Genomic DNA, 576,716 nt, shown 5'->3' with positions numbered 1-576,716 from the left:
GTAAGGACAAAGACAGAGATCTGATGAGAAATGATGATGTGAAGGCGGTGAGATGTGGTTAGTTTTAAAACATATTTTAGGAATATCATACTCTGTGTAAATGTTGGAGATACGGCTACAAATAAATCGGATACAGCCTTTGCCCTTATAGCATTTTTAGGTATATGGATAAGAAAGAAACTGAACATTGCACCATGACTATAAGGAGACTCTTCATGAGAGACGTTCAGGAGCATCTGGGGTGGATGTTGGGGTTATAGTGATGGGTGGAGTAGGGTACGTGAAACTGCTTTATTCATGTATTTCTAACTATGGATTCACAATAAAAGCCTGCCTATTCCTCACCCCTCTCCAATGGACTGTGTCAACCCTCTCGTGGTCCCAATTCAAAGCTAGAGGAATCATACTACATATGTCAATAGTTTGCAAATTTTCCTTTCATGGAATGCTTTATTGGAAAATAAAAGTCAGAACAAAATGTACTTTTCATTAAAAAATAGCATGATTAATTGACTATATATAGGATAAAATACTGCCAAGTTGTATTACAATTTCTATAATCATGTTGGCTCAAATTTGAAATATTCAACAAACATACAATTAGTATGTGGGAAGAAGGCAGAGATTATGAGGGAAGAATAGCTTATGTGCCATGCCAGTGGCAAAATATAAGTTGATGATTAAAATCATAATTAACTGGTTGGGTACAGGGGGGCTCACACCTGTAATTCCAGCATTTTGGGAGGTGGAAGCAGGCAGATCACTTGAGCTCAGGAATTTCAAGACTTAAGCAACACGACAAGATGCTGTCTCTCCAAAAAAGAAAGAAAGAAAGAAAGAAAAAAATCCTAGCTGGGCGTGGTGACACGTGCCTGTAATCCCAGCTACTTGAGGGCCTGAGGTGGGATGATCTCTTGAGTCCAGGAGGTTGAGGCTGCAATGAGCTGTAACAGATTGTGCCACTGTGTCAGCCTGGGTGACAAAATGAGACCCTGTTTCAAAAAGAAACAAACAAACAAACCTCATAATTCCAAAAGTTATTCAGAATTTTTCTGAGAACCTAGATTTGTGACTTCCAGCTTCATGACCCTTGGGCAAGTTATTTAATCTTTCTCAATTTGTTTTCTCTTTTGTAAAATTAAAAATGGTGCCTACATCATAAATGGTATAAGGACTAAATCTGATAATTCAGAGTGAGTGTACATGTTGGTTTTCAATACTTTTTAGCTATTGTTAATATCATCATTCTCTAACTGACAGACACTGATGGAGATAAAGAAGTCCAGCAGAATGGCTGAGAACACAAATCCTGGAACAAATGGCCTGGGTTGACTATTGGTTCCTCCACTTCTATATCATATATCACAGATTTTTTCTCTCTTTTAAAACTGCATAACAACTTTTGGGCAAAAGCTTTTATTCACCTCAACACCCCTTTATTTTCCAAATTCTAAATTCTTTATTACTCTTGCTTTTCATAACATATCAGTGTATTAATACTTGCTGGCTTTTTTTGCTTCTTTTACCGATTTTCAAGGTATTTCCTGGTATGTGTATCTTTAACGCTTAGCACAATGTCTTTAACATGCTCAGTAAATGTTTGTCAAATGAATAGAATAACAAATAAATAAAAGTATTATGTATAGAACAGCAAGAAACCTCTGATGTGATGTGCTATCGGCATTACTCCAATAACTTGGGTCTTCAATCTTCTTATTCTTTGTCTTCTTCTCCATCCCCATTTTCTGCCTCTGTTATGCTTTGGCTTGAAGAAATGAAAGGCTGACCTTGCATGACATTGTGAAAATAACTTAAGTCCAAAATTTCAATAAATCCTTCCCACATCAACATCTTCCACCTTGGCCAAGTCAGCTTTATTTCTCTGTACATGTAGACCCTCTGCACCTCTGCCCCTCAGCGGCAATCCCATTTCCTTGGGGCTTAACACGGTTTTAGAATGTTCAAGTAGAATAGGAAGAATCTCTATGAACTAGGGATTTGAAGTTGATGTTTCAGCGAAGTGCAGAAGTTCAAATCCTGCCTCCATAAATGCAGTTCTGTTGTCCAGAGCATAACAATGTCTATTAGCATTGCAGTCTGTCTTTGATGATTTATCGGACCTTTTTTATTTTCTTTGCTTCCATTCCTCCCCAGAGTCACTTCCCTGTTCCTCTCTTGGATGGCATAAATGAGAAAATTTGAAATGTGTTGCTACACAAAAATATAAAAACAAAACAATATGGCATAGCTGAGTCTGTGAAACCCATTTAATCTAATCCTTACATGTTTGTAGGACAGGAAATTGAGATTCCAAAGGGAAATTGATTTGGGCATGGCCAAATGGGAAGCAGGAGCAGCAGTCATTGAAATCCGAGGGCTGATCAAGCAAATTAGATCCCTTTGGGCCGTATGAACAGATAACCATCAAAAATCACACCATCTTTTTGCTTGACTTTGCCTAAAGCTGAATAAATAGATAAATTCTCAATTAAAATAAATATGTAAATATTAATTGAACTCACACTAAGAATTTATGAACTACCTTCAAAAGAAAATACCTCTGAATCACACAAGCTTCGTCACAGCGTCCTCCTATCTGCTATCGTTTAGAGCGTTCAATTGTTTAAAAAATACTGTTTCTTCAAAAGAACTGTTCATTTGCTTCTACTACTCTCGCTCTTTCTCAAAGGGAAATAAAATGCATAGTCCATCCATAAAAATTTATAACATTTTTACAGTCTTTAAAATTTTTATATGCACATGTATACACACATTTACACATATATCTTTACATCAAATTTTAAGCAAAACTTTGTGATCTATTTTAACACAACAAGAAGAACCACTGTTCAATATTCTTGAGCACTACCAAAGGCCAGGCATTTAGCTAAATATTTTATAATCATTTTGATAAATCCTCAGAGAAGCCATTTCACGTATTATCATTATGTATAATTTCAAATTTGAATATATACAAAAATAAAAACACGGAAACTCAAATGATTCAAGAAATACGCACAATATCACAGACTTACTGAGTGGCCTAACAGGAACTTGAACCTATTTCTGTTTGTTATTTTTGTGCTTTTAACCATCATGCAATATTTTTTTTTCCTTCTAAACTTTCATTTCTCTCTCTCTTTTCCACAATGTATCATTCCTCAGTCATGTTCATAGCCTCTCCCAGGATGGGCAGGTATCCTTGGTATTAGAGAGTCTTTATTCTCCTATAAATTTTAGGCTTGGACAGTAAGAGTAATTGGGCTTGTGGTGTTACTGATTAAAACCTCTCACTTGTTCCCTGTCCTTATCATCAGGGAATGAAACCTTAAACTTCAAGATGCCCAGAATGTTCCATTTAAGTTCCCGACCTAAAATGCCAGTTTGTTTGTTTGTGCATGTGTTTGTTTCTTTTTTCCTCACAAAAGAGACCACACAGTTGACTTGGTCTCCCTTGTACTTCCATATATCTTGTCAAAGAAGACAGATATATTTTTTTCCGTGGGGTCCAAGGTTCTTAAGTTTAAGATCAGGATCTCCTTATAGACTACGGCACCTGGGCCATAAGCATATACATTCTCTCATTCATAAAACTGAGATGATAACCTGTGGACACTGTATTATTATAAGAGTTGCAAAGCATGTTCATATAAGCTGTTTATTAAAGATATAAATTTGAGTACATATAAGGGAATCTTTTGATTTTCACATCATTTTACAATTCTACATGATGCTTTACTTTGTATCTGGTGTGGAGATAATATAGCCAACTGTCTTGATTTGCCCAGAACTGAGAGTAATTTTAGGACATGGAACATCCAGTGCTAAACTAGAAAAGGCCCAAGAAAGTGGGGGCAAGATGACCACTCTATCTGGACCTTAATGACATGACAGTTGTAGAGCTACTCCAGTTCCTACAGTGTTAAACATTTAATCTTAGTATACCCAGCTCATATGTGGCACCTGAGGACCCTGTGCTTATCTTATCAGAGTGTGTCCAGAAGTATCAATCACTTCCCTATCACAGTGTGACATGAAACCATCTTGCTTGGTCTTTGCTTTGGGGGAATCTAAGTACAATTCACTTACTCATCTATCACCAGCATCCTTAAAAGTGGCAAAAAGATTATGGCTTTTCTACCAACATTTTCAAATGAATTCTTATAGGCTTTTTGAACAATGTGTATTTTAAAGGATTTAGAGTAGCTGTTTTCTCCCTTGATAAAATTTTAAAAAGAAATGAGAGGGAAGCAGAGCTGAAATCATAAACTAAATACCAAAGAAGCTTTTACGTCCTATTCCAGATACTGACAGATATCAGTGTAAAAGCTAAAATTCTTTGAAGATCAACAAAACGTATACTTTTGGAAATCCCAGGCTGATAAAGACCTTGTAAATTCATTGTAGAGTTGAATAATAATCAGGATCATACAATATTTTTTATAAAACACTAATTTTCTGTTTTCAGATGATAATTCCCCAAACTCACTCTACTCTGCGTCATTACATTGTCAAGAGACAACTTCTCTTCATTATATTTGAAACCCTTAGAATTAGTAATTGTGCATGCATTACACTCTTTGGTAACATATTAGCTCTCTTTTCTCTTTTACCATATTCAGTTATTTGGTTTTAAAAAAATAATACCTAGAATATATTCCACATCTAAACTAAAAAAAAGATGTCAGTTTCAGGGAATCTTATAAATGAAGAAGAAGTGTATGTTCTGGGATGGATATTATACAATAGGAAATCTTTCTTAAGGTCATTAATAAATTGTCACATAGCATGATGGTTGGAAAGAGAAGAAAAATAAAGGTCAAATGCAATTTAAGAAAACAGATGTATATATACAGGCTAGTACCATACTGTTTTAATTACTATAGGTTTTTTATCCCTACATGCTCATCGATGGAGGAGTGGATAAAGAAAATGTGAAATATATATACAATGGAATATTTTTTCAACCTTTAAAAAGAAGGAAATTCTGATTTATGTGACAATGTAGATGGATCTTGTGGATATTATGCTAAGTGAAATAAGTCAGTTACAGAAGGAAAATACCACATGATTTCACTTATCCAACATATCTAAAAGAGTAAAACCCTTAGTCTTAGAGAATGGAATAGTGATTGTCAGGGATTGTCGGGGAGGAGCAAACGTGGAATCAATAAGCAATAAGTATAAAGTTTCAGCTAAGTATGATGAATAAGTTCTAGAGATCTACTGAACAATATTTTGCCTATAGTTCAGAATACTGTATTGGTACACTTAAAAAATCCCAGAGATCGCAAAAGCTGCCTATAACAGCAATTAAGAACAAACTTTAAAAGCCGAACTGCATTGAATCAAGAAGAAAGAAAGAAGGATGAGCCAAAGAAAGAAAAACAAGAAAAGAAAGAAAGAAAAAGAAAGAAAGAAAGAAAGAAAGAAAGAAAGAAAGAAAGAAAAGAAAGAGAAAGAGAAAGAGGAAAGAGAAAGAAAGACAGAAAGAGAGAGAGAAAAGAAAGAAAGAAAGAAAGAAAGAAAGAAAGAAAGAAAGAAAGAAAGAAAGAAAGAAAGAAAGAAAGAAAGAAAGAAAGAAAGAAAAGGAAGGAAGAAAGAAAGAAAAGGAAGGAAGGAAATGAGAAAGGGGGAGGGGAAGAGAGGGAGAAAAGAAAGAGAAGAAAACAGAGAAGTGGCAGACAACAGAAGAATAGGAAAAGAGGCAAGGAAAAGGGATTGAAGATGGAAGACATGGCAGATGAGATTTATATTTTCTTTTTTCCATCTTTTATTTTACATTCAGTGGGTACATGTCCAGATTTATTACTTGGGTATATTGCGTGATGCTGAGGTTTGGGGTACAAATGATCCCATCACCCAGGAAGTGAGCATAGAATCCAGTAGTTTTTAATCCTTGTCTCCCTCTCTCCCTTCTACCTTCAGTAGTCCCCAGTTTCTATCATTCCCATCTTTATGTCCATGAGTACCGAATGTTTAGCTCACACGTGTAAGTGAGACTATGCAGTATCTTCTGGCATTAATTAACTTAGGAAAATGGTCTTCACCTCCATCCTTTCAGGGCAGAGAATCTGATATTTTCGTTTTTATGACTGCATAGTATTCCATGATATATATGTACCACGTTGTCTATCCAATCCACCATTGGTGGGCAACTAGATTCATTCAATGTCTTTGTTATTGTGAATAGCACTACAAAGAACATTCAAGTGCATGTGCCTTATTGATAGAAAAATGTGTTTTCATTTGGACATATACCCAATAATGGGATTACTGAGATGGACGGTAGTTCTGTTTTAAGTTCTTTGAGAAATCTCCACACTGCTTGGCTGAACTAATTTACATTCCTACCAACAGTGTATAGGTATTCTCTTTTCTCTGCAGCCTTGCCAGCAACTGTTGTTTTTTGACTTTTGAATAATAGTCATTCTGACTGTTGCGATATGGTATCTCATGGTGGTTTTCATTTGCATTTATCTGATTATTGGCATGGAACATTTTTTCATGTTTATTGGAACTTGTATGTCTTATTTAGAGAAGTGTCTGTTCATGTCTTTTGGCCATTTTTTTTAATGGGTTGTTTGCATTTGCTTGTTCAATTGTTTAAGTTCCTTATAGATTCTGGAAATTAGATCTTTGTCAGATGCATAGTTTATGAATATTTTCTCCCATTCTGTAGGTTGTCTGTTTACTCTGCTGATAGTTTCTCTTCTTTTTTGTTTTGTTTTGTTTTCGTTTTTTGAGACCTGGTTTTACTCTATTGCCCAGGCTGGAGTGCAGTAGTGCAATCTAGGTTACTGTAACCTCCACCTGCCGGGTTCAAGCGATTCTCACGCCTCAGCCTCTCGAGTAGCTGGGATTACAGGTGTGCACCACTATGCCTCGCTAATGTTTGTATTTTTTGTAGACAAGGGGTTTCACCACTTTGGCCAGGCTGATTACCAACTCCTGGCATCAAGTGATCCAACTGCCTCAGCCTCCCAAAGTGTTACAGGCATGAGCCACTGTGCCCAATCTGATAGTTTATTTTGCTGTGAAGAAGCTCTTTAGTATAATTAGGTCCCACTTTTCAATTTTTGTTTTTGTTGCAATTGCTTTTGAGGACTTAGTCATAAATTCTTTCCAAAGGCCAATGTCCAGAATAGTGTTTCCTGGGTTTTTGTCCAAGATTCTTATATCTCGATGTCTTACGTTTAAATATTTAACACATCTTCAGTTAATTTTTATATATGGGAAAAAGTAGGGGTCCAGTTTTATTCTTCTGCATATGGCTAGCCAGCTATCTCAGCAGCTTTTATTAAATAGAGAGTCTTTTCTCCTTTGCTTAGTTGTGTTGACTTTGTTGAAAATCAGATCGCTATAGAAGTATGCCTTTATTTCTGGGTTTTCTATTCTGTTTCATTGGTCTGTATGTCTGTTTTTGTGCCAGTACCATGCAGTTCTAGTTACTGAAGCCTTACAGTTTGAAGGTCAGTATAATTTGAAGTAAGGTAATGTGATGCTACCAGCTTTGTTCTTTTTGCTTAGGATAGTTCTGGTTATTTGGGCTCTTTTTTGATTCTATATGAGCTTTAGAATAGTTTTTTTCTAGTTCAGTGAAAAATGACATCAGTAACTTTAAAGAAATACATTAAATATGTAGATTGCAGTATAACCATTTTAATGATATTGATTCTTACAATCCATTAACATAGAATGTTTTTCTATTTGTTTGTGTCATCTATGATATCTTTCAGTAGTTTGTAGTTCTCTTTGTAGATATTATTTCACCTTGATGGTTTGATGTATTTCTAGTTATTTTATTTCTTGTGGTTATTGTAAATGATATTGTGTTCTTGATTTGGCTCTCTGTTCGGACATTTTTTTATGTATAGAAAAGGTATTGTATCCTGAAATTTTGTAGATGTTGTTCATCAGATCTAGTAGCTTTTGGGGAGAGACTAAGGGGTTTTCCAGATATCAAATCATATCATCTTCAAAGATAAATAGTTTGATTTCCTTTCTTCAAATTTGGATGCCTTTAACTTTTTTTATCTTGTTTACTTGCTCTGGCTAAGATTTCCAGTGCTACACTGAATAGGAGTGGTGAGAGTGAACATCCTTGTCTTGTTACAGTTATCAAGAGGAATGCTTCCAGTTTTTGCTCATTCAATGTGACATTGGCTATGACCTTGTCATAGATGGTTCTTATTATTTTGAGTTATATTCCTTTGATGCCTAATTCCTTGATGGTTTTATCATGAAAGGATGTTGGATTTTATTGAAAGTTTTTTCTGTATCTAGGAGTATACATTCTGATTATGTGGTAAATCACATTTATTGATTTACATATATTGAATCAACTTTGCATTCCAGAATGAGACCTACTTGATCATGGTGAGCTAACTTTTGATACGGCATTAGATTTGGTTTGCTAGTATTATGTTAAAGATTTGTGTGTCTCTATTCATCAGAAATTTTGGCCTGTAGTTTGTTTTCTTCATTGTGTTTTTCCCAGGTTTTAGTAGTAGAGTGATGCTGGTTTTGCAGGATTATTTAGGAGGGAGTCTCTACTCCTCAACTCTTTGGAAGAGTTTCAGTACAATTGGTACCAGCTCTTCTTTGTACAACTGGTAGAATTTTACTGTGAGTCCATCTGTTCTGGGACTTGTTTTTCGGTTGGTAAGTTTTTGATTACTGATTTAATTTCAAAATGTAATATTGATATGTTCAGTGTTTCAATTTCTTGCTGACTCAAACTTAGGAGATTGTGTTACCAGGAATTTATTCATTTCCTCTATATTTTCTAGTATGTGTGCATAAAGATCTTCGTAATAGTCTCTGAAAGTATTTTATATTTCTGTGGGAGTGGTTGTAATGTCACCATTGTTGTTTCTGATGGTGCTAATTTGAAACTTCTCTCTCTCTCTCTTTTTTTTTTTTTTTTTTGGTTAATCTAGGTGGCAGTCTAGTGATGTTTATACTTTCAAGGAACCAACTTTTATTTTCATTAATACTTTGTATGAAGGTTTTGGTCTCAATTTCATTCGGTTTCACTCTGATTTTAGTTTTTTTTCTTCTTCTGCTAACTTGGGGGTTAGTTTGTTCTTGTTTTCCTAATCCCTTTAGATGTAATGTTAGATTGCTAATTGGAGATCTTCCTAGCTTTTTGAGTTAGGTATTCAGCACTATAAACTTTCTTAACACTGCTTTAGCTGTATCTCAGAGACCTTAGTATGCTGTGTCTCTAATTTCATTTGTTTCAACAAATTTTAAAATTTTTTGCCTTAATTTCATTCTTTATGCAGTAGTCATTCAGGGGCATGTAGTTTAACTTCCTTGTAATTGTTTGGCTTTGAGAGATCTTCTTGGTATTGATTTCTACTTTCATTTCACTGTGATGTGACAGTATGATTGGTATGATTTCGTGTTTCTTTTGGATTTATTAAGACTTGCTTTACGGTCATGCACACGGTTGGTCTAGGTGTATGCTCTGTGCAGATGAGAAGACTGGATATTCTGTGAGTATTGTGTAGATGTCTGTTAGGTCAAATTGTTTAAGTATCAAGTTTAAGCCCAGAATTTCTTTGTTAGTTTGCTGCCTCGATAAATTGTCTACTGCTGTCAGTGGGGTATTGAAGTCCCTCATTCTTATTACGTGGTTGTCTAAATCTTTTGGTACGTCTAGAAGTATTTGTTTTATAAATCTGGGTGCTCCAATGTTGGATGTGTATACATTTAAGATAGTTAAGTATTCTTGTAGAATTGAACCCTTTCTCATGGTATAACGCCCTTCTTTGTCCTTTTGTACTGTTATTGATTTAAAGTCTGTTTGGCTTGATATGAAAATAGTGGACCTGTGTCCTTTTTTTTAAATTTTCTGTTTGCATGGTAGATCCTTCTCCAGCCCTTTACTTGGAGCCTATGTGTGTTATGTGTTTTCTTACATGTGAGACAGATCTCTCAGAAACAGCAGACTGATGGATCTGTTTTTGAATCCAACTCACCACTCTCTGCCTTTTAAGTAGTGCTTTTAAATAATGTGTATTCAAGGTTAGTATTGACATGTGAGATTTTGATCCAATTGTGGAGTTGTTAGCTGGTTGCTTTGTATTTTCTATTGTGTGGCTGCATTATAGGATCTGTGGGCTACATGTGTTTTTATAGTGGCGTATATTGTTCTTTTGTTTCCATGTTTAGAAATCCCTTAAGTATCTCTTGTAAGGCTCATCAGGTGGTAACAAATTCCATTAGCACTTGTTTGCCTTGAAAAGCATTTATTTCTCCTTTGCTTCTGAAGCTTAGTTTGGTGGGGTTTGAAATTCTTGGTTAAGATATTTTTTCTTTAAGATTGCTGAAAATAGGCCCCCAATCTCTCTTGGCTTATAAGATTTCTTTGAGAAGTCCATTGTTAGCCTAATGGGGTTCCCTTTGTACCTCGTCTGGCCTTTTTTTTCAGAATTGACCTTGGACATTCTGGTGACTATATGCCTTGGTGATATTCATTTTGTATAGTATCTTGCAGATATTTTCTTGATATCCTGTATGTGGATGTCTATATCTCTAACAATATTAGAAATGTTTTCTTAAATTATTACCTTAAACATGTTTCCAGGTTATTTACTTTTTCCCTTCTCTCTCAGGAATGCTAATTATTTATAGGTTTTATCACTTTATGTAATCCCATATTTTTTGAAGACTTTGTTCTTTTTTTTTCTTTATTTTTGTCTAACTGGTTTAGTTAGAAAAACCAGTCTTCAATACCTGAAATTCTTTATTCTGCCTGGTTCAATCTATTGATACAGCTTTCAATTGTGTTCTGACATTTTTAAGTGAGTTTTTCAACTCTAGAAGCTCTGATTTAATTTTAAGATGCTTATCTCTTCCTTCATGTTCTGGATTGCTTTAGAAGTTTTTTTAATGTTGATATTCAACCTCGTCTTGGATCTCATCAAGCTTTATTGCAGTCCATGTTTTGAATGCTTTATCTGTCATTTTTGAGTTTCCATTTTACTTAGGCACCATTGCTGGAGAGCTAGGGCAATACATTGGGGGTGTCACTACATTCAGATTTTTCATGTGCCAGAATTCTTGCACTAATTTCTTCTCATGTGAAGATGCTGACACTTCTATTTTTTTCTAATTATTTTCATGTGGGTAGGATATTTTTCTTCCTCTTTCTTTTTCTATAATATTATTATTTTTTTCCTTTCCCTTTTCCTTATCTCCTCTCCCTAGGTGGTATGAGTATTCAGAATGCTGAGTGGCATCATTTGGCTTTTCTTCTGTAGCCCTACGCACTTCTTTTGGCAGGTTTTATATTGGGTTCTACAGCTGAACCTACAACCAGCAGACGGCACTTATAGGTGAGAGCCACCTGTTGTCAGCGTGGCTTGGTATATACTTGATCCTTGTTTACTGGAAGAAGCTCTCTGTTGCCCCAGACAATGGGCTGATACATGGAATACACTGTGGTCCGAGCTTCCTCCTCAGCCCCATAGGGGACAGAGACTAGAAAGGGCAGGGCCAAGCCAGGCAGATTTACCTACAGATCCTTGACGGCTGGAGAAACACCAGAACTGAGGGAGAATCCAGTGAGTGGCCACAGTGCACTCAGTGGTGTGCCTAGTTGTGGAGCTGAGAAATCTCCTTGTCCCCGAGCTCTCTGCAAGTAGTTGGAGGCAGCCTACATTCTTAATCAAGGGAAGTGGGTCCTCCAGATACCTGGAGATGTGCCTAAATGTGGAGTGGAGAGGGTTTCCGCTGCAACAAGATCTGTGCACAGGAGGGGTGGGGCAGCTCAGGCTGCTGGTTCCGGTCAGTGGATGCTCCAACTGCCTGGATTTCTGCCTAGGCATGAAGTGGACCAGGCCCTGATGCCCCACAATCTCAACAGAGCAGAATGGGGCAACCCAGCAATGGCACATGCAGATTAATTCCAGGTTGCCGAGCTGGTGGTGGTTGCGAGTCTTGCTGCTGAGGAAAAACTACAGCTGTAGCAGTTATCCTCCTGACCCAGGCTTGCAAGAGGGGAGAGTACAATTCCAGGACCAACTGCTGAGGTGCTTTCCACAGTTCTGACAGTAGAGGCCTCCCCTTCACTCCAGAGCAGGCACTCCAATTTCTGGCCTGAGACTAACATGCCTGTCCAGGCATTCTGCTGCGTAGCCTAAGAATGATTGTCTTCGCATGCACCTGGATTGAAAATGGTATCCTGCTCTCAGTCCTGGGCCTGGAAGAGACACAGCTGTTTCCTGTGTCTTTCTTTCCATGCATCTCCAAGACTCTCCTCAATTAGCTCCAGGGATTGGGAGAAACCAGGCGTTCTTCCTCAGCCTGAATTGCTCTGATCCCCAGTGGAAAGGTGGGTCACAGAGGGAGGCGCTGTGCTTTTAAGCACTGGAGCTTCACTCACTTTTATCAGATGGATGCCATCACAGTGGCTGTTTGCCAGCATTCTGCTTCCTGGGATCTGGGATGTCCTTCAGGATTATAGTGGATTCCCATTTTCCTTCTTGAATTAAGACTCAGAGAGTTGATTTTTAAGCACTACCTTGCTATTTCCACGTGGCTGAGCCATGCTGAAAGCCTCCAAGATGCCATCTTGGGAAATATATGTGCTCTATATGTTAAAATAGCTTAAAAAGAAGATTTCAACTGTTCTCACCACAAACAAATGAGAACTATTTAGGGTGATGGATACACGATGTAGCCTGAGTTGATCATTTCACAATGTATATGTGTACTGAAATATCACATTATATCCCATCAGTATACATAATTATTATTTGTCAATTAAAAATAAAACTTAAAAAAATCTGAGAAAAGGGGAAGTTGAGGAAGTGGCATAAAAGTGAGCTTTAAATGCACTAATCCCCCACATTCTCAACCTCTAAACTACAAGTAATTTTACCCTTTGTTAAAAGAAAAAAATGGAACGAAGAGGCAAATTTCCAGGGATGTTTCAGCTCTGCAACTAAATAGTTATAAAATCTTTAAAAAGTTATTTAATTATTTGAGTTTAGTTTTTAATTTTCTCTTCATATATTTGCTTCTCAGGACATGGGTTCCCGTTCTATCTCCAAAGATCTACATTGGGAAAAAAAAAAGTAAAATACTCCTAAATAAAAAAATATAATAATCATGCATCATAAACCCATTATTTCTCTCAATACAAGAGTTTCAACCTATCCCTTCAAAAATTTATATTACAGTAAATGAAGATTATAATTCAAAATGCTGGGTATGTTAGAGAATCCTATTCCTGCTAATTTGTAAATGTATACTTATCTTTGTAAATTCCCAGTTTTCCTAAGGTAAAGCAGAACCACACACTCCTAATTTCACCTTCTTGTACTCAGCATTCCAAACCTACATTATTTTTTTAAAACCGGGTGGTGTTGTTGGTGATGAGTGTGAAAATCTCCTGAAAGTTTTTGAACCACTCAAAAATAAATACATACATAAACTAAATTTCTGAGGATACCCACAGCTTCTTCGACCATTAGAAGTCACTTTTCTGTGTTTTCTATCTTTGTAGATTTGTTTCCATTCTCTGCTTGCCTGTCCTCCCTTCTTATCCCATATTATTCAAAGTCCAGCTGAAATGCCATACTTCCTGGAGTCTTCCCTGTTTTACCCTATTTTTGTCATTTATCATGTTTCACATTCATCATAGTGAGGTGAACACAAAACTTGCTTTCCTTAACAGTTACAATCAGGTGAAAGACAGAGGCCACATTTTTCCCCTCTATTTGTGTTCAGCACTGAGTCTTGAATAAAACTGATCCTCAGCTGTGCATTGATGAATAATCAGGCACAATAACACTGTGCAAAGTACACGCTGAAATACTCAAAGATGTGCCTTTCTGAGATAAATTTAAGGATCAGTTTCACTATGCAAAACTCCAATGTAATAATCCAGGCACAGAAAAACAAAATCACATGTTTTCACTTAGTTGTAGGATCTAAAAATCAAAACAATTTAACTCATAGGGATAGAGAGTAGAAGGATGTCTACCTGAGGCTGGAAAAGGTAATGGCCGGGGTTAGGGAGGTGGAGGTGGGAAAGGTCAATGGGTACAAAAAAGCAAAAAGAATGAATAAGATCTAGTATTTGATAGAGCAACAGGGTGACTATAGTCAATACTAATTTAATTGGACATTTAAAAATAACTAAGAGTATAATTGGATTGTTTGTAACACAAAGGATAAATGCTAAGGGATGGGTACCCATTTTCCATGCTGTGATTATTATGCATCACATCCCTGTATCCAAACATTCCATGCACCTCACAAACATATATACCTACTATACCTATTATGTACCCACAAATATTAAAACTAAAACAGGTTAAAAGAACAAATTACCTAGGAATACAGCTAACTAAGGAGGTGAATGACCTCTACAATGAGAACTACAAAACACTGCTCAAAGAAATCAGAGACAACATGAACAAATGGAAAAACATTACATGCTCATGGATGTGAAGAATCAGTATTGTTAAAATGCCCATACTGCACAATGCAATTTACAGATTCCATGCTATTCTATCAAACTACCAATAATATTCATTACAGAATTAGCAAAAAAACTTTAAAAAATTCATACGGAACCAAAAAGAGCCCAGATAGCCAAGCCATTTCTAAGCAAAAATGACAAAGCCAGGGGATATACAACACCTGAACTCAAACTATACTACAAGTCTGCAATAACTAAAACAGCATGGAACTGGTACAGAAACAGATGCATAGACCAATGAAAAAAGAATAGAGAGTCTAGAAATAAAGCTGCATACCCACACCCATCTGATATTTGACAAAGCCAATGAATACAAGCTAAGAGAAAAGGACTCATTAGTCAGTAAATAGTGCTAGGATAACTGGCTAGCCATATGCTGAAGACTGAAACTGGACCCGTTCCTTACTTCCTTACACCATATACAAATATCAACTCAAGATAAATTAAAGATGTAAATGTAAAACCTAAAACTATAAAAACTCAGGAATATAACCTAGGTAATACAATTCTGGAAATAGGACCTGGCAAAGATTTCATGATTAAGATGCAAACATCAAGTGCAACAAAAATAAAAATTGACAAATGGGACTTAAACTAAAGAGCTTCTGCAAAACAAAGAAACTATCAACAGAGTAGACAGACAACCTACAAAATGGGAGAATATATTTGCAAACTATGTATATGACAAAGGCCTAAGATCCACAAAGTTCCAATCTATAAGGAACTTAAACAAATTTGTGAGAAATAAACAACCCCATTAAAAAGAAAGAAAAGGACAAGAGCAGACACTTTTCAAAAGAAGAGATATACATAGCCAACAAGCATATGAGAAAATGCTCAACATTACTAATAATTAGATAAACGCAAATCAAAACCACAATGAGATACCATCTCACACCAGTCAGAACGGCTACTATTAAGTAGTCAGAAAATAACAGACCCTGGTGTGGTTGCAGAGAGAAGGGAACATTTATATGCTACTGGTGGGAATGTAAAGTAGTTTTGCCATTGTGGAAATCAGTCTGGCAATTTCTCAAAGAACTGAAAGCAGAATTACCACTCAACTCAACAATTTCATGATTGGATATATAACCAAAGGAATATAAATTATTCTACCATAATAATGCAAGCACTCACATGTTAATTGCAGCACTATTCACAATAGCAAAGACATGGAATTAACCTAGATGTCCATCAATGGTAGACTGGATAAAGAGAATGTGGTACATACACACCATGGAATACTGTGCAGTCACAACAAAAGAACAAGATCATGTCATTTGCAGCAACATGGATGGAGCTAGAGGTCATTATCCTAAGCAAAGTAATGCAGAAACAGAAAACCAAATACAACATGTCCTCATTTATAAGTGGGAACTAATGGACACAAAGAAGAAAACAACAGATACCATGTCCTACATGAGGGTAAAAGGTGAGAAGAGGGAGAGGATAAAAAAACCACCTGTTGGGTACTATGCTTATTACCTGGGTGAACAAAATAATCTGTACATCAAACCATTGTTAAAACAGAGTTTGTGTATATAACAAAACTGACATGTACCTTGAACTTAGTTAAAAGTTAAAAAAAAGAACAACAACAACAACAAACTCCAGTTTCACAAGGTGAAAATGCATCATTTTTATTAATGAAATTAGCAATCAAGGAAACACTAAGGACAAATGAAGATATTCTAAAACATATCATCATATATCACCAGTATACTGTCTTAACCACCACAGCATCTTCTTGAGAGCAATTTGGTTATGTTTATGAAGCTAAGAAAATAATAAGTTGCGTATGTTGACTAGCAATCTATTGGAGAACTTTTAGAAACATCCGAATGGTCTAGAATAAGTAACACTGTAATGAACATCTTCATGTAAGAAAATGAAGGGAAAATGCAATTAGCAAGATTTCCTTGGAACATTCTTTAGAGCAGTAAATTTGTGATAAATTTAACTGTATTGAAAATTATATAGCCATGAAAACTATAATAATGGAGATCATAAAGCCAATAGAAATATTATTATATAATAAGAGAATACAATACTAATAAAACAAGAATTAAATAAATTAGAAATAAAAATTATATCCATATTGTTAAATAGGTACTTTGAAAGGAATTTGAAGAACAGAAACATGCATACTTTATTAGGATGGTGAATTTATAGGAACTATTATTAATTTTTGGTTCTTTTTGCCATCTTTCCATAATTGCATCCAATGTAAAATTTTGAGTGTGTGTATGTGTGTGTGCGTGTGTGTGTCTATGTGTGTTTGAGAGAGAGAGAGTAAAAGAGAGAGAGGTGGAGGGGAGGAAGTAATCCTGAAAACTGATAGACAATTTAGGGGCATATTCATGCATTTTGGTAAGAGATGACAAAAATTTGAATCAGAACAATGCTCATGGGAATAAGGAGAATAACTGTGTCTCTTATTGGCCCATTCATCATTTTTAAAAGACTTGCTTATACTTTTTCCCTCTGTATTCTACGGTATTCTTTTCTTACATTTTCTGAGCTTTAGCAGAGGCTGAAGATTATTTCCAAGTGGTGTACTTAACAAGGAAGTGACCAATATCAGCATAAAGTTTCCTTTAAATATAGTCATTACCTATTGATTACCATGGTAACTTTGCTTCCTTCTCGTATTCTTTGTCAAATGCTAGTTTCTCATTTTACTTAAAAAGCCAGGAAGAGCCTCACTGTGCTGCAGCTATGTTGTGTTCTGAAATATTTGTCTCCCCATGTCACCTTTCCCATCGCAATCAGCATTTTCTGCCACATTGTCTCCTGGGAAGCTTTATAGTTTCACCCTTTAATGGGCAGAGTCAGTTTTTGCTCAAGGACTGAAATGAAAATTGGGCTTCCTTGCATGGGGCCATGACACTTCGAGTGTTACACAATTAAATTACTCCATTTGCAGAAGTAGTTCAGTGTCCTGGCTATTTACTCACACGAGACACCTAATTTCCATATGCGAAATTGGAGTACAACTACCTATTTTTCTTACATCTAAGAGATCTCATAATATCTAATTAACAAGAGTCTGTTAAGTACCTTGAGACAGATCTATGACATTCTATTAAAAACATTACATGATTTATAGATTGATGCTAACTGTTCTCACTTTATTTCAATAGTTATCATTAAATTTTAAGAAAAAAAAAAAAACTTGCTGTTTTTCATTCTGGGATGTATTACAAAGGCCTGACCATGAGAGAAGCAACTCAGTCAAAAAATAATATATTTAATTTGGAATGGCCTTGTGTCTCCAAGTTGCTGATATTTAAAACCGTTATGCAGTTTCCTATTCGTGTTTTTCAGTAAGCTGTTGCAAGATAAGGACCATGCATCTTAGTCATCAGACAAAACAACAGAAACTACCTATTTAGGGTATATAAAGTGTCCCTATAGCGGAATTTCTGCAACTTCAGAATTGTTGAAGTTTTAAGGCAGAAGAGGTCCTTGTTGTTTGGGACTATCCTGTGTAATGCATCACACTCAGCAGCATCCCTATATGCCAGTTGCATTCCTCCACCCTGGTTACAAGAACAAAAAATGTCTTGAAAAAACTTCTGAATCTTCCCTTGGGGACAAAATTGACTCTCTAGTGGATTGAGAACCCTGCCCTAAGGTGAATTCCAGTATGTGTCTGATAACCTTCATAATTTTCAACCCATCTCAAAGATACCATCAAAATCAGCTGAAATAAATATGCTGTAGAGATATAGCTACGGATATTATCTGTGATTTTGACATAATGGATAAATAAATAGAGATTTGTTTAATTTTTACTGTTTTAGTTTTAATTATTTAGATACATTTATTGGTCATATCTCCATCAATAGTGAGACGATGGTTTCAACAAAAAGCATGGTTGATCAGAATCAAAGTCTCACATGGTGGCATAATCAAGACTGGTAATACTACTGGATTTAAGTCAATATCAAATACCACTTGCTCTCACTCATATTTGGGAGCTAAAATAAGTGATCTCATGGACTTAGAGAATAGAACAATAGATACCAGAGACTGGTGAGAGTGGGTGGTTGTGAGGGGTGTGATAAGGAGAAGCTGGTGAATGGGTACAAGCATACAGTTAGATAGAAGAAATAACTTCTAATGTTTGATAGAAGAATAGGACACTAAGACTTAGCAACAGTATTTTGTATATATCAAAATAACTAGAAGACAGGACTTGAAATGATACCAACATATAGAAATGATAAGTACTCAAAGTGATGGATACTCCAAATCCCTGACTTGATCATTACACATTCTATGCCTGTAACACTCATATGTACCCCATAAATATGTAAAATATTATGTATCAATGAAAAGCACTGACAGCATAGATGACATTATTCTCAAATAGCAGATGACTGTTTTCAGGACTCTACTGCATTACAGAGTGACTATAACCAGGCAGAGTCTGTATTGGACACTCATCCTCCAATCTCTATGTATTATACAAAGAAAGTCAATCGTGTGTGTGTGCGCGCATGTGTGTGTGTGTGTGTGTGTTTTGTTTTTTTCTTTTTCTTTTTTTAAAACAGCTAACACAAGTTTATAAGTATGAGGTTTATCAATTAGCAATGGTACCAATGGGGAATTTCACAGATCTGTAACTAATTATGAAACATAAAAAGTTATGTTGCTAGCCTGTTAAAAATTATGCACAGTTTTTAGAGTCTATTTCCTAATTAGTGTAATTAAAACCAAATTTTATACTTGGGTAAGGTGATAGATTGTGTCAACTGCTCTTTCTTCTTCTTAGTTGAATTTTAAAATTGCACATTCTTAATGTATTCTTATTCAGTAAAGTAAGAAGATGTAAGACATTTAATAATATGAAATACAGCACGTTCTATATTTTTGTAAAGTAGTACATTGAAAGGAATAAAACTAATCTGATGAAGCTCTGGAATATAATCTTTCATAGTTATTTAAAATTTACCTAGTCCAGATGTCTGCCTATTATAAGACTTGGCAGGGTTCCCTACCTTATACTCTTATGAAGAATGAGAAAGTATTTTTGGAAAGCCTTAGCTTATTCCTCAAAGTGATAATAATAACAAATTTAAAGATGCCTTGTGGTTTAATCAATTGTGTTAAATCGAGTTTTTATTTTCAAGTTACAGAAACTAAAATTGGCTATTTTTTTAAAATGCATATATTATTATTAAAGTATAAAATTTACAGTCAGGAATGTAGACAAGATAGAAAGTAGAAACTAGAAATCATATGGAATTTTCTCCAACTCTTACTATGCTTCTCTTCATGAAAGAACCCATTTGCTTCTCAGTCTTTGGCCTGACTCTCTGCTATTCAGTCCACAAGAAATAGAATCCCAAATAGACCATCTGACCATCTGAGTTTTTGCTGTCTGCAAGTAACCAAACTGTGATAAATATCTTATAGCCCCAACTCCAAATTTCTAGTTAGAGATTTAATTTTCGTCTGGGGTGAACCCATGAATTGTGTCTGGAGCTTGGGTGTGGAGATTTAATACACAATATGGCAAAAGGGACTCACCCAATAGGATGAAGGAAGTTGCTAAGAAACAATGGTGAATCGCTATAATCTGGGAAGATTCCTACAAATATCTATTAAATAATTTGTTACTAAGAGAATAATCTCTGTTTTGGACCAATCAGTACTCTCATTTCATTGTGCAAGTACTAAACCTTGTCTTTCTCCCATACATTGGTATTTTTTCTGTACAAGTGACTGCTAGGGTGCTTAGCTTTTAATCTGCTTTATATTGACTCTTTCTAGCTGTCTCCAGCCTGTCCACACCATGAACAGTGCATACCTAAACTTAGGTGAGGGAAAGCCACCCAATTCATTTTTATTCTCCCAGAATTGACTCAAGCAGTATTTTTTTAGTGCCGGTTGACCTTGGTGAATTGGTTACACTTTTTGCCTCACTCTTCCTGATCCACTGTCCGTCCCCCTTTGCAATGAGAAAATCTTCTCTACTCCATTTGAAAGTTTACATATTGGTTGCATGTCTTACTAGCTGTACGATCTTGGAAAAGTTTGTAACACCTTTAAGATTCATCTGCCATATCTGTTAAATGGGCATGGTGGTATCTATGTAATAGAGAAAGTATAAAAAAGAAATGAAATTATTCACGTAAAATACTCAATTTAGTGCCTGGTACAACTTAAGTATCTGCTCCCCCATGGATGTTAGCTGTTGCTACTACTACTACTAGTTACTAATACCAATTTTACGGCTACCATTATCACCACTACCTCTAATACTTCTATCCCTATTGATCTTATTGACCTGGTAATCATTTAGGATATCTCTGATAACTGAAAATCAATTATCAGAGTTTTAATGGGCATGGTATACTTTAGGTTCCTAGAATATCACTGGTCAAATCCATAGATTTCCCCAGTTTGTATCGTAATCACTGAGGTATCATGGGAGATTAGTTTGAATAAATATAAGCAAAGGCTAAAATAAATGTCTACATATAAGTTGCCTTCAAGCAGAATGTATTTTTGATCAAAATTCTATGAAACTATTTCCCCTTCGCTGTGCAGCAGGTAGAGCACAATCATTATTTGCTGCTTCTTCTGAGCGCTCAGGTTTCCCTCTGTGGAAGCTGTTCCTTTTTGGCTCTATGTAACAATGACAGGAGGAAAAGCTACTTCATTCTACTCCCTTCTTCAGGAGGAAAATGGGTGCCTTCTTTAATGTGAGTGGTCAGAAGCCCTAGTACTTCCTTTTGTGACACTGTTTAAAGTCAGACTCTCTGGAGCAACCTAGGAGGAAATCTTTTGTATATCCATGCTTTATGAGAAGATGGTGACAATGACATGTTAATAATTACTAAATTTTCATATAAAGGAGGTATTTCGAACACAGAATCCTACCCAATTTTGTTTCAGTAGGTTTCACTGATTTGCCTGAACTCACAAAATAGGTGAAAGTACCATGGCCAGCATCTTTGTCCTCCCAAGCTGGGGCTGTTTCTGTTATAACATGCTAAGAAAGGTAAGGCTTCATTGTAAGCATAAAGTAGGAAGACATTTAGGTTTATCATTTAACATGTTAGTGAATATCTAAATTACTGTGATGTACAAATATCTATAAGGTGTTAGATTAAACTTGACAATATTTTCAGGTTTTGTTTGTTTGCTTACTTATTTGTTTGTTTCAACTGCCTATCTTTTTATTGTTTGGGAAAAGTGACAACCACCAACTTCTTGCAGTCATCTAATTAAATACCTAAAACTGAATAGTTGGCCATTTGCATGTCTTCATCAGAAAAATATCTATTCAGGTCTTTCGCCCATTTTTTAATCAGTTTACAAATATTCCTCCAACACACAATGTGGAAAGGACAGTCTCTTCAATAAATGGTGTTGGAAAAACTGGACGCCCACAAGCAAGAGCATGAAATTTGACCTTTATCTTATACCATATGCAAAAATCAACTCAAAATATATGAAGAACTTAAACATAAACCTGAAACTCTAAAACTACTAGAAGAAAACAGAAGGAATGTGCCATGATATAGGTCTGGACAATGATTCTTTTTTTTCCTTTTTTGCATATGACTCCAAATTTCAGGCCACAAAAGTAAAAGTAGATGATGTGATTACATCAAACTAAAAAGCTTCTATACAGCAAAGGAAACAATCAACAGAACCAAGACATAATCTATGAAATGGGAGAAGATATTTGCAAAATGTATATCTAATAAGGAGTTAATATCCAAAATATGTAAGGAACTCAAACAACACAATAGCAAGAAAATAAACCTTACCATTAGCATTCAATTAACGTCACGTTCAAATATTTCTCTTTTAAAATGTTACATATAAAGACGGAAGAAAAATACGTAGCCCTCTGTGCAAACAAAAGGCAGTTTGGTATTTTGTTTTGATGAAAACCAAGGGCAGTACAGGTAGTTCACCATAAATAACCTGAATTGGTTGTCTCTTTCAGTCTTTGTTTTAATTAGCATTACAAAAGAGAAACATTGCATATATTAGACATAATTTCTAACCTCAGAAATAAAATGTTACCTTAAGTTCCACAGTGAGCACAGACTGAATGACTGTTTTAGCTCAGGGGAGCATATATTTAGGCTTGTTTGTAAAGCGTACATTAGAGTAAGTGTTACGGTGTCATAAGTTAGCTGGATTACCTGGAGCAGCTCCTCTCCTTCTGAATAATTAAGATATCTGATTGAAACATACGTGTAGGTTATTAAATGCAAATGTACAAATGTGAGGGTATTTGTATAGATACACATGTTTAATAAATTCATGGTTCAACTTCTAGACACAAAGACCTCTAGAGTAAATTTGACCTCTCTCTCCATTCTGGTTGTGATTTAAAAATTAATAATAATAATAATAATAATAATCTGTAAGATTGTGAGCCTAAGGGGAAGGTAATTAGCACTAATTGCATTTATTTTTAAACAGATCTATTCCTACTAATCAGCGTTGTTTCCACAGGTGCTTATTTTCATGTGAAGAGGAAGGGATTTATGATGCTTTGATAAGACAAGAGAAGGAAGGGCATGGTTTGGTTCTCATTGTAACATCTGAAGAGCATGGTTTGGTGCTGAGGGAGGGAGCTACTATTGCTGCATGTTAGGATAGCTATCCTGTAGCAAATGTCATTCTTTGATCAACTTCTCTATGTGGCTTACTGTCTTGCTTTCTTTCTTTTTTTTTTTCTTTCCTTGTTTTTTAATTTTTTTATTTTTTTGAGACAGAGTTTTGCTCTTGTCGCTCAGGCTGGAGTGCAATGGCATGATCTCAGCTCACTGCAACCTCCACCTCCTGTGTTCAAGCGATTCTCCTGCCTCAGGCTCCCGAGTAGGTGGGATTACAGGCATGCACCACCACACCGAGCTAATTTTTTTATTTTTAGTGGAGACGTGGTTCCACCATGTTGGTCAGGCTGGTCGCGAACTCCCAACCTCAGTTGATCCACCCACCTCGGCCTCCCAAAGTGCTGGGATTACAAGTGTGAGACTCCGCACTTGACCTACTGTCTTGCTTTCAATGTATGTTTTTCTGGTGTCTTTTTATTTTTTAATCACAGATTTAAAAGCATCTGGCTAAAACAGTGTCTCAACAATTGTTGAAAAGGGACCATTTTGGAGAATAAGATCAAAGATATCAGGTCCTCTGCTGGTTACATTATGACTGTTGCAAGATGGAAGCAGATACACCTAGAATCAATCAAATGTTTGCATCTGCTCAGCCTTACCTCTCTTTCTAAGAATAGAATCCTGATTTTGCTCAGGGAACAACTACTTCTCTATCTTTAATCCATGTGGTTTGTGTGAAACTGTGCTTCATGTCTGACTAATCAGATCCTTCCATCCTCCTGGCCACATTGAATTAGTTGAGAGGTGGGCATGTGAAACTAGTGAGACCAAAGGAACACAATTTTGGATGATTGTTAGAAATGCTGGGCAGATTAAGTTCTCTTTTGCTGAGATTATGAAACTATGAGAATACAGATGATCTCTGTTCAACTGGGGGCCTTGTAACTGCAGTATTGAGAGTATAAGAATAGCTGAAAGATGTAGAGGTATTAATTCCTGTGACATAGGTGGAATTTCTGGATTCAGCAAAAGAAAGGTCATTCTTTTCTCGTGTTTTTATTACAGATACAATTCTCTCTCTTTCTCCTCTCTCTCTGTCTCTCTTTCATCTTTCTCTTTTTCCCCCAATACCTGTAGTCCATAATCAGTACCTCGCCCTCTTGCAAATGCAGAGAATTCAACTCAAAAGTCCTAGTTGACAGATCTTCTATGACTACTCCATTGCATATTTTAGAACTCTTTTTTGCAGACAGAACAATCTAGCATGCAAATGGGGAAACACTTAATATAACTGTTGAGTATCACACAGACTATTTGGGAAGGCTGTTTAAGCATTTGCTATAAGCCAAGGTAACAAGAACAACTTTAGATTTAAACTTTCATGGAGATGCTGTCATCTCTAATAACCATGAGTCTCTATAGCAGTCTGGAAGCTTCCACCAATACCACTGATAAAATCAAGCTGCCTCTGCCACCACCCTTATTATGTCTGCTTACTGACTGCAAATTAATGGCTAATGCCAGCATGACTGGTCTGTAGAGTCTGAATGATATATTGCCAGTTTAGCTGCAAGAGAATCTGGGAATGTTAAAATATGTGTTTTTTCCTCACTGAAAGACACACGTAGGACTTGAAAGCATGTGAAATATGTTCCAAAAGATCTGCGTGAGCATGAATAATCAGTGCTGACTCTGGCTATATAGCCCCTAATATAGATAATTTAGATTTAGCTGAGAAGTACTTGGTATTTATCCCAGTTTCCTTGTGAGAATTGGTACCATCCAGTTGATTAAATTTACGAGAGTCCCAAGCTGACCCATTGCCCATCACAGGTTGGATATACAAACAAAAAGGTTCTAGAGAGAGAGAAAAGGGTCAGCTTTGCCTTCGAGAGGCATATATTCAGTACTCTCATTTCTGACACTCTGGCATGCAGATGAGCTTTTTCCTTTAGCAAAATTAAATGCAGAGTAGCAGATGTTGGTATTCATCAGATATGACAGCTGAATATAATCAGTTCTGATAATCATAAGAATAAACAACAAATATAAAGCACAACTGATTGTATTCAGGAGGTGTGTCTTATTTTTCAATGTGGGAGGATACACAAATGTTAGGCTAGACTTTGTAGCTTCTCAAGCAATCAACCACAGCACAACTAAGCCTAGGTATCCTGATACATCAGTATAGGGCTTTTTATTCTCACCACTTAGCACTTTATTAAATGCATTCTGACATGCTGTGTGCTATTGGAAAGGTATTTTCCTCCTTTGAAAGCCTCAGTGTTATTATCTGTGATGCTGAGGATGATGATGATGGAGATGACGATAGTGATGGTAATAAGCAATAGGGTGATAATGTATTAAATAAAGGAAATGGCATGCATTAAACAGATACTCTGTGTCAGGCACTTATCCAGCCATGACTTCTAAATGTTGGCTCATCTCTATAGGTATTTTTTCTATCTCTCAATATAATTTAATCCTAATAGTAATTTTAATTAAGCTGATATTCCTATTCTCATGTGCATATTGAGACTGCTGGTCACAAAGAAGTGATATTCAACCACTGCACCAACTCAGTGTGGCTCTTAAACTGGACTGAAGCGACGCTACTCCTATAGCACTAACTCACTCACAGATGAAGATTTTTCTTCCTCCTCCCCCTGTGACCAACAGCCAAAGACATATTTGGGATGTATTAGTGCACTGGGACCTTAGTCAGTCTATGGACGACCAAGTTCACATAGGCAAACCTCTCTTCCAAAATCCCAAGGTAGAACTGTTCTTGCTGTATTGGAGATGATGGAAGAGATGCTGGTTCCTGAGGTCAAACGTCACCATTCTAAAGAACAGTTTGCTATGATTGTTTGGGAATAGCTGAACCATCCGTGGAATTAGATTTAGTTCCAATTCCTGATAAAACACTGCTGAGATTTTCCTAGTTGTCCCTACACACATGGTAAATTCATACCCATTAATCTCTCTGGAGACTTTAATTTTTTTTCCTCTATGATCTTTTCATCTCTAGCTACCCATTCACATCCTTATCCCTCACCCTGGGGTAGGAGGGTAGGAGTTAGGTTGTTAGTCTAAAAATTTGGTAAATTCTTCAAATTCTTATTAAACTCCTTATTAAATTCATTTTTTTCTACTGAAAATAACTATCTTCTTTTTTAGTCTCAGAGCCAAAAGCATAATCTCCCCGATAGGCTAAGCTTTGGAAAACCAAAGACAGCTGACTTGAAGAGCTTCCTGCTTTCCTTCTTGTCCCATTCCTCCCACAAGCCATAAATAGAGAACTATTCTTGTACCTAGATCGTGGAAAAAGAAAGGAGGAAATGACGAATATTTTCTTTCTTTTTCTATATATAATATCTAAAAACTATTTTCTTGACATACACAGATGAAGACTCTAAGGCTTAAAGGAGGTTAATTAATCTGTTCAAGGTCACAAAATCTGTTAGAAGTAGAACTTGAATTATAACGCAATTGTGATTCCAAAATCTATATATTTAATTCATGTGATTATTCATTTATTGAGTGGGATAAATATTTACTTTATTTCAGTGGGATAAATATTTACTTTATTTATTTATTGGGAAACTAGGACCCACGGAATGTACTGGATGCAATGTTCTAGATATCAAAATCTAAGGTTTCACTTGAACTAAAGAGCTTATGGTATATGGCTTAAGAACTCACTGATTAAACTATGAATAGGTTACGTAGTTCTATTGCTTCCAGTAAATACATTATGCAATCTCCTTATAATGTTTTAGAATCTTTCTAAATGTTTTACACAACGAGAGGTGATAAGATATTTTATTAGGAATATAGTGTTTGGTAAATTAATATGGACTATTATTCTCTACTACACAAAGAAGTTGTCTTCTTAAGAGCCTTCCTGAGATTGGCTTCATCCATGCATCCCATATATATCTTTAAAAAAATTTTAAAAAGTAGGGAGATGGAAAGGAAAGCGAGAAGTAACATTTTGTGTATATCTTTTATGATAATATGTCTGTGATAAAATAATATTCTATAGAAAAGGATGTACTACAAATCTGACTGGAAATGGTCTCTCAAATAGAAAAAAAACAACTATATGACTTACAAAGAATGATTCAGGGCAATTAAAAGGGGGGAAAAGATAGCAGCAGATAGAGAACCCCCAAATGCTGTATTTGGAAATTTGCCAATGATTTCTTTCCTCTTTCTTTTCTACTCGGCTCTGAAGAATGCATAGAGGCTGCTACATAGGTAATGTATTTACCAGTAGATTCTAGAAATTCTGGAGAATGTGCTTCAGCTGAGACTGTCAGCCATAGAATATGCCTGAGCCTTTGAACTATGGGTGTTTGGGAAATTATGGCTTCCATATGTGGCATTTGACTGCCACAGAGAGTTATGATTTTCAGACTAGTTACTATATAACTTTATTTAACTATTCACTACTTTCTTTAATTATATTTCTTTTCAGTAAATATATTTCTTTTCAGTAAATATTTTCATCTCTAGCATTTTCAACACAGTCAATTCATTTGTATCATAGAAGTCATGATGGGATTACTTGTATCTTAAAAGTCTGCTTTTAACAAAGGCCTTTGTCCACAGTTTCCCACTCTCATTTATTTATCCTCCCATCTTTGGATTTATCCAAAGGCTTTTATGCCTGCTTCTTAACTGTGCTCCCTTCTATAACTCACTCATTTTCCATCTGACTCAATTCCTCACATTCCCAAGAGTTTATCATCACCTATAGCTGTGGGAAGCAGGCTTTACTTTTGGCAGAGTCCTTGCCAACCTGGTCAGCCCACTTCTCAAGGAGACAGTAATTCAAATATCTGAGAATAAGATGGGACTATCTATCTTTCACGTTTGATCTCCACAGGAACACTGTAAAAAAAAAAAAAAAAGACTGTTCTAGTCCTTTCAAAATTACAGAAAATGGAATGCTCATGTATGATGTATATATACAGGAGACACGAGACCATGGAACTTAGGTGTATTGTCTCATTTTGTGTTCAAATGAACCTATGAGATAGAGGTACTGTATCAGTTTTTCAGTTGAGCAACCTGTTCATGATGAAATCTGCAAAATGTGACCAAATTCTGATTCAACTTTAAGTTTCTCTGGTGTTAAGACTCTTTAGCTGAAGACCTGCTAGTCTTTCATATTTAAGGATCATGGTTTTTTTTTTTTTTAAGGCACAGAATATGCACATTTGGGGGTGAAAAGAAAAAAATAGTACTTTGGGTTTTGTTAAAAGCAAACAGAAGGTTAGAAACAAACTAATCATGCCATTTTTTATAAATGTAATATACCTTAAATATTGTTTTCATTACATTCTTTCTTCATTATTTTCTTTAAGACCTGAGCGAAGCACCACCTGCCTCAATACAATTTTTTCCCTGATGTTCTGCCTTCTGACATTAACCCTATGTTACTTAGTGAACACTTAACATATGCAACTCTAAAGTATTGTTTCTCCTCTTACGAGTCCATTGTTTACAATTAAGCTATAATAAATAGGAGGGCTGGAACCAGACATTATTTATTACTGAACTCTAATACACTCACAATGGCAACTCAAAACAAATGTTGTTAATCTGTTAACTCAATTTAATTGATACTGTCAGTGAATGAATTTCGACCATTTTATTACATAATTACATTTTATTTTCACCGTCAACATTTAAAAACAGAAAGATTTTAATCTCATTTAGCTATTTGGATTAATATTCATAGCATTAATTATACAGATGTATGTCAACTTAAAAGGAAACTAGAATAACAACAACAAAAACACAACATTTATTGGGCACTGACTACATGCTCAGCACTCTCGTAGAACAAATTACCTTAGTTAAATCTCACAGCTACCCTATGAGTTAGCTATTTTAATTATCCACATTTTAAGGATAAGGAAACTAAAGTAATTAAGTGGTAGAAGAAGGATTCAGCCCATTCAAGGTGAGTACTAAAGGCAGGATGATTACTGAGCCTGTTTTCTTAACCTCTACCATATTGTTTCCATTCATAGCCTGGATTTGAACCAGTTCGTTACATTTAAAATCAAGTATACTTTTCTTTATGTGAAAAAAAAAAATCTTCCTAATAACAATTCCATAAATGGTGAGTTCAGTCAACCATTTATCTAATACATTTTAGGCAGTGTTTGAGATGCTAGTTACATACCAATGAATAAAAATATGAAAAAGGCCAGGCACGGTGGCTCAAGACTGTAATCCCAGCACCTGAGATCCGGCCACTGCACTCCTGCCTGGGCGACAGAGCAAGACTCCGTCTCCAGAAAAAAAAAAAAAAAAAGAAAAAGAAAAAGACTCTCATATCACAGAGTTAACATTACAGTGTTTTAGGCAGAAAATACACAAGATACACTAAAATATACTAAACTCAACCACAAAGAGGGCTTTGCTATTACATACAAAGAGTGATGGTTTTACTTGTACCACATCTTCAAAAAAGTTCAGAACAAAATCTTGAAAAGGAAAGGTAAAAATTATAAAAACTGATGATGACTTGGTCTAACCTATGATTCCTGTTTTTGAGTAGAGCCCATTTCCTAGGGATTTCAGAAGCTTAGCTCAGGTTTGCAGTCCTGAATGTGACAAAAAGCTGCAGAAGAACAGTTCTCTCGTTCCAAGTCACATTAACCCCATAGGCTTTGAGAAGTTCACTTTTTGCTTCAGAAAAATTATCCTCACCTCTGTGCTATAGAATGATTTTTTCAAATAGGTTTTTACAGAAATTCCAAAGCCTCAGCACTATGACTTCTGATGTATGTTGCACGGACAACCGTGTTTCTTTTTGACTGTACTCTCTCTTAAATAAAATTGTGTATTAGTGAGTTAGTACACACACACACACAAAATCCTCATTTTTAACACAGTCTATAATGCCTCGTACCTTTTATATTAATGCTTCATCATTTTCTTTTTTCTACAAACATAAGCAATTTCAGAGTTATAATCATCAGTGGCTAAGACTGTTCCACTGAATTTGAACTCAAGCGTTCAACTTTCGGTGTGGTAACAAGCCATATAGTGTGAGAAAAACACAGATTGCCACCTCTTGCTTTTTTAAATAGATTTCCAATCACCAATCAAGGAACAATTTGATATATTTAATATTTATAGGCCATCTTTCAAAATGGTGTTTAACATGGATGAGCATCATTTGCAAATGAAATAAAAATCTAACGTATGTTCCAATCTTTTTGACAGGGAGCATGTTGCTAAGATCTCTGCTTCCTTTTTCTGTTGTGCCTGCTTTCTAATGCACACACCACTGGTTTACCCTCCAGCTCACCCATCACATTCCTATTCAGAAGGTGAACTGCACCAGTGACTTCACTTGGAAGTAAGACCAGATGTTCCAGTTGCTCCTGGGCAAGAATGAATTAACATTTTAAGTACTAGGTAGTGGAAATGTTCAAATATCATCTGTAGTCTCTGATTTGTAGCAAGACTACTTAATGGATGTCATAAACTTATGATGAACAGGAAAACTATAAAACGTATGAAGGAAACAGACTGACAAAAGTTGGCAAGCTAAGAGGAATTTTTGTCAGCCTGAGGACACCACTGAAATGAACAGTTTGATGTTGCTGTTTTTTCACTTCTTGCATATTGTATTGGTCATAACTCCTAGAGAGAAGCATTTGTTATTGCCTCTCTGTGTTCACTAGAATGTGACAATACCCACCAGAGTGGTGAATCCCTTGTCTAGCCAAGAAACTGTCTTGATTTTGGGTAAGTTAAGTGGCCAACTCTGTTTGCTGACATATTGAGTTCACTTAACAATTGATATATTGTTGCATGAACTACCTGTTAAGCACAATAGCTGAAAATTCAAAAACAATTGCAATGTTCTCCTAAAGAAAATATACAGAAATTTACAGCAAGTTCAATTCATTATTATTATGTTGCCTATACATATTCTCTGGACATTTCAAATTGTGGGTTACAAACCAGAATTTTTTTTTCTTCTAGACATTTTGGTACCATATGTATATTTGGGTACTATGTCCATTTTTTTAAAAAAATTATAATTCATTATATGTTTTCAGATCTATCCATTGAACTAAGGATTTGAAACTAATCTCTTCCATTCTCATATGTTCCTTCTTGAAAGTAAAAAGAACCCAGGAGGACAGAGGCAAAGGGAATATGGGAAAATGCTGTGATGGCTATTGTTTCATAGTCAAATTGTTAGAGCAATGAATTTGACTTCATGAAATGTAATATGTTAAATGCATCATGGAAATCAATCTAAGTGTGGATGTGTATGTGTATTTATCAAGTGTATAGGATGTGACATTTGAGACTCTCTGATCTATCTCCTTTCTGTCTTCACAGCTAAACAAGCCACCTATTAATTTGTAGTTCAGATTGGGCACATGGATTCCTCCATTTATTGGGCTATAGTGGTTCCAGTAACTAGGTTTGGCTTTTAGAACCTATCTGAATTCCAATCCTTCACCAGTCCACATCTAGTAAGTACTTGAACTAGAACATAGTCTTCTAACACACATTCCAGCCAACTTCATATTTTATCATACCATTTTTAGATTTAGTGAAGTATAATTTTATTACCTGGTTACAATTACTAAGACATGACCTTAAGGACTATCCATGCCAAAATTGTTTGGGAAGAAATGTAAAATATGGAAAAAACAGAATCTCTGAATTGCTAGGTGAAAAAAAGTCACTCATTTGCACAATTTGTTATCATGTTCACAGTAAACAAAGAAAGGTGTCATTGAAAGACAGTATCAGAATTTGCAAGCTAATGATTTATGCTTCTCTTTCTTTCATGTCCCTTTGATCTTTGATTTTATCAGCTGCCCTACTTTAAATTAAACTGGAGTAACAGCAAGCAAAATAAGTGACTGAAAATGATAAGCACTTGTCCTCATACTTCTGAAGTAAGACTAGAGGTCACTTGCTACCCTGAGCCAATCATAGAAATGTTCATTCCAGTAATGCTTTCAAATTGGCGCTTATTATTGGCATCATCTTGAGGTAAACATTTACTTTAAAAAAAGTTTTAAAAATGTAGTAAAGTAGTAAAGAAAAACATATGTAGTTAGGCTAAAATTAATGTATTATTTATTAGATTAAATTTAATTCTGTATTTGTTCTGAGTAGTGTCAGAACCCGAATGATTAAAAATTACTGACAAATGGGGCCAAGATAACTGATGAGAAGCCACTAGCGCGCTCTGCTCTGAGAGAGAAGAAAGAATGGCTGGAACAAACACTAGATCTTCAACTGCAACATCCAGGTGGACACATTGGAATTCATCAAGGAAACAGCATGACGGAGAACTGAGAAGAGCAAAACAGGACAACTGCCCACACAGGAGTGGCACAGAGCAAGGGGAGGTCCCTCCGCACGGGGTTTCCCTTAGATCCACACTTCTGCCACAGCCCTTTGAATCCCTGGGCTCAGAAGATCCTATGTGAACCTCCCAACTCAGGCCTGCAGACCAGCATAGAGAGTTATGTGGAGTCTAGGCAGAGCTGCCACTCAGGCACACATGGAATCCCGGGAACCTCTGATCCACGTGGCACCGCAGCCTCAGCAGCTGCAGCTCAAGCAACAGCGGAGGCCAGACTCCCTTGCACTCCCCCAGGAAAGAGGTCAAATCCATGTGGCTGAGCTGTGAGGGAATGCAGGTCTCACCTCCACTGCACCTCGCAGGATAAGGCCCACTGGCCTGGGATGCTAGGAAGACCACTCCAGCCCCGCCTGAGTTCTAGGACTAACAGCATCTCTGCACTTCCCTGGAATGGAGCTCCCAGAGTGAGAGGCGGGCTGCCCTCTTTGCTGGTCCGTGACCCTCTCTCTTGCTGCCTTCAGGCTTGGGAGAGTGTGCAGTGATTAGGGACTAACGCAGACCCACGGCACAGCACAACTACCTTAGGGAAAAATGGTCAGACTGTTTCGGTGCGGCTTCCTGTCATGCTACTACTCTCTGGGCAGGGCCTCCCTACCTGGGACTCCAGCGACCCACCCCGGTGGCTCTTGAACCAGTAGAATCTCTCCACTTCCCTGGACGGAGCTCCAAAAGGGAGCAGCCAGGCTGCTCTGCAATTTGCCGCAAGGCAGCACTTGCTTCTGTTGCCCTCAGGCTCAGCAGGGAGCGCCTTGGCTGAGGACTGACCTGGAGCCCCAGTCCAGCGCAGCAGCGTTACGGAAAAATGGCCAGTCTGTTTTCCATGTGGGTCCTCACCTCCACTGCTCTAAACGGGGCAGTGCCTCTCGACCCGGGCCTCCAGGACAATCACCCTGCGCCTGCCTGAACACTTCAGTCAGTAGCAGCTGTGCATTTCTGTGAAGAGGAAATCCCAGAGACAACTCACAGCTCCTCTGACATTGCAGCTGCACTTGTACTGCACTTACTGCCCTTGCACATTTGATGATGAAAAAGTGCATACTGTTTGGGTAAGCAAGGTCTGCCTTCTACAAACGTGACTCCATAATTTCCCATATGGAGTTTAGTTCATGAATTACATTTGCATTTTATGAAATAATAGTTATATCTCAACAGATAACGTCATAATAGCCAAAATATATACATATAAAGACACGTAGAACATTTTCTGGCAAATGTATTCTGTTTTTACTGAATGAATGCTCACAATAACCCAAGTAGCTTGTTACTAATTGTTAAATAATATGCCCAAATTCACACAGCTGGAAAGTGGTAAAGTTGGAATCTGAATCAAAGTCCTATAACTTTAAAGTCCACATTTTTAGCCACTACAGTATAATAAGATATGCTAGTATATATGAAAGTGTTCCATATGGAAAGACAATAAGAATGCTTCCAAAGAAACACCAATATGATATGAAGTTGTTCCTATGAAACCTAAGAGAATATCAAATGCTAGGGCCAGATAAGTAACAGAAATGAATGGATCAGAGTGGGGACAGAGGAGGATGAGATCACATACATCCTGTCTAAAGAGAGTAGATGCACTTCAAAGCCAGCAATACTGGCCACTGTTGACAGTGTTGGTTTATGTTTGTGAGATGCCAAAAATCCAAAATTGTATGAGATTTCTGCTTTTTAATATTGGGTACTGATATGGTGTGGATCTGTGTCCCCACTCAAATCTCATGTTGAAACGTAATCCCTGGTGTTGGAGATAGGGCCTGGTGGGAGGAGATTGGATCATGGGGGCAGATTTTTCTGGTGAATGGTTTAGCACCATCCCCTTGGTGCTAAACTCATCATGATGAGTTCTTGTGCGATCTGGTTGTTTAAAAATGTGTGGCAGTTCTCCCCTCATTCTCTTGGTTCCTGCTCTGGCCATGTGACAGATTATAAGTTTCCTAAGGGCTGCCCAAAAGCTGAGCGGATGCCACCATGCTTCCTGCACTGCCTGCGGAAACATGAACCAATTAAACCTCTCTTCTTTATAAAGTACCCAGTTTCAGGTATTTCCTTATAGCAATGAGAGAACTGACTAATACAGGTACCAGGTAAAAATAGTTTAAAGACTGTGTGAGCCAAACCAAACAAAAAACAACAATCCATAGGAAGATAAGTTTTAGCCACAGGCTTCTAATTGACCAGCCTTGCCTCTAGGCAAGGAGTTGCTGACTGATTGATCTATACACTTGATTCAAATGGCACCTGTACCAGACATCCAGGCATAATTAGACATCCAGTCATAATTTAGACTTGAGCGTGTTTCTTTATTAACAATACCATAAAGCAAGATACTAGGGAGTTCAAATCTGTAGAGTCATTGGGATTAGTTGTGTAACCCAGGAGAATACTCCTTTTATTTTCTCAAACTTTGATCATTATAGAAATGTTTAGGGGAAGAGGAAAATGCTTAAAAGTAGCTTGAGAGTCCTTAGGGACCAAGTCTAACACTTTTTTCTTTTTCTCTTTTCTTTTGTTTGTTTTAATTTCTCCATTTTCCTATTATTTTAAATTAAAATGTGATTGTAGGAGTGCTCAGATTTCTTCAAACTCCTATATTATTTGTTAGTATATACCCAGAAGAAGAATGAAAGAACCTAGAATTTTTAGCCTTTACTTTCCAGTTGAAAGATGGTCAAGATTTTCCAAAACTGTACTATTTCTTAGATCATAGCTACCTGAAAGTGTGGCTGAATTCACAAAACGTTGTGCTTAAATGATTTTAGAGCTTCTGAAAGCTTGCTTCTCTATTCTTGCTTTTGAGAATTCATCAAAGTTTTTGAACATGTACAATGGCCATATAACTTTAGAAGACATTAATGCCCTTGAATTCTATAATTTCACTCTCACAAAGAATTTGTCTCTAGGTAGAAAATGTCTTTAGGGTTTGATAATGTGACAGTGAGTACAATAATCAAACAATAAAATAGATAAGTAAACAGAAGTTCTTTGAGTTTTAGAAAACACTTCCATTGGATGTACCTAAAATCATAGAAGAAAATCGCTAAATCCAATATTCCGTTAATGAAATAGCGTTACTTCCGCTTTATATGAAAGTGTCTATGACATAAATTTTTCTGAGGTTTCTATGAACATGCTGTCGAGCTTTCTGAAACCCAGCCGTCTTTATAGGTGGTGTTAAATTTAGTGTTACCAACATTTGAGATACAAGAAAAAATATTGGTTGGGGATATAGAGAACTTCTAAATCAGTCCAATCTATTTTAACATCAAAACTAGAAACCTACTGAAGCTTGCTCAATTATATATTTGAGAATATAGTTTCAATCATGTCTTATAGCTTTACAAACAGAAATACAACCAGGCTTTATGGGAGCCAGAACCAGAAAGCTGGTGAGTACACTGTCTCACTGTCTGCATGTCCTTGTACCTCAGGCATAGTCTAGCATCATCTTTCTCATTTGTGACTCTCTGCTCTTACATGGCATACGTCTTTCATTGCTGAGCTAGTTCCTCTGTGTTCACATTCTCCATCACATAGTCCAATGCAAAATACATTCTTTGTTCTATTTCAACACATTTTTTTTTTTTTTTTTTTTTGTCTCTAGGTTCAGATCCTGGGAAAATGTTTGTAAAGCTCAATTTTAATTCTCAAATCAGAGAATCAGAATTACTTAACCCGACCTCCTGAATTTTTTCATATGTCAAATGGCCGGGGAAGGGGTAATTTGAAAGTGATCTTCTGGCTCTAAGAACTTTTTCGTTTGTTTTTAATATCCACCTGACAACACTGTTGCAATGAAGTAAGTCCAGTCCATGTCAAATTCCATTGGCATGTTCCCATTTTTAAAGAGGGTTTATATATGTTGATTCTGCTTTGTGATGTGATTTGTTTATTATTGTTATTTAATATAGTGAAGCATACACACACAAACATATATATAAATAGTGTGTGTACATACACACAAACACATACACACCGACATACATGTATACCCATCTGTCATTTTTATTTTTATTTAGTTAAAACATCTTCATTAAAGTTTTTGTTGGAAACCCAGTATTCTGTGCAGGAAATGTAATTTTGGAAGTTGTCTAAGACAGTAGTCTAAAATAATTCCAGCTATTCATTTATAAATCACCAGTGTTTTTATTCAAAATAGACATAGACTACCCTGAAAAGAGATGTTCTGAAAGATGAACCACAAAATGAATGTTTCTCAATAAAAGTATAAATTCCTCAGTCAGCCTTCATGAATAGGTGAAGAGAAAGCTCAGAGGCCTGAGGGAGATCAACGCCCTGTGCATAGGTTCAAGCACTCTCCCTTGATAGATCTACATTTTTACAAGTTACTTCTCTAGGCACACGTTTCCCCTTTTAAAAAGGAAGTGGTTAAAAAATGTATCTCATAGGGAATTTCAAGTTCAAACTAGTCTATGCTCCTGTGTTCGACAATCTTGCCTTCCACCATATTCCAGCATAAAAATTTTATCCATTTGAGTCTATAGACTTTTCTAAGTCATTAACATTCCTGGTGGAATAGAAATGAGAATTTGAACAATCAAATTTGTGAATATGTAATATGCTGCATTTAAAAAATTTATTCCACCAAATCTACTTTCTACCTTTTACTAACCCCACTTCATGCCTCAGCATCTCTATGGACTGTGTCAAAACTGGGCTCCCTCACTCTCTAATTTCAGTTGGGTTTGGCCCATGGTAGGCACCAGCAGGAGACTGGATAGTGGGAAAAGAGGGAATGTACTCTCCTTTTCTGCTGAGCTGCACTTTGTTAATGTTCTCTTCTACCTAAAGACACAGGTCCTGCCAAGCAGCACTCTTGCCAAGGTTTAAATGTAGAATGTGTGGATAAACCCAATAAATAATCTTATTCAAAAGTGTTGATGCATATGTAAATTCAACAGGGCCCCAGTAAAAAAGTGATGCTTTCCAAAAAGATGATTGAAGGGAGTTTAATAAACCTTCTGCTTCTTCTAGGACTAATACACCCATGTACCATGTAATGTCAAATAAGTATTACTTGTTTCTTGTGTATATCTCCACATCCTCCATTTAAACCTTGGTCAGAGTTGACTGGACAGACTGACTTCGTAAGGATGTAAGATAATAGAAACTATTTGTGGAAAAATAAATTTTTACAACCACTTTTGTGGTCAATTTGGCAGTACATATTCAAAATTTAAAAATTCAAATAACTTTTGTTATCAAACACATTTTTAGGAGTATACTATGGAGGTATACAAATGTATTTATAAGATTTTTTACATATTTGTAAGTAAAATTTTCACTAATTTGTTAATAAGAGCAAAAGACCAAAGAAAAGCTACATATCCATTGCTAGGACAATGATTAAATAAATTACAAAATGTTAATTCTATAGAATCCATTTTATTTGTGAAAAAATAAAGTGTATACAATATGTTTAAAGTGGAAAAATTAAGCTTTCTATGCATGGAATGTGATTTTAAAAAATAGTTAGACCTAGTAAGAAATAGGTGGGTTCTATTTTGGGAAACAATCTTAGTTTTCATAGAATACGCTTTTGCTCTCTTTTCAAAAGCATTGGCAAATTATAATTGTATACATTTATTGGGTATAGTATGAAGTTTTGACATATGTATACAATGTGTTATGATTAAATCAAGATAATTAACATTTCCATCATCTCCCTTGCCTATCATTTTTTTAAACAGTGAGACATTTGAATTTGAATTTGCTCTCACTTATTTTGAAATATATAGTACATTATTATTTACTGTAATCAACTGGTGTTATCTTTTAAGTGTTCATTTTGTGCAAATTTTACTCTTGCTATTTCTTCATAAATTCGGAAGAAGCAAACTAGAAAACAATTCATAAGTAGATTTTATAGTGTGCAATGGGACTCTTAAACACTAGCAAAGCTAGTTTGACATTGGAGATATTGGGTGTTTAGCTATGCCCCATGATTAGCAAAGTGAATTCTGTTCACCAACCACATAGCAACTTGTAAATGTACAGAGGGACCAATTTGAATAAAGTTAACTTGATACCATATTTATTTCTAGTCACTTCCAAAAGTAGGTATGGTGATTGTTAAATGTATGAATGTTAATGCTGTAATTTGAACAAGCATTTATTAAAACACTCCGGGCACACACAGTACATACTTATTTCTAATATCAAGAATTTGGCAAGCGCCAGGTTGTTCTTGAGAACCTATTCAAATACTACTCATACTACGACTCGGACTTCAATTACCCATTGAAATTTCATCTTTACTGAAATTTTGTCTTTACCCTTTAGTCTGCAAAAACAGTAACTACACTTACTGACCACTAAGTCCATGTTGTGCGTTCAACAATTGCTTCTAGGATGCAATGCATCTGAAATTTTGCAGTAGTTTTAAAGGCTCACATTCATTTTATTCCCAATTCATTCATTACCTAAGGCTATGACTTAATCTTTCTCTTAATGTGCATTACTACAGTTTTAACAAAAACCTGTGAGCTCCTATACTTACAAACTAATAATGCTGGATACTCTGAGAATGTAAAGAAATATAAGATACGTTTCACAGTATAGCATTAATGTCCTGCATGAAAGGGTATAAGAAAAATAAAATCAAATTGTGAAGTGCTATCAAGAGAGTTTATGGGTTACTTATTGCTTTTACTCTTTTAGTGCCTGGCATCAGATTACTCTTATGAAATAAAAATAAATATTAATTAGCTAAAATCCTCTACAGTTTCTTAGTGAACTTTTAATTTTATAGTAGTTTCAGATTTACATAAAAACTGTGATGATGGGGAAAAAAATTGCTTATACCTCATATCCAGTTCCTTTTACTGCTACTCTCCTTTATCACTGGTAAATTTGTCACTATTAATTGACCCATATTGATATATTATTATCAATTAAAGTCCATAATTTATTCATATGTCAATAGGTTTTTGCTTATTTTTTTTTTCTTTTCCAGGATCCCTTCAAAATATTACATTGGATTTAGATGTCAGGTCTTCTTAGGCTTCCCTTAGCTGTGATGGCTTTTCAGACTTAGTCTTGTTTTTGATAACCTTGATAGTTTTGACAACTGGTGAGATATTTTGTACAGCATCCTTCAATTGAGACTTCTGTTATTTCTTATTATTTGACTGGAGTTTAGGTTTGGGGAAGAAGACCACAGTGGTAAAGTATCATTCTGATTATGTCACACAAAGTGCCCATACTAACAACAGTACTTATCACTGTCGATGTTAGCATTAATCCACCTGTTTGATGTAGTATTTAGCAAATTTCTTCAATGTGAAGTTACCATTGCCCCTCACATTACCATGATATACTTTTGGAAGAAAGAAATTATGCAGAGTCAACACTGAGATAGTGAGAATTATGCTCCACTTCCTTGAGGGTAAAGTACCAGCATACATTATTTTGAATACTTCTGCATGGAAGGCTTCTCTCCAATATTTATTTTTTATTCTTTTTTTAATAACAATATAGATTCGTGAATATGTATGCTACAGTTTGAGTTAAAATATAATACTTTGTTTATCTTGTTCAGATTATTCTAGCATTGGGCATTGGCAATTCTATTAGTTGGTTTTTATGCCCCTTTGACATGCTTCCATCATTCTGTGTGCTTGCGTGTGTGTGCATGCATGTATGTGTATGTTTTGTACACTTTCTTTACTGGGGGACACTACAAAATGCTCCAGGCTTATTTTCTATATTTTCTGTATCAATTCTAGAATCAGCCAATTTTTCAAAAAGTGCTGGGTCCTGGTCTTGGAAAATGGTATTACACACCAATATCTACGTGTTGTGTGTGCTCAATGCTACTGAGATGTTGTTGCTTCTGAAACCTTTCAGCTGACAGAGCAAGGGGAGATGTGTGTGTACTAACCCATACACACATACATACTAATGAATATTTTCCTTTCTATCAGAAGCTAAACATAAGTTCATAATGTCGTTTCCAACTCTAACTCATTCCTACATGGATCATTCTAGCTTGCTTCCCTTGTTTATGTATAATCTCCCATTCCAACATTTGCAAACCTGGTTCCTGTCATCCACCGTTCATTTACTTAATTGTTAAATTCCAGTATACTTGCATAGTAGTTTCAGAAGCATGAACCCATACTACCATAAGTAGATAGCAAAATAACTCTTTATCCATTAAAGTGCTTACGTACAGATCTGTTTTGCCATTAATCCTACAGACTCCATTTACCTCCAAAGTCATTTTGGTCTGTGTCCTTTCTCCCACCCTTTCAACATGGCTGTTCCCTACACTTCTATTACAGTTTAACTCCTTTGTCATATTCAACATTTTATCCTGAGATCCCCCACCCTCCTAAAAAAATGTCCATCTTAATTTGCAAGTATTGGGACTTACTCTTTTATCATACATTTCTATGAATTTTTACAAATACAGTGTTCTGTATCTCTATTACAGCATCATACCAAATAGTTTCACCATTCTAAAAAAGTCCTCTATGCTTGTACTCTATAACCCTTCCTCCTTCTTAATCTCCTGGCAACCACTGATCAGTTTGCCTTCTTCATGGTTTTGCATCTCTCAGAATACCATATGAATGCTACCATACAGTGTGTACTTTTCAGACTTGCTTTTTGCACTTATTATTGTGCATTAAATAGTCAATCCATGTCTCTGCATGGAATCATAGTTCATTCCTTGTTATCACTGAATAAATTTTTGCACGTTTTTGTGTAGTCATTGTTTTTTCTTCTTTTTATACTTAAGATAAACCTTGAACTTGAATAAATCTTGGTATTTTATTGTATTTCACTTCCTAATACAAGCGAAGGACATAAAAAGTGCTGTACTATAAAATTGTCATCTTAAATAGTTACTTATTTGGCTACAAGTGCACTTTAAATTCCAAATTCTGCCTTCACAGGTGGCTGTTCTAATCTAATCCTTTCATCTTATCCCCCATTTGATGTTGTACTGATGGTAATTACCTTTTTTATTGTCTGTCAGTCACTTTTATGTAGACGGACGATAGTAGTTTCAATCAGACAGAATGCTTCTAATTTCTCTGTTAAATTTCCTTACAGAACTTTTCTGAATGGTTTACTAAACCCTAAATAAATTATGCCTTCTGAATTGTTTTCCAGCTATAACAAGAGTGGAGGAAGGCTATCAGCTGTGTCTGACATGTTCACGTTTTATTATGAAGGACTATATGTCAGCCAGCAGACACTATGTCTCCGAAAGAGGCCTTGGGTACCTTCACTAATTTGACTATGTACGTCGATGGATTCTTAGTCAGAGGATTTTTTTTTTTGAAGTGTGTCTGAACAAATATTATTCAGATATAAGTGATTCTGTTCTTTCTCTTCTCTTTACCATGAAAAAGGTTTTGGCCTTACCTATCTACACTGCTTATCTTCAACCCCACTCTCTATATTTTGCTAGCTGTGCCATATTGATATTCTTGATATAAAAACTGGAGAAGATGGAGGAAGGGAAGGAGTATAAAGGCTGGATAAGGTGTATAGAAACATGTGCTGCCATGGTGAGGGAGGAAAGTGATTCAGAGAAAATTGTGATTTTTCAAAGAAGATGAGTACAAAGTGCTCAATACATAGAAGTAAAACACTCGTGCTAATCCGAAATTATTTTTGGCTTCTTGACTGGATTTTCTGGAATGCGACACTGCCCTAAGATTGGATCAAGTGGTTAACAGCTTCAAGGAGATTATGTGTCTCTATGGCTCATTTAATGAGCACACTCACAAACATAACAGTAGTAACAGCAACTCCAGCTACAGCCGAGATAACATAAGTTAGTGTCAAATGCAGGTATAAAATGAAATAGAAATCTGAGCTAAGTTGTAATCCCAGCACTTTGAGAGGCCAAGGTGGGTGGATCACAAGGTCAAGAGATCGAGATCATCCTTGCCAACATGGTGAAACCCTGTCTCTACTAAAAATACAATAATTAGCTGGATGTGTTGGTGCACACCTGTAATCCCAGCTGCTCAGAAGGCTGAGGGCAGGAGAATTGGTTGAACCCAGGAGGCGGAGGTTGCAGTGAGGTGAGATCATGCCACTGCACTCCAGCCTGGTGAGAAAGCAAGGCTTTGTTTCAGGAAAAAAAAAAAAAATCCAAAACTAGAATGTTTCAGTTTGGAAACCTGAAGTCTCCCAGAAAAGACCTTCTGCACTTTGCCCACTCTCTTGCTATTTCGCTATAATTTTCTTTTGGTTCAGGCTTACCCTTCTCTAAGGAAACAGCATAGAAAGAGAATACAACAGGAAGTCTAGACTTGGCCCAGTTCAGTTTGTGGAGGTGATTGACTTTGGCAGAGGTGAGCAGTTAAGGGAACAAGACAGTTAAGAGGGCAAGACTAAAATTTGAAATTCCAGTCACAGTTCTGGCTCTAAAGGGTCCTGCAGTCTTGGACTTTTCACCTAACCTTGATCCTCAGTTTTCTCATCTATAGAATGAGTTCAGACAAGGTGATCTCTGTGTTTCTTGAAAACTAGCATTCTGTGGCCATCCTTTAAGCATTTTGAAGTGGCCAGTACAGAATCAGAAACAAAAGGATTCAACTTCCAGGACCACTTACGCTGTTTACTTGCAGTCAGCTAATAACAGCTTCCATCAGGAATCGGCAAACTCCTACCCATGAACCAAAGCTGTCTGCCTACCTCTTTTTATAAATAAAGCTTTGTTGCAACACAGCCACACTCATTCTTTTACATATTGTCTGTGGCTGCTTTTGAGCTACAATGCCAGCAAGGAGTAGCTATAATAGCAGAGATGATAGAATATAGCCTACAAAGCCAAAAATATTAGTCAGAGTTCTCTAGGGGGACAGAACTGATAGGATATATGTATACATGAAAGGGAGTTTATTAAGGAGAATGGACTCACACAGTCACAAGGTGAAGTCCCATGATAGGCTCTCTGCAAGTTGAGAAGCAAGGAAGCCCGTAGTGGCTTCATCTGAGTCCCAAAGCCTCAAAATTAGGGAAGCCGACAACATAGACTTCATTCTGTGGCCAAAGGCCCAAGAGCCCCTGGTAAACTACTGGTGTTAAGTTCCAAAAGCTAAAGAACTTGGATTCTGATGTTCAAGGGCAGGAAGCATCCAGCACAGGAGAAAGATGAAGGCCAGAAAATTTAACAAGTCAACTTCTTCCACCTTCTTCCCCCTGCTTTTTCTAGCCACGCTGGCAGTCAATTGGATGGTGCCCTCCCACATTGTGGGTGGGTCTTTTTGAGGATAGGTCTTCCTTTCCCAGTCCACTGACTCAAATGTTAATCTCTTCTTGGCAACACTCAGAATCACCCACATATACCCAGGAACAATACTTTGCATCCTTCAATCCAATCAAGTTGACACTTAATATTAACCATCACACATGCCCTTTACAGAAAAAACCTTGCCAACCTCCCCCTATATAAATATCAATTTCTATGTTTGCAAATGGGAGAAATTATACCTGTTTTGACCACCTTAATGAATTCTTATGACAATAATTGGAAGATAAATAAGAAATTACTTTGGAATATTACATATATTGAACTTTTTCTTTAAAAATATGATTATTTCAGACGAATCTGACAGTATATTATTGCCTTTTCCACCTATTCGTTTCAAGAGGATGCCTGCACTTGTCTCTTATTTTTTTCTCTTCTTTACGGCTAGACCTACCCTTAATATATGCAAAGGCCTCTAACAAAATTGCACATTGAACATATACTGGTCACAAGTCTGAATCTGACTCCTAACCTAACCTGCTTCTCTTGCCATAAACCTAAAATCTAACCAGCACTGCGGCCTTAGCTAAAATATCTGAGTCTCATGTGTATATATGTGAACATCCCACCTTACAATGCGTTATCTACCCCTCTACCCCTAAACTGGCCCCATAGTAAGCCTTTGGACTGAAGGTTCAGGCCTCCCTTGGAAGGTCATCTGGGGAAAGAGGTCTGCACAGGTCCCTGAAGAAGGCTCGAACCTCTGTAGGAAAGAACAAAGTTGCAAAGGGCCTGAGTGCAACCCTCTTAATCCTGGAACTCAGAACACCTGTTGCCTGGGTCTCAGAACAGACAGTACTGCCCACTATTTTCTGCCTAATCTAGACTACTATTATCTCTTGTGAAGTAGATTGCAATGGTCTCCTAACTGTCCTCTCCATAAATTTTGTCTCCCTCATTTTTTAAAAACCTTCTATGAAAGTGATGATTCTAAAGACAAAATCACTCCCATCAACTTTCTAACCATTATTATCCTAGGAACACTAAGCAGCCATTAAAGGTTTTAAAGACCAAGATTTAAAGGTACATGTGTTCTGGCCTTCCCTACCTCATCAGCTTCATCCCCTGCTGCTTTTCTCGGTGCACTAGCCACGCTGCCCTGTCAGTGTGTGACTAGTGACATGTTTCTTCTAGCCACAGGGCTGTTGAACATGCTTCTCCCGGACCTGGGATGCTACACCCATATTTACAATTGTCTTGGTTAACCTCTCCTCTTCCTTCAGATCTTCTACTCCAAGTTAACTCTTTCTTTGTTTAGTATTGTTTTTCAACCCTAGCTAAACATTAAAATTCTCAAATACCAATGCCCATGTCGCAGCCTAGACAATTTAAATCAGGCACATAGGGTAGAGAGGCAGGTCTGAGCATTATTACAAAGCTTTTCAGGTGATACTGATATGAGGACAAATGTGAGGATAACTGTGCTTTATATCATCTTATAACCAAGCACATGCACCTCCCATTTATAATTACACAAATCACAAAAAAGTTCAGAAAAGTGGCAAATATCTGTCTTACTCCCTTGTAAGCGCCATGAGGTAAGTGCCACTCATTCATTCATTGAGTATTTATTTTTAAAGCATTTTCTGTGTAATAGACTGTGTTCTAGCTGATGGGGATGGAGCCATGAACAGTATCTTCATATTTCTTCTTGTACAGAATATATATCTGGGGGCATTGTAGAGTTTTGATATATTTGACTGAATAAATATTCTTATGTTTTCATGTTTACTTTTCAATACGTTTACTATTTTCCCCCTCCTGAGATAACTCCTCGTTTCCCCCCAAAATAACTAAAACAATGAAGTTTTGAGCTGAGCCTTTTGAGTATTTTAAATAATTGCTCAACTTCCAGCTTCAGATTGTCTTTCATGACAGTCTTTGGGTTTCTTAATTATTGCATTTTGTCTTTCCCTGTCACTCAGATAATAAAACTGTAGTCTGGATTACCATTCTTCAGAAAGAAGGAAAAAGGAAAAGTTTTGTGCATTACTTTGTGACATTGCTACGTCACCATCTCTCTCTGTCTTTGGAAATAAATTGTTGGCAGATCCGCAATTTCTTCTGTCTGCTTGTTGGAACCCTTGGCAACATGTCACCTGTTCCAGCAGATTTTTATATTCAGAGCACAATTCAGAGCTCAGGAAGAATTCTTTACTGATTTCTTCCAGTAATTAATCATTGCCTACTGCCTCACTATTAGGGAGCCAGCTCAGTCTACACATGTGCATTCAATTAAGGCTTGATTGTTTCAGTTTATGGATTAACTGGCTACTGTGTTTTGTTTTCGCTGTTTTCTTACTGCAGTCCTCTCCAATTCTTATTTTCTAACTCAATTCTTCATGTGTTTTTTTTTTACTAACAGAAGCATAGGGAGTGGAAAAAACGAAAATAAAGTTAATCTTTAAATCTTTGGTAATAAATCTCCTGAAAAATGGCAGATATTCAAGCATTTATGGAATAAATAGACTGTATGATCATTGCATTTTCTTCTGTTTCCTTAGTCTTCATTTCTGGAAAAAAAAAAAAAAAAGCAGCATCATAATGGAATAAGAAATTGGAATAACCTGTGGTCAGAATAATTGGCTTTTGTTTTGTTTTGTTTTTGAGATAGAGTCTCTCGCTAGGTCGCCCAGGCTGGAGTGCAGTGGCGGCATCTCGGCTCACTGCAAGCTCCGCCTCCCGGGTTCACGCCATTCTCCTGCCTCAGCCTCCCGAGTAGCTGGGATTACAGGCGCCCGCCACCACGCCCGGCTAATTTTTTTGTATTTTTTGTAGAGACGGAGTTTCACCCTGTTAGCCAGGATGGTCTCGATCTCCTGACCTCGTGATCCGCCCGCCTCTGCCTCCCAAAGTGCTGGGATTACAGGCGTGAGCCACCGTGCCCGGCCCTAATAGGCTTTTAATCTGGCCACTGTCCCATCATAATTGTGGTCTTAGCTAAAATATCTGAGACTTCGTTTTGTTTTTCAATCCGTAAATCAATTAATGCCATAGCCATTTGCCTATGGCAAGGAAAAATCGTGGATTATAGATTATTGACCTAATGCTTTATGGTAAACATGTAAGCACTTATTCTTCTCCAAACTCAAAAAAGTTGTACGAAATCAATTCTTGTGTCTGTAAGCTAATGCCACACTATTGCTGCCAAAATCAACAACAACAACAACAAAACACATCCTCTCCTGGTGTGGTGGCTCACACCTGTAATCCGAGCACTTTGAGAGGCCGAGGCTGGTCTTGAGGTCAGCAGTTCAAGACCAGCCTGGCCAATACGGTGAAACCTCGTCTCTACTAAAAATACAAAAATTAGCCAGGTGGGGTGGCACGTGCCTGTAAACCCAGATACTTGGGAGGCTGAGGCAGGAGAATCACTTGAACCTGGGAGGCAGAGGTTGCAGTGAGCTGAAATTGTGCCACCACACTCCAGCCTGGACAACAAGAGCGAAACTCTGTTTCAAACAACAACAACAACAAAAACAGATCTCACAGCTCAGTCGCTTAAAATGATCCCACGCTATAAAGAACCTCTGATTGTGGCAGGGACCCTTTATGTAGTCTGAGCTGAGCCATGGGTTCTAGGTCTTTGTGTGGCTCTTTCTCTGCCCCAGACTGAAGGGACAGAAACTGACCTAGGAAAACCCCCAGACTGAAGGGACAGAAACTGACCTAGGAAAACTCTTCTCATGGAATTGCAGAAGCCAAGAGGCCAAAGTCCCATGGTGCACAAGCACTCTCCAAGCCCCTCTTGTGTTATGTCTGCTAAAAGTTCACTAGCAAAAACAAGTCACACAGCCAAGTGCAAAGTCGACAGGAAATTACATTTCTGTGTCAGAGAGAGAGAGAAAATATTACATAGCAAAGAACATGGGTGCAGGGACGGATGAAGAATTGTGGACAAAAATCCCATCTATCCCACTTGTAATGACTGGTCTCAGATTTTGCCCAACTTCTCCCGCTTTCTGTCATTTCCCTAACCATCTACTGTACCACTCACTCTTTAATAGTTCTCACCTAAGGGGACACTTATAATGTCTTTTCAGAATCTTTAGTGTATATTTTGAGGGTGAGACTTGTAAGTTACTTATTATACTCCCAAAGACACATTTCTAGGAAAAAAATCTTACAAAGTGCATTATATACATTTTACTTATTAAATTTACATAAAATATGCAAGATAATGTCATACTATGTAAGAGAACATAATTTCCTATATTCGCTTAATAAATACATTTTATTGGTGTATTTAAGATATATAACATCTTGTTACAGGATACACATATAGTGAAGCAAATTAATGTACCCACCATCTCACATAGTTCCTTATTTTTTTGTTTTGTTTTGTTTTTGTTGTAAGAGCAGTTAAAATCTACTCATTTAGCAAGAATCCCAAAATAGTAGAATTTTATTAACTATCATCCTCATGATGTACATCTCTACAATGTTCATCCTCTGCATATGCTACTTTGTAAACTCTAACCTGTATCTTCCCATTTCCTCCCTCTCCTCACTGCTAATAACCATGGTTTTCTTCTCTATAACTATATATTTGAATTTTCTTTCTTTTTTATTTTAAATATATGTGAGGCCATGCACTATTTTTCTTTCTGTGTCTGGTTTATTTCACTTAGCATAATGTCCTTCAGTTTCACTCATGTTGTGACAAGTAGCAAGATCTTCTTTTGATGACTGAATAATATTCTATTGTGTATATATAACCACAGTCTTTAATCCATTTATCTAGGGATAGATACTTAGGCTTTCTCCATATCTCAGCTATTATAAATAGTGCTTCAGTGAATATGGAAGTGCTTATGATAGTGGAACATGGAAGTGCAGATTTCTTTATGAGGTGATGATGTTTTTTCCTTTGGGTATATACCCAGGAGATGGACTGCTACATCATACAGTAGCCCTATGCTTTAATTTTTAGAGGAACATCTACATTGTTTTTCATAATGGCTACACCATTCTACATTTCCACCAACAGTGTGCAAGAGTCCCCTTTTCTGTGTGCTCTTGCCAACATTTGTTATCTCTTGTCTTTTTGATAACAACCATCCTAGCTGATGCAAGGAGTTTTTTCATAGTGGTTTTGATTTTCATTTCCCTGACGATTTATGATGTTGAGCACCTTTTCATACATCACCTCTCATGTGACCCCACCTCCAACACTGCAGATTACAATTCAACATAAGACTTGGATAAGGACAATTAGGCAACCTACATTAGTTGCACTTGTTAATTTTTGTTTTTCTTGCAATCACTTTTGGAGTCTTCATCATTAAATCTTTGCAAGGGTCGATGTCCAGAATGATATTTCCTAGGTTTTTATCTAGGGTTTGAATAGACTTAGCTATTATATTTAAATCTTTGATGCATCATGAGTTGATTTGTGTGTATGGTGAAAGGAAATGGTCCAGTTTCAATCTTCAGCACATGGCTAGCCAGTTATCCCAGCACCATTTGTTGAAAAGGAAGTCCTTTTCCCATTGCTTGTTTTATCGATGTTCTCAAAGATCAGATGGCTATATGACCATTTTAACAATATTCATTCTTCTATCTGTGAGAATGGAGTATTTTTCCGTTTGTTTGTGACATTTACAATTTTGTTCTGCAGGGGTTTTGTGTGTGTGTGTGTGATTCTTGTTGTAGAAGTCTTTCACCTCCCTTGTTAGCTGTATTCCTAGGTATTTTATTCTTTTCGTGACTACTGTGAATGGGTTTGCATCCATGATTTGTCTCTCTGCTTCAACATTATTGGTGTATAGAAATGCAACTGATTTTTGAACACTGATTTTGAATCCTGAAACTTTACTGAAGTTGTTCTTCTTATCTAAGAGCCTTCGGGCAGAGTGTATGGGGTTTTCCAAGTATAGAATCACATCATCTACGAGGAGACATATTTTGACTTTTTTCTTGTTTGGATGCTTTTTATTTACTCCTCTTGCCTGATTCCTCTGGCTATCACTTTTAGTACTACATTAAATAGGAGTGGTGAGAGTGGACATCCTTGCCTTGTTCAATTTTCAAGGAAAATGCTTCCAGCTCTTGCCTTTTCTATATGACATGATTGTGGGTTTGTCAGAGATGGCTCTTGTTATTTTGCAGAATGTTCCTTCAATGTGTAACTTGTTGAGGGTTTTCATGTAAAGAGATGTTGAATTCTATAGAAAGCCTTTTCTGCATCTATTGAGATGATCATCTGGTTTTTGCTTTTAGTTCTGTTTATGTGATGAATCACAATGATGGATTTGCATATGTTGAAACAAACTTGCATCTTAAGAATGAAGCCTACTTAATCATGGTGGATTATCTTTTCAGTGCACTGCTGGATTTAGTATGGTAGTATTTTGTCGAAGATTTTTGTATGTGTGTTCATCAGGGATGTTGGCCCGAAGTTCTCTTTTTCCATTTGATCTCTGCCCTATTTTAAAATCAAAATGGTGCAGGCCTTATAGAATGAATAAGAATGAATAGGCAGGAGTTCCTCCGGAATTTCTTTGGAATCATTTCAGTTGTATTGGTTCCGGCTCTATTTTACATATCTGGTAAGAATTTGAGTGTGAATACATCTGACCCAGGGCCTTTGCAGGTTGGTAGGCTTTTTATCATTGATTCAATTTGTAACTCGTTATTAGTCTGTTCAGGGTTTCAACTTCTTCCTAGTTCAATCTTGGCAAGTTTCTGTTTCCAGGAATTTATCCATTTCTCCTAGATTTTCTAATTTCTTTGTGTAAGGGTGTACATAATAGCTTCTGAGGACTTATTCATAGATGTATATTTTTTTCTATTTATATTTCTGTGGAGTCAGTGATAATGTCCCTTTTGTCATTTCTTATTCTTTTTATTATAATCTTCTCTCTTCTTTAATTAGTCTACCTAGTGGTCTATCGATCTTGTTTATTCCTTCAAAAAAACTAACTTTTCATTTTGTTGATCTTTTGTATGGTTTTTCATGTCTCAATTTCATTCCATTCAGCTCTGTTTGGGGTTATTTATTTTCTTCTGCTAGTTTTGGGGTTGGTTTGCTCTTCTTTTTCTAGTTCTTCTAGGTAACAGGTTGTTAATTGGAGATATTTCTGACTTTTTGATGAGGGCATTTAGCTCTATAAACTTCCCTCTTAACAAACCTTTAGCCATATCCCAGAGATTCTGGAATCTGTATCTTCATTTTCATTTGTTTCAAAGAATTTCTTGATTTCTTCTTTAACTTCATTGTTTACCCAAAAGTCTTTCAAGAACGGAGAGTTTAATTTCCACATAATTATATGCTTTTGAGAGTATTTTTGGTGTTGATTTCTATTTTAATTACACTCTATGGTCTGAGAGTGTGGTTGGTATGATTTGTTGCTGTTGTTGAGAATTGCTTTATGGCAGAGCATGTGTTCTATTTCAAGTTATATGCTGTGTGTAGATGAAGATAATGTATATTCTGTTGGTGGTGGTGAAAGTGCCCTGTAGAAGTCTGTTAGGTACATTTGGTTCAGTACAGAGTTTAAGTGCCAAATATCTTTGTTAGTTTTCTGCCTCAGTGATCTATCTAGTACTGCCAGAGGGATGTTGATGTCTCTCACTATTTTGTGGTTATCTATGTCGGTTCATAATTCTCTAAGAACTTGTTTTATGAATCTGGGTGTTTCAGTGTTGGGTACATATATATTTCTGATAGTTAAGTCTTGTTGAATTGAGCCCTTTATTATTATGTAATGCCCTTTTCTGTCATTTATAATTCTTACTGCTTTAAAGTCTGTTTTGTCTGAAATAGGAAGAGCAACCTCTGCTCTTTTTTGTTTCTTGTTTGCTTGGTAGATTTTTTCTCCCTCTCTTTTCTTTAAATCTATGGGTGTCATTGCATTGAGATGAGTCTCTTGAAGATAGCACACAGTTGGATCTTGCTTCTTTATCCAACTTGCCACTCTGTGCTATTTAAGTGGGGCATTTAGCCTGTTTATATTAAAAGTTAATATTGATATGTGTGTATTTGATATTGTCATTGTGTTGTTAGCTGGTTGTGATACAGATTTGATTATATACTCACTTTATAGTGTCAATAGTCTATGTACATAAGTGTGCTTTTGTGGTGGCCAGTAACTGCCTGTTGTTTCCATGTTTAGCACTCCCTTAAGGGCCTCTTGTAAGGCAGGTCTGGTGGTAACAAATTCCCTTAGCATTTGCATGTCTGAAAAGCATTTTATCTCCTTGCTTAAGAAGCTTGGTTTGCCTGAATGTGAAATTATCCCTTGGAATTTATTCTCTTTAGGGATGCTGAATGTATGCCATCAATCTCTCCTGGCTACAGGGTTTCTGCTGAAAGGTTTGCTGTTGGCCTGATAGGATTCCCTTTGTAGGTGACCTGCACCTTCTCTCTAGCTGACTTTAATAATTTTTTTTCTTTCTCATTGTCTTTGGAGAATCTGATGACTATATGTTTTGAGGATGGTCATATTGTATACTATCTTTCAGGGCTTCTCTGAATTCCCTGAATTTGAATGCCAGCCTCTCTAGTAAGGTTGGGAAATTTTTCATTGACAATATCCTCAAATATGTTTTTCAAGTTGCTTGCTCTCTTCTCTTCACTTTCAGAGATGCCAAGGAGTCATAGGTTTGACCTCTTTACATTATGCCATGTTTCTTTTTTTTTTCCTCTCATTTTTATCCTTTTTTCTTTCTTTTTGTCTGACTCAGTTAATTTGAAGAACTTGTCTTTAAGCTCTGAGGTTCTGTCATCAGCTTTGTCTATTCTGCTGTTAATACTTCTGAAAGTATTATTAAATTCTTAGAGGGAGCTGTTCAGCTCTATTGTATCAGTCTGGTTCTTTCTTAAAAAGGCTATTTCATCTTTCAGCTCTTGAATAGTTTCACTGGATTCCTCAGTTTCTTCTATTGTGTTTTAACTTTCTCCTCAATCTTGATGATGCTCATTGATATCCAGATTCTGAATTCTGTGTCTGTCATTCCAGCCATTCCAGTCTGATTAAGAACCGTTGCTGTGGAGCTAATGAAGTTATTTGGAAGTAAGAAGGCTCTCCGGCTTTTTGAGTTACCAGAGATCTTGTGTTTGTTCTTTTTTCTCTGTGTGGGCTGACATCACTGTAATATTTGAAGTTGCTCTCCTTTGGATGGGGCTCTTTGCTTTTACATTCTTTGATGCTCTTGAGGGTGTAATTGTGTTATGAGTTGGGTTCAGTCAACTGCCTTCATTTCTGCATGATTTCAGGGAGCCAAGGCTCAGCCCACCATTCTTGGGTTGCTTGCTCTAGCCCTGGGTTACTGGGACTAGGCTCACACCTTTGTTCTCTGGTCCCAGTAGTTTAAACACCTCCTCTTCTAGAGAAGCTGAGGTGGGCCTGGACTGCTGTGGAACAGCACTCCAGTGTGGAGTTGGGACAGTGGCAGTAAAATATGGTTTTTGTGTATAGGTGCACTGGTGGTGGCAGGGTGGCCCTATGATGCTGTCCAACACATGTGTTCCAGTAGTAGTGTGGCAGTGGGGTTTGTGCATGTGTGTGCACCATTGTCAGTTGTGCAGTGGAGTCCACATGCACAAGTATGCTATAAAAATATTGTGGGGAGGCAGTGGGCAGGTGCACACCAGCAAAGCACTGGGGAATCGCTGCAGGCAGGTGTGTGCCAGAGGGGACCCATCTGCAGAAGTTCTCTGAAGGTTAGGCAGGGTACGCTAGTGAAGAAGCTATGGCAGGGACAGCAGGAAAGTGCCCCACTGGGCATCTGAGGCTGTTCTGAAAGCAAGTGTGACTAGAAAGGAACCCTGGGAGCAACCAGCAGACAGTGGGGAACTCAGATCAGACTGGCCCCATCCCACAGACACGATAGCCCTATTCTTCCCAGGTCTGTCAGTCAACAAAGGCCAAAACCAGGTAGAGGAGCATGGCAATCCATGAGGGATGGGTGTCCCTGGCCGTGTTCCACTGCAGCTGTTTCCATGCCATGACTTCTGAACTCTGCATGGGCTGGAGTCCTGTCCCTGCCAACTCTCCAAGCAGCTCGCTCTGCCAGCTCAAAGGGCCGTGGGAGTTGTGAGGCCTCCTGCAGCTAGCATTCTGAAGATCCTTGGCAAGAGTGAGCCATTGCATGCCTGTTTAACTCAGGCCTTGCCTAAGAGCTTCCTGGTGTTCAGCAACTCCATGCTGCATTCCTGGATTCCTCTTCCTTCAGCCCAGGGTCTGTGGCCTCCCTTCATCGACACTCAATGCCTTCCTTCTAAAGATCTGTGTGGAACGTGCTGGTCTTCTTTGTGGTCTGGTCTCTGGATAAAAGAATCTCTCTTCCTGGCAGCATCTCAGCTACTGATTTTTGTATGTTGACTTTGTATTCTGCAACTTACTGAATTTATTAGTTCTGACACGGATTTTTTGTGAAATGTTTGAGGTTTTCTAAATATTAAGTCATATCATCTACAAATATAGATAATTTTACTAATTTTATTCAGACTTGGAAGCCTTGTTTGGTCTGACTGTTCTTGCTAATACTTTCAGTTCTATGGTGACTAGAAGTGAGAGTGGGCATCCTTGTCTCATACTGTATTATATTAGAAAAGTTTTCAGTTTTTCCTCATTGATTATAACATTAGGTGTGAGTTTTCCTTAATTGCCTTTATGATGTTGAAGAACTTCCCTTCTCTATGTAAATGGTTCAGACTTTTAATCAGGATATAATGTCAAACTTTGTCAAATCTTTTCATGTGTCAATTGAAATAATCACATGATTTTTATCTTTCATTATGTTAATGTGATATATCAAATTAATTGATTTGCATATGTTAAGCTAGGTTTATATGCCAAGGATAAATCCTGCATGGTCATGATGTATAATCTTTTTGAGGTGCTGTTGAATTCTGTTTCCTCATATTCTATTGAGGATATTTGCATCAATGTGGATCAGATAAATTGTCCTATAGTTTTCTGTTCTTGTGATGTCTTTATCTGGTTTAGGTATCAAGGTGATGCTGACCTTATAAAATGTGTTTAGAAATAGTCTCTCTAGCTCTATTTCTTAGATGAGTTTAAGGAGTATTGGTATTAATTCTTCTTTGCAGAGTTCAGCCATGAAGACATCTGATTCGTGGCTTTTCTTTTTTAGAAGATGTTTTATTACTTCTTTAATCCCTATTTCTTACTGATCTATTCAAGCTTTCTATTTATTCCTGATTCAGTCATGGTAGGTTATATTTTATTCTGAATGTACCTGTTTCCTGTAGGTTACTTAGTTTGGGGCATATATAGTAATTTTTCATAAGTCTCTTAAAATCATTTTTATTTCTAATTCATCTGTTGTAATATCTTCACTTTAATTTTTGATTTTATTTGTTCAAGTCACTCATTTTTTTCTTAGTCTAGCTAGGAGTTTGTAAATTTTAAGTATTTTTTTAAAAATCAACTTCATTTTATTAATTTTTGTGTTTTTTCTATTTTCTATTTCTGTTCTCATTTGTACTTTTTTCTTTATTCTGCTAACTTTGGATTTAGTTTGTTTCTCTTTTTCTAGTTCCTTAATGCATCATGTTAGGCTACTTACGTGAAATCTTTTTTAAAAAATTATTTTTAAGTAGGTATTTCTTACTATAAACTTTCCTTTTAGAACTGCTGTTGCTGTATCCCATAGGTTTTGATATATTGTGTTTCTTTGTAATTTGTCTCAAGACGTTTTAAATTTTACCTATGATTTCTTCTTTGATTCATTTGTTGTTCAGAAGCATGTAGTTTAATTTTTACGTCTTTGTGAATTTTTCAATATTCCATTTGTTACTGATTTCTAGTTTCATACCATTGTGATGAGGAATAATTCTAGATATGATGTCCATCTTCTTAAATTTTTAAAGACTCATTTTGGGTCCTAACATTTGGTCTCTGCTGGAGAATGTTTCATGTTCGCTAAAGATGAATGTGTATTCTGCTGCTGTTAGATGGGAAGTTTTGTATTTTCCCTCTAATTGAGTTATGTAAATAACAGGGCTGAAACCATGCAGAAATTTAGGGGGATACAGGTAATTTGGTATGCAAATATTTCTAGAGTCATTGCAATTGTATCTACATTCTCATATGAAGGACAACACATAAACACATATCTGGAATTTTCTGACTTAAATTCTTAATAAGAACATTGTCCTGGTAACAATGGAAGGAAACCTGGAGATTAACTTGTCAAATCCTTCTCCTGTAGTTGTTACCACCCTTAATAATCATATCCCCATGAGCTACTGACATATATATAAAGATACATATGTTCAAAGGAGTAATCTTTGCGACTCTTTTTCCTCAGGTCTTGGGTAAAAAACAGAACAATATGACTGACTCTAGACAACACCCTACAGCCTAATAATTTGCCACTTCACATCTGCTGCAGCATGGGTAGTGAGCTGACAGCAGCCAATGAAGTTTGGGCCCATATGGTTCACCTGGGGTGCATGATGAGACTAATTCCACTTCCTGTGAGGCAGACATTGGGATCTCTCCTTTAAGGGGAAATCATTTAAAGTTCTATCCATCAGAGAAATGGTGTGTTTAAACAAAAGAAAAATGACATCTACTAAAGTGGTAGATCTTAGACTCAAATTTCATGTTAGTTTCCCTGCACCTATGCCTTGCAGAGAGTGCGTGACCAGGGTGCTAAGGTACAGTTCACATTATGCAGAAGCAATTGGCAAGAAAAGCGTACTCACACAAAATTATTTCCTGGATAATATGGAACAGTGACTGTGTGTCTTAGGGAGACAGCCACTTAAAAACTGGGTTATTGAGATTCCTGAAAGTCACTATCTTTATTTCCTTATCCTTTAACTACATTTTTTTAATATAAATTCAAAAAAATGTTTATATAGTGCTATATTAGTCAGGATTTTACAGAAAAAGATTGAATTGGGAATGTATCTGTTGTGATGTGATGCCTGTGTGTGTATGAGTAGTGATACATATACATATATATATATATACACACACACACACACACACACACATATATGAAAGAGAGAGAAACAGAGAGAAATTTATTATAGGAATTGACTCACATGATTATGGAAGTCTAGAAATCCCAAGATCTGCCATCTGTAAACTGGAGAACCAGGAAAGCTGGTGGTGTAATTCAGTCAGAGACCGAAAGCCTGAGAAGCAGGTGCACTGATGTCTGAACACAGGAGGAGAGGGATGATATAGCTCAAACAGGGAGCAAACACATCCTTCCTTTACCGTTTTTTATTCCCGAGTGGATAAAATGATGCCCATCCACATCCGTGAGGACAGTCTTCTTTACTCAGCCTACTGATCAAAATGCTAATCTCATCCAGAAACATTCCCAGAGACACACCCAGCAATGACGTTTCATAGCTGAGCGTCCCTTAGCCTTGTCAAATTGAAACATAAAATTAATCATCACAAGTACCTACTGCAGGCCTCTAATGAAGAGATGTTCAAATCTCTAGTCCATTGTTGAAAATAGATTGTCTGTCTTTATTAATTTGTAGAAGCTGTTTATATATTCTGAAATGGAGCCCTTTTCTTAGTTATATTTATTACAAACCTTTTTTTTTCACTCTGTGATTTGTATTTTCACTCCCTTAATAGACTCTTTGAATGAATAGACATTGTGAAATGTAATGTATTCCAATTTAGAGATTTTTTTCTTATAGTTGATACTTTCTGGGTCCTGTTGGAAAGAAAGCTTTACTTACCTCAAGGTCATAGACAATGTTTAGCCCCATTGTTGAATGTAAACTTTATTATTTCAGATGTAAAATCCACCTAATTGATTGGGGAAATGGGTATGTGTATGGCACTGTCATAGGCTCCTCGGGGTGTCACATCTCCAGCCGGAAACCTCTGTGGCCAGTGGCACCTTCTGCCTGAGTATTGCTTGTGCCCACTGGGCTGATTCTGCCCACTCGCCTGGCAGGCTGTGCTCACCTCACGCTACTGGCCCAGATCCCACACTTGCCAAGGGTGAGCCAGGCGCAGAGAGGTGAGAGGTGTATGGGCGAGTGAGCACAGGGTCTGGCCACTGCACATAGCCAGGCACACAGGGAGGGCAGCTCCAGGCGCCAGCACAGCTGTGGATTCTGTGTGAGGGTGCGGCTGAACCAGATGTACTGCACGTGGCTTCTGCTGCTGGCACCTGCATCTGGATGAGGGGAACGCAGTGGTACCCAGAAGCTTGGAGACTCCAGGAACCACAGAGCCCCAAAGAGGGGCCTGTTTCAGCCCTGTTTGTGTTACTGCTCTTTCAGTACCACCATTCGGCAGGTCTGGAGTTCTTATTCCAAGTCCAGGAAGAATAAGGTATGCACACAACTGGAGGGTGAACAAGGAGGACAGTAGCTTTATTGAGTGACAGAACAGCTCTCAGGAGACCTGAAGTGAGTAGCTCCTTTCCGCATCCAGGTGACAGTGAGGAGTGTCCAGCTCTCAGCAGAGAGGAGACTGCGCAGCGTAGAACTCCTTTCTGCAGGCGGGTCATCCCAGCATCTGTTCGAATCTGGCAGAGCCCAGGGTTTTTATGGACTCATGAAGGAAGAAGTTCATGCTGATTGGTCTATGGGCAGTCATCGGTGAGCCAGGAAAAAGCACCATCAGTTCTCACTCCGGACTGTGGACTCCACAAGGAACGGGCAGCCTGGCCCCCAGGCTTCAGGCCGTCCCTGGCTTGAAAGTGGGATTTGAATGGGAACCCAAGTCTTTCAGCCCAGGAACCTGTCTTCCTCCTGCCATCAACATACCATCAACGGTGCCCCGGTTTTTCATGCTAAGAGGAGCCTGCAGGGCCACCGGGAGCCACTCTAGCCCCACCTCAACCTCCCTCCCATGCTCGTTGGCACCTAAAGTCCAGAGGTGGCTGAGGTTGCAGGGGGCCAACGTGTCAGCACTGCCCTAAGTGCATGCACATCCAGCCGTGTTGCGAAAGTGCCTGGGCTGTCACAACCTTGCTCTGTCCCCGCGCGGGCACTGGGAGTGACCGCAGACACTTTCAAGCCTGCAGGGACAGGGGGTTTCCTGGGCCTCAGAGAGTACAGAGATGCTCGGATCCAGAACGGTGGCTAGGCGGCTGCAACTGCATCCGGAAGTGCGGGCCTCCTGCCCCTCCAACTTGGCGGAGGGCAGCGGTCCCACCTGTTCCCGGTCCCCGCTTGCTCTGTGGAGCACGCACCCCATGCCTCCTCGCTGCAGATGGTGTCCCCACAACAGCTGCTCCAGACAGGCTGCCACCACCATCAGCACAAAGTGGAAAGCAATCAAGTTTCTTCATTTTTCCACTTTGAATAACTAATTAACACAACAACCGTTATAAAAATATTATTTTCTCATAATTTTGCAATTACATTTTTGTCATGAAAATGTTTCCAGGGACTGGGCATGGTGGTTCAAGTCCGTAATCTCAGCACTTTGTATGGCTGAGATGAGAGGATTGCTTAAGACTAGGAGTTCAAGATCAACCTGTGCAACAGAGAGAGACTATGTTCTACAATTTTTTATTTTTGTTTCTAATTAGCCGGACTAATTAATCCTAGCTTCTCAGGAGGCTGAGATGGAAGGATCACTTGAACCCAGGAGGTGGAAGTTCCAGTGAGCTATGGTCATGCCACTGCACTCTGGCCTGGGAGACAGAGCGAGACTGTCTCAAGAAAAAAGTGCCCAGTTATGCTGGCTTATTTATTTATCTTTTTCTATTCCACCAGTCTTTCTTTCCTTATCCTTGGGCCAACAAAACCAAGGATGTCATAATGCTGTTGACTTTTAGCAGCTTTGATATTCAATAGTCTAAGTCTTTAACTTTATTCTTTTTCAAAATTGTGTTTTCTGTCTGTAAGGCTTTGCATTTATGTTTTTGAAAATATTTTATCTATTCAGAATATATATGTAGCATAGTGCATAAATCATGAGTGTAAGTTCAATGCCTTTTCACAAATTTATTATACCCCCATATCTAGCAGTCAAGAATTCACTTTGAGCCTTTCTAAACTCACTCCTATCACCAATCCCAAAAGTAATCACTATCCTATTATTAGATTAACTTTTCCTGCTTTTGAATTTATATAAGTAGAATCACACAGCAGGCTATCTTTTATCTCTGGCTAAATTGTTCACAAATATGTTTGTAATATTTGTCCAAGGTCTTGTGCTTATCAGTTGTTCATTATTAATTACTATTTCCATTGTGTGAATATGTCACAAATTATTTAACCAGACTACTCTTTCTGCCCACTTGTGTCCACAATTTTGGCTTTTATCAATAATGCTAATATAATTATTCTTGTGTGTGATCTTATATATACATATATACATACATTTCTGTACATATACATTTTAAGATATATAATTAAAAGTGGAATTTCTAGTTTGTAGGGTGTGCATATGTTCAACTTTAGTAGTTAACAGAAAACAATATATTTTAAATGTTCTATTTCTTTTATCAGCAACTTTTTACAACCGTTTCCTTTAATTTACTAACTCTCTCTTTAGCTCTGTCTTATCTGTTATATCTCTTTTTATCTCGATTGTTTTTACCTTTTAGGTTTTTTCTGTTTGTGGTTTTGGTGATTATTGTTATTATTTCATGTTGCCTGGTTTTCTCATATGCATGACCATTTTCAATTAAATGCTGAATCTTGTATATGAAAATTTGTAGAAATAGTTTGACAGTTGGAAGTGATAACATGTTTTTCTAGAGGGACAATCCCAGGACATTTTGTTAAGGGGATATTTGTTTCTGGTTGGCAACTGGGCCTTGAGCTTCATTCAGTAAGTCCATATTATTTTAATCTAGTTAAAATTTTAAGTGATTTTAAACTAGATGGCACACATTTTTAAGGTTGGTTTATACCCTCTTGTCTTTTACTGATAGGGTTTTCTTTGGGCCATTAATTCAAATTATGATGGTGTTAGCAAGCCCCTTGTACTTCAGAGGACCCTAACTACATTTTCTCTCTGACACACAGGCTGTTAAAATCGGTGCTCAGCTCCCCCATTCAGCTGGCATTTGGAAATCAAGTATCTCAATGAAAATGCAGTATAAAATGCCAGTCTCAACAGCCAAGGCTTCAGGTCCCACTTGAAATTTGATCCTTTCATTCCTCGCTTTCCTGACTTGGTATTTCTCCAATAACTTCAAACGTTAAAAAAAAGATTCTGGTTTTCTGAGTGAAATAATTAAGTGTCACACAGCTGTACATGGCCTTAAACACTACCTTAATGGGCAGAATGTTAAGAGAAAAAAAGTTCAAAATAATACTTTCTAGTTCCCCTCACACCGCCACCCCTTTTTCCCCAAGGCTGTTAAGTAATAGAGTCAGTTAGACTTAATAGGGAACAAATTAGGTGAATTATTTGTGGCTAGCTCAGGAGATAATGCTCTATATTTTTCAATGCTTGTTATCCTGTTTAATGCTGTAAGGTTTTAATTATTACTTCAGTTGGATCTTACAATACAAACTAGAGACTTAATCACATTATTTTTTGCCTTTAGACCTAGATGGAATTTACTGATCTAAAGATGGTGACTGGGATATATCATTTCTTCAACAAAAAAGTGAGAAGTATATGTCACCACTCTGAAAAATTTGAGCAGACAAATAATATAGATTTTATTATTTGTAGAGCAAACACAAGTGGTAAAATTATATCTCGGATATTACATTTCCTTTGGGATAATCTATTGAATATAACCCTATCATTTTGGTCAGAATGATTTTAACTGTGGGGTTTTTGGAAAGGTAAGTGTTGTCTTTCTACTTCCCCAGCAGAAAACTAGATCATGTCTCATTCAGAACTTTTGGGGTACTGCACTTTTTATCTTCATCATAAAAGAATATGAAACAGCAAACACATCATGCTCCTTGCATGTAGAAATCGCTTCATTTCTTTTCATTTGTCATATTCTGTTATATTCTCTCTCTCTCTCTCTCTTTATGACTCTCTCTATATTTCTCTTTCGTTCTGTCTTTTTTCCTTCCTCCTAAACCAGTATGTGTTACATAGGAAATAAATTTTAGATAACTGAACATAGAGATGAGTCATTTCTCAAGGTAAGCTCTCACTCTAATAAGGACGCATGTACCGGAATTTTAGTCCATTGATTTATGGTGAGAACTCTTACTATCCTATTCACCAGAATACTCACAACTTGCATATGAATTTTCTATTCCCTTCTTTATTAACAAGCTAAGATGTTATATAGAGTTTCTGTCCTCAGGGAGCCTACTTTCCAGTGGGTCTCACTGCTTCCTCATTCATGTGCTAGGCACCGTGATTGGCATTTGGAAGTAATTGAATAAATATTTACTTACTTGAGCGACTGGATGAAAGGAAGAAAATGAACTGATGATTGCTGGGTGACCATGGAATTAGAACAAATGGAATTGAGTGTTTCAAATACTTCTTATCTTAAAGTTATACTAAATTGAAATGTCTACATCCCAAGTAAGAGTGCCTTTCGCAGAAGCAAAAAGTCTGGGTTCCTATTTTAACTTTATGACCTTGGGTGAGGTATGGTGAGACCAGACATAGATCATGTGAGAGAAACTGGGAAGAGTTTTACAGTTTGGTTTTTCTCACAGTTCCCTGAAGAGAACACAGCATGCAATACTGTCACTCAAGACAATAAGTAGGTTGTCATTTGGCAAGAGAAGGGAGGAGGGTTATGGACAAACATCTTCATTGTGGTTTCTTTGGGAAGAAAAGAGTGAGTCAAGAAAAGCAGAGGGGTTGGTTAACTTCATACTTTCTGGAGAATAGGACTTGTCCTTGGTTGGCTTGTCCTAGCCCTGGGATGATTAAGAGAGGTGTAGAGCAGCCCAGAGTCTCAGGAAGGGGATCTGACCAGCTGGTCTCGAGCCAGCACATGATTTAGTCGTCTACTGGGTCAAGACAGCACGCGCACACACATACACACATACCCCTAAATTATAGTTTCTGCATTTCCTCTTTCACCTCCAAGAACAGCTGTCATTGGCCTTAGCAACATATGCTTCATAGATAGAAAAATAATAATAATAGCAAAAAGTAATAAAAAATAAAAAGAGAGAGAAAAGAAAAAAAGAAAGAAAGAAAAGAAAAGAAAGAGAGAGAAAGGGAGAACGCTAATGACCTCATCTCCCCAATAAGTGTCCTTTTCTTGCCAGATCAATGTCTTTACCTAAAAGACAAATTCTTCTTTTAGATACAATTCCAATATTTATAAGTCTATCGCCAATTTATTCCTTGGTGCCTGTGCACAGAACCATTTTTTAAGGTACCCTTCACTGTAAAAGCAATAGAAAGGATAAGATAAGATAAGGAAAACCTAAGACAGGAACACCAGATTGCTATTACTCTGTTCAACAATTTCCTTTCCTCTTCTGACATAAAATGGGTGTGGAAGAGCAGTAAATATCTCTTTTTAAATAACTTAGGTAAAGAGAGCACAATTTTATTTAATGGACATAATACATACTGGTTTTCTATTTCCATTTGTAGTGACGGAAAACCAAGTAGAAACAATTAGCAAACTGTGTGTAACCTATTTAAACATTCACTAAAATGTGGCTTCTAAATTTTAATAGTAAAGTTTTCAAAGTCTATCTTGGATTATCTATTCTTACAGAGAAATATCCTACCAATATTACCATATTGTTTTCTCCTATAAAGCTTAGCTTGGCAAAAGCAGAAAGGAGAAACACACCACACACACACACACACACACACACACAAAATCAACTTTGATACTTGCCAGTGAAATATCTTGACTTGTCAACAGAGAGGTAGTTTTACCTGATGGCAAAGACTCCACAATAAAGTTTGATGTTTAATTTAATATCTTTTAAGTATTTTTCTTATAAATATGCTATTATAAAAACTGGTTTTTGATGAGATAATTGACTTGTGTCACCTCAGTTGCTTCCTAATGTTTGTTTACATATATGATGTTTTAGAGATTTTTGACCACATTGGAATTTTACCTGCTATTTTGATATAGATTTCAGGTAAAGACTTAACATGAATAAATGCAATCAAATATTTTCATGTGGTATTGAATCTCATAAGAGTACAATGGAAGGAGGACTGCCATGATGGGCACTCATGCTGAACTGCTAGCAGAAAACCTAGAGTAGCCAAAAAGCCAACAGTTATCAGGTGGATATATCTCAATTTAGCACGCTTTAAAGGGAACTTTCAATATCATATTGGAATCGTGAAAATGCCCTTGCACATTTTTTCCTTCCAAAGTATCAATCATCAAGCATTCACATATGGTATTATAATTAGAACACAGTGTGGATTTGGAGAAAAAGAAGAAAATGCATGATATTTGAAGAGAATATTGTAAAGACTTTCAAAATTATTTAGTAAGACTTTATTCTTCAGTCATCCTTTCCACCTAAACTGACTTGAGTTCCCACCACATGTCAGATACACTATTAATGTGTTAGTTACAGGAGATAGAGAGATATAAAAGGTACAGTTACTTCCCCAATCAGGGCAGTCATTGTAGGACAAGTTGGTCATACAATATGACAACTGACAAGATGGAATTTGTTTTGGATTTGTTTTAGTTGTTTGTTTTTTCACAAGCGTCACTGTGTTGACTTATGGACTAAATATAGGTGATAAGTTATTTAATAATTTAATACGAGACTCCAATTTAGGGTTGTCGTTTGTCTTGAGAGTCTTGTTTACTTGAGGATGTAAGTAGCTTATATTAAGGTTGCACAATATTAAAAACATATGATCTGGGCATATAGGTTGCAAATTTGAGATGAGTAGAATATAAGGCAATGCAAAACATTTAACAATTTTGAAAACGGAGAAGCATTGCAAGTTTGGCAGGATAATGTCAATATGGAATTAAATGATCTTAATAATGACTACGCCATCTTTCCATGGAGTGGATGGGAGACTATGCCAGTTAACTCTTTTCTCTCCAATCTATTACCTCTTCTCTTGCTCTATTCTCTTATTCAGGGTGACTATATTTTCCAGATTCCCCTTTTCTCTGACTTTGACTTCTCTTCACTCCATAAGACACCTTCATATCACAAATATTATCTGAATCACATCTAGGTGATTCAGGTGAGACGGAAGTACAAGTCTGCTCCACTTCTCCAGCCATGCAACGTGAAGGAGGCTTCCTCTAGCTTTCTGCTTTGCAGTCTTTTTCAATGGTATCTGGTGAGGTTCATGGAAGAATATGAGAGTGAATGTCAACTCCCCCATATCTGTGACTCCCAAGGCTTTTTTACTCAGAGGTTATAACCTACTCAGCATTGAAGAGTATATTAAATATTTTAACCGAATTGTCCCCCCACAATTTTCCCCAAGTAATGCAATATTCATGTCTTTTCTCTCTTTTGAGGCAGTTTTCTTACCTTAAACTCCAGGCTAGTTGCTTTCACTGTGATTTTGGCTCTTTAAGTAGTTCAATAAAAGTGATGATTTTGTATATTATCAAATTTTTCTTTGTTAGAATAGAAAAAAATTCTGTGTCCACTTTCTACTTCCTAAGAAAAAGACACAAGTCCTCAGAATACTTTGTATATGTAAGTTTACTCTGCCCTTAATTCTTCATACTGTTCTAGGAGTCTTAGTTTGTAACAAAAGCAAAATTTCATTTTTATGCATGATCATATTATTGCCTCTGTCATCTTTCCCTTTACATTACTGAAAAATAAATACTTAGGAAACAATAATGACCGTAACTATTCTTCCCCAAAATAAAGGAGAGCTATCACAAAGGTGTGGTTCTCAACTTTAGGCATCCCTAGCCTCATTCTCTTCTTCCATAATTTGAAGACCAGTAGGTACTACTGCTATAAAGCATCTTCAAATGTAGGAGCAGTGTATCCAAAACATCTAAAATTTCCTCAAATGTTCAGGTCTTGATATTGATCTGGACATTTAGAAAATTATAGACTTTGGGAAGAATGGTGAGACCTTACCAATAGTTCTGCTTATCTTTATTATTTTTAATCAGTGATATAGGTTAACACAGATATTTCATGGATTTTTTTACTACTACCATGATTCTGATTCTTGTCGATGATAAAAGGAACATTTACTTATGTTTCTTCTCATTGCGTTACTCTTATCTTTCTCAGTGAGCAACAATGTCTTAAAGTGATTCCTTTAAAAATTTTAACTCTAGTTTTTTTTTCTAAAAGCTTACAGTTTCACTAGAAATATTATTCACCAACCCTACCATCATCCCATTATATAAAAATATACACCTGCTAAATGATAGGGTTAAGACCTTTCTTAATACATCTGTGTCAGGGTGATTGGAGCTATGGTCTTTTGCTAATATTTAGAGGGGATTAATCATAATAATTATAGAGTACAAAGTGAATAGTCTTTTTATCTGATTTAATAATGGCAAAGTGAAAAGCTTTTCTGTCATTCTAAGTATTGTTTATTTTACATTAGGCTAAAAATAACAACAAAAAAGAGAAACAGCATTTATTAAGCATATCCAGCATATCAGATGCTGTGAGATATGTTAAATATAGTGTTTCTAATTTGCACTGTTGAATCAAAGGAGTTGATACTCAAAAAACTAAATCAATATCTTGAAATCAAAGCAAAATTTTAATTCAAATCTCTTGAATTACAAGTCATGTACCTTCTCTTGAACTCTTATAATTTCCATATTGAAAATCATTTAAAGGGAAGCATCACACACCGGGTCCTATTGTGGGGAGGGGGTATGGGGGAGGGTTAGCATTAGGAGATATACCTAATGTAAATGACGAGTTAATGGGTGCAGCACACCAACATGGCACATGTATACATATGTAACAAACCTGCACATTGTGCACATGTACCCTAGAACTTAAAGTATTAAAAAAAAATTGTTAAAGGTATAAATGAATAAATAAATTGTGATATAGAATGGAGGCGGGTCCCTGAAATTCTATATAACTTCTTTTTTTTTTTTTTTTTTTGAGACGGAGTCTTGCTCTGTCGCCCAGGCTGGAGTGGCCGGATCTCAGCTCACTGCAAGCTCCGCCTCCCGGGTTCCCGCCATTCTCCTGCCTCAGCCTCCCGAGTAGCTGGGACTACAGGCACCCGCCACCTCGCCCGGCTAGTTTTTTGTATTTTTTAGTAGAGACGGGGTTTCACCGTGTTAGCCAGGATGGTCTCGATCTCCTGACCTCGTGATCCGCCCGTCTCGGCCTCCCAAAGTGCTGGGATTACAGGCTTGAGCCACCGCGCCCGGCCTATATAACTTCTAAGTTATAAGTTTCATCAGACCAGTTATTTGATGTAAACTTCCTTTATAACAGAAACTATAAATGATCTATGTTGGAGAAAATAGAACATGTAACTTAAGTGGCAGTATGAAAAAGCAGAGAGAAAGATAATCCCTGAAAGAAGTGTAATGGTAATATGGAGAACCAGGTTGCACTCATAAGCTCATTTCTGCCTGTAGGAATGGAAGAATACGTTATTAAACCAAGTTAAAGTTGTCTAGATTGGCTCCCAGTAAATGGTTTATACTACAGTTGCATGATAGCAATTTTAAGAAATTCTTGACATTAAATTCAGAGGAGGTGGCTAAACTTAGAAAAAATGAGTGGGAACGAGTTAGGAAAGTAGGGTCACAATGTAGAAAAGTAAATAATTAACAAAGGGATAGTAGATTCAGTTCTTATCTGGACGTAAAATTATGAACTGATGGTCTGCTGACCCAGAGAAGTGCTATGAGTGGCTAAGAAGTAATGGCATGGTGGGAAGACATTCCAGTTGTAGGAGGAAGAGAAACTAGCCCATGATTTCAGTGTAGGAGAATAGTATCAGATGTAGGACCAGATAGAACTAGGATTCCTCTCACTGTTTACTCACATAAATTCAAGGCTCCCCAAAATAAACAACCAAAATTGTTTCAGCAATAACAAATATAAATGCCATCAAATGAGTCTACTATTGCCAAATTTGGCTGTATTTTGCTAAGTCTGGGATTGCATTCAGTCCTTCTCATGTTTCCTTTATGCTCATAAATACCCTCTGAAGTATAAATTATTACTCTCATCTTATAAATGAACACAATTTCCCCGAGCTATTCAGACAATAATTGTCAGAAGCAAGATTCAAACCCACATCTTTGTGACTTTGCATCTCTTCCCTTGACTATTGATGCCTACTCCCTTTCTTACCAAATCTCTAATAAAGACAACAGAACACTCGGTAGATATAAATTGAATTCAATTTCCAATATCTGCACAGGAATCAAGATCCTTAAAGCATAGAAGACATGGGTACAAGCTGCCAAAATGAAAAATGTGGGAATGTTTAGGAAAATCAGTGATAATACTGTTTGAGGATATTTTTGTTATTATTATTACTAATATGTATCTTCTATCTACACATTGGGCCCAGGAAAAAAGAGATGGGGAAGATATGGGATTATTTTATATATGGATTGCAGGAAATCAGTAAATCCTGAATACTTATGATAGTTCAAGTGCTGCAGTGTTTGCTTTGTAATTACATGTATTTGATCCACTGAGAATTATGAACTCTTATCCCATTTCATAGATGAGGAAACTAGGAGTCAAAGACACTTTGTTCAAGGTGCCACTTCTTCTCCAAGGAAAACTAGGACATTCTGTTTTCTAAGCCTAAGCTCTTTCTACAACTGGGGCTCATTAGCTAGGATAAGGACAAGGACAGCAGGGAGTTGTGCCGATGGCTAAATCATTGTACTGCCCCCCTGTTGCTAGTGTGACAGTCACTGGAAATTGTTTGTAGGCTTTGGAGGAGAGGGAAAAGGCCATGACAAGGTAATTAGAACCTGTCTGATAAATGTTGATCCCAGAACTCTAAGAACCTAGCAATTTCAACCATCCACCTTGGCTCTTTGAATATATTTATGGCGTTTTTGTTTTGAGAAGCACAGTATAAACAGGTGATGGCAACAATAATAGAATTAAAACATAAAATGTCATTAAATCATCATCAAATGGGTCAGATACCCAATGAGAAGTTGGAAATAGATTGAGCTATACATAATTATCACCACAAATACATACAGAGACAGAATGCAAAATTTGAGTGTAAAAGGAGTGGATGAATTTTAAAATATTTCAATAATGGAAAAGTTGGCCTGACTCTAAGATTTATAAAAATGTGAAGGAGGGTGATATCAGAGGTGTCTGAACCAGAGCAACTCCATCTTGAATAGGGGCTGGGTAAAATAAGGCTAAGACCAACCGGACTGTACTCCCAGACAGGCATGCTAAGTCACATGATGAAATGGGAGGTCAGCACAAAATACCGGTCATAAAGATCTTGCTGGTAAAACAGGTTTCAGTAAAGAAGCCAGTCAAAACCCAGCAAAACCAAGATGGTGACAAGAGTGACCTCTTGCCATCCTCAATGCTACACTCCCACCAGCACCATGACAGTTTACAAATGTCATGGCAACGTCAAGAAGTTACCCTATATGGTCTGAAAACAGGAGGCATAAATAATCCACCTCTTGTTTAGCATATAATCAAGAAAGAACCATAAAAACGGGCAACCAGCAACCCTCAGGGCTGCTCTGCCTGTGGAGTAGCCATTCTTTACTCCTTTACTTTCTTAATAAACTTGCTTTCACTTTATGGACTCGCCTCAAATTCTTTCCTGTGTGAGATCCAAGAACCCTCTCTTGGGGTCTGGACCTGGACCCCTTTCCAGTAACAGTTATAGTCGCATTTGAGGAAGCAGGCACCACCTCTTTTGGTCTTTCTGCTCTTTCTACATGGGAATATTGTAAATATCTTGTTTTCATGTCAAGTACACTACAAATGTAGAAGAAATTATAAACTTATTTTTTCTGATATCTCTGAATAATAAAATTCTGTAATTAACTCCTCTAAGTTTTAGTCCATGCCTACAATGAAAGATTTTATTATGTTTTGGCCTACATATTAGTAAACTAACAGTAAAAGATAAAGGAAGTACAGGTTGTTTTACGTGAACTTTTCAGAAAGCCAAAGTCGCTATTTGGTATTTCATATATAATAATCTCCAAGCTTTATAGTTACCATGAATCATGCAGTCACTGAGACTGCATTTCTGAAGTTCATCACCATGATGATGGCAAATTGTAAATACATGCTATCCAGAGGAAACGACCTTTGCAAAGCTGTAACAGTGAGAGAAAGCTAATATAGTTAAGCACATCTTGTTTCTAACCTCATAAGCTTACTGTCTGTGTTCATACCTGCATGTAGGTCAAGCTAACTATGGGAAGAATTTACAGCTAAAACAAGGATGATCATCTTCCTGAAACTAACTCCCTCCTTGTTTTGGTAGGGACCAAAACTACTTTTTGTAAGGCTAATAAAAGGCCACAGGGTTAGAATTACGACAGGGGCCTGAACTTTGCTAAATAGGCACAGTTGAACAAGAACCTGCCATTGCTTGTTTAGCTTGCTTTCTACAGTCCTTACCATCCTGCAGTCACGTAACCAGATGTCCAAAGATTTGTAACTATCCCAACTGCTCCTATAGATAATATCACTGTTGCGAAACCTGAAGAACAGGTATTTGAGATATTTTTTCAGATTTAGAATTATGGCAGACTAAGGGATGCCACCTGGATCTGTGACCTGTACTAGGCTACTGACTCAACTGATCCTATGATCCCACTCCCAGGAACTGATCTAGCTGCAGGAGGACCATTTCAAGAACTCTGTGATTTCATCCCCAGCCAATTAATTGTCTCAGCACCCCCAGGCTCCTATTAAAGCACCCTTAAAAACTCTGGCCTCTGAATTCTCAGGGAGGTAGGTTTGAGAAATACCTCCCATCTCTTCACATGTCTGACCCTATGAGTATTAAGCTCTTTCTCTCTTGAAACTCCTGTTGTTCTTGGTGTATTGGCTTTTCCAGGGAGTGGGAAAAAAGAATCTTTTAGAAAATTACACAGACAACTCTTGCCTGGAAGCTATTAGAAGACTCCTGAGTGGGGCCTGATCCACCATGTTGCTGCATTTTTTTTTAATTCTCACAGAAACAAATAATACTGATAAATGTGCCTAATGTTCTTAACCCCAAGTTTTTGATATGCTTCATGTAACCTAGCCTTCACCTCTGCAATGAGGAAGAATAGTGTTTAGCATCAATAACAATATATTTAAAGTCTCTTTTAGAAACCCAGGATATAAATGTTTCTAAATAAACTAGTGACAAACTTTTTTTTTCTATTCTTTCATTTGGTTTCCATTTCTGGAGCAATTGAGCATTTTTTTTTCCCACAGGGACACGCACTACTAGTAGGCAGAATTGACTGACAACCTAATGCTAAAGAACCAGCCACACAAGTTCTAAAGATTCAAACTGTTGGCTGGGCACAGTGGCTCATGCCTGTAATCACAGCACTATGGGAGGCTGAGCAGGCCAATTACTTGAGGTCAGGAGTTTGAGACCAGCCTGGCCAACATGGTGAAACCCTGCCTCTACTAAAAATACAAAAATTAGCCTGGCATGGTGGCATGTACCTTTAATCCCAGCTACTCATGAGGCTGAGGGATGAGAATTGCTTGAACCTTGGAGGTGGCGATTGCAGTGAACTGAGATAGTGCCACTGCATTCCAGCCTGGGAAACAGAGCGAGACAGTAAACAAACAAACAAACAAATTCAAACTGTTGATAACACTGAAGAATTTCACATTTCCACATTTAGCAGAGAAAGCTTAGGATCCATGCTAGTATCTGGGTAGTATTTAGAATTATCTTGGATAGAGAGCAAAGAGAAAAGTAAATTATTAAACTTATCTCATTAATTAGTGTCTCATAACCTGTGTCTTATTTGATCAAGATTATCAAATCCCAAAAAGGACTTTGCAAGTAGAAAGGAGGTAACCTCAATTATGCAAGCTTTCCCTAGGTGTAACAGCCAATGTCCAATCAAGAAAAAAGGAGGAAAATATTTACTCAGTCGAAAGTGCCTTTGCAAAAATTATGACACTGTAAACAATTTGATATAGGAAAATTATGAACATGACAGAAATCTGACCTGATGGATTCTATCTTGCTTCTAAACTCCAAGCTGTCCTTATTGATTCCTGAGCATAAGTCAAACTAACTTTGGGAGGAATTTAGTTTACAAATTAACTTTAAAACAAAAATGATAACAGCCTTTTCCTGAAACAAACCTCCTCCTTCTTTGAGGACCAACTGAAACTGTCTTTGGAAAACAGGTAAGCCACTATATTAGAAACTATGGCACAGGAGTCATGTAGCCAGAGACCACAATATTCCTAACCTTCCCAATTGCTCTTATAGATAACATCAATATTGTCAAAGCTAAGTTTTATGTTTGAGATATTTTTCAGACTCTGTAATCTGATGGACCAGCTGACACCATCCAGACCAATAAACTGGCTCAATTAGTTTTGTGATCCCACCCAGAAACTGAAAATACCAAGAAGACAGCTTCAGCTCCCTTCAACTAATCCCCAGCCCAATCAATTAGTATTCCCCATTCCCTAGCCACTCACTCACTAAATTACCCTTAAAAATCTCTAGTCTCTAAATTTTAGGAAGGCTAATTTGAGTAATAAATTCCAGTACTCTGCTTAACTGATTCTGTGCTTATTAAGCTCTTTCTCTAATGCAATACTGCTTTCTCAGTAAATTGGCTGTATCTGGGTAGTGGGCAGGAAGAACTCATCGGGCAATGATACAGTTGATGAAACTTACAAATCCAAATTGGAGATGATCAGTGTGTCAGATGCTACCAACAGAAGGCAGCTTCCATTATTCCAAGATTAAAATAAAATAAAAAGAAGTGTATTATCACACCAGTGGAAATGACCAGGTGGGTCATTCAGTGGGAATGAGAGCCATGGAGGAAATGTGCTACTGCTAGAGAAGCTTGTTGATGAAGACAAGAGAGATAAGGACCCTGGCTTTTTATTTTCTGAATTTTTAAATTTTAAATAAATATTTTATTTATGAATAATTTTGTATTTACAGAAATCTTTAAAGATAGTATGAATGGATCCCACCTAATCTTCACCCAGTTTCTCCCCTGATGCTAACAAATATGGTACATTAGTATTAACTCATCTTCAGACTTTATTTTGGTTTCACCAGTTTCCCACTAATGTTCTCTTACTGTTTCAGGATCCAGAGGAGGCTATCATAGTGCATATAGTTTTTATTTACTTTTGTTTTCACTTCTCCTGATTGAGATTTCTAGTGATTGAAACTAGGCAGAGTCCAACTGATGGAAGAGTTTGGAAATTGGAAAATGAAGCCTGTAGGGATAAATTCACGTATAATGAAGAGTGGGAGAGGACGGAACATAACTCTAAGGATAAACAGGTGTAAGATTACTACACCAAGTTATACTCTTTCATTTTCTGAAGTTTTAGATAGACCGTACTCATATCACTAAAGCCACATCTGCATTATTAATCATCAGTACAACAGCCTTGAAAGTTAGGTATCACTGTACCCGGGTCACAGAACCACTAATAAATAAAAAATAAAAGTCAGTATTTAACCACAAGTTTATTTGGCACTTCCCAGTTGTTATGTTGAAGTTCTGAAATTAGTATAATTGTTCCTTCACACTATAACCAGACATCAAAGTTCATAGGCTGTACTAAATATATCACTGTTCTATCACTATAATTAAATTTAGATAAATCCCTGCAATTCTCAGATACCTAGTTCATTCACCTACAAAATGAGAGGAACTTCCTGTGATCTTAAAGTTCATACTTCAAACAGATATAAAGCCTGTCCAAATTATGTTTATCTTTCAACAGTGTCCAAAGTTCACTAGAAGTTGATGTTTTCACCTTCTATCCTGCTGAGTGAAGTGATAATATATACCATGTTCAGACAGATAGTCTTGAATGACTCACCTTGGTTATTCAAGATGTTTATATCAAAAGTGAATTTGCCCCCTTTGCAAAAGAAGAAGCAAAAATGTAAACATGTTATGGGATCATGAAGCTTAATCTATTTTTAACTTACCCAAAATGTGCTAGCATCACATTGATTCTCTGCATTCAAATAATCATCTACTGGATCAAAGCCATCAGGATAGCAGTAATGGAAAAAGGCAGAGATAAGTAGAAGGGACTGCTTTGTCTGTGGTTAACCACATATTGTATTTTTGCTGTTCTGTATCCATTTTTGTTGAATCCAATAAAGTTTTCATTTTTAGTGTCCAGGCCTTGAAATTGTTATGTTTGTTCCAAGCAAACCACAAAGCACTGAAATCAATTCCCATAGCTTGAGAGACATGACATTTTTATATATAGACTTTTCGAATGTTTAATGGGCCAAGGTGGTGACTTAAAATCTCATCTTCATTACATCTCCCCCAACACTTGCTTGTAAAATAGACAAAAACCAATGAGGAAATTATAGTAATGAATAACAACACTACATCGAATGGGTTCCAGCTCAACTTCCAGGACTGCTGGTTAAGTTTCCAAATCCCATACAAGTCATTAGAGGTGTCATTGAGTGTCAAGGGTCACAGGTCCTAGAACACATTAGTTGCCTACTTCCTTCCCCTTTCTCGTAACATTCCAATTTAGTCTAGATATTTTTCTCACCCAAGCAATTCAGCCTTTCTTTAAAGAGGTTCAACCTTATTAGTTGAAGTCAATCAGTGACTGGTTTAGTAACATACATGGACACAATTCTCCCCAATGAGAAAACACGACAGAGACTCTGGAAAAGGGATTTTACTCAGTACAAGGCTGCTTTTCTTCCACTTGGATTTGTCAGATCTGGATATGACAACTATGACTGCTGCATCCCTCTTGAAATCATAAAGGCAGCCAGCCAAAGATCAGCACAGAACAGCAGATGAGAAAAATATGAAGACTGTATCTGCAATGATGCTTTCAGTATCTTAATTCACAAGATGTAAGAGAGCCCCAGAGTTGAATGAATGAGAACATAAATATTTTTGATCTTTATGTTTCATAGATTTTGAATTTCTGGTTGGTTGTTGTTGGTACTTTATTGCATAATGCAAAGAAAGGCATCTAATACGGTGTCTGACACATAGTAAGCTTTTAATAAGTCTTGGTTCTCTTCCCTGTTTTCCTCACTGAACACCAGGTTACTCCAGGCCAGGTCATATCATTACTGGACCTTACAAGAGTAATCAGGAATCAAAATTGTGTGTTTGAATAAATGACCTGGGAATTTGGATTGCAGAGATATAAGAAACGAAATCTATATTCTAAGGGAGCTTTCCTTCTTTCTGCCAGGGAAAGAGGGACTCATTTCTAGGAGTTTCTCTTCATTAACTATGAGACTTCAACATCAATATAGAGTGTAAGAAAAAGAGAGGAAACAAAGCAAGTCACACAAAACTTCCAAAGAAGGCAATGAAAAAGAGAAAAGACACACTGCCTCAAGAAGAATGACAATTACAGGAAATTTATTATGTGCAATTACCTGTTCCCTGCTTACAGACACTAGTCTGAGAGCATCTCCATTTATTCCCACTTACTAATGTCAGAACTGTAATTTTTACTTGTCCTCTTCCCTTCCTTCATGAATGACCCCTTTTGCCTGACTGTTGACTTCCCTCTCCCTGTTGTTCCACTAATGGCATTCTATAGAATATCTTGACAGAGATATTTGGCATGACTGGAAGGCTAGTAGACTCACTGTGATTTCCAATCTCTCTTAGCAATTTGCTCCTCAACCTTCCAGTGACATGACCAGCCCAGGTCAGTACTTATTGCCTTGCTCTAAGTGGAGGCACAGTTCTGTTTTTTGGCCTAGTGTCATTATTGGAATTGGATGTCTAATCCAGATGATGGACCACTGTTATTTGTCATAAACAAAGACCCTCTTGTTTGAGAGACTCAATTTTGTTGATGATTTACTGCACTGACTTTGAATACCAAATTTCTAGCTGCGTTCCAAAGTATCAGTATAGTCTGTGAAAAGACATGTCACAATGGTGCCCAAACACAAAGCTACAGTGAACAGAATGTGCCTGTTTCCAAAGCAACAAGGAGTGTTGTTACTTCTTTTAGCCCTTTGTGTATAATTACATGCACAAATAGTTTAACTGCCCCATTCTCCCTTTTGGGAGGTTGATGAATTTAACTGATTAGATTTTAGAATAGTAAAAATGGCTTTGGAAGAAATGTTAAGTAATGACATGGGACTGGCAAAACATTTTGTTAGGCCACTTTTCCTAATATTTTCTGTTGGAGGTGTTTGGTGAATTTAAAATAAGGTCTCAGAAGAAATATCTTGCTGTGCATGGCCTCCCTCCTGTGTTTGACTATCTCTGTCTTCATTTTAAAATTGGATGCAATGTTTATGTCTTACCTGGAGAAAATTTTCTGGGAGATGGTTTCAACCTCTGCACACAACTGAGGAATTTAGAAATATAGGTATCTGTGGCTCTAGCTCAGAACGTTTTCTGAGGAAACCTGAAAGTAATAAGAGATTTTAATATCTGTAGTCAGGCAAACTTAGGTAAAAAATCTGGATCTGATTTTTTAATAATCTACAAAATTCAGATTATTCACTGAATAAACTTGAGCAAGGGTCACAATTTCAAACACCGCTGTCCCTGTTTTCTAGATTACAAATCTAACCAATCTAAAGTTTGCTATTAGAAGTAAATTACTTAATCAGACTCTGGCACTCATGATAACAGACATTCAAAATATGTTACATATAAAAGAACTTTTTTGTCAAAAAAGTTCTGGGAAAGCTTTCCAAGTAATTTATATTTTTCTTGGAAGGAATCAGTGGGGAAAAGGTATATACAGAGGATACCTTTCTAAACTATAAGCTATAAGAAAAAGAATTCTTAAAAAATTGTAAAAGAACACTTATAATTCTCTCCTAATCTATTGAGTACTCATGTATGGAAGAGCCACCTCTCTGGTTAAAATGAATTTGAAAGCAGGAGGACTGAGGTCCTGGGTATCATCTAAGTGTATTGCATGCACAATTGTGTGAGCCTTTTTAGATAATATAGCATGTACATGTTGTTAAATGTTACATGTACAATGAGTACTATTTTTGCATAATTACCTTGGGAACTTTTAATTAAATATATATACATATATTTTGAGATAGAGTCTCGCTCTGTTGCCCAGGCTGGAGTGCAGTGCCACTATCCAGGCTCACTGCAACCTCTGCCTCCCAGGTTCAAGCAATTCTCCTGCCTCAGCCTCCAAATTAGCTGGGATTACAGGCACGTACCATCACGCCTGGCTAATTTTTGTATTTTTAGTAGAGAGGGAGTTTCACCATTTTGGACAGGCTGGTCTTGAACTCCTGACCTCAGGTTATCCACCTGCCTCAGCCTCCCAAAGTGCTGGAATTACAGGTGTGAGCCACCGCACTTGCCACCTTTTATTTAAGTATAATTTTAATACAGTAAAATTTATTATTTTAAGTTTTAACAAAATGCATGCAAGTGTGAAACATCACAACATAAAACAGTTTCAGTAGCCCCCCAATTTCCTTTGAGGTCAACAGTCTCCTTCCTCCACTATTAATCACTATTTTCTGTCTTTATCTTTTGCTTCTTCGCAGAATTTCATTAAAATGGAGTTTACACTATGTAGCCTTTGTATCTGGCTTTTTTCTTGTAGGACAATGAACATGAGATTCATCCATGCTATTTCCTATGACTGGTGTTTTTTTATTTTTATTTCATTTTAATAGTAGAGTAGCATTCCATTGTATGGATATTCTGTCTGTTGAAGGATATTAGGGTTGTTTTCAATTTTGGACAATTGTGAATAAAACCATTATAAATAATTGAATAGAGATTTCTGTGTAAACATTTGCTTTTATTTTACTTTGGTAAGTGCTGAAGAGTGGGAATGCCAGGTTATTCGTAATTGTATGAAAGAGACTGTCATCATTAATTTTATATCAACTTGGCTGGGTCATGGTGCCCAGATACATGGTCAAAACTTGTCCTGAATGTTTCTGTGAGCATGAAGTTAACATTTAAATTAGTGGACTTTAAGTGGATTGTCTTCTACAATGGAATGTGTCTTCTTCCATCCAGTTGAAGGTCTGAGTAAAACAAAAGACTACTCTCCCCAGAGCAAAGGAGAATTCAGCAGATGACCTTCAGACTCGAACTTTAATATTGGCTCTTTCCTGAGATTTTCGCCTGATGGCCTTTGGACTTGAACTACAGCACATTCTCTTTTCTGGTTCTGCAGCCTACCAGCCCACTCTGCAGATTTTGGACTTGCCAGCCTCCATAATTGTGTGAGCCAATGCTTTAAATAATTTTCTCTACACATACACATTCTTTTGGTTATATTTCTCCGAAGAACTCTGACTAATACAGTTGCTGTACCACTGTGTATTACTACACACCTGAAGTGTAGAGAATTCCAGTTGTACCATATCCTTGTCAGCACTTGGTATTATCAATATGTTTTGTTTCTAAAGCAAACTATTACAAAATATGTTTAATGGTATCTCATTGTGGTTATGGCTAGTCTACAATCCTGCATATTGTAGAATTATAATTCATTATAAAGGAATAATATTGAATATAAAGACTTTAAATTTTTATAGCATTGAGTAGTTTACCAAGTATGTTCACTGTATTATAGTATTCATTCTTACAGGTCAATGGCACTAGGTAATTGATTTTTATTTTATTTTATTTTTATTTTATTATTTAGCATTAGGATCTTGCTGTGTCCCCCAGGTTAGAGTACAGCGGCATGATCATGGTTCACTGCAACCTCAAACTACTTGGGCTCAAGCATTCTCCCACGTCAGTCTCCTAAGTAGCTTAGATTACAGTCAGACACCACCACACCCAGATAGATTTATTTTTTATTTTTTTAGATATGAGGTCTTGCTATGTTTCTCAGGCTGGTGAGAATTCATCTTTTTATCCCTAAAACAAAAGAGTGCTTTGTTGTTAGAAGTTGCTCAAGACTTTTTTTGTGGAGTGACCAACACTGTTAGTAAGTACAATTATTAGTCCTATTCTATAGATGACTACACATGAGTTTACAAATTTCATGTCCCTTACCAAAGTTGAGATAACAAGTTATAGAACTAGGAATCAAACTTTATTTTCTTCTCTCCAAAGACTACAGCTTTCACTCTTGGTGCTAAACCACACTCTGTGCTGTAATATTTGTAGAGAAACTCACATCAGCTCCCATGTATTATCTGTCAGATCATTAAAGTCTAGAATGTCTTGCTTTTTCTTTTTAAAATAAATAGTATATAACAAGTTTCTCTCTTTAACATTTAAGACAGATGCAGAATGTAAGAATGATTTCCAGGAGAGTAACCATGATAGCTACATCACCAGATGAAATAAATTTTCAGCTCCATTATAATCTTATGAGGCCACCATCCTATACGTGGCCTATCATTGACCACAACATTGTTATATGGTGCATGACTATATGTATAAAGTTTCATTGTGATATCCTATCTCTATATAAATGTCATTGTAATACTCCAAAAATTGAATGGTGCTAATTTTCCAGTAGCCCCATTCCTATAAACAGTGAGTGACCGTAATGAACTGAATAAGCTCCTCCACATACTACTTAGAAGGAATAACGTGTCAAGTTGTCTCTCCTGCCATGCAAGAGCTGCATATGACTGACTGCCACCTGAACCATGTTGTTATGAGCATTTTGTAAAGGTCTGAAGGTCTGAGCAATGTTTTGTGTTCTCTGAGGGATGTATCAAAACTGAAGCAGACGTGTTCCCCATGGGGTGCTTATCTAAGGAGGCTTTGGACAAAATTGAGGCTATGCAGGTGTGTTTGTGTGTGTGTGGTGTGTGTGTGTGAACTGGGTGGTTGGGGAGACATGGGACAATCTGTGTGTATTTGTACGACTGTGTCAAAGTTGTTCTGATAAAGTACATATACGAGAATTATTTGAGCCTAGAAGGCTGAGGTATCAAGAGCAAAATAGATGTTGTAGAAATACATATTTGAAAAAATACATGAACTTGATAAATCAGTACCAAAGGCAGTTCGACTGGGATCTAATTATTCACCAAGGCAATTTCCAGAGCAGATAGGATTATTCCAAGCATGCTTCCCATAGAAATTTCAACTAAAGAGCTTAGAACGGATACAGAAGTAGACTAGATTCAGTATGAAACATGATGAAGGTTAATAAAACCACTTTCAGAGCAATATGGAGTTATTATGTATCAAGGATTCTAAAAATGTCATAGTCTTAACCTAGTAAATTCTTTTTAAGACATCTACATAAATAAATCACCATTTACAGTGTGAAAACATATATATACACACAGAACCAGAAAGGATTAATTTATGCTAATATACTCATAACACAGACTATGGAGCAAGCATCTATTATTGGATGTTTTAGTTAAATAAATTTTCGTAAATTTAGTGTATAAAATATTATAGTAGCATATATATTTTGTTTATGTTAAAATGTCATAAAGCCATTCCAAATATAATTTATTTATTAGATTTAAAGTTTAGAATAAAACACTATATAATGCATGTATTAATAATCAGCTGTGTTAGAATTATGCATAATATTATATGTATTAAAAGAAAACACTGATCTCAACTTTGGTTTGCTAAGAGTGATTTATCTTTTTTTATCTTTTTTGACTTTTAAATAGTAATATGGAATTTACATCTATGTTTGTTATAGTGAAGAAAACTTAAAGTGCAATCTATAAAACAAAAATAAAAGAATAGTGACTCTGGTGAAAAAATGTAAAAATGTTTATTAAATTCTGTTGAATCGCATGTAAACAAATCTAATTATTAACTGCCAAGAAAGAATCAGAACAGCTTTAGGTGATTGATAGCCCTTACTGTCTTCTAGAATGAAGAGAGAGGGAAGATGAAGCATTTAAACAGTATGGTGATTCCTCAAGGATCTAGAACCAGAAGTACCATATGACCCAGCCATCCCATTACTGGGTATATACCCAAAGGATTATAAATCATGCTGCTATAAAGACACATGCACACATATGTTCATTGCAGCACTATTCACAATAGCAAAGACTTGGAATCAACCCAAAAGTCCATCAGTGACAGACTGGATTAAGAAAATGTGGCACATATACACCATGGAATACTATGCAGCCATAAAAAAGGATGAGTTTGTGTCCTTTGTAGGGACATAGGTGCAGCTGGAAACCATCATTCTCAGCAAACTACCGCAAGAACAGAAAACCAAACACCACATGTTCTCACTCACAGGTGGGAACTGAACAATGAGATCACTTGGACTTGGGAAGGGGAACATCACACACCCGGGCCTATGATGGGGAGCGCGGAGGGGGAGGGATTGCATTGAGAGTTTTACCTGATGTAAATGACGAGTTGATGGGTGCTGACGAGCTGATGGGTGCAGCACACCAACACGGCACAAGTATACATGTGTAAAAAACCTGCACGTTGTGCACATGTACCCTAGAACTTAAAGTATAATAATAATTAAAAAAAAGAAAATGCACAAGAAAGAAATGTGAGGAGAGGAGAAAGGCTTGAACATTGTTAAAAAATCCTACCAGAGAGAATTTAATGACCTAATAGCAGCATTCCTTCCACCGTCTATGATCAAGAAATGAGGGATTATAAGAAAAAGTAATCCTCCTAATTTACCTTTGACAAATTTCATGCTTAAGTGAGATTTGGGTTATCATTATTTTGATTTTGTTTGGGGAGGGAGGGGATTCCACAGGAAGCAAGGGTAGGATTGAGGTTCAAACTCTGGGCTAAAAAAGACTTCCTGAGTTCTAGCCTATTCCTCATCTTTTACTCATGCTAAAAATCACAAGGATTAGTCTACTACTGATGGGCATTTTGGTTGGTTTCAAGTCTTTGCTATTGTGAACAGTGCCACAATAAACCTACCTGTGCACGTGTCTTTATAGTAGAATGATTTATAGTCCTTTGGGTATATACTCAATAATGGGATTGCTGGGTCAAAGGGTATTTCCAGTTCTAGATCTTGAGGAATCGCCACACTCTCTTCCACAAAGGTTCAACTGATTTACATTCCCACTAATAGCGTAAAACTTTTCCTATTTCTCCACAGCCTCACTAGCATGTGTTGTTTCCTGATTTTTTAATAATTGCCGTTCTAACTGGCATGAGATGGTATCTCATTGTGGTTTTGATTTGCATTTCTCCAATGACTAGTGATGATGAACTTTTTTTCATATGTTTCTTGACCACATAAATGTCTTCTTTTGACATGTGTCTGTTCATATCCATTGCCCACTTTTTGATGTTTTTTTGTTGTTGTTGTTTGGTTTTCTTTTTCTTGTAAATTTGTTTAAGTTCCTTGTAGATTCCGGATATTAGCCCTTTATCAGACACTCAGATTGCAAAAATGTCCTCCCATTCTGTAGGTTGCCTTTTCACTCTGATGATAGTTTCTTTTGCTGTGCAGAAGCTCTTTGCTTTAATTAGATTCCATTTGTCAATTTTGGCTTTTGTTGCAACTGCTTTTGGTGTTTTAGTAATGAAGTCTTTGCCCATGCCAATGTCCTGAATGGTGCTGCCTAGGTTTTCTTCTAGGGTTTTTATGGTTTTAGGTTTTACATTTAAGTCTTTAATCCATCTTGAGTTAAATTTTGTATAAAGCATAAGGAAGGGGTCAAGTTTCTGTTTTGTGCATATGGCTAGCCAGTTTTCCCAGCACCATTTAATAAATAAAGAATCCTTCCCCTATTGCTTGTTTTTGTCAGGTTTGATGAAGTTCAGATGGTGGTAGATGTGTGGTGTTATTTCTGAGGTCTCTGTTCTGTTCCATTGGTTTATGTATTTGTTTTGGTACTAATGCCATGCTGTTTCGGTTACTGTTGCCTTGTAGTATAGCTTGAAGTCAGGTAGCATGTGGCACATATATACCATGGAATACTATGCAGCCACAAAAAAGATTGAGTTCATGTCCTTTGCAGGGGTATGGATGAAGCTGGACGCCATCATTCTCAGCAAACTAACAGAATAACAGAAAACCAAACACTGCATGTTCTCACTTATAAGTGGGAATTGAAAAATGGGAACACGTGGACATGGGGAGGGGAACATCAGACACAAGAGCCTGTTGTGGGGTTGGAGGCAAAGGGAGGGAGAGCATTAGGACAAATATCTAATGTATGTGGGGCTTACAACCTAGATGACGGGTTGATAGGTGCGGCAAACCACCATGGCACATGTATACCTATATAACAAACTTGCACGTTCTGCACATATATTCCAGAAATTAAAGTAAAATTTAAAAAAAATTGAAAAATTAAAAAAAAGAAAGAAGTAAATCTGAAAATTCTACATACTATACAATTGCAATTACATGACATTCTGGAAAAGGCAAAATTATGGAAACGTGAGAAAGACCAGTGTCATGAAGGATCTGCTGCAGAGAGAAAGGGATAGATGAACAGGCGATTTTTGGGGCAGTGAAACTATTTTATAATGGTGGATACATGTCATTACACATTTGTCAAAAGCTCTAGTATATACAACACAAAGAGTGACCTTACGATAAAGGACAGATTTTAGTTAATAATAATGTATCAACATTGGCTCATCAATTGCAACAAACATGGCACACTAAGCGAGGATGCCAACAGGAAAAACTGTAGGTGAGGCAGAGGGGAGTGAGGGATATACGGAACCGTACTTCTGTAAATCCAAAACTGCTTTAAAAAATAAAGTCTTATAGTTAAAAAAGAACGCACTAATAAAGAACAGTGTGAATGAAAAAAAAAAAAATGACAGGGATCAGAGAAATGTCTGCTCTGACTCATTCTTAGTGTTATTTTGCAAAATAAATTATGAAAGTGAGTTTCAGAAATGTAGTGGGTTCCTACTGCAGGGTTTTTCCAGACATCCAAATGTATACAGCCCATCACTGGGTTGTGATGACTGGACTTACTCTTAGGAAAGAGTTAAAAGAAACCTTTGTCCGGAAGTGGGCCTTCAAGTACCACAGAAAGATTTTAAATGGGGTTTGAAGTTGCCCAATTACGGCCTTTCAAATGAATCAAAGACAAAGTCTCGTAATCTTCTTAGGACATGGTCTGAGTCTCTTTGGTGGGAAGGAGATGAGAACAAAGAACAACCGCTTCTCTATATGGATTATTAAATAAGAAATAGCATTGGACATCACAGACATTGGAGTAAACAAGCTCTGTTCATCCCTTGTCTTGATTTCCTTTTTGGTTTTGTTTTTGTTTTTTTTTTTCAAATGAATCCAGAAAATGCACAAAAGGCTTTTACTTCAAGGGAGTTGAAAGAATGCCCTTTGCCTTTTTGTTGCATTTGGCCTTTGTTCAGTGGACAATCAAAGAAGCAGAGATTTTTTTTTTCTTCCTGAGCATTAAATTTCATTTCTCTGAAATAACTACTAAAAATTTAAATCTCTGAAAAATAGGTCTAAATAAACTTAAGTTTTGTTTTTGTGAATGTAATTATAAACCCTAAGTATCTGCATAGATTCCAAGTATAATGGCTTAAAAACACGAACAAACTCTCCCCCACCAGAAAGGGCAGTTTGTTTTGCGTATTTTCTGGGTGAAAACTGCTTTATATTACAAGAAGTTGACAACTACCATACGGAGAGGGAGTTTCTATCTATTCTTTAAGCCATATCTTACATAAAACTTGCTCTTTTAAAAGGAGTAACAATTTCAGCAGGAGTGACCTTTCCCTGTCCCAAACCTCCCTATGGCTTTGTTTGCCTCCTAAGACATTTTATTTGACCCTATGATTTAATACCCATTTCTGAGGAAAAGGAACTAAATAATCAGCATTACATCACCATATATATTATCAAGTATTGTCCTACAAATATACATATTCTGACTCTCTCGCTGTCTTTTTTTTTTTTTTTTTTTTTTTTTTGGAGTTGGCGGGGAGGTCAAGCTACTATTTTAACTCAGACAGTCTAACTCTGCAACTTGCTTTGTTTTGTTTTGTTGTAGTTCGAAGTTTTAGCTTTTCCCCCAAATTTTTACTGTGGCCAAATACACATAACATGAAATTTACAATCACAGCCATGTTTAAGCGTCCCATTCACGGTATTAAATACATTCATGATGCCGTGCGGCCATCACCACCATCCATCTCCGGAACTCTTTTCATCTTGTAAAAGTGAAACTCTGTACCTATCAAACAAAAGGCCCCCATTCACTTTTTCTTTAGTCCCTGGCAACCACCATTCTGCTTTCTAGCTCTATGATTTTGACTGCTCTAAGTAACTCAGACAAGTGGAATTACGTAGTTTCTGTCTTTTTGTGACTGGCTTATTTCACGTGGCATAATGTCCTCAAGATTCATCCATGTTGTAGCATGTGGCAGATTTTCTTTCCTTTTTAAGACTGTAAAATGTTATAGCTGCTATAAAAAAGTATGTCTGTTCTTTAAAAAAGTAAAAATAAAACTACCATATGATCCAGCAATTCCACTCTGAGTGTATACCCAAAATAATTGAAAGCAGGGTCTTAAATAGATATTTGTATACCCATGCCTATTATTCATAATACCTAAAAAATGGAAGCAACTCAAGTGTCTATGGACAGATGAATGGATAAGTAAAATGTGGTATTTATATACAATGAAACATACGTTGTCTCACAATTTTGATAACAACTCTTGGGAAGTCTTAGCATCCCCATTTTACCAATAATGAAATCTCAGGGTTACAAAGTTTAACTCTTATAAAATCACGTAACTAGTAGGTGTCCGAGTTGGGACTTGGACTAGTTGTATCTTTATCTGTAACAATAACCATCATTTTGCTCTTTTAATCTAAGGGTGGCAACTATGTCTTCTATTCACAGATCCTATCATCTATATGTCAGTTCTGCCAGGATCTTTGCTATGGAAATACAAGCAGTGCAAAAAGATGAGATTTCCATACACTAAGTGCCACTAAATACTAACAGAACATGAGAAGGCTTATACATATCTGTGTTTAAGTAAAGAACATGTAAATGTTGGAAAGCTGAACCACCCAATTTAATTGAGCTAAAAATATAAATATTTTCTTACCCAAGAGCTTATTAAATCACTTGGAAAAAAGGCTGTTGTCATTTGCTTGTTTGTTTTTGAGTAATTCTTGTCTTGTGCTCTACTTAAAAAAAAAAAAAAAAAAACATGGCATATCACAATGAGCGTGGGATTTGGACAATATTTGATTTAGGCTGAAATAAATTAGTCACTTACCCTATGTGTATTTTTGTATAAGTTATTGTTTTGCTTTAATAATATTCACCTTACCTTCACATGAGAATGACAATAATTGCTTTACAGGGTTGTAATGAGTATTAAAGGAGATAATGAATAAAAAGCAATCGATGCTGAGTACATGAAAGTTTCACAGTTTATACATTATAGGAAGCCTTTGTACTAATTTTTAAGTACAATATAAAATTCCAGTTTTATGCTATTTTCAAGTAATATGTCTCCTCTTGTATTTTGAATAATCATGTTTTATGTGTTCCTGATGCCTGCTACAGTAAATATCACATGGGGTTATTAAATTACTACTAAATAAATTTAATATCACTAGACTTCAATATTGTCTTGAAAGGGGAAACTTTTGAGATAATGCCTCTATTGCCGCCAAAATAACTATCTCCGTCCTAGTTATGTTTCCCCCATTGACTTTGACAAATCCATGCTGGGGTCATTAACTAACTGCTTAGAGTATATGTATCTTACTTTCTCAAATTTACGTTGGATCAGATTCTCCAGAAGCAGACCCTGAGATGAGAGTCATTTACTAAGACAGTGCTCCAAAAAGAAATAGATAAAATAGCAGGGAAGTCAGGAGAGATAAAAAGAAGTCAAGTAAGGATGCAATTTTAGGCACAGGCTCAGCCTCAGCCTAATACCTCAGTTAGCTCTGAAGTATAGATTACACATTAAAATTCGCCTAAACTCTCTGAGAGAAAGCTGGGCTTTTATAGTCTTGAACCAACCTCCTACTGGATTTTAACTGTTTCTGATTCGAGGAAGGCGGATTATAAACAGTGAGACAATTCTAATTTCTGTGCATGCATTCAGAAACAGCTTCAGTAGCCAATGACAGTCAGATAAGAAATTTGTAGGCACAAAATAGAAGATAGACAGATTGCCAACAGGCACACAGATCAGGTAAGAAGGAACAGAGGAAGCATGAACAGAGCACTGATAATGTTCACTACTGACTTCAAAACAGACCTCAGTTTGTTCCAGTGTCTGTTTCATGACTACCTATGGAAATTTCATGATGAGAGTCTTTGACAAAGTTTAACACTAACGTGTTTTCCTTTTTTCCCCCTGTTAAAACTCATCTTCTCAGGGAACAGAAGATTAAACCCTAAGAAGAGGGAAAAACTTTGGTGTGGAAATACATGGAGCTTTTGAAAATTTGCAGAACCATTCATCTGTCTAGACATACAGGTTTATACTAAGACCAAACCTGCTCAGTTCCAGACTTCCTGGGCTGGTTCACATGGCAATGATACTCATAACAAAATTCACATGGGTTTTCACGGTTCTCAAAGTCTTTTTCCCTTTATTATCCTAATTGAGCCTATCATAGTCTTGAGAGTCTGCCAGGTCAGGTATTAGTGGTTACATCTGGCAGCCAGGGAAACCCAAGTTCAGAGAGGTGATGTGATTTATTCAAGGTTGCAAAATAGTGAAGTGGAAGAACTAAGTGGCATATTTATCATATTGTCTTCAAATCTAGTTTTCTTTCCTTTTATATGTTAGCAAGCACGAATGTCAGCTCAAAACATGATGTGTCCACAAACACAACTTCATAGTTTCTATAGCATTTTCAGTTTTAGCTCTGATGCCAGTCCCCATAGACCAGTGAAATGGATCTAATAAGACATAACCGACTCCAGTTTCTGTACAGTCTGCCATGTCCCCATCATTTCCTCTCTCAAAATATTTAGCAGAGTTTGGTGCACTGATGCGTAATTATTTCTATTCTTGTTGGTCAGTAAGCTCTGTGATGGCCAAATCTTGATTGGATGTGTTTTGTTGACTTTTGAAACCCTACTTCCTATCTCCATGCCAGGCACAAGACAGATGCTCACTAGGAAATTGCTGTTGAATGAAGCAGTAGATCAAGGCCATAGCAGAAGATCAATAAACATTAGCTCTCCTTCATCCCCTTATTTCCAAGCCCCAAGTCTGTTCCAGTTTCTGTCTCATTTTTATCTACGGATATTTTACCACCTCAGGTAATGAATCCTCCGCCTAAATGTTCCTTCCTGAAGTCATTTACCACTGTTTCATGAGGGACTAATATTCCTTGTCCTGCCCACTCTCTTCATGACTCAATCTGAGGGCATGTTTTTCTTTTTCAATTTCAACATTTATATTAGATACAGGGAGTACATGAATTCATTACATGGAAATAGTGTGATGCTAATGATTGGATTATGGGTCCCATCACCCTGGTAGTACCTGATAGGTTGTTTTCTTAACCCACCACTCTCCCAAGCAGTTTTCTTAAAAAAGCTCTCTTTCATTCATTTGTCATCCCATTAACAGACGGTAGGGTCAGGGGTTAGAAAGTAAAACAGCAACCAATGATGGGGTTATATATATACTTAGGAATGTCTAACTATCAGTGACACACAGAATAGGATTTTTCTTATATCCATTTCATGTATGATAATAATTTACCTATTATACAGCAGAGAGAATGGCACCATACTGACCTAAACATAAGCTCTCTCCTTGAGGAAAATATATTCTAGAAAAAAATAAACAAAAATAATTTTAAGAAAATCTGTCAAGTGATATTATATGATATGTCCTGTGACTATGAACACTAATAGGATGGGCAAGTAGTTTACTGTGACTATAGCCAAAGATGATTTCATTTCCCCTTCTAATCTAAGCCCCAGCTCCAAAATTTAGTAACTACTAAGCAGTAAGTAAGGTATGGATGATATCTCTGTAAGAGGAAACTGCATGAACAAGGATACTGGGGAGCCTTTAAAAACTGGTGATGAGGAAGTTGAGTTTAAAAAGATGAGTGGGCCGGGCACGGTGGCTCACACCTATAATCCCAGCACTTATGGGGGTGCTGAGGCGGGTGGATCACCTGAGGTCAGGAGTTCGAGACCAGACTGGCCAATATGATGAGACCCATCTCTACGAAAAATCCAAAAATTAGTCAGTTGTGGTGGCATGCTCCTGTAGTCTCAGCTACTTGGGAGGCTGAGACAGGAGAATTGCTTGAACCCAGGAGGCAGATGTTGCGGTAAGCCGAGATTGCACCACGGCACTCCAGCCTGGGTGACAGAGTGAAGCTAGACTCTGTCTCAAAGGAAAAAAAAAAAATGAGGGGACATTAGCCAGCTAGGTAAATGAAGAAAGGGCCAAGGAAAGGGGAAGCATAGGATGTAAGGGTGTGAATGGGAACCACGTGGAGTTCATTATTACTGAAATTTAAATTAGAAGGACAAGCTGTGACGGAGTTAAGGCTAGAGGGGAACTTAGGTGCTGGGCCTGACAGAGTTTGCATTCCACACTAAAGAGATGGAAGAACTTTATCTTGGGTGACAGGGAGTGGAGTTGTTATTCATAGCCTGATGTTTCCAAAATCTTGGTGAAAAATCCATGGAGTCATTTTGGCCATGAAAAGACTAATGTTCCAAACCTCTCTCTCTCTCTTTCTCTCTCTGTCACACACACACACACACACACACACACACACACATACACAAATACATAATCTCTTCCAAGTACATAAAGGATTTTCTAGTCTTATTGAAGTTCAAACAATTTCAACAGACACCTAGTTCTTAAGAGAAAATAAGAAAGAGTAGGTATGCACAAAAGACTTGAGATGATGCAAAATCAAAAGTGTAAATATAATTGTTGTGGGTATTCACAGTAATATGAAGAAGGAAAGGGAGTGTGTAAGTGGAGAGGTATGCTAGGAAGGTATGGTTGAGGTTCAGGTAAAGTTGGTCTGTGGCTGGAGCACAGGTAAACTGGCCCAGTAGGTGGGACCATGTTTACTGTCACAAGTAATTTTGTAATTTTCTTGAAGAAGTAGGAGAGGAGAGGTATTCGGAAGTTTAAATAGAAGAATGATAAAAGCACAAGTTTGCATTATAGAACGACTACTTATTTCAAGCAATATGGAGAATGGGTGCCCTGTTAATTGACTGGAGGCAGAGTCCACTAAGTGTGCCCTCAAAACAGTCCACACTAGAGATAATTAGTTTTGAATTAAAATAAGCATGAGGGGGGACAGCATTTCTCACATACATGGAAGAAAAATTAGGCCGAGCATGGTGGCTCACCCCTGTAATCCCAGTGCTTTGGGAGGTTGAGGCGAAAAAATCTCTTGAGTTCAGCAGTTTGAGAAGAGCCTGGGAAACACAGCAAAACTCCATCTCTACTAAAAATAAAAATTTTAAAAAATTAGTCCCAGCTACTCTGGAAGCTGAAGCGAGAGGATCACTTGAGCCAAGGGGTTCAAGGCTGCAGTGAGCTATGATCACAACACTGTAGTCAGGCTGGGCAACAGAGAGACCCTGTGGCTCAGGGAGAAAAGAAAAAAAAAGGGAAGGGAAAGGAAGAGAAGGGGATGGGAGGGGAAGGGAGGGGAGGAAAAAAGGGAAGGGAGGGAAGGGAAAAGAAAAGAAAAAAATTAGTGAAATTCAGAAATTAATTGACTGTGAGGCTATTTAAAGAATATCACAATAAGGTTCAATTTGGTAGCTGGAATGCCTGTGTGGGACTCCTTATCAAAATAAATAGCACATGGCAGACCCCTTTAAGTTACGTTTTTAGGATATTTTAGGGTATATAGTATAGCTTAGTGCTATTACGTTTCTGTCAGACTAAGGGCCCAGTGGATACAATCTGCCTTAATCCAGTCACCCTTTCCCTCTCTTGATATCTCTCCCATGGAGAGATATCATGAAGACATGCTCAGTGGGAAACCCTGTGTCACTTTCTTCTTATTAAATGAGAAAATACTGATTGCAGAACTCTGGAAAGTGAGTAAGGGGGATGTGCTTTGTACTTGAGGTAGAAGGTGAATTACCATTGCCTTAGTTTGGGTGACTATAACAGAATACTATAGACTGACTGGCTTAAACAACAAACATTTATTTCTCACAGTCTGGAGGCTGGAAGTCTGAGATCAGGATGCCAACATGGTCAGGTTCTTGAAGAGGGTCTTCCTCCTAGTTAATAGCTAGCTGTCTTTTCACTGTATTCACACATCACAGAGAGAGAGAGAGAGAAAGAGAGAGAAAGTAGGCTTTCTCATGTCTTCTTTTATAAGGCCACTAATCTCATTATCAGGGTTTTACCTCATGTCCCAATTGTCTCTGAAAGGACCCTTCTCCAAATACCATCACATCGGGGATTAGAATTTCAATGTGTAAGTTTGTGGGGAGCACAGACATTCAGTCCATAGCAACCATTTCCCCAAATTTAAAGTTAAACCTAATCATGTCTCTAGAACTTGAGACCACTGCATAGCCAGTGTACAGGCTAGAGGAAGAGAAAAGGGAGTTATAGGTTAAAGTTAAGACATAAGAAAGTAAGAAATGATAAGAAATAAGTTAAATATTTGATGGCTGTGCCTAATCTGAGAGACAGTCCATGGTAAGAGATAGCACTAGGCAAAGCCAGACTGGATGAACTTCAAACGAAACAAACAAGCAAAAAATTAATTAAGTAATTAATTAATTAATTAAAACAAAAGCAACAAAAATATTATGACAAATAGTGAACTTACAAAAAGCAGAAAGAATATGATAGTGAATCTTGGGGTACTTATGACCCAGTTTTAATAATTACCCAAATAAGGCCACTAGTATTTCAATGTGCCAAGTCCTACACAATTATGTTGTTGAATATCCACGACAGCAAATCAGTGTACCTATAAGCGCTCCAGTATGCATATCTAACAAATACCTCTCACCCACAGTGACATTTCAGTCTCTTGGAATTCTGATCCAAAAAGATAAGCTAGATCCTTCTCTCTGGACAAGGGTGGGATGTGGCCATAACCTTTTCCTTCTTTCCTCTACATCCATACAGAACATCCAATAGCACATCACACCTAGAACTTGTGACTTCAGCTTCACCTCAAATCATCTGAAATCAGCATCCAAGTCTCAGAATCACATTGTAATGTTGCAAAGAAAAGGAACACAGGGATTTATATGACCATTTTTTTTTTCAGAATACTTTATAGGCGTTTGCAAAACAATGTTTTTCAGAAGTGAAGGATTAACCACAGTATGTTATCTTAAAATTCAAAACAAAACAAAATGCATTTTCAGTTCTCAAGTCTGTTAGATTTTCCTCTGCCTGATGTCACAAGTAGGGTCTTGCCTTTCTCACACCTAGAGAATTAAAGTGGAGGAGGAGGAGAAGCTAGTGAGTAAACCGGCAGTGAAGAAATGAAATCCAGAGTGGTTGAATATCAGGTTTTTAGCTCCTGTTTCAATGATGCTGCAGCAGATTTGGGTGGAGGCCACCCCCAAGTCATCCTGGACAATGTAATTCTTCTGTAAACCTATGACAGATCAATCTATGAACAACTGAAGCAGTTCTGAGAAGTAATAGGCATGATATTGGCAATTATTATAATCATTATCATAAGAATAATCTTAAAATTCTCCACAGATTTGTAGTACATTATGGTGTTTTTTTCACATTTTAAATAAATCATTCATGATGAATTTAATAATGACAAAGTGAATAGCTGCTCCCTTGTCACAAAGTGGGAATTTTCAACATTTTAAATTGGGGCTGTTTGTACTCTAGTGACATATACGGTGTATCTTTTCAGGACTTTTATAACAATGTGAGACAAACCCATTCTCGTTGATATTAGCAGGAGTAGATTAATCTCCCTGAGAAGAACCACCACTACTGAGAACTTCTTACATGAGCCATTTCATTCAACCCTCACTCATCCCCATGAGAAGGATATTAATATCTAATTTTACAGGCAAAACCTTGGCCAGGTTAGACAATATCACCTAGAGATCCCGGCTTCACATCTGAATTGAAGTTACTCTCTTGCTTCACATTTGAAGTTCTCTTTGAATATCAATGTCTTCTGCATAGTATTCTTTCTGGGGGAATAATCTTCTTCCTTCTTCTCCTAGCTAAATCCTAATCATACTTCAGTTATTGACTTCTATACTACTTTGGGGAATACTTTCTAACGTCCCCTCTCTGAAGCTTTTAGATGCACACTTTTAATGCTTTCATATCTTTATTAATTTTGTTTTCATATTAAAAATAAAACTCCAATAATCCTCTTCTACTGAACCGAAATATTAGTTTAATCAACAATGTACATTTTCTGTGGAAAAAGGCATAGATGAACAGACAATAGACTATGACATCTTGACATTTTCCTGCTGCTACTTATAGTGCTTTTTTATTCAAATAAGTTGCATTTGTTCCAAAATTTATTATTACATTTGTACTTTTATTGCAAATATTTATTGTATTTTATTGTTTCTGCAATATTTGATCAGAGAACAGAGAGAGTTTATGCATTTTTGAAAACAAAATGGAATATTTTATAAAGAAGCAATGAAGAATATTGCAAAAAACTGTTCCTACTTTGGGTGAGCATGAAGCAATATAAAAGAGTGGAGATAAATTCCAGATGGATGATGTACTTATTTTACAAGTGTAAGTTTTCATCCTGCTTTGATGAAGCTGAAATCAAAAATTGAATTATGTGTGATGCATTATGTGTGAGAATCATGTAATAAAGGCAAGTTTGAATTTTAATCAATAGGCACATATTCCAAGAAAATGTATTTTCCTTATATCAAAAGACTGATGAGTGGATATTTGTATATTAAAATTAAAATCGTTCTTTAATTTTTGAATACTCATTTTGATCCCCAGCCTACCATGTTTTTAGTTTTGCTAATCATATCAGTCAGGGTTCCTGCAGGAAATGAATAGAACACAAGGACGATGTGTAATTAATGAGAATTTAATGAAAGGCTATTTGCAAAGGTATGAGCCAATTTAAGGAAACCAACAATGGATACATACAACTTGTGGCAGCAGCGGGATGCTTTCGTCATCCTTAGACCTAAAGGGAAAAGGAAATAAAGTTGCTAGAGCTAGACAAGATCTGGAACCTTGTAAAGAGAAGCTGCTTAAAATAGGAACTGTAGCACCAGGTAAAGGAATGCAATACTTGCCAGAAACGGAGCCATGCAGCGAGAGAGATGAGAAAGAAATACCCTGATTTCTCTTTCCTCTGGCTCTCCAGGCTCTGACTGGTGGCTCCCATTGATCCAAACTCAACTGGTGTCCAAAGGAGTCTGGATAATGCAACCCACAGATACCAGCCTTCCGGGGTCCTCAGTAAGGCAGAAAGGATGAAAATGGATATGGGTGATGGAATAACTAACCCGCTGAACAAGTACCAGTTTCTATAGTGACAGGCAAGTCGTTTTCCACTCAGTTCATTTATTATGTACCTCCCTTTTTAGATTGTAAAATGAGCTCTGGAAAATGAATATCTCCAGTTTCTTATGAGCTAGAGTCAACAATAACTACATACTTCCCATAGTGTGGACATTACTCAAAGTTTGTTGCTTTACGAATGATTTGGAAGGAATGAAAGCTCAAGTTTAAGGTTGAATTGACTTTTTCTTTATGTTTATTTTTGTGCAAGATCAGCATATAAATTGGTGACAAGCAGTGGTTTAAGAGATTGAATTTTGTCCATCTACTTAGTTTCTGCAAACCCTGAAAGAGCGATTTGCTAGAACTGATTTTGATTATCATCAGCATGTGTTGTATTAGAACTGTTACCCTGATGGGAGAAGCATTATGGTGAAGGCCCTCAGCTGTATGGTCCCTTCAGTAGAAAAGTTAACTTAATTAGTTCTCAAGACAACACTACATCTTCTGTTGTTCATCTTTTTTTCCCTTTCATCTTCTACAACCCTATGCTAATTTATTTCACCATGCTCGCAAAATAGCTCCAAAAAGTCAATTATATACTCTCACCATGCGGTTGATTTATAGTGTTTTCCTAGAAGAAAACAACTCATGTAAAACTCTGAGAATTAGCCATCCCGATGTTATTTTTCTCAATATATTTTATCTTCTCTCCTTTGTAATAGCACTGTGTCCATTCACTTATATATGTCTCTAAGCATTAAGGCCTCAAAAAGTATTTTTATGCCTTAGATTAGGTAGAAAGTTAACACATTTGGAAAATTTGTTGAAAAAAAATTGAATGGGTTGGGAGACAGATTTTAGTAGACAGAAACTGTTAGATCTAAAAGATATCTTACATATATTTTGTCCAAATCCACTATTTTTAAGTCAAGTGTCTGAGCCTCTGAAAGGGGAATTACACTGCCTATAATATTACAGAACCCCATATGGAAAATTCACTTCCTCTGACAAGTTGCACTGGCAGGATTTCAAAGTTGTCCCTTTCTAGCTGGGTTCTTTCATTTTCAAATCCAACTCTCCGAACAGCAACCAAGGTACAAGCATGGGCTTCCTTTGACAACATGCTATTTTACTGCAATGTGGAAATTTGAAGCGAGTTTCTCCCAGTCTCAGGTTACTGTAAGCATCTCTATAACATCTTTTTCTTAGTGATCTAAGAGACCAAAATAGATTCCCTTTTACCAATTAAGAGCGACCCTAAGGTTAAGGAAATAAAAGCTACCTACAGGTTGAGGATTCAGGAACTGACTGGCATGACAAATTTTTAAATTCCTGCCACTGTAAGAAAAACCACACCCTTGCTAAACTCCCTAACAATAGGAGTTAGCAGGCTGATTTACAACCCAGTCCACTACAACTCTGATTGGACAGGGGCCCAGCCCTTACAAACTTCTCCTCTCCTCTCCCCTCCCTTTTCCTCATCTCCCCTTTCTTCCTCTCCTCTGCTCTTCCTTTTCTGGGCCAGAGACTCACTTTATTGCTCCGGCTGCAGTGCAGTGTGGCATGATCATAACTTACTACAGCCTTGTCCTCCTGAGCTCAAGTCATCTTTCTTCTGTGAACCACCCCACCTGTCCCCCTTATAAACAATCTTTTCTGATAAGCTATTACAGACTAGATTTTAAGCCAATTGCAGTCAGCAGCTGCACTGAAAATGTCTTCATGTCCTATATTTCATTATTGACTTAATGAGCCAAATGCCACCTCATTTTAATGCTAAATCCCCATCACAAAGTGAATATGGGATATATGATACATACGTTTACCCAATGACCATGCACTTGGCTCCCCTCATAAATATGCATAGCTTTCTCTGCAAACCTGCTGAATATGAATAACACCAGCCAGCCCCTTGAGGCATAAAACCCAACTTGTCTCTTCCCCTCTTAGAAGAGAGAGAATCTTCAGTCCACACTGGAGACTTTCTCTTCGTGGCTTCCAAATTGGTATTTCCCATAATGCTCCCCTCCCTACTATTTAACCACCAAGATTGTCTTTTTGATGACACTTCTTTATCTCCGTGTTTTTATACATTTTAAAAAATCTCCTCAACAGTCAGCAAAGTAGTAATACAAGGGGCCAAACGTACAGCATTCTGTGTAAAAAAAAAAAAAGATAAAAATAAAACATATATTCCATGTCATATATCTGTGCCTAAGACTTCTTTCACTATACTTCTTTGCTGTTTTTGTTTTGTTCTGCTTTGTTTTGTTCTGTTTTTTAGCATCTTCCTATGAGTCAAATGAAGTTTCATGTTATATGTTTAAGGAAAATATTGAAAACAAATGTAAAATAATTTTATTTCTATCACTTACTTTGTGCATTATTAAATGAGGAAATTGCTAAAAGAATTAATACAGGAAAACCCAAACCTCAGTCATGTGGAACACAAATGCCTTTTCCGCAAAATTAAATGCATCAAAATAGTCATGACTTCTTTACAATTCTAAGGATTAGATCAGGGACTTCTGACTCTCCTTTGTTCTTCCACATTGTGTTGATAACTATAGAAACACGTGTTTACAAATTGTTCTTTTGTATTTTCTACGTATCTAAACCCCCCAGTTGGGAGTTTGAACAACAGAATTACAGGAAACCAACTCTGGCAGCTAAGCATGCAAACATAATGTCTACAATATGGGGAATGACAGTAGGGGCGGAAAGTCAAAAACTCTGGAACTGGGTGCAAAGAGGCAGTGCTTGCAACGGGTGTGGTGGGGAGGCGAGGGAGGCCTGGAGAGGAGAGGTGGGGGGTTCAGAAAGTGGTTAGAGACTAAACTGCCCTCTCTGAAGCTTTAAAAGTATTAAGACTCTTCCCACCTATGGCCTTAGTTTCTGGGTCATGTTTTCTCTGAAATGTCCATGATTTTCTTAATTTGCAACTATTTAAGAAATCAAATAAACCATCTTTAAAATTAGTATCAAAACAACACACACACACACACATGCACACACATGTGAACAGGTAGCTCTTCAGAGGAGTAACGGCAAAGACGTTTCAACTCAGGTGGTGATGCAGAATCATCGTTAAGTGGTAGTGGGCACAGCTATTTTGAGAAAGACTCTAAAATTACTCACAGAAATTATGGGCATGACACACACACACACACATATACTCGCATACAGGCATTCTACAACAGTGTTAGTGTTAGCTATCTAACACTTGCCTGGCATGGACTATGTTATGCTACATATGTTGTCTTATATGCATGTATGTTTAAGTATTTTCCTTTATGATGTATGTCTGGCATGATCTGAAACACTTTACAAATATAAATCTGTTTAATTCTCCAAACAACTTGTAAGGTAGGTATTATTTCAATTTTAGAGGTAAAGAGACTGAGACATCCATCCAAGGCTACATATTTAGGAAGTAGCAGAACAAGGTTTTGAATCTGGAGACTATGACTCCAGACCTTACGGTGCTGATCACTCCATGAGACTGCCTCTCACAAACCAGGATTTCAAGAAATATTTATTGAGTACATGCCTTGAGTCACGCTCTACTTTTGGCACCAGAAGAACAATGATGAATCAATCACAGATCCAGTTCTCCTGATACTTAATTCTAGCTGCAAAGACAGGGATAGATAAATGAACCGATACATGACAGGATTTCAGATAAAATATCAGACAGATCAAAAGAAGAAATACAACAGAATAATGACAAAGAGACCTTTGAGGAGGTGGTGTATGAACTGAAATGTGAATGGAGATAAGGAGCCGTCCTTGTGAGGTAGAGCGCTCCAGAAAGAGGACGCAGTCAGTTCAAAGCTTTGAGGCATCAATAAGCTTGCCTATTCCAGGAACAAAGAGAAGGACTGTGTGGCTGGAGAGCCTCAGTGAAGAGGAGCAGGAGTAAGAGTGAAAAAACTGCTCTGAGAATAATTTCTGCACAATCTAGTGGGTCACGTTAAGGAGTTGAATAATGTTTTCCATGAACAGAGCAAGGGAGACCCCATATGAAATCTGATTTATTATCCTCATCTTTTGTCTGAATGTACACTCTTGGTTTCAGTAGGTTCTTTCCAGCAATTGAGCTTCTCTTTAAGACTTTTGGAGTACTTATTAACATAGTTATTTATTTTCGTGTGGCTTAATCTGTTGTCTGAATTAAGATTCTGATGTCTTACGTGGGAAAACACTCTTCCCCTCTAAACAGTAATGCTCAGATCAACTTCCAGATCCAACACAAGACTCTGAAGTCCCTGTTCCTACCTCCAGGTGATTAATTAAAATGAGGGCAACATCAATAATGGAAGAATTACCTATTTAGAAAGTACATAATGGAGTGTCCCACTCTTGCAGCTTTATTACGTGGTCTTATTCTTCAAGAAAGAAAGAAAGAAGGAAAGGAAAAGAATGGAAAGGAAAGGAAAGGAAAGGAAAGGAAAGGAAAGGAAAGGAAAGGAAAGGAAAGGAAAGGAAAGGAAAAAAAAGAAAAGAAAAAAGAAAAGAAATATCTGCCTGTACAGTTTGTAGATACTTCCAATTTATTTAGATTGGATCAAATTGTTCAGAACAAATTATGGAGTTCATAATATTAAAAATAACTTATAGTTGAATAAATTCACAATTTTAAGTTTCAGTTATATGATTATTCAAAATCTAAGAAGCTCATTTTAAACTACCTGCGTTCTATGGTTTGGCTAATTGTTGTCAGAATGTAAAGAATTTCCTGTAGTCATTCTTTATCTCTTAAAATTATATTCCAGGTCTTCAGAGAAATAAATATGGTGTATGTTTAATAAAAGTGAAGATTGAAATATTTTTATAAAACAGGGAGGAAAAGACTCCAATATGAAACATCATTTACACATAAGGATGATCAATTCTTAATAACAAAACTCTCAAGAGTCAGTAACTTAGTTTGTAAAAAGCAATGGTCTTGACGTCAAGAAGTTGAGTTCTAGACTCTGGTTCATAAATCATACATCCTATAATCATTTCATAATCAGAAAAATTAAAAATTTGAACAAAAGTGTGTTTACTTACAGTTTAATGACATTGATGTAACACACTTCAAAAAATATCCCAATAAATGATGTTTCATTTTTTCAAACCTAATTGTTTTCCATTATATTGTAAATAGCAGAGATCATGTCTGTCAAAATTAAGCCCTCTGGGTCAACATATCATAGCTATTCAATAAAGGTGCTGGTGAATTTTTGTTAAATTAATGAAGGAGTAAGTAAATGCGGGATATAGAAATGAAGAAAGCGAGAAGGAATAAGATTTAGTGTTCTGTTGCACAATTTGGCAACTATAGTTAATAATAATTTATTGTTTATTTCAAAATAACTAGAAGAGTGGAATTGGAAATCCTAATCAAAAATGTAAATGCTTGAGATGATTCATATCCTAATTACCCTGATTTGATCATTTCACATTGTATGCTTATATAAAAATACCACACATAGCCCATAAATAGATACAGCTATAATGGACACATAATAATTTTAAATGAAAAATGTTAAAAACAAATAAATAAATGAAGAAAGGAAGAAATAAAAATACAAACTTAATTTTATATTTGGGAGACATTTAATTGGTCAGTAACTTCATGGGATTGGGATTTGTTTTACAAAACATGAACTATTGGTTTATGTATCTTCTACAGAATTTCTAAATGCTACATTTAAGATACCTTATCTAAAGTTTAATGAGCTAATGAAGTATTTCAGGTGAAAACATTGTGTAAGTTAAGAAATATATATAAATGAGTAGCCAGTAGCAAATGACCACTGCGTCAACCAGCTTTGCCTTTTCCCTCCAGATATGCCTCCTACCCTTCTTATTATTTTCTTAATTCCAGAAGTAGCACCTGTGAGTATACCAATGGCTTTCTCTATCCTTGTGCTTCTGAGTGTGGTAGGACATGGGACCCCCATTTGGAGAGCGGAATAGGGAGTTGATTAAGGTCAGAATGCATATTTCTTATTTTTACACAGTCCATTAAAAATAAACTTTTTCGAAACTACTATATTTTGAGATTTTCTTTTCCTTTGGACCTTGACTTATAAAATGCCTATACCCTCAAAACCTCTAGCCCCACTTCCTGCTCCAAAAATAGACGCTCCAGAAAATTACTATAAAAGAAGCCTAGCAAACTAAAAATACTATATGAAGATTGGTATATTTCAGTGTTTAGGATTCAAGTTCTGAAGTTCAAAAACCTTGTCTGAATTTTTTCCTCGTGAATTGTCAGGAGAAAACTGAGGCTTAGACAAGCTAAAATCCATTATCTAACTTGTGTTGACATGAACTGGATGTGATCTAGATGCAAAAGATTTGGTTAAGGACTTCTGCTTCTTGATGATGTTGTTGGGCATGCATATGATAAAATGTGTGTTTAATTTTTAAATTTAATTCTTAAAAAAGCCACTATAAGGGTAAAGTAATAATAATACTAATAAGCACTTTTTTCTATGAAGCCTTGTTTTCATTAGTTTCCTTGTCATCAAGGAAATGTTAGTACATTCCAAAGCGGTGTTCAAAGAAACTTTAATGAAAAGTCAATTTATAAGATGTGATAGTAAAGCATCTTGGGATGCAACCACCAGCAAAAATGTAGACAAGAAACAAGGGAGACAGAAGGCAAGGAAACCCAGTGTGTGTAGTCTGCAGACATCATCCTCCCAGGGCACAGGGCAGGAAGTAGAATAATGACAGTAGATTTAGAGACTCTACGGAGAATTCGTAAAGTAGAATATGTCTGTGATTTTGGACTCAAAAATTACAAAATAGTGATTGTTTGGAAACTGTGTTGTAGATACAGACTCCTAAGAGATTTCCTAGAAGCTTGTTAATTTCTAATTCTACTACTAAGGACTTAAGATAGCTGACAAACAACTCTTAGTGATGTGTTCTCTAGTTTAGGCCCAATGGACCATCACCACCTGAAGTCTGCTGATGAACAAATTGGTCTTTGAATTCATTTTTGGCAAAACAGTTGGAGTGAAGTAGAAGGTCATTTACCACCACCATACCCCAACTTGTCCCCATAATTCGAGGAAGTTTTTATAGAAATGTCCCAACTGATGAGTAGTATCTTAGCCTCAACTTGTATAGAGGCAATGAGGTTTTCTATCATACTATCATAGTGCTCTAATTTGGCTTCAGTTGGATTCAATGAGAGTCTTTAAAAAATTCCAATATCCTGCTTGCATATTAGATAAATTAAATCAAAACCTCTTCAGAAAATGTGTCAGTGTTTATTAACTTCTCTAGGTGATTCTCATGTACATTAGAAGTCGGGAGCCATTGATGTAATGCAGGATATCTCAACCTCAGCATTATTGATATTTGTGCCATATAATTCTTTGCTGTGGGGGGCTGTCCTGTGCCTTGGATGATGTTTAGCAGCATTCCTAGCCTTACCTACTAAATGACAATAGTACTCTCTACCCCATAATATCAACCAAAAATGTCTTCAGACATTGTCAAATGTCCCCTGTGGCAAAGTTATTAATTCCCAGTTGAGAACCAATGGTGTAATGAACATAAGTAAAGAAACTCAGCTGTGTCTGAATCCAATTCCTTCCACCGTGGGATAAAGCCTTCTCCCACTGATTAATTATCTGAACAATCTGAGGTCTTAGTTTGTTCATCTGTATTTTGAGAATATGGTTTATAAAGTATGCAAAGCACCTGCTATGCCACAGTTAGTGTAAGATATCAGTTGTTATACTGCTTAACATTTTCAATGATTAACGAAAAACTCAGTGGATATTTTGAGTACTGGATGATATTTTGAAATGTACACATTTTTAACCTTGGCAAAAAAAGAAACAAAACACTGTTCTGAAAATAGGCTGGAATTTTAAGATACAGAGAATCTGAAGTCACAGTCAGAGTGAATCCAGGGTAAACTGCAAGCCTACGCAGCTTAAGACATCACTGCTATTACTGGAGAGTGATTCCCAGGCTAGCTTTATCTATCAATTATCAGGAATATTGTGAGAGCAAAGCATGCCTTTGCCAGCCAGTGATTTTACACTTGTTGGTCAAATGATATATAAACCATAATAGTACAAAATATACTTGCCACTCTTCCAGAGTAAAACCTTTTTTTTTTTGAGACGGAGTCTCGCTCTGTCACCCAGGCTGGAGTGCAGTGGCCGGATCTCAGCTCACTGCAAGCTCCGCCTCCCGGGTTTACGCCATTCTCCTGCCTCAGCCTCCCGAGTAGCTGGGACTACAGGCGCCCGCCACCTCGCCCGGCTAAGTTTTTTTGTATTTTTAGTAGAGACGGGGTTTCACCGTGTTAGCCAGGATGGTCTCGATCTCCTGACCTCGTGATCCGCCCGTCTCGGCCTCCCAAAGTGCTGGGATTACAGGCTTGAGCCACCGCGCCGGGCCCAGAGTAAAACCTTTTACAGGGCAAACTAGAAGCACTAATTTTCCCAAGGTCCTTTGATAAATGGCTTGTGAGTGATTGTAACTTTGACCTGATTTTTGTCACCTGCATAACTGCAGTGGTTATCTTATTAAGTAAAATGGAATAAGCAAAAACAGAGGACCGATTTGTTTAGAAAAGAAATCTATTTTAGCATTTTGTTCTTATTTCAATCATGCATACTATGATGTGGCTCATGACTGTTAATTAAGGGAATTCTTTTCATTTCAGATCAGGAAATGAGAATGAATTTAATAAAAATAAATTATTAAACAGCTATTTTTTCCCCCTGAAGTTGGCCAAGGACATTCCGGTCTTATGAGGATATGATTGGTCTAGCATGGAATTGTGTTGCCATATACAAATTTCATTCCACACTTTAAAAGAACTACTCTTTTAACATTTCTTCAATGCCTACCGAGTGATAGGAATCGCTTCAGATACAGTGGATTCAATAATGATGTTGTGGGATGAAGGGTGAAAAACAAATGTTTCTGTCCTTGTGAGACTCAATATTTCGAAGAAGGCATAAATTAATTAACCACACAAATAAATGTAGAATTCAAGCTGCATTATTTTTTAAATAACATTTTTATTGAAATATGTTTCACCTACTATAGAATTATAGTGTAAATTATATACCTTTAAAGTATGTAATTGAATGGCTTTTACTGAACTCAAAGAGTTGTATATAACTACTGTCTAATTTTATAACATTTTCATGACTCCATTAAAAAAAAAAACATACACCTTAGCTGTCATTGTTCATCATCCTTCCCTTTCCCGCTACAGCCTCTGGCAAAAATTAATATTCTTTCCATGTCTTACAGATTTTCTTTTTCTGGGCATTTCAGTTAAATGAATTCAGACAATATGTAGTCTTTTTGTCTTTCTTCTTCCACTTAATAGGATATTTTCAAAGTGCATCCATGTTGTACCAAGTATCAATAATTCATTCCATTTCTTGACTGGAAAATATTCTGTTGTATGAATATGCTATACTGTATTGATTCATTCATCTGTTTATAGATATTTGGGTTGTTTCCACTTTTTGGCTACAATGAACAGTGCTGCTATTAACATTGATGTAGACGTATGTTTTAAATTATTTTGAGTGTATTCCTATGAGTTCAATTGCTTAGTCATAAGAAACTCATGTTTCTCATTTTTAGTTTTCCGAAATGAATGTGTCATTGCTAAGTCCCACCAGCAGCGTACAAAGACTCCACTTCTCCACATCCCCACCAACCTTTGTCATCTCAGTGTGTGTCTTGGGGTTTTGAGTTGTTTTCTCTAAAGAATAACAATGTTGAGCATTGTTATGTGCTTATTGGATATTTAAATCTTTTGGGGGGAAATATCTATTGAAATTATTTGCCCATTTTAATTGGATTATTTATCATTTTGTCATTGAGTTGAAGAAGTTTTGTTAAATATTTTTGATACAAGTCCTTTGTCAGATATATGACTTGCAAAGTGTTTTTTTTGTTTTTGTTTTTTTTTTTTTCTTATTTGTTTGGTTGTCTTTTCTTTTTCTTGAGGGTATCCTTTGGGGCATAATATTTTTAATATAGATGGAATCCAATATATCTATGTTTTTTTTTTTGTTGCTTGTGTTTTAGTGTCATATATAAGAAAACATCGTCTAATCCAAATTTAAAATTAGGGGTATTGTTTTTCTTCTAAATGCTGCCTTAGCTGTATTTCATAAATTTGTGTAGATAGTGTTCTGTGTTCATTTATCTCAAAATGTTTTCTAATTTATCTTATTTCTCCTTTATTCATTGATTACTTAGGAGGGCATTGTTTAATTTCTATGTATTTGTGAATTTCCCCAATTTTTTTCTCATATTGCAGTTTCATTTGTCCTAGTAAAAGAAAATTTTTGTATTAATTCAACCGTTTTTAATTTATTTATTTTGTATCTTATAGTGTATCTTAGATAATATTCTTTCTTTACTTGAGAAGAATGCATATTCCGCTGTTGAGTGTGGTGTTGTGTGAGTTATCTGTTAAGACTAAATGTTTTATAGTGTTGTTTAAGTCTTTTATATCTTTGTTAACTTCTTACTATTTGTGGTATATGTTATTGAAAGTAGAGTAGGCTGGGCGCGGTGGCTCACGCCTGTAATCCCAGCACTTTGGGAGGCCGAGGTGGGCGGAACCCAAGGTCAGGAGATCGAGACCATCCTGGCTAACACGGTGAAACCTAAAAATGCAAAACATCAGCCGGGCGTGGTGGTGGGCACCTGTAGTCCCAGCTACTCGGAGGCTGAGGCAGGAGAATGGCATGAACCTGGGAGGTGGAGCTTGCAGTGAGCTGAGATCGCGCCACTGCACTACAGCCTGGGCGACTGAGCGAGACTCCGTCTCAAAAAAAAAAAAAAAAAAAAAAGAGTCTTGGTATCTTTGTGTGAATGTCTTTGAGTTATCTCACTTGAGGTCTGTGGAGCTCTTGGATATGTACATTAATGTTTTTCATTAAATGCATCAAGTTTTCAGAAATTATTTCTTTAAATATATTTTCTGTTGCTTTCTCCTTTTCCTCACTTTTTAGGATTTCCACTATTTATATATTGTTGTCCTTGAGGCTATTCTAATGGTTTGATGCTCTGCTCATTTGTTTTTCTTTTTTTTTTTTCTGTTCTTTGTATTACATAATATCTACCAACCTATCTCCAAGTTCATAATCCTTTTCTCTGCTAGTTCATAACTACTATTGAGCCACTGTAGTGAATTTTTCATTTCAGTCATTGTACTTTATGAAACTAGAATTTCCGTTTTTTTCTTTTTGGTTTGTAATTTATCTCTCTTTATTCATGTTATCTATTTGGCGAGACAGTGTTCTTAAGCTTTAATTCTTAGACATAGTTGTCTTTAGTTATTTTAAAAACATATTTATAATAACTTATTAAAGTCTGTCTAGTAAGTACAACGTGGGCTTCCTCAGGAACAGTGTATATTGGCTGACTTTGTGTTGGGGAGGCACACTATACTATTTTATTTCGTGTTTTATGTCTTTTGTTAAATATTGGACATTGTCATTAACATGATGCAGTAAATCTAAGAATTAGTTTCCCCTCCCCAGTCTCCAGGGTTTATTATTGTTACTGTCAATGCAATTTTCATCTGAGGTATGATTGGAGAAACAGGGCAGCACTCCAAAACACGGGGCCAAAATTCACTGTATGTGAACCATTTGTGTAGTTCTCTGCTATGCCTTGGGAACATACATAGGACTAATTTATCTAAGAATATAATGATCTAGTGAGTGGATGGGTTTAAGAATGACTGTTATTCCATCTGTTGTGGTATGTGTCACCTTGAGAGACAATGTGCCACCATGGCATTTCAGATGCAGCCATCTCTATTTCTGTCTGTAGAAGTGTAGGTCCTGAGAGTTAAGAAAGCCTCTACAATGGCATTGTTCCCTAAGGAAAAACTGGATTTTCTGCTTGCACAAGAAACAAGGTATAATTATGATATTCAAGATAGAAGAAAACCATATATGTGGAGCCATAGAGGTAGAAGTGGCCAAGGGGTTACATGGAAAGAACTGAGTTTAGAAAAGGTAGAAATGGCAATTTGGGTTATTGCCTTGATATACTTTATGTAAAACTAAAATTCAGTGGAATCCTTGTTTTTATCAATGGTGAAATTGGAGTAGCAAATGACCAGTGTGTGTCTATACCTTGTGTAAAACAGATACTTTTTGAAAATTAACTGTATTAAAGAAACTTTACATCGCCAATACAAAATTGCCACATAAATTGGAAAAGATGGCAACTAACTCGACCTGCAGATTTTCATTTTTCTTTTTCATTGTTTTCTGATGATATAAAAAGAAAGGGCAGAGTGGCATAGCAATTGAGAATGTAACTGGCAAGTATAAGCAAGACAGAAAAGAGACAGGAGAAATAGGAAGCTTTCAGTCTCAGGATATAACAATGTAAATGAAATGATATTACGGAGATACCGAGATATTTTTAGAAAACTGAGTGGGGGTTTCTGGCCTCTAATTTGCAGGTTAAAGCTGTATACATATGTTTAGTAAATATCTAGGGGACAGAAACAACCAAAAACTGAAAAATTATTAAAAGTTGTTGTATTACATATGAAAATTATTGTATTTATAATTGGCTTATTTTGTGCTGACAAGATTATTTATTATAAGATAGGTTTTCAGTAAAGAAAGTTCAATGGGCTCAGTAAGAAAGTTAAACATAAGAAAAGCAATTATTTTTTCTTTGCATTAATTGTCTATACTTCCCAGCTGTGCATGGAGTTGGGGAAGAAGCAGTCCCACAGAAACACTGTTTTAGGTCTGAAGAATGTGTGTGCGTGTGTGTGTGACCTCAGGAAATAGTTGCCTTTCTTACAGATGTTGTTTCCCATAATCCCCTTCTCTTAAGTACTGGAATCTGTTATCTCAGACAAGTATATACACCAGAGCAAAAGACTCTAAGTTCTCTGCAGACTTAGACTGGACAGCAAGTCACTCTGACAACACAGGAAGAGAGAGCTGTACAGAAATCCTGAAAATAAGGTGAGAAGGAAGAATTGCCATTTTATAAAAAATAAATAAGATGGAGAAAGGACAATGATAGATGAACTTTCACACCATGTTCAATCTGTACGATCAATGGAATTACAGTTGTTACTGCAAGGTAGAAAATGTGTTTTTGTTAATGTTAAAATCAGTATAGGTTAGAGTCCAGTTGTTCAAGAATCTTAAGTCCAATAATTCTAGGTAAGAACTTGATTCTGGAAGTAAATGGAGTCCCTGATAATTTTTTTAAGAGGAAGGATAATAACAGGAAAAAAAGCAAAAAAACATGGCCAGGCACAGTAGTTCGTTCCTGTAATCCGAGCAGTTTGGGTGACTGAAGTGGGAGGATTGCTTGAGCCCAGGAGTTTGAGACCAGCCTGAGCAACACAGTGAGTCCCCATCTCTATAAATGAATGAATGAATGAATAAATAAATGAATAAATAAATAAGCTGCCTGTGGTGGTGTGCACCTGTGGTCCAGCTACTCGAGAGGCTAAGGTGAGAAGATTGCTTGAGCCCAGAGGTTGCAGTTAGCTGTCATTGCACCACAGCACTCCAGCCTGGGTGACAGAATAAGATGCTGTCTCAAAAACAAAACAAAATGAAACAAACAAACAAAAAGCAACCTGTTCAACTTCTTTTCCTATAAAAGAAAAGTAGCTGAAGGGTCAAGAAAACAAAAATAAACAATCAACAGAAACAAAAATCTGTATCTAATATTTTAAACTAAGCATTCTCAGTGATCTTAAAGCTTCCTTTTGTTTATATTTTATTAGTTAAAAAGTGGGAGAAAAAATGAAAGAAAGGAAGGGAAAGGGGAGAAAGACAAGGAGGAAGGGAGGAAGGAAGGAAAGAAAAGGAAAGGAAAGGAGAAGTCATTGAATTCTATCAGAATACAGAGAATTCACAAAAGAAAAAAATAAGTTATTAGGAAAAAAGCAATTTCATTTTTATCCATTTATGTCAGCAGCATTGTTTCTTAGAGGTGTTGCAGGATAACAGTAATAGGATGACTTCAGAGTCAGAAATACCTGTTGGAATTTTATTCCTAAGTTTTCTTATTTATATATTATAAATTAGTTAAAATCTGAATTTAGGAAAATTGCTGTGCTTTCATTATCCACCCCACCACCCATACACACATACACATCACACACCAATTTGACTTTTAAAAGCCTTATGTAGTGATTTAGTGAATAAATAGATTCAGAGAGATTTTTAAAAAACTAGCATAGTGTCAAAATAAGATTAACATTCAGTGGATACAACAGAGTATTGTTGTTTATTGTCTATCTCTCTCACAATACTGTAAGTCCATAGATGGCAGACAATATGGCACTTTTGTTTAGGGATCTTATGCAAGTGTCTAGAACAATGCGTACCATAGAGTAAGATGGCAATAAATATTTGTTAAACTAGTGAATGAATGGATATGTCAAGAGAATATATATATTTACATCTCATATCTTTTTGCTCTGTTACTCTCTTTAAAAATCAATGTTAACAATTTTACAAGGTTAAAATATGTAATATTTTGATTCAATGTTTCGAAAGTCTGTATTTTATGCTTTACTACAAGAAGAGAAGGAAGCATGGTTAAGGAAAATGCTCTCCAACTACACCTTAAGGCTATTTGATTTAAAGTCTATTTGAGTCTTGATTTTCAATTGCTCTCTGACCTTTTAATTGGCCTCTCTTTTATTAAAGACCTAGATAGTCATGTGTTCTTGTTATTGCGGTAAGCTTGTTGCTTTTCTGCAGCTGGGGAGGAGATTCAGCAAAACAGTGGATTTTCTAATAAATTCAAAATCATTTTTTTTCTGGAATGAGCCAATATTTTTTTATTGGGTCATGTATCTAACAGACATGGTAGCATATGATACCCAAACGAAATCTTCTCACAAATCACCACTTACTGATTCATGCAGGGATAGCCGATTAGGATAACCTAAGTGAAAGATTGAAGGTGGAGGGAGAGGTCGAGGGCCTGTCTATGTTGCAGCACATTTTCAAGAGCCCACCTGGAAGGGAGATTAAATTAGGCTCCCTTTGGAGGAAATTAGGATTCTTTAAGACTCTAAACGTAGCTGGATATTAGAGTGGAGGTCTAATCTTAAACCCAATTTAGAGAACATTAGCCTGCCTCTCTCGAGCCCACGTCTCCAAACGTGAAGCAAGGAATTTTCTGCGAATGAAGGCAAAGACTTCAAGCAGAGGTCACTTCAAATCTGCAGGCAGAGGACAGAGATTTTCTGTCTTTTTCTGTCTCCATCAGGCAACTTTTGCTGGTGATATTGTTCCCAGGCTTGCTTGACAGCCATCTGCATGGGACACTCCCCTGCCTAGGAAGTACAAGAGGGAATGGAAATCTCATTACTGAATGATCCTGTGCTTTCTCAAGATTTGGAAACCATCAAGGTATTTTCCTTTCTTTATAATGCTGATGTGCTCTTAATTTGAGGCAGTGGATAAGAGAAAGAGAAATTCATGTAGAGAATTGTTCCTGACCACACTGATTGCTCAGATATTTTGCCTTCTATTTTCTTTGTGATTAACTGGATGAGGGAAGGATCACGTAGCTTAATAGCATCCAAGGCAAATATTTGCCAGACACAAAAATGGGAATGATAATCCCTGCCCTGATGACGACAATGGTTGTCACAGGATTTGATAATTTAATAAGAGAAGTTCAGATAATTAGGATGTAAAGTGCAAACATCAAAAGGGACAAAACATTCCCATCTATTTGCATCATGAATCACAGCATCCTGAAAGCCTTTGGAGCAAAAGCCTTCACTTTCAGGAACCAGAGGGGTTTGTAGGAGAGAGAGAGAGAGAGAGAAGGGATGGAGGGAGGGAGAGAGAAAGGGAGGGATGAAAAGACAGGAAGTATTTAGGGAGCAAGGCTGCATGTAAACCCATGAAAGCATTTTGCAAGTCCTAAATTAGTAATAATTTCTATAACACATTAATTTTTCTTTAACCGGCCTTGGGCACCTAGAATAATTTTAGTATCTTACTCCCCTGCATGTCAGTGAGATGCTTGTAAATTCATTTTGCCTTATTATGGATAATATGCATGCCAGGAGGGAATTTACTTTTTAACTGCGGTTGGTCTTCCATTCAAACTTGTAATGCCGCTCTGATTTTATGGGCCATGAAATACAGTTTCCACAGCCACCTCCTGCCTCTCTCAGCCTCACTTACACTACTGGTCCATTTTTGTCCTGTTGGACATCAAAGAATACAGTTTTAAACCAAGATTTTGCCTTCTCTTGCATGTTTAAGGAAAAATAATATTTCTTAAGCCTTTATTCATTGACATTGCTTCCATATTCTCCATATACACAACTACCATTTGTAGAGTATTTGCAATGTGCCAGGCAGCCCACTGAAAATTTCCAAAATTATTTCTTTAAATTGGTGCAGTTTGGGGCAGTAGTCATCATAAGCCTTAACTTACAAAGGAGGAAGAAACAAAGGGTGAAAGGGTTTAAACAAGAGTTTGAAAGTGGCAGATAATGGCTTCTAATAATGGTCTAGCTACTTCTTCTTAACACCTTTCCATGCTGTCTCCTCTTACAATAAGCCTCTTTCATGTACAGTTACAGGCTCTAATTTCTCATTTTATATATTTTTTAAATTTCATAATTCATGGTTACTGGAACTTGAAATCTCATATTTTCGTAAAAGAATTACTGAGGTAAATTTGTCCATAAATTCGTCTTTAGCTATATAAGAATAATCGATACCAAAATTTTTCCCTGTAGCTGAAAATCCACATAACTATTCATTAATTCTCATTATAATTAATGTAAAAATGCAGTGTTACTATTAATGGATGTAATTACATACTGTAGATAACTGTAAACTCTATCATTATACTAATGAGATGGAAAACAGTCTCAAAGCAACTAGGAACTTGATAGCAGCTGAAACATCAGGTAACAGCATTTCAGCAGTTATTGGGGACTGGCATAATGCTTGTAATATATTTGAGAACCAGTTCTGTGCCAAATAAAGGTGATATTTTTAAAAGATTAAATACAGTATTGAAACAGAGACGTAAGGGAGTACACCATGCAGAGTTTTACCTCAAAATACTCAGGGGGAAAAAAAAAAAAAAGAATCATTATGGGGCAAGATAAGGTTAAGTGCTCCAGGGTAGGTTGCCAATAGATCCTTCCTTAAATAAGCTAACATCAGAGTTTTTCTTTTAAATGATTTCAAACCCTAAGTAACTACAACAGTGTCTGCCTCCTGCTGTGGTATATAAACGCTTTTGTTTAGGGACAGCTCTGGTGGCCATACCTCTCCAAACTCCTCTCCTCTTTGATTCTTTGCCTTTTTGGCACGATCCTCCTTCAGATCTGGAACAGCTCACACATTCACTGGGGTCTCTGCACAAACACCCCGTCTTCCAAGAGGATACTGGTCTCCCTTGACTACTCTATCTAAACTTCCCTCCCTCCCCTCATCACTCTCATTACATTCAACCTCACTTTTTGTTTTCTTTGTTGTTGTTGTTGTTTTTAGAGAGAGGGTCTTGCTCTTTCTGTCACCCAGGTTGGAGGGAAGTGGCACAGTCATAGCTCACGGTGGCCTTGACCTCCTGGGCTCAAGTGATCCTCCTCTCCCAGGAGATTATAGGTGCCTGCCACCAAGCTCGGCCCTTTTTGTTTTCTTGAAGTCATTTCATTTTACTTTGTTTTTCATTTGTTTGTTCATTCATTTATTTTCTGTAACCTGTGCTTGACTAAAAGCCCCATGATAACAGAGACCATGTTGGTCTTCTCACCTAAACATGCCCAGCCTTTGGCACAGTGGCTGGATCATAACAAAATTAACAAATACTTTCATTTTTTTTTTCTTTTTGAATGAATGGATGAATTAATGATCCATTAGTTATTCCCTCTTATTGAGAAAATGATGCCAAGTCAAAGGCCAATTCCTCTCCATCTTCTCTGGACTACAGCCTCTCTCCACCTCTTCTATGTTGCTCCGGGATTTTGATCCTACAGTTTGGCCATCCCTCTCAATTCCCAGTCATCAAACTCTCTTTATTTACTGGTCTATCCTAAATAACATAGGGCATGATCCCATTTCTCTAATATTTATATATACAAATATAAACATTAAAAATATTATCTTATAGTCCCATATATTTTTATAAACTGTTATCTGAAGAAATTTGCTTCTGAAGGTAAGCTAAAATATGTGTATAACTACTGTCTCTATTTCCTAAGATCCCATTTTATTCTTTCATCCACTTATTTGGTTTAATCTACTTGATTCAATCCAGTCTACTGCTCTGACTATGGATTGCAAGGGTCACTGGAGGCAAATTCAATAGATACTTTGCATCTGCACCTCTCTAGATTACTCAGGTTTTTTTGGCAAGTAGACCATTTTTTTTTTTTTTTTTTTTTTTTTTTTTTTTTTTTTTTTTTTTTTTTGCACTGAGTCTTGCTCTACCACCCAGGTGGGAGTGCAGTGGCGCGGTTGCTTCACTGCAACCTCCTCCTCCTGGGTTCACGCCATTCTCCTGCCTCAGCCTCCTGAGTAGCTGGGACTGCAGGCACCCGCCGCCACTCCCGTCTAATTTTTTTTTGTATTTTTAGTAGAGAGGAGTTTCACCGTGTTAGCCAGGATGGTCTGGATCTCCCGACCATCAGCCCGCCTCAGCCTCCCAAAGTGCTAGGATTACAGGCGTGAGCCACTGCGCCTGACCGAGTAGACCACTCTTCAAATATTTCCTCTCCTGGCCTCCAGATCAGGCCCTTCCCTGGGGCTTCCTTCCACATCTCTGAACTCTTTCCTAGTTTTTTTGCAATCGTCTCTTCTACTATAATTCTTTCTCAGTACAGTACCTGGACTGTACTGGACCTTCTTTCCTTCTCTCTCTCTCTCTCTCTTTCACAGTAACCAATTTAGTTTTATTAAAGGTCTTCACATAATATACTAAACGTTTTTCAACTGTTATTATAATGACCACTTTTAATGGCTATATGTAAGATAATTGTTTGGGTGAGCTAAGCTAAAGCAAGTTTGAGAGATGGCACGTATTCTTGCTTTCATTTGTGATTACTTTATTCTAAGGACAAATTTTTAAGAGGTAATAGTACTTAAAGCTATTACTGAATTCCTTCTGTGTTGTAGACTCTATACTAAATGCATTACAGAGACTTAAAACAGTTAGAATCAAAGTGTGTATAATTATCCTGTATTTTGCTCAGTTAAATAAGTAGCATCTGGAGTTTGAACTCAAGACTGCCTGATTCCAAAGGATGATTTTTATACTATGCCCCATTGCTAACATTTTGAATGGCAGCAATAAGGAAATTTGAGGAACAATATGGGACATGCATTCCAGATGACATACAATCAGACAGATTCTAGAAAATTATCTTACAAATAATTGTTTCCTGATTTAGGCACAAAAAATATTTTTTGAAAATAATGATTTTCAAGTAGTAAAATAAATTAAGAGAAGACGAAAGTAAAAGAAATAAAAATGAACTTTTGTATAATTGTCATTTTCAGATTAAAAATGGTTCTCATGACTTTTATATGACTCTAAAAGTAATAAATGCATCATCTATGTGAATGAAAATCCAATAGGGCACAGAGAAGTTAATATTGTTTATAATAATGGTAGGCTTAATCTACATATGATATTTTATAATATGCTTTTTAAAATTAATGCATGATATAAAGCTTTTCATATCAATAACTATATGACCACATAATCTTCTCATTATACAAACATACTGTCTCTTTTGCTATTTGCACCATTTTTTTCTTTTTGCTATTGTAAACAATGCTGTGATTAGCATCCTTTAAACATGTCCTTGTGAGCCTATCCATTAATTTACTTAGGATAAATTTTTAGCAGTAAAATTACAAGTTCAAACAATATGTTCTTAATTAAAACGGTACATTTCTTACTTAAAGTGAAGAATAAAACACCTAAAGCAATGGCAACAAAAGCCAACATTGACAAATGGGATCTAATTAAACTAAAGAGCTTCTGCACAGCAAAATAGACTATCATCAGAGTGAACAGGCAACCTACAGAATGGGAGAAAATTTTTGCAAACTATCTATCTGACAAGGGGCTAGTATCTAGAATCTACAAGAACTTAACCAAATTTTCAATAAAAAAAGAACAATCCCATCAAAAAGTGGGCAAAGGATATGAACAGACACGTCTTAAAAGAAGACATTTATGTGGTCAACAAACATAAGTAAAAAGCTCATCATCAATGGTCATCAGAGAAATGCAAATCAAAACTACAATGAGATATCATCTCACGCCAGTTAGAATAATGACCATTAAAAAGTCAGGAAACAACAGATGCTGGATAGGATATGGAGAAAAAGGAAGGCTTTTACACTGTTGGTAGGTGTGTAAATTAGTTCAGCCATTGTGGAAGACAGTGTGGCGATTCCTTAAGGATCTAGAACAACCAGAAATACCATTTAACCCAACAATCTCATTACTGGATATATACCCCAAGGATTATAACTCCTTCTACTACAAAGACACATGCACACGTATGTTTATTGCAGCACTGTTCACAATAGCAAAGACTTGGAACCAACCCAAATGCCCATCGGTGATAGACTGGATAAAGAAAATGTGGCACATAGATACTGTAGAATACTATGAAGCCATAAAAAAGGATGAGTTCATGTCCTCTGCAGGGACATGGATGAAGTTGGAAACCATCATTCTCAGCAAACTATCACAAGAACAGAAAACCAAACACCAGATGTTCTCACTCATAAGTGGGAGTTGAATAATGAGAACACATGGACGCAGGGAGGGGAACATCACACACCAGGCTTGTTGCGGGGTGGAGTGCTAGGGGAGGGATAGCATTAGGAGAAATACCTAATGTAGATGACGGGTTGATGGGTGCAACAAACCACCATGGCACGTGTATACCTGTGTAACAATCCTGCACATTCTGCACATATATCCCAGAACTTTAAGTCGTTTAAAAAAAAAAAAAAAAAGAAATACAAATGTCCAGGAAATATGAAAATATATTGGACTTCTCTGTCTTCTTTTTATCTTTTATTTTAAGTTCAGTGGTACATGTGTGGGTTTGCTACATAAGTAAACATGTGTCTTGGGGGTTTGCTGTACAGGTTATTTCATCATCCAGGTATGAAGCTTAGTACCCAATAGTTACCTTAATTTCTATGTGAATTCACTCATTAAAAAATAACAGCTAGAATTCTATTTCCAGGAGAAAATGTTTTTGTTTCTGGACTTGTCTCTTCATTCGCTTTTTCCATATCAGCACTTACAGTCATCTTGCCATGAAGATATGACCACCCAAGTGAATAACAATGAAAATTGATATTTGCCACAATGTTCTACAAGATCCCATATGATTTTTCCACTATCTCTTTCTCCAACTCTATCTCATGTTAAATTTCCTTTCTCCCACTGCAACCTGACAACAATTTAATTTTTTCCAAATTAGTCAAGCTCTTTTCCAGCATGAGGATCATCTGCCCTGTGATCCGATGTTAACTCTCTTTATTTCTCTCCTGACCTGCCTAATTTTTCTTTTGTCCTTTAAATGTTAGCTTAAATTCCTTTTCTTTTTAATTTGAGGACCTCCTGCCTAACTCAATGAAATTAGGCTCCTTTAATATTTCCTTTCATAGAACATCAAAATGTTTCCTCACAGTAGTTCAGATATCTTTATTTCTTATAGTGTCTCTGTATGATTTAGAAAAATATTTCTCCCCCAAAAGATGCATTGAAAAATGTCAAGGGCATCCAATAAGCTTTTGCTGAATAAGCAACTCTGTGACCCAAGTTTGTGAAAATATTGAGATTATTTATTTTTTTCTTCCTTTTTTCACAGTAGACAGGTATACAGTCTTCCAGCACCAAGTGTGTAAGGAGAGGATGATTTCACACATTTGCTAAATCCCCTTCTATGAATGATAATTTAATAGTCTATTATCTCCTGGTATCATTGCCTGAAAAACATGTTTTCTTTTCTTTCCAGGTGTATTCAGGAAACATAATTTTGCCCCTATAGTTGAGGACAAGCATATATTCAAAATCTCTGGAAAACGTGAGGTTGCATTTGGTTATTATCTATGTCATAAGTGTAAGAGGTATTGAGATATTCCAGAATTATATATTGAATTTCATTCGAATGGTTACAAAAAGAATTTGTTTCCAAATGTATGTTTAGGAGAAAGGGCAATGGGGAACATATTGGGAATCTTATTTCTAAACATATCTGTCTTGTGAGTATAATAGAGTCTCAGCCTACAGTGATACTTCCCAAATTGTTCACAGGGAATGGGAAAAAGCTGGACATGAGCAAAAATAGCAGACTAAGGATTCCATGAAAATTAAGAGATGATTTGATTCTCTTTGAAAGTAGAACTTTATAAGACTTACCACCACAAGGGATATGATTTGACAATCTTGCAGAAACACTGTTGGTGCAAATAAATGGGATCATGTTTTTGTTCCTGCCCAGAAATGTCATTAGCTAGCAATTAACCACTCAAAGGCTATAAATATCAGCCTTTATAATCAGGAGAAGATATGTGATTTTGATCTAGTTGCTTCAGATTTCAGATTCTCGGTTTCTTAATATGTAGAATGATGATAAAAATAACATTTATTTGATTGGCATTGCATAGAAATTTATGAAAATAATATCCCATAATATCTAATCAATTAACAAAATTCAACAGTATTTTACTTCCTTTATTCCTGCCTAATTCTTTCTATGTCCTTATTCTGGCCCCTCATAAGCAGTGGACAAAATGAAAGGGCACAATCACCCTTCTTTGCCATAGGTCCTGTCTCCTATTCCACAGATAAAAACTTTAGCTTCCTTTTCAAATTCCAGCAACCACTTATTCTTGTTTTCCAGTCAGGACTAATAATATTAGCTGGTTCCTTTCTGTTGTTAGCTGTGACATTCTGCATACCCTTCTTGGTTTTCCTCAACTATGCCCATACATATGAAATTATATACTCATTAAATCATCCTTAATTTCTTAATTTGAGGGTGCCATATCTTCCTGTCAGGACATTACCCACATCCCCTTTTCCTGCCTTTCAGATCCAATAAGAATAAACTGAACTTTCCTTACCCAATAGTGCAATACAGAGGAGCTATTCTGCAGAAACTGATAAACGAATATTTCAATTCCTCAGATACAAACCTTTTAAAACCCAAAGACCATATTTCTACATCCAAGGGGTCACCCAAGAAGAACCCAGTAATTTTTTTTAAAGAACTGCACCATCCAATCTTAAAGTGGGAAGCAAAATAGAATGCGTGAGTCACAGCATGGCATCAGAGAAGGTCAGCCCATGAAGCAGTAGCCAACAGACTAGGCCATAAAGTAAATACTCAGAAACAGTGAACATGGAACAATTTCAGAGTGGGATCCCGGAAAGTTATTACTTACTCTTATTAGGTTCTTTCATGGGGACCAGGAGAAGACCCTTCATCTTTCAATATGGCCATGTCATGAACATTTGTGTTATACGTGAGCTCAGTAATTAGAAGACACCTTCCCAAATCACTGAACTTTGTATTGGTTACCACATTCTCTCCTAATTGATCAGAGGGATTTTAGCAGGCTTGATGTTAGTGATGAGTTGGTGGGGCATAGTGTGGGAAATTGATTTAATGATCTTATGTATATGTCTCTGTCTAAATAGGGAGTACGAATCTTAGAAAACAATCTTAAGGACCTCTTCATCATTATCCCACAAGCATATTTGTGAGAGTGTTTATAATGCCTTATTAAGGAATTTGGTGCAGAGTGTGTGCCATCCTTTGACATCAGCCACATTGGATAAAAGAGAAGAGAGTGATCATTTTGCAGTATGACTACAAAAGCATCACTGGTTGCAATCATCATAGTGATTATAAAACCACCCTATTGCTAGAAAAATTGGTTTCTACATTCTTCAATGTAGAATATGCCTGAATATTATCATGTACAAATTTACAAATAATATGAGCCTAACTTACATGTTTGATAGACTATAATAGTCTAGTACTTCATCAATTCAACACGGGACTTTCAGGACCATCCCAAGTTGTAAGAAACGTGAAGACATGAAAATGCCTTTTCCCACGGCAAACATTGACAAGATTGTTAAATATTTCTTGCAGGTTTACAGGTCAGTCATACAGTGGCTGTGACAACTGAATACAAAACACCTGCATGCCTGTAAATGTTCTCCCTGATAAGATAGACAAAATGTTATAGAACAAAAACTCTATGTTATTTTGATTGAGAAAAACATTCCAGTATTGTCTTTACTCCATTTAACAAACTTCAAAATCATTTTCCAATTTTCTTTTTCTTTTGTCACAGAAAATGTGATCATATTAAAATGTGCACCTTTTTGAGTGAATAGAAGCTATTCGTATATACAAGCTACAAGGGATTTCTGAAAAAATGTCAAGCTAATTGTTGTTAAGCCAAACAAAAACATTTCCTTCCACTGTGGTTTACCTGATACATCAAGCAAAAATATTGGGAAGTAAGACAAAGTGATGTCAGTGAGAGTGATAATGGAAGATCTGTGACACTGTGTGCTGATTTTTCTCTTCATTCATGATCATTAGCCACACCAACTGTTAATGTCTGTGGAGCCCAGTTTAAGAGCAAGTTTATTTTACAGAGGATAACACTAAACAAGTCACTGTAAGTTAAAGGATTACAATCTAAGGACTGTGTCACATAAATCTTTGTTTTCCTGAAAGTACTTAATCATTTCCATGTTCAATAAACATGACAAATAAATGCTTACTTGGAATTGAGTTTCTATTTTATTCTTTCCCCCCCACCCCCAATAGCCATTGTTACCTAAAGACAATATAGATGTTCAACTGGTTTGATTCTTTTTCATCTCCAACATATTAACCTTTTAGGACTGTTTTCTTTATTTGTAAAATAACTCACTCAATACACTTTGCCACTTTTACGAGAAGGCTGCTTAACTCCTGGGGGTTTAGCATCTGATCTCTGTGCCCAATACTGTGAAGAGAACCTAAGTATAAATATAGTGTCTGTAGTTAGGTACTAATAGGAAGAAGGACATTTCTGAGTGTCTTCAGCAAAGGCTATTGAGGGGGAGAATCTTATTTTGACAAAAGGGAAGGGAAAGGATTTGGATGAGTAAGCTAGGGTGAATTACGTTGGCATGGAGGTCATTGATTAATATAGCAAGGCCATTCTTCTCCATCTTGAACCTTAAAACCAGCCTAGAAGTTTCTTTTGAGTAGGATATACGCTCCAGGAAAACCTGAAACACCCACAAACTCTACAAGTATATACTGAACCAAATTAAAAACGACTGCAAAGAGCAAAATTCAAATAAGGAAAAGTAAATATTCTTGGATATGTATCCTTGACTAGAAGGCCATTTTAAGATCTTGGCCATTTTAAGATGTGATATTTTACGATGTTTACTTGATAATAGAGATTTTCAAAAATTGACGGAGAAGATTGGAGACAGTGTAGACATAGACTACTGCGATAACCTATGTGAACAATCATTGTCTCACAAATGCCCTCTTCTCAATAGGGAACTAAGCCTGAAAAAACAAGCTCAACTTCTTGCACATTGATTTCTCCAGCCATCTGAACTTTCTTGACCTTTTCTTTTTTCTGAATGTCAATTGACAGCTTCCCCACACTTTGCCTCTTCCTTTACATACTGTCATATGTGGTAGGTCACATCATCTAATTATCTCAGTGTGTTAAATTTATCTCTCCAATTAGCTCTGTGTGAACAAGGTCTGTGACTTATCCTACTGCTTTATTCCCAATGACACTCATCACAGAGCTATGTGCAGTGTAGATGCTCAATAAATAGATGGTGATATCCTGAATATAACCCTATTACAAGGAAGAAAATTATATTAGATTTGATCATATCCCTTCACATCTTAAAAATCCTCAGTTTCTCTATTGATTCTAATAGTAATGTCTATCGATTCCAATAGTGATGCTTAAATTTTATTTACAAAATACATCTATTTACAAAGATAACATTGGTTATGCAGTGAACAAAATCGTAATTAACTAACTATATTTAAGAAATCCAGGAATAAACAGTTTTATTGCAATAAGATTTCTAAGAACGTTTAGTCTGGGTATTTCAACAAATGTGAAATATAACAGAAATCTAAACTTGTACTGAAAATACGTATCTAAATTGTATGGGTTCCTGTTCTACACAGCGCAATTTCATAGGCTGGAGTTCCTATTTTAGTCTAGCTTCTTCAGTACATACAAACTTTCACAGTCCGAATACCACCCATCCTCACTGTAGTACTTGCTTTCCTATACCAAATACCAAGTCCAAGGAATGTATTATTTATTGATTTTTCTAAGCATACCTAACATTATCTTATTTTTATTTACGTATCAATTTGTTTATTAGAGCTCTAGTGCAAGTAGATCAGCCACTTTTTCTAAGGTGAGCAAAAACAAATATTATTGGATACGTATCTTTGTAAAATGTATATTTCTGTGAATTTGTTTTAAATGACTATAGATGCGTTATTTCATCGCAATTTACATTTTTAATTTGACATTTTTTTTCAGAATGAATACATGCTGCCTTGTGTGCATTTATTTTATTACTTCTAAATGCCCCATAGTAAATCTTAGTATTTATTAAGAGGACATAATATCCATCCTCCTAGTGCAGATGCGTTCAGTGCCTCTAGCACCTCACTTAAAAAAAAAAAAGACATGATAAATAACACTGAACATGTTCGCTTAGGAATCAGTGTAAGAGTTTCTCTTGAATTTACCCCACAATGTGGCATTGTCGGATTACAGAAGACATACGATGTATGAATCTTCTCAGTCTTAATGTTTTCACTAACACTTGATAGTATCTACCTTTTTATACCTGTCCCATAAATTTAGAGTGATAGCTTACTGTTTTACATTTGCATTTTTAAACGTAAACTAGTTTGAGTTTTGGTTCATTTACTTGGGCTTGCCTTTGTACCTGCAGCAGGATTTCCATATCTGTTTTTATTGCTCGTTTTTTTTGTGCATTGTCATTTGCTTGTTTTATTTTTTACACCTTGGTGATAAGTTTGTTTTACCTGGTAGTGTAATACTATTCCTTCCTTATCTCTTCACTAGTCTTACTTAAATTTTATGTAAATTATAGAGCTCAATAAATACTAAAATCAAATTTAAAAACAAAATATTGAATTGGTTACAAATTTCTGTTATTATTTAGATTATAATAGAATAAAAATAATAATTGCTAATATAATTGACATCATTGGCATTTTCCTTTCATCAGAGAAATCATTCAGATTTAGCAGCATTGCTGAAATACTTGCTTAGTAGTCATAGTTTGTCTATTTCCTCTGTTAACTTTCTATGTTTATGACAATATTATCTGTAAATAGTGGCACAGTTCCCCTCTTTTCTATAAAGCTTTAAAACTTTGTTTCTGCTTTAGCATTTCTTTGGATATTGGTGGTAGTCAGGACTTTGAATATTATATTGAATCAAAGCAATGTGGACAGCCTTCCTTTTCTTATTTTCATCTTAAATAAATTTCCCTTACAATTCTCTATTAACTGTTTTATTTACTATAAAATTTGGGTTGATTACCCTTTATCAGTTTAAGGACATTCTCATTTATGCATATTGCTTAATCTTCTGAGGGTTTTTATCTTAAGTAGGTCATGAACTCTATCACACTTTTTAAAAATGCACCTATAGAAATGTTCATATGTATGTATTTTTGTGTTTGATAGTCAACTAACTATCTTTCTATTCCTAGGACAAACAATATTAAAACAAGAGGTATTACTTATTAATACACTATTAGTTTCTATTGATGTTCTCATAGCAAAAATTGGTGTATCTGTAATTTTCTGTTTTTACTTTATTCCCACCAGGTTTTAAGACACACACAATGTATTTTCTAGACTGTGCGTCTTCAGGTCTTCCTGCCTTGCACTTGTGATATCACCTTTGTATGTTCCATCTCTCACCATAATGACCGATTGAATTCTTCATTTTTTTTATGGTGTAGCTCAATAAATATGTTTCTATCTGTAAACTCATTAAGCATTCATTATTTTGAAACAGTATTTTTATGGCAATTTGAAAGTACTAAAACATACACACACACACACACACACAATGCTATTATTTTAAAAACAAAAGCTGTGTCAAACTACTGCAGAAAACAGTAATCTCTGAAAAAGAAGTATGTCTTTCTATCTTTGTCCAAGCCCCACACATGTAGCACAGGGCTTATAGCATGATAAGTGCATGACAGATTAGATGCAGTCTCATCAATAACCTTTTAATATAAGAATTTCTTATACTTACTCTGCATAAGACTTTTCTCTCCCGATGAATATTGCTTCAATTCTACGCACCCAACGTTAATTAAGTGCCAAAACCCTAAACTTCCAAACAACCAGATAACTATCAGTAAGTAGCAATAAACCAACAAAAATGATTTGTTTGAGTGTGTTTCTTCTGTAATTTTTATCATACCTAAACCACAAAGACCAAATGTTCCTTCTCTTGAGATTTAGTATTCAATCCAAAGAGAAAGGGTATATCTCAGGAATGCTTTCTGGACAAAGTACTATGTTTATAGAGAAAGCCATATGTGCCTTTTTTTTTCCTACTTTTACGTAAGCATACATAAAGGTTTCGGGATATTATCTCATCATTTCCACTAACTATTATTTCCAGTAAGTGAATCCATCATACTTCAGCCAAGAATGAACTAACTGAAGTGGAGCCTTTACATTTTTTCTAATTTCTAGAAAGCTAAAATATATAAAATGATCAGTCTGACCGAACTTTTCTTTCCGAAATGTATCATGTCTCTTGTGACCTTCATTGACTCAGGTATTGATATATAGAAAAAATCAAAATGTAGCTATGTTTCCCAAATGATCCCTGTGATGGTAAATTTTATATGGCAACTTGACTAGGCCACAGGATGCACAGATGAGACATGATTCCTGGGTGTGTCCGTGATGGTGCTTCCAGATAAGGTTAGCATTTGAATCAATGGACTCAGTAAAGTAGATTGCCTTCCCCAGCATACTTGGACCTCATCTAATACACTGAAGGCATAAAGAACAGGAAGGGGAAATTTGTTCCCTTTTATTCTGCCTGACTGTTTCAGCTGGAATATCTTATTTCATCTTCTCCTGACTCCAGACTGGCATTTACATCTTATCTCCCCTGGTTCTCGGGCCTTAGGACTCAGACAGAACTGCAATACTGGTTTTCCTCCAGTTTGCAGACAACAGATCGTAGGAGTTCTCAGCCACCATAGTCTCATGAGCCAATTCCTGCTAAAAGCTCCTCTCTCTCACCAAATGGCTCTGTGTCTCTGAAGAACCCTAAGACAGTCCCTAACACACCCCATGTAAGAATTTCTATAAGACTCTGATTTCTGTTATCCTTTTCTGTTGTCCATTACTAGAGAAGTTAGGATGTCAGCCTTTGATAAACAAATTCACTTCTTGTCTTCCTAAATTTTGTCATTGGCCCCACGAATTACATAGTCATTCAAGCCAAAAATTCTGGGAGTTATTTTTAGATTCCATCTTTATTTTGAGCATGTAATTGAACTACCATTACTACCAATTTTATATCCAAAATATATGTGAATTCTGGGTATTCCTTCTATCTGTATTACCACTCCATAAAGTCAAGATAATATGTTCCTTGGCTTATGATAAAAACCTTCTATCTGGGTTTCCTACTTTCATTCATGTCTACTACAATCTGATTTTCATGTAAGAGTCAGAGTGATTATTTTTAAAATATAAATCAGATCATATCATCCCCCTGCTTTTAGATCCCTTCAATTGCCTTCTCTTTTACATGAAGTAAACATGAGCTCCTTATCTTGGTTGACAAAAGCCTGGATAATATGGTCTCTGCCCAGGTTTCCACATCTGTTCATCTCTTTCACCTTTATCCACTATAATCTGGACTTCATATTCTTTCTTGTATATGCCACTGATTCAGTCTAGGAGAACCACTAACGTAAGCATTCCCAAACTCTTTACTATGGTTTTCCTTGATTAAAAAATCTTCACATGGCAACTCAAATATCATTCTGTCCACTGTAAGTAACACATTTCATTTCTCATCCATCTCTTTTGTTCTATCATATCAAATTTTTTTTGTATTTCTATTTATTTACATTTCTTCCATATTACCAGTTCTTTGAAAAAAAAAAATCTCTTTTGTCCTATTCAATGCTGTATTCCCAGCACCCAAATGAATGGGAACTCTTTGGTACATATTTCTTAAATAAATAAGGATACTGATTGTTTCTGTAACTTGGAGAATTTCATACATTGAGAAACACAATAATGAAGCCCATTGAGAGATCCCTTCACATCACCATTTATTTTCAGGTGTCAGGACCTCAAGCTCGCCTTACTTTTTGATACTCCCTGTCTAAGATTTGCTTCCCTCCAAGACTCATTCTAACACAGCCTCAAGAAAGATATCTTGCCTTTGCAGACTTAGGTAAATATTCTTTCTCTGTGCTTTAAAAACACCGTCCGCTTAGTTCTTCCACGGGATAGCCAAATCAAATGTTTTATCATTTATTTGCTTTTATAATTTATCCAGTTTAACTCCATGTCTTGAAAGGCAAGAGAATTGTGTTGGGTTTATCCTTTTTCTGTTACTAGCCTAGTACCTAGTATGTATTTTATAGAAAAGAATTTTTATGTTTAAAGGTCTTTTTTAAAGTTTATTTGCAATATCATTATTTATAAATAATTATTATTTATAAATTTTGGCTCTAACATTGAACCAAAAACATCCATTCACATACTCAACAATCAGACTTGACAAAGATGACATAGCTCTCAAATTTTAGAGGTTAATTTAGAAAACCATTAGACATATTTGTAGTCAAAGCAGAACAGTATTGGAAAGGGGGAGGGTGATCCCAATGACTCCTAAATTGTCATGTTCCATCTTAGAGCATAATTGTTAAAATCTTCCTCTTATTTATGAGGAATCATAGGATGGCCTGGAGTTCTTTGCATGTACAGAAGAAATCCCAAGAAATTAACATTTGGCTTTGGTGACCTCTCATTTCCTTTTCTGGTCCTGACCTCTGAGTTCATTGAAGCCATGGTTTTCCACAGTCTTTCTCTTCAGACAGCATCTTGTGACATTCCTCCTAGCAACCCTCTTCTGTAATCTGTGGATAATAATAGAAATATCTATTATCTATTAGTAGGGGTACTTGCAAGAAATAATACTTGCATTCAAGACGTGAATTAGATGGTGGCAGGTAACTCAAATTGGGGAAATACTACAGAAAGGCACCATTTTCTCCAGCAAATGCCTACTAACCTTGAGACCTAGATGCAACTTCCACACATAAAGGAAGGAGGAGAATACATACAAAATCTCTTACAACATTACAACTCAGGAGATGACCCTAAATACCAGGATGCAATTTCTGTTTCTCTCATATATTTGATGTGTAATTTAACCCTGAAAATTCCTTATAATGTTTCTGAACCTCATTTTTCCTATCCATAAAACACGACAATTTGGCAAACCTAGAAGTCCTATGAGCACCTAATTTCTGGATCTTTCTGAATGTCCAAAAATGTGCCATTGGTGCTTTTTATAATTTTCCCTTTTAGTATTTGGAAAAGCTGTGATTTCTGTTGCACCCATTCTTGAGTTCCCATCTTTTTGGAAAATTTCACCATGACGCCTTCTTGAGTCTTCCCATATGGGGTCCCTTACTTCCTCCTCAGTACTTCCATACCACTATATATAACTTAGTTTCTATTTCTTATCATCAAAAGTCTCATATTATAATTACAGAGAGAACTGTTTAGTTGAAAGTTAAGGGGTGTTAGTGTCAGACCAACCAAACTTAAACCCAGACTCAAATAGTATTTATCCATGGGAAAAAAAAAAATTCAACAATTAGTTCTTATGAGATTGATTAGGTACATTTTATAAATAAAGAAAAAAACTTCGAGAATGCTGCTGTATTTAATATTTCTGTATCAACCATGTAGCTTAATTTCTGTACTGATAGATACTCAATAAATGTGGCAGACAAAATTCTTGTTCCTCAGATAGCCCATCAAGTCAAGAAATTTTTAAATTTTATGTCCTCCATAACACTAGGTCTGTGCTCAAAATACTAGGACTAGAATATCTTCAATATCAACAGTATACCATGTAATCCATAAATTTGTGTTGACTAAAAATACAATGATAATAAATGTATTTTTGAACGATAGATCATAAAGACATGCTCTTCTACAATTATCATAAGAAGCAATAATTACAAGGACAAAAAATACATTCAACACTGTTTGGCCAACTGAGTAACTGCAAAGACACTTTTTATAGCAAATAAAACAGTATTGAAATTGAAAAAAGTATAGAAAAGTATTTCCTGCAAAATATATTCTACACTTATTTTCCCCACAAAAAAATACAATGACATTTAAAAGTCTAAGTACAGCCTCACAATGTGACATATTTAATTCTAAGCCCAGGTATTATGAGCCGTTATTCTGTTCGCAAATAAAAACCTGCTTTTAAAACCCTTTACCCTCAATTCAATTTCTTTCAAATTCAAGGTTAGATTCATGAAAAAAGAGAGCCACAATTTCAATTTTTTAGCAATGCATGAGATTATGAGATGAAAAATTAAAACTATAAATTATACCCAGTAACTTAATTGTGTATATGTGTGCATATTTAAATACATGAATATATTTATAAATATATGTATAAGGATATATATATATTCTTTTTAATGTTGATACTCATGTTTAAGTTGTGCATTTATAGAGCTTTTATAGTGATGCCTGCTGTTACCTTATCTTTTTGACTGACAATGATAGGATTTCAGTCATGCTCAGCCTTTCCGACAGTGCCAGTGATGGGATTTTTTGAAATCTTATTACTGGTTACACTGCCCTGATCTCAGATGGAACTTTCAATCAAAAAGGCAATCAGAAGGTTATACATTCGTGAGATTCCCTGCAAAGCCAGTGATCGCATAATACAACTTGTTGGAAGGGCCTACTTGCCTTCAGTCCTTATGTGGCTATAAAGAGTAATTGGCTACTTAGCTCTCAGCACCCGCTTTTCCTTTTCCAAAATACAGCATAGCCCAGAACTCTGTTGAGTCTCAGTGTGGAATCCGGCTGCTCCTAGGAGATTTCTAAGTCTCATGCAGAGACTTGTCTTCCTTTAAGCATCTGATTAAGCAAACTCTCCCAAAGACACATTTGTATCTTTCTAAGCGTTCTTGCCTCACTGGTGATACCAGTAAATCTAAGTTTCCTTTTCTTCTATATATACACATACACTTAACTGCAGATTTTTTTCAAAACAGTTTCACTTTAAAGTTTACACCCTAGAAGTCATAATTCTGTGTGGCAAGGTTAACACATGAATTTAAAAATAGCATATTTTAATCATCGTATTATAAACTTATTGTATTTAGAAACTTATAACTATACTCATAAAAATATTGTAAGAAATGCCCCCCTTAATACTCTTTAATATTCATATATGGATGTTTAAGAGACATTTTGCTAATATGATTTCATCAAATCATAGACAGAGTGGAGGCTGAATTGATCCCGTGTTGTGTCCAGTCACCCAGGGATGCATCAGTTCCCTAGGTGGGAACCTTGAATTGTGAGGCAGGCGGAGGGAGATAACTTTGTCTCACTTGGCTCCAACTTAACCATTCTTCTCCATTTAGCAGAGAGTACTCTTGTCTCTGCTATGCCAATGTTGATGAAACAGACAACAATGCACAGAGCTTTAAAAAAATAGTCATTTCAGTAAAGTTTTTAAAATGTGTTATTTAACAAGTTGAGCATGGGAAACTTAAATCTTAGAAAATGTTAGGAACCTTACTGATCTCTTTTGGTTGAGAAAGTCCTGGCAAGTCTATTGCTAAAGTAAAACCTCAAGTAAAATGTGTTTTTTATTTGTTTGTTGTGTGTGTGTGTGTGTGTGTGTGTGTGAAAGAGAGAGAGAGAGAGAAAGAGAGAGAGAGAGTTCTTGAGATTTTTAATTTAATTCACGACACTCTAAAAGTATAGGCCAATCTTATTAGGATCAAGGTATTAGTCACTTTATTCTATGTTACAAGACCTGAAATAGGCTTTTAAATGCAAAATGCTGACACTGTGGTGGCAAAGAAAGTCAGCAAGAGATTCATGCTTTCATTCTGTCTTCCTAGGCAAAGAGAATATTGAGGCGATGTCTGGTCAACTGGTACACCAGACATTATCTCCCGCTCACAGAAACCACTGTATGAAGATTATCCTGTTGATTATCAATATCTGAGGATATAGATTTTATACTCCTTAAAAAATACTGTAATTTTTCTGTTAGACATATTTATGTGTCTATAATCTTTGGGCACTTCCAACGTATGCTAGAAATGAGTCTGACGTTCAAGAGATACATAAAACATGATAATCATGTCTCCTCGGTTTGGAAGGTGTAAGATAGTTACAATATTACTATTGATTATTACTGAAACTACTACTAATAATTTACATTCACCAAGCACTTCTTTTAACACTGTGCCAAATCCTAGTATATTTTAAAGTCATGCTGGACCAACCTTTTGACCTCAAGAAAAAGTATTCACTAGTCATAATACTACATAGAAAAGATGACTTATTCTCAGCAGAAACTCAATAAAAGCTTGATTAAGCCACTGGATAGTTATAAATTGTTAGTATAGTATTTAAACATGTTGTTTCTGTCACAGTGGAGGTAGCCTCTAGAAGTTGGTGCCTTCAGTTTTTGAGTCAAAAACCGTTCTCTTCTTAGCAGACCCACACCAGTGACTGAGATGACGGAGGACCACAGCCTGACTGCTTTAATGGATATGTTTTCACTCTAGAACCCCCTGTCAGGCTGGCAGAGATTTTGCCAGGTCTGCACTGCAGTCTAAGACTCTCTTGCCAAATCTTTGTTACAAGTTTTAGGTCTGCAAACTTGTCTGCAGGTTTTCCCTGCTCAATGTGTCTGCTTCCAGAAGGACCCAAGTGACACAGGTGGACTAGCCTTTAGGCGTTCCATGTTCCTTTTATGTCCCTGCTGGCATCTTGGTGTATGATCACTGGCAAGCCATTTCTCTTCTCTGTTTCTTAATGATAAAGACTCTTACAAACAAAAGTGACCCTTGGGATGGTTTGGTTGAGTATTCTAGAATTTTAGTTAGAGTTGATGATTCTGTTAATAGATCTTCCACTGATTGAAAAAAAATTAATGACAACAAAGGTATTTATAAAAATATATTTCACAAAGTAGGAAACAATACAGGAGTTTCTCTGAATACAATACATGGAGTAAATAAACAATATTGCATTAAAGCAAAGTAGAAAATTAAAATGATCTGCATGTAATACTTGAGTTTTATCATACATTTTCTACTCCTAAATGGCAGGTTTGCATTACAAATTAAATATGCTCACATCTTCTAGTGCTGTTCCTTTTTGGAGTCTAAGACATTCTGTGCATCACCATGAAGATCAGGGATAGGAGTGCTAAAAACGTAAGCAGTGAAATTATGTACAAATCAGTTCCTGCTCTAAAACTGTGGGGGTAACTTGAAGCATGTTTCTTGGGCAGGGCATTATGTAGGTATCTAAAAGTCTAGAGTTTAAATATTCACAGGAATCAATATACTTTAGGATGTTTGTGCTTGTAGTAAAAACACCAAATACTAGGATTATGAACAAAATAGAAAACAGTCCAAAAGTTTCTCTGGGAAAATGCTGTTCCTGCCATCACCAGTTACAATAACACTTTCTACTCTAAAGAGACTATTAGCTCTCCTTTCGATAATATTGCCTGCCATACTCATCTCATCAAAATGTACATGTATTAAACATTCATTGTATATATATTTATATAAAACAATCTAAAGGATTATTAATGGATATAATTTAGTTTTTTTCCCCATATATCCCCTTAATCTATAGATTACCAACCTTAATAAATAAAAGCATTAATGGACATCAATAAAATATTTATTTCAAGGATTAAACAAATAAATTCACGCGCTAGCAATAAAACCATCTGTCTCTTATGTAGTCCACTGTGTAATACAGTTTATCTTTGTGTCCTTGTGGAAGAAGATGAAGCGGAGGGAATGAGGAATCCTGCTTCTAGAAAACAAGCATGTTTGAATGGGATTTCTCTCCTCCCACCACTGAATTGGCAAGCCCCACCCTGGAATGGATTACGAACATGTGAATATTTTAAGGCTCGACACAATATTTAAAGATGCTATTCAGTCTCTGGTGAGTGGGGCCAACAATTATGTACAATGTGTGGTCACCGTACTGTATAATCTAGGAGGCCTCTCAAAACTCCAAAAAGTTATAATGTACAGCAGACCAAGTATTGCTTTATCATTTGTGGTGGGATCCTTATTGGTGAAGGGGAAAAAAATCATTTGCATTCATAAAAATCCTTGCAGAAGACACATATCAGCAGCAGATTCCTTGCAGGTCCGTATTTTTTTTTTTCTAAGAAAGCACCTTTTAATTTTGATTTTTTTCCTCTATTTAAACCGTTTCTCTAAGGATTAGCCAGGATCCCAATCTTTGTCTGTGGTGGTCAGGTAAATATCAAATATCCAAGGACTTCTAGACACTCCACATACTTAATTCACACTCCACAAGATTTATAACCTCCTAACATATACTTTTTTATTTTATTATCTTTTTTGGTTCAACATTAAAATGTGGTTGAGTTTATAGATGACTGGTGCTAAACTTGCCTCTAAAACAAATAGCCACATTGGTTGTATCTAAGGGGAGTGACCCTAGAATATTACAGAATGCTCAGTTCCAGTGATTTATTATAATCCACTGTCAAGTTTCTTTGTCACTTTCACCAACAGAGTAGAGTTCGCCCAGTCTCTTAAAGCGGGGACCCCAGTCACTGAGGTAGTCAAAATTCTGGTCTGAGTCTGATGTGGTGGACTCCAAGGAGCTGAGGGAGCCAGCCACTGACCCTCGGCCTTCATAGCCATATATCTGAATGGAGTCATATGGCGGGGCAGTGGGATCATTATCTGCCTCATGCAGCCTTACATTTATAAATTCATCGACATCAACACCATTTGGAACTGGAGCAAGCCCTTGCCTTGGCATAAACTGCAAATCTGGTTTAATATCCTTACGGGGTAAAAATCCATTAATTCCATCTGGATTTTGTAAAGTTGCAATGTCAAAAGCCTCTGTGTCCTCCTCCCCTCCTCCTTCATCATCGTAGCGAATGATGTTTTCTCGAACGTCTTCGTCATCTTTGATAATTAATGGCTCGTTTTTATGCCGCCGTAGAGTTACAAACAGCACCACGATGACTAGAGGAAAAATATTAAATAACAGTCAGCCAAACAGGCATATAATTTCACAAGCAACACACTATATATGTTAGGAGAGAGGGGTATTTTTACAAAATCATGTGAGCATACACCTTTAATAATATTTACTGGAGAATTAAGCTAAACATCTTTCTGAATGATGAACATTAAATTTTGAGTAAATACTGTTCCAGATTATTGGTTTATTATACGCTGATAGAGCTGGGTTAAAAGAATTGGCATGCATGCATTCATGGTGAAAGTTACATTTTATACTGTTTTGATCATTAGAGTGAGTGGCACAAAATAAAAAATAGCACTGAAAGTATGACTAGCTTGATGTATGTCTCAAGCAAGTCCTTTAACATCCTTTGGTTCCAAAGCTCCCTTCTATTAAAAAAAAGGAGCAAAGTAGGTTCTTGGGCTTTCACAGTTTTTCAAGGCACTCTCCAGTTAAATTACGTTCTTTTATTAAAAAAGTGAATGTCAAATTTGCACGGGCAACTTGTCTTGTGGGAGGGCTGGAATGCCTCCAGCTGGGAAGAGAAACCTGAATGTGAAGAAAGGGCAAGGAAAACATACCCAACTAGCCAGATCAGCCAAATCAAATGTGGGTTAATGGAGCAAAATATGTCAGCAAAGTGATGCTTGAATCCAAGGCACTGGGTGAGCAAGACAGATGGAACAAGAAAGACAGTAACTGACACCGTCTTTTAAGTGTTTTGTTCCTTGAGGGTAGGATAAGATACGACTCTCTTGTTTTTCTATTTTCCTATTGTGTAATCTCATTTTATAATTGGATTTTTTTATTAAAAGGTTATAGAATCTTAACTTGCAATCATTTTAAATTGATGTTTATATCAAGGAAAATGTCAGAGAAAAGCAATGGTAATTTGAAGAAAACTTATTTTTAGTTTGCTTATTTGCTTTCTTTTCATGTCACCAAATTTGGGATCCAATGGACTCGGCAACCCAATCTATAATGAGACACTATTGTGGGCATAGTAGAGCCTGCTGTTGCAGTGAACTGGTGTGCCTCACACCCAGAGTTCTTCTTATGTAATAGATGGTGTTGTAACGACACAAAAGCACTTCCCCACTGCCACCACCATTATGCCTTATTCATCGATTTACTGGTGATGGAACTGAAAAAGGCACTGAAAGTCCTCTTCAATTGGACATTTACTATCTCAACCCTTTGTCTCTTCACTTCTTCTTAGAGATCTCAAAACGTGGAGAAGGAAAGGAAGTTCCTCTTCCCCAAGGGAATGCTGTTGCCTGTATAGATGAGAGTTTTCTGTCCTTATTTACAGTCATTTATGAACCAGAAAAAGGGTGAAGGCTATGAAGGAAATACGTACCTAACAGCAAAATGATGCATGCTAATATGGCAATTAAGGCGCCCATACTGAGTCCAATTGGAAGGACATAAGCTTCAACATTACAAGACTGGACGACACCGTCATTGCTGCAGCCACAGACCCGGATGGTCAGGGTGCTGGTGCTGCTCAGTGGAGGGTTTCCACTGTCACTGATTATGATTGGTAAAAGATAGACTTCTTGCTTCTGGCGGTTGAATCCATTATGCTTTGCCAAAATACTGAGGGAATTATCTGGAAAAAGTAAAAATTACAATAAGTTGCATCATTTCAAAATGACCGCCCAAATAACACTTTTTTTTTCTAGTTCATGAACCCTTTGCAAACCTCAAGACAATCCCAACTTCAGTGGACTGCTCAGGCTTTCTCCCCGACTCGTCTCTGCTCATTTTTTAATTTAATTTAATTTAATTTAATTTTATTTTATTTTATTTTATTTGAGACGGAGGCACGATCGCAGCTCACTGCAAGCTCCGCCTCCCGGGTTCACACCATTCTCCTGCCTCAGTCTCCCGAGCAGCTGGCACTACAGGCGCCCGCCACCACGCCCGGCTAATTTTTTGTATTTTTAGGAGTGATAGGGTTTCACTGTGTTAGCCAGGATGTTCTAGATCTCCTGACCTCGTGATCCGCCCGCCTCGGCCTCCCAAAGTGTTGGTATTATAGGCATGAGCCACCGAGCCCAACCTGCACTTTTTCAATCAGCATGGACCAGGACAACCGTAACAGGTTGAATGAATGGGACCCCGGATGGACCAAGGGAGTTTTACCATCATCACCTTAAAAATGCAAAACATTTCTTCTACAAAAATAATCTGTAAGTGTCCCTTCCGAAGACATATATTATCTCGTCTCCGTATACCATACATAAGTTTGATTTTCTTTATTTAGCCTGATAATAAAATAAATTATTTATTTAGAATGATAATAGGTTAAGCAAATTTGATTGGATAAAATGTCATCATATTTGAAACACAAGTTTGAGAAGCTCTGTATTAAAAGTTGGACTGTATAACAATACGGTTGCAAAACAATGCACTTTGCTGATTCCCCACAGGTACCTAAAAAGAGAGTCACTCATGGCCTAGAGCATTCACATTAAGATACAGCAAAAGCCCTATTTACTACCCGGAGGAGCTATGCGACATACATTAAAATTCTGTAGAGAAGACCTATAGTGGTTACATAATAAGAACAAAATGAGAAGTCATAAAAGCTTGTGCTCCATTTTGCAGGTGTCAGTTAATTATATGGAGATATACACTGGTTGTCTGGAGCAACAGTTAAGCAATACTTAAGAATATACTTCAGTTCAAAGTAAAACTGGTCAGTGAGAAGTGGCTGCTCCCAAGTTAGACACACAGTTCTCAAACTTTCACCCCCAAGTTGAAATATTTGGTTGTCATTCATCCTCATCTCATAAATTGCAGTCACATCATATATAATAATTTGTTAATCTGCTTTCTCATGTTGATTACTGAAAGATATACGTTTACTCAAAATGCAAATGTTGATTAACTCTCAGTGATATTACAGCCAAAAGCAAACAAACACAAGTTTGGTTACTGTGCATAGTGTTATTTGGGCAAAATAATTATTTGGGTTGTGTGGTTTTTTTTTTTTGTTTTTTTCAAATATTGGCAAATTAGAGACCCCAGAACACTGGGCTACTTAATCATTGCATATAATAGTAATGATTCCAAACCATTGCCATCCAATTTCTGAGCATCAGTATCCTATTGGTTTCCAAAATACTCAACTAAGTGAGATATTCCATTCAGATGACTTCAAATAAGTTTTATAAAACTACTCTACCATACAGCACTATACTAGGATTTCCAAAAACTGATAGCCATTCCCCAAAATAGATGTATAGTTATATTTAATTTTGCTTTGTTTAAGGTATAAACAGGCCTATAATGCTTTTCGAATAAGCAGTCAAATAGAAAAAGCACTCTGATTTAACAATTATTTTTTGAATTTCTTTTGGTTGCACATCATCATATAGTTATTTGAATATACTTAGAAAAAGAGATTTCTAATGTAGTTAAGCAGTTATATACCAAATGATACAGGAATCTTTATTGTCATGACCTAGACAGAAATACCGGTAAGCTAAAAGCAAGGAACATTATCTCAAAACAGATATAGAATATATAGTTGTGTTATATTTTCAGAAAGTATATGACAAGTATGAGTACAACTAATTAGTACAAAGAATATTTCTGGATGATTTTATACACGATAGTTCAAAACAAAAGATAGAATTTGTTCTTCAAGAGACAGTTAATAAAACTGAAGTGAGGCTATTGTCTTTTTGTGGTTGATACTATTTCTATGAGAAACAATCTTTCCATATTCTCCTTTTATAACAGACTATTATAATAATTTAGAAACTGTAGCAGGAATTTGCTTACTGCAGAACAAAGCTATCTCCTTTACTACTGAGAAAAGCATTAGTGGGTCTAACACTAAATTCATACTTACATATATATTTTTTTACTAATCCGGGAATTTGCCTACCTTGCTCTCCTTTCCACAGAAAATTGTTGACTGAGTAAAGAAAGTCTATGAGTTATTCTTGCTAAATTTTACCTGCCAGTTCCAGGCAACATCAATTCCTTTTTTACCTACTCATCTTTTTTTTTCCCTATTTTTGCATTGGTATTTGTATTTGTTTTCAATTTACTTGAGTTCTTTCATTAGGCTGAATGAAATCGCCATTATTTTACACATAAAAAACCATAGAATATTAGCAGTTTCACAAAGCTCAAATTAATGATTTTGGAATAATTTTTAAAATCCTAAATGTAGTAAATATCTTCTACAAAGTTGTGTTTTCTTCTTTAACACTCTCTAACTTCTTTAACACATGCCTTTTCATTTCATTAAAATTTTTGATTTTAATATAGTTTATTTTATTAATCTTTTATAATTAGTGTTTTCAAGCCTTATTTGAAAAATTTTTATTTAAAATTTCTTAATTATATACAATTAGTTTTAGGTTGTTGTATTAATTTGATTGTTTTCTATACTAAAATTGAGTTTCTCAATGTTAATTATGGAGTAACTTGTCACTTACCTACTGATCGTCAAAGCTCATTTTCTCACAAATGAAATTTTTATGCGTCCTCATTCTTTTTTTTTTTTTTTTTTTTTTGAGACGGAGTCTCGCTCTGTCACCCAGACTGGAGTGCAGTGGCCGGATCTCAGCTCACTGCAAGCTCCGCCTCCCGGGTTCACGCCATTCTCCTGCCTCAGCCTCCCGAGTAGCTGGGACTACAGGCGCCCGCCGCCACGCCCGGCTAAGTTTTTGTATTTTTAGTAGAGACGGGGTTTCACCGTGTTAGCCAGGATGGTCTCGATCTCCTGACCTCGTGATCCACCCGTCTCGGCCTCCCAAAGTGCTGGGATTACAGGCTTGAGCCACCGCGCCCGGCCGCGTCCTCATTCTTTTAAGAGATCTCTCTTCTGTTTCAATAATCTGGTTCTCTAACCCTGAATGAATACCCTGTTTCTTATGAATGAAAACTTTATCATAAATCTTGATATTGGTTACAGCATTTTCTCATACCGTGTTCTTTAAGGATATTTTGGCTATTATTGTTCATTTGCTCTTCTCTGAAAAATATAGAATCAGATTATAAGTTTTATAAAAATTCCTATAAGAAATTTGGTAGAAGTTATATTTAAATATTAACCAATTTTGAAATAATTACATCTTTATCATCAGTTTTTTACATTAAGAGTGATTTATGTATGTTCTTTAATACATGTCAATAAAATGTTTTTAGCCTACAAAAATGTCCACATCTTTTTGTTAGATTTATTTTTGCTGCCGTATATAGTTTCTTGTGATAGTAAACCTGTTTACAATTTAGTTACCTTTTTAAAAATATATTTTCAACTCACTGCTGCTGATAATTTAACTGCCTTATACATTGATTTTAGCTTCAGCAATCTTCTAAGACTTTCTTTTTATTTATGAAAGCGTATCTTATCAGAGAATTCCATTTCAGCATGATAGCAAAAGGAGCTCCACAGATGTGCTTTCCAGTGAAACTGGTGAAAATTATAAATGGAAAAACGTTTAAAGATTCTGGAAATGGATCTGGAGGCAAGCAGCAAATAAAGAAACACTTATTTAAGAAAATCGACTAGAGCTTGGTAAGAATGGTAAGACTCTGAGAGTGCATGAACAAGAACCCACTCCCATCCTTCCTTGTCTCAGCTCAGTGAGGTAGAAACTTTACTCCAAACTAGTTTAGTCAAGAATACAGGGGTCCTTCTCCCTGCAGCGAGCAGTTGGAGGACTGTTTTCTGGGGGAAAGGTGTGATGTCAGACATTCTCATTCTGTTCCTAGTTACTTACTGTTCAAGCTAAGTTCTAAGTCAGTGTGGTTAAGAGGCAGGGACTCTTTTCTTCCTCCTGGTCCCCACTCATGGGAGAGAGGCTCTGGCTGGGCACTGTGCCACTGAGAATATGGAGCCTCAATAGTCCTTTCCCTAGCCCACTGTTCACTGGGCGAGGCAAGCCAAAAAATCTTGAGGCTATTTTTCCCTCGGCATCATATGCTCTGTCCTAAGGTATAGCTGTTCCTCAGAGAAACATGCCATAATCTTCACACCAGCTCCAGAGCCAATAGCTCAGGATTTTGCCCAGGGGAGTGAAAAGCAGGGAATCTTGGAAAGAGGTAGCCTCGGGAGCCTGGGTCAGAACGAATCTGAAAGTCTGACCTAGGAAACTACTCTTTCAAAGGAGATCAAATTTGAATGGATTGGTCCTTAGAGCAATTTAGGTTCCAAGGCAGCCTTACAAACAATACAGAAATCCTGTTGGTAATTAGTGGAGTTCAACAGCTAGACGTGGTCAGGGGAAAAGGCAATCAAGGAGAGCCCTGCCCAAACAATTGTAATTCTAAGGTGACTGTGGACACACCCATGGTTGAGATTCCCTGAGGTGAAACATCAGAGATTTAATACTACAGGGGGGAAATAGACTTCACTAAAACTATCCAGCCAGTCATTAAACAAACAAGAGAATAAAATAAGCCTTCAGAAGACAGTACCCAGTTTTGCTATATTATCTAAAATGCCTAATTTCCAACAGAAGATTATGAAACATACAAAGAATGAAGAAAATACGACCCATGGGGGAAAACAGCTGGCAAAAAGAAAAAGCCCATGAGAGGAACAATAAAGCATTAACTAGAGTGACTAAAACAGTAGACTTGAATTGGCAAAAGAAATGATAAGTGAACTCAAAGATAGAACAATAAAGAATACACAAACTAAAGAAGAGAAAGAAAAAAAGAATAAAGAGAAATAAGCAGAGTCTCAAAAAATGTATAACACCATTAAGTGCACCAACAAATATGTAATGAGTGTACTAAGGGAGGAGAAGGAGAAAGAAACAGAAAAGAATATCATTGAAAACCTGAATTAAAAAAAAAAAAGTCTATACATCCAGAAAGCTCAAGGAACTCCAAGAACATAAACACAAAGATATTCATAAATAGACATATCATAGTGAAAACACGGAAAGCCAAAACCAAGTAGAACATGTTAAAAACAAGAGAAAATTGACTCATCACTTAACAGCTAAAATTTCATAGAAACAATGAAGGCCAGACGGACGTGGGATAACATATTCAAAATGCTCAAGGAAAAAAATTGTCAACCAGCAATCATATTCAGCAGAGCTATCTTTCAAAATAAATATGTATATGAAATAAAGATATTCTCAGATGTACAAAAAAAAATGAGAGAATTTGTCACCAGCAGGCATGCTTACTAAGAAATACTAAAGGAAGTTTTCTTCAAACTGAAAGCAAATGACCCCAGATGGTGACTCAAATCCACATTAAAAATAAACAGAGTATCAGTGACAATAATTATCTACTTATAAAAGACAGTATAAATGCATAGTTTTTCTTCTTTTTTGTCTTAACTGTTCTACAAAGCAATTGTATAAAACAATTATGTTTTTCAGCATAAAATATCTATTTTTTGAGCATAAAATACCTAGAAATTAAAAAGTAGTAGTGGCATACTTTAATACTTCACTTTCAATAATTAATAAAACATTGAGGCAGAAATCAAGGTAGAAGGTAGAAGACTTGAAAAACAATATAAACTATACCTAACACTGTGGAACACTCAACAACTGTATAATAAATATTCTTCTCAAGTGAACTTGGAACATTCTGCACTGTGAACGATATGCCAGGTCATAAAACAAACCTCAATACATGATAGAATGATAGAACCAATCCAAAGTAGGTTGTCTGACCACAATGCAATGAAGTTACAAACCAATAATAGGAAGAAATTTGGGAAACTCATAGATACGTAGAAATTAAATAATGCACTCTGAAATAGCCAATAGATCAAAGAAGAAAGCAAAATGGAAATTTTAAAAAATTTATGAAACAAATGTAAATAAAGATACTATGAAATCAAAATGTGTGGGTTGCAACTAAGGGAGTCCTTAGAGGGAAATTCGTAGCTTTAAATGTCTGTATTAAAAGAGCAGAAAGCTCTCAAATCAATAGCCTAATTTTTTACTATCGGCCATATAAAAGGAAGAGCAAAATAAGCCTAAAGCAATCAGAAGAAAAGAAATGGTAAAAATTTAAAAAGCAAATTAGTAAAATAGGGAATAGAAAAATATATCTGATAATATTGGGGGTATTTCTATATAGTCACACATTCTCTGCAAATAAAGGATTTTATTCATTCCTTTTCAAGTATTACTGTTTTCATTTTTTTAAAATCTTAGTACACTAATGAGAACTTCTAGTACAATTTTGAGTAGAAGAAGTTACAGTGGGCACCTTTGTGATTTTTTTAAAAAAGAAAAATACCACACATCTACAGCCATCTGATCTTTGACAACCCTGAGAGAAACAAGAAATGGGGAAAGGATTCCCTATTTAATAAATGGTGCTGGGAAAATTGGCTAGCCATAAGTAGAAAGCTGAAACTGGATCCTTTCCTTACTCCTTATACGAAAATTAATTCAAGATGGATTAGAGACTTAAATGTTAGACCTAATACCATAAAAATCCTAGAGGAAAACCTAGGTAGTACCATTCAGGACATAGGCATGGGCAAAGACTTCATGTCTAAAACACCAAAAGCAATGGCAACAAAAGCCAAAATTGACAAATGGGATCTAATTAAACTAAAGAACTTCTGCACAGCAAAAGAAACTACCATCAGAGTGAACAGGCAACCTACAGAATGGGAGAAAATTTTTGCAATCTACTCATCTGACAAAGGGCTAATATCCAGAACCTACAAAGAACTCAAACAAATTTACAAGAAAAAAACAAACAACCCCATCAAAAAGTGGGCAAAGGATATGAACAGACATTTCTCAAAAGAAGACATTCATACAGCCAACAGACATATGAAAAAATGCTCATCATCACTGGCCATCAGAGAAATGCAAATCAAAACCACAATGAGATACCATCTCACACCAGTTAGAATGGCGATCATTAAAAAGTCAGGAAACAACAGGTGCTGGAGAGGATGTGGAGAAATAGGAACACTTTTACACTGTTGGTGGGATTGTAAACTAGTTCAACCATTATGGAAAACAGTATGGCGATTCCTCAAGGATCTAGAACTAGATGTACCATATGACCCAGCCATCCCATTACTGGGTATATACCCAAAGGATTATAAATTATGCTGCTATAAAGACACATGCACACGTATGTTTATTGCAGCACTATTCACAATAGCAAAGACTTGGAAAAAAAAAAAAAAAAAAAAAAAAAAAACTTGGATTAAGAAAATGTGGCACATATACACCATGGAATACTATGCAGCCATAAAAAAGGATGAGTTTGTGTCCTTTGTAGGGACATGGATGCAGCTGGAAACCATCATTCTTAGCAAACTATCACAAGAACAGAAAACCAAACACCGCATGTTCTCACTCATAGGTGGGAACTGAACAATGAGATCACTTGGACTCAGGAAGGGGAACATCACACACCGGGGCCTATCACGGGGAGGGGGGAGTGGGGAGGGGGGAGGGATTGCATTGGGAGTTATACCTGATGTAAATGACGAGTTGATGGGTGCAGCACACCAACATGGCACAAGTATACATATGTAACAAACCTGCACGTTATGCACATGCACCCTACAAGTTAAAGTATAATAATAATAAATTAATTAAAAAAAAAAAAAAAAAAGAAAAAGGCTTTTGACTTTCAACAATTGGTAAGATAATCAATGGTGTTTATTGGAAGATTTTTTAATTGTTTATCTGTTTACATGCACTCTTTTTTTTGTTTTTTACTTTAGTTTTACTTTAGTTTTGTTTGTTTGTTTGTTTGTTTTATTTGCTGTCCATTAGTGTAAAAGGAAAGAAGAGTCATATAAGTGATAGTATCTTGGCTGTTCACAACCTCTAAACTTGGCTTCAGTTTTACTCCTACATTATTCAACAACCTTCTTCTCAGTCTTTCATGTTTCCATTGTGTATCATCTTCTTGTCTCTAAATCTTAGCCTGCTCTCTCCCCTTATAGCTTCTGCTCCTGCTTATTGCTTCTATTGCATTTATTTTATCTTTTTGAGCACAGTAAACAGAAGAGTATGTCCTAATAATGAGATGTTAGATAAAAGGGAGAAATTTTTCTAGAAGTAAAAAAATATATGAAAAAAGAGAGGAAATGATCACTGAATCCATAGTTACATACTACATTATTAAAAAAAAAAAACACTTGAAGTTGAGGGTAAAACAACAGTTTCCAAAAGATAGAAGGATATGCTGACAAGATCAATTTTAAAAATGGGCAGATTAGTATCAATTGCAATTCTCTAGGATGAACTAATATCCAACCAGATAGGTTGATGTCCCGTCTACTACAGTTGTCTTACACTGAGATAGAAACATACCATCACATTATCACCTGGCTCTCTGACATTCTCAATAGGTGTATTCAAATACAGTCAGCTTTCTGTATCCATGGTTTCCACATCTGTGGATTCAACCAACAGCAGATAGAAAATACTTAAAAATATAAACAATAACAATATAGTAATTAAAATAATACAAATTAAAAACACAATAAAATATATCTATATATAGTATCTACATTGCATTAGGTATTATAAGTAATCTAGAGATGATGATAAGTATATGGGAGGATGTACATAGAGTATGTGTAAATACTATGCCATTTTATATCAGAGACTTTGTGCACCCGTGGATTTTGATATCCACAGGAACCAATCCCCACTGTATACCAATAAGCAAATGTACTCATAGTCCCCATTATTTCTCCCAGTTAGAGATTTTCCTGTTTCCTCATTCTTTTGGAATGCTTTACAGATGAATATTATACCAAGAAAAAAGAAAAACTCCATTTCCAGGAGTTTCCCTATTCTCCATACCCAGTTGTTTATGACTGACTGTTGTACAAAAGATCTTCACGGGGACTTAAAGTGAGCTAAGAGCACCAGGCATGCCTCCAATGGCAATATTCCTAAAGTGGTAGTAGAATTGAGTTTCCTTCTCCTTGGCTGAGAAATACAAGGTATGTGCCAAGTAAATAGTAAAGAAGAGACCAAATGAACAAGAACTCTTTTCAAGGACACAGGTTTGCTTAGTTTCAGGTGGCAGAGTACAGTTACATAAATATATATGAACTTTTATTCAGATTCTGACAACAGATTGATTATGATAAAAAATATTTAGTTTTATTCTTAGTTTTATGTAATTTTGTTTTTCAAGTAATTTGTTAGGTTTTTACTGAATGTTATGAGACCATGCTAAAGGCAGTCATCTTACAATTAATCCCTTACAATGTTGATGCATTACTCTTGTGAAATTTTAGGAAAAAACAGATACTGTTAAATAAAATGTATATGTTTTATTTCATTAAAATATAAGCCCCTTGAGGCAGACTTGCCTTAGTCACAGTTCCACTCCCAGTCTGTAGCACAGGACTTGACATAGAGCAGGAATTCTCATAACATTGGTACCATCGTTTTACCCACTTCTATTTGGAATGGTTTTAGTTTTAAGGAACTGAACAGCTAACGGATTCATAAGCACTGAGAAATATTTTTAAAAGTTAGAAAATGAGACAGCAATGAATATCTATCTATCTGTCTGTCTATATACCTAACTACCTACCTATCCATCTATCTAATCTTGTAAGAATGTCTGTTACCAAACAAAAACAAAATTGAGTAAGTACATTATTCTGGAAAAACATATCAAATAGAAATGGAATGCAATATAGACTCTCAATAATAAACATGTATAACGATCTATCTATATATGTGTGTGTGTGTGTGTGTGTGTGAGTGTGTGTGTGTTGGCAGGGGGGAAACGAGAAAGAGAGAGAGTACATTTAGAATTTCTGCACTTGATTACACATTAGAGATTTTAGTTTCTTTCCCCAAGGTCTGCATGGTTTAGCCCGTCTAATTCTCCAGCTTCATGTGCTCTCACTCTCCTTTCTCTATATGTTCCAGACATCCTAGCCTTTTCTAAGTCAAACATCTTCCCTCTTCAGGGCTTTCATATTTGCTCTTCATTCTGCTTGATAATCTCTCTACCTCTCCTTAGCCATAATTTGAATTGTGAAGATGTATGTGTTCTTTATATCGATGCTCAAATATCACTTCTTTCTGTATAATTTCCTTCACAAATTGTCCCCAATATCTCCAGATAAATGAGTTACATGATCTTACAAAACTCTTTATATTTTTATCAAAACACTATTACAAAGAAATGATAGAGTAATGGCGATAAGATAGATATTAGAGGTACAGAAATAGACTCAGAAGCTTCCAAGTAACAAATAACCTATTGCAGATGCATAATGGGTTTTCAGCAAATACTTGCTGATTAAATAAATGAGTAAGTAATCATAAGCTATATTTTGTGGGCTTAAATTTATTTCCCTTCATGTTATTTGTTGTAAAGGCTTATATGTGGTTTAAAATAAATCAGAGAAAGGGAGAGTTCAATTTCAGGCTATTGGAAAGCATATATATCCTGGGGTTGCATATGAAAATTTAAGAGAAATATTGATGATTTCCGAGCCTTTCTCTGGGCATGACTCATATCATGAAACATGAGCAATAAACTGAGGATGCTTAGGTTCAGCTAAAAAGAGGCCTTAGAGAGGGAAAAAAATCAAACTTTTATTAAAATATTGAAAACACCATCATGTTAAAGAAGTGCATACCAGAATTCTATTTTACTGAACTGAAATTGGATATGTTAGTTGTATATTCAGAGAGGGGCACACGGATTGAACAATTATCTCCTATAGTTAGTTGAGGAGAAATTTCTTCTTTGATTATTGATATTTTGTCCTTGAAGCATTTGGAGATGGAAATCAAGGGATATTCTTTCATACAACGTGAATATCCTTATAACATATCATTTTTCCTGTAGCAAACAAGGAAGTGTTTGTTACGGACTGAATACGTAAATAATTCTTCTGTTGAAGCTATGACCCTCAGTGTGCCTGCATTTGGAGATGGGGCCTCTACAGAAGTAATTAAGGTTAAATAATGTCATAATGGTAAAGGCTCTAATCCAAGAAGAATAATGTCCTTATAAGAAGAGACACTAAAGACCTTGTGCTAGATGTTTCTCTCTGTGGGCACACAAAGAAGAGCTCATGTGGGCTCAGCCACCTAAAAGCAAAGAGAAGAGCCCTCAGAATGAAAACTACCTTGCATACCCCACATGTATAGTCCATGAAAAATTAAAAAGTCTATTTAAAGAAAATGTGGCACATATACTCCATGGAATACTATGCAGCCATAAAAAAGAATGAGTTCATAAAAAAGAATGAGTTTCTGAGCAAACTAACACAGGAACAGAAAACCAAACACCACATGTTCTCACTTATAAGGGGGATTTGAACAATGAGAACACATGGACACAGGCAGGGGAACATCACACACCAGGGCCTGTCAGGGGGTGGGCGGCAAGAGGAGGGAGAGCATTAGGACGAATACCTAATACATACAGGGCTTAAAACCTAGAAGATGGGTTGATGGGTGCAGCGAACTACCATGGCACACGTATACCTATGCAACAAACCTGAACGTTCTGCACATGTACCCCAGAACTTAAAGACAAAAAAAAAAAAAAAAAAAAAAAGATAGACTGTGCCTATCTGGATAACTCCTCAATTTTATCTGTGTAATTTATCCCACAGTCTGAATTTCTTTCCTTCCTTCCTTCCTTCCTTCCTTCCTGCCTTCCTGCCTTCCTTCCTTGCCTCTTTCCTTTCTTTTATTTCTTTCAATTACAGTAGTCCTTCCTTATCACAGTTTCGTTTTCCATTGTTTCAGTTACTCAAGGTCAGCCACAGTCTGAAACTATGAAAGGGAAAATGCCATAAATAAACAATTCATAAATTTTAAATTGTGCACCATTCTCAGTAGCATGATGAAATCTTTCTCTGTCCCTCTCAGTCCCACTTGGGATTTAAATTATCCTTTTTTTCCGGCACATCCATGCTGTATATACTCCCTGCCCTTTAGTCACTAGGCAATCATTTTCATTCAGGTTGAAAAAACATAGAACATACTGTATGTGTGTGTGTGTGTGTGTGTGTGTGTGTGTGTGTGTGTATATATATGGTTTGATATTATCTGTGGTTTCAAGTGTCCAATCTGGATTTGGAACATATCCCCTGCAGATAAAAGAGGGAAATACTCTATTTTCTTTGTATTTTTAATAAAACAGGATTGGCCATTATTATTACTGTTAGTATTTAAATATCTCAAGTTCTTTCCACATTGTTTATTGTTTAGATAAAATAAAACAGGCAAATCCAAATTCTCTTTTTCTTTTAGCGTACTTCATCTGTTGCCCTGATATGGAAATGTTACGTTGGTCTAGATCCTATGTATTTAAAATTACTGAGCTATGACTTATGGTTGTCCTTTTAGATGCAAACAAAAAGAAAAAGGAGGCAGAGTTAATGAAGGCACTTGTCAGGCAAATATTTATGGCAAAATAAACAGATGAAGAGAAGATCAGTAGATATTGTGCCTTGTTGAGAAATGTCGCCTGATATTTGACTTGCAAATTTATTTCAAATTTTCTTGTTAAGTCAAATGAAATAAAAACGGTAAGAAGGTCAAAACAAAGAAAAAAATGTCACTGTGTTTAGTAGGTATGGACAAGAGATTTAATTAAGTTCTTATCACTGTGTTGTATCTGCTGTTTATTTATAAAAACCCAGCAAAACAATAAAAATACCAAATCCAGAAATTTTCAGCATATTAGAGTAATATATACACAGTAGTATCCAATATTTAGGAATATGAACAAATATTATAATATCCACACTTCATTTATGTCTTTCTATTCTAAATACTGAGTCTTGTTGGAAATAGTCACAGTGTAATGAATTAATAAAAGCTAAGTTTTTGTGAAGCCAGTCTCCTTCAGTACCATTACAACTTCCTATATAATTAATTGAAAGTGTACCAACATACTAAATCTGCCACAAGCAACTGGATATCTGAGCCACCTAATTAGATCGTTGGCTTATTTGTGACTGCTTTCCATTTTCTCATTAGATTTTCTGTCATGCCACCTGATGTCAATAATATCAATTTTTTTGAATGTTGACTCATTACCAAATATTCTAATAATTAATAATATGGTCTATCTAGCCATAAAATATTGGAGCAAAGTCCACTTTGACTTTGGGGAAAAAATCAACATCATGGTGGATTCTCATGGAAGTTCCTAGACTAACACCAAACTGAATGTTTAGTCAACAATTTACAATTATACACAAAATGAATTAGAACATTTTAACACAGAAAATCACTTTGCAGGCTCTTTCTGCACTGTAACCATCTAGCAGTAAAGTTCTGTAAATATCTGCATCGTTGTCATTTTGGAATGAAAATGGACAGAGAGTAGGCTGTGCTATTCACTTTACAAAACCCAGCAGTCATCAAGTAATCTATGAAACTTAAGCAGCTTGTAAAGTTTTTTAAGAAGCTAAATGTACTCCTTTAAAATTTAAAGTGTTTCTATAAAAGATTATTTTAGATCACATGAAGATAGTGTGTAGTGGAATTATGTTCGTGAAAGATAATGCTTACTATCTCCATCCTTTTGCTTTTTGATGCTGTTTCTGTGTATATTATGGTAGGTGGTAGAACATTAGTGTAGTGGTTTGAATAACACATCTAAATTCTAATCCTTGGATTCTGTGAATGTCACCTTACTTGGAAAAGGGTCCTTGCATGGAAGTAAGTTAAAAATTTTAAGGTGAGCAGTTCATCTGGAATTACCCAGTGCATCCTAAATCCAACAACATTTGCCCTCCTAAGAGTGAGGCAGAGGGTAATTTGATGCAGTGATGAGGAAGAGGCAATGTGTCAACTGAGGCAGAGACTGGCATGGTGTGGCCACAGCCAAGGAATGACTATAGCCAACAGAAGCTGGGAGAGACAAAGAACGGATTCTCCTCTAGAGTTTTTGAGGAGAACATGACCCTGCCCACACCTTGATTTCAGATTTCCAGCCTCCAGAAACTCTGAGAGAATAAGCATCTGTTGTTTTACACTTTCCAGTGTGGGATTATTTCTTATGGCATCCCTAGAAAATAAATGCAATAAGAAAATCTGATTACACATATTTATGATTTACTGAGTCAGAGCAAGGCATTCTTATTCCCATTTTACTTATGAGGAACAGAGTTTTTGAAAGATAAAATGAGTTGCTCAAGATTTCTCAGCTGAAGGCTAAAAATTACAACATAGTTCAGCGTGTTTTCTACATTCTGCCTTTGTCACCTTAACTAAAATTACCTCAAAAAACAAGGGAACATAGACTTTAAGATGTTTTTATTAAAGCTCAAGGATAAGAGAAAAAAGCACATAGAGGAAAGTTTTTCCATGTTATGACACCTTTATCAGAGACAACAAAAAGCGAAGTGGACAAGGTCACTGGTGGACGAGAGCATAGTATTTGATTAAAAAGCTATCCAATACTATACTCTATAGATCTGAATTCCATACTTTGAGCCTCAAGGTAACAGAGCAAAGCATACCATAACACAGCAGAGCAGAGCATAACCATGAATTAATTATGAAAAAGTTATCATTTTTGGTATGAGAGGAATGCAAGTATCACAGAATCCAAGTTCCATGCTAGATTCAATCACAGTGCCCAAGGTCTGGTGTGTTTGATGATTTTTCCTCTGCTCTTAATTAGCATGCTTGCTCTTACTCAAAAAGCCCATGCACCTTTTGCAGATCCCTTAATGCTCAGAGGAAAGGCAAGTTTATTCCACTCCAGGCACTGGGGAATGAGGGATGAAGACTAGTATTACTTTCATTTTATCTGAGGAATATTGCATTAACTAACCCACTAGAGAGAAAACTATTCCAATAAACAATTTCTCTTGTGTTTGAATGAAAAGTTTAAAGCTTTTATAAATATCAATAGATCTGGAAAGAATATTTTATCTATTTGGATTTATGAAGAGGGTAAAAGATGCATTTTGTCAGCACATAAACCACTTAGGAAAACAAACAAACAAACAAACACACACCAAGGCCTTTCGTGAAATTTCTTGTGACACTTTCAGAAAACAATCTAATAGCAGGTAAATATCCAGACATTAGAAAGCTTGGATGATCAGAAGAGCAAATTCCCTACCATATCTCTATGAATTGAATACATGCCTCTAACTATTTGAGAAACTGGAAAAAAACAGAGATTAATTCATTTTGTACTTGAGCTTATAAATGTGTGCTCATTAACACATTTGATATAAAGAGTAGTTGGGCCAAAGAGTAAAATTGTTTTAAAGCACTAGTTTAAGTGAAGCACACAGTGTTTTCAAGATATTGAAATCTTTAATGTTGTGAATAGAGAGCTGAAGATATGAAAGAAACTTAGTACCAAAGGTAGTGTGTTTTCTAAATAACTTGTTTTGATTTGTAGGTCAAATATCCCTGAACATAATCACTTTGTTGAATCTCATGATCTCCCTGAAGATTTTGCATTCACACATACAAAAATAAGACATAACGTGCTTCATCAGGCAAGCCACCAAACATAGTACAAATCCAATTTTCCTTGCCATCGACTATACCTCCATCTTAAATTATTTCAAGTCTACTTTGACACATTTAATTAATTCCACCTTCAGTTATTCAGCGTCCGCTATCTATAAGACGTCACTGGCAGAGGAAAGTCTTCCTCAACACACCTCCCAACCAGTATGCTGCAATACAGTGGGGTGTGTTGCTTTTCTGTTTCACCAACTGTAAGATCTTTGGATGCAGAAAGTTTGCCTTTTTAGTACGTGCATACTAGAATCTGTTCTATGTGTCACTATAAAGAAATCTCAATGGTAAGATTTCAATTCATCCTTGATGAAGGAACAGATAGATAGCTAGGCAAGTGAGGAAAATGATTACACATTTCAAGAAACTTAGAGAAAACAGACTCGAACTAGTCAAAATATCAGTCAGTTGATGGTTTATCCTCTTGTGGTGATTCTTGCCTTTCTAGTCTCTGCTCCCATACACTGTGGTCCACTATGCCATTTGTAACTCGATTTAAATTTCTACCATCAGATACAAATGAGAGAATGCCTTAAGAAAGGAGTGGCTCAGTCAAGAAGAAAAAGCTTGTTTGTTACCGGGACAAAACAGAGAACAGCAGTCTGTCATCTCTTTGCACCTCCCATCTTTCTGTTCTATAACATTTTCTCCTTAGTGTTTTTCTCTAACCTCTTTACAAACTGTGTGAACCTGATTTGCTCTCTGATTTCAAGTACCAAGCTATATTTCTTTTTAAAACTTCAGCCTTATGCCTCCTCCACTTACCTATTAAGCAAGTGTGCCTGGATGTTCAATACCTCAGATTCAATCATTCAATAATGGAACTAGTGATATTGATTGCCTATTTTTTCCCATCTCCGACAATCTCTTTCTTGGTTATATTTCTTGCACTATCTTTGTTTTTATATGATTTCGTACATATCTCCCCTTCCATCCAATAAACTCACTTCTTCCTCACAAATGTAGAAAAATCCTATCATTCTTCAATGGTTAGCTGAAAATTTACTGCTTCCTTTTGGAGAGAAGCAGCAGGAACAAAGAACCTGAGGATTTTGTAATATCAAATTCAGAGATGTAATGGATATAAAGTTTATGTAGTAAACTTTAGGATTATAAAGTAAATGTAAAGTAGATATAATAGTGCTGATTGGTTTGTTGAATAAATACATAATAGGCATAAATGAATATGAGAGGGTGAATGTGTAACAAGAGATTCAAAATAACAAACAGTACCTTGAGAAGTCCTGAGCGTGTCTAACCCTACACAAATAGAATGCAATGAGAGAAACATACATCACTGATCTTGAACTTATTATTACATTAATTTAAAAAAATTAAGTCCCTACACATATATACACAGTTCAAAACATCACATTATACCCCATAAATACATAGAATTATTATTTGTTGATTAAAATGTTAAAAATAAATACCTATATATACTAAGCTCTGATATACAGTAGTCTTCTCTAATCTTTGGGATATCCATCCCAAGACCCCAGGGGATACCTGAAACCATGGATAGTATTGAACCTGATATTTACGGTTTTTTTTTTTCTTTTATCTGATTACCCACATAGGTACTAGGTGACTAAAGGTGTGGACCAGCTGCACATCCTCCCCAGCAAGATGGAGCAAGGCTGCATGAGATTTTCTCACTGTTCTCAGAACAGTGCACAATTTATAACTTACGAATTGTTTATTTCTGATATTTTCCACTTACTATTTTCAGACCAAGGTTGAAAGCAGGCAACTGAAACCTCAGAAAGCAAAACTATGGATAAGGGGGAACTATTGCATCTGAGCCACCTTGACATTCCAAATTTCAACCCCATTACCACTTGCGTCTGAGCATATATTCACATAAACTGATGCCAAGTGAAAAAAAAATCCTGCAGTAATTCAGTTAAAAATATCTCAGCATATTAATAATGCATATTCTTGGATTTTACTCCAAATCAACTAAATAAGAATTTCTGGGGATGGGCCCTGGGCATCTGCATTTCAAACAAATTTTGTTGGCGTAAAGATCTTCTGGGAGGCTTGATAGCCCTTTCACCATATTCCATTTCTTCTCTTAGGTGTTAGCAGTGGTTAATGACTTGGATCCAGCCATCAGAGGCTCCACTGGGGAAGCTATTATGCTCTGGATTGTGTGGTCCAGAAGGGTACCAGCTGATAGCAATTTTCCTGCATAATTCCTACTTTCCTGGTTTAGTGGTAAAATAGCTGCTAAAAAAACAAAAAGGAAATGATGCAAGGAAATGTGGTATCCTACAGTGAGCTAAAGTCCAGTGTTCGTCCTTGAATCATTTTAAAGTTTAATATGTTATATTAAAACAGCCTGTCTAAACATGTATCTTTGGGCAGAAGTCTGAATACACAGTGAAGGCAAGAGAATGGAAGGCAGTTATGTAGATAAAATTATCATTCAACCAGTGGCCACATTATCATTCCTCCCAGGTTGCTGAGAATGGCATGTGCTTTTGAATCTTAAAATCCACATTCTTCCTAGTATTGGAAATAGTACGGTTTGATCACACAAGAAGGACTTCACATTAAAGGCCAAACTGATTTGCTTTTCCTCAAATTCACCCACATATGAACAGGTTAAAATACAAATGGAGAGAGCAGAAACAAATGATTGAAAAAAAAGATACCTGTGGAAGTCACCCTTATGATTGAAATAGAAATCACATCAAACTCATTCAAACTCTTTTCATTGAAAGTGTAATCTGATAAAATTCCCTATTGTTGTACACTATAGATAAATTTAAATACATTTTGAAGTCATGCATGATTTCATTTTAATACTTTCTTTTAAAATAAAAGGGATTTTTTTGAATCAGTCTTTTAAAATAGTCTCAAGATGATATTTGATTTTCTAAGCTTGACATCCCTAGTTGACAGTGGATGTGTGGATTTCCTGGTACTGGGTAGTGATATAAAGATGTCTACCATCAAATGCTTCACACTTTAGAATCATAACAGTATGCTTGACAAATCTAGAGAATTTTAGGGAATTTGTCAGTTTTCAAAATTCTGATTATTGAATGGCTTATATTAGGTGCAATTTCTTTATGATGCATATTTCAGAATCTTTTTGAATATTGTAATAGATAGTGCCCAGGCTCTGGAATCATTTTTATTTGCATGCCAATCTTATTACCTATTTGGTTGCATTTAAAAATAATTTTTCCAAGGTAATACCAGATATTCTGACTGTGTTCTAATTAGGGAACCAAAGATGAAAAAATCTTTGAGGAATACATTTGTTATTCCACGTAAAGGGTTCTTTCAGAGTTTTTCATGTGTAAAACATTCAATAAAACTTAAACTAATAGTAGTCATTATTACTATATGCAAGATTATCAGTTATCTTAGCTTTGAAATAAAGCAGAAGGCTACAATCTTTTAAGAATGTTTGGATTCCACACTTTCATACTTTACAATAAATTTTTATTTGGAAGCCTCATAGTTGGTATATAAAGTAAATTGTAAAATAACTAAAAATATATATGCTAAGAAAAAAGTAAGGTTCTTCAAGATTCATATTGAGGAAGAGTTCTCAGAATGAAATATGAGGTTATTATAGTATTCAGATGCAATATAAAGTGGTTTTCAAGCAAATGTTGTATCTAACACAGTGTAAATCCATCAGTCAATGCTTTAGGTAATACAGACGTTGATTTAAAACTATCTTAATAATAGACAAGCTCACATGAACTTACATCTTTCTACATCACCTGAGGAAATGCCAAAAGCGACTAGGAAAATGCTACAGTTATAAACCAAGTTCTGAAACTCTCCAGAGATAATGATTCCTAGAAGAAAAGACTGGCGGTTGGATGTTTACATCTTCCTATCTCAGGCATTCAGCATTAGACTGTGTATACAGTAGGTGCTGTTAAATAGCACAGAATTACCTCTCTTATCTTAATGTGTAGCTCTTTTAGCCCAAGGTCATTGATATCATTTGATAAATTTCTATCTTTTTATTTTTGTCTTGAGGCCTCTCCTTTTCTTCCTCACAGAATTTTTACATGCATTTGTCTCTACTGACTGGAATATTTCAACTAGTAAGATAAATATTTAGTGTCCTCTAGGAAATTTTATCCGTGTCACTTCAGAATACATTTCATTCATCATTAAAGAGCTTTCTTCTTTCTTTAAAACAATCTGATATAAGTCAACTCTTCTTTGCTTAATTGTGAATTCAGATTTTTCTAACATGAAAATACAGCATTTCCCCTTCCGAATTCCATGATATTCCATGATGCATGGTTCTAGACTTGCATTATTCTTGTTTAGTTATTGTACTTAATGTTTTATCCAACATATATAATAAGTATAACTCATGCATAAAGCATGCAGTTCTTACCAAGAAAGAAATCACATACTGGATTTGTTCTTTCTTGTCCATGGAAGAAATTTGAGGCACATTCTCACGTTTTCAGTGAGATTTAGTGACAAGAGACATTTCAATATTTAAAAAGTGTAATTCAATGTATTTTTAAAACTCCCAAATCAAGTAGAGCCCAAACAGAGGATGACAGCCTCGCTGAGCTGAAGATACAGAGACGGGGGTTGATAATGGTGAAATTGCTGGAATTTGCAAAAGTGAGTACCGGAGTGGAGGAAACTCTGCAGAAAACAGATCTTGAGAAATATGATAAGGTTCATGAATGTTTGGTTGACTACCAAGCTACACACATATAGAATGAGAACCCAAGAGACCTGGCCAGAACAACTACTGGGATAAAATATCAACTATGGAAATACATACTGAATGACTACTATGACTATCATAGGGTTGGAAACACTTGAGGTTTAACTATGTAAAGCAGAAAGTCCTCATCTAATACATAAGTCATTCAGTAGAGAAACAAGAAAGATACGCCATAAAAGTAGGGATAAACTAATTCTAGGGAATAACTACTCTAGATCTGCCCTAACCCTGTTGCTCAAAATAAGCCTCTTTGGGAGGCCAAGGTGGGCGAATCATGAGTTCAGGAGTTCGAGACCAGCCTGACCAACATGATGAAACTCCGTCTCTACTAAAAATACAAAAATTAGCTGAGTGTGGTGGCAGGCACCTGTAATCCCAGCTACTAGGGAGGCTGAGGCAGGAGAATAGCTTGAACCCAGGAGGCAGAGGTTACAGTGAGCCGAGATCATGCCACTGCACTCCAGCCCAGGTGACAGTGCAAGACTCCATCTCAAAAAAAAAAAAAAAAAAAAAGCCTCACACAGATTAGAGCTGATGTAAAATTCGATTCATTTCTACCAAACTCAATGCGCAATAAGAACTATAATGAAATCCAGGTATCTTACCGTTAACAGCTGTGGTGTCTAAAACTCAGACAAAATTACAAGACATGTGAAGAAACAAAAATAAGTTATCTAAAATCAAGAGAAAAGTCAGTCAATAGAAACCAACATAGAAATGACAGTGATGATAAGATACTCCAAAGCTTTAAAGGAACTGTTGTATGTACATTCAAGTATTTAAAGAAAAGGAAAACAATAAGAGAAATGGAAGATTATATACTTTTAAAACACATGGATGTTATGTAAATAATAAAACAATATCTGAAATGAAATTTTAGTTGGTTGCTTTATCAACAAATAAACAACTTTAGAAGAAAAGATCTGTGAATCTGAAGACATTGCAATAGCAACTATCTGAACATAAACACAGAGATGAACAGAAAGCAAAAAACAAAAAACAAACAAAAAACTGTGAAACAATACCAAGTGGTCTGATATACATGTAATCAGAGTCCCAGAAAGAGGAGGCAGAAAATAAATAAAGAATAAATAAAATGAAAAGTTTTGTCACCAAGAGGTTTGCACTGAATGATAGGTTAAAGGAAGTATTAAACTTGAAGGCAAATTATTTTAGCTAGAAACATGAATTTAGACAACAAAACCAAAAGTGCCAGAATTGGTAAATATGTGGTTAACTAAAAATAGTGTTATCATTTATGAAATTTAACAAATAAATATTGACTGATTAAATTAAAATAACTGAATTATGACTTTATAATGTATAGAAATAAAATGTGAGATGAGAGCATAAAGATGTCTATGAAGAAAAAGTATTACATTGTAAGAAATGCATTTTTACATTGTGTGTGAAGTAGTATAATATTACTTGAAGTTAAAGTTTGATAAGCTAAAGACAAATATTATAAACTTTAGACTAACGACAATATTAATAATAATAAAAGAGCTATCGCTAATAAGTTTACAGAAGACATAAAATTGAGCACAAAAATAGCCATTTAATACTGAAGAAAACAGTTCAAGATTAAAAAAACAGAGTGAACCAGCAAACATGAATTGTAGACTTAAAGTTAACAGTGTCAAATATTACATAAAAATAAATAGAATAAGTCCTCAAATAAAAAGGCAGTCATTGCATGACTAGATTTAAAAACTCAGTAAGATACAAACTACACACCACACACACACACACACACACACTCAAGAAAAACCACAATGTTTTACTTGGAAAGTTATAAAGACAAAGAAAGTTTAACAAGTAAAATTGCAAAAAAGAAAAAATATATAAATATGCATCTAGAAAATTCTAGTAATAAAAATGCTAGGGTGTTATATTAATATCATAAGGAAGCTCAAGTGGCTATATTAATATCAAATGAAATAAATCTTAGAATGATGAATATTAGTGATACAGAGGGCCATCTCATAATAATGAAAAGGTCAATTAAATAATAAGACACACTAAAAATGATAGTAACACTACCTAGTGGTGCTTCTGACAGGAACAGAAGTTTGTTTTTTCTTCAAATTCTGAAAATTAATCAATAGATTAACAGAATAAAGGAGAAAAATACATGATAATTTCAAGAGATGAATTTGATAAAATTCAAGACTCATTCATGATGAAATTTTTCAGCAAACTATGAATAGAAGGGGATTTCCTCAACCAATTGAGGGTCAACCACAAAAATTTCAGTTAATATTACATTTAATGTTAAAAGACTGAATATTTTTCCAAAACATCAGCAACAAGTAAGGTTGTACTCTCAACCTTCATTTAACATACAGCTTAGAAAGAAACACATAAATTGCCCGTATTCATTGACAACATCATCCTAAAAATAAAAAACACTCATCAAGATGTAGAACATTTCCATCATCCCCAAAATTCCCTCACTGCTTGCTACCATATGTGCGCAAAGGATTGACTGCAAAGAGAGATAAGAGAACTTTGTAGTGTGATAAAAATATTCTACATCTTGATTATTGTTAATAGTGACATAAGTGTACACATTTGTCAAACTTTTGGAACTGTGCACTTGAAAAGAGGATTTATTGTAAGTCAACTATACCACAAAAAAGATGGCTTTTTATAAACCTTCCAATGTGTTAAATTTAAAACATCTGCCTTCCACAAGCTTGGTTTTCCTTCAGGTCTGGAAGATAGCCTGGAAAAGTGGGGTATGTTTTTGTCTTCTCTCTCCATTCCTCAATTTTCTCTTTCATTCCAGTATCTATTGTATCTGATTCTGATCTCTTCATCGTCTTTCCCAGGAAACACAGGGATCAAGGTAAAGAGCACAATCTTGTATGGCTGATATAGCTGTAACCTGTCACTGAAGGCCTATGTCAGGGAGATAAAATACTGCTGGTACTTTTCCTTTCATGTTACTCAAAGACTCTTTCATTGGCAACCTCCAACTTTAATTCATTTGATATAAATGGGCTCCATTTACTTCACACCATGCTTTTCCTAAAAAGTCCCCAGCTCAGACGTCTGCCATTCTAGGTCCTCTGGCCCTACTAGGACTGGGGTTTTCTTTAAGATGATCCTATGTTTTGCTACTACTTTATATAATCAGAAAATTATGTAGAAAGCATAAATCACAACAACCCCCAATCTTGGAAAATAAAAAATGTGATTTGCTTTGGAAATGTAGTTGGGCTAGAATTTTAGCCTCTATGTAAGTACATCCATCTATTTTCCTTCTAATACCAGCCAGTCCCAGCTGCAGTCTACATTTGCATATAATAATAACATATAAAATGTTCTGCTACTGTAAACAAAAAATAAAATTACAAACCCCCTAACCACCTGAATAGACCCCTCCTCTTAGCCAGGGCACTCCAAAATTAACCTGAACAACTGGTTCAGGCCATTATGGGAAGGAAGGGTCAGACATGCATCGTCATACCCTCCTCCCTTTTGGAATTAAGAAAAAGTCAACCAGCATTTAACATCCACACAGACCTTAAGTCTGATAAGAAACCTTTACAATCTATTCTCTCTGAAGCCTGCTACCTTGGGACTTCATCTGCATGGTAAACTTTGGTCTCCACAACCTCTTACGGTAATCCTGACATTCCTTTCTATTGTTAATAACCTTATCAATCAATTGCTAATTAGAAAAATTTAAAATCTACCTATAACCTGGAATCTCCCACCTGCCCCTTGATCCCCACCTAACCCCCTTCAAGTTGTCCCATCTTTCTGGCCTGAAACAATGTATATCTTACATGTGTTCGATTGAAGTCTCATGTCTGTCTAAAATGTATAAAACTGGGCTGTGTCCTGATCACCTTGAGCACATGTTCTCAGAATTTCCTGAGGGCTGTGTCACGGGTCATTGATCACTCATGTTTGGCTCAGAATAAATCTCTTCAAATATCTTACAGTTTGACTCTTCATCAACACTACTGATGAAACTGCAACTTCTTCTCAACACTATTAACTCTTTTCTCTACCACACAATAGAGACCAGGTTAACCACTTGCTTTTAGTTTTTCTTTTGTGTCAGATATCAATTCCTTTGTCCCTGAAGCCCCAAGGCACATGTTAATACCGTCTGTCTTTTTTAATACTTTAAGTTCTAGGGTATACATGTGCAGAACGTGCAGGTTTATTACATAGGTATACACGTGCCATGGCAGTTTGTTGCACCCATCAACCAAAAGAACAAAGCTGGAGGTATCATGCTACCTGGCTTCAAACTATACTACAAAGTTACAGTAACAAAAACAGCATGATACTGGTACATGTTAATGCCTTCTAATGACCCTTTTTGAGTTCTCTTACTCATAAAATAATTGTAGAAAGCCATATTCTCATACCCTCCCATGCTAATCTTAAACACCTTTAAAGCAGTCCTTATTACTGGCTTCTTTATCTTCAACCATTTTTCATAAGGAGCTGTGACTTACAAACTGCTGTTCATTGACTTGGTTTTGAATTTCTGAAATACTTACATAGACAATGTCATGACTTGGAAGTTGGAGTTTGATGGTCATCAACAGTGCTGTTCATCAAGTGTATCTGACTCACCTTCTATGGAAACAGTTGGATTGCACCCTTAGGCCCTTCTAAGTTAGAATTGTGTGGTTATCTGATTTGCTTTGGCCAATGAAATGTGAACAGAAGTGATGTGTGTCATTTCCAGGCTAAAGATTTAACAAAAGCCATTTCTTAGGTTGCATTTTTCTTGCTAGGGTTATCCTAAGTCCCCATAAATCAGTCTATGATGAATTCTCTTAAAAATGGAACAATGAGCAAGGATCAAAATCTGTTTTGTTGAGATATGTTGGATTTGCTATATTTATATAACCTAAACTAGTTCAGAGCCAAAATCAGCTTTTGTACCCACTGTCAAATCTCTGAGATGGGACATTATCAGGAAAATCTGCATTTAAAATTCTATAATTATAATTAATTATAATTACCATATGTTATTAAGTTGTTATCATTATATCAATGGAACAATTTTTTTTGAAAGCATTTCTGGGCAGACCACGCAATTAGCATCTGTCAGGCATGTACCAGTTACTGTGCTCTGCAAAAGGCAATCTTTTCATGCCCATAATAATGAACTGAAAATCAAGACTTAGGCAAAGGCTGTGTTATTTGCCCAAAGTCACAAAATGACTAAGAGAGAGGACAGATTTTATCTCAAATAATCAGTGTTTATTTAAAAAATAAGATGTAATTCAACAGTTTATCTTCAAATCATATGTTTGTCATTGGCATCCAAATTCCTTTGAAACTATACCAATGCAGGGATTAAAATATTAAATCATCACAAATCATTGGGCATCTGAAGGAACGTTTGGTTAGATGGTGGCTCTAGTCGTTCCATTTCTGAAGTACTCTAATTCTACCTAAATGACTCTTCAGTGCTTTCTTGAATATGTCTCAGGATAAAAGGATCACTACTTCATTGTAGTCTATGCCATGGTTAAACAACCAAAAAGAATTAGAAAGTTCCTCATTGTATTGTATTGATATCCTTCTCCAAATATCATTCATTCAATTTTCAAATTTCGTGTTCTATGAATATAAGTCTTCAGATAAGGTAAAGGTTGCCAAATGAATGAAAACAATTATGGTGATCTTTTCACAACTTTTTAAACTTAAGTATGTGAGGTTTCTAATGATAGTCTGTTAACTATATCCCTGCTTCTTTCTTGCCAGCCCAAATCTATTCTCCTCACTACATTCTGAGATCTGTTTTAAACCTGGGCAAACATGCATCTTCAAAACACTTCAGTGATTGTCCATTACTCTAATAAACAAAATTCTTACCATATTTGGCAGGTGCCATTTCCTCTCTGGCTTCATGCAAACCATATCAATCTAGTCCATTAAATAAAGCCACAATTGAAGATGATTACACATATTTGTGATTGATGGTAGTAGTTGGTAACTTACGAAAATCACCTATGATAACATGGAATATCCTATCAATGCTGATTCTAACACATGCCATTCTCTTTCCCTCTCAATTTCCTTTGAAAATACAACAATTTCTGTGTAATACAGTTTTCTCTCCTTACCTTCTCTAGGTAAATTCCTCCTCATACTTTACATCTTAGCTCAATCATTATTTACTTAGAGGGACTTGAACTTGTGGATGAGAACAAGGATTTTTTTAATACTTAAAAATCTGCATAACATCACGGGCCCCACCCCTGTTTCATTTTACACACACATACGTACACACACACAATTGGCACCTATCACATATATAATTTTAAAACATTAACTTTAGTACTTGTTTCGTCTGTTTTCTCCCACTATAGATCCCATGGTTATAACCTGTATGGTTTTAATTTTCATGGATTTAATACCATTTGCTTATTATCCTTTGTAGATCCTGCACCTAATATAGCACAAAGACAGAGCTGTATATTAATAAACATTTGAGGCTGAATGAACAAATAAATGTGCCAAGCTGGGCATAATACTTAGTACAGGGCAAAGGGTATTAGAAATTCATTACACCAATGCAAATTTGAAACTGCAAGATACCCCTTTACACCTACTGGAATGACTATAATTGTTTTACATATATATTAAAAAAAAAAAGGATCATGAAAGTTGTTTGTGGAGACAGGGAGAAATTGGATCACTCTTACATTGTTTTTAAGGATGTACAATGGTGCAGTCACTTTGGAAAACACTTTGGTAGTTTCTTAAAATGTTAAACGTATCTTTACTATGTGACCCAGCCATTTCACTCTTCGCTATCTATGCAAGATAAATGAAAACATGTCCACATAAACACCTGCCCACAAATGTTTATAGAAGCATTATTCACAGTCACCAAAAAGTAAGAACAATCCAAATGTCCATCAGCTGCTGCATGAATAAACAAAACACAGCCTATCCACACAATGCAATGTTATTTGGCAATAATAAGAAACAAGGTCCTGATACAAACCACAACTTGAATGAGCCTCAAACTCACTCGTCTACATGAAATCAGACAAATACAAAATCATATACTGTATAATTTCGTTTATTTAAAATGCCCAGAAAAAGCAAATTTATAGAGACAGAAAGTAGATTTATGGTTGTCTGCAGCTTGTGGTGTAAACAGAAAGTGACTGAAAATGAGCAAGAAGATTTTTTTTTTTGAGGTGATAGAAATGTTCTAAGATTACATGGTGCTGATGATTGCACAGCTTTCTAAATTTGTGAAATATTATTAAATTGTACCACAAAATGGGCAAATTTTATGAACGTAAATGATTTCTCAAAAATCTTACTTGAAATTTGGAAAGTAAAGAGGATATTGTCACAGTTGAATTAGCATTCACATAGGAAAGGGGCATATTCTAACCCTTTGAAGATTGGAAGAGTAGTTGCAAAGCTAAAATCGTGATCCTAAAGCTTATCCACAGAACGTTCCTTTGAGCCATCCTGTGCACGAGTTGAGTGCTGACAATAGCTGGCATCTGAGGAGAGCCTTGTATGGTAATCTGGATGATGCTCACGGTATTCATAATGCTTTGCAAAGGCTCTAAAAACCTTCACTGAATCTCTGGAAAAATAATCTCTCCAAGTACAGAAGGATAAGCCCCTGAGATATTTCACATTTTAAGAAATAGATATTCCCACAACTCAATAAGTAGATCCTGCTGTTCAGCTTACTCTTCTGTAACAAAAAAAGATAATATTCAATCTCTTTTTCTCTCCTTGTACAAAGTGAAATCTAAGCCAATGTTTCAAATAGAGTTATAGCATTTTCCCTTTATAATAAGTCATTGAAGATTGAAAACAATTTATGTGAGCATTTAATAGCTCATTAATTTCTAATAATCAGATGCAACGGGAGCTTATGTATTAGGAAAAGATAGTAATTTTATTTTATTTTAGAATTTGAAATGAAAACTACAGAAATCTAAGAAGATGTGAAACTGGTTTCAGAAGAATCCCAAAAGATGTCACATGTGGATTTTCTGCTGATTACTCTGCATTCTTACTTTTAAACACCCATTTGCCAAAACCTCAATACCCACAGCAGTCTAGGGTATGGGAATGATGCCTAAATACTTGTGCGTTGCTTTTGTTACCATGTTCTTACAGTTGAATATCATTCAGGATTTTAAAATTACTAGTATTTCTTCTTACAGTATCTCCAATTAAATTCTCCTGTTCACTACAGCCATGGTATTCTTCCTTGATTATTCCTCTTGTCCTTCATCAGTCCTCATTTTAAAGATAAAGAAGTTGAAGGAAAAAAAATGTGTTTTGGCTTACATGTGTTTTGTTGGAAATGCTTCTTCTGTCCAAGAAGCCATGGAGCACTTAGAATTATCTTGCTTGACTTACAGAACAGCAATTGCCCATCCGTGTGCAGGCTGGAATCAGTGGTTTGCCAGTGACATTTTAAAGTGAATGTTTAAGTGATTAGTTTTAACATTCCCAACCAATAACTAGTTCTACACAAAACTATTCCATCTATAAGGACAAAAAGGAGCTACAGCAACAGAGAGCCTAAGTGTACTAAAATATTTATGGATAAGTGGTATGATAACTGGGACTTGCTTCAAAGAAATACAAGTGGAAGAAATCAGTGAGAAAATAAATGAAACAAGCTTGGACATGAGTTTAGAATTTTTAATATTTGAAATATGGGCATGTGAAGTTCAATAAGGCACTTTTTCTACTTTTATATATTCAATATTTTTCACAGTAAAAAGTTAAAAGAAAACCTAGATAGATAACCTCCAATAACATATTTGTTTTTTACTGCTCTGTAGAGTTGGGCAAGACTTTCAACCTCCTTGAATATTACCTTCACTGAAAAATAAAATAATAGGATACCCCCCATAGGACTATTAGAAATATTAGAAATAGTTCTGCATATATAAACAATAAGCAATATAACATGGTAGGAAACTTAAAGTCAGTAAATGTTACCCATGATTTAATTAACAGACCTTTGGAAGGAGGCACTTATACTTTTAAATAAGAATAAGATGACATAATGTATGTAGATTCCCTAATACAGTGTCATGCTTGTAGAAGTCATTGAAGCATACATTTTAATTTCTGTATCTTTGGCGTGCTCTAACCAGTCACAATTAAGGATTGTCTGACAAGCCTGTTGAAAGAGATAAGTCCTTTACAACAAATACTATTCGAGTTCTTTAAAAGTATTAAAGGACATTTGGGTATCATTAAGTATTTTTCTAGAGGGGCTGATCCTAGATGCTATTTACTTCATCATGCATTGTATTCACTAATATCTTTGGATGGTTCATGGTCACACATTTCTCACTGCCCTCCCTTTAAGAGTCTTATAGATGGAAAAATTCTGAAATCCATTTGAACTTGTGGTTGCTCAGTGGCAATTTCTCTATGAAAGGCATTATTTCAATCACCTTCATCTCCCTAGGAGGAAGGGCAGGGCCCATGTTTGGTATTTCTAGAAAGACCAGTTGAAGACAGAACAAAGATTCTATGAAAGGCATTATTTCAGTCACCTTCATCACCCTAGAAGGAAGAGTAGGGCCCATGTTTGGTAATTCTAGAAAAGCCAGTTGAAGACAGAGCAAAGATATTTTGGAGGATACCTTCCCTCCAACATTTGCTCACCATTGCACCTTTCGTGTTCCTCAGAGATTGGTTCTGTCATTGTGGTGTTGTGTCTTGATTAATTGTCTTTTCCCCTTACTCTCTTACAAATACGTGGGATTTTGTAGCTGTCATATGTATGATGGTTCTGTGAGACTAGCAATAATACCTTCTTCGAAACTTTGTGATTAATTTTATGTTCTTGTCTTTCTGAGGATGGAAGACTAGGTTAAGAAATAGAGCCAAAACCTCTAGAAAAATAAGTGTTGTAATAGGATGTTAAAGTGAGTGTAAATTGCTATGCTGCTAAATCCTGTGTTATTCACTCTCATTCACTCATTCACCAAGTATTACTTGAGAAGAAGAACGCTTAGAGTTTTTTTTTTTAATTGGCTAGGCAATAAAAAAGGTTAGCTATAAAAAATCCAGATAGAGCTTAATATCTGATGGGAGACACAGTTGAACAACAACATTATAACATGCGTTAATCGAACACATATTTCATTAATCATAATTGTTGCATATGCTATGGAAATATTTCAGGTTACATTTTGGGTCTATATCAAAGGGCCCTAACACCAACTAGAAGCATAAAACATTACCAGGACTGTGCCCATTCTTGACTGCTTGCATTCAGAATCATTTTTTGACTGTCCAGTGCTCCGCTCTGTACTGCAGGAAGTGCTGACCTGAGAGTTCCTTTGTAGTCCAGAGCTTGGCTGGTTAAGCTAATGGGACGCAGTGGAACTCTTAGAGGGCAAGACTCCAAGTTATTCATCTCCCTTATTTTCCACTTTGTGTGGCATTTCTGGCAGCAGCTGAACCTCATTAATGGATTCAACTCCCTTTCCTTTAATTTGGCCTCTTTTGATTTTAACTTTTCTGGTTAACTCCAGACTCTTGGCTCCAGTAATTCTACTCCTTCTCTCTCTCTGCATAGGAGTGGAGTAACTTCCTATTATTGACAATATTTAGGTTACTCCCCTATTTCCTGTTTGGTTTTTAGCGTCTTCCATCATCTTTGTCACCATTGTTTTGTATTAAATTTGAACATTCAACATGGTTTCTGTTTTCTTGGTACATCTTTGGTCAACACAGTTAGAATTGAGAATAGAGAGAAGGTGGGAACAAAGGCATTGTTTTCTCTAAAGGGTCTTATCTGAAAAAAAAAAAAAACTACAGATTTCATCTTTCTTGGCTTGGATAACAAAATGACAAGGTGTAAGAGATTGTCCAGTGAGATATCATTAAAGGTAAAAATGGCAAATTAAAGCAAGTTTGGGGATTAAGGGGAAGGGTAGAGAAACACAAGCTCATTGAAGACCTGATTTTAAAGGACACATTTGAGCAGATTTGAGGTATATGAATGAATCAACCATTCAGGTATCTGGAAGAGGGAAGGGAAAAAGAGAGTGCTGAGAGAGGAAACAGCACTTTCGATGGCACTGAGACGGTGATGAGTATGATTAGTTCAACATGGAGAAGACATAAAAAAGGAGCTTTTTGTTAAATTTTGTATAGTTTCTATAAGAACTTTCAGAACACTGAAAGTTCAGTTGCCCTGTATATAAAATGGAGATAATAATCAGTTATTTTACAGAAGAGTTAGGATGACAAGACATAGGGTATGCAAAGTGCTTAACATAGACCAGGCACAGCATCACGAGGTCAATGTATTATTATTATCATTATCTTTCTTACTGTTGCCTTTTTTGTGTTTTCCATCAGTACTACCCTTCCTGCAGAGACAATGAGCTTGCCTTGCTTTACTCATACTTTTCTTAGAAGATGATTGTCAGCTTTTAGGACAGAATCAGTGGCTCTAAATCAAAGCACAACTTGCTCTCCCACTTGAAAATGAATCTAAACTAATTGCTACTGTGTTCATTGGAATTGGACGATAAACTTATTTATGGGCGGAAGTCTTTGTCTTAAATTACTTAATAAGAATCTAACACTGAGGCTGTATTCAGGCTTTGATGTTTACAGAATGAAAGATGAATATTCTAGTCCACATTGGTTATCTAATTTGAGAAATTTAGATGAATGTGGAGTTGTCAGTTTTCACTTATACATAACTGAAGCAAAAAGTCTTATTCATGTCGAGATATTTCTATGTCAGTGAATCTGATTTCTCAAAACCAAAATAAAGCCACACAAACATAATCTGAATGTTTAGAAAATTATTCAAATAATGATCAATATTCATCGAGGAATACTTCCATTCTTCTTACTCTATTTTCATAGCAGCACGATTTTTTTTTGCCTGAATTATTCATTTTTCAAATTTCTTAGTCACCTACGCTATACAGGGCACTATTCCCAGAATTGATTGCCTCAACTATCCATTTAGTTTTGCCTGTGAAAACAAAACCAAAGAAAAACTGAAAATCCACTTTCTCATTCCAAAGTTCTTATTTTAAAAATCAGCAGTTGGTTTGTGTTCAAGTGGTACTTTTCAAGTGCCCCTCATCTGGTTCTTTTAATTCCTGTGCACTCTCTTTAGTATGTTCAGATCACTAGATATTCCTGCTGTGTAACCTTCCACCTACCTACCCCGGGTCTGCCGCTGTCTTCTACAGGCTTTCAAGTTCTCTGCAGAAAGATCAAATCATTAATGGTATTAAAGATGTTGCAGTGAAATTGTTATCTATGCTGGAAATGCTACTTGGGTAAAGAAAAAGAGAGATTTTTAATTGGAAGTCTTGCAGCTGGAAACCTTGACAGAGCTGGGTTTTGTGTTTCTTTATATTTATTTGAGCGAATGCATTTTAGGTTAGCAGTATGTGTTTAGAAATTAGAAGGACATTTCTGCATCTTGTATGTATCCTTTTGAGGTTTGAAAGCAGAAGCTGTACTTAAAAAAATAGCTTTTGAAACAACAGAAAAGTAAATAGTTCACTACAGTAACAAGACATTTTTTAAGAAAGCAGCAACCATAGGGTTTAAAAAGAGTTCTACAGACCAATTCTCCAACTTCTTAATCATACAACTGTATGCAAATTATATAATATCCTTTACGGTACTCTAAACTCTAAAATTATGTTGATTCTTTCCTTAAAGGTTGTGATGGATTAAATGAACCATTGAACAATATGCCTGGATTATAATACACTAATTATAGTCTCATTTGTCTTCCTTTTTTTCCTGTAATACCACAATAAAAAGGAATGAAACACAACTATAAAAGAAAGTTGCAATGTTCAGTCCTGATCCCACTCCTAAGCCAAAAAAAATCAGTCACAAAGTTCATAAAGTACATAAGAGTCAATTCTTTACTTAATATGTACTGCACATATACAGATTTTACCCAGTAATCTTAACTATAGATGAGGACATAATAATCATATACTCATTTTATAGACCAGGACCGTGAGGCTCAGATAGTCTAACTACTTTTCTAAAAGCCATTCTCTTCTTTAGCAGCATTCTGGGCACCTGGGCTTCCTGATGTCACAGCCTAGTGTCTTCAGTTTAATGGCTATTATAAAGGTCTTGATGCCCGTCATGAAGAGGATGCTATCAATTTAAATATACTACAAGATGATACTAACAACACCTTCAGTACTCACGCAAACCTTCCTGCCAGAAGTAGTTATCCTAATCTTCTGCTATAAGAAACACCTATTAGCACAATAGTTTCAATTGTGCTTTCTGAAGTCAGACTTTTTGGGTTTAAATCTGGCTTTCTGTCTATCCACTAAGTGCCCTGGGCAAGTTGCTTAATCCTTATGTGCTTCAGTTTTATCTTGAGAATGAAGAAAATAACAGATTTAACCTAAGTAATTTCTAGCAATTTTGACTGCATAGAATCTATAAGCTAAGAATTGTAGTGAGTCTTTTCTAAGGTTCATCTCATTTACATATTATTGCATTCATTTTTATCATCACGATTTCAATCAGTTCCCACCTCTTAAAGGTGAGGAAAGTCATCAGCCTCCGTTGGCAAATCAGAATACTAAAAGTGAAAGCAGTGAAATAACTCATGTCGTAACCTGACCTAAAAGGACTCTTATTTATGTCTCTCTGCATGCAGAATTTGTGTTCTAAACAACTTTGAAGTCTCTCTTCCCAGTAATAACTTTTCCAATGTGCTGGACCTGTAGAGGGAGAAGGAAGGGGAAACCCACACATTCGTGTTCTCTCATTGCTTTCTTTGTGTCGCCTGCATGTGTTAGCTCTACCCATCCATATCCAGCTCCCTGCCTGAGCAGCTAATTTACATTCTGTTATTTCAACTCTGACACAAACCAACTATGTAACCATATGGGCACACAGCCCTTGGAAACTTTCATGAAGGACTCCAGCTTTCTTTACCTATAGATACAAGGACTTAAGATATGTACGGTGGCAATTGTTTCCATATGCTAACCTCCTGCAGGGCCCAAACTTGCCTGCAAAGCAATTTGTTTTCAATTAAGTTAAAGGAGGAGTTTTGTTCTTTTTATGAGTGCTTCCTATGGGGTGTTGAGTATTTGGAAGAAATGAAATGTACTTTCTGTCTAGAATAACCCCAAATGCAGCAATCTGAGCTCTGAACGTAAGTATTAATATCCTCACGTGGTTTGAGTTTCTGCAGAATTACCCCACTGAGATGGCAGTGGGGATATGAAGATTAAAAGACCTTAAATTCCCTGCCATTCTGTCCTCAGGTAGGGGATTCTGTCTATTGAGAGACCTCAGGTTGATGCACAAGGGAAATGCACCCCTTTTATAAAGTGATTTCCCTCTTTCTGCCTTTAGTATATAGGTCAACTTCAACATCAGTTCTAGTGGTCTTTATCATCTCCAACGTGATGTTTTCAATGGAATAAGAAATCTCAAAGCCGTTGTATGTCTTAACATTTTTCAACCAAAGCCCTGTGAGAAAGTTTGGGAGGTTTATTCGGTGAAAGGATTACCTTTCCAGAGCTTATGTTTATTTTTAATTCCAGGCATTAACCACCTATTTCACTACCACGCAACACATTTCAGGTATCTGCAATCCTTAAGAGCCTGAAGTATAGAATCCAAAAGATTAGAAACATAAGGAAGAACAGGAAATGAGAACTTCATTAAAACATAGATTTCCAGCTTGTTCCACAATGCACAAGTATGGTTCTCTATTTCACTTGACAACTTAAGAAACCGGTCTTCTCTCTGTTACACAAAACAAGATTTCACAACGCACTTTAGAATCAAAATGATTCCAGTTTGAATTTAGCTCTTCTGTCGTCTTGGAAAAGGCCCTCACAATCACTCAGGTATTTACATATGTAAAATGGAACAATAATTCCTCTTTTGTAGGGTTGTCATAGGCTAAAATGAGATAAGATGCTTAAGTACCTGGACCGTAAGAGGCACTCAATTAGTGTCAGCCAAACTCTATCCCAAACCCAACTTTCTCTTGTAAGTTGCCCCAGCCACACCCAAGCACATACAGACTGTGAATACTACTTCTGCCACTTAATTACCCCTCATTAGCTTTGTGACTTTAGGACAATAATTTAGCCTCAACCTTACCGTGTCTTAAATTCTACAGCTTTAAAATGAGATAACAATAATATGAGCTCAAAGATATTTGTCGGGAAACAAAAGCGTCAGGAAAAGTGAAACCATCGTTGTGTAAGCCAAGATGCAACACTTACTATACATTCATTATGACTGCAGAATCTTTCGTTTTTCTTCAGTGATGATAAGAATAGTCAGATATTTGGTACAAGAAAACATTTATTCAATCTTTCTGAATATTTAAACATAAATCACAATAATACTATGAGGATGGTTTTACTAGTACTTTTTTATTTTCAGATAAAGACTGAGTTTTAGAGAGTTTAACTAATTTGCTCAAGGCCACATCACTGATATATGTTACGTGTAGGATACAACAGTCTGACCATGTTCTAAAAGCCACTGATTTAGACTGTCTTTCCTGTTCCAATTTCATGTCAGTTAACCAGTTACACTGTGATTGTCTATGTCTACATTCATACCACGACTCCATAAAAGTTGACATACTTCAAAATGTATAGGAGCAAGGAAGTGTGTTGAACAGACGTTGAATAGTGAGTCCTAGGGGATTTATACTGGTATTTTGGCAATGCAATATTTATGTTTTAAAAATGATGAAGCTGCCTGGGTCAAGCGCATCTCTGAAGTAGCCTTCTAACTCTTGAGGGCATTGTTGAGAAGGAGGTATAAAGGTAGATTCTAAAGGTTAATTAATCCTCTCTCTCGGCTTGAATAGATTCATTATTGATCCTTGCAATTCTGTCACTACTGGCTTTCTGAAACCCTAGAATAACTGGGCACAGTGGTGGCAAGTTATAAACCCTCTTGCTAAATGTGTTTTCTCACACAAACATGATTCCATAATGGTCTTTTCCATCTATATAAGCTCTCCTATTTCACATGAGAAAAAATGAGGTTTTAAGGAATATCATTTATATCAATATGCATGATAAGATCTTCAGGGTTTGGACAGAATTTGCAGAAGTGAGAGTTGTGAAATATTTGTGCACCTTTGATAAGCACACATACCTTTATATTACAGTAGCTATTGATTAAACTTTTGAAATAAATCTCTCAGCTTTCTGGTCTTTCTTGTTGTTGTTGTTGTTTATTTTCTTTTTCCTGTGCCAGGTAACATGCTTATTAGCAGAACCATATGTTGACTCCAAGATCATTATCCAATGTAAGAAAATGCAGGGATAGGATGAATATATTTATATAACTCATAATTAAAATCTTTGAAACATTTTTCATAACAAGTATAGTTAATTATACATGGGTGACTCCTCCCTCAAGGCTGATTGTAGTCTACAAAATCATTTTAAGAATTACCTCCTTGTTGTTTTACTCATTTTTCAACCTCAGCTCTGCAATTACTCAAAATCTCCCTGAGTTTCTCTCCAGCCTCACTTTTAGGTATTGATGCCAGGCTGCTTCTCACTTTACAGTCTAGTAGTACCAACCAACTCTCCTTATATATCTGGCTGTCTAGCCAAGCTGCTCCCATTATCGTCAAAAAGGCCCATTTTCCCTTACCTGGGTAAATCATGCACCTTTGTTTGCCACACACACTTTGAGAAGTCAGTCCAGGTTAACCTCCTTCAGAGCTGATTATCAGAGTTCCTTCTCCATGTTCTATTTACACCCTATTATTGTCCCACTCATTGTCTTGATTATTGCTTTTCTATTCTCAAGGCTTCTACTAAAGTAGAGGATCGTATTCATTTTGGGTATGCCTGGGCCACTGCTGCACTAATTTTACCTATTTGCATTATCAAGCTCTGTGGTTTGCATACACATGCATTATCTTTTTACTTTCTCAGTTTATTTTCTTGCATTAGAGTGCCACTAAATTTTTATTGCCTCCATCTCATTATTGCTATAACACTCAGCTGAGAGGTCTCAATCTCCTAAAATTCTTCATTGTCCCTCTGTCGCCCAGTCTTCTTGAGATCCATTTGTCTGGGAACTTACTGTGCCCTTTGAGAACCTCAGACTTTAGACAAGCAAATCAATGATTTTAGGGTAGAGTATGATCTTTAATAGCATTGTTGATAAGGATGTGGATCATAACATTAATCTGCATCCTCCCTATTTGTCACAGTACCTCTTTCTGATAAGCCACGGGAGCACAGTTAACTCTTGTTAAATGTACATGAACAGATGAATAAAAGGTAAAAAAAAATGTATAAAAGGTAGCTTTTGTAGTACTTGACTCAAACACTGAAAATACACTGAACAGCAGTAATAATAATGCACAACTCATATGTATTTAACCATTCCATCAACATTTCCTGGTCACTGTGATCAACTTATTAGACATTGACAGCTGCTGAATTTTTTGCTATTTAGACATTAATAATGTGATATGCAGGGGAAGTACATCATTATCCACTTGAAAATTATTAATATGTGAGAAAGTCAGTGATTTTCTATCTTAAGGAAGCAGATGTAGCCTAAGGGTTGGGTAAGCATATAATTTATCATCCAAATACTTTGGGAATAAAAAGGGCCATTATTACCAACCATAATGCTAGAACAACTGGCATAAACTGGGACACAACCAGGGAATTTGTGATGAAAGGTTAGCTATCTAGAGAAAAAATACAATGTTTTTATGACAGTCACTCTGCTGACATGAATTTCAATGCCCTAATGCAAATGTGATGACCAATTTTATGAAGATTCTCCCATCAGAGATTCTTACCTCTGTCTGTGGCTGCCTGTGAACCTGACCATTGGATATTTCTCTTAGTCACTCTTGCTACGGATCATTATTGCAGTTTGATGGATTTCTTCCTGCAGATATAGCTGTATAAAAATGTCTATTATATTGCTATTTATTTTTGAATTTCCCACTTCAGGCAGTATGAAAAGAGTATGCACATACTTTGCTGAGACTGCTGGAGCTTTTCCACACACACACACACACCAAAAGCATGTATTTATCTGTGTGTATGTGTGTATGTATGTGTTGAGATTTGTCCTGATGTCACCAGCTAAAAAGAGAGTTGTGGGTTTTTTGTTTGTTGGTGGTGGGTTTTTATTGAAGGAGAATAGGTCTCATTTTGCTTGAGATTTCCACTATCATAACAGGTTAAATAATACTAATGAAAGTCTGCAGAAGTCCCTCTCCCAAAACAAGAACAATAAATTTCTATTACTTTGTAGAATGCTTTCATCTGTTTTTCTCTGGAGAAAACTAATCCTGGGTGATTAGATTGGTTAAAGTCTACAATATGTGAGATTGACTTTGAGAGGTCAGGAAGCTTTGAGCAAATGCAGGAAAAGCAGCGGGAAAACTATTAGCTTCTTAATTAGTATAACGTGGTATAATGGTGACAAAATTGCCATAGTAAACTGGCAAAGTGGTCAACTGAGTCATAGAGTAGCAAAACAATTGGTAAACTGCCTATGATAACATGAAAAATTAATTCAGAAAAACACATAATAAATTTGTGGATATTGGCAGGATATTTTCCAGACAAGATGTTGAAAGTGTTAACTGACTTATTTTAATAACTCATAATAAAGTACAGAGAAAGAGAGCTAAAACAAAACAAAGGCAACAAAAATTACTAATTTTATCAGCATAATTTAATGGAATTTAAAAAAACAGGGCTCACGGGTTAAAAAATAAAACTATTTCCTTCAGTTCTTGTCTTTCAATATAAGAGATTCTTATAGTATAAACCAGTTTGGGGAGAAGAGCAAACTATGACCCATGGAGGAAATTTAGTCTGCCTCTTGTTTTTGTACAGAGAAGGTTTTGTTAAAGCAGAACTATGCCCACTGTTTTACATATTGTTTATTGGATGCTTCCTCCCTAGAAAGACAAATTTGAGTAGACGTGACAGAGAAGATATAGGCCCCCAAAGCCTTTCCTGACTCTAAGAAAAGTTTGTGCACTGGTAGCATAGGAAAAGATAAAATCAAAGATGTAGGTGCCCTTTGTTAAGGGTAAACAATTTAAGATGGTACTCTAAATAATTTAAGATGGCACCTCATAGAGATATTGCATAGTGTACTCCCATAAACGGATAGCAGACAGTAAAATCTTGTTGTTGTTGCTGTTGTTATTACTATATGAGTTACGCATAAAATAACCTTTATTTCATGCCAATGTGGGGCCCTGAGGTCCCAGAGACAGACATAAAGAAGAGAAAGAGGTAAATGAGGTATGATGCGAGAAAGTAAAATTAAACCACCTTCATTTTATACAAGTTTCTAGGAATTTTTCTGCTTGGGAATTCTGTTCTAGCTACATAATAACAGTAGCTAGTATATACGGACCGACTTGTGCATGTCAGGCGCTTTGCAGGCATTATCTCTAATTCTTCCAGTTGCAATACTAAGAGGTCAATAAATGAAACCTATTATCATGCATCAGGCTCTGTGGTAAATGCTTTTCCTCATTATAGCGTATAATCCTTAAAATCATTTTTATGATAGGCATTATTAACCCAACCTCGCAAATGAAGCAAAAGAAGCACTATGACTTTAAATCATGGGCACATACACACAGAGTTAGAAAGTGGCAGAGTGAGGAATCCTATTTGGATTGATCATAATCTGAAATTGACTTTTGTTTGTTTGTTTTACTGGTGCCACACTGCATCTTGGCAAAGGGAAATCCTAGATATTGAGAGTTCTTTGGCAGATATTTATAAACACTAACAATGGATTTGTTTGCCTTGTCCTCAGGAGTGCTTTTCTAGAAGGAAAGTGGAAAGTTGGGAAAGATGTCATACTCCATAGTGAGTTCTATTATCAGCAATGTTAACCCTCCAGTATCTTTCCCTAGCATGATTTATAATTTTAAATGAATTTATACTTGGAGCCATTATCAGGTTTCAAACCGTGTCTTGGAGAGTCATAATGGGGATGATGGAGTTTAGTCATATTGGGGGTGATGGGGTTTGGTCATATTGGGAATGATGAGGTTTGGTCATATGGGGTGATGAGGTTTGGTCATATGGGGGTAAGATAGGATGATGGGATATAGACAGAGCCTCTGGTCCTGCCTCTGGTTCTGTTTCAATCACAGAAGCTTTGTGTCTCTGTGTTGTATAATAATTAGGAAATATTTAAAAGTGTAGCTTATTAAACAAACATCTCTATTTTCTTTGTTGTTGGTGGTGGTGGTGGTAGTGGTGGTGATGGTTTTGAGACAGAGTCTTGCTCTGTCACCCAGGTTGGAGTACACAGGTGTGATCTCAGCTCACCGTAACCTCTACCTCCCAGGTTCAAGTGATTCTCCTGCCTCAGCCTCCCAAGTAGCTGGGATTACAGGCATGTGCCACCATGCCTGGATAATTTTTGTATTTTTAGTAGAAACAGGGTTTTACCATATTGTCCAGGCTGCTCTCAAACTCCTGACCTCGTGATCCACCCACCTCAGCTTCTGAAAGTGCTGAGATTACAGGCATGAGACACTGTGCCAGCCTTCTGCTTCTATTTTTCTTTTTTTCTCTTAGTAGAATACTTCTGCTGTACACAAATTCCCATAATGTGGATGGAACCACTGGAGTCTGACAGGGGAAACCATTTCCCAAAGACTGACTTTGACTGAGATAGAATTAGACACTAGTTTCTCCAACTTTCTTCTCCTTATAGGCTCTGCTGTAAGGCTGTCAGTAGGTAAAGTTCCAGTCAATTTTAGTGTGCAAAAAGATTCGGTTAACTGTCCCATAAGCCCCCAAAATTTAGCTGAATATTTACATAATACATTGCCATGGCCTGTCTTGAAGATTGGGTAATGGAAGAGAACCAATTCAAGATTTATCTGTTTTACCTGGGCCACCTTTCAACTAATTCATGACCTTATTTGGGTCAATTCATTTAAGTAATAACCTCTGGGTCTGAGGCCTTGTGAATACACTGAGCAGAATGACCCTGCAGATGCTGTCCTGAGCACCATAGAATGTTTACCTGGTTTCTAATCCCTTGATGCCAGTAACTGCCCACCCCTTTCCTAGATGTGACAATTCCAGACACTGTCAAATATCTCCTGAACTGCAAAATCACTCCCAGTTGAGAACCCACTGATGTGATTTAGGCACTGAAATAATTTATTTGATCCTCAGTTCTTAGCGATATCTAGAAGAAAACTAAACTCACCGTCTAAAACAATATTGCTCTTGTGTTAGAATGCAAAACCAGAATTTGAGTAAAGATGGATTCAGCTTTTAGAGTTTTTTCTTTTAACTGATTTATGATAACCGAGTTGTGCAGCCATTGAAGTGTTTGTGGATGTTTCAAATGACCTGCTTTTCATGAACATCAAATTTTTGATCTATCTGTAGGAAAAAATGGATTGATAGCTGCTATCAAATTTGATAGCAGATCTTGGATATATAAAAAAGTTTTCCTGCTGTAAAATTTTAGCTGTCTGTCACTTACGTTATATTATGTCGCATCTCACAATGACATATTACAATGTAATGCAATGTAAGTCACATAATAGACAACCGCAATTCATAACTTTCTGAACAGGAGAGCCATTCTCTACTGAGAAGCTTCCCAAGGGAAGTGAAGGAATCCCTCTGCTGAGGTCATTCACAGCCATAATGCTACTGGTCTGTCTGTGACTTACTCTTTATTTTCACAGCCTAACTTGCTTTAAAACGGACCTTCCTCCATTTCTTCTGATTGCAATGGGGCTATCAGTCAAGTGGCTCCGGTGGAAAGTGGGGAATTAAACTGACCCATCAGAAGTCTCAAAGGTGCTGTTACCCTAAAGAAACAGTTGGTGTGAATTAAATCATTAGATAAATGCAAATCAAAACCACAATGAGGTACCGTCTCATAGCAGTCAGAATGGCTATTATTAAAAAGCCAAAAAACAGATGCTGGCGAGGATGCAGAGAAAAGGAACACTTATACTCTGTTTGTGGGAATGTAACTTAATTCAAGCACTGTGTAGATAAGTCTGGAGATTTCTCAAATAATTTAAAACAGAACTACCATTTGACCCAGAATTTCCATTACTGGGTATATACTCAAAGGAATAGAAGTCATTCTAGCATAAGGACACATGCATGCACTAATCGCAGTAGCAAATACGTGGAATCAACTTAGATGGCCAGCAATGATCGACTAGGTAGGGGAAATATGGTAATATACACCAAGAAACACTACACATCCATTAAAAAGAATGAAATCACGTCCTTTGCAGGAATATGGATGCAGCTGGAGGCCATTATCCTAAATGAATCAACACAGGGGAAGGAAACCAAATACTGCATATTCTCACTTATGAGCAGTAGTTAAAGACTGAAGTATACATGGACATAAAGAAGGAAACAATAGACACTGGGGACTATTAGGGGAGCAAGAGGAGGCGGTAAGGGTTGAAAAATTAACTCTCAGGTACTATGCTCACTACCTGGGTAATAATATAATTATTCATATATAAAAGCTCAGCAATACGCAATTTACCAGTGTAAAAAACCTGCCCATGAATCTCCTGAACCTAAATTAAAAGTTGTAGAAAAATAAAATAAAAGATTGATTTACCTCTGGGAAGCTACAGCCTCATACGCTTAGGGGCTTGTCATTGAGATAATGCTTTTCTGAAAATAAGACAAGGGAGTCCTCACTGGGATTATTATCGTGTCAATGGACACTTTGGTTGGTTTTCAGGGTTCACTCTTTCCAGAGCCAGCATCTTGTACAGGAAACACTCACACAACAGTACACAGCAGCTTTGAGAACACGTCGCCCTTATGCAGACAGGGAATGGCTCAGTTGGGTCACATGTCCACCACCTAGGCCAAACATGGACCCTTACCCAGGAATTGATTTGGAACCTGGGATAGAGAACATCTCTTATCCACAAACACCAAGCTATGAGATGCAGTCAGAACTACACTTTTGGAGAGTGTTTTTTGTTTGCTTTTTGTTTTTGTTTTTTGTTTTTTTTTTGAGACAGAGTCTTGCCCTATCGCACAGACTAGAGTACAGTGGTGCCATCTCAGCTCACTGCAAGCTCCGCCTCCCCAGCTCAAGCAGTTCTCATGTCTCAAGTCTCAACCTCCCAAGTAGCTGGGATTACAGGCCTGCGCCACCATATCTGGCTAATTTTTGTATCTTTAGTAGAGCCGGGTTGGGCCAGGCAGGTCTTGAACTCCTGGCCTCAAGTGACCTGCCCGCCTTGGCTTCTCAAAGTGCTGAGATAACAGGCGTGAGCCATCATGGCCAGCCACTTTTGGAGTTTTTTTTGTTTGTTTGTTTCCACTCTGTAGAGAGAATGTGCAGGGCAGATAAGTCAGCATAGAGAAATAGGAAAAACGAAAAACAACCAAACAAAAAACAGGCTCATGCAACATGCTTGAGGCACCCAGATCTGGTTATTAGACAAGCCATTTAAACACTAGACTTTTTTATTATTTGGATCAATTTCCCTTTACAGTGCAGATAGCTTATCTGCACTCAGTGGGGTTTTCTGACACTTGTAGCATATAAGTTTTATAAATGCATTTACTCTCTCCATTTAGTTATCTCCATCTAAGAAAAAAGCTCTTTTGTGTGCAGCTACATGAAATGCATTCACTCATTTAACAGTCTCTCACATTCTTTAATCACAGATGCCATTTATTGATCTTCCCTTTGAGCCCATGTATAATTATTTGTGTTTTTTTACCTCATAATGCTGTAAATTATCTCTGGATGATCCATTTTAAAAGAGAAAGGTTGAGTGTAGCAATAGCTTATAAAAGATTAGCTAGCAAGTGATGGAGCACACAGACAGAACCCAATCTGTGGAAAATGGTTTCCTAGTCTTGTATGCTTGTCTCTGTCCCTACTCACTTTCATCATGTTGCCTTCCAGAGTCTTTTATGTATTAGAAGCATAATAAAGACAAGAATTGTGTGGGATCACAGATAATAGAATCATAGCTATGACAGCCCATGCCTTCTCCAGTTCCTCCAATTTTTCTCTGTATCCTCCTTTTTCCCCCTCAGGCCGCTAAGAAAACAAACAAATGTATTCTATAGATCAAGAGGCTCAGACCCATTGCAGTATGAGTGTCCTTGCTTCTGTAAGTCTAACATCTTATGGAGCTAATACTGGAGCTGGCAGGGACCCAGGATCTAACCAGTAAACTCTATCCACTTAATCTCCCGGTTAGGTTTGGCCTTGGTTTCTTGAGTTACACTGAATCGCCTCCAAGGACTTGTGACTTCTCTGATATCTTTCTTTGGTTCTTTCACCTTTGCTCTTCTAAGGAGCCATACATCGCCCATATAACAAAAGCACCTTAGCTGGATGATGCTCTTAAGAAGGAGAGTTGAAGTGGGAATATTTATGTCCCAAAGGGTAAAAAGTTTTCCTGCTGTTTGGAAATTCCTGCTGCCATGTAATCCTCATTTATTTGAACCCTTTTATACCTCTCAAGGTCTCCATTTAGGGTATACTTCAGGTTGGTTTTATATAGCTAGTTTAATCCCTTAAACTCTATTCCCATTTGGTGCCAACTTCATTTCATGAAGCCCCACCAACTTTGCTATTCAGTTCACCTGAATTATGGTACTAAAATTTTCTGCTACCTTCCTCTTGTTCTCTACCATTTGCTCATTCTCATCACCCTTCTGAGAAAGAAGGGCCCTGGTAAGAGAAGTTCTTTGATGCAAAACTCCATGTTTTAATCTCAGAAACAGGATCTAGAACATAACCTGATAAGGCATTTCCAGGAGAATCTTTCTCAGCCAAGAGTTGGATTTTAAATTCTTACTTTGCAATTTCAACATCTGAAATTGTGCATTTAAGAAGAGAGATGAACAAGCAATTCCTTGTTAATGGTACTTCACTTACTTTTGAAGACACTGCATTAAGAAATTAAGCAAGTGAGTAATATAATCCAAATGATAGCTGCCTTTGGAAATGTGCTTACTAGTTTTCACAGTTTGTCTACACTTTAACTTCAGTGGAGTGTTGATCTCCATAACATAATCTTTTCATTCAGCATGACTTTTTTTATTTTATTTTATTTTAGTTTATTTTGAGACAGAGTCTTGCCCTGTCGCTCAGGCTGGAGTACAGTGGCATGATCTTAGCTCACTACAACCACTGCCTCCTGGGTTCAAGTGATTCTTGTGCCTCGGCCTCCCAAGTAGTTGGGATTACAGGCACCCACCACCATGCCCGATTAATTTTTATATATTTAGTAGAGATGGGTTTCACCATGTTGGCCAGGTTGGCCTTGAACTCCTGACCATAGGTGATCTGCCTGCCTCAGCCTCCCAAAATGTTGGGATTACAGGCATGAGCCACCACGCCCTGTCCACTCAGCATTATTCTTGTACCGAAGTTCTTGTTCTTGTTCTCCTTTTCTTTTCATAAGCCAATGTGCTTTATTAATTGAAATATTATGTTTCTTTGACTCTAAGAAATATATTTTTTTGTTGTAATGTTCTCAAAATCAGAGTTTCTTAAAGTTTTATTGTATTTAATTCAGTTTTTCTTTATTAGTTGGACATAAATTGATGTCTCATTAACAGTATCTTATATTTGATGGCATTAAAATATTAAAATGTGAGATTAATTCTATATTTTTGCTATTGTGAACAGGCTGCAATACACATGAGAGTGCAGATGTTTCTTTGATATACAGATTACCTTTCCTTTGGATATATATCCAGTAGCAGGATGACTGGATCATATATTAGATCTATTTTTAGCTCATTGTTGTTGTTTTGTTTTGTTTTTGAGATGGTGTCTCACTCTGTCACCAGGCCGGAGTGCAGTGGCATGCTCTCAGCTCACTGCAACCTCTGCCTCCTGGGTTCAAGCGATTCTCCTGCCTCAACCTCCCGAGTAACTGGGATTACAGGCGTGTGCCACCACACTCAGGTAATTTTTGTATTTTTAGTAGAGACAGGTTTTCACCATGTTGGCCAGGATGGTCTCGATCTCTTGACCTTGTGATCCCCCCACCTTGACCTCCCAAAGTGCTGGGATTACAGTCATGAGTCACCGCACCCGGCCTATTTTTAGTTTTTTAAGGAACCTCAATACTGTCTACCCTAGGGGCTGTATTAATTTCCATTCCCAATAACAATGTATAAGATTTCTCACTTATATGTGGAAGCTAAAAATGTTGATCTCATGGAAGTAGAACCAGAACAGAAGTTACTGGCAGGTGGGATAGAAGGTGGCGTGGGTAGGCAAAGGCTCTTTAATTGATACAAAAGTACAGCTAGATAGCAGAAATAAGTTGTAGAGTTCTATTGCAGTATACGGTGGCCATAATAAACAACAATTTGTTGTGTATTTTCAAATAGCTAGAAGAGCAGTTTTTGAATGTCCTCATCATAAATAAATAATAAACCTTTGGAGCGATGAATGTGCTAATTACCCTGATTTGATCATTACATGGTGTATACACATATCAAAAATATTAGATTGTATCCTATAAATATGTACAGTTCATATGACACTTTAAAATAATAAAACAATAAATAAAATAAGAAAGAATGAGATTAGAGTTTGGGCTTTGGGTCAGAAAAGGCAAAGACAATGTGTTGACCTGTTGTGGTTTCAGGCCACTGGGAGTGAACTATTCCAGTCACAAATGGGTTACTAGACTACCTTGATGTATGATTTTACTGTCCCAATTGAAGTCCCTACTTTGTTCTCTATGAACATAAAATCCCCAGGGATAATTCAGGGAAAGATACACTGGTATAGGTGAGGGCTCTTGTATTTCTGTGTACCTAACTTTAAATCATTTAAATTTCATATTGTACTATTAAAAACTATATAAACATTGCTTATGTGGAATCACAGTGCTACAAAATTCTCATTTCCAGAAAACGGTAAATATTTCTAAATGTTTTCTTTCCTTTTCATTTAATGCATTTGAGATACTTTTTATTTTAAAAGTTTAATAATGAATCATCTGTGTTCTTTTTGTCTTAATACTTTGTGTACATTTGAGTGATTATACATGATCATTAAAATAAGATAATGTAGAATAAATAAAATGTGAATAATGAGGATTAAGTGTTAGTTTTGCAAATTTCCAGTATTATTCTCTAGATACCTTTGTCTGATTTATTTCAATGAGTTTTAATCATTGGGAAGATATGGAAAGAGCAAAAGGACATCCGTATAGAATTAGTTACTTAACTTTGATGGTTGATGTGCAATTTTTTTCACCAAAGGGCCACTCCAGGCCTTCTGACTAACTTTCCAGCAGGCAGATTTCCTCCATGTCTGCAGAAGGTTGCTTTCAGTGCACTATTGTTGTTGTAATTGCTAGTATTTTTTATTCTAGATATTTCAATGTTTTAACTAATTGACAGTCCTTCAAGACTTTGGCAATATGTTGACTGTCAGTCTTGATTTTTATGCTTTTCATTTTTTATGTTTTCTGTAACATTTTCTACGTTTTTCTATACCTTCATTAAATTTAGAACAGAAAGTTGTGTGAGGTTGAGCCAGGACTCTTAGCCCAATACAAGAGACACTGTTGTCTTCCTAAGCATGAAAAATAAGTCATACTTTATTTCTTAATGACTCAGTATCATTGTAATGACTCGCAAAGACTGTTGTGTAGGTCAGATACATAAAGTCAAAAATAATGATTGATATATAGTTGTTGCTCACAAAGTAGTCAGTACAATTATCATTTTGTGATCTAGACCTGTAATACCTGAAACAGACCATTTTGATTGTTTCTTTCTGTTGTAACGTGTCTCAGTTTTACACCCACTAATACTATGAGAATCTTCTCTAATGCTTAGCTGATGGTTTCTGACCTTCTATAGTTTGCAGAAAGGAAGCAGAGCTTGTGAAAATTATAAAATAAAATATGAACAGTCTTACTGAGCAAATGTTCTAGGAATAAACTGCGAGGATTTAAGAGACTGTGTGTGCTGCTGTGGGAAATGCAGCTTTAGCAGCTTGGTAACCGTGTTCTTTGCCTGGCAAGTCACTTACTCTATCTGAACTTCAATTTTCTCATCTGGAAAATGGCAATAATAATAGTCACCCTGAATATTTATATAGAGAGATAAATGGAGAGAAAGAAGTAATATAAGTTTTCTGAAATAAATAGGTGCCTAATAAATTTTGGACATTGATTTTTCTTGCAATTTGATATATAATCAATACTGAGTAATAGAGAATAAATGTCTTAAAATAATTATAAAACTCCCAAATAAAATCATAGATATGTAAACCTGCTTCCTAATTTATAACATAATTCATAATTCTCAAAAACCTTATTTTACAAGAAATTATATATCTATGGAATGTAATGTTAGCTAGATTATACTGTGGAGAAATTATAGAATACATTATAGAGTACATACTTATTTTAGGAAGACAGAAAAGTTGTAATAGTGTTAATATAGGGAGACAGTTTTTTTCTTCTCCTTTCTTCCCTACCTACTCAAAATGTGAACTTCTTATCATTACCTGAACATATTTCCATTTTCTTTCTTTGAGAAAAAAGATAGGGAATTTTAGATAATTGTCTCTTACCCATTCTAAAACTTTCTTTGTAGAACTTTAGCTTACCAACATTTAAAACAAAGGCAAGTTTCACATTGGCTCACAATGTATGTTTTGAAACATGGCCAAAGTTATTTTTTATTTCTTAATATTTTAAACTATGCACTGATAAAATGTTTTCATGCAGGTCGGACGTGGTGGCTCATGCCTATAATCCCAGCACTTTGGGAGGCCGAGGTGGGCGGGTAACGAGGTCAGGAGATAGAGACCATCCTGGCTAACATGGTGAAACCTCGTCAATACTAAAAACACAAAAAATTAGCCAGGCGTGGTGGTGGGTGCCTGTAGTCCCAGCTTCTCGGGAGGCTGAGGCAGGAGAATGGCGTGAACCCAGGAGGTGGAGCTTGCGGTGAGCCTAGATCAGGCCACTGCACTCCAGCCTGGGAGACAGACTCTGTCTCAAAAAAAAAAAAAAAAAAAAAAAAATCATGCATGCATATTACTGATCTATATTATGTGCATTGATATCAATATACTTTCTAGTCCCATCATTAGTGTTTCTGTGTGTGTGTAAAAGCCTCAAATAAACACCAAGAAAGGATGTAAGCACATCAAAATACCAAAAACCATCTCATTAATTTCCTTTTGGATAATCAAACAAGGTCTTATCATCATAGGGCCTATGTATTTGTAGAAAATATTCCATGAAACTTGTCTTTAAAAAACTTTTTTGGCCAATCCCTATTTCTCCTTTAAGTAAACTACATTCTAGTATATCTCTTAACTTTGACACACATATAACGATGTTTCATGTCTGCAAAAGTTTACTAAAGCTTTCTCATTTTGAAAGATCTGATAAATCAAAGTGGTATCAAATAAATAGCTTTACAAAATGCTTATATTTCCTTGTCTCCAGCCTTAAATGAAATATATTCCCAAATTATGAACTATTGGGACTATTTGTCATATGTTTATTGAGTTATTTTATTTTATGAGAATGGTTTATTTAATTTGTCAAGAATTCTGCCCAAAGATACTGAGAAAGAAAAGCTACAATGTTTTAGAAGCCTATCTTTTAATAATACTATCCAATATTTTAATATGGAAGATATTTTATACAGTAATTTCTATGGTAAAGATCACATCCATGATTTTTAAAAGTTAAAAAAATGAGAAAGTGCATAAAGTACCACAGAAATTACAGTAACTTCCCTTGGCATTTATCCTACATTCTTTCATCTATTTGACACGGTGCTTTTGTTTCAACATTTTCAAACACTTAGAGTCTGTTACAGAAAGTGAAAAGCCTTGTCCAAAGTCACTTCTCCATTAATTGGTGGACCTGGGAGTTGTCTGATTTTAACATTTGTGATGTTTCTTCTAACACCACATGTTTGAACACTCCATACGTTGGGATAGATGAGCCTTTAGCTCCCTAGCATGAACCCATTCATTTTGTAAGAGAAGAAACCGAATTTCAGGGAGAAGTAAATCACAGTGTGACCTTGATGGAATTAGCAATGACTGTCTGGTCAAGCAAAAGAATGAAATTCAGAGAAGGATGATTGTGCTCGGCAAACCAGTACAGTATCACCTTGTTTTCAGACCACCCTGAGATAAACAGCCTCAAAAGGCTGAGGATAATATCCTTGAGCAATAGAGGAAGGAAATTCTAGTAGGCAATCTACTAGAATGAAAGCAAACGCAATGAGTACCCAAAAAAGGTCCAAGCACAGCAATTACTATCTTCCTCAACAAAGTGCATCAGCACATTGATTTTGGTGTTACATTAGTGAACAGACAGAATAGGCAACAGATGGAATATGAACCCAGTGTCATGGCCAGAAATCAGAACAATAGTGTTCTCCAGTTTCCAGGAGGCCTCAGTAAACCCTGTACACTGAAAGTGAGCTAAAACCTCCATTAACTGACATGTATCTGAAACAACCATGCATAGGAGCTGGTAAAAGCATGAACCTCACATAATGCAACTTGTATGAAAAGTATAATGGTTTCTAATAAGCCTGCAAAATGGAATCATCAGCCCCAGTTCACTGGCAGTACTTTATCACAAATTACAGTGATGTCTATAGATCACTGTGCATTTGGAAAGGGCTCACTGACATTCTTTGACCCTGCTAGTATAAACACATTGAATAGTATGGTTTGACATACCTCATCTGAGCTCAGGCATAATAAGGACACCAATATGAAACTCAGAGGGAGAATCAGCTGCCCGTGATTAAAGATGTACATCACCATTCTGACCAGCCAAATGCTTCCTCAAGGTGGAATGGGAATGATGGAATCCACAAAGATCTTACACTTCTTTATGTAGGGCCAAGCTCAAAAAATTGGGTTAAGGAGGAAACTTTGTTTATGAAAGTATAGAATTTAGAGTATGTGATAATTCCTACAAAATCATAATATTGTTCAGACTTGCTTGTAAATTTCCCCACTCTATCACAACATTTCATTGTAAATTATAGTTTCCTCTCTAAGATTTCAAATTGTTATAAGACTGAGTCCTGAGGAAAACAAAAATATACTGTATAGAAGGACAAAACCTGTGTCTATTTAATTCACTGCTTTATTTCCAATTCCAATTCTTAAGGGTGTGCCTGGCACATGATAGACACCAAATAAATATGTATCAAATGAATGAATAAGGGAAAAAAAGATACTATCCATTATTAATAACCTCAGAAGACAGCGGGGAAAACATTCCTTGATTCATGTGTTTGCCTTAGCAGTTACCACACTGTCCTACAGAGAAAAGCAAAGAGGAAAAACTTTATAGCAACTGTTAACCACCCGCTTGCTCTGCCCATGGTTAAGAGAAACCATTGCCTGAATTATTGTGAATGATTTAAAATGAGCTAAATAGAAAAGGGAGAAAGCAGAGGATGGGAATTTCAGGCAAGGGGGAGGGAGAAGGGATTTAAAAAGCATAACTGGCTTGTCATGTTCAAACCAAAGCATGTATAAGGGGCATAGAAGACGGAAGAGAATAATGGAAAATAAAGTTAGGAAAACAGACATTCAATCTCATTGCCCTGGTATTTTTTTTAAGCACATATGAAGTTCTATATTTAGCATATAAGACTTTCATAAGCTATGTATTTACTAAGATACTCCTGGCTTAAAAATTCAGTCATTCTGTCACTGTTAAATATTCCGTTTGCCACTATGTAAAGAACTCTATGATCTTGCCAGCCAAATGAAAAAGAACAATTTTTAGGTACTCTCCATTTTTATTCTTTGATTATGTTACTGTAATGATGAATATGTTCAAAGAACTACTTAAGTTACCCAAATACTTCTCTTTCGCATTCCTCCTTTCCCTGTGCTTTACCCATGAACAATGTTTGCAGACATATTCAATCATTGGCCCATCGAGTAAGGGAAAATGCAAGAGCATATCATTCATCATCTCCCAAATACCTTACTTAGGTTCCTGATGAATATTTTTATTTGTTGCATTGGGTGAACGAATGAGATTCAAGAGGTTCATAAAATTATAATAGAAAGAGAGGAAGAGAAGAAGTAAACTAGTATTTATCATCACCAACTTGTCAGTCAATGAATTTTGTACAATACCATTTAAATTTTTTACTTAAATTAATATTTTATTATTTAAAACAACATTGGATAAATGTTATTATATAGACAAATGTTCAAGATTATTCAGTTACCTTGCAGGTTCCCGTAGATCATAATCAGAAGAGCTAAACCTAAATATTCCTAACTATAAAGCCTGTGCTGTTATATATTTCATAGTGTCTCTCCTTTATGTTTCATTCTAATTCATCCCAAGATAACCTTTTTTTCATGTTTATCTATGCTGAGTGCCTGCTTTATTGTTGCCAAATTACTCTCCTGCCTTCTCTATCTACTTCTTTAATAAACTGAGGGATCTGAAGCACTTGGTAGGTGGTACTCAGGTCACATCAGCAGATGGAATGTCACGTATGCCCAATGTTGTATCTATAAAGTGCTGAAATGAATGCAAAATGCAAACTTCTGTGCTGCAATGAGTTGAAATAATTGTCAACTACATTTAATATTTTTTTCAAAAAAAAACAAGAATTTGCATAGACTGACAGATCGTTTTGTTTCCACATTCAATTTTAATATTTGGTTGTGCTTTCCAAAGGACAGTTATGTTTGTTTAATATCCAGAAAATCCCAAGACTGATTTTTATGCTTGTAAGTAAAAGATAAATCAGTCAATAGCATTATTATTTAATGAAACAAACAGCAAAGTGGTATGGACGAGACTGTCTAAATGAAAAACATTTTTTCTAAGTAATTCTTTATATTCTTCCTTTATTATTTTATATAAGAATTTGGGGCAAAAGTCTCAGAAAGCAAAGTGCTCAAAGGAAAGATTCTATGCACAAAGGCATCTTTAAGATCACTAAGATAACTAAGCAGGTATCAGTTTATTTTCTTCAGAATTAGAAAGCTCTCTAAAGACTGGAAATGTTTGCTAGCAGATTGGCAGAAAAGGTCTGATGCAATTCAAAACTTCGAATAGCATTTTGACAAGCACAACTATAAATCTATAAAATCTGTGCTATGTAGCCGAATTATATCCTAGTGGTCAGTAATCTCAGAACTAAATTGTCTCCCATAACATACACTGAAAAATAGATACCAACATCAGTGCTAGGTCTGACCAGAGTAATCATTTTAGGATTTTCAACATGTATAAAGAAAATTGTTCACTTCTGCAGATACTCTTAAATTACAATTTTAAAAAGAAAATGAAAATCTGAAAACTACAAAATAACAAGAGTTTCACAAAAACTACTCAAGCAAAGAAAATCTCCTTGTCTTGTGACACTAACTGTACAGTCATACGCAACTTAGAAACTGGAAGTACAAATCTGTTATCTATTTTTTCTTAGCTTGCACATCGCCCTTAATTACCGTTTAGGCGACAAAATGAAACATAAATGTCTTTCTATCAACAGCACATTGCTGGAAGCATAAACAATAAATTATAAATTACTGAATCAGAAGCCTTTTTGGATCATATATGCATAGTGCTGTTCTCCGTATCTACGATCTGTCACACCTCCTGTTTCATGCAAATTGAGCACTACCTTTTATGATTCAACACTGAAGAAATGTCCCATGCTTCATATAGGTAATAGTAGACAACTTAAATGGAAAACACTTCCAGTCAATGTTTGGTGCTGTGTATTGTGCTGTGGAAAAGTCCACTATGTGAGCAGAACAGACAATACAATCATATCGGAAACATATTAAGATATTCACTATCATACTCATGCAAGTACACAGTTTTTGCTTGTTGCTTGGGGATGCTTGCCTGGGAAACCCAATCACAATGGTTCTGCTGTAGCTAAGAATATGTATATTTTTATAAAGGCGACTTGAGGAAAGAGAGGTTTCTTTTAGGAAAGCCTTCTATTGGCTCCAAAGCAGCCTATTGTAAAAGCAGAACTTAAGGAAGACTCAGGTGGCCAGAAAGAGGGCAATTGGCTTAGCAAGTTGGCATTCCTTGCTATATAGATCAGCAGGTAGGTCCTTCAAGTACAATCCATCCTGGCTAGGTATACCTGGCTTAAGGCAGAGGACAGAATGACTCTGTCTGCCTTGAAACCTATATCCTGAATACAGAAAAAGTATTCCTGAAGATTCAGCTGGAGAAAAGAGGGAGGACACAGCATCAGCTCTGGCTGGCATGAGAATCAGGAAAATCCACTTCCACTTTCAGGCAGCAAATTTGGGTTTTGCAATAAGGGAAGTTGGAGACAGACTGACGGTAGTCAAAAATGCAAAGGAAGGCTGTCTGTAATTTTCCAGCTATGTAAATGGTTCCCACAGAGTATGTGTGTTTGCAGGGAGGAATGGAAGTTTGGTGGCAATTTAGAACAATTTTGTATGCTAGAATTGAAAGTGATCCCAACAACTGGAAGCTACCATAGTGTGGAGGAACCTGAGTTTTGTTCTGGCAATGGAGCTATAGAAAGGTTTAAAAAAAAAAAAAAGCCGTCATATTCAAAACCCTATCCAGGAACCTGCAGCTATTTCTGTGGCGATAAAACTTTCAGAGTTGGTCCTCATCCTCTTCCTCCTTCTTTTTACTTTGTCTTTCTATTTTAATACCCTTTAGAATGCAACACATCGCAGTTGCAGCATAAGCAGATGTTTTTGCAATGCGTTCTAGTGAGGATCAGTGTTTTCCCAACTACTGATGAAGCCACGTTCAAAATTACTGCACAAGATTTATAATTCTGAAGAGTTAAAGCTTCAAAGAGACCTGGCTGAGAATGATAAGCCAGAGGAGATATAATATCGTATGAGAAGGAATTAATGAATTCATATAAAGTGACCTCATCCCTCTTACTGTTGTGTGTTTTTCCATGTGCCAGGCATTGTGCCAATGGCTGTCTAAGTGCTAGTTCACACATATCCATCGCGGCACAACTATGAGGCAGGTATTTTATCCCGGTGTTACAGATGGGAAAACTGAGGCTTAAAATGATTTGCTTAAAGTAAGAGTATTCGATACTTCCAGAAAATAAAAAATAAATAAACTTACACCATTTGAAGTAGGCCACTCAGTTGAGACAGAAATCCATCAGACAATGCATAAATTGTAATTTATACAGGTAATTATGTTACAGACAATGAGCTAACAGGAGTCATGTTTATTCCAAAGTAATGGTTAGTATCTACATTATTCAAATTATTTATCAAAAGTATGCATTGAAAGTAAGCTTCTTATCAATAATATTTCAGTCAATGTGGAGGCACTAAGAAGGAAACACGAACTGGTATCATCAGGTACTACGGTTCTCCTGCTGGGTTAAACATAACCAAGCTATAACTAAATCCAGGTCCACTGTCTATTTCTCTTCTTGCCATTGACTCTCCGTAGAGAGCAGAGATTTATATTTTCTCTCATTTCTCTACACACATGGTTGAAAAATTTCAGTATCAACCATGAGGGGTACTCTGGCAATTTGAATCACATTTTTTACCTACAGTGTTCAGGCTGAGGATGAGTAGTTTTCTACAGACCTCAAATTTCCTGCAAACAAGATATTTTAGAATCTCTAAAAGGTCCTTTTTTTCTTCCCTGTCTTGCTATATTTAATTGTTAGCTATTTTCCATTTCCATGATTAAAATTGAGGCGAGTACTGAAATGTGGTCAACAAAATTCTCTGCTTACAAATTCAGCCAACTGGAAGAAATCAGTATCTTGACCATATTCAAGGTGCTTTGATTTTTTTGGTGTGAACGTGTGGTATAAATGGTTCACTGTATTTTTGACCTTTACTTCTACCTTTATTTATACTGAAGGTTGCTTTCCTATTCTGGCAGAAATATAATTCTTATATATTTAGTAGAATTACTTGTGAAATAATTCATCTGTGTAGGAGACAAGAGACAGCTCATTTCTATCTCATTTTGTCTTTTATTGTGAATTAATTGATATAAATTGCATTGGGACCAATCCATATAAGAGAAAAGAAAAATTACAATAATTTTGAACTGAAATACATGGTGGCAAGTTCCTTAGAAAATGCCAAATACTGAAATCATCTCCCTTAAAGATCAAATTAAATAGGAGACAAACTTATTTATCAACTATAGATTTGATTATATTAGCTCTCTCAACATTTTAACATTTTTCTGGTAGGCTGGAACTTGTAACTCATACTGCTGTCAGTGGAGAAGCATCAGATACTGACCATTTAAAAATTTATCTTAAGAAGGAAAAAACCCTATAAACATGGCTATACCATCTGATTCTATCTCTCCATGTTTCCAACATAGAATATGCCATCATTTTAAAGTAAATCATATTTAGTATTTTGATTTTTTTGGTACTTTTTTGTGTTCTCTCATCATTAACAATTAATTTGCAGTAAGCATGCAAGATATCTATCTATCTGTCTATCTATCTATCTATGATGAATCTATTGATCTATCTATGTGTCTATCTATCTATCTCCAATGTCTTTTACAGCTTCTTTTCATTACTTTGTTTCTACATATTAAGACAAGACCATTTTTTTCTGTTTTTACAGTACCTATTCAAGTGCCAAATAAGTAGTGGTCTATGAAGCAAAACTCATGAATTTCTGAGCTAGGAAGAGGAACACAGAGTATAAACTTTATATATCTATTTCAAACCTGTGGTTTCATGATTTATTTTGTGAAGGATATGTTCAATATTTGGATCCTAAATCCAAAATCACAGTGAGCAGAGGTCCTACTTTCCATAAGGCAGTCCTGGTTTATGGTGTTTTTCAGACATAAATATAAGCAGCGACCCCTCTCACTTTAAAATGTGTCCCAGTAGAAACACTAAATTATGTGGTCGCTCTTTGTAAAACAAATAAACACAGTCTAAAATAAACAATCATGATGTATGGAGTACTCTTTCTGTTTCAAGTCATTTTTCAATAATAACTGACATCTTTAAAAAAATTTACAAAACAAAATAATATGAAAAACCTATAAGATAGATCATAATTTTAACTTCTATTTTCCAGTATCAAAATAAAACAGATAATGACATGATATTAAATATCCTATTACAGGGTTTATTATAATGTGTGATGAAGCAGAATGAGGTATTCTAAGTATTTAAACTTTTACTTTCTACTAATTTCCAAAATTTAAGAAAACACATACAATTCATTCATTGTAGAATTAAATCTCTTCTTTAAAAATATTAGGGCATAATAAATATGTGTCAAAATTAGACTTTCCCTGGTACCCAATAATATCTTCCCATTCACCCAATACCTTACGTGATGCCTTCTAGGACCACACTTACAACAAGCGTGTCTTGAAGTTACAAAATTTACAGGAAACACTAAGGATCTCAGAATATTTGGAATGGGAAGTAACTTCTTCATGGAGAACTTTAAATGCTGTGCATTTTATATGCAAAAATAATGCCCGATACTTACTAGTTCATAATCAGAATAAACATGGACCACACTTACGCACAGACTTCCAGTTCAGTTTGGGGTGTCTAAGGAGGCTTTGTGTTAGAAATATTCATATGATTTCCATTAAAAAATATTGGTGATGCTAATAAAGAAACAAAGACAATGGACTTGGATTACAGTTTCTAATCAAGGGTAGCTAACACATGAATACTCCATTATAGAGGAGACAGAAAGAGTTCTGTCTCCTTAGTTTTTATAATGGTGGAAGTCCGTTAAATTAGTAATATCCATATAACAACTGTCATTTCCTTTTTGTGATTCATCCACATTTATCAAAGCATCCCCAAAGAACGATGTAGCATTTTGTTAAAAGGCAAGGCCATACTATATTTAGCCATACAATGTTATTTTATTTCATAAAGGAAATTTTATCAAGATTCACTATCTCTTTAAATAGAATATTGCAAACAATACAAACAGATATCTTGAATCAAATTTTACTCTTCTGAGTATAGCTTGTATACAGACCACTGAGAGAGCTAAACAGATCCCTGTAGTAAAGCCAGAAAGAAGCCTGAGACATTGCTTATATTTTGCTAATCATTCTAAAACCGCTACAACTAAGACTTAAATACATTTGAACAAAAATCAAGTTTTATAATTTTTTTAAATAGATCGCAGCTTAGGAAACAAAACTTTCCAAATGAGATAGACTTTAAACAATAATATATGACTTTCATATATAATAAATAACATAGTTAAAGAAAACAGTAACCCAAGGTTGGTCCTCAGAAAATCTAATGAAATGGATTAAATGTGCTCAGTGAGTGAAAGACTTAACAATAAATCAGTTCCTATTAGCTCCAAAATAATACTGATAAGAAATGTCCTTCAAAAAGGATTTTCTGAACTAATTGTTATTGTTAAAGTTGGTACAGGCTTAAAACAAATACCTTTAATGTGTCCCCACAAACCAGGCAAAATTAGAATAGTTTTCCCTAAAGACGTGGTAAACAGTCAATTAAAACTTAACAATTGCAAAGTGTAAGCCAATTCCCCCTCTTAGGGATATCTCAGAATCTCAAAATACCTGGCAGCTTTAACAGGGGTTAAATTTTACTCTTCATTTTTTAAAGTAAGGTGATTGAGGTATTTCCTGGGAAAAAAATTAACTTTTTACATTAACACATTTCTTATCTCTTGTTTAAGTATTGAAAATTAGAAACTAAGGTAATTACCATGCCATTACGCTGATAAGCTGAATTTCAAGTGCTCACGGGTGAACAAAAATTATTTTAATGATATTTTCAGTGATGTTATGAAATCGCATCCTATTTTCCAATTTATATTGTACTCTGTGTAGAAAGCTAATATATTTACCTTCATTTTTCTTGATGGTGAAATTCGGATTGTTGACCATTTCTGGAAGGAGACTGTATAAGAAATAATGTCCGTTTTTGGGATCATCTTTGTCCATGGCGCTAACTGTTTGAATGACCTGAAACATAAAACTTGACGTCAGCATTTCTGATGATTCCAGAGGCTCCTACCATCGGTAAAAGCTTAGTGACATTCTTTTTGTGGCCTGATACTTTGACTCAAAGTCTCTTTTTCAGCTTTCTGAATTGTCATGGATGGTTTGTGCCAAGAATAAGGAGAAAAATCCATTACTGTAAAACCTCAGCTTTGATAAGTTGATGAAAATTAAGAGCATTACCTTTGTGTCCATTTGGTGTCTGTGGCTTGAAATAGCAAAGTTAAGTGTATTTGAAATATCCACTGGGCAATTACAGGTTTCTTTCCAATTTGAGTATTTACGGGCATCTAGAATGAGATTTGGAATTGTTACAGTGATTGTAGTGTGGTTCTTGGGAGGATCTTTGAGGTAAATGGCTTAAATCTTGAATCCTCACAACTCTTTTACTCATCAGGTTATAAGTGTTTGCCAAATAGTGTTCCTCAGCACAAACATCACTGCAACAAACCTCTCTGATGAGTTGCTTCTGTTCCCTCGCAATAATGAATAATGTTTTTTAAAGCTAGTGGATAACACGTGCAAACAATGCTTTGGAGTGTACCCTGAGATGAATAAATTATAGGGATTAGAATTACCACGGTGCAGAGAAATTTTTGGATAGATAGAGGTATTTGGAATTGGTGCCTATTGAATATGCTTGTTTCATTTGCAAAGCTACATTAACTTAATGCTAAAGTTGTTTCTTGGGATGTCAGATAATTATTTTAATAACTTGTATTTATGATGCTGTGATATTGCTAGTTCAATGTGACAAACTGGACAAGAGCTAATGTAGGAAAAATTTGAATGTATACTCCTACTGTGATATTAGATTTACCATAAAAAGTAGTTGACAGTGAAATGTTCTCAGGTTTATGATATTTCGAGGATATAATAATGATGCCAATGCTATTGTGTCTGTGGGAACAATTATGTCCCACTGAACTTCGAAACTTTGTTAAAGAGAAAAGAAATCAATTACTTCATTTTGAGAAGGGGTCATCTTTGCTTTCTAACTTACCACTCAAGTGTAAGAACCACAATTTCAGAACTTTTAGCAGCTATGGGTCTTTGCATTGTATCAAGCACATGTTATATGATAGGCAATTCATTCAATTTACTTGAGGCAAAAATAAAATACTTTTTCAATTTGTAGGTCTCCATTTTTAAAATGGAACATAATCTTACTTTGTAAGTGATTTTTGTTAAGGACTTTGTTGTCTAGTGATAATGTCTTATAAATAATTATGATTATATTTAGCTTGAGTGACAAAATAACATAAAATAATTTAAAATATAACTCATGGTTCAGACTGAGATAGTCATCAAGAGAAAGGACTCTGGAGTTAAGCTTCCCAGGTAAGATAAAAGTCACAGCTCTATTTGTGGCTCACTGTGTGACATTGAAGGAGTTACTGAAGTCTCTGAAACTTTATTTTCTTGTATGCCAGAAATACAAATGCAAAGACCATCTTTTCTCAGAGATTTGTTTTGATTATGAATTTAAAGTCATATAAATCTTTTGACAGTGTCTGGTTTCTAGTAAATGTTCAGTAAAATATTAGTCATCATCATCATTATTATTATTGTATTAACTAGGGCCATTGCTATGTATTGACGACCTGGCACTTTGATAAATCTTTATAAATGTAATGACTCTGTTACTCAATGATCCAGTATGATCAGATTAAAGAAGAATACAATTATATTTACTGTACCTAAACACATAGCATATTTGCCTTGACATTTAAGTGTAAAGAGAAGCTCTAGGGTACTTCTTTCATAAAAAATCAACATGAATTAAAGTACAAGGGGACTAGATTTGAAACATGGATAACTCCTTCGGACAGCCTGCAAGTAAAAATATTTAACAGAAAAGTATGAGTTTGACCACTTCACCTCAGAACAGCTGTGCTGGATTTTCATGTTAAAAAGTCAAGGGAATGACTATCTTTGACAAGAGCCTTCTTTCAGGCAATTATAAGGGAGAGGGAAAAACATTGCTTGTCAGCAAATGTAGCAGCTCCTTCTCCATTTACCCAGACTTCTCTCTATAGGACTTCTAGCCCCAGGTGCAACCACTGAAGATGTAACTCCTGAAGTGTGAGAGTGCATATGAGGAAGAAGGGCAAATGAAGAGAAGATGTCTTGGTTTTCTCAAGTGGAGATCAGTCATAATTAAATGCTTTCCTACAGTATACTTAGTGGATAAAGTTCCCATAATTAATACCATTCATACTATTTTCAAGTAACCTACGTGAAAATGGCTCATACCTGCTGTTGCATCTACAGGAGAGTCATTTGATTAGCTAAGCCACCATGACCAAAACAAAAGATGCAGTAATATAGCTTACCTGTAGCAAAGAAGCATAACTACCTACCACACTACATCTCAGAAGCTTGGTCTAAACATCACACCAGAATTTAATATATTTTTCCACCACTTATTTTAGCCAGGAACTCCTTAGATAAGCAATTTATTGAGCCACTAGAACTACTGATCAAAAAAGTCTCAGATTATAACTTAGCAATCGGTATTTCAAACAGCCTTCTGGGTAATTCTGGTGTACACACAAGTATGAGAACCACTGTTTTCAGCCAATGGAAAAGATCCATGTTCACAGTTCTCTCCTCATAATTCATTAAGAGGCTTTATATTGTCAAGCTCATGTCAAGTTCAGTGCATTATATGTTGGGGAGAAGGTGGCTGAAATGAATTATTACATTTTCTTCCAAATATCCCATAAATTGGTTATGATTAAGATTTTTGGTTAAACCACATTTGACACTTCAATACAGATAGCCCCTGCTTTGGCATTTTATCTAAAAGTAGATGCCAAGTAGGTCACTTGAAGGACTTTACACTATTAAAATGCATTAAGATATCCGTACTAATGAGGCTAAAGTTTTCATTGATGAAATAACTTCTGAATGTACTTAGCTTTAAACAGTAAAAGAAAAAGAATAGATTTGTTCAAAGAAGTGTACCTCCGCAGAGGCAGGTTGGAGACCACGTAGGGTCCACTGTGAGCTACCATGACCTCAGCTGATTTTTCAAGTAATTTCATTTCATGGGAATAATATAAAAATTTCTGGAGCAGTCATAAATACTTAGAAATATGCATCTAACGTTAAGCTTAAATATTTTCCCTTCTACCAGTGAAGTTAGTATGCAACTGAAAAATCTAATGTTTCATAATTTATTGTTGAAATATTTTCAATGTTAAGGAAAGCCGAAAGCAAAATATATGACTTTATTAGAGAAAACAAAGTGTACCTGGGATGTGAGAATAAGGAAATGAATTCGAGAACCATGCTTGGATTTTGATAGGAGCAGACTCTGTTCTATTTCTTGAGACTACAAAGTTGAAATTAAATAAACATTCTAAGACATGAAACTAGAAAACCATTGTGTTTTATAGTTTAATTCTGATCCTTAAAAATCTTCCATTGTTTATCAAAAATTCTAAATCTAAATTAGATTGTTTTTAACAGAGTATATTAAACTTTATTTTGGACTATTTTACATTAACTCAAAAACGTTTTATAGTTGCAGAATATCACTGCCATTTTGATCTTTTGAAAGGTCAGTCAGAAAGAAATACATATTTCATGATCTGATCTGTTAACAAGCATAACTGTATCATAGGATCTATTAGAACCTCTTCCGTGAGTTCCTGTAGATACTATCTATCAATATGATCTTATGTGTGAGGAGTAGTCATATATAAGATTTGACCCCTCACTGCTATTAGAATAACAGGTGGCACATGGCAACTATTTAATAACTATTGGCTAAATGAAGTAATTGATGAATAATAAATAAGCGATGGCAGGTACATTTTTGCGGCATCATTTATCCTCACAATACCTTGAGAAGGAAGGACTAAGAAACGTATCAGCACTGCGATACATCCAATATATTATATATATTCAAATTATATAGAGTATATATTACATATGTATATATACACACATACGTGTGTATGTACATGTGTGTGTATCTGTGTGAGTGTGTATAAAATGTCTGATCCCAGATAAGCCTAGTTACAAATTCTCTGCATCCATTGTCCCCAGTATATCAGGCTGCTTCAAAACTTATAGATATTTATAATTTCTATATATGTATTTCTATTAAATTGGGGCTTAGACCTTCAATACTTTGGAGTATGTGTAAGCGTGTCCCATCCATCCTTGCTGGCTTTGCTTTAGCAGCCTGAAGGTTCTTGATTGATTCTGACCAGTCAAATGCACACCCAAGTGGACATTTAGAAGAAATAGTTCTTTCTATGTATGGACAAGGTGAGAAAAACCTATTCTGTTGTAACTTTTGGAATGTTTTACAAGGTTTCTCAAATATACGTCTATCTCTAGAAAGACCCAGCAATAATAAACAGCGTGGCATCTTCAGTTGAAGCACACTGTCACTTTCTCAGGTAAAACTTAGTTTCCCTTTTCTCGAAATCCCTCTATAATGATGTGAATTGTAAGGTGATAGGGGGTGAAGGAAAGGAAGGGAAGTTACGGTCAAGGAAGAAGGAACAGCATAATGTTTGGCTTTCTATTAATGCTAGTATTATTGCCACTTTATTTCTAGTGATCATATTAACTTTCCTGAAATATTAACATCTATCTCTTAGAGTAGTTTTCACCATGGGAAAGAAAGAAAGAAGTAGTTTTCAACCATGAAAGAGCTTTATATGGCTGTCATTCCTCAACTTGAAATAGTATGAAATTATTTACGCATGCACATTTAGGAGGGGAGAGGTTATAGCCTTTATCAAATTATCAATGATGTCCGTAACTGAATAAAGCAAAACAAAATACATTAAGAGCCTTAAAGAATGGTGCTTAAAAATAGAAATTAGGCATGCAAGACAAATCAAGTTATAACAATGATGATTAATTGAAAGGGGGGAATATAGGTAATTAAGAAATTTTATCAACATCGACACAATAACCTAATTATTTCAAAACTGTATAATGTAGTACAGATATATTCACAGTTCATATCTAATCAAAATGTATTGTCTGGATTTTTTGATAAATTGCATGGCATTCCAGTCACTACCAGGATTTTTATTCCCTACCCATTCAACATGTTTTCCGAGCTCACCATTTTTGTTTGTTTGTGTTTTTGGCCTGAAACATCTTTGCCTTAAAATTTATTAGGTGGCCATTTACAGCATGTAGCTTGCAGGTCTGACCTACAGGAAATATGGCAGAAGGAAGTAGATGAGGTTCTAATCTTATTGACACACTAAATGAAGTCCTCAGTCCTCTGGGCAGAATTTGGGACTCTGCCTTCATAAATGCATTGTAGAACTTCCAACATTTTTTTCAGTGTTGGATTTTTCATTCACTTTACCTTTATTGAAACTAAATTGAAGCCAAGCAATACAACGTTAGGATTCCAGAAGAATATATCTATACAAAGTTTGGATTTTCCAGTTTTTTTCTGCCTCTTGCATTCTTTTGGTGGACTCTGTATATCTGATGTGTATTTTGTATGCTAATGAAATTATCAATATTAAATACAAACCACTCCATCTCTTACCCTGATTTAAAAATCTATAGTTCATTTTCATTAGTAGGATAAAATTCACAGTTTACCACATAGCTTAGAAGAATCAACTCCCTTTTCAATCTTATCTCTTCTTCACCCTTACTCTATTACTTTGTGGTAATATCTCCTGATACCTCCTTAAGATTATAAATAGTAATTCCTATATTGAAAATATGTTCCATTGTTTATCTTCCCAGAGCAAGATTTTTCCAACTGGGTCCCATCTTCCACAAATTTTATAATTTTCTCTGAAGGAAATTTGAAAGATTTTATAGTCAACTATCCTTGGCAAACTCGAAATACCATATAATTTTCTTGGGGATTCATATATATTTCTAAATGCAAGAGAAACTTGTAGTAAAACAAAACAAACAGAAGATCATGTTTAATTTTGTCTAATTTAATGTCTCCCAATTTTATTAGGTAATACACACACACACACACACACACACACACACACACGCAAACATACACACACACACACACAAATCAAACCACATCATATATTGGCATGCTACAGCACAAGTTTCTATGAAAAACTCACTTTGAATAATGCTATCCTCTAAAACTCCATTTGAGTCTTTAAAAGATTGGAAGACTTTCTCAAAAGCCTCTGTGTGAAGGTGTGTGTCTACCTAGCTTAATAGTTACAGCACTGTTAGCATTAGCTTCTCTGTCTTCCCAATATTATCTCAGATCCTCTGGTACCAGATTGTATGCAATTTATAAATCGTCACAAACACAAAGCCTAGGCTTAAAATCTCTTACCACCTAGAGTCAATTTGACTTTCTTTAAAAAACCTGCTCATCATCATGGCTTTTATGTGCAAATGGAAACAAGTGTATCCAGGTTTCTTACCTGGCTCCCATCCTAATTCTTATCCAATATTCTGTAGTTTGAAAATATGATGAAAATATATCAGTCGGTAATAGCCCAAGACTTTAAACAATCTTTTATACCATTTTCTCTGTAGATAATCAATCTCAATTAAATTAGGGGCCAGAATAAAACGTGAAATTTGTAACCATGCAAGAGACCCAGTCAATATCTACAGAACTGCAAGTGAGTCTTTGAAAGACTGAGATAGAATGTGTTTCTATATAATGATTCCAGTGAATTTTTTTAAAATTTAATCCACAGATTCACATGGGGAGGAGTGAAGTATGGGTCCTTCTTTCACCCTTGACAAATAAAGTACTTGTAAATTATCAGAGGAATAGTTTTTCCAATATTAGAGCAATAGATTTGTCTATTATATTGACCAATTTAGGAATCAAGTATAGTGTGTTGCTTTAAGCCATCTCATAAATGTATAACAATAACAATAAAACCCAACAAATATAATAGGAATAAAGTGTTTTTTTTTGCTTTTTAGACCACAAGACTGGTTCAAATAAATACCACTGAAAATTACAAGTATTTATTTAGTATGTATTTACGTATCTATATACCAATATCTATTTCGTTATTCTGAAGATCTTAGGGCTTAAACTAACAGAGATTATGGTTCAGCATCACAAAACTAGTAAATAGGAAAGAGCTGATTCATGTTTAGATTGTTCAAGTCCAGACCCTTCAAATATATATATATATATATATATATATATATATATGTATTCACTTTTGCTTTTCTTTTCTGCCAAACTTGTGCTCCAAAAATCATACTTTTGTTAATGACTCTCTCGAAATGTGTTTTGCTACATGTGGTTTCTTCAAATGTTGTTTTATGCATTCCATTAATTTACCATCACCTTACTCCACCCAAAATAAAGTGAAAATGGTATTTTATGCATTTTGTGGAGGCTATCAATTTCATCTGTTTTAAAATCAATCCTGTCTCCCTCTTGTGTATGCAGATAGATTATGAAAGATGCCTGCTGGCAGGAAAGCTAAAATTAAATCTCCTATATTTATTATTTCATGAATGTTATAAAGTACCGTAACTTCATTTTATTGCTTCACATTTATTAGATAAAGACTCACAGAAACCAGACCAAAAAAAGGACCAAACCCATTCATTGCTAGTGTTTATCAAGGGATAATTATCTTTACTTCTCTTATTAAGCTTTATTTCTTTTCATTTAAGGTTTGATGAAATGCTTTTGAGTAAGAACATCATTTGTCACAGGAATGTATTGTTTTCTTTGGAAAAAATGCTCACTCTTGATCAGACTCAAGTTCTCATGATTATTTTATAAGAGGTGTGTCACACAGACATAGAATTTCAAAGTGCTGCTTCCTTGGAGAGCATTGTGACATCCTAGAAATCTCAGGGACTCTGGCACTTTTAAGAGCAGACTTTAAAATTAATTTTTGCCACTTTTCATGGTAAATCTTAAGTAAAACTCATAGTCTTTTTCAGCCTCAGCTTTTATATCTATAAAATGTGGTGCTAACACCAAGTTCCCAGAGAAGGAATGCTGATTATATGTTAGATCTGTGTGTACACTTTTCACTTATGTAAGCAATAAGCTTTCTCAATTACTTGCATCTCCATAGCCACCACCTTAGACCTGGCTACCATTATCTTTTGCAGTAACAGCTTCCTAACTGTGCTTCCTGCTTAATCATGTGTGTGCATGTGTGTATTTTATTCAAGCATAAAACTCTTTATGTTCAATCTCATTTTTGCTTATTACATGCTAGTCACAAGCATCTTCCACTCAATGACCCTTCCACTGAAGGGTCAATGACCCTTCAGGATATTTGCACATGCCTATTCTGTTGGCTAGAAGACTGCCTTCATGCCTAGCTCTTTCTCTTTTTTTCCAATTTCACCATAAACAACACTCATTTCAAAAGTAACTTTATTTGACAATACTACATAAAGTAGATCCCTGAGTTTTCATTGTTCCTCTCTGTCTAGTTGCTTAAATATTTATTTCAAGCCAGTTTTTAAAATTTTAAATTATTTTATTTATTCATTCTATTCTTTTCACAGAATCTCTTCTTCACTAAATTCCTAAGAAAAAATAATTTTTGACCCTTTCACATTGTTTCTTCAGATTGTATTACAACAATGAGCATCTTGTAGATGGGTAATAAATATTGTCCAATAAATAAATGAGGAATTTTTCATCTGAAGAGGTTAGCATGCATACTGTGTGTTTATAAGTGGAACAAGTGTTTCCATGATAATATCTAAGAAATTACTTTTTGAAGTATCTGTCATTGCTGAACGAAATTATTTAGAACCATGATTCTAAGATTTTGTGAATATCTGTTATGTGTTAAGCATTGGCTAGATATATATCATCCAGAAGTATGAGTGACTACCTTTTTATTTGAACTTTGATACCCCCATAATAAACAAACTTTATATTTCTGCAATGTTGGAGAGAATGAAAGATGAGATTAAAGAAGAGAAACCAAAATATTTTTGTTTGTTTCTCTTTTTTAACTCAGATATAATTACTTGACACCAAACAGTAACTTGTATGATAGTGACGAAGCTCAAATTATACTCCACTAGATTTATTTATAGTTACAGAAATTCTTTCCTGAAGAATAACTGAAACTGCCCGTCACCTCTCAAACAATGAATATTTTCTGAGACTGAACAAAACACCTTGCCTCATGCCTCAGAAGAAAATATTCAATTCAGTCCCTGCACTGATAGATCATCCACAGAAAGTCACCCTAATTCTGTATATGGTAACCAAGAGGTTAATATCTGAAATAAAATCCAAGGAAGATCCTAGTAAGGAGGTAAGAGTTAGAACACAGTTATAGAAGGTCCTCTGGCCAACATTGGTCACTGAAGTTCTATATTTTTCCTTCGCGTTTGGTTCTGAGTGTGGGGTTGTCAAGTATATTGAAGGAAGATACTGATTTCTTCACATTTGTTACCTGTTCCTCCACTCGTCCAGCCAGATTACCATTCTCTTCAGAAAGACTCTGGTTTATCCCCAGCTGTCTCCTTTTCAGTACTTGATAGATGTTTTCTGTCTCTGGTGAAACTTGTCCTATATTAAGAGGTCTTTTCATTGAGATAGCTCCATTTCCCCTTCTCCCTTCAGCATCCCACCTGTCCAGAAGATTTGAAACATTTTCTGCAATTCTATCATTTATAATTTTAATTAAATGTTTGCCAGAGAGAAAATTCCATGAAGGTAAAAAAAAAAAAAAAGGCTGATTTTGGGGGTGTGGTATACTGCTATATTTTCAGTACCTAGCCCACTCCTGGAACATAGTTCGTGTTCAGTGAGTATTTACTGACTGACAGAAACCCATCACCCTGTCAGACACACAAACTGTCAGACATATATTTGGCTTTCTGATTTTGGAATCTCAACACACATTCCCATTTTTGCCCTGGACATTAGAGAGAAGTAAGTGGAGAATATCCTATTTAACCTTCCTGTTAAACTGGGAGCCAAGTAATCTGCAAATGACTATATCATGTCACCACTGAATTAGAGTCGAAAGATGTATACCATCTTAAGTCTTTTGACTTAAAACAAATTACCTGAAACTATCCGATTTTTCAAAAAATATAGATAATTAGCAATGATAACATATATTAACATTTAATTATGCAACAGAGGGATTATTTAAAAGGATTCTAATCAAACGTGATTCAGGTGGATTTTGTGTAATGGACTGTGAACCATTACTCCCTATTGAGGTTGTGGTTACACTTTTGAGAGAACAAATTCAAGGGAAGGTCACCTTTAACTTCAGAATCATGAGAAGGTGGAAGGAGCACATATGATTTCCAATTCTACTTTCAAAGTGAATCTAGACCTATTTTAGCTCAGATGTATCATGAACTGGAGATAACTGCCTAGACAGGAGAAAGCGACCTCCCTCTTTTTCTTCTTCTTTTTCATTCTGACTGTATTTAGATGAGTTCAATTCAGTGGAAAAAATATAAAGCACAACAGAATTCTCTATGCTCATGTTGATACTCATTTTCATTTTGTGAGCCCTTTCGAAAACCTGTTTACATAGGCCCTCTCAGTCCAGACAGTTTATACAGCCTGGATTTTTGTTAATGGCTTATCCTTCCTTGATTATTGCTAATAATTTCCAGCTACACCATCTCCCAAGAAGCTGATCCCCCGAGTTTAGTCTTAAATCCACACCTTCCAGCCAAACAAGACATTTGAATGTCACCTGCAGTTTTTCTGAGGCTGTTGTAAAGCAGACATAAATTGTTTAAGAATATTGAGAAAACTATGAATTTAATGGCTCATTCGGTTTTTGACGTTTGTTTTTCATGAGCATGTGATCATCTGCTAAGGAATATTTTAGTTCCATAGTGAGTCAGTCATTTGTGTGGTATTATGAGAGATGATTGAAAGTATATCTTTGTTGAACTTCTATAAGTAAACACTTGTGTGAATAACAAATACAAATTTTGATAAATGTTAAATATAAAAATTAGATCATTGAGCATTAGACGTAACTTAGAAGTGATGTAAGGGATAAAACCTGAATTCTGACTAGCACAAAGGATTCAAAGAGTTCAAGAAAGTTGTTTCGCCGGGCGCGGTGGCTCACGCCTGTAATCCCAGCACTTTGGGAGGCCGAGGCGGGCGGATCACAAGGTCAGGAGATCGAGACCACAGTGAAACCCCGTCTCTACTAAAAATACAAAAAATTAGCCGGGCGCGGTGGTGGGCGCCTGTAGTCCCAGCTACTCAGGAGGCTGAGGCAGGAGAATGGCGGGAACCCGGGAGGCGGAGCTTGCAGTGAGCCGAGATCGCGCCACTGCACTCCAGCCTGGGCCACAGCGCGAGACTCCGTCTCAAAAAAAAAAAAAAAAAAAAAAAAAAAAAAAGAAAGTTGTTTCAACAATGGCATGTACATCAGTCAGCCATATGTCCAAAAATGTTGCTAAGGCATCAAAGATCTGATCCTTTCATTTAACTAATGAACTCTAATAAATATGCCTAAACAGATCATTAGAGGATAAGATGGTGTAGCACACATACACAAAACATAAGTGGTTCTTCAGACAAAGAGTCATTCATTGTGATTTGCAAAAATCATAAAACAAAGAATCAATTTTTTATTTTGGTTTTGCATAGGAAAGATGAGAAAACAATGCATTTTTTTCTGAAGTTAAGAAGAACGACTGAGAAATCATTAAAACTTTGAAAACAGTCAAAATCCACAGGGCAAACCTACAAATTCCCAAAGATCCAAGAAGCATGCTTGTCAATAACACAAGTGAAGCCAATGTTGAGTTTTTGAAATATCAATGTCATTGACTCTTTGAACTTATGTGATAAGGTTTGCACGATCTATGGGGTTTTATTTAAATTCTGAAGTATTTTACAGACTCTATGTGATTGAAAAAGTCTAGCTTATCAGTCTGTGATTTGGCTACATTATCTCAACAATGATCTGGTCCACACAACAAGCATATCCTTGAAACAACCTGACATATTTTGATCAAACTCTCTCTGACAACTCAATCTACCAATTTAGGTAGATGGTATTTATTGATATATGTGTATTAAAAAAACACATACGCACTCCCTTCTCAAAGGATCACAAATGAAGATGCTCAAAACGTGTGATTGACGGGGGTAATTCCACATAATAAAATTAGGAAACATTTAAGCTAATGTTAGAATGTTATAAAAATAAACATGTATGACTACTAAAGCTGAATGCTTTGATGAGATCTTGTCTTGATGTTTAAAAGTTAATCAGTTTTATTATTAGAATTTTAGCTTTAACGTGTGTGTGGTGGGGGGGCGGTGTCTTATTCTGGTAGATGGAAACAATACTAATCCTCCAGATACGTGGGAGCAGTCTAGGGGGAAATGCCCAATGTTTTATAGGAGGGTAACAAATTGATCATTTATAATAAAAGCATATGGCTACAGTGCTAGTCCTTTCTTTAGGGGAAAAAAATCTGACTCTTGTCAGGTAAGCTGCTTAGCAAATAGTTAAGTATAATTCCTAACACCCACATGAGGCACAAGAATAGTTGGATTAACAACTCCAGTGTCATACTGTCAGCTGCTGTTTATTTAAATTAAAATGTCACCATCCAGAAATAAATTAGGAAGTTGAAAAATGATAAATTTCTTAAACATACAGTACTTTGGTACCTTGTTCAAATAAATCTGTTACATTTATGGTTTTGCAGAACTTTACATAGGCTATTTCCATTTTGACATTCAGAGTATAGCAGATATTTGTTTCTGTTCATTTTGTTTAACTGTTTTCCTCGCTTTCTTCCTCCCTCTTTTTCTCTCACCCTCCCTCCCTCCCACTCCCATTCCTGTTCCCTCTCCCTCTCCCTTTCCTTCTCCCTCTCTCTCGCTTTCTTTATGTTTCTTTTTTCAGTTTTCATCTATGCTATATGAGGCACAAAAAAATGTTCTACTAATACACACATCTCAAACGCGTGTTGTTCATCTTATGCTGATCTAAATGTATATACATATTTACAGATTTCAATATTCACTTCCTACAACTTTCTATAAACCACTGGTCTTCTTGGGTTTCACTGTTATTTGTTATTCATATGTTTGCTATGAAACAAATGTCTCCTCTCCATGAGGTTTTACCTTGCTTCTTGTCATTTGAAAGTAAAAATTCAGTCCCCATCACTCTAAGACATCTCCTGCTATCATCTAGATCCCAAGATATTTTAAGACAGTGATTTGGCTCTGGGTTCGTGGCACAGCAGGTTGTTCCACTTTAGGAGCCAATTTGGTCATAAGTAGGAAGAGAAATAACATCTGATGGAGAAAAAAAATTCCCTCTCTGTTCCCATTTGGATGTGTTTCTTGCCTGAGACTTTGCAGATCATAAATGATGCAAATGCACAATATAATGCAGGTTAATCAAATATGAGACAGTTGTATACAAACATATTCAGCATTAACAACATGGAGATATTTACTTGGCCGGGTTTTCCATTTTCACATAAAAATGCCTCATATTCGGATGCGAATTCAGGGGCGTTGTCATTGACATCCAGCACTTTAATAGCAACAGGTACTCGTGATATCTGACTGTGGTTCCCTATGGGAAGGAAAAAATAACATCAGCATTGAGGGTATTTCATTTTAACGTGCAACTCAACTTTCTCTTGAAAGCATGTGGGTCTGTTTCCAACTTCCCTTAATTAGGATGTTTTCAACATGGTGATTATAGAGTCTGACCAAGTAAGAAAAATAGCAAGTGCTTGACTGCTTTAAAAAAAGCATAAATTGTTATTTCAAACACCATTTGCTGGAGTTTAGCTTGATAAAGACCATATCTGAATAAATTAAAAGAGGTTTCTTTGATAAAGCAAGCTTTATTTTACTGATAAAATACATTCTTTAAAAGAAAAGTGTTGTATACAACAAAAATGTATCTCTTTTTTTCTTGAGTAGAACATAACCCATTTTAAGCTATTACTTGCTTGACTGGCTGTATAATAGAGATGAACACTTAAAACCTAGCAAAAGGCCAGAACCAAATCACTTGTTGAGAAGTGGTCCTTAACAATGATAAAAGAGATAAGATTAAAGATGAAGTATCATATATTTTATGAATTGCATTTTTCATTAAAATTGACCCTGGAATATTTTTGGATAAGATGATCCCAAGTCATTTTAATATTGTCATTTTCATGAAGATTTTTGTCAATGTAAATGAACAATAATCTTCTAATCTTTCCAGGTCAATTCCAATAGCAGAGAACTCAATATAAAATCCTTAATCCCCAAATCCTTATTTTTTAAAATTATATATACACACACACACATAGAAGGAGATCTAGTCCATTAATACATTGCTGACTTGGGCCATGTTACGATTTTCACTTGCAATAAATGAAATATAGTTTGACTTTGTACCATGTAATAATCTTTTGATCTGTTATAAATTATACAGAATGCATTGGAGATGGCCAATTATTTACTTGTGTTTCTGTGGCACTGAATATTTATAAGCAAGTTGAGAGGAGAAAAATGTTTGGCTTTGAATATTGACAAACAGACTTGCATTTGATATATCAAACTCCTCTTTTTGACAGTTGATTACATTTGGAGCTCTAAAATACTCGTTTTTTTGCTTAAAGACAAAAGTACTCCTAAAGCATACACCAAATAGCTATAGCTATGCTACAGATTTACAGTTGGTTTGCCCTGCTGGCTCTGCTACAAGATTTGAATGTAGTTGAGTGCCATGACAACTCTCCAATATTCTAATTTGGTTAACTACAAGTGGCTGAATACTATCCCGAGGAATTAAGGGAACTTGACTTCACTTCCCAAAAATCAAGGTGATGGCCTGAAATGTCTCACTGGAGATATCTATATATATTTGTGTGTATATATATAAAATGAACTTGTTTATTCTTCATTCAGGAAGGAAACATGCACTTTCCTAGTTTTGATAGAAGGAAGAATCTAAATAGAAGTTTAACATATGACTCTAAGACAACGAACTCATATTTTATCCTTTATCTATTCAACAAAACTCTACAAAGTTTACAATTTAAGTAAGGTATGGTTATATATTTAAATATTTACTTCCATTTCCCAGTCTGACCATTAGCTAAGTAGCAGTTCTTGGAGAGTAAAAAGGAGCATAGTGTTTTGTGTTAACCATGAGCATTTGGAGCCTCAGCTTTCCCTTCTACTACTTGTGTGACTCTGAGCAAATAATTTAAACTCAATTTGTTTCCTGAAAAAACTGAAACACAGGAACTTTGGTTATAGAATTATTACAAATGTTATGTGAGAAAAAATTAAAAGTGTCTCATACAGTATTGGACACACATTCAAAGGTATTCTAGCCTTTGCCTTTTGCAATTTTCCACATCAACAGCACCATATATATTGAATGTTTACTATTCATGATGCAAAATATTTCGCATAATCATATTTCATTCAATCTGCACAAAAACTCTATGAAGTAGCTAACGGGATCCCCATATGTAAGATGTAAACCTGACACTTAAAATATTATATAATTTTACCAAGATTACTAAGTTAAGCATTGACTTCAAAATGTGATTTTGCTCTTCCAGACATAAGCCACTTTCATAGCATAACACTGATGAAGTCCAAAAAAATACATATACGTGTGTGTTTGTGCCTGTGTGTATGTGTGTGTATGAAGGTTACTAATTATTACTATCTCCTCAAGAATGTTTATAAATTTGGTACAAATACTTACCTGAAGTTTGATCAATATTTGTTGGGCTTTGGCCCAAATATGAAATACCAAATGTCTAAGGGGTTGTACCATCAATAATAGTTTCAGAATTGCACTCATAATCTGCAACCCTCCCTATGAAACTGTGCAATTTAACTTCCAGAATTTTGCTCATGGTCCTATTTCACCCCACTGAAGTCCTGTTAATTGATTAATTTCCTCTTGTAATTCTCTGTTGCAATTCCAAGAATTGCTGGTTATTCCTTTTAACTCTGTAACACTCATTCTTTCCGTTCTACATCCTAGACCAATTTTTGTGCATGTAAATAATTAAAGAAACTTCTACTAGATATTGTTACTTTAATCTCACTAAGTATTCAATTAATAAATAGCGATTAGCACAGGCTTAATAAACTGCATGTACAGATTAGACAGTGAATAATAGGGGCACAGTCTTAGAAAACTGAAAGTATAAGTAAAAGCTACCATATTCCTTAAACATTATTTTGCTCCTTCTGAAGTGAAAAAATTGCTAATCTTATGGATTCAGATACACTGACAATGGTTGATTAGGCCAAGTCAACTATGTATGATATTATTCTTTGCTTTCCTTATCTTTAATGTTACATGCATGCACACACACACACACACACACTCATATCTACACACTACAAGCAAACATGCATATACACATTTTCTTCCCACTCTTTTGGTTAAAAAATTGTCAAAGTCCATTCTTAGTTTTCTCTTTTCTTTTTAATTTGGCCTCATAGTTGCAATAAATTGCAAATATCTCTTAGACCTAGATGACCGACAGGTGGCAAAACTCAGGCATAAAGGATGAACAAACTCCATCAGCTTCTTATTGGAGGCAATTTTCAACATTAAAGTAGCTTTTCTCATATGTCGCATATAGGACAAAGTGGTATTTATCTATTCCTGGGGCCCAGTGCAAAATACCAACTAATATTTTTTTAGGAACAATGTGGGACTAGGGAGCTATTACTTAACACTGTTGGAAAATCATGAATGACATAGAATGTTTTTTCAATTATCTTAATTCATGTGTCCCAGCATCTCTACAAGCAACTAATGTTTTAGTATAATGGTCAAAGAACTCTTTGTAAATAATTAGTATTTTCTTCTTTAGTTTGTGATTCTTTATAGTTCTGTGAGAAACTCGGAACTAAATTTGGAACCCACTTTTTATAGCTGTAAATAATATCATGATGTACAAATTCAACTATTTTTTACATTTATTTAACAATTACGCAAGTGTACTAAATTAATTTGTTCTTATTTAGTTGTGTTGTAGATATTTCTAGATGTTTCCTTTTCATATTGTATCTATTTCTTTAGAAAAATTAAACAAAATAAAACCTAAACTGTTTACTCTGCACTGAAAAGCTATTTCCAGGTGGTTAGAATTTCTCTAGTTATCCCTCAACATTTAGCATAAATCACATCTCTTCCAGAAAGTCTTTTTAACACATGGTTCAATTTTGTTTGTTTATTTTCTTGTTGTTGTTTTTTAAGACTTATTACATGATAGCCTGAGGAACTCTACAAACCCAGTCTCCAGAAAACTGGTGAAAGTTTTTTAAAAATAATTATAGTCTATGGAAAAAGTCCTAAGGGATACAGCAGGTGAGACAAAAAGACTGAGGTCACTGCCTCCTTCTCTCCACAAAGCACTTCACTCCTAAAGAAAAGAGTTTCAAAGCCATGGCTCAAATATTTTGCTTGGGAGTGAAAGAGAAAAGCAGGTCATGAAGCAGAAAGTTCCTTCATATACAAAGGAATGTGAAGTTCAAGCCTAAGGGTAAACTCAAAACACTAAAGGTTGCTATGACAGACAAATGAGAGAGAGAGTGTTGGTAGATCTGGTAGATTCACTGGAGAGATAGGCTAGTTGCGAGAGAGAATGCAGATAGAGTCAGTTGAAATTAGCCTTCTAGGAAAAATAACAAATCTCAAACATTTATCTAGGGAATCATTTCTTCACCAGAGCCCAAATTTGAATGGATCTTACCGTGGAACAAATTATGACCTAGGACACTTTTGAAAACAATTGAACACTTGGCTGGCAATTAAACAACCTTAATAGCTGGATGAGGTCAGAGACAGAGACAATCAAAGAGAGTCCTGCCAAAACCACTGTATTTCCAGGTGTTTATGTAAATATCCAACACTATTCCTCTGGAGAAGAAAGATCACATACTTTACACCACTGGGGGAAAAAGGTTTTACTAAAACAATTCAGCAAGTCACAAACAAGTGAGTAAATAGTAATTGCAAACTCCAGGGGAACATTGGTAACTAGAATTGCTACACTGTATTATTGAAACTATCTAGTTTCCAAAAAAAGTTACAAGACATGAAAATAAACAAACAATAAATTATGACCCATAGGTGAGAGAAAAATCAGGCAAAAGAAATCATATGTGAGAGTGACCATATGCCAGATTTAACGGAGTTCAAAGTAGCCATTAACATATATTAAAAGAAGGCATAATTAAATATGTAAATGAAGATACCATAACAACATAACATCAAGTAGAGGATATCACTAAAAAGGCAGAAATTATTAGAAAGGAAGCAAATGGAAATTCTGCAGTAGGAAATTACCGTAACCAAAATTTTAAAATTCACTAGAGAGACTCAAAAGTAGATTTAAATTGGCAGAACAAAGAATTAGTGAACGTGAAGATCAGCAGAGATTTTGCTAACCAAAGAACAGCATTTAAAAAAAAATAAAAATGAGCAGAGCCTCAGTGAAATATAGGACACCATTAAGTGTCATATATGCATAATAGGAATTGAGAGAAGAAAAGGAGACAGAGAATGGAGAAAAAAAATGAACAAACAATTCCTGTAAACTTCCCAAATTTATTGAGAAACACTAGCCTGTATATCCTAAAACATCCCTAACAAACTCTAAGTAGGATAATCACAAAGAGACTCGCAGACATATCATATTTAAAATGATAAAAGCCAAAAACAGGAACATTTTGAGACCAGCAGGAGGTAAACAAACAAACAAACAAAAACTGATCACCAGGGAACCCCAATAAAAATGGCAGCTAACTTCTCATCTGAAATAAAGGAAGTGAGAAAACAGGAAGATAACATATTCAAAGTGTTCAATGAAACATAACTGTCAGCCAAGAATCCTATATCCATCACAACTATTTTTCATAAATGAAGGTAAAATAGAATCATCACCAGATAAGCAAAATCTTAGAATCTCCACTATGCTTACAAGGGATAAGAAATTCTTCAGTTGAAAACAAAGGATCCTAGACAATAATTCAAATCCAAATGAAAAAAATAGAGAGAAAGGAAAACGGTAAAGATAATTATGCCCTTATAAAAGACTATATAAAACCACATTACTCCTCCTTTCTTATTTTAAATATAATTGCATAAAACTCTGTGTATCTATTTATATTATAGTATATAATAGTATTGCTGAGCTTGTAACATATCAAAATGTAATATATTTGCCAATCATAGCAAAAAGGAGGCAAGTGGGTATGAAAGTGTACTCGGCTAAGAAAATGAATTTAGGTTGTAACTCAAATTGACAGGAACAAATGAAAACATAAATGACGAATAAAAAGATTACTAAAACAAAAGCTATGAATGTATACTTTCAGTCCTCTAAAATTCTTTTTAAAACACAATATTATATAAAGTAATAATTATAGCAATACAATTTTAGGGTTTATACTGTATATGTATAAGATGTACATCAGTGATATCACAAAATAGGAGGGGAAGGCAATAGAATTATATAGGAATAGCATTTTTATATCTCATTTGAATTAAGATGATATACATCTGAAGCATATTCTTCCAAGTAAAATGTATACTGTAAGCCCTGGAAGAGCCACTAAAAAGTTACAAATATTTGTTACAAATATTACATACTTTTGGGTGTATGTTTGTATACAAATATATTTCTCTACGTTCCAACTTTTCTTTAAGGAATTTAACTGATTTTATAATCAGGAAGTAGGAAGTCAACAGTGATTTATTTTTGAAAAAAAAATCTTTATGCTGTAGGATTTGACATCTTACATGTTGAGATTTGACACTAAAATAAAATAATAAGAAATAAAAAATAAATATATTGTGCTTCATCAAAATTAAAAATATTTGTGTTTTAAAGGAAACTATCAAAAAAGTAAAAAGACACCAACAGAATGAGAGAAAACATATCACATTCATCTAAAGTCATATAATCATAAAATTTTTCCTTGATATATTAATTATTACAGCCTATCAGTATGTTCCTTGGTCTTGCTTTTGTCCGTGCCCTTCCCACCCCTCCTGTCACTTTCAGATAAATGTCTCCAGCTGTTAATTTTTTTGTCCAGTATCAAATTTACCATAAAACAGCTTTTGAGTTTGTACTACCATACAATATTCATATCAAAATTATGTGGTTTAAATTGTAACTCGTTGATTCTTGAGCCCTCTATATCTCCCCCATAGTGATCTAGGACCACAGTGATCCGGTGAATGATCAATGAATATCTCAAAACATTCAAACTAATTAATGTAATCTAACCCAAAACCTTAAATAATATATTATTTTTATTAATTCATTCATTTTCTTGATAGCTTTATCTCTGCCCTAATTTTGATTATTTAATATGTATAGTGATGTATAAGTACTCTTCTATGTGCCTTGAATATAAGAAAAAGCAGAGAGATAAGGACTCTGTTCTCTCAGAACTTATAGTACAGTAGCAGAAAATAATCAAAGAGTGTTGAATTACATGCTAGATTGAGAGATATGAAGACAAGCAAAGAGTTTTAGTGCTGCACATCACAGAGAGAGCTTAACTAGGTTGGAGGGTTTAAAGAAGATGGACCTTGAACATTCACAGTTGGAGTTGAGGTAGGTGGACTAGGAAGCATTCCATTTAGAGAACATATTGGGACCTTGTTGGCGTTGACTTATCAATCTTGCTGGGGCGAGGGGGAATGATTTTCTTCAGTATTTGCAAGGATGCTACAATGAGCGTGGGTTTCTAGCTTCAGTGATAGACCTGCTTTTGCCTTTTATGTTCACCTCCTACTCCTTTTCTAGGGCCATTTTCCAGAGTTTGTATTTTCGCAGCACTTCTGTCCATACTGGCCATGCTTGTGCCTAATTTGTGAGAGGCAAGTCCTTCTAGTTTTCTTAGATCATCCTTCTTTCAAGGTCCCTTACAAGCCCCACCTTTTCCAGAAGGCTTTTGTTAGTATCAGCAGCAATTATCATCTGCCTTCCTTCCTTCTCTCTCTCTGTCTCTCATTTTTTTAAAACTTCACAGGAGTCGTTTAGAGTTATTAATCTGTGTAGTAAATATTCTATCTATCCAGTAAATGTGAGATTTTCTTGTCTCTTCAATTAAGTTTAAAACACATTACAAAAAAATTATGACTTTTTCTTTTCTTTTTTGTAAACTTGTTTATATTAGTTTCCTAGGGTTGCCATAACAAATTACCACAAGCTTTATGCCCTAAAGACATAGCAATTTATTCCTTCACACTCTCACACTTGGAGGTCAGAAGTCCAAAATCAAGGTCTCAATGGTGCCACATGCCCTGAGAAGCCTCCAGTGAAGCATCTTTCTTTGCCCATTTCATCTTCTAGTATCTCCAATATTTCTTGCTTTGTGATGGCATAAATCTAGTTTCTGCCTCCATCTTCACATGGCTTTCTCCTCTTCTTCTTGTATCTTCTCTTCTATGTATAATAAGGACACTTGTCAATGGATTTAAGGCCTACCTACGTGATCTAGAATAATCTCATCTCAAGATCCTTAATTACGTCTATGTAGACCCTTTTCCACATGTGATCATGACAGGTTTCTGGGGTTTGGAACTGGACATATCTTTTTTGAGGGTCGCCATTCAATCCATTAAATTGTCTTTTTCCAAAAGCTGGGACATTCATGACTAACTAAAATAATACTATCACAAATACCCTTTTGTCCTCGAGAACAGAGATATGTGACATTAATGTGGTTGTGCATAATTATTTGAATTCATTCTTCAAAATATCATAAATATAAGCTCAAGAAGGTTAAGCACCCCAAAACTCTCTCCTGAGAATTTTGATAAATGCCTTTAGTCATTCATTCATTATCTTATTATTCTTCTATTCAGTTATTTAATACATAGTTATATGTGTATGTCCAGTTAAGACAAATCTCCTATAACCAAGTAATTCATAGTATTTGAGAAATATCACATTATAGTGGTTTATCTATATCGTCATTTATCCTATAAGTTATTCATTTTTACAGTGTTGTGGAAGAATATAGAAAGAAGTAGCACTTTTCTACAGTTACAGAAAGATTTAAAATAGGGAATTATCTTTTGCCTTTTAAAATTAGTAAAAGTAGTTTACTTTAGGTATAGAAAGGTGGAGGCCAGGCACAGTGGCTCACACCTGTAATCCCAGCACTTTGAGAGGCCTAGGTGGGGAGTTCACAGGGTCAAGAGATCGAGACCATCCTGGCCAACATAGTAAAACCCCGTCTCTACTAAAAATACAAAAATTAGCTGGGCATGGTGGCACGCACCTGTAGTCCCAGCTATTCAGGAGGCTGAGGCAGGAGAATTGCTTGAACCCGGGAGGTGGAGGTTGCAGTAAGCCGAGATAGCGCCACTGCACTCCAGCCTGGCAACAGAGCAAGACTCCGTCTCAAAAACAAACCAAAAAACAAAGAAAGGAAGGAAGGAAGGAAGGAAGGAAGAAAGAAGGGTGGACAACTGTTTCAGATAGAGTAAATGGGATGTAAAAAGGCCCAGAGACCATTCCATCACCAAATAATCAGGAGTTCTAATGGTGGGACTATCCCGAGATAAGGCCAATGGTGATATTAGGAGAGAAATTTGGGGCCATGTCAGGACAAGTATTGTTTTATATGGTAATGAGCCAGATATATATTATGTGATCACTGGCAAGCCATTGAACTATTTCTGGATCAGATTTATTTTTAAAAAATTAGCAAAAAGTAGATTGAAAGACAAATTATGTTTCATTTTGTTTAGCCCTAAGTAGATGAATGTTTACCGCAGGTGTATGAATGCCTCAGAAATCTACTGGGTATTTCTTGAAACTGCTAAAACACAGAGAAAAACAATAAAACAAACAAAACCTATTGTTCCATTTCCCCAAACACCACCAAAATATCTTACCTTTATCAATATTATATGAACAGACACGATTGAAATTACAACTTATAATTTTCAACACAAGTGTCATATTTAAATACTGAAGATTCACTTGTTTCTAAATTAATGAAATGATAGCAGTTCAAATTTTAAAGATATTATAGAGCAATAAAATTAATTAGATAAGCTTCTAAGGAAATTATTCATGTCCTTTGTGACTGGCCCCAAAATGTTTGCCTTTCATCTGATACACAAACATTAAATATAAAGATATTATAATTAGAAACTTGGTTAGCATTCATTAAAGATTAATTTTCTAAACATAAGAGATGTGACAAAGTGGTCTGGAAGGAAAAGCCCATTTCAATTGGTCACAAAAGTCAGGCTGTTTTCACATATGATGGAAGAAAAGGCTGAAATAGCATCTGCTATAAACAACTTCTTGACTTCTACCATTTGAGTAGTAGTGACTTCCTATCACCTCTCTGTCACATACCCTCATGAATTGCCCATTAATTTTGCCCTTTTATAATCAAAGGTAATGGAATACTGCCAAGACTAGGTTACTTGGGAATTTGCTTTTAACTGGTTTCCATGAGCTGCTGTTTTTGCAGGCATCGATTGAAGTAAACAGACTTGCCTTTTCAAGCTATAAGAGAGAAAGATGATTTGACAAATTTAGATTTACTGGTGGGGCAGAATAAATAATTCTTGAGCTTTCTGCAAGTAGAAGGGTAGAAGCTATGAGCAGTAAATTACTGTCAATTGGGGAATGCAAAATAAGAGAATTTATAATTGAAAAGATGATAAGAGGAGCAGTGCAATTTTATAAAAACAGGAAGATGTGAATTGAATATATGATGGAAATATAGCAACTTAGTAAGTTTAAAATAAAACTGATGGGAATTTGAAAGAAGATATTGGAAATAATGTCAATAGCGGGTTTCAGCTCTCTAATGACTAAAGATGAAACTTTTTGAGACACATTTTGCCCATAAATAGCATATTAATTTATAAATCATTAGTGATGATTTACCAAATCCATAGATTATTAGATAGCTGAGGAACAAGTTAGTATGCAATGAACCAGTGGACACCAGCAGGGTATCCATGCTTCTGGGGGTAGTTTTGATAGGTTTTTATCTCTACAGTATTGTTTTTATGCGTTCCTCTTTCTCTGTTATGGCAACTATATTCTTGCACTGGTTCAAACGCAGACTTTTGACACCATCAAATACTTATCAAAAACTTTCTGCATTCTGTTGTACAAAGAAGGAGCAGTTGACTACCAGAATTTCAATAATTTTTAAGGATAAGATTGTGAAATTTCCAGCAAGCCAGAGAGTATAAAGAGTAGTCACTTTATTTCACTCCTTGAAATCCCAGTCATATCTACAGAGTAGTTTAGAATTAAATTAGAACTTTAATCAAATTGGGGCTTTAGTGTCTAATGAACAAAGCTTATAAGTTATAGCCTTTCTATTAACCAAGAAGTGGCTCTCTCAAGAAAGGGGAAAAAAGTATTTTCTCTCACTGAGAAAGCTGTGGACTTAGACATTTTTGAAAATGCCTTAAACTCCCTGTAGAAAACGACTTTTAAATAGTGACTTTGGTTCAAGCCCTCACCGACCCCTGTGTGTTTTCCCTGACTGCTAAAAAGCAAGCTAACTTCCTACTCCATTTTCAAATGCTCTCTAAATGGGGAGAAAATGTGCGCATCCCTTATTTATTACACTCCTCTTAAGTGATCCTGGAAATAGTAGAGTTCTGTATAACCACTTGGCAAGTTCTTCACTCCACCTTTTTCTACATATCTACAATGAACCCTCAGAATCCTTTCTCCTCCTCACAAGAATTGAGATCTTGAAAACTAGCGTAGGCACATTTACCATTGTAAAATTTTAATCCGATGGGGAAAAGGTTTAGAGCCATTGGAGAGAGATTGACTTTATCCTTCATTGCCTTTTAATCTTAGATCCTTTCTTTATATTTCATATATGCAAAATTTTACCAATCATACTCCAAATAAAGATAGCATGAATGACGGTTTATAAAAAAACAATAATATGAATGAGCATGGAGCTATTATTTTTTCTATTTTTCTCTTAATTTGTGTTTTATAATGCGATCTACTTTTAATTCTTTAAGTATGCTTACAAATGTGTTGTCCTCTATTGTCTATACTGTGCATACGAACGTCATCTTTTTGTTTTGCTTTTGATGTGTGTGTATGTGTGTGTGCACGTACACGGCTTTTATTTGTTTCTTTTGTTTTAGTTTTGGTCTGTATCTTCATCCTATTATGTATTACTTTGGCTGAATTTGTAACTCAAAAATATTGACTCCTTCCTTTTATACCCTTAAGTACATATTTCTATCGTGTTTACACATCTCTTATCTTTTTCCATGGTGCAACAGGTAAAGAAATAAAATTGGATAGTGAGTTTATTGCTTCTCCTGTCCCTTTTAGCAAACTAAGTCTTCTTTGCAAAAATCTCTAATTCTACTCTGCCATCTGAGTTGCATTATGGGTCAATTACGAAATCCTCAGTGGTATTTCCCCTAATTATTTCAAATAGGATTGACTCGTGATTACTGGATGTGAATTTCTTGAGTTTACTTTGCTAAGTGTTTCTATTTAATCCCTTATATTTTAGAACCTTAGGGATACAGTTTCAGAGGAATTAATGTATTGACATATCTAATGTTCAGATTAAATGCTCATTTAATACTACGTTACAACATAGTGCCCACAGCACCTGCCCATACACACACAAGTAACACACACAATTTATTAGCTAAGAAAGCTATCATTGTAAACTGCCCACCATCTATTGAGTGGCCTGTTATACCTCACTCTCTCTTTGAAGTTTGTTGGATTACAGTGAAGATGTTTTTTCAACTGTGGACATGATTTCAGGGTATATATGGGTTGAAATCAATCTATATATATTATATAACACAGTATTAGGTTGGTGCAAAAGGAACTGCTGCTTTTGCCATTACTTTCAATGGCAAACACCGACTTCTTTTTGCAACAACCTAATACGTTGAAGAAGTATGTATTCTTGAACATCTACGGAGTCCAAACGAGATCATGCCACTGCATGCCAGCCTGGGCGATAGAGCGAGACTCTGCAAAAACAAACAAACAAACAAACTACAGTGGCCTGACTAACAAGTAACAAAACAAACAAAATTAATTACTTCACACAGGTTCTCTTTGTACAACACATATTCCTAAAAAAATATATATATATATATATATATACACATATACATATAAATTTTTTTTTGAGACAGAGTCTTGCTCTGTCACCAGGCTGAAGTGCAGTGGCACAATCTCGGCTCACTGCAACCTCTGCCTCCCGGGTTCAAGTAATTCTCCTGACTCAGCCTCCCGAATAGCTGGGACTACAGGCACGTGCCACCATGCCTGGCTAATTTTTTGAATTTTAGTTCAGATGGGCTTTCACCATGTTGGCCAGGATGATCTTGATCTCCTGACCTCGTGATTTGTCCACCTTGGCCTCCCTAAAGTGCTGGGATTACAGGCGTGAGCCACCGCACCCATCCAATATAATATTTTTAATACCGATCACTGCCCGCCTAATGCACAGACGTAATAAACTGAAAGGTTTGGTGATTCCATTAACATGGAATTTTCTTTCAGTGAATTCAAGTTCAGAAATGTTAATACTCATATATTTTTGAATATATGATGGTGATTTCCTTATATTTTTTATGTGGGGTCAACTTTTGCATTTAAAGTAAGCCATGAGAACCAAAAGCATATAAATGCTAACGATTTATTATAGTGGATTTTCCCAGAATAAACACATCCATGTAACTACCACCTACATCAAGATATCCAAAGTAGCCAATACCCTTTCATTTACCCCCTTCCAAGTCATTATGACCCTCAAGATAACCTCTGCTTGGTTTAACAGTACGTTAGTTTATCTTCTTCAAGACTTCATAAACATGGAATTCATAGAGTGTATACATATTTGCATCTAGATGCCTTAGCTTGATGTAATATTTTTTCATTCATATGGTTGCAGCGATACATCAGGCTTTTCCATTGTTTGGAAAAGAATTCCATTGTATGAATATACCACAATTTATTTACTTATTCTTTTATTGGTGGGCATTTGGGTTCTTTCAGTTTTATGTTATTCTTAATTGCACTATTATAAATGTTTTCTACATATCTTCTGATGCACAAATGCATTAATTTCTGTATATTAATATCCTGTGAAATATTACAGGTCATGCATACATTCAGCTTTAGCATTTTTTTCCAAATATTTTTCTAATGTGGATATACCAGTTTACACTCTGAGCAGCACTGTATTAAAGATCAAGCTGCTGCATATCTGCAACAATACTTGGTAAACTCAGTTATCTATTATTCGGTTTTAATTTTAGACATTGTAGGAGTGTTGAAGTTGTATTTTAGGTATATATAAATGCCCTGAATAGTTGATGCTTAGGGCCTTTTTTTCCGTTTACTTGACACTTGGACATCCTCTTTGTGAAGTACCTGTTCAAATTTTCCTTTATTAATTAAGTTGCCTATATTTTCCTAATTGATACGCCTACACTATATTAAAAATGTGTCTTTTAGTAGATATATGTACCACAATTCCTTCTCCCACCCAATGGCTTGATTTTTCTTTCTCTTAGTAGCATCTTTTGATGAGCATAAATTTGTAATTCAATGAATTGAATTCATCAATATGTACTTTTGTTAATTTTAGTGCTTTTTTTCATATTAGTCATTCATTATTTTCCTATTCCAGAATTTGAAAATTCCATGTTAACTTTTGGAAGGTCTATTGTTTTATTTTTTACCTTTATATCTTTGATCTATGTGAAAATTATTTATATTGATGGTCAGAAGCACAGGTCACAGTTCAGTTTTTTCCACTCGCAGGGATCCAGTTTACAGTCTACATTATTGCTATTTCCCCCTATGGCATCTTTGTTATAATTCAGTTGAGCATTTTCTCTGCAGGCCTATTTCTGAAGCCTTCTATTCCATTGGTCTATTTTTCCATCTCTTTAGTCCTACAATCCTTTTTTAAGAACTCTATCTTGTAATAAACCTTCATATAATGATATCATAAGACAAACAATTTGGGTTCTTGGTAAATATTTTCTTTATTATTTTTGCCCTTTAAATTTCTATGCACATTATAGTATCATTTGTCAAAGTATACACACGTGCACATGCACACGTGCATGAGCGCACACACACACTCACACACACAGAGAAATGTTGGAATGTATTGATACTGCTTAGATTCTACAGATACATTTAGAGAACTGACATTTTATGTTTGAATCTTTCAAATTGCAAACTTTGTACAACCCTTCATTTGTACCTTTAATTTTTCTCAGTAATGTTTTGTAGTTTTCAGTTTAGGGGCCTTGCATCAGACTTTTTTGCTATGTAATTGAAGTCTGCTCAATATTACAGATAGTATTTTATTTAATTTTCTGAGTATTGGTAGAAAACAAAATGCAATAATTTTTGTAACTCTGACAACCATGCAAACTTTACTTATTATTTATAACAGTTTATAGATTATTTTTGTGTTTTTTAATACTCAATCATGTTGATTGTGAATAATGACAATTATATTTCTCTCTTTCTGATATTTATACTTTTATTTCTTCCTTGTACCTTACTGTATTGACTAAAACCTTCAGTATAATTGAATCAAACTAGAAATGGTAGACAACTTCATCTCATTTGCAATCTAAATGAGAAAGGTTACAGTATTGCACCATTAAATCTGATATTTACTATATGTTTCTTCATAGCTACTTTTTATCAAATTAAGTCCCCTTTTATTTCTGGTGTGCAAAGAAATTTTACCATGGACAAGAAATGCATACTTAAATCTTTCTGATCTACACAGATAGATCATGTTTTTCTCTATCTTCTCTCAATATTTTAATTTGAATAAACACATTTTTAAATGTTATAATCTGTCCCTGTATTCCCTGACTGTAATGTTTTTGTATATTAGTGAGTTTGTTTTGCTAATATGTTACTTAAGATTTGTATATCAGAAGCAGGCTGTTAATTCTCCTTTCTTGTAATATTCTTGTCAGGTTTTAGCATCAAGATTACACTGACTTTGGGACATAGAGTGGGAAATGCTCCCTCTTTCACTTTTCTCTGTTGAAATTTATATCGGTGAGTTCATTTGAGCATGAGAACTTAGGTGTTAGAGTTGGTAATTATGGATTCAATTATTCAATAGAGAAGTAATAGACATATTTTTTCTGTTTTTTCTTATTTATGCCATTTGGCAAAGCCTGTGTTTTTAAACTTGCCTCTATCACAATACATTTTTAAAGTTTTTGACATAAATATGTTCATGTTGTGTTTATGCTAAATGTATTCATATTTTTGCCAATAACTTTTAAAGTTGGAATAAATATTTCCATTACCTTTTTTAAAAAAATTTTTCCTTTTTAAAAGCAGACTGCCACATGCCACGCCTCATTTGGATGTGTCTGAGGTCTTGGAAGCTTGACTACCGTACGTTCTCCTACAAATGAAGCTTGAGAGCTTGTTTGAAGATTCTAGAAGGGGAGCACAGCTACTCCTATATTCTTGACCGAAGATCGGTCCTCCTCGGGGATGGTCCTTTTCATCCATGTAGGGTGCAGCTTCAGGAAGGATGCACTTGAAGTGGTAAGGGAGGAAGGGGACACCGGCTTAGCCAGCCAGATCAGCCAAATCAACCCTGGCAATCAATGGGGTGACACACGTCGCAGCCTGATCACCCTCACATCTTTCCATTATCTTTTTGAATCTCTATAGAAGTTGTAGCAATGCTTCCTTCTTCATTTCTGATATTGACGACTTGCCTTCTTATTTTCCCTTGCAAGGTTTTATCAATTTCTTTCATTTTTTGAACAGCTATTAGTTCTGTTGAATTTATTGTACATTTGTTTTCAATTTCATTATTTTCTATCCTTACTTATTTTCACCTTTCTGCTACTTTTTAAATTTTAATTTTCTTGTCATTTTCAGCCCCTTTGAAGTGGATGCTTAGACAATTGATTTTCAACACTTCTTCTTTTCTAATGTAGACACTTAAAGTCAATTTCCTTGTGGGCACTGTGTTAACTCTGTCCCACATGATTTGCCATGTCATTGTTTTGCTATCATTCATTTTTTAAATGTGTCAATGTCTTTTGTGGTTTTATTCTGGTTTTCATGGGTTATTTAGAAGTGTGTGGTTTAATTTTCAATACTTAAGAATAATTTAAGTTTTTGTTGTTGTTATTCATTTTTAAAACTTAATGCCACTGCTAAGAAGGTATATACTGCATGTGATGAGTTGTTTTAGGACGCAGTTTTTGGCCATTTGGGGTCAACATTTCAAGTTTGTTTGACAAGAATGATTTTTTCTGTAACTCTTTAGTGCAGTATTTTATACCTTCCAATTAAATAAATTTATTAATCATGATATTAAATGTTCTCTATCTTCAGTTTTTCAGTCTACTTGTTCTAATTGTTGGTTTATCTGTTGCTCACTTAAATTCTGCCAATATTTTACTTTATATACTCGGCAAATACATTATAAGGTATATAGAAATTCAGGATTTTTACAGCTTGCTGAATTTAGTTATTTATCATTATAACATTTTTCACCGTATTTGGGGAACTATTTCTTTCTTCTTAGTTTACACCTGAACAACTTTCCTTCAGTTTGAATTTGCAGTCAGATCTTGTTTCAATCATCTCAGTGTCTATTACAGCTTTATCTGTGATAAGAGACATGATCTGTGCATTGCTTGCTTTTTATATCTAATCTGACAATGTATATCTAATATTAAAGTACATAACCATATGGGTTTGGATTTCTTTTTCTAATTTTTTAATGTTTTTTAAAAACAGTTTTCCCCTTTTCCATGGTTTTTAATTAATTAGTTTTAATTATTCCATTTCTCCATTATTATATTACTTACATAGTCTTTAATTAATATTATTTTAGTGACAACACTAAATGTATAATTCATATATGTACCCTTGATTTACTAAAGTATATCTTAAAGTAATGTATCAAATATTATATGTATAATGAAAGAATATTTGCAATGCATTGTTATAATTTATATTACACCCTTCCCGCTTCCATCATTTTTGTTATGTATTTTAATTCTACCATAACTTTATACGTGTAACACATTCTAATTCTGTTAAGTAGTATTTATTATTTTGTATTTTCCCACATATTAATATTTTTGCTTATCTTCTTTCTTTTCTATATTATCATATTGCCATTTAGGCTGGTTTTTATTTTTTTTTTTTAGAAAAATACATTTCTAAAAATGTTTTCAGTGAAAAACTGCTGGTAATGCGTTTTATTGAGTTTTTCTTTTTTCTGAAAGAACACAGCTGAATTTGAAGGCTCTTTTCTCTTGACTTGGCAATGATTTTCCTTCTGTCCTTTAAAATGACATTCTTTGACTCTGCCTTTCATAATTTATATTATCAAATAAACTGTCAGCTTGAGATATTAATTTTTAAGACATTAATGTTTTGGGTTAATTTTAAATTCTCATTGTCTTTATTTTTAGCAGTGTTACTGTGATGCGTCCTGATATGCTTTTCTTTGTATTTCCCCTGTTTAAGAGTTCACTGAGCCACTTGAATCTCCATCTTGATGATTTCTATCAGATTTGAAACTTTGTGGCCACCATTTCTTCAACGACTGCATCTTCTCTCCTCTTCCTCCTCTCTGGAGTGTCAGTTTCAAATATCACATGCCTTTGCTTTACATATAGTCTATGTCATATGCTCCAATTTGTATTTTTACTATTGTTTTCTTTCTGTGATTCTTCCTGTTTCTTTTTTCTCTTTTTTCTTTCTTTTTTTTCTATTCTAAATCTGGTTTGCAAATCTACTGCTTCAATTGATTATATTACCACTTTAACACACTGGATTTTTCAGCTTTAGGCTTTTTCTTTGATGATCTGCATAGGCTCCATGTCTTTGGGCAAACTATCCATCTCATTTGTTATCTATTCTCTTGGACGTGTTAACTATATTTATTCTTAGTTGGAACATTTGATTATCTGTATCATTTAGATATTTTTCGATTGTCTTTTTTCTGACTGTTGCAGGTCTACTCCTCCTTGGGAGCATTTCAAAATTTTTTCATTGGATTTTGAAAATTTCGTATAAAAGGTGTTATCTCCCTTTAGACAAATTTGGTTTCTTCTTCCAGGAAGCTACGTTTAGATATATCAGTTTGATACCACTAAGACCGGATTTCAGAATTATGGGGATTAATTTAATTTCTGAGTTTCTGTTACTTCTAGGGTCCCTGATTTCTGTTACACTGCTAAAATATTTGTTTAGCTTTTTAGCTTCTTAGCACTAGCTCTTTGATAGGTTTAAATCCTCTTACTCTTGCACATGTTAAGATGTGGCAAATTCATCAAGGGTGAAAAAACTCCCATTCTTCTCTAATGATCTTTGCTCTGTGACCCCGGTCTCTCAATTTCTAGATACCTCGGTAATCCTGAAATCTAACTTTTGTCTCCAGAGTCCCATAAATCCATCAAAAACTCCAGGTCACTGATTTCCATTTGGTTTCTATGCCCTATGAGTTGAATCAGTTAAACTCTGAAAGGAATAAGCAGTGCTAACTTGAGGAGTCACCTCAATTTGTTTTCTTTCTCTCTGGTATCTGAGTTCCTTAGGTGCTGGCCGCCTTCAAATCGTGTTGTTCTGCCTAACTTTGTGGTTGTTCTCCATGGGAGAGTGTCTGATGGAAGTTACCGTCATAGACGTAAGGAAAACACTTGATATCCCCCCAACACACACACACACACACAGACACACACACACAATGATGTAATGTGTTCATTATTTCCCCCAAGAAAAATAAACTGTAAATCACCCTGCACTTGTTTAGCAACAGACAAAATTTACTCTAGAAGGACTCTAATCCTCTGTGAGTTTAAGGGACGTTGTGGGCAGTGCCTGACAGAATTCGTGGATTAAGATTGTGCTATCTTTAGGTGATGCTCTGGCTACAAAACCAGACCAATTTCTTGAGACTGCTTTTCTTCAGTCTATGCTTTTGCCAAAGTAAATTCTGCGTTTATGGTGACAGTGGACCAAAATGCATGCACTACATTGAGTTAAGTAAACAAATGCATAATTCAAGATGAAAGATTAGCAGAATTAAAGATGAATGATGAACAGAACTGGCTGGAATGATTATAGTACAACCCACTATCACAGTGTCAAGTACATAAAAATAAAATAGACGTTGTTGATTTACTCCCAGATGTTAACATTAAATGCCTTGGATATATGCGAATATAAACGTAGATACACAGTCACATTTATACATTACTGCTTCCTCTAACTCCATTAGTATCCACAAAATCATCTGTCCATCTACGCATGTTAGAAAGGTAACTAGAGATAGACTATTATGTATTCTTGTAATAAGATTGTAAAAGATATATTGAGTAAAATATGCAAATCTGCAAGAAACAGGAAACATTCTTTCTGGGTTTTGGTTTTTGATGTATTTGCAGAGGTAATGCAGAGGGCTTGTGTTTAATGACATTATCCTGCTCAAGATGCTTGTAAGTCTTTTTAAAAAGCATAGCGAAAATGATGTGCTAGCTTCACAAAAATTCACTTTTGAAATACCATGTTAATGGAAAGTTAATAAACTAATCTTGGACCCAGTGAATCTATCATGCAAATTTTCAATATAGAGCAATAGGGATGCTGACAGGGACAAAGCATCAAGCTTATTCCAAAACATTATGAGAAAGTGAGAAAATATAGACCAATATTGGAGTCTTCAATGTTATTAACAAAATAATTCCAAATCATGTCAAAAAAGAAAACCTGCTAGAGGTTTATTTTTACCCTGAATTAATGTAGGATGGGAAAATCTTTGTTTGTTACCAGAAATATTTTAATTTCTAAAATTAAAAAAAATGGTAAAATTAAAAAAAATTGTTGGCATACTAAAATAAAAAAAAAAAGATGCAGGAAAAAAATCCACTGTAACTAAAAATGCTAAGTTCAATTGTTGACATCTGCATTTCTGCTGTTGCAAAGAATCCAGTTGTTGGTGGTGGTCTCCTTGACATGGCCTGGCATCATTGGTGCAGGGCTTTGAACACAGTTATTTGGGTAAAAAATCAGTTATTTCCATATATTGGCACATGCCTCTTAGAACATCAAACGGTTTGATGTAGATTTTTTCCATCAAGGCACTGGAACCAGTCAGTGGAGAATAAACCACTTTGGTTGACTTCTTCCTCAGCACTGTTCTAGGTGTTACAGAGATTAATATGCTTGGTGTCCAAGCTCTATGTATTCCTTATATGAGTCTCAGTCAGTACAACCAAACTAACATTGAAATCCTACTCGCAAACCAATACCCTACTCCATTAATAATCTATGTCTGCCATTTGAGAATGTCATCATCATCATCATCTTTTTAAGATTACGTGCTGTTTATTGAACACTTACTTACCATGTTTTAATTTTCCTAACATCCTATAGAGAAAGTGGCATGATTATTTTCTCCAGAGTGACATGATTATTCTCTCATAAACATTTAACGTATGATAATTGTATTTTCCAAAGTAACTTTCCAACATCCATTCATTAAAAAAATACTGAGTTTACACCTACTGAGTGCCAGATACTCTTATAGGCACTACAGATACCAAACAGAAAAACAAATAAACAGAGAAAACTCATATTCACTTATATTCATAGATACTTAGAAATAACGGGGATGACTGAGATATTATTGAAACTTATGAATAAAAAATAAAACTAGGTAAAGAAAAAAAGGAGAAATGTTGGAATGGGTTAGTCCTTCTAAACGTCGTTTCTCCACCTAAATTCCTGTCTCTCATGCTTACAAACGATACATACAGAAATTCAATACCAAGTTGTAAGAATGTAAACTTCCTTTCTCTATTTTCTTCTTCCAATGACCAATCCTGTCCTATCTCTACTTGGTTCTGACAATTTGACCCTGAGCATTCATCCTCAATATGAAAACAAAACAAGACCTATTCCTCTTTCTTAGTGCTTGCAGGGAAACTTTATCTACTCTCAGCAGCAGGCCTGTTGGCAAACAACAATGATCACAGAGTAACGGCTTCCAAAGGTCAACTATGCCCTAAAATATTTTGCCAACTGTTGTTTGAGGAGGGTATATGTTGTTTGGAAGGAAAACCATTATTGTCTTTCTAATTCTATGAAGGAAACAAATGAGCTTATGGAATACTGGCTCTTCAAAACCAGGCTTGCAATACTGAGGTAAGGCAGAGTAGCAAATTCATTTCATTTGGAATATCTACAATAAAACGTGTACAGTTTTTGTTTGTTTTGTATTTTTGTTTTTGTTTTTTCTTGTAGAGTTCTTGTGGGTACCAGAACATTTGACATCATTTGATTCAATGGTTCTAGTTTGGAACCCAGGAACTTTTATTAGAGGAAAAAAAAAAAAAAAAGCCACCAGAGCTTTCAGCAAGACCAATATGAATGATAAGAACTATAGTGGTAAAACTCCATATTTAAGAATCTTCCTCTGTCTATACCATGAATCTTGTAAGGGTTTGAAAGACAGCCTTAATGCTTCCTATATTTATGTGCAGCCTTGAGAAACTTTGATTCTAGAAAGAAAGGATCTGTCCCAGGATTTTCTCTAGCAGTAGAAAATGGACTTTTATCTGACTGGTAAGCAAATGTTACAGTTTAGAAAACCCCAGTTAACATTCATAGAAGGTAAATTCCATCTGGAGAAAAATTTTGAGTCTTTCTTGTTCAAGGTTGTATTCCACATATTGTTCACTGATGTATTCAGAACAGCACCTGTTATCCTAAAGTCAGGATAATACCTATCTCAGGGGTTACTGAAAGGCTTGAATAAAATTATATATAAAAACACCAAGCAAATTTCAGAGTGTTGAAAGAGTTAGCTCTTGTTTTTTTGTCCCTGCTTTATTTTGCTCTGAACTTCCAAGTTACCTCTTTATGGGTTCAACTTCCTCTGAGATCCTGATACATCCATGTCTAATTCCATAAACACATCTTTCTCCTTAGCCATGAGTCCAGAAAACTTAAACAGTGGCGTGTAAACTAGTTTTAAAGGAACTTTGTACTTTACTGGCACATTTAAAAATATATATTTTTTTATTTCAAATTTTATTTTAGATTCAATGGGAACATGTGTAGGCTTGTTACCTGGGTATATTTTGTGATGCTGACGTTTGGAATATAAATGATGCTGTCACCCAGGTAGTGAGCATAGTATTCAATAGCTGGTTTTTTAACCCTTGTCCCCCTCTGTCCCTCCCAGCTCTAGTAGTCATCAGTGTCTACTGCTGCCGTCTTTATACCTATGTGTAATCAATGTTTAGCTGCCAATTATAAGTGAGAAAATGTGGTATTTGGCTTTCTGTTCCTGTGTTAATTTGCTTAGGATAATGGTACTGGTACATTTTGGCTCACTCTAAGGAATTGCATTCTAACATAGCTGTTCAAGAGAAAAACTACTCCATCTCCCAAGGTAGTAAGTTTGTGACCACTGCAAGTATGCAATCACAGGGTAAGACAGTGGCAGAGTGAAGTGGAATATGAAATGGTGTTTGTGGGGTAGGTTTAAATATCTCCTGCAATCATTAAATTGAAAGAAACATTGCATTTCATTCTGACTAATGTTTTAGCTACCAAACTTATATTGGGAAAGTTGAATCTCAGGGTTGCCTCAGTGAAACTAAATTAGGAAGTGTTATAATAATTTTCCATCTCACGTGGTTCCTACATTGAAATTACAGGTCACGCATTCACAACACCACAAATTTCTGTTTTTCCTATAAGCAGGTTGACTCTAGTTTATTATACATTCTTTCAAGTTTTCCTCCAACTAAATTATTAATCTTTGACTGACGGTGATGTCGCCCCCAGAATTCTCTATGAAAAATAAAACCCTCAAATAAAAATGCCACCAATGAGTTCCACCATGTAGTTTCTCATGCTAATATCCATATTTGATTCTAATGAACTGCATGAGAGCTATTCAGAATTTTATAATTTGAAATGTTGCCTATCCAGGTGATTTTTCATAGCTATGTGAGAATAAAAGGATTCCATAGCTTTTAATTTCTTGCACATAAACCCTCATTATAATTTCTTCTTAGGAAATTGTTGGAATTTGCTCAACACTAAAAAGAATTAATTGCCTAATGTATTAAAGCAATTAAACAAATCATTTCATCATATGAATAACAATGAGTATAGTTTCTGGGTAACACAGAAAATAAAAGCAAGGGAAGGAAAGAGAAAAAGGAAGTTAATAATGACAGATGCTCAGTGTCCAACACACATATGGCAAACAAAGATAAACAGAAGCTATCTCCCTTCATTGAAGTCAAACAATTAATAAATACCTACGCAATACAGCACAAAATTCATATGTACCTAACTCTAAAACACATTCAAATCTCTTACAGTTATGCAATATCTACCTTCAATTTGAGCTTTATATAGACATAGACACTGTAAAAGTGGAATCACACATTAGCAGAGAAGATTTTCCTCTACAAGGAAAATTGAGGTAAAATAGTTGGCACAAATGTTCTTCCATATTCTCCATTTAAAAAGAAAAAGCAGGTGAAGGTATTTTTAAAATTTACTTAAACATGAGACTCTTTAAAAAATGGCTTAAAGGAAAGAAGACACATCCAAGCTCAAGGTAAAGTTACATTTTTGATCTGTCTTGATGTGCTTAAAGTCTCAAATGTGCAGAATGCATTAACATGGTGAATTAAAACAGTAAAAAGTTGGTTCATAGAGTCACTGCATAAAAACACAGTAGTGACAACTCTGAATTCAAATGCAAGTTTAGCTTAAAATTAACATGTTTTCCAACTGTTTTTGGTGTAGCAGGAAACATATTTCCTTTCCCTGTCCTTCACTCTCCACTTTTTGAAAACTGAAAGGTAATTATATTATATTGAGTTGTGGTGAACTTTCTAGTTCAAATATTTGAAGATGTCTATGAAAACTAAGCATATTATTATACTACCATTTAATTATCCAATGATATTAGGTATTAGCCAATATTCTTCAAGCCAAATCATATTGTTAATAATTTATTCGTGGATTACCTATTCTCCCTTCTTTCATTTATTCAATCAACAGTTCCCTCATTCAATAAATATTTTATTGAAGGCTTACTACTCCAGACACTTTCCTAGATGTTAAGGAGATATCAGTTTATGGGATAAGACATTCTACTCAGCGGGGAAGAATTCATGAACATTGAACAGGATAACTAAATAGTATGGTATGCTAGAAAGGAGTAAGTGCCAATAAAAACAAATAAATCAGGGCAAGGAGGATCTGGTACTTGTGGGGATCAGAGAAGTCCTATTTCAGCAAAGACTTGAAAATAATGAAGTTAGCCATGACAATAGCAAGGGGATGCATATTCCAGGCAGAGATGTTACGGCAGAGACGCTAAAAGAACGACATGGCTAATGTCTTGAAGTAGTCAATCACAGATTTCTGGATGATTAGCAAAAATTTAATTTCTTATATGTAGTAACAGACTTGCACATTATAGGGACAGATTGCAAAGAGAACTAAACAACCCCCTTTTCTTGATTACTGAATTGAGATAAAATAAGACAAAACTAAGTTTTAACAAAGAATTAGGCTTGGGTTATTAACTTTAAAGGCGACAACCAACTGCTGTATTCTTGTAGGATATCTTATTTTCTTTAGAAACCACTCCCAGGCCGGGCGCGGTGGCTCAAGCCTGTAATCCCAGCACTTTGGGAGGCCGAGACGGGCGGATCACGAGGTCAGGAGATCGAGACCATCCTGGCTAACACGGTGAAACCCTGTCTCTATTAAGAAATACAAAAAACTAGCCGGGCGAGGTGGCGGGCGCCTGTAGTCCCAGCTACTCGGGAGGCTGAGGCCGGAGAATGGCGTGAACCCGGGAGGCGGAGCTTGCAGTGAGCTGAGATCCGGCCACTGCAGTCCAGCCTGGGTGACAGAGCGAGACTCCGTCTCAAAAAAAAAAAAAAAAAAAAAAAAGAAACCACTCCTGATACATCTCCACCTCAGAAACCTCAGAATATCTGCAAGCATTCTGTGTGCCATTTTCCCCATATCTTGACAGTCTGATATATTTTCCTTTCCTGAATAGTATTGTGTATATTATAAGTAAGTGATTAAAAACTGCAATTACATACAAAAGTAGCCACGAAGATTATTTATTCATCCAATGAATATTTGCCAATCATTTATAAAGTGATACAGTACATGCTACAAGTTTACAAGTATTGCAGAAAAGTGTAACGTGTATTATCTGCTCTTGAAGGCATTAGGCTGGAGAGGGAACAAAAGGCACATACATAAAGAACAATAATTATAAATTAGATCAAACTGCCGTCTCTGAAAGTCCACTTATTTACAGCAACATAGATAGCTTTCTAAGGGCGGTAATGATCTGGACCTTGAAAGAAAAGTAGTATGTGGGAGAGCAGAGATACGACAAGATATTTAAGGTAACAATCATGAAAACATATCATGGACAAAATTCCAGAGTAAAGGCACTGCACAAAATGTTTGAGACACATGTGATGAGCAAGAAGATTTTAAATAAACTACTGTGGATACTAGACATCTTATGTAGTTTTGGATGAGAAAAACATTCATAGTATTTGATTCCAAAACATTTTCCTCAAGTTTAAAATGAAAGTCATACATTATTAATGGTGCTTGATATTTCTTTCTTTTTTCTTTTTCTTTCTTCTTTTTTTAAATTGAGATATGCTCTCGTTCTGTCACCGAGGCTGGAGTGCAGTGCAGCAATCTCGGCTCAATGCAACCTCCACCTCATTGGCTCAAGCAATCCTCTCACCTCAGCCTTTGGAGTAGGTGGGACTACAGGCATGCGCCAGCACGCCCATCTAATTTTTGTATTTTTAGTAGAGATGGTTTTTCACCATGTTGCCCAGGCTGGTCTCGGACTCTTGGCCTTAAGTGATTCGCACCCCTCAGCTTCCCAAAATGCTGGGATTATAAGCATGAGCCACTGCACCCAGCTGATACTTGACATTTCTAATCGATGTTAAGTATTCCAAAGAAATAATGATTCCTATTTAAACAATTTTTATTCATAAAGAGGCCCTTAGAGGATATGTTCATATAGGCTATAAAAATGATAACAGAGACACTGCAAGTTTAGATTTCGTAAGATAGTTTGGATTTTTAAATTATATTCAGTAAAAAAGTACTACACTTTATGATCCAAATCCAGTTACTGGGGCCAAAATTGAGCCAAATAATTAATATGTACCATGTCAGAAATAAAAAGTATCTAAGATCTTACTTGAGTGGAGGTAGAAAATGTAATAATAACAAAAAACAAGAAAAAAACAATAATAAAAACAGTAAGAGCTTTCATCTGCCAGGTGTCACATTGGATATTATTATATATTACTTTTGTATTTAGTGAAAATTAAATCAGTACGATGACTCAAAATGAAGAAAAAGATGTTAAGCATTCCAGGGAAATAATGACTCATGTGTTTCATTTATAATGATTATTCAATCACCAGATAAATGAATGAAAATATAATTAATAGCTGGGTTGACTGTTGGATGGATAAATGAGTGATTGCATGGACTGATAAGTCAAAGGAAAAATATTACCGGAAGCCATCTTTTTTTGTTGTTTTTGTTTTGTTTATATTTTTATTATATATAATAGTCGTACATACTTCGGGGGGTACATGTGATATTTTGATACATGTATAGAATGTATGATGATTAGATTATTATAATCAGGATATTCATTATCTTCTAATAATAATTATCTTCATAATTCTTCTAGCTATTTGAAAACATTACAATTCTTCTAGCTATTTTGAAATATACAATAAATCCTTGTTAACTATATTTTCCCTACTTTAACATTGAATACTAAAACCTATTTCTATCTAACTGCATTTTTTTTCTTTTTTTTTTAAATTTCAACTTTTATTTTATTTTATGTTCAGAGGGGACATATGTAGGTTACCTGGGTATATCGCATGATGCCGGGGGTGTGAATGGTCCCATCCACCAGGTAATGAGCATAGTACCCAACAGTTATAGTTTTTCAACCCTTGTCCCCTACTTGCTTCCCTCCTCTAGCAGGCTCCAGTCTACTGTTGCCAGCTTTATGTCCATGTGTACTCAATGTTTAGCTCCCACTTACAAGTCAGAACATGCAGTATTTAGCTTTCCAAGAGCAGTATATTTTGTTTAATGTAAAATAAAATTCAGAACCTCAAGTCAATATAGGAGATATAAAGCAAACAACGACTCTTGTGAAAAGAAAAGTTTCATCATTAGGTCAGTTTGCAAGAGTTAGAATATGGGCCTCAGATAAATTCAGGCCCAGTGAAGAGTGCAAAGTATTGGGTGAATGCCAACTATTTGTCAGTAAGGGAGTATTAATCTTAATAAATTTATAATTATCACAAGGAGTTATAATTAACATACCAAATAATCAGAAAATAAGAATTTAACTGAACTGTGTGACTAAGATTATTAATATTTTTGTGTATATATAGTATACATTTAATGTATCCACATCTTTATATAATTATTAAATATGTATTTATGTATAGCCATGTATGCGTGTATGTTGTGTGTGTATACATGTATTCATATTAGTGACATAATTTGATACTGTTACTTTCAGTTAAATATTTCAAAATAGTAGAAATAATAGGGTGAATTAAAAAATTTAAATTGTGAGTTTCAAGAAAAGTTTACATAAATTTCAAATATATTAAATTTTATACAGTGACTGTGTGCTGGTTGTGAGCCTATGGACAATTTTGTTCTTTAATGATTTTCTCTTTTATTTTATTTATTTTATCTGTATTATCCACGCATCACACATTTAATCAAGATACAATAACTGAATTTTATTTTCTTTTCCTTGGTAGAGTTTCTTCTTCTTCTTCTCCTTCTCCTTCTCCTTCTTCTTTTTTTTGGTGATGGGGACACAGTCTCGCTCTGTCACCCAGGCTGGAGTACAATGGTGCGATCTAAGCTCACTACAACCTCTGCTTCCCTGGTTCAAGTGATTCTTGTGCCTCAGCCTCCAGAATAGCTGGGGTTACAGGCACATGCCACCTTGCCTGGCTGACGTTTGTAGTTTTAATAGAGATGGGGTTTTGCCATGTTGGCCAGGCTGGTCTCGAACTCCTGGCCTCAAGTGATCCACCCACCCCAGCCTCCCAAAGTGCTGAGATTACAGGTGTGAGCCACTGCACCCGATCTTAATAGAGATTTTGTAACCAAGTTGTTACTTCCAGTCTCCAAAAACACTGATATTTTGTACATTTTTGTGTCTTTATAAAATACAAGCAAGATTTTCTTGTACATTTTCTGTCACAGTTTCCTCTTCTCTGTTTTTCCGATAACTGCAATATTTTCTATTACTAAATATTTAAGGTAAATCTGAATTCATGTGTCATTCTCTCCACTTGCAATTTTACTTTATGAAACCATTGAAAACCATTTCAAGAAATTCCCCAGATGAAAATATTACATAGAGGATTACTACTAAAGTAAGAGAAATCATGAAGTATTACTAAGAGATAACCACTTCCTTTTTAGATTTTGGGAGGTAATAGAAATACACACATACACACACACGTGTGTAATTTACAATTATTCTGAATAACTGAAAATTGTAATTACGTACAAGATACCAAGATCAAAAATCTTGTCTGAAGAGAGCAATTATGTGGTACTATTGTATTTAACATAATGTGCTATCCCAGCAAACTAAATAGAGAACATATTTTTTTGCAAATCTCTAGTTACTCTTCATTCTTTTCCCTCCATAAGATTTCTTAAAGTACATTCTAAATCTCAACCATTTTGAAATTATTTGAGATATTTGCAAAAAGCACATGTTATTGACCCTGGCATATGTCCCATTGATAAGAATCTCTAGGATTTGGAAATGGGATTCTCACTGTCCTAGAAATTCGACAAACACACCTGCATCTTCCTGTGTGCACACAGTTACTGTTGAATGAATCCTAATCCAATCATTTCTCCAGTAAGCTGCCCCTTTTAGACCCCTGCAGTTTAGTAACTTAGACTCCACTTGTAGATACCCTGAGTTCCTGATTAAAATGTCTTTGCAATAAAGAAGTGTCGACACTACATTTGTGTCTACATTACCTTTTTAAAATTTCCAATACATTGTCCCTATTTGACCATCACAATTCCCTCCAAGTTAAGTAGGAGAAGTATTATTATTGTTTCTTGGTTTGCAGAGAAAAAGTAAAAAAAAAAAAATTAATGGATTTAAGAAACATTCCTTTCTCACACAGTGGGTTAGACTGCAAAGCCAAACCTTAACCAAGGACTAGTTTTATCCAAAAACAAAGCACAAAGAAAATATTTAAAGGGGTTTATGAAGAAACAGGCAAAATAAACAAATGCTCTTTGCTTTCAGAATGCTCTATGGTTTTAGGACGTACAACGGTTAAGGTATTTAAGAAGTATTTTATAATAGTTAATATCTATTAATACTTAATGATAAAATATTATCATTTGATTTTTAAAGTCTTTGAGAGTTCTAATTATCTTATGTAACTTAATGCTTTCGTGTGATTCACAATCACACACACTTAAAGCATGGCTCCAAATTCTATGAAATGCCTTTCACCGAAAGATAGAGTAGCTGTTCTCTTGAATACAGGCTCTGTGATAGATCAATAGTATATGAACGAAGTGGCACTGTGCTAATTTCTAAGCTCACGTCTTGAGAAGTTAGCAGCTTCTATCTCTCTTGGGGTACTTCCTCTTAGAGTGCAAATACCAGGCCATGGAGAAGCCCAAACTCTCCCTTGGAAAGGCAGTGACGGCCACCACCAATTTCCCAGCCATATGATTGAGCCATCTTGGAACTGGGTAGTCAGGCTCTTCCAAGCTGCTCCAGCTTATATCACATTCGGCAGAGACAAACTCTCCCTGGCAAGCCCTGCCCAAATTTCAAATTTGTGAGGAAAATAAATGGCGGTGTTTTTTTCTGCCGCTACGTTCTGGGGTTTGTTGTAATGCCGCAGTAGATAATCACAACAGATTTGAGTTCCTTGAAGTAAGGTACTGCTTTAATGACAACTTAAAGCATGTGGCACTGGTTCTGGGACCAGGTGGCAGGCAGGAGATAGATTAATTGAGAATATTCTAAGGAAAAACTTAACGGTCCTCAGGGATAATGTTAGTGAAAGAGAAAAGGATTTGCAGAAGCTGTTGGTGAGGTCTCATAGCAAAGTAACTACAACAAGGAAAGTATTACTGGAAATTAGAGGAAAGAAACCTGTGTATATACTGGTGAGAATTATGATCATGAAAACTTTGAGTTATGTAGAAAAAACAGAAAATGCCCCTAGTGAATTTGATGATTTAATTAAAGAGATCCAAAGAAGAGGCAGAATATTAGATTACTACATAGCTTTTTCTCAATACCTAAACAAAATGTGAATGGAGATAAATCAGTTAAAGAAGGAACTTTTTTGGAAACTAGGACTGTTTGAGTTTTTGTTTTGTTTTGTTTTCTTTGAGACAGAGACGGAGTTTTTGTTTTCTTTGAGACAGAGTTGTTGTCCAGACTGGAGTGCAATGGCACGATCTTGGCTCACTGCAACCTCTGCCTCCCGGGTTCAAGGGATCCTCCTACCTCAGCCTCCCAAGTAGCTGGGATTACAGGTGCACGCCACCATGCCTGGCTTGTTTTTGTATCATTGGTAGAGACAGAGTTTCACCATGTTGGCCAAGCTGTTCTCGAACTCCTGACCTCAAGTGATCCGCCTACCTCAGCTTCCCAATGTTTGAGTTTGAAAATATATATTTTTTGATTCTCAGCTTCTCCAGAGAAAAATAATTCTCAAATTAAGAAAGAGTCTCAGTTCATAGATCAAATACATAATGGGGCTATATAATCTTTTGTTGTTAATATTTCAGAAAGAGCTGAGGTTTTTTTTACTAGAACTTTCAAAGAAATAGAAGGTCCTCTGAGGAGCTTAATCCATTTATGCTGGGGGTTGCAATTTCCTGGGTGTGAAAAATCAGACCTTCATAATGACGTTGAGCAGTAGGATATAAAGAATTCCTACATGCTTAGCGTTCCAAAAATGGAACACGAGGCATAAATGGGCTAAGGACATGGCATGTCTCACAGACCCTCCACTAAGAATCGTAACAGCATTGACCACAGAAGATTCACGAGGTGTCCAAAGTCAAGAAGAGCTCACCTTGAAGAGATTTGTGAGTGTGATTGCTGTCTAATGAAATGAATTACAAATTGATTTGTAAGAACCTACTTACAAAATATTTAAAGAAAGCATATTGACTTTTACTAAAAAAGACAGCAAACAATAAAAAAATGCTGCCAGACTCCCAAACATTTACAGGCAGCATGTAGATTGAGAAGACGTCTCAGTTACAAACACAGATAATTTATTTTTAAAAAAGAAGAAAGGAGGAGGAAGAAGGAGGAAGAGGATGAGGAGGAAGAAGAGGAAGAGGAAGAGAAGGAAAAGGAGAAGGAAAGTAATAGTAGTAGTATAGTAGTAGTAGGAGAAGGAGGAGGAGGAGGAGGAGCAGATGGAGAGGGGAGGATGGGGACAGAACCAAGAGCCATGTGTCTCGAGTTAAAAGTCTAGGAGAATCAGTTCTCTGAAATGGTACTGGATACTCATCAAGGAACCAGCAACATGTGCCAAAATGATTCCAAGAATCACTATTTACCAGTAACTGCCATATGACTTCCACTTTCTCTGTTCTTGAGTAATGCTGTCTACAGAAATTATCCTTATTCTATCCCCCCATTGTATACTCGGTCAGCTCGAGGATGATGCTCTAATGATTTAAAATCTCAGAGTGTTTTTAGGAGAAATGCAAAACACAGTGGCCAAAGGTCAACTGTGTTTGTTTTAAATCATGACATTAACTATTTAATGTTAAATAATGTTAAATTCTCATTGAGTTTCTTCCCCTGGATATGGGCTCTCTTACTGAATAAGTAATTGAAGATGACAGATGCAATGAATGTTGTGTCAGTATCAGAGCTGCTTGGACCTTAAGAAAATGGCAGGTTTGACTCTCTATCACTCTTTGGATTGTTACTCTTAGAACACCGATACCATGAAACATGGACACCATGAAACACAGATACCAACACACCCCCAACCCCCATCCAATTAAACCTTTATGGAGGTGAACCAAAACAAACCTCAGTTTCCCATACGTTTGAATGAGCCACATGGGTCTTCCAGCCTGTGTAAAACCACCCCAATTGATACTGTCTAGATTGGAAATGGTCTAACCCTACTTGGCCTTGCCCAAAGTATACATTTTTGAACAAATTAATTGGTTGTTATTATTTTAAACCACTAAGTTTGGGATTGATTTGTTATGAGATAAAATATATTTGGAAGAAAATTGTATTTAGTTATTTATTTATGTATCTATTTATCTATTGAGATGGAGTCTAACTCAGTCGCCCAGGCTGGAGTGTGGTGGCGCAATCTCGGGTCACTGCAACTTCTGTCCCCTAGGTTCAAGTGATTCTCCTGTCTCAGCCTCCCAGTAACTGGGATTACAGGTGCCTGCCACCACGCCCAGCTAATTTTTTTGAATTTTCAGTAGAGACGGGACTTCACCATGTTGGCCAGGCTGGTCTCGAGCCCCTGACCTCAAATGATTCGCCCACCCTGGCCTCTTAAAGTGCTGGGATTACAAGCGTGAGCCACCGCGCCTGGCAAGGAAGAGAATTTTAACAGCCTCTCTTATAAACTTGAAATGTCTAGAAATATTTAAGTAGAATCTCTCTCTAAAATAGAGGCTAAAACTAAAATAGTTTTAGTGGATAACATTGACTATTTGTCATATTAGTTACGTATAGCGTAAACCTAATTACATGAGGCAGTATAAGAAACATCTAGCAAGTCACCTGATACATTAACATTAAACAAATAAAAATAACTCAAAACGTGGGTTAAAATTAATTATAAATATCAAACAAAGACAAGACATAAGTGTATTTGTAAAGTTCGTTTTCAAGAAGATGCAAAAACAGAGGGAAGACACAAACAATGAATTTGAAGTAATTGTGTTTTCCAAGAGTATCAATTTGCAAATCTATAATTTGCTGAAAATTATTTTCCTCAATGTTACATGACACACAAATACATCCATATCATCACATGGCATTGATTGTCTTATAACATTTCACATGATATGTATATAAATATATGTGTGTATAATTTAAAATTAATTATGATACTTTTAAAATTAAGAAGAATACCAATATTTCTGATCTGGCTTAGAAAATATTGGATCAGAGAAACAAGAGCATGAGTGTCCACAGCAGAAATAATTGCCAATTTCAGTGTTTCAAACACAATGTTGCATGGGTATTATGAATAACTTTTCTCCAAGTTATAAATAGAGACCATCCTTACAGTATAAACAGTCTTTCTGTTTGACTTAGGAGTAAATTGAAGCTTTAGATACATATTCAAAACGCATTTCCCAGAAGATTTCTGGTTTTATAGTCTTTGATGATGAGAACTAATTCTGGCACATGTGCATTTTGTGTTTTTGGCTATTGGAAAGGGAAGTTCATCAACATGATCCTCTGAGTTGCAAACAATCCCTAGAGCTAAAGACCTCCCTTAATGGTAGGCAGAGTATAAACCCTGTCTGAATATTAAGATCACCTGGGAAGCTTCAAAAAATACAAACGTATGAGTTCCACATTAAAATAAATAAGAATACCGTGGTGACACCTGGGCACTAGCAAGTTTCAATAGCATCTTCCTGTGGGTTATATACTGTATATTCCATTTGTATAACATTTTTATAATGACAAAATTAGGCCAGGTGCAGTGACTCATTCCTGTAATCCCAGGACTTTGGGAGGCCGAGGTGGGTGGATTACCTAAGTTCAGGAGTTAAAGACCAGCCTGGGCCATATAGTGAGACTCTGTCTCTACAAAAAATAAACAAAACTAGCTGGGTGTGGTGGCACATGCTTGTAGTCACAGCTACTCAGGAGGCTGAGGTGGGAGGATCACTTGAACTAGAGGTGTTGAGGCTGCAGTGAGCTGAGATTGAGCCACTGCACTTCAGCCTGGACAATAGAGTGAGACCTTGTCTCAAAAAATAAGTAAAAAGAAAAGGACAAAATTATAAAAATTGAAAATAGATTAGTGGTTGCCATGAACTAAAGATGGGAGGTGAGGCTCCGGAGGCAGGCAGATGTGGTGGGATTCTGGTGGTGGTGGACTTCCTCTGGGCGATGCCTGTGGTGGTGTATGCATAAACTTACACATGTGGTAAAACTGCATAGAACTAACCACAAACACACATACACACAATGCATTTGTGGCTATCCAAGTAAACTGGGTAGATTGAATCAATGTGAATATTCTGGTTATAGTATTGTACTATAGTTTTGTAAGATGTTACCACTGGAAAAAAAAAAAAAAACTATGTAAAGGTAAACATAGTCTGTCTGTATCATTTCTTAAAACTGCATGAGGCCGGGCACAGTGGCTCATGTCTGTAATCCCAACACTTTGGGAGGCCGAGATGGGCGGATCACGAGGTCAGGAGATTGAGACCATCCTGGCTAACATGGTGAAACCCCGTCTCTACTAAAAAATACAAAAAACTAGCCGGGCGTGGTGGCGGGCACCTGTAGTCTCAGCTACTCAGGAGGCTGAGGCAGGAGAATGGTGTAAACCCAGGAGGCGGCGCTTGCAGTGAGCTGAGATCAAGCTACTGCACTCCAGCCTGGGTGACAGAGCGAGACTCCGTCTCAAAAAAAAAAACAAAAAAAACTGCATGCAAACATTGAAAATAGAAAGTCTAAGATGGCCGAATAGGAAGAGCTCCAGACTCCAGCTTCCAGCACGAGTGACACAGAAGACAGGTGATTTCTGCATTTTCAACTGAGGTACCGGGTTCATCTCATTAGGGAGTGCCGGACAATCAGTGCTGGTCAGCTGCTGCAGCCCGACCAGTGAGAGCTGAAGCAGGGCAAGGCATTGCCTCACCTGGGAAGCTCAAGGGGGAAGGGAATCCATTTTCCTAGCCAGGGGAACTGAGACACACAACACCTGGAAAATCAGGTAACTCCCACCCCAATACTGCACTTTACCAAGGGTCTTAGCAAACGGCACACAAGGAGATTATATCCCACACCTGGCCGGGAGGGTCCCAGGCCCATGGAGCCTCCCTCATTGCTAGCACAGCAGTCTGTGATCTTACTGCAAGGCAGCAGCGAGGCTGGGGGAGGAGCATCTGAAATTGCTGAGGCTTAAGTAGGTAAACAAAGCCACTGGGAAGCTCGAACTGGGTGGAGCCCACAGCAGCTCAAGAGGCCTGCCTGTCTCTGTAGACTCCACATCTGGGGACAGGGCACAGCTAAACAAAAAGCAGCAGAAACCTCTGCAGATGCAAACGACCCTGTCTGACAGCTTTGAAGAGAGCACTGGATCTCCCAACATGGAGGTTGAGATCTGAGAACGGATAGACTGCCTGCTCAAGTGGGTCCCTGACCCCTGAGTAGCCTAACTGGGAGACATCCCCCACTAGGTGCAGACCGACACCCCACACCTCACATGGTGGGGTACACCCCTGAGATGAAGCTTCCAAAGCAAGAATCAGACAGATACACTCGCTGTTCAGCAATATTCTATCTTCTGCAGCCTCTGCTGCTGATACCCAGGCAAACAGGGGTCTGGAGTGGACCTCAAGCAATCTCCAACAGACCTACAGCTGAGGGTCCTGACTGTTAGAAGGAAAACTAACAAACAGAAAGGACATCCACGCCAAAACCCCATCAGTACGTCACTATCATCAAAGACCAGAGGCAGATAAAACCACAAAGATGGGGAAAAAGCAGGGCAAAAAAGCTGGAAATTCAAAAAATAAGAGCGCATCTCCCCCTCCAAAGGAATGCAGCTCATCGCCAGCAATGGATCAAAGCTGGACGGTGAAAGACTTCGACGAGTTGACAGAAGAAGGCTTCAGTCTATCAAACTTCTCAGAGCCAAAGGAGGAATTATGTGCCCAGTACAAAGAAACTAAAAATCTTGAAAAAAGAATGGAAGAATGGATAACTAGAATAATCAATGCAGAGAAGGCCATAAACGAACTGACAGAGATAAAAACCATGACACGAGAAATACGTGACAAATGCACAAGCTTCAGTAACCGACTCAATCAACGGGAAGAAAGAGTATCAGCGATTGAGGATCAAATGAATGAAATGAAGTGAGAAGAGAAGTCTAAAGCAAAAAGAGGAAAAAGAAATGAACAAAGCCTTCAAGAAGTATGGGATTATGTGAAAAGACCAAATCTACATCTGACTGGGGTGCCTGAAAGTGAGGGGGAAAATGGAACCAAGTTGGAAAACACTCTGCAGGATATCATCCAGGAGAATTTCCCCAACCTAGTAAGGCAGGCCAATATTCAAATTCAGGGAATACGGAGAATGCCACAAAGATACTCCTTGAGAAGAGCAACTCCAAGACACATAATTGTCAGATTCACCAAAGTTGAAATGAAGGAAAAACTGTTAAGGGCAGCCAGAAAGAAAGGTCGGGTTACTCACAAAGGGAAGCCCATCAGACTAACAGCAGATCTCTCGGCAGAAATTCTCCAAGCCAGAAGAGAGTTGGGGCCAACAGTCAACATTCTCAAAGAAAAAAATTTTAAACCCAGAATTTCATATCCAGCCAAACTAAGTTTCATAAGTGAAGGAGAAACAAAATCCTTTACAGACAAGCAAATGCTTAGAGATTTTGTCACCACCAGGCCTGCCCTACAAGAGACCTTGAAGGAAGCACTAAAGATGGAAAGGAACAACCGGTACCAGCCATTGCAAAAATTGATAGACTGCTAGCAAGACTCATAAAGAAGAAAAGAGAGAAGAATCAAATAGATACAACAAAAAATTATAAAGGGGATATCACCACCGACCCCACAGAAATACAAACTACCATCAGAGAATACTATAAACACCTCTAAGCAAATAAACTAGAAAATCTAGAAGAAATGGATAATTTCCTGGACACTTACACTCTCCCAAGACTAAAACAGGAAGAAGTTGAATCCCGGAATAGACCAATAGCAAGCTCTGAAATTGAGGCAATAATTAATAGCCTACCAACCAAAAAAAGTCCAGGACCAGATGGATTCACAGCTGAATTCTACCAGAGGGACAAGGAGGAGCTGGTACCATTCCTTCTGAGACTATTCCAATCAATAGAAAAAGAGGGAATCCTCCCTAACTCATTTTATGAGGCCAACATCATCCTGATACCAAAGCCTGGCAGAGACACAACAAAAAAAGAGAATTTTAGACCAATATCCCTGATAAAAATCGATGCAAAAATCCTCAATAAAATACTGGCAAACCAAATCCAGCAGCACATCAAAAAGCTTATCCACCATGATCAAGTGGGCTTCATCCCTGGGATGCAAGGCTGGCTCAACATATGCAAATCAATAAACGTAATCCAGCATATAAACAGAACCAAAGACAAAAACCGCATTACTATCTCAATAGATGCAGAAAAGGCCTTTGACAAAATTCAACAGCCCTTCATGCTAAAAACTCTCAATAAACGAGGTATTGATGGAACGTATCTCAAATCTCAAAATAATAAGAGCTATTTATGACAAACCCACAGCCAATATCATACTGAATGGGCAAAAACTGGAAGCATTCCTTTTGAAAACTGGCACAAGACAGGGATGCCCTTTCTCACCACTCCTATTCAACATAGGATTGGAAGTTCTGGCTAGGGCAATCAGGCAAGAGAAAGAAATAAAGGGTATTCAATTAGGAAAAGAAGAAGTCAAATTGTCCCTGTTTGCAGATGACATGATTGTATATTTAGAAAACCCCATCATCTCAGCCCAAAATCTCCTTAAGCTGATAAGCAACTTCAGCAAAGTCTCAGGATACAAAATCAATGTGCAAAAATCACAAGCATTCTTATACACCAGGAACAGACAAACAGAGAGCCAAATCATAAATGAACTGCCATTCACAATTGCTTCAAAGAGAATAAAATACCTAGGAATCCAACTTACAAGGGATGTAAAGGACCTCTTCAAGGAGAACTACAAACCACTGCTCAGTGAAATAAAAGAGGACACAAACAAATGGAAGAACATACCATGCACACGGATAGGAAGAATCAATATCGTGAAAATGGCCATACTGCCCAAGGTAATTTATAGATTCAATGCCATCCCCATTAAGCTACCAGTGAGTTTCTTCACAGAATTGGAAAAAACTGCTTTAAAGTTCATGTGGAACCAAAAAAGAGCCCGCATTGCCAAGACAATCCTAAGTCAAAAGAACAAAGCTGGAGGCAGCACGCTACCTGACTTCAAACTATACTACAAGGCTACAGTAACCAAAACAGCATGGTACTGGTACCAAAACAGAGATATAGAACAATGGAACAGAACAGAGCCCTCAGAAATAACACTACACATCTATGACCATCTGATCTTTGACAAACCTGAGAAAAACAAGAAAAAGATTCCCTATTTAATAAATGGTACTGGGAAAATTATAAATCATGCTGCTATAAAGACACATGCACACGTTTGTTCACTGCAGCACTATTCACAATAGCAAAGACTTGGAATCAACCCAAATGTCCATCAGTGACAGACTGGATTAAGAAAATGTGGCACATATATACCATGGAATACTATGCAGCCATAAAAAAGGATGAGTTTGTGTCCTTTGTAGGGACATGGATGCAGCTGGAAACCATCATTCTCAGCAAACTATCGCAAGAACGGAAAACCAAACACCGCATGTTCTCACTCATAGGTGGGAACTGAACAATGAGATAACTTGGACTTGGGAAGGGAAACATTACACACCGGGCCTATTATGGGGAGGGAGGAGGGAGGGGGGATTGCACTGGGAATTATACCTGATGTAAATGACGAGTTGATGCGTGCTGACGAGTTGATGGGTGCAGCACACCAACATGGCACAAGTATACATATGTAACAAACCTGCATGCTGTGCACGTGTACCCTAGAACTTAAAGTGTAATAATAAAAATTAAAATTAAAATAAAGAAAATAGAAAGTCTAAGTAAAAAACAAAGCTTTCTGATGACTATTATCTTCCTAAGATTGGAAAACCAAATACCATTTTCAAAACTGTTATCAGAAGTTTCCAGATAGGAAAGGAGCTGGTCCAGGTCAATGGTTTGCAGCTAGTGGACTACACTGCAGTTATGAGCGTTGTTTAGATACTTATTAAAAATTCAAATTCTCAGGCCCCAAAGAAGACCTACTGAATCAGGAACTCTGAAGATGGCACCAAGTAATCTGCAGTAATCCTTCCAGGTGAGTGTGCTACGTGCTAAACTTTCAGAGACACTAGCTTAGGGTTTTGTTTTGTGATAACTATTTCATATGAATAAATAGTATTAAATGCATATTATATGTGAATAGAGGGTTGTTATTTATAGTCCACTGACCAGTGGAGTCAGCATCACCTAGAGGCTTTTTAGAAATGTAGAATCTGCACTCCAAACTTGGGGAATCCAAATCTGTGTTTTAACAAGATCCCCAGGTAATTCATAGGCACATAAAGGTTTGAGAAGCAGCGCCTTAGAGTATTTGCTGAATAACTATTAGATGCAGTCCACCAAAATGCAGCTGTGCTTCTAGTGAAAATAAGAACATTTGGACACCAACTTCCTGCTGGGGCAGGGATGTTAAACAAGTTGCCCTCGATCACACATCTCATAAGGAGGCCACCCAGGATTTGAGCTTGCATAGGACCTAAAAGAACAACAGGAAAGAGTCTTCTGGTCTGGATTCCTCCAGAGCCTATGTTCATCGCACTGTGCAAAACTGCCCAGGCTTTCTTCGTCTATTCGGCCAGCTCCTGTGGGCCACTTCTGGTTTCCAAGCATTTACAGCAGGGAATGTCATGAATTGCATACACACGTGCCAGGGTCAGAATAGATACCATTATTCACTCAGACAGCTCTGTCCATATTACCATCTGAACACTAAGCTCATAACAGAAACTTCAAATCTCCCACCCCAGGATTTTCTGGCTTCAGAATAGCAGAAAGTCTGCATGTTCTCTTCCTCTTTCGCAAAGCATCCCATTGATCCTCTCATGTAAATCACAAGGCACAGACTCCAAGTCTACAGAATGCACATTAGCTGTAAAAGAATAGTGTTGGGAGCTAGAGTTGAATGGGAAATCTCTGATTATCCTGGATAGGATTTTCTTCATGTTTATCTTCCAAACTTCAGTCTTGTAGAAGTGTGCAGGCAGAACCAAGCGTTACCTGGATGCACAATTGACAGCATAAAAAATCATTTACCATTTTTATATATAGGGTTTAACTTCAAGAAAATAGCACAATTCACATTGAGTAGATAGATTTCAAGGGAAGGGGTAGTTTTTAATTCTTTTGTTGAATAAGTAGGGAGGCATGACTGGAAAATGTTTCAAAGCTGTTAGGGGATAGGTGAGGATTCTGTATAATTTCATAGATCCTTAAGTGAAGTGATAAATAAATAAGATTATAGCTGTAAGAGCAAAACAAATGACTAATGGAGCAAGGTACCCCTTCATTAATAATAGTTAACAATCACAACTAATGTTATTGAACATGATGTGCTAGTTTCTCTGATAGCCTTGGATATTCAGAGATAAATAATTTAGGATGAGAAATGCATATGAATCAAATGAATTAATATGTCTGCTAAAATTACTTTCAATTGCAATGGGCCAGGCATAGTGAAATGCAAACTATGGCTTCTCTACTTTAAATCACATGACATTCCTATGATATTGATATCATTCATATTCCACAAAGCAGGAAACTGAAACTTAGAGACAGGAAACGATTCTCCCATAGTCACACAGCAAGTTGGCGGCCCAGTCAAAATTCCAGCAAAGATCTCTTTGGATTCTTCAATGCAAGAAGTGAGAAGGAGAATCGAAAATGAATAGGAGGAGGTCAGAAGGAGTTAGCTGAGAAAGGAGTAGATTTTAGACTCAAATCAAAGAGTTCTTCAATACTTGTCGTCTCTTACACAGATGATTTCTAATGTGCTCAGTTTGCCTTAGGAAAACTAAGACTAATTACTACCATCTATATGAACTGTTAACTATTCATATTCAATTCCTGATGCAACTTGATAACCATTTTACATGTCAGCAAAACTGTCAGATTAATGTTACTGTACATTTTGGTTCATCTCAATGCTGAAGTATACTGGAGACTCTCTGTTATCCTAGTCTCTCATATCATGAGTTACTGAAGGAAAGTGACACGTTTAGTGTTATGTAAAGGGTGGCATGATGCAGACAAAGAAATGAACTCAAAATAGTTCTTAGTTCTCCAATGTTCATTTTAATGTATAGAAATGTTTTACACCCCTTCCCTTCAGGATATAAATATAGATACAGATATGCAAATACCTCATCATGGTAAAAGTTTAAAAAATAATTTCCATGTGATGTTTGAGAATTAATGAGCTAGTATTTGTAAATTGTTCAAAGCAATATTGTAATTGTGAACCTGGAATGGTTTGGTCAAGCTTTCTACTGCTATCTTAGGGAAGTGATTTTCTATCTCATTTTGTCTTATTTTCTAAACTTGAAAAATGGGTCTAATAATCCCTGCCCTTTACATACCTCAGAGAGATGCTACCATAATTAATGAAATATGTGTAAAGAACTGTAAACTAGATAAATTAAGATATCATTGCCATTACTCTATTTTATTTGAATTCTTCAAATAAAATTTTCAGTAGAACTACGACCCTTCTGACCTTTGCCAATAAGGCAGACATGAAAATGTAGTAATAATATAATTTTAAAAGAGGTCTTTGCTGTTTAAATTAAGTATATAAATCATATGTCTAAATCTCAAACATATCTGAGAAACTATGCAATTTTTCTGGAGAAAAACAATGAATGCATGACAGGATCAAGAAATCAACAAAGAGATGATCTTCAAATACTTTAGACTGACATTTCAGTTTGTCCCCTCAACACCAGTTGAGATTATTGTCATTATAGCCATGATTTCAAAGATTTAATAAATAGACAATTATGGTTTGTTTCTCCTGAAATTCATCAAAATTAGTTGAGATACTCATTCAGCTTTTCCCCACATCTGTTGCTTGGCTGTGTCTGGGTAAAATGCCAGTTGATTTAATTTATCATTTTTGTTCCAGATGTTTTGGCATCACATAGTTATAGACAAATAATTGTATTGAAAAATGCTCTCAGATTAATGTAAGAGAGCTCTAGTGTTTTCTTTCCTCTGGGCTTTAGCTGCAGTAAGAAAAGAAATAGCTTCATTGTTTTAAAATATAAAACTAAATGAAAATTTCATCTGCCTCAACACAGTACAGTAATAGACCAGTAGAAATTTTTCAAATTAGTTGCTCTTCTTTCAGAAATCCAAGGCTGATTCCATGGTAGAAGAGAAAGGGTAAGGCAGACAGAAATGATAAACAAAATAACAAACTAAATCTAGATAGCTGCCATGACTCCATGTGATATTGAATTGAAAACAGTCTATTGATATAGAAAGAAAGAACTGTGGACATTTTAATTCCACCACGTGCTAGCTCAGTGACCTTGAGGAAATCATTTCCCCCTGTATATTTCAATTTTATTTATTTATTTTAATTTTTTATTTTAATAGCCTTATGGTTACAGGTGGTGGTTTTGCGTTACACATATGAATTGTGAAGTGGTGAAGTCTAAGATCTTAGTGCAACCATCACCCAAGAAGTGTACATTGTACCCAAAACGTAGTTTTTTGTTCTTCACCTCCCTCCCACCCTACCCCCTTCTGAGTTTCCAATGTCTATTATGCCATTCTGAATATTTTTGCATGTCCATAACTTAGCTGCCACTTACAAGTGAGAACATGTGGTATTTGATTTTCAACTCCTGAGTTACTTCAGTTAGAATAATGGCCCCCTGTTCCATCCAAATTGTTGCAAAAGATATTATTTCTTTTTTATGGCTGAGTAGTATTCCACAGTGTGTATGTGTATATATATATATATATATGTGTGTGTGTGTGTGTGTGTGTGTGTATATATGCTACATTTTCTTTATCCATTCACTGTTCGAGGGACACTTATGTTGATTCTATATCCTAGCAACTGTGAATCGTACTGTGATAAACATACACATGCAGGTTACTTTTTGATACAGTGACTTCTTTTCCCTTGGGTAGATACCCAGCATGGGATTGCTGGATCAAATGGTAGATCTACTGTAATTATTTGAGAAATCTCCATACTGTTTTCCATAGAGGTTATACTAGTTTGCATTCCCACCAGTAGTGTATAAGCATTCCTTTTTCATCACTTCCACACCATCTATTTTTGTTTGTTTGTTTGTTTTTAACTTTTTAATAATGACCATTCTGGCTGAGGGTAAGGTGGTCTCTCATTTGTGGTTTTACTTTGATCTCAATTTTATAAAATGGAGATAACATAACCTACCTACTTCAGTAACTATTCATCACAATATTATGTGTAAGGAAATTATGCTAAAATAGTTAATACTCGTTTGTCCTGTGCAAGTTACTTATGTTGTGAAGAGAAGCTTCAGGCCAAGTTTATCCTGGCATTTTAAAATGCAGACCAACCTTTGAGCTGCAAGCATACTTCACTGTTGGGGTCTACGTACGTGCTTTGGATAAAACAATCTGCAGCAAAAGGAGAGAATGGGCATTTAATGGAGCAAGCCATCAGACATCTCGCCCTCTTGAAGAGTATGGAAATATCCATATTCTAAATTATATTTCTCTGCTATGCTGACACTACCCAAAGTGTCTACCAAAATGATTTCTGCATGACTTGTGGGTGTATGCGACACTTTCATACTATTTCTAGGTAAAATAATCACTCTACAAAACTGATGGTGATTTCTGTGTGAGCAACAGAAGCTATGATTGTTAGCATTGTCACCGTTTGTATCGCTGGAATCAATCTGATGTATATCTGTGCTTGCAGAATGAATATTAGTTAAGCACATTCTAATTATGAATTCATCAAAAGTCTTAGGGTTGAAGAATTACTTGACATCATCTTAGTTGAATGATTTTCAGGAAACAAGTCAGCTGTCTGAATTCTGGCTACATCACCTGAAACACAGGATAATAATACCAGCCATGGCCCATTTTATACTGTTGTTTTGAGGCTTTGCTGTAGTAAAGAATAAAGAATCAATGTACAATGTATAGGATATCATAATGGAAATGTTAAGAATTCCTGTTACTAACATTAAAAAAAGTAGGGACGCCAAAGTTATTCTTCTCTGGCAAGAACCTTCGTTCATGACAAAATTTTTCAAAATGTCAGTAACCTTGCTAGGTTCACTGAGATTTAGGGTTTTGTCCTCAATTTGGTAGGAACAGGAATTTTAGTCTGTCAGCACATTCCTAAAGTGAATGTTGCTTCAGCACAGACACGCATTAGCCAAGTTCTGAGAAGACAGTCATTTAACAATAAAGCTAATTTGTTAAGTTACAATAAAAAATAAAATGTCTGCCAAAAGCTTTGGATTGTGGCATACTGGTAAGGCAGAGGGTCTGCCTCAAAGCCTGGCTCCATCAATTATTTGCTGCAAAGTCTTTAGAACTCAGAGAGATACAATAGCTGCCCAATTTTCTCCTTCCTACAGTGTTGATAATAGAATTCCCCACAACATGGGGCAGTTTTGTAAAGTATATGGGTGATTCTCTTCAGAATGCTTTGTGTCAAGCACTGAGAGAAGAAGGCTCAAGAAATGGTGGAATGGTAGCTGTTATTACTATGGTTGTTATTATTGTTTAAGTAAGTATATATTATTGCAGCTGTTTGTAAAATTGAATAAAATAATCACCAAAAGTGATTTGAAAAGCATGGTGTTAAAGCTATGAGGGTAAGATGTGTAATTTAAATTTTAGTGGCCTTATACACTGATAATCTGCTCCAGTTCCAGAGGGTTGATCCCTAGAAGAGCACTTCAGGCTTTCTCTCTCTCTCTCTCTCTTTCTCTGTCTGTCTATCTCTTTCTGTCTCTCTCTCTCTCTCTCTCTGGCAGTGCCTGGATGAGTTTCCCCAGTTTCTACCCGTGTGACCCTATTAATTGCTCTGAAAGGGTAATACAAAGGAGTTATCAATGGGTGAGTCTTGATCTGGCCTGGGAACAATTTTGTCTCTTGAGAAGGCAACCTTATTTGCTGAGCCCCTAAAAGTGTAAATCATAATGCCAATGTTTTTCCTTTGGGGCTACCTTCATTTTCACTCTGCTCTTAACAATGATCCACATTTATTGAGTGCTTAATAATTACTCCATACCAAGATTCCTAATAAAGACATTATAAGCATTACTGCTTTGAATAGCCAACCAACACTTTACAGGTAACAAACTGTTTCCATCAATGTTATATTCAAGATATATTAATAGTAACAATCCTTATTGTTACTATATCTCAAACTAATTACCTCAAGCTAATTGAGAAAATAAATGCCTTTCTAAGGCATCAGTACTCAAACAATTTGGTCTCAGGGTCGCTTCACACACTTAAAAATTAATGAAGAACCCCAAAACCTTTTATGCATTAAAATTTTGTTATTGGGTTATACCTCTCAATATTTACCACGTTGTAAGTTGAACACACACATACACACACACACACACACAAGAATATGGAAGCACAGATTCCATTAGCCATTGAGCTAATGGCTCAGTATGATATTAACATGTGCTATATAGTCTGTGGAAAAGTATGCTTTCAATTGTGAGACAGACGAAGGCAAACAGTGTTGTCATATTATTATAGAAAAGTATTTCAACCTTGCAGAACCCTTAAAAATGTCTCAAAGACTCTAAAGATCCCTGAACCACACTTTGAATATTATGGTCTTAAAGAATAAAACTGTATTGCCCCATTTCCCCCAATATGTTTCAATTACTCACTTTAAGACTAATTACTATGTTAGATGCATTATACAACAACAACACAGAAAGAGATTATTATCTGCACCTTAATGTGATGAAACTGAGGTTTAAAAGGAATGAGTACTTTGACTAACATTGCATAACTTCCCAATATCATAGTCAGTTTACAATCCCATATCTTTCTGTCTAAATCTGTGCTCTTCACTATCATGTGATATATAGACACTAAAGATTTATCAAATGGAAATGCAAAACAAAAACTTAGTAATTGCCTCATTTCATCCACATACTGAAGAGAATTATGATGTTCAAAGGTACAATTACAAAAATCTCACAGATTGAATCAACATTTCCCAGATGGATTTATTTTACCCACCTCTTTGACTTTTAAAATTAGATGCTTCTATTGCAGGTAAAATAATAGTAACATGTGAACATTAAAAAGAAAGACCAAACTATTCATGTGAAAGTCACAATAAGCCAAACTTCATGACCAGACTACACTGGATAAAATAAACATGCCATATTATATAACTGTTAGCTTTATGATTTTGCAACCAAGTTGGTGTAAGCAATGTGATTCCTGGATTTTTTATTCCTATATGTATATTACCTAATATAGGACCTGGTGACTTACGGTGCACTTGAAACTCTGTATAAAGATGAACCTTGTTTAGAGGATGTTTGTCCATCTATCACACTTAGTAGCATCAAGGAGTAGAGAGAGTTCAGACCTCGACATCAAATCTGGTGGATTCAAACCTCCCTTTATTACATCTATGGGCTTTTTCTTGTGTCCCAGCTTTCCTGTGTCTCGCATGACACATTTCTAAAACAGTGTTGAGGTTACATCCATCTAAACATTGTTATGAGGATTGAATGAAACAAGAAATGTAAGTACACAGAGACCAGCATTCTGCTTAGGATTAAGTAGCATCTTAAATGCTGGTTTATTTTCTGTTCTTTATTGTCACATGCAGATATCATTTAATGTTACAGATCTAGACATCGAACCAATAGAGAGCATGAAAGGGCAAGTGTATGTACCACTTTTTTCTTCCACGCCATTTCCCTAAGTCATGATTCTTATGATGCCCAAGAAACAGCTTCTCCAGCCATTATTCAACCAAAGTTAGGCCTCGGGTATCTATTTATGCTGAGGCTTCCTTGTTAGTCTATTACTCATTCCTAAAGCACAGTCTCCAGATGGACATACAATGAAGTCTATCATAACCATAGCTGAATGAAAGAGACCAAGATCAACATGTTCCTCCTCTGTATCTAAAAATGTCCAAAACTTCCTGGATGGCTTCATGCTGTTCCCTTTGCCACCATTCTTGCTTTCCTTCTTCCCTTGCCACATGGTAGTATCTAGATTGACTGTGAAGGGCACCAGAGAAACCATCATACAGAAATCATTTCTTCCTCTTATTTGTGGTTTGGATGCTTTCTGTCTCTTTCAATTAAACAATTTAACTGTAGTCCAAAAGTTGTCCTCTCTACTACAGAACTTTCACCTCCAGGCCAGGAACTAGGTCTTCAACAATCTACATCAGAAGTGCCTAGGATAGGGGGGGCAAAAAATGTGTTCAACTCACCAATGTTTTTTGTATTCACTTTGCAATTATGTGGTACACTTAGTAACTGGTTTATTAGACCTAACAACTCTTTAAGGTGGACACTACTGAGGACAAAAGCAATCATACAGAAAACAAGGCTCAAATAAAAAGATACCAAATTCAGCACTCACTCTCACAAAGGTCTCCTATTTAAATGCCAGGGGCCATTTGTAGAATATATAATTGCCTTTTAAAATCCATGTCTAACCAATCATTTTTAATAGGTATCCAGATATTCACAGATTTATTTTAGGTATCAGTTACCCTGAGAAGTCACCTGACACATCAATTTCTGTATTATCTTCTTTTTACGTCTTTTCTTAAATAAAAAAACGTTGGTTTCTATGGTATTCTATGGAGTTCAGCCTTTTGTTTCTTTGTAACTGCTACATAATTATATTGGAAATGTGAAAAACAGTTCAGCAGGAAATCAAATGCTGGCTCAGTATGGGTATTTTTATATCCAGAGATACTCAAATATGAACCAGCAAAGAGATTTGGATACTATGCCTCACACACAAATCTAATGACAAGCTGTATTTAAAAGCCAGAAAAAAACCACTTTTTGCTGACCAGTTTTTCTTTACAATGTATTAGGGCTGCTTATTTGTTTTACTAAACAGAAACAAAGCTTGGACAGAGGGGCTCTAAAAATTCAGAGTCCTTTAAACATCAAGCTCAGAGCAATCTAACTGAAAGAACAGGTTGATGAAGATTTGTCATTGCCATTGTTAAAAACAGTGCTTGCTAATTGAAGACATGTTTATGTCTAGTGACATATATATGTACACACACCCACACGCACACATATTCTGTGCATCAACTCAAGTGATTACAGGTTTTTATTCACTACTATAGTTTCTTTTTAACCAATAAGAAATAAATTATATAGGCCGAGAAAAGTTTTTCTTTCCTTCTTTTTTCAATAAATTTATTTTATTCTTTATTATTATTATTATTCTTTAAGTTCTAGGGTACATGTGCACAACATGCAGGTTTGTTACATGTGTATACATGTGCCATGTTGGTGTGCTGCACCCATTAACTCGTCATTTACATTAGGTATATCTCCTAATGCTATCCCTCCTGCCTCTCCCCACCCCATGACAGGCCCCAGTGTGTGATGTTCCCCTTCCTGTCTCCAAGTTTTCTCATTGTTCAATTCCCATCTATGAGAGAGAACATGCAGTGTTTGGTTTTCTGTTCTTGCTGAGAATGATGGTTTCCAGCTGCATCCATGTCCCTACAAAGGACATGAACTCATCCTTTTTCATGGCTGCATAGTATTCCATGGTGTATATGTGCCACATTTTCCTAATCCAGTCTGTCATTGGTGGACATTTGCGTTGGTTCCAAGTCTTTGCTATTGTGAATAGTGCCGCAATAAACATATGTGTGCATGTGTCTTCATAGCAGCATGATTTATAATTCTTTGGGTATATACCCAGTGAAGGGATGGCTGGGTCAAATGGTATTTCTAGTTCTACATCCTTGAGGAATCGCCACACTGTCTTCCATAATGGTTGAACTAGTTTAGAGTACCACCAACCGTGTAAAAGTATTCCTATTTCTCCACATCCTCTCCAGCATCTGTTGTTTCCTGACTGTTTAATCATCACCATTCTAACTGATGTGAGATGGTATCTCATTGTGGTTTTGATTTGCATTTCTCTGATGGCCAGTGATGATGGGCATTTTTTCATGTGTCTGTTGGCAGTATAAATGTCTTCTTTTGAGAAGTGTCTGTTCATATCCTTTGCCCACTTTTTGATGGGGTTGTTTGTTTTTTTCTTGTAAATTTGTTTGAGTTCTTTGTAGGTTCTGGATATTAGCCCTTTGTCAGATGAGTAGATTGCAAAAATTTTCTCCCATTCTGTAGGTTGCCTCTTCACTCTGATGGTAGTTTCTTTTGCTGTGCTGAAGCTCTTTAATTAAATCCCATTTGTCAATTTTGGCTTTTGATGCCATTGCTTTTGGTGTTTTAGACATGAAGTCCTTGCCCATGCCTATGTCCTGAATGGTATTACCTAGGTTTTCTTCTAGGGTTTTTATGGTATTAGGTCTAACATTTAAGTCTCTAATCCATCTTGAATTAATTTTTATATAAGGAGTAAGGAAGGGATCCAGTTTTAGCTTTCTACATATGGCTAGCCAGTTTTCACAGCACCATTTATTAAATAGGGAATCTTTCCCCATTTCTTGTTTTGTCAGGTTTGTCAAAGATCAGATGGTTGTAGATGTGTGGTATTATTTCTGAGGGCTCTGTTCTGTTCCATTGGTCTATATCTCTGTTTTGGTACCAGTACGATGCTGTTTTGGTTACTGTAGCCTTGTAGTATAGTTTGAAGTCAGGTAGAATGATCCTCCAGCTTTGTGCTTTTGGCTTAGGATTGTCTTGGCAATGCGGGCTCTCTTTTGGTTCCATATGAACTTTAAAGTAGTTTTTTTCCAATTCTCTGAAGAAAGTCATTGGTAGCTTGATGAGAATGGCATTGAATCTATAAATTACCTTGGGCAGTATGGCCGTTTTCATGATATTGATTCTTCCTATCTATGAGCATGGAATGTTCTTCCATTTGTCCGTGTCCCCTTTTATTTCATTGAGTAGTGGTTTGTAGTTCTCCTTGAAGAGGTCCTTCACATCCCTTGTAAGTTGGATTCCTAGGTATTTTATTCTATTTGAAGCAAGTGTGAATGGGAGTTCACTCATGATTTGGCTCTCTGTTTGTCTGTTATTGGTGTATAAGAATGCTTGTGATTTTTGCACATTGATTTTGTATCCTGAGACTTTGCTGAAGTTGCTTATCAGCTTAAGGAGATTTTGGGCTGAGATGATGGGGTTTTCTAAATATACAATCATGTCATCTGCAAACAGGGACAATTTGACTTCCTCTCTTCCTAATTGAATACCCTTTATTTCTTTCTCTTGCCTGATTGCCCTGGTCAGAACTTCAACACTATGTTGAATAGAAGTGGTGAGAGAGGGCATGCCTGTCTTGTGCCAGTTTTCAAAAGGAATGCTTCCAGTTTTTGCCCATTCAGTATGATATTGGCTGTGGGTTTGTCATAAATAGCTCTTATTATTTTGAGATGTGTTCCATCAATGCTGAATTTATTGAGAGTTTTTAGCATGAAGAGCTGTTGAATTTTGTCAAAGGCCTTTTCTGCATCTATTGAGATAATCATGTGGTTTTTGTCTTTGGTTCTGTTTATATGCTGGATTACGTTTATTGATTTGCAAATGTTGAACCAGCCTTGCATCCCAGGGATGAAGCCCACTTGATCATGGTGGATAAGCTTTTTGATGTGCTGCTGGATTTGGTTTGCCAGTATTTTATTGAGGATTTTTGCATCGATATTCATCAGGGATATTGGTCTAAAATTCTCTTTTTTTGTTGTATCTCTGTCAGGCTTTGGTATCGGAATGATGTTGGCCTCATAAAATGAGTTAGGGAGGATTCCCTCTTTTTCTATTGATTGGAATAGTTTCAGAAGGAATGGTACCAACTCCTCCTTGTCCCTCTGGTAGAATTCAGCTGTGAATCCATCTGGTCCTGGACTTTTTTTGGTTGGTAGGCTATTAATTATTGCCTCAGTTTCAGAGCCTACTATTGGTCTATTCCAGGATTCAACTTCTTCCTGTTTTAGTCTTGGGAGAGTGTAAGTGTCCAGGAAATTATCCATTTCTTCTAGATTTTCTAGTTTGTCTGCATAGAGGTGTTTATAGTATTCTCTGATGGTAGTTTGTATTTCTGTGGGGTTGGTGGTGATATCCCCTTTATAATTTTTTGTTGTATCTATTTGATTCTTCTCTCTTTTCTTCTTTATGAGTCTTGCTAGTGGTCTATCAATTTTGTTGATCTTTTCAAAAAACCAGCTCCTGGATTCACTGATTTTTTGAAGGGTTTTTTGTGCCTCTATCTCCTTCAGTTCTGTTCTGATCTTAGTTATTTCTTGCCTTCTGCTAGCTTTTGTATGTGTTTGCTCTTGCTTCTTTAGTTCTTTTAATTGTGATGCTAGGGTGTCAATTTCATATCTTTCCAGCTTTCTCTTGTGGGCATTTAGTTCTGTAAATTTCCCTCTACACACTGCTTTAAACATGTCCCACAGATTCTGGTATGTTGTGTCTTTGTTCTCATTGGTTTCAAAGAACATCTTTATTTCTGCCTTCATTTTGTTATGTACCCAGTAGTCATTCAGGAGCAGGTTGTTCAGTTTCCATGTAGTTGAGCGGTTTTGAGTGAGTTTCTTAATCCTGAGTTCTAGTTTGATTGCACTGTGGTCTGAGAGACAGTTTGTTATAATTTCTGTTCTTTTACATTTGCTAAGGAGTGCTTTACTTCCAACTATGTGGTCAATTTTGGAATAAGTGTGATGTAGTACGGAGAAGAATGTATATTCTGCTCACGTGCAGAGACACACAGAGGCTCAAAATAAAGGGATGGAGGAAGAGCTACCAAACAAATGGAAAACAAAAAAAGGCAGGGGTTGCAATCCTACTCTCTGATAAAACAGACTTTAAACCAACAAGGATGAAAAGAGACAAAGAAGACCATTACATAATGGTAAAGGGATCAATTCAACGAAGTTTTTCTTTCAAGCAGGTAATTTTTAAGGAAACCTACACTGAAATTCATATCTATTTGACTGCAATGTACCAGTTTTTTCCCCCACACGTGTCATCCACATCTCCCTTGTCCAGCCTAATGTTATGTATTCATTGTTAAATTTTGGCAACAGGTGTGGAACAGACTTCATCATCATTCTAGGCTTATTTGAGAGGGCAGCAGGAGCACTCAAACTTCAACATCAGCTCCTCATTTAAACTCTATTTTATTTTAACATTTCAGAACCCAGAGGTTTCTAAATATCCAAATTCCTCTGGAACAAGGATCACAGGTGCAAATGTTAAATTCCTAACTCTCATCTGGACCTCCCCCACCTAACCACTCCATGCAGTTACTTCAGTGGGGATGAAAGTCTACCAATAGTATCTCATTGTGTTCAAAACTCTTTTACAAACTGGATGAAGGAAGGCTGTGGAAAAGTTGGGCCATCTTTTCTGTAATCTGATTTGTTAGTATCACTCATGGTATGTCTTAATAGCAATTGGGTTCTCCCTAGGAGAATTGAGATGCAAAATGTTTAGAAATTAGTCTGAAAAGTGAGACAAAGCTAGGATTAAATCCAATGAGGCTGAGCTCTGGTATCTTTATTAGATGAATTAACTGAGGGCATTAATACATACAGCTATTGTGAAAATGAAACATGCCAAAGAGCACAGAAAGGGTCAAAATGCTGCCTAGCACACAGTAAGCTGCAACACTTTTAATTCTAATTATATTTGTCCTTGTTGTCAAGGCTTATGATCTCCAGCAGAATTTGCTTTTCTTGTTTCCTCATTAGTTTTAACCAGATGCCAATTTCTGTTTATTCAAACTCCATCTCTAAAGCAGGTTTAGTTTTAGTATGAATTAAGACTGCAGGGATTATAGCTATGGTTCTTAAGGCATGGTCCCTGGACCAGCAGCATCAGCCTCACACGGAAACTTGTTAGAAATACAAATTCCTGACCAGCAAGCTATGCTTTAACAAGCCCTCCAGGTGATTCTGACGCACCAAAAAATTAAGAAACATCTTTTTTTTCCTATTCTCTATGTCATAGACTCACTACTCCATTCATAACCTATTCTGCTCCTGAATTTGAATGCTAATATCCTGGACCATATATTTTCCTCTTTCAATGCATTTGATGGGCCGTTTTAATGTGGAGAATGAGATTATTTCCTTGATATGGCACGCAAAGGCAACCATAGTATCACCTAACTGAATAGGCTTTACTTGAACTTTCTAGCCATTCCTGATTCCCCTTCATCTTCAGATGAAGATTCTACTTCACATTCCTGATTCCCCTCATCTTCAGAAGATATCCGAAGCTCTTCTCCTCTTGATCAAGCCATTTTCTAATTTTTAAATGCATCTCTTACTGCTACATCCCAATCCTGATGAAAACTCCTACAGAGAATCTTCACAGAGAATCTCTCCCATGTAGTGGAAGAATCTCACCCTATGCCACACTACATACATGATTTTTTTTGTGTGAATGATTTGCTAGAGTTTTAAATGCATGTCTCTAGTTTGTTGTCTCCACTTTGCAAAGCTTAAAGGAGCCATGTCTTGTTTTCTAAGTGCTCACCTCTTAACGCACAGTTGGTGCACATGGAAAACTTACAGAAATAAGCTGAATCCTATCTGTATTGGGTATTTGTGTATTGTTTATAAAATTTTAGAGAAATAATACAGATATGAGAAGATGGGAGTACTATGTTTTTGGCAAGAATTGTCCACAAAGTTTTGGCTTTGTGGACCTGTGGCACTGGTTCCACATCTCAGAGTACAGTTCCTCATCATTCCTCCAAGGAGTTCAGTGCAGCTGAAATAGACAGAGCTTCTCAAGAGATCTACACAGTGCCTGGCCCAAAGATGCTGCTCAAAGGATATCAGTTTCTTTTTTCTTAGCTAATTTGAATTCCAGGGTGGATAGAATTGGCAGCCATAAAAGGAGCGGGCGTAACTATTCTTGTGACACATAGCAAAACCTTTGAACTTGGGTGACATGTGATATGACTCCTTGTCCTATAGAGGCTCTAGGAATCAGAAAATATCAGCACTACAAGTAAGTGAGTAGAGTGACTGACACCCTGACAGCCCAAATTAGATGGAAACCAAGTTATCATTTAAATGTCCACCATCTGGCTAAAGGGCTACCTGACCCGGTACTGAAATGCCAGGTGGGTGAGGGTGGATAAGGATGGAATTGGTGCCTATTTTTAGCCCCAGTCTCTAAGCTTTGGATTAGGAATTCCTGGAATCAGAAAACGTGCTGCATTTTCATTCTTTCGGCTTTGCTGCTTTGTAACCTGCTTGCATTTGTTCAATACAGATCAGACTAACTGATAAACGGGCTTGTTGGGTAATGAAGTATGGGCTGGCATTATTCAGGGCTTGCCTCCAGGCTCTCAGAAGGGAAGAAAAATCAAGGTTCCAAGATCAGAAGCCTGACTCCTTAGGGAGACAGACAGGGGACCCGAGGCTCCTCTCTGCCAGCACCTTTCTCATGGTCTCTAACTCCCAAGATTGGTTAATATTCTGTGGGGATCCTTCCCTGTGAACGCAGTCAGTGCCCCACAATTTTTCTACAAGGAGAGCACAGTTCTTTCTGCCCTTTCTGTCTCAGCTTCAATCACTCAGGAAAAAAAAAAAAAAAAAAAAAAGACTTATAAAGATCCATAAAAGCCATAATGTATGTGTGCCTATCTGCATGGGATTTTTAACAAAGAGCTGTGTGGGGTATATTAAAACAAAGATCCTCCCTGTCAATCAATTAATAGTGTCTGTTTGGAGTTAGAAATCATCAGGGTACTCCCTCATTATACTAATTCATTATATCCTTTCTTCATTCACTCATTCATTTAACCAATATTTACTGGGAGCCCCAAAGCACTATGGTAGGCCCGCAGGATAAAGCAATAATAAAATGCTACATGAGAACAGGGAACTTAACCATTTCTCCCCTTAGAAATTTATTTTCAAAACCTCAACCAAATTCGTAGGTGTTATAAGCCTTGAACAGTCATTTAAAATAAAATAAACACGTAAAACAAAGTGAGAACTTGTAACAAAGGAACCAGATCCAACCAGGTTATCAGGAGATAATAAATAGTAAGTGCTAACACTTACAGTAGCATGTATGCAGCAGAAGTTGTTCTGAGCATTAAAATGCATTAACAGATATAATGAGTTAATACAAATAGCTATTTAAGATGAAATTATAAAGAATCTATAGTTAACCAATTGGTGGCTGTTAGAAAGATTGTGTCCCCACACACGTATAGTGTGGTGGCCCATGCCTGTAACCCCAGCATTTTGGGAGACCAAAGCAGCTGAATTGCTTGAGCCCAGGAGTTTGACACCAGCCTGACCAAAATTGGGAGACCCCATCTCTAATTTTAAAGAAATAAATAAAAAATAAAATAAAAATGAAGACAAAATAATAAAAAGAGAAATATTGTGTTCAATCCTTTTGGCCAAATAAATAAGGGGTTGGAGCAAAGGATTTTGACTATGCATGCATTATCCTGAGAAGAAGATTCTGGAAAGAAGGCAGGAGAGTAATTATGTGGAAACTACAATTCAACATCCCTCAGTCCTACATACTGAGATTCAGCCTCCCAGTCTGAAGTATATTATTAATAAGAAAAAAAAATGGCCATATTATTTCTAACTCCTCTCCTCAAGAGATGACACTTCTCTAGCTCTTGTATCTGCTCTTGATCATGTGGCTTGTTTTGGTCAATGAACTATTATCAAACAGGATGCAAATAAAGGCTTGTAAAGTGCTTACTCAATGGGGCTTCCTGTTGCTTTGCTGCTTCTTGTAACATTGAGAACATAATTAAAAAGCTAAGCTAGCCTGCTAGAGGATGAGAGTCAAGCTGTCTGCTAAGACATCCTGGACTAAACAGCCCACCATATAAACATATGAGGCCAAGATTGACTTCGAGTCCCACATAAGCCATCAGCTGACCAGAAAGAGTACCAAAATCAGTTCAAACCAAAAGAACTGCCCAGCTGCTCCAGAGAACCAGAAGAAAAACATTAGGTTAAGCCACCAAATTGTGTCATGATGTAATACGTAGCAAAAGTGAATTAATACATATTACCATCTCCATATGACTATTTGAGCCCTCTTTCTCTCTAAGCCCAAGTGGTTTGAATAAAGGAAGAAAATGAATGACAAATACAATCTTTTAGACATAGGACTGAGATGATAAGGGATGTAAAAGTTGGCAAGCACCAGGTTTCACCTGAAAGAGGATAGAGAGGAGGATAGAAAAGGGAAGGCAGGCGGATGAAAGAGAAAACACAAAGAATATTATCGAGTCCTTACCATAAGCTAGGCTCTGTTTATGCACTTTGCCTGTGTTATCTCATTTAACTCCATAACAAACTTCAAATATAGCCATTGAGACTTACAGAGATTGGATAAGCTATTTAAGTCACACATTTAACGTATGTTCGACCCAGTGTTTTCGCTGGGGCAATTTGACTTCATAGCTTATGTCCCTGACTAATAACCTCTACTATAACTCAACAGTTTATGTCCTTAACTAATAACTTCTATTGCTATAAAAAAGTTGTTATAGAACAATGCCTATGACCTTGATTTTGGATGAGGAAAGAGTTTTTAAAGTTGCCAACCTGGCCAAGATACTTGGGACTGACAGAGGAAAGAAGATGCTCCTATTGTATATACATAATTGAGGAAAATTATGTCCCTCAAATAATCCCAAAATGATACATTCTTGAACAAACAATTTGAGAGATTTTGGATTAAGTTGGATAGTTTTGCTTGATGACAAACATGGTCACTTTTTGGCAAATTCTTTTTAATTATACAATAATGATAGAATTGAGTTCATATTATGATTAATATGATAAAATTGATATTAGCATTGACATTATTATCAAGTTTGCCTTAAGTTAGGCAAGATTATAGCACTTAAATATATTTGCTCTTCATCACACATTTCTAAAGGTGCACCAACACATTCCCCATTGTACTAGGCTTAATACTACAGTGACGAAATAATCTGTACAACAAACCCCCAGGACAGAAGTTCACTTAAGTTACAAACCTGCACATGCACCCCTGAACTTAAAACAAAAGTTTAAAAAATGCATTACTCATTTTATAGATATCAAAACTAAGCCACCACAGAAGAAGTTGAGTAGCTTAACAACAGAGTGAGCATGGATAAGTGAAAAAGCAATGATTCTCACCTAGTAAACAGATTTACCAGCCTGGATACTTAACTACTATCTTTTTCCCTTCAACTGCTGGACTGATAACTTCATTTTCTCCTCCAAGTCCTAATGACTTCTCCATCCCTAAAGAAAACCAAAGCCTGAGGGTTAAATCAACCCAATATTATCCTATTTTTAAAATCTGTTCAGATATCTAGGGTTTTCCCTACTTCCTTTTATCTGGTACTCCAAACCTGGAGATGATCATTTGCTATGAGTGGCCAGTTAGCAGCAACTTGCACCTGAAAAGCTAGCATTCATGTTTTCTTTTCTGCCTACCTTCTTTCTATATTTTGTCTATAATTGTTGACAGTAAGAGTTACTGTTGTGGCTTTGGAGAGGGTGGTTTATAAAGAGTGATAAGGGCAAGACGTAGGTATAGAAGTCCTCTTATCTACTCTTATTTTTTAGCTTGGGACTGGGAGGCTATTAATCACACTGACATCCTAAAGGAATGCCTGGCTAAAATCTGTTCCTCCATTCTCAATCCACATGTTCTTTCTAAGTAAACTAGAAGGAACAAGGGCAGGAAAGATGAAAGGAAGAGGTGGTAGGAGAAAATTAGTAGAATGGTTGCAGAACAAAGTAAAAATCAGGGAGAAATTCCCAAGTCAAGCCTACTGCTACCTACGTCGCAGGGATAGCCAGAGAGTCACAACGATTAGAATAAAACTGACATGGGCTATGCGCAGAATTATATCCATTTTGTGCCTGCATCACTTATTTCTTTGGATTTGGAAGGATATGGACCCCCATTCTTCCCTGTAGGAAATCATGCTTTGGATTCTGATTCCCTCCCCAGGAACCTGTAGCTTCCCTTTCGCTTTCTCATATTTTAGTTTTCACTTTCCTTCACTGTGTTTCTCTTTGCTAAGAACAATGATCTCCAGCTTAGACTGCCTGCATGCCTATCTAAAGTGAGGGACCTAGATAGGAACTTGTCATATGACTGTATTCCCAGACAGGCTTATCAGTCTTATTGCTGCAACCTGTGTGATATTTAGGAGTCCCTTAACCACCTCTGTACCTAAATTTCACTGCCCACTTTAGGCTCTTATCACCTCTTCTCTTCCATGAGTGTTATCTAACTCAATAATAGCTTCTCTGCAACTATCACCACTTCACCCCGCACAAGAGAATGGCTATTGATCTTTATGGAGCTCTCGCTCTATGTCATAGGCAATAGAGACATTATATATGCTACCACCTTGACATAAAAATCCAAAGTCTTTAGTAAGTGTGCCTCGCCCCATTATGAGGGCCGCTTTCTTTTTTTCACTCATTTATTATTATTATACTGTGTTGTTGTAGGGTACATGTGCATAACGGCAGGTTTATTACATATATACTGTGCCCTTGCCGGTGTTGCACCACCAACTCGCCATTTACATCAGGTATAACTCCCAATGCAATCCCTCTCCCTCCCCCTCCCCAAGGATAGGCCCCGTGTGATGTTCCTTCCTGAGTCCAAGTGATCTCATTGTTCAGTTCCCACCCAAGGAGTGTTCATGCCTGGTTTTCTGTTCTTGTGATAGTTTCACAAGAACATGGATTCCAGCTGCATCCATGTCCCACAAAGGACACACAAACTCATCCTTTTTATAGTATTCCATGGTGTATATGCCACATTTCGAACCAATCTGTCACTGATGCATACTAAATATTCCCAAGTCTCTTTGCTATTAGGAATAGTGCTGCAACAAACACACGTGCATGTGTCTTTATAGCAGCATAATTTATAATCCTTTGGGTATATACCCGTGCAATGGGATGGCTGGGCGACTGGTTCTAGATCTTTGAGGAATCGCCATACTGTTTTCCTACAATGGAACTAGTCACAATCCCAAATTCAACAGGTAAAGTGTTCCTATTTCCCACATCCCCAGCACCTGTTGCTTCCTGACTTTTATCAATGATCGGCCATTCTAACTGGTGTGAGATGGTATCTCATTGTGGTTTTGATTTGTGCATTTCTGATGGCCAGTGATGATGAGCATTTTTCATGTGTTGCTGTTATTGTATGAATGTCTTCTTTGAGAAATGTCTGTTCATATCCCTTTGCCCAATTTTTGATGGGCCAAGGGTTTTTCTGTAAATTGCTCTGAGTTCTTGTGTGTCTGGACACATCTTTGTCAGATGAGTGACGTAAAAAAATTTTCTCCCATTCTGTAGGGTTGCCTGTTCACTCTGATAGTAGTTTCTTTTGCTGTGTAGAAGCTCTTTTTAGTTTAATGATCCCCACTGTCAATTTTTGGGCTTCTGCCGTCGCTGCTTAGTGTTTTAGAGATAAAGCCCTGCCCATGCCTGTGTCCCTAATGGTGGTACTCACCTAGGGTTTTCCAGATTTCATGGTATTAGGGTCTGTCGATGCAAGCCTGAATCCATCTGAACCACTTATGGGCATGGTGCTGATCCCAGTTTCAGCTTACTGATGGCTAGCCACAATTTTCCTAGCACCATTTATTAACAGGGAATCCTTTCCCCATTTCTTGTTTCTCTCTAGGGTTGTCAAAGACTTGCATTGGCTGTAGATGAGGGCCGCCTCTGTTTGGCTTGACTCACCCACCATGCCTGTCCAAGGCAAGAAGGTCAATGAACAAACATATTGGCTATGCAATGCAGAAACATAACTGCACCTAGAAGCAACACACAGGCCATAATTACCAACTATTTTGTTGTGGAAAGGGGAAGGGGAACAGACAAAAAATTAAATAAATAATTTTAAATGAAACCGTGATTCAAAGCCCAGCTTAAGGGCTGTGTTAACCATAAGAACATACACCATGTCTCCATCACTTTCTTAAGATTGTAGGTAAATTATTTGCTAAGAGACATAGTACTAACATTTTTATTTCAATTCTCACTATACCCACAAGTTTAAAGAATAATCATTTCCATTCACAGATGAGGAAACTGAGAGTAAAATAAGAAATAATGTACCCAAGGTTATATGATCAAAATGTGGCAAGGACTCCAACTCCATCCAACTCCAGAACCCAAGATTCCTCTAAACAATGAACTGCCTATAAAGATATATGTTTTTCTAAGTAGCCTGGGTTGGACAAAGCAATTATTCTGGCAACTGGGCCCCATGCCAGGAAAAAACAATCCTTAAGTGCTATAAAACTAGTGTTTTCCCTGGGAGATTTAACCATCATTATCGAAAAGCTTCATTTGCAATAATGTGTGCAGCCCGCTGTAGTGGGCCAGAGCAATGCATGATCACTAACTCAAAGAGATTAATTTAATGGGCAATTATATGCTTCCTGCTTTGAAATACTTTCAGGTAACCAATAGTCATGTACTTTCTGCAAATGCCATGCCAATTGCCTGCTCCCAGGTACAGAGTGTCAGAGAGCTTTGCAACTTTCCATTCCACACCATCACGTTCTCTGTGAAGGACACTTTAAAACGAGCATTCAGTGCATCTACAATGCCCCTGCAGAGAATCTGTTCTAAGCAAATTGATTCCCACATTCTCAGTATTCTTTACTGTCCTATAGTTAGAGTCAGCATGGGAAAATTCTTTTAAAAAAGACCAAACAAACCAATAATGCCTCATCTTTCTTTGCCTCTCTTTGCAGTATTGTCAAATTTTAATGATCGTATATTTGTGTGTGGGGGGGGCGGTGTGGGTGTGTGTGTATGTGTATGTGCATGGTGAGGGAAACAAGGAAGAAGTTGTGAGAAGTAAATTCCTGAAACTCTCCCTTGAGATTCTAATTTAATAGGTTTCAAATGAAGTCTGGACTATTTTTTATTTGTTTGTTTGAGACAATTTTCTAGGCAATTCTAATCAATGGTCTGCTTTGAAAAACAGTCTCCTAAAATGTACTATGCTGTGTTCTCTATTCTATGTTCTTCAGTTTCCTAATCTATAAAATAGGACTTGGATTCTGGTTTTAGAAGTTCCAAAGCTCTGCTGTTTATTAGGCAATATTCTTACTCTCCGTAATAAACTGCGTGCTTGTTCATTCCTTCACCGCACCCTTGTCCTTGCCCTAGCCTTTTGCTTTGCACAGAAAAATGGTTTCATTCACTTGATTCAGGAAATGATGTAGCAGTATCGGAAGCTAAAATTGGGCAAGAAGATAAAGAGGAAAGAAGATAGAAGTGAGGTTTCTGTGGACGGTGTTTAAGAATATATATTCTGCAGTTAAACAAAGGTCTGATCCTGTACCTCCACTCCCATCCTTGCCCACTATGAAATTTTGAAATTTATGAAATTTTGAAACATGTATCTGAGTTTCTTTGCCTGGTAAATGCTTATAATAATAGTAGTCACTTTTCAGCAAACATTATGAGAATTAAATGCATTTAAGGGCTTTTTCAGTTTATTTTCTCATTGTTTTCATTATTCAGCTACATTTACCTTAAAACTTCATTATCATGGTAAACAGCAGCCATGCACTGCAGTTTCAGGGAATGGGCTTGCTACTAGCAGAGACAGTTAGCAGAGATATACTATACAAGCCTAATCTCTTGTTAGCACATGGACATCCACCTGCCAGCTCAAGTGATAAGATGTGCCAGTTGATCATGATGACAAGTTAGATCTACTACCACTGAAATACTTGGGTAATAAACACAGTGAAGCATCTCAGCCTCAGTTAAGTGAATCTGACACAAGAGGATAAAGAATGACATCTCCATTCTCATTAAGAGATAACAGATGGACTTCGCTAAAATCCACTTTTTAGCCTAATTTCATTTGTTTAAATCTTTTGTCTGATGAGATAGCATTCTGAGAGTCATTTTAAATCGTTCTCCCTGGAATGACTATTTCTTTATCATTATTAGAACCTCCCCCTATGGGGTTCTGTTATTCTGAATGGTTTTAAATATTCCTCTCAGATGAATTCTATAAATCTCCCTTTAATATTTTTTTTCCCCCAAGACATGGTGTGTGGCTTTGGAAGATAAACATCATATGATGGGCTAAATAATCAAACCAAGTCAAAACAAGTTTCTAAGCTATGTTCATAGTAATTTCCATTTTTAAAATTTCTCTGTGATCTTATGATTTCTACTTCCCTTTGTGATCAAGAACAAAGGTGGCTTAATTGTACACTTAAAGTTTTCAAATTTATGCCACCCCAGCTAGTAGTTCACAGCTAAAATTTAAAGCTCTCTTTTGTATTCTCACCCTTGTTTGTTCTAAGAAAGAAATCTGCAAAAATTCAGACAGATTTTTAAGCTTAGAGTCTAACATTTCTTAAGATGTTTAACATGAATTAAGCTTGTTTCTTGGCCAAAATGCACCTGTGTGGTTTGTTTAGTTTTCAATCTCTGACAAAAAGAAAAAAGAAAAAGTGAGACAACTCCCAACAACACCGATTTGAACGGAATCAATGTATGTTTGGGCACATATTTTAAATTCTCTGTGGTTCCTGAGCAAGCTGAGGCTCAGCATACGAGCACAGGTACACTGTGTTCGTTCTCCATATGGAGCCAACTGTAAACCTGAATCTGAGACATGATTGAATCACTTCTCTAAAAACATTCAGAAAATTTTATCTCATCTACGTTTTATATTTTCAGTTATTTGGTTATACTGTGTTTATAATAATAATATTAATACCGCTTAAAAATCTTAACTAGTAATTTTACTAATATACAAAAAGTCTTGATTTTTTCATAGGTATTTTGAAGTAATTTTTAATATCATATCCTCATTGAAGGAGGTCAGTAGCTGCATTTATTTTCACAGCATCAATGTGGAATTGCTTGAACTCTCAACATTCATCATCTTCTTTCTTACCTCTGTGCCTTTCTTTATGCATCTATCAGCAGGTTCCAATTTACCCTTTGATATGCAGGTAGTCCCAGGTGCCACCAGAAAGAAAACTCCAAGAGGAGCAGGATTTATGCCTACTTTACTCCCTGCTATATCCTCAGTCACTAGATGAGTGCTTAGCAATAGTAAAGACTTAATAAATAATTATTGAATGAATGAGCAAATGAACATCTTCCCCGACTTAGCTTGGTAGCCTTGTCACCCTGCAGCTAACAGTTCAATGCCCTGGAGCAGCTGTTTTGCTATCTGTCTTTCTTGTCTAGGATTTCTCAAAAATGAGTACTTTGTTTCTGGATTGTCCTGAAATGTTTCTTAAGCAAATGCTCTGTGTATTCATTGCTTTGAGCACATTTTGCTGATAACTGATAAACCTTGATGGATATTTAAGTAAAGGGATCTATCTCATTTTTAAAAGGTGGCATAGGCCTTGTGTGTGGATCATGTTTATAATCCCAGCAGGAGGATCAGTTGAGGTGAGGTGCTCGAGACTAGCCTGGGCAACATACTGAGACCCTGTTTCTCCAAAAAGAAAAAACAATAATTAGCCAGGCATGGTGGCTTGTGCCTGTAGACCTAGACACTGGGGAGTCTAAAGCAGGAGGATCACTTGAGCCCAGGAGATAGAGGGTGGAGTGAGCTATGATGGTGCCTGCGCAACAGAAAGAGAGATCTATCTCAAAGGTAACATCAGGGCGGAGCAAGATGGCCGAATAGGAACAGCTCCAGTCTCCAACTCCCAGCGCGAGCGACACAGAAGACCGGTGATTTCTGTGCCTCTCAACTGAGGTACTGGGTTCATCTCACTGTAATGGACGATCGGTGCTGGTCAGCTGCTGCAGCCCTCACCAGCGAGCTAAAGGTGCTGTACCTCACCGAAGCTAAGGGGGAAGGGAATCTTTCCAGCTAGGGGAACTGGGAGACACACCCTGAAAATCTCAACTCCCACCCCAATATTGCGCTTTAAGCTAACAGGCACACCTCAGGAGATCATATCCCACACCTGCCGGGAGGGTCCTATCGTACCATCGGAGCCTCCCCTACGCTGGGGAAGTACAGCAGTCTGTGATCACCGGCAAGGCAGCAGCTGTGGAAAGCTGGGAGGCCCGCCATTGCTGAGGCTTCTGCGAAACAAGCTCGCTGGGAAGCTCCAACTGGGTGGGAGCCCACAGCCTGCGCCCAAAGGAAAGTCCCGCCTGTCTCTGTGACTCCACCCTGGGGGATGTGCTACTACACAACAACAAACAACAACAACAACAACAACAACAAAAAAAGCAGCAGAGTACCCCCCAGACGCAAACGCACTCTGTCTGGACAGCTTTGAAGAGAGGCAGCAGTGGATCTCCCAAACATCGAGGTTGAGAGCTTGAAGGACAGACTGCCTTGCCTGGGCGGGTCCCTTGACCCCTGAGAGTAGGCCTAACTGGGAGATCCCCCATCTAGGGGCAGCCCCATGTCTCCCTCACACCCCTACAGGGTGCACACCCCAGAGGGGAAGCTTCTCCCAAAGTAAGAGTCAGACAGGTACACTCGCTGTTCAGGGGTAAATATTCTATCTTCTGCAGCCTCTAAGCTGCCGAAGGCCCCAGGCAAACAGGGTCTGGAGTGGACTCAAGCAATCTCCAACAGATTCCATAGGCTGAGGTCCTGACTGTTAGCTGGAAAACTACATCAAACAGGAAGGACACCTTTACACCAAACCCCATCAGTACATCACCACTTCCATCAAAGACCAGAGGCAGAAACCCACATGTGGCAGGGCAGCCGGCAAATTCAAAAATAAGAGCGTATCCCCGGCAAAGGCGTCACCCGCCGCAAACGGATCAAAGGACGGAGAATGACTCTTTGACGAGGATGATATGGTGGCTACAGCTCTAGTCCATCAAATTTCAGATAAAGGGGAGGAATTCTTTACGCACTCCAGCCGCGAAAGAAACAAAAAAAAATCTGAAAAAAAGTGTGGAAAAGAACTGACCGCCAGACGTGTCAATGCAGAAGGTCATAAACTAAAGATGTGAAAACCATGACAATTTAGAAATACGTGGATAAATGTACATACAAGCTTCCAGTAACCGACTTGATCAACTGGAAGAAAGAGTATCAGGCTGCATTGAGGATCAAAATGAATGAAATGAAGTTTAGAAGAGAAACCAAAAGAAAAAGAAGAAAGAAAAGAAAATGAATGCAAAGCCTGCAAGAAGTATGCTGGGGATTATAGTAAAAAGCGTCTCAAATCACGCCTGGGATTGGGGTGCCTGGAAAGCGGGGAAAATGGAACCAAGTTGGAAAACACCTTCAGGATATCATCCAGGAGAATCTCCCCAACCCAGTGGCATGTACAACAATATTCAAATCCAGGAAATACAGAGAACGCCACAAAGATACTCCCAGGAAGAGCAACTCAAGACACATAACTGCTGTGATCTACCAAAGTTGAAATGAAGGAAAATCTTAAGGCAGCCAGGAGAAAGGTCGGTTGTACCCCAAAATGGCAAGCCTCCTATCAGACTCTACAGTGCAGATCTCTCGGCAGAAACTTCTTACAAGCTGTAAGAGTAAATAATATTCAACATTCTTTTAAAGTGTTTAAACTTTAAACCCAGAATTTTGGCAATCCACAAACCAAGCTCTGGCAAGCGCAGCGAGAAATAAAATGCTTTTACAGATAAGCAAGGCAATGCTTAGATTCGTCACCACTCAGGCCTGCCTTACAGGCGAGACCCTGAAGGAAGCGACCCGCAACATGGAAAAGGAAACAAACCTGCACCAGCCATTGCAAAAACATGCCAAAATGTAAAGCACCATCGAGCCGGTGGGAAGAAACTGCATCAACTAATCTGTTAAAGCCAAATCCAGTTAATATCATAATGCGCAATCAAGTTCACACATAACAACTTTAACTCAAATGTAAATGGACTAAATGCTCCAATGAAAAAGTATTACCAGACCTGAAACGGATAAAGAGTCAAGACCCATCAGTCTGCTGTATTCAGGGAGACCCATCTCACACGAGAGACATACATATATATAGGCTCAAAATAAAGGGATGGAGGAAGATTTACCATGTCGGAGAACAAAAAAAGCGGGGTTGCAATACTAGTCTCTGATAAAACAGACTTCTAAACCATCAAAGATCAAAAGAGTATTGTAAAGAAGGCCATTACATAATGGTAAAGGGATCAATTCAACAGGAAGAGCTAACTATCCTAAATATATATGCACCCAATACAGAGCACCCCAGATTCACAAAGCGTCCTTAGGAGGTTCTACAAAAGAGACTCCTCCTTAGGACTCTATACAATAATAATGGGAGGCACTTAACACTCCACTGTCAAACACTGTATATTCAACAAGACAGAAGGTTAAATAAGGATATCCAGGAATTGGAATCATCTTGCAGCAAGCAGACCTCCATAGACATCTATATAGAACTTCTCCACCCCAAATCAGCTGTAGCCATACATTCTTCTCGAAGCACCACATCGTATTCTACTCCAAAATTGAATTCATATAATTGGAAGTAAAGCACCTCAAAGCAAAATGTACAAGAAATGAAACAAGTGGGCCAAACTGGTTCCCTCAGACCACAGTGCAATCAAACTAGAACTCAGGATCAAGAAACTCAATCAAACCAAGCCAACCATGTGTGAAACTGAAACAACCTGCCCCTGAAATACCACGGGCACTATAAACGAACAGAAATAAAAGATGTTCTTTTGAAACCAATGAGAACAAAGATACAACATACTTATAAACTCTAACATTAAGACATTTAAAGCAGAGTGGAAATTTAGAGTAGCACTGTAATGCCTGGCTGAAGTGCAGGAAAGATCAAAAATTGCCCCTAATGTGAACAAGAATTAAAAGAACTAGAGAAGTACAGCCATCCGCTAGTAGGACAAGTAAAAGAAATAACTACAGATCAGAGCAGAAACTGAAGGAGATAGAGACACAAAACCCAAAAAAACTGCAATGAATCCAGGAGCGGTTTTGAAAGATCAACAAAATTGATTGGTGACCACTCAGGCAAGATCTGACAAGAAGAAGAAAAGAGAGAAGAATCAAATCGACGAATTAAAAGTTCAGATAAAGGGACATCACCACCCACCCCACAGAAATACAAACTACCATCAGAGAATAAACACCTCTCACGCGAAATAAACTGGAAACCTAGGGAAGAAATTTTGGATACTTCCATACCGCAACTCCCAAGACTAAACCATGAACTCCTGAATAGACCACCAGTAGGTGCTCTGGAAATTGAGGCAATAAATTAATAGCCTACCAAACTATGTCCAGGACCAGATATCTCACAGCTGAATTCTACCTGTGAGGCATGCAGGAGTTGGTACCATTCCTTCTAAAACTATTCCTTCCAATCAATATTAATAGAAAAAAGAGGGAATCCTCCCTAACTCATTCTCTTGTATATAATGTCATCATCCCATGTCAAAGTCCCTCGGTAGAGACATTGGTCAAAAGAGACTCTAACCATGTCCCCCATGAACATCGATGCAAAAATCCTCACAAAATACTGGCAAACCGGATTCAACAACACACGCCATCCACCATGATTGAAGCGGTCATCCTGTGGGATGCAAGGCTGGTTCAACATTCTGTGAATCACAAACAGCACCCAGCATATGCAAACAGAACCAAAGATAAGAACCACATGATTATCTCTTCTAATAGATGCAGAAAGGCTTTTGACAAAATTCAACAGCCCTTCATGCTAAAACGCTTTCAATAAAATCTGCCACAGGTACTGATGGAACGCATTCTAAAATAATAAGAGCTATTTATGACGTTCCAGCCGCCGTTTCTCATACTGAGTTTCAAAACCGAAGTACCTCGAAAACTGGTACAATATATCTCACCACTTCTATTCAACATAGTGTTGGAAGTTCTGGCTAGGCAATTAGGGCAAGAGAAAGAAATCGTGGTATCCCAGCGGGGAGCAAGAAGAAGTCAAAATTGCTGTCCTCGGTTTGCAGATGCCGATGTTTGTTCTGTGGCCTGAAACCCCAACACCAGCCGCCCAAAATTCCTTAAGCTGATAAACAACTTCAGCAAAGTCTTCAGGATACAAAATTAATGTGCAAAATCATGCTACCTACGTTCCAAATGCACAAACACAGAGCCAACTAAGAATGAACTTCCATTCACACTGCTTCAAAGAGAATCAAATTACCTAGAACTTAAATCCTACAAGGGATGTAAAGGACCTCCAAGGAGAACTTACAAACCACTGCTCAGTGAAACAAAAGAGGACACAAACAAATGGAAGAACATACCATGCCTGCGGATAGGAAGAATCAATATCGTGTTTACGCCACGCCCAAGGTAATTTATAGATTCAATGCCATCCCTACTGCTTACCAATGAGTTCTTCTACAGAATTGGAAAAACTGCTTTAAAGCCCTGAACCAAAGCATCTTCGCGATCTTACACAACTTCTGTAAGTCAAAAGAACAAAGCTGGAGGTATCACGCCACCTGACTTCAACGTCGCGCCATGTAGTAACTTTAAAAACAGCATGGTGGTAATTGGTACCAAACAGAGATATAGACCAATGAACAGAATATCCCCTGTGAAACAAATACCACATCTACAGCCATCTTGATCTTGATAAACCCGGAGAAAACTGAAGAAATGGCAGTGACCCCTGGGCTGGGTCAAAATGAAAATTGGCAGAAAGCCAGAAACCGGGATCCTTTTTCCCTACCTCTATAACAAAACACCAAGATGCATCAGAGACCAAACAATCAATACCATAAAAAATCCTGATTAAAACCGGTAGTACCATCTGTGACATAGGGCATAAGTAAAGACTTATGTCTAAAACACTAAAAAGCAACGGCAGCAAAGCAAAATTGACAAATGGATCCTATTAAACTAAAGAGCTTCGTACAGCAAAGAAACTACCTATCAGAGGAATTGAGGGTGCAATCCCGGCAGAATGGCAATTTTCGGTCACCATCTGGATTAGCGGCGATCCAGGAGAACCAGCAAACCCCAAACGTACCCGTACAAAACAAACAACTCAACGCGGCGCGATGACGAACAGAGATTTCGTAAGAAGATAGATTCAGGCATAGCCAGATATATGAAAAGTCACCGCAAATACCTGCGGAGAAATGCAAACCGGCAGCACCATACCATCTCACCGTCGAAGAAACACTTTACCCGCCGTCGGTTACCGAAAGCCATATGACGTGAGCAGCGCACGTTTGCGAAAACCGCCCAAACCAATATGGAAAACAGCACGGTTCCCTGCTGATCCAGGAACTAGATGTACCGTATCCAACATCCCACGGTTCTATTGTCGTTCCTGGGATTATAAATTATGCTGTTGTTTAAAGATTACTACCACGGCTTTCGCGCACCACCCGCCGCTTTAAAGATTCTGTAAAATCAAACCCCAACCACGCCATATCTGACTGGAAAACGTACCGAAACGCCTGTTTCAAGTCCTCAGCGCATTTTAGCTTGGAAACCATCATTCTTAGCGTTAAAATCCGGAACGTCGTGCCAGCAGGAAACAAACAACTCATGCCCGCAACTCATAGGTGGGAACTGAACGGCATCTACTGGTTCCAGAAGGGGAAACATCACACAATCGGGCTTCCATCGCGAGGAGGGATTAATTGTGGTAGCACCGATGGGAACGATGATGAAGTAGTGAGACCACGAAAATGCATATGAGCAACAACCTGGCACATAAAATCTTACAATCCTTAGTGATAATAATAATAAAACAAATTAAAAATAAATGAAATTAAATAAATGAATAAATAAATAAAAAAGAAAAAAAAAAGGTAACATCAATTAAGTTTAACTCTACTAGATTGTGTTTTCAGTATACGAGAAAATTCTTTAAAAGTAGTTACTGACTATACACATTAAAGAAGACTGTTTTTTTGAGTTTTTTATAAAGCCTTAAATCATATAAATAGATACAGCTTTTCTGAGAAGCTTAAGGTGATAATCAGGCTTCAACATGGTAAATTATTAAAAAATTATGTCTACATCTTTCTAAATGAGGTTGACACTTCTAATAAACCAAAATCACCAGATGGCATGCTTTATTTGCTTCTTCTCTTCATGCTACAAGGGGAAACTACCATCAGGTTAAGACACTAGGGAAGAAAATACTACTCCTAAGGCAGGAAAAACACCAAAGTTTCCAAAGCTCTGTCTCTATCCAGAGCCAGAGTTTGGTAGCGTGGAAACTACATATCAACTTGACTTCGTGTTCTCTGACTGCACTCAAGGCTGCTATAAGAAACAAACATTCTTCGCTCTTGAATTTTCACTGTTTCACACAAGAGTTCTTTTTATAAGGCTTGGTAGAGGACATTTTCCTCACATCACAAAACCAGAAAAAAAAAAAAAAGTTTGTCTCCTGAACACACGGATTACTCTTTTTTTAATACAAATAAATTAATCATTTTTCACAGAAATATTTCCCCTGTTTTCACATTAGCTGCCAGAGAGTAGAGTGGATTTTAGGGCACATTTCCTATAATTATCATCTATATTTCTCTATATGGTATGTGTGCCCATGAATCTTTCTTAACATTGATTTTTATTTTCTTTTTCAAATTCCTTTTACCCCAACTCTCTTGGAATTTATTGTCTCTGAATTTGTGTACAACTTCGAAGGACTCATCCAGTCCTTTATAAAAAGAAGATATTCGGATGATAAGAAACATGTATTTTGCTAGGAAGTAAAATGAACATCACGTCCCTTTTCCATATTTTTGTGTGACGAAAGTTGATAAAGTAGATGTAAGCTCTCAAAGACAGTGTGGCACCAAATTTCACCATATAGCTATTGTTTAGAGACTCCATCATAGTTTTATCAAGTGCAAAGAAGAAAAAAAAATAAAATAAAAAGATTAACATGTTATTTTAACAACCCTAGACTCTCCTCCCCTATAATAAAATAACTCAAATGTTTTCACAAAATTTATGAAAAAGATTACATTGAATTTATATTGGTATAATTTTAAACATTCCATGATTACTGTGTAAAATACATTAGATTGTAAAAAACAAAACAAAATATTATCTATAATCTCTCCTACCCAAAATAATATTGATAAAGCTTCCGTCTATATTTTCCACATGTATGTGTGCATATGTATGATTTAAATATGTAATTGTTTCTATACTGTATGTACTATACTATATGTATATGTGTGTCCATTTATTTAAATTATAATGTACAGTTCTTGACTTTTTTCACATACTTTTTTTTTTTATTTTTCTGAGACAGAGTCTTGCTCTGTCGCCCAGGCTGGAGTGCAGTGGTGCAATCTCGGCTCACTTCAAGCTCCGCTTCCCTGGTTCATGCCATTCTCCTGCCTAAACCTCCCGAGTAGCTGGGACTACAGGCACCCGCCACCACGCTGACTTAATTTTTCTGTATTTTTAGTAGAGAAGGGGTTTCACCGTGTTAGCCAGGAAGGTCTCGAACTCCTGACCTCATGATCCACCTGCCTCGGCCTCCCAAAGTGCTGGGATTACAGGCGTGAGCCACCGTGCCCAGCTATCCACTGTTTTATACTAAATCTTTTCCTTTTACTTTAAAATGCAAAACAGTGTTTTTAATGGCTGAATAACGGATATAAGAATGTTTCCTTCTCACATATCCTGAAACATTTCAGTAATTCACCACGGTGTAAGTTATTTTGTGTTGAGATGATACATTCAAAGGCTCCTTGGGAACAATAAACTAAGTTCCAATGGCAAGGTATCTAACAGAAACAGGGGCTGCTTATCACATTATTAATAGGCATAAATTGAACTCAGTCACACAAGGAAGAAATGAACAAACCCAGGCACTTACTAATCTCAGTAGCAATGATTGTTATGTTGTGCCATACACTTAATTCTCTGTCAAGTGGTGTTGCCAGCGTTATCTTCCCATCGTCTGCGTTAATGTTGAACTGCCTCTCCAGGTCAGTGTGCCGGTCGATGGAAAACCTACAAAACAGACACATCTGTAATCTACTTCAATGTTTATATGATCCATACATTCCACAGCAGACCTTTAGTAATCCTTGGAGAGCCATAGTTGTGAAGTCAAATGAATTGGGAAACTCAGTGGCATCATAATGTATAAAACAAAATGACTGAATGAGGCACAAGAAACTTAATAATTATTGTCCAAGGAGCAATTAGCTACATATGCAACATGTAGGTCATAAACTGCCATCAGTTTCAATAGATAGCATCTTCAAAAATGGATGCTGATGAAGAGTTAATTGGACAATCCATCACATTTATTGGACAGCTTATGATAATTAGCAGTTGCCACGAAATATCATATAAAACAATGAATTCAAGCCCAAAGCAGGATGGCACTAGGCAACATGTTACGTATGTCCATTCAAATAAAATAAGTATTTTGTTAAACTTTCATTTGACTGTACTGAATTTATGGGATTTCATTTTGTTGGTGGCGGTGGTTGTTTGTTTTGTTTTGTTTTGTTTTCATTTTAAGTGTGTATTTAGGTTTTCTATTAATCTCAGTCCATAGAAATTGGATAGTTGTTGATTCCATGGTTGTTTTTAAATAGTTGTTTATTCTATAGTTAATGTTTTTTAAAAGTTAGAATCTATATTTTAACATATTTAAACACTACAGTCTACTAAATTAAGAATTTCAAATGGACATATTAGTAGTTCTTTTATCAAGCAAACTCGTTCAGATAAGAAAATACGTGAGATGTGTGGTGTCTAGAGCAAACTGCTTCTCAGGACCACTAAGTATCAGGGTAGTATCAAGACAAAGAAAAGAAATTATTTTCTCATGACATTTATTAATACCTTTTTTATACACCAAGATTAGTTTCCTGGCTATGGAATGCTGGACCCAATAATCTTTACGTTTTAAAGACTACAAGGCAGACTTAGAAAGATTGGCCCATAAATAAGCAGTGATGCACTAAAACAGGATAGGATGGAGGCCCAAAGAAAGATGTATGCAATTGCATTTCAGGAAGAAAGACTGAAGAAGGCCTTCATGATTAAGTGAATGGCTTAGGAAGTGCACATGAAATCTCTCTATTCATTGATACTCATTAAACTCAAATTTGAAGCATGGTCCATGCCAGTTAACACTGAGCATATTTCTTATACATGTTCTTTATAGATACTTATTATATGACAAAAAATAAGACTATGCCATTATAAGAAAATAAAAAAGTAAATTTTCCATAATCCTCCAACTATAATTTTGCAGTTAACATTTTAGTAGAGTTCATTGAAAACATTTTATATGTATGTATATGAATATGCATCTACCAATTTATATCTATACCTACCTATAAAGATGGCTAGATAAATAACCTATACAGCAAGTTACTAGTTAGATAGTTGGATAGGTATAGATAGATATATGAATGGATTTTTCCTTCTCCTTTTAGCTATTTCTTTTTCACTAGAGAAGGTATGCATATCATTTATACTAGATTCAAAGGCCATTGTAAAAAGACCTTCTTGTTAAATCCTGCCCACCAAAGAAAAGCATAATTAAAAGATATGGAATAATAGTTAAAATGATTTAATTTTATTGACAATTGTGTATTGAGAAATCATTTGAAAAAAATTATTATAAAATGACATAATAACTGCCCATTTAGTAATGACTTAACTACAAATAAAAACTAAGACACTGACTTGTACCTATACACTAGGCATCTACAAATCACTCCCATCCCCAATCCCCAGGATACTGGAGAAATTCAGAGAGAATTTAAGAACTGAGAGACAGGTGAATTAACAGTGCTTTCAACAAAATCCTGAACATGAGGATGTGTTTACTGCAAAGTGTTTAAATGTGTTGTATTATGGAAAGAAGACCAAAAGCCGTTTTCCTGGGGAATAATGATGGTTGATTCAACCAATGATATTCCAAGTTTAACTGTAAAATAACTAAACAGACATGTGTTTTGCTTCAGATATCATGTACACTCTGACTCTTAAAAGAGCTAAAAAATGTCCAGAGGATTAATTATCACTTTCTGCATTATATTCATAAATAAACTTTGCAGGCATTTCTGGTTCTAGTAATTTTATTATCTCACTGCCGATATTTCACACATCCATGCGTCAACCAATTTCCCAGAGGCCACAGTAAACAAGAATCAGTCTAATCACTGATACTCATGAATCCCAAATCAGAAACACATTCCATGGCTATTTGGTTGCTGTCCAGTAATTGCCTAGAATTTCTAGCCCCAAGGAAGCAATGGGAGCAACAACGGGGTATTTGGAAGTTGGCATAAAAAAAAAATGTTGCTGTTTGTTAATCCCTTATTCAGATATGTGTCATGCAGAACTCAGATTTGGAGCAAATTATATCTCTATTACTTATGTATTGCTGTTTCTGGGATAATTAGTAAATTCACTGAGCCTCAATTTATTTGCTGGTGAAATAAGAATTATTTATATCCCAGAAACAGTTGTGAAGACTAAAAACAAAGCTTAAATCAATCTCTGGCACTTAGTATGTACTAAAAACAGGCTCATCATCATCGTCATCATCTTCATCTCTCATGAAATGATGTATTAATAAACTTCCCTATTTAGAAGGTAGCAAAGAATGCCCCTTCCTTAGCAATTTATAAATGGCAGAAAACTTAAAAAAAAAGAAGTGTGTTATTTAACTCCTATAACTCTAACAAAGGCAGAGATATTTTTCTCATTTTTTAAAGTTCCAGCTCATGACAGACTTTATGGGGTGAGTCACAGGAATTTATAAAATAGTCTATAAATACAGCCCTTTAGTGAGATCAGAGGTAGGAATGTCATAATATTACCAGATTACACAATAGAAGGAACTTGATGGGAAATAAATGACTTGGTTTAAAATTCACTTTAAAGTCTACCTCAACTATTTTGGAAAACTCCTACTGCTTCTATAGAAATTTCACACATTTTATTGCCTAGTAGACTTTATGATAACAGCTCCCAAGAATGACTAAACAGCACAAAAATTCTGACTCAACGTTTTGGTCAACAAGCATGCATGAAACACCAAATTTGTACCAAGCACAGTGCTAGATTCCTTTTCCTTCTCCCACCCTTCTTTTCTTGGTTTCTTATATAATGAATAACAGAAAAATAAAACTCTTAAGAGACTAGGACATTTTAGGTAACACAACTGTTAAAACAGCGGAACCAGAATGAATACTCACATCTGAGTCATTGTGAAGTCCATGTATATACCAACCACATAAAGGGCTTATCTTATTCATGCATAAAATGGGGATAGTAATAGTCCCTGGCTAACAAGATTGCTGTGAAGATCACATGAGATGATAGGTGTGGCACACTTCACCAACATGTGTGTGCTGACACTGTGACACAGTGTGAAGGGCTCTCATATCATTTGTATCATGGTGACATCCTTGAATGCCTACACATGTACTCAATTTTCTGAACTCCAAACTGAGACACAACATTCTATTATTTGAATGTTTGTGTGCTTCCCAAAATACGTATGTTGAATCCTAACTCCCAAGGTGATCGCGTTAGAAGGTGGGCCTTTCAGGAGGTGATTAGGATGTGAAGCCCTCACAAATGAAATTAGTTTCCTTATAAAAAAGACCCCAGGGATCTAGCAAGCCCCCTTCCTCCACTGTGAGGACACAGTGAGAAGTTGATTGTCTGCAACCCAGAAGCGGGCCCTTACCAGAATCCGATCACACTGGCATGCTAATCTTGGACTTCCCAACCTTCAGAATTTCGATTAATTCATTTCTTTGTTTTAACTTTATTTTAAGTTCAGAGTTACATGTGCAGGATGTGCAGGTTTGTTACATAGGTAAACGTGTGTCATGGGGGTTTATTGTACAGATTATTTCATCACCCAGGTCTTAAGCCTAGTATCCATTGGTTATTTTTTCTGATCCTCTCCCTCTTCCCTCCCTCTGCCCTCTAGCCAGCCCCAGTGTTCCCCTTTATGTGTCCATATGTCTCATCATTTAGTTCCCTGTTATAAGTGAGAACATGTGGTATTTGGATTTATGTTCCTGAATTAGTTTGCTAAGGATAATGGCCTCCAGCTCCATCCATGTCTCTGCAAAGGACATGATCTCATTCTTTTTTATGGCTGCATAGTATTCCATGGTAGATGTGTGCCACATTTTCCTTATCCAGTCTATTGTTGATGGGCATTTCAGTTGATTCCATCTCTTTGGTATTGTGAATAGTGCTGCAATTAACCTATGCACGCATGTGTCTTTATAACAGAATGATTTATATTCTTTTGGGTATATACCCAGTAATGGAATGGCTGGGTCAAATGCTATTTCTGTCTCTAGGTAACTGAGGAATCACCACACTGCCTTCCACAATGGTTGAACTAATTCATATTCCCACCAACAGAAGAAATTATTTTCTATATGGTTTATAAGCCATCCAGTCTATTTTATATTTTGCATATTGTATAGAAGCCCAAATGGACTATAAAACAGAGTATAACAAGTGATTATTTTTCTTGTTTTGGAATATACTGATTTGAACATATCTTAGACATCTAATATTAAAATACAATGTCCAAGTAAAGATGATTTACTGAATAAGATGATAAGAATTTAGACCTTCCCTGAAAGCCAAAGAATAAAAGCTTCCATCTCCCAAGTTCTTTATAGGCCTATGGATAAACTTTAAATCCACCTTCATTTTCTCACAAACTCTGCTCTGCTGCTTGAAGACATGACCTGGATTTCTGTGTGTTTCTTTAGGCTGCCAGGAGAGTCTTAGTCCATAGGCCATTCACACACTCATAGGCTCCTCACAAAAAAACATGGGTCCTCAGTCTGTTAGCCTGAGTTCTCATCTTAGTCTCATTACTAGCATATACGTGATTTAATCTTGTTATTACTGATCCCTCATCTGTAAAATGGGGATTATAACATGATTTATGAACTTTAAATGAGGTAATGCTTATAAAATACTTATTACAGGTCTGACACTAAAACAAAAGCTCAATAAACATGTATTTTGAAAGCTTTAGTGTTAGCATTATTTATAAGGAAAAGACAGTAAGATTTCTATTGATGATTCCCTGACTTTTTCTAAGGTCCAAGGTAGTTTTTCTTTCACTCTATTTCTCTGTCCTTAAAGAAGTTCATCTGGGTCTTAATGTTAGTGGAAGCAGGAAAATAGAGGAATTTGGGTTAAGTGATGGAAGATGAAGTTGGGAAGGGAGAATAAATAGGAACCAATCTCTGCATTTCTGGTACCAGTATTTTTTTTCCATCAACTTTTCTAACCAAAATCTCTGTCCTGAACTGATCATTGAAGAGTCAAAGGTTTATTAGGTTGATTTTTGTATTCATATTGAGTACTCTATAAGTCTTTAATCTTAGTTATAAGATTAATCACAAAATCAGAAAGGATGCCATTTTTGGAATGCTCTCAGCAAATGCTGTCCCAATCACCCTCCTCCCCACCCCCATGCCACAGCTATGCCAACCCCATCTCTAGCTGCAAAGATTCAGTCTGCTTTTTTCTGGTCCTCACAGCTGCCACCATACACTCCACCATTTTAATTACTCCCCTCTCTTCCTGCTCATTTCACTGTGTGATAAAACTGTAGCATCAATAAAGGACAACACTTCATTATAAAACTCTGATATAGGCCCTTTCCTTAAGCCAAGTCACAGAAAATACTTAAAAAAAAAAGAGTGGGTTAAAAATATCAACTCTAGGGTAATGGCTTAAATTTCAGAATTCAAGGTATCTGTATCATGTAATTTCTCAGGCATCATGATTTGGGGTGGAAACCTCAGAAGCAGACCCTCAAGCCACTTTGTTTTCCTGTGACTCGCAGCATCCTTCTGAGTGGCACCACATAAAATAGAATAAAAACAACCTGAGAAGCCAGAGAGTCTTCAGTGGAATCTAACCTGGGGGAATAACATTGAAACTCTCAGGTTGGTGCAAAGCTAATTGTGGTTTTTGCCATCTCTTAATCTCAGATGTTCATCTATAAATAGGAGAAAATGTCTACTTCACAAGGATTGCTTTGCAGTAAATGAGTTGATAAATGATTCACATTAGATACAAAAATAAATACATATAAATGATGAGCCAATTCTTTAATCTGTAAGAGTTCTCTTAAAGTCCAAATTGACTATGGAGATGAATATCAAAAAATGAAAAGAAATAAATAAGAACTACTAGTCACATGTTTTAGTAGCTTCGGGAAAGACAAGATTCTTTATGTGACACTAAAGAAGTATTTCCAAATTCTTCGTGGTGTTTGTCTATACCAGAGTTTACTATTTTCAAAATATCTGTTACTATAGGTATCTCCATAGAGCATAGACTTAAAGAGATGAGAAGCTATATTGGTTTTCCTTGCTCACATCTTACCTACAGGAGCCTTTTATACCTGGCCCTAGAGTTTGCTGGTTGACCCTTTCTTAAAGATTTTCTCTCCCATGTTTGTATAAACATTTGCCTGACCTTTGCTCTTTAAGCACAAAGAAAGAATGTTTGATTCATATAGCGTCGCATAATTATTGACGTTACTCAAAAAGGCTTGCTAGAAGGACGTATTATTAAGCATGGAATATTATTTTGTGTGAAATATAGTACTAAAAATATGAGGAAAAGGAATAGATGGGAGAGAAAAAGAGAAATAAAAAAAGGAATAGATCAGAGAGAAAAAGAGAAAGAAAAACATTAATTTGGATCCTTTTCATATTGAAAAGCGCAATGAGTTTTACTTTAGGTTTAAAGAAAATCTAGTATTTTTATCTTTAGAATTGAAGTTTCTGTTCTAATTTGTTGAGAATTGTGCATGTATTGGATTTGCTGCTCATTTGCAGAATTATTTGAAATGCTTTCGACAGAAGAGCTAGTTTTGAGAAGAATAGCATGCACATTGGAGAGTCATCTTCCTGCCACAGTAAGAAGAAACTTCTCATTAACACAATGGGAGGTGGCATGTGAGAAAATGGCCTCCTTGGGTCATGTTAATATCAATTCTAAGGAAGGAAGTTTTAGAAATAGACAGTCCCTTTCTACTGCAATAGATACAGTATAGAAACTGCATTGTCCTTGATAACCAATATTCACAAGAGCCTTATTTAAACCTTTTCATTTTTAATCCAACAAGTATCCAGATTGGCTTTTAATATCACCATTCCTCTAATCCACAGTAGTATTTCTTGGAAGTAAATGCTAAGAAATTGATCCCTTTACTTTGTGGAATTGAGGATAAAAATTCAAGAAAATTCCTAATGGCTTAGCACCTGGTTCAAAGACGGTAATTTAATACACAGCACACTAACCACAGACACAAGTTGATGTCACCAGTTCATTCAATTCAGAGTAGCTTGCAGAGATCAACAGTAAATTTAAGAAAATACACCGGTGTAGTGGTTGGCAATAAGTCAAAATGGCCAACTGAATATTATTGCCTTGGGGAAATAACATACTTTTGCATTGCTGCTACTGTTGATATTAAATAGAAACTTTCACCAGAGTAATACATTTCCTCAATTATCACAGCCCAGCTGCATACATTTCATACTGATATTTGGCACAAAAATTCCACCTCTTTGTGTGTGTGTGTGTGTGTGTGTGGACTTACATTAGATTTTTTGTTGTTAACATATATTTATTTAAAGCATCTCCTACCTCCTTTCAGTCAACCCATACCCAATGCTACATATCCACACAAAGCCTCCATCTCCCACTCTATTACTTTTGTTTTTTTGTAATAAAAACATCAATCTGTGACAATATACACGCAGAACACTTCCAACATTTTCAGAACAGAGTTTCGAATGTCGTGGATCTTTCATTTTTACTCCCTGTGACTCCAGTACAACACGAACAAACTGCAATTAAGTCTGGAATGTACACAGCAGTCATACTGATTACCATAACAGATAAATGAATAATAGGTGAAAAAAGTTATTCTGAACTGTATTCTTTCTACTGCAATTTGTGTGAAACATCTGATGACTTTTCCAGGGACTAACTCTTCTGTTCCTAACTTCTGTGCTATGCCAATTTATGTATCTGCACTTCAATTACCTCATCTAAAAAATGAGAACAATAGGATTGCCTTAAAAGGTTAAGGTACGCCCCAAGTGAGAGTACGCATTCAAGATTTCCTTGTACTTTAAAACGTGGCCTCACAGTGAGTGTTTATCATTACTTGTAGATGACACTGCCAAATATCCAGATTTTTTTAAAACAACAAACATATTTGAAAGATTCTGGTGTGTGGGCTCTACATGGAGAGAGTCATGATTTTGTGATATTTCTACTTGCTATTTGCACCAACAGGATGAAGCAAATTCACTCAACATGATCAACGTATCTTGTACATTATTTAGGGTAAATATAGAAGTCTCAGATTCCAAATCTATGTCAATTCATTTCAGGTCTCATTTCTTCAGTGTGTTTGTGTTGTTTTATAGTTTGTTCCACAAACACTTTCAGAAAATAACATAATAAAACTATAATCACATGTATAATTTTATGTAACACTGGAACAAAAAAAAAAAAAAAAGAAAATGCTCCAGAGTAAACCCCACATTCAGTTTGACTCATGATCAGTTCTTCAATATTTACATAATACTTTTGGAGAAATTTGAACTTTTTTTCCCCTGGAGCCAGGAAAATAATAGTGCATTACTGAGAATTCTAAACGTAATGATGTGGTAACAAAAAATGTAAAAACGGAATGCAGTTTTACACACTGTGAAAGGATTACATTGCAAATTTGATTTTTTATTTAATGTCAACAAAGTTTTAGTGACTGCCCCTTAGTGCCAACTATCATAGAACTATCATGTTTGTATGTGTGCATAATATTAAGAGGAGTGATATGATATAAACTCAGAAGTGACATGATCTAAACCACAGTTGAATTGCATAGAACTTTATATGGTAGTAGAAATATGCTCTGTGTTATCCAGTATGGTAACCACTAACTATATGTGGCTATTTCACCCTAGCTATCTAGCTACTGTAACTGAGAAATCAAAATTTTTATTTTATTTAAATTAATTTTCGGTAACTTCAAATTATTTTTCTGAAATTTCAATGAGCTATATTTGGCTAGTGGCCACAATATTGGGCAGCACAGGTTGAAACTGAGGTAGAAATCATCTTGGCAGCTGTGTGGAGATCAAAGGATAAGAGATGAGCAAATGAGGCTGTTATCACTATTCAAGTTAGAGATGATGGTGTTTGAGCTTAGGAAGTAAAATAAACCAGGCATAGTGATTACTTGAACATGGAAAGCAAAGGAAGTGAAGAGGTCTTGAAAAAACACTCCTATAGCATGTTTGTAACATGTTCAATTAATCTATATTGCTTTTCAAGTTAAAAATAGTTCTGTCTTGTTTTCTTTTACCCATTCCTATGTAATTATTCAAGTACAACAAATGGATCAGAAATATTCACATAAATATTAGCAAAAGATGACTAAATATTTCTAGAAATACATGGAATCTGGAAGTTCTGGTGGCTATCTGAGATTTATCTCTTGTGTGTGCTTCTCTATGACGGGAGGTTACAAGTTATGAGGATAAACTCTCTCACACCAAAGCCCTCCTGATGACCTTGATCCTCACGGCTTACCCCCAGGACACAGGAAGCCCAATCAATTTCTATGAATGTCCACAGGTCCACATTGACCCAGCAATGCCAAGGACAATCTAGAAGTGAAGAGAATCTTTCCCCTCTCTGGAATGACATCTTTTTGGAGCTGTTGATCGTGCCTGTCATACTTCTCTCCACAGGAAATAGAGTCAAGGTTGATAAACACTAATAGATAACAGAATAGAGATGATGAAGTATAGAAAAAGCATCTTACAATGTAACAGTCCAGACCATAGGACCAGATCCAGTATTGATATTTAATAATATATTTAATGCACTTATTGAATCTTTCCTAATTCTTGGCCTTTCTGCTAAATCCTGTATATTAATTTTTCATTTAATCCTTCCTATAATCTAGTGGAGTAGCCCATTATAGACTTTCTTGTCTCTCAATGTTTATAGTTGTAAAATGGGGATAACATGCATTTCCCCTGTCATAAAGTTAGTAAGAGAAACATGTATAATATTTCGACCATAGTATCTGTCACATAATAAACTCTTATTAAATGTTGGAAAGTTATGCAGATGGTGATATTTGATTATATAAGTGGTTTCCATTTTGGTAAAAATCATTTACAATATAGAAAAAAAAATGTTTAAGGAAAGCATGCACACCAAAATTAATTTTTAAAGTACTGTATAACTATGTCAAATTAGGTTTTGTAAAATGTCATAAATGTGTATATAATTTGAAATTTTAATTGGATATTAAGGTTCATTTAGCAAATAATAAGGAGTTTGGAAAATACTGGAAATGAACTGTTGAGCATGATATGGTCTATTAGCTCTTTTTTTTTTTTTTTTTTTCCTTTTTCCCCAAAGACAAGGTCTCCCTCTGTCACCTAAGCTGGAGTACAGTGACACGATCCCAGCTCACTGCCATCTTCACCTGCCAGGATCAAGTGATCCTCTTGCCTCAGCCTCCTGGGTAGCTGAGATTACAGGTATGCACCACCATGCCCAGATATTTCTTTGTATGTTTTATAGATAGGGGGTTTCACCATGTTGCCTAGGCTGGTGGTCTCTCAACCTTAAAACTAGAGATGCATTTATATTCAAATGATGTGCTTGCTTATTTACACACGATATACACTATAGTAATAGGATAAACACATCATTCCAGTGTTCTGCCAGATGTAATTCTTTCTGGGGACAAAAATATTTTTTAAAAAAAATACTTATTCCTAAGCGCAATGTCTACCCACGTGGTTTCACCTGGTCTTGTACAATTAAACAAATGCAAAACCCAAGATCATGTATTTGATGTCCAATAGAGGTTAGCCAGAAATATGTCTTCTTTTGCCATTAAACAGACAATTCTCTTCACCATAGTCTATACCCTGTTCCCCTTCCATACTTGTTCTGTCCAATTTCAGACCCTTGGCTTCGAAAGGGGCTTTAGGTATTTTCCTGAGCTTTGTGCCATTAAATGTATTTTCCATGACTTTGACCCTTTTTAAGGACTTTCATAATTTGTATTCTCCTTTACTATGAAGGTGTGAACCTCAATAGATCATCCCAAACTTGATTTGTCCCCTATTGCCTGTTTCAAAGGCACTTTGGCTAGACCCGTCCCATCCCCCAGGAAGCAGACTTCATACTTATGGGGTAAAGCTAATAAGCCTTTGATAAATGAATGAAAATGGAAGTTCTCCATTTCTACTGTGCTGTCTTCTTAAAATATGCATTACTACATTTTCCTCTGCAACATTAAGTCAAATCTGATTGTCCTTTATCAAAAGCAAAGTTGTATAATACATCATGCCAAATGAGAATGTAGAAATATAAGGAAAAATAAAGGTGCAGTTAAAATGACTCCCATAAATATTTGAACATCAGATAAGGATGTCAATCTCCCTTTGTCATGATGCAAAATAGAGGATTTATTTTGCCTTATGAGTGTAATAATATCAGATATCATGACTCAGCCTACACAAGCATCTTTGTTTCTCTCAGAATATAAGCATTATTATTAAGTTTTGTTCCCTACAGAATACAGAGGCTTCACCAATCAGAAAAAAAGCTGATTTTAAACCCTAGATCAGCACTTTCTTTTTTGTTTCTCTCTCAAGATTCTTGTGCAATTTTTACCACCTTAGATTACTAGTTTTAAAATATTTTACTAATACATGTAATTTGATTATTATTTATAACTAATAGCCAGGTCTAGTATATGACATTGATAATATTTCAGACAGCTTAACTCTCCACTATGAGTTTTGCATCTCAAAACGTGTAACAAATATGTATTTATCCAAGGGAAGACATTGTAGGTTGAGAAGTGTGCCCTGTGCTATCCAATATGGTAACCACTGTGGATTTGGGAGGTAGACAGCTGGTGGTGTGAATTCAGTAAAATTACTTCATTACTACAGAGTTTCAGTGTGCATACGCATTATAGGCATGAAGAACTGCTGTGCAGATTGCCCTTCAAGGGAAGGGTGCCAGAGATGTGAAGGGTGTGGTCAAGAGATAGTCTCCCGCTACCCACTACTTAGGGTCCACCTCTGTTTCAGAAAATTCCCTTTCCAGAGGTTATCTGAAGACTAAGCAAACAGAGGTATAAAGGTCCTACCATTTTGGCATGATGTAGGACTCCTCTGACGAGCAACACTAATTCCAAAGGAACCCACCAGTCTGGGCCAAGGTTTGGCTTGGACTGAGCTGCAGTTTCATTTCACTGTCTGTCTATCATGCTCCTGCTCCTTTCCTTTCACAGGTGGTAATCCCTAGCAAACAGCTTTCATTTCAGACTCCATGTACTTTCAAACCTGTAACATATTTGTTTAATGGGAATAAGAATATGTGTAATTCAGGGAGTTAATGCTACAAATTGTAAATGAAATATACGCAAAAAGAACTGCATTAAAATGCTAAATATGCATGAACAAAGATACATAAAATATTTTTTCATATCCTTTGCTGAAAACCTAGTGTCATACAGAAGAATGCATATTTGAGTTTCATGTACACACTACAAATCTATTCAATGTCAGTTTCTTGTTTTTCCCACTTCGTTCATTTAGGCAGAGAAATGCTACTGAAATCAAAGAATACGCGAAGAGATTAAAGTGCAGAGACTAGGGTTTGGCTAAGGCGGTCGACAGCCTCAATTCCAAACCCTGTATTATAGCCATCACTGAGGACAGAAGAAGAAAAGGAACAGGTGGAAAAAAACCCACAGATTTATAATAAAACCATGAAGGAAACAAATTCCTCACTCTTAGCAGCGAAGCATCACAGTATTTATCAGGGTACCCATTGCATCCTGCATCAGGGTTACGAAAATGTCCTCAAAAGCTACGCTGAGGAAGCCAGCTTTTTCTGGCAGATTCAACATGGGTGCATGCTGTCATGGGTCCATGAGTACTAAGATTCCAAGGGCTCTAAGGCAATGATGGGAATGACAATTCTCATCAAAGGCAGCTGGATCCTAATACAAAAAAAGTTATTTGACTGCTAAAATTTTTTCAATTATTTTGAGAAGTTTATTTCAGGGAGCTTTGAGACAGAGTAAAATCCTGGAATGATATGGGAGCTGACTGTTCAAATTACTGATGGAAACCAAACCTCCATCAGTCTTGTGTAGGGGGTGACAAAGTTTTTTGTAAAGAACGTATTTTAGGTTTTGCAGTCCATAGTGTTTCTAGCACAGCAATTCAACTCTGCAGTTGTAGGGCATAAAAGGATGACGGTGACTGTGGTCCAATAAGACTTTACTAGACCGGGCACAGTGGTAGCTCACGCCTATAATCCTTACACTTTGGGAGGCCAAGGTGGGCGGATCACCTGAGGTCGGGAGTTCAAGGTCAGCCTGACCAACATGGAGAAACCCCATCTCTACTAAAAATACAAAATCAGCCAGGCATGGTGGCCCATGTCTGTAATCCCAGGTACTCGGGAAGCTGAGGCAGGAGAATCGCTTGAACCCGGCAGGTGGAGGCTGTGGTGAGCTGAGATCGAGCCATTGCACTCCAGCCTGGGCAACAAGAGCAAAACGCCATCTCAAAAAAAAAAAAAAAAAAAAGACTTTACAAAAAAATAAAAGAAGTAGCAGGCTGTATTTGGCCCACAGGCTGACCCCTGGCCTAGTGTAATGGAGTCAAAGTATTCACTAACATCATGGACTTTTGTCCCTTTAGTAAGCTCTTTAGAAAGAAACACAGGTGAAGTTCCCACATGTTCTCACTCATAAGTGGGAGTTGAACAATGAGAACACATGGACACAGGGAGGACAACATCACACACCTGTGCCCGTCAAAGGGTCGGGGGCAAGGGGAGGGAGAGCACTATATAGCTAATGCATGCGGAGCTTAAAACCTAGATGATGGGTTGATGGGTGCAGCAAACCACCGTGGCACATGTATACCTATGTAACAAACCTACATGTTCTGCACATATATCCCAGAACTTAAAGTAAAATTTTAAAAAGAAAAGAAAAAAGGTGAAAATTATGCAGTCATAGGCAACACAGTCTATTGGCAGAAAGCGTCATTATATTTTCATTGCTCAGTGCATTGGAATTTAGAGGACAGATCAGGACAGGAGCCTGAGTGCCCTCTTTTACATCAGCATGGTTCTCAGCATACTTTAGATGCTGCGCAGAACAAAACACAAAGTTCCAAAATCGAAGATGCTACTTACATTCTCCCCTCAGAGGGTGCAACTCACTGGTGAAGTCCTATAGCAAAGACCCTGGAATTCAAAGTGACCTGGTCTCCCTATCTTTAGTCCCAGTAGTGATTATTAGAGCTCCATTAGGGAGTCCCTGCCCTTGGAGAAAGACTGTGTATCTATTTTTCAAATTTAAATGGCATAAATGCACTTTTATATCATAAAAAAATGTTTTGGTAAACATTGGTTTGCAGCCTCTGTATGGAAAATTTATAGGAAGATACAATTGTGAGCCAACTGCAAGTGAAGATGCTATTTAGAGCCACACATAATGAAATAAACCCCTTAGTTATGAATCAGTTATTATATTTCACTGAACTCCAACTGTTTCTTTCTCACTGCTTAATTTCATTCTAGCTTTTGTTATTATGCCTAAAGAAACCATTTTAACATTTTCTCGCATGCACGTTGAGTATCAAAAATTCCATCTACAAGTTTTCAGCTTTTTGCCTCTAATTGCTCCACTGGTTGCTCTAACTGCTTTAATAAATAATATTATCTGAGTTCTGCTAGTTCCAGAATTCTAAGGTCCCTGCATCACATATTATTTATTATTCCTCTAAGGAAAAGAAGGAGCCTTTTTTTACCCAAATAATTTCTTTATAGTCAGAGAGGAGAGAGAGAGAGAGACAGAAAATGAAGGGAGAATAAAAATGTGAGAAAACAATAAATAAAATCTACCCTTCAAATTACTACAAGGTTCTCTACAGGGTGAGATATTTTCACTTTAACATTATTGGCATCCTTGGATATCTATGAACTTCTATTCAAAATGCATTAGGAAATATTTTCCTCCATGTGACCTTAAAGCTCTACAATTCTATTTTGTTTACCATTTTCAGATAGCATGTATAAAAGACTAGTTAGATAAGACCGGGCACAGTGGTTCACGCCTGTAATTCCAGAACTTTGGGAGGCCAAGGTGGGCGGATCACGAGGTTAGGAGTTTGAGACCAGCCTGGCCAACATGGTGAAACCACGTCTCTACTAAAAATGCAAAAATTTAGCCAGGTATGGTGGTGCATGCCTGCAGTCCCAGCTACTCAGGGGGCTGAGGCAGAAGAATTTCTTGAACCTGGGAGGCGGAGGTTGTAGTGAGCTGAGATTGTGCCACTGTACTTCAGCCTGGGTGACAGAGTGAGACTCTAGCTCAAAAAAAAAAAAAAAAAAGACTAGTTAGATAACTGTGAAGGGCTTTGGTTTTCTGGGGATATTCAGCCAACAAAGACAGATATTATGTCTTTCTAGAAATTTCTTTACAAAATGTAATAATTGGACAAAACGTCAGTTAAAATATAGATAAATGACTAGATGAATTAATGTAAATGAGTGAACGAATGAGTTTCTGAATATGTGACTTAATGAATTAATTATCGTTAGTTGAATTAGCAGGTATAGTGAGTTTTTTGAAACAGTGTGCTGTTTTCAAATTGGGGACAACCAAATTTTTATCTGGCCATGACAGTGCAAGAATTAAATGAAACAAGTTTTAATTATTTAAAAATACTAGATTATTATACGCCATTGATAGGAATGCGAAATGGTGGAGCTGTTATGGAAAACAGTATGGAAGTTCCTCAAAAACTTAAAAACGGAATCACTATATGATTAAGAAATCTCACTTCTGAGTACTTATCCCAAAGAATCGAAATCAAGATATTAAAAAGATATTAGCACTCCTATGTTCACTGCATTTACAATAGCCAAAATGGGAAAACAACCTAAACATTCATTGATGAACGGATAAAGAAAATGTGGTATAGAGAGATATTGAAACACTATTCAGCCTTTAAAAAGAAGGAGATCCTGCAATACACAACAACATGAATGAATGTTAAGGACAGTCTACTAAGAGAAATAAGTCAGTCACGAAAAGACAAATACTACATGATTCCACTTTTATGAGGTATCTAAAATAGTCAAATCCAAAGAATCAGAGAGAAGGATTGTGGTTGCCAGACACTGGAGAAAAAGAAAATGGGGAATTGCTAATCAATAGTCATAAAATTTTAGTTATGCAAAACAAATAAGTTCTAAAGATGTGCTGTACAATGTCGCACCTATTGTTAATAATACTATACTGTGCACTTAAAACTGTTACAAGATAGTGGATCTCTTATTAAGTGCTCTTAACACACACAAACACACACATCACACACACACGCTCTTCACCAAAAATGAGAGTTACTGCAAGATTGAGGAGGGAATCAATCAAAACACCGTCTACTATCTAAATTAATTCCAAGTTTTCTACAGTATGAAATATTTTCACTTTAGCATCCTTAGATGTCATGAATATAAAGAGTGTTTTCAGGAGAATTGATGATGAACAGCCACCCTGGTAACTCAGGTGAATTATAGAAATGCCAGAATACCAGTAGGAAAAAAAAAAAATGCAATGCTCCTGTGTTGAGTGGGTATTTATATTCAAGAGAGGAATTAGGAAAACACAGCACTGTGGCCACAATGATTATATGCTGACCTCCTACTCTGCCTGCTGAATGGCCATCATTTCCACTTTTAACTTAAGCAGCTCATGCAGCCTCATTCAAGGTGAACACTTGGGAAACAACAGAAAGTTATTTCCTTAGAAACAATCACATCTCAAAGCCACGGTACACCCAATACACACTCGAAATAACTTTATGAGATGAGAAAATAAAATGGGCCATAGCAGATTTACATGAAAGAACTGACTTATTTTTAATACCTGTTCTGGGCTAGGAATGCTTACCTTAAATATAAATAATTTGCTGCATATAACAACTTTTCAGAGTGTCTGTCACAAAGTGTGGGCTCAGTAAACACCGACTGTCATCATCGTATTCCACTTTCAAGAATCCATAATCTAGAAGAGCATGCATAGGTATAGCGGCCAATGATAAGCAGAAACTTGTATTTAACCTCTCGTCCTGCTTCTACATGATATATCACCAAGTACAGGAAGCTTATCCTTTTTTAAGTTTCCTTCTTTATAAAACTGAAATCATACTGAGTATTTCTTGGTGTCATTTGTAAGAATTAAGTGAGATAATATATAATAGGAGCTTAGCATGGTGTTGGATTCATCAAATAAAAATAACATTGTTGTCCCCCTTACCTTGCCCATCACAATCTGGTTCACAGCCAAAGGTAATAAACCCATATCAGGTGGCTAGGCAGATGAGCAAAGATCACAGCATTTATACTCTGGTTAATTCCACAGATTTGGTTTATTTTTCTTCTTTCCTGATATTCAGTGAGGTCATTTAGAGAATGAGTAGTCAATTATTTCCATTATAATTGGTCCTACTCAGTCATCCTAAAGCTAAAGCTCATAGGCACAATTGGAGTTACAGAGATCACAAGGAAAAGAAAGGACTGTGGATTGCCAAGGCACCATCATAAGACCCAGGTGCACACCCCAGTTCCACTTCTAACTATTTGTGTGATACTGGGCAAGTTAGTTCTTTAATCCTCAGGTTTCACATCTCTTAAATAGGTGTAACTGAGACAGCCAAATGCCTAAATAGATAAAAGGTACCTGGAGAATCTCCGACCTGCCCCACCAGTGTTTACATCAGATGCTTTTGTGCAGATGAGGAAACTGCCCAGGGCTGTGTCTGAGTATGCCTATATGTGCACTGGGGGAAGAGGGCGGAGCCACGGGCAGGGGGAGAAGCCTGGCCTCTTCACTTCCCGTGTCGTGACCCCGGGGATTCAATCTGTGAGGTGGGGAAACTTTACCTGGGGATTTGAGAAATGGTCCATTGGCCATTCTCGGTTTTAAAGAAATTTTGCAAACTATAGACATACACAATGGCCCACATTTGGCTAAGAAAATTATATTTATTAATGGGCCAATGTTGAATGCAATGGGAGGAATATCCAAAAATATTTACTTTGGCATGAATTTCCTGAAAATATAGTGAAACTATGCAATGGTTTGCTTTGCTTTTTTTTTTCTTCTTCCTCTCTCTGTTTTGCTTTGGTTTTTTTTTTCTTCTTCCTCTCTCTGTTTGCCCAATAAAATCCTCTCCTACTCACCTTTCAACGTGTCCTCGTGCCTAAATTTTCCTGGTTATGTGACAAGAACCCAGCTTTAGCTGAACTGAGGAGCAAACTCCTGCAACATGATGACTAGAGGTGTTAGAGAATGAAATCAGTATATGTAGCACAATTCCTGACATATACTAAGCACTCACTAGTAACAACACCCATAGCAGAAGTGGGAAAAAAATTAGACTAAATGATATTAATTAGACTATTTAGCATATAACTGTCAAATAAAAAAAACAGAATTCTGCACACAGTCAGCCACCTAGGTGAATCTCTACTAAAATAAGTTTTAGGTTTTTAATTTGCTTTTAAGATGTGAAATTTATGGTGGCTTGCCTTTTATTAACTGGTAACACTACTAGCTACCACATATTTTATTTAATATTGTCACTTAATCATCTCATTAACACTGCAAGAAAGTTGATATTATCCCATACGGAGGAGAAAACTGAATTTCAGAGGATTCCAGGGACTAGTTCTCTGACTGGGAAGCAATAGTGATATGATTTCAACCTTAGTCTCCCTAAGTTCAAAATACGTCATCTTTTCAATAATTTACACACCTTTATTTTACATTACTGAAAGACATGGTATTGCAGAAAGTAGCAAGGAACTAATTAATGTTCCTACAAATGAGAGGGTAAGATGATGGATTTTTCTCTATGTCACTGTTCATTTTCCCCTCGAAAGGAATATACAGACATAAACATACAGATAGAGATATAGTATTAGGTATAAGAATTCAAAAATACATGTTATTTCTAGCTTGACAATGTGCTCTAAAAAGAAATTGAACTGCATGAGAAGCTGACCAACCAACAAATAACTGCATTTTTTAGCATGGCAGATGCTGGGATAAATGCCTACTTCTTGCTGGATAGCAAATTAAGCATTATCCTAAAAGATGGATACATTCTTGTCAGTGTATAAAATAGAACAGTCCTAAAGAGAAAATAATGCATAGCTATGTGTTACGCAGTAATTCCCTGAATATCCATGTCCTCTGGTTCTGTCTAAAAAGGTTAAATGGCTCCAAATCTGTCCACTAGACTCATAAGGAGCTACGCATTGCTCTGGCTAGTCAGGAAATTTAATTTTCTTCTGAAATTAACCAATTGTGCATAGAGAGAGGGAAGCTGCTCTCCAGATCCAACTGGGGTGGAGGTGGGGGCAGAGGACTGTAGAAATGCAGAACAGATGTTGAAAAATATGGTTTGTGATTCTTGAGTTCTCATCTCATGGAGCCAAGCCAGGTTTAATCAAAAATGTGTGGGCTCCCCCTTCTGAATGACACATCAAAGGCTGCTGTAAATGCTTTGAAACAGCATTCGTCCCTTCTTTGGGTAGAACCAGAGATGCGGAGGAACTAGCATTTGCCTGACATCTATCAGAAGCACAGATAGGCCTGTGTCATCAAATAGTGCTTTATCTGTCCATCTCTTCCTGGTCAAAACACTCTCAAATCCCCTTTAGCTTGTCTGAAAATGAAATGCTTCTAAGCTGGACAGTTATTTCTAAACAGCCTCAAGCTTCCTCTACACAAACTTTCCTACCAGTAACAGTAATAAAAGTAGCAATAGCAATAATAATAACTAGCAGCTACAATGAGAATCTTCGCTTGATTTCCTGTGAACTGGAATTAGTATCAGTAAATCTCCATTTTTACATCAGGACAATGAATAGATTATAAAATGTGCAGCCATATGTGGACAACTGTGCACCTGGATTTATAGCTAGCTCTGCCAATAAGATGCTACTTTTATTGTGGCATGAAAAGTTCCTCAAGCCTCATCTCTAGATGATTGAGATCATGTCTCTGCACAGCCAGTCCACTCCTACTGGTACCATGTATTCCGTGGTGGGAGCTTATATTATTGTGCTGATATTTGAACCCTTATTTTCCCTAAGGATCCTTGGCTTGGCAGACTCTGGAGCCCTTACATGCTCCTGGCTGACAAGAGTAGAAACCTTGTCAAATCAAGCACTAAAACTGGTTCTCTGATCAGTCTCTCAGTGGAACCGATCTCACTCACTTCCTTCACATTCTGTCTTCTGCTTGGGGATGTAAAGGATGTGGCAACGACTCCTTTTTGAGTTCCTTTCAGAGGTAATTGAGAAACATAAAAACAGGGCAGATTCATCCACTCCACAAATATCGTTTACCCCATTCATGTCAGCATTCCAGCATAAAGCCATTGCATAATTTCACGATATTTTCAGGAAATTCATGCCAAAGTAAATATTTTTGGATATTCCTCCCATTGCATTCAACACTGGCCCATTAATAGATACAATTTTCTTAACCAAATATGGGCCGTTGTGTATGTCTATAGTTTGTGAAATTTCTTTAAAACCGAGAATGGCCAATGGACCATTTCTCAAATCCCCAGGTAAAGTTTCATCTTCTTAGAGGTTAGACTCTTCTGCAGGAAACCTTCTTTGTATCCTTATTGGCTGCAGTCTTATTTGTTGTTCTGAATTTAGAAATGATTTGTACTTAAAAACAAAAAGTGCTGTTCTGGGTCTGTAAATAATTTTTGTACAAACTCAACTTATTTGGGGTGCTGACTGTTCTGCAAGGTTTTAATCTCAGCCTCAGAGTCTCAGCACCCTTGTGAGTAACAGGAATTTAATACTTTTTTTAAAAAATTGAATAAATAAACCTACAGATAACTCACTTTACCAGGGTTTCCCCAAATGAAGTAATTGGAAGCATATCTGCCCTAGTTATCTGTGACTTGTAAATTGAAAGGGTTTGGTATGAGCTGACATCTAACTCAGAAATTAACTGAACAATTCTTTAAAATTGTATTCCTCCATCTACTTCTCACTCTCTGTCTCCTTGATTTTGCAACAAATATTCGTAAGACAATATTTGAAATTCACATTCAAACACATCATTAGCAAACACTTCACCCTTGGAGATCAGCATAGAAGTTATAGATTTTCACTGTGCTTTCAGGAGAAAGCTATTTAGCTGGAGAACCTGTACTGTCATTTGGGTGACTGGAAAAAGAGAAAAAGGTGTGTACGGTACAACAGAAAAAAAAATCAAGCTGAGCTTCATTTCTAAAGCAAAGGCAGAAAAGCTTTAATAAAGAATTATTTCTCATCCTGGGGAAAAATTTTGAGCAGAAAAACTATAAACAAAAGGTATTTTTGAAATGCAGAGAAAGATTTTTATCTAGGAGACAACAAACCAGATATGCTGACCTATCACAAATGTCCAAGAAGTGATAAAAAGATAATTTCAAAGGCAAACACCAAATGCAGAAATAAGATAGGAGCCTCTTAATGCATTGACACAGTGGTCTCACACCTCTAAATTCTAATATATAATTCACCATAACTGTCAAAAGAGACAGAGGATACACTAGCAATGCTTCCCCAAAGCTAAACAAACAAACAAAAAAAACCACTAACAAACAAAAACATAAAAATGACAAGATCCACCCAAATGTATTGCAAACATTTGCAACTCCGCATTTTCATAGAGCTCTCTGAGAGCTGGAATAGCTGAATTCATCTTGATATTCCTGGCTCTGGGCTCTGTGTAGCACTTAGTAGGTACACATGCGCATGTACACACACCATACACACACACACACCATACACACACACACCATACACACACACACACACACACACAGAGTATGGGCTAACCAACATTATTTGGTGATGTGAGCATAGTCCCAAGGGCGGCCACACAGAAAGTACATGCAAAGGCATTTTGCACTGATCTGCTTGTCATTTGCAGTATCCAGTATTCCTTTTAAAAAACAAATACCTTATAGGACTGGAAGTGATATCAGGGTCACGAGCAGTCACTTGCCCAATCACGGAGTTCAGAGCAGCATTTTCATGAACTTCAAGCAGGTAAGTCGGTGAAGAGAAGACCGGAGGCTCATCAGCATCTTCAACGACGATTTTGACTGTTGCCGTGTCTTTAAAGGGTCCCCTGCCACTGAAACGTGGGTCAATATGGACATTGGCTGCCTCTACCTTTAGCGTATAGGATTTTTTGGTCTCAAAGTCCAGAGGCTGTTAAGAAATGACAAAGATAAATGCTTCTCACTAATGACCACAGCAGCAAGAACAAATGAGTATAATGCTGATGGATGAAAGTTATGTGCATTTAAACCCATTTGTGAGCCTTAATGGGATCACTCTCCAGTCCCCCAGATTCAACCTGTAAATTTTACGGGCATTTATTGGTATCTGTTTATTATACAAGCTCAGTGAATCTAATATCCTATTGTTTTGTTTTGTTTTGCTCATTTCACTTGGAATTCACAAAATATTCACAGTCATGAATTGTGCCATCAAAATTTCACTTCAGAGTCATAATAAAATTTTACTAGTGACAGCATGACCTGCATACTAATCAGCCACTTAATCGGGCCTCTGCTGGTGGCAGATAAGGCGACATCGAACACAATCTCTATCTGGGAGGAATATTTTATCATCTCTGCAACAGAGTGTGAAATGTAAAGAACTAGAAATAATCATTGTTTAGTCCAAGGAGACATTATAAAGCATAATTTAGCACTAATCCCCACAAAGAGTATTTTCTGATTTCACTTTAAAGCATTGCTACTCTACTGATCATGTGGTTAAAGTGAGGTTTATTATTTTTTAGGACATTCTTAGAGGCTCTCTATTATGAATTTATGCTATGAGGCAGGTGGGCATGTAAAGAAATATGTGCACCAATACATATGTATGTACTTGTGTTTATATTTAGAAGAAGAAATTATTCGAGCAGTATAAATAGATAACTGAATCTAATTGTGCCCCTACCAACCACTTAAAAGCAATTTGAAATTATCCCATTGCACCATTACTGACAATGTGTCTGACATTAATTCTTCATTTCCTAAAACTCTGAGAGACTTTGGTCGATGACCTAGGTAAGTAAAGCTAGGTAAAAAGAAGCCACCTTCAATAAGCCAGAAGCCCATGTGCATTAGCACCTTTATAGTCCAATTTTTGGTGAATCACAATACTTCAGATTTCAAGAATGCAAGTCTATCGACTTCAAAGTTGTATACTGTATACATTATTCAAAGTTGTATAATGTATACTGTTCAAAGAGACAGTATACATCTGCATTACACATTTCTCAAAAGAAATATAACTTTAAATAGGCAATGAAGATTTTTAAAAATAAGCTAGAAGACAAACTGGCACCAGTGAACTCTTTCAGAATTCCAGTACAAGCTTAATTGTATATTCTTATTTCAAACTATTGTGTTGGTTTTTACATTCGAATTCTGATCTAATGGGACTTGGCTCCTTTTTTCCCCCCATATTTTCTAGTAAACCAGGCAGGCACTCACTTTCCTATCTATTCTAAAATTACTAGGCACATGCATCCATGAATAGATCCTGCAACATCAGCATATTCACAATTTGCCAATCACCTTTACTGTAACAATTTTGCAATTTCAAATTCTTCGCAAACATTGTTAAGTATAACAAATTATGTTCTGCTTAATTCCAGCTCAACATAATGACGATGAACCCAGACACATTCTGGTGTCCCAAGAATTTTATTGGACAAAAAACAGGGCCTATAAATTGTAGGAATACAACTCCTTTGCACTGTTCTCTAGGGTAAAATACATGTTTTACTTGGTGTCAAGGTGTATAGTATATGCTTCGAAGTTTAGGACTAACAGCAAATAAAAATAAAGCAAATGGCTAATTGTTTCAGTTTATAACTGCACTTTATGGCCAAAAAATGGGAATAATAACAATAAAAATGACATTAGGAATCATTAGTCAAGGAAAATGTGACTCTGGGTTATTCAATAATTGACTCAAATATTATGCTATACTTTATTTCAAACATGGCTTTTTCAATGTTTTGTAGTTCTTAATGCTAAACTGAAACCAAGATTTTGGTAGAAAGATCGCGTTGCTCAGCAGAGAGTTAAAATAAATGTAGACATCTTTTTCAAAATTGATTTTTAAAAATATTTTTTATAAAAAAGAATATCCAGAAAACTTTCGGTTTTCATTGTTAAGACCTCTTCAGTGGGGGCGATTTTTAGAACAAGACCATTGGAAATAGGTCTCTGTGTGGCACGATGGGGATTCAGTAGTAACCTTACACTCATATCTACATGATGCTGATGAAGAAAGTGAAAAAAATTATTGACTTCCAATTGTGTGGTCCACCATCTATCTTATTTGAGAACAAGCAAATCCATTTAAAAACTAGTTTGATCTACTTCATGACAAAGGTTTGAAGAACAGTATTGAAGAAAATAATCAGGATGAGGATCAAAGAGTATTTTCCTTGCAAGTGCTTTGTGACTATAAAGTAAGGAACTATGTTCCACACATTTCTTATGAGTGTAGATTTTATGATGAGAAATATAAATGGAAAATGTCGTACAGAATTTTTCTACATCTACCATAAAAGCAAGAGATTGCTAACAAAAGCAGTCTCAAATTTTCCTACATTATTTATGCTTGTTATGGAGATGTTTCTTTCTTCAATGGTAGCTCCCTATCCAGAAGCAAGGGAAAGATGAGCTTCATTTCCCATGATGCTCAAACCTCTGAGCCATAGTTTGGAGTATGCAATGGTAGCAGGTTTGGCCCTGTCTTTCAGGCACTAGAGAAAGCCAGGATAACTGAACCAGGACAACTGAACCTGAATTTTTTTTTTTTTTTTTTTTTTTTTTTTTTTTTTTTTAACTTTCCATGAAAGCATAGCCTTCAATAAGGACTTGGGAAGTTTCAGTGTATTTGGGGAAGATATTTCAGGAAGCAAGAGTTCAAACATGAGGAGAGTTATATACAGAAAGACTAAAAGCCACTGAACTCGTCACCTCTGTGGGCAACTGAGGCCTGTTTTCACTGAGAATCCTTTTACAACCTTAAACAATATGACTCAGAATAGTTTCTTCGAACGATAGTAACTGTCCACCAATTTTTCTCCCCCTTTGGTTGAGGGCTGCCTTCACAGGATATTGACTTCCCCACACAGTTGAAGTGCCCTGTCTAAGGACTCAGTAAATTCCTGTGGTTATGGGTAATAGGTAAGTTGGAGGAGCAGTACTATTATGGTAGCTATTTACCAGACCTTTAGCAGAAATGTGAAGGGGGCCCAAGAGATAAGAGGTGCCAAAAGGACTGTACTAGTTATCTTGTCTTATTGCTCAATGCTAAACATCTACCAGCTCTACAATTCTGTCAGGAAGTCCATACAAGTACCTCAACTTTAAAACTCAAGTTTCAAAGAGGTATTTTGAAGATGAACAAAAGTTTCCTTAGCTTACTTTTCTTAGCCTTATAATGCCATCCTGGGCCTGGGCATCAGAAGTGATTTCAAAAAGTGCTGTTCCATCTCCATCAATGATGTCATATGATGACTGTGCATTTTCACCAATATCCTGATCATTGGCCTTCACCCTGCCTATTGCAGTGCCAAGAACCACATCTTCCGGTACTGAGAAGTGATACAGGCCTTTGAAAAGAGGAGAAAAATGAGCGTCACACAAATTCCAACCATTCATTCATTCATATGACAAATATCTTTTGGGCACCTCCTTTGTTCTGGTCATTCCTTTATTTATGCTACCAATAAAGTGATAGAAGAGACAGAAATATCCACTTCCATTGTGGAATGTTCAGTCTTTTAACTGAATCAGAGACAAACAGTTCCCAGAAGAAGGCATGATCCCTTTTCAAGACTCTTCTGAGATATGAAACTTACTCAACCATATGTTTACCAAGTGTATATTTGGAGCAGCTAAATCAAGGCTATTAGGGAATCTATGTGTGCATTTTTTTTCCTTTTTGCTGTATAATCACATTTACTGCCCATGGGGATATTCTTTGTTGCCAACATAAAATATTAAGCTAATTTCAGCACAGAAAGATGCAATGTGTAACACACTGGAAGTCACTTTTGAATGTACCTTTATATTTACAGACTTTTAGACCATTTTTGATAAAATTCAATTACTGAACTTTTGCTGTGCCCTGCAGCAAGCTGTTCAGACACATGAAACACTCCTCTTGTTGCTGAAGTTCTCATTGCTCTAAAGACAAAAATCCTGCCTTCAACACTTCCTAGGCAAAATACAATCAAGTGTATCTTCACTCTCATATTGGGGCAATAAAGTGTGTCTAATTAGTGGCATTAGTCCATTTTTAACTCAAGTCACTTTAGTTGTTATACTGCTGTCACTCACTTTCATTGGTGTAGAGGAAGCTGTTAGTGTCCCAACCATAACCCCTGGCCATTACTACTGTAGTGTACACCTGTCTTACATCTAACTGCCACTCCTGCATTTCTTTGCCTGAGGGTTATTTCTGGCCTTCAGAACCCATTTTGCCCACTGAATGTCAGGCCAGAAATGCCAGAAAAGTAATGCTTCCTGCAGAAGCAGCCCTCAAAGACTCACAGGAGTTAGTATATAAAATTCTAGGTCTCTCCATTCTGTGGCAGGATAACTTTGAGTTTTTTCTTTTCTTTTCTTTCTTTACAATGGTCCAGAGTTTCTCCAATGGGATACAGTTCCAGTAACCCACAGTAGTAGCTGGCTCAATAATGCACCTTTTTTTGTGTGTGTGGCTATTTCTCTCTCTCTCTCTGTGTGTCCTTTCTTCATTGGTATTTCTTGGTCCTATCTCCAAGTTAAACTCACAATCAAATTCTTGTCTCAGTGTCTGCTTCTGGGGAATCCAAACTCAAAAAGCCAAAAAGTTTTAGGCCCCTGGCAACCACAACGAGGGAAAATTAAACATTCAATGACCTAAAAACCCAAAAGGAAAAATCAAATCTGGAGAACATTACCTAATTCTCGTTTGAGCTCAAATCCACTGAGTCCCTCGGATAAACTAAGGCTCATTATACTCAACATTAACAGTAAGGTTTCTTCTAGCCCTAACACCCCTTTACTTAACAATGGGATAAAAACATCTCTCTTAGAATCATGAAGTTATAGGACTGGGGATTAAAACATTTTCCAAATAGTTTTGCCATAAGGTAGGCACTGAAAATCCTCACTTCAAGCAAAGTCTCCCAGTTTTCTTATAATTGGTGTAATGATTCCATTTTCCACAAACTTTATATTCCAGGTAAGGTTTGAGATGATCTCTTTCGGTATGCTTATTAAATAAATACGACAGCCAGGGGCCATGCCGTGCTGCTAGTCCTACATGGGGAGTCTTGGGAAGCCAAACAAATGGAACATTCCTTTATCCACTCCTATTCTGTGCCTGCTCCTCATCTCTATCAGTGTGATCATACTTAATAGTTATTATCTCTAAGAAAAGGCACATGTTTGAAATTGATCTGCCACTATTGGATTGAATAATCATTTTCTTATAAAGAAATATGGCATCTTGCTGTATTCACTGTAATGCAATTGCAAAGGCAAAAAAAGTGAGGGAAAGATGAGAAGAAATGGTGTTCTCCATTTCAATAATTTTATTTAAAAGAGTTGCATTGTTATCTGATTTATGAATTGCCAGATGTAAAAATTCTAAAATTCTTAATGAAAATGCGTCTCCTCTACTCTTTCTAGCTTGGAATTTCTTCAGATAAATCATCAAAGATACCTCAAATGTGTCATTTTCAAGCTCCACACACATCTCTCTCTCTCACTCTCCCCTCTCTCTCCCCACACCCACCTTCCCTCCTTCATCTCTTTAAAAACCAGATTTCCTATGGTATTTTCTATACCAACAAATAGAACCAGCATGCATCTAATCTCTCATGTTAGAAATATGATCATCCATCTTCCTCAACTGAAAATGTAATCTATCCTTAGACTTTTGTCCTCTCTAACCCAACGGTGCATCACACCCACCCACTTTTCTGTGCATCCAACACAACCACCCTTGCTTGCCAGGGCTACCGTCACCTTTTATGTGAATGATTGCAAATAACTCTTTAACTGGCTGCAAAGCAGAGAAGACAATGAAGGAAGGCCAGATTTAATTTCTTTCCAATTTCCCTGGAACCAGAGTCTATCACTCAAGCTGCAATTTAAAATCTTTAAATAGTCTCCTAATGATCTTAGGATAAAGGTTCTCATACTTAAAATGGCCTTCAAATCCAAGTATGGCTAATTTCTGTCTAATCTAACTCTCCAGACTCTTGCTGCAGCACTTTCCCTGGCACCCTCTGCTCCAGCTGCAGTGAAATTATTTCCATTCCCATACATGGCTATACACCATCCTTCCACAGGGCTTCTTTTGTTTTATTATTGACTATATTTAAGGTGTACACTATGATGTTTTGATAAAAGAAACCACTGCCTTGGAAAGATGTCTGCACTTTCATGTTCATTCCAGGATTCTTCAGAATAGCAAAGAAATGGACATTACCCAAGTATCTACTGACAGATGAATGGCTAAAGAAGTTGTGGCGTGTGTTTATATAATGAAACATCATTCAGCCTTTAAAAAGGAGATCCTGTCATTTGCAACAACGTGGATGAACCTAGAGGTATTATGTTAAGCGAAATAAGTCAGATCAAAGGGAAAAAAAGTCCTGCCTGATCTTACTTATATGTGGAATCTTAAAATAACAATAATAATAATAATAAGTATGTAGACACAGGGCTTTTGAACATCCTTTTTAGCTGCACTATTCATCCTCCCTCCCATGGCTTCACCCTGTTCCAACTCATGGTATTCACTTTTTCATATCTCAATTCAAGAGTCCCCATATCAGAAAGGCCTTACCAAATCATGTCTCTGTCATATTACTTGAATAAATGCTCAGAAGAAAGTGTTCAATGAGAGTACAATAAAGTTGCCAAATAATGATTGTCTCCCTGATTCTTTCATGTTGGCTGTCTAGAATGTATGCTGTTGAAATTTCCAAGGGAGAGCATGGCTTTAGCAGGGAAGAGTGGAGTCTTACTGATGTCCTCCCAGTTGCAGGAAGAAGGAGTGTACGTTTTGCAGCAAGCTTACTGCATATTTGTTTTCCCTACCTTGGGCACTAGATATTTGATTTCCTTCATAAAACAATGGGGCTAAACAGAGCAATATCTGAGCTTCATTTTCATCATCCTCTCAAGCTTTCATAAAGAGAGATAGTGTGCAAAAGAGAAAGGAGTGCACAGCTTGCAGTCAGACATACTGGTTCTAATTCTTACTTACTACATGCTTGATGTTTGGAAATGTTATCAACTGCTTTGTAATCTGTAAAATGGGAATAAGTTTAGTACCAAAATCATGCCATACCTGGCACATAATAAGCCACTCAATAGTTGCTGTCAGGTTTTAAAATACGACTAAAAATTATAATATAAATTCCAATGGAAACATCATACCAAGATTCTCATCCAGTGCAGGAAATTAACTTACTCTGTGCAAATTTTGGAGGATTGTCATTAACATCAGTAAGAGTCACTGTAAGTGTCGTGGTCCCAGACAGGCCACCAGAGTGTCCACCCATATCTTTGGCTTGGATAACAACCAGGTACTCCTCCTTGGCTTCTCTGTCCATGTTGGGAAGGGCAGTTTTTATAATAGCTGAGGGGGAAAATGGAAGAATGGCTTTCAGTCAGAGAGCTAAATAAAAAACGAAAGTATTAATCTCACACACGCACATACAGAAACACACAAGCATACACCAAGTCCCTACTCAGATAATTTTCTGTGTTCTTCTGACATTTGATTTGTGTGTGCCTGTTATATCAATGAGAAAGATTGTGGTCATAGACATTTACAGATAATTTGCAAAAATGTGTTTTATAATGTATAAAAAAGAACTTGCAAAAATATGTATTAGAAAATAAACTGAATGACATCCCTTGTCTACCAAATTATAAAGCACATCAGAACACAGTCTTGTCCACCCCAGAAAACCCTGGAAGTGAAAGAATCCTCCAATTTATCACAGATCCCAATTCCCCTAAAAGAGGAGTAAACACACAAATAGCTTGAAGGCTATGAGGTCAAAGATAAATTATTCTGAAGTTCACAAATACATTAGAGAGATGAAATAAATAAATGCATCATTAGAATCAACTCAGATGAATAAAATAACAATCAGAATTAAAATAGTCAAGTGTCTTAAGTTCTAATCTACTGTTCAACTATATTTATATTTTAATTGTTTAGATACATCTTCTCTTTGTAAAAGTGTAGCAAATAGTTTAGAAAAATAGGAAGATTTAGGAAAAGGTGAATACAATATAAAATTACATAAAATACAATAAAATAATCACTGCTCAAATCTTAATATTTTTTCTTCTGATACATATTCAGGGTTTCATGTGGGCTTGTCTGTTTGTTTCACTGGTAATTTAATACCCTTGTTAAAGATCGAAAATTTGCTTAGATCCTCCTGAAGTTATTTTGAAAATCAAAAATCCTTATTTAGCTCTCTCTCTCTACCTCCACATAGTTTTTTCATAGATAATGCTGACATTTTGAGGTGCAAAATTACAAGGCCATGATATGTACACACACAGAAATGTGTGTATAAACATTTAACCACAGACATGATCTTAATATAGGCAGCATTCTGAGACTTTCTTTTTTCACAGGAGATGTTTTTTAAAAACTTCCTCATCACTGGGTAGAAGTTCACCTCATTACTTCCTACAGTTGCATAATTTTTCATTGTACAATATACTATACGTGGTTAAGGCATTCTCATATTGATAAATGTTGTAGGTATTTCATATTTTCCCATGTCACACAACTGACAGATATATTCGTATGATAATATTGTATTTTTAAATTTCCTGCATGTTTACTTAACTCTATGTCATAAGATGCCCCTTACCCATATTGCTAAATGTCCATAATAAAACTTGTTTTGACTAGTCCAGAATACTTCTATTGAATTGATGTGTGTTACATTTCTGGTCAAGGTAAAAGGAAGACGTCCAGATTAAAGATAATTTAACCCCTTCACTTCTAACCCAGGGGCACCATACATGTTCAATTCAAATTAAAGCTGAGCCATTGCCTTGGCCACTTCCGAAGTTGTAATTCTTTTTCTTTAAATTCATATGGTTTTTAAAAATCATCTGTCTGTAAAAGCATTGCAAGGAGTTCAAGTCCCTGAATCATTTGAGTAGCAAATGAGTCCCAAGAGTGACCACAGAAATACAATGCACCTACACAGGGAGCAGGCTCTGGGGAGAACTGCGAGTTCTTATACACTTTATTAGACTCTGACACAATTTAATAATAGGGCTTCCCATTCAGGGAGCACTGAATTAGATAACCTTGCTTATTTGCAAACATTTGTAATACTATGATGATATTTTTCAATGCAATGCTTTGTTTCAGGATTTGATCACATCATAATGTAACTCATAGATCATACCTATATAATTAAAAATAAAAACAGAAAGAAAAGTAGAAATATGTCAACCATTCAGATTTAGATCACTGTGAGGCATTTTTGAGAAGAAAACAAACAGATAAGCAAAACACAGCAACAAAGATAACAAACCTCATTATATTAGCATGTTGAGATACCAAGATAGCTACTCTGCTATGAATATACATTTTTATAACCTAGAATATTTTCATTAGGGCTCAGATTTTCAGTAAAGAAGATAAGAACATTGTTTTCCTCCCGTGACATTTACATGAATGCTTGTACCACCACATTCTAAGGTCATCACTGATTATGTCACCCATTGGACTTTGGAATTTGACATGGAGCTTCTAACAATCAGAGCAAAATAATGCCATTCTCCAAGGAAGGCAGCAATATTTTTCAAGAAAGTTGATGAGGTGAGGTCTATGCATGAGACTTTTCAGGTTACCTGCGTGAAAGAACTCCTACAACTTCTCCAAGTCAAAAAAAGATTGGTATGTATTATTCTCATCATTTCTTTTATATGTTGTGAAAGTGAAAATGTAAAATAAAACAAAACTGTGATGTCTCTCAGGCATTTGGAATTAAAATAGTTTTTTTACTTACTTGGAAATAACACCTTTGGGTTAGTGTCGACGAGTTAGATCAGAATATGAGTGAAGCATCGCAGTGGAGAATCTTGTTTATCAAATAGGACAAGAAATGCTGCATGGGACTTCAACAATTGCAAAAGTCTTTTTACCCTCCCGCATTGAGGTAAGCAGCTTCATGCTACCTAAGATGCATATACAGTTGACTCTTGAACAACACGGGGGGTTAGGGGCACTGACTCCACATGCAGTTGAAAATCCGTATGTCACTTTTGACTCCCCCAAAACTGAACTGCTAATAAGCTACTATTGACCACAAACCTTTCTGATAACACAGTCAATTAACATATAAATAGAATATTGAAGAGGCTTGTGAACCGGAACAACTCCGTCTTGAATAGGGGCTAGGTAAAATAAAGCTGAGACCTTCTGAGCTGCATTCCCAGACAGTTAAGGCATTCTAATTTACAGGATGAGATAGGAAGCCAGAACAAGATACAGATCATAAAGACCTTGCTGATAAAACAGGTTGGAGTAAAGAAACTGGCCCAAACCCACCAAAACCAAGATAGCGACAAGATGACCTCTGGTCGTCCTTACTGCTACACTCCCACCAGCACCATGACAGTTTACAAATGCCACATCAATTTCAGGAAGTTACTCTATATGGTCTAAAAAAAGGGGAAGCATGAATAATCCGACCATTGCTCAGCATATCATCAAGAAATAAACATAAACATGGGCAACTAACAACCCCAGGACTGCTCTGTCTAAGGAATAGCCATTCTTTTATTCCTTTATTTTCTTAATAAACTTGCTTTCACTATTCTACAGACTTGCCCTTATTTCTTTCTTGCACGACATCCAAGAACCCTCTTTCCGGTAATAATAGTATCTACACACATTTTATGCATTCATGATATTCATTTTTCTTAATGTTTTTAACATTCTAGGCTACCTAGTTCATCTGTCAATTTTTCCAAATTGTTGAAAATCTCAGAAAAATTTACAAAATATTTATTGAAAAAAATGTACATGTAAGTAGAACCTCACAGTTTAAACCTGTGTTGTTCAAGGGTCAACCAAATATTTTCAAGTTTGATTCCTCTTATCAATGTTCCCCTCCTAATTGAAATCAAGCAGGTTTGCATTTTTTATCTTAGTCTTAAGCTTACCAACTTTGTGACCATGAATAAATTATTAAACTCATCAAAACTCCATATCCTCTCAAACAGAGATAATAACCAGCTTCTCATTGTGGATATTCCAAGATGATGTGAGATAATTCAGGCCAAGTTCTTGGTACACAGTAGTTACCCAAACATACTGTTTCCCTTCCCCAGGCAGACTTTTTCATGTTTATGTGGATGATGGTAAGAGTACAGAATATTCTACAATTGCTCCTACAAGTCCACTGCCCAGCCCTATCCACCCAGTGTTGGCATGGAAGGGTAGCCTTAGTAGATTGCCTCAATTAATTTCCTTACTCTCTGGCTTTTTGTTAGACTCCACCAACACACATTAACCTGGGAGGTTGTGCAAATGACTCCCCCAAAGACACCTACAAAGTCTTTATTCCTGTATTTGGCCACTCAGGTTATTATTTAGAGATATCGTTAAAGTAAAATTCTATCTAGTGTCCAATAACTGCCACCTTCCTTTGCTCCTTAAGATCTAGGAGTCTTGATGGTACTTCTATTGCTAGCATCTGGTGCTGCATTCTTCCATGAAGGTCTCTCTTAACCAGGCCATACCTTTGTCAACAGTCCCTTTGTTAAATTCTCCTCAATTGCCTCTTTCCTGACAAGATCCTAAAATATGTGGCTACAAAACTGGGACTCTGTCCAAGTACCAAACATTTTGCCCACATGTTACTCTTACACAGACATCTATAGTTCAAAAGTACTTCAATGTAATAATGTACTAAGGTCCAGATCCGCTCCTTAAGAAGGCAGGGCAGATTGTTTTCTTACCTGTAAAATGAGAGCAATACCTATTCATTCAAGTGAGTTGCTCAAGATGGCCCCACTGGGAGGCTGCACCTCTGAGAGTCTTTGCATCTCCTCTTTTCTTCTACAACATTGGGAGTAGGTTTTCTGATTTCTAAGGCGAGTAGGGAGTCTCTCCAAGGTTTCTTTAGAACATGCAGCACAGTTAATTGGCTTCAGTTCAAACTGAATAATGAACAGCTCTTGCTTTCCTGAGTCCACTGCCTCTAGTCTCAACCCCACGACTAGCAGAAACTCATTAAAAAATCCAAGACAGAATTTTTGGAACCCTTTTTATGCTATTTTGTAGCTGTAAAGGCAGAATAGGGGAAACCACAATTGCCCTGGATCCTCTTATTTTTCTCTTTGTGTTGGGCTTATCTACACATATTACTTAACTTTACTATTCCTATTCACAATGTATTTCACTTCCATAGATAATTCAAGATATTGACAAGCTTCTAAAATAGAAGATGAAAACAGCCTTACTATTCCCTTCTACTTCTTTTCTCCTGCTTTGGCTAACATATCTCCCAAGCACTAGCAGCTTCACGCTGTTTCTTTTAAGGAAAGAAATGTGTTTGACGAGAAACTCTGTGTCCAATAAAACAAATTCGTGAGTAAACAAAATTATGGACAACAGATAACTCCTCTATTTTGAAAATCATTGTTTGGTATGAAACACCACCTAATACAGAGCACAAAATATAGTAATTAGGCAAGACTGTTTTCAAATTTGAGAAGGATTTAAATTCTCAGATTTGAGAAGTTAAAAAATTTGAACTGTGAATGCTAAAAAATGACTTAAATCTTCAATAAAACGGCATTTCTTAACCATTTTCAACTTTTATTCTAAAAAGCCAGAGAGAAGATTCTGACTCACTATTTGCCAAAATAAACTCATTTAAAGCAAATTTTGATGGTGCTACTTTATTAACGTCCCATTGCCCAAGACATAAACTGTGTCTGTCTTTTTTCATAAATGGTCAAGCAGGAGTAGTGTCCATGTCCCTAGCATGCTTATGGTCACACATTGTCAACACTCAGCAACATGTTCAGAAGCTCGCAAAAGTTTAAGCTTCCATTACACCAATGTGGTGACAAGTTAGGGGTTTCAAGTTTGGGAGAAGCCATACAATAAAATGCTTTCTTTTGAAGCAATTAGTAAAATTCTTGATGTGGATATTTGATAAATAACCTCACAATAACTTAGAAAACAACTTAGATCATTTTTTCCAGCATAGAAATTCAAGGATAAGACTGTTGAGTTGATAAAATTATCTGATCACATCTTTTATTTTTGACTTTTATAAATTTCCAACAGTAATGGTTCTAGGATTTAGATTTAGACCCTTTCATAATCAGCTAGCCTTGGACTAACAAGAGAACATCCCTCGGACAAACTTTTTTCCTTGAAAATGGGGGGTTATAACATTTTGTAATTTTGAAAAGGAAAAATCACACTTGGTGTTCAGGGGTACCCAGCCCTCCTGGAGTCTCAGTAGCTTAAGCTGCATAGCATTTCCAGATGAGGGAATGCAAACGATTATACATTAGAAGTTTCCCTGGAATTTCATTTTGAAAATTCAAGCAAATAAGAGAATTCAACTAATGAGAACCCTCCATTCTCCAGGAAGTTAATTCAATGGAAATTTGAACCTGGCACTGGGGAGTAGAAGAAGATTAGGGGGTGAATTCTAGTAGAAGAATTACGAGGAAAAGGAGGATCATCTTGTTTGAAACCAACATTCATTACCTTGCTGTGAACAGACTGATGTGTTTGATTCTCCTGTATTTAAGACATGATTTTATCTTTATGTTATTCAATCAAATAGAGATTTTCCTGGTTCAGGAGTTTAAGAATTTAAATCCTAGACTGGCCTAAGTTCCTCTCAGTGCTCAACAGCTGTTTCTTATGTCTCATCATCCAGGGAGTACTTCTGATTAGAATCCAGCTTCAGTCATCTCAAAAACATTAAACTTGTGTGTGTGTTCTTTTTTCTTCCCATTGTCTTTGGCGTTATCATTTGAGAAGCATTTTGTATCCGTCACGAAGATTTCTTTTTATAATTTCTGTGATATCACCAGATTGAGAGGCTTCACAAGAAAGGCAAGGGGATGCTGATTGACTCTTTTGTCATTTTGAAGGCTGATTACTGTAATTCACTCTTCACGGGTCTCCCAGATTGTGCTGTTCAAAGATTGCAGTTGATATAAAATGCTGTGCTAGACTCCTCTTTTGAATAAGACTTGTTGAACACATTATCCTAGTTATGAAACCACTAGCTTTGTTATCCCCAAAAACCCTTTCCAGTTCAATATGCAATTATCATTTTATTATCTGTGAAAAGGGGTCTTTTACTTATGAGGTTAAGTGATGAAAGGTTGTAAGAGACAATTCTTTTATAAGTGGGGGGGTCATGTACTGCACCCACACTTTCTGCTAGCTATGTGATTTATACTACATGCTACCAGTTATGAAGAATAAAGTATATATAACCAGACATTCTTCCACACACGCCCACCTTACCACTGAATAACAGAATCACAACAATGTCAAACTTGCACAGATATACTGCAAAGGAAAAAATGCAACACTTAGATAAACACATTAGAAAATAATTCGGACTCCATAAGGCTCAAAGAAAACAGCATTTCCCTTTCTTTGCGACTAATAATTTATGATTTAGATAGATAAGGGAGATATTATAGAGGAAGACAGATAGATGGATAGATAGATAGATAGATAGATAGATAGATAGATAGATAGATAGATAGACAGATAAATAGAGAGATAGATAAATAGACATATAGATAGATTGGCCTGAATTTGGAGAAACTGTATCACCTCTTACACATTTCTCGTGCTTTTTAAAAATGTAACAGCCCATTTGGAAATATAACTTATCAAGCGAATCAGCAATCGAAAGCTCGTTTACACATTTTGACCAGTACTTTGTAAACTAAGAACTTATTCTAAGAAAATCATAAATTTTATTTTCTCCTGGTTACTCATATTTTTAGTTTTAGACATTCACTTTTCTGTACAATATTTTTTAAAAGAAAAGCAATTTAAATAATAACAAGAAAAATATTAAGGTAGTGGTTAAGGTTATAGAGATCAAAGGCATACAATATTAAGCAGACATTAAAAACTGTTATAAAGAGCCTATTAAAAATGATTACATTATAATAATTTTTAATATTATTTTAAATTATATATGTCATGATTAGCCTGCATTATACTGTGCATATAAAACCTTGGAAATAAATACACCCAAAGATAGCTTGATATGTTTTAGTGCAGGCACTGAAAGTGTCCCTCCCATATTTCTCAGCTGTTTATAACAAAAAGCACAGATCTGTGCTTAGAGAATGGGCTCTGGAGTTAACTAGAAGAGAAATTATTTTTGTAGAACTATTACCAGCCATGTGATCTTGGGCAGGTCGCTGAAATTCCCAGAGGCTCACTGATCTCATACACAAAATGTTATTAATTGAATTGCAATCAAGAATTTAGACTCAGTATTATTGTTTGGTGTTATTACATGATAAGTAAAAAGGCAAAAGTTTTATTTTCCACATTTTACATATAATATTATATATACACACAGTATATATATTTTATAAACATACACATATACATATGCACACTTATAGCTGTAAATATATACATATAAATGTAGATAAATTTTGTATTTCTTTGTATAAATATATACATTCATATGTGATATATAGATTCATACATATCTAAATACATGCATGTTTTCTACTTAGGTTTTATAAATGTATACAAGCATACATATATACATATGTCAAATGAAATTTAGGTATTAATTCAGTGGTTATGATAATCAGCAAATATTTATGCTATTTTTAAAATTAGAAACAAAGTTTATATTCAGAAAACCTACTACAAGGTGTGAACAGCTCTCACCAGTTTCAAAAAGGTAATGCTTCCACAGTGATTTCCAGGTAACAAAGTGATTTTTCTCTTATTCAAATCTTTACTTGACTTGTCCCCAAACATCTTTTACTGTAGCATTCTACACAGCATATGCCTTTGATTTTCCAAACACTTCCCTTTCTTTGGATTTGCCATATACTTGGTTCCTCCACAATTTTGTGTGGATAATACAGTCTAGAACACCCTTACTCTTTCCTGGACCTCCTAAAATTCCATGCATCCTTTCAGTCCCAGCTCTGATGTTTCAGCTGCCAAGAAGTCTTTCCAAGTAGGACTAATTGCTCTCTTCCTTTTGATTGTATGCACCTTTGCTAGAAACTTCCTCATAGCATTTGTTTTTATGTTTCTTTCCATTTCACCACCTCCTCTATTTCAACCTATCCTGCTAGCAAATTAAGGGGTACGAAAGCCATGTCATAATTATCCTTGTATGCCCAGAACCTAATGTAATCCCTGGCACATAATAGGTTATTCAACAAATGTAAGAGGGATGAAAATACTATAAGAGAAAAAGAGAGGATAGAGGAGAATGAAGGTGGAAGAAGAAAGAGAGAGATTCCAAGTCTTTGCTATTGTGAATAGTGCCGCAATAAACATACGTGTGCATGTGTCTTTATAGCAGCATGATTTATAATCCTTTGGGTATATACCCAGTAATGGGATGGCTGGGTCATATGGTACATCTAGTTCTAGATCCTTGAGGAATCACCATACTGTTTTCCATAATGGTTGAACTAGTTTACAATCCCACCAACAGTGTAAAAGTATTGCGGCACTATTCACAATAGCAAAGACTTGGAATCAACCCAAATGTCCATCAGTGACAGACTGGATTAAGAAAATGTGGCACATATACACCATGGAATACTATGCAGCCATAAAAAAGGATGAGTTTGTGTCCTTTGTAGGGACATGGATGCAGCTGGAAACCATCATTCTTAGCAAACTATCACAAGAACAGAAAACCAAACACCGCATGTTCTCACTCATAGGTGGGAACTGAACAATGAGATCACTTGGACTCGGGAAGGGGAACATCACACACTGGGGCCTATCATGGGGAGCGGGGAGTGGGGAGGGATTGCATTGGGAGTTATACGTGATGTAAATGACAAGTTGATGGGTGCTGACGAGTTGATGGGTGCAGCACAGCAACATGGCACAAGTATACATATGTAACAAACCTGCACGTTATGCACATGTACTCTAGAACTTAAAGTATAATAATAAAAAATAATTTTAAAAAAAAAGAAAGAGAGAGAAAAAAATGGTAATTGAAGTTTGCTAGTTCAGGGCCTCAGCCTTGAAGCATGCAACCACTTGAAAAATATTAGTAATTGCCATGTCTCCAGGGACTGGAGACATCCAGATATTGTCACACAATCACAGAGCCACTAAGTGTGTGTGTCTGGTGGGAGGGTTGGGGGTGTGTGTGGCAGTATTTGACTTCAAGTCTTACTGCTTTAAGGCTCAAGGGCTACTTCATTCCATCACAGCCTGAGTCATATCTTCAGGTTATATTGGTTTGTCAGAAGAAGGACACAGCACCACAATTAATGCTAGTGAGGTGTGTGTGTTTTATAAACTGAAGAACACAGGGTTCTCATTGTTTCTGTAGATATTTTATTCATTCCATAATTGACATTTGAAGTATTAATTAAATGTCTCAATATAAATTCGTAGGGCAGTGTTTTAATATTTCATATACTCTCAGGAACACTCAAAAAAGGGTGGTGCTGATGAGCTATGTATCTTAGAAATATTTCATGAATATAATTACTTGGGAATGAATTCATGAAAAAACAATTTCTTTGATATACATGCTTTATCAATGAATGATGTTCTGGTGTTACTTGCTATTTTTGAAGTTTCATAGTTATTTATTTCTCTTGGCACATATATAGTTATGACATGCAAATTCTCCTATAAGAGTTGATAGGAAAACAATTCATTTTCCACAGGTGAAAATGTATTATCACATGAAGGTTAGGAATTCAGAATATGACCTGGCAATGAGAAAGGTCTTGGACAAGGTCCCACAGCCTGCAGCTGTGGGGTCCAAATCTTGGTCTTTAGAATCTTAATTATAAAATATTTTTTAATTTGCCTAGAAACTTCATGTCTGATAAAAAGAATGTAGAAAATAACATACTGTCCTTTGCCAAAAAATATCTCTGCAGAATGCTTAGTAAGATATTTGTCCAACAATCGCCTTCTATGCTATCCCAGCATCTTAATATGAGTCTGTTTAACAGTCATGGCTCTGTCATATAGGTTTTATATATTAACATCTATATTCCCTGCCCTATTTATGCTTGGAAATTGTTGCTATAGAACAGCAGGCTTGAAAGCTTTAAATCAGACCGCTGAGGATCATTCCACTATCTGAATGTGTAAAAATTACTTCCTTACATGTGAATTTCCTGTTTTATAATGTAGCATATTCTTAGACTAAAAAAACTACAACTTCTTAATTATCCCCCTGTGTAGATCGCAGTCATCTCTATATCCATATCCATATGGAATAACATATGAAATCCCTGCAAGTGAATTAACTATTATATCCCATCTCTATATTTTTACTCCCAACATGCATAGTGACTTCGTATAGACTATTACTTCTGTAGCTCTCGGATTCCCTGTTAAATAATTCTCCGTAGGCCACCATTTCCAGTACCAACATATGGCTAGCCAATGACTGATGCTACCTAAATTGCCAATTTAGAGTTACATTGAAATACTTCCAATTATTCCTATTCAGAATTAAGGTGAAGTTTCTTTTTTCCTAAATGAAAACATTTCCAGAGACTCTTCAATCAAGTGGAATTATTTCTGTGAAGAACATGATGGCACTATTCTTTCCTTAAGCCATAATTCCAATAACTAATTATACATATAATAAGTATGGGTGGTTTAAAAAAGCAAAGTGAAAGTCACTACAAAATTGGATGCTTTCTCCTAGCAATTCAGAACTTAAGCAGAAGAGAAGAGCAGAGTTGTAGAGAGAATGGGGCACTGGTCCTGGAGTTACTACTAAGAAATGGAGCCAGAATTCAGACCTGAATCTAAATACAATTTAGTGACAATTTTCAATTCTTAGAACCTCAGTCTCCTCATCCATAAAACAGATATAGAAATACCCACCTGAGACTTACAAAATAGCACCTGACATCATTTGCAGAGTGTGATAGGTACTCAAAACAAATTTTAATTGAATTAATGTTATCTCCAAATGTTAATGTGGTCCTAATGCCTGTCATGCTTCAAAGGCCTAGATATCAATCAGACATAGTATGTCTGATTGATCATAGTATATATGACTGGTATACTATGTGTATCAGACATAGTATATCTGATTGAGCAATCCGACATGATCAATCATGGCATGCCACACTGATCACGGCCTACCACTACGCACAAGTAATACAAGTAGTGTTTTAGGAGCCCAGGTTTGATATGACACAATGGGTTGGATTTATTGCTTTTTCACTTCCAGTTGCTGTAAACAGCCTGGGAAATTTTCTTAACCTCTCTGAGTCCCTGATTTTTCTTCTGCTATATGAAGACAGTGCTTACTCAAAAATATTTTTAAAAGATAATTATTAAAGATAAACACATTAAAAACTATTTACTCAATAATAATATAAAATAATAATTAGCTGATCAATACTAGGATGACAACAACAATAACTACTACTACTACAACCCCTAAGACTACATTATTGGTGTAATTGCATAACTCTGACTGCACAAAGCTGTACAGACAGGGACAATAATTGCTTCCATTGCTTTAAAACAGGGCAGAAAAGCACAACTATTTCAATGAGAGATCTTTGACCAGGGAGGGAGTGTCTTCATTTAATTACGGCAGCAGTCACAGTGACCATCGAACATAGACTGATGACTTGTCTAAGTTCCCCTCAAAGTAGGACTCAGAAGCTAGACTGAGATATATATATATATATATATACTTTCCAGGGCTTTCTACCACTGTCATGCTTCTCCTGGTTTTTCTTTGTCAGCCAAAGAGGCTTATAAAACACTGAGATACACAAAAGTGAAAGGTGTTCAAGTACTGAGCGGAGTTACATGCTAGAGGCACTTAAAATTCTGACGACTTGATTCTTTCACAGTAATTCAAAGGACACAGATCTCACAACTAACCCCGGATAATCTTCTCACCACTCCTTTTGTTCCTTTCAAGCCAATACCCTCCTTGACCCTTTTGTTGCATTCCACAAGTTCTGTTTTTGAAATCCTCCTACATTCTTCTTTGGGGGTGCAGGCTCTCTTTCTTCACAGTGCAGTGACTTGCCTCTTTCCTCACATTTATCTCTGAAAATAGAATTTCCCTCCTCCTCCTCCTCCCCTTATGTCTCTTCTCAGACAATGCTGCTGCAGGATTCCTGCTTCATCAGATCACTGTCTGTGCAAGACATAGCATCAGCTGTTGGCTCAACATTGCACCTCGTTTTCCCTTTTGCTTATAATCACCGGTTCTCATTTTGCATTTTTTCTCTATGTTTTTATATTTTCCAAAAGAATGTATTTGTACTCATGTAGTCAACACTTTTCAGCTCCCATTCCTACACCTAAAAGGGTGGGTGGCACATAAAATCTTGGGTTCTATTTTATACGGATTAAGGAAAAGAAGCGGGATGGACACACTTAGCCACTGAGAAGGAATGAGTCCATCATTCTGTAAGTGTTTATCAAGCACCTACTGCATATCAAACACTATTTCAGATACTAAGGATACAGTGAAAAAGAGAAGAAAGCTGGCTTCATAATCTCTATATTCTAAGTGTGGAGGCAGGGGACTATATTGCAAGTCGCACAGGTGTATGAAACACAGCAAACGGTCACCACAATGTATTGGCTTTCTGGTTCCAGCCTTTCCCTTTATAAAACAGAGAGAGTGATATGTGCAGACAAAATAAGACAAATATGTGTAATCTGCAGGAGCCATTCATTACTAGTGGTCCTTATGCACATAGACCACATTTTAACTACACTTAGCTCAGGCTGTTTGGGAAACTTGCAATCTAGGTGTGATTATGTCCCAAGATAAAGAGGCAAGCAGAGGGGAATAGATCTCTATGTCCCTCCAGGACAGAGATAATTAGATCTGTATAAACAAGAGGCTGAGTCTGACCTTCCTTGCAGGGAAGCCGGAGGCAAAAAACACTTAGAACAGAAAGTGAGGTTGATGCTCCAGTTAATAGAGAGTTACTAAACAGAGGGTTAGTAAGAGCAGGTTGTTACAGGTCTATTGTACCCTTAGTGACAGTTGTCAAAATACATCACAGCAGTGTTTCTCCAAATACATTAAGTGGCTTGTGCTTTTTATTCTTTATATTAAAATTAACTCTATAACAAATAGATAATCTTATTTATCCTTCTCTAGATTTTTAAAGATTATATGACTCTCCCTTGCCTTACACTTCCTGATTCTTATCAGTCTCTTCTCACTCTCCATTGCCTCCTTGCAGTGTGTGCCCTTTCTTTGAATGTTTTTGTTCCAATGAATCTAAGGGAAAATACACATTACAGGAAAACATATTTGGCATGTGAATGCATGAATAAGTGGATATTGAAGTTCCACCTTTCCTAACTGTCTGCTTCCTTGAATTCAACTCAATAAACACTCACTGATTACCTCCTATTTGTCAAGCTTTAGGCTTGGTGGGTAGAGGGGGGTCTCCGTAAGATTCTCTGCAGCAAAGATACCCACTGTTGATAAAAGACTGGTTCCCTCAAACTCTTCGTTGTTCATGGTAATTACAGAACCTGAGGTTTATCTGTTTATGTTTTCTGGTTTTGTGCTTCTTACAACACAAAGAATGCAAGTCCCTGATTGATTTCTGAGAAACTTGCAGCCATTACTAGCACATGACATTTTATGCTGTGTAATGCTGAACAAAATACCATTTCTAGAAGTTACCTATATACGTGCATATAAGTTTAACAAATAAAAGAAAAAATCACTGTGTGCAGACAAAACAATTGTGGGCTAGAACAAAAGCATAAATGTGTCTTCAAATCTGACATTTATGTTTTGGGTAACTTTGAATAAGTCACTAATCCTTTCTCATCATGAAGTCCCTGACTTGTTAAATGAAAAACACTAATCTTTTGTCACTAAAATGATCAAGGGATTAAATCAGGAAATGCATGTAAGGTTGTCTGAAATATATACTTTTCCTGCTTCTTGAAAGTACAGCATAATAAGTGACTTACTCCAAGTCACAGTGCTAGTAAATGATGTTGGAATCTAGAATATTCTAACTTTAATTAAAATAGCTCTCCCCTTAAGCAATAGTGTAATTATTTGTCCATCCTCACTGAAAAAATACATTTCCTGAGATCCCATAGAACACATCAAAATATATTGTGTCATAGACAGGCAGATTTTACTGATGATTATCAAGATCTTTAGCTTTTTTTTTTTTTTCATTTCTCTTTTGCTGGGAATCGTTGCCATGTGATGGCTCCAAAGGGTTCCAAAGATAAGAGGATGTTGTTGATTCTTCCTGAACCTATCAATCAGCCATTCTTCCTATAGCTGTTTGTCTTATTATTTCATGTTCCCAACATGTGAACGTAGTTTTATTGTATTTGTTTTATATATTTAGAGGAAAATATAAAATAAGCCTGAAGATCTTCATGTATGCAAATGATCTGATATGATGAAGGAATTCTAGGTTTCCATTTTGACTGTGAGTGGACTTAGTATCCAAAGAAATCTTAGGTGAGTAAATCAGACAGATGATAAATGAATTAAACTTTCTTTCATAATGTTTTTTCATACTTGTGCTACCTCTGTTAAATACTCCAAACTTAACTCTGATTTCTTAGCACCCCATGGTAGGGAAAGAGAAGTGAAGTCACGTTGTCACCTTCCACCCTCCTTAATTCCCCAACTTTGCACAAGGCTAGATAATGTGATTCCAATTAATGGCCATGGAGAGAGCACTTTTAATGAGATAGGCACTAAGGGTTGGAGATATAAAGACAGATGAGGTATAGTTCTCTAGATCTGAAATAGCTCACAGTTCAAATGATAAGGCAAGTGTGAGCAACTGCTGCTAAAAGGCAAATTTCTCCCCTCCCAGTTTGGACCTTACTATTGTGTCTTGCTTCACTCTGTTACAACAATCATCACACCAAATTTGTTTTCTAGATGTGCTTTTGTTCTTAATTTTTGCATCTACCTTGCCTGCCCTTCTTTGTCAAAATTTGCCATGGCTTTGAGCATTCTCTTTCCTATAAAGATATTCCTGCTCCGTCTTCCCACACTAAAATATATGACTAATGCCTTGTTTACTCCCCTGAGCACTTTGATAAATACCATAAGACTAGATAAAAGTGATTTTCATCTTTCCGCATTGCAAAAGATCAGTCCTAAACTTAGAATCCCAACAGCCATTATATCCCAGGCACACATCATAGACAGTGTGACTATCAGCAAGTCACTTTGTCTCCCTGATCCTGTCCTCCTTGGTAAAAACAGCATTGTAACACCTCTCCTCAAACATCAAATTATTAATGAGCCAACCCTGACCAACATTTACAAAATAATAACCAATCTCTGTTGGCACTCCTATTCTTCCCGACCCAACCATTGAAGTCTTTGTCCATGTGTATTCTAGTGGGAGTAGACAGACAATAAACTAATTGATTTTTTTGTTGTTGTTTATTGATGCTTACCCAGCCCTTAGAACAATACCTGGCACATAATAGTCTCTTAGTATTTCTAAATATTTTTCAATGGCTCAATGCATGAATACTTTTTTTCCTTTATGAGCTTGTAATAAGTTGCTACGGCTAAAAGGAACAAGATCATGTCCTTGACAGGGACATGGATGGAGCTGGAAGACATCATCCTCAGCAAACTGACTCAGGAATAGAAAACCAAACACTGCATGTTCTCACTGATAAGTAGGAGCTGAACAATGAGAACACATAGACACAGGGAGGGAAACAAAACACATTGGGGTCTGTCAGGGATTGGAGGGAGGGAGAGCATCAGGATAAATAGCTAATGCACATGGAGCTTAATACCTAGGTGATGGGTTGATAGGTGCAGCAAACCACCATGGCACACATTTACCCATGCAACAAACCTGCATGTCTTGCACATGTATCCCAGAACTTAAAATAAAATAACATTTTTTTTAAATAAAGAAAAAATAAAAGAAATAAATTTAAATAAAATAAAATAAAATATGTAGTCCATCAGTTACAGGGGGAAAAAAATTGTTATGGCTGAATAGTACTCCACTATGTATATCTACTACACTTTCTTTGTCCATTCGTCTATTAATGGACACTTGGGTTGTTTCCAAATTTTAGCTATTGTAAACAGTGCTCCAACAAACATAGGAGTGCTAATATTCCTTCGATATACTTATTTCCTTTCTTTTGGGAATATACCCAGCAGTAGGATAGCTGGATCAGATGGTAGCTCAATTTTTAGTTGTTTGAGAAACCTCCAAACTGTTCTCCACAGGGGTTGTACTAATTTACATTTCCACCAGTAGCGTACTATTCAGCCATAAAAAAAGAATGAGATCCTGTCATTGGCAACAACATAGATGTAACTGGAGATCATTATGTTAAGTGAAATAAGCCAGGCACAGAAAGACAAACATCACATGTTCTCACTTATTTGTGGAATCTACAAATCAAAACAATTGAACCCATGAACAGAAATGGTTACCAGAGGCTGGGAAAGGTAGTGAGGGGCTGGGGAGGGAATGGGGATTGTTAATGTCTAAAAAATAAGTTGAAAAAATAAGTAAGACTTACTATTTGATAGTACAATAGAGTGACTATAATCAATAATAATAACTTAATTGTACATTTTAAAATAAAGAGTGTAAGTGGATTGTTTGTAACTCAAAGGATAAATGCTTGAGGGGATGGATACCCCATTCTCCATGATGTGCTTATTTTACTTACATGCCTGTATCAAAACACCTCATATATCCAATAAATATACTCACCTACTATATGCACTCATGAAATTTTAAATAATAAGAAGAAAATAAAAATTTAAAAAGAAGGTGCCCCATCAAAAAATAAATTTTTACTTTATTTTTATTTTTTATTTATTTATTTTATTTATTTATTTATTTATTTATTTATTTATTTATTTATTTTGGAGATGGAGTCTTGCTCTGTCGCCCAGGCTGGAGTGCAGTGGCATGATCTCGGCTCACTGCAAGAGACGCCTCCCAGGTTCACACCATTCTCCTGCCTCAGACTTTTTTTTTTTTTTTTGTATTTTTAGTAGAGACAGGGTTTCACCATGTTAGCCAGGATGGTCTTGATCTCCTGACCTCGTCATCTGCCCGCCTCAGCCTCCCAAAGTGCTGGGATTACAGCCATAAGCCACCACGTCCAGCCAGAAATTTTTTATGGTTTTAATGTTTGCTCCCTCTTCAACTCATGTTGAAATTTAGATGCCATTGTAACGGTATTAAGAATTAGGACATTTAGGAGGTGATTAGACCATGAGGTCTCTGCTCCCAGGAAAGAATAAATGCCATTATCACAGGAATTGGTTGTTTATAAAAAGATGAGTTTGGCCCTGTTTTGTCTCTCCCTCTTGCCCTCCCTTCACCCCTTTGCCAACTGATGTCTTATACAGCAACAAGGCCCTCACCAGATGCTGCCACCTAGATCTTGGACTTCCCAGCCTCTAGAACTGTGAACAAATAAACTTTTGTTTATTACAAATTATCCAGTCTGTGGTATTCTGTTATAGAAGCACACAATAGACGAAGACAGAAGTTCTATATGAAAACAAACATATACAAATAGTGACTCCCTTCAGACCTCTTCTGAAGATGCATAGAGGATTAGAGCTGACTTTTCTTGCCTCTTCACCTCTAAGATAGAAAACTCTGGCTACAGAATACTTAAGAGCCAGAGCAGTACTGCCCTACTTAACAGGGAGCTAGGTGGTGTCATTAATTTATGACTATGAAACATTCTGAATACCTTAGGATCAAATTACTGTTGTGCTTATTCTCGCTCTTACATAAATATTTGCACATGTGAAAATTCAGCACCTTGACATTTACTGAAATGATTGCATGGAAAAATGAGGCAAATTGACTCAGAGACAGGTGTTGGCAGTCAGCACAGTGGAAAACAGCCCTTTGTCAAAGTAACAACCATACGTGGTGTAGCAAATGTTCAGAAACCAGGACCTACTGGAGGTGGATGGGCTAAAGGGTGGCTCTAAAATGACACTTTCTTTCAGCTGCTGTGGGTCTGAACCCACAGCCTGGACCCTCTGGTCCTGTACTTTATACTCTAGGGCTGCTCCACCAAGATAATAAGGCTGGTATTTGTTTTGTGTATTAAATGTAAACAAGACTCAATTTTCCACCCTAAATCGTTTTCAAGTCAATATCTTATGTTACCAACAATTTTCAGTTACAATGTGACTCAGAATTGAGAGATGCGGGATTCAAGACAGTAATATTTGGCTAATGCCCTTCAGTGAAATTTCTCACTTTGGCAGGAAAGGAACTCAAGTAGCTGAGTGGAAATCATCTATGGGGTGCTTTGAATATCTCAACTTGAACCCTATAAGATGCTATGGAAAGGAGCTGTGATCATGCATCCTTAGAGATAAAGAAATGGAATCTCAGGGATATGGAATATCTTGGTCAAGGTCATGCAACTAGGAAATGTTAGGGAGAGAAGCGAAACCTAACTCTAACTCCAAAGTTCACACTCAGAACTTTACATACCAAGTTGTCTCCCCTGAAATTGCAAACCACATTGCTTCAGACTTGAATCCTCTCTCTCTCAGAAACAGTGACGACCACTCAGAGGCTCAGCTTTGTTTATTCTGTTTTGTTTTGTTTTGTTTTTTAAAGTTTATATGTAAAACAGAGTGTTTGTTTGGCTTATTCCCTTCAGCCAATTTTTCAGTTACTTTAGGTGACCGTCCTCAATAACCATTTTCCAGGGCATAGGAGTCACATTACTTTAGAGTTCAAGTAAAATGTAAATAAGGCAATTCCCATTTTGAAATGCACTTTCTCCAAGTCTGTTTTCCAATGTTATAGAAAATGATGTGATCTCAGAATAGATTTCATTATGATGATTCTAATATTTGATTATTGCAATTTAGTATAACTCATGGATAGAAAATGAAACTTGATGGATCAGGGTGGGTTCCTTTCTTCTAACTATTATAAGATAACTAAGGAAAGTTACATATAGTGAGAAAAAGCACACAACCTATAGCACATCAATAATCAGTTTATCGATATCAGATCAATAACAATCTTGTACAGTTATGCCATAAGGGAAAGACTTTAAAAGTATGACTTCGTAAAGCTGGCAAAACCTTGTTGTTAAGAATGCCACTTTGGCTGAGGCAGGAGAATGGCGTAAACCCGGGAGGCAGAGCTTGCAGTGAGCTGAGATCAGGCCACTGCACTCCAGCCTGGGCGACAGAGCGAGACTCCGTCTCAAAAAAAAAAAAAAAAAAAAAAAAAAAAAAAAAAAAAAAAAAAAAAAAAAGAATGCCACTTTGATATCAAGTCAGATTTAAACTCAAATGAATTGACTAAAGTCATACAGAGAGCAACGTTAACTGTATAAGAACTGTATGGGCTCACTTCTTTCCTTGACCCTATTTGGCAAAGGAAAAACTAAGGTCTAGCAAGTTTCATTCCCAGCTACTTCAATTACCAAATGTTTTCACCAGCTCTACTGTCCCCTGACACATAGTAAGTCTTTTCTATTATTACAATTGGTGTCTGGGATTGCTAATTTATACTCTGCTGAGAGTGAAAGCAAGAAAATAAAATCTGCTGTTTGTTTCACTTTGTAAACACATTTATTATTATTTTCATTTACAGCTCATGAATGCATTTGCTCATAAACAGCACAATTAGGCAATCTCAATTTCTGTCTTTAAAGATCCTCAAGTGTCAGAGTGCAAAGGTGGCTTCTAAGATAGATAATACCACAGCAACAATATTAAAGTTAATGGAATGGAAGGAAAGTTCCAATAGTGCTCTGTCACACACAATAAAACTTTACCACACATGAAAACTACCTTTAAAGAAACTCTACAGATACGTTAAAAAAAAAAAAAGAAAAAATCTATCTAATTATAGCTATGCTTGCATTCACCAACCAGTTCAACCCTGTCAACCTTCTGAACACTATAATCTCTAATTTACTAAATTCCAAATTTCTGATCCTCATGGTGATATAAAACAGCCTAGCTCATAATAAAACTATCACACTTAAGATTCTGAATGGCAAATTACACATAATAACAAATTGTAAAATGGTTCTAGGATAGTCGCTAAATCACTTTTCTAGCTTCTCCTTTGTTTTATTTATATAGCCATATGCGCCTTACTTTGCCCATAAGAGCTCAAAAACTGTGTCTTTTTCACTTATTTGAAACATAGTACCAGACCCATAGGAGTTTCAAAAATTGACTTATTCTGCAAATATCTATTTTAAAAGAATGTGTATAAAATCTATTTATTTTCGTATTATAACCAGGCAATTTTCTAATTGTAAGGGGAAAAAAGGTAAGCCTAAAGATCAGTACTTAAATTCAAAATTACTTTTAAATTAGAGTTTTACTCCAAGTGGAAAGTCTCACAGCTTTTTAAGGAACGAAGGACTGATTTCCTTGAGACTGAATATTCTTTGTAAGTGACTCCAATTTGAACTCCTGTACCCAACATTCCTGAATCATCCACATCCAGATGAATTGAAACTAATGATACTGTTAATTCAAGAATGTTCTTTTAATTTTCCACTTTCTTTTCATAAAATCAAAATAAAATCATTGAAATAATAATAAATTAATGATCTCATTGCCTTATATGTTTCCTTTATGGCACTTTGGACAATAAGCAAGAAAATATCCAATTGGTATAATTTTGGCATAACTTTTTATGATGGCATCCCTCCAGTTCTTTAAGCTCCATCAGGTCAAATGTATTTCTACCCCACACATCTTGTCCCTGAGACTGGAGATGATTAATAAGTATCTATTCGCTTAATTGAAAATAATTCACTTAACTGAAAATAAAAAATAATAATCTAAATGAGAGCATCAAGGTGTTTAGAGTACCTGTCTTCTTTTCCTTTGTCTGGATTCCTCTACATTTGCAGATAGGAAGCCTAATTCAGCAGAGGTGGAAATGCGACAGATGTGGTCAGAAAACCCAGCTGTGAAGTTTACTACCTGGGTACTTCTCAGAAATTAATTTGCCCAGAGGTTTTATTTCCCTACATGCAAAGTAAGGACCATAACACCCACTTCACATAGTTACTAAGAAAATTATTGAAATGGCCCAAAATTTGTGATCAATAAATGGTAACTACCTTCCCCTTAATTTTTGGAACAAAATAAAACAGACTGGGATACTCAAGAGTTACATTCCACTGTCATAAATGAGAAGTCATTGCTTCTAGAAGGGAAGAAGAGACACAAAACATCTAAAGAGAACACACTGGTGAAATGTTATGAGCTAGTCCTATGTAGAACTTACAGGTACATCTTTATGTTCCTGGTCTGTTATCAACAATCTCGTAGCTACTTTTTGTTCCCTAATAATCAGATGCTGGGATATATTGAATATTACAAAAGATATATTCTAAGTTTTTAGGAAGCATCCATTTTTGAAATCCAGCATCTCCTGGGATCTGAAATTGAACATATCAAAATCCTCTGAAAAAGCCCATTTTCTAACCATGTTCATTCTGGATTTAACTGTCTAGGTTTGTTTGCTCATTGAGACATATTATTTGAACAACTATCATGAGGTGGGCCTGGTGCTAAGCCCTACAATGCACAGAGAGATAGTTACATTTCACATGAACTATCCAGGATCCATGTCCATATGGCACAAACTCCTTTTAAAAAACACAAAAACAATATTTTGGGCACAAAAAGAGAAATCATGGCCCCATGTTTTAGTCCAGAGAAAATTATTTCATAGGGATGTTTCTGAAATTTGACTTTATGAGGAAACAAATTGAGTATCTGCCTCTTCCTTCTACCTCCGCCCTCTTAGTGGATTCCCACTCATGCATGAGAGACTAACTTTGGCTTAAAGAAAAGTGGTCTCCAAGGTTAATTAACTCCCTTCTCTAACCTTCCAATCTTTATATATATATTTATATATATATATATGTAATTAATATATAAAATTAACTAATTATGGGAGGTGGGTGGAGACGTATGATGTTTAACTCTCTGTTAAACAAGAATATTAGATAATCCTTCTCTTTGGGAGTTACACCTAAAGTTACTTTTGCCATAACATTTAAAGCAATTACTGAGCACTGGAGATTTCTGAAGGAATATATTCAATGTAGTCTTAAGTGCTCAGGATGCAGTTAGGTTATAGGAATGGGAGGGAGGGAACTACAACAATAAACATAAAAGATTACTGCCTATATCTATCATTCAATCAATCAATCTGTCTGTCTGTCTATATCTATCATCTAGACTACACACAAACACACACACACACACACAGTTTTAGCGTATAAGGAGTTATTACAAATTAACGTCTCTTGGATATGGGTTAATCTTTGATGCCCTTAGATAAACATGTTTTCCTATACAATTAATGAAAACAAATCTTTGTTGTTCTTCACCAAATCATTTTGAACTAGTCATATGAAACTTGGAGCTAGATTTCCAAGGTCAAAAATTACATCACTATAGGAATCAAATATACAATTTAATTCTGCAAGGACATGATACATAGCAAGCTGAGAAAAAATCCCGACCCTACCCAGTGTGTTCACACTGGACGAATGCCACTGGGGAATAAATTTTTGCTTTTGCTTCCACCTAAACCCATCCCAACGCATCCCAGGGTGACATCAAGTGTTACATATTGAGGTGGCTGTGTAGTTCATAGTCTTGCTATCCAGCATGCACATATGCGGACCTTGCTTTCTCCCAAGAGACATTTCTTTGACTCTAGCTATGATCAGCATTGGAAAGCTCCTCGTGAACTTCAAACATGGTTTGTCCAAAGGTGCAAGTAACACGACCGTCAAACCACTTCAAGCTTACCCAAGTGCTGTTCTATGTGCTTGGGGGGGATTATTTTAATAATCGTAAAACAATTAGTATAACCTCAGCCCCTAGTTCATATATTATATCTCCCACAGAAGACACCAAATGGGAAAATAAATGATTGTTAAGTCATTGTGTGTGCACAGCTAGCTGTCCTCTTAACTACAAAATAAGACATAAAAACTGGAGAAGGATGACATTTGTTGGGGGTATACATCTGTATATTTTGAGCAGACTCCTATTAGAAACTTAAAATTACATTTTGTCACCATGATTATCATCATTTATTTTGGGCATTTTGAACAAATCAATCAGATGTAAAGTTAGGTATAAGTAAAATTAGTCACTTTAGATTATCATTATTCATTCTTCAATGTATTAATTCACTGATTTGCCCAACAAATATTTATTGTAAACTATATGTACCAAGACTTTGACACCTGTTTGGCATTGGCCATATCATTTAACCTCAAAGATCCTCATAGTCTTCATCTTTAATAAGATATGTTAAAATAGCTACTTTACTTGACATGGGGATGAACTAAGAGTACAAGAAAAGACACTGGAGACACTGGCCACCAGCACAGTTTGTTGCTGGCTACAATTTTTATTGTAATATTGATTCTTCTATCTGAAATGTAAAGAACATAATAAAGGCAAGTGTCTTTCTCCATACTCTCTTTTGTCCTAAAACAATAATAGAATCACAAGATATTATTCTCCTTCTCTTTAGTTGCTCAGAATGTGTGTGTGTGTGTGTGGTGTGTGTTTGAAAGACCTATCTCCCACCTGTCTTCTTACTCCAAAAATATAGAAATCTATGCCCATTACTGTGTTTAAAAAAAAAAAAAAAAAAGGAAATTGGATGAAGAGTACATTAGAAGGAAACCCCACAGGTGACAAAAACCACTCTTTGGCTTCCTCCCAAGTCCTCCTGTCTATTGGCCTTGTGCCTAATATTTACAGGGAGAACTCCTGTGCTATGCCAAGAGGCTTACAAGGGACTCCACATGTAACAGAAGTAGCCACCCTTGTGCCTCTCCACTCCTGGCTTCCCACTTCACGAGAGAGCATAATTTGGAGGGGGTGTGTGATTTTTGTAAAGTGAATCAGCTGTGGGATTGGTAGAGATACCTCATCTTTCAATCAGCACTTGGCATGGAAAGTGGTTCTAGGTCCCCTTTGATGTAAGTCTCGCAGCGATGGTCAAGAAACTTCCCTCCACTGCAGGTCACTCCTGCCTTTCAAACTTTCAACTCCAAATCCAGCAGTTTTAGTGAAAACAGGTGGCTTGTGTGGAACACAGCCGAAGGACTTTTTTACCTATCACCAATGCAAAAGCTTTTGGTTCTTCTAAGTAAAAATGTCCTATCACAAATATCACATTTTGTTTCATTAAACACAAACAAAAATAGCAAAAGTAATGATATTAATGATATCCTTAATTTGTGAAGATCAAAAGCAAAAGATGGGACATACATTTTTTCAATATCATGAATGATTAGAAGACAGTGTTGGTATCAGTGCTTTTAAAAATTGGGTAATGAAGAATTATGCACAGATGGACTTATCTACTGTGTTAGTCTATTTTGTGTTGCTATAAAGGAATACCTGAGACTGAGTAATTTACAAAGAAAAGAGGCTTATTTGACTCATGGTTCTACAAGCTCTACAAGCATGATACAGCATCTGCTCAGCTTCTGGTGAGGAAGCTTTTACCCATGGCAGAAGGTGAAGGAGGAGCAAGGCATGTCACATGGCAAGAGAAGGAGCAAGAAAGAGAGAGGGAGGTACCAGGCTCCTTTAAATAACCAGCTCTTGCATGAACTAATAGAATGAGAATTCACTCATTACTGAGGGGAGGGCACCAAATCATTCATAAGGGATCTGCCCCCAAGACCCAAATACCTCTCAGTAGGCCTCACTTCCAACATTGGAGGTCACATTTCAACATAAGACTAGGAGGGGACAAAAAATAATAATAAAATCAGATAAAAATAAAAATTGGGTACTTAAGTCACAAGAAGTGACAGCACACATCCAAAGTCAGATAGAAATTAGTTAGGTTTGAATTTCTAAATTGCAGATCAAGTTTATTATATATTGAAAAATTATTCAAGTAAAATCTTCTAATACAATTGAGGAAGTGAAAACTATTTAATTTCTCAATATCACCCTGATCACCAATTTATCTTTTCCCCTGAGCACATAGCCCTTTGATTTCCTCATGCCATAAGACCTTATTTAATAGCTCCCCTTACCCCACGTTTTCATTTCGTAAACTACCACTAGTTTTTCAGGACACATTCTCTGTTACCACTACTCTAAAAAATACTCTCTTGGTCTTCATACATGTTTGCTAAGTTGGCATTGTTCTCCATCCCTATGTCATGAACCCTATATTATATGTAGTATTTATCATACACAGTATTTCAATCTTAGTGCCTACAACATGGCAGCACGTAGATATTGACTAAGTATTGAATAATGTGAAATATGAAGACATTCCCACCTATAAATGTATATCCCAGCATTGTTCATCTGCCTGAGTTTATCTCGGTACCTACCCCTTCTCAAATGTCTTCACTAATCAAGTTCTTTAGCCAGTCCTCTTGGCAGTGGAAATTATAATCCATGCAATCCTGATTAAAAGGAGGCCCTGGGTGTAAGCAGTTTATCATTTTGACTCAGAAGGCACAAAAAGGACTCAATTCCATGAAGGCATTCCATGAAGACTCCATGTATTACCTTGATTTTTCTAAGAAAGAACCATTCATTACATGGATTTTTTTTTTCCCAAGGAGTATTTCTCACTTAGCTCATTTTTACAGGTTCCACAGAGACAAATGTTATTCGTATCCAATGAAGAAATATGGTCTGAGTTTCAAAAAAAAAAAGGTCAATGAATTAACTTAGTTTATTTTTAAGCAGGTCATTTTTCATACTGTCTCTTGCCTGGAGCAAAGTTTAGACTGTTCTGAAACTTTACCCTGGTCTCTTTAGATAATTAAGCATTTATTATTCACTTGCCTTGCATTTTATTTAGACTTTCCATCTTCAGTCACCTAGGATGGACTGCAACTGTTTTCTCACTGCTGTCCTCAAATTAGTGCCTTTTAAATAAATGCCACATTTCTCCTTGTCTGTGCCCAAAATATTACAAGCAAACATATGGTATTGGGGGTGGCAGGGAGGGGAAAACAAAAAAAAAAAAACATTTTTAGAATAAAAATAAACTATTTTCAGCCTTTTGAAGAACCATAATAAAAACTATTCACAAGAATGACAATTCATTTTACAATTACTACTGCCTTCCATTTTCTCTGATGCTACGCTGCCTCCTACGCCCATGGATAGAGTAGGTCTGAACCTGCTGCGAAGTTCTTTAGGTCTCTTTTCAAACCAATGTCATTCCCTGGTATGAGCTATACTGCTTGGAAGTTAAGTGGGAGCAAGCGAGAATGTCAAAAATTGAGGTATGGGATCAGACAGATTCACCTTGAACCCTGCTTCAAATACCTTGGGCAAGAAACATAGCAAGTCAAACTCGGTTCTCTCGTCAGTAAAAGTGAGATGACACTGATACCTACCTCAAAATATGGTGTGGAAAAAATTAAATTAAATTCACTAACGTATGCAAACCCATTGTTAGCACAATGGCAAGAACATAGTAAGAGTTCAGTAAATAAGGTTCTCGTTCTGTTGTTTTTATTCTTCCTGTTATGATTTGACAGAGGAATTTATCTAAAGGTGAGAAAGACATTTTACTTCATTCTCTCTCAAACACAGTTCTGTCATTTGCAAAATGGAGACAGAAATTCTTCACTCCACAGTTTGGTTTAGTGTTTTGTCAAACCTAAAAGACTGTATGCACACAATGATTTGGCTTTCTATTGTTGCTATTATTATTAGCAGCAGTAGTAGTACCATCACAGTGACCTCTGGAATAGGAAGATATACTAATAACCATTTCTTTTTTGTTTAGTGGTCCCAGAACCTTTCTATCTCCTTGTGTGATCTAGAAGCAAATCTAAGCAGGAGTTTATTATGGTCTCAAGGCTCATTTTTGCAAGCACTAGAATAGCATTGTGTTGCCTAGACACTTAAAACATAGTATGGGATTTGGAAAAAGCATGAATGCTAGTCCTAAATGAATTTCAAACAAAACAATCATATCTGAGATTAATATGGTGCTCTTTCCATCAGAGAAACAGATAGAAGTATAGACTGGATACCAAGCTCTATTCCCTAGATGTTTTCTCTTACATCTTCTCTACGAATTGTGGCAAGATTTTCTTTCTATTAATTTGCACTTTCTTCCTCCTTCCCTTTATCCTTCCTGTTTCTTTTGCACATCCTTCCCTGCCTTCCCTTCCTCCAGCTCTCCCTGACTCTGACCTTCCTTCCTTCCTTCCTTCCTTCCTCCCTCCCTCCCTCCCTTCCTTCCTTCTTTCCCTCTTTCCATCCTTCACTACTTACTGAAGGACTTCTAGGTGCCAGACACCTACGCATAGGGATGCAGAGATTTGCAAAATCAACAAATCATACAATCCCCATTCTTTCCTGGACCTGGCACTCTAGCATGGTAATTGACTTTAAAAATATAAACAAGTCAATAAACAAGATAACCCTGATTTTGTTAAAGCTCAAAGAAGAAAATAAAGAACAAACAGCCTATCTCTCTGTGCTCTTAAGCTGATAACTGAAACAACAGAAGAAGCTCTCTCTCTGATATGTTATGGCAACAGAAAATAATTCCATGAAGTGAAATGTAACAAGCAAGGGGAGAGGAGAACTTATCTGTTCCAAATTCCAGAGTTCTATTTTTGGCATTCTTGGCATGAATAAAACAAGATACATACAAGATTTATTGTCTCATGTCTTGGTTTATTTTTTGTTGTTGAAAACATGATAACATCAAAGATGAGCTGACAGTGGTCAATGGACAATCTTCTTTATAAAGAGCATGAATATGACTACCTTATGTAACCTGGTGAGGGAGTGTTCACTGCCACAATACTGACCATTTTAGCTACAGATTGACCCTTGATAGTATGCCAGAATCCTGGAGTAAAAAGGAACTGAAGGTTGGTCCCACATAAGTGGTGATGTGTGATAGTATTCAGCCAACATTTTCCAACCCGTCTATGCTGGGTCACTTCCTAAAGTAATGTACAGACCTATCACGTAAAGAACCATCTTCTTAGGCACTCACAGAGGTGTGTGGGTCTTGGGTAATGAGTCTGCTCATCCATGACATTTTCTTTCTTTTTCTAGAATTCGGATTCTTGGGTCAAAATTAGTAGCCATTCTTAATGTTTTTGATCCATAGCATGCATTTTAAAAATCAATGTATATATTACTATTCCCACTATTAGTTTATTCAAGTACTTGCTATTGCTGCATGTTATAGTTTTTAACATCGTATTTGCTAAATTTATAGAATCAAAAGTTGTTTTCTTCATGTACACATGTGTATACATACATAAATATATGTATATATTTATATATACATGTATACCTGTATATACATGTATGTGTGTATATACACACACATATTCATATACATGTGCATATATGTATATACCCATATGTGTGTATATGCGTGTGTATATGTATATACGTATGCGCGCACACACACACATTGTGGAAGGCACAGAAACCCACCATTTGGATTTTCCTGCCAAAGGATTAATTTAAGGATTTGCATGCAGTTATCTGAGACCCTGCGGCTGAAGTACCTTAGGATTGACCTCAGGATCCAAGCCAAGACCCTGCTCTTCCCAGGCACATCCCAACCAATGACCAAGCATGGTGGGTTTATTAAAGTCTGGCCATTTATGTGCAACACGGGACTCCTTTTAAGAGTAATCTTTGCTCCAGGGATCCCATTGGTTTGGCCAAGATGTTGTCAGATGTACATTGCCTTATACTGCCTTTTCTCCTCTTTCATTGCATGGGTAGAAGATCTGCATTTGATAAGAGGAACTTCCATGCCCAAATCGGCTTCATACCTCTTTCATTTTTCACAGTCATAGACCCCTAATAAGCCATTGGCACTCCTATCTCTGTCTCCGCATTCTATTTTCCAAAGGGCCCAACTAATACATATCTTTTGGTCACCACAAAGGGTATTTCCTTTCCACATGCTTACAGAATTTAAACTCCAGTTATTCACAGCCATTGCCTCTTTTTTTCTCATTTTTCTAATAAAACACATTCAGCAATGTCCTTAATCTATATCTGCATAGCTTGTATATCCTCCTTTAAAACACACACACACTTGTATCAGACTCTATTTATTTTTTTTTAAAGAGAAAGGTCCTCAAAGGTAGACTCTAATTTAGATCCTTAGGGACAACTAACACTTTCTGCTTTCATTTGAACACACTCAAGCATAATTTTGCAGACATTTGCCCAAAAATGTTTACATTCTACTCATACATATTTATGCTTCATCTAAAGAACTTAGTCTGACTTTTATTGATTATTGAATTTAACTTCTATTTTTATTTGCATTGTGTCTGCCTTACTTAAAAACCTCAACTTCATCTACTCAACATTTATGAAGAAAGGATTATGTGAATTCTTCAAGTGTCATTTCTCTCCATTACATTATCCACTATAGTGCCAAATAAACTTCCTAAAATATAAATCAGACAATTTTGATATCTGTCAGATTGGAAGTGATAGAACTAAAATGAGTTTGCGTTGATATAGATACACATTACGCTGAATAAAAATGTAAATATTAAATGTTGCTGACAACAGTTAATTAAACAAATAGCAATCTATATCACTGAGACTTAAAATTGCTCAAATCCTCTCACTTAGTAGGGGACTTTTATTATACCTCATACTAATTTATTCCTAAGAAACAAATTATTTAAATGACATTACCGTGCTAACTTTATTTATGGTGGAAAAAAAATCTGTCTTTTGAAATGGATTGTGAGATACCTGTAGATGGAAATTAGCCTTTGTGATTTATTTCTCCCTATATTTAGTCCAGTGCCTGGCACGTGGTGACTGTTCAATAGGTATTTTCTGGATTAGTGTCTATTTTGCACTGGGAATGGTGAACAAAAAGACCCAATTTATAATACCACTGGATATAGAAGAAAATATACAAAAAAGGTATTGCTTTTTAAACAATAATTGTTCTTAATAATAGTTTTTAAATGTGCTACAACAAAACCTCAGAGGATTTACAAGTCAGACAAAATATATTTGATCTCTTAACATACTGTTAAATTTAATAATTAAAAACATATCTTCATTTATAAAAAACTTATTTTTATAAAGCTATTTTTTTAAGCCTGGTTTAAAAAGCTGTTTGTTTGTTTCTTTGATAACTTACTTCATGGCTTATAAGATCTGTGCCACCAGATCACAGGGTATTAGCTGGATTTAATATTGACCATAATAATATCTTCAAACAAGCTCTGATGGATAGATATAAGCATTGTGTTTTACAAGGAGGAATCTGGTAGCAAATGTAATAATATCTAAAGTGCACTGAATGACTATCACATGCCATGCACTGCGTGTTTGGGATTTATTGTTGTATCTGATCTTCATCACAATATTATGTAGTACATTCCATACGCATTTTACAGATGTGCAAATTGCAACTTAGGTACTTTTCAAGTATCACACAGCCAATAAGCAACCGAATTTTTACTTAAATCTACTATTTAAGTTTGTCTGATATATAAGCACATTCTTCCCTTTATTCCAGGATGAAAAATGGTGTCAGACCATGTGTTAAATAGGTGATATCCTACAAATGCTCTGTGATTTGTCGTGATCAGCATCAAAATGATTTAGGGCTCACCATGTACCTCACATTGCATATTCAAATATTATTGAGGCAGGCAGTGGAATACTTAGACATAATATTTCATAATCCAAAAACCAAGAAAAGTGTCTCCCTGAAGCAAAAACATGGGAAATATAATTTGAAATTTAGGCCACAAACCTGTTTCAGGCTCAATGGAAAAATAAGGCTGCCCTTCCAATATACTATAAACCAGCTTTGCACTGTTTCCATAAACCGGGTCATCGGCGTCGGTCGCAGTGACGTTAGTGACAGACGTACCTAATAAAAAAGAGAAACAAAAAAGATAATAATTAACACATTGTCCTTTGCCAAGAGCTACATTTTGTCAAGTATTTTATGCAGAAATCCATGTGTAGGGAATAAAAGGAAAAGAAATTTTTTTAAAAAGATGAAGATGAACTGCTCTGTCATAACTTCAACTATACCTAAGTCTTTTAAAAGAAAGAGTCTTGGAGTACTATATAAAGATACTTTTAGTATCTGTATTATTTAAGATTCCTTTGTAGCTTTCATTTTAAAGATAAGTATTAGAAGCATGTGGGCTTGGGGAATATGCAAAGGAATCCTAACAAAGGAATATGAAATATAAGGTTAATAATATAATATACCATGTCACATTTACGTCTTACAAAAGTACAACTAAACATAACTGGAAAAATTGGCTGCTGAAAAAAAGCTGTACAGAAATATCAAAAGAATATTTTATTCCATCTTATTTAATTATTCAGAATATAAAATTAGCTCTGAACCACCAATTAATCATCTTGCTTACATAATTAGCCATAATGGATAACAGAATCATAACCTTTTTTTCAAAACTATTTTTTATTCATTCATTCAACAACTGAGTATATACAGTTTGCCTGTTATGGAGTATATATATTAAAATATAGGGGAATTTTAACGCCAAGATTGGGAGCATTGACTTTACCCTGTAGGAAAAAGGGAAGAAATTTCAGTTCAAGAGCAAACCTATACATTTTGGATTAAAAGAGCAACCACATCTCTATAGATTATTATGCCATTTTAAAAAAATAACTTCCACCTGCCTCCCCAAGTATATTGTTGGCAGACATGTAAATAAACACACACGTGCACACACACACACACACACAACAAATCTTTACATTCAAGAAGCTCACAGTTTGAGGGGCAATAAGAGTAGGAAGGGACAGACAAATAGAGAAAGAAATTCAGCTGAATGCAGTAGCACCAATTATAGATCTCTCACTTAGTCCAGCACAGACAGGGTGATCAGGAACATCTTTCTAACAGAGGTTGCCTTTGAGTATAATCATTAAAGAAAGGTAGAGTTTAACCAGGAGAAGGAATTCTAAGCAGGAAGATAAACATAAGAAAAGGCCAAGTAGTTTGAGAGACTATAAGAAGTTCTGGAAACGCCTAAAAACAGAAAGAAATGGAAAAAGTCTGGTGTAATAACAAGAATCACATGCTGTGAGATCAAGCCCAATGTCTTCTTCATCCAACAAGTGCTGGAAACATAATGGTTATTGAACATACCTTTACTTATTGAATAAATGGGTGAGTGAATAAATTATCTGATGATTTAATGAGAAACAGCAGGTAAGTGTTAAAGATTAGTTTCCTTGGAAGTAGACTCTGAGATAAAGATTTCTTGCTAAACTTTCATTGGAGAGTGTTTTTAATCAATATCTATGGGGGAGTGAAAAAGACAAAATTGGACAGAAACATCTGGGATGTGATGCAGTTACAACGAAGGCCTCACTGGACTCCATAGGGCTCTAGAGATGGCATGCCCATTGAGGAAATGGGCCAGGCTTTTATATTCCAGCAGGAAACAGTTATAGCATGCAAGATGCCGCCTGAGAATGGAGCCTTAGTCTTGGCCCAAGCAGCTCCCTTCAAGGGACGACAACTACAAAATGGCGCAGGGAGTATGGGTGTTGGGCTGTCAGAAATCAACATGCTCAGCAACTGTGGGGAGAGCAGCATACGTCAGTGTTTACTGGAATAGGGTAGAACTTTAGCAAGACCTTGTCAGTCAGTATCTTTTGGAAGTGTTTTAAACGTGGAAAGGTAATAATAATATTTGTTGAGCTGTTGATAATCCTGTAAAATTGGAATTTCTACTCAGAATGATGACTCAGAGGTTCTACAAAATCTGCAGTTATAAAAAATGCACTCAATGCCTCTTGTGTAACACATTCCACCAGATGCAAGTAACTCATCAACTAGCTAGCAAAAACGAACACATGAGAGTACAATAGTTGTAATTATTTGAATATTACATAAGATGCAGAAGAATTGGGAGTAAAACCTTCTAGGTAAAAAGAAGATGGTGAGATAAAATTGCCAAAAATATTCAGAAAGAGGGATGACATGGCAGAAAAAGTCTGCCATCAAAGCTAAGCCTGGATATTCAAATTAAGAAGAAAATATAGGGGAATTTTCATGCCAAGATGGGGAGCACTGGCTGTACCCTCTAGGAAACAGGGAAGAAATTTCAGTTAAAGAGCACACCCATATTGTGGGCCACTCTCTCTATTAGGGCCTCCAGATTTGATTGGAAGTACAGACACAGATTAGGAGATCAGACTTGTTATGAGGTTACAACAGTAGTTCAATTAAGAGAGGATAAAACATTAACACTGGGTAATGACAATAGAAGTGGATATCAATGTTAATTTCCCTGTTTTGATCTTTGTGGTAAGGTGTTAAACTGAAGGTAAACTGAGTGAGGGGTTGCTATGGTTTGGATGTGTCTCCTCCAAAATTCAGGTGTTGCTAACATAAAATATTAAGAGGTGGGGCCTTTAAGAGGTGATTGGGCCATGAGGGCACCTTCCTCACAAGAGATTAGGCCCTTTTGTTTTTGAGACAGAGCCTTGCTCTGTCTCCAAGACTAGAGTGCAGTAGTGTGACCTTGGCTCACTGCAACTGCCACCTCCAAGGTTCAGGGAATTCTCCTGCCTCAGCCTCCTGAGTAGCTGGGACTAGAGTGTGCACCAACACTCCCAGCTAATTTTTGTATTTTTAGTAGACACGGGTTTTCACCATGTTGGCCAGGGAGGTCTCTATCTCTTGACCTCTCGATCCGCCCGCCTCTGCCTTCCAAAGTGCTGGGATTACAGGCGTGAGCCACCTCACAGGGCCTGATTAGGCACCTTTATAAAAGAGCTTAACAGCGGGAGTTTGTCTCTCTTGCCCTTCCACCTTTCACCATATGAGAACACAGTGTTCCTCCCCTCCAGATGACAGTACGAAGGGCTTCACCACAGGCTGTGCCTTGATTTTGGACTTCCCAACCTCCAGAACTGTGAGAACATAATTATTTTCTTTATTAATTAACCCAATTTAGGTATTTTGTTATCAGCAGCACAAGACAGACTAAGACAGGGGTATGTGGTAACTATTTTTGCAACTTTTCTGTAAGTCTAACATTAGTCCAAAAATTAAAGAAAAATAATGAGTAATAAGAAAAAGACATCAGAGTTACTGGAAGAACTAACAGAGTTCAGAGACCTATGAGAAAGAGGTCCCTTTCATGCAGAAGACCATACAACAACTTTTTTTGCTTTGTTTTGTAGTCTAGTGTATTTACTTTGATTTTTTAAGAAGAAATTATGTTCCCGCATTATGAAGTAACATATTATCAGAAAAAAAAAATAAGTCAAGGTGCAATATTCAGTATGACATTAAGTTAATAAATCTGAGAATTTAGTTCCAGTCACTGCCTAGGTAACTGAAAAAGAAAAGTGAACAAATTGTCAAAACTTCCTGTCATTACCAAAATTTCCTTCTAGTGGGTGACTCTTAAATTAGGAAATTCCTTCACAGAGAAAAAAACATATCCAAATATTTTCTGAAAAACCATATTGTTTTATTTATGCACAGGGTTGGTGCATTTGGTCAGAGTAGTCTGGAGTTAACAGTTTTGAACATAAAATAGTTCTGACATCTTCTGAAACGCTTATCTGTTTCTTTGAGCAAATACTTTAACTTGTCTTAGCCTCAGATTTAAACCTACAAAATATAATAAGGTTATCGTGAGAGTTAAACAAAATAATATATGTAGGTACCTATCACAGAAATAACAACGTGCTAAACCAGTGAGTACTAAGTGTCTGTGTGTGAGATTTTACCCTCTGAAAAACAGATCCCTAATATCCCTTCCAGACCTATGGAATAATAAAATGGAGACACATTTTAAAAAAATCTTTCCAGGCAATTTGATACAAAATAATAGTTAAAAACGCCTGTAGTGTGCACCAAACTTTTTAAAATTTAGCTTCATCCATTCTCCCTAGAGACACTAATTTCTATTATAATTACTTTGAAGAATTACTATTTAGATTTGTTTGTAAAATGAAGTATTCTTTTTTCATACTCCATAGTCATGCAAACTATTTCCTGTTAAATGGAAGATAGGATATTTTCTCTGGAGTTTACAAGACTGATCATGAGCATATCTAATTCAGTTGATCTTATCTTATTATGAGAGGCAGCCTGTCACGTTATTATTACTGGTGCTGGAGTAAGGGGTTGGGTTTCTATCTTCTACATGCTCTGTGATTCCGTTTTTCATATGCAAAGACAAACATTTTTTATTCCACAGGCCTCATAGTTTTGTGTGAGGATCACATGTAATCATATGAAATACAGAAAAGTGGGTGAGAGGATACATTTAGAGTCAAAATGTCTTCAACCCAAACATTTCTTTTATATTTTATCTCCAACTTTTACTAGCTCTGTGTTCTTGGCCAAGTAACAAAAGTTTTCCAAGCTTTGATTCCCTAATCTGTAAAAAGGAAGGTGAGCATAGTCATTACATCATAGGCTTGGTGAGATAATTAAACGGATTAATGTGTTCAAAGAGCACAGAAGAGTTATTGACACTACAAGCTTACTGTCACTATTGTTATATTATGTGTGTATACAGGTAAAACTAACAAACTAATCTTTTACAATTTTAGATGGTAGTGAATGCTTTAATTTATAATTAAGTGTAATTTTGCATAATGGCTTTGACAATAGATTTTATTAAATTTGGGGAAAAACACAAAAAGACAATCTCAAATGTAGCAATATATCCACATGCTTAGAAAGGAAGTGATTTTGTTAGTAAAACTGCTCAAAAGAAAACAGACACACACACGCGCACACACAGTGTCTCATTCTTCCATCCAGTCTACTAATCTATCTCATATCAGTTTTCTCTTTGGTATAAAATTGCTCTGAGAGCAAAAATAAAAAGTATTTTATAAACAAAAGTGTACTATGTAAAAGCTTATACATTAAGCAGGAGGCTAGACACTGGGCACGTCGTCAGTACAAGTTTCTCGATGTTATTTGAATGGATGGCATTTTGAATGAATGCCATATCTCCCAGTCCATGCCAGGATGAACTACTAGGCTGGGGACTGCAACAGAGCGAAGACAAGCTTTTACCCACATACTTATCCAGAATATTTCTGCCTGATGTCTGGCTTCCTGGAAATCTCCATCCTTCAGCTTTAGACTACTTTCCGTCAAGGACGATATTTCTCCTAATAGTGATTCAAGACTGTTGATGCACCTGTACACTGGAATAGATGTGTGTGGAGGTTTTGTGGGTGCATTTGTCAAGTGATTGCCCATAGGGGAGAAAAAATGGATGTTTCGAAGTTAATCTTGTAGCAGAAAAGATTGCTAGTCAAGCAGCAATGTACACTTCTCCATGGAAATGCATGCAGAATGCAGACCACGAAGGCAAATTGAAAAGTGTAAACCTTGCAGGATAATGTTTCTTCAAAGCTGCAAGTGTTGGTGTGTGATAAATAGGACCCTGAGTAATACCCAGGAAATATAACAACCAGGATTCTCTGTTTGTGTTTTCATTTGGAACTGTTTTTGTCCCTTTGTCAAGGATACAAGAGACTCATTTAGCTAGTGACTATAAATTTGACACTGTGCCATTTCTCCAAGAAAGCCCCTATTATAATCCAACTTGATACTGATCCTAATTATAATAATATAGCTGCTGTATTTCCAGCTGTTGTCAACAAAAATGATCCCTGTCACCACAATTCAGCCTGCTAGTATCAAGCCGAGTACGAACATATCAATTCCAAGGTGAATTCTGCATTAAACAAACTTTTTTTTTCTTTTTTGCATTTAGTTTGTTTCACTCGTTTAAGTGAAATTTGCCAATATGCTGCTCGGATTTTAATTAACAAAAGACTTTCAGTGTCATGTGCCTCTTGCCACACCTGACAGTTTCCTCCCATTCCCAGCAGGACCCATTTTTTCCCTCTTCCCACATAATAACAGCAAAAACTACAGGCAAAATTAACCACCAAGGATGCTACACTATCGGGGTAGAAGTTCCAGTTTGCCAGCAAACTAAGATGAAAGGCCTTTGGGAAAATGAGACGTTGGGGTTTGGGTAGTGCAGCTCTGTTAGTGAGGATATGTTTTTTTTTTTTTTATGAGGAAGTCAGCACACCAATTCTGCACATTATTCAGAAAGAAAAATGCTGGTGCTGACACCCTGAGCAGGAAAACAAAGGTTTGGTGCAGTGTAAAAATGTGCGCACTGGAAAAGCCAAAGCTCTTATGATGAGAAGAACACAAATTCCATTTGCAAAGACTCATTTGCAATACAGTTTTAGAGAATCAGCATTCCAATACTAGGTGGGAAAATCAAGAGGCAGAACCTTTGCAATAACTGAAATTCAGAACAATGCACATTCCTGGTCTCCTACTATGCTCTTCAAACTTTGTATTTGACCTGCTAGTTATCCTGTTCCAAGTACGGTATGTACAATCCACAGACAAAGCATTTGGCATTATCATCTGAAAATGTCTTACTTAAACATTCATGCATCCCAAAGATTACTGGCCTAAAAGGTCATAGCAATGATGCAACTGCTTTCATTTATTTTAATAAGACTAAACCCTCAACTCAACTTCTCTCATCCTCCTTATTAACTCCCCTAAGTACTGTGCAATACAAAGAGGTGGTGGGGCACAGGGGTTGCCGTGACAACCTTTTTTGGGTTGTTGATGAATAGCAGAGCAATAATTTCATAAGGCCTGCATTACTTGTTGACATTGAAATTATCCCTTACTAGAAGCAGAAACTTCCGGTCCTGGATGGTTTAAATGTGCCAGACAGAATTCATGATTTATTAGTTGTATGGAAAATGCTTTGAGATACTTCTGTACTTGACTGTCACATAATTCTAGAGGTTTTGTGTGTATTGGCTGGTTGGTTGGTTGGTTGGTTGGTTGAAAGTCTCCACCCCCTCCCCATCACACTTGGTGCACCAAGTTACAACAGAGCACCGACCTGATGTGCTTAAGGCAAAAGCTGAGAAATAAGTGCAGGCAGCCCGTGCATTCATTTTTCTTTGCATCTCTCTGACTGATACCACTGTCTTCAACATTCATTTCTCTTGAAGGCCCTCAAGCAAATTCCCCCAGCAGGAAGCATGCCCTAAATTCTACCAGTGTTTTTCAGTTTTGCTATTTCATTATAGAATACACATGCCCAAATATCCAAACCTCCAAGGGGCTACTTAGGCGTGTCTTTGCAGGGGGAGGAGGATTAAACATGGATCAGCCGAAATTAGGGCTTCTTTTTTAACCCTAGATATGGAGATTTCTTCCCCAGCCAAGCTCTAGGGGAAATAAATACTGAATTATTACCATCTGACCATTCAACAACAAGCAAGAAGACAGGGATTCCAATTCCTGCCAGGAACTCCTCTCCGAATTACAGTTGGTTAACTACAAGAGTAATGTTAAGCTGATAACAGAAGATCAAACCCTTCTCTTTTGTGGGTAATCAGTCTTGCCATTTGCAAAAGCCAAATGAGTAAGAGGCAGAGGCAGTCTGTGCTTGCCATTTTGCTTCAGAAACCTCTCTTTTACGACACATACCACACAATGGAATCCTCAGTGATTAGTTCCCTATCTTTCTTTTTTTGCAAAGGCCTGCCCGTTGCTCACTGGGTGTTCTCCTTATGTGCCAACTCTCAGCCTGTAGTGAAATGTTGCTGCCAAATTCCACATGCTCCAAATTAAATTTATTATGGGAACGGAGACAGATTCTTAACTGCAGTCAGGCGGATGGACAGCCCCAAAATGTATCCTGTCATTTCTCTGGCTCCATGATTTGGGATATAAACCAGGGAAATAAAATTCAGTTTCCATATTTTATTCTGGAGAATTTAGGGAAAAAACAATTTTGTAACTTAATGAAACATCCACGCACACTTAACACAGTGTTTTTAGAATGAGCCTGAAACTTTCTGAAACAATTAAACACTTTAGAAAATGTGTTTAAGCACACAGATGTCTTCTATTCACCCATGCATCATTTCAGCAAACATCTGTAATGTGCACTGGGTGAGAGAAATGGAAAATATCATATGAAAATGTGTAACTGTAGAATCTTAGCCATGTTTACTATGCACAGAGGCGAAGTACCTTCTGTATCCCTCACAAACAATGCTAGCATGGTAGCCTACCCACTGCTTTCGCACACAGATAATGAGGACAATTGGAGGCCTGGTTGTGAAAACTAATAAGCTGCCTGTTTTACAGTTCCATGTGCATAAATACACCTTTTTGGAATTTGGACAGTTTTATTTCTAATACAAGAGGAAAATAAAAGTATTTTCTTTTCATAGGCCGCTTATTCCCAGGAATCAAACCTTTGCTAATTTGTCACCTATGGAATGAAATCCTATAAATGCTTGAGAACTAAATAGCACCATAAATGCTCTAGACTGGCAGCTTTCTATATCCATACTGACTTTGAAAAACTATGCTACTGGTGGCACCACAGATGCCTTCTACAATATGTGACAACTACAGTAGGTAAAAGGTCGTTCATCCTCTAATCCTAGCACTTTGGGAGGGTAAGGCAGGTGGATTATTCAAGACTAGCCTGGGCAACATGGCCAAACCCTGTCTCTACAAAAATACAGAAAATTAGCTGCCCGTGGTGGCGTGCACCTGTAGTCCCAGCTACTTGGGAGGCTGAGGTTGGAGGATCACCTGAGCCTGGGAAGTCTAGACCAGAGTGAGCCATGATCATACTACTGCACTCCAGTCTGGGTGACAGAGTGAGAACCAGTCTCAATTTTAAAAAAAGAAATGTAATTCATTCTATTTCAGTAAATGAACGAATTTATTCAATCACACAATGGCTATTTGCACAGTATATACTGTATGCCAAGCACCAACTTAGATGCAAAGGGTACAAGAACATGCAAGAGAGTTAGAGTTTCTCTCCTAATAGCATCTGAAGTTTACTTTAGCAGTGTTTTCACCTGGTTTCTCTTTATTGTAAGAAACTGCAAATCTTCATTAAATGTATTTTCTAGAAGGTATCACGATGTAGTCAAAAGTATACATATATAGTATATACATATACACACACACTACATATATATAATTGTAGTATTATATATGTATTATATATATAATTGTAATATCAGATGTTTCTGTTGACATTATTTGGTTAGCCTGAGATCATATTCTACATCCATGACTTAACACTCTGATACAGCAAGAGAATGCTTTTACATCAATAAGACTCAGTTGCTTTATCTAAAAAATAGAATATTGCCATCTACTTCCTATTCTTATTCTGAGGCTCCATAAAAATAACATACTATCAGTATCCCCCAAATGAGAGAACTTTGGTTGAGATGCACCCTGTGCTTTCCAGGGCATGCTACTTTATTTTTATTTCATAAAGTATAAATTTAAGGTCAAGTTGCATGAGAACAGAGATATAACCATTATAGTGGCTGTTCATCTTTTTTGTCCCTCTAAAATGAGCTTACGTTTCTAGTTAAAAGTCAGTACTTTAAAAAATAATAATTGTGTAACTGGGGTTACCCTCCCTTTTCCAATGTGAGAGACAAAATCCTATCAAATTTCAAGTGTGACAAAGTGAAAAGTCACTGAGCCATTGAGCTATTGAGGAATGAGAGTCTTAGATGAAAAATGTTTAATTTTGCAATCATTACAAGAACTATGAGTTCAAAGAGATCTTTACTAACTGATGCAAAATATAAAGTCCTATACATGCTGCCATCAATGATGTAGCTAAAATGGAAGTAAATTGGGCTAATCTATTTGAGCCCTTCATTGTTTTAATTATTTTAAATTAAAATTCTGCTGTGTCAAGCTTCAGAAACTTCAGTTAGAAGATTCTTGCTTTCTAAAGGGGTAGACTAGTAGGAGATCCAAAATGGAACAATTAGCTACTAAATGATGTCATCAAATTCCATGGGTGACATGGAAATACTGAAGAACAGTTAAAGCAAAGTTTTTGGTATGAGGGGACATTGACCTTGAAATCAGGCAGGAAAAGATGATCCCAGGTCAATGTTCACAGGTGGGCCTGCAAATCTAGAAGGGTGTACCTATGAATTAGACGAATCAGTCTGGAGTTTCTTTTAGGAGAATGAAAAGTTAGTAAAGGGTTTTAAACAACCTTTTCCACCAATTACCAAGAGTCTGTAATATTCCCAACTACTTTATTTACCCACTACTCACTCCATTTCTGTGATTCCACAACTATCCACATAGCTCAATCTGACCCAGATTCAAGATTTAGTTGATTCCTAAGTTGAATCATTCCCTCTTCTGAACTCTCAAAATACTTTACTTGATTGTCTCTAGGGGCACCTTTTACTTTTATATATAAATTGCAGTGCATACAGATTTTCCCCTTTTAGACTAAAAGCTTCTTAGGAACAATATTCTTTCTTATTCTCTCAACTTTCCCCTCTCATTCTCCCCTCCAGAATTAACCCATTCCTTGATAACAGGGTTCTATCACTTTGTTCAAATTATAAGCATGATCCCACATTGTCCTTGTTATACAAGTGCTGAGAACTATACCTGATGTGAAATATTTATTCATTTAATCTTTGCAACAAGTCTCTGAATCTGCTATGAATATCTGAATTCAAACAGAAGGAATAAAGCCTGAATTTGTAACCACACAAGAATGCTCCCAAATCTGCCCTTTTAACTGCTACACAAACACTACAATGTTTCTGAATTTTACATCTTCAAGTGCAGAGAATATGAACTAGTATTTTTATTTTTCTCCCTAGCACTTCAGAAAATGCCTTGCATAGAAATATTCATTGGGTAAATATACAAATAAGAGAGAATGAATAGCTTATTTTCTTTTGGAAGATATTCAGAAATTAACGTAGCACATTGATCATGTTCTGAATTAGGTGTTATGTCTACTGTTTTGTCTTACTCTCATTTGGAATTTATTAAAGAATAACGGTAAGGGTTTTCTCTACTCTTAAAAAGGTAGTCATGACCTTGCCTTCTTAGAGTTGAACCCACTCCAAACATAAGCCAGAATTAGCTTCAAACGGAGACTAGTATGATATTAAACCCTCACTTAAGCTCCTGAAAACTTCCTGTAGAGGGAATAATGAACTGAGGACATTATCACATTACCACATGAGATCAAGTATGAAACTTGCCACTTTTAGGGTCATGTCAGCACTCAAAAAGTGTCAGATTTTGAAGCATTTCAAATTTTGAATTTTCAGATTCAGGGACTCAATCTGTAGTGAGACCTTGGTACGTGCATGCCTAGAGAGAGTTGTTTAAAAAATATATTGAAAACTCTACGTGACTTAATTAAAATCTTGGCAAACAAAATAATATGTGAAAGGCTAAGCAATGGGTTTACAAAGAATGATTAAGGTTCTGCCAATATATGGAAGCTTTCAAATTGGGAGGACGAAAAGAGGAGGGAGAGAGGGTGAGATAAGAGAAAGAAAAGAACTGATTATGTTCTCAGCCCTGAAGATGTACTGATGAATCTGACACAGACCATATTTTTAAGTAATCAAATGAAATGTTAACAAGAAAATTGAATAGATGTTGTATTTATTCAACATATTCCTTCATTTCTCTTTGTTGGTATCCTTCTTTCTCTTTATTCTCACTTCCTTAGTCCCATTTTCTCATACTATATATGTTTGTCAGTTGCTGAATGCCACCAAACTGTTCCTGGTCTTGGAGTACCAATGATGAATACCGATCCTTCTTGGCCCTTGGGGAGCTAGCTCACAGCCTACCGGGCAGAGGCACAGAAAGAAACATTATTGCCTAGACTGTAACCTAAGCATGTTGCAGGAGTGGTGGGTGTGCAGAGAAGATTGACCCTGAGACCTGCTACAAGGGAAAGGTGGAGGGCAGGTTGGAGGTATGTAAAGGAAATCTTCCTGATAAAGTGACGTGATGAATAGCGCAACTTCAAAGGTAGTCTGTGATTTTACAATATTGACTATTACAGTAAATGAACAATATATGTGTCCATGTGTACACCTATGAGTTTTGTTTTGTCCCCTAATCCTCAAATTTCATTACATTGAAGACTTCTTACAAAATCGGGTTTCATTTGAAATGCAACTCAAAGTGCACAAATCTATGTATACAACGTATTTGGCAATATCAATATTTTTTTAAATTTATTTAGATTTTAATCATTATGCCATACTAGGAAACAGCAACTTCACTAGGTGCTTATGAAAGGTAAAAGCAAAAATTAGCACATTTGAAAGTCACACACGAATAATTTGAGGAAACATCAAACAAAATTCTGACATTATTTTTAAAATAACTCAAGTAATGAAGTCCTGCACTCAATTCAATTATGTTTCCTCTCTTTTCAATTCTTCCTAGTTTCCATATTTAAGACTCTTAGATGGAAAAGGAGAAAAAGACCATATACATTTTCTAACAGCTGTGCCTTTCCAACTATATTTTACAACATCTGTGACATTTTTCTTCTTAACATTTGTGCTACCTGTATGTTTACCCTTTGGGCTAATTTGTAGTTGACCCCAGTAATATAGCCTTTTTAGCCAACATTTAGTGACAGACGATCATTGATTTAGCAGTCTCACAGAGTGCCTTAAAAATCAATGTATCTAGAAGAAAGAACTGGTGGGACTTCATAATATCACATCTTGTTTTTATCACAAATTTCCAATGTACCAAGTTCTTGTCTCATTATTTATACCAGACAGGGCATGCTGATGAGATACACAACCCGTTCTGTCCCTTTTGGCAATCCATTTATAACTGAAGCACAATTAATATCTTTACAGATGTTCTCCAGGCGGAAAGAAAAATGCGGCAGTAAGTATTTTGTACGTGTTTCAGTGTAAATGTGTGAAGTGAGGAGCATAGGGAAATGTCTAAAAACAGTGGAATCTGAGCTTTTCTTGTGTTTAAATTCTCCAGGGAAATGTTTTCAAAACAGGATTTCATATAGGAAGAGAAGCTACCTTGAAGAGCTTTCCAGAACTTCCAAGAAAATAATTAGAAATCAGAATAATCATTAAACAAAGAACCTCACAAATGACTCTCCTTCAGAGGTGTGGATTTCCCCAAAAGTGGTATGTTATTTCAAGTTTTTAATTACTGTAAACCAAAAGTATTTGAAACAGGTCTCAATCACTTTAGAAAGTTCATTTTGCCAAGGTTAAGAGCATACCCGTGACACAGCCTCCAGAGGTCCTGACAACACATGCCCAAGATGGTTGGGGTTTTTTATGCTGAAACCCACTAAATTTCAAGAGTGTGCCACATCATTTGAATCTCCTTTTCTAATCCATTGTCAATTGCCTGTTTTACTGTCAAATATTAGTCTGTAACTAGAATACTAATAATTATCATCAAATATAAAGGAACTTCTATGTTTCTGGTACAAGTACTTATTTACTTGATATAATTATCTTATTTAGACTTCAATGAGACTAAATTATATTCAAATCACTTTTAGATTTCCAAAAATGGATAGGCATAAATAAGTACTCAATAAATGTTTTTAATTCATTCATCTATTCAATTACAGATGTGTTTTTTGTATAGACATTTGTGGCATAGTTATAAGAGCAAACACCCCAATAATTAGTACAGCCAGGAAAACGCACACACACACACACACATACATATACGCGCACACACATATACACACACAATCATACGATGAGTATCTTTTTCCTTTTTTTGAGACAGGACTCACTCTGTTATCCAAGCTGAGTGCAGAGGTACCCTAACAACTCACTGCAGCCTTGACCTCCCAGGCTCAAGCAATCCTCCCACCTCAGCCTCCCAAGTAGCTGGGATTACAGGTGTGTAATCCCACCATGGCAGAAATTTTTTTTTTGAATAGAGACAGGATCTGGTCTTGAACTCTCAGACTGAGGCAATCCTCTCATCTTGGCCTTCCAAAGTGCTGGGATTACAGATGTGAGCCACTGTGCCCAGCCTACCTAAAGATCTTGAAGAGAAAATTCAAAAAATGGGCAAATGTTTTTGTGTTAGAGTCTGATGTAACAAACAAATATTTATTTAAGAAGCATTTAGAACATCATTGATGATCTTTATAATAATAATAATACTGTATTTTTGAAGGTGAACATAAAATAGGATACACAAAATGAAAACAGCCGATGGGAAATGTGAGAAAACATTAATTGTTCAAAACAACAACAACAAAAAGCTAAAATGTTGAGGCCACTGGCCTGGGTCCCAATAATCAACAGATGTGGGGTCTGCAGCCAGAAGCTAGTTCTGACTAACAGTAAATTACATGTACTTAATTGCTATGCTCTATTGTTCTATAAGCCAAAAAAAACAAAAAACAAAACCAGAAATCAGTAGCTACCTGAAAATCAGAATGTGGAGACACTCACTGTACATATTTTGAAACCATCAAACAAAGCACAATATGTCAGAAAACAGAGCAGTATATCCATCCAGTGTGAGAAGAACTCTGCTCTGCATGAATGGTTTCTCCACCAGGACTAGAAAACCCTGAGAAGTTGTGTTTATAATGCAAATCTCTGGGCCTGACTCAATGGAAATCAACTTGGAATCTCAGAGGTTCAGGGCAGGAATCTACTTCACATATTGACCCAAGGAAAAGAGCTCATTGTGATTTAGGACAGAGGGAAAGATCCTTACATCCTTTTAAAAGCATTATGTCATCTCAAGTTTTTAATTACTGTAAACCAAAAGTATCTGAGACAGGTCACGATCAATTTAGAAAGTTTATTTTACCAAGGTTAAGGTCACATCCATGACACAGTCTCAGGAGGTCCTGATAACATGTGCCCAAGGTAGTTGGGATACAGGTTGGTTCTATGCATTTTACGGAGACAGGAGACATCAATCAATACATGTAAAATGTACACTGGTTCAATCCGGTAAGGTGAAACAACTCAAAATGATGGCTTCTAGGTCATAGGTAGATTTAAAATTTTTCTGATTGACAATTGGTTGAAGGAGATATTATCAATACAAAAGAATGCCTGGATTACTTCAAGTGGTTGTAGGGACCAAAGTTTTATCACGCAGATGAAGCTTCCAGGTAGCAGGCTTCAGAGAGAATACATTGCGAATGTTTCTCATAAGACTCAAAGGAGTCTGTTCTAACAGTAATTCCAAAAGGGAGGAGGGCATAAAGAGTCCTGTCCAGCTCCCCATTTCCATCACAGCCCGAACTAGCTTTTTCAGGTTAACTTTGGAATGCCCTTGGCCAAGAGGAGGGCAGGGACTCATGGTTGTGGGGACTTAGAATTTTATTTTTGGTTTACGTTACAAAAGTAGTATGTATTCACTATGGGAAATACACCTCTTTAACCACACAACTCAAAGAGACACTTCAGAAGGCACAGAAGTGAGAAGGCTGGGCGTTTAGGATGATACAAAGAAGTGTTAAGAAGTTAATTAGCACCTGCATTCTAAAGAGCAGTCAGTTACAATTTAGGACAGATGGGGGGGTCAAGCACTGAAACACCCTCAGAACAGCCTGGAAAATTGTGAAAGATAACAGCTTAAAGTTTATTTTTGTGAGTATTTAAACCTATATTTTGTAGTACTTCTATGATTCTTGTCTAATTCCCTCTAGTTAACGTGTGTCTTGTGTGAATGTGTGTCTGTATTCATAGAAACACATGAAAAATATAGTTGTTAATATTATATGAATAATAAAAAGATTAATTATTTTGATAAGCACCTGTGTCCTGTAGACTCTTAATTTACATAAACAAGCCTAAAGTAGGCTGAATTTTTTTCAACCACCTTTATTTGGTGGCATATCCCCCAGCATATCTTTGTCTCTGAAAGGAATAAAAACATCTATAGCGGTGTTTTCTAAATTGTGGACCACACAGGCTACTTATGAAGCAGCACACTGTAAGCTGGTTCAACATAAAGATTCCCAGGCCCCCCACATGAAGAACTGAACACAGAATAATATACATCAACTCGTAATAATTAACATTACTAATTAACTAGTGATTAAATTGTTATGTGGCACAGAGGAAGCTCACAAATACGTTTACTACACAGACAGTCCCTGACTCACAATGGGTCAGCTTAAGAATTTTTGACCTTTATGATGGTGGGAAAGTGATCCGCAGTCAGTAGAAACTATTTCATTTTTGAATTTTGATTTTTTTCCTGAGCTAGTGATATGTGATGTAACACTCTTTTTCAATGCTGGGCTGAGGGAGTGAACAGCAGCTCCCTGCCAGTCATGCCATTGTGAAGCTAAACAACCAGGTGTGGTGGCTTACTCCAGGTGAGGTGGCTCATGCCTGTAATCCCAGCACTTTGGGTGGCTAAAACAAGTGGATCACCTGAGGTCAGGAGTTCAAGACCAGCCTGATCAACATGGTAAAACCCTATCTCTACTAAAAATACAAAAATTAGCTGGGGATGGTGGTGCACACCTGTAATCCCAACTACTCAGGAGACTGAGGCAGGAGAATTGCTTGAACCCGGGAGGTGGAGGTTGTAGTGAGCCAAGATCACGCCATTGCACTCCAGACTGGGGAGACAGAGTGGGACTCCATCTCAAAACAAACAGACAAACAAAACTCTACAATGCCCTGTGGTACCAGATGATTTTGCCCAACTGTAGGCTAATATAAGAGTTCTCATCTCATGTACCCCCCCTCCAAATATATATACCTACTATGTACTCACAAAAAATTTTTAAATAAATAAAATTTCAAACATTTGAAAAAAGTTCTAGGCTGAGCTCTGGTGTTAGGTACAGTAGGTTAGGTATATTAAATGTATTTTCTGCTTATGATATTTTCAACTTACTGTAAGTTTATTGAGGTATAATCCTATCATAAGGCCCAAGCATCTGTATTCAGTAAATATTTTCAAATATTATCTCTAAATGTATCAATACAACAGCCCCAGTTTAGATTTTCTCACTCAATCCAAAAAAGTGGTTCCATTATTGTTGCTTTTTTACCTGTGAGGCAACTATTAGGTTGGTGCAAAAGTAATTGCAGTCATTGCCATTACTTTCAGTGGCAAAAACTGCAATCACTTTTGCACCAACCGAATAGATACGGAGAGGTCAAGCAAAAGGAATCTTTCCTAAGACCACATAGATGGTTGAGGCTCTGTTTTTGCAAGACAGAGTGCTTGAATCTGGGGATTCAAGATTAGGCAAATAGGCATGAAACTTACCATGACAGAGCTTCTAATTTTAAAAATCTTTGGTGGAGACATTTGAAAAGCTCTAGCAAGTTAGGAAGTCCTATTCGATGACACATTTCACAGGGAGAAGCCAATAATTATAAATTTGGAACAACTTTGAGGTCTTGCATTTTTCCCAGAATATACCATGCAGCTTCTGCATTTAATTCCCTAATATATCAACATTACTTTTTTTTTCCCACATAAACTAGCTTCGCAAATGTTCTGGTAACACCTCAGAAGGTTGTATCACGGCTCTTACTGTTTTTAGAATCCTCTGGAATACTACCATGGACTCCATGTAGAGAAACAGAGCATTACAATGACCCACTAAGCAAGTGGTGTTCCAAGTATGGTCTCCAGACCAGGAATGTGAACATCACCTGAATTATAAACTCTGAGAGCGAGACCCAGAAGCTACACTTTAACTGGTCCTCCAGGTAATTCTGACATACACTCAAGTTGAAGAACCAGTGCACTCCATGAGCAGGAGCAGGACTATTATATCGAATCAACAGAGGTATATACGACCTAAAAAGAAGCCATGAATACAATGTGTTATATAATGCTTTCACTTCTTTTTATAACTTTACAACCTTCTGAGTGAGGTAAGATAATTATAAAGTTTCTAATTTTATAGAAAAGTTGACTGAAAAGTTTTCCTAACTTATATATGCTTCAAGGTGCACAGAAAGTACTGTGCAAGGTGTACATCCAGGTATGCATTTTAACCTATTAATATGTGCTACATCGTGAAATTATCAGTAAGCCTGTAACTCATAAATCTCCCTGTTTTCATCCAAGGCTTTCCATCATTATGGTATCTTGCCACCAAATAGTAAGACATTGTGACCAAAATAGTTAGGTTTTCTTTTCTTCTCCCTCTCCACCCGCCAAGACAGAGTCTCACTCTGTAGCCCAGGCTGGAGTGCAGTGGTGCCATCTCGGCTCACTGCAACCTCTGCTTCCCATGTTCAAGCAAGTCTCCTGCCTCAGTCTCCTGAGTAGCAGGGGCTACAGGCACCCACCACCACGCCCAGGTAATTTTTGCATTTTTAGTAGAGACAGGGTTTCACCATTTTGGCCAGGATGGTCTCAATCTCCTGACCTCGTGATCCACCCACCTTGGCCTCCCAAAGTGCTGAGATTACAGGCATGAGCCACAGTGCCCGGCCAGGTTTTCTTTCTTTAGAATGGTAAATTAAGAAACGTAGAATGCAATATAGTTTTCATGCTAATTGTATATATTTTTTATCCAAAATTAATACATCATAAGCATAGTCATTATAAATATGTACTTTGTTAAATTCTGAACAAGAATGAAATATGCGTAAATTTCCAGGCAGGCAATTTCACAAATCCCTTAACAGCTGAGAGTTGCTGTTTCCTAGTCCTCCATATTCGATTAAAAGACTTCTGGTTCTTGAAGTCAACTTCCTCCTTCCCATTCATTATATAAGGCACTCGTAATTCGGAGCTTTGAATGACTAATACTAAGACCCCTGGACATTTGCTTGCATGACAGTTTTCAAATACAGTTGGAAACTAGGTCTAAGCATGCTTTAATCCATTATCAGGAAGAAGGCCTCTGCTTGCATAGGTTTAGCTCATTTCTCTTCCCAGTCTTGTTCAGGAGGCAAAAGAAGAAACAAGCACTGTGAGATACTGACTGTACAAAAGAATCCTCTTATACATGCATTCTTACAGTAATGATGCTCTCCTTATTAAATGAATATTTACTGAACAACCACCGAGAACAAATTAATATCAACTTTCCATTTGTGTCTGTCCTTTCTCCTTATTTCAAATGTAAGCATTATCCTAGATTTAATGGAAAGCACATTTGGTATAGGAATCAGCATATGTGGTTCTCATAGTCAATAAGAGGTAGAAATTACAGCCTTAAAGCAAGTCACTAAATCTCTGAGTCTAATTTACTTACTTGCTTTACCCACTTCACTGTACCATCATGGAGAACCAATTGGGAACAAAGATATACAATACTATCATATAACATATGAAAATCTCATGCAAACTTTAAGAAATCCTGAAAGATAATTGTGAAATAACTGTACCAACACATTAGGTGTCATTTCCTTTAACCTCAATCTTGTTACCAGTATGATTTTTTATTCTTTTTACAGAGACCACTACATTCATAAGACCCATTGAAATCAAGCACAATTACTTTAAACATCACCATAAAGACACTGTTTCATCATCTTAGAACAAGACTATTAAATGCTGTATATTATACTTGGAACTGACAAATTCATAAGAAAATAAATTGGGTAATATGGAATTCTTAAAAAAAAAAAAAAAAAGAAGAAGCTTCCTAGGCATTTGCTGGAACTCAATCCTTTGGAACTTGAATTACCTTGAATCAGAGCTCACAACATAAATAATTTCTCATCTCCATTTTTGCCAAGGTAATACAAGATTAATGATCTCTCAGGTTCCTATGAAGACTTTAGAATTTCCACATATTTCATTATGCGTGTATATATGGAGAGAAGCCTACTTGAGACAGAAAAGAGAATTCCCTTCAGGATAAAATTTATATTTCAGAGTAGAGACATTGTGAGTCAAGGCAGCTATTTTTGTGGTACTTCCAGACTCTACACATTTTTCTCTTTGATTTGGAAAGAAAGCAACATTTTCTTTCCAACTTAGACAGTATATGTCACACAAATTCACACACAAACATTCATATATTGCAACATATAGAAATAAGAGAGAATGAAGAGAGAGAATATGTGTGTGTCTGTATGTGAGAGAAAGAAAAAGAAAATGAATGCAAGAGGGAAAAAAAGTTAGAGAATTTTGTTTCCTTCAAGGATTAAGAGAAATATTTTTAGAACCTTCGATAGCCCACATTCATAAACAGTAAGTTAAAAACTAAAAAGAAAGGGAACTTGAATGAAGCTCTCAAAAGTTTAACTTTGTCATAGTTGAAAAATTGCACACAAGGAAAAATATGTATTAGTGGTTGCTGTGTGCAAGTCACTCCTGCAAACACCATACCAAAGATATATGAGTAATGGTCCTGTGTTCACAGAACTGACCATCTAGACAAATATTAGAAGAGTTTGAACATCTCTTTGAATACTTATTTTGTGTTTAGCTGTTAAGTGTTAGAGAAGGATAGAAAACTGAGTAATAAATTCCACTTTCCATCCCTGCTAAAGGCATCCTTAATAAGATGGCCAAGAAGTACCTTATATAAGTTATGACCAAATAGAAGGAGTACTTCGGATTTCTTTGCCTGGCTTAAGGTATTTTAACATAGCTTCACAGGCTTCAGTCTGATGTGAGTGAATGAGAAATGAATGAAGTCATCCCTAACTTAAAGTGGTTGTTATCTTGAAAAAATAATTCATGTACTTAGTATGCAATGGTGTGCTCCACCTGGAGGTATAGCATCATGATTTTGTTCTATGGAAAGGCTTATGGTAAGAATGGATAGAGTCAAAGCTCAGCCTGGCTGCATATTTGCTGTGAGACTCTCAAGACAGTTACTTAACTGTATTTTCTTAGTAAAAGCAAAACAAAACAAAAAAACTTCCTGATAGGCTTTTCATAGAAATCAAATCAGATGAAACTGCCCAGTGTAGTGTTGGTCCACAGTAGGAATAATGATGATGATGATGATGTTGATAATAATAATATAGATTTACCGAGTACCTATTTCATGCAAGACACTAGCCTGGGTATTTTATATATGATATTATTATTTACGGACTAACACTTATTAAATATCCACTAGGTGTCATTTGCTGCAGGCACATTAGTTCTGTAAATAATAGTTAAAAATCATTTTAAAAATAATCAGTAGGATGTGCAGAGAAGGAAAATTACACAGTTGGATTTGCATATTTAATGAGCAGCCTCCATGATCCACAATTCACTCTCCAGACCACATGCTGTCTGCTGCCCCACGTGAGTTTCCATTTAACGCACCATGTTAAGCAATAAATTCTATTTTATAATAGGCTATTTTAAGCTATTACTCGAAGATTTGATCCCTTCTATCTGAGTAATATTCACTTATTTGCCCCCATGTCCTGCCTAAGTTTATAATGACACGAAAAAAATAAAAGATGTGACTCTCATATTTCATTGTCTAAATCCCACACAAATGAGTTTCCTCGAAGGTAGGCTGACTGCTAAGTTATTATTCTCATGCTTTCCATTATGCTCTTACCTCTGATGACAAAAAATTTAAAAAAAAATTACTTATATTGAATCATCAAGTAAAAGAATGTTCTTGTGTAAAGTGAATTCCTCTTAAATAGCAAGGAGAAATTTGGATAGCTAAAGAAAAACAAATTAGAAAGGCCATGAACACTTTCTCATTTCTGAATCTATTTGGTTCATGTAGAAAGACTGAAAATACATATCATCTAGAAGAAATTCCCTATTTGTCACATTTCAGGATCAGCGGCCTTGCCACTCTGGAAGACAATGCAGATCCAGTTAACATTCCAACACCAAAATGCCTCATGTAAGACCCGGAAATCGGCTTCAACACTGGGTTCCATGAATGCTATGATTTGCACCTGTTCCCTGTCATCATCCTCACAAACTGCTCTGTGCCCCGGTCTTGGCTGAACCTCTTCCATCCCACCTGACCTTTTGGCAGGAAGTTCTTTTGCCTGTTTCCTAACTGCAATTCATAATCCTCAGAGAGAACGTTGCTCATTTTCTTAGTTCTACCCTCCTTTCATCTACTACATATTTGCTGAGATGTCTGCCATGCATTCAGCTAGTCCTGTGACAGGCCCTGAAAAACAACAAGGAACAATATAAGCACAAGTTTCACCTGCAGAGACCTTATGGGAGAGTGTATATAGCAACACAGTGATTAATAGATCAATTAAATGTATGAAGGAAAATCCGGAAGAATATTGGAGGTTTATTTATTTATTTATTTTTGAGACAGTCTTGCTTTGTCACCCAGGCTGGAGTGCAGTGGTGCCATCTCAGCTCACTGCAACCTCCGCCTTCTGGGTTCAAGTGATTCTCCTGTCTCAGCCTCCTGAGTAGCTGGAACTACAGGTGCCCGCCACCACACCTGGCTAGTTTTTCTATTTTTAGTAGAGACAGGGTTTCACCATATTGGCTGGACTGGTCTCAAACTCCTAACTTTGTGATTTGCCTGCCTTGGCCCCCCAAAGTGCTGGGATTACAGGCGTGAGCCACCATGCCCAGTCACATAATATGAAGTTTTAACAGACCTGGAGTAAGCAATGATACTTGGAAGTTGGAAGGGTAAATAAAAGTTAGAGTTGTCTAGGCCACGTCAGTTGCATATATGGAGGTTCTGAAGCCTTCACACTCAAGGGACAGAAAGCAAATCTATGAGGCAGTGATAAGATGGGAGGACGCTGGCATGATTTACTCATGCTGAGCATTATTGGCCACGTTGTAAATTTTGAACTATATCCAGAACGCAATGGAGAAACACTGAAGCTCATTAAGCTGGAACTTGTCATGATCAAAAAGACCACTGTGGAGGGTGGTCAGAGGTCCAACTGAAATAAAATAGTCTTTAGCCCTAGAATGGTGAGAAATGACTTCACAGTGGAGAAGTAGAAGATGACTTGTATTTATTATAAAATGATTCACATCCATCCACATTTATTTCTAAGAGCAACAGGAAGGTGTTGATGGAGATGCCATGTCCAAAACCATGTTTTGAAAATACCACTCTTGCTACTGTGGAATCAGAGGTGAGTGGATCAAGAAGGACCAGACCTGTGACATGCTTTGAATCAATAAAATTCAGCAAGAGGCCAGGTTTAATGTAACTGTGTGGACATGATCATGTTACATGAGATTGTGTCCATCACACCAGAGACTCTCTCTCTTGCTGCTGTGAAGAAGGAAGTTTTCTTATTCTGAGCTGCCAGATGGAAAGGCCATGAAGCAAGGTGTGTAGAGTGGCCACTCAACACAGTAAGCAAAGGAACCGAGACCCTCAGTCCAACAACCTACTAAGATCTGAATGCTGCCAACAGCCAGGATACCTTAAAATTGGATTCTTGCCCAGTTGAGTCTCAGATGAGACCTCGTCCCTGGAAGAAACCTTGATTGCAGCCTATGAGAGCCTGAAGCAGAAGACCTATAGAACTTCCAAATGGATTCCTAACCTACATAAACTATGACACAATAAGTGTGTGTTGTTAATAGCCATAAAGTTTAGGGTGACATTGTTACACAGCAATAAACAGCTGATACATTCAGTGTTAAATGTACTGATTGCTGTAAAGTTACCTCCATCTCATATGTCTATGTCACATAAGCTGTTTGAGGTGTAGGCCTGGAACTCAGAGGAAAAGTCAGAAATGAGATGTTAATTTTGAAGAGTGAATTAAAAAATAATAATGAAAGAGAGGGTAGGGGTCGTGGAAATAAAGGATAAAGATATTGCCTAGAGTAAAGGTAACAGAATAATCAATCCTTTGTTTTAAACAGATGAACTAGCTTAATTCTGAAAATCTATCCTAAGCAAACACACCAGAAAGGAAGATGCACATTGATGTTTATTAATGCTCAGGGGATTCAGAAGCAGCATACGGACTAAGGTAAATCAGGGTAAACTATGACACATAGTGAACGCCTCAGAGCCAGGCAAAACTGACATTTATTGAAATATCACATGCCAAGCAGAGCATTTTACCCTTTCACATAATTTTTCTTTTAAAATCTTATTTTAAAGAAAAAGAAACTCCGATTCAGAGAGGTAAATTCGTTCTCATGGTTACCTAGTAGTTAGGGAAAGATCTACGAATACAACCCCTTTTGGCTTCAAAGCCAGAGCTTTTAACTTTGAACGCTTCAAGGAAGCATCAAATCAGACACTGGGGAGCACATTTCTATATTCTCTAAGTTTTCCTAAGCCTAATCTTGGATCCCACATATCTAAGCATTTCCCCTTTAAATCGGCTTCTTTAGTAATAGAAGCTCGGTAGAACTTAAAGCACTATCGAGTTATCTAAGAATTCAGGCAAAATCTTAGAATTAATCAAGAATATATTTTCTGTTCAAAGCAAACGCTGTGTCTAATATGGCAGAATGTCTCCTCAAACCTCAACATGGCTCTTGTCTCTGAGGTTGTGGAAGAAAACTGCCTTTCTAACCATTGCCAAAAGCACAGCAGTAACTGCTTTAATCATGATGTCTTGAAACAGCTTCTGATCAAATGTGTTTTACTCGATGGATATAATGTAAAAGCTCCCATCCAATATTTAAAACAATCATACACCTTTCCGTGCATTTGCCTGTTTGCTCATTTGAATATGTTGCCAATTGTTTGCGTGTACTGAATTGCTTAGATCTAAGAATAGAGAGCTGATGTTGAAATGTTTTCCATTTTGCAGATATCCCTCTTTTAGCTATGAAGCAGAGCCCCCGCAGTTGTGTTGACACATCTCTGTTCTACTCATATGGCTTGACTTTTGAGCAGGAGACACTTTGTGCCTACTTCTCAACAGTTCCAAAAATTTTGAGAAATCTCTGCAGGTGCCACAAAAAAGAATGAGATCATGTCCTTTGCAGAAACATGGATGGAACTGGAGGCCATTATCCTTAGCAAACAAATGCAAGAACAGTAAAGCAAATACCGCATATTCTCACTTACAAGTGGGAGCTAGATGATGAGAACACATAAACACACAGAGGGGACCAACACACAATGCGGCCTATTGGAGGGTGAAGGGTGGGAAGAAGGAGAGGCTTGGGAATGAGAAGTCATGGATAATAGGCTTAATACCTGGGTGATGAAATAATCTGTACAACAAACCCCCATGCCACATGTTTATCTGTGTAACAAACCTGCACATCTTGCACATGTACCCCTGAACTTAAAATAAGCTGAAAAAAGAAATAGCTGCAGGTGCTCTGAGTCATAAGAAAACACGAAATTTCAATTGATATTCTTCCATGTAAATCTTAAGCAAGCACTGTCCCAGGTGATACCTCCAGACATCCCTGGGGAATACAGGTCATCATAATCTCTGTTATGATGGTCCTTCACATTCTGGGTAAGCCTCAAGGTTGCAGATGATCCTCCCTGCCAGACTTTGTGCTCCTTGGAGGCAGGTATGTTTAAGAAAGAACATTTAGAGTATATGTATCCTTGATTGGCATATACCAAAACATAAACATGCATTTTGTATAACACGTTGTCCACCAAAACAAGAGAAACATACCAGCAGGGCACTCTAGGTATGCAAGCAATCAATATTAATCAGCTTTAAATTTGTAGTGAGATTTTTATCCATTTCACTCCCCTTTTAACTTTTCTGATTAGGCTGAAGATAATATATCAATTTTATTATAGTACTGTATGTGTTTAACACCTTTCTGATACATGCTAATATCTCTTTATATAGCAAACAACTAGCAGGCTTGGGGATACGACTTAAGCAGCCAACGTTGTCTACATAAAAGTTAATGATACTTATATATTAATATATATTTTACATTTTATTTCATTTTTTTTAAGTCTGGTATTTGTTTCTACTTATAGCAAGTGATACTAATAGATAAAGTTTCTTTTTTAAGTCACAATTCATTTGAATAAAAACAAGCGTTAACAGTTTTTGTTTTAATATGATACGTCCCATGTAGGTTAACGGCATACTTGACACCAGATCAAAATGCTAGAGGTGAATCTGAAAGAAGTAAGAGGTGGATTCAATGCTCTGACTAAGAAAAGTAGCAGGGATTTGCAACAAGACCTCGAGAAAGTGAACTCTTAAGCACAAAGTCTTTCTATCTGCAAAGACAGCTTTTATCTATGAGACTTCACTATCTGTTATTGCAGGTATTCAATAAATATTTATTAAGTGTATTTGATGAGAACAATTAGAGAAAATACAGAAAAGAGAGTTGAAAAAACATGAAACAAGATAAGAAGCAGAACAGAAAACGTTAGAAAATTTTTTTAAATAAATGTAGTTTTAATAAGTGAATTTCTGTTAGAAAAAAAAAAAAAAAGAAAGTGTGATTAAAACAGGTTAGATACCTCTAAAATATCCCACTGGTGTGGGTTTTCTGTTGGTTTAACGAAGAGATGATATTGATGATATGCTTGAAAAACAGCCATAACTTGGAAGTTACCACTTAGCTGCCTTGAGCTAGGTACAACTGACCTTTGAGCAACACAGATTTGACTTATATGTGGGGTCCACTTACGTGTGGATTTTATTCAGCCTCTGCTATCCCTGAGACAGCAAGACCAACTCCTTCTCTTCCTCCTCCTTCTCAGCCTACTCAACATGAAGATAATGAGGGTGAAGAACTTTGTAATGCTCAATTTCCACATAATGAATAGTAAGTATATTTTATCTTTCTTATGATTTTTTTTTTTTTTTTTGAGAGGGTGTCTCGCTCTATGCCCAAGCTGGAGTGCAGCGGTGTGATCTCGGCAACCTCCGCCTCCTGGGTTCAAGTGATTCTCCTGTCTTAGCCTCCCAAGAAGCTGGGACTACAGCTCTGTGCCACCACACCCGGCTAATTTTTATTTTTAGTAGAGACAGGGTTTCACCATGTTGGCCATGCTGGTCTTGAACTCCTGACCTCAGGTGATCCACCCACCTCAGCATCCCAAAGTGCTGGGATTACAGGTATGAGCCACCGCACCATGCCTGGCCCCTTATGATTTTCTTGATAACACTGCCTTCTATATAATACACAATATGCACAACATACAAAATATGTGTTAATTAACTGCTTATGTTACTGACTTCTGGTCAACAGTAGGCTATTGGTAATTTAGGAAGTCAAAAATTATACATGGAATTCAACCACATAAGTGGTTAGTACCCCAACCCCGGCATTGTTCAAGGGTCAACTGTACATAAGGAAAGGTCACCCAAAATAACACACATATTTTTAAAGTCATCTTCCAGAACCAGAAGGAAAAAAGAAAAAGGAGGGATGGTAGACAGGATCAACAAGATAAATGAATATAAGAATGGATAGATTCATTGATTCATTTAAATGTCTTGTTAAATTTGGTAGACCTAATTTCAAGCCTGTTTGGGGTGTTGAGATGAATAAATCGGGCACAAAACCATACATTGTGTATGCGTCAGTTTATGAGTACAAAGCAGGCGAAATAGATCTATGCTGTTAGAAGTTAGAATGTCAGTTAATCATGTGACTGGAAGGGGACACAGAATGGATTTTGTGGGGATGGTGCTATTCTGAATTTTTATTTGGGTGCTGGTTATACAAACCTGCTCAGCTTATGCTGTTATGGATATATGCATTTTACTGTATGGCTATTAAACTTGAATGCAGAATTTAAAAATATGTATGGGGAACAAGAAGAAAAATGTAGAAAAGCCTGAACACAAGAATTACTATCTATGTTCATGAGAAATCTAGGTTACTAATGCTCTTGGTGCTAGATTCACATCATATGGTCTCACTTTCTTCGCTGACAGGCTCCCTAAAAAAGGCCTTCACAAGGCACTTAAATAGTGTTTATCAGAACTGTGAGATGCTATAAGAGCTGCTCTTAAGACCGATACTGGTATTTCTCCTTTCATTTAATTTTGACATTGTAACTTGTTACATATACGTAAATGTATGGGAATTGTTTGATATTATTTCATTGTCACTTAATGGTAACAGCAGCTCTAATAATTACACAGGAATAGTGATCCAAAAAAAAAGAATCCTAGGGTGATTGTCATTATTCAGATTATTCTGTCAAGGTGAGAAAAAGGACAATGAAGACATACTCGGGACAGAATTTTGCCCTTTGTTTTCAGTCTCGTTCATCTAGTTTTCTTTAATAGTAATTTCAAAAAGAACAAAGCATGGAAGACTGTAGGCTATCTGACATCCATTAATAGGATCTGTGAATACAAATGGATGGAAGAGTGACATTGCAGTCAGCACGGAGTCTTTTTTCCTACTGTACCAAGAATATTCCTTCTCTCGTTCAAGGAGATGCATGATCCTTTCATAAGCCCAGTAGAACGGGATATCCCACCACCCACCCTGGTTCTAACTTTCCCAAGGATTTAACATTTCAGCTCATTGCTTTTATCTGTGCAGCAGTCAATGGCAGATGAAGAAAAAACTTTCTAGTTTGTTCACATTATAGTTTGAAGATATCCACTACATAGTTCTGACATTCACACCATGCCTAACCCTAAGGAGCCAAGATCTTTCACAAAGCAGACACAGGAGTGATAGTCTATTCTTGTGTTTATATATATAATATAATAAATTGTATTATATGTAATATAATAAATTATAATAATATATTAATATAATAAAATAATAAAAATAACTGCATATAATCTCTGTGGATATAAATAGTTATCTTTATACACTGTTTACATAGCCAGGAAGAAAGATGTTTTTATATCCTCTTACAGACCAAAGTTCCTTTGAATCCCCATAGTCAGCCATCACTGTCACCCAAGGCATCCAGGAGACTACTTCATATTTCTCAGGAAATGTTTGTTTTTAAGGAACATGATACATCCCTCCATTTTTTTGAGTTGTCTTCTATAGAGGGATGGAAGTATCACTGAAGCCAGTGTCTAAAGATGGGAAGTGTCTAAAGATCAGTATGTTTGTAGAACCAAAGACTAAGAAAACCAACAAGAAGTTTCACAGTCTCTCACTTTTTCTTGTCTTGGTTGCCTATTCCATCTCCACCCACCTCCGTGGGTCCTGGCTTTACCTTTTTACTTTAATAAAGGATCATGTTTGCCTAATGGCTCCTAAGTTCACATATGTTTATGTTGAGCTACTTGGAAAGGTACAGTTTCAACATCCTCCTAGTTTTCCTGGCAAATACTTGTGGTTGAGACTAATTCAACAAGATTTGGTGGAATGTCTGCCTGTGTCCCAGAACAGAAGCAACCTGTATATGCTAACTGCTGGTATTTCACACTGACAATAGGAAGATGCATAGTAACTAGAGTGTACACACAGAATGAGTTAGGTAGTCGCTCAGTGAATGTTGGACATTCAGTGCAGACTTCAAACAGGTTAGGGGGTTGATGACACAAGATATTCATTACGGTATTCATTCCCTTTTTCACACAAACTTTCAAACAATAGGAATAAGTAGGTATCACTGGTAATGATAACTTAGTAAACAGATTGTCCATGAACCCATTTTAAAGGATAGGAGTAGGAGGACCAATTTTGAGCAGAAGAAAGGAAAGATAAAATCTTCTTGTGTAGCATTTCTCAAAGTCATTTAGGTCTGACAGCATTTTAAGATGGCTCTTATATATAATGTGATCACTGGAGCTGACTCAAGTACTTCTGTTCATCTATAAATTGACTGATTGCTTTCTGTTCATCTATAAATTGACTGATTGCTTTCCATTCTGTGTTTTCTGCCATTATTTTATGTGATAACAAAGGAATGATATCTTTACAATGTCTTACGAATTGTTGATAGGACTCCTGTAGTCAATGTTTTGGTTAAACTAATTAAAATGTGTTTCTTTAATATGCTAAATTATCTGAGAAATACAATAATCATGTACATTATAAAGCACTGCTTAATATACAGTATAAATCTTTCTTACAACCTATTAGATAATCATTTTTCAGAAACTTGCTTAACCTCTATATATCTATTTCCTCATCTGCAAATTGAGAAAAATAATAGTGTTAACATCATGCAATCAAAATCAAATGATTATAAATTAGTACTTAAAAGTGTGCTGAGAAAAGAATAAGTTCTGAATTAATGTTAGCTATCACTATAGTAAAAATATTTTTTAACATATTTGGAAAAAGTAAAAGAGGTTCTCACACGATAAAGAAGTGGGATTTATTCTTGGAATGCAGCACTTGTTCAAAATAAAAAAATCAATCAATATATTCCCTCATATCAACAAGGTAAAGAAGAAAACTTTATGATCATATAAGCTGATACGCAAAAAGCATTTAACAAAATCTAACACTTATTCATGATAAGGCTCTCAGTAGATCAGAAACAGAGGAGAACTTCCTGAACTTGATAAAGAAGGACCAACTATAAAAAATAACAAAAACAAGCAAACAAAAAAAAAACACAGCTCTCAATTTAAAAATGGGTAAAAGACTTGAATAGACATTTCTCAAAAGAAGGCATACAAATGGCCAACAGAAATATTTAAAAATGTTCATTCATCAGATACAGTGACAAAAGCAAGATTCACTTTTTAAAAATTGAAAAGTTAGGCTTTATTAAAATTAAAAACTTCTGCTCTGTGAGAGACACTGTTAGGAAAATCAAAAGACAAGCCATAAACCAGGAGAAAATATTTGCAAAAAAAAGAATTTGAGTCTAAAATATACAAAGCAATCTTAAAAATCAAAGAACTTAAAACAGAAGTACCATTCAACCCAGCAATCCCATTAATGGTTATATACCCAAAGGAAAATAAATCATTCTACAAAAAAGACACATGCATTTGTTATGTTCATTGCAGCACGATTCACAATAGCAAAGACATGGAATCAATCTAAGTGCCCATCAAAGGTGGACTGGATAAAGACAATATGGTACATATACACCATAGAATACTACGCAGCCATAAAAAAGAACAAAGTCATGTCTTTTGTAGTAAAATGGACGTAGCTGAAGGCCATCATCCTAAGTATGTTAACACAGAAACAAAAATAACAAACACCACAGGTTCCAACTTACAAGTGGGAGCAAAATATTGGGTACACATGGACACAAATATGGGAACAATAGACACTAGGAACTCTGAAAGAGAGGTGGGAGAGAAGGGAAGAAGGACTGAAAAACTACTTATTAGGTACTATGTTCATTACCTGGGTGATGAGATCAATCAAACTCCAAACCTCAGCATTATACAATATACCAATATAACAGACTTGTATTCAGACCCCTTGAATCTAAAATAAAAGCTGAAATTTTATTTTTAAAATATCTTACAACTCAAAAACAAACATACATCCCAACATAAAAATGGACAACAGGTCTGAACACACCTCAACAAAGATGATATGCAAATAACAAATACGTATAAAACAATTATCAACACCATTTGTTATTAGGACACTGAAAATTAAAATAAAAATGAGCCACCACTGCACAGCTATTATTAAAAGGGCTAAAATCCAAACACTTGACAATACAAATTGTAGGTGAGTATTTAAAGCAATAGGAACTATTCATATCATTTCCAATGACAGGTACCAGGGCTCCTTGGAGAAACGGTCTATTCTAAAATTGGGGCAATAAATATAATGATGAGCCTGGAGTATCTTGTAGTTCCTGCAGCATCTCGAAGTGCAAGAAAGTAAGGAAGTGCTAAAAAATATATTTTTTAAAAATGTTGGGGATATGCCTAAGAGACATAGGGGCTGAGAATTTCAATGGCCCCATTTACCTAGGGAGTAAAAATGAGCAATGAAATAAAGCTATATTGAATTATAACCCTAAGTATTAAGATTAAAAAGAAAAAAACTTGAGTCCGTTATCATGAATGAAAGAAAGAAAGGAAGGGAGAGAGGTGGGGGAGGAAGGTCGGAGAGGGAGGGAGGTGTGGAGGGAGGGAGAGAAGGAGGAGGAAGAGGACGGAAGGAAGGAAGGAGGAAGAGGAAGGGAGGGAGGGAGGAAGGAAGGAAGGAAGGAAGGAAGGAAGGAAGGAAGGAAGGAAGGAAGGAAGGAAGGAAGGAAGGAAGGAAGTGAGGGAGGGAAGGAAGAAAATCTACCATGTGAAAGAAATTCACATGAATTACGTAGATAATTATGGGGGGTGATAAGCATAACTTCCTATTGTTTAGGTATGTGCTGCACATAGTGACTTCCTTCTAAAGGGTACAGTATGAAAAAGAGGGGAGGAGTAACTTTACAGAGAGAAACCTGACAAACAGTATCTCAGCCACTTGATCAAGGTCAACATCAACCATGATAAATCCTATTGATAGTATGTACCCTTGTGATATGATGAAAATGGCACGTTTACCTCTGTGGTCTTCCTCCCCAAACATGTGACCCCAGTCAAATTATGAGAAAAATATCAGACAACTCTCAATTGAGGGGCATTCTACAAAGATACATGACCCATGTTCATCTGTCAAGGTCATCAAAAACAAGGAAAATCTGAAAAAATAATTAAATAAAAGACATTAAATAAAAACAAACTCTGAAAAAAACTGTAGAGTTTAATTAAAATGTTGTGTCAACATTGGTTCATTAATTGCAGCATATATATCATACTAATGAAATACATTAACAAGACTAGAATGTTGGTGTGAGATATTTAGAAACTATCTTTATAATTTTACTTTTCCATAAGTCTAAAACTATACTAAAATTTAAAAGTTGATTTAAAAAACAAAAGAGGTTCCAGGCACTGAAGCACAAAATTTCCTAATTAAAAAAAAAAAAAATCATAGCTGGAAAGAGATTTTTGCTTTTTATCTTATCTATAGATAAGACCCTAAGCTCAGGTTGATACAGCGACACAGTAGTTATAGAAAGGAGAGCACTAGTACCTGATTTAATATGTATCTGATTGGTTTTGGATCTTAATTCTAGTAATTCTGAATTCAGTAAACTTGACCACACAAAGAGCATTCGTTTGCTAGGGCTGCTATATGGTTTGGCTCTGAATCCCCACCCAAATCTCATCACGAATTGTAATCTTCATGTGTTAAGGGAAGGACCTGGTGGGAGGGGATTGGATCATGGATCATGGAGACGGTTTTCCCCACACTGTTCTCATGATAATGAGAGTTCTCACAAGAGCTGATGGTTTGAAAAGTGTTTGGAAGTTTCCTCTTTGCAGCACTCCACTCTCTCTCACCTGTGGCCATGTAAGTTGTGCCTTGCTTCCCCTTTGCCTTCCACCATAATTGTAAGTTTCTTGAGGCCTCTCTGCCATGCCAATTAAAACTCTTTTTTTTTTAATTAATTACCTAGTCTCAAGTGGTGTTCTTTATAGCAATGTGAAAACAAACTAATACAGCTGCCATAACAAAATTCCCACAGACTGCATGGCTTAAACCCAGAAATCTATTTTCTCACAATTCTGAAAGCTGGAAGTCTAAGGTCAAGATGCTGGCAGACTTAGCTTCTTCTGAGCCTTCTCTCTCTGGCTTGCAGATGGCTTCCCTCTTGCTTCCTTCTCATGTGCTTGTCCATCTGCGCACTTGTGCCCCTGATGTCTCTTTGTGTGTCCAGATTTCCTCTTTTTGTAAGGACACCATTCAGACAGCATTAGGGCCCACCACGTGACCTCATTTAACCTTGTTTACCTCCTTAAAAGCCCCATCTCCAAATGCAATCACAGTCTGAGATACTAAGAGTTATGGGTTCAACATATGAATTTGTGGGGAACACAATTCTGACCCTAACACAGACCTACTATATTCACAGTTTTTTCGTAAAAAATGTGTTAGTAATACTTGGCTGATATTATACTCTTTATATAATATATAACGTACAACAGTCATGCTTGACATATATAATGCCCCCTTCTAAAAATCTCCACAGTGTTTTACACCTACCTAGCCTAGAGCAGAAACTAAGTAAACTGTATCTGTTGTGGCTTCATTCTCTATCAATTAAGCTAAACTGAAATTCTGTTTCTAGAACTCCCTTCTCTACATTGCCCTAGTTAGTTCTGGCATGAGACGTTGAAAGCAGAAGTGAAGAAGGCAGACAGGAAGTGAGAGCAAGACATCAGGCACTGGGCTCTTGTGTGATTCAGCAGATCTGGAAGCTCACCATGTTGGCATGCAGCAATATCCAGGCTCACAGCTCCTCCAGCTTCTTAGGATTCGCACCTTCAGGTTCGCCAAGTCCTAGGCCAGATACATGTGACTCTCTATGACAAAGGGCACCAGTTCTCCTGCAGACTACCCAATGCATGGGAATCTGAAGTATGAGAGACAGATATAGATAGGCTCCACTTTGTCCCCCTGGGTTCTAGTTGGTCCTCTTGGATTTCAGTGTGCTCCTGGTCTTTCCCACTTCATGTCCAGCTTTTTTCCCATCACCAGAGGCAGAAGCAACAGCTTTGCACAGATTTCTCTCTCTGCTTCATGACGTATAAGGTCTAATCCCTATAATAACTCTTTTATTATGTATGTAGACCTGTTACTGGTTCTGCCTTTCTGATGGGGAGCTCCTATTCTCATCTGTGACAAGACCATGAGTAAACTACTTTATGATCATGTAACTTACTTTTCTCATTTGTAAAATAAGAATAATAAAATTCACCTCCTAAGGTTGTTGGGAGATTGAATGAATATGTAGAATGCCTAGGATATTATTTTGCCCATGTATTAAATATTAATCCCTATGTAATAATACATTAATTAGTCATTATGTTAGCCTTAAGCTGATAACATCACTTGGATTTCAGAAGGAATAATGTATAGACATTTCAAGACTTACTTCAAAAAGCATTAACTTTACTTTGTGAACATCCCCCCGCTACTGCTCCATCCCCAATGTATTTCCTGAACTCAAACCACTCTTATTACTTGCCGAGATTCATAATTGATAGACAATGATGAGATCTGTAAAGTCTGACATGGTAATAAAGAGAAGTCTCCTTGAGTCATGCTCCCTGACAAAAGGAAAATGAATGAAATCATCTTCAAAAAGTAGCACAAATACGATTAGAATTACTATAAACTCTGAGCACAGACACAAGGGATGAAAACTGATTCCCTTAGGATGGGGATGTATATGAGATCATATGTTCCATGTGATCCCAGGTGAGACATAGCTATATATTTTCACCTACAGCCTCATGTTGTAACTATCTTTTGTCTTTTTGTCATGATGTCTAATAACATATCAAATGCATATATACAAATATATATACATGTGAAATTACTGGTGCAGAGAATAGAAAAGATGCCATTAAATTCATAAACCTATGATTGTTAACCAAAGAATCAGTGCATTTGGTTCTAAAAACCAAATGGCAAACTTCAAAGTCCAGTGAATCCAGAAAGTATAATTATTAAGCCCATGATACATGAATGATAAAGTTAAAGAAATAATAACACATGGATACAAGGAGACTCTAGGAAATCCCCACCGCCCATGAGAGACAAGGTTCTGGGAAAGTGAGGCATATACCAAAAATATATTGACAAAAGTGTCCCACATTCATTTTCAGGCAAGTCTTCAGAATTTCACAAATATATGTTTCGGAGCTGCCCTGACATGCAGTTAATACATTTCTCTGACCAGCGAATGTGGACAAAGGCTGAACTCTGTGAGGTTTACTTGCCAATCCCCTTTAATATATGATTTCCTAGAATGGTTATGTAATAACAATTTATACTATGGGTGTTCGTTCTGATTTACAGAACTCTAAGCACATATATGGCTTGAATAAATAGGAAGATTTGCCTTTTTATCTTCTGGGATCAATAAGTATGTTGAATCCTGAAATATTAATTCCCATCTGAGGGCAAAAAGAGGCAAGAAAGAAAACAGTATCATGGGGTTGTCTAGGTAGACATTTATCTGGTTTCCTCAATCCTCTATCTGTAATACAAAGTTTTTCTTGAGTGTTTTGATTTTTCTTATGATAAGTGCAGATTGACTGATTTGAAAACACTTTTCAACATTTCAAGTACCAGAACATTACTTGAATAGAAAGTGGTTGATGTGTTATTTTCTTCAGGAGGACTCAGGGAAGGCTTGGTTGAAATGCTGGCCATAAAATATATCTCCGAAAACAGAAGAGTAGGGTGCAGTTTTCAGAGAGGAAAACCAATGTATTTAGAAATAGCAAGAGCCAAGATGTCAGTGAGTAGAAAATGTATTTCTGAAGAACACAAAGAGACAACGTTAGGATAATCACATTGAGTTTAAGATAATTCCAATTAGCAAGCACAGAGATATAACAGGAAAAAATTAAAAGGGAAATCAAACTTCAGCATTAGCTACTGCTGTGAACAGGCCTGGGAGCTATTGGTTCATGGGTATATAGATAAATTGGTTTAAAGACACTAGTTTAAAGACACAGATCAAGATACATCATCAGTGTTGCCTCTTCACTTAGACATTGTTAGTGCTGAGCCAATTCTTTAATTTTAATCATCTGAAACACCAATTCAAATTATCAGTGCCTATGACTAAGAAATATAGGTTTCTAAATCAAATCAAGGCAATAAATCACAATCCACCAGGAGTGACACATTGTTTACCTTTGGGGGTGGGGTAAGAGGAAGAGATTGTTAAATTTAGTTTCAGTAGGTTCAAATTTCAGGCATTTTTGTAAATTGTTCAAATATATTTTATGTAATATTCTATTGTATATAACAAAAATGATACCAATATTACCCCTTGTAAAATCAAATGAAGTTTTTCATCACATTTTCTTATGATTTATGTCATTCTGAGGAATTTTTATCGGATGGTGATTGAGAATTCATCTTCTAGAAATAATTCAAAGATTTTCTGATTTATACTTGAAATTCCTAAGTCCATAGACCAATTGTAAAAGAAGAGTCCGCTGAAAACACCCAGCTTATGTTGATAATGGGACCCCAGACAGGGTGAATCTGAGACAGCTGAGACAGCCCTATGGCAAACAGTTCTATAATTTTAACTGTTTTCAAAATGACTGAAAGTGATGCTTCTATAAGATTATAATAAACTTCCCTACGCTATTCTACATTTGTCAGTATAGCTTTATATATATATTTTATACATATAATATATAAGTTTGAGGTTTGGACCAAATACTTTTAAATTGAAGAGATCAGGGATGCGAGATTATCAACGTAAGGTCCCAAAAACAGTTGGCAGCCCATACAGGGCAATAAAATTGATTAATTGTATTTTTCTGTTATAAATTAATTCCTTAATAAAACATAATATTATAACTTAGGGAGTACAAATGAGCAAAAGTTAAAATAAAATCCAATGAAGGAGCTCCTCCATCACAAAAGTTACTCAAATAAACCTTGTTTATATTGTCATTGTTGTTTGCAAAGCTTGTTCTCAGCCATGATGTAGGAATAACTCAATGCTTCTTGGAAGACTAGTGCATTTTAGGTACCCCTAATAATTAACTGTAACCAATCTGGTAATTTCTAAACCATAGACAATTTAGGAAGACCTCTGAATAGCACAAAAAATCACATATTAGAAGCCACTGCTTCACTTTCATTATAAAGTTAAAAAAAAAAAAAAAAAAGATTAACTGATTACATCAACTGCCTACATATCTCTAACAGAAGTTTAGCTTCTTCAAGCAGAACAGAAACTACAGACTCCTCATCCCATTGTAGAGTTTTGGAACCACAGCTGCCTTAGTCATTCATATCAGGTAGAACAGCTAGATTTCTTTTGAAAGTGTTTATTTCAATCTTCATGATTTCCCACCCATGTTTTCCTAAAGAATTTCAATTTTGTTCATCACTCTGAATGAAACAAGAAAAAATATAATCAAATCCATCAAGATATGCTTTTCCCCTTTCCCACTTTGCATCTTTCCTTTAAAAATAGAGATGTGCTGCCAAATTCTTTTAAAATCTAGCTGAGAGGGAGAAAGAAAGACACAACCTATAAATTATAAAAAAGAAATGTGTTAGGTTGAAGACAGTTTGTCAGTATGTACATCCTTTGATCTTTTAAGGCTATGTGACACAAATTGTTTCTTTAATAATAAAAAATATGAAAATGAGCCTCTTTAATTATTACTTCAGAAATCTTCTTTATTTTGGAGGATAAAATATGTACTGGGCAATGACAAGAATAACAAGCTAATTCATGTAAGCTGTAGTCATCATAATTTACAATTCACTTTTTAGAAACTGCAAATTTTACTATTTAGCTGCATGCTAAATTAACATGTGGCCTTTCATAAAACCAAAAATGTGTTCTCGTTAGATATGTGTCTCTAGAGCTTTTGTGGAGTAAAACTCTGTAATGCCTGCAGGATACTTTTGAAAAAATAGTTTCTGGGGTCATATAAATGAATACGAATTTCCAAAAGAGCATACAATATGTCTAAATCTCCAAAAGAGTATATTATATGAATTTATCAAATTATGATATACGGTTATACTTTAGAGACTGAAACAGCAAAAGCAGTTTCACTTTCTTTAATTTGGTGTTTATCAAATACATTTGTACTTTTTTTTGCACTAAACCAGTTTTGAATACAGATCGCAAAATGTTGCCACTGATCTATTATGATATAAGAAACAGTTGAAATATACAGACAAATAAAAATAAGGAGTATTATGGAGTTTCCTGTCTCCATTCTTAACTTCTGCCTTCTGCCTGAACACCTGCTGCTATAAGGTGTGGATGACTGGGCAAGTTGGGATACCACATAAGGACAGGAGGTAGAGGAAGACTGGGACAGTGATAAATACTTGTGTCGGGGAGTAAGGGAATGGGTGAGACAGTAAATGGAGATAAGTTACTGCAAGGATAAGCGGTGAACTAACTTACAACTATATCAAAAATAAAGAGATATATTCCTCACTGTTAAAGAAAGGGGAAAAAATGAAAATGAAGCCTGAGGTGTCATTTTAGAATGCAGTTATAGAGCTGAACTTGTAGTTTTCAATGGAGAGATATATAGCATGTTAGTTTCCTTGGGCTGCCATGACAAATTACCAAAAATGGAGCTGCTTACAACAGGAGTTTACTCTCTCAGAAGTCTGGAGTCCAAAATCAAGATGTTGTCAGATCCAACACCAGTTCCACCCTTAAGGATCCTTCTAGGCCCTTTCCAGCTACGTGTGGCTCCTGGTTCTTCCTGGCTGTGGCGGCAAAACTCCAATCTCTGCCTCTGTCCTCAAACAACCCTCTTCCCTGTGTGAGTCTGTATCTTTCCATGGCCTTTTTAGATGGACACCGATTATTGGACTTAGGGCCCAGTCAAATCCAGTATGACCTCAATTTAACTAATGGCATCTGCAAAAACGCTGTTTCTAAATAAGGTCATACTCTAAGGTTCTGAATGGACATGAAGTTTTGGGGAATGCTATCCAACCCAGTACAGGTAGATATGTGTGTGTGTGTCATAATGCTCTTATAAACAGAATTATCTAGAGACACATCAAAGATCAGTAGAGCATACTGGTTAAGCCCATGGGAGGTAGAACCAGATGTCTGGTTTTAAATTTCAGTTCAACCACTTAATATCTGACTTTATGTTATGTAGTATTTTCCCTAATTTTCTGATTAAAAATAATGAAGAATAGAAAAACTAATATCGGTACTAACATAATAGTATTGTTGTGTATATTAGAAGCATTTAACACAGCTTCTGGCATATTGTGTGTGTGTGTGTGTGTGTGTGTGTGTGTGTGTGTGTTTGTACATTCTCCCAAACATTCCTTAGTTCAGCCCTGTCCACTGAGAAGGCTTGGGAACACTGACATCCTAATAACAATGAACACAACTAATGTCCATACTTTCACATGTAAATACAATTCTCCTTTAAATGGAACCAGATTTTTTTTGTGTGTAAATGGCTCATTCTAGGGCTGGGCCAGAAAAAGTACAAAATGAGCCTCAAACAGTGTGTTGGGCCAAAAGGTAAGAATGTACCCAAAGAATGATGGAGGCATGTCAGTAGGACACAAAACTCAGCCCCAAGGCCACATCATGGCCAAGTGTCAGATAATCTGAGCATCAGGATAAATAACTCAACCTGTTATAACTCATTAAATAAAATGGAAATCTAAAAGTCAAAGCTATCGTAAATAAATATGCAAGCAAAGTAATGTGAAGAGAAAATTTTACTTGCAGAAGAATGCTAACCAATGACTGTAGATAGAATGATGGAATTAAGAAAATCACCACTCGGCAGCTCCCATAGTAATCATTAATTCAGCCAAGAAACTTCAATGGATGTTAAAATTTTGGGTTAATAGTTTCATGAGGAATAAGATACTTACATAGTCTCTAGGTATTTCTTCATAAAGTGTTAAGTGCAAAGAGAAAACAAAAACTACGATGGAGAGGCAGGGCAAACACTTCCTTCATAAAGTGATCAAAATTATTGTCACCAATTACGGAATAAATCAAAATCATGTACCACCTAATACAAATTAGTAAGGCATTATCTGTGATAGTCTTGTCAAAAATGCATATTCTGTATCTAATCCTAAGGAAACATCAGACAAATCTTAAGAAATTCTATAAAATAATTGTCCCATGGTCAGGTGTGAAAGTCGTAGGTGAAGAAGACTGCAGAGCCCTTCCAGATTGAAGGAGTCCTGTGTTAGTCTGGTTCTAGATATGATACTTCTACTAAAATGCACGTTATTGGGACAGCTGCGGTTTCATCTGATGAGGTCTGTGTATTTGATATCAATGGTGTGTCAAGATTAATTTCCTAATTTTGACGATTCTATTTTGTTGGCTTAGAAGAACATTCATGCAGGAAGACTACTTAGGTGATGGGTCAAAATGTCAACAATTTACTCTCAAACAGTTCAGAAACAATACAATTGTACAACATTTGCATCTTTCCTCTAAGATTAAATGTATTCTAAATCAAAGGTAACAAAATAGCACAAGAGAAATAGGATGTGTTTTCTATGAGCCTTCCTCCAGAAGAGGAAAACATAGCCATAGTTCACACAAGGAGAAAGACTGAAATTATTTAATAATTTTCACATGAAATTAAGAGGTTGTTGTTCAAGGAGACTTGCCCATCATATACTGACTTCTATAACCTCAGTGAAACCGCCTTGGAAAAGACTGAGATTTGCCTTTTTCAGCTATAAATTTACCAGTCATTTTCTTGACCTTCTTCTGATATTTCAATTAATTTTTTTTGGTATTGCATGCATTCCTCTTTTGCATTTGCTACCAAGAAACCCAGAGTCCATTCAACTTACTCTTGTTAGTCTTTATCTTTAATATATTTAGCAGTAGGCCGGGCGCAGTGGCTCAAGCCTGTAATCCCAGCACTTTGGGAGGCCGAGACGGGCGGATCACGAGGTCAGGAGATCGAGACCATCCTGGCTAACAAGGTGAAACCCCGTCTCTACTAAAAAATACAAAAAACTAGCCGGGCGAAGTGGCGGGCGCCTGTGGTCCCAGCTACTCGGGAGGCTGAGGCAGGAGAATGGCGTGAACCCGGGAGGCGGAGCTTGCAGTGAGCTGAGATCCGGCCACTGCACTCCAGCCTGGGCGACAGAGCCAGACTCAGTCTCAAAAAAAAAAAAAAAAAAATATATATATATATATATATATTTAGCAGTAATTATCACGTAGCTCTTCGTTAATTTTATTGTTATTTTAATTTCTATGTGATGTATAATTCTGACATTTTTTAAGTGCTCATCTTCCTGTATTGAAAAGTATATAATACCTCTCTCAAACTTCCTATCCAATTCTCCTCTCAGTACTTCAATTTAATTTGCAAAGTAGGCTGACCTCAAGAGTTCTTCCACCTTGGAAAAACATTAACTACTATAAATATGCTGCAGAATCACAATGCTCTTATAAACAGAAGTATCTAGAGATATAATCAAAGATCAGTAGAGCATACTGGTTAAGCCCATGGGAGGTAGAACCAGATGTCTGGTTTTAAATTTCAGTTCAACCACTTAATATCTGACTTTATATTATGTAGTATTTTCCCTAATTTTCTGATGAAAAATAATGAATAGAAAAACTAATATCAATATTAACATAATAGTATTGTTGTGTATATTAGAAGCATTTAACACAGCTTCTGGCATATAGTAACTTCTCAATACTTATTGGTCATCATTACAGGAGCCCTGGACCTCAGAGAAAACTAAGAATACCCCAAATGTCATGTTTTATATATCTGTGCACACGACAAATGCAATAATGTCTACCAACTTAAACACTACTCTCTTTCTCATCCCTTTATTTCAACCTTCACTAATACGCTTTTGAGTAAAATAGGATTCATTCCAACATATGCATTTTGAAATATAAAGATAGGTCTTGTCAAGCAATTTTTCCTTAACCAATGTATTCATATTATACAGGCAATTTATTGAATCATACTGGTAGAAGTAAGTCACAAACGAATGGTTGTGAAGAAACTAAAAGCCAAGTAGGTAACACGCTAAATATAATTATTGAATTCCTCCAAACATACTTTGGGGCAGGGATTATTATATACATTATAGAGACAGAGAAAGTCAGGCTTAAATGGGTTATGCCATTTACACAAGAAGTCAGATTTGGAGCCAAATAACCTGCAAATCTAAGTTAAAGTCAAACAAAAACTTCGTTTTACTCAAACTCAGGTTTAGGGAACAATCAGGATTAAAATACACTTGACCCCAATACACAAAAACAATCAAAATATATATTTAAAATGTCTAGAACTTACTAAAGGTAGAGCATTTGCATTGAAAAACCAACTTCAGCAACGCTAGTTTGGGATCCACAGTTAAAATCAGACAAGCTCACATACCTCTATTTATGCAGTATTGCTACAAAACTGAATTCTCATCAAGTCATGAAATTCACAGTAGAATAAAAAAGAACTGTGTCTCCAGCTTCCAAATAAGATATTTCTAAAATAATTTGGCTGCCATTTGGGCAAATATATATGTGTGTTTTGTCTTGACAGCCTGTCAACTGGAAGACAGTTCTTGAACATCACATTCATTTCAATTTAATATTGGTAAATTTCTCAATTAGAATTGTATTCTTCACTTTCCGCACAATGAAATCCCTCAGCATTTGCTGGCATTCCTCGGGGCATACAGGTGCACGTGCTGGCATTTCTGGCACAGCAAAGGAAGAAAAATGAAAGAAGGAAGGAGGGGAGGGAAGAGACAGGCTAAGGAAGAACAGTGGTAAGGGGGAGAAAAAAGAGATAGTAGCTGACCTTCTTTCAGATATTCACCTTCATGAGAAATGAAGGGAATAATTCACACTTCACAATAAAATAGTGCAGCCGCCTCTGCTTCCTTTAGCCAGAGAGGTTGTAATCACACAGACACTAGACATCCAATGAATCAAATCGATATATAAAGAAAGGTCCAAAGGTAAGGTGGGAAACAGGTTAATAAAAATAATTTTAAAGCCATAAACAACAACCAATTGTGGAACACTTATTTACTTTTTGGCATACCTTTACATTGTACTTTGTCATGCAAGTCCCACACAATGAAAGAAACATAAAAATTATTATCCTTGCTTTGTAGCTAAAGAAAATGGCAATAATTTAACCTCCCTAAACTTCATAGTCAACCTGATAATAAGGGACAGAACCAGGATTCAAACTCACACCGGAAACTTCAGCACATCCCCTGTGGTTTTTGGAAGACATGTCACAGGCTAAAAATATATATACATATATGTATATAAAATATCCTTATATATGTATCATATATATGATACACATATCATATATCTTTATATCTCTTTATATATGTATCCTATATCTTTATATATGATATATGTATCACATATCTTTATATATTATATATGTATCACATATCTTTATATATTATATATGTATCATATATATCTTTATATATTATATGTATCATATACAACACACATAACTGTATGAATTCTATATACAATACATATATGTTAGTGTGGATTATTTAAATGTCTATTAGCAAAAACATTTTAGATGGAGAGATATATACAAGTATGTATGTATTTACAAGTGCACATAGGCACTTCATTATATAGCTAATTTTATATACATATTTATGTATTTATTTATTTTTTGAGACGGAGTCTCACACTGTCACCCAGGCTGGAGTGCAGTGGCACGATCTCCGCTCACTGCAACCTCCACCTGCCAGGTTCAAGTGAATCCCCGTCTCAGCCTCCCGAGTAGCTAGGATTACAGGCACACGCCACCACACCGAGCTAATTTTTGTATTTTTAGTAGGGACAGGGTTTCACCATGCTGGCTGCTAGTAATATATTTTAAATCCTTTTCTTATCTGAAAATGGACTTGATGTTTGCAGATGTTTCTGCAGTTTTCTTTCTCAACATATTAATCAGACACATGACTTACATACACAGAAAACAGAGCCTCTGACACACTTACAATCAATAGATATAGGCTTGGCATGAAGATGTAGAAATCATAATGAGGCAAAAATAACAGCTTCTCTATTCGACGTTTATTAACAATTAAGATAAAGTGTGCTGTATGTTTTGTGGGCAGCAATCATTCATTAAAACCATCTTACTCTAATCTACATGAAAGGATGAATTAGAAAGTCATCCGGCCTAAATGAAATGACCAAACAACATGAAAAAAAGAGAAAAATATATAGTTTCTCAGTTCCTGTTTGTAAGTCAGAAGCCAAACGAAGTGAAAAGATGGAGGTGTTTTTGCTTGTTTATGTGTTTTTTATGTGTGTGTGTGGGTGGTGATGGTAGAAAGATAACTTTCGGAGCGAAAAACACAGAAGTTTTCCTAGGAAAAGTGTCATTCCAGCCAGCCATAAAGAAACAATTTTGGGCCGGGCACAGTGGTTCACAACTGTAATCCTAGCACTTTGGGAAGCTGAAGGGGGCAGATCACGAGGTCAGGAGTTCAAGACCAGCCTGACCAACATGGTGAAACCATGTCTCTACTTAAAATACAAAAATTAGCCAGGCATGGTGACATGTTCCTGTAATCCCAGCTACTCAGGAGGCTGAGGCAGGAGAATTGTGTGAACCAGGGAGGCGGAGTTTGCAGTGAGCAGAGATCATGCCATTGCACTCCAGCCTGGGAAACAGAATGAGACTCCATCTCAAAAAAAATAAATAAATAAGTAAAATAAGTAATTTTGATAAGAAGGAAAAAAAAAATAGAGCTCCTTTCACAAGAGGTAGATAAAGTGGAGTCTTGGCAGAAGAAATATATGAGTAACAAATGAAGACCTGAAATCACTTGTGATTTGCTGCCAACCAAAGTCAGCAATACGATATGACCCAAGTCATATTGTAGGTAGGTAAGAAAAGAATGAAATGAAGCCAGACCATGAAAAGTCCCCCTGGGTAAGTAGCTGAACACCAATAAAATGTAAGGGATATTTTTTCCTCTGGGATAAATACATATGTCAGCTAAGAAATAACATGGTTGGAATCCAGCACACTATTTGGAAAATTTCTGAGATCATCAATAATCCAGTGAGGGTCATTAAGATATGATTTTGGAGAGTGGTCAAAAGAAAGGAATGGGACGATGCATCAAGATTACACAGCAGTCAGTAGTGGCTGGAATTAGGGATTAAATGGACAGGCTACTGGTGAGGCTTAATGAGTAAAAACAGATTCAACAGTATCACTTGCATGTTTTACATGAGATTTTAGAGAGCATTGGACTCACTGATAAAGTCAAAGAAGTCAGAAAACAGACAAAAAAAAATTTCATGAAAGGAATTAAGTCTGATTTTTTTTTTCTACCCAAAAGTGACTGCAATGTCATTCTGGGATATTCTGTCCAGTCATTTTTTTCTATGTATTTCTTAAAATTATACTTTAAGTTCTGGGATACATGTGCAGAATGTGCAGATTTGTTACATAGGTATACATGTGCTATGGTGGTTTGCTGCACCCATCAATCAATCATCTACATTAGGTATTTATCCCAGTGCTATTCCTCCCCTAAGTCCCCACAACCTGACAGGCCCCGGTGTGTGATATTCCCTTCCCTGTGTCCATGTGTTCTCATTGTTCAACTCCCACTATGAGTGAGAACATACGATGTTTGGGTTTCTGTTCCTGTGTTAGTTTGCTGAGGATGATGGTTTCCAGCTTTATCCACGTACATAGTTTGATTTTTAATGTGAAATTTGAGTTGCCTTTGAAATATCCAGATGATAATGTTCATAAAGCAATTGACAATGTGGATTAACAGCTTAAGCAGAACAATGGGGCAAGGCATATAACTTTTACAGCCAGCCACATTAAACAAACGGCTGAAGATACAGGGGTGACCGTGAAAGACAATGGAGGGAAGGAGAGAGAAAAGGAGATGGCAAGGGGATAAAGAGAAGAAGAAACACGAGGAGGAGAAGATGAAGGAGGAGAACTAATGGAGAAGGGTGAGAAAGAGGAAGAGGGATAGCACAAGGTAGTATGGGGAAGAAAAAAGAACTCTGAGGAACAAAATAACCTTAAAGAGTACACGACAAAATAAGAGAAAGTCATTCAAACATAAAACACATCAAGTCAAGGAGAGCAACTAGTATATTCTCTTTCTCAGAAATGCATGAGAATAACTTACTTGCAAATTAAGTCATTTATTCTACAAAAGATTTTTCTTTATTTGAAATTTAAATTCCAACTAATTTCCATCAGTAATGTTATAAAGACACACACACACACACACACACGAGTATGTCACTGAATTGCTAAATTAAAATATCAGGACCACATTTGGGAGGTAAGGACATTCTGTGCTATACCTGATAATGGTCACCCAATTTAGCCTTGGAAACCACAATCAATACTTGGCCTTTATTTGAGTCTAAAGTGAAGATGTTACTGAAGACACTATATGTCTGTATACTTCCTCTGGTGTTCATATCTTTATTTATTTGCAATTTTCTTGAGCAATTTGATTTTATAAAACTTGTGAACAGGGTTCTTGATCAGATTTCCTTTTTTATTTTTTCTCGCAGTTCCTTTAATCCTAAATTTGGGGGCTTTAAATAATGAATATACATGTCCGTATTCACCAAATTCTGGCTTCCAATTTATCTCTACCTGTGTTTATTTGTTTTATCTTGTTCATCTGCTTCAAACCTATGTGACTTTACTACATAGCGTGCATCCTTATAGGCTGTCTTAAATGCAATTTGAAACAAACTTGTATATGCATTACACATTTTTAAAAAATGGCTATTGTAATCTTATACTTTGAACTTTAGATTCTGCCTACTACTTTTATCATACAAGGAAAAGCTCTAAAATCCTTCCTTTTATTATAGAATATCTAGATTGAGGGGTTTCTTATCATCAAGGCTAGGTTTATGGATAGATAAGCAGATCCAAAGAGGAAGAAACAAGAATAAAATCATGTTTGAAATACAGATTGCTCTGTAATATGTAATGGGTTCTTCAATGGCTCAGAAAAATTGAGAGTGGGTCAATGGTACTAGCAGTCACTCCTAAAAAATGTTAAGATGGGGCCGGGCGCGGTGGCTCACGCCTGTAATCCCAGCACTTTGGGAGGCCAAGGCGGGCCAAGGTCAGGAGATCGAGACCACGGTGAAACCCCGTCTCTACTAAAAATACAAAAAATTAGCCAGGCGTGGTGGCGGGCACCTGTAGTCCCAGCTACTCGGGAGACTGAGGCAGGAGAATGGCGTGAACCCGGGAGGCGGAGCTTGCAGTGAGCCAAGATCGCGCCACTGCACTCCAGCCTGGGTGACAGAGCGAGACTCCGTCTCAAAAAAAAAAAAAAAAAAAAAAAAAATGTTAAGATGGACACAAATACAGAGGCCCTTGGTAATCGTGACTGCCTAATCCACCCTAGACACAAACCACCAGAGCAACCTAGTATCTGGCTGACGACAGGCCTAGATGACTTTCTATTTCTCTGTGTGCTGCATCTGCATGTGAATATACACAAACAAATAATTAAACATCAAGCAAATATCAACAGGATTAGCTTGGCATGTTAGAACAAATCTTGATAAATCCGCCTCAGTAACAATACTCAAACTACAAGTCTATGAGAGGAATACAAATTCAGCCTATTGAAGTATTGTCATGTAAGGAAAGCTATTTTAATAAACTTGCTCTTCCGTCAGTTCCTATTACTAAGGGACCAAAGCTACTGAGCTGCGGAACTTAGGCCAAAAAGGGGAATTTGGAAATGCAAATTAGAGATAAGGCGGTAATAAATGTCTTTTATTCAGCAATACATGATCCTTGATGCCAGGAGCTATTTTAAAGATGACTTTTAATAGGTCTGTGAAATTGGAAGCATACATACCCAAAATGGACATTTCTGGTACAGTAGCATGATAGGGTCCATTAAGAAACTCTGGTGCGTTGTCATTGATGTCTTGAACTTTAATAATAAATTCAGACGGAGGCTCCAGAGGTTTGCTTGTCTCCCAATCCACTGCTTGAGCTGTTAGGGTATACTCAGCCTTCTCCTCCCGGTCAAGTCTTTTTATAGCATGGATATCTCCAGTTACATCATTTATTTGAAAGATGGTCCCAGCTCCATCACCTGATAGGATATACTTGATTTTTTTGCTCCCAGGATCCAGGTCTGTGTGTAGCTAAAATGAAAAATGGCATTAGTTAGTGATAGAGCAACCTGAAAAGTTATTTTTTTAACTACCTCCTTTTTGAATATCAAGTTGGTTCTTTTTACACAACATCATCAATTTCTGCTAATAGTAGCTGTACAAAGCGTATGCAGCTGTGCGGATATCAATTAAGAATAAAATATAATGAAATTCACCTAAATAAGTTAGAGCAGTCCTTAAAAAGTACTCTGGCCTGTTTAGTACAAAACAACATGCTTTTAGAATGATAAAAAGGTCAAGGAGAAAAATACAAAAATATATGTTTTATTTTCAATCTATTACATTTATTTAAATTATTATGATTAGTTACTTTTTATGGGTCAATATCTGTATGCCCAGTACTAGGTGAATCACTTCTCATATAATCATTTCCTTTTTATTTAAAAAACTGGGTTAAGAATGTTTCATATGAAACATAAGAAAACTGATGCTGAACAAGGCACATATTTATCTCTCCAAGGTTGACATTTGACAGACTCAAGTGAGGTAGATTCAGAATTCAATTCAGATCTGCCTGTGATATTTATACAAACAAAAGTAATTCTAATATATTGACTGATATTAAGATATTACATTTTTGAAAGCCTTTTTTCCTTTAGTTTGGACAATTCTTCTAGTCCAGGAAAATCATTCCCATTTTATAGAGAAGAACACTGAGGCCAGGATATAGGAGTACCTTTTCCAGAAATGGAACACCCCAGAAAATGACAACTTTTCACCATGAACCCAAATCCATTTTTGGTCATAGCAATGAATATTTACTGAATTTGTGTGTCAGGCAAATTCTCTGCCTAAAACACTGTGGTAGGTACCAGGGAAAACAGAATCCCTGGTTTTAAGGTTCTGACAATTTTCTCCCAAGCAGGAGACAGGAGTATTCTGATATTATACATGGTGTTTCTCCTGTTTAAAAAAAAAAAAACTAACATAAAATAAAATAATAATATATATATTTGGGGATTTGAATTTTTAAAAGACAAGTCCATTACAATGTACTACTTCAACGTACATATTTTCAGTTTAATTCAATTACTTAATTGCCAATATAGTTCCAGCTGAGATTTCAAATATTTGTTCCAAAAAAAAAAAAACTGTCTTGTGGAAAGAAACGCCTAGAAATTCAAAAGACGCTGTATTCTCTTGGGATTCCCTTTATTCAGAACAGCCTCTTTCACTTTCTTCGACAATTTAAATTGTATTAAGCCCTTCAATAAGTGAAAAGAAAGGCTTATAAAAAAGACGTAAAATAGCAACAAAGATTCCAAATGCATCTAGATCTCCTACTTTCCCTTTGCATATTTTTTAAAGTTAAAGCATACAATTACATCAAATATTTATTGATTCTCAAAACGTATCCCTTTCATTTATTGTATAAAATGTATTAGCATGAACAAATATTGAAATGCCACTTTATCTTAATGAATGTGGGATTATAATTCATTAATGTGATATTAATCCTAATTTATGATCATTTTAATTTATGTGCATTTTAATATTTCCATTAGCATTTTTATTAAAAAATTTGAATAATATATACTTCATGGAAGTTTCCATTCACATACAAAGAGTTCTTGAGACACAGAAGGGATCACTATGTATATTTTTGCCCACAAAATTTTGTTAATTAACAAATAAACTATTGCATTTCGTGTCATTATTATTTATGTTAAAACTTATTTGTGCCATATTTTCTTCTAATTACCAATAGCCTCTGATTATTAAATGGTATTACAATTTTATGTTTTAATGCTCCCTTGTGTTTAAAAATAACTAAGGGAAGTAACTAATGATAAAAAAGAAGCATCGGTTTTTTCGGTTTGGTTTTTTGTTGTTGTTGTTGTTGTTTTTGAGACACAGTCTCGCTCTGTCGCCCAGGCTGGAGTGCAGTGGTGCGATCTCAGCTCACTGCAAGCTCCGCCTCCCGGGTTCATGCCATTCTCCTGACTCAGCCTCCTGAGTAGCTGGGACTACAGGCACCTGCCAAGGCGCCTGGCTAATTTTTTGTATTTTTAGTAGAGACGGGGTTTCACTGTGGTCTCGATCTCCTGACCTTGTGATCCACCCACCTCGGCCTCCCAAAGTGCTGGGATTACAGGCATGAGCCCCTGTGCCCGGCGAAGCATAGGTTTTTGAAAGAACAAAACACAAAGCTAAGATTCCGGTTTCTCTAACTATATAGTTTCTCTAACTATATGAACTATATAGTTAGAGAAATGAGTGAAGAAATTCACTCATTTATTTGTGTTTCAGTTACTTTGCCTAGAAGACAGGGATAAAGCATCTATGTGCAGAATTGATTTTAGAAACTGAGACCATCCAGCTATCTGAAAATTATTAAAACAGAGAAGAGGCACTATTAAGTGTCCATTTTTCCTTCATGTCACATTCGGTCATATGCAACTATCTGAAAACACTGTGATAATCCCAGTTCCAATGTAAGTGAAAGCAAATTCTCAAGACTCCCTTCAAAAATAGCTTTTAAACATATAGCACTTTAAAAAAAATGAGGTATATACTTCCTCTTGCTTTCTGAAATTTTACTTTCAGCTTATCTAAGTAAAATCCAGATCCTGGGGCCAATGATAATCTCAGAACAGAATATTGTATATATGAATATTCATTTATTTCATCCTTTTATTTGTATCACACACACTGACACACACAGACATGTATATACTCATGACTCAAGTCATGTACCTGCACATGACTTGTTCAGGTGACCAACTTGATAATACAAGAAAAGACTGTAGGTGTGCAAAATCAGCAATTTACAGAGAGCAGTTACCGAGGCTGCAGGTCTGGCCCTCCAAAGTATTCAGGATACATGGTTACGAGTTGTAGCTTTTTCTGTCAGTCTTCATATAAGTGTGTCATACTCTGTTCACTTAATGCAACAACACTGCCCCATCAATGTACCCCACCTAAGAACTCCCTCTCTGAGATTATGGAGCCAAAGATATCCCAAGTGCACTGAATGTTCACATACGTGCATCATTTAGAACACGGATGCCCAACTTCTGGGCCGTGAACTAATTCTGGTCCGGGCCTCAGGGCAGGAGGTGAGCAGCAGGTGAGCTAATATTACTGCTTAAAAAATACTCTGGACTGTTTGGTATAAACCAAAATGCTTTTAAAATGATTTTTAAAAAGGTCAAGGAGAAAAAAAAGTGTTATTTTCAACTTACTGATACACTTATTTAAAGTTATTATGATTAGTTACCCTTTATGGGTCACTACGTGTATGATAAGGACTATGTGAATCACTTCCCATATAATCATTTCCTTTTTAGAAACATAAAATGAGCTAAGAATGTTTCATGTGAAACATACAAAACACAGAGTGGATACATGGTTACAAGCTGCTGTTTTTTTTTTTTGCTGCTCTTCACATAAGTGTGTTATACTTTGTTCACATAACAACAACACTGCCCTGTGAACATATCCACCCAGAACCCTTTGTCAGACCAGCAGAGGCATTAGATTCTCATAGGAGCAGGAACCCTGTTGGGAACTACACATGCATGGGATCTAGGTTGCATGCTCCCTATGAGAATCTAATGCCTGATGATCTGAAGTAGATTCGTTTCATCTGGAAAGCAAAATCCCACCTTCTCCAGTCCGTAGAAAAATTGTCTTCCACAAAACTGGTCCTTGGTGACAAAACGTCTGGGGAAGGGTGATCTAGAGGAACGAGTGCCATCTCTTCCAAGGGCTGTTTCTGCTAACCAGAGCAGGATCAGAATCACATGCAATCCTGCCTGGGCAGGTAGGACTCACTCAGCTGGCTGTGTTACAATAAGATCGCATTCATTCATACAATCAACCCCATGCTCTTCTCCGTCTTAGGGATGGAGGTAGAGTAATAAAAAACACAGACAAAGTCCCTGCTCTCAAAATACCAGAATTTTGTGGGAGACCGAAACAAACAGAAAATTTATGGGAAATAGAGCCTTTAATATATTAATATTATTAATAATTAACTACATAGTAATATATTGTTAATATTTGTAATTAATACATACAATTATGGTTATTATTAATGTGTTGACTACTTATCACCTGGTAAACATTTCATATTTATGATGTTATTCTCACAGCAAACTAGAAACCATTTCTTCATTTTACCAATGAGATGATTGAGATTCAGAGATTTTCACACAACTTTTCCAGAGAGTTTATAATCTGCAAGTAGCAAACTTAATGGCACAAGCTTTCGAGTTCATTTCTGGATTCAAACGCATGCTCTAAGAGCTATGCTAAGAAAGGAACTGAGGGCTGTGAGAGCATACAGAAATTTTACATGACCCAGAAAATAGGGTATAGAGGGACAGAAAGTCTACCCCAAAGAAGTAATGATTAAAACTTGAGAGGCAGGAGAATCATTGAACCCAGGAGGTGGAAGTTGCAGTGAGCCAAGATTGTGCCATTCTACTCCAGCCTGAGCAACAGAGCAAGACTCTGTCTTGAAAAAAAAATTCCTTCAATTTCAGGAATCCTAACAGGACTGCTACATAATTGAGCTGAATTGTGTGTATCAGCACCATTACACCCTCATCATCTTCCATATATTTGCATAACACCTTCCAATTAAAAGACAAGATTTTACTATAAAAGTTTCATGGGAAGAATCATTTGCATTTCGTTCTCCTTTGTATTTCCTCTGCCTAGTAAGGTGTCTGGCCTATTGTTGGAAGCTCGGTAAATATTTGTGGAGTAAAGTGAAAATAAAGGAATGGAAAGAAAGGATATTTTTCCATTTATTTTCAAAACAATGATTTTAAAAAGAAGACAAAGGAATTTAGAAAAATAAGTCCTAGGGCCCTAAAATCTTACGTAAGATAAATGCAGAGCCCTTGAATTTCCTCAAGTATGTATTCAAATTTAGCATCCAACATGGGAATTGAGACATTTTAAAGGGGCTGATGGAAGAAAAGATGGGTAGGTGATAGACAGATGGGTAATGGATGAATAATGGATGATAGATGCCAATTATCTTGTACACAGACATCACTGCTTTCGAAATCAGAGTAAGAACCTTTGTCTTCAATATCATTCATATCCTTCTCAAGGTTGCACATACTGATTGTGAAAAAAATGCAAATTACTTTTTCATCCTCTCACACAGGATTCTTCACGAACCTAAAGTAATCCTAGGACAACGGCACCAAGAGTAGTTAAATTCTCCTTTGTGGGTAGCTATCTTAATACCAAATTATGCCTCAGTTACCAGAGAAGATCAAACTGGGCCACTCTGCCTACCTCTTCCTCTAGAATAAGATGAGGATTGGGATTGAGTAAATTACAAGGGAAATTGTTCCACATCTGAAAATCAGGTAGCTCTGACATCAGAACTCATTTTGAAGTTTCACTCTATCAAGAAGGACATCATGGGAAAGTTTCTCCAAGTACCTAAGGGCCAGGCATGGTGGTTCATGCTTGTAATCCAAGCACTTAGAGAGGCTGAGGCAGACAGATTGCTTGAGCCCAGGAGTTCAAGGCCAGCCTGAGCAGCAAAGTGAGACCCTGTATCTACAAAAAAATAGAAAAAATTAGCCAGGCATGGTGGTGCATGTCTGTAGTCCCAGCTACCCAGGAGGACAAGGTGGGAAGATGATGTGAGCCTGGGTGTCGAGGCTGCAGTGAGCCATGATTGTACCACTGCACTCCAACCTAGGTGACAGAGTGAGACCCTGTTGCAAAAACAAAAAAAAAAAAGTGAAGTAAAGAAAGAAATAAAAAGAAATATATAAGTTACTGGGGAGAAAACCTACATCTTTTAGAACCCAAAGAGTTAACAGGGGCCGGGTGCGGTGGCTTACACCTGTAATCCCAGGACTTTGGGAGGCCAAGGCAGGCAGATCACGAGGTCAGGAGATCGAGACCATCCTGGCTAACACGGTGAATCCCCGTCTCTACTAAAATACAAAAAATTAGCTGGGCGGCGTGGCGGGCGCCTGTAGTCCCAGCTTCTTGGGAGGCTGAGGCAGGAGAACGGCGTGAACCCAGGAGGCGGAGCTTGCGGTGAGCCGAGATCATGCCACTGCACTCCAGCCTGGGTGACAGAGTGAGACTCCATCTCAAAAAAAAAAAAAGGTTGACAGGGATCGCTGCAATATGAATCTCTGTCATATACTGATCCCAATTTTTCATGAATCTGCTCACCCTGAGAGAGGAGAGCAAGCTTAGCATTCTTGAATCAAATTACATCTTAGCATTATTTTCTCCAAATCTAGCAAAGTACCTGTCAGGGATAGAGAGAGAAACTGGGTTGCTGGCTATCAATCTATCAGTGAATGAATTACAATCCTTAACTCAGATCCATTCAATATCAAAGATGGGACCAGGGACTTTGACATGATACTAGTTTTGGGCCTAAGTCTCCAAAATGGTGAGCATATAGGACTTCAATCTAGAGCAGACAAATGTTTAGGCTACTAGGACAGTGAAAGGGTAGGAAGGAGAAAGAAAAGGAGGAGCCGAAGACTTTTTTGCATGTTTCTGAACTATTACCAAAAGGATCAGGAGTAAGCCTTGAAATTGACTCATGTGGCCGGGCGCGGTGGCTCACGCCTGTAATCCAGCACTCTGGGAGGCTGAGGCGGGTGGATCATGAGGTCAGGAGATCGAGACCATCCTGACTAACACGGTGAAACCCCGTCTCTACTAAAAATCCAAAAAAAAAAAAAAAAAAAAACCTAGCTAGGCGTGGTGGCGGGCGCCTGCAGTCCCAGGTACTCGGGAGGCTGAGGCAGCAGAATGGCGTGAACCCGGGGGCGGAGCTTGCAGTGAGCCAAGATCGCCACACTGCACTCCAGCCTGGGTGACAGAGAGAGACTCCGTCTCAAAAAAAAAAAAAAGAAAAGAAAAGAAATTGACTCATGTTAACTTCCATTCAGCCTTCTTGCATACTACAGAACATCTCACAATGAATGTTACCAAAGGTGAAATAGACCATTCAAGAAACCGTGAGGTGCCATCATTGTTTTCAGGGAGAACCCACTTGTGATTGATGCTTTGGAGCTGAATAAAGCATCACGTGATGGTGGTAGATGGAATGGGAGGAGGGAGGCTTCAGGCTGCACCACATAATTTGGAAAATGCCTTTATATGCTGAAATGTTTTACTGCTACAGTCAATCTAAATAAGCCAAATATAGTTCTCTCATTCAGTCCTTCCATTCTTAACAAGTTGCAGAAACAAATTACATCATAAAATTAAAGCTAGGCAATAAGCATACAAACACCCCAAAATTTTAGTTAAAATTAAGTTTGGAATATGCAATGACCCTCATGATCACATAGTCTAAGGAAACAATATTTCTGTGAAATAAAAACACTTCTCAAGGTAATTCTCATATTATACCAAAGTACTCTTAAATTTGTCTTACAAAGTGAAAGGCTAAAGGAGAAATAATCCTTGATCAAATGAAAAGAACACAGTATCCTACAGTGGAAATAACCTCTGCTCTACAAAAAAAAGAAAGAAAAATACTTAATATTTTATGACAGGCAAATGTGTAGCATTTGATACTTCATACATGCTTTCCTTGCATTCTGTGTCAGCTGCTGGTGTGAGCATCGAACAGCTTGACCTGGCCATGGGGACTGGTGCCCAGAGAAATAGAAAATTGAAAACAAGCCCCAGTGAACTGCTGTTTTTGGCTGTGAACCCCTGGAAAAAAGTCAAAGAATGGAATGCACTGTTTGTGCTACTCTTGTAAATGGTTAAGTTCCACAAGGGCAAGCCCTCTATGTACATTATTCATCACTATACCAAACAACCAGCATGGTACTTGGCACATATTAAGTGTTCATTAAAGACTAACTTTTTGTCTCCATAAGATATCTCTCAATGCCTTACACTTTGTCAGTGATTTTACACGGATGAATGACTTAGGTGACAGAATTGGATGTAATCCATTGTGTCAGATTCCAGAACTTACACACTTTAGCATAATTTTACAAAGACCCCCAGGAAAGCATGCATAGTTAGTCTGAAGACCTCCTGAGTCTCTAGAGGAGGAGTAGACAGAATAGAGAAGCCTCTCTACTTTGCTCCTGAATGGCAATAGAAATATAATATATACATTTATTTAGAAGCCATGTGTATGAAACCACATGGTCTAGGCACCTTCTGTAAACCAATCTGTCCTGTAAAATTTTGAAATAGAATAAACCTAGAAATAGAAAGGCAGTATACCCAAAAACTCAACTAATAGAAGTGCAAAGAGAGAATATTTGACAAGGAGAGGCTGGCAAGCTTTTTCCCAGGAGAATTCCCAAGCCAATGTTCATGGCCTTGGCAAATTTTCTACAATCTTCGGTCTGGACTACAGTTGTACAGGTTTGGAAACATGTGTCAGCCCTATAGCAAATCCGTTGCTTGTAGCTAGACTCCAATAAAGTTCACGAACCTCATTTTTTTATAAAACATATAATTTCTAAGATTCTGAAATACTTGTTATTATGATGAGCAAATTCTTTTTATATAAGAACCCACACACAAATGAAACCTTTTTGATAGGATTCAGAGAAAGCAAAGTTAGGTGGATTAATTCTGTAATTATGCCAAAAATTAAAATAACTTAAATATGACCATTTAATTTTTTTAAAAGGTCTTAAAAATACACCAAGAATGCTCAAATTCTATATTCTTTCTCTTTTCCTTTGCATTCTGTATTGGAAACGCTGATATTTAACCAAGCTGCCACCAAAAATGGCAACAGAAATCATTTCTTTGGATACATATTTTCTTATGTATGCTGATAATAGTCTGATTAAAATATTAAATCTTACAAGTTTGGAAATCAATGTTTCTCTAAGACAAACAAAGATTTAAAAGTGTTCAGATTATGGGATCTAGAATAAGAGTCTGATAAGAAATAGAGGTAGATTGGAACAAAGATACTGAGAAATTTATTTAACCTCTCCAAGACTAATTTCCTTATTTGCAAGATATTTTAATAACAGTACCCATCCTTTAGAGTTCTTGTCATTATTAACGTTAGATAATAGATAATGCTGTTAAAGGCACAATATGTCCCAGAAACTATGATATTCAAATAAAAAGGCATATAGGATGGACTCTTACGGGGATTAAATTTAGGAAATATAATGATGAGTCTGCCTAACCTGGAATTACTTTCCAAGAAAAGTATACCTATCAGCATATTCTGGGTTAGAATTCAATATACAACATTGATTTACAGTAAAAATAAGAATGTAACTTCTTGAATTAAATTATCTGGACAAAATCTGAGCTTAACGTCTTACATTGGGCAAGTTACTTAATAAATACATATTTGGTATGTACCCATAAAATAAGCAATGATATAAAATAAATCTGGAAGGTTTTATTTCTTGTTTACTTAATAATTATAAGCTGAGATATGGGAAGAGGGTGGTCGATGTGCATTGGGTCAGTGAGTGCCACTTGAGTGGGCAAGAGTGCGAGTGAATAGTAATAGTGAGTCAATTACTAAAAAGAGATTTAGGTGAATAACTCCAAGAGTGGGTGGGTGGATGGATGGATGGATGGATGGATGGATGGATGGATGGATAGATGGATGGATAAATTGATTGATAAGAGAACTAAGAGGAAGAATATGGCTGGATGAGTGATTTTATTAGAAAATGCATGGTTGAAGGGCATGGTAATAAAGCGATGACTAAATAAATGAGATTCTCAGCCATCCTTCCATTTATGTTTCAATGCACATTAAATGTTTTAAATAAATTTATGAATAAACCAATAGATGCACTGATGAGTGGGTAGGCTGCAAGAACCACAGTGTTATCGCAAAAGATAGATTTGGGAAAAAAACTAACAAGTTATTCTGTCCCAGGGCATTACTCCTCATTTTGCACTAAAGCAGGCATAGGCATTGGAAGTCAAACTTTAATTACAAGAGATTCTTCTATAAAGAGCTTTGGTACATATTTGATTTTCATCAACACAGTATCTCTTTATGAATTCCCTAACCCTCCCACCTCTCTCTCTCTTTCTCTCTTGATAGGTAGATGAATAGAGATATAGATATGTATATAGATATGGATACAGATATCCATCCATTCTATAAAGAAAGGAGAAGTTTTTGACAAAAACCCAGTGAAGTAATAAATGATGAAAGTAAGAATAAGACTGAAAAATACACCCAAGTTTATCAGCCAAACAAAAGAAGTGCATCTTACAGAGATATGGATATTTAACACACATAACAAATATTCAGAAAATTTTCCTAAGGGTAAGTCACAGTGGAACATTAGATTGTACTGTCAAAAAGTGTGAAATCCTGAGAGAATGTTGTATCAATGCTCTTTATGTTTCAAAGAGCTTGATTAACAAGAGTACTAATAGGAGCTGAAAATATGAGATAGATTTCTGATACAGTAATCGCAATCACTCACGAAACAGGATGCATCTTGTTACTCAAATAAGCGACAATAGCACAGCGGGAAGGAACACAGTAGATAACCAAATAACAGTCATCTACTATGAAATTCCATATTTATAAAGGGAGTATGGGGCAATCAAAATGCTGTGAACTTGGAACAGAATTGCAATTGAGGTTAAAAAAAAAAAAAAAAGACATACATAAAACTGGAGTTTCATTTGGGCCAAAAAATAGGAGTGTGACAATGGCACATCAGGTTTTTTCCTGAGTCAAAATGCCTGATATTAACTTAGCTGTGTTGCTTACTCCTACTTCTTGAGCAATAAACGGTCTCATTTAAAGCTTTGGAAGAACGCAGAAGCTTGTGACAAAAATCCCTGCTTCACAGAAATAATCACATTTGGAAGTTTCAGTCATGATTACTCAATGAATGGATGAGTAGGTTGATGGATGGATAGGTGAAGGGCTAATCAGATAGATGAGATAATTGGGATGAAGAGAATGGATAGACAAATGGTTTTACTGAGGAATGTATGGGTGGATGAAAGAGAGAATGAGAGCATGACTAAAGAAATTCTCAAACATCCTTCCTTTTAGATAAGTGAAAATCAAAAGACCTCAGTTGAATTACAATGACCAGATATGATCTTGGACAAGTCACTTACATGTTTTAATATTAATTTCCTCTTATTCAAATGTTATTAATAAGGCCATAAGCACCACAGTCAAAAGTCTTCTCAGATTATCATACAGATAATATATACATGAAAGCTTTTTTATAAAACTACTCTCTCAAATATCATTACCCCTATATAGTTTGACTTCCATATCTGTGGGTCCTGCATTCATGTATTCAAACAACCACAAATAGAAAATATTTTTAAAAAGAAAACAATTTTTAAAACACAGCAATAAAAACTAATATTCAATTTCTTAACAAATATGGTATAACAACTATTTACATAGCATTTATATACTATTGTGTATGACAAGTACAGGTTGAATATCCCTTATGCAAAATGCTTGGAAACAGAAGTGTTTCAGATTTTGGATTTTTAGAAAACTTTAACAATTTGCATAGACGTAATGAGATATCTTGGGGATGAGACTCAAGTCCAAACTCAAAATTCATTTATGTTTCATATACACATTATACATACTGCCTGAAGGTATTTTATACAAGATTTTTAATAATTTTGTGCACCAGTCACATGAAGTCAGGTGTCAAATTTTCTACTGGTGGAATCATCTTGGTAATCAAAAAGTTTTGAATTTTGAGAGATTATGGATTTCAGATTTTCAATTAGAGATGCTCAATTTGTCATCTAGATTATTTAAAATAGACAGGAGGATGTACATAGGTTATATGCAAATCCTATGCCAGTGTTTATAAGTAACTTGAGCATTTGTGGATTTTGGAATCCTTGGCGACTCCTGGAACCAACCTCTCATGGATGCTGAAAAATACCTATTATGTAGATTTGGAAACGGTGCCTAGCATGCCATCAGGTCATTCTAATTAAACGCTAATAACGTAGCCTGCACCACTGAAAAGTGTGTGGTGTGTTTGTGTGTGTGCATGTGTAGGTTTCTCCCTTCTCTATTCCACAAACAAAACTTGAAATTTGGCTGAAAAATAAAAACCAAACAAAACTTCAAAGGAAACCTGAAAACCAAAGATGCCCTCTCACTCTTTCACACTAAATAGATCTTTCACACATAAATAAAACTGTTGGAAATATGTATAACTCCTACATTAATAATAATAGTAATATTTTATGAAAATAGAGTAATTTGTTCCATTTCTAATCAAAACCAAAAATAATCCTTTCAAGCCCACTGTTATAGGCCAAATTATTTTCCATCAAAATCCATATGTTGAAGCCCTAACCCCTAATAACTCACAACATAACAAGATTTGGAGACAAGGCCTTTAAACAAAAGTGATTACGTTAAAATAAGGCTGTTAGGTTCCTCATCCAATCTGACTGGTGTCTTTATAAGTAGAGGTAATTTGAACACATATGGAGAGAGCAGGGATGTGAGTGCACAGAGGAAAGACCGTGTCAGGACACAGAGAGAAGGCAGCTGTCACAAACCGAGGAGAGAAGTCTCTGAAAATAGCAAACCTGCTGGAACTCTGATCTCGGACTTCTAGCCTCCAGCACCACGAGAAAACTAATTTCTGTTGCTTAAGTCACCCAGTCTGTGGCATTTTGGTAATGCAGCCCAAGCAAGCTCATATGTCTTCGTAAAGCATACTAAGTAATTATCAACGAATACCTTATAGATGCGAGATGATGGCTGCAGTTTGCAGCGATACTATGCATAGGTATGATTCCAGGTGTGGTAGGTGGAGTAGGTGGAATAGTATCCATTCCCTAATTCCCAGACTTGTAAATATGTGCTTTACCTGTCAAGAGAGATTTTGCAGATGTGACTAAATCAAGCACCTTAAGGTAGGGAGACTTTTTTTTTTTTTCTGGATTATCCAAGTAAACCCAATCTAATCACATGGATCCTTAAAAGAAAAGGTTTTTCTCTTGTATTCAGAAGAAGATCTGACTGCACAATAGTCGGTGAGATGTAACCTTCCTGACTTTGACAATGCAGGAAGGATGCCACTAGCCAAGAAAAGTGTGGGGTCTTCCAGAAGGCTGACAAAGCAAGGATCCAGATTTTCCCCAGAGCTGCCAGAAAGAAACACAACCCAATCAGACACCTTTATCTTGGTCCCGTGAGACCTGTGTTGGACTTCTGACTGACAGAATTATAAGATCATACATATGTTTTATTTTAAGCCACTAAATTTGTAATAATTAGTCACAGCAACAACAGAGAGCCAATACACTATTTTCAATTAATATAAGTAATAGAATTGTGGACATGTTGATATGTTTACAGATGAAGTAGCTAGTGACTTTGGGTAAGCCTTGTATGCTTTCTAACTGTACCTTCCTTCCTTTGTAAAATAAGAGAAGGGGTACTAAATTACTTTTCAGATGTTTTCTAACTCAAATAGCCTGTGAATATTTAGACACAGCCTTCCTGTTTGCATGGCTACACTCGGAAAATATATTGCTACCACAGCTACCCAGATACAGAAGAAAATCTATTCATGTGACTCTTCAGCCATTTCTTCAAGAATACTAATTGAGAGTATCCCTATCCTAGATATATTATATTCATTGTCTATTATTTCATTTAATTATCACGACCCTATGAGGCACATACAAAATTCTCATTTTACATATTCCAGAAACTGAAGATTTGGGATTTAATTGTTTGTTCAATATCACATGTAGCAAGTGATAGAAAAAATGATTCAAACCCAAGACTCTTTGCTTCTCAAGCACATGCTTGTTTTATTGTTTCAATATTGCACACCAGAATCAAGTACGGGACAGAAAAAAATATAAGTCAGCACCTGAAATCAAGGACTCCGCTGTTCACAAAACCAGATGTTCAGTGTTTTCTTTTTAAAGATACATTTTGCATATTCCCTGTTTGCTCAATAATAGTCTTGCGAAGTTAAATCCAAGGTAAGAATTTTCATCACTGCAGCAGGGAGTGACCTCTGAAAATCTGTAATACCCAATTAACACCGCAGGGTCTGACGTCCCCATACTCCCCTGTGGAGAGGAGGCTAAGGATTGAGGTGAGTGATGAAGTGAACAGAACTTTCCCTTTCAAGAAGAACAAGCTTTTGGGAAACCTAGCAAACCTAGAAATTGGAGGTAGAAAGGTGGATGCGGGGCGGGGAGGGTGGCGCCGGACATTTGCAGAAAACAATGACAAGATGAAGAATTACTAGCTATACTTTGCAAATCAGATCCTATCAATGGGAAATATCTATTCCAGAGATCATATATTAATACTGCCCCTTAACAAATATACAGATGAAAACTTTCTTTGCACATTCAACAATATCAGTAATAGTAATATAATGGCACTGATTCAGTACAAAATAGATGCTCAATATATAATTCTGAATAAAGGAAAATGCTCGACTCTATCTCATTTCTTCCTCCAAGTATTTCTATATATTTGAGATAGAAAAAAGTAGATGGATATGTTCATTCGCGACTTCTTCATCCACTCTGATTATTAAAAACGTTGTGTCGACCAGGCGTGGTGGCTCACGCTTGTAATCCCAGCACTTTGGGAGGCCGAGGTGGGAGGATCACGAGGGCAGGAGATGGAGACCATCCTGGCTAACACAGTGAAACTCCGTCTCTACTAAAAATACAAAAAATTAGCCGGGCGTGGTGGCGGGCGCCTGTAGTCCCAGCTACTCAGGAGGCTGAGGCAGCAGAATGGCGTGAACCCAGGAGGCGGAGCTTGCAGTGAGCCGAGATCGCGCCACTGCACTCCAGCCTGGGCGACAGAGCGAGACTCCGTCTCAAAAAAAAAAAAAAAAAAAAATGTTGTGTCGGCTGGGCGCCCTGGCTCACACCTATAATCCCAGCACTTTGGGAGGCCAAGTTGGGCGGATCACCTGAGGTTAGGAGTTGCAGACCTTTCTGGCCAACATGGTGGAACCCCTGTCTCTAATAAAAATACAAAAATTAGTTGGGTGTGGTGGCGCATGCCTGAAGTCCCATCTACTTGGGAGGCTGAGGTAGGATAACTGCTTGAACCCAGGAGGCAGAGGTTGCAGTGAACCGAGATCGTGCCCCTGCACTCCAGCCTGGGCAACAGAGCAAGACTCCATCTCAAAAAATAAGTAAATAAATAAATAAAATAATAATAATAACGTTGTGTCTGACCTGATGAACTCAGGTCACTATTAAATTGTATGGCCTCTTTAAACTTCTTTGTATTGATTAGATACGCTAGTTTCATTTGCAATGAAAAGTTGTCAGCACTGCTAACACAGACACTAATAGATATGGAAAGGAGAGGGAAGAAAAGTGGCAAAAAGCTCACCTTGGCAGGCGTTAGGAGAGAATATTTGCTTTCTGCCGTATTAGTTATTTACTTTCAATATTGGTGCATTTGAGGAGAGGAAAAATATTGGGGGACACGTTATTAATGTAAAAGACTGTCAGAGACACCAGAGGGAGACTCAGATTCCAAAAGATTTCTTTAAATGATAAATATGTAGACTTCACTTTGTCATATTATGAAGTGCTGACATTAAATAAATAAATTGATTTTTAATTATTTTTGCATGTGAGAACTGAGGGTACTTTGAAAGTGACCTTGTGCCAGGATAAAGGCTTGATGCAGTTCAACATTGCACAAATTATTTACCTATTTTTCTGTGTGTGTGTGTGTGTGTGTGTGTGTGTGTGTGTGTGTCTGTCCTTGCAAGGTGGGAGCAGGAGGAGAGAACTGGAGAGAGAGGATGGAAGGATGGAATGCTGCTGTGTTCCTGCTGGCTGAGTTTCAATCGTCTATAGGTAAGGTTTTTAAAAATACCTGGTCATTTTCTTCAGGATGCAGGACAATTTTCTGGATGGCCTTGAACCAACTCAGTTCTCCCTGCTTTCTCTCCTGCACTGTTCAAGAATAACTGTAGAATGTGATGGGAATGCAACATCCTGAGATATGGAAAGACTGGCCAGACAGCCTGGGGTCTGTTCCTGTTCCTGCTACAAACAAGATGTCCTTCAACACTTGAGCCTAGTGTGTCCTGTGCCCCAGGGTATAAATCCTAAGGCAGACTATTTTCTGGAGTCCCTTGGTAGCAGTACAAGTAGGGCATGCACAGACGAGACTTCATCCACCCGGTGCAGCATTACTGAGGCTTGGAGATAGGCTCATCATGAATCCTAGGTCTCTGTTATCCCTTGCTGCCTATCTGTAAGTAACAAATCCACATGTTGTAGCTTGTTATGTGTGTGAACGTTCCATCTCACCAGACTCAGGCCAGGAGTAAAAGTACACTGAAAAGATGCAGTGAACTGAAGTGGTACCTTGTACATAGTGAACCTTCTTTGCACAGGGTGCTGAACAATTCTGGCAAGAAGTAAAGCGGTAAGGTTGGTGAGAAGATCTTCCCTACATCTACAGGAACTACTTCTGTCAGGACTTTAGACCTGAGCTCTGGAAGAAACAGGAGCATCAAGAGTAGCAGGACTCACAGAATGGTCCATAGACCCCTGGCGATCTCTAAGACTCTTCCCAGGCATCCAGGAGGTCAAAGTTATTTACCTTTTTTTTTGAACTGTACTAACATTTGTACTGATGTACATGTAATGATGGGTACAACTGCTGCCACCTCAGTACCAATCAACACAGTGCCACCAACTGTACTAAGAGTCATAGAACTCTTCATTACTCATTCTCAGGATTAAAAAAAAAAAAAAATCCAGTTTCACATAAGAGTGTCTTTCATCAGGCAGTAAAAAATATTTTTATTATAACAGGGTCAGTAATTCACCTAAGACCACCATGCAAAGAATTAAGTTGTCAGAATGACTTCAGTTCTAGTGTTCTTTTCTCTTGATGCATTAAAGATGATTATTTTATCATTAAAAATATTTTTATTAACTCTCAGCCCTATGTACTTACATTTGTAATAATCTGTGATGAAAAGGGAGTACACACAAACCACTTCTGGTACATACCGAACTGTGAGTGTCGACTCAAGAGTGTAGCCTGATTGTTTCATTTGTAAGCTGAACTAACCACTTTATTCGTAAAACCTCATGTTCTTGAAAAAAACAACTGAAAGCAAACTATGGCTATTGTGACTTCTATATTTAGCAGATACTTTATCTAAAATAAATAAAACTATCTTATGCTTTTAAAGATAATCAGTCATAGTTACCCACATCAAAATCGGAACATTCTAGAAAATATTCAAATTTCAGAAAATCTGGATCTGTCCCTGAGATAGAAACTTCTAAATACTTAAATATTTTTCTGTGAAATGCTGATGTTACAAAATATGATTTTTTTGATATTGTATAATAAAATCTGGAAGTTCTACATAGCTCAGTAAACCAGTATTTTCCAAACACATGATGTTAGAAAATTATTAATCAGCAAAAGAGCCATTAAAAGTGCAAAAGAGCAGGGCATGGTAATCCAAGCACTTTGGATTTTGAGGTCATGGGCTGGCCGCAGTGGCTCATGCCTTTAATTCCAGCACTTTGGGAGGCTGAAGCGGGAAGATCACGAGGTCAGGAGTTCAAGAACAGCCAGGCCAACACGGTGAAACCCCATCTCTACTAAAAAATACAAAACTTAGTCGGGCATGGTGGCATGTGCCTGTGATCCCAGCTACTAAGGAGGCTGAGGCAGGAGAATTGCTTGAACCCGGGAGGCGGAGGTTGCAGTGAGCAGAGACCGCACCACTGCACTCCAGACTGGGCGACAGAGCAAGACTCCATCTGGAAAAAAGAAAGAAAATTAGAGATCATATCAATTCTGAACCAACTCTTCAGAGACAAATGAAATATGTAGCCGAAGTTGTCCACGAAATAAAATGAAGTCTCAATTTCTCTTGTGTGTGCACACAGCCCCAGTAATTTAGGACAGATTTTCCTAATCACAGGACAGAAAGAATCCAGTCCTTTGATAACAAATGTTAGCTATCTACCAAATCAATACTGTAGTGCACTTTAAAGAAGTAAACAGCCTGCATCCCTAAATATGTTTCATGCAAATTTTCTGTAGAAAACAATCACCTTCCAGAACCCCCGGGGTGTCCAAAAGAAAGAAAAAAAAATAGAAAAAAAAATCACCTTCTAAAGATATTTTTATTATTATATGAGGAATTCATGTTTACTGTAGAATACACAGCAAATTAAATAAGCATACAGGGCAAAATAAAACACTCCACCCAGAGGCAACCACCTGTGTTTATTATTTATATAAAGAGCCACATAAAGAGAGAATTATGCTATACGTGGAACAGTACTTTATACACTATTTTGCATCCTGCTTTTTTCACTTTATTGTTTTTAGATAATGACATGCCATTTTTATGTATAATTTGTATGTAAATAATATACATGTGAAAAATTTTTTTATGAAAGTTCTTTTTAGAGATCTATTGATGAGAGGGACTTGGATTTTCATAACCATTCCCACTACTGTCCTATGTCGAGGCCACTTTCACTTTGTCATGCTTATAACTAATGCTATGTCCAGCTTTTTTGATCCAGAAGCTATGAAATGTAGATTCATTCACATGGAAGAAATATAAAATCCAGGCAACGATATAAATGTCTTTTTAAAATTCTAAAATTTATAAATCATATACAAATGTATGCAATTTTGGAGGAGTGGGGTATTTTTAAACTTTATTCTTATTGAGAATAGATTAATATAGTTCAAAGTACATGTGATAATTTAATACATTCATATAATTTGTAAAGAATAATTCACTGTACTTGGGATATCCATCACCTTAAATATTTGTATTTTCCTTATGTTAAAACCATTCAAATAATTTATGCAGTCTGGCAAAATATAATTGCCCACCTTCTAACAGTTGAGAAATGAATAATAAAGCTTATTGACAGGTAATAAAATCCATTAAAGTGTCATGTTTCTACCAATACTTCATATATGATATTAAGCTCTATCAATGCTGTCTTATATGTTGCTTCATGTTATTTTTCCCACAACCCTGGGGAATTCTTCCAACAATGAAGGAAATGAGATACCTTGAGGATTAGAATACAGGTGTCTTCATTCCAAATTCAACTCCTTTCATTCCACCATTGGTCAAACACTCAATAAGTGTTTTTTTGTATAAAAAAATTATCTGGATTAAAATTAATTGATAATGGATACCCACTCTCAATCTTTTTAGTCCTCAGTGTCATCACTGATAACTTTTGCCATTAATAACCAATAAAAGTAGCAGCGTGATGTTTGGGAAAAAATTATAGGGTTGGCATTACAAAACATGGGTCTGAAAGCTTCAGTGTATGACCACAGCAAAGTCAAATTTGTTTTGTTTTAATTTAATGAATATTTTAGATATGAGGAAATAAACTCCTCCCTCTTTGAACTGTTGTGAATAACAAGTGAAATACTATATGTCAAATATACAACATAAAGTTAGCATATTCAAGTTCCCTGCCCAGAATATCCTGAGGTGAATATTATCTGAGGTTATTATGAAGCCCTGGCAATCTACATGGCTAGAGGATATATACACACACACATATATGTATATATGTGTATATATACATATATATTTAAATAAAAATACATATATCTCTCATATATGTATATATAAATATATCTAATATATTTAAATATATATACATATATATCTCTTTAGAACTGGGTAAACGTCTGCATGCATCAGAATCATAGGTGTCAGAATCATGAGTATCAGAATCATGAGTAAAAACACAGATCACTGGGCCCTCTCTAGCAATTTTGGGATGGAACATAAAAAAACTTGCATTTCTAGGAAGTTCCTGGGTGATGCTAATATTGTTGATCTAGGCACCACACTACGAGGACCACTGACTTCGAGATCAAAAAGTTATTCTTTTCCGTGGTTGTTGTGTTGTCATTTTAATCCTGATACTCTAAGTCAGATGGTATTATTTGGCAATGCCACTTTTAATAAGTGGTTCAAAATATTTCCATTAGGGAATAATCAATTTTAGTTTCCACACATTTTGGGGGACTTTGGAACATTCACGTCTATGTTGAGATATATCCAACCTAACCCTTTAACAATTATTTATAATACTTCTACTGTCTGCCCAGCATATAGGTTCTCGTCGCATCATCTTGTTAGAGGCCATGGCAGATTCCTATTCCTCTTATAGAGTTAAATATCAGGCCAAAGTTACCTGCTCACCCAGATCCACAGGTACACGATATTTAATAACAAAATTCCTTCCCCACGTCTGATCCCTACATTCACTACTGAAAGTTGTTGAAAATAATAAGCTTGCTAGTTTTCATCAGTGTGTTCTCATGTGAAGGTTAAAGAGCATCATACTCAAACATTGCACTTATAAATATACAGGATCTTGGTGATTGATGGAACAACATAATCAGAAGAAATGAATATTAGTTTTTTTTTTTTAAAAAAAGACTTAAACACTTAAACTAAAAACCTTCTTATCCATGCAGTCATCTTTAGTTACTGCAAGTCTAAAATTCAACCTTCTATTTTTAGCATCAACTCCTGTTTGGGCAGAATAAATCAATAAATAAAAACTATTTAAATAAAGAGCTGTTAATTGTCCTGAGGAGGATTATTTGTAAGACATTCTTAATGTAGGATTTCCATAGAGTTGCTAATTGTTCCGTACTTTGAAATTCATTGTTCTGAGAATGAGATGTGGTTGGTAATGTAAATATCAACCAGGTAGAGGGTGTTACTCTGTATTAGCATCCACATTATTATTCAGTCATAATTAATACGCTCATAAAATAAAGTGTTGACAGCACTCCTATTCAATCATATAGCATATGTTTATAGTCTCACACATTGAGGTGCACACATAATTACAATATATGTGTGAGAGAAATTGCTGAGGCAGTCCAAGAAGCCGTGCTTACACTAATTGAAAACTACCATTGTCCAACTAAAGCAGGTGAGACCACAGGGTGGCAACACTGTCAAAAGCCTATCAGACATGGCCACACTGGTTAAATTACAAGACAGAATAAAATAAGAAGAACAAACAAGGTTTTGTTTTTCTTATTATGGTTGTTTTAATAGAACACTGATCAGCTAATGGCAGTCAGGATACTCATTGTTTCTCCTTACCCCAGTCAAGAAATTAATCTCAATAGGATACTATATCGTTACAGAAAATATCAAGTAGCTCAAAAGCACAACCCATGTCTACTAAAAATATGAAAAAAAAATAGCGCGTGGTGGTGGGCACCTGTAGTCCCAGCTACTAGGGAGGCTGAGGCAGGAGAATGGCGTGAACCCGCGAGGCGGAGCTTGCAGTGAGCCGAGATCTGGCCACTGCACTCCAGCCTGGGCAACAGAACAAGGCTCCGTCTCAAAAAAAAAAAGCACAAAAAAAAGCACAAGGCTTACCTTTCACCAAAATTGATGCTATCTAAGGGAGGAGAAAAATTATTTTTACTGTTAGAGACGCGACTTTGATGGCTTTAGAGAAGCTAAAGCAGTGTGCTATTATAATTTGTTTTATTTAGACCTCATTAGGAAATAATTAATGCATCATGTGTAATTACAGAAGAATCACTCCACACTCATTTCAAAGCATCAAGCAACATGAATTTCAAGGGGAGTTTAAAGTAGGGTCATTCATCTGCAAGAGCACAATATACTACTCCTTTGAGGAAATGTATGTCATAAAATGTTAAATTCAAGACTCATAGTAAATATCCACTTACTCCGTAAATGATTTGACTTCTGAAGTATTTCTTTTTTTTTTTTTTTAATTATTATTATACTTTAAGTTCTAGGGTACATGTGCATAACGTGCACGTTTGTTACATAGGTATACTTGTGCCATGTTGCTGTGCTGCACCCATCAACTCGTCATTTACATCAGGTATAAATCCTATGCAATCCCTCCCCCGTACCCCCTCCCCATAATAGGCCCCAGTGTGTGATGTCCCCCTTCCCGAGTCCAAGTGATCTCATTGTTCAGTTCCCACCTATGAGTGAGAACATGCGGTGTTTGGTTAAGCAGGAAACAACAAAGCAAAACAAAGTCTCTAACATTATGATTTCAAAGGTGACTCCGACCAGTATCAGGTCAGAAAGTAGCAGAGAAAAGAGGAAAAGATGGAGAAAGAAGAATGCAATAAACATATATTAAGAATCTACTATATACCATATACTATTCAAATTGCTTTACATACATTACTTCATCCTTATTATACCTCCACAAGGTCATTTTTATTTTTCTCATTTAATCGATGAGAAATCTGAGTTACAGAGTAGTTAAGTAACCTGCTCCAAGCCACACAAGCTAATAAGCAGCAGAATCATAAAATGCTGGTCTGGGACTCAGAAGGGATGTGTATGTGTATGTGTGTGTGTGTGTGTGTGTGTGTGTGTGTGTGTGTGTATACATTTACAAGTGGGAAAATAAAATCTGTGTTCCAAATATGGGAAGAATGAAATAGAGTAAACATTCATTGAGGTTTGATCCTTCGGCAGATAATTTAAATCACAAGACAAAAAATAAGAAAACAGATATTTGAACCCAAGTATTCCTGACAGCAGCCCATTAATCTCCAATACTTCCCATTCCTTTCCAAAGTCTTCTGATTTATTTATAAACAGTTTTTCTTCCTGTCTTTGTAACACCTTCTAAATTAACACCCTGATCTGTGTCCTTGTTAGCTATTTTTCTAAAGGGTCAGCTCCTGAATTCACCAACAGATGAAAACCATTAGGTGGTAGAAGGACTTTTTTATATCCTTAGGTTTCTATGACACCTGACAGATGGAGCATATGCCCACAAACGACCCAGCATTTAAACAACTGTTGTCTGTGCAACAGAGACAGGTAGAATGCAGTGTGCTCAGTCACAGGAGGCACTATTAAAGGATTCATAATTTTGATTCAATAGATTCCATTATTTCTTTTGTGAGTCTACATGAGTCTCTTTAATAGTAACGGCAATTTTATGTAGACTCACACTGGAGACTGGCATCTAGGGTGTGCTGAGCTAATGGCAAGGTTTGAGAGGAAAAATGGCTACAAAAGGTCTCATTTAAGATCTTATGCACTTTTTATTTGAAGTGGCTAATTACTGCCATTGAACTCTGTCATTCATACCTTTCATGACAATTTCAAGGATAAAGAGTGAAAAACAACAGACACATTAGAAGGCATTGCATGAGTCATTGCCTGTTATCTGAGTGCTCCACCAGTTAGCCTTGGAGATCATTCATATTCATTTCTCTCCTCTTTTCATTTTGCCTTGATTCACTTGTCATGTAATTCAATATCCTTGTACAGTAGAAAGAGTACAGGTTTTGAAGTCATTCGGTCCTCAACCCGAATCCCAGCTTTGTGATTTAAACATCATGTAACTTCAGACCAATCATTTTACTTCTCTTAGCTTCTGTTTCGATATTGCTACAGGGGTAATAATATTTCATGAAGTCAGTATGAGGTTTACATTAACTAGAAGTATGCCTGTTAACTGGAAATAGTAGGTACATAGGTATAGATATATGTATAGTAGATACAGATCTTGATTTGCCAAACATTATTTTATTTCTACTCCCTTAGATCTTACACTAAACACACACACTGTACATATTTTTAATATTGAATCATAGACATTACATATGTATATTTATAAGTATATATATTTGTAAACTAATTCTAGAATTCTATTTGAAATAATGCTAAAACTGCAATTATAATATTAATTAGTTATATGCCTCCTAGACAAATATCAAAAGGTTAATAATTAGTTAATAATTCCACATAAAAGTCACTTTATTCACTAGTTCTGCGACTCAAAACTAGGCTTTCTGTTTATTCCAATCATGAGTAATGTTGGGGTCAGGTGGCACCTAACGGCCCAGGCATCGTCAAACTCTGTGCTGGGGCCGGATCTGTTGTGATGCTCAGGAGATGCGGCATGAGGAGCCCAGTGGCCAACATGGCTACAGCATGATACTGAAGCCCCAGTGTATCAATTTCAAATATGTTTGTTGAAGATATTGTTTAACAAGAGGAGTAGGCTGGTTAAAATATTTGAAAATCCTTGCTGTGGATACACTAATACCTATCCCTACACTACATACAAACACATGAGAGTTCCATTGCAATATTATTTGTATAACTAGTCCTTCCCTTCGGTAAAGTTAGTTCCACTGAATTGCACTTTGCATGTAATAGTTGCACTTTTGTGACCCACATTAAGGAATGCTAGAAATTAAAAGCCGTATGAAACACCTCACTGTGATATTACATGGCTGGTTTTAAGGACATTGCTCATTACACCACCTACTGTACCATTAACAGAAAATACTTAGGGGAAAATAAGTAGTCTCAACAATAAGACAGTAACCAAATTTCTTGACGTGAATCAGTTTATTTTATCTTTTGGGTACTTTGATTTGTACTACTAATCAGCTTTTACACTTCACAAAGAATACTGTGAATCTGAGAGTCAAATTTTTGGCCCTATCAAAAGCAAACTTATAGGAATTCTATCACATAATGTTGCGTATTAGCTACATTTACTATGCCGGTTTTGCTCTCTGATGAAGAAACCTTGACAGCTCTAAGACATGAGATAAGAAAGCTGGTGCCATCTACGGCTCTTGACTGTACTGGGTAACTGCATCTATTGTGTTCCTGCACTATACCTCCTCAGTTGCTGCCTATCTCACCTCCAACTCTAAACCTGGAGACAAAGACTGCGCCCCTAGCCACTGAGTGTTGTAACCTCTTGATTCTAACACTGGCCGCTGTACTAATGCTCCTACTAAGAGTAAATAGTAGAGGTTTAGCATTCTTTTAAATGAGCAAATGGAAATCACACTTTATTTTAGACACACTGTGAAAATGGGCAATATAAGGACTCTTTATCGGTGCTGTTGTATAAGCCATCTCATCAAAATATCCTTTCTCTGTCTACATTGTATTCCAAGAGGCCTACACATTTGGGCCTAAGATGGCATCTGAAAGTTGAAGAAAACTGACATCTACAAAAAAGCGGAAGTGTTTGTCAAGTGACATACATTAGACTATTATTTAATAGAGCTTATAGAGTTGTTTTTAGGTTTTTACCTGCTGTCAGCTCCTGTGTTATGTACTTCCTATGTGTAAGCATCTTGAACCTTGGTTTCCTATTGTGTACAAGGTGGCTGAGGTTACATATCTAGTAGCTTTGGTATCAACCCAGTCATCCTGAATCCAGAACTCTTTCTCTTAACCATATGACCAAAAACAAAATTCTGACTACAAAAGGTTTGAGCTAGGTGTTTTCATTCTCAACTATCTCAGAAAGGGTTGGCTGTTTGCCTACATGGATTCGAGATTCTTAGGAAAATACCTATTATACTGAGCTTACCAGCGGGGATTGCAACAAATCCACAAATGGACTTACTGTACCTTATTTTTTAACAGGTTGGGAATCAATAAATCAATCAATAGATTGATACAAGACTGGGTGGACTGGGTCACATCTGCAACCCACCACTTTGGGAAGTCAAGATGGCAGTATCTCTTGAGGTCAGGAGTTGGAGACCAGTCTGGGCAACAGAAGTCGACCCCATCTCTATAAAACAATTTAAAAATTTTAGCTACACATGGTGGCAAATGCCTGTAGTTCCAGCTACTTGGGAAGCTGAGGCAGGAGGATTGCTTGAGCCCAGGAGTTAGAGGCTGCAGTGAGCTATAATCATGCCACTGCACTCCAGCCTGGGTGACACAGTGAGACCCTAGTCTCTTAAACAAAGCAAAACAAAAAAATTGATATATTCAAAACCCATGTCAATTACATGACTCTGCCAAAAGCCAATATTAAATAAAGTATAGTCATAGGTCAGTTTAACATATGCAGAGTTTGTTCTTCTACGACTCTGTTCCATAACAAATATATGTAAGGGACGGCATTTGAACAGAAGGTTGATTGTTAATCAGTTTGTGATCGCAGTGGTGATTAAAAGTGAAAACTGAAAAACAAGTACTTACTTAAATTTGTATTATCCAGTGCCAAGAGTAAAGAAACATTTAAAGTAAAAAGAGCTGTCAATAGTAAAGGTAAAAATTTTATTAATACAGAGTGATTGCCCAGGAGTTTCCTGTTTAAATTAACAAAAGTTAGAAAACACACACACACACACACACACACACACACACACACACACCCTATGTATATGCAGGTATTTTTTAATGAGAAATTCAAATTTATTATCTTTAAGTGCATATAATCTTTACATGCAAATTAATGAACTGTTGCTAGGATGCACCCCAACTTAAGAACAGGATAAGAATGATTTGAATTTAGCACATTAAGTCACTGACCTTTGCTTACACTACAAATAGATGGCCTATTTGTCAATGCACCCTTGAAAAGTATTTGAAAGTAGCTTATTTCTTTTATGCCAAAAGGACTGTAGGTTTACAACCCTGCAATGACCTTTTGAATTCTGAATTCATCATTCACAAATCTTAAGAGACACTTGCTTTGGGCTTAGAATGTGTGTTAAGAACTATGTGGACTCTTTATTTCATAAAAATAAGCCATAAACTCTTTTTCAGTCCTGGTAAAATAATTTCCAGATTTAAAATACCTAAAGTAAGAGTTTGTACTATATCATTTCTTTCTCCTTGGACCATTGAGGATTTTCTAACCACAATTTTGTCTAGTTAAGAAAAGCAGTCTCTAGATATTTGGATGCAACAAAACAAAAAGCCATCAATGTCACCCCCAGTGAAACTCCTCATGTTATTCTTCAATGTAGAGCTTGAATAGCCCAAGAGATAAAATGCAAGCTTTCAAAAATGCCAAACTTGCTTCCAAATTGGGTTTGACTGGCTAAACGATCATTTAGCCACATTATCAAATTAAACAAGTTACTGAATAGTCACATCAAAGATAGTACTTACTGCAGCATTTTCTGTGTATTTGATTATGCCAATTTGAAATTGTGAGATATAAACATACAGTAATAATATATCATTTAAAATGAAAAAGTTGAAACCATGAGGACCTTTTACTTTTGTTTTGTTTTGTTTCAGAGACAGGGTTTCACTTTGTCGCCCAGGCCAGAGTGCAGTGGCACGATCACTCCACTGTTATCTCGACCTCCTGGGTTCAATCTATCCTCCCACCTCAGCCTTCCAAGTGGCTGAGGCCATGAGTCCACACAACCATGCCCAGCTAATTTTAAAAAAATAATTATTATTTTCATAGAGACGGGAATCTCACTACGTTGCTCAGGCTGGTCTCAAACTCCTGGCCTCAAGTGATCCTTCCACCTCGGTTCCCCAAAGCACTGCAATTACAGGCATGAGCCATTGCACTCAGCCTAATAAGGGCTTTAAAAAAAAAAAAAAATTCATTAGGAATCACCTGTCTCAGGGCATTCTGACTGAATGAAATGTAAGCAGTATGTTGCTCTCGTCACACTGCTGAGCCACTTTTCCCGGATATTAGAAACCCCCACTTTCCATGATTAGTCACTATGCCACCAGTGTCATTTGGGCCCATCAGAAAGCTTGTGAGGGATTTCTCCCATTGTAATGTAAATGTTACATAAAAGTCACATTAATTGTAAATGTTAAGCAAAATGTTAAAGAAAAATGCTACCCACAGTTATAAGACATGCCCTGAAAACATCTATAATACTAAAGGTGTGGTCCTAGGATTTCTGCTAAAAACATAACACACACATGTTCAAGGGGGCTCAAGCACACATACACAAATATAACCTACAACTGGCTTAGAAGAGAAATGTAATAGAATATAATGAAAAAGCACAGAACATCTCCATGATCATAACGTATTATTAATTTAGAAGACAGCACCCTGGGATCTGTTAGAGATATTGCTAAAAACAAAAGACGACGCATTACTAAAACAAAAATGTAGTTTAAAGATTTTGAATAGATGTATTCTGAAAGTGTGTTCAGAGTGTATATATCTGTTTCACCAAATATATGCTGCAAACAAGAACATATTTATGCTCTGTATTAAAGTTAATCTGGAGTCATGTGATTTTTAATATATATAGTGCCTTTGAATATTGTATGACTCCCATATAATGACCCAGAACTCTCTCATGCATACAGTAAAACAATAGTTTAAAGGCGGTGAAAATTGTACCATTGCTTATTTTCTGGGCCCCACTTCTCATTTATTATTTTAAAAAGCAGTTCTTTCATGACCCATTCTAAACCCTGTGGATATAAACGTGAATAAATCAGAGTTGTTTCCGTCTTCTATCAGCCCCTAGAACTTGATTTGAATTTCACAGGAAAAAACACAGTAACTTAAAAAAAATAAAATAAAATAACCAGCTGCAGGGAAAGAAGATCTCAACCTTTAGCCTAGTACTCTAAACTTTAATGTGGACCTATACCTCCTGGGAATCTTGTGAAAATACATATTTTGATTCAGCAGACCCAGGATGGGATCTGAGGTTTTTAATTTCTATGAAGCTTCCAGGTGATATTGAGGTTGTGATCCAGGAAGCCATTGGACACACTTTGAGTAGCAATGCAGAAATACATTCTTTGGTCAGTGTAAATGAGGAATAAGTGCCTTTATTAAAAGGAAGTGGCATTTACCGAAGAGGCTGTTGTCTTCTTTCTTACTCCTAATAGCACTAAGAATGAGATCTTCTCATCTCTATTTTAAATCTACAAAAAAGTAAAATTAAGAGAGATTGTGCAGCCAAATTTAAATCTAGGTTCAGTCCAAAGCTCTTTGTCTTTCCAGTTAACTCCATTGTGCACCAAATTAAGAGAATCAATATTATTCAAAGAGTTTCAGAAATCAGAGTAAGTCCAGTATGGTCAGGCAACAGAGGAGAGTGACAAGAGGAGAGGCTGTATTTGCAGGCAGAAGGCTGTTTGTGGGCATCTTACATTATGTTGCGGGCATAGATATATTAGGGATATTGAACTTTTACCTACAAGGTCTTGGAGAAACTAACAAATGATTTGGAGCAGGAGAGTAACATGTCCAGACATGTATTTTTGAAACATCATTCACATTTCAGTGTGGAAAAAATGACTGAAATAATGTGATTTTGAAAAGATTTTTTTAATTACATATATCCTTTTAAATGTGTAGTGAAATAAACCAGACAAGCAAGGACAGAAATGTGGCTTAGGGTAGCAGCAGCCCAAATGGAGAGATAGTGAGATTGAAGATGTATTTATTGGGATAAATTATTAATAAGTATACTAATTAATCTATGTGCTTGTTTTTTTTTTTTTTTTTTTCTTTTCGTGCTGGTGGTGATTTTTTTGTTTGTTTTTTGCAACCTTCACATGTGGCAAAAGAGACAGAGCTCCAGAAGATTTTTCTCCTACTAATTTAAGGTCTCATATGGTCTAGTACAATTTTACATCAGCTTTTACAATGTTTCCCAAAGAGAGATACACACGTTAATTTTAAGTAGTATAGAGAGAACAATTTAAAAAATACATGGTTTTATTTTTCTCTGAATAAGGAGAGGAACTAACACATCAAAACTTGTGATTGTAGTAATCATGTTGGTTATGTCAGATCAGAAATCATCTGCTATATTCACACGGGATCTATAGCAGGAGTGTGTTTGGATGGTGCTGGCATATGGTACAAACTAAGAAGATAATACCTGAATAAATGAATTTGCCTCATCCCACACCTTCCAGAAGTACGGAGTGGTTCCCAGATTCAGTGGAAGCCAGACATCCTATCTAAACCTCTAGAACACCAGGGTCCTGGCTGCTGAGAACCCCAGGCACACGAGGCTGCTTGGGAAAGGTGAGTAGCAATATGTTTCAGAAGCTTTAGAGGAAAAATATGAAACGTGCTTGGAAATCTGAACAAACGCCCACCTTCAAGCCTTCCCTCCTAATAAGCATAGCTTAAACAACAAAAGGCCTTCTGAGATGCCTTGGGTAAGCTGTAATTCTATGCCAGTTAGTGTAAATTGAGAAACAAAAACAAACGGAAAGATTATGTAAAGATTGAGGACGGACAGTATACGATATTGTATCCTGTGCATTTAAGAACATGGACTGTGGATCACCCACATTTGCTATGGTACCTATGCCATTTATTTAACCTTAAATAATTTACTTATGTTATTACAGTATTTTAGATGGGAAAATATAAAGTCAAAACAGAACTCTGAGAGGTAGGTGTCTGGTATGAAGCAATTAATTAATGGAAGCTTAACTTATCATATCATTATGAGTACTATGACTCTTTCCCTGCCCCTAAACGGATTTAAACTTCTAACCATTTCCCACTCATCTTTGTATCTCTGGCACTGGGCACAAGGCTTAGTGTGTTGTTAGTATTCAAGACACACTTGTAGAATTATCCCATGACCACAAGCACTAAAATCGCCAGAGAATTTAGGTCTGATTGTCACCCGAAGCTTTTCAGGGATAAAAATGTGAGCTTCAGCTTCCAGTGCAATAATTACAACTGCAGGACATGACTCCAAAGTTACATCTCATGCCAAGTCCAAAATAAGCTGACCAGATAGAAAACTGTGTTGAGAGGGTTGCCTGCTGGAAATATTTGGAAATTTTAACACTAATATTAACTATCCCATCGTTTTTTTTGTTTGTTTTTTTTTTTTTTTTTTTTGCATCTTTTGCAAAGCCGTGGTGAATGCAGCCTCTATATAAGAGAGGAGGAAATGATTATACACAGATTGGACATTTGATGACATTATTGATGATAATACTCTGGCGTTCTGCAAGTTCACTTTAGAAGAGGCAAAAGCAGAGCAGTTACAGTCTATCTGCTTTAAACTAGCCTGATAGATGTAAAACTGGGATGCAGTTATCCTATTTTGAATGCATCAGTAAGCTTTAGGATGTTTATGTATGATGTATAACTAGAAAAATAAAGTCATCATATTATTTTATATGAAATGAATTAACCAATATATTTTCATTAAATTTCCATTAAGCTCAAATACAACTTTATGTAGGCAAATTCTGAGTGGAGGAATTTAGAAATGATGAATAGCAGTAGCATATAACTGAAAATAAATATCTAGAACTGTTTCTGGGCTTTAGTAATATAATATTGAGAATGGAATTATACATTTGAATGTCCTCATCTTCATCCCTATCCTGATCAGGAGCTGACACTTACATATCTTTTATGGGAAAGGAAGGAAGAAACCTCCTATTTCTTAAATAGTTATAAAATTTTGTTTCTAAGTCTCTTCCCTGCGAGTTCACTATTCATTTTTCTCTTTGGCTTTATGCTTATTATTTTTGGAGCATCTAGCATATGCCAGACATTTTAGTGTGAATTAAAAGCTCCTAAGTATGTAAGACACTTATGTGCTCATCTGTTGGACTCTGTGTACCTTGAAAAAAGGGAAAATAAACAATGCATGCAGTATAACATCATGGGTACATTTTCAGCCTGTTTAGGAGTCAGTGTGGAAAGCTGTTCATTATTTTTTGGGGACGAGGGCTGTCAATGATAAATTCACATAGTCACAATGATGGGAGCTTAAGACAGTCAGGGTTGTTAAGGTTTATAGCACAAGCTCTGGAACTGAATTTACTGAGTTCAAATCCCAGAGACCCACCACATACTAGCTGTGTCCTTTAAAAAGTCAAGTAACTTGTCAGCAAATCAGTGTTTTTAGCTCTAAAATGGGGGCAATCGTAATACTTACCTTACAAATGTAAGAGTTCAATGAGCTAAATATATAAAAAGAATTTAAAGCGTACCTGTCACATTGTATATACTCAAGGGATATATTTACATTGTTTTAATAAATATTAAATTGAATAGTTATAGCTATTACTCTCTATACCTCCCTGGTAAGAGAAAAAAATAACATTTGAGAAATAATGAATAACTAGAGGAGACGCATGAGTTATGGGGCATTCAGGTAAACAATTATAAGTGCTAAAAATAAAAACAAAAACACCACCAACATTCATTGAATATTTAACACCACCAAACAACCATGCTATGTTCCTGTGTTTCATTCTCACAACTCGGGACAGTAGATAAGGATTGCCAAAAATCATTAGTTTTCTAACAAGATTAAAAAGGCAAGATTGATCATGACTCCATCAAGGAAAGGATAAATGTAGCTGCAAAGAGCGAGGTGAGAAGTCACTTGGAGATGGCAATATGCCACCCGCCTCCCAAAGAGGCATGTTCAAGTATTCATGGATCATCATCCTTCTGATAGCTAAGAAAGACAGATCCAAAAAAACCTGAAGTCTTTTGTCTTGCGGAATGGGATATGCAAGTATGGGGGTCCAGAACTTAACTGATCAGTACAAAGGAGACAAAACTGAGGACTGCCACCAGGGGTCCCACTGATCATTGCCAATGCCCTGCTATGTTTCTCTAATTAAATACTGAATTTAAAAAATAATTTTGGAATACATTAAGAACCTCAGATTTGTCTAAATCTATAGTTCGTTATTAACTTCTAAGCAATATCATCTTTTGTCATATTATTATATTATTTTAAAGTAGTTTTAACATTTAGATGCAAATTAAAATCACGTATCTCTAGGAGATTTTATAAAATAGCAATGACTAGGCATGGCTTCCCTGTATCCTAAAATAGTAGATTGCAGTGGAATTTAGAAATTAGTATTTTTTAAAAGTCTCCCAGGTGATTTTAACCTCCCAGAGTTTTTTCAGGATTGAAATAAATAAATAAATAAATAAATAAAACCTCTATTATTCTACTTTTTTGTGGAGCAGCACTCAAGGGTAGTTAGTGAGTCTTCTCTGTGAAATATAAATCTTTAATTAGTATACTTATACATTTTAAACTTTAAAACATGGTTCTAGATCTATAGTTCTCAAAGACTTGGGGATAAAGAACAAGAGAGAGTTGCTTACTATAGCATGATTTCTGCCATAGGAAAGATCTTGGATTTGTTCTCTAGAACAGAAGGAAACCACCAAAGGACAATTGCTAAGAAAGACTCAGGTTTGTGTCATAGCAAAAATCAAACTGACAAACTGACAATTTGAGGTACAGTTCAATTGAGAGATTACAAGTCTTAATGCTGGACATCAGTGACTAAAGAAATAAACTTTCTGTTTACTATCTGTTCCTTCCTCCCACTTTTCTCAGACTCTGGGGAAATCTGTATAAGCCAAAGAGGGCAGTAAATGGCAGACACTTTATAGTCAAAATGTTCACAGAATAAAAAAATCATAGCAACTCATGGAGATTTGCCTAAAATGTCATCTATTTCCAAACTTTTAGTTACAATAGAGCTAGCATCACATATCTGTAAAGGAACTTGGATATATTCTCCCAAATTATCAAACCTGAGGTATAAACTTCAATGTCTATGAAGTGAACTGCTTGCCTGCTTAAGGAAAAAACTTTCTCTGGGCAGTAACTGAACCCAGGAGTCCTGAGTCAGGGGCTAAACATCTCATTGTGTTTCCTTTTATCAAGGGCACACCTGTTCCTAACTGCTTTCTTTATTTCTATTTATATTTTTAGACTGGAGAAGTGCCAGGAGGATTAATTATACCAGTTAATGTTTCCATTTGAAAGGAGATGATACTCTGTAAGTACTAAATATTATTAAATATAATGGAATTAAATTGCTTTAAAAGAGACAAATGGTATAATTCAGTATTTCACTGATGCCCAGAAAACTACAACACCTCATGTTGAGTCATCAGGATAAAAATAATAGAGTTTTTGTTAATTCCCCAAATCATATATAAAATAATTTCATTGAGTGTATATCTCACCGATTCCTAATGAAACACAGATCTGTGTAAGACATGAGTGGCTGCAGACAATTTGATGAGGAATGTATTAATTACTCAGTCATCCCAAATGGCATTTCTTTTAAAATATACATGATTTCCATGTTCTTACTGTCATTTCAGATCTGAAATAGTTCATTCTAGGAGAAGAATAGCATAAAATTAGGAGTATTCACTCCTTGCATTTAGATATTAATGAGAAGCCCCACCATCCTCACTCTGTGGGAATCTCTCTTTGCCTGAAGGGGAAATGTATACAGCTATTTTTTTGTTTTACCCTGCAATAGCACAGAGCCAGAGGCCCTACGCCTTGTCCACATGTCTAAGAATTGCAAATATACTTCCTAAATGTTAGTGTTAATAAATAATACATATGGCAAGTAACATTAAAATGTAAGGTACTGCAAATAATCAAGCTAGAAATAAATAGATGAATAAAGTGCATCTGCCTGGTAACCTCTTGTTGTTAGTCATAGCTGAGAAAAATCCCTCAAATCTGTCCAAAGATCAACATGTTCAAGGGATTTTTATTCCCAAGGAGTTTTCATGGAAAAGAGGGTGTACTGCATTGAGGTTAAACATGCAGTAGGTTGCCTGGGTCCTTGACCTGACTTCAATGTCTACACACTGTGTGAACTTAAGCAATTTGCTCAATGTTCCTGTGAATTAACACAGTTTTCTCCATAAATGGGATGATGCTAGCTCCAGAACTCATGAGGTTGTTTGTAAAGATTAAATGAGATGATATATGTGAAATGTGCAGCACTGTGTCAGCTAATTAGTAAGCATTTACTAAATGTTCATCATTATCCTAGTACATGTAGCTGTACGGTATAAACACCTCCGTCACTCAGAAAAAGGAAAGGGAAGGAAGATGAAGAAATCAACCAGGGCTCATTCATAGAGAATAAGGCACTCATCTGTTCGTAAGATTCTGAGTTTCTGAATTCCTAGAGGTGATGCTATTTGAGAAATACTTAATGCTCTTTAGAATTGGGTATCAATATGGGTATTGGTATTAGATACAGAAAGATGAAGATGGATAACAAATACTTCTATTTATCACAACAAGTCGACTTGTTTCTAATTAGAATTAAGTTTCACATTTCAATTCAGAAAATATTTGCAAACAAAACATGAATTGGAAAAAAACTTCATTGTTACCTAATCAGGAAAATAAAATGATTTCTAAGTCTTCCAAATTATCAAGATTTATACCCGCAGACATCATTCTAAATTTAAATAAACTAAGTTTGAAGATGGGGAAGAATTATTTTTCCTCCTTTGCAGATTTTTCTTTGACAGCTAAGTTTAATTTATGCTTTCATCGGGCAAACATTCACCAGGTGACTTTTACTCTGATGTTTGAAGAACCCAGCTACCTATTTCATAACATGACATTATAATTTATTAGCATTCCAATTAAAAACATAATTTGTCTATAACCTTCAAGTTTATTATTTATATTGCACCTTCCTAGTAGCTAATAAATCATTTGTAATTGACTATAATACCAAAAAGCTAAATACCAAGCCCTATAATAATCTGAAAATGATGGGCTATGCAAATAGATCTGCCTCTCCTGCTACACATAAAGTTAGAGAAAAGGGTAAAGGTTTAGCAATTTGTAGAAAGATATGAAACAATATTATAAATAGCTGTCACTAACTGACTATCTGCCATTTCCAGGAACGTAAGTATTATTTGTCACATGGCACAGATAAGAAGCTGAGACTCAAAGAATGTAAGAAACCTGTACTACAGCGCGTACACTCCAAATGAGGGGAACAGGATTTTAGCTAGAAATACCTGGTTCACAAACCACTTCCAACACATCTCTTCCAAACCCAAATAAAAGAGGTGCACTCCCTTCTGAGCATATCTCCTTATTAATTCACCCATTTTACCACATCAAAAATAATCAATATCAAAGAGAAAATACAATTCAGTTTTGAATTGTATTTCTAGGTTAGTCATAGATTTTTTTTACATAAAAAGAATTTATTAAAAATAAACATCTACCTCTTATCTCCTTTGACATCTTTCTTATGTCAAATGGTGCACATCAACCTGAGTCACCACAGGATCGAATTATACTCTGCTCCTTGCCCCATCTAATATTTATTTGCACATTAAAGATATCACGACTGGCTAGAACTGGCTTCTGAATATGTGTGCTCCTTATCAAGGCCATAGTTTACAGCTTTGCTAGGGAGAGCTATGCTAATGAACTATTTTATTTATTTATTTATTTATTTAGAGACGGAGTCTCACTGCGTCATCCAGGCTGGAGTGCAGTGGCGTGATCTTGGCTCACTGTAACCTCCACCTCCCAGGATCAAGTGAGTCTCCTGCCTCAGCCTCCTGAGTAGCTGGGACTACTGCAGGCGTGTGCCACCACGCCCAGTTAATTTTTGTACTTTTAGTAGAGACAGGATTTCACCATATTGGCCAGATGGTCTCAATCTCTTGACCTCATGATCCACCCTCCTCGGCCTCCCAAAGTTCTGGGATTACAGGCGTGAGCCACTGCACACAGCTGGCCTATTTTATCGTCAAGAGAGACCTGCAAGAGAGGCTGCTGGAATCCCTAAACTCTCCCTAGATCTGCTGACTCAACAGCAACTGCTTGGCAATAAGATGCCATACAGAACACCTGGAGAGATGCCGCCTTCTCTGTCTTTGTCTATCTTTCAAGTATCCCAGACTCAACTTTTAAGATATCTCAGATCTCAGGACAAGAGAAACACTTGCATAATGATAATCATAAAAACAGTAATAGCATCAATGCTAACAATAAGAAAATGTAGGAAGATGTGGCAATTAGAAAAGAGCGTATTAATCTTGTAGCATTTTGAATGCACATAGAACCCAATCAAGTTGAACTTGACACAGAAAAATATACAGTAATTTCGTGAGAATGCAAGATTGTTTTCAAATAATTGTCACAATCCACAGAAAAATACGCAGTTAAGGCAAATTGCATTCATCTTTTGTTCTCATTTTTTTCATGTACGGACTTAAAAGACAGTTTCAGTTGTATGGTGAAATTTCTAGAGATATGACCTACAAATATGGCTAATACCTTTTTTCCTCTTCTTTTATTAGAAAGTTAAGATTTCTTCAAAGACTATCTTCATATAGCTCTTCTTTGACCCAAAATAATTTGAATTATAATAATGAAAAACAATAAGTAAAACAAAGTATCATATTCTCCCTTGAAATACTCTCTTTTTCTTGATTTCCAGAATATATCCCTCTCCTGTTTTGTTTTGTTTTGTTTGTTTTGTTTTGTTTGAAACAGAGTTTCACTCTTCACTCTTGTTGCCCAGGCTGGAGTGCAATGGCGCAATCTCAGCTCGCTGCAACCTCCGTCTCCCAGATTCAAGCGATTCTCCTGCTTCAGCCTCCCAAGTGGCTGGGATTACAGGCATGTGCCACCAAACTCGGATAATTTTGTGTTTTTCGTAGAGACAGGGTTTCACTATGTTGATCAGGCTGGTCTTGAACTCCTGACCTCATGTGATCCACCCACCTTGCCCTCACAAAGTCCTGGGATTACAGACATGAGCCACCGTATCTGGCCTCCTATTTTGTTTTGTTTTGTTTTCATTTTTCCTGATTGCATTATCTTTCATAATCTTAATCTCCTCTGTTGACACCCTCTTCTTTTGTAGAACTCAAAAGACTGGAGCTTCCTCCAGTAGCATCCTCAATTTTCTCTATTTAAACACTCTCCTTAGGAGATCTTATTTCATCCTTTGATTTCTCCGTTATACATTAACCTGCTCCTCATTTGAGTAAATGGCCATACCATCTACCCAATACACCCTCCTGATCCCTCTCTTCTCACAAATACTACATCTAAATAGTCCGTAAGAAGTGTTGGCTCATTCTCTAAAAATATTCCTGAAGTCCCAGTTTTCTTATTTCCAATGCTACCCATTCTGTATATTGCAGCCTAATTGATCATTTTGATTTTTTTAAAGAATCATGCTGTTGCCCTCAGTTTAAAACTCTTCAGTACCCACCCATCACATTTAGAAAACAGGCTAAGGAATGGGCACAGTGGCCCACACCTGTAATCCCAGCACTTGGGAGATCAAGGTGAAAGGACCACTTCTGCCCAGGAGTTTGAGACCAGCCTGGGCAATGTAAAGAGACTTCACGTCTACAAAAATAAAAATAAAAAATTAGCTGGGTGTGGTGAGGCGCACCTGTAGTCCTAGCTGCTCAGAAGGTTGAGATGGGAGAATCGCTTAACCCTAGGAGTTGGAGGTAACAGTGAGCTATAATCCTACCTCTGCACTCCAGCCTGGGCTACAGGCTATAGAGTGAGACTCTGCCTGTAAAACAAAACAAAACAAAAAGAGGAGAGGAGAGGAAAGGAAACGGGCTAAGCTCATTATCTTGATTCACATAGCGACCTATGTTACCTGACCTTGATCTTACGCTCCAACTTCAGCTCATACCACTCTACTCCTAGCTTACAACTTACCAACCACCTGGATTTCTTTCCGTTCCTCTAACAAGTTCACTTTGTTCCTTGTTAAAGACATTTGCATTACTCCCCCTTTTCTTTCCATAGTTGGTTACTTCTAGTCATGCACAGGGTAGCTTTAAAAAACAACAATTCAGCCTGGGCATGGTGACTCACATCTGTAATCCCAGCACTTTGGGAGGCTGAGGTGTGAGGCTCACTTGAGCCCAGGAGTCCAACATAGCCTGGACAACATGGCGAAACTCCAAGTCTACAAAATATACCAAAAAAAGATCCATGCCTGTAGTCCCAGCTACTTGAGAAGCTTAGGTGGGAAGATCACTTGAGTCTAGGAGGCAGAGGTTGCAGTGAGCTGAGATACTGCCACTGCACCATCTTTCCTTGGTAACAGAGTGAGACCCTGTCTCAAAAAGACAAAAACAAACCAAAAAGAGACAAACAAAGAAAACACCAATTCAGAAAATATTTTCCAAAAATCCGAAACTAATCATCCAGTCATTCTGCATTGTATCACTCTGTTTCATCTCCTGTATTTTCTTACTCTCCAACCTCAAACACTAGAATATAAGCTTCATGAGAGTAGAGGCCTGATCTGTTCAGTCTGTGTTTCAGCACCTAGAAGAGTGGCTCACTAACATTAGGTGCTGCGTAGTAGATTGCTGAATGAGAGAACAAATGAATGTAAACAAACAAAGTGGTAATAAAATGAATTTTCACCATCTAGATTCCAGACACTTGAGAAAGATAAAATTCAAGGGATATATTCTGTCCTTTAGATTAGTTTGGGATACTAGATAGGTGTTTGCAGACCAATTTCATGTCAAAATAGTATGGAGCTTTTGATAGACTGGCCATTCTAATCTGACACAAAACCTAGTTGCTCACGTGAATACCAAATAATCCCTTACTATGTCTACATGAGAACTGGGTTTATTCGGACACACAAGGCATTTTATATGTTTTTTGAATAAATATGTATTCTATTTTCCACATACTGTGTTAACTTTGGAAAATGTAAGTGAGACAGAGTCCCTTTCTCAGATCCCTTGATCTAATGCAGATAGTAGAACAATAAATACAAAATTAATACTACAACATGAAAAGTGAAATAAGGCTGAATAACACAAAGAAGGCATCTTTGGAGGATTCTCGAAGCAACAGAAGAGGTGAGAACCGAGAAAAAGAGAATGAAGCATAGTGTCAACAAAAGAAGGGAATCAATTTACCAAAGCCAGTGGAAGAACACTCCCAAGTAGACAGAAGTAGATAAAGCACATCAACAGCATAGCTTAATGGTAATGACCAGATCCTTGTAGACTGGGTTTGCATTCCAGCTTCCCTACATAGAAGTCGTGTGTCTTTTGGGCAAGCTACTTATTATTTCCCTCTACAGATGAGAACAATGGAGGCTTGGAGAGCACTGTTCATTACCTCAGAGGGGCACTGAGAGGCTAGAACGAGACAATAATCAGTGTAAAATATGTAATGTCACAGTTCTTGGCACATGAGTGACCAGTGAATTTTGCAACACTCAGTTGAGAAACACAAAGTGACAGGAAATGAGTTAAAGGGATAGACAGGAGCCAAAGTAAAGAGTCTGGATGTTGATTGAGAAATTGTAATTATTGCGACTTTGAATTTAGATATGTTTAACAGAAAAAATATACCTCTAAGGTTCTCATTTGTTCCCTTCTAAATACTGCTGGGGGAGGTGGCATTGCCCGTTAGATACACAGTTTAGTGGTTTCAATATTGCCTGTACTGATTTAGATACACAGTTTAGTGGTTTCCATATTGCCTGTACTGATTATTAGCTGAATCACCTGTTCCAAATTATTTAAGCTTTCACCTCTTCTTTTAAAATCGGGAATAATTTTGGGAGCTAACCTATTAGGTTTTTATGAGAATTAAACATATTAAATCAGTATAAATCACTTACATTTTGAGAGATATTAATATAAACAAATGCACAATAAATAGGAGCAGGCTGGGCATGGTGGCTCATGCCTGTAATGCTGGCACTTTGAGAGCCGGAGGCAGAAGAATTACTTGAGGCCAGGAGTTTCAGACCAGCCTGCGCAGCACAGTGAGACCCTATCTCCAAAAAAAAATTAAATAAAAAATAACAGCAATGCAACAGGCATGGTTCTGCTTTTCTCATTTTTTTAAACGAGGCTTCTCAAGTTCAAGGATGTCTGTCAATAACGCAAAAACAGAAATTAAAGTAAAAAGTGCATAGATATAGCTATAGATATAAAATTAAATTCCTATCAATGATAAAGGAAAGAAGAAAAAAAAAAAAAAAAAAACATGGCCCAAATCTAAGACAGCAGGTTCAAAGAAAATTCAAGTTCATCACATTTACTGCAATGGTAGATCTGGTATTGTTGCCCATTATAGGCAGGGCCTTACCAACAGTGCTTTAGTGAGAACATTTGACTTTTGAGTCTGACACTCCTGAGTTTGAGTTGAGGTTTCATTCTTAAGAACTCTGTGATGTTAGCAAATTCTTAAACTTCTGGAGCCTTTTAAAAATTGTTTTTAAAGAAGACATGAGATTATCCATATGACAGGGTCATTGTGAAGATTAAATGCAAGAGTAACACGAGAAATGCACTCTATCTTTGTTAACAGAATGTGCATAGGAATGATCACAAAGTCAGCTGCTTCTTAAAAAATGGTTATCACTGCTTAGAGAGACACATGGTAGCTGGCAGGATACTCAAGCCTCAATGAGTCCTGCCAAAAGGCCAATTTCGTTTTGTGCCTAGATGCATCATTAAAAAAAAAGATTCAAGTTTATCCACTCCAATATGTCATCATTCTTCCCCTGAAAGGTTACTTAAACTCACAGGCAATGTGGATCTCCAGGAGCAGCCCTACTCAAAGGTTAGCTGTGAAGTCTAAGTTTGCTTAAGAGTTAAGAACTTGACAAGGAAGAACAGAGAAGAGCAGACGGTTGAGGAGTGCTAACACCTTCTTTAGGAAATCCAAACCGAGGGAGTCATCAGCAAAGGCTGAGAGATTAGCTTCAAGGAAAATAGCTATTTCAAGACACTGAGGAGAAATTAGAAACGACCAGCTGGTGTGAATCAAGAGAAATATGTTGCTAAAAGGTAGTGGGGCAAGCTGTTTACAAGGAACTAGGCTTTCTAACAGCTTTCTTAGGCACCGTGATTTTTTGTTTTGCTTTGTTTCTTTCACTATTTCCTCCTATTTTTCCTCTAAATCCTTTGGAAGGTTGTAGAATGAATGGCTGTAAAATGTGAAAAGAAACGTGGATGAATCAAAGGACGCTTTGTGATTTCTCTTTATTTTAATGAGTCACAGGCAGAATGGATTTTGGCATCTTCAAAATTGCTATCTGTCAAAGGATTCTCAAAAATTTGAGTTCACCTTCCTGTTCTGAAGTTTTTACTGCCTCCTGCCCACTCCTAATATCCCACTTGCACACAAGAACACATACACACACATGTGCATGCACACACACACAGAGGACCTCTGAAACACACTCATGGCCAAAGACCTACACCCTGTCTTGGAGAAGACCACCAGGTATCCTCTAGTGGTACTTTTGCTTTTTCTGGCCTAAGATCCTTCAGAAAATTGTATAGCCAAAGACCCCACAAGAAGTTTGAGCAGGACTGGGAACTCTTTTCTATTTCTGTAAGGCAAAAACTGTCTTCAAGAAATAGTGGAACTCACAAGAATTGAAGATTATGTCTCTTTCATGGTACCTAGCAGAATTCTAAAGAAAGCATTAGTTTTTACACCTGGATGTAAAGTATTCTTGGAGAAGTAATTTAGGGAAAAATAAAGGAGATAAATTTCAGAGCCAGGCACAACAGGACTTGAGTTTGAGCTTCAACGGTTGATACTTGCTCCGGCTTTTACTTTCCCCTTTGAGGCAGGCAATAGCATCATGCTTATTTAATAGATTAGGAAACATGTTTGATAGGTCACATCTTTGTTACATAGTAAATGTTCAATATGCAAGTTTTCTTCCATCTTTTCCCCTCACATACATTAACCTTCTTGATCCTGAAAACAGATGCAATTTAGGTCAAACAGGGTTATTCTGAAGGTCAATGCCACAAAGCAACTTCCCCAAGTAGACACCGCCTATCAAGCTATCTGTTGATTCTATTCTGCACAGTTTGGACTCCTAACAAATAATTCCTAAACTGAACAGCAATACATCTCTTCTTCTCTCGGGTGATGCAGAACAGTCTTAGGTGCAGAATTTATAGAGGAGAAAAGAAATGATTGATGCTCCATCTAGAACACAGAACCGAACTGTGGTAACCAAGATTGCCAAAGCTGTTACCTGTTTCCTGTGTAAATGCTCAACTCTCCTATTTACCAGGTAGAAGATGTCAGGATAAGGAGTTTGAAACAGCTCTTTGTTTCCTAAGCCCAAGAATTTCAAGACAGATCAAAAACGGTGTCACAAACAGTACCAAATCAACTTCACCCCATTATTTAATTCTATACATGAATATTATTGCAGACATTATTTCTAAATTGAAGTATATTTGACTTAAGATTGAGTATGACTGTTATTACAATGACTACAAAGACACGAGGCAAATATGATTTTTCTGCAAGGCAATAAAATATTTTTATATGAAAACAGTTTGAATTAAAAATTACATTAAACGTGTCAAAGAAAATGCTGAACATTCCCCAAGCACATATTTTTGTACCTATACCATTCAGGGATAGATTCAACTTATTTTCAGTCATACGGATTCATCAAACCTATATTGCATTCCTATCATTTGCCAGAGAAGTTCCACACAGGAAGGATGAATAATACATGGTCCCTGCCTTCAAGGAGTTCTCATTCTAGGTTGAATTTTCTCCTCCTATATATGTGAGTCAGTGGAAAGTAAAATAGAGCAGAATTCGTTTCAGACAGTGTAAATCTGATGGAAAGTATAAAACATTTTTTCCTCTAAACGAAATAACACATTCCTTTTCAGACTTAATATGTGAGTGTGATTTTTTTCCTGTTCTACATGTTTGTTTTAACTGATTCTTTAAAAAGCTTCATTCATTATTCTAGAGTATTACAAGTTATGTCTATGATTAAAATAAATGTTAAATGGTTTTAATATATATTTAAATTTCAACATGCAATTGTTATTGGTCAACTTACAGAGCTGTTAGGGCTCTGTTCTCAGATAGGGGATAGCTCGAGAAAATGAAAATAACCCAAGGGTATGCTCAGCTGATGGAATTTATATCCATACAGTGAGGCAGTCAGGCAAACTCTGTGGTCAAGAGCACAGGTTTTCCAGTAACGTGCCATTCACAGTCTCCGTTAAACCTTCCCTGATCCTGCTTCTGTCCTGGACTGGTTATCCAATCCCTAAGAACCTCACATTTGATACCGGCACAATAATGAGAAAACCACACAAAAATCAATCAATCATACAAACTTATGACCCTAAAGTTTTGGGGAAAAACTAAGAAGGTGTTTGGAAAGAGCTGATTCTATAAAAAATAACGTAATAGAAGAGGCAGATATGTATGAAATATGTATGAAAGGATTAATTTAAACCTGCCTATAAGAATTAGCTTCTGAAGATTTCTGATCTCCTGCTTCTCTGCTTGTTCTGTTCTCATCATTGTCAGGTATATTTTTAAAAAAATCATGAAGTTGGAAGAAGTTGAGAACACAGCCAAAATCTAACATCATCTAGAACAGTGCCTCCCCAATAGTAGACACACGACTCATTCATTATTCATCAAATATCTTTCAATATGTAACCAGAATACAATGAGGGTTCCAAGTGGAAAATATGCTGTCCCCCCAAAGGTTACCTAAATTCATAGGCAATGTGGATCTCTGGGAGCAACCATACTCAAAGGTTAGCTGTGAAGCCTACATTTGCTTAAGAGTTAAGAACTTCACAAAGAAAAACAGAGAAGAGCAGATAGTTGAGGAGTCCCACCACGTTCTTTAAGACATACATCCAGGGAGTCATTGTTGAAAGAAACAATAGATATTAAATCCATAGCTTTAAGTCTGCTCAAGAATATGCTAAAGACAAGAGTATATTCTAATTGTTGATACAGTATCTTATTAAGAAATCTTCCTTTTTGAAATTTTTATTCTTAATATTTTTGACTTTCAAATCACATAACCCATCCCGATATCAGTGGGTCACACAAGTATACTAATCCCATGGGGGTGAAAGTGGAGAAGAGAATGAACATGTTCAAAAGTAATCTTACATATCAAAAGTGTTTAAATGCATTTTTGTAAACAGTACCTACTGTGTCTATCTTATCTCACATATCTAAATTGGAGATACACAATAGAGGTCAGAATTTAAAAAGTTCTGATTACTCTTGCAATGAAGAAACATATTACAATTTCATTAACTCATGAGTTTCGTAGCTGATATTGAGAATCTCTGTTTCACATTGTTGCAGCCACTGGACTAAAGACATGGGTGACAGGCTTTCTGGGAAAGGGCTAACAACCCCTGACTCTTCGGAGTTGGGAGCATAGAGGCCAGCTGGACTTCCTGGGTGGAGTGGGGACTTGGAGAACTTTTCTGTCTAGCTAGAGGATTGTAAATGCACCAATCAGCACTCTGTAAAATGGACCAAACAGCACTCTGTAAAATGGACCAATCAGCAGGATGTGGGTGGGGACAAATAAGAGAATAAAAGCTGGCCACCCCAGCCAGCAGCAGCAACCTGCTCAGGTCCCCTTCCACGGTGTGGAAGATTTGTTCTTTCACTCTTCACAATAAACCTTGCTGCTGCTCACTCTTTGGGTCTGCACCACCTTTAAGAGCTGTAACACTCATTGCCAAGGTCCACGGCTTCCTTCTTGAGGTCAGCAAGACCAAGAACCCACCAGAAGGAACCAACTCTGGACACAACATGACATCTATTAATAACTCATAGGATGTGCTTGGGAAAATATTATAGTTAAGATATTTTGGCTGGACATGGGGACTCACATCTGTAATCCCAGCACTTTGGGAAGCCAAGACAGCAGATCACTTGATCCCAGGAGTTCGAGACCAGCCTGGGCAACATGGAAAAACCCCATCTCTATTAAATAATAATAATAATAATAATAATACAAAAATTAGCCAGGCATTGTAGTGCATGCCTGTAGTCCCAGCTCTAAGGGGACTGAGGTAGGAAGACTGCTTAAGCTTGGGTGGGTGAGGCTACAATGAGCCATGATCCTGCCATTGCAATTCAGCCTGGGTGACAGAGCAAGAACCTGTCTTTAAAAAAAAAAAAAAAAAATCCTAAACTTCATGAACCACTGCATCACACTGGCAGTTGCTATTCCCTGGCTTCTTGCAGCATATATAGCCTGAATAATCCTGAAATCAAGACAGTCAGGCACCTGCAAATGAGGTTGTACAGCAAAATTATTGATAAAGCCCTTTCTGTCTGTAAAGGATAAACACAATATACTCCCTGGTAAGTGATACAGGTTGCAATACAGAAGGCAAGGCTTTTTGATCTCAAATGGATTTTTTTTTCTTCCTCTCTGACTTCTCTGTTGAGAGAAGGTGCAAGAGATGAGACAGAGAGTAGGATATTTTTAGCTGAGAAGCAGCTAAGACAACTTTCATAAGAAAGACAACTTCAGGGAAATACTGCTGGTAGGTACTAGATTTTACTCTATTTACCAGATGTGCATAAGAGTTCAATACTTATTGTTGAGTGAATCAATGTTTTAAAAAGTTAAATGATTTAAGTGCAGAGTAGCAGAAGGGATGTGACTGGGTGTCTGTCCCACTTATGACTTCTGCTTAATGGCTTTGTGACAAAAGTTACAATATAAAGAACTACAGTATCAAGATATGAGACTGCATTTTCTTAAATTTCCTTTGAAAATAATTGAATAACAGAATATCTACTTCATTTCTTATTTTCCCCTCAAAACCAGTTTAAATATAATTCCTTGTTATTTATATTTTTATGTCATTAAAATCTCACATTCACTATACAGCCATAAAAAAAAGAACAAAACCATGTCTTCTGTGGGAACATGAATGAGGCTGGGGGCCATTATCCTTTGCAAACTACACAGGAACACAACGTCAAATATTGCATGTTCTCACTTATAAGTGGAAGCTAAATGATGAGAACTCATGAACATAAAGAAGGGAGTAAAAGGCACTGGGGTCTACTTAAGGGGGAAGGGTTGGAGAAAGAAGAGGAACAGAAAAGATAACTCTTGGGTACCAGGCTTAATACCTGGGTGATGAAATAATCTATACAACGATCCCCCATGACACAAGTTTACTCATGTAACAAACCTGTACACTTACCCCTGAACCTAAAATAAACATTAAAAAAAACCTCCACATTCCAGTCTTTGGATAAATTATCATCATCATCATCATCATCATCATCATCATGGTAGGTATATTTGAATGGGAACTTTCTTTTACTAAACATGATGCTGAGCAATACACATATATTTCATTTTATCTTCCCAATATATGTGTAAAAGATGCCATATGATCTTCTTTTTATATATGACAAAACAGAACTCAAATAATTTTTTGAAAACTGTCCTAGATTATTTATCTAACATGAAAATACTGGGATTCCATACCACAGGTCCTGCTTTTACATATTCCATTGGATCTCACATTTTACTATACTGAAGTTAAAAGCCTGAAGCAGCTTCTAAACCACCACTGACCTTTCCTCAACTGCGGCACTTTTATAGGATGTTAATTTCTTCATGCCTCTCTCTCCTCCTTTTCTCTTTACTTATTGAAAGGGATATGATTTCCCCGTGAGCCACTGCACTAAACAATAAAATACTGCAGGTGTCCCTCACCAAGAGGAAATGCATTTAAATTTAATAATGAAATCAATGGGAAATGGGATTTGCTTCACAAGAATTTGTCAGCTTTGCTGGAATTCATTCACTGTATAAGCTAATAGAAAACTTTGATGTGGAGAGAAATGGAACAAACTCTAAAGAAGTTACTGAATATTATTGAAGACAGTGGCCACGTCTTCTACTTCATCTGTGTGGCTCCCAAAGTACAGCTCTTTAGAGCTGATGTTTACTAATTGTCTGTTAAAATGCCTTTTTTGAGATTTGTGAAAATTATAATTCTCATTATTAATAGGAGTTAAAATAATAAGCAAAATAAACTATAATTTATCCCATGGGTTTGCGTAATAGGAATAAAATACCAGTACCACAGCTGACGAATACCACAGAAGAACTCCATTCATCAATTAATTAAAAAATAAATATATTTTGAGCTCCCTTACTGTGCTAGGTGCTGAGAATATAATAATGTACAGTCGGATTTGGGAGACAGACTTATGGTCTTACTTATGGCACTTGTGTTGCTAAGTGTTATAAAAGATAGGTATTGGGTGTCATGTAGGAATGAATAAAGAGGTTTGGCTTCATGGAGAAGTGCCAGGGAGAGCTTCTCAAATGAAGTAAATATGTAAAAGATTTGCAGGAGGCTAGGAGTTAGCAGGTTGGTTGCTGAAATGGCAGAGGAGGTGAATTCAAAATAGAGGAAATACCTCATGAAAAACATGGAGGAAGCAATCTATGCAAAAGTCAAAAATTAAAAGAGGCTAGAGCTGGAGGAGTGCAAATACTGTTGAAGAGGTTGCATGATCTGCAGAAGGTTGAATAGGCAAACAGGGGCAAAACTATGCAATGTTTATTAGGGATCCTCAGAATGTTGTCTCCTATGGGCAATAAAAAAATAATTTATGTGTTGCGCTGTCGCGAATAATTTTCACAAAATGCAAATCAAATTATATCCCCTCTATGTTTAAGTGTAGAGCACATATTGGGAATCGGAGCAAATGGATACAAAGAGATCACTTAGAATACCTAGGTAACCATTCATGGAAGATGTTCATTTGCATCCTGCTATTGTCTGTGTTTGTATGTCTCCCTAATGTTCTTATGTTGAAATTTAAATCCCCGTGTGAGGATGTTAGGAGGCAGGGCATTTGGGAGGTGATTAGGTCACGTGAGCTGGCTCACTCTCGTGAATCAGATTAGCACACTAATATAAAAGGATCCTCTCTCAGTCCTTCCACCATGTGGGGACACAGAGAGAACTTGTCAGAAGGTGCCATTTATGAACCAGAAAGTAACCCATAACCAGAAACCAAATGTATTGGTGCCCAGATCTTGGACTTCCCAGACAGCCTGAATGGACTAAGACAGAGCTCAAGGGTAGAGAGAAAGGAGAAGTATATGAATTAATACAAGACATACTAAGAATGTAAAATTTTCATGGAGCAGAGCTTTCCATATTTCTCATACTTCTACTGTTCTTCTGCATCTACTTGATATTTTTTCTATAAAGGTACACTATTAATTTATTTCTTGCTCATCATGTAAATACATTTTAAAATAACTTGTCATATTGTTATTAATGGGAAAACTGATGTCATATTATGAAAAGAACATTAAAAATAAATACAGTGAAAAAGAAAACTATATATAATGCTAGTGCTTGTCTTCTAAAGTTTCTGAGTATGAGACCAATTTTTCTTACAAAAAAAAGACACGGTGGCCAGGCGTGGTGGCTCATGCCTGAAATCTCAGCATTTTGAAAGGCAGAGGTGGGAGGATTGCTCGAGCCCTGGAATTTGAGAACAGCCTGGGCAACCTGACAACACCCTGTCTCTACAAAAAAATACAGAAACTAGCCAGGCATGGTGGCACACATCTGTAGTTGCAGCTATTTGGGGGGCTGAGGCAGGAGAATCGCTTGAGCCCAAGTGGTCGAGGCTGCAGTGAGCTGGGACTGTGCCACTGTACTCCAGCCTGGGCAACAGAGTGAGATCCTGTCTCAAAAAGAAAAAAAACATACATACATACATACATACATACATATATATATATATATAATCTTAATAACATGCTATTTACTATATAGAGATTTTCTCCTTCAAATATCTTAGAGGATATAGATCAAAGGACTCAGAACTAAACATTGAAAAACTGCTTCCAAGAGATTACATTTTGTTGAATGTTATATTGACCAACTCCATAAAATTGTCTCATTTAGTACACATGTTTACAATGTATAATTGCCATATTTAGAGGTTAACAAGGGGAGTAATGCACTAGGCTGAAATCTTTTCATGTCAGGGCTTCCCATATCTTGCTAAAACACATTTTGAAGTTGGTTGTTCAGCTCTCATCTATCCACCATGGAGAAGGAAGGAGCAAAAACTTATTATATCTGATGTCCATCTTTCCCAGTTACTTGGTCCTCACCTGCTCACCTACTGAGGGTTTCACGTCAAAACAATTATCCCAGTCCCAGTGCCAATGGTAATGTTAATAGTGTGGTCTCTATTAAAACCCTGGGACTGGGTTTTAAATATCTTTGTATCCCTAGCCCCTACAACTACATTTGACTCCTGATAAATACTCGAAATGAATTTGCAAAACAAAAATACTTTTAAAAACCAGTTCGAGCTCATATAATTACTCAATTGTTGAATTCAAATTACAGTAGCCTAAGTCTCAATCTTTAACTGTGGGAGAAGTGAAATATCTAAGCAATAATGCACACATTTGTAAATATAAACTCTGCTTGGTAGCAATAATATGAAAAGCTAAGACATAATGAACCACCATTATTTCACTGTATTTCAGCAGTAACCTTCTAAAGTGGGTGTTGGATCCATTTCACAGATGAAGAAATGAAACAGAGTCAGGGAAATGGCATTACCAAGTCCACAGACCTACTAAGTGTATAAGAAAAGGATGTGTACCTAATAAAGGACATGCTATCCTCCACTGTAGACTATTGATATTCATAGAACCAAACGGGTTACTGCTTTCTCTTCAGATGTCCTAGTACCTCTGTTAAATCAAGGTTAGCCTAAAACTGCCTCCTTACATATTTAAGTCCAACCTAAAGGTTTCTCTACACATAATGATCCATAACCTAAATGGAAGTGTAAACAGACCATAACCTACTCTTGTGACAATCACTGAGTTTTGGCCAAAGGGAGCCAACTGTTCAAACCATGTTCAAATAAAGCAAACGCCAAGCTGTAGCCAATCCCACTGGGTACATCAATTCTGTTTTCTGTATGCCACCTTCCTTTTCTGTTCATAAACCTTCTTCTAATACATGGCTGCAGTGGAGTATGAGCCTCTGGTTCAGAGAGCTGCCCGATTTGTGAATTGTGCTTTGGCCAATTAAATTCTGTTAAATTTAGTTTGGCTAAGGTTTTTCTTTTAAAAAACCTCATAGACATAAACTTCATCTACTTTCTTAAGTTTTTCTTTGTTTTTTTAACTACCATTTACAAGAAAGAGTTTATCATAAGGTCGTTTAAAAGTGGTCACCCTGATAACTTTGAACAGGGAGATCCTAGCAGGAAGGATGATTCTGATAGTCTGTAAAAATACAAACCAGCTCGATTACAGTGCCTAGTATCTTGTAAAGATGCATCTTCTAGGGCTTCCAGAAAATTTGAAACTATTGGGTTCTCTCCAAATGTTTAACTGCTGGGATATTCTTAATCAGTAAGTGCCCCTAAATACACAGTTCCATTATCACAGTTGCCATCTGAGAGTAAAACAGCATGTAGGCAAAAGCTATCCCACAATTAAACAAACAGGTAGAACTGAGTTCTTTATTAAAATAATTCAAATACCTTTATTTACATTAAAATCATTAAGCTTACAAATAATTGCATCCAATCACTTAAGTTCACTACATTAGTGTTCAAATAAAAGGAAGAAAATATTAAAATGTGTTTAACTTTTTCTAAATTTCCATGTATAACTTAGCAATTAGACAGAGTATTAACCCTGTAAACTAGATGTCAAAAATTTGTATACACACACTATAGAAGCACTCATTTACATACATTTTTTAAAAATATCTACATGCAGCCGGGTGCAGTGGCTCATGTCTGTAATCCCAGCACTCTGGGAGGCCAAAGCGGGCAGATCACTAGGTCAGGAGATCAAGACCATCCTGGCTAACACGGTGAAACCCCGTCTCTACTAAAAATACAAAAAAAATTAGCCAGGCGTCGTGGTGGGCACCTGTAGTCCCAGCTGAGGCTGAGGCAGGAGAATGGAGTGAACCCAGGAGGTGGAGCTTGCAGTGAGCCGAGATCACGCCACTGCACTCCAGCCTGGGCGACACAGCAAGACTCAGTCTCAAAAAAAAAAAAATCTACATGCTGAAGTGAAAAATCTCTTTCGATCTCATTTTTTCAAATGTTCATTGCATAACAGAAGTGATATTTATGTGTTTGTTTTGTTCTAAAAGAGGCAAGACAACCTTTGAAAAAGCACAAGCCTTACCTAAGATAAGGTAAACTCAAAGAAAATGTTCACAATTTATTCCAATAACCACTAACTTCAAATAATCCATCTTGAAAAAGAGGAAAGAAAGGGAGTACATTTACATTGTGTTCTATTGTATTCTTTAATGTTATCTAATTTCCAAACAGCATACCCAAGGTAATGCAAATTCTGTTTTATGAGGGCAAATTAAGCTTAATATGCATAAACACAAAGCAATATCTATTTTTACCGTTAAAAATACCAAGTCCCTGAACAGTATTTTTATGATGCTGCTTAACAAGTTTGTATTTCCTTGGCAGGAATTTATTTTACTTCTCAAGTACAAAACAGAAAGAAAATAAAAGAATAAAAATGAGGTAAAATGCTCAATTCTGTGCTACTCATTCCAATTTCAATAGTATTTTTATTGGTATTGATTTTCTTTAGCTGGCACCCTCAGGGCTGGACTTGAAGTACTTCATGCAGGTGGTCTAGTTTGTAGGGTTCTTAAAGCTAACATTGCATGATTACCTGCATTCTCTCCAACCCACTTTCATCCTCCTTGTGGTCAAAACAGTACATATTCCTAGGTCAGTCCTACTAATAAATGAGAAGTGGTCCATCCTTGTGTTCAATAAAATGCAGATGTTTCATTAAGAACATTAGATGTACCTGGGTAATTTAGTATTTCTAACTGATTTTCAGAGTAGATTAGGTGTTAATGTAATATTGCTTGGCAAATCATTTCAGCAGAGGCAAGTTAGTAGACGTGGTTATATATTCAAAATTAGGTTTTGGCCAATTGATTCTTAATTACACAATCAGAGACTCAAGAGATCAAAGTTAATAGTCCTTCCTCCTCCCCTCAGACATGCAGATACACACACATACACACACACATGCACACACACCTTGAAAGGTTCTAGCTGCTCTCAGGAATCAAAGGATATCCTGGCAGTATTTGTCTAAGAATAAAGCTTCAAATGTCTAAGCAAGACCACCTACAGTCTATCTGATTGTTCCCTTCAAGGAAGCCAGAAAGAATGTCGATTTAAGAGCCACAAGCAGCAGCTAAGTGTAGTTTAAAAGGAACACATTGGAAACGCTCCCTTTCTGTCAGACTCACGGTTTCTATGGAAAAGAACACCAGTTAATGTGACTTCAAGAGGTTCCAAACTATTTAAGTAGCCTTTGGGCTCAGGCACAAAAGAGAAGAGGCCAGGATATAGGATGGAAATGAAAAGACCAACTAAAATATATATAAATATATGAACATATATAGATATATGAACACAAACATACATATGCTCACACATGCACACGCATTCATTGACTCTGTTCCAGCCACACAGGTTTTCTGAGTATGGCAAATTTTCCCATAACACAGACCCTTTGGACTTGTTATATTATTCATGCATGAAATACTTTCTACATGATTTTTTTCATGGCCGGTTTCTCAGTCTTCAATTTACAGCTTGAATGTAATCCCGCCTCTGCTGACCACCATACAGAAAGCCATTTCCTCTCCCTCCTTCAGTTCATCTCTATCACATCTTTCCCTTCATCTTTATATTCCAAGAACCTAGCACAGGGGTCTGCTTTAGAATGGCCACTCAATACAATGTTCTGTTAATACTGGGGACTCTATTAGATGGGTAATTCTACTTGGGTAATTGATAGTAATATATGCTGCAATATAAATGTGCATTGACTATATTATAGGCTATTCTAGGGACTGAATAGAGTATGTGGAAATTAAACAGTTTTTGCCCTCAAGAAGCTATATCTTGTGGGAGAGGGGGATAAATTGAGCAAACCCTGTGGATGATTAGCAATCAAGAAGCATAGAGCTTGGAAAGCCAAGCCAACCTGCATGAGACAGGGAAAATTCCTGAGGCTGATGATAGCCTAGGTGGACTGTCTGGGGTTGAGATAAATAAAAGAATGCTTGGAAGTGCTCCCCAGTCAAAAGAAAAGCAAGCATACAGGCTGGAACTCATGATTGTTCTTTGATCTATTTGAAAGTTGAATGTATCTAGACGAGTATGATGATATGTGGGAAAGGAGCTAAACAAAGCAGAACTACATCAATATAAGGAAGCAATATTGTCACATTCATCCATAACAGCAACATAATAAAATTCTATCATCCTTATAATTTAGGTCAACCCTTGTCAATTTGTCAAAGCCTTTTGTATACCATTGCTCTTTACCTGTGATTCCACAGGGAAGCAAAAATATAAAGGTTAGAAGGGTGGGCTCTGGAGTCAAATTTCTCTAAAGCCTCCTGGCTGGAGAATCATAGATTCGATCTTCAGTTTCTTCATCCATGATAGGGATTGATCATAATCTTCAAAATTATTTTGTGAAGTGAAATAATGCATATGAAACTATTCGTACCAGAAGTGTCATATAATACCCAATAATTACAATTGTCACACTCTTGACAACATTCTCCACATCTGAGATTATCTACTAAAAGTAGTATTTCAGAGACAATTTGTTTCTCTACTCAAGAGTACGACAGAGGAGGCTGTCCCTGACTTGACCCTGACCATTTCTTTCCAGCTCCATCTCCATCCATATAACCCCCAGGCCATTCCCTGGACAACTGCCTTAGTGACAGTACAACATTCCCAGCTACACACAGCCTGATCATAACTTTTCACATTCACACATATTGCTTCTTCTCTCTGCCTGAAAACCTTTCTCTCATTTGGCCAACTTCTGATTTTCCTTCAAAAATCAACTTGATACTCACTTATTCTTGAAATTCTTCTTTAACACACCTTCTCCCCCATCTCCATCTCTCACCTTCGTCTAACGTAAATGTTTCCATTCTATTCCTATCTGTGGGCACCTCTCACATAGGAAAGGCCAGGTTCTACTATACTTATTCCCATGCCTGGCTGCAGAATTAACTACAGACTTTATGGTGCCCAGTACAAAACAAAAATGTGAAAAAAAGAAAAAAAGGTATCATTTAACGCACTAAATATTAAGGCTTTTTTCCTTTCTTTCACATCTCTCTTTTGCTTACCTGAATGCTCCTTTGTCCCATAGAAATTCACTTTTGAAAAATTATTAAGAATCTCAAGACAATGACAGCAGAGCATTCATCAAAGCATAGGGCCCCTTGGGGTAACAGACACCTGTGGGACTCTACTGGTTACTCACAAAAGCCAGCCCTGCCTTACCCTCCCTTTCTCTCTCTCTCTGTGTATGTACGGGTATGTATATATATACACACATGTATATATAGAGATGTGTGTATATATATGTATATACATACATACATACACACACACACACAGAGACAGAGGGAGGAAATGGTTATTACACCTCAACAAATCTCTCTCTCTGCATGTGTGTCTGTGTAAATACACATATATGTATAATGTCTATGTATATGTGTATATATACACACGTGTGTGTGTGTGTGTGTATATATAGAGGGAGGATATGGTCATTATACCTTAATAAATCTGTGTGTGTGTATATATACACATATATGTATATATGTATGTATATGTATGTATATATGCATGTATATGTGTGTATATATGTATGTGTATAAATATATACAAGTATATATATGTGTGTATATTATAAATATATGTGTATATGTAAATATATATACACACACATACAGAGGGAGGATATGGTCATTACACCTTAACAAATCTTTCTCAGTATGTGTGTATATATACATATATACACATTCATATATACATATATAGTGTGTATATACATATATACATACATATATATAGTGTGTATATATACACATATATACACACATATATATATAGTGTGTATATATACACATATATACACATACACAAACACAGAGAGAAAATATATATATACGTTCTGTCCTCAGCACAAAGACGGTCACATTGCCGTCACTGACTAAAAGGTTTTAATTTTTTGTTCTTAGTAATAAAGCGTGGCGCATTAAGCCCATAAACTGGTGCCCAAAAAGACTCTTGATGTTGAAAGAACTGCAGTATAAATAACTAAGCAAATGGATGAATTCTTGCTAATTCAGAGCTGTTCCCCCTTTTTCATTCAGCTTCCTTACCTGTTTCCCTCCTTCCTCCCTCTCGCCCTTCCTTTCTTCCTTTGCCTTCCACCATCAATCACAGTCTTGACTGGCTGGATCTTTGCGGGCATGTTGAAGAGTATACTTCCTCCTTTTAAAAAATATATTGCCAGACTTCTCCCTGCTAGCTTCCAGATCATTCACTTCACGTTGCCCACTTTCCCTTATCTGCATTCTTTGAGGATTTGCATTCTGTAGTTATGAAAGTTCTAAGAAAATCAGAGTAGTATCTCAAATGGGCTCCCTGCTTCTCCTCCTGTCCCCCTACAGTTCACCCCGCTCAAAGAAGACAGAATGATCTCTTTAAGAACATGAATTGGGGCTGGACACGGTGGCTCATGCCTGTAATTCCAGCACTTTAGGAAGCCAAGGCGGGTGGACTACTTGAGGTCAGGAATTTGAGACCAGTCTGGCCAATATGGTGAAACCCTGTCTCTACTAAAAATACAAAATTAGCCGGGTGTGGAGGCACTCAGGTGTGGTCCCAGCTACTTGGGAGGTTGAGGCAGCAGAATCACTTGAACCCGGGAGGCGGAGGTTGCAGTGAGATCGCGCCATTGCACTCCAGCCTGGGCAACAGAGTGAGACAGTGTCTCAAAAAAAAAAAGAAAATATGAATTAGATCACATCATTTGCCCACTGCACATCTCCAGCAGCAGCGAATCCCTATCAAACACTTCTCCAGCAAATCCCTGTCCATGGCTGATGCTCTCTTTTCTGTCTCCCACACTGTAGTCATGCCTCCTCATTCTCTTCTTTTTCCGTAGATCTGCCCAGCTGCTCCTTGTCTCAGGGAAAGAGCTTCATAGACTTTCATTCCAGTCTTCGCTCTCATGTTTCCTCTTCACAGAAGAATCTTCATTTACTACTCTTTATCTCCTAACCCAGCCTAATAAATAGCACGTTCACAACTGTAGCACTCATCCATTAGAAGGTGAGTTGTTCATTTGTTTCACATTAAAAGAAAAATGTTAGGTAAGATCTGTCTTTTGCACCTCTATGCCTCTATACCTAGAACAATGCCTAGCCAAAAGCAGAAATTCTATAAATACAGTTTTTAATTTATGAAAAAGGAGAGCAATACAAGTACAGTTGACCCTTGAACAATGTAAGGATTAGGGGTCCTGAGCCCCATTGGACACACAGTGGAAAACTTACTTACAACTTTGACTCTCCCAAAAAACTTAACTAATAGCCTTCTGTTTACTGATAATGTAAATAGTTGATAATCACATATTTTATATGTTATAGGTATTATACACTCTATTCTTAGAATTAAAATAAGCTAGAGAAAAGAAATTGTTATTAAGAAAATTATAGGGAAAAGAAAATATATTTACTATGCATGAAGTGGAAGTGGATTATCATAAAGAACTTTATCCTCATTGTCTTCACCCTGAGTAGGCTGAAGAGGAGAAGGAGGAGGAGGAGGAGGAGGAGGAGGAGGAGGAGCAGGGGCTCTTCTTGCTGTCGCAGGAGTGGCAGAGGCAGAAGAAAATCTATGTATAAGTGGACTCGTGCAGTTCAAACTCACGTTGTCAAGGGCCAGCTGTACAAAGTAAGCATGTTTCCACGCAAGTGAGCAGAGCCTTGAACCCTCAGATGAGGTACAGCAGGCACGGGGTCAGGATGGAGGGTGTGGGGAAAGTGGGCAGCAGGATGTAATTACCTGAGTGTATGACCTGGATATTACCTGAGTAGATGACGGTACCTGAGTGTATTACCTGAGTGTATGACCGTCACACTCAGCATTTTCTGTACCATCACATGATCTGCATGAACCTGCCCTTTGAAGAGAGATCTGAGCACATCTTTTGCAAGCGCAGTTAGTCTGGAGCTGTTGGCCTGAAGCATCACTTACAATATGGTAGGAGTTAATGAGTTTTGACTTAAAATCGGTGCTTCACTCCTCTCTGTCCAAAACTGAGGGGTGAAGTTGCTCCTTCTTAGATAGAAGTGATGCTACTACTTCTGTTTTTGTACAGAAGTATGGCATAACATGGCAAAATGGAACAAAAGTATAAAATTGTGTAAAATATAAAACAAGCCTTTCTTCACATCCAACCTCCCAACTCTGCCTGCGGCAAAAATTTATAACTTCCTCAGGTGCATTTTTTTAGACACTCAGTATACACATTTATGTTACTATGCATGTAGCACTTCTGTTTTTTTCTTTATGGAAATGAAAGATATAAAGCTAAGTTATATAGCATCTTTTGATCTTTTTTCAGTGAATTTATTTTAGAATTCTGTTATAATATTGTATTCACATCAATGTTGTATTTTTTATGACTGTGCACCATTCCATGGAACAAATAAAGCACAGTTTACCTTAAAATTTTCCTTTTGATAAATACGTAAAGTAATTCTTCTCTGCTCGTTATCATTCCAATTATGAAGCTGGATTCTGAATATCACAGTCATATTGTATCTAGGATTCACTAAATCACTTTGGGAAATCGAGTTTTCCCCAGAGTAGAAAGCAAAGCAGGGAATGATAAGGGATGGTGGGGAGGGGGGAGACAGGAAACTGGACCCTAGACACACCCTTCCTCCATGTCCCTTCCATGTCACCATGACCATTAGTGCAGTAATTGACACAAGGTGCCTAAAACACTGCATCATGTTTGTTATATACCCATTGCATCTACAACATTTTTACTTTTGTCTTTAAGTTGGCTTTTTACTCAAATTTATTTCAAAAACAACTTTATATCACCATTGTAACAGCAAACCTGTATCACATGCCATAAATAAATATAATCATAAAAATAAATTCAATGAAAACAAAGCAATGTTATTAAATTCTGTCTAGACGCTGTTGCCAGCCAAAGGCTCTAAGAGAGAAGGGGCCTCAGGCCAAGGGAGGTGTTAATCTCCCTTTTTAACACTCACTAAAAATTAACAATAAAGTGAGACTTTGTTCTCCATGTGATACAGACTGAAAGAGAAAGGAAGAGGGCATGCCTTGGGAAATAACAAACTACACATTTTTTCAAATCTTTCTCAAGTTCCCACTGTTTCTGAATATTTCAGGAATCAAATATTCCTCAATGTTAATTGATTGATGTTAATTGAGTTTTTGTTAATATTTTTGTTACTTGAGAATCTTCTAACAAATCAGATGTAAGTGAATGCTTAGAAACCCACTTTTAGGTTTGTTCAACCCCTTTCTATCTTGCTTACCTCTACAGAACAAGAAGCAGCCAATGGCTACACAATTAGGCCCTCGGCCATTTCTCTCTAGAAAGTCCTTCAAGCCTCACCTGTTCACAATGAACACAGACTTAGGGGGCTAAAATACAGTAAGTCTTCACTTAATGTCCTCAAACGGTTCTTGAAAACTGCAACTTTAAGCCAAACAACTTACAATAAAACTAATTTTATTATACCATAGGCCAATTGATATCAACAAGACTTAAGTTCCTACGTAATGTTTCCAATCACAAAACCATCACTAGATGTCTAAAGACCAAAACATCTCTTGTATTAAACACTGAAATAATTGTGAGTTCTACATACATTTTAAAAAGATTAATAGAAACAAGTAAGATAACTATCTACCCAATTATTTCAGTTCAGGGTTGAGGATAGCAGGATTCTAACCTGGCGGTTCAGGGCACCAGGTGGGAACCACCCGGGACAGGGTGTCATTCCACTACAGGACACACTCTCACACACATCCACACTAGCTTTGCAATGGACCATTTAGACACGCCAATTCACGTAACAATCATATCATTGGGATGGGAAAAGTAACTGGAAGGGGAGAAAACCCAGGCAGACATGGGGAGAACATGCCGGCTCCACACAGACAATGGCCCAAGCTGAGAGGAGATTTTTTTTTTCCTCAAACAAAACAATCTTAAATGAAATCAGGTTATTCGGGGGCCTGCTGTACTTGGCTACAGTCCTAGCTCAACTCTTGAGTGGGTCTGTGGCCTTGAGTCTATCACTGCTATCTCTGGGCCTCGGTCTGCCCTGAAATAGGCCATGTATCCATCACCTGGCGCTGTCCCTCTCCACAGAGCACCATCGATTCTCTCTCCTGGCTTAAGTATTGGCCTTCCAGATTGCTTACTGACCACCTTTCTCCTTCCATCCTACCCTACTGCTTTGTAGAGGATAGATTGATTGTTTTTTTTTTTTTAATGTGAATTCGATTACGTCTTTTTGTGTTTACAATCTTTTGATTGCTTTCCTGTGCAAAAACAACAAAATCCAAAGTTCTTACAGCATCCTACTCAGCTCTACATAATCTGGCCTCTACCACAGAAGCCTTTGAGTTACTCTTACACATCTAATTCTTTCCTACCTCCATCTACCCCAAGGCCTTTGCTACATGCTGGTTTTTATATCTGAATTTCTTTTTCTCCCACATCTGTTCATCCTCTGGCTTTGGGGAATTGAGGTTGGGGACATCTGTGTTCAAAATATAAGAAACAGCATGTGAAAATCCCCTCAAGTAGGCATCACTCCTGTCTAATTAACTGTACAAAGTGGTGCACTTATGACCATTTCATCTAACATAGACTTCCCCTACTTATTTGTTATTTTCTATCAGCACCCTGTTTGTTTTATTCGCAGTCAATTTCCCATTCTGATGCTTAATTTATCAACCTGCTTACATTCTTGTAGAGGAGGAAGAACCAAAAGCAAGTCACCTTTTCATAACGGCTGGGATCACGTCCACTGCTGAACTGCCAGTATCCAACACAGGGCCAGGCGTGGGGCAGTTGTTTCACACAAAACGTTCCAAGGATCCCTTTATGAAACCCAAGGTTCACAATAGTAAAGTCTCCAAACTCCAGTATTTAACAACCCAACTTTCTGTAAGGTTTCCATGGCTCTTAGAAAACTATCAAAAATGGCCAAGTGCGATGGCTCACGCCTGTAATCCCAGCACTTTGGGAGGCCAAGACGGGCAGATCACGAGGTCAGGAGATCGAGACCATCCTAGCTAACACGGTGAAACCCCGTCTCTACTAAAACCACAAACAATTAGCGTGATGGCGGGCGCCTGTAGTCCCAGCTACGCAGGAGGCTGAGGCAGGAGAATGGCGGGAACCTGGGAGGCGGAGCTTGCAGTGAGCCGAGATCGCGCCACCGCACTCCAGCCTGGGAGACAGAGCGAGACTCTGTCTCAAAAAAATAAATAAATAAATAAATAAAATAAAAATAATTAAAAAAGGAAACTATCAAAAAATTTAAAATAAGCTCACATAAGGTGGATGTCTCATAAAGTAACTTCTGTCTCCTGCTACCAAACATGATTCTAAATAAAGGAAAGAACAAAAGCAAGGACTAGAACAGACATATACACAAAAACATTTTACACCTGACTGCCTTCCTGGTAAAGCATGCTGATAAGGACAGGGGTGGCGCCAGTGTACTTTGGGGAACATTATGACTGCACATTTCCAACTAGGTCTACTCATTTGCAAGCAGGCACTTTCATGAAAATGAGCCATAACATATGTTAATTCCTTTCCTTCGCAGTAGCTCTTTAGTATAACATGTTTGGAGAATGCATATTCCTGTATTATCCTTCTGTTTACACCAGAATCCTGACAGCTAATTGTTCTAGTAACACCTTATGCCTTGATCAAAAACGTGACACTATTAAAGGGTTAGCAAAATTGGCTTGCTAGGTTGAAAAAAAAAATGCTTGCAAGATTTAGGAAGAATTAACAATTAATTCATTGATTTTATCACAAAAAAAACTTTATTAGGCCAAATCTCTTATTTGAAAATGTTACTTTGGTCTACATATTTATTATGCTTTTTTCAAAAAGACACAAAATGGTGCTAATTTGAGAGGAAACCAACTTGCATATTGATATAATTTATCAATAAAAAATAGAATGTGGGCCGGGCACCGTGGCTCACGTCTGTAATCCCAGGACTTTGAGAGGCAGAGGTGCATGGATCACAACATCAAGAGATCGAGACAATCCTGGCCAACATGGTGAAACCTCGTCTTTACTAAAAATACAAAAATTAGCTAGGTGTGGTGGTGCATGCCTGTAGTCCCAGCTACTCGGGAGGCTGAGGGAGGAGAACTGCTTGAACCTGGGAAGCGGAGGTTGCAGTGAGTCGAGATTGTACCGCTGCACTCCAGCCTGGCAACGGAGCAAGACTCTGTCTCAAAAAAAAAGAATATGGTGATTCAGAAACACACAGAGAGTAGGTCCCTAAATATTCAACTACATAATTAGCTTAATATCATAGAATCTGCCCAATAAGAACTCTTAAGAATACATTGCTTCAAATCAAAATTAAATCAATCAAATCAATGCATTCTAAAATATAGAAATAAACTATGAGCAATTTTTAATTTTAGCACGTAAGTAGAGAGAAGTCTAGAATTCTAACACAAGCACTCCATGCAAAGCCCTGCACTAGAACCTTTACATGCATTAACTCATTTATTAGCTAAAGCAACCATGAAAAATATGACAGGATAATTTCACTTTGAAGAGCAGGAACCTGGGCCAGGCATGGTGGCTCACACCTGTAATCCCAACACTTTGGGAGGCCAACACAGGAGGATACCTTGAGGCCTGGAGTTCAAGACCAGCCTGAGCAACACAGCAAAACCCCCTCTCTAGAAGAAAATTAAAAAAATATATATATATATCGCCGGGTGTAGTGGCACAAGCTTGTTGTCTCAGCTACTCAGGAGGCTGGGACGGGAAGATCCCTTGAGCCCAGGAGTCCGAGGCTGCAGTAAGATATGGCTGTGTCACCGCACTCCAGATAGGGGAATAGAGTAAGATCCTGTCCCTAAAAAATAAGAAGAGGAATGGCAATCTTAGAAGAGATAAAATACTAGTTAAGTCATACAGTTCGTAAAAGGTAGACATGCCAAAATATTCCATGTATGGATGATTTCAAATAGTGTATAAGCTTTATTTTTCTCTTTTCAGTACCACCACATTTCCTCCCAATGTGTTAATGCTGATAATTAGTAACCAAGTAAAAAATGTCATGCTGGGATTAAGATATTCTTATGGCAGGTTGAATGCCCATTATTTGAAATGCTTAGGACCAGGAGGATTTGGGATTTCTTTATAAATATTTTGAAATATTTGTATATACATACAGAGCTATCTAGAGGATGGAAACAATCTAAACACGAAATTCATTTATATTTCATATACATCATATATATGTAGCCAGAAGATAATTTTATACAAGATTTTAAATAATTTTGTGATGAAACAGAGTTTTGACTGTGACTGAGGTCAGGTGTAGAATTTTTCACTTACAGCATCATGTCCTCTCTCAAAGTTTCAGATTTTGAAGTCTTTCGGATTTTGGATTTTCAGATTAGAGATGCTCAACCTGCGCTTACACCACAGTTGGATTTAAATAGAGATTTTTTTTTTTTTTTTTTTTTTTTTTTTTGAGACAGAACTTCACTCTTGTTACCCAGGCTGGAGTGCAGTGGTGCAATCTCGGCTCACTGCAACCTCCTCCTCCCAGGTTCAAGCGATTCTCCTGCCTCAGCCTCCCTGGTAGCTGGGATTGTAGGCACCCGCCACCACGCTCAGCTAATTTTTTGTATTTTTAGTAAAGACAGGGTTTCACTATGTTGGCCAGGCTGGTCTTGAACTCCTGACCTCAGGTGATCCATCCTCCCAAAGTGCTGGGATTACAGGTGTGAGCCAGCACGTCCGGCCTAGAGATCATTATTTTTTTTTTTTTTTTTTTTTTGAGACGGAGTCTGGCTCTGTCACCCGGGCTGGAGTGCAGTGGCCAGATCTCAGCTCACTGCAAGCTCCGCCTCCCGGGTTCCCGCCATTCTCCTGCCTCAGCCTCCCGAGTAGCTGGGACTACAGGCGCCCGCCGCCTCGCCCGGCTAGTTTTTTGTATTTTTTTAGTAGAGACGGGGTTTCACCGTGTTCGCCAGTAGAGATCATTATTTTAAGAACAGTGGTTCTTTAACTGGAATCATGGTTACCTGGAGGATAGTTCTATGCAAATTCCTGTTATCAACTTCCAAAAAATTACAAATAAATAGAAATTCATGCACATGACTCAAAAACTATTCTGTGAAAAAGAATGAAACAGGTTATGTATCTGAAGGTTTTTCCTCCTCCTTTCATTCACCCTCGTCTATTGAGTAACGTGTCAAGTTTTCATTTCCCACTCTTTCACTGCAATCTTACAGTTTAGGCAATTATGTCCATTCTAAAGGCGATAAAGGTTTTCTCAAAAGCTGTGAGACCTAGGACAGGTAAAAGGCACAATGGTGAGTCAAATCCAGTTTTACCTGGCTGCAGTCACAATCCTCTCCATCTCCAAGTCTTCACCCTTCCTTCCCTTGTAAGCAGAGTATAAAATAACACTATCAAATAGGCAGAATCAGTGAAAGAAAAGCCTAGCTTTTAGTGTAAAAACTACCATTTAATATTATCTGAATAGACTTTCTGCGGCTTAATTTAATAAATGAGGCATCGTTTTTTAGACTCCAAGCATAATCAACTCTCATTTGCATTGACTGGATTCATAAATTCATGCTGTTAAAAACCTGTTTCTGTCAGGGTTGGCCCAGGCCCTCACAGCTTTCACTCACATTCCAATTCTAAGCAGCAGGAGGGAGTTTGCGGATCACAAGCATCAGCTATCATGAGTTCATTTCCTTTAGTGCTGCTTGAGAAAGCGGCGTGAAGCCTGACAAGGTGCAGGCAGCTCATCTAAAACAAGTTCTCCACTGCTCCCAAAAAGGGTGAGGACATCTCCCCATTTCCCTTTACTGCATATGAATTATTTTTTTCCTGGCAAAAGACCATAGCAGAATGCTCAGAGTCCAAGATTCTTGAGACGCACAGATCTAGGGTTTGCATTTACACAAAAAGGAGCTGAAATAAAACCTTCTCAGTCAGAGCTTCATGTTTAAGGAGAAACAGAAATAAAAGGAATGGTGTTGGTATGTGTTAAAAAGCCCTGTCTCTTTCCCCTTATATGGGCAATAATGATCTGAATGACTCAAAACAAATAGAACTCCCAGTTCTCAGAGTGAGTGCTGTGGAGTGAGGATGGGCATCTGACAGTGAGAATTCTCAGAACTTCTGGAACATAACCAGAAACAAGCACAGAAAACCACTTCAGAAAGCTAACTCCAATGGCAGAGCCATCGTTGAACGGATTCGGTGTAGATTGAATCTTCCCTTTCTGAATCTTTCTTGGCATGTAGCAGGTTTCTTGAATAGCTCTTACATTTTATTTTGAAATCCATGAAAGAATATCCAGAGTGTGGAGAAGCCCTACATGGGCTTATCTCTGGAATGTATTAAATAACTTCTGATGCCTCTCTCAGCTCTAACAGACTATTTTGGTCAGTATCAGACAATCATCCAGTTATGATCATTTATCTATATAGAGAGATATCGGATACATTATTATTTGCCAATGTATTTCATTCATCAATGTAACAAAGATTTACTGACCATCTGATAGATTCACTGTGTACTGGACAACCGGTGGAATAAGATGTGTATAGTCTCATTCCTGATCCCCTTACTAAATATTGCATTCCCCTTAAGTGCAAATAAGTCTAGTGTATGGAAGTAGTTCCCAGGACTGTGATATGAGAACATGAATCAAGCATGAGCCCAGCTTCTAAACAACAAGGCTTAGACCCAGAGATAAGTGTGCGACTCAAAGCCACCAATGAAGGTGCTTCTTCCCTGGGGTTGCTATGTGAATGCTGAAAAAGAAATCTGCTCTCTTAGTTTGAAATACTATAATAATGGTAACCTCTTTCACTGCTATGTGCCAGGTCAGCTGCTCGGGACTTTACACATAGTATCTCTGACCTTCAACATGTTTCTTAAAGGCAGCTATTATTAGCTCTATATCAAACATGCTCCACAATATGCATTACTTTCTACAAGGTCACCCCACGATTAAAATTGGGATGTCGAACTTTCACCTAAGTTTGGAAGATGCCATAATCCATGTACTCTGCATTACACCAAGATAACCTGAGCTTAATGTGCTGATGGAGAAGCATAGGTACATTAGCCATGTGGTTTAGAAATTTTAAAAAGAGACCTGGTTTTGAGACGCGTATTTGTGTGTCAGCATGATCCAAGTGAAATCCAAACTCATGGGAAAAATAAGAGAAGAAAACAAAGCAGGAAAATTTAGAGAAAGATTCTGTTCATAAGTAGAAGTTAAATGAAAGTCATCAAAGGCATAGAAAAATGGGAAACGTGATAATGATAATCTTTTGACAATGTATATGTACACCAAAATGTCCCACTGTACACCTTAAATATACATAATATTTATTTGTCAATTGTACATCAATAAAGCTGGAAAAAATTAAAAGAAAAATGAGAAATTCTATGAGAAAATAAATAACTATTTTCCCTATTCTGCTCTCATGACACAGAACACTTCTGTGACCAAAGGCGTGGGGGATTTTCCCCACACCCCAAACAAGCAATCAGTTCTACAGATTCTGCAGCAGGTACCAGCTGGGTGCTTTCTAATTCAACTTAGTTCTGACACCGTCTCCCTGGAGATAGCATCAGACCCCACAGGTTGAGGGCTGAGTCCCACAGGACTGGCCCCCACTTCAGATGTCAGTCACAATCCCCAGGTTGTTTCATCTGTGCTTCTGATTGACTGGCTGTATATGAAGGCTCCCATGACCCCCTCCTTGGGTTGATAAATTTGATAGAGCAGCTCACAGAAGTCCAGGAAACACTTATGTTTCCTGGTCTAATAGAACATTTAAAAAATGATATCAAGATACCAATGTACACGAGATAGAAAAGAAGCACAGAGTAAGGGAGGTGGGAAGGGTTGCGTACAGAGCTTCCCTGCCCTCTCCAGGCGTGCCACCCAGGAACCTCCATGTGCTCAGTTCTCTGGAAGCTCTCCAAATTCCGTTCTTTTGAGTTTTTATGGAAGTTTCATGACACAGATATGATTGATGAAATCATTGGCCACTGGTGATCAACTTAGCCTTCAGCCCCTCTTCCCTCCCCAGAGTTTGGAGGGTGGGGCTGAAACGCCTCTGTCTTTCCCAGACCAGCTCCCACGCTAGAGCTGCATGAGAGCTGCCAGCCACCAGTCAACTCATTAGCATACGAAAAAACATCACTTTGGAGATTGCAAGGATTTTAACTGTATTCCAGGAAATGGGGATGAAGATCAAGTATGTATTTTACAATATCACCAAAACAAAGCAGTAAGAATTGAAAAAAAATTAGAATCTCTAAGCCGAGAAAGAACCTAGAAGACTGCAGTGCATCAGGATAAGAAAAAAACATAAACAAAACTTGTTGATATGGCTTGGTTTTGTCCTGACCCAAATCTTACCTTGAATTGTAATAATCCCCATGTGTCAGGGTGGGGTCAGATGGAGATAATTGAATCATGGAGGCAGTTTCCCCCATACTGTTCCCATGGTAGTGAATAAGTCTCATGAGATCTGATGAGGTTATAAATGAGAGTTTCCCTGCACAAGCTCTCTTGCCTGACACCATGTAAGATGTGACTTTGCTCCTCCCTTGCCCTTTGCCATGATTGTGAGGCCTCCCCAGCCATGTGGAACTGTGAGTCCATTAAACCTCTCTCCTTTATACATTATCCAGTCTTGGGTATGTCTTTATTAGCAGCATGAGAATAGACTAATACACTTGTTCAACTCCCTGAGGAGTATTGTGCAAGAAACTCCTATTTTTGTAGTTGGGTGGGTTTTGAGTGGGGTAAAGTAATCATCTTGTATTACTCCTAAGGGAAATGGCAGGGGCCAGTGAAAAGTTGGATAGAGTGATGCTGAGATCTACTGTGTAGCTAGAATGCATGTACCTCTCTTCTTAGCAAGAAAAATTGTCCTTTTTTTTTCTGGGAATACATTGTAGGGTGTGTGTGTGTGTGTGTGTGTGTGTGTGTGTGTGTGTGCGCATGTGTTTAATTGGGCCTAGTTCCCAGAGTTTTCAGAATAACCTCCATGAAAATGTAATTGGACCATGAGCAGGAATATGACACAATCAAGGCTAATCAAAATCTTTCCATGGAATGACCTAAGAATCCTAGGTAATAATGGACCTAATTTTTCCTATTGTCTTTTGAGTTTGAAAGAGCAGTTAATCCTGTAGGTGCCAGGAACTACTGTACCCAGGTTCTTAAAAGAAGCAGTCTGCATAATGATCTCCACTCAGAGAGAAAAGCATAACCATTACATAGAGAAAGATGCAAAGCTCAGTTAAGGTTTTCATAAGTTTTTACAAACAGAGGTGAATCTGGCTTCAGAAGCTGCTTTCTCCAAGTAACAGAAAATTCAAGTCTAAATAGCTTAAAATACAAAAGTAATTCTGAGGCTTAGATAACTACAGTTGACCCTTGAACAACATGGATTGGAATTGCAGAGGTCCACTTATATTCTATTTTTTTCAATAAATGTTGCACCGAGTGTAACTCTCTGCCTCCCCTTCTACCTTTTCCAACTCTGTCACCCACAAGACAGCAAAAATAACTTGTCTTCCTCCTCATTCCCAGCCTTCTCAACTGAGGATGATGAGGATAAAATCTTTATGATCATCTGCTTCCATTTAATGAATAGTAAATATATTTTCTCTTCCTTCTAATTATTCTTAATAAATTTCATTTTCTGTAGCTTGCCTTATTGTAAGACTGCAGTATGTAATACCTATGCCATATGAAATACGTGTTAATAAACTCTTTTTATTATTGGTAAGACTTCCAGTCAACAGTAGGCACTTAATAGTTAAGTTTGCAGGCAGTCAAAAGCTACATGTACATTTTCCATTGTGTGAGGGTCTATGCCCCGAACTCCTGCAGTGTTCAAAGGTCGACTGTGTACAGCTCTTCAGAGTCCTGAATCAGGTGCATGTGGTTCTCTGGACATCTTCCCAACTCTTGTTCGCAACACAGAGCTTAATAAAACCACATGCACAGTAATGCAAAGGAATCACCACAAGATGCAAAGAAACCTGGACTGAAAACAAAAAGAATGTCATGAAAATAGATAAACCAGAGACGTCATATCCTGAAGGATGATCTAAAGAAAAGACCCACAACTTCTGGGTCAATCTCCAGTTACAGATTAAATTGCCTCAATATTTATAATTTGTAAATTGATATCCAATCATTCTACACTGACCTAACACTTTTCCAAGAACTATGTGCAACCTCATGTTCCTATCTCAAATACTTGAAAAGCACCTTAATTCACATGCTTCCCTTAGACTTGTCTATCAGGTTTGCATCATCAGACTCATTGTCTAGTGATCACTAAACCTGTGCCTTCAATAAACCTTTTCAATGTATGGACAACCACGAGAGTTTTACAGTGTAGGTCTGGTTAGTCCCATTCTGAGGCTAGAAAGAGTAATAACTTGACCAATGCATCTAGAAATGGGTCTGACATTTGTCTGTAATAACCCAAAAGGCTATGAACAGCAGAAACATATAAAGAAATACATTAATAAAATGAAAAAATATATTTAGTGTTCTATGGGAAAAAAAGCTTTTGGAAAAGGATAAAGGCATATGATGAGTTTCAGTAGCCATCTGTAAGATTGTGGAATATTTTATTAAGTGAACACAGGCGTCCCATCCTGAATTATGCTAGTCTTACCATGCAAATGGGAATGGGTACCAACCTGTGTCAGGGAAGAGGGGTTTGAATATACAACAGCATCTGCTTTATTCTGCTAAGCCTAGCAATGCAGGGTGCAGCTGGCTCACATAAATGAGGCACTAATGTAAGCAGGGATGCAATGAGTACCACGAAATCCAAGACATCCAGTTCTGAATGTTTTGAAACACTTGGAACATTATTTGGCACTGTTATTGTTGGTATCACAGTCTTTGGGAAGCCTAGAAACAGACTCAAAAGAAAGGAAATTGTAGATATCCTCAGATTTTCTAGAAACTTCCAAAACAGACAATACATTAGATAGCATAGAAAACGTAGAAGCCACATCACAGCAAAGTAGTCTCTGCATATTTTGTTTCAGTGTTTTAAGTGGTACTGTTTTCATGGGCAGTAATTCTAGGAGCTATGACATCCAAGATCATAATATCCAGCAGATCTGAGATTGGAGTGAGAGCTCTCAATCGCAATTCCATCTGCTTGGGCAGATGGCAAAGTGCACAGAATTTCTCCAACTCTCCTAGTCCTCAGTGCCCCATCAGCACATTGATTTCCTGATAAGAACATATGGAAGGTTTGGGGAGAAAAGAAAGGTTTTGTATTTTTACACTGAATGTGTTGACAATAAGACAATAAGTTTATGATTCTTTCTGACATGACCTTAAGAGTAATGAATGAATGCTTGTAGGATGACTCTCTACAGGAAAAAAGATGTGTATGACCTGAAAATAATAAAAGATGTCAAGTGTATTGAAGTGTGGTACAAAGAATTTCTTTTTATTCTCAGGAAAGCAGGAGACAGTCTCAAGAAGCCATAAATCTCTTTGTCTTCCTTTAAATCATCAAGGGTCAGTAATGGTCTATGGGGTTAGGAAGAAAGTGCCACTGACATTGAAAGAAAGAAAGGAAGAAAGAAAAAAAAAGAAAGAGAGAGAGAGAGAAATGTGAGCATCCTTCTGCCAAGAGAAAGGCTGCTCAGGATTTTGACACTGAAAATCTGAAGGAGAAAATCATTATTGTTAGACATAGAATAGTGGGGTTAAATTCAAGCTCCACCTAATACCCAGATCTAGAACTCTGCTATTCATGTCTCTGTCAGTCAAATGATGGCAAAGATTAATTCATTTAGGAGGTCTAGTGTATGCCATAGGCTAAGCACAGGGACTGCCATGTAGTAGGTAATTTATAAGGAGCACCAATGGTGAAACTAAGTGGGATGTAATAAAAAAGATTAAATAGCAGGAATACAACAGTATGATAAAAAATCTATCATTCGTTTGACATTTGCAAATTTTAAAAACATTTTCGCTGTAGTAAATAGTGGTTATAAATAACTGAATTCACACATAATTGTTTATCGGTTCAGTGTTCAACAATAGAAAAGATCCTACCCAATAGAAAAGATCTGATCCTACGCTTATAAAACTTTCCTTTTAAGGATATTCAGTTTTTAAGGGGAAAATGATAGGACTCTAGAAACTCAAGGTTACAAGGCTTGTAAGTGGAAGGACAAAAACATCTAGCCAATGTCTTATGATTTCCATAAGGTTTATGTGCCTACCCAGCTCCACTGAGTGCATGACGATAAAACAAAGGGGCTCCAGCAGATATCTGGACTTTAAAGACATTGAGAAATTTGAAATATGAGTTTAAAAAGCTACAGTTTTCCTTTAACAAATGCAGACAAGAACTAACATAAACATAATTGACTGAAGAGTCAATCTACTGCAGTGCCTGAAAAAATAATACTCCCTTTCTACTAAAGGCTGCACTGGTAATCTTATGCTTAAGACTTGACTGAAAGTTCCTCAGAGAAAATGCTCCAGCGAAATGTACTGCATGCAAAACTTAATACCGGCTTTTATTAGCTGTGCAAATTTGGAGAGGTTGCTTAAACTCTCTGACTCTTAGCTTGCAAAGCAGAAATGAAAACCGTTCTGTAAATATCTCTGAAGTAATACATACAAAATAGCCCTTCAGTACATATAGCTATATTTCAATTGTGCATAATTTATTTTAGGAATAGCCTAGGTTGATTTTATGGTAGATCTTCCTCCCTCTCTCTTTCTCTACTGTTCAGTTTCTGAGCCTTCTGACATCTTGGCAAGCCACCAACACTGGTGAATCTGGGTGGGAATTCTAGACCACCAGCAAGAGTGAGTACTGGAGGGACCAGAGGCAGAGTTGTTACCAAGCTGTCCCCATTTCAGGATCTAAATATGCTCTCTATGCTAGTTTTAACAGACTTCTCATTGATTCTGTGAGCCTTCTGATATTCTACCACTGTATCTGCTTAAGCCAACTGGAAGTATTTTATTTTGCTACCACCAAAACTTCCAGAAAGAAACAGAATTAAGAAGCTTATAATTTGGTGATAATTATACTAAGAACACATCGGTGCATAACCATGGCATAATGGACTTTCGTGGAGACCCTAATTGCAAATCAAAGTTAGAAGAATATGAGCAGTTAAACGGTTCTTAAACATAATCCCTAGTTATCCACGCTAGTGGTAACTTGTTACTTTCATTGGGGAATTCACTCAGCAAACAATACAAACACAACTAAAAAATGCACATTAATCCATTTGAGAAAACAGTGTGGAATGCAGACATCCAGTATAAATATAAGTTTCCGGAATACCTAATAACACATGCAATCAATGGGCTCTTGAACTACATAATGTAAGAAGTCAGAATTGTAATGAAGAGCATACAATCACGGAATATAGGCACCATCTGTCAAAAAATAAATAAACTCTTTTCTGCTGTGGGATTAAGAAAAGTCCCTTAACTTCTATAGGATTCAACTATCTTTTACCAGTCATGTGGCAGTTAACCTTCTGAGAAATGCCGGAATGCCAACTTCCTTAAGGCAGAGGGAATATTTTGAGTCTTCAGCTCTAAGCAGTGTCTGGAGCATAATAAATGCTCAAAAATGTCTGAGTAAGTAATGCAAGAAAACAGGAGGCAGGAAGTCTTGTATTACAAATCTTACAAATCGTAGGGGAAACAGTGCCATGATAAGGAGATAATATTCAACGTTTCTTCAAAGCCATTTACCTCAAAGACTTCTTCCCAACAAAGTTTAAAGAGAAGTGATTTCTCCCCATGACTTGTGTGGGCTACAACATGATGGCTAAACTGCCAATCTGATAAATTCTTATCTATAAAAGTGTGAGTCTGAGGTTAAGGGCAATTGAAATCAGTTCAAAGGTGATACCCGTAGTGAAGCACTTTTCAAGTCTAAAATTGAGCAATACACCTTGGGAGAAAGATCTCCTAGAATCCCCCTGAGAGATTTGGGGAGGTAAAGTGAATGAATCAGGATAAGTTTCCTTATATGTAAGTCAAGGGAAGACTATTGTTTAAGATCACGTCTGCCCATAGCATTCCCATAAGACATCTGAACTCTTAGCTTCTTATATTGGATAAATGATGTCCAAACTGTGCAACCATGGAGAAATTGTATTTATTAGCTTCATTTTTTAAAATGTTTTCACAACCACAAAACATACGTTCTTTAGGCTTATTAAAGAGCGTATCACATGCCTAGCACTACTAAGCATTTAATGATAGTTTGTTATTTTGATCATTTTCAGGTTTGTTGTTGCTTTCTTTCATTGTTGTGATAGCACAGAATCATGTAAAATGTGCCCAGTACATGAAATAGCTTTTCTCATCTACATTCATACTCAGTTTAAGTCCAGAATCTACAGATTTGTAATCTCTTTCTCTTTTGGCAAGGAAGCCATACTATCTTTGCCTACTCCAACATTTTCTTCTGCTCGGCTATTAAAATCTTTACAGAACTTCAAAAGATATACCAGCATTTTAGGGAGCATAGTAGCCTCACAGTGCTGAAACACAGGTCCTCATCATGTATACACCTTTGTGTGTGGATGTGAACCTCTTCCTGCACAAATCACATTTTCCTTAGTCCATTTATTCAAAGCTATGACCTTTCTCCCTGACTATGCATGCTCAGGGAAGTTACCCATTGATGGTGGCTGTGTTGCTGCTACCACCATTGCTGTTGCTGATAGTGGTAGTAGTAGTGGTAGGGTTTTGTTTTTGTATAACAAACACATTTATCCAAATAAAATGCTGGATGTTTGCTTCAAACTATTCTTCTGAAATTGAATCACTCTGATTGACTTGTAGTTAGTCACAGCCTATCAAATTCCTTTTTTTTTTCCCCTTCATGGTAAATTTAAGAGATTCAAGTTTGACTATTGGCCATCTATTGCATGTCAGGTTCTAAATGTGGCACTTTGCATGCATTGGTCTCCACTTCACATATGAGAAAACTGACATTCTGAGGCTCATGTATGTTGTAAGTGATCCAAATTCAGATATTTTTGGCACAAAGCCTATGCTTTTTCCACCAGACCGCCCCTCTTTAGCAGCACCTACAAAGGGCTACTTACAGTCGATTTTCCTTGTGACAAAAGGGAAATTGCATTCCCTATGTATGGAGCTGTAACACACATGCTTTTTTTTGCCTAAAAGCCTCCTCACCTCCCTCCTGCCAATCTTTCCCTTTTAATCCCTGTTTGAGTCTGCGAAGTGGAGAACCGCAGGCAAATATTTATTCACGAAATGAGCCATTTTTTTTCCCATTTCTAACCCATCCAAAGCTGCTCTTGTTTCTCTTTAAACTTTTGAAAAGCAATTTGCTTCTAGACGGAAAAAAAAAGAGCAGAGAGAAATAAAGAATCTCAGCCCAAAGCCAGAGCCAGAAACAATGGGCCAGAAGTAAAAGCCTCTTCTATAAGGTGGGCGCTCCAATAAATCTCAGCTACAGTCAATGCACATTTCAGACATTAAAGATGAGACATCACACAGGACTTCTGGTATTGGAGGAAAAGGCTATCCTCACCCCTGGAGGATAACATGACACAGGTAGACTGAAGAAATGTGTACTGGAAGAACACTATTAAGGCCCAGTTCCAGACAGAGTTTGCCATTAAATTGAACTTCTCTGATTGATTAATAAAATAAAAAAACTTTTATTTACAGAGTAACATAAATTCTCAATAAAGGTCAGCAGATACTTTGCATGTTCCTCAATTCTACCATCTTGCACACACGGCAGACATCACTAGTTGATCAAGGCTCTTGATCTTACTGGGCCAGGAGTAACCTAGGCATCCTTATAAACGCATCTTGCAGTCAGCCTCTATCAACCAAATGTAATAGGCACAGGGGGAAAAAAGCCTTGTGCCAACTCAAACGCAGAAGACAGGCAATAAAGATGAGTATGATTTTGTTTTAGGGTTTTTTTTTTTTCCTAAGATGCCATCAGGTTTTTCTATAATGTCAGCCACCGTTCTAATCAGTGAATACTCCCCTGACTTCAGAAATGCTTTAAAACTATCAAATAAGACATGACATTCAACCATCAATATACTCCCCAAACATTTATTAAGCATGCATTTTATGCCAGATACTGCAATACTTATTGGACAAGTGGAGATGACTCTTATCTGATTCCGCTTTCAAGACAGAGCAACTTACCCCATTTGGAATCCACCTTGTTGAAATTCCAACATGGAAAAGTGTGTTTCGTCTTTTCTTAAGTACTACTCTGTAAGAATTTCACTGAGGCTATGTGCTAAATTTGATCCACTCCAGCCAGAGACAATCAGAAAGTAGGAACTAAAGAATAGAAGTGGAAAGAAGAGCCCAAGAAGGTAGCACTGCAACCTTCTAGAAGCATGAGAGAAAGCCCACACAGTGTTCTACAGGGAAGACAGGGGCAGAAATATATGTTTGGAAGGGCTCACCGCGTGTATTCTGGCTTAGTGTTTCATGTAGGAAACCAAGGAAGTACCCCTGGGACTATAGAGGCAGTGAGTAACTCTATTATCTCACAAATTCAGGGATTCCGAATATGGGACTAGAAATTAAATTCAAAACCTCTGTGCCAGAATGCAGGCAGCACAATGGGAATGGTGAACACAGCCCTACTGACGTCATACCTTCCTTCTATTGCTTACCAAGTGTGTAACTTTGCGCGAGTTACTTTAATTCTAATCACTTCATTTTTTTCGTGTATAAAATTCATCCATCATCATCATATCACAGTAACATCTCTCTTTAGTTGTTTGTTTGCTTTTAAGGGACCTGGAAGTATTTATAAAGCCGTTAAAATTGGGGTCTCCCATCTACAACCCTCAGGTCAATTATGATGAATTGTGTTTTCTGTAAATACTATAAAGATTTGTTGGAATGCAACCACACCCACTTATTTACATGCCTTCATTTACATATAATGTAAATGTAAAAAGTTGAATAGAGGCAACAGAGACTATGTGACCCACAGAGCTTATGATATTTCTAGAAAATTTTCCAGAAAAGTTTGCCAACTTCTGAACTCCTGGCTTAGAATATTACCTGGTGCATAGCAAGAATTTTGTAAATTTTTGTTAAAATATAATGTCAGAAAATAAATATGAAATGCAGATATACTCTCCATTCAGACATAAAATGTCAAAGAACAAAAAAATGCCAGATTTGGAAAGATCTGGATTTGAAGTCAGGTTCTGCAACTTACCAGTTGCATGAGCTTAAACAAGTTACTTCAATCTCTGGTGGCTCAGCTCATCTATACAGAAAATAGGGATAAAATGTTACCTATGCCAATAATTACATCTAACAATTTTCCCAAAATATCTAGAAGAGTGCCTGGCACTCAGAAATAACTTAGAAAGTGTTAGCTATTTGGCACATAGAAACAACTTAAGAAGTATTAGCTATTACTATTTCATTCCTCTTGGCAACAGAACCAGTCAGATTTTCAATCATGAAGCAAGGACATTCAGAAATTGTTCTAATAATGAATGTATACAGAAACCAATAGCACTGTGTCCACTATTACTATTTTAACATATAATTACCTACAATATTGCCTTCATTAAGTAGGCTTGTCTAATCATTTTCTTATCACCATAAAATGTACACAGTCTGGCTTTTCTCAATCTATATCTCTCAAGAAGGCTTGTATTTCTAGTTCGATGGGCTTCTATTTTGGCTTTCTGTAGGAATCTAAAGCTGAACATGGATTTCTATACTCACCATCAATTAAATGACACAGAGAAAGAGCCTCTAGAGTATTGCACAGAGTCAGTTAGTTTCCCTGCATATCTCTAAATGTAATAAGGACACAGAGTAATCCCTTCACTTTTCATAGAGGTTACCAGAGAGGCAGAAAAGTCCTCAAAAAATACATATCTTTTGAGCTGAACCTTGAAAAGAATGTGTGTGTGCATGTGTGTGTGTCGGGGGGCAGAAAGAGGAATGAGAAAGGTATTCCTGGCAGATGTGGGAGCATAAAAAATGTCAAATAAAGAGGAGAATTTTCCGTGCATCCAGGAAACGGACAGTAATATAATAAAGAGTCTCAGATTATACAATAATTTGGAACCAGAAAATAAATGGTCTTGTCTATGTTATTAAGGTTTTTAAGTTAACAAGCACAACAAAATTCTTTACAATTCCTTTCTTTTTTTCTTCTCCTCCTCCTCTTCTTTCTCCCCTTCCTCACTTCATTCTCTCCTTCCTTTTATCTGAGCATGATGCTGGATTTCAGAAAAAAAAGTCATTATCCTATTTTTATTTGCATTGTCTTTGTCACTGTGCCCTCATCTTCACGAACAATGACTAGCACATGGTCAGTGCTTCATATGAACTGAATAAATAAATTATCAAATTCAGAAGTATATATATAGCAGATCATTATAATGTAATTGCTGAAGCACATCCTTCGAACTCACATTCCCTGAGCAAGAAACAGAATTCTCTGCTCACTAGCTATGAGATATTAGGCAAGTTATTTTATTTATTTATTTATTTATTTATTTATTTATTTTGAGATGGAGTCTCGCTCTGTCTCCCAGGCTGGAGTGCAGTGGCGCGACCTCGGCTCACTGCAAGTTCCGCCTCCCGGGTTCACGCCATTCTCCTGCCTCAGCCTCCCGACTAGCTGGGACTACAGGCGCCCGCCACCGCTCCCAGCTAATTTTTTTGTATTTTTAGTAGAGACAGGGTGTCACCATATTAGCCAGGATGGTCTCGATCTGCTGACCTCGTGATCCACCCGCCTCGGCCTCCCAAACTGCTGGAACTACAGGCGTGAGCCACCGCGCCCGCCTAGGCAAGTTATTTTAACTCTCTTGAGTTTCAGTTTCCTTACCAGCAGTAAAGGGGTGAATAATAATAATAGCCTCTTTGAGTTGTTATAAAGATAACAATGTATTAACTCGGTAAATTAATGTGTATTAAGCTCTTTAAGAAATGCCAGGTCCAAAGACAGTAATCAGTAAACACAAGCCATTCTTAATTCTAGAAGTAATTCTAGAAGCAATTTTAACTGTCTGAAAGTAATTCTCAAGTTTCACAACATGTGAATTAATGAATTTACTGAAACAAGAATTTCAGACACAGGAATATGGAGTCTTAAAAGAAAAATAAAATAAAATAAAATAAAATAAAATAAAATAAAATAAAATAAAATAGCATATCCTTTAGCTTATGAGTGAGCCCAGAGATTCTCTGTAGTTGGTAAGGCATATTTTTATAAAGGAATTTATATACTGCCATAATAGTGTTTCTTCTGTTTTTTTATATTCACTTTTATTTTTTTTTTATTTTTTATTTTTTACATAAGAAAGTGGCAGTCTTTTATTGCAAATATGCACACACTCTCGGGCAAAGTTCTCTGGTCCTCAGGTGTGGGGGGCCAGGGAAGTCGCGCCTGCGCTCTCCGGTGATGTTCTCCGGTCCACAAATGCGGCTCAAGCAATTCTCCCTCCTCGGCCCCCAGCTGGCTAGGATCGCAGACATGCACCATCACACTTATATTCTAATAAGCATCCTTTTCAATTATACATGGCAAATGCTTTTTCTTTTTTGTATTTTTTAATTTTATTTTATGATGCCTTTTGATAAACCAAAGTTCTGAAATTCAATGCAGTAAAAATTTTCATTTTAAAGTTCATATTGCTTGTTGCTTAATAAATGCTTCCCTACAGAAAGAACCTAAAGATATTCTCTCATATGCCTTCCAAAACTTATACTTTTTATACTTAAGGCATGAACTTGATTTTTTGTGTATAGTATAAAATAGAAATATTTTTTCCATATAGATAATTAATTTTCCCTGAGCTATTTATCAAATAGTCCACCCTTTCATCATTGACCCATAGTGCTATTTCCGTTTATATGAAGTTTATATATATGCATGGTCTTTTGGGGGCCTTTTAAATCCCAGTGTAATATCTGCCTGGCTATTACTGAGTGAGTACAATCATATATATTCCCTTTACAATGACTCTTGATATGTGTTAATGTAAGCACCCGTAACTTTTTTTTCCCTCAAGAATGTCAGGTTTTTTTTTTTTTTCAAATGTAAAGACTCTTGAGGATCTTTGCTATATCCTCTGTGAATGGTAAGACTGATACCCCTTTGCAAGGATGATCTGAAATATTATTTGGGAGTTAAATAGCCCTCTAAGAAAGCCATGAGATATTCTAGACCTGTGTTGTCCACTATCATGGCCTCTAGCCACATATGTCAGAGAAAATTTATATTAATTAAATTAGATATTCAGTTACTCAGGCTCACTATCTGCATGCCAAGTATTTAAGTAGTCACAAGTAGCTAATTGCTGGCATAGTAGACAGCACATATATAGAGCATTTCCATCTTCACAGAATGTACTATTGGACACAACATCCTGATTGAGGTCTGTAATGCAGAACTACCAAAAGAAGTTGTTTGAGTTTCTTTTGAAGGACCCTGTTTTTTGTTTTGTTTTGTTTTTATGGAGTTTCACTCTTGTTGCCCAAGCTGGTGTGCACTGGTATGATCTTGGCTCACCACAACCTCCGCCTCCTGGGTTCAAGCAATTCTCCTGCCTCAGTCTCCCAAGTAACTGGGATTACAGGCATCTGCCACCACACCCTGCTAATTTTGCCTTTTTAGTAGAGACGAGTTTCTCCATGTTTGTCAGGCTGGTCTCGAACTCCCGACCTCAGGTGATCTGCCCGCCTCGGCCTCCCAAAGAACGGGGATTACAGGCATGAGCCACCGCCCCTGGCCTGAAGAAAATACTAAAGCAATAAACCCAAAAAAGTCTTCTGATTTTTAGTGGATTTTTCTCAACCTTTGCATTACCAAACATTTGGATATTTTTTAAATCTCCATTTACATACATAATATATGTATTTATTTTTCTTTCTTTCCTTTTTTTTTTTTTTTTTTTTTCCTTGAGACAGAGCCTCACTCTGTCACCCAGACTGGAGTGCAGTAGCACAAACTCAACTCACTGCAACCTCCGCCCCCTGGTTCAAGTGATTCTCTCGCCTCAGCCTCCTGAATAGCTGGGATTACAGGTGCCTGCCCTCATACCTGGCTAATTTTTGTATTTTTAGTAGAGATGGGGTTTCACCATGTTGGCCAGGCTGGTCTTGAACTCCTGACCTCAGGTGATCCGCCTGCCTCAGCCTCCCAAAGTGCTGGCATTACAGGTGTGAGCCACCACACCTGGCCAAATATCTGTATTTCTTAATATGACTATCCTCATTCTAATAAATGAAGATCTAAATTATAATGGAATAACTACATAGAAAATGCATAGTAGACTCAAGGGTAGGTTGGATCTTAAAGTTCCCCTGTGCAATTCCCTCACTCCTTTTTTTTTTTCTCTCTTTTGATATTTGAATTCCCTGGGGGAACTTCCAGGATAATTAATCTCTGATTGTATATGCCTGGTGACAAGAAACTCCCTATCTTCTCAGGCTCTCCGTTTACAAGGAAATGACTGTAAAAGAAACATGGTCTACAATATGCCAAAAAAGGAAGAATGCGCACTTTGAGGGGCTTGATGACCGTGTTGTCTAAGCCATCCCTGAAATCATGAGACCTAAGTCTGAGCAAGGACTGGAGATGTGTGTCCAAGCAGTCCTTATAGCAACAGCATCTGGAGGTGATTATGTAGAGTAGAGGAGAGCAGGGAGTCCAAGACTGTGTGAAGGTAGATTAGAGAATCAGAAGAGGTAATCCTCTAGCTTAATCATGGATTCTGTGAGACACTGGCTGTCAAACAGCTTTCAAACACACCTGAGTCCTTTTGCCTGGGAAGGTCATTTACATTTGAAAGAATCAAGAAGAGGCATCAGGATATGGAATACTGGGAATTTATCTAAGCATCTTGGTGCAGTTTTTCTAGCTTCTCTTTCTGTGACTGACTCTTCAGATACAAACCCCAAGTAGGCTGACCTACTGATTAGTCACAACAATAATGGAAAAGCAATGAGAATCATGACTTAAGATTAAGCATTCAGAGAAATATCTCCCTCTCCCAACTTCCAAATAGTTAAACACAAAAATGCTACATAGGAGGAAGATGGTGTTTCCACTGAATTAATCTACTCTCTGATGCTAATTCATAATAAACAGTTTACAGGAGAATGTATAAAGTGCTAAAAATGTATTGGGTTTTCATTGTGGATCATACAATTTGGAGACATCCGTCAGTCTTTAAAATAAAATAATCCTTAGAGGCCACGCCCATGGCTTACGCCTGCAATCCCAGTACTTTGGGAAACCGAGGTGGACGGATCACTTGAGGTCAGGAGTTCGAGACCAGCCTGGCCAACATGGTAAAAGCCCATCTCTACCAAAAATGCAAATAATAATAATAATAATTAGCTGGGCGTGGTGGCGGGTGCCTGTAATCCCAGCTACTTGGGGGGCTGAGACAGAGAATCACTTGAACCTGGCAGGCAGAGGTTGCAGTGAGCCAAGAGCACACCACAGCACTCTAGCCTGGGCGACAGAGTTTGACTCTGTCTCAAAAAATAATAATAACAAAATAAAATAAGTCAAATCAAATCAAATAATAGTTAGAGATAATAATTTTACCTCCATTTGGTAGGGAAGAAAGCAGAAGCTTAGCCAGTAGGTAGTGGAGCTGAAATTCAAATACAGGTCTGACTGATTTCATAGTCTCATCCTTCTCTCATGACAATATGATGTCAAAAACATGGATCTCCCCATTACTCAAATTATAACTGTATGATGTTTTAGGTTGGTAAAAAAAAACTCAGTCTGAAAACTCTTCATCCTTGTATAGTTTCTTTTTGGATATTAATACTAGTACTAACAGCTAGCATTTACTAAGTGCTAACTGCATTTCAGGCACTTGGTATGAATTGGCTCATTTAATTCTCTCAATAGCCTTATGAAGTATGTAATATCATTTTCATAACTTCCCAAATAGGGAAAGTCTAGCTTAGTAAATGTAACAAATTTATGTTGCTAGTAAATCGCCCTAGCCTCTCGGACTTTATAGCATTAAGAACCTAGGCTGTGACCAATTTATATTTACTCTTAGAGAACGAAATTTTTCGTTTAGCAAAAATGTATCATTGTTACAATACTCAGAATATTCAGGATGTTACTGTTATTTGCCCTTCGTTCTTCTAGGGAAGAGCTGCACTTTCCTATCTATAGAAAATTATTTTAAAGGCAAAGGAAAACTCAAACATAAGAAGTTGTATTTTTAAAAATAACAAAACACAAAGCCTAACGCAGTGCCCAAGCACTCCGTACAGAAAGATCTGTCCTAAAATTTTAACTGAATAGTTCTACAAAGAATTATCATCTATAGAGAAAAAAACTTCACATAAACAGAACTATAATCAGGGACAGAATTAATATGCAAGTCAGCTATTCACCTAGTGGCATATACAAAATATGACTTTCTATCCTTGATTAAACAGGTGCTCTTTAAACCAAGCCCTGCATTTTAATTGTAAATATTCTTGTAATAACAGTATAAAACCACCCCTGATAACACACAGCAGTTAGTGACGATGCCAGCCACTTCCCAGGGCCAGTCTCCATGAGCTGCAAATACCAAAGCAACAGCAACAAACAAAAACAAACAAACAAAAAAGGTGCAAGTTCAGATGATAGAGGATCCTTTACTAAAGAAACACAAAACCTAGCAAACTATAGGAAAAAAACAAGTTTACTATGTTTGTTATAACACAGTTGGATGGGAAGTTTTTAAAATGATGTTTTGTAATTAATTTAAATAATAAGTGAATGTTTTGAGACCACCGTTGGTTGGCAACTTCTAACTCTGTGGCTCAAACTCCTTTAAAATTTTGAAATATTATCCAGGAAATCCCAATCTTAGGCTAAGCAGAAACATAAAGAAAGCTGCTGAGGCCAGTAATATTCACACACGAGACCACTGCATCAATATAATTTCACTCCAAGAGGAACTGGCTTTTTTGGCAAGAAAAAGAATGAAAGGGTCAGGGTAGAGATAAGACTTGAAGAGAGCTCCTAAAAACACAGTAGTAATTTTTCTTTGGTCTGTATTTGAGCTCACATACAGAAAGTTCCTTTGATTAGGTGAGACTTGCAAGTAATTGGAGACTTCTGCAACCCTTGGAAGTTAATTGGCTTAGAGACTAGTTCTAACATCTAGTCAGATGGAGAAAGATAAAATAGATAGATGAAAAGTAAAAGGGATGCTGAAATTTAAATTTCACAAATTTGTGTTCTTTGGCAAGGTTAGCCACATGCTTTTGGTACATTGTTATTTTTTGACAAAAAGAGTGATTCAAAATATTCCAGATAAATCAATACCATGACTGATGGAAATGAGTTCTCCCACACATGGAGACTGGCTAGTGGCAAAGTGCTGATGTTGGAGTTTGGGCAGCCAGTTTTGACAAAATGGTAAACTCTCAAGACGTGGCGAGACATTGAGATTCACCGTAACTTCAACTTGGTGCCCTAGAAAAGGCAGAGCATCTGGGCCCTGGAGGAACAATATACACATTCAGAGATAAAACCAGTGCTAAGGGCTCCATCCCAAGTCTCCTGGAACATGTTTTTCAGATACTTGCTTGTGTAGCCAGAGCCTCAATTTCTGCAGCTGCAAACTGGTAATGTGTTCAGACCGCCATCCTTAGCGCCTATGATTGATCGGGGAGGTGATGAAATAAATTAACTGTACTGAATTGCATTAGAGTCTAAGGAATGAAAAACATGTGCTTGTTAGTATTCTTTCCTTTGTATTCCTGTTCAAACAAATAAGCACTCTACAAACATTAATTCTTTCCCATAATCCATTGAGATTACGCTAAGGGTACAACTTTATTTGTTAAATTTAGGATCCTAAGATATTAAATAATTTGTCCAAGCCTGTGAATTTTGTCTTTGGGAGAACCCAAAATGCAAACTTCTGTATTCTTCTTCCAATACTCTTTAAAAAGTAAATATCACATGCTGGTTGGGATCCAGCTAGGTCTCCACAAATGGACAAGAATAAGTCCATTTCCTGTACTTCCACTTACTGAGTCTTTGACTAGAAGCAATGTAGACAATCTCTTTAAATTAGAAGATTAACTGATGTGTACTACTATTTTTCTCACCTTGCAGATAAAGCAACAAAACTATGATGGTTAATCTCCTGTCTGGCACAGTGCAGTAGTAATCATTAAGTTCTTACAGAATGGATGCTGTCATTACCTATTGTAAGAGATGCCAAAAAGGGTCCCTAAGCCTGGTTATATTAGTTACCAATGGGTATTCCATTTATCAGTGTACATAGTAATAACAAGATTCTTGAAGAAGTCCTTCATTTTTTATTTTTGAAGTTATCCAAGATCTCTCTCTGTCACCCAGGCTGGAGTGCAGTGGCACAATCTCGGCTCACTGCAACCTCTGCCTCCTGGGTTCAAGTGAATCTTGTGCCTCAGCCTCTGTCTTGGCCTCTCAAAATGCGTGTATTTTAGCTCAAGTCTTCTTAACATCCATATAAAGCAGAGGCATTCCCATTTTATAGGTAAAATCTGAGAGAGACCAGGCACAGTGGCTCACACCTGCAATCCAGTATTTTGGGAGACCGAGTTGGGAGGATCACTTGAGGCCAGGAGTTTGAGACCAGCCTGATAAACATAGCAAGACCCTGTGTCTACAAATTTTTTTTTAAATATCAAATTTTAGCCAGTGTGGTGGTGCACACCTGTAATCTCAGCTACTTGGGAGGCTGAAGTGGGAGGATTGCTCGAGCCCAGGAGTTTCAGGCTATAGTGAGTTATGACCATGCCCGTGTACTCCAGCCTGGGAAACTGATTGAGACCTCATCTTTAATAAAAGAAAGAAAGAGAGATGGAAGGAGGGAAGGAAGGAAAGAAGGAAGGAAGGAAGGAAGGAAGGAAGGAAGGAAGGAAGGAAGGAAGGAAGGAAGGAAGGAAGGAAGGAAGGAGAGAGAAAGAAAGAGAAAGAAAGAAAGAAAGAGAAAAGAAAAGAAAGAAAGGAGAGAGGGAGGAAAGGAAGGAAGGAGGGAGGGAGGAAGGGAGGAAGGGAGGAAGAAAGGAAGGAAGGAGAGAGAGAGGAAAGAGAGAAAGAGAAAGAAAGAAAGGAAAGAAAGAAAGAAAGAAAGAAAGAAAGAAAGAAAGAAAGAAAGAAAGAAAGAAAGAAAGAAAGAAAGAAAGAAAGAAAGAAAGAAAGGAGGGAGGGAGGGAGGGAGGGAGGGAGGGAGGGAGGGAATGAATGAAAGGGAGAGAGGAAGGGAGGAGAAGGGAACTGAGAGTATCAAGTGCAAAGGTGCACATTAGTTGAACATTAAAGAGTCAGGATTTGACTCTCACCTCTGTGACTCCAATATCTTCACTAACAATACTCAGATATAAATCATATATGCATACCCTAAACCAACTTGGCAAGTTTGGGAATCCAATTTTCTCCAAACTGCCAGAGTTAGCGTCTCTAAGTCATTTTGGGTAAGCAGGGGCGGAAGGGAAGGAAACTCACATCTATTAAGGTACTACCATCTGCCGCGCAGAATGTGAGGCACTTTTGTGTGCTCTGTCTGTACTACAGATTTTCCTTTTTGTGAACTTCTGCTCTCATTTCCCCATAGAAACCAAAGGCATCAGGAATGTAAGTGATCGTAACCTTCAAGTTGCTCTTAACACCTAATGCAAATGCATAAAGGACTCAACTTAGGCAAGCAATAACATGACTAAATTTCTGTAGCACAGGGGAAGTTTACAAAATGCTTGCACATATTTCACTTTACATACTACTTAAAACAACATTTGGAGGCAGATGGAGAATACGTCGTCATCTATTTTACAGGTGTGAAATTGAGTTTCTTGCAGAACAAGAGTTTTGTGCAAAGCAACACAGGTTAGGGACAAAGATCATGCTCAAGCCGGTGTGTCCACTTACTTAAGTCAGAACACTTGGAAGTTATCCAAGATCTCACTCTCTCTGTCTCCCTGACTTTCCCCTTTACCACTTGCCTTCGATTCTTCCACATCTATAATTCTGGAAGAGTTAGCAGTTCTCTTTTCTAAATGGAACTGAGAAGATAAAATGCCACCACTCCCCAACCCATCCAGAGATTGGAAGAGGTGGCAACTGGTCTCATCTGATTGCTAAAACTGGTCATCTTGAAACTTTGTACTACTTTGGAGAAGCAAGTTGCTCTGAACAGACAGTGGGGGATTTAATGCTTTGTTGTTGTTGTTGTTGTTCAACTTATTGGCCAGATAATGTAGTGATCCTATCCCCTGTAACTTCCTGCTTTCTGCACAATATATGCTAAATCTGTGTGTGTGTGTGTGAGAGAGAGAGAGAGAGAGAAAGAGACATTTTTACAGGAAATAAGTAAAAGGAAATGTACTCTTTTTTGAGCTCTATACCAAGGTGAAGAAGAAAGTACCTTTAATATGTGGTTCAGAGAATAAAAAATTCAACAAAGTCAAGAAATTAAATCCCCTGGATTCAATCGTTTAATAACGTTTACTAAATATCTTCTCAGGAAGTGCTGGATATAGCAGTAACCAGAAAATAAATTCCTCGCCTTCAGGTAGCTTACCTCCTGGTGTCGAACATGGAAAGTTTTTCTTCTTTTTTGCTTTTTTTCTTTGAGACAGGGTCCTGCTCAGTTGTCCAGGCTGGAGTGCAGTGGCACAATCATGGCTCACTGCATCCTTGACCTCCCGGGCTCCTAGGATCCTCCCACCTCAACCCAAGTAGCTGGACTACAGGTGCAGGCTACCATACCTGACTAATTCGTGTGTGTGTGTGTGTGTGTGTGTGTGTGTGGAGGTGGGGTCTCACTATGTTACTCAGGCTGGTCTTGAACTACTGGGCTCAAGCAATCCTCCTGTCTTGGCCTTCCAAAGTACTGGGATTACAAGTGAGAGCCACTGTGCCTGACCCAAAGACAGACTTTTTTTAATGTGTATATATTGGGCCTAAAGAAAATTTTTCTATGTATAAAGTGACTGCAGAAAGCATCTGGGTTTCATAACTCTCTCAGGTTAATTCCCTCCTTTTCATATAATCTGTCACCACTTATTTTTAACTTTAATCACTAAAGACATTAACTGAAAGTGGAGACAGCACTCCCTCCCTTCAGCCTTTCCTCCAGCACTCTTTTTTTTTTTTTTTTTTTTTTAAGAGAGAGTTTCACTCTTGTTGCCCAGGCTGGAGTGTAATGACGTGATCTCGGCTCACAGCAACCTCTGCCTCCCAGGTTCAAGCGATTCTCCTGCCTCAGCCTCCTGAGTAGCTGGGATTACAGGCATGCGCCACCATCATTGTTTAAATGTTTGCAACAGTAATCTTTTTTAACTCTAAAATGATTCATTAATTGCAGTAGTAGTAGTAATGGCAGTAAATACATACAATAAAATACAAAATAAAACATGTGCATGTCAAAAGAATGTCAAATAGTAATAAAAAAGCAGGCAAAGAAAAAGTCCCCTTTCTAACACAGTCCCCTGTCCTCCAGTTCCTCCTTCCAGAAGCAACTACTGTTATCAAGTTATATTTTATGTGTGTTCATGCTTGTTTGTGTCTATACCCAAGGAAATATTTTATGCACACATAAATATACACAAATGAATGGACTCCTCATTCTTCTGTGTACACAAATAAAAAAATTCTCTGAACACTATTCTATATGTTGCTTTAGAGCTAGTTCATAATATATATATAACACTGACATTTTTCATAGCTGCATAGTATTTTTAAAAATGGATATATCAAAATTTATTTAAGCATTCTTAATAGACATGTAATCTCATTACTTCTTTATTTAAAATCTTCAGTGTCTGGCCCTCCACTCTCATCACATACATGGTGAAGTGCAAACCCCTAAGAATACCAGGCGAAATTTCTCATGGCTGGAAAGTAAATAGGGATTAAACTGTGGGGCTAAGTATATGTCTCCATAGTACTACATGTTCTACCGCTGCTGAACTGTTTGCCATTTTTCAATTGCATTCTCATTCCCCTCATTGTGTGCCATTCACTCTTATCCTTTCCTTTTGAGATATGTCCTCCAGTGTAATAAATCCTATATTGTATTCAAAATTCATTTTAAATTTCTGCTTCTAAAAAGCTTACTTTGATGGCAGGTTCCCGGTGCAAACTGAGTCAGGCACTACTACCAAGTCTGCACAACAATCATTATATTGCTAATTGTACTGTATTGAGATTGCGGATTTCCTTGATTGTCTCCTCTAATTGACTGTAAATTTCCTTAGACATGAGGAATGGGCTCTATTAATCTCTGTATTGAAGAACATAGCACATAATTTACCTATTACAGGCCAAGGAAAACTTGTCGAATGACTAATAGAATGTAAAAACCTTTATGACTCTCATCTGATGTTCTCTCTACTACACACAACAGCTACCAAAATGAATCTATTTGGAGGATATGTTAGATCTCTGGTACTAAAAGTGTGGTCTTCAGACCAGCATTGTCAGCATTGCGTTGAGTACCTGTCAGAAATACAAATTCTGTCCCACCACAGAGGTACTGAATTGAGCAACTGAAGTCAGGCCCACCGTCCCTGCTTTAACAAATCCTCTGCGTGATTCGGATGCTTACTGCGCTTTCAGAACCACTGGAAGAAACACGTGTCTCAATTCTTGTTTCTCGATCCCCCTGCAAACATTTTTGCTCTTCACGTTAGAACCACTCATCAGGAAAAACAGCAAAATATCACCACTGCTGTTCATATTTCCCTGTACAATTTTATTGAAGTTATAATTGTGTCCCACAATACTTAGTTTCTGCTAACAAACCTGCCTGAAAGTTAACTCGAAGTCCCAGGGAGATTAAGAAAAAGGAACGAGATTTCAAACAGGTGATTACTTGTGTGAGATCATGCTAGCTCTCTTGTTCCTAGCCAAGGTACTTGCAGGTAAAATTTTATTAAAGAGAGAACAGCCCTAGTATACATACAACAAAAACATTCTCTTTTATAGACATAGAAATTATTTCTTGTGATAGAGGATTATAAATGAGACAACATCTCAGGATTGGACTGACCCAAAACTATAATAAAGAAGGAAGGAAACACAAAACAAATTGTTTAGAGGCTACTAAACACAGGTACTGGTTTGCCAAAAGATTATCTAATTCTCAGATTCTAAAGCAATAGATGGAGCTGTCCGGGAAGCAGGCATGTTTGCTGTTACTTTTACTACTTTTTTTTTGAGACGGGGTCTCATTCTATCACCCAGTCTGGAGTGCAGTGGCGCGATCTCGGCTCACTGCAATCTTTGCCTCCAGGGTTCAAACGATTCTCCTGCCTCAGCCTCCTGAGTAGCTGGGACTATAGGCATGTGCCACAATGCCTGGCTAATTTTTTGTATCTTTAGTAGAGACGGGGTTTCACTGTGTTAGCCAAGATGGTCTCCATCTCCTGTCCTTGTGATCTGCCTGCCTTGGCCTCCCAAAGTGCTGGGATTACAGGCGTGAGCCACGGTGCCAGGCCTCCTTTTACTTGTTATGTGTCTTATTCTTTACTCAGATGAATTAGAACAGGACAGATTCCATTAGGCAGACCGAGTGTCTATAATCATATGTAATAATATATTTTCTCATTGTTGTATAATTAAAAGTAACATACGTTTTTATTAAAAGGATGAAGGAAAAATTGCTTTCAACTTTACAAGCTTACATCTCACCTGCCCAACTCAGTAGATAAAATCTGTCCACTCTTGATCTTCTCAACCACTTTCCTCCTATAAGAACGTATGAAATCTTCAGACGGCTCATACTGATCCTAATCCTATGTGAAAGTTTCCTGTGTTTTTAAATCATGCCGAAAAGATAGTCTGGTCAGGCAGCTTTAAAGACGTATGTCTCCTTTGCCTGCAGACAAAGAAGAATAAACCTAATTCATCCTTGCAGATAAATTTCTCAAAACTCAAAGCCAGTGGAAATGTTTACTAGTGCCTCTTCTATTTCTTAGCTTAGAATATCTGAACTAGAAGAGACCTGACAGATCATCCAACCCAATTCCCTGAAGCAGAGATTAAAAATAACAGCATCAGGGCTGAGGTTAAGTCCAGGATGAAAGAATCATGCCTTCTAATTGAGGAACACAGTCTTCAAGCCATCATTGCAGGGAATGGCAAACTGCACATGGGGGTAAATTCCGCCCTCCTCAGAGAATGAGTGCAACTAAAAATTATTCCCAGCCTCTAATCAGGTGAAGCAAATGCATGCTCTGGCATTTTCCCTTCTTAAAAGAGCATTAATGTACTAACTCATCACATTTAAAGATGCTCATCGACAATAGGTTTAATTTGGGAATGTATGAAGTCATATAATATTGACATTCCCTAAAGTTACAGCAGCTTTCATTCTAAATTCTGAAGTTTTCACACAAACAGGGACCTAGTTAAGATGGTCACCAAGAAAAAGAAATTTTTACCTAAACCCATGGTTCAGTGGTAATTTAATTAATAAAATGATTTTCAAAACACAAATTAAATTATATTATATCAATCAGGATAGTTTATTACATCTCCGATTAGGTCTACAATTTATTTATTCATTTATATTTATTTTTTGTAGAGGTGAGGGACTTGCTACATTGCCAAAGCTGGTTTCAAACTCCTGGGTTCAAGCAATGCTCCGACCTCACTCAGCCTCTCAAAGTGCTGGGATTACAGGCATGAACCACCATGCCTGGCCCAGGTCTACAATTTAAACAGTAACAGTCCTGAAATATTTAGTAGTTTAGCATTTTGTTTTCTTTCATATATTCAAACAAATATTTCATGACCACAGAATTGTGTGTGTGTGTGTGTGCGTGTGTGTGTGTATTTAAGTATAATCCTTTTCTGAGTTTTTTTTTTTTTTTTTTTTTTTTTGAAAGAAGAATTCCTCTTCTTTATCCTAAGATACAGATTTTCTCTAAAAAAGTCATAAGGTCATAATTTTAATGTTATTTCCAAGCCATCTTAACTTAAAGTCTCTCAGAGTCTACTTTGCTGGTGTGCCAGGAATTCTCACAATATTCCACAATCCCGCCTTATGGTACACTGTCTGAAGTAAAATAAAGACGTTCTATTGAGAAGAGAACATAATTCATATTTCTTTGAGGCCCTGCCTGTGTCATTTTGCACATGCCATCAAAGTGATCCCATATACTAGTTGTTTATCTAGGCCCTTAAAGTCTATGCACTGACTCTTATACTCCTATATTTTCTCTTGCTCCCACTGTATTTTTATCCTTCCAGAAAACAGTTGTCAAATGATCATGGACATCCTTAGAGTAGAATGCCAGTTAATAAATATAGAAAAAATAATGGAGATTTTTTAAATCACGAATTAATGCTAAAACTATTGGATGAAAGTCTAATGAGAAACAGAATTGTCAAAAAGTATCTCCCCACAAATTGCTTATTAATAACAAAAGGGAAAATAGTAGCTTTGCAGAAGAAAGCCCTGACAGACACTATCTCAAGCAGGTAAGCAAAGTTAGCATGATCAATATTGAGATAAACCAACCTCACGTAACTTGTGATATGGTGCCCTTGGAAAACCGCATCCCTTCTACAGGGTTTCTGTTAAAAACACCTAACTTGTAGTACTCACAAGGGAGTATCAGATGCAAAAATCTAAAAATGTTCTACAAAATAACTAGCATATAAACTCCAAAAATTTAAATTTCAAGAAAGTCTGTGAAATTGTTCCAATAAAAGAAAATTAAAAGGCATGACAATTAAATGCAGTAAGTCATCTTGACCTGTACCAAGAAATACAAATATCTATAAACAGTAATTTTAGAATAACTGACAAAATTTTTATGAATTATGGATAGAATAATAGTATTGTGCCAATGCTACATTTCCAGATCATAATAATTACTCTGTGGTTAGAAAATACATCGATGTCTTTTATGGTAATGGAAAAAAATATCCCCAACTTGCTGGAAAATGGTTTAGAAGAAAAATGCAATATGCATGAAAAGATAATTAGGAAATGATAACATGAATGAAGCAAAATTAAACATGATGAATATGGTGAGATTCTTGTATTATTATTATTATTACTATTATTGTTGGAACTTTTCTATAAATTTGAAATTATATCCCAACAAAATGTGGTCTTCTCTGGTAAATAATAATTAAAACACTTCATCAAATATCTACAAGTGTCTTTTTCCTCATTTGACAGGTGAGTGAATGGAGATTCAAGGAGATCAGGTTATTTGCATAAAAGCACATGGCTAGTTGGTGGAAGAATTGGTATTTTAACCCAGGACCATTTGCATCCAAGACTCTTTGATCTAGCATACTGTCTTCCACGAGGTGTCCTTGATCCAAGACACAGAGAAAGCTGATATGGACTTCAATGTATCCCTTTATTGCTTCTTCCTCTGAGATGTACCTAAGCTTTCACTTTGTAATTAAATGAGTCATGCCCACTATATGTTTGGCATTACTGAGAATGCTGAGTCACCCAACTTTAGCCCATGGATCAAAGGACCTCTGGGATGGGTAGTAGCATTGCCATCCAGAAAGAAGCTACCTGTTAACTACAAAAGATATTCAAGTCTCTGCTTCCTCCATTCACTTTCTTCATCTTTGAAATAAAACTGAGTTGCTGATTCCAAAGATAATTTTCTCTCTAAGACTAGATATTTTATTCTAATGACTTACTGAGCCAAAAGATTTAATAAAATCAATACATAGGGGAAAAAAGGACTCAATTGTAAGAAATTGGAAGGATAGATACTATATGGAAGCTCAAACTAAGATACTGGGCATGACAAAGCGGATAAGATCAGTTAAGTACAGGAGTCTCATTAGCAAACATAACTAATACACAGCTTTAGAAGGATGAAAATTTAAATGATTAGTGATGCCTCTTCATTATCTGATTATATACAATAATCAGAAGAGTAAGGACAATAAGAAGAGTAGCTTTCATCCACTAAGTGCCTACTATATGAAAGACACTGCTAGAAACTTCTCATATATTTACTGCCTCATTTAAGCCAAAATATAAAGATTACCAAATATTTTACAGTTGAAAAATCTGAGCTCAGCGATGTTGAGCTGACTCATTTATGGTCACATGGATTTGGATCTAAAGCACAACTCCACCACTAATTTGGCTAGGGTATCACAGCTTTTGGAGACTGGAGCTATTAAAAAGGAAGATTGAGATTTAGAGGCAGAAACTCAGAGTAAAAGGATCATGAAAATCATGAAAGTCACAGACTACTGCTACACAGAGAGCATGAAGAATGAAGCAAGGCTTTGGAGCTAGATAGATGAATGTTAGAGTTCAGCAGATATAGAACGGTCTTCACAATGCTGGAAAATTTACCTAACCTCTTGCAGTGTATTGGTTTCTTATAATGTAGTTATAGTAACATCTAACTTTTAGGCTTATGATGAGAATTAAATGAGACAATGGGTGTAAAGTGCCAGGTAGTGACTATGATTTTAAAGGATCCTGAAAAATGTCATACACACGCATATCGCTTTCCGTGTGTCTCTGATGTTTATATTGTGCTCACTGGGGCATGTAAAGACATGAGTTAAATATTCCTTGAAAAAAAATTACAATAATTCCCCCCTTTTTTATTTTACTTTAAGTTCTGGGATACATGTGCAGAATGTACAGGTTTGTTACATAGGTATACATACATGTACCATGGTGGTTTGTGGCACCTATCAACCCGTCATCTAGGTTTCAAGCCCCACATGCATTCGATATTTGTCCTAATGCTCTCCCTCCCCTTGCCCCCAAACCCCCGTTCTCATTGTTCAACTCCCACTTAAGAGTGAGAGCATGTGGTGTTTGGTTTTCTTTTCCTGTGTTAGTTTGCTGAGAATTATGGTTTCCAGCTTCATCCATGTCCCCACAAAGGACACGAATTCATTCTTTTTTATGGCTGCATAGTATTCCATGGTATATATGTGCAACCTTTTCTTTATTCAGTCTATCATTGATGAGCCTTTGGTTGATTCCAAGTCTTTGCTATTGTAAATAGTGCTGCAATAAACATACGTATGCATGTGTCTTTATAGTAGAATGATTTATAATCCTTTGAGTATATACCAAGTAATGAGATTGCTGGGTCAAATGGTATTTCTGGTTCTAGATCCTTGAGGAATCTCCACACAGTCTTCCATAATGGTTGAACTAATTAACACTCCCACAAACAGTGTAAAAGCTTTCCTATTTCTCCACATGGCTTAAGACGGCTCATGCTACATCTTTTCTGAGTAGACTGACTTTCAAAATGCTGTGAGAAAAAACATGCATCTATTTAGCATCTACTAGTGTTAGATGGTTTTATAAGTTCTAACAGAAATGTTACACAGATATCTCAACTAATAAACATTTACTTTGAACCCACAATCTGCCAAAAACTGAATAGAAAGGAGATGCTGAAGGCGTAATGATATAGAGGAAAGATAAAGTCTTTGGCCAAAATGTTGAGTTGAACTTTCTCTCATTTCTCTGAGCTGTTTCTTAATATGATAAAATTTAACGTGTTATCTTCTCATGTAATATCAAATTCAAACTTAGTGGTGCTTGTAGTAGTACTACTAGTAGTAGCAGACACCGTAGTAGTAACACTAGCAGTAACTATAGTTAACAATAATTTATTAATGAGTAATAAAAATGTGTATTATCGTTATAGTTAACAATTACATAGCACCATTATGTCCTATTCTAAGTGCTATCTTTCTATCAATTCATTTAACATATTCAACAATGCTAAAAATCTGAGTGACTTTCCAAGGTCAAATGATGGTAACTGCTATTCATCGAGGCTGGAAAAGGATTTGGGACTCATTCACATAGATAATGAAGACACAGAATTTAGGGGAATGACTGGTCTAGCTTTGAAATTCAGAAACGTCATTTTGATGCAACAGAGAAAGCCGACTGGAAGAACAGATTTGACCACCTACATGGAGAAGATTGAACTCATAATTTTCCACTCCCAATCCTATGTTTAATAGGTACTCTTAGAGTTCATCAAATAGCAACTCATTCAAGATGGAATTTTCACTTCATCTCCTTTACTTAGGATTTCTGGGTTGGGGTGAAGAGATGGATATTAGGAGTCCTGAGAATAATTTAAGCCCTGAAATTCAGCTAATCCAAGGCGACATGAGACCAGCCTGAAACTTCAGTTCGTTAAGGGTGTGTCTGTGTGGATATCAACCTGCTTTTAAGTATTTCTTTTCAAACGGCTACCTCGTGGAGACAAATAGCCCAAGGTAAATACACAAGCTATACATTCTGCTTTTGACTGGAGGCTTAACTTGTCAGTGATAATGATTTACATAGCAATCATCTCCCTCCCTGCCTAAAAAGTTGCACTAGCTTCAAGCTATGTGCTCTGTTAAAGAGTCCTGGGGAGATAAATCCTTCTTACTTCAAACCGGTTTTGATTGTTAATTCTTTTCCAGGAGTAATGCGAGATCTAGATAATGTAGGTGAACTGGTAGTAATGCTGTGGCTGCTAAGAAAAGAAGTAGATAAGACAAGTAGATGTTATTTTTAAAAATGAGAAAGGTTGTTTAAACAGTGAATAGCCCACTGTTGAATATTTTTACCTTGTTTCTTCAAAGTAAATGTTCATATCATTCAGAATCTTTTTGTGTGTCTTCATGACCTCAGCAAAGACCCTGGAACACAGCATGTCCCCAGTAGATATGGTAGAATAAATCTATTAATTCACTTTTACCCAATAATTTGTCAACACTTCAGAATAACAAGTTAATCAACTGTATCAATTTTGAAATAAAGAAAGGAAATTAATCTGTAGAATGCAATATTAGTTTCTAAACTGTGTGTGTGTATGTTTGATGAAATGATATAATGCAACTACTTTACCCGAGAAACTTCAACTTTTTTAGAAGAGACTATATATCTGAAAAGTTTAGGATTGAAATTGAAAGCAAATATATCTACCTTCGGGGTTTGACTCAGCAACCTTCAGATGACTGACCTTAGAGGAACTATATAACCTCATTAAATCGGTTTATAGCTACATATGGAAATACATGATAGCGCGTAGCTCATTTGGAGTTTGTGAGCATTAAATGAGATATGTCCTAAGTGTTCCACCTATTGCAAGCATAAAGGTACTCAAAATGTTAACCATTAGCATTGTTGATGGTAATCAGATTTCCTAGTATCATTGGAAGAGGATTATAAAATGGATGTTGTGGTACAGCAGAGTCTAGAAATAAACTTCTTTTTGTAAAATACCCCATTTTTTATAAGAACAGGTCAATAAAAAATCTTAGGTGAATTTACAAGTTTTATAAATTATTTTAGGTAAAGGATCTAACTGTCGCTGTACTTAAAAACAAACTTATCAGAAATGTTTGGCACATAATCGTCCATTAGTACAAAGGTTAAAAATTGTCTTAATAAGTGTGGGATTTTGGTGGTAAGCGTCTTGGGGGAGGCATGCATGTAACATGCTTAAGTAATTGTGAATGAAATATTCCTTCTCTTCAGTATTTATAAAATATGTCATTAAATGTTAGCTTTTATTTCAACCAATTCCATGTACTTCGAATCATAGGATTTATTTTAACCTTTGCAACAGTTTGAAGATCAAGCCTTTTTAAAATTTTGCATAAAAGATAATAGCAGTTCAATAGCTCTAAGTTATTGCAACATAATAGCTTTTATAAAGTATGTTTTAATAACGTGCTTTATATGCAATCTCCTTACAAGATGTTATAGATTTAATATTTCATTATAATTCATAGTATTATGATGATGGTGATTTTATACTTGTATGCATGAACAATTTGTAATGCCTGACTGTGTTTTTTTCAGGGATATGTTTACTCTTGATGTCTCAAAAGAAAGACAATCCTTCCGACTTGTGTCTCACTAAGGGTGGTCCACAACATTGCAGAAGTCAACCTACTATGTCTCACATCACTGTTGAATCAGATGGGTTAGTGAGGGTGGAAGTTCAAAGTGTTCAAAGTTGGAGTCATCCTCCATATCCCTCTCACCTCGATTTTCAAAATAATCATTGTATTCGCACGTGACATTTTGAAATATTAGACATGTTTGTCTGTCAATATGGAATCATGTCAATATCCATCATTTCATTCTACTGTTTCTTCTTCTTCTTAAATATTGAAAAGTAAGTAACAATTAAACATATACTTTCCTCTATGCCTTCAGAAGGCAAAGCATTTCTCCTTCCACTCAGTAAAATGTATTCCTTCCTCAGGCTCAGTATTAGGATCAGTTTGTATGAATTAAAAAATCATAGAGAAATAGAATGTTGGATTCCAAAGGGCACTAGAAAGTACTGAAGACTCCCAGGTTATTATTGTACAGATGAGTAACATATGGCCATAGAGTGACAGGATTTAAAAACTGTCTAGCTAATTGCAATTTTAAAAAGCTTTAATGAATGACAAAAACGTCCAAGGTGTGAACTGTCCAGAATAGTAACAACTACCATAATATTTGGTCCCCACTCAAGGAACTAGGATAGCATATCTATTGCTTAGGGGAATACCTAAAGGACAAATCTTACAAAGTAACTTTCTCAGTGAGGAAACTGAGGCTTAACAACACTAACTCTCATGCAACGATACAAGCTGAGTATGGGGCTATTGTGACAGGAATTGAAGCCTGGCTTTGTCTAACTTCAGAGCAGAATCTCATTATCACAATCCTCCAGGCTACCATCTTTCTCAGTGAAAAAGATACAAGCCTGGACTCTTGACCAGCAGAGGTCAATAAAGGTATTGCGAGGTAGGATATTGCATATAAGCTGTTCATTTCGGGAAGTAAAGATGACAGAAAAATAGACAAGCCACCGTGGTTATAACCACAAAAAAAGATAGAAGCTGTGTTGAAAACTTGCTAATGGTTTCAGAAATGTATGCTAATCATCATTTTCTAATTCTGTATAAATATGTGTGTCTGTGGATATGTGAATTTGTATGCCTCCTGGTGTTTCAAACACAAGCCTATGGCTCATAAAAAGCATGGCTTGGGTAAAACAATATACTTTAAAAAATAAATTGTAAAATAGAAAATACTATTATTCTTTGGGAGGCTGAGATGGGCGGATCACGAGGTCAGGAGATCGAGACCATCCTGGCTAACACGGTGAAACCCCGTCTCTACTGAAAAATACAAAAAAAACTAGCCGGGCGAGGTGGCGGGCGCCTGTAGTCCCAGCTACTCGGGAGGCTGAGGCAGGAGAATGGCGTGAACCCGGGAGGCGGAGCTTGCAGTGAGCTGAGATCTGGCCACTGCACTCCAGCCTGGGCGACAGAGCGACTCCGTCTCAAAAAAAAAAAACAAAAAAACTATTATTTAAAGAGGTTCAAATTAAGTATCTGCATTCAGGTCGAGCAGTCTTAATGCTTAGAATTTTCAGGGGAGAAAGAGGAAAGTCTGTCTTAGCCCAAGCCCTTGCTAGGCGGAAGAGAAAAGTTTCCCTTGTGTGCCTTGTGCTGACCCTTTTATAAAATTTAAAAGAGAAAGTCAGAACCTTGTGGAGTTTACGGAGTAGCAGAGGAGAGGGTTTTGTATTTGCAAAGATTCTTCCAAGGCTCTAATTCCGAAGTAAGAACGCTTTCTTCTGCTACCTCAAAAGTTCTCTTGAGTTAGAGGAGTCTTCAGATGCAGACTTTTACTTCCCTATCACATCTCAAGGAGCAGTTCCCAGGCACGCTGATTTTCTTTGTAAATGTGACAAACTTCCCTACCAGGTCACAGTACGCAACTGTGTCCCAGCACTTCCAAAGCCAAGTGACACTCAACTGTGCTACCTCTTCTCACCCAAATCCAAGCCTAGCAAAGTATTCCTATAGGAAGACAGCTGCAAAAGCCTTTCTCGAACATTAGCAAAAGAATTATCCAATAATCTTGCATGTATGGTTTCCTGGCCTGTGTTATGCAGCACTCACAATGTGGAGTCCTAGGCTATATTAAGAAGCACCATCTTGGATGATGTGGAGCTAAGAGGTCACAAGACAGCACAGGCTTTTGAAAACCTCATTCAATAATATGCCCTGGGAAGATGTCTATTATTAATGCAGGTTCTCAGTTCGCATTTGCCGGTCTAAGTAGGGAAGTAGCATAGTCCTTGGATTTAAAAGAGACCACATAAACCAGGTGATTGGGTGGTGCACTTAAAAGGAAATCTCACTCAGGGCTTTCCTACCTTGCTGCACCAACATGCTGCAAAATTTAGGAGTGGATGTCTTCAGAGACCTCCTCTGTAGGGCAACCTGGAACTGCAGTATTAATCTCAACATGTTTTGAATGGCGCAGAGTTACCATGGTGGGGGGCGGGGGACACCATGTGCAATGCTGATGGATTGACAAAAGCCTCTGGTGAGGCAATGTGATCACTAGAGAAAACACAGGACAAGGTGTCAAAGGTCTGGTTTCTAGTGTGGGTCTAATGCCATCTTAGTCAACCCACTTGGCCTTCTGGGTTATTGGCGTGATCAAAAGAAATACTTGGAAGAGCAAATCATGTTCCATAAAAATAAGCACTTTTCCATGAGAACTTGGCTCCTATTTCCACAAGAGCCCTTCCATGTGTAAAGAAACATAAGGAAGAACCAAGTAAATTGAGGGAGGGAGTGGCGCAGTGTAGGCAGAAGAAGTATAGGTTTTGGAAATAAGCTAGTTTTGCATTGCAATCCCAATTCCCCACCTTATTAGCCAACCTGGGACAGTGACTAAATTTCTCTGAACCTATTTCTTTATCTGTTAAAAGGTGGTTGATGTTAATAGCCCTATCTCACAGGATTCAGGTGAGCTCTAAATAAGAGTTCATATATCCTGGAAGGTACTAGATAGTCAAAAAAGTATTATTTTCCTTGGTTCTATCCATGCATATTCTCCAACTTCCACCTCACTCGTTCTTTACTGAGCTATTAAAACTGTATTTGCTCATCCCATAAATATATACACCTACTAAGTACCCACAAAAGTTAGAAACAAAATATTTTGTAAAATGCATTTGCTCAAATATATTTGTAAAGTAGCAGAAACAGAAAGCTAGCATTAGCCTTTTCTGTGGCCATTTTAGATCATTTTAAAATTAACTGCATAAATTAAGTTGTTTTTATACCTAAATATACTAGAAAGATAAATCTTGTTTTAAAACATCTTTTGCCAATGTTTCAAAAGCCCATTTCTTTTTTTTTTTTTTTTTTTTTTTTTTTTTTTTTTTTTTTTTTTTTGAGACAGCGTCTCACTCTGTCACCCAGGCTGGAGTACAGTGGCACGATCTTGGCTCACGGCAACCTCTGCCTCCCAGATTCAAGTGATTCTCCTGCTTCAGCCTCCCAAATAGCTGGGACTACAGGCGAGTGCCACCACACCTGGCTAACTTTTGTATTTTTAGTAGAGATAGGGTTTCACCATCTTGATCAGGCTGGTCTTGAACTCCTGACCTCATGATCCACCCACCTCGGCCTCCCAAAGTGCTGGGATTACAGGTGCGAGCCACCAAGCCTGGCCCCCATTTCATAATTTTAGAGAGTTTTAGACAGATGTAAATTGTCCAAGGGCTTACCCATATGCCTTTTCTACCTCCCACATCTCTTCTAAGCTGATGTCATAGTCTGTAGGTAGAAAGCATGTAATAATTTTATTTAAAGACTTATTATTAAATTATTATGCTCCACATCTGATTTAAGATAAAATGGCCATGATGTACTTTCTAGTGCCAATTCCTAGAGAATGTATAAGGTTAAGAAACAAAATTGGTCTAGAAAAATTCAAGAACAAAAAAAGATCATCATGTTTGTTGGTTCACTCAGATTGTTCCAACTTCATGCCAAGTCCTGCCAGCCTCAGTTATTCGGCAAACATCATGTGTTAGAATCAAAATGCACACCTTTCCAAAGCAAGAACAAAAAAATCAGAACCTGTGTGATCAGAGAAATATACACAAAAGTACACATTAACCCATCTGTCCAGGGGCTAAAAGGAATTAGCCTGAGCCTAGTGAGAATCACTCAGTGGACCCCAAATCCATTCCATATTGCCTTTCTTTGCTTGCGTATCCTCTGCCTTCCCTCCTCTCTGGGGACTATCCTACTCTCTTTCCTTCCCTCGGTCTTCATTTTTACTTTACCTCATTTTCTGTCTCATTGGTTTTGAACCTCTGTGTTTCTTGAATGCTGTGATCCTGTGAAAATGTCTTACTTTCTGTATGTTTTCTGGGTCTAGGCTCCTTTTGTAAAATTTATTTTGTCTTTATCATTATTATTATTATTACTATTATTATTATTAGAGTCAGGATCTTGCTCTGCCACCAAGATTGGAGTGCAGTGGTGCCAACACAGCTCACTGCAGCTTTGATCCTCCTGCCTCTGGAATAACTTGAACCACAGATGCACACCACCACACTCAGCTAATTTTTAAACATATTTTGTAGAGCTGGGGTCTTGCTGTGTTGCCCAGTGTGGTCTCAAACTCCTGGACTCAAGTGATTCTCTTGCCTCAGCCTCCCAAAGCACTGGGTTTACGGGTGTGAGCCACTGTGCCCAGCCTAGGTCCATTCTTATGTTGTATCACATGTAGTGTGACTTTTGCTTTGTACTTTTGGATTTCTGTCTCACCCTCTATTTACCACTTGGCTCTGTGGTTTGTGTCTCTTTGACACTGTCTTACCACCTGGTTTTGTTTACGTGTATGTGATGATAGGGAGCTGGGAGAGTCTCCATGTTTATTGTTTGGTCTTTCAGCTTTTCTGTTGCTTGTGTCTTTCCTCCAACTGGTAAGATAGGAACATTTAAATACATTCTTTCTTGGGGGTTTGATGGGGAAGGTCTCATTCTGTTGCCCATGCTTGAGTGCAGTGCCATGATCATATAGCTTACTGCAGCCTCGAACTCCCAAGCTCAGGCGATCCTCACAATCTTAGCCTCCCAATGTGCTGAGATTATAGGCATGAACCGCAGTCTTAAATGCATTTCTGATAGTCTAGTTGGGATGTGATATTTGGGTTCAGCTATAAAAAACTAAGACCTTTACAGTAAGAGTTTAGTGACAGGAAAAACAGAAGAGAGTACTAGAAAAACAGTGGCCTTGATCAATAGGCCCAGCCATTGCAGACATCTAGTGATTTCTGAAAACACCTCAAAAAGCTGATTATAAATGTTCCTACAAAGTCAGGGATGCAATCAGAGGAAGAACTTCACCAAAGCAAAGCTCCTTTAAGAGAAAAAATAATAGGATGTGTGCTCTCTCACACACACACACACACACACATGACTATGACAAAAAGCAAACTGCAATGAGAAATTCATTTATACTTTTAGGTTCCTATAAGCACATAAAAAAAAAAGCAAAGAAAAACTCCACTATAAATAACCCTGCCACATTCTAAATAAAGCTTTTGAATGGCTAGGGAGTCTGACTTGCTTCTAAAAGTTACAGGATTTGGTCATTTTTAATAACATGTTTGGTCTTTCATCAAATTACTGTTCCTCAGAGTATTTGCTAAAGGCATAAAGGGGTTATTCTCAGTGGCCAAGGTGCACCAGTAGCAGAGGACATGACCAGAACTGCTCAGGAGAAAGTCACCAAGATGGGCGCTGGAACGGAAGAACGGCAACAGAGCAGCACATATCTATTTGGAAAAAAGACTTATAAAGTTACAAGGGGCGTCAGGGAAGTCACCGCACAGAGCTAAGTAAATTATAGATCCCACCTCTGGAGCCTCTGTAATATCGTCCACCAGCTCAGTTTCCAGGAGTACAGGGAATTGTTACTAAATTATTCAGCATTAACACAATTAGTTCAAGCAACTGGAGGGTACAAGCGTTTTGTCTTCTTTTAGTTCCCATCTATGTGTACAGGATTTTATTTTTCATTCCACTCTTCTTTTTGCTGTTCTGATGATTCTCACTTTAAGAAGAACCTAGAAAATTGTTCAGTTTTGGCTAAAGATTCCAGTGAACTCTCTAACTTTTTGCTACAGCTCTGGCATGGTTAAAAGCTCTGCCCAGCTCAGGCAAAACCAGAATCATTACACTCTGGTCACCGAGTCAGTGAGAATTTACTTCCGTCCAAAAGTCTTAATTTTCTTATCTGCAAAATTGAAAATAATAACGTGTAAATATATTTAAAGCATGAAGCAAGATGTTTGAAATTTTCAATAAAACCGTTTTTCTCTTCTTGCTACTCCTTCTGCATCATTTTTTCTTATGCATCAGCATAATCATTTTTAATATATTTTTAAAATGAGAAAACAAAGCATCAAGATACTAGGCTAACCCCCGTATTAGGAGAACAACCCTCAAATTGTGGTGTACTTGGTAGCAGCCCTGCCCGGGCCCAGGCTATGCCACTGTCCTCTCCTCTGATTCCCATAAAATAAATAAAACAGAGCCAGCACAAGCATAATCTTCAAGGACATTTTTCTTTTCTCGAGGGATTTATGTGCACCTCTGTCCCTAACTAACAAAGCATATAGAGGTGCCAAAAATACGTGTGGTGGCTTTGTAATTAGAGAAACATCTCTCATTGTCTGCTCAAATCTTACTAAACCTTTTACATTCTCATTATGAGACCATACCTTTGTTTCCTTCTGTGATCTCACCGTTCTCATCTGCAAATTGGGGTCACAGCCCAGCATACTGAGCACCTACCACGTAAGGTTCAAATGAGATCGTGTGTTGCCATGGTGACAGGAACAAATTCTGTGATCACTACACTCAGGTTTGACTCCGGGCTTCATCACGTAATCACTATTTGTCTCCCCTGCATCTTCTAGTGGAAATGACCATTCCCTTCAGTGACTTTCTCCCGATCTGGTAATGTGTATAATGTTACCTTTATCAGGGGATTGCTGTGAAGATTGAGTAGGCAAACTTTAATAAATTGGCAGCCATTTAGTAAACACTCAATAGATACTATCACTTTATTCAGGTTACTTAAAATCTCTTTTTCTCTTGGGGGTGGGCGCAGTGTCTCATGCCTGTAATTCCAGCATTTTGGGAGGCCAAGGCGGGCGAGTCACCTGAGGTCGGGAGTTCGAGACCAGCCTGACCAACATGGAGAAACGTCATCTTTACTAAAAATTCAAAAAAAAAAAAAATAGCCTGCCGTGGTGGCATAAGCCTGTAATCCCAGCTACTCAAGAGGCTGAGGCAAGAGAAGCACTTGAACAGGTGAGGTGGAGGTTTCGGTGAGCTGAGATGGCGCCATTGCAGTCCAGCCTGGGCAACAAGAGCAAAACTCCATTTCAAAAAAAAGAAAAAAGAAAGAAAGAAAAAGAACAAACCTGTTTTTCTCCCCCATTTTCATGTCCCCAGATAATGTCATCAGTTTCCTAGTCTTAACCATATATTCACAGAAAAAAAATGTCTGCAACGCAGTTGAGTTTTTCTTAGGATTAGGGAGAAACAGAAGTATGCATGTAGGGTTTTATTCTCTGCTGTTTCCCAGTATTCCTCAGCCCTCCTGATCAGGCTCATTTGGATTCTGCTACTGCTTTCCATGGAAGCCCAGTGACATTTGATACTCTGTAGATTTCAGAACACATCTGCCGAGTTGTGGTAAATAGGTATAGAGAAAAGGAAGTAGTCCACGGAACTGAGCAGACAACAGTTAACAGTTCTCACTGAGGAATTGAGTTGGTGGTAGGAGCATGGGTGCACACGCAGGCTGTTGCTTTTCACCATCACCTGCAGTGTGGAAGGAGTCCCATCAACCCACTATGTTCATCACCTACCACATGGGGTTCAAATAAAATCAACAGCTGTTTCCTTCCAAAACCTCAGCTAGGGCTTTTCCAAATACTAGCCCCCTTGACCCTCTTTTAACATTGGGTACAGAGAGCAAAAAAGCATGATTTGACCCATACAGGGGTTGATTGATGATTGGCTGATTTCCTAAAAACTAAATGTGTATTTCATTTTTAAAGGCTTTAATGTGCACAAGAATTACCTGGGGGTAGTGTTAAAACACAGATTCTGATTCAATAAATCTGGGTGTACAGGTGTTGAATGAAATTCTGTATTTCTAACTAGCTCCCATGTGTTGCTGCTGGTGGTCTGCAGACTTCACTTTGAGTAATAAAAATGTAGTGTATTATATTTCTCCTCTAGGATATAACATCTAAAGGGATTCCTAAACGTATTAAAATCTGAGGTGAGAGAGCCAGTGCTGATAAGAAAACATGCTCATATCTTAACTGAGTATTCCGATTTTTGTGCACAAGGCTGCCTATTGAAATACTGTGTAACGAAATATTCAAAGACTTAGGGACAGAAACATGGATGACCAAATTAGGCCAAGGTGTGTATGTGCATGCAAGAGGGTGAATTTAAGTTAATTACAATGGAAATGATATGTACAGATGGAAAATACTGAACTATTTTTAAAATACCACTGTCTAGAAAACATTCTTAGCCAGGGCAAAAGAAATTCTGTAAACGCTGTAACACTTTTATCTTTCTTAAATAACATGGTTCCATAAATAACTTCTCTAGGTCATTCCTATCTGTTGAAAAAATTACAAGCAACCTGTAGGCTGATTATATTACTTGAAGACTCATAAGGTAGTTTCCCATTTAAAAAATCAAATATAAAACCTTTTCATCTGGTTAATATCTGGTCTATTCCATAGTTACGGAACTTGTTTACTATGCAGTTAGCAATGCGGAAAGACTGTAGCTGTTCTTTCTCTCTTCACAGCTTCATAAAAATGATTAAATAAGCCTAGTGCTTTATTAATTGATGAGATTGGCCATACAAGTGTTTAGCAGAGGTGTTGTTTTTAAAACGAGATTCTATTTACCAAATTTGTTTTACATTAAGTAATGGTCCCCAAGAATTTGCTGTGAATGGATGGCATTGATGTTAATTGAGAAATATATTATTTTTCTCATTTTATTAAGTTTTACATTTTAATAAAAGCATATTAAGAAGATAAATGCAGAAAATTATTTTTTAAACTCATAATCCAACCACATATATTGGGGGGAAAAAGATTGAATATGCAGATATATTTCCTTACAGGTTCTCCTGTATTGGTTTGTGGTATAGTTACTAAACTGAATCAATGTAAGAAATTAACTCCTCAATTTTTTTAAGGTGGGTTACCTGGATATCATGTACTCATTAGGTATAATCACGCCTTTGGGATTTTTTTTTTTTTTTTTATGATTCTATGTTGTTTTCAACTGGGGAAATCTTCACATCAAAACAGTGAATAGTGGTTATAGACATGATTTGCATTCTCTTTAAATTAACTACTTAAATCAAAAGCATTGGCAATGTGTATGCATTTATGGGGGTGAAGGTAATTGAAAGAATAACAGTAGAATATCTAAAAGTATTGAATACGGTTGAGCAGGATAATGGGTACTAATGGCTCATTTTTTTTTTTTTTTTTTAAAAGTTTGAATACATACGTCTGTATTCATGGTTTGAAGTTAGTTATAAAAGTGTTTAAATATATTTTTTCATGTTCACACACATATTTTAACAGCTATATGCCAGGCACTCTGACTGTATCACACATATATTTTAATAATTATATTCTATACACTTTTTATTATCTTGCCTCTGGTATTTATTAAGTTGCAACCACATTCTCGTGTTATAAATCTTACTTTTTTTAATGACTTTATGCTATTCTGTCATGTGAATATGCAATGAGTCACTCTTCAGTCATGCAGCATTTATATTTGTGCAATGTTTCCCTGAGAATTTCAGCTTCATACTTGTAATAGGAATCAATACTCTGAGTTTTTTTTTTGTACTGACTATCTTGTTGCAATCTATTTAAAAAACAGAATTATATAATCTGATTGTGTCATCCATAAACATATGACTGCTATTATTTTGCTTCAAGTGGGAAAAATATCTGCCTTCATGAGATGACTCTCAAATAGCCGACAAAATATGCAAGACTCTTCTTAAGAGAAAGCTGGCTGAATTTACTTCTCAGTGCATCTACAAACATAAGCATCGATTATCCACTCTCTCTCACCTGGTCCCTTGATAAGGAATGAGATGAACAGGGTGAGAGTCTGGAGCTACTGATTTGGAATTTTGCTCATGCACAAACTCAGCTAAGAAATCCTCCATGTGCATGTATGTGCACGTGTGTAGGTAAGCGTGTGTGTGTTTAGGGTTTCTGCTAATTTAAATGACTAATATTATTCTCTTTATTTATATTAGCAGCCAAAGATTTCCAATAGCTCTGAGATACCCCTATTTCTAGGTCGGGACATTGGACAAGAGGGAGCCAACTCTTCTTGTTTGACCAGGTTGAGACACGCGATGCTGACTTGCATTCCTGCCAAATTATTGGTGCAGAAGGCTCTGTCTGAGTAGGTAGAAGCTTCATGGAAATGACAATGAATTGTTCTCACAAGGCCGAAGATACAATTAAGCTGTGACTGCGTAGTCCAGGGCTCTTAACATGCAAACGGCCGGCAAAAAATAATGGCATGTCAAGTGCAATTTTCTCACCAGTCGCAGACACCATAAACTGTAATATAGTGTAATTATTTGGCATCCCGTGTCCTTCATACTAAGCACCACCCAAACGATTTCCAAGTTACAGTGAAGAGGGAAGGTTAGAAGGTCAAATTTAAAGAGAGAAAATGAGTCAGTGCCTTGGAGGAAGAGAATTATAAATAGATGTGGCATTACCAGCAACAGAGTTACATCCAAATAAGGAACAGCTCAGAAGCCCAGGTAGGAGGAAAAAAGGGAGGAAAGAGCAGAGAAGTTTATGTAAGAGAGAGGATTTAGTATAGAAGAACTATGACCACCTGCAGAGCAGACTGGTTTTTTTTTTTTTCCCAAAATAAAGCAATATAACGAATTGAGGATCACAGGACTTGCAGAACAAGGACTAAAGCAACCTGAGCCAAAAATCGATGCCACACTCACACCCCCCCTCCACACACACACACACACACACAGAGGCTGAGCATCTGTAATCCGAAAATCTGAAATCTAAAAATCTCCAACATCTGAAAGTTTTTGAGCAGTGACATGACACCACAAGTAGAAAATTCCACACCTGACTTCACATGATGAGTCACAGTCAAAGCTTTGTTACATAAAAACGTTATTTTAAAAATTATAGAAAATTTCCCTTAGGCTATGTGTGTAAGGCAAATAGGAAACATAAATGAATTTCATGTTTAGAGTTGGCTCCGTTCTCCAAGATATCTCAATATATGTGCAAATATTCCACAATCTGAAAATATCTCAAATCTGAAATACTTCTGGTCCCAAGCATTCTGGAAAAAGGATATTCAATGAGCATGTGGAGCGTGTGTGTGTGTGTATTCCTGTTCCATAGGGGTTTGTGTCTTAAATATATAATATCTTAATCCCATACACTCAGAAGTGAGGAAATTGCACCCAACAGAAGTGACTTTTTTCCCAGTTACTTTGTAGTAGAACTAAAAGAGAAAGAAGCCAGATCTCCAAGAGATCCTTGCTTATCTTTCTAACTTGACACAAGAGACTTTAAGCCTAGATCTCTGTGTTTCAGCGCAACAGACTGAATGTCTATGGCCTTGGTATGTTGAGTTTTAATCTTCAGTTTGATGGCATTAAGAGGTGAGTCTGTTGAAAGGTAATTTGGTAGAACTAGAACTAGAGCCCTTCTGAAAGAAGCCCCAGAAAGCTTCCTTGCCCTCTTTCTACCAGTGTGAGAATACAAGAAGATTGCAGTCTACAACCTGGAAAAGAGCCGTTACCAGAACCAACCATGCTGGCACCCTGATCTTAAAGACTACCAACCTCCAGAATTGAGGGTAATACATTTCTGTTGTTTATTAGCCACCCAGTCTGTGTTAACTTGTTATACAGCCAGAACTAAGACCCACTCAGTTACCGTGACCCTCTCTCAGCTCTGTAAACAGCCTTGAACGTGCTATTTCCTCTATCAAAAATGCTTTTTCTCTTTATCCCTGAACCCTGGTTCAACAACAGGTTAATGCGTATCAGCTTCCAGGTTATTTCCTTTGGGAAGATTCCATCCCCCCATAGAATAGGGCAGTTTCCTCTGTATATGCTTCAAGAGAACCACATTCCTTCATTTCAGAGCACTTATTTCAGTTTTCTTGTGATGTTTCTTCATTTGATTTTCTGTTTTAATGTCCGTCTCCCTCTAGGAGCTCACTGGTTCCATGCAGAAGGCAGAGATAGACCTATGTTTGCTCAGAGCTGAGAATCCACTGGCAATGAAATACTCTGCAGACAGTAGGTGCTCAATAAATATTTGTGGCATGGTTGTATCAATCACCATCCTGACTTCCAGCCAAGGGCTCTCATAATGACATCAAGTTGTCTACCATAAAGAGGATCTGCACGTTTTACCACAGGACGGTATTTTTGTGTTGTGTGTCAGATTCATCAAAAACCACCACAGGTTTTCTCTTTCCTAAGACCAGAACAAATAAGCAGATTTGGGCTAAGTGTCCCGTGAGCCACTTTTTTCTCTCTCACAATTTCCAAAGGAAGTCAACACTGAGGTACATGGAGATGTGAACCCTCAATGTTTATGTGTTTATGAACAGACTCTGCCCTGCTTTGGTCCACAGAGAACTGGAGGCAGGAATGGAGTCTGTTTGGCTGGTATTTGCTTTTCAGAAATCCAGACAAAAGCTTTCTGCTCCAGTTTGTACGATAAGCCCAAACACAAAAGTCTGAAGACAGTTGGAAGACAACGTGTTGCTTTATGACAGTGATAAGGAAGACAGCCTCCACTGAGGTAATACTGCAGCTTTTTGAAAGACAGTTGTTTAAACAAGTTAACTTTTTCTTCACACTCACTACCTCAAAGAAACACTTTCAATATCAATACATAGAAAACACTTTTTAACTACCCAGATGGGTCTATAAAATACCCATATGAAAGAGAGAACATGAAAGCTCCTTTATTGAAAAATACCATTGAGCTTATATGACTATTATAAATTCTTCCATTATGTAGGTAAATTATTCATTTATTTTTTCATGTAAAGTATTTACTGAGCAGTTCCTATATACAGGCAGGGCTCTAGGTTGTGGGAATACAGAGTAAAGACCAAAGGACTCAAACATCCTTTTCTTTGTGGAACTTGCACCCTAGAAGAGACAAATAATAAACATAATAAGGTATAGAATATGTTAGATAATGATTGTCAGGAAGAAAAAAAAAATCAAGCATAGACAAAGGGTATGAAATATTAAAGGAGGAACAATTACATTTTAGAAGAACTGATAGGGAAAGCCTCTCTAAGAATATGACTTTCAGGCCAGGCATGGTGGTTCACACCTGTAATCTCAGCATTTTGGGAAGCCAAGGCCGGAGGACTGCTTGAACCCAGGAGTTCAAGATCAGTCTGGGAAACACAGGAGATCCCATCTCTACAAAAGATTTAAACAAAAATATCCAAGCATGGTGGTGCATGACTGTAGTCCCAACTATTAAAGAGGGACTATTCACTTGTGCCTGGGAGGTCGAGGCTGCAGTGAGCTGTGATCGCATCACTGGACTCCAGCCTGAGTGACAGAGCAAGACCCTCTCTTAAATAGAAACCAATATATATGACCACTGACTTCATTCCATTTCAACAGAAAATATAAAAGCTTATGTTGCTTCTGACCAAGGGAAGCATCTTACTCTCAGTCATCTTACTCTCTTCCCCAAGACTTTGCAAAAACTCCTCTATCTTGCTGGGGCACTTCACTTCCCACCCCACACCCCCGGGTCGGTGACTCTTCAAGACAAACAGAAACATCACCTCCACACTATACAACATGTCCCTGTGCAGGGACTCCCAGAGTCTTGTTATTCACCCAGTGAAGTAATTGTTAATTTGTCTGCCACTCCAACTACAAACACATACACACACACACACAATTAAGAATGCAATTACAACTGCAATTACTATATAGCAGGCACTATGCTTCTATTATTTTCTTTATTCTTACAAATTCTTATTTATCTTATTTGCATAATCCTTGCAAATCTTAAGTAATCTTCTCAGGGTTAACACCCAGAAAGTGGCCAAGCCCATATTCAAACCTCGAGAGAGTACATCTCTGATGCTAAGGAGCTTTCTCAGCATCCAGCTGCCTACCGATATACTAAAAACAGATGATGGATCTGGTAAGGTTATATGTGAGGCTCTGAAGAACCTATCACTCAAAAACTAGCTCTGCCCTTGAGCTCGAACTCAACCTGCTAGGTCAGAGGCCTCACCATGGTGACTCGCAGGAGCGCCTTTCAAAGAGCAGGTGTGCTCATAAGTAAGTAATGCTTCTCAGCCGGTTCCTGGGGAGAAGCTGGGAGGTGAAGTGGTTTAAAGAGTCGGATGTGGAAGAGTGTGCACAGAGATAAAACACTGTAAAGCACCGGTGGGCATCCCGATACAGATCATCTTCGCACTCAGCTTGACTCATAATCTGAAGCCGTCACCTGAAATGTATTTTTGGCTACGCTACAAGCCAAGATCCTCCAAGGCTACGCTGTCATAATTCAGGAGCATTTTTCTTTAAAGGGAAATAGGTATGATGGGAAATGTTCGCAGAGAAGTTTTCCAGAAAATAAACTCTATTTTAACAATTATTTGGGAATTGGTCATGGTAGGACGCCGTGAAAAGCCTAGATAAAAACCATCACTAAGACTCAAAGGCATCTGGCTATTTCAAAATCCTAGGGTTCACTGGCAACATTTCTGTCATTCAGAGAAGCATGAACATCTCATGTGTCAATAAGTCACAAGAAGATGCTGAATGCCCAGCTGTTTACCTCTATCTCTATTACTTCATGTAAGGAATGGAGGTGAAATCAGTTATCAGATTCTGAGTCCAAAGCAACCCCACGTTAATTATTTTTCTACCCAGATAAAATCGAAATGTTCTCCTGGGCATAGCATGTTTTGTTATTTACATTATGCAAGGCACAGTCACAGTGATATACCTTCATAAAGAGGTAACTAAGAAAAGCAAAGAAAAAGCATCCATTATGTAAATACGCATGTATTCCCAAAATTTCATATGGTATGAGAATGTCTTGCCTTAGGGCTGATTACAGAAGTTCTGAATATCCAGAAGTAGGCATTTAAAGACTTTACATTCCATACTCGATAACTCATAAGTGTAAATTACAGTTTAAACTCCAGTTAGCTGGTTCCTAATATGTAATAAGGTACAGTGGGTGAAATAATGGCCATTGGAATTTCCAATAGGATTCGAACTCAGGTAGATCATTTACCATTCTGTGATATTGGTTTGGTTTATTAATCCATCTAAAACCCACTTTTGTACCTACAAAAAAGGTAAGATAATGCTGGTAAAGAAGCCCATATCCAAAACCCATGCGGCCAGAAGTATTTTGGAATTCAAAACTGTTCACACTTCAGAAACACTAAGGTATGTAAACTATATGGTAAGTAACACCCTCAGCAGGGTCTGGGGCAGCACGCAGTAATCAATCACATTAACATTTTTGCAGCAAAATATATGAAGTCACAATTACGCATTACGACTATAGTAGCCTTAAGTCGGTTCTGCTCCCTGAGTTTGTATCAAGGATACAAAAAAATCTTTCAGATTTTATATTTTGAACTTATGACAAAGGGAGTGCAGACTTGTTTTATACATATATATTTGTATCCATGCATGCAAATGAACATACATATGCATATACTGAAGGGGGTGCTATTGTTAGAATCAAAAAGGTTGGTGCCCACAAAGTGCTTTTATAATAGCGTTCAACAGATAATAAATACTCAGTATTGGCCAAAATATAAGTTCCTTAAAGGCAGAGATCACTGTTTTGTTCATTGATATGCCTCCCATGCCTAATAGAGTGTCTGGCACATAGGAAAGTCTCAATAAATATCCATGTAATGGTTCATGATATCTCCTCATGCAGGCTTTCTTTATCCAAGTAGAACCATATGAAATGAGAAACATAATCCTTGGAGAGGCTCAATTCGTTTTGCAAGACAATAGGGTAAAAGCATTAATGCAATCAGAAGTTCCCGGTGAAACACAAAGAGTTAACCCAAGTCCTGAAGATCAATATTTAATTCCCCTCCTATTTTTCTTTTAAATCATTGCATTTGGGAAGTGAATAACATTGGCCTGATTCACTTCTAAACTGACTTATCAAGAAAATCAGTCATTGGCAGGCTCCTAATTGGAATTATACCTACATGAAGATGTGCATCAAAATTAAAAGGAGCTTATGAACAGTGCTGAGGAATAAACACGTGTAGTCTCCAATAACCCACAGTGTGATTTTGGAAAGCAGGCAGCCTATGTCTACTAAAGAACATTTGTCTGACCTGCCAACAGGAGCAAAACAAATGTAAGTCCAGTCTAACACACACGCGCATGCGTGCGCGCGCGCGCACACACACACACACACTCCACTAAACTAAAATTTTGATTTTGTACATTTGATTTCATCTGACAATGAATGAAATAGTTTTCTACTGTAAAGTTTTTCAAATAGTACAGTGCAGTTAAGCATCTACTTTAAGAACTTCCTTTTCTCCATCCTAGGTTAATTATTGAAAAAACAGATGATAAAACAAAAAAGATAAATATCTACCTGCAATTCTAGATATCTGCATGTCCTTAAAATAAAATAAAACAAAATAAACTCTCAGCAACTGAAGTGGTAGGAACTCAAACTGAGAAAAGATGCATATCTCTTCCAAGTACTATAAACTAGAGAAAAGGTTTGGCATGAAGTCTCTCTCGTGTGAATGAGAAAGAAAATGTTATTTGTTTACGCATTATACAAGCAGTGTTATATTTTATTGATAGCCGAGTGGAAGAGGTGATAGGAGAAGCTTTCCCTACAAGACCATTTAAAACTGTTACCTTGGGATTAATCCTATTCCTAACAGAATGACATGTAAACTCACTAACCATCTGTCCTGAACAGTTTACAGCTAAGTGTGGCCACAACTAAAAAGACTCTGGTATTAAACATCTTAAGACCACCAACAGACCCTGAAATTGAGATCTTAAAAACAAAGCTTACCCGGCCAACAAGAATCGGTTCAGGTCCAGAAAACTCTTCCAGAACAAACATTTGATTCCAAACCCAGCCTCTTTTGGAGCGGTTCAAAATTCGCTGTTCTTCACCCAGACTGTTTATTTCCAAAGGGGATCCACTCATTAAAACTTGAGACTGATTCATTGGAGCCATGTAAATGCAAGGGGGAAGAGTAATCCATAATATTATTAATGGAGTCCAGAGATCCAAGAGCATTTCCGCTAGCCGTTCTGGCATGGTCCCACCAGTGAAGCAAATCACCACGAAAATGAGACAATTATTTTTTTTGTCTCCGGTCTGCGGCCATCCAATTCATCATGCAGTGCCGAGCATTTACTTATAGCTCTGCCACGTGTCTATAGCATGGGAAACAGACATCATCTAAGCAGCTTTTCTAAGACCACAATCCATTGGCTTTTCTTTTCATTGAAATTTCCTGCAAAAACAAAGAGGAAGAAAGATAAGGGTCTACTCAAACAGGTTTTAAAATAAAATCACTGCTTTTCAAAAGCACCTAAAGTGAACTATAGTGGGCACTTCTCAAACTCTTGAGTTAGAAAGTGGATCTGAATAATTAGAATAAGTAGGCTAGTAAGTCCTTTAATTTTTAAGCTTTATTTAGATTGTAATTTTCATTTGTAGCTATGTGACCTATCAGAAACGGTTCACGTAATAGAAGTTCTCCTTTTCCTTCTTGCTTCTTTCTTTCCCATCTCCCTCTCTTCCTTCTTTTCTTCCCCTTGACTTTCCTCCTCTCTCCATCCCTTCCTCTCTCTTCCATTCTTTTTTGTTTTAACAATTGGGAGTGTATGCTAACACAGCCCACTTGTCGAACAGATTGTAAGCCTTTTACTTTTATTTTCTTCTTCTTCTTTTTTTTTTTTTTTAAACCTGTTTAAGGACACATTTTAGTTCCTTTTATGCTAAACTCCGTGAAATAACTAGCTTTGAATTAACAACATTAAAAAAAAATACAAATGAGAATGGGAAGGGGAATTTAAACCAATTTTGACAATCTTAGCTTCCAGGATTCATCAGAAGGGATTGCCCAGTTCAGGGTACAGAGTGCAATTCTCTGCCAGGATGCTAATAATGAGTGAATAAAATTAGAATGCTTCCAGAGAAAAATTCTGTAATGTCCAGCTTGTATGCTATCATCAGGACAGTGTCAGGGTCCACATTCTAAATGTACAGTTAAACAGGAGATTTAAATTATGGAAAGTTCCCTTGGGAATAAAATATGGTAAAAAAATGTAATGTTCAATTGAAGAGATTCAGAAAGGCAAGGGCACAAAAAAATTCCCATTATCTGAGGTGTCAGATACATTTTTTGCTTACCCTCAGTGTGGCAAAATGTGTTTCTTCCCTCTCAAAAAAAACCAAATATTTTTAAAGAAATACTCTTCACTGCAGATCCAAGAGAGAAGCTTTGCTGAATTAAACTCAATGGGAAAATATTTTCTCAGGACACCATCGGGAACAGTGCAGCTCGGGAATTCATAAAAGGGAAGGAAACCTTTCACCTCTAGGTCTCTGGTTCCATTCTGGCTCAGAATAAGAAAGCTAGAAAGTCATTAACATTCGCTGGGCTGCTGAGTGGCCTCACTGAAGCCAGCTGAAAGGGGCAGACCCAGATTGTACTGCAAATACAGGCAGTATCCCATCTAACAAGATGGCCAGTGGAATCACCCTGCTTGTCATTCTTTGCCTGGGCTCAGCTCAATCACTGGGACTCTATCACTCAAAAGGGCTCAACCCTGATGAGTATAGAGGAGCCACAACAAGCAGCAGTTGCTTTGGAAATGGAAGAAAAAAAAAAAAAAAGCTTTCAATGGGGAACCAATATAGAGAAAACAGAGTCCAGAACAAAGTCTTCTCCTTCCCCTGGAATTGCAGAAAATCTTCCCCCTCAAACAGATTCATTCCCCTTAAGTCTTTCTCTCATGCCAGTGCGTGAGCAGACCGTGGCAGGCTTCAAAACTTAAACTAAACAAAATTCAAAAAGTCCCCATAAAGAAACCCCCACATCTTTGTATCTTTCTGAATGCTCAAGCCACTTATTACTTTAACAGCATTTACAGCACACCCACGCTGTGCTCCCTCTAGACCTGAGGGAGAAGTTGGTGCTAACGGAGTCTTGTGCGTGCTGAGGTCTGTCTATTCTTGAAACAGATACACCTGGGTTTGCATCCCAGCTCACCCTGCTTGCTGTCTCTGTAACGATGGACAAGATATTCAAGTTTTCTGAGCTTCAGTCTTTTCTTCTGCAAAGTGGAACCAATAATAATTCCTACCTAATGGGACGGTAGTGTGGTTCAGAAATAAGACACATGTAAACCAGTCAGATCATGGGAAATACTCGGTAAACTGGAATCCATGTGGTTATCCTGGGCTAGATGTGTGGTGATGACAGGATTCCTGCCCTAGAAAGGCTTTGAGAAAAAAGACAAATCAATGAGCAGAGTGAAGCGATGTAATCTCTGCAGTAAAAGTTGGTAAGGTATGAGGGTGTCACAAAGGTGCTCAAAGATCTTCCCTGTGGTGGAGGATGAGGATGGTGCTACAGGGGAAAGGCCTGTGCCATGTTACACACATGGTGAGATCCATTCTAGTCATAGATCCTCAGCCTAAAGACTTCTCAGAGAAAAGGAATTTGTTCTTTCCAGTTCTCCCCTACTCCATGATAGACCATAACTGAACGTGCAAAAGCCATGTATGCTGTTCTCCAAAGGCATAAGTTTTGTTTGTTTGTTTGCTTACTCAAGCTCACACTTACAGGCTCAAGTGATCCTCCTGCCTCAGCCTCCAGAGAAGCTGGGCATGCACCACCATGCCTGGCTACTTTGATTATTACTATTATTTTTATAAATGGGGGGGTTGATCTCGAACTCCTCGCCTCAAGCAATCTTCTCACTCCAGCCTCCCAAACAGCTGGGATTACAGGCATGAGCCACGGTGCCGGGTTGGCCTGGGTTCTACAGCAGCAGAACAATGAGATGGTTGTGAGAGTGACCTCTAGTGTCAGCCTGCTTGGGGTCTGAATTCTAATTCTTACACTGACCAGTTGTGTAACAGCGGAGGGAGGGATAATTAGTAACAATAGCAATGAAACGATGATAATAATACTGACCTGACAGGTTAGTTTTGAGGACTAAAGGAGATACTCTCGGCACGTCAGATAGGATAGACTAGCATGCATAGTTCTTTAAAATTTTGCCAAACACTCTGCAAGTAAGTATACTCTGGCATTTGCTTTGTTGCTAATGATTGTGAGATAAGACAATTTCATCTCAATTTAAATTCATAACAGACACTTTCATGGAAACCACCAAGTGGCAACGAGGATGGACTGTGGTATGCTGGATGGACTGCAGCATAGATTACAGTGAGTTCCCTCTACCTGAACTCATCAGAATAAGTTAAAAAACAATAATAGGCCCTAGGCCAATGTTATACAATGGCATAGCTTGACTAGTCAGAATGAGTAGGTTAAATAAAAAGGGGATATGTGTGTAGTCACAAATAGTATCCACTAACACGGTATCTTACTGTTAGATAAAGCGTATAATGCCTTGCCTTGTTGTGTTCAAAACTGAGGCAGAGAATAATGAAATGATGTACTCAAGGAGCACCTCTAAGAAAAGAGAGAACCATTATTTGAACCTAGGTAACGTAATTTCAAAATTCTTTCTGAACAAGACCCTTCCTCTCATTGCAGAAATATTTCATGAGCATATACTGTATGTCAGGTACTGGGGGAAAGAAAGGCAAATGGGTCAGAACTCCTCTCTTCAGGAAGCAAAGGATCTGTTTGGCAAAGATAAAGAAATACATAATCAATTCACTGAAACGTAGTCTTGAAGGTTTAAAAGAAACATAGAGTGATGGGTAAGCCATGCATTTGGCAGCATTGACGAAGGTTTCCTAGAGGGGATGTCATTTAAATGTTGAAACAGAATTAACCACCTGAGAAGGGGGCATAAGTGAAAGAACATTTTAGTCAACCAAGGGATACGAACAAGACCACCAACTAATCTAGGATCTCTGAATGAATCAGCATCTAAGGTAATTTTCAAATTATTATTTGCAGAATCACCCAGTCCATGGTCACCCCATCTTTTTTCTTACCCATCTAAGTCACAATAATGATGGTCTCTACAGAGTACCTGTTAACTATGTAGCCATTTCCTCTGGCAGTTCTTTGTGAAGAGAAGAGCATGTTTGGTGTCTCCAAAGGTCAAGTCATATACCACATAGAGGGCGCGAGGGGCAACTGAGTGCTATTTCCGTGCAACTTCTCAATTTTCTGGGGTTTCTGGGAGTGAGATGGCCAATACCCTGAAGTCAATGGTATAGCCCTGGGGAGAAATTAGCCCAACTCAGGGGAAGCCCTTCATCTACATAGGTCATTCCCGTCACATCACCTGTAGGGAGATTCTAGAGACCGAAACACTTACATGCCACCTCTCAGATTTTGCCAAATTCTTAAATCATCTGTATTATTACTTTAAATTTTACTGAAATAGGCTCAGTTTTCAAAATATTTATTTTTAAATGGAAAGCTTATATTATTTGCCATAAGAGAATATAACTTTAAAATTACGATGTTAATAGCAAACACTTAGAAAGTACTCAGATAATATTAAATCATAAAGAACTATACATACATAGATATATACATGTAAATTCATGTCTGTTCTTCAAAATAACTCTCTAATATAACATCATTATTACTTATCTCATCATTCTCATTGTAGAGATAACCAAATTGAGGTACAGGGAGATTAGTATTTTAAGTAATGTTTTATTTTTACTAAACTAGACACTGTTAAAAGCCTTAGGTCATCTCACTATTTGCTAAAAAGAAAGACCAGCCATCGTTAGAGAAAGACTGGTTAATATTTAATAAGTGGCTCTTTGAAAGAAAAAATTCTGATTTGTAATGTTTTCTGATTTTCATAGCATAAATACTTCCACCATGACCAATTTTAAGCTTCCAGTTGACCATTAACCAGCTCTGAAAATTACTGAAAATTTAACCATCAGCTCTGTTAAAACCCAGTAAAGAGCCAATACTAGCACACCTGTAGTGAGGTGCTTCTCAAATATTAATATGCATCCAAATTACCTGAAAATCTTGTTTAAACACCGATTATGAATCACTTAGGTTAGTGTGGGATTTGAGATTCTGCATTTCTTGTAATCTTCCTGCAGTGCTGATGCTACTTACTGATTTGAAAACCACACTTTGCGAAGCAAGTAGTTCTAAAGAAGACTGGCTCCCAGCTCAGACCTCCTCGAGATAACCTAAAGGACTCAGTGGTGTGGTGGAAGAGTCACCTCCTCCCTCATGTCATTGAATGTCATGCCATCAACTACTTCACCACCACTGTGAATAAAGGACTGAACACATAGATTTGGGAAAACCTTGAACTAGGGTGTATGAATATATGGAATTTTATACGATGTCACAATACTTTCCTCTCCTCGAATATCTATTTTACGTGAGGCACTGGGAAAATTGCTGAGCTAACTGGTGTGTTCACAGGCACATGCATGCTATCAGGGAGTGTTGGGACTTAGTCTTCAAGACGATCCTGCTAATTCGAGAGAAATGGGACTGTGCTGTGACACTTGGAACCACACTATTTGTATGCTGGTACCTCTGCCATGGGCAGACTAACACTGTCCTCTTGGAACATCAGAGAATGACTTTGTAGAAACTTTTGAGATGCAACTGAGTCTTATATCCGTGTTATCAGTATTAATAAATATTGTGAATAGCAGCTGCATACACAAACTGCTTAACTTTATGCAAGGAAGAAGAAATTGAGCAAGGTTGTAAAGCTGGGGTAAAAAAATCAATTTATTTTTACATTTTCCAACCACAGTATGTGTGTCTGACCAAGCAATCTACTTTATTATAATGCTGTTGCATTGATTTACACCCAGATAGTGAGATGAAGAGATTTTATAGTTTCTCTGGAATTCTTACATATAAGAAAGTCTTCAGAATTCCCCGATACGATGATATCTTTTCCTGGGTAAAATATGTATAATCTGACTTATCATTCATACTTATATTTCAGAGATAATTCTAATTACAGCCTGAATTTCACTCTGCTGATTCCAACATTATTTTAAAGTGAACTCAGTCAATTCACAGATATATAAGTCATTATGCAAAAACATATTACACCATCCATTTTGTAAATAATGTGGATTAAACTTCAAAATGATGAACCACACGCTGATCGGTGAAGTCTAAAACAAAAACAGCCTTTTACAGACACTTCAGGATTCAATCCAGCAGATTATTGTGGTTGACAGGAAACTATGCTTTTATTATCCACTAGGCTTAGCAGCCACAATATTTCATGAAAGCAAAAATGACACCGAGGACCAGTGAGTTTCTATTAAAAATGTTTCTGACCTTGAATTTAGAGCCATTAGCAGCCTGCTTCGAAACAGGTAAATGCACATTGAATTCAAAGTGGTATTTCACGAAAGCAGGAGATGGCGATTCAGTGTGTGACCCGAAGCAATTCACGCCAAGCCCTGGCTGACTGGGACTGAGCAGGTAGAAAAATCCTTTGGATTTTAGAGAGGAAATATAGTTTCATGTATTCAAATATAAATAATACAAGAAGATCACCTTTCCTAAAGCCTTCAGAATTCTCTAACCAGATTCTCTTGGCAGAAACATATTCTGAAATTGTTTATGTACACACACACACACACATGCACACACCCACACACACACACGCACATATTATTTTGTGTATCCTTCACTCAGCCACAACCCTTCTGGTCGTCCTTCTTTGGCATCAGACCACGTATTTATCCAGATGTCAATCTGTCCAAAAGCATATTGTTTGCTTGTTTTACCATCCAGAATAATATCTGTTAAATCCTTTTTTTTTTTTTTTTTTTTTCTTTTTGTGAGTTGGAGTTTCACTCTTGTTGCCCAGGCTAGAGTGCAATGGCGCTATCTTGGCTCACTGCAACCTCTGCCTCCCGGGTTCAAGCAATTCTCCTGCCTCAGCCTCCCGAGTAGCTGGGATTACCGGCGCCCACCACAATGCCCAGCTAATTTTTTTTTTTTTTGGTATTTTTAGTAAAGATGAGGTTTCACCATGTTGGCCAGGCTGGTCTTGAACTCCTGAACTCCGGTGATTCACCTGCCTCAGCCTCTCAAAGTGTTGGGATTACACTGCGATGGGCCTCAAATCCACTTTTTGCTCTGTTATTGCCATGCTACTCTTCTCTACCTGAAGTTTTTGTTTTCTTTAAGTTCTATAATTGTTGGTTTCCTTTGGGAACATCAATAAATAAATGCCTGTCCTTCTCCATCTTTCCCAATGTAGAGTCACAAGTTTGTTCTTCACATAGAAATGTTTCTGTTATAGAAATTTCAGGATGAGGTGACTAAGCCAGTGACAAAGACAATAAAGTCAAAATAAGATCTCTTCTCTAGTGTTGTAGAACCAGACCTTTACTTAGAAAACTTTCTTGGAATCATCAGTTTAGTTAAGATATTAAGAATAATTTTCTGGCCAGCCGTGGTGGCTCATGCCTGTAATCCCAGCACTTAGGGAGGCCGAGGCAGGCGGATCACGAGGTCAGGAGATCGAGACCATCCTGGCTAACATGGTGAAACCCCGTCTCTACTAAAAATACAAAAAACTAGCTGGGTGTGGTGGCGGGCACCTGTAGTCCCAGCTACTGGGGAGACTGAGGCAGGAGAATGGCGTGAACCCAGGAGACGGAGCTTGCAGTGAGCCGAGATCACACCACTGCACTCCAGCAAGGGTGACAGAGCGAGATTCTGTCTCAAAAAAAAAAAAAAAAAAAAAAAAGAATAATTTTCTTCTGTTGGGTTTTTTAAAGGCAAACCAGTATCAAGATCATCCTAAAAAAACTGAATATCAGTCCCACAACTCTCTTGCCAATTACAGACACAGTGGTGTCAGAAAGTCATTTCTCAAGTCTAATCTAAATCCCTCCTTTATTTAAAAGTCACATCCTTTGCAATCTTTAAATCGCATGTTCAGAATTTAATAGCCAGAGACCTACTGAGTTACAACATTTTGTGCAGGTCCTTTAAATCATAGCAATCAATCAGAATCAACCTTATTCTTATCAACCTGTAATTCAGTCGAACTGTGGAAAGCCCCATGAGGTAACTGTTTAGAGCATTGACTCTAGAGTCAGATAGAAGAGGTTTGAATCACAGCTCTATCGTTCATGAAATAAGTCACCTGGGCACGTTTATTTTATTTGTGGCAGGTGAAGAAACTGATGCTCTGTGTTTAATACTACCTACTTTGAAAGATTAAGAAAGAAAGAAATAAGGTAATTTAAACTCTTTGTCAATGTAGCAATTATAGTAACTATTGAATGTTTCGAGTGCTTAACCAAAAGTATTTACTGATTTTTAAAAATTATTTTGTTGCAATCTCATGCTGTGTATATACTTCAGCGGGGAAAATTCCAATGTTCTATGCAGACAGGTAATAAGTAAAATAACTTTTTTCAACTCTTGATTTGTAAAACAAAAATAGCATGAACCAGGGTGGGTATAAATAAAATAGCATTTTAGAAATAGCTTTCCCTCTCCACAACTAACATACAATTAAAGCAATGACTTCAAGTAGTTTTATTAAGCCTCAGAAGGGCTGAAATTTTACTGTCCAGAACCAACCACATCTTTCCTTCCCATAGAAGACATGACGTTGTCCATCACTATTTTTGGCTGAGAGGGTAGAGTGCAAGCACTACCTGTTCATGAGTGAGCTATTCTCTTTCAATCAAAGTGTAGCTGCTCATTAAAAAACATTGCCTGGTACATCTCTCTTACAAGATAAATTCCATTGCACTTCATAATCATCTGCATTCTTGTGAGCACGGCACAAGTGGAAAGTCTCTACTAATTCCAAGATGAAGCCAAGGTAATAGCTATATACTACTTAGAAGGGAGCTCGGAGAAGATAAGCTCATCAGAGATTGCAACTAACTTTTTCTGTTTATTTCAAGAAACTTTAGCACTACCGATGATGGAAATTAGATTTCTCTTCTCACTTAAGAAATGTGGAAATGGTGAAAATCACTTATATCACATAATGGGGGCTTCAGAGTCTCTTATACTGAAATTAAAATGCCGTCAATGATCCCAGTATAAGTCATCCAGATTCTGCCAATTAGATTACACTGTGTAGTAACCATGCTTACAAGTGTACCTTACTGTCACTCTTTGATGTTTCTAAAACGTTATCGCTTAATAACCACTCACTGACACTTAACGTGAACTACGGACACAGGTGATGGATGAGTAGACAGATAGATAGCAAGCAATTTTTTGACAAAAATACTATTGAGTTATGACCCAGAATGTATAATTTATGAAAATTAACGGCGTTGTTTATGCAATTCCAAAATACGTATACAATCTTCAGCTACTATAGTTTAGCGACACTCAAAGGCAAGAGGAGATGTGTGTTTTACCTCTCTGATAAAAATAAGTATGAATTAATTGGTTTTTTTTTTCATTTTTCTGAGCATCCGCACATTGAAGATGGGAATATTTAGACACAAATGTAAATTCTGTTTACAAAGCTCAACCAGCACGAGACTAATAAAGAAAATGTGCCTTTGTACTTCTTAAATCAAATTTTGGAGATGAATCTTCTTACATAAAAAGGAAATAATTCCCTTGTGATATTTATACCATTCCTCCATCTACTTATTTTATATTATTTGTGTCATATCTAGAATCAAATAATCATATTTTATTCATTAATCTATCAAGAGAGAAAAAAGGCATGGAAAATATTGTTCTGACTGCAAATGAAACATAAATATACTGTAATATTTTCACTTGATGTACATAAAAAAGATTAAGGGGATTCCATTTAATATTCCTTTGTAATATCTTCAATATGCCTAAAATATCAATAAACACATCCACAAAAGTACCTTATCACGGCACACTATTTTTCCCTGTGTGTTTATGTGAGGATCAGGTATTCTGTTGATTAATACAGAAGAGTATGGAATTGTCTTTGAAAACACCCATAGTTGCAATTCACATAAGGGTAAGGCAAACTGTGCAATTCAAATACAAAAATATACTAAAGAAAAAGAAGGGAGGGCAGGAAGGAGAGAGGAAGTAAATTAATCCTCAATTATTTGTTATACATTCTCAACAATCTACAGACATTGAGTCAGCCATGCAGCAACTCCACAATTAGTGCATTTTTTGGCCAATAAAATAGAACTTTGCATCAAATATAGTTTAATAGCATTCTTTGATGCAAGTCTAGTCTTGGAGGCATTCTCATTTTTACAAAGCAGAATTATGTCATTTTTTATATTCCCATATCATTTAAAAGATGATTGTGAGGGAACAAAAATATGCTTTGTGGAACATGAGTAAAATTGATTTTTAAAAATGAGGAAAGCTATGACTAAAAATAGACTTAGGAGGACTTATGAAATTTCTGTAGAGAAAATTGTGGTAGATAAGTCATAGTATTGAACTTTGGATATGACTGTATCTCTTTCTTTTAATGAAAATATGCTAGTATAGGGTGCAAGGTATAGTCTTTGCTAATTTGTTATTGCATTAAATAAATGTTTACTGAGCACTAACTGTGCTTAGCCCTGAACCATCCATCGTTCTAGCATTTGCAATTGTCTTTGGCAGTGGAGGCAGAGAAAGAAAATTGTTTGAAGTGTCTAAATATAAATGTTATTCATTTATGATACTTTCCAAAGAGATAAGAAAATCACATCTATATACATCTACCTACTTAGAGAACTTACACACACACACACACACACACAAAGTCATCTAAGCAAGAGGATGGATATTGTTTATGATAGGGAATAGCACGTGACATTTAAAACCCAGGAAATAAAGCTTAAAACTTGATAAGAAAAAGAAACAGTATTGGCCCCGGTGCTTTGCCATGAAAAAGCAACCGAGATTTAGTTAGCCGCAACATATGGTAGAAGAAGCTAAATGGCATCCCTTGAACTTATTTCTTTACTGACCTTTTGAAGTTGCCAGGTTCAACTAATTTTCTCTTCATGGTTACATATAAAGCAGGTTCCAGAGACAGGAACCAACAGTTCAGCAGAAATAGATTAGCATCACAACTTTCTGTAAGAATGAAATGAGAAAGCACTAATAGCCCTTTGGTTAATTAAGCCCTGCTAAATCGGATGATAGCCTTTGTCCATCAAAAAAATTGTTCTGTTTCATAAATATACATGTATTGGATGCTGGAGGGAAATTCCGAGCACCACAGATAACATTTTTTGGGAGACTGATCAATATACAAATCTGAGTAGCCAGAGAGGCAAATCAAAGAATCTAAGGCAGATGAAATGGCAAAGGGAACATGATAAAAATCTCAGACTTGAGCCAGTAAATAAGTTAGTTATCTGGGCACATTTTCAAGAGGCAAGCTGTGTATATGTGTGTGTGTTATTTGCGTGTGTGTGTGTGTACATAATACAGAGGAACAAGAATTATCATTGGTTTATCTACCTCCGCCCCCACCCTGAGAGGTGTATAACACACCAAAGTTAGGACATTTTTTTTTTCTGAATTAAAAAGCTAAGTTAGACCATTTCCTCTGTGAATGCCAATAGTGCTGAAAACAAAAAGAAAACTGTTTATCTCCACCAGCTGCACTGAATAACTTTGTAACAAACATAAAATGACTGAAATCAGTATCAGGACACCACTGAGCAGAATATTTTCAAAAAGAAGTCTTCAGACCTTAAATTGCACCTATAATAGAAAGGCTTCTCCAATTATGCTTGTCCCTTGATTTGCCAGACACGAAAGTTTGCTAATGGACCAGAAAAGTGTGGTTGGAAATACAAATTGAATGTCACTTTACCCATTGAAAGCCTTTGGTTTTGCATGGAAAATCTGCTCAAATTGGAATGTTGATAAAGCTGTGAGGTGTGCCACCTTGAGTAGAAAAATAACAAAGATTGTCATTTTTTTCTTTAAAGCATTAATTTACCCACATCGATAAGGTTTTCTGAACAGCTGTTGAAGTGTGGATTTGAACTTTTTAATATGTGCATGTTCTTTTTCCCCACCAACAAACAATGAAAGGAACCTGGAAAGCAAAGCCCAGAGGTACAATTTCTTGAATAGAATCATTACATTCTCATTCTTTGGGGTTTCTTTGCTTTGTTCCAACAATCTGTTCCTCCTGACTAACAAGCAGTATCAGACCTTTGAGTACATTCACATCAGTCTTTACAAATGCCTTCTCAAGTGGTCTCCTCCATCCGGCTGAGCATGTTTCACGGGCTGTTTGTTTGTTTTGTTTTACATTGATCATGCTGCCATTGGCTACTTAAATTGTGTTCAGTGCTAATTGAGGGGTTGCTAAAAATGAATACTGTGTTGACCACAGTTCTACATAATACCCAAATAAAGTTGTTTTCCAGGGTAAGGAATTCCTTCCCTTCAGAGTTGATATGTGTACAGCAGGCAAATGGAACTGCTATTCTAGTGAGGGCTGCTATCAAATTTTCTGTTCTTTTAGCTAAATTCATGAAGCTTCAAGAACTCAAGAAATGCATCCTACACACCAGAAATGCAGCCAAGAAATGTTACAGAGTCTTGAATGTAGAGATTTACCCATCTTGAAGGTTTTAAGAGACTGTAAATTGTAAAGCAGAAGCACTGATTTCTAATAGTAATAATAATTAGCAATGTAAGATCCAATTTGCAGAGCAAGTAGATTAAAAAGTTTGAATGACAGCATTACAGCACAAATTTCAGAGCACATTATCCAGTGCCTCTAAAACATTTGGCCTGTTTGTGATGGTCAGGGGATAACTTGACATTCACTAGGGGAGTGTGGGGATCAGAATGAGGAAGGTGAACTGCCACTGAAGGTCTCTGAATGAAGCAGTCCCCAGAGTTGCTGGGAAGACTCCCCTCTCTATTTTCAGAGGGATTTTCCTCAACTCCTTGCCTTCTTCAGAGTCCGGGGGATTAAAAAAAAAAAAAAAAAAAAAAAGGTGATTTAAAATACTGCAACTGCTCCAGCATGAAATGACTATGTGACAGCGAGCTTCAAATCTGCTAAAGCAGAATTACAGAATACTATTATCAGAATTATTATTTAATCAGGGGGATAGCTCTAGAATTTATTCCAGCCACAGAGCTCGGGGAAGTGGAAAAACATGTCCGGACATGATGATTATGGAGAATTCCCTTTAAGGGAAAAAGAATGTAACCCTAAGAGAACATCCTTCAAAGGTATCACTTCTCTCCGTAGAAGAATCCCACTCCCAGCCCCCACCTTATCTTTCTCTCTCTCTCTCTCTAACACACACACACACACACACACACACACACACGAAGAAATCCCTGCAACACTGGACACAGCTGATGCAAAGCAATATCTAGGCAGGGATTTTAGTGGTATTTAGCATGAACGACAGGGCTCACTTTGCATGCAGTGAGGTGCAGCAGCGAGGCTGAATGGATGGAAAATCCCACTTTCGAATCTTACATAAACATCTTTCCCACATAGAGTTTTCCAGTTGAAAAGCTCCTATAATGAAGCCGGAGGTGACAGCCCAAGAAGGGTTTTTAACCATTGAGATGGCTGTCAGGAGTGTTGTAAAGAGGACAGGCGCTTCAAAAGCCAACGCTCATCCCTCGGATCTGCTTTGCAATGGTGCCGGATGCGAGAGGACAGTACTCTCGCTTACCTTCCCTAGCGTCCCCTCGTTCCCATTGTCAGCGCCCGAATACCATGACGCCGGGTGAAAGAAAGCAGCTGGTCTGATTAGCAGCTCGGGCGCACTAAGGGATTGTCGAATCATGCCTCCTAAGGAGGAAACTCTTGTGGAATCTTCAGGAAAGGGTGGTAAAGTTGAAAGGACCTTTCCCCCCTCCCGCTGTCTTGGTGATAAGCTCTATCGTTTGATTGGTGCTGAAGTGAGCAGCTGCCAGCCTGATTTTCCATTATGGACTAATGTTGTGCTTTTGCAACAATAAACAATTAATGTTGTTTGATTTCTTACATTTAGGAACCCAAGCAAACAGCTGCCCTCTCCGCTGGTGGAGGCAAACGGCTAGTCCTTGACATGCCGCCGGCTCCGTGCCTGCGGAGGAAGGGTCAACCGCAAGGAAACTTTGAGGATTCTGCCAGATTGGGTGGGGGAAGGCTCTGGTGTTTGGGAGGAATAAGCGGAGGAAATTGTGGATACCTGTTGGCATCAGCGTTGGCGGCAGCACGTTTTTACCGTTTCCCAGCCTTGGCTGGAGCCTGGGAGAACGGAGTAGGTTCCTTATGAACCTGTTACGTACTGGCAGAACCCAGGCAAGAGCCTTTTTCCCTCCGGTCCTGTGAGGGGCGCGACCAGCCCCCCAAAGGTTCTCGGATGAGAAGCGGCCAGATCACAGAAAGCGCAGCTCTGGGTTCAGCGGTCCCTAGGAGAGGGACTACGGAGTCCCCGGCTTAAAGGGGCCTCCGTGCGCGCAATCTCGAGCTCCGGGGAGACACTGCCTAGGGGTCCTGCAGGGGTGCTGGGCAGAGTCTTGGCGAGGGCAGAGCCGCGGGGCGACTCCGGAGCCCGGCAAGTTTGCAGCGGGCACCGCGCCTCCCAGAGCTGGAGCTGCCACTTGTGGGAAAGCCTCGCTCTGGGGCTTTCGCAGCTGAGCCTTGGCCCTCAGCCTTGCCGCGGGGGTCGCCCTCCCTCGCCTCGGAGATGAGGCGGTGCAGAAAACCAGCCATAGGGCACTCGGGCCCCCTCACCTCCTTTTTTCCCTGGCTTGCACCCTCCGCACAGCGGGCGGCTGGTGCTTCTCATTCACCGCACGCACCCCGCAGTGAAGGCGCGCGGCTGCAGCCGCGCCTGCCTGCGTTGGGAGGCTGCGAAATAGTCAAGTCCCCGCAGGGAAGGAAAGCGGCAGGAAAACTGGAGGGGCACAGCCTGGAGCTTGCTACTCTCTAGGATCTGTTGTCAAAGCAGTTTGCAAAAACAGGCCAAACCCTGAGGCGAATGTACGTATCACCGATGGATATCGCGAAAGACACAGCTTAGCCCCGAGCCTATGCTAGGAACCCGCATCCACCATCTGAGAGGCAGGAGGAGCGCAAGGTGTCCGAAGGGGCACGAGAATTCCTATAAGAAACGGTCCCTTCTGGATCGTCGGGACATAGAGAAAAACGGGGCTGGGTTAGGGGAACACTTACTCGTGTGGGGCCCTGCGCTGGCTAATGTCAAGCCTCCTGGTTCACAAATGGCTGGAGGGGCTCGGGGTCAGCTCCCGAGGGCGGCGAGCGCCGACTGGTCCTCGCGCGCTAGGCAGGCGCCTCCGGATTCCGTTCATGCCTCTCGGAGCTGCAGGGCTTGGTTCGGAGACGCGGGGCGGGCGCGCAGGGCTCTGGGTGTCCGCAGCCCAAAGTGAAGCTGGTGGCTTGACGCTACCGTCTATGCACAAACCGGCAGCGGCGGCGGCGGAGCTTGGAAGAGGCAGGGAGATTCCAAATAAATCCGCTAATTCTGGGCTGAGCGCTCCGGCGTGCGAGCCCGCCTGCCTGCCAAATGTAACTGTGAAGTGATGTGGAAAAGTGAGCCGGGTGCCTCCCCTGACGGATCTCATTGGGCAGAGCGCAGAGGCAGGTCTACCACTTGGAAATTCATGTAAGCAGTCCCCCCTCCCCGCCCCCTCCCCGCCTTCCCCCTTCGCTCTCGCGCGCTGGCTCGATCGCTCTCTTTCCCCCTACCCAAGTGGGCGCACAACTTTTCTCTCCTCGCTCCCGAGCACGCCCCGCGCGTCTCTGCCGCCAGAGCCACGGGGTGAAGATGCGCCCTTCCGCGCGGTGCGGGCAGCCTGCCGAGGGCCGAGCTCCTGGATAAGGGGGCTGGCAGATGATAACAGCATGCGGAGGAGGTACCCGCGAGCTTTCTCTCTAGAGGTCTCACCTGAGCTCTGGGGCTGGCGTTCTCTTGTAAAGCGTCTCAGTGACTCTCAGCTGTTTTCGGTAGAAGGAAGAGGACGCGACAGGGCAAAGGGTTGAGCGTGGGCAGCTTACCTCCGCTTTATTCCAAGGGCCTCTTGCGTACAGAATAGGGTGATTGTGAGACCCCTACCTGCAACTCAGACGCTGTGGTTTAGAGGCTGTGTGTCGCGGTACTTTGATGGAGCACATTCCTGATGTCCTCGCGCTCCTTTGGGAAAATGGGATGAGGGGCAGTAGAGGGGCAGCAAGGAGGGGAGCGCAGTAATTGGTTGTGGGGAGGAGGGCAGGCAAAGCAGAACTTGCTTGGGAAATAGGGGAGGATTGCTAGGTCTTCTCAATGTGCCCTGATCTCATATCCTCTCAGGTACCATCCTTGCAGCTCTCCTGCCTCCACCAAAATCTGCCCTGTCTGTGGCCACTTCAAGTCTTCTGATGGGCTGCGCTCAAATCCTGAGAAATGGCCACCCTGGGGTTACAGGGATCATGAATCAGGAGGTCCAGATTTCTTTTCTTTTCAACACTGGGACTAACATGTAGACGATGCCACTGTGATCATCTTCTAATAAAATTAGCTAAATATAAGACAAATTAATTCTTACCTGAAAAAAAAAATCCCTCCCCTCCACAGGAGATCCCGATTTAGTCCCTTCCCTGAGTGCACTAGACGTGAGCCTGAGGGTGGATTTTACCATCTGGGGACAGAGCCAGAACAGAAGGGGGAAAGGGGTGCAAGGAACCAGACGCACGGTCTGTAGAGCTTGTACTGTCTGACTCGAATGAATGAGAAAGAGTGAACAGAATGAGAAAATAGGCACAATATGCTTATGATATTTATGCAAATTTGACATTTTTTTGTGTGCTGCATCTAACAACCCATTGTGAAATGTAAAAAAGAATATTGACTGTAGCTCTAATATCGGTTTGTTTCACTTTGGAGCTGTCATGGGCAAGAAACTTAGTGGATAATTTCAGAGAGGGAGAGGTGAAGAGAACCAGGTGGTATTTTTCTCCCCCCAGGCAGTCACTAAGTAACTGTTTGTTCTCTTCTCAGACTGTGTCTGCTTACAGGGTATTGGAATTGGCTAATTCTGTCTTGGAAAAAGGAGCAGCAGTCAAGGCTCAATCAAATTATGACTGCTGCTAGACCAGACAGTCCCAAGTGGACAAAGAAATAGATCACATTTTGGGTTGTGCTTAATTTCAGACATTCATTTTCACTTCGAACAAATAATTTGAACCTTTCCTTGGGGTAACTTCTTACACCTATGAGAACTAAAATAAAAGTCATATGCTACTGAAAGCTGGGGATTGTCACAAGTAACAAACTCATCTCAAAAAAAAAAAGAAAAACCCAGATTGTTAGACAATATCCTCAAATCTCATTTTCTTAACAAACTATGCTGACAAAGATAGTCAGAATCCAATGGTTTTTAAAGAGAGCCAGAATCCAATGGCTCTGGGTATCTAGGGTTAAGAAGAGTTTGCTTTAACTCATCTTGTCCATATTTACTCTTACAGCAGTTATATACATTATCTTCCCTGAATTTTGGTCCTCTGGAATTCAGGGTAACCCTATCTGTACCTGCTAATATCTACTGAAAGCATAGGAGTAGGAATTTCCTGACTAATTCTTAAGAGAGGTTTGGATGATTAAGCAGTGTGATAGAGGATTTGGATAATGTTAAAAAGCCCCTATAAGGATATTTCTAAAATAATCAGGGATGCTGAAAGACAAGGCATTTATCTCTTTAACAATTCCACCCACTCTTAATAAGATGCAGTGCAATGTCACAATGGTGAGAGCCTACCCCCTTAAGAAAGTAGACCATGCTCTCTTTCAACATCCTCAACATCCTCTCCAGGGTTACAGCCTTCCAGCGGGAAGAGGAACACAGTGGTACGCAGGCTTTTTAGAATGGCGACTGAAATTGCGTGTGTTGTGGAGCATTGCAGGGGAGGAAGGGTGAGGAATGATCTGATAGGGCAGGAGCATAATTGGAGAAGGAGCTGGGAGGAGGGAGAGAAGATTGCATTCAGAATAACCTTGGCTGACTAATGCAAAAAGTAGAATGAGGCAGGATGTCTCTAGCCTGGGTCTCCGTGACAGACAGGCAGTTTTGCAAGGGAATCTACTGTAGAGAGTGAATGAGATACAGAGGGACTCCATGTAGTGAAAGATACTTTTATTTTTTCACTATGACTGGAACCTTTGTCGTAATTTTGACCAAGGGAGACAGTAAACCAAGTGGCCAGTTAGTTGCAGAGTAGGGAATCAGATGGTTCATAGGAAACAGAGCTGAAGAAGAGGGAGAGAGTGTTAGGAAGACTCCAGCTTCTCTGGTTGGAGCAGGAAATGACAGAATGGAACATAACTATTATTGGCTGCATTAAAATGCAATGTTTTGTAGTTTTCATTCATCAATGTAGAATTAAAAAATAGAACAAACTAAAACCAAAATGAATTTACCATATTATGATTATTGGTAACCTTTAGATTTATTGAATTGCTTGTAATGTGATATCTATGTGCCAGGTATTATCATTTAAAATAAAATCTCAAGAATCTGACTTATGAAAAAGACCAACTCAAATTACCATGTAATATTTTTCCAGAAATGCAGAGTCCCTTTCCTGTATTTCATTAGGATGAAGATGTCTGAAACCACGCCCTTTATTTGGGGTATGGGGCGTGGGTAAGTAATATATAACAACTCTGGCATTAAGCATAAGAAACATAAATTTTATTTTGGATTCCAGTATTGAAGCATAAGTCATAAGAATAAAAACATTAAGAAAGAAGTTTTGAGAAGTTTGTAAATGTTTAAGTAAATTTAGGATAGCTGTTTTGTTTGTTTATGAATTTGCTTTAAACCATTCTCTTACTAAGTGTATGAGAAGATACGATGGTGCTCCCGTTAAACAAATGTGAGCAATTCTGAGGATTCCTTTAGGCCAGTGGTTTTCAACCTGAAACCCTGGACAAGCTTCTGCCTCAACATTCACTGGAATTTGTTAGAAATGCAAATTATTGGACCCTGAATCTGAGTGGGGCTCAGAAATCTGGGTTTCAGCAAGTGTCCCAGGAGATTCTGTTACCTGATAAAGTCTGAGAACACTGCTTTAGGCAATTTCTTTCTCATGTGACATAAATGAAGAGAAGAAAAAAATAAAATAGTAGATTGTATTAATGTTTACTGTTTTTGTCCCAGAATATTCTAAGACAAACTACTATCTTAAAAAACAAGATTTGAAAAGAAGAATAAAAGTGTAAGCACACTAAATTTATCATCTGAGTACCTCACTAATGTTTAGCATGGGATTTGAAAAACTAAATTGATTTCTTTAGAAATAGTTATGAATTCTTGGCATAAAATCATCACTGAGCTTGCTATTCAGAGTTGCGACACTCTACATTTCTTGGCTTGCTGGTTTTAGCTGTCCCTGAAATTAGGCCTGAATCTCTGAATATTGACTATAATTACTAATCTTGAGCTTGTCATTATATTTTCAGTAAATGGAGGTGTAAACACTTTCTGAAAACCACATCTGTGCTGAGAGCATTTTGGAGAAGGTTTTCCAAATGGCATTATCTCCCATCTTCCCAGGTGTTAGAAAAGAGATAAGCTTCAATTCAGCTTCTGAACAGAAACTTGGTCGGGTGGGCAGCAGGTGGGGCACTGGATAGATTTAAGAGAACTGGTACAAAGCTATCCAATAAACCAGTCCAGCTTTTGTGGACTACACACTTAGCATATTAGTGTTTTGGTTTTTCTCTATCTTTTTTTTTTCTTCTGTAAGAGAATACCAACTAGATTAAGATTCTAGACCACTCTTGTTTAACTTAGGAGCAAAAAGGAGGAAAAAATTAAAAATAGTTCACAATGTGTTCCAAGTAAAAAGAAGAAAGAAGAAAAAAGAGTAAGAATAAAAAAAGAGGAAAGAGGAATATAAAAGGTACCCCACTCCCTGAGATACTACTACGTTGGTATAACAGAGTGTATTTAATACTAAAATATAATAATTAAATTTAATTAATTTTAAGTTTGGCTTAGAAGATTACCATTATTTGATATTTGCACACTTACACTAAGGTACCATTACAGATGTATAGGGGAATACAGATGTATGGAGGAGGGGAGGTGAAGGCAAAACAATTATCTTACTGTGTGTAAAACGGAATTTGTAGTTGTGATTAGTTATCCAGTTGCTTATCAGAGAGAAGACCACATATAAATGCAGTGGACAAATGTCACAAGATATTGAAGGGAAATGAATTACTGAGAATGTGAACATGCTTCTTTTATTAGTCAAAGCTGGATAATACTAAGGATTTTTGTTTGTTCTTTTGCTAAAGACGCTGCCATGTGGAAATCAGGGCACTGCTTTTAGGCTGCCGTCTCCCGCCTGCATAGGCGACTAGTCCTGTTAGAGTGGATGTCGAGGCTTTTTTTCTTCTACCTCAAGTGCCCTCTAGCGTGCAATATCTGTGCAGGTTGCTATGTACAAGGAGGAGGAAAGAAGAAAGAAAGAGAAATATTCTACCAATTGCCATCCTAATTCCTGAATGGCTCTGCTCTTCTTTTCTCCTTCCTCAAAGGGGTCATTTCCACCTAAGTGTTTAGCAAAACAAAAAAAGGTGCTGTTGCTTTTGCATGAAAAACTAATCACTCATTTTCTAAACTGGGAAACAAATGCTAATCATTTCTCAGGGGTTTCTTTTGAACATTCATCATAATTTTCCAGAAGTTTCATACACTCTGGTAATCAGGCAAATAAAAGAAGGTAAGTTACTCCCTAGGAAGAAATCCTGTTTTGTTTCTCACTCCACCACAGACCAGCTGTAAGGCTTTTGATGCAAAATGATTAACCTCTCAATGGGTTTTAAGTTTGCGTCTCCATAAGAGTGCATAATACTTCTTTCCATCCTCAGGGGGGGTGGTGTGAGGTCTAACTGAGGTTTCTAAAACAATTTCGGTTCCTTAGATACAATTCGATATACATTTGAACTTTACTTTCATCTTGCAACTACTAACGGGGTTTCAAATTCTTTTTGGTAGTCCATAGGGAAACTGTGATCAGGATCTCTATTTTCATAAACATGTCGTTAAAACAGCTCTATTGTAAATAGTGGATTTACTTAAGAGATTTGGAATGGTAGAAAATGGAAAAGGATATTTGCAGAAGAGAAATATACTTGTTTTTGCAAACATATCTGTATATGAATAAATATAGCTAAATAGTAAGGCAAAATTTCTGCAAGACATACATTTGGGCATATCTTTCTAAATTTTAAAACAAACTAACAATAACAGAAGGTATTTTTACTCACCCAGATGCCACCCACTAAGCTCTTAGTCTCTGAGAAAGGAGGAGATACCTGTAAACAAATTTATGTGTTGGCATCTGTTCAGATGGTAAGATATCTAAACACCTGTTACACAACTTGGAGATTACTATTATAGTGATGTGATTACTATGCAGCATTGTGTTTTATTAATATCCTCATGGCTACAATACTTTGAAGGGCAAGAAAGGAGAAAGACAAGCTAACATGACATACTTCATTACTTTCTTCTCATGCAGTATCTCTTTAATTATTAAAGCACTATGGATAGCGGCTCTTGTTTGTATCCTTTAAAATAGGAGAAAACTGAGGCTCAGAGAAGTTAAGTGATTTGTTCAAGGTTACACAGTTAATAAAGAGTATAATTTAAACCCATGTTTTCCAACTTCAGTTGTTGTTTAGCACTGCCTCCCAATATTAAAATACTAACAAGTGACTATTATAACCTACTTTTAAATAATGCAATACCTCACTATAGAATGGATTCATAAGTTGCAAGGAAAGAGAAGCTAAACATTATGTGTTTACAAAGAGAATCTGAATCTTTAATTGCGAGTGATTCTGTAAATATAGATCCTAGATTCCATGGCTAACCAATTAAATCAAACTCTCCAAAAGAATATGTATTTTTTTTAGAAAGCAACAAAGGTAATTTTGATTCAACATTACAAGCATCATTCTGGAGACCATTTGGAAATAATGAAACCAAATGACATCTAAAGTCTTGTTTACCTCCTTACTGTTAGAGTCTAAGGTTAAGTCACAGTTCTGCTATTGCTATATAGGTTTGTATATCCTTTTATATATTTCCAAGCACATCAGCTCTCCTATGTGATCCTTGCCATGATCTTGTGAGGTGAGAAGACGATATATTATTACTTCGATTTTACAGAGTTACAGGCTTTTAGAGCCCAAAGGGCCCTCAGAGATCGTCTAGTTTAACCTCTTCATTTTACAGAAAAAGAGCTGGGTAAGGCTTTTGACTTCTGATCCTAAGGTTACAGAGTGAGCTCTTGAACAAAAGAAAACCAGAGCGCAGGTCATTGGTCTTTAAAGGATGTAAGCATGACACGTGTCCCTGCATGTGGGAAAAATTATTAAGCTAATAACCTGAGTAGTCTTCAACATACACAGTTAAAAGATGAAAGAAAACAAAAAAAAAATGTAGTTCAGATACTCTGATCCAAATTAATGTTGTCTAGAGAAGGTCTAGTTTCTGGTGAGATTACCTTGGATCTCATCACCTAGTCTCTGTTCAGTCTAATAATACGTCTTGTCTTGGTTGAATTATTTTAGTATCATAGAGTCTAGCTCACTAAGGTAGCCCCAAAGCTTTTTTCCAAGCAGATCACATGTGCTGTAGATTTTTGAAGGGAAGATTATTAGGAAATCAGAGGAAGACAACAACATAAGAAAAACAAAAAGTGCTCTCATATGCTCTAATGTACTGAAACTTTCACTGGTCTTTTCTGATAAGAAACCCAAACAGAAACGGTAACTCATTTAAAATGGAAGTATGTGAGACTGACTCCTACATTATCCTAAAGCACAGAAAAGCCAACGTACCTGACTTGTCCAAATCAGGAAACCTAATGAATTTTTTATCATTCCTCTATTTTGCATAATAGTATTCCGGCTTTCTTCCCTAAAATTATCTCATTGTGCCTGAGCAGGGAACACCTTATTTTTCACTGGGTTGTTTTCTAACCTCAAATTACATAAGGCACATAATCACTTTTCTGGAATAGAAAATGATAATAAATGGCACTAACAGTTGTAATTGGTATTCTTAAGCTTGAGGGCTTAATATCTTGCCAGGCACTATAGAAACTGATTTACATATGTTATCTCATTCATTCTCTATAACTCCCTAATTTTTCAGATGAAGAAACTGTGAAGGGAAATGTATTTTGCTTCTCTAAATCCCAAATAGACTTCCGCTTATCTCTTCCATATCACTTTATAATACAACCTATTTGTCATGTATGCACCAGCCAAGCTACTTTGTTTTTCTCAAGACTTTGAAAACGGTAACTCCTCTATTTGTTGGTGGGAGAGTAAAGCCTGCAAGGAATAGCAAGACATTTGGAGTCATATAGATCTGATTTCAAGTTCTGACTGAACACATTACTAGCTCTGTGATGTGGTTTGGCTCTGTCCCACCCAAATCTCATCTTGAGTTGTAGTTCCCATAATCCCCACATGTCCTGAGAGGGACGCAGTGGAAGATAATTTAATCATGGGGGTGATTACCCTCATGCTCTTCTCACGATAATGAGAGTTCTCATGAGATCTGACGGTTTTACAAAGGGCTTTTTCTCCATTTGCTTGGCACTTCTCCTTGCTGCTGCCATGTGAAGGACATGCTGGCTTCCTCTTTCAAAATGATTGTAAGTTTCCTGAGGCCTCCCCAGCCATGCCGAGCTGTGAGTCAATTAAAGCTCTTTCCCCTATAAAATGCCCAGTCTCAGGTATGTTTTTATTAGCAGCATGAGAATGGACTAGTACACTCTGTAAATTGAACCAGCTGGTGAATCATGTTGATAATCTCTTTGAGTCTCATTCGCCTTTGTGTATAAAGATATTTAACTCACAGGTTGTTGTATTAAAGGATGCAGTGAAAAACAAATGTCCAGTTTTTGATGTACATGTTGGTTTCCTCTCAGATGAGCCCACTGATACTTATCTAAGAAGAGCAGATGGTTAGAGAACAGGTCCTTTTGTGATTCCTACAGCTAGGCTACTCCTCTTAGAGTACCATTCTCTCTTGTGGCTACAGGACATTCAGGCATTCATTCCACTCTCAATTAGACCTTTAAATGCTGTTATCCACTGTTATCCAATATTTTCAGGACTCCAGGTAAACCCTCCTTTCATCATTCTCCAAATCATCGTGTTCTAAACAGTTAATGCCTTGCACATGTAACAGCATTTCTTCCTGGGGAGTAAAATTGTGTTTTGTATTTTTTTTCTTTTTTCTTTTTTTCTTTTTTTGAGATGGAGTCTCGCTCTGTCATCAGGCTGGAGTGCAGTGGCACAATCTTGGCTCCATGCAACCTCCGCCTCCTGGGTTTAAGCCATTCTCCTATCTCCATCTCCCAAGTAGCTGGGAATACAGGCGCATGCCACCATGTCCAGCTAATTTTTGTATTTTTAGTACAGACATGGTTTCACCATGTTGGCCTGGATGGTCTCAATCTCTTGACCTCGTGATCAGACCACCTTGGCCTCCCAAAGTGCTAGGATTACATACTTGAGCCATTGCGCCTGGCCAAAAATGTTTTTGTTTGTTTGTTTGTTTTTTGTTTGTCTCTCTATTCTTCTTCATTAATACAAGACTAAAGGAAGCTAATGTTAGAAGAGGGGTTGCTTCAGTTTCATAATCTGGTAAATAAATATGGGTTAATATTTTGTATTTAATGACCTAAAGAAGAAATAAGGGAATCCTGAGGCATAAATGAGAGAAAGGAAAGTGTTAGGGCCAAGATCCTTGTGGGAGGAAAGGTCTTCTGTTTTTACAGGGAAACAGGCTCTGATACCACTTTGCAGTCTGGAAACCACTCAAACTTACAGATGGAGGAAAGGTCTGGTCACTGATCTTCATGCTAGCATTCAGAATATCCGGTGGGTGTGTTCTTGACCAGTCTAGGGCTACAGATGAGAAGTACCCTCTGAACAATGGGTCTTCCTCATATCCATTTCCCCATTGATGAACTCTGTTGAGATGTTTTTACTTATTCAATTACCTGGAAGCTGTGGGTCTTGGAGATTGAGTCTTAACCAGCCTCATACATGGGAAGGTCTCGAGGGAAAAATCCGGATGGAAATGCCTTGGTTGGAGATGAACAAGAGGGTCTGGCTTGTCCAAGAACTAGCAAGAACACTGTTTGGCATAGATTTTAGGTATCTTTGGATATGCATGGTTACGGTGCTGCTGGTGATTATAAAGGGGCTCAACCCCTTTCCCCCAACTTCTTGGACTTGCCAGGAGGCTTGGCTCCATAATCTGGGGATTCAATTGGGATGAACTTATTGAACAGACCCTAAGCATAGAGAAATGACTTTTCCTTTCTTAGGCTACCTCCTTATGAAGAGTGGCCATCTTATCTTTCTAGATGGATCATAAATATGACATGTACTTTTAAGTTTTCACTTACATCCATGCTTCCTCACTTGTAAGCTCCTACTACGCCTAGTGCGTATCTACAGCATCAGTCTCGATACACGGTCCTATAACTTTATGTTTATTTATCTTCCACCCTCACTGGATTGATTTCGAGCTCCATGAAGGCAGAGTCTATTATCCATATCTATGTATATCCATATCTGTGTATCCCAGATCTAGCCCAAAGCCTGATATGTAGTCAATGTTCAAAAATTGTATTATTTAAGATAACAAACAAATGAATATGACTGCAAGGATAACTATGGCATTATTGTCAGCAGTTAGCTAGAAATAGATCCAGAATTGGAGTTAAGAAAAATCAGATGGCCCAGCAGATTGGTGTGGGGAGCTCAATGAGGATAACAGATTTCACTGGAAAAGAAAGAGGGAGTAAAGAGGATGGCAAAATAAAGTGAAAAGAAACAAAACCAGAAAACTCAATCTTCTAGAGCAAAAATAAAACAGTGAAGATTAAGAGTGAACATAGGGAAACAATTCAAATTCCAAATGATGATTTGCGTAATGGTAATACTAGTAGCAATAATAATTATAATGACACCAAGAATTAATGAGAATCCATCTGCTTCTTAGTGCCTCATAATTTAGTACCTCAGTGTTTACAGAGCAATTTCTCATTCAGAATGTAAGTGATCCCTCAGGCAGAGTATACTGCCTCCGCTGCCTCCATGTGAGATGACTCACTATGGTCAACTCATTCCAAAGACAGAGTGCTAAAATAGATTCCCAGAGTGCCTTCTTCCTCCAGAGCTGGGAGTTTCCTTTAAGACCAGGGAGAAGTATTTTATTCATTTATCTTTGAATCCTCAGTAGCACAGAAGAGATGCTCAATACGTTTTCGTTGATTTATCATCTTATGTCTATCCCATAGCAAGCTCCAAGATAAATAGGTCCTGTCCTGTACCCCCATTTTTTAGATGAGAAAACCAGAGACATTTAGTCAGAGTTGAAGTTGGAAAACAAGTCTGAGATTTTTGAACACATTGTTTTTTTCTGCAGTGCCACAGTATAGCCTAGAAAGATTACCAAGGTCGCATTGCTTAATAATTATGTATTTTCTGTTAGCAATTCTAAGAAAGCACATTCCTTTAGTATTCATATAGAAGACTAAAGAAATCTCATGTCAAAATTACCACTTCTTATGCTTTGCAAGGATCAAGGACAAGGCTTAACACTTTTGAGTCAGTCTTGAGCACCTAAAGCACTCTTAAATTTTGAAGTGATGGGAAACAGGAAAAACTTTTTGCATCTGGATGTAAAAATCCATGTGTATTTTAAGGGAAATAGGATCTATGCATTTCTGATTAATTTACACTTAAATCAATGAAGTGTTTTGCAAAAGATATTTGATGTTCAAGAAGCCTTTTTTTAAAAGCCTAATGGGACTTTTAAAGCTGTTTTTTTCTTAAAAAGAGGAACTTATTTTTTACCCCATGATCTTATACTCAAATGATATGGTTTCAAAGTCTCATTTACAGAATCTTTTTGCTTTCAAAGTCTTTCCATTTACCCCTACCCAGAGGTAGCTAACCTGGATTTGATTAAGACTAGCTTTTCATCTATCTATTATTTATTCATTGTTTTGTCAGCAGCATTCTCAAGGAAACAGGCAGATATATTTGGGGAGACTGTCAGAATATTGGATGTGATCTTCCTCAGAAATAAAAGCCTCAGAAGTTTCTAGCAAAATGGAAGAGTGAATGAATTACACAAGAGAAGATTATCATGTGGAGGAAGAAGATGCAAAACAAAGGCTGAGGACACGGGCTTGGAACAGATGCTGTCTTTGTGTTTGTAGAGTAGATAAAACCAAAAGAAAATGTGTTGAGGGGTGATGGTAACTGGAATTAGTTGAGCAACCACTATATGTTGGAGTTTTTCAGAATGGTTTGGAGATAAAGATGTTATTAATTCCATTTTTTAGATGAAGAAGATATTGACTTTCCTAAATCATTCACAAAATCATTCACATGGTAGGCGGCAAGTGTAGGATTTCTATCTGTGTTTTCCCTTCAGACCAAACTTTTTAGAAGACCCCAGCATTTGTCATGCTGCAGGTCGTGAGTCCCCATGGCGATTTCTGATGGGACAGAGATATGGAAAATAAATAGGTGGGAAAGTTACTTGCTTTCCAATTTTCCTTCAACCCTCTGATTTTGTCAAGAGAGAACATTTCAGTTCCCTGCCAGCGCTGATCTCTAACAAGTAGAATGCTGGCCTCAGGCTCAGAGCCTTAAACGGACTCCAAGTACCTTGTTAGAATTTAAGAATATTGTTTTGCATTCATTCAATTCATTTCTAAGTTTACCTTGCATTTATGGCAAATAAAAATAATTTTCTTATTTTTAGATATGAATATAAAGTTCTCTTTCAAAACAAATGTTTATTTTATGTTTTTAGAGAAATGAGTTGATTAAAATATTGTATCACACAGATGGTGTACAGACAAAAAAAAAGACAGCACTGTATATATGACTGCAGCTTGGGGAGAACAAATTATATTAAATCAACATCCTTTCAAACTAACATTATCAAGTAAATTGTCCCCTTAAAGTGGGAAGTATACACATTTAAAGTAGTGTTCCTGAGCTTAAAGTTTTTATTCAATATCGAATGTTTCAGATTACTTTGATTTCCTATAAAATCGTCTCTGAAAATACAAATGTTAGGTCTAGAAGTTACAAAGAATTGGAACAGTATAACCTATTCCAGTGGACATTGCAGAAATGGTTTTAGTCTTCAGCTACAATTCAGATACAAACAGAATTATAATATTGTACCTCTGCCTGCCTTCCTCCCTACCAACAAAATTTCAAAACAATAATCATCATCCTCACTTAACATCCTGGACATAGGTTAATGGGAATTCCACTGTAGTTTCTTTTTTTCACAGAAGACTGAGTTAAAATAAATCAAATAACTCTTCCCAGTGTACACATTTGAAGCAGAGTATGTGAAAACAAACTAAAACCTACTTCCAAGTTTTGTGACTATTTTATTTGGTTTATCACGCAATTTCATTTGGGGAGACATTGTGGTCCTCTTCAGTGAAAGTTTATTTTTATTTTTTCTCCTTGCCATTGCAAAGGGAAGTCAACATATTGCTCATAAAGTGTGAATGTCTTTATGAACTGCTGATAGATATCAAGGAAATGCTCTGAGGATTAGAAGGTGATTTTGTGGCAAAATACCCACTTTCTCTAAATATTACCTTCAGCAGCTTTATAGCAAATATTGCTGAAGAAAGAGAATATAAATCACTTAAATCCCCCAAGACCTAATATTAAAGTATCATTTATGTTTTTCTTTTGTTTGAATTACTAACACTGTACTGAGTAAGGAGAAAAAAAAGTCACTTTACAAAGAAAAGTGAACACAGAGAGGGTGTGGAGGGTGCTAAACACACAGTGTGAAACATTGTGTCCCTTTTTGATCATTGGTTTTGCATGATGTATTCAGGACCTTGGACTTTGGGGTGCTTCTGTGAGGATATTCACAATTGTAAACCATGCACTTCTCTTATTGCTAGATGTGAAATATACAATTTTGGAAATGTACCAGTTTGGAGTCAGAAAATCTAGGATGGATTCTGGGCCCTGTTGCTAGAGATAGGACATTTAAAAAGTAAAGTAGCGATTGTTCTATTTTTGCTTTGATTTGTTTCTCTTTCAGAGATGAGTTTCTAGTAGCCACTGTTTGACAAATTGTAAAAGAATCCTCCCCATTTTCCTTTCTACTTGCCCTGTGAATTTGTTCCTGCTGGTTGGATCAGTCAAGATGGGAATGCTAATTTATTATGGCAGTCTTTTGTCAATGTCACTTTTATATGTATACAGTGCTTTCACCTCTCCTTTTTCCTTTTTCTGCAGTCACACCTCCGCTAACTCTCAGTAAAAGATTGCATTTAACTCTCTGAACCTGGGGTTCTTCATCAGTAATCGGGAAGAAATTATCCTTGTCTCACCTCTCTCACTGGGTTTTAGTAAAATTCCAATAATATGAAATCTATGTGGCAAAACTGCTAACCCTAAACATATGCACAGACATATACACACACACAATGTTACAGTCATTTATGTTAACAGGTGAAGTCAAAAGCAAGAAAGGAAAATTCTTCCTGTTTGTCAGAAATTTTGAGTCTAATGTTGTGCTGTGGTTTGGATGTTTGGTTGAAATCTGATCCTCAATGTTGGAGGTGTAGCCCAGTGGGGGATCCTGGAAATGCATCCGTCATTCATAGATTAACACTTCTTCCAGGGTGGGTGAGTTCTCTCTCTGTTTGTTTCCCTGCTACTGCTGGTTGATAAAAAGAGCCTGGCACCCCCACTCCTCCCTGCCACTGTCTCGTTTCCTCTCTTGCCATGTGATCCCTGCACACATCAGCTCCTCAGCTCCCCTTCACCTTTTGAAGCAGCCTCATTGCCTGGAGTAACACCCAAGGTTTGTTGTCTCAAGTCCATGGAGAACAAGGACGTGGACACAAAAAGAGTGAGGTTAAGAGTGGAAGTTTAGCAGGGGAAAGAAAAAGAATAGCTCTCTGCAGAGAAGGGTCCCAGGAAAATGGGTTGCCAGGCCCATGGTGAAATGCAGGGAGTTTTATAAATGAGCTGGTGAGGAGGTGGTGTCTGATCTACATAAGGCACAAAAAAATGGTTGGACCAGGTGTGTCATATGCATACAGTGTGAATCTCTGGTAGTCCCACCCTAATCATTTATGCAGGCAGATTCTCTGCCTGAACTATGCCATTTTGCCCATTTCTTTATTACTGTGCATGTGGTAACAAAGAAAAAAAAAAAGGAAGATGGAGCCTCTATGGTGGACATGTCTGGCCCCCAGGTAGCCCTTTTCTATTGGCACCACTGCTGGCATTCCCCCATGCAAGCTTCTAGCTTCCTTATTTGTTTGTAGCTCAATTTTTCAGGGTGCTCTTTGTTAGAAAAGAAATGATTTTCGTGGCTGCTTTTTGTTAGAAGGGAAGCTCTGCCTGCCTTCTCTTCTTTACCTTCACTATCTGCCTAAATAATTTCTTTCTATCTCCTGCATCACTTTCACTATAAATGGATGCAGCCTGAGGCTCTCACCAGATACATATGCCCAATCTTGAACTTTGCAGCCATCAGAATTTGAGTCAAATAAACCTTTTTCCTTTATAAATGTCCCAGCCTCAGATATATTCCTTTGTAGCAACACTAAACTAAGACTTATTGTATCTGTCATCTTCCATAACGATATTGCACATAGACAGAGAGAGTGGGTACCACATTATATGTGCGGGAGCCGAAATCTCCCTCATCAGCATACATACTTGTCTGACTTGCCATTCTCTTTGAAAATTTCACCATGAACATTTCTCATTATAAGCAAAAGCATTTATGTGAATACTTGGTGGTAATAGTGTTTAGTTTGTTTGATTAACCCACCAGAAGTTCAGTGAATTATTAATGTATAAATAAGTGTATCTATGACTACATCTACCTGACTACTCACTTTTATCAAGTATGCATTAAATCTCATTTTGGTTTCTACTTAGTACCAGGTGCAGATAATTGGGAAATGAATGAGACAAGATGCCCTCAAAAGCTCAGTCAAGTGGCAGAGACAGACATTGTGAATACATGATCTTGGTTCAACAGCAGCTCTCAAGTGCTGTACAGAATGGATTGATGGAAACAGCAAAGGCATAAGAATCTGAGAAGATCCTTGGAAATACCTCTCTGAATAACCTCATAACCTTCTAACCTTGCGTCATTTAACTTCTCTGACATATAGCTAGGTGTGGCTGGAGTATAGAATACATGGGAGAGTATAAGAAGTTGGAAGATCATATGCCAAGAAAGTTAAATTAGCCAACTCATGGGGTCCTTATCTTCCAGGCTGAGAAACTTGGACATTAGTCTACCAGGCCTCTTTCATGTTGAAAAATATCCAATAGGTGTATATATATCACCTCCATGATAGCTGTCAAAAATATATAGCCCTAGAGATTGGGTGAAGTGTAGATGTTATAAGGGACAATGGAAGGCAGGAATACCATTTAAGAGGTAATTGCAATACTAACAAAACAACAACAAACATAAAATAGGACTTTTATAAGTGCTTTATCTCATTGACTGCACATAAATAGGTTCCTCATACCTGTACCTATAATAAGAATACCTTAGGATATAGGTACTTATGATACAGGTATTCTTATTGTATTTTATAGATCAGAAGTGTGCGGTAAAGGAAAGTTAGGTAACCTGCTCATGATCATAGAGTTAGAGTGCCTTCAGAAATCTTACTTTTAACCATTACATTATACTGCAGTAGTGCAGGTGGGAGAACAGGAGGGCCTGAACTAAGCTAAAGCATTATAAAAACATGCTTTTTATTTGAATGCACATTTTGGACTTGCTATCTCTGTGCCTATGATATCATTAGTACCTCCAGAAAAGGCACCTGAATTTTTGTTATCTTTATAATGTTTTAACACAACCTTCATTAGTGCTTAGCAAACAGCTCATGCACATTTAGCAAATGCACCAGGATGATGGGAGTCAGAGGCATCGGTAGATTCTGTCTACAATTTTAAGTACATGATTCTACTACAACGTGAGACTCCAGGTATTGTCAGGCCAGCATGCAACAGTGCTCATTGCTCTTTCCTTCCACCATCATTGTTGTTCATTGCTTTAACCTAGAATTTCTTGTTTATTTTCTCTTGCAGTTTATGCATATGGACATCTTGCTTGACCTCCAAGATCCAGTCTGCTGATGAGGCGACTACTATAAGAATTATTTGCAATCTCTGCCCATCCACAAACTCTCCACCCTGACTACTGTACTTAGAGCACTCTGCAGTATTTTCCAGATGTCTGTAATCTGTCCTGTCACACCTACGAAGAGATCTGGGAAAACAGGGAACCCGTATGATTTTAACTAAGTATGAACTACACGCAAGGCAATATGCAGTAAGGAAAATAAAATATCTTGAAGGACTGGGAAATGATAAGTGACTGACAGTGTTTAAATTGTGTGGATGGTGTACCTATAGCTTAAGTCAAACAAAGTTTGTCCCACTAGATTTTCACATGTAATATAGTGAATAGAGAAGATATGAGTGAATAATTTCCTCACAGTGTATAATTTCTTCAGCCTGACATCCACAGCCTTTATAATCTGCCTCCAAATTCCTTTTACTAACCAATCTCTCATACCCTCTGTGTGAAACTTTCTGTCCACTCACTCTGAACTTAGTGCTTTGGTTTACTAGATTTTTTAAAAATTTTTTTGACTATGGCGGTTATTGCAGATACCTCTTGCCATGCTGTAACCATAGCAGACCCTTCTAATTGATTGTGACTGAGTATGGAAGCATTTTTAAGATTCATTTCAGGGCAGCACTTAAGACAGCCACTAAAAATCATTCAGAATTTGACATTTAGATTAAGTTCCTTTGCCAAATAAGCTTGCATGCTTCCTTCAGCTTGAAATGGCCAACTTCATCAGTCTCATCATTAGGAATCCTGCTAATTCACGTCCTCCATGAAAATGTCCTGATTTCCTCAATTCATGGGGAGTTACCCCCTCAGACCTAATGTATCACAGGTCGACAACTTTTAGAAAATCCTTCTCATTTGTTCCCTAGTCTGGTTCCTTAGCTGTTGCAGTCACGGCCACGTTTTTGCATGACATTACCTGTCTACTCCTTTGCGGGATAGAAATGCTCTTCACATTCCTTGTGGCACTCATATAAGCCTGGCACTTAGTAGGAGTTCAGAGAAACTGGAATAACAGAGATAACCAACTGATGGGTGGGGAAAAAGCAAACCCGAAGAGATGCTGATCAAATTTAGTATAAACCAAGACAATGGAAAGTGAAGAGAGAGTGGATTGACAGCGCCATTATGTAAGTTAATTTGTTCTAAGATGTCAAGACCTTCTTGGCTTTTCCTGGCTTTCAATCTGCATGAACACCTTGTCCTGCAGACAGACAGACAGCTTCAGGGTGGATTAAATAATCAGCCAAGTGAGAAGAGCATCTCCCAATATGTCTGCAAAAACACTTCTACTTCAAGAATGATTATTAAAAGCCACAAGGAAGGCAGTGATAACACAGTTGAAACATTGACTTACTGATCAAAAGAGACACTAATACGCACTCCTTAAGGGAAACAGTTAGATTTTAACATGCATACAAGCAAATCCCTTTGCTCCTTTTCCATTCTGCATTGTCACACAAAAATCCCATTTCTGATACTCTCATTTTGGCTCACAGCTTTTCTGCAAATAGTTTAATTTGTGCTCTGTTTTGTCTTCTTTCCTTCCTTGCTTTCCTGCTTCTTTCCCTTTCTTTCTTATTTTTCTCTTTCTTTCTTTCTTTTGTTCTTTTCATCTATTTTAGCAGAACTATTTTTCTTTAGTTTCTATTTCTTTTTAGTATCACTCTGTCTTTTGCTTTCTACCTTCGTTTATTTCTTTTTTGATTACATTCAGAGAGATTTTCCTCTGCAAATAGATGGTGTAGCCACCAGAATAGCACTCACTGTACAATTTGTTGAAGAGTGAACTTCATCAAGTAAAATTGCAGTGGGACGTTTTTTTGGATTTTTTGTTTGTTTGTTTTTTAGGTGAGATATCATTACCCCTTGAAATCTAAATGTCCACATTTGTAACATAACATGAGTGCATTATAGCAGGCACACAGGAAGACTCTTAAATGGTAACAATGGTGACTTTAATCAATATTGCATATGGAAATTGAGCCACTGACCTTGAGATATCTATTATATTGGCTCAATGCAAATTGGTTCTTTCATTTTAATCCCCTGGGTTTTTAAACTCATTTTATGAATATCAGTCAATTTTCTGAGATGTTTGGCTCTTTTCACCTAGGATAACTGTCTTCCGCAACATGCTAACATTCATTTCCATGTGGCAGGTAGAGAGGTCACTAGGTTTGTAAGCACTCCTAATTAAAATGCATGATGCTACAAAGGTAAAAGGGACAATGAGTCATAAACAAATCGCCTGACAGTAGCTGACAGCCATCGACTGGACGTACATTTTTTTTCATTGAGAATAGGAAAGATCTGGATTTGTAAAGATGCACACATACCACACGCTCTTCCAAGTTAACTCTTTCTCATGGAAAATCTGTCTCTGACTTAGGATTCAAATGACAATTGAAACTGGAGGAGCTGACTTTTCTCATACTTCCTCTCAACTACTTGCATTATTTACCATCTTAAAATCAATTTTCAGGAAAAAAATAAGGTGAGATCCATCATTAAATATTTTTAAACATTAGGTGTTAGTAATCATACCATTTCAGATCTGGAAGGACATTTCAAGATAATTGCAGTCATTAATCTGTTATTATTGTTATTATTATTATTATTTTGAGACAGGGTCTCACTCTGTTGTCCATGCTGGATTGTAGTGGTGCAATCTCAGCTCATTGCAACCTCTGCCTCCCAGGTTCAAGCAATTCTCCTGCCTCTGCCTCAGCCTCTCGGGTAGCTGAGACTACAGCCATGCATCACCACACCGGCTAATTTTTTTTTTTTTTTTTTTGGCAGAGGCAGGGTTTTGCCATGTTGGCCAGGCTGGTCTCAAACTCCTGACCTCAAGTGATCTGCCTGCCTAGGGCTCCCAAAGTGCTGGAACTACAGGCACAAGACCACTGGAATCCTCGCCTACTGATTTGTTTTACAACCTGAGATCTGTCCTGTTCAAGCAACTTGCTCCGGATCACACAGGGAGTTTGGAAATGGTGGCTCTTAATTGGCCCTGGCACAAAAGTCTTGTGCCTGTGATTTCTACTCAATGAGGATGCATAACAGCTAAGAGCCAAAATTCAAATTCAGGGTTCCTGACTGCCAGATCAGAGATCTTTCATTTTATGTGTGTCCTAAAATGACCCTTTTAATTAGTTCATTGAAAAGTCAAGTGGTTTTATATCACTTATGTTTATATTTGCTACAGTGAGTTGGATATCAGCACTTTTGGAGTGTCTCCTGATATCTGGCATTTAAATGTGTATTACCTGTTTTATCATCTGTTCAAAACTGTAAGGTAGGTTATATGACCTCAATTTTTGAAATGAGGAATAGATAATTAGAAAGACTTAATAACTTTCTCAAGAAAATGTAGACTAAATCCTGGAATTTGGCTTGACCTATTAGTATTTAGAGAGTCCACATAATTTTCACCAAACCATTCTGTCACCTAAATCTTCTAAGTAGTGTCATTACAGTGTCCGGTGTAAAATTAGTCATCTTATGACTAATTTTCCCAATGTTAATGAACATCTAGTGTTTATGATCTTGATGAAAAAAGTTTAAACAAATATATCATATAGTACACATGAAATATGTCATATATATCATATATTATGCAATAGATATATGCAATATGTATTTTATATATAATATCCATTTATAATATCTATTTGATAGAAATAATATAATACCTATTTATTTGATTAATTGCCTACATTTTTTGATATATTTTTTCTAAGGCTAATTGATTGAATGGTAAACCAGAACCAAAGAGAGGAACATAGGAAAGACATTGTCTAAATAGAAATTTTGCATTCTTACTATTCACAATAGCAAAGACATGGAATCAGCCTAAATGTCTATCAACAGTAGACTGGATAAAGAAAATGTGGTACATATACAACATGGAATACTATACAGCCATGAAAATGAATAAGATCATGTTCTTTGCAGGAAGATGGAGGAAGCTGGAGGCCTTAGCAAACTAATGCAGGAACAGAAAACCAAACACCGTATGTTCTTACTCACAAGTGGGAGCTAAATGATGAGAACACACGGTTATATAACACTGAGGCCTATCAAAAGGTAGAAGCAGGGGAGGAGAGAGAGGACAAGAAAAACAATTAATGTGTACCAGGCTTAGTACCTGGGCGATAAAGTAATCTGTACAACAAACCCCCATGACATGAGTTTACCTATCTAACAAACCTGCACATGTACCTCTGAAAATAATACAAAAAAAAAAAAAGTTTAAAAAAGAAATTGTCATTCTTTGCAAAAATAGTTCAAGTATTATTCAGAATACCATTACAAAACAGGCATAAGCCCCCAGGCATATGAAGATCTCTTATTTTTCAATAGTAGAGTCACAAATGTTTGGATGTGAGTAAATGCGCATTGCTTGAATCCCTTTAGAATCCCCCTATCCACACTTTCTGCTAGGTCGGCAGTTCTAATCCATTCTTCTTTTCTTAGTGAGGGATGCTGAGGTCCCCCCAGTCAGAATTCAAGGCTGCATCCATCATTCTTTCTAACTACTCATGCAGTCTTTAGTAAAAGTTCATCTGATTTTTAGCACCTTAATAGTTCTCAAATATATCCATTTGCATCACCCCTGACATTGCTCTATTCTAAGTCTTCACCATCTCTTGGCGACATTATTACAAGCTCCCGAACTGGTCTACATAAATCCATGAAAATCAGCTTTCAGAAATGGAAATCGACTCATGTAACTGCATAGCTGTTCCTCTCAGCCCTCGCCCTCACTGCTCATGATATTCTTTGGAATCCCACTGAGGTTGCCCTTTCCTCTCAATATGCAGATCGACACCTTTGGAAACTGCTACTTCTTCTCTGTGTTGGGGAACACTGGCCTTGGCACTAGTCCTTATGCAATCCAGACTCTGCTCATCTTCTCTCTGCCTGAAACTCCCCATTCTGGATTAATATTACTCATTCTTTAGATCTCAGTGCAAGCACTCTTTCTTTAGGAAGACCATCCCTGAATCTATATCCATTTCCAGCAAATCTGTTGGGACTTTTGTTCAATGCTTTCATACTACTCTTTCTTCTTTTGTGTAGACAAACCTATACTTAATCCTGGCTCTGTCACATATGAATTCTGTTATTTGGTAAAAGTCAACCTGCCCACGTTGAGTTCAATTTCTTCTCCATGCTGGCAATAATGATGTCTACATCGTAGGTGTGTGGTTGGAATCAAATGGGATAACAAAGGTAATGCCAGATAGGTGTTTGCTTTGTTTTTAACCTTTGGTGGATCTGCACAGTCAAACACTTTCACCCACACATAAACATCCTCGCACTTCTCTTTTACTTTTACAGAGGGTATGTGTAGGCAGTGCTAGACAGCTTTTATAGAACCTTACCTTAATCGTCTGAATTCATAGGGTAGAGACATTGTAAAGATTCATTCTGTTGATTCTCCTACCATGTGTTTCTTTCTTTAGAATAGTGGCGAGAAGCACAGATGCTCATGCATTACTGCCTGGGTTCAAGTCCAGGCTACACTTCTCACTTGATGTGTGATCTTACTATCTTATTTGTTATGACTTCTCTTTAAAATGGGAACAATAATAAAACTGAACTCAAGGAATTATACTGATGATTAATATAATGCATTAAAATCGTGACCAGATATATTAAGCACTATATGGGTTCTAGCTTTTAAAACAGATAAGCTTCTTCTAATCTTGAAAACTCAATTACACTGTGTTGAAAACTCAATTAAACATGGTTTTGTTTTCATAAAACAAAGATAATGCTTTCAGAATTCTGAAAAGGCACTGGGAAATGAGTGAAAGAGAAATCAAGCCAGCCTAGAAGTCACCCTTTTGCATTATTTATGTATTATGTACATGAAAGTTAGGCAAGAGTGAAGAAATCCATTTGTTTGCTTGACTGTTATGAGTCACATTTTAGGGCATAAAGAGAACGAAACTAACATATGACACCAGGCATCTTTCTTTCCTATTCAATGTATTTCTTTTACAAAAACTGTACTTTTTTTCAGGATGTTTACAGACACATTAACTGTCTTCAGACCATATTAACTGAAAGAGCATGTTTGGGAGAGAAAATGAGGGAAAGAGGGAGCTATTTCTATTAGGTTCTAACTAGTTCCTAGGCATGGGAATGAAAAGTTTACCTCATCAATTTCTTGTGAAAACCCTGTGTGCTATAGAAAACTCCTGTTGTCATTGTAGTAAGGATGGAAATCATGTCCTAATTCCTCTTTTCCCAAAGAAAGGTATCTCCCATTGAATCTTTCCTGTTTTGTACCTTCATTTTTCTTGAAAAAAAATTGGTGTTTTCCTTGAGACATTTCCCAGTCTTGACCCTTAGCAAACCCTAACAAATCAGAATTAACATTCCCCTAAGAGAAACAGAACTTTGGACACACATTCTGGAAGGAAAGACACAAAAACATGCCCAGTTTTCTCAAGCTTCTTACTGGAATGAATTTCTTTTTCTCCATCTCTGGCCAACTCCTGTTTTTTCAGCATTTAACTCAGATGTAATCTCTTCCAGGATTCTTTTCTTAACGTTCCCTATTCCGCCAAGGGATGAGTTCCATATAACTTACTATGCTCTAGTCATTAGAAAAGCTACCATCGTACTTGGCACTTACTGGGTTTATTGTGCAAGGCCATTATAATTACTTATAGGATGATGGTAGAGTGTCATAGTGAAAATACATTTTTTTCCAGGGTGGAGACTACTGTTGGCTCTTTTAGGGGAATCTCCAGAGAAAGCCTGGCATTTTGTAATTCACTTCCACGGATAAGTCTTCCAAAACTCTATACTCTCCCTAGCTGGGTTATCTATCCGCCTTCTTGAGTTGACCCTGCAATTTTCATGCCTCTTTCAGAGCTATTACCATCCTGTTCTCTGATCATCTGTTTTCAAGTCCTCCAACACAAGTCTGTAAATTCCTTGTAGGCAGAAATTTTCTCTTAAACGTCTACAAATTCATGGTTCTTAGCTAAGTGACTGACATACAATGGGCATTCAATATACACACCATTTACAAAAAGTAAATATTGATGTTTGAAAAATGTTGGGAAAAAAAGCTGAAGCTGCAGAATAAAAAAAAAAAAGAAAGAAAAAGAAAAACAAGACAAACAGAAAGGGTGGACACGGTAACTAGAGCTCCCATCTCTTAGCCCCACATCTAACATATTCTAAGACGTCATATTTTCAAGCCCCTATACAGGGATGGAAGTGGAGCACATGCCTTTGAATTTTTGTAATTCTTTTAACACACACTGTCTGTAACCACACCTGCTGGAAAGCATATGCATGCTCTAGGAAAGAATACTCAGCTCCCATCCACAAATGGTTCTGCACCCTCAAACAGACTGGTCTCGTGACTAACTTAAAATATCAATGCAGAGAAAAATCTACCTTACACAATAAGCGTGATGAAAGATTCAGGGGAAAACTATTTCTTATTAAAATACTGGGTGCTCTGAAGCATACTGACTTTTTCCATTTAGTGATCCTTTGCAGCACGACACCTTTATTGTAAAAAAGCACATATTTAGAAATGACTGTGCTCTAAAGACACCTATTTTTCAAAGTGCCTGTGGGCTCCAAATGCAATTCTATATGCAACTAAGTCTCTAGATGCTACCAACAGTAGAGATGCAACAGGCTCATGCACACTTCATCTTCTGTCAATCTGTCACCCAATTTGACCAAAGAAGTGGATCTCTGATGGTAAAATTATTTCAGTGTTTATTTTGCTTCTGAGTAAAGACAAGGGGTGTTCAATTGTACGTCATGGACATACACTGCATATTTCCCCCTGCATTTAATCTGCATGATTCCAGTTTAACTAATCAAAAAGTAACTCATGCCTTGCTTTCCCAAGGACTTTCTTGTAGTTGTTTTTGCTTTACCATTTAACTAGAGACATATGGCCGGGTGCGGTGGCTCGCGCTTGTAATCCCAGCACTTTTGGAGGCCGAGGCAGGCGAATCACGAGGTCAGGAGATCGAGACCATCCTGGCTAACACGGTGAAACCTCGTCTCTACTAAAAAAATAAATAAATAAAATACAAAAAATTAGCCGGGCGTCTGCAGTCCCAGCTATGCGGGAGGCTGAGGCAGGAGAATGGCGTGAACCCAGGAGGCAGAGCTTGCAGTGAGCCTAGATGACTCCACTGTACTCCAGCCTGGGCGATAGACGGAGACTCCGTCTCAAACAAACTAACAAACAAAAACTAGAGACATATGTAAAAATATACCCCTAAGCTTATGAGATTATTGGCAGTATCAAGACTCTGTCAGAAACAGATACTCTGAAAAAATCATTTTAATACTTTATGATAAATATTTAGTTGGAAACATTTTATTGAAAAGGATCATTTAAAAAAATCCGGTATAAATTGCCAAGTTAGTGCTTGTAGCAAAACTGCAGAAATTATAGCTATTAATACCATGATTATTTATTATAATACGTGTGAAACTAGGTTTTATATAAAGATGACTTTGTTTTGTTCCCCCATCTTTTGTCTTCATAACTCGAAAGAAAACAATGACTGAAGGAGTTTTCACATTACTAAGTGAACTAGATAAGGAAGATCTGCAATAAAATATATTTTTAATATCTAGAAGTTTCAGAGGAGAATGTACTTAAATAAATCAGCAGAACACCTTATATTACCTGAGGAGTTCAAATATTGGAAGTTCTCAAGTGCCTAATTTTGTGGTCCCAAATTTCTCTACCACTTGCAGATGTGCTGTGCATTCAGCAGCAGGAGTATTGTTAAATTTGAGAATATAAGCCAATAACCAGTAACTTTCATAACAGTAATATTAAGTGCAGAGGAATCAAATGTTTTGTTGCAAATATGCACATCTGGTTTTTCTGCTACAATCTTATATTATTCTAGTAGTTGACTTTAGGAAAAAAGTGTTAATTGCTATACTACTAAACTCCAAGAAATACGTTTTACTGAGTGTTTTAATAAAAGATATTCTGTATATTTTTGCTTGATTTGTCTGAAGAATTTTCAGAACACTATGCCTAAACACTATACTTGCCCTTGGACTTCCTTTTGTATATCAACTCTGTCTAAGCCAGGGATCTATTGCCAACATATGGGCCATTAGTGAATTACAAGTCATCTATGAACATTCAGAAATGAATGGTAAATTGTGTTTGTCTACAATTTTTATAATAAAGGTTTTTTATTAGATTTTCAGTGACCCTTCAAATAGTAAATTTTTCTAAAAGTAAAGAATTTCAGAAGTTTAAAGAGATAGACTAGAATTCATTTATTACCTATTACATACTAAGAACTTCATATTCATTAATACATAAAATTGTCCACTGTGGTATAATAAGGCAATTGAAATTGTTTCTATTTTTCTGTTAGAAAAATATCTATTTTATTTTATTTTATTTTGGGGGGACAAGTTCTCACTGTACCATCCAAGCTGGAGTGTATGAAGCGATCTCAGCTCACTGCAGCCTCAGCAGTCTTCCCACTTCAGCCTCCCAAGTAGCTGGTACTACAGGTGTGAACCACCAAGCCCTGCCAATTTTGGTATTTTTTGTAGAGATGGGATTTCACCGTGTTGCCCAGTCTGGTCTCAAATTCCTGAGCTCAAGGGATCCTCCCTCCTTGGCCTCGCAAAGTGCTGGGATTACAGATGTGTGCCTCTGCGCTCAGCCTCTATTAGGAATTTAGACTTTGAGAAGTTAAAGGGCTTAATTAAGACATACAACTAGTAACTAACAGATTGGGCATACAAATTCATACCTATCTTTCTCCAGAATGTATATATTTTCTGCTAAAATCTACTGCCTCCCACAAATAAAATATTTATTTCAACAGTTGTGTGTCTGGATTGTTTTTCTTGCATTGTTGACTAAAAGAGAGCTATGCATTTTATTTGTAGTTTAATAGTGATGCTATTTTTTGACCACCTATATTTGTATGGTGCTTGGTTCACTGACCATTAACAGCCTATATGTCTTCTGATCATACCATCATTTTGTGTATTATTCAGGGCAGAGATTAACAAACCCATTCCACAGATGCTTCGATGACCCCTGTTTTCCTGACATTACTTATCCCAATGCACTTGGTTAATGTGAATATTCTCCTGCTGGTTGGAAGGTTTAGTGAAAGTCAGGACTACAGGCACTGTGACCTGCCACATTGAGACTAAAAACAAAGATCAATATTACACCACCTCTTTTTGACAAACAACATGTACTTAGTAACAGAAGTTAATTTGTAGTAGGTCTAGCTTTGTAACTTTAATCTCTATTTTACCTACTTATTTGACCTGTCTGAGACAAATAAAACCATTGCAATGACCCGTTGTGAGAATTCAGGAGCTTTTATGAAAGCTCCTTTTGTCTTGTGTCAGCAGGTCTCGGGGATTTTCCATCTGCTCTGCAAGTAAAGTGAGAACATTCCTTTGCTTTAGGTAATGAGAAAGGATGTCATAAGTGATATAGCATCTCAAAAGTTGATTTCACCTTCATCTGTGCTTTCTATTCTAGAATAGAGTAGCTCATTTTCCTAGTTTATGCTAATATCATTAAACACTGTAACTGCAAACCAAGTGACTTCTGGCAATCACTAATTTCTTACATCAGTTACACATAAAGAGAACAGATGGAAACAGTTGCAACACTCAGAGGCCCCCGTATTTTTCTCTGTTAGCAGGCATAAGCACCCATGGGATTTACGATTCCTTATTTCACGACCTCCTGGGTCTTACCCAAAGACATATCTCTATTGCCATCCTACGATTAGAGACATATTTTGTTGACACAAGGATTTTCTCCAGGTGAATTCGGGTCAGAACCTAAAGAGAGGTTAGCCCCAGGGGTCATGCTGATGGTTAGGAGAGTGGTGAGTGCCTTACTTTTACTCTTTCTGACTGCCTATATTTCCTGCTGTCTGTTTACAGCTAGTCCCAGGTAGACCATTCTGTTGTCCTACACCTTTGGAGTGGTTTTGCTTAGACAAAATGAAACAATTGAGCTGACATTTTAATCTAAAAAATTTTTAGGACACAGGGTGTTTTGAGGAGCTGCCTTGACTTGCATTGTAAAAATATTGACTGCTATCAAAATGTCAACTTGTATTTCCTTTGTTGCAGATTTCATACCAAAGTGTGGGATATTTGCTTACTAAGAATGAAATGGGCTATAAATTTTCACTTCCCCCGAAAAGAATACATGAATAAAAATCAAAAAGTGCAAGAGTGAAATCATAGGATTTGTCTCTTCTCAGTGGTTTTAAATGGGGACGGGGTGTGGTCCTTATCTGTTCTCTCATATTACGGGGACAAAAGAATCTTGGTGTATAACTTGAAATTTAATGCTTTATATCAGTCCTCGTACTATTTCAGAGTTGGCTTTTCTTTAACTATTAGAACTGAAATGGATTTTAGGGATCTGTTAAAGTTTTGTTTGGTTTGGTTTGGTTATTTTGTTTTTGAAAATCATAGAATAATTATCCAACGACATATAGCAAATTTGGGCATGGCTTAAACTGTCCATATTTTCCTGGCACCCATCCTAGAATTTTTTAATTTTTTAATTTTTTTTACATCTCCTCTTAATGACACTTTTCTTGGAGAAAGCTTTCCCATAGCCCACTAGACTCAGTAGCGTTTCCTTATTATGTGCTGTCACAGAATGGCCATCTTTACCTGCATAGCATGTTTATCAACTTTTCATTATGCATTTATTTTAGCGTTGCTTAATCAATAGCAGCTTCACTCAGTTGACTCTAAATGTCACAAAATCTGGAAACTTGTCTTTCTGCTCATTTTTGTAACACAATGCCCTGTACTTCTAGACTAAATTTAGTTTCTCAGTAATGTTTATTAAATGACAGTGTGAATAAATAATGTTTTCTTAACTTCTCTGAGCCTTGATTGACTCATTTGTAAAATAGTATATCACTGTACACCAGCTAGCGTTTTTAATAAATCAAATGGAGCATTTCTAAGGAAAGAGTTCTTACTCAATGAAGGTCCATTACAATACCTCGATGAATGTACATTATGATACCTGTATAAAAATTGTCTCTTTCAATAATAATTATCTCTTGCAGAGCTATTGTGCAGATGAAATGGGAATAAATATCACTGGAGACTACCCTACAGAATACCATATACACAATTTATATTCAACATTACAACCTTATGTTTGTGTTTCAAGAAATAATGGCTTCCTTCATTATTTTCTTCAACGAGATGATGAAGACAATAGTACCAATATACCAATGGCCCCAAAAGCTATTTGTTTATTCATTTTTTTTTTTTTTTTACCGAGAAAATAAATTGTCATAAGGTAACAAACTAGAATCACTGCTCTCCTTCACAGTCCCTAATGCCAGGTGTCTTACATAAGAGTTGCCATCTTTGCGGCATGTCAACCCCAAAGTTGACATAAAGTACCAGTTTACAAGGAAGGATTTTACTATCAGCCTCAACTGTACATTGCCAGGTACATTTCAACCCATGCACATTTTCCTGACTCTGAAAATGCAACCATTGACCAGTATTTTTAATAATACAAATATATGATCTGATCCATTAGGCATTTTTGTTTTGAAAAACCAGCCTCTCTAATCTTTGATACTACTTTGCAAAATAATATAAAATGTATTATACACATAAACCTTAATATCTAGATATTTGCACAATATACAAGAATCATTTTCGAAAAAAATGCATGCAGATGATCCCTATTTAGCGGCCTAGTGAGGCACTGAAATATTTTTTTATTTTCTTCAGGAAAAGTTCCAGCTACTTTAGCACTAACAAAAATTATCAAATAGGTGGAAATTAAGAGGGAAGAAACAAACACAATATAATGGGAGCTTTGGAAATAATGAAGGATTTAATAATACAGTTTGTCTACATGAAAGTTAAAAATAGATTACTTAAATAGTGTAATGTTAAAAATTATTTTCAAAATGAAACAGGCTGAGCATAGTGGCTATCACTTATAATCCCAGCACTTTGGGAGGCCGAGGCAGGAGGATTTCTTGAGGCCAGGCGTTTGAGACCAGGCTGGGCAATACCACGAGACCTCGTCCGTACACACACACACACAAATTAAATTAACCAGATATGGAGACATGCACTTGCAGTCCCAGCTACTCCCTGGAGAGGATGAGAATGGAGAAACATTTGAGCTCAGGAGTTCGAGGTTGCGGTTGTAGGAAAAACTGGGTTCTTATCACACGACCATGAAAGATTAGCCTCGCAGACACTTTGAATGGTGAGAAGGCAGGGTTTATTGGGTGAAAAAGAATAAAAAGGGAAACAGGGACTCTCAGTAAAGCGGGAGTCCTGCTTGCAGTCTTCCCGCCTCACAGACTGAATCCCAGATTACCACCCAGGAATAGGAGAGGCCAAGCTCCTCCCCACTGCAAACAGGGCAAATGTCCATGGCTCCACCCTAGTGCATGCTCCTCCCAGTGTGGTTGGTGGTTCTCTGGGAACCCTTTTATACTTGGCTGTCTGACAGTAACTTATGATCTTGCCACTGCACTCCAGCCTTGGTGATAGGGTGAAACTGTCTCTCAAAAAAAAAAAAAAAGAAGAAGAAGAAGAAGAAAAAGAAGAAAATACTGAAATATCTAAGCAACGTATAGTTTAGCACTACCGATCCAAATCTTTTGTGGAAATAATTACTACTCAAAGGAAAGCTTTGCTGGCCTTACGATCTGTATCAGTAGGGCAAGAGGAAGTAGAGGTATACAAAGGATATTTACTATAAATACAATCAGTAACTACAACCCATTGCTTCTTGTACATAAATTGTATTTCTCTACGTCTTTATATTCAGTCTAGGCTGGCAAAATCCTCTTTTATTAATATAACACTTGTGAAAATGAGAGTAAACAAATTTACTTGAATCCTGAGGGGCTGTGAGACATCATTCACTCAACAAATATTTAGACTCAAATATTGGGTTAAATTAGGGCATGAGAGATTAGAAAATTTGATTTGTAAAAGTGCAAAGAAAGTCATGAACACGGATTTATTTTGTGAACTTGAGTTCAGTGTAGATAGGTTCTCAGTAGCATCCAGGTGAAAGGAAACTACAGCTTCTCTGATTAAAGCTGATCTCTTCCTGTTGGCCTATTCCCTACACCTGCAGAGTTTCAAAATAAATCCTAGGGCTCCTAGGAGACTATTTAGGGGTGAAAAGACAAGGCCCAAATATCACCTATAATACAGCAGTTAATGGGAAATAATTTGCAAATACAAGATTAGATTGTGAAAATATTAAATATTAATTGTGGTATTTAATTGCATTCTACAAGTGATATTATTTATTGAGATGAATATTAGGCCAGGTGTTTGGGGTATAAGATATATGCTATTATGTAGCAGTGTGCCCAGGTAAAGACTTAATTTGATATGTGTGTGTGTGTGGAGAGAGAGAGAGAGAGTGAGAGAGTGAGAAAGATTGAGATTTTGAGGAACTGTCTTATAGTGGAGGTTGGGCAAGTCCAAAATCTGATGGGACAGACTAAAAGCAGGAGACACAGGGAAGATTTATGGTTGGAGTCTAAAAGTAGTCTGCTGGCAACATTCTTTCTTGCTCAGGAGAGATAATTCTGGGTCCTATTAAGGCCTTCAACTGATTGCACATGGCCCACCCACATTATGGAGGCAATCAGCTTTACTCAAAGTTCACCGGTTTAAATGTTAATTCCATCCAAAATATATCCTCACAGAAACTTCTAGAATAATATTTGGGCAAATATCTGAGCACTACGTCCTAGCCAAGTTGACATATAAAATTAACTATCACATCTAAATCTTTCCCCATGAAATTATGATCAATAACTATAAGAAAGGAAGGAAAGGGGAGTAGTGCTTGATATTTTAAACATGTCTCTCTTTTTAGATTAAAACTGGGTCACATTAGAGACCCTCCAGCGATTTTCCAGGAAGATGCTTGAACTTGACCTCTTAAATTAAGTCACAGTTGTGATAGTTGTGATTAGTGCAATCCAAATATGCCTTTTTGTCTCTGGGTTCCAGGTCCTAAAGGAAGCTGGAAAACTCTATTGCTAGGGAGAGAACACTTAGTGTTTCCAGAGGAAACAAACAAACAAACAAACAAACAAGAAAATAAAGAAATACAAAGTCACTTGAAGTGGTCCCTCTAGTAGAGATGGCTGATAGCACCAGAATCCTGCTCTCTACACTCACATAACTTTACATAGGAGTCTGTCTGATGTTTGAATTCTTTGGGTGCTTAAGTTCTAAGGACAAAGAGGGGCATGGTAGAGACAAGACGCTGAAACTGTATTCTGAACAATTTGGGAGGTAGCCAATTCTAATATAATTTTGGGGACAACAAAAGTGTTGTAGCTTCACTTGTATTATACGTGAGAGGGAACAGTTTTGATGCATGGCATCATTTTATCAACACGATAACTGGCAAGCTTTTTAAATGTCCCTCATTTTATAGATGAAATTGTCAAATTAGGTGCTAAATTACTTATTTGAGATCACTCGGGAAATGAGTGGGAAAGTGTATATTTAGATTTTTGCCCAAGATTTCAACATTTTAGTGACTTGATCGGCTTCATTCAAAATAAGTCAAAGTTATGAATAATTTTGAAAATGTGATTTTGTTATTGTCAAAGGTGTATCAGGAAAGGAATGTTTTTTTCTTTGTTAATGTCTAAGATTTCTGTAGCAGCCACTGATGCTCGAGTATTTTATTTTCAGCAGTCTCAGCTTTTCTACTAGTCCTCTGATAAGAACATAAATGTTCATCAGGTTGTGTATTATGTGTCATCGGCATTCTTTTGTTCGTGTAGGAGCTATCATTTTATTCATCAACGTCATTTGCAGTTATAACTGTGGAAAATGGCTGTCAAAGTCTATAGAACTCTTATAGAAATCAAAACCAAAAATATGCATTGAGAACTGATCTCCACATATCTGACAAGAACATAGGCATCTTGGAACCACATCAATTTCAACTTTCAACCACCGGTCAATGGTATATTGTGAACACTTCATTGAGGATTTGATAAGACAAAAGCCATGACATGAAAACTCAACACAAAGGCATAAAATTGCATTATGGTTATGAAGAGAAGGGATTCATTCTTCCCAGAGAGATGATGCTTATAAAAATAAAAATTAAATAATTTGTATTAGTGAATAAACTTGCTTTTTTCTTTTTATATTTATCTATTTATTTGTTTGTTTATTTATTTATTCTGTAGTGACAGGGTCTTACTATGTTGACCAGGCTGGTCTCGAACTCCTGGCCTCAAGCACTTTTCTCACCTTGGCCTCCTAAAATGCTGAGATCACAGGCATGAATTACCGTGCCAGGCCTAAACTTTTTAAAAATGTGGTTCGTAGGGTAGAAGTTAGACTAGCAGTCCTCAGCCTTTTTGGCACCAGGGACTGATTTCCTGGAAGAAAATTTTTTCACGGGCTTGTGGGTGGTGATGGTTTTGAGATGAAATTGTTCCACCTCAGATGATCAGGCATTAGTTAAGATTCTCATAAGGAGCACAGAACCTATATCTGTCACTTGCACAGTTCACAATAGGGTTGACGCTTCTATGAGAATCTGATAGTACCACTGATAGGACAGGAGGCGGAGCTGAGGCAGTAATGCTTGCTCACCCAACGCTCACCTCCTGCTGTGTGGCCCAGTTCCCAACAGGCCATGGTGGGGTGGGGACCCCTGAGTTAGACCATGTGTTTCAGAAGAACTTGGCAGATAATTCTGTCTGTAATGATGCTCATTAGGAATGCACTGATATACTCAATACTAGATAAAAGGCAAATGAAAACAATGGGAAGCTTTAATGTCCTTTTCCAAAAGGTGTTTTGCTGTGCTATGTTCTACTATCACGGGGAAAAAAACTGCTGCTCCTTGTCTTTCCAGGATCATGAAGCAACAGTACTTGTGTTCAGTGAAAAAGATGACATCCAACGCATTGTTTAATTAGAATGGATTATCTGCTTTAATTATGAAAGGGCATATGAAGGAGTATGATTTACAATATCGAAGAGCCTTGGACTGGTCATCTATTTAGCCAACACGCCTAGGTCTTGATCCTGTGATAAGTGAGACTGAGTAGCCCAGTAGGGAGGTTTTCAGAGGGCTAGGAGGAAGCCAAGAAAGATTAAATTTCTCTTGCTGGTATCAGTAAAGTATCCTGCAATCATTTCAAAATGATAGGAAAGGGGCACAAATGGGCAGGAAATGTAGAGAGGGCTGTACAGACTTAAAGGTCATAACTTAAAACATACCTTTTGCTTAAGGCCCAGTGTGTGTGGGAGATAAACAAACACAAGAAATTCAACACAGATTTTTGTCGATGTTGGTTTTAACTTGTGCCACAAATGGCTCATCACATTTTTTTTTTTTCCGAGAGAGACTTGCTCTGTCACCCAGGCTGGAGTGTTGTGGTGTGCTCTTGGCTCACTGTCATCTCCACCTCCCAGGTTCAAGCAATTCTCCTGCCTGAGACTCCCAAGTAATTGGGATTACAGGCACCTGCCACCACACCCGGCTAATTTTTGTATTTTTAGCAGAGACAGGGTTTCACCATGTTGGCCAAGGTGGTCTCAAACTCCTGATCTCGTGATCTGCCCACTTCGACCTCCCAAAGTGCTGGAATTATAGGCGTGAGCCACCACACCCAGCCTGCTCATCACGTTTTTGGCAATATTTCCAGGTGAAGTTCATTGGATACATTTTCTTGTTTAATTTTGCCACTCATCTATGACTACCATTTTAGAGATGAATAATATGAGGCTTTGAGAGATCAAAGAATTCTCCCAAAGTCACACAGGTCTTAAGTGGTGGAACCAGTAACCCAAATGTTATTGTTACAAAGTGTACATTTGTTAACACTATAATACTGCTTGCTTTACTGTTAACTTTTCGTTTCAAAATATTATATATTCACAGAACCTTGCAAAAATAGTACATAAGAGTCCCACGTATCCCCCAGCTTCTTCCACTGGTAACAGTTTATGCAATTTTAATGCAACATCAAAACCAAGAAGCCATATTGGTGTGATATTGTTAACAGGACCATTGAGATCATTCAGTTATTGTTATTTATTAATTTATATTACTATAATTGAAAATAAACTATGTTATATAAGGAGTTAGCTGAGTACAAAAGGAAAATTACAGGTAATTTACAGATGAAGTCCTGCTCTAAGAATACACGAAACACTGAAAATGAATTTCTATTATAAGTGCAATTGCAGTCTTAAGAGAAGTAGGTCTTAACAAGTTGTGACTACCTGATATCAAATAAAAATAGTCACATCACGGATTCAATTTTCTCTTAAGAGCAAGTGTTCAGTACATTCTTTAGTATCAAGTGGCCAGTGCCAAACTCATTTCTTCTCCAAGTTGTAAAGTTCAGAGAAGAAATATAAAAATCAATCATAATGAAAATATAGTGAAATAGAAAGTGTAGGCCTGACACAATGGCTCACACCTGTAATCCCAACACTTTGGGAGGCCAAGGCGGGCAGATCACCTGAGGTCAGGAGTTCGAGACCAGCCTGACCAATATGGCGAAGCCCTGTCTGTACTAAAAATATAAAATTAACCGGGCGTGGTGGCCAGCACCTGTAATCCCAGCTACTCGGGAGGCTGAGGCAGGAAGAACTTTGAACCTGGGAGGTAGAGTTTGGTGGAGCTGGAAGATTAAAGCATTGCAGATAGAGATCTGTCTCAAAAAGAAAAGAAAGAAAGGAAGGGAAGGAGGGAGGGGAGTGGAAGGGAAGGAAGGGAAGGAGAGGGAGGAAGGAAAGGGAGGAGGGAGGGGGGAAGGAAGGAAGGAAGGGGAGGAAAGGAGGGAAGGGAAGGAAGAAGGTGTGATGAAAAGGATGAGGAGGGAAATAATAATGGAAGAGAAGGGAAGGAAGGATGGAGGAGGGGGAAAGGAGGAGGAAGGGGAAGGAGGAGGAAGGAGGGGGAAGGAAGGAGGAAGGAGGGAGGAAAGGAGGGAAGGAAGGAAGGTGGTGGTGAAGGTGGTAGGTGGTGGAAAGGAAGGAATGGAAGGAAACATGGAATAGTGAATGGCCCCAGCCCCATGGCAGATCCCATGAACCGCACTCCAACAGGATAATCAGTAAAAAAATTTTCCTGGAATGGAAGAATAGAGCTACTTAATTTATCTGACAAAAGAGAAGCAGTCAATATGAATATATGTTGCTATTTTTAAGAAAATAACATTCAGACTAGAAGAGAAAATACAAGTGCATATACATTTTGTATTTGCAGCACTGCTAAATAGTTGCCATAGGATTTCTGCTATTGACAGGCAGATCCCTATTAGTCAATAGGTAATGTTTTTTAGGAAATGCTTTCAAATAAATTGGCTCATAATGATAGCACTCAGAGGAAATGGGAGGTTTATAAAGTACTTCTTACCCATTGGGCATATTTTGAAGGATTGAATGGATGTGTGGAGAGGTGAAGTTTCACTATATCATCATCAATAAGGCTTAACAAACTATTGGTTCTTTATCTTACAAGGCAAAAAGTCAACAGGAATTAGGAAAGGTGGGTTTTCTGTAGAAGTACAATATATCAGGCACCTATTTTTAGTTTTTAGGATTTTCCTTCTACATTATTCTTTCATGTTTCTGAAATCAATTTTCTTCTTTCTTTCTTTCCTTCATTTGTTTTTCCTTCCTTCTTTCCTTCCATTCTCCATTTTGTCATCCCTCCCCCATCAAAATGATTTTACTCATTGCTTTTAGCATACAACCCCCATTGCTTTCATATATTTGTCAATTCATCATAGTTATTTATATGGTTCTATGAGGGCAGAGATTGTACTACATATTCTCAATACGGAGTATACTGCTTGGCACACTGGTTACATGTGGCAAAGCAACTGTTAAGCAGACAATTCTAGAAAAACAATTCTGTAAAGCAAGTGTCTGGGAACCCACAGATATTTTACATACCCTACCAAAATCTGGATTCTAAGGAGAGTGATGTTAACTCAAGAGGGAGCGCAGGAGAAGGGAGGGATGTGGGCTCCCATCATCAGCTTACTTCGGGGCATTTACATCTCCACGATCAGTTCTTGTCTGTCATTTTCATCCTCATGAATTTCTTTTTTTATAAGTGGAATCTCAGAATTCAACTCTCCTTCTGCCATGGAAAAGTCAACACATTTATTTGTGAATTGTGTGGAATAATACACTCTAATAATAATAGGAAGAACATTGGTCTGATGTCATGAGCTTTGAGTTCTAGTCCCATTAGGTCACTTCATGTTCTCTGTGACTTTGGTCCAGTTTTCTTAGCTGTAAAGTGTATCCATCGATGTCCATATTATAGCATTATTGCAACAATTAAATAATACAATGTATCTTAACAGTTTAGCACAGAAACTGGCACAATGTAGAAACTCTTCATTTTAACAATAATTATTTCTTTCAACTTTGTCTTATTTTCTTTGCTTTTCCAATCTTTAAACACCTACACTGCCTTTGATGTTCTTTTTGTCAGGTTTATATTGAGTAAAAACTGCCTACATTTCTGTAACTTTTTGCAAAGTAGGAATTTTAAATTCACATTATTAAGTATAACAGTATTATAATTTGGAGAAGAAAGTAATATTTAACCTTGGAGAAAATAATCTCCATGCAACATTTTAACTGGGATGCCTTCTTTGGGAGGATAAGTGCGGTCTTTAAGATCTGCCTGACTCCATTATATTCTATCTAAGAGACTACTGCTACATCTTGCCCCATAGGTGCCTCTTAGAAACATTTGGGGAACTTTAAAAATGGTCCAATTCTTGAGCCTTCCCTCAGACCAATTAACCAAGAATTTCTGGGCATGGCCATCAGCAATGATAGTTCATTTTTATTAATTTTTCAAATGACTTCTCAGGTAACTCTAATAGGGTGCCATGGCAAAGAACCACTAATATAAATAAATGTTTCTCAATGCGTGGTAAATTGGCAATATTAATTAGAATTACCTGGGGAGACTTAATAAAGAGTATGAATTCTTGGCGCTAGAAAAACTCACTGGATCAGAATTTCTGAGAGGGGATACAGGGACAAATATTTTTACAAGCATTTTAGTTGGTGCATAGGTAGCATGACGTTTGGTAGCTAGTACTCTAAAGTTTCTGAAATTGCAGCCTCTATCAGACTTGTAGCACTTGCCTTATTAGCACCTGTCTTATTCTGTGCTGCTAAAACAGAATAGCACAGACTGGGTGATTTATCAAGATCAAAAATTGATTTCTCATAGTTCTGGAGGCTGGGAAGTGCAAGATCAAAGTGCTGGCATTTGATGGAGGCATTCTTGCTGCGTTTTCACCTGGGGAGAAATGCTCTGACCTCACAAGATGGAAGGTAGAAGGGCAAGCTAGGAAAATGCTATGTGAAGTCTCTTCTTTAGGGGTCTTGATTTTATTCATAGGGTAAAAGCCCTTGTTACCTAATCAGCTTTTAAAGGCTCCAGCTCTTAATCTAATCATATCAGGAACATGTATTTTTTAAAATTATTTCTTTATTTTTTTATTTTTACTGAGATGAGGTCTCATTGTGTTACCCAGGCTGATCTTGAACTCCTGGGCTCAAGTAATCCTCCTGCCTCAGCTTCTCAACCTGTGGGATTACAACTGCAAGGCACCATGCCTGGCCTTTTAAAAAATTATCTTCTCTTTTGTTAAATTTTTATTTTTTAATTTGTTGTACAAACAGGGTCTTGCTATGTTTCCCCAGGCTGGGAGCATACAGATTTCAGAGGGGACATATTCAATCTACAGCAACACCTCTGATAGGTTGTTTATTAAGCATAGAGCTTCCTTTTATTTCTGGACTCAACTTTTTTGCTCTTTTCATGAGAGAGATCACAAGACAGTTTTTTTCAGGGACATTGGAAGTTTTTGTCCACTATATTAGGAGCCAACTTTCTTAATCTGCCTACTTTGAATCTTATGGGAGACTCTGCAAGTATCAGTCAAGTTTCCTAATGCAGATACTCGTGACTTAACTTTTCCAAAACTCAGTTTTCTTATCTGTAAAGTACTATCCTTTAAGACTTGCAGGGAAGACGGAATAAAATAAATGTTCAAAGGTGTCAGCACATAGAAAATTCTCAAAAAATGTTAATGGCAGTCTTCTTTTATAATAATTTCAGTTGTTCTTTAATTCCCTTAGTTAAAAAGCAAAAATAATATTCACCAAAAGAACAAGTCACACACTGTGAACAGAATGTAGTCACTTTACAAAACAGCTAACTCTTATGTATAAATATATACATACATGTATGCTATATTGCCATATGTTTAAAGATAAATGTATTCATAATTTTATGTACATATGACTATATGTAGTTTATTTTTAAGTAGTATTACTCATATTTGTATCAATGATATCAAGAAGAGTGGAGTTATAAACACACCAATTAAAAATCTCTCCATTACTGGGGTATTTGTAAAACCCAGGTATAGAGATAGATTATCACATAATTACATACATTCAATGATGAGTGAGATAATAAATGAGGAAGAGCTGGCTTGAGTTTTACTGTCTGTGTTAAAATTTCAGCTGAATTACTCTTAACTCTGAGATCTTAGAAAATTTACTTAATCACTCTGTGGCTCTGTTTTCTACTCTAGAGGCAGATTGTAGTGATTGATTTACCAAATCATGTTGTGAGATGTAAGTAACATAATGTGTAATGAATTTTGGAGGGGACACATTCAACTATAGCAACATAAGGCATAATGCAGTACTTGGCTAAGTGTTACGGAAAACGTCGTAAGTGCCAGGCACTCAGTTACTATTAGGAAAGCACTTAGCAGTCTCTATGGTGTAGAGAAAATACTTACTAACAAAGTGTTATCAGCTGAATTGTATCTTCCTCAAATTCATATATGGAAGCCCTACCCCACTGCACCTCAGAATGTAACTGCATTTAGAGATGAGGTCTTTAAAGAGGAAATTAATTTAAATTAAGGACAGTAGGGTGAGCCCTACTCCAATATGACTGACTTCCTACAAGGAGGTTTGGACATATAGGAGACACCAGGAATGGGAGAACACAGAGGAAAGACCACGTGAAGACACAGTTAGAAGGCATCCATCTGCAAGCCAAGAAGACAGGCCTCAAAAGAAACCAGACCTGCCAAAATCTTGATCTTGGACTTCCAGCCCTCAGAAGTGTGAGCAACAAATACATTTATGCGGTTTAAGTCACCTAGTCTGTAGTATCTGTTGTGGTGGCCCTAACAAACTAATACCTAGAGTAACTAAATTAAAAGAATGGATGATGGAGGGATGGATACCAGAAAGAAACATATTTATTCTCTCTCTCTCTTTTGTTTTTTAACCACTGTTCTTCCAAAAAACTTTCCTATCTCCCTTTCTCAATCATGGACAGAATCAAGCAGATCCCATAGCTTTTTGTTTTTGACACTTTTTGGCATTAAAACATTCTCATACATATTTAAATGTCCAATTCCGTGGCATACAAAAACTTCATTCTTTCACCAGTTTAAAAAATATTTGCTCCCCCAACCCAGCTCAGTCTCCATAATCCTTAGGCCGGCTTTGTGTGGGTGGAGTCTGAGAAGTTCTTTCACTCTTCCTTCTCTTTCCTTTCTGCTCCTTCCCTCTTACTTAATTTAAGGCTTTGAGTCCTATAGAAGTTAGAGCAAAGGAGATGAGTGAAAGGGAAAAGGGTAGGGGGATGATTTTACTTAGAAGTGTTCTACCTTTCTCTTGTGTGTTAAATATGCTGGTGTGAACCCCACAGCTACTCCCCTCCTGCCATGGAGCCTCTGTCAACACCTGAGGCTGGTGCTGCCCTCTCTTGTTAGCCTCTTGCAATTCCTTTTCAGCTCCTGCTCCAGTGATGCCCTTGGGTGGAATCATTCAAGGAACTTCAGCTGGGGGTCCCTTCTGTGCTGCCTACTTGCCTCATTCTTGGCATGCCCATCCCTGAAAATGCATCAGCTCCCTCCACTCCACTAGCTGTCCTATGACAATCCTGCAGGTTCCTGAAGCTCAGCTCTCATTCTTCTATGGCTGAGTTTCTAGTTTCCACTGCTGCCAGGCAGCTTCACTCTCCAACAGAAGTTGTTCTCTTTGAGCCCAACTCTCTTGCCTTGATTGGACGTATCCGGGAACACAGAGCACTCTCTTTGGCCTAAAGCTTTACAAAGACATCTCTGATGTCTGCCTATAGTTCTCTAAGCTATTATCACCTACAGTCTGGAGTTTGGCATTGGTCTGAGATTCTGTACTGATGGTATGTTGGTTCTGCATTGGCTAATAGGGGTTCTGTACTGACGGTGTAATACCTTTCGTAATTTGGAGTACTTGTTATTCTATGCTTGCAGATGAGGCCAACAAGAAAATGCCCGTTATCATCCCTTTCTAGTCTCTATGAACGTGATGAAGAACTGACAGAGTTCTCAGCCTCTAGGTTTGTGTATTTCTCTCTCCTGTCACAGGACTTTGCAATGTGTGGGTTTTAAAAACCCAAGAAGGCCGGGTAATTACAAAAAGCATTTGTAACATATTTCTTTTCTTTATGCCCATAAAGAGGACAGAAGACCTTTTGATTTTAAATATGCATAGAAAGATTGAGTAAAAATGAGATATTTCCCCTTATTAATTCTATTTTGAAAGTGTCCGCAGATGCAATACAGATGTGTGCAATGAAGAACACATATTTTTCTTGTACATCTCCAAAATAATCATAGGAATTTAGAATTCCTTTCAAACAATGTTAAAAGTGCTCTATGATTACCTTAGATGAAGAGGTATTTGTTTATTTTCTAAAGGTGTCTCACATTTCCTAGGAATATGGGTCTAATTTACATAGTATAAAGAATGCTATTTGAAAAGCTTCTGCTGATTTTGATCACAATGACTTCAAGGCAATGATTCCTCTTGCAGACCCCAGACACTTGCTTAAACGGTAATCTACGAAGAAAACTCAGCTAGTCATACTTTTTATTAGATAGTTCTGGGAAAGTAATTGCTTAGGCACTAGTGTTCTGGGTTACCATAGTACTGTGTCTGGTGACTCACCGGAACTCTTCCTTCACAAAAACTTTAAGCCCTTAGTGTCTTTATCCTCACCCACAGCGTTTTAAGAGAGAAGGATATGGCGTGTCAATCTCATGTTTCATATTTAGTTCCTGGATATAGTTGAACCCCTTATCTGCAGTGCTCAAATTCTGAAATTCTGAGCTCCCCGTTGTCAAAAGAGGAATATATATATTCCTCTCTCTATATATATATATATATGATGAGTGAGATAGTAAATGAGGAAATGCTGGCTTGAGTTTTACTGTCTGTGTTAGAATTTTAGCTGAATTACTCTTAACTCTGAGATCTTAGAAAATTTACTCAATTACTCTGTGGCTCTGTTTTCTACTCTAGAGGCAGATTGTCTCTCTCTTTCTCTCTCTCTCTCTCTCTCTATATATATATATTTCCTTAGAGAACCTTGCAAACTTTCACATCTCTCCCTTTCTCTCATGTTTTTTTTTTTTTTTTTTTTTTTTTTTTCTTCAGAGACAGAGTCTCTCTCTGTCACTCAAGCTGGGGTGCAGTGGTACAGTCAGAGGGGCTGGAGTTGCAGCCTCCAACTCCTGGGCTCAAAGTATCCTCCTGCTTCAGCCACCCAAGTAAATAGGACCACACACACGTACTATCACACCCAGCAATTTTTCAATTTTTTTGTAGAGATGATGTCCTACTATGTTTCCATGCTGGTCTTGAACTACTAGCCCCAAGTGATCCTCCTGCCACTGCACTCAGCTTCTCTCTCACACCCTTGCTCTCTCCGCTCATGATCTCTCTCACACTCTTGCTCTAGCTCCCACTTTTTAATGCATGCAATAACATCAGTGCCACACGTACAGTGATTAGAAATCACAGTTAAACAGAGATGTATAACGTGGTAGAAAGGCTATACGACTTGAGTCAGAAGAGTTATCTCAAAGCTACACCATTTATTTGCTGAGTGAATTAGATGAGGTCTTTCACTTCTTGGAGTCTGTTTTCTCTCCTGTGAAGTGGACTTGCGAGTACCTCCCAGGAAGGTTGTAAGGATCAAGTAAGTTTGGCGATGAAAAAGTTCCGTGGATTCTGGCTGGACTGCCATTCTTCTACTGAGGATTCTGAAATTTCAGAGCTTGAGATAGATGAAAGGAGTCGTAGCAGAGGAGGCTGAGGGATGCTGCATGTCTGCGGGGTGCCTTGGTGGCCACAGGTTGTGTGACAAGACTGCAGTGGCTAGAGATCCTGACGTACATATGGGGACATAAAACGTCAACTAAAGGAGTTAGCACATATGTAATGCTTGCTCTGTGCCAGACACTGTGACTCTTTTGGCAGGCTATAGCTAATTTAAATCTCACAACAAAGATAAACGTTATTATTATTTTCCTCTTTGCAGAGGGGTTTACTGCACACAAGGAGGTAAATAACTTGCCAAGAGTCACAGAGACAATAAACTAGGCAGCGAATCTTAGATTAAAACCCATATCAGCCTGAATTTTGGTCATCGCTGGAAATACACCTACTTTCCCCTTTACAATTAGTAAGTATTTGACGGGGAGTTACTTCGAATCTATGCCCATCGTTCAATTCTCATATAACTTTCAATCTGTTTATTAATTCAAATGAAAGTGTGGATTTGTTTCTTTTTTTACTCAATGGATAGATTTGTTGCTGTCTTACCTATTTTGATTCTCAAACTTTCCCAGATTTGGCCACTGACAGTCCCTTTGCATGAGCCTTCTGTGTGCTTTTGAAATGCTCTATCGGCCGGGTATGGTGGCTCACGTTTGTGATCCCAGCACTTTGGGAGGCTGAGGCCGGTGGATCATCTGAGGTCGGGAGTTTGAGACCAGCCTGGCCAACATGGCAAAATCCCCTCTCAACTAAAAATAAAAAAATTAGGTGGGCATGGTGGTGGGTGCTTGTAATCCCAGCTACTCAGGACGCTGAGGCAGAAGAATCGCTTGAACATGGGAGGCGGAGGTTGCAGTAAGTTGAGCTTGTGCCACTGCACTCCAGTCTGGGTGACAGGGTGAGACGTGGCCTCAAAAAAAAAAAAAAAAAAAAAAAAAAAGGAAAAGAAAAAGAAATGCTCTATTGTCTGTTTTGTCTGTTAGTCCCTCCTTAATCTCTGGCATAACAAGGTGCTGCAGGCTCATTGTTTATACTCTCCTCCACTTGCTTGGACTCTGACATCCTGCTCCATACTACACAGCTGCCTTTGATAGGGCACTGATGCCTACCTGACTCAGTCTCATCTGAATTATCTGGGAGGAAAAGAGAAGGGAAGGAAAAGAGGAAGAAGACGAGAATGCACAGAGTTTCAGTAGCTCTTACAACTGGAAAAGAAAATTCTGGACAAACGTTTATCACACGAAGATCAGACAGGTCATGGTGTGTTAAAAATCACTATCCTATCACATTAAATACTTGTAAAGCGTAAGTTGGCTCAGTAGCAAGAATTGAGGCTAAAGAGGTAGGCTGGCCCCAATCTGTGAAGGACAGTGAGTTTCTACCATGCAGAGATGCTGTGTCTGCTGCATTAGATGCTCAGTAAATATTTAATGAATGAATTTTGAATGGATGTTATACATCAACAATTATCAATAAGGAGTGGCCTGGAGAGAGATATAACCAGTGAGTCCTAGAAACATGGTTTGGTTCCAGACTAAATTTCTTCACCTTGGAAACAGGAAAACAAATAAGTCTTTAAGTTTTGGCCGGGCGCGGTGGCTCAAGCCTGTAATCCCAGCACTTTGGGAGGCCGAGGCGGGTGGATCACAAGGTCAGGAGATCGAGACTATCCCTGGCTAACATGGTGAAACCCCGTCTCTACTAAAAATACAAAAAAAAAAAAAACTAGCCGGGCGCGGTAGCGGGCGCCTATAGTCCCAGCTACTTGGGAGGCTGAGGCGGGAGAATGGCGTGAACCCGGGGGGCGGAGCTTGCAGTGAGCCGAGATCGCGCCACTGCACTCCAGCCTGGGAGACACAGTGAGACTCCGTCTCAAAAAAAAAAAAAAAAAAAAAGTTTTGCCCCCTACCTCTTGGGAATCATTCCTAATTCCTGACATCTTTTAAGTTAGATGCTTACCAACCTTTCTTCCTACAACACCTTACGCATATTTGTGTCTCAACACTGAATCATTGAGGTTGGGATTAATTTCTTATGATGGGAAAATCCAAATAACTATAGCTTGAAAAAGACAGAAATTTATTCATTCCTCTTATAAAGAATACTATGAAACATTGTGACCTTCAGGATCCATGTCCTTCTAGGTTGCTACCCTCTAATTCTTGATAAGTCACCTTGTAGTCCAATATGGGCACTTGAGCTCCAGATATTTCTGGAATCCAGATATTTCTGGACAGTAACAAATTTATCCAGATATTTCTGGATTCCAGAAATCAGTATAAAGAAAAGTGGGCTAATTCTCTATAAAATAATTATTTGAAATTAAAGATAAAACTATGGGTTTTTAAAAATTAATTTAACTGCAAGTAGCTACATGACCCTACCTCACATCTTAGCCTGTTCCTGCTGCTATAACAAAATACCTTAGACTGGGTAATTTATAAGTAACAAAAATGTATGTCTCACAGCTTTAGAGGCTGGGACATACAAGATCAAGGTGCCAGCAGATCTGGTGTCTGGAAAAGGCTTGCTCTCTGTTTCCAAGATGGTGCCTTGGTGATGTGTCATCTTGTGACAGAAGACAAGAAAGGACAAAGAGGGCAGAAGGCATTAGAGCACTCCTTTTAACCTCTTTTGTAAGAGCATCGATCTCATTCATGAGGGTAGATCCCCCAAGGCCGAATCACCTCCCCAGGGGCCCACATCTCAATAACATCACCTTGGAGGTTGAGTTCCAACATTTGAATTTTGGAGGGACATATGCATTGAAGCCATAGCACCTCACTATATAGAAGAGTAGGGAATGTCATTTGAACTTCTGGTTTCCACTAGCCTATATAAATATCAGGGATTCCTTTACTAAGGAAAAGAAGCGAAATGGATTTGGGGGGACAAATAATAGTCTGTGCTGAAAACATTTATTGACATAGGTGTCAGCAGCATATGTTTATATATCTATCACTTCCAGGTTGGCTTGTTTATTAGCTCATGTATTCATTTATACATTTATTCATTGAGCAATCATGTATTCAGCATCAACTGTAACTTACAATTTTTTTTTGCAGTGTGGTGAGGAAGACACATTTCAGTATATTAAAGACAGTATCAAGAGTTCTTTCAATATATGGATGACTATAAATGTCCCCTGTATTCCCAGCCCTTCCCTCAGGCTCTAACAGAGGGTAGGCATTACAAAGACTGTTGTTACTTAAATGATTAAATTCAAGAAAAGGCTAGGAGCAACACAGAGTTCTATACAAAACAACATTCAAGAAGACTGTATGTAGGTAAAAATAAGGTTCCAGTATCTGAAGGCAAAAGTGCCTTAGTTTAACTTCCACTTCTGTCACTTACTGAATGGCCTTCAGAAATTATTTAACTTTCCTTAGAATGGGAATAACAGTTATTCCTTATAGGGTTTCAAGCCATCAGTGACAGGTGCATAAAAGAGTAAATGGTATTTTGCCTTTTTTTCTTATTTTTTGGAAGGCAATCTGTTTATTGTCAGGATTTTGATAACTCATCACCAATCATTTGTGGTGCTATTTGCAAATGAAATGAAAACTCTCATTTTCTCTGTTCTCATTCTGGTTTTAGGTAACTTAGGTAAAAACGTATATATGAACCAGTAATTTCACCAATAGTAGAGATGTTTGCAACAGCAAAACCTGCCCAGATATGGAGGATGGGCACACAGTGGGTTATTATGGGCATGTTACATTTATTTTTATTTTTTTTAAGATTAAAAAAAATTTCCCATAGCTTTCGGCATACTAGTGATTTTCGGTTACATGGATGAATTCTATGGCAGTGAACTGAGATTTTAATGCTCCCATCACCTGAGCAGTGTACACTGTCACCAATATATGCAGTCTTTTATTCCTCTCTTTATCCCACAAGTTTCCAAAGTCCATTATCACACCAGAGGAGTGAAGGGCACATTATACACGTTCAATACCTTTCATGTTTTTCTAGGATAAACTATTTTTCTTCCCCTTTCTTATACTGCTCTTTCAAATCAAACTCAGGCTGATTCTATTGAGCCCAGCCTTAACCCTTTAGTGACAAAATATCAAAACCATCTGTAGCCCATTGGTAAAATATATCTGCAGACCTGGTATGGTGGCTCATGCCTGTAATCCCAGCACTTTGGGAGGCCGAGGCGAGCAGATCACAAGGTCAGAAGTTCAAGACCAGCCTGACCAACATGGTGAAACTCCGTCTCTACTAAAAATACAAAGATTAGCCCGGCATGGTGGTGCGCACCTGTAATCCCAGCTACTCAGGAGGCAGAGGCAGGAGAATCACTTGAGCCCAGAAGGCGGAAGTTGCAGGGAGCCGGGATCACACCATTGCACTCCAGCCTGGGTGACAGAGCGAGACTCCATCTTAAAAAGAAAAAAAAAAGTTTGCAGCATGACTAGGAGAGGAATATCACCTTGCTCCTTGCGCTGCCGTCACTACTGCCAGTTGCTTAGTTTAAAATGCTGTGAAAAAGAGGCATCCTTTTCAAAGTCATATTTTCACATTAAAGCTGCTCCCCAGCTTTAATTTAGCTCCCTAAATTAGGTTGTTTGTATCCTATAATGAAAACAAAAACACTAAAAGAGTTAAAAGGAAAGGGGAAAATCTTGAAAAAGATGATAGAGCAGTATATAATGGGATACTATGGGAGTTTTTATTTCGCTTACATTTGAAATCCAGAAACCCTAAAATCTTTCACGAAATCACATCCCCTCTTTTCTTCTCTTCTTTGTCTCTTAAATTAAAAGAACTCTCTGTCACTATGTCTCTTTCTTTTTCCTTGCTATATGTTTTTTTTTGAAAAAGGAAAAAAAAAAAAGAAGAAGCAGTTGGCTCCTACAAAGCAGGGTTCCAAAAATAATTCATCAGCTCAATAATGTTATTCTGCTAAAGTGCATCCAAGAAAGTAGGAAGAGAAATATACCTTGAAGTCTTAGGAGAAAAGAAAAGAATGAATGCGTGTTGGGCACCTGCTGTTTGTCCTGATTGTTGCCAAATAGTGGATTGGAATGCAGGCTCTGTGTTTGAGACACCAGCATTTAGACCTAAGTTCCATTACTGAGTGACTTTGAGGAAGTTACTTAATTTATCTGTCTCTGAGCTTCTTCATCTGCAAAATGGGGTTAATATTTACCTAATTCTGAAATGTGATAGGCATGCAAAATAATCATTCCCTGTCAAATACATAACTTGGGCTTAAAAAAAAAATAGGTACTGTATTTAAATCCCATTTAACAGGAAAGGGTAGTGGCTGGAAGAAATTCAAAGCCTCGGAGATAAGACAGGATTTGGATTTGAATAAAAGACTACAGAATTCCAGAGCCATCACCCTTAACCCTGAAGCCTTGGTTTTGCTCATTTAATTCATCTAAAAGACAAACAAACAAACAAACAAAAACCACAAGTACTTGGGTTCTATCTCCAGATATTTTCATTCAGTTGTCTCTAGTTTCAAAAGATTTAAAAATGGCAAAGGCAAATCAGAACCACAATGAGATACCATCTCACGCCAGTTAGAATGGTGATCATTAAAAAGTCAGGAAACAACAGATGCTGGAGAGGATGTGGAGAAATAGGAACACTTTTATACTGTTGGTGGGAGCGTAAATTAATTCAACCATTGTGAAAGACAGTGTGGTGATTCCTCAAGGATCTAGTGCCAGAAATACTATTCAACCCAGCAATCCCATTACTGGGTATAGACCCAAAGGATTATAAATCATTCTACTATAAAGACACATGCACACGTATGTTTATTGCAGCACTATTCACAATAGCAAAGACTTGGAACCAACCCAAATGCCCATTTATGATAGACTGGATAAAGAAAATGTGGCACATATACACCGTGGAATACCACGCAGTCATAACAGAGAATGAGTTCACATCTTTGCAGGGACATGGATGAAGCTGGAAACCATCATTCTCAGCAAACTAACACAGAAACAGAAAACAAAACACGGGATGTTCTCACTCATAAGTGGGAGTTGAACAATGAGAACACATGGACACCAGGAGGGGAACATCATACACCTGGGCCTGTTGGGGGTGGGGGTCTAGGGGAGGGATAGCATTAGGAGAAATACCTAATGTAGATGATGGGTTGATGGGTGCAGCAAACCACCATGGCACATGTATACCTATGTAACAAACCTGCATGTTCTGCACATGTATCCCAGAACTTAAAGCATATATATATATATATATACACACACACACACACACATATACATACAGGAAAAACATGCAGCCATATTTGAGAAGCACCGCACTTAAATCAAATTTTTAAAATGTAGTGTGCATCAGAAATCACCCAGAGAGCTTGTTAAAGCACAGATTCGAGACCCAGCCCTCAGGGTATCTGATTCGGTAGGTCTTGAATGGAGTCTGAGGTTTTTGTTTGAACAAGTGCACAAGTAATGCTGGTTTTTGGTCTGGGAACCGCTCTTTCAGAGCCACTGCTCTTGACACTTCTGCTTTCACTATTGAATGCTTTTCCAGAAATGCTCCTTGATCCACCATACAATTAGGTCCCAGGTATGACTGGTCCAGTGGTCCCCAGATAAGTCCAAGTAGACAGAAATAAAACCAGTGTTAAGTAGCTGAACTTTCTCTTCACTGTGTCTCATCTACCCGCCTGCAAAACTCAGTGCTTTGTAAAAAGAATTCGGTTAAGCAATTACATTTTGGGCATACTTATTTCTGAGCACGAGTGAACTATTTTGTAGTGGTTGGCAAGGTGCTTGGGATATTGTTGGAGTCAAATTATTCACAACAGCGCTTCTATTTGTGTTACGAACAACACCCGCAGGGATTTGTCTAGTGGGGGCCATATGACTGACACTAAGGCATCCAGTGGAGAGCTTGGGCAGAGAAGTTTCCTCAATATGGGTCATTTCCTACTTGGAGGACTATAATTCTGATACAAATACGGAGCTATCACCGCATGTGATCTCTGGAACAAATAAACAAGTCCATCAAAAACACCTTTGCAAAAATTATAACTGAGGAAATTAGGAAAGTGAAAGAGATCAGACCTAACCGGCTCCACCTTTAAGCTGTCCTTGTTCATTCTGGGACATAGGTGGAACTCACGTTGGGAAGAAATTTAGTTTATGATTTGACTGAAACAAAATTGATAATAGCCCTTTCTCGAAAAGACCCATTTCTTGCCTGGGGACCAGTCTGCCTTTGTAGGACTAACAAATTAGCGAAAAAAATTAGAAATTACAGTTTAGGGGTCATGCAGCCTCTGGTTGCGAGAGTCTGAAGCTCCCTAAATTGCTCCTGGGGATAACATCACTATTATAAAATCTAAGATCAGTGTCTGAAATATTTTGTAGAACCTGCTCTCAATGGATTAGCTGACAACACCCAGACTGGTAATCTGGCCACTCAGTTCTGCCATCCCACCCAGGAACAGAAGACAGCAAGGAAACCTCACTTCAACTTCCCTATGCTCCCATTGTCAACATGATCTATCAGCACTTCCCACTTCCCAAGCTTCTATCCACTAAATTAGCTTTAAAAACTCCTACCCCCAAATGCTCAGAGAGACTGATTTGAGTAATAATAAAACTCTAATCTCCAGTTCAGACGGTTGTGTGAATTACTCTTTCTCCATTGTAATTCCCCTTTCTTCATAAATCGTCCCTGTCTAGGCAGCGGGCAAGGTGAACCTGCTGGGTGGTTACACATCATAAAGGTCTCAAGACATGGTCAGGATTTTTGTATTTGACTGAAATGACTTAGAAATCAATATAATTAAGTCATACTGAGATAGGTACTTGTACTTACCCAATTTCAAAAATTCTGAATTATCTCCAGGCGTTAGGTAGATGAATTTTAACTTTCTGCCATTGGTAGTGGCCATGATATAAATATATGTAGATATTCTATATGAAAAATTTAAGGAAGTGATATACCCTTAAGATTAATGCCAAATATCCTTGCAAAATTGAATTTTAACTCTGCCTCAGCCACCCAACAGCACTGTGAAACTGGACAAGTCATGACACCTCTCCAAAGTCCTATTTCTGATCACAAAATGATGATAATGATAATTAACGTATGGAACTGTTGCAAGGATTGAGAGAGATAACATAAAATAAGCACTTAATTATGTAGTATGTTGTACATAATATTTGGTACTATTTATTGACCATTTATTGTTATAGATATTATATACATAAGCAAGTAATCTTTGCTTTATACACAAAATGTAATACAGAAAATATTTGCTAATACATTAAGCCAATATGTAAGGTTGTGCTTTTAAATATTGTGGTTTTATCTCTAGTTATTGAGTTTTTATGGAGCAAAATAGCTATCATCTTAAGCATAGGGTTGGGAAGTGTTGTGCATTGATTTAGTCAATAAGAGGCACAAAGTGGGCAAGCCAGAGGACAGTGGTACAGAGATGGAGACGTCAGGAACCGCTCTCATTCTAAGAGACTCATTTTTCTAATGTGATAATTGCTATTTATTTTATAGTCTTGCACATGACATATCACCACTGAAACGGCTTCTAATTCTGCTTTTATTATTAACCTCACTTTTCAATTCTTCATCGACCTTAGGCAAGACTGCTTTCCTCTTCATAGCATCAATAGAAAAGCTAGTTCAAGTTTGCTTTAAAAGAAATTAATCTCAAAGCTATTTCAACATTTTAAAAGGACCTTCTATGAGAATGTTAATAGCTGCCATTAGGCTTGGAATCAGTCCTTCCCTAAGAGGGAAACAAAAGTGCAGGTTTAGTGTCATTTGATCGGAGAAACTAACAGGAGGGCCATAAAATGTTGCTATAGAGCGGCTTGGTGCAGTAGAAAGATCGGACAGAGAGCAGCATGCCCAGCTATCGCATTTTTTATTTTTTTATTTTTATTTTTATTTTTGAGACGGAGTCTCGCTCTGTCGCCAGGCTGGAGTGCAGTGGCGTGATCGCGGCTCACTGCAAGCTCCACCTCCCGGCTTCAAGCAATTCTCCTGCCTCAGCTACCCTAGGAGCTGGGACTACACGCGAGCGCCACCACGTCCAGCTAATTTTTGTACTTTTAGTAGAGACGGGGTTTCATCATGTTGGCCAGGAGGGTCTATCTCTTGACCTCGTGATCTGCCTGCCTCGGCCTCCCAAAGTGCTGGGATTACACGCGTGAGCCACGGCGCCCGGTCGCTATCGCATTTTTTAGCTATGTGAACTTAGACAAAATTTCTAAACCTCTCTGTATCTCAGTTTCTTCATCTGCAAAATGTAACTACATTTCACTGTTTTATGTCAGTTTTCTGAACCTATTCTCTGAAGCATATGCAAGGAAGGAAGGAAGGGAGGGAAGTAGGGAGGGAGGGAAGGAGGGAGGGAGGGAGGGAGGGAGGGAGGGAGGGAGGGAGGGAGGGAGGAAGGAAGGAAGGAGGGAAGGAAGGAAGGAAGGAAGGAAGGAAGGAAGGAAGGAAGGAAGGAAGGCTGGCCAGGGATGGAGGGAGGGAAAAAGAGAGGAAGGGGAAGATTAACAAAAGATAGACTGAGACAGAGAGAATGAATAATGGCATATGCAATGTGACAGGGATGTATATTATGTAGAGATAGAAACAAAATATGCTAAATTAGAACGTGATAGCAATATCCAGGACTCTTCATCACCACACCCTTGACTTGTATTCAAGTTTCATGTTTTGGGCTCCCAAACACACATGTCATTTAAAGTTTTTCTGGAGACAGGCATAAAAGAAGGAAAGAACATTGATTGAGTGCCTGCAGTGTTCAAAGCATGAAGTACAGTTAAGTTTAACCATCACAACAATCTTATGAAGGGCCTTTTCAGTCTCCAGTGTTGCAAAGTGGAAGTCAAGGTTAACAAAGTTGATGTGAAGTACCTGGGGTTACAGAATGGGTAAAAGAGAAATCTATGATTGTAAACCAACTTGGCTTCTAAGACTGCATAGGAACTACTACAGGATTTTTGTGTTGTATTTCCCAAGAGTCCAGAATATCAAAAAATAATTCAACACACCATGACAATTGGTCATCTCAAAATCCCATAATAACATGTACTAGACAAGAGTGTAGAAATTGTTTTAAAGTGTCTTATGAAAGAAATCCTCCTCATCCTCACTCAGGCTTCTTTCAGATGGAACCACTTGCAGAAAGTTTATAGATCAAGTGACATTCTAGGCAATTAAGGCCTCATACAGCCTAGGAATGATGCAGTAGTTTTCAAAAATAATTTCCACTGTGGCAGAAATGCAAATTGATTGAAGTTACAATGTCACTCAAAAACTTTGCTAGTCTTTTTAAGAATGACATTAAGCAGTGACAGACAATTGACGAGGACAGACACTTCAACGGAGGCTGATGGAGGGACGGTGATGCTTCAAGAAGAGAAAAAGTGATCTGGTGAGAAATATGCATAATGAGTGATTGTTTTCTTTCCATTCTTTTCCTTTCTCTATTTTTAAGTATAGGTGTCAATATATTCTTTTCTAATTTTTTTAAAAAAATACAAAAACCTGCATTTATATTTGTCTTTTAGGAACTCAAATAGTAATTACTGGGCTCTGCATTTAAGCAAAAACACCTTAATTAAATAAAACAGAGTTTATAAATAGAACATATGGTGCCATCTGCAGAATGGTGCTTAGAATATGGAGAAAGTGTGGAGATTACTGCATTTTTTGCATCTACAACATGCTCAAAATAAGGAGCTTAGAGTTGTTTTTTTCTTGAAAGCTCTGAAGTTGGAACATTTCTGACTGGCTTCTCATTATAAAACCGAATGAGCATGGATAAGGTTGTGACCAGAAACTACTAGAATCTGAGGCCTAGAAAGAAAATTCTCCTGGGAAATTTTATCAACAAGAAACCTGGGGCACAGATGAGCAAAGAGGGGTACCATCTTCCTTTAGTGAGTACATGTCAGGACTTGAACTAAAATTCAAACCCTGCTCATTCTGCTCCACATCGCTGCTACTCCTTCAAGAGACTGCTTTCCAGTAGAGATGCAAAGTTCCTCTGATCAGTTTCTGAGCTCCCCTCTGAAGAAAGAGCAGTAGTTAAAATTACTAGAATCCACGTCATTCAATTGATTCCATTGTGATACCCCGAATCCACTTCACTTCAATATAGCTGATATTTGTTGCGCACTCACGATGTGCCAATAAATTTCCTGGGATACGTAGATGAACGTAAGTTAAACTCCTGCCTGTATCAGAGTTTCTTATCTAAACAATGCACGCTGTTGTTTTATAATCATGTCTTCTAGAACCTTGGCTGTTATAATTAGCTTTAAAAAATGTACTATGACAAAAATAAAATGTTTAAAAGCCAGCAAATGTTCAGCAACAGGATTTCTGTTCTATATACTATAGCAAACTGTATGTCAAGAGGTGGTCAAATAAGACAGGGTCTCCTTCACCTCTACATCTGATAATCTATTCTGAAGAGAGAATCCATAAGCTACGAACTTATGAATCATACAAGATGATTCATTTTCCTTCCTCTCTTATGAAGACCTGGTTGAGAAGTCAGGAGAAGCACAGAGAATCCTGCCCCCCCTTCAAAGGTATTCAAGAAAATGTCAGTATTCCAGTGCACAATAAGATCCAGGCAACAAATAGGCTTTCAAAATACAGGGTCTTGATATTCAATAGTGAGAATAAGAAGGAAGTAAGGAAGTTGCAGGGAAAAGCTTTCGAACTTTTACCTTGGACATGTATTCCCCTGATTAATAAGAAACAAGTGGGAGGAATGTCAGTGTTCATGGAAGATTTTCTTTCCTTGCTGTCCAACACCATTTCGATTGAGAGTATGAAGAAGATCTTTAGTCTTTAATGAAACCACGCAAGAAAAATTACATGCTAATGTGAGCTCCTGTTTTGGCTACTTTTTGCCGCCTACCTCGCCTACCTCACAACCTTATGAGGTGAGTATTTAATAAAAGCGGGCTTTGAAGTCAGATGTCAGGGTCCCAATCCCAGGTTTCCTAGTTACCAGCTGTACGTCCCTGGAAAAGTCATTTCTACGGATCTCCTTCATTAGTAGATAGTAGATAATGCTTCTTAAGAGTGACCATATTTTTTGACTCATAAATAAAGAAATGGAGTCTGGGAACAATGCAAATGACTGAAATTAAGGCTGTTTTAGAAAATCTAAAAAGATAATTGTATATGTATTATACACAGCTCTAATATTTGTGAACATAGTAATCATACAGTTATTTATAAAAATATGAACAGTCTCTGATTAGTAAAGAAACAGAAATCATAAAGTACTTTGCCCAAAACCAGAGTTAAAAGCATAATTTCCAGAGCAGGAGTCTAAATCTTGGCCCCATTATTTGTAAACCATGTGGCCTTTGGGGAGTTACCACATCTTAGGCTCAGTATATACGTATATAAAAATATAGAGATACATATATATAATTTATTTATAGAAAATCTGTATAGTGTTTACACCTACTTTATAAGGTTATTGTAAATGTTGAGAAAAAATACAAATGCATTAAGCATAATGCTTGGCACATAGTCAGTGATTAATAAGAGTTATTATTATTATTATTACCATCTTTTCTCATATCCCAAAGTGAGTATAGTAATCAGTGATTTACTGGTGGTCATCAAGTTTGCTATCTTTTAGGGAAAGTATTATTACTATTATTTTCATTTTTTAAAATTTTTGATTCAGGTTTGTTACATAGATATATTGCATAATAATGGGGTGTGGGATTCTAGTGTACACATCGCCCAAATAGTGACCATTGTACCAAATAAGTAATTTGTCAGTCTTCACCCCATTCCCAACCTCCCCCTTTTGGAGTCTCCAGCGTCTATTTTTCTCATCTTTATGTCCATGTGTACCCATTGGCTCCCACATATAAGTGAGAACATGAGTATTTGATTTTATTTCTGTGTTACTTCACTTGAACTTTGCCCCCCACGACCCTTAACAGTGTCCCTAGCAAACAGTAAGACCTAATAAGTATTTGTTTAATAATTAAACAACGAGTTGTCAGCAAAAGGAGCAATATTTAACCTAGCTTTTCTCTTACTAGTAAATTTTCAATTAGTTTGCATTACTATATTTAGAATGTCTGCATATTGAGAGCAGAATGCTAGCTTTATGCCCTTGAGTGAATCATTTTCTCTTCAACCTTCTTAATTTACTGAAGCAAATGAATGGATTGGATAAACACATGAGTTTTTTGAGAAACCTCTGCTGAAAACTCAATTGTAAATCATTGGACTTTTAATTTTATTTACGTGTTTAGATTTTGAATGTTAAACTTATTTGTGAAAATTATTCTCTCTTAAGACCTTTTAAATATAATGCCATTTTGCTTAGATGGATTTCACAATTTCATTACAAGTGAAAAATAGTATAATCCATTTATACATATGGTCAAATTTTAGTGCAATAGCTTTTACCAGAGTTATGAAAATTCATTGAATTAACTTTTCTTTAAATTGCAGCATGTCTCCCCAACACTGTCCTGAGGAAAACAGAAGCTCACTTGGGTGTAAAAGAAAATTATTACTAGGCGATTCTGTTGTATGTTACTTAAATTGGTATACAACTATGTATCTTTTTTCAAGTCCCAACAAACAACAGCACCCAATTAGTGTGACCCATGTTGAGTTGTTTGTCTGGGACTTCCCTGGTTTCATATTGAAATTCTTAAATTCAGAGAAACACCTCAGCCCTGGGAAAATCATAGTAGCCAGTAACCCTAAATGAAATAGAAGAAAATGGAAGTATCTAGAACAGTGACTTTTAATTAGAGAGGTTTTGCCCCAAAGTAGACACTTAACAATACCTAGAGGCATTGTTGGTTGTTATGACTTTTGAGGAGTAGCTGTTACTGGCATCTGTGAGGTAGAGGCCAGGGATAGCACTAAACATCTTACAAGGCACAGGACAGGCTCCACAACAAAGAACCGTCTGATCCAAAATGCCAATAATGACACTCTTTTTTTTTTTTTTTTTCTGAGACAGAGTCTCGCTCCTCTGTTGCCCAGGCTGGAGTGAAGTGGCTTGAGCTCGACTCACTGCCATCTCTGCCTCCTGGGTTCAAGCAATTCTCCTGCCTCAGCCTCCCGAGTAGATGGGATTACAGGCATGCACCACCACGCCTGGCTAATTTTTGTATTTTTAATAGAGACGGGGTTTCACCATGTTAGCCAGGCTGGTCTTGATCTCCTGACCTCGTGATCCGCCCACCTCGGCCTCTCAAAGTGCTGGGATTACAGGCCTGAGCCACTGTGCCTGGCCAGTAGTGCCACTCTTAAGAAACCTTGATGGAAACACTTAAAATGCTTATTTGATGCTCTAGAAGGTTTTTGCTTCCTTGATCAAAGTGTAGCTCTATCCAGTTTTTTTTCTTTTTAAAATATGTGTAGGTTTAAGATGGGAATTCTTATTTCCGAAAAAAATAAATCTTACTTTTTGGCTTCATTATAAATGAAATCAATTTTTTTGTTTTAGGTATGATATGCCTGTTGTTTTTTTTCCTCCAGCTTTGTGCCATTAAACCAACAACCCCTATTTTCCCACTATAGTAACTTTAGGAAACTGACATTTTAACATCTTGCATTAAGGATATCACCCTCTGTAATCAATTGCCTTGTATCATTGGGGCCGGGCGCGGTGGCTCATGCCTGTAATCCCAGCACTTTGGGAGGCCGAGGCAGGTGGATCACGAGGTCAGGAGATTGAGACAATCCTGGCTAACATGGTGAAACCCCGTTTCTACTAAAAATACAAAAATATTAGCCGGGCGTGGTGGCGCTCACCTGTAGTCCCAGCTACTTGGGAGACTGAGACAGGAGAATGGAGTGAACCTGGGAGGCGGAGCTTGCAGTGAGCCGAGATGGTGCCACTGCACTCCAGCCTGGGTGACAAAGCGAGACTCCGTCTCAAAAAATAAATAAATAAAATAAAAAATAAAAAATCTTCATTGGTACGGTTTCCTTTATTCTAAGACCTTGGCGCTTCACTGTCCCTGCTGGAGGTCTCTCTGGGATCCATCACTCATTCAGTCCCACATTTGAAATTCATTGTTCTACACGTATTCTGATTTCACTCAGTCCTTGGCTCAAATTTTCCAGATATAGGCAAAGTATGGTAGATACTGTGGTGCTCTACCCAAATTCCTCTTCAGGATCCAAGCCTCCATGCCCCATCTCCTGGCAATACTGGCTGTCAGTAGCTCACAGCCTTGTACTTCACTGGGCATTTTCTCAGCCACAAGTGATGCTTGGCTGATGCAGAGGTGCACAGGTCCAGCACCTTGACTCAATGTTGGATGACTCTAAAGGGCCAGTCCAGCTTCAGAGTCCTGCACGATTTTCTGAGGCCTCTACTG

The 576,716-nt window shown here is 37.0% G+C and overlaps 1 protein-coding gene and 1 long non-coding RNA gene across 4 annotated transcripts; one reads left to right on the top strand and one right to left on the bottom strand.

Annotated features, from left to right (window-relative positions):
- Nucleotides 1–107,836: 107,836 nt before the first annotated feature.
- On the bottom strand, nucleotides 107,837–518,816 carry CDH8 (cadherin 8). Of its 3 annotated transcripts, XM_031658177.1 has the most exons (14): nucleotides 518,063–518,151; nucleotides 502,803–503,253; nucleotides 388,796–389,090; nucleotides 340,487–340,606; nucleotides 308,886–309,053; nucleotides 304,835–305,022; nucleotides 301,330–301,583; nucleotides 279,037–279,173; nucleotides 206,354–206,475; nucleotides 192,781–192,898; nucleotides 133,022–133,273; nucleotides 131,478–131,660; nucleotides 125,383–125,471; nucleotides 107,837–107,849 (listed from the first exon to the last, which is right to left on the bottom strand). In XM_031658177.1, exons 2-13 carry the CDS (start codon nucleotides 503,052–503,054, stop codon nucleotides 125,425–125,427), a joined length of 2,136 nt encoding a protein of 711 aa, XP_031514037.1. In that variant the 5' UTR covers nucleotides 503,055–503,253; nucleotides 518,063–518,151; the 3' UTR covers nucleotides 107,837–107,849; nucleotides 125,383–125,424. The 3 variants fall into 3 exon arrangements, with proteins under 3 accessions (XP_031514037.1, XP_031514036.1, XP_031514035.1); XM_031658176.1 differs by lacking the exon at nucleotides 107,837–107,849 and having other exon boundaries at nucleotides 121,287–125,471; XM_031658175.1 differs by lacking the exons at nucleotides 107,837–107,849; nucleotides 125,383–125,471 and having other exon boundaries at nucleotides 129,567–131,660; nucleotides 518,063–518,816.
- Nucleotides 518,675–535,349, top strand: LOC103880490. The gene is made up of 2 exons (XR_002519278.1): nucleotides 518,675–518,763; nucleotides 535,068–535,349. It is a non-coding gene; the product is annotated as an uncharacterized LOC103880490 (long non-coding RNA).
- The last annotated feature ends 41,367 nt before the right edge of the window (nucleotides 535,350–576,716 follow it).

This window comes from Papio anubis, chromosome 18 (assembly GCF_008728515.1).
Source record: "Papio anubis isolate 15944 chromosome 18, Panubis1.0, whole genome shotgun sequence".
Taxonomy (NCBI): Eukaryota; Metazoa; Chordata; class Mammalia; order Primates; family Cercopithecidae; genus Papio; species Papio anubis.
Note: the sequence above shows the minus strand (reverse complement) of the source record. Positions and strands in the feature narration are given on the sequence as shown.

Coding starts and splice junctions, on each gene's coding strand:
- CDH8 (XM_031658175.1), bottom strand. CDS start 503,054: ATGCCAGAACGGCTAGCGGAAATGCTCTTGGATCTCTGGACTCCATTA. Junction 309,054..340,486: donor TTCCATTGAGCCTGAAACAG/GTTTGTGGCCTA, acceptor TTTCCCCCTCAG/CTATTATAAAAACTGCCCTT. Junction 305,023..308,885: donor TCCTCCAAAATTTGCACAGA/GTAAGTTAATTT, acceptor CTCTTTTCAAAG/GCCTGTATCACTTCTCAGTA.